This window comes from Toxorhynchites rutilus, chromosome 3 (assembly GCF_029784135.1).
Source record: "Toxorhynchites rutilus septentrionalis strain SRP chromosome 3, ASM2978413v1, whole genome shotgun sequence".
Classification (NCBI taxonomy): domain Eukaryota; kingdom Metazoa; phylum Arthropoda; class Insecta; order Diptera; family Culicidae; genus Toxorhynchites; species Toxorhynchites rutilus.
This window is the reverse complement of record NC_073746.1, coordinates 141166432-141743147: the sequence shown is the minus strand read 5'-3', so window position 1 is coordinate 141743147 and position 576716 is coordinate 141166432. Positions and strand designations below refer to the sequence as shown.

General features: G+C 37.6%; 6 protein-coding genes and 5 long non-coding RNA genes across 17 annotated transcripts in view; 4 read left to right on the top strand and 7 right to left on the bottom strand.

Annotated features, from left to right (window-relative positions):
* Nucleotides 1–3412, bottom strand: part of LOC129776472 (voltage-dependent anion-selective channel-like) — a 3739-nt gene extending 327 nt beyond the window's left edge. The window contains exons 1-5 of the mRNA XM_055782135.1: nt 3253–3412; nt 960–1279; nt 645–872; nt 78–286; nt 1–5 (exon numbers count right to left, since the gene is read on the bottom strand). The exon at nt 1–5 is cut by the window's left edge and continues 327 nt beyond it. Of these exons, the coding sequence (XP_055638110.1) occupies nt 1–5; nt 78–286; nt 645–872; nt 960–1279 (762 nt within the window). The 5' untranslated portion in view covers nt 3253–3412. The remainder of the gene's footprint in view (nt 6–77; nt 287–644; nt 873–959; nt 1280–3252) is intronic.
* Nucleotides 3413–16321: 12909 nt separating this feature from the next.
* On the bottom strand, nt 16322–28744 carry LOC129776640 (uncharacterized). 3 transcript variants are annotated; one of them, XR_008743134.1, is made up of 5 exons: nt 28608–28744; nt 28462–28545; nt 28340–28401; nt 28241–28272; nt 26849–26999 (listed from the first exon to the last, which is right to left on the bottom strand). It is a non-coding gene; the product is annotated as an uncharacterized LOC129776640 (long non-coding RNA). The 3 variants fall into 3 exon arrangements; XR_008743135.1 differs by lacking the exons at nt 26849–26999; nt 28241–28272 and adding an exon at nt 16322–17308; XR_008743133.1 differs by lacking the exon at nt 28241–28272.
* Nucleotides 18573–19405, bottom strand: LOC129776641 (uncharacterized). Its single transcript, XR_008743136.1, has 2 exons — nt 19081–19405; nt 18573–19017 (listed from the first exon to the last, which is right to left on the bottom strand). It is a non-coding gene; the product is annotated as an uncharacterized LOC129776641 (long non-coding RNA).
* Nucleotides 25492–36412, top strand: LOC129776638 (SET domain-containing protein SmydA-8-like). Its single transcript, XM_055782386.1, has 3 exons — nt 25492–26292; nt 35399–35625; nt 35691–36412. Exons 1-3 carry the CDS (start codon nt 25613–25615, stop codon nt 36275–36277), a joined length of 1494 nt encoding a protein of 497 aa, XP_055638361.1. The 5' UTR covers nt 25492–25612; the 3' UTR covers nt 36278–36412.
* Nucleotides 36413–52332: 15920 nt separating this feature from the next.
* Nucleotides 52333–57058, bottom strand: LOC129779061 (DNA-directed RNA polymerase, mitochondrial). Its single transcript, XM_055786317.1, has 6 exons — nt 56761–57058; nt 56431–56562; nt 55200–56374; nt 52911–55142; nt 52764–52855; nt 52333–52702 (listed from the first exon to the last, which is right to left on the bottom strand). Exons 1-6 carry the CDS (start codon nt 56930–56932, stop codon nt 52573–52575), a joined length of 3933 nt encoding a protein of 1310 aa, XP_055642292.1. The 5' UTR covers nt 56933–57058; the 3' UTR covers nt 52333–52572.
* A 43047-nt stretch (nt 57059–100105) lies between these two features.
* LOC129777524 (adventurous-gliding motility protein Z) lies at nt 100106–128329 on the top strand. 3 transcript variants are annotated; one of them, XM_055783832.1, is made up of 7 exons: nt 100106–100367; nt 100462–100564; nt 104757–104869; nt 119964–120183; nt 120251–120481; nt 126945–127805; nt 127873–128329. In XM_055783832.1, the coding sequence occupies exons 3-7, from the start codon at nt 104784–104786 to the stop codon at nt 128107–128109; spliced, it is 1635 nt and encodes a 544-aa protein (XP_055639807.1). In that variant the 5' UTR covers nt 100106–100367; nt 100462–100564; nt 104757–104783; the 3' UTR covers nt 128110–128329. The 3 variants fall into 3 exon arrangements, with proteins under 3 accessions (XP_055639807.1, XP_055639808.1, XP_055639806.1); XM_055783833.1 differs by having other exon boundaries at nt 100106–100371; XM_055783831.1 differs by having other exon boundaries at nt 100106–100564.
* A 23256-nt stretch (nt 128330–151585) lies between these two features.
* On the bottom strand, nt 151586–546793 carry LOC129778189 (uncharacterized). Of its 2 annotated transcripts, XM_055784936.1 has the most exons (3): nt 546435–546793; nt 543553–546277; nt 151586–153710 (listed from the first exon to the last, which is right to left on the bottom strand). In XM_055784936.1, exons 2-3 carry the CDS (start codon nt 544426–544428, stop codon nt 151803–151805), a joined length of 2784 nt encoding a protein of 927 aa, XP_055640911.1. In that variant the 5' UTR covers nt 544429–546277; nt 546435–546793; the 3' UTR covers nt 151586–151802. The 2 variants fall into 2 exon arrangements, with proteins under 2 accessions (XP_055640911.1, XP_055640910.1); XM_055784935.1 differs by having other exon boundaries at nt 543553–546793.
* Nucleotides 386096–396964, top strand: LOC129778191 (uncharacterized). 2 transcript variants are annotated; one of them, XR_008743390.1, is made up of 3 exons: nt 386096–386290; nt 396241–396470; nt 396758–396964. It is a non-coding gene; the product is annotated as an uncharacterized LOC129778191 (long non-coding RNA). The 2 variants fall into 2 exon arrangements; XR_008743389.1 differs by having other exon boundaries at nt 386096–386607.
* A 4977-nt stretch (nt 546794–551770) lies between the features above and the next one.
* Nucleotides 551771–552828, bottom strand: LOC129778142 (uncharacterized). Its single transcript, XR_008743381.1, has 3 exons — nt 552278–552828; nt 552056–552204; nt 551771–551992 (listed from the first exon to the last, which is right to left on the bottom strand). It is a non-coding gene; the product is annotated as an uncharacterized LOC129778142 (long non-coding RNA).
* A 5140-nt stretch (nt 552829–557968) lies between these two features.
* Nucleotides 557969–558686, bottom strand: LOC129778141 (uncharacterized). The gene is made up of 2 exons (XR_008743380.1): nt 558321–558686; nt 557969–558258 (listed from the first exon to the last, which is right to left on the bottom strand). It is a non-coding gene; the product is annotated as an uncharacterized LOC129778141 (long non-coding RNA).
* A 9330-nt stretch (nt 558687–568016) lies between these two features.
* Nucleotides 568017–571281, top strand: LOC129777186 (ATP-dependent DNA helicase PIF1). Its single transcript, XM_055783310.1, has 3 exons — nt 568017–568389; nt 569283–570016; nt 570075–571281. Exons 1-3 carry the CDS (start codon nt 568206–568208, stop codon nt 571122–571124), a joined length of 1968 nt encoding a protein of 655 aa, XP_055639285.1. The 5' UTR covers nt 568017–568205; the 3' UTR covers nt 571125–571281.
* The last annotated feature ends 5435 nt before the right edge of the window (nt 571282–576716 follow it).

The window sequence follows — 576716 nt, the reverse complement described above, 5'->3', positions numbered from 1 at the left end:
AATACCTGCAATAATAGATAGAATTATTAGTCGGCCAAATAGTGAGTCATATTATATTCGTGAAAAAAGTTGCCTACCGTCACGCAGCTTCTGTTGATAACCGAGACCAATTTGGCTCTGATTGTTGACCTTGGCGCGCACGCAAGCGTCCTTGTCCAAATCGTACTTAGCGCCAAGTCCAAATCTAGTAGCGTTTGAGCCGGAAGCCCACGACAGCTGGACGGCTGTTTCCAGCCGATCGTTGCATCGCTGGTAGATTAAACCGCCGAACTCACGACCGTCATTACTAAAACAAATGAACATTTTAGTGGTTAGTTGATATTTGTCTGTCGTATTATGAGGTATCGTTAAAACTTCTTATTTGTTGAAATTTTAGTTATGAGAATATAATACAGTACATTGACATCTGATCAGCACGACAAAATATGTTCTTCAATTCAAATAGGAATGACAAATTTGTTATATGATTGCATTTCTGGAACTTTCTCTGAACTTAATTTCTATGTAATTCATCATTCTCCGAGTAGAGGCGAATGAACTGCAAAGTTTAAAGCCTCTTAAAAACAAAGAAAGAAAGAAAGAATCATTCTCCATTAGCGCCATAATGAAGACAAGTGACATAAATCATATTTTATCATACTCACACATTGGTGTGCAGAATAAAATCGCCAGTGGAGTAACCCAGTGCAAAGTTATTAGCGGTAACCTTGGATTTCTGGGAGTCAAATGCAACCTGGTAACCGGCGAGCCAGCCCTGGTATCCGAACACACCCGAAGCGTTCACTAGTGGCCCAGCCAGATCAACGTTGACATCGGCGTCGACGCGAACTTTATCGTGCGAGTAGGCAGTCTTGAAACGTCCTGTCTTGCTTCTGTAGGACAAAGTAAGAACATTAGCACCGTATAGTTTTTTTCTGAATCTATAGCTGATGCCGTAGCCAAACTTGACACTATCGTACCCGGTTTGTGGAGCGAACGAACCGTCGAACGACAGCTTCAGTCCCTTGACCAGTTGATTCTCGAGGGATACCTCCGAGGTCAAGGTGTTGTCTGTGTTCCACTTCTCGGAAAAGTTAAGACCATACTCCTTGACCTTGTATTTGGTCTCGAGTGAACCAAACACTTTGCCGTTGTCCTGATTGGAGAAACCACTGCTGTTAAATTCGACGCCGGAATTGGTCTTGGTTTTCACGTCCAGCTTCCACAGTCCAAAGTGATAGCCCTTGTTGAAGACATCACGGGCTTGTTTGCCAAGATCTGAGTATGCTGGTGGGGCCATCTGAAAAGAAATAATTATCAGAAACAATCAATACATTGTGAATATAATCTTATTTGGATGTATGCATACAATAAGGATCATTGTACTTGATTTATTAGGATAATGAACCCGCAGTGATCATGGGATGCAATTTTGCTTCGTCACTATTCATCGCAGTGCAGAGGAAGCTAGTAAATAGCAAATAACCAAACCTTTCTATTTTTACATCCTGGCATTGTAAATCTGCTCCGCATTCGATTGGAGGCTACAATGTCACAAATGTTTCTAAGCATTATTCTAAAAATAATCGATCGCGCAGTAGGAAAATGTAGTAAATAAATGATAGCTGATACGCAAATCGAGTAAATACGCTCTAATCGGCATCACATACACATACGTTCGTGCGCATGTTGCTACGCCTAGGTTACGATGCGTCTTTTTGCTGAGACGTGCCCTTTTTTGATTGATAAGATTATGTTTGTTGTCCCACTATTTCAGTTGTTGATTGAATTTTGAAAGGAATATAGCAATATGAATGGCATGACAGCCTATTCTCTTTTCTACGCAACTCTTTCGTTTAAACAATGATTATTTGTAATTATTATAGTCAATGTTGTCATCTTTAGATTCGACAAATATACAAGACAATCTTCGTTGATAATAAAAGGTTTAAAGGTAAAAGGCTTTTAATTTCAAAATATCGACAAATGAATTAGTTTAACAAGTAATATGCAAATGAAATGGAACCATGACATGAAACGGATCGATTTTTCTCATTTTCTTTAACAACTTTGCCAATTATTTAACCGACTTTCAACATGTATGTTTTTCAGCCTGCATGATGTGCAGTTATAGAAATATCTATGTACTCTTTGCATGAAAAATCTGACTCTTGAAATTAATCAAATAATTGATTTCACTTGATGCTGGATATATGTATCACAATATGAATTTGGAAAATTTTGTACGAAGATCGATGTTGCATGTATATTTTTATATCGCAACATTGAAAATGATGAAAAATTTACAACTAAAAAACATGAATGTATCAATTATTTATCAATCAATCCTATCTCAAGCAAACAAAATCCTTCGTTGCCAATTGATGACGCAACTTTTCACGGACAGACCCACACAAATGCACGCAATTCACTCGTGGCTGACAAACACATTGCACGATGCTAACTAATAATCAAAGAGAACCGGCAAATTGTATCGTCGTGTGAACTACCATAACCTTTTCCATTTCGCAAAACGTCTTTTTCTTTCGTTGGATGCGGAACAGATATGAGATTATATAATTTTGTGCCGGTGAACTTCTTAAACTTGGCTGATCCCTCTGCATCAACGGGGGCGGAAATTATTTTGGAGAAATCACAAAAGTTTTCGGAAGATAATAAGAAACTGTAGAACTGATTTCAAACGAAAATATTTCCCATCAAGCAATAGCACCGGTGTCCAGTTTTATTCTAATTTATCAGGACTTGGACACGAGATAACAGTAGGCAAAATTTGATCGTCGCAGCCATGTTGGTTTTAGGTTCACTCAAAATTAAGACGAAACAAGTATTTTTACCTATTTGCAAATAAACGGTAAAAAATATACCGGAAACAAAATAAAAGCTCGTGGATAACAGTTTTTCTAGAAAGCTGCTCACGTGCACAACGAGGAGTGCAATAGCCTTCTTTGTCACCATTTTGATTCTGTTATTGATCGGTTATGTAACCTAGTTTCGGAGACGCACAGTATTCTAATTCTTGAAGGATAATTCAAACACAAACGAAAAATCTCCGAACTACACCAACTGCAATACTCGCCCATATCAGATTAGGTGAACCAGAACTGAATTTTCATTGAGAAAAATTATAACGGGACACTAGAAGGTGCGCAATTCTACCAGCCCGGAACGAAATTTTAAGAAAATTAGTCCTGTTTGAACTGCATCCCCAGAATACAAACGCTTGTTGATAGATGATGAATCATCGCTACTTACTTTATAAACTTTTTAAACTAGTTTAATTTCTGCTCAAAGAGGAACACAGTCTTCACTAAGATTGCAAAAATGCCACACCAGGAGACGAAAGCGCACACGAAACTTTGACGGAACCTGCGAGACTGCGAGAGAAAGCGTGATGTGAATTTTTCGTGGTGAATTATCAGGACTTTTATTCGTATGTGTGTGTGTGTGTGTGTGTGATCGAATGCAATTTGACAGCGAAAGCACACAAGCAGCGAGTGACGTGGGTGGTGAGTAAATACTGGTTGGAAACTGAAACGCAGGGACGCCAGTTTATTTTTTCAAATATGCCCGCACGACCCGAAACAATTAAATGTCCTGACTTTTGGATGACACATATTTTGGTATCACAAAACCAATGTCTAGAAAATCAAAAAAATCGCCAAAGGGCAAAACTCAACGTCGATCACTAAACAAAATATCAGGTTTCGTTAAGAAATAATAATGCAGACATATTTCCACATCTGGCATCTCTGCTGAGACATTTTGAATGTGAGATTGTGATGTAATGTGTTTCTAAAGGGCAGACAATTGATAATGTTAAGCTCCATTCACATTTTTATTTTTGTTCTACTTTATAGAGTATAGCGTGTCAATTTGCCTTAAATCTGGACGAGTCCTGACAACTGGATCCTTAGGCCGAGGTGACATTGGCTCGGAGTACGCCCGAAAATTTGATTGTACGATATCCGACAAAGAGAAATAAACAATTTTGTCAGATAGAAGCTGGGAATTCGAACAAAGCAAGAGGGAAGCAATGTAACCACAACAATACAATTCTATGTGTTTGTTTACTTCTCACGATTGTAGGCGTTTCGTGCAGCCACATGTTCGTAAGAAGCTGCAATCTGTGTCACCGTGGCCTTTTCCCTTTTTTTCTTTTTCTTCGACACCTGCGAACAACAGAAATGCCGATCCTCGCGAAAGGTCAGGAAATAAGGTTTTTGAAGATTATTTCTCCACATCCGTAACATAAGTTTTTCGTATCATATCCTATGAATAGTTCGGGACTGGGGCATGCGAATAGAATCAAATTGGATGTCAAAAAGAATCCAATAGAAATATCAAAAGAGATCCAATAATCAGGAGGGGAAAAAGTGTTACTTTTCTTATAATAATCCACTACCTAGAGAAAGTATTGTTATTACAGGTGAAAACATTCGAATTAAAAAAAAATGAATGAACTACATTTTTTCATCGGATAATGTAGCGTTTCAAATCACAAGGGCCCAACTGACATTTCGGCAGATACTGAAATTTCAGTATTATTGACTTCTAAGCATATGTAAACTTGATTATAATTCAATTTAACTTCTCACCAAATGTTAGGTGTTTTTCTTTCATTAAAACAACCAAAAATACGAATTACACAAATTACAACATTTATTTCCATTCTGGTTTGGCCAAGAAGGTAAATAAACAAAGCACGAGTCACGAAAACGTTTGCTCCTTTTATAGGAGAAACATTTTACAGCATGCAAAAAAATGACAGCATGGGGTAGAAAGATGCAAGAAATGTATTTTTCAAGCAAAATGCACTTGAAAAATAAATTTTCTTGACTCCGCATGACTCAGGTTTGGGAGAGTACGTACAAAGTGCAGAAGGCTCCAAATCGTGACGAACAGCAGGATAGTCGCGGGCCTGGAAGCTGTGCGTCCAGATGCTGACGAAGCTTCTTTGTCCCATCATAGATGATGAGACTCAGGTCAAGGTGAACTTCCGGCAGCTTCCGGGCAACTGTTCTACACCGCCCATCATAAGTTTGATGTTCCAGAGGAAGTAAGGAAGCGGAAATTTCCAAAGTTTGACAAGAAATACATGATTTGGCAAGCTTTCTGCTCATGTGGCAAACGAAGTGCGTCGTTTGTGACTACCGTGGCTGTAAAGGGCAGATCTACCTCAAGGAGTCTACGTAAGCGTCTACTTCCTCTGTTGAAGCTACGCCAGGACCCTACGATCTTCTGACCGTATCTAGCTTCGAGCCACCAATCATAGGACGTCCTGGAATGGCATGAAGCCAACAGGGTCACTTTCGTACCCAAGGACATGAACCTCCTCCACTCACCGGAAGTCTTATCGAAAAATATTGGGCTATTATGAAGCAGACACTACGGAAGCACCCCAAGGAGATCAAATCTTAAGAAGACATGAAGAAAAAGTGGGTTTCCGTACAGAAGAAGCTGCTGCCAGATGTTGTACAGAACTTTATGAGTGAACTACATTGCGAACAAACAACTCAAAAAATCGTGGTGAATATAACGTTTTTGTTCACGTTCACGTTCATATTAAAAGTTCGACAGTAAAAGTGAAGTAAATAAACATCGAGCTTCAATAAAGTAATTCAGATAAAATATACAGTTCTTCTCGAATCAACCCGAAGCAACGAAGTTTTTCAACCCGTGTAGAGATTCGATTGAACGAAATTGCATCCATATCAAAATTTTCATTGAAAATTTGAGAATTGCTAAACATATCCTTTTACAGTTCACGGTGCGAAGAAAGATTTTGACGTCTATATTCACCACTGTTTTCACGTTCACGTTCACCGAAGTCGGTGAACTATGGTGAGTTCATCAACATCTCGATTCCACGGTGGAAATTCGGAATCAAAAAACAGGAAGTGGGTTATATCTATGGTATAACCGCAAGGGTGACGTAGGACTCTCGTTGATATAGAGATCATTTGTATGAAGTTGAATCTGAATTCATTCTGAATGAATGAATATTTGGAGAACTTCGAAAACGAGAGCGTTACGTTGGAGGCACAAGGTTTTATGCATCCAATATTGGATACGGAAATATCCTACTGATGGGGAAGAATAATCTTCAGAAGCTATCCTGTTGATTGCGATTGATTGAAAAACCACAAAACCAAATGTATTTGGTCACAGTGTTACATGGATAGAAAGATTCAATTAAACTCTTTCACATGAATATATTTTGAAAATTCCCAGAGGAACTGGCAGATTATTTTCAGTAACGATTAGTTATTTCCACATTTTCCTCGATACTGGAAGCTCACCAGTGGTTAATTCCAACTCGATAACCACCTGTTAATAGCACTTGATTGAAACATATTTGGTCACAGTGTTACATGGATAGAAAACATTCAATTAAATTCTTTCACATGAATATATGTTGAAAATTCCCAGAGGAACTGGCAGATTATTTTCAGTAACGATTAGATATTTCCACATTTTCCTCGATACTGGAAGCCCACCAGTGGTTAATGCCAACTCGATAACCACCTGTTAATAGCACTCGATTGAAACATATTTGGTCACAGTGCTACATGGATAGAAAACATTCAATTAAATTCTTTCACATGAATATATTTTGAAAATTCCCAGAGGAACTGGCAGATTATTTTCAGTAACGATTAGATATTTCCACATTTTCCTCGATACTGGAAGCCCACCAGTGGTTAATGCCAACTCGATAACCACCTGTTAATAGCACTTGATTGAAACATATTTGGTCACAGTGTTACATGGATAGTAAACATTCAATTAAATTCTTTCACATGAATATATTTTGAAAATTCCCAGAGGAACTGGCAGATTATTTTCAGTAACGATTAGATATTTCCACATTTTCCTCGATACTGGAAGCCCACCAGTGGTTAATGCCAACTCGATAACCACCTGTTAATAGCACTTGATTGAAACATATTTGGTCACAGTGTTACATGGATAGAAAACATTCAATTAAACTCTTTCACATGAATATATTTTGAAAATTCCCAAAGGAACTGGCAGATTATTTTCCAGCAATGATTAGATCTTTCCGGAACTTTCTCGATGCTGAATGGCATCCTAACGAAAAGAGTTCTGCGCGTGTATGTGTCGATCCTTCGCCGTCCACCTCCTCCAGCACGTTAGGCAACGATGTTGTCTTGTCGATGTCCTCACGAAGAATGAATGTGTCTCACTACCAGAATATCGCTTAAGTATGCTTTTTGTGTGTGATTAAATCGAGAGAAGGTGTGGTTTACAATGGCAATTTGGAAGGCAAACTAGAGGGGAATGAACTCTCTGAGCTCGGAACTTTCGGCGACTGAGCAATAATCGATTGCGGGCGCATACAATATTGGATACGGAAATATCCTACTGATGGGGAAGAATAATCTTCTGAAACTATCCTGTTAATTGCGATTGATTGAAAAACCACAAAACCAAATGTATTTGGTCACAGTGTTACATGGATAGAAAACATTCAATTAAACTCTTTCACATGAATATATTTTGAAAATTCCCAAAGGAACTGGCAGATTATTTTCAGTAACGATTAGATATTTCCACATTTTCCTCGATACTGGAAGCCCACCAGTGGTTAATGCCAACTCGATAACCACCTGTTAATAGCACTTGATTGAAACATATTTGGTCACAGTGTAACATGGATAGAAAACATTCAATTAAACTCTTTCACTGAATATATTTTGAAAATTCCCAAAGGAACTGGCAGATTATTTTCAGTAACGATTAGATATTTCCACATTTTCCTCGATACTGGAAGCCCACCAGTGGTTAATGCCAACTCGATAACCACCTGTTAATAGCACTTGATTGAAACATATTTGGTCACAGTGTTACATGGATAGAAAACATTCAATTAAACTCTTTCACATGAATATATTTTGAAAATTCCCAAAGGAACTGGCAGATTATTTTAAGTTACGATTAGATATTTCCACATTTTCCTCGATACTGGAAGCCCACCAGTGGTTAATGCCAACTCGATAACCACCTGTTAATAGCACTTGATTGAAACATATTTGGTCACAGTGTTACATGGATAGAAAACATTCAATTAAACTCTTTCACATGAATATATTTTGAAAATTCCCAAAGGAACTGGCAGATTATTTTCCAGCAATGATTAGATCTTTCCGGAACTTTCTCGATGCTGAATGGCATCCTAACGGAAAGAGTTCTGCGCGTGTATGTGTCGATCCTTCGCCGTCCACCTCCTCCAGCACGTTAGGCAACGATGTTGTCTTGTCGATGTCCTCACGAAAAATGAATGTGTCTCACCACCAGTATATCGCCTCAGTATGCTTTTTGTGTGTGATTGAACCGAGAGAAGGTGTGGTTTACGATGGCAATTTGGAAGGCAAACTAGAGGGGAATGAACTCTCTGAGCTGGGAACTTTCGGCGACTGAGCAATAATCGATTGCGGGCGCATACAATATTGGATACGGAAATATCCTACTAATGGGGAAGAATAATCTTCTGAAGCTATCCTGTTAATTGCGATTGATTGAAAAGCCACAAAACCAAATGTATTTGGTCACAGTGTTACATGGATACAAAACATTCAATTAAACTCTTTCACATGAATATATTTTGAAAATTCCCAAAGGAACTGGCAGATTATTTTCAGTAACGATTAGATATTTCCACATTTTCCTCGATACTGGAAGCCCACCATTGGTTAATGCCAACTCGATAACCACCTGTTAATAGCACTTGATTGAAACATATTTGGTCACAGTGTAACATGGATAGAAAACATTCAATCAAACTCTTTCACATGGATATATTTTGAAAATTCCCAAAGGAACTGGCAGATTATTTTCAGTAACGATTAGATATTTCCACATTTTCCTCGATACTGGAAGCCCACCAGTGGTTAATGCCAACTCGATAACCACCTGTTAATAGCACTTGATTGAAACATATTTGGTCACAGTGTTACATGGATAGAAAACATTCAATTAAACTCTTTCACATGAATATATTTTGAAAATTCCCAAAGGAACTGGCAGATTATTTTAAGTAACGATTAGATATTTCCACATTTTCCTCGATACTGGAAGCCCACCAGTGGTTAATGCCAACTCGATAACAACCTGTTAATTGCACTTGATTGAAACATATTTGGTCACAGTGTAACATGGATAGAAAACATTCAATTAAACTCTTTCACATGAATATATTTTGAAAATTCCCAGAGGAACTGGCAGATTATTCTCCGTAACGATTAGATATTTCCACATTTTCCTCGATACTGGAAGCCCACCAGTGGTTAATGCCAACTCGATAACCACCTGTTAATAGCCGCGCGTGTATGTGTGTGTAGCAATGTCTTCCCAGGGAACCGTTTGTGGCATCACTCTCCTCCTGATAGATTCCCTTCTGGCCTATGGTGCACAAACAGGCTCTTGGTGACACCGTTCATTCGCGCTTTCATGATAAATAAAGAGCTTCACCGCAACAGCGACAACATGCTCCAATCGCTGTTCAATTAGAACTGAGTGGATTTCCGAGCGCCGCTCGCTTATATACCGATTGGTGATTTCAATAGCCTGTTTTGAAAGCAATTTTAAGACTATTGAAACAAGTTTTTGGATCAAAAAGTAACAAGTATATAACGCGTAGACATTTTATCTTTCGAATGAAGTGTTTATCATACCCTTTCGTTCAGTTGTTTAGGAGCTATTAACGCTCTAAATCTCGGTCTCCGGCGTAACGCTTTCGTTTTCGAAACTTTGATTTTACACCCCGGTATAGAAATGAAAGACGTAGTCCTACGTCAAAAGTGTTTGTCCGCGTTCACGTTCAAGGGAACTTTAAACCTACCTTAAGGCGCGAGCATAGAAAAGAAAGCCATCTCGAATAAAAAACAGGAAGTGGGTTATATCTATGGTATAACCGCAAGGGTGACGTAGGACTATCGTTGATTTAGAGATCATTTGTTTGAAGTTGAATCTAAATCCATTCTGAATGAATGAATAAATGAATATTTGGGAGACTTCGAGAACGAGAGCGTTACGTTGGAGGCACAAGGTTTTATGCATCCAATATAGGATACGAAAAACCTTGTTCTGAAGAATAATCTTCAGAAGCTAACCTGCTAACTGTACTTGATTGACAAATCACAAACCCAAATGTATTATATGGATATTTTATGGATAGAAAACATTAAAATAAACTCTTTCACATGAATGTAATTTTAAATTCCCAGAGGAACTGGCAGATTATTTTCAGTAACGATTAGATATTTCCACATTTTCCTCGATACTGGAAGCCCACCAGTGGTTAATACTAACTCGATAATCACCTGTTAATAGTACTTGATTGAAAAATATTTGGTCACAGTGTTACATGAATAGAAAACATTCAAATAAACTCTTTCACATGAATGTATTTTTAAATTCCCAGAGGAACTGGCTGATTATTTCCCAGCAATGATTAGATCTTTCCGGAACTTTCTCGATGCTGAATGACATCCAAACGGAAAGAATTCTGCGCGTGTATGTGTCGATCCTTCGCCGTCCACCTCCTCCAGCACGTTAGGCAACGATGTTGTCTTGTCGATGTCCTCACGAAAAATGAATGTGTCTCACCACCAGAATATCGCTTAAGTATGCTTTTTGTGTGTGATTGAATCGAGAGAAGGTGTGGTTTACGATGGCAATTTGGAAGGCAAACTAGAGGGGAATGAACTCTCTGAGCTCGGAACTTTCGGCGACTGAGCAATAATCGATTGCGGGCGCATACAATATTGGATACGGAAATATCCTACTGATGGAGAAGAATAATCTTCTGAGGCTATCCTGTTAATTGCGATTGATTGAAAAACCACAAAAAACCAAATGTATTTGGTCACAGTGTTACATGGATAGAAAACATTCAATTAAACTCTTTCACATGAATATATTTTGAAAATTCCCAAAGGAACTGGCAGATTATTTTCAGTAACGATTAGATATTTCCACATTTTCCTCGATACTGGAAGCCCGCCAGTGGTTAATGCCAACTCGATAACCACCTGTTAATAGCACTTGATTTAAACGTATTTGGTCACAGTGTTACATGGATAGAAAACATTCAATTAAACTCTTTCACATGAATATATTTTGAAAATTCCCAAAGGAACTGGCAGATTATTTTCCAGCAATGATTAGATCTTTCCGGAACTTTCTCGATGCTGAATGGCATCCTAACGGAAAGAGTTCTGCGCGTGTATGTGTCGATCCTTCGCCGTCCACCTCCTCCAGCACGTTAGGCAACGATGTTGTCTTGTCGATGTCCTCACGAAAAATGAATGTGTCTCACCACCAGAATATCGCTTAAGTATGCTTTTTGTGTGTGATTGAATCGAGAGAAGGTGTGGTTTACGATGGCAATTTGGAAGGCAAACTAGAGGGGAATGAACTCTCTGAGCTCGGAACTTTCGGCGACTGAGCAATAATCGATTGCGGGCGCATACAATATTGGATACGGAAATATCCTACTGATAGGGAATAATAATCTTCTGAAGCTATCCTGTTAATTGCGATTGATTGAAAAACCACAAAACCAAATGTATTTGGTCACAGTGTTACATGGATAGAAAACATTCAATTAAACTCTTTCACATGAATATATTTTGAAAATTCCCAAAGGAACTGGCAGATTATTTTCAGTAACGATTAGATATTTCCACATTTTCCTCGATACTGGAAGCCCGCCAGTGGTTAATGCCAACTCGATAACCACCTGTTAATAGCACTTGATTTAAATATATTTGGTCACAGTGTTACATGGATAGAAAACATTCAATTAAACTCTTTCACATGAATATATTTTGAAAATTCCCAAAGGAACTGGCAGATTATTTTCCAGCAATGATTAGATCTTTCCGGAACTTTCTCGATGCTGAATGGCATCCTAACGGAAAGAGTTCTGCGCGTGTATGTGTCGATCCTTCGCCGTCCACCTCCTCCAGCACGTTAGGCAACGATGTTGTCTTGTCGATGTCCTCACGAAAAATGAATGTGTCTCACCACCAGAATATCGCTTAAGTATGCTTTTTGTGTGTGATTGAATCGAGAGAAGGTGTGGTTTACGATGGCAATTTGGAAGGCAAACTAGAGGGGAATGAACTCTCTGAGCTCGGAACTTTCGGCGACTGAGCAATAATCGATTGCGGGCGCATACAATATTGGATACGGAAATATCCTACTGATAGGGAAGAATAATCTTCTGAAGCTATCCTGTTAATTGCGATTGATTGAAAAACCACAAAACCAAATGTATTTGGTCACAGTGTTACATGGATAGAAAACATTCAATTAAACTCTTTCACATGAATATATTTTGAAAATTCCCAAAGGAACTGGCAGATTATTTTCAGTAACGATTAGATATTTCCACATTTTCCTCGATACTGGAAGCCCACCAGTGGTTAATACCAACTCGATAACCACCTGTTAATAGCCGCGCGTGTATGTGTGTGTAGCGATGTCTTCCCAGGGAACCGTTTGTGGCATCACTCTCCTCCTGATAGATTCCCTTCTGGCCTAGGGTGCACAAACAGGCTCTTGGTGACACCGTTCATCCGCGCTTTCATGATAAATAAAGAGCTTCACCGCAACAGCGACAACATGCTCCAATCGCTGTTCAATTAGAACTGAGTGGATTTCCGAGCGCCGCTCGCTTATATACCGATTGGTGGTTTCAATAGCCTGTTTTGAAAGCAATTTTAAGACTATTGAAACAAGTTTTTGGATCAAAAAGTAACAAGTATATAACGCGTACACATTTTATCTTTCGAATGAAGTGTTTATCATACCATTTCGTTCAGTTGTTTAGGAGCTATTAACGCTCAAAATCTCGGTCTCCGGCGTAACGCTTTCGTTTTCGAAACTTTGATTTTACACCCCGGTATAGAAATGAAAGACGTAGTCCTACGTCAAAAAGTGTTCGTTCCGCCTGAAAATCAATTATTATCTTTTACGCTCCCCTGAAACTGTTAACCCTCCTGTACTCGCGTGCAAAATCATAACATGTATAATCGGGCACGGTGTCACAGACCGAAAATTGAACTTCTCTGAAATGTTGCCATTGTGTATTTTTCAGGCTTTATTGGCAATTATTTGAATAAGAAGGTATGATTGAATGAAAAAACTCCAGAAAATACGTTTTCTTCGTCTTTATTATGTTTTAATAGTCATCTAATTCAGCCTCCTCAAAATAGAGTAACTTTTGATACTCCAACACAATAACGAAATTCGAGTTTTTCGCTGTTATTAATTAAAAGTAAGCAACTGAATCTAGTTCATGAAAGTATAAAGAGCTATAAAATAACATAAAAACGTATTAATCGATTTTTGTTTTATTGGAGTAAGAACAAGAACCTAGCATAACTGCATGCTCGAAACAAACATATTTTTTTTACATTTCATGCAGTTCTTGCGTGTTTTTGTGGTCTTTTATCGAAGAGAAGAATGTATAACGACCTTCTAGTTAATTACCAGATGATAAAGGTTCTGGAATATAAAGTTTGCATATTTCTAATTTTCTGTGTCTTTGTTTTCTTAGTAAACTAAGAATTAATGCCTTTTTTCAGATGGGACATAAAAAGATGATATAAAAGGATTTCTAGGAACTTCCTTTTCTTTTTCTTGTTTTCTGGTCGATATTGTCCATTATAAAAAAAAAATTCCCCGAAACTGTAGCTGTTAAAAATTAACATACCCATTAGTTTATAGTTTACTGTTTACAATTCTTCCACAAGTGAAATTCTCTCACAAGTGTGTAATGTATGACCATTATATTTAGCGAATAACTATACGAACATCAATAACTATACGAAAGTCAAAAAATATTATGTTTTTGAACGTGTGAATCTAACGACGAATATATCGACGAATTTTTAATATATGAATCCGTTCAATCCAGTTACAAAAGAGACTTAAATCAAATAAGAATAGTCTGGTAATGATCTTATGCATTATATTCAATAAATATTGCTCGCCACTAACATTAGTATACATTTCATTCAACAATATTCTAGAATATGGAAAATGGCACTTGTCCCAAAAAGTTACCCCTATACTCGCGTCGGTGTGTCAGACCGAAAGTGTTAAAAAAGTGACACACGTCCCCTTTGTACCAACACATGCGATACGCTAAACGGTGACGAACGACGAATAACGAAGCTAGAGAGAAACGCAAAGTCGTAGTGTTGATATTTTCTGAGAAATGAACGAATTATTGATTTCTCGGTCTGACAGACCAATGCGCGAGTATAGGAGTGTTAAACGAAGCTCAATTCGCCTTGACGGCATGATTTTCAGGATAAAACTGCAGCGGTCGATTAATCGATCGAATAATCGACGTAAATTATTCGTTCGCTTCGATTAGTGGTTGCGCAGTATTCATTCGATTTATAATCGAAGTCGAACGATTATTGGGGATCACTAAGTATGGCTCTCAGTGCAGACGCACTATTATCCTCTATCACGAGCGTACGATCGCATACGTTAAAGAAACCTAGTTGGCAGATTCAGTCATCGCCTTTTTAATATTAGGTTGTTGCAAAAGTTCTTACCATCAAGAGCCAATGGCTAGGCTGACCAAACGTACCGTTTTTAATGGGACAGTACCATTTATTCGACCTACTTTTATTGTCTCGTCTTTTTATCAATCTGTACCGTATTTTGAGTATGAAGTATGGATTAAAAAAATATTTTTTCCAATGTCATTATTTTCAACACGTTTATTGGAATGATTGGAATTTTGATTTAAAATTATGCTTTGTGTTTTCGTATTCATGAAGAACAATTGAAAAGTTTTTGTGATTTCATCGGTGAATATTATATAAAATTGCCTGAGCATAATAACACACGATTCTTTTCTATTTGACTCTTTGTGTTTTTGACGGATTGCGTTTCACTTTTATTTCACAAGATAAATGTATTGATATATTACGCGATCTATTTGGAAACCCGTGGCTCAAACTATGGTAATTTTTTAACAAGAAACCGGTTAGTTACCTTTCGAACTTTGCGAATTTTAATTGATTTATTAGAGCTCTAAACATGTAGAGGATGAAGTATTTTTTAAATACTATAGTTGATTCAAGTGAATACAGGAGACTAAATTTCTTGAAATTGAGGAAATTTTTTCGATACTGCGTCGGAGTACACTGAAAAATTATATATGAGTTATTTTAAGAAAAACACGGTAGAATAAATGGATTTTATTAAAGGCCATTCCGGAAAGGTCTGATATTCAAAGTAGCATTAGTAAAAAAATCCTGTTTATATGAATGAAAACATTTCTTTGAATTCGTGAAAAATGAATGAAGGAATTGAAATTAATATGATAAATAGGTGGAGCGAAAATTTCGTGCCAATAATGAGTCAGCAGGCGCAATATTTCCAGAAATGGAAAACTAATTTCAAAAGTGTAAGGAATTCTTGAAGCTGACTAATTATATTTTGTGTCTGTCTGGTAATACCCCAGCAGTCGAAATTTTTTTTTCTATGATGAACAATATGTGGATAACGAAAAAGTAACGATTCAATATTGAAACCATTAAAGCTATGACAATTGTCAAACATAATATGGATCTGGAATGTGACAAATTTTATGATGAAACTTCCAAAAATCAAAACCTTCTTTGCAAGATATTATAATCAATATCTATAAAAATTAATCGTCAAATGTGTTGGTGCAAAACTTGAGAACAGAGATTCAACGTAAATGTTGCGATGAGAAAAATAGGAACTTTTTCGGGAAATTTCGAAAAAATTGGAAAAATTTAAAGTAATTGAATTCCCAGTTGAATCAATGTTCTGTAGTGATGTTATTGAAGGTGTTGTTAATCCAATAGCAAATCGTGTTGACGGAATTGAACTTCGTGTTCCATCGGTGTGAAAATGGCAATAGCATTCAGGTGGAATAACGCACTTTCTATAGCTGAAAATGAATCTCCAAATTACTTCAAGTCTTGAGAACGATTTGTTAGATTTGAGTTGATTCATTTTATTGTGTTCGTCTTTGCCCGTAGATGCTAAGGCGAGACTATTGGAAAATTTAGAAGAAAAATGGAAAAACTCTGAAAAATAATTCACATGTGATCTACAGTGATGTTTTCAGTCCAATTGAAATTCGCGTTGGTGGAATTTGTATTCGTGCCTCGTTGCTATGCATCGAAAATAGTAATGCATCCTCAAGTGGAATAACACTTTGCTTTTCATTTATTATTATAGAGACTCTAATCTACAAAGTTCATTCGCCTTAAGCCTTGAAAAGGCCGCTTAGTTAGAATTGTGAATGTTCAAATGTATTAATAGAAAAACACTAAGTTTGGGCGGGACGAAGTACGCCGGGTCCATTAGTTTTTTTGGCTTATGTGTCCCGTTTTCAATCATGAACTATTTGGTCAGCCTACCAATCACCAAGTGCCTGGCACAATATAGCACCTTAATGCTTTCCACATAGAATGGGCTCACACGGAACAACTGCGCCCATCCTGCATTCGCAGATGGGTAAAAACTGTTGGAACGCGCTGATACTACCTCTATTAACAATGGAAAAAGCTTGCTAATAATAGATAACAAAGATTCCAGTGAAAAAGTTGAACCACATGGAAAAAATCAGCCGTATGGCACCCACCATGTTCTTGGTGCCAACATCTCACACGTCAGAAGTATTTGTTTTCTTCAAAACGTTCAAAACAGCGATCCGCGTTGACGGCAGTGAGCTTCATTTACTAGTTTAGGGGAGCGTCAAAGAACAGCTGATTTTCAGTCGGAGTGAACGTTTTCAAAATTAAAATTATGAATGAAAATTAGCTTTTCCATATCAAATTAGTGTTCTGTTTAAATTAAAAACATTTTTGTTTGCAGGTGGGGAAAAAGTCTCATACGAAAATTGTTTATGAAGACAATTTTATATTATAGAGAAAAAAATCAGCAACAATGTTGGAATTGTATGACCATATGGAGGAATGAAAGTCAGAAATACGTGTTTCTAATAATTAAATAACATAATGTGAAAATTTTCATTCAAATTTTAAAATTTGAAAACCGGCTCCGTGTCTCCTAATCTGGTAGAGATTATACTAACGATATTGGGACCCAAATTATGGCTCTAAATTGAAGTCGCCACCAGACGTCGACGTCATCGCGAATTACCAATTTACCACCATCTGACATATCGTGATGTCGATGATGAACTTTTACAGCAGAGGGATAGTGTGATAGGCGGTGACGGTAGGTAGAGTGAGATAGCGATAATCGCGTCATGCACCTGGAAAAAATATAAGTTTTCGACCGGTCAGTATACTCAATAGAGATGGGCAAAACAGTTCATTTTGATGAACGGTTCAGTCACAAACCGTTCATCTAAGTGAATCAGTTTTTTTGAACAGTTCTTTCGCTCTTTCGTTCAGCGGTATTCAGAACAACATAAAATATTAGCTGGAACCCAACATCTATAGACAGCTATTCATTGATATCGTTGGATTGGATAGTGTACGTATGGGATTTATATATTTGAAATTTAGTGGGGAAAGATAGGGTGCTTCTTCTTTAAAAATCGCAAACTGTATGTGAACATATGTTTATCGGACGACAAAAGTATAAGTAATAATTTAATGCGAACAAAATATGTGCAATTTTTCATATTTCATTCAGAGGAAAAATTCAGCAACTATTTCTACTAACAATCAATTAATAAACAATCACGATAACACGTAGGGCGATTACACATTATCCTCGTGCTACACAAAACCGTACATCTCTCACAAATACATACATGCATTTATTTATAAGTGGATTTGACAGGTAAACATTGCTTCAAATATTCCGGTTACTTGCAGCTGACTGCAGACGGAAAATCTTAAACCCATAGCTGCTGCGGCAACCACGAGCGTTCTCATATGTTTGTTCCTTGGAAAGTACATAAGGCCGATTGTTGGAGTGTAGCACACATGAGCATGATCAAAGTGAGACCAGGCCTCACGGACATTACGCACATCCTGCATCATAACGGCGTTCTTAACGTACCTATCGTGAATACTTCCGCCCCACTTCAGAATACGTTTACAAAAACTAACTCTAGTCCAGTTGCGGTTTACTCATTCATACGCATAATTATTTTGTTTCCAAGCATACACGAATAGCATGATTTATTTCACACGCTCTGTTGCCATGCTATTCGTGTATGCTTGGAAACAAAATAATTATGCGTATGAATGAGTAAACCGCAACTGGACTAGAGTTAGTTTTTGTAAACGTATTCTGAAGTGGGGCGGAAGTATTCACGATAGGTACGTTAAGAACGCCGTTATGATGCAGGATGTGCGTAATGTCCGTGAGGCCTGGTCTCACTTTGATCATGCTCATGTGTGCTACACTCCAACAATCGGCCTTATGTACTTTCCAAGGAACAAACATATGAGAACGCTCGTGGTTGCCGCACACGCTAGAGGCACTATTTATTTATATGTATAATGTGTTCACTTCCTGTGATTATTTTGGAATTTACTTACAAGAGAATGTATGCACATCTATTCATTTTAGAGTGTTTTTTATTTCATTATTACAGAAAAAAATTTTACGATTAAAATAACATAATTCGTTCAAACACTATTCCATTGCTGCTTCCGCTGATCCTCGTCCAAGAACGCGCTCAACATATGCCGCAATTCCTCGAGCACGTAATCCTGGGGCAATGGCAGCTTCTCGAGCCCAATTCGCATCACAGCTATAAATACGCGGATCCGGAGCAAAGAATGACCGAATCAGATAAGCTGGAATTTCGTTCTGACAGAACCGATGCTTTGCCGTCGGGCATGGGAACATTTTGACCACAGAGCACATATAGGACAGTTTGGGCTTGAGTGCCTCGGTCTCGTCGTCGATCGTGTCCCGGGTCAGGTCAAACTGGAATACCCAAAGAGATTTGTTTGACCTCCCCGATCTCGTTCAGTAATAATTTCAAATAAGGAATGTTGCCTGTGAACAAAAAATAGAGGTTAATTAAATAACTCGATCTGCTTGTCGAAAAACACCACTAACCGTTAATAACACAGTCCGTGGCAATATGCTCAATGATGACATCGTGCACCTGTGACCATTGCTTCTCTTTGAGCAGAAATTTGCATCACAGAATTAGTTCCACAGCACTGGTAGTTGTTGAAGAAGTGAAATAAAAATTTCAGCATCCACATCACTTGCAAATTATCAACTGGTTTCAAAATCAACAAACAAACGTCAATAGTGCACACATACTATTACATGAGACGAAAAATTGCCTGAATTGCACTAATATTAACAGCATGACAAAAAACTGTCAATTCATGTTGATGGCATATTTAGAGCTTCGTGCGCCGCTTTTGGGAAATGATAGTTATAATGGATTTTCAGGTGTAATAAACTCACATACAAAATAAAAATTATGAATGAAAATTATTATTTTCTGATGAAATATGTTCGTTATGTAATAAAGTAACACGTTCTTTTGCAAGTAAGGAAAAACCCCTGAACAAGAATTGTGTTTAACAATGATTTTATATTATAATGATGAGTTTTAGTGAAAATATCAAGAAAATTATACAAAAATGGTTAAGTAAAAGTCAGTACTTCGTGTTTGAAGTAATAAAATAACATGAAGTAAAAATTTTCATTAAAAAATTGAGTAACTTAAAACTGTTTTGAGGTCTAATAATCTTATAGAGGATGATTTGCCTCCCCAAACTGATGTCTCCACCAGACGTCGATACTATACTACTGTGATCGCGAATAATGCTTGTCCGGTCACCGGACATTGTAGTCGCAGTAGACGGCTGCATCACGGCGCCGTGAAGAGGTTGGTACGGTCGAAATTTGCCATTTGGGTTTCAAACCGGTCCGGCAGAAACCGGATAATGTGTAATCGGCCGAACACGCAATAGGCCAAACAATGGATTGAAAGCAACGAAAAAACTTTCTTCTCAACTTGCCCTCACTATGAGATTTTATGTTTACCTAATTCTTGAATCGCCCCAGCTTCCCCTAATTTTTTTTCTGATAATCAGGAAGTATATGAATGTTTCGCGGAATTGAAGAAAATACATGAAATTGAAAATATACAGCTTCGCCTTTAAAACTACGAAAATCTAATTTAATTTTTAACCCAAAATTGAGTATACATCAACAAAATAAACCTTGCGTTACATGCATTTTGCTCGTAAATAACAATATCGTTTTATTTTTCTTACAAGCATTCTCGAGCTATTTATCCACTCCGTTCAGCGCAAATCAGTTCAGCTGCACTCTTTCGTTCGCAAACAATTTGCCCGCAAACACTTCGTTCTCGAACAGTTCGTTCTCAAGTAGGTCACTCCCAATCAGTTCTTTCCCATACAGTTCACTCGCAAACAGTTCGTTCACAAACAGTTCACTCTCAAACAGTTCACTCACAAACCGTTGTTTCGGAATCAGTTCCTTCACAAACCGTTCGCTCGCAATCAGTTCGTGGGGAGAACTACCGTTCTTGAAAAAGAACGACCGTTCGTTCACTCTTTTCGGCGAACTAGTTCTTTCGTACCGTTCGTGAACGGTTTGCCCATCTCTAATACTCAAGCATCTTCACTCTTGATAAATACGATATACGCATGGTGAGCGAAAAATTTTAAAATTCTTGAAAATGCAGAGCAAATTTTATTTATTTCTGGATACAAATGTGTCCAAGTGAACACTTATCTATAACCCCTCCCCCTTCCCATGGATTTCTACTTACTTCATAATTGACCATGTGGTATGTGAACGACCCAAGAAAGTGTTTAGTTTATATGAAAAATCGTGGCCTGAGCGAGAATCAAACCCAAAACTTCTATAGTGATTTGTCTAATGATAACTACTTGACCACGGAAGGCGCACCAGCTTTTCAATTTCGTGTTTCTTGTATGGAATATTTTTTCTTCAATATTCGACTCAATATTCAATATTTTTTCTCCTCTGTACATGTACATGGAGCCGCATATTGATTACAGAATTTCTTGTGATGCAAAAAAGCTTTTCAATAATTCCAAAAACCGCATTGGCTTGTTCGAGTTGCTGGTACTCGAGTCTTTATTCGTATTTCTGGTAATAATTTGAGTTATAGCATAAGGCCCATCAGTCGACGTAGAGACGTGAGAAAATTTCGACGTTGAGATTCGGTGGTTTGGCGTACTTGTTAATTTACTGGTTAACTTTTCGTTGATGTATGTACAGGACATTTTATCTCAAGAGCAGCTTTTTGGTTTTGTTCAAATTGTGTGGAATTTCTCTCTTCAAGTACCCATCGCTCGCAAACACTTGTTATGAGTTTTTTTTTAAATCGTGTTTAATGGTCCACCAATTGTATTTCAATGTCACGTCATTGTGCCATCAATGCATCTTTAAAATTTTTGGTGGAATACCTCTAAAATTGTTAAATCACCAGCTCTGATTGGATTGAACAAATATTTACAAGAGTATCAAGATGGCGTTTATCTACTTTTATGTAGTTCTCTATTAAATAAAGTAATATGGTGCAAATCTGCAAAATAGTTGAGGCAAAATTGAAGGTTATGACAGCACCACAAAAATTTTCCTTGAGAATAAACTACTCCGGACTTAACGAAAATTAGAAATCCAGACAACGATTGCCGTTGAATCCGAATCCAAAGGAAATTCTTGTGACCATATAAGATGTATCATATCCTTCGGATTTGTTTCGAACATTTGCATAATGTGTTATATTACTTTATTTTATGGGAAATTTGGCATAGAGGGCATATTCATATGGTCGGTGTTAAGTCAGACCGGACCATGTGACATTTTTATGATTTCGAGAAAAAAGAACATAAAGTTTAATGCTCTGCAATTTTCAAAGCATTTAATTTTTTCATTCAATACTTTTCTCAGAAATGTTAGCTACTCTGGCAATACTTTGACGTATGATAGTTGAAAAAAAACATCATGTATCATGCAAAAAAGGCAGTTATTTGGCTGCCTATACGTACATGGTCCACTCTGACTGAACCAAATGAAGCATTTTTAAAGAGTTGGCTCACTATGACTGAACAATTTTGAAATATTTCTCAATCAATTAACAGTTGTGAGTCAAAGTGTGCCATTCTGCTATGAAAATTCGAGCGAGAAGGATTGTGAGTTTGAAGCTGCATAAACATTTGTTTGCGTTCAGCATAATAGTCTCTGCCATCTACTGCTGGCATGAATAGGATTGCACGGCAAACATGTTAAGCATAAACTTCCCATTTTCAATCATCTTAGACAGTATTCGTCAACAGAATCATTTTGCGATCATTCACACTGAAGACTAGCATTTTCACTGATCTGTTCAATCGGAGTGGACCAAGTTTATTTTTTAATATACTCAGAATGTGCACATTTTAGACTAACGGGTTCAAGCACATTTCAACAAGGTATCTATTAGCTTCAAGAAAATGTTATGTTGGTTTGAATTCGGCGCTTGGATATTGTTTAAATTGAATATACAAATGACTACAACATGGTCCACTCTGTCTGCACATGATATAGAGCCATTTCGCCATGGTAAATGGTACATGGTTCGCTCTGACTGCATACTATGAAGTATTTTCGTTAACCAATCATAACAATTTCGATCTGTTATCTGATAACTGAATCTGAAGCACCGATCCTGGGTTCCTCCACGTTATCTGTCTTCCATTCGATTCAAAGATATTGGGTCTCGGCTCATCCGTATAAAAGACCTTGTTCCAGAACTCCTTAGGTCTGTTTATATATGCTTTAGCAAACTGTAATCGTGGTATGTAGCTTACATAATGCCTAACCAAATGTAATTAATAACTCGAAATTTTCATTTTTGTGACTTGGTCCCCTCTGACTTAACACCGATCATATGGTGTTAAGAAATAATAAAAAATATGCAGTCAATCGCTAAATTGAGTATACAACTCATGCTGGTTTGTTATTGTTGAGTTTTTCGGGGTTAAAAGATAAATAATAAAATGCGACTTATGTTTACCGTAACATCGATCCATTTTGATCTCATGTAGTGATAAGAAAAAATTGAAATGGTTACATTTCTACTTCATGTTTAAAATACAAACAAAAAATCTTCAATTAAGACGTTGCAAAATTGAGTGTACAGTTCAAGTTATTCTTGAAACGAAAATTGAAATCAGTTCAGAGATGTTAATAGATAACAAAAATCAATCCCATAGTATTTGATATGACCCCCCTTTGGCGTCCAGTACTTCCTGCAAGCACCGAGACGAGATTTTTGGTCACCGTAGACGGAAGTACCTCCCAGATCTCCGTAATTGTCGTTGTGAGTTACGCTTCGTTCCCTGGATTTTGATGGATGGATGGTTCTTGATTTCCCACCATATATACTCAATAGTGTTCAAGTTCGGTGATTTCGGAGGTGTTTTGAGTTGATTGTGAAATTATAGAACAGGCATTCCAGCACCACGAAGTCTGTTTGCTTCGGGTCATTATTCTGTTGAAAGTAGTAAGAAGTAAGTAGGAAAGTGGGAGGGAGACCGAATTTCTGAACGGGAGACTGCATGTTACGTTTCAGGAAGATCAATTAAGCCATCTTGTACATCGCCGAATCGATTAACACCATGGTTCCAGTTCCAGAAGCCGCCAATGTACCATGCATCATCTGACTATCGCCGCCGTGTTTTACTGTGATAACCAAATGCTGAATCTGAAGCACCGATCCTGGTTTCCTCCACGTTATCTGTCTTCCATTCGATTCAAAGATATTGGGTCTCGGCTCATCCGTATAAAAGACCTTGTTCCAGAACTCCTTAGGTCTGTTTATATATGCTGCAACAAACTGTAATCGTTTTTTTTCATATTCATCTTTGAGTTGTAATACTTTTCACGGCCAACACGACCTCTCAGGTTGTTCCTGTATGCTGCTCTCCGGACAGTGTCTGCGCAAACAGTACTCCTAATGATGCCGGCTACTTCGGTAGTCAATTTAGGAATGTTTGTTGTAAGGTTCTTTCGCAATGTTCGAACAATTACAGAAGATAGGATCCGTTTGCGTTTTCTACCGGGAGATTTTCCTTTGTATTTCCGATTGTTTATGATTTATTTTACTGTAGAGTGGGTTCTTCCGACAGCAGCTGCTATTCTTCACCGACAATTCATACTTATTATCATTGTACGTGTAACAATATCTATTTCTTTCCTTTAACATGCCATAAAAAAATTTAGACATCAATAAAAAACAAAAACCAACACTGCCTAATCAATGGTTAAGTGTTGACACCAATCACTGATGAAAAAAAGTGCGCTAATTCGCAAAGAAACTTACTTACAAGACTAATTTGTTCGGAGAAATTTGAGGTGTACACTCCATTTTGCGATGCCTAGAAAAGAGATTGTTTTCAATTTTCAGGAATAAACAATTAGCCGTAATTTTTTCTCAGAATTTTATTGCACATACAGCTAGTTAAATGTGTGAGTAATAAATATGCATCATAAGAATCAATGTATTAAAAATATTTTGTACCAAATAAATGGAAAGTATCGTCAAGTAGTATTTGTACACTCAATTTTGCGATAGACTGTATTTCGAATCACCACGCATGAAACCAAATAATTCTACTGCACTAGAATAACTTTTCGATCTATCGTCCCAAAAACGATACTGACTTTGGGTGTGAATTGTACTTAATACTTTCCAATGTGATTACTGTAAGCTTATTCTAGCATTCGTTACAGTTTTCTCGGTGAAGCGAATTCGGCTTGATAATGTTTTTTTCGTTTTGTAATCACTTCAATTCACATCTTTAGAGAATTTAAATCACATCTCAAGAGAATTTAAATCACATCTTAAGAGAATTATTCTGTTTTCTAAACAGTTATCTCTTCAACTGATAAATTCTAGATGGGTAGTATTTGTTTACCGTCCTGCGTTCATAACAGCTGTGCTGTTGCACGATTATATTATCCTGTGATTGACAATGTGTGACAATAATCACGAGATCTGGGAGGATGTAGAAAAACGTGGAATTTTTTGAAGCGCTAAGACAATACAAAAAATCCTAGGGATATCGAACCCCCAAATGAAACTGTTACCACACTATATACATTTTAAAACAAACAACCTTTTTATTATTATAGAGCAGTTTTGGTGATCAGCTGACGTCTATCGATAATATTTGCTCATAGTTTCCCGTTTGAACATGTCAATCACAATTCGAGAGAAACATCTCGATGAAAATATATATGATAGCTCAATATGAGAAGTACTGAATCACTTCAAAGTAAACATATTACATGTAAAAATCTGAATTTTACAACGAATCTTCGATTGACCAGATTTCAAGACTTTCCCGTCGGGACGGTAATCATGTATCCATGCTAAAAATAAGATTCGTTCCGATTTTAAAAATAGTCGCGGATGGGCGAAATGATTATGTTCGCGAAGAATTGTTCGCAATGCCTTTCTAGAACTTAAAGAGTGAACCACGGGCGCGTTTATATAAATTCGGAGCGAAACATTTTCTGATAATCAGTTTTTTCAAACCCAAAGCCACAATTTAGAAACTCACGCTTAAAACAAATTCTTACAATTATGGATAAAACATTCAAAGTGAAGGAAAACCCCGAGCTAGGTCGATATGGAGTGGCAGCGAAAGATTTGAAGGCTGGAGAGATGCTTTTCGAAGAAAAACCATTCGCGATCGGTCCAAAAGTGGAAAACCCACCGGTGTGTTTGGAGTGCTGCTGCCCAGTGGATGGAGGAGTCACCGGACCTAAGTGTTCGCACTGTGGGTGGCCTTTGTGTGAAGAATGTGTTTCCAAGCAGGATGATATTGTGTACCACAAAAAGGAATGTGCCCTATTTGTGAAACACAAGGTCAAATTCCAAAATGTCGAAGATTCCACCGCCAGCTGTATTCAATTGGATTGCATAACACCTCTGCGTGTATTATTGGAGAAGGAGAGCCATCCGGATCGGTGGAATGATGAAATAAGTGTGATGGAGTATCATCATGACGTGCGAAAGGATTCCATGACTTGGAATGCAGACCAAAACAACGTTGTCGCTTATTTGCGTGGTCCCTGTGGGTTGGAGGATCGTTTCTCGGAAGAACTAATCCAACAGGTGATTGGTATTCTCGAGGTGAACGCGTTTGAAGCTCGTACCTGTAACGGATACGCTGTGCGTGGATTGTACCCTAAGCTAGCAATAATGGCACATTCTTGCGTGCCCAATGTAGTACATTCGATTCATCCCAGTCATGAATATAGGTAAGATTAAAGACGAATAATAGCTTTTGTTTGTTTGCAGTCGCTCTAACGACTAAACATACTTTGAAATTTACCATATTGGAAGCACACAGTTTGCATGTTTCTTCTTCGAATATTAATACCGAACCATCTATTGAAAAAAATCTACATCGTGCACTGTTGCTAAAAATAGCCACGTTGAATTCGGGAAATACCTTGTATTGTGGGAACGGATTAGATTCGTTTCGTCTGTTTATATTAATAGGAGATTGCATTCCGGAATACTGCTTTGAACTACAATCTCCTTATTCAGTTATTTCAACGCGCCTCCATTAGAGCTAGTAGCTTGTAGTTTCGATCATTCGCCATTTCAGTTATTAGCCCCTTTGTCTGATTTATAGACTTTTTGTTCAGCTCAAATAATTTCATAGTCATGAAACAGGGAGAGAGATGTTGCATTTCATGGTTGTATGATCGTAAAATTTAACTTTAAGGGGGTATTCTAGTGTAGAGACACGAATTTCGGACGTTTTTTCGAGCTCCGTAAAAATAAAACAAAGAATATTTTTACTATCCATTATATCATTATTTGTTCATTTATCATTTAACAATAAAAAAAATTGAACGAAGGAAACACATTCATGACTAGAACAGTTAAGAGCTGATGAAGTGAGAGTGTTAAAAAAAAGTTGTTCCATGGCGTACACTATTCCAGGTTTTCTGTTTATCTGAAACAAAAAAAATCGAACAGATTCTGAATCAGTAAAGATGCCGCATATCGCATGAACCTCGGACAAGTCAAAAACATCTTTTTTGAAAAAATGGCGGCCGTTTGAAAAACAAAATGCGGTTTGAAACGTTTTTTCTTACGTTTCCCGATTTTTTAAAAATAGTAAAATTTAAAAAATATTAGTTTTTTAGAGGTTTATGCCATAGAGAAATAACTGCAGATTGAATCCATATAAATTCGACATGAATCGGTTCAGTAGAACTTGAGATATCGTGTACGCCAGTTTGAAAAAAAAACTAGTTTCGAGAAAAACGCGTTCGAAGTTAATTGTTATGGCCGTACCAGGTTAGTAACTAAAATGGCTCAAACTCGGTAAATAATAGGATTTTCGATAAATCATTTCTAGGGTATATTCTTGAATAACTAAACCTAAACCTAAACTACAGAAATATGTAGGGAACAAATTGTTTTTTCAAATTTCTAGACTAGAATACTGCATTAAGGTGAAGATGGAAGCTAGCCACAATGGCGCTCATTTCTTTCATCTCCCTCCCTCACCCCTCGCCCGAAAATCATTAATTTTGCGAAACAGTGTGAAGAAAATAATCGTTTTCGCACACTTCCCATCAAGTAATATCAACCAAATTCTAAACGATAACTCACATGATGTTAAATTTTCATCTGCTGTCGCACTGTATAGTGAAAAACGTCGGCAAACTCGAGCAAGTGCTCTGAAAGTTAAATTTTGATTTTTCAATCTCCGGCAATGGTTTTGTTTGTATTGGTGAAAGTATCGTAATTTTTTCGGCACTGATGCCAGACATCGAAACAGCTATAAAAATCACTCAATAAAATGTTATTCTTGAGTCATAGCGTTTCATGTCATGAAAATCAATAGAATAAAGTTGTGTTGATATCAATACAATTATTATTTTTACGTTTTAAGGGTCTATAATGTAAGTTTTAGCAACTTTAACATTGGTTAAGCAAATTGTATTGCAGAGCTCGGAACACTGCCACGGCTGCCTATGCTTTCAAAAACAGTAAACGGAAAAGTATTACATTCAATCAAAATGCCTCGGCCAACGAAGAGAAGGGTTAAGGCTCTCCAACGTGAATATGTGAAAACAATACGATCAACGAAGGAAAATATTAAGAAATTATCAACATCGAGTTACTATGCGGAAGAACTTGTTAATACCAAAAGAGCCCCTGTTCGGATTGTAGGGAATACACTACCGTTTTGTAGCAGCAAATTTCAGCAGCTCAAACTGCAAATGTAATTAAGTTTCAATATAACATAACTTAATAACAATATCGTTCTAGTTTCCTACTTACAAAGATAGTTTCTCCTTTTTTCCTCCTACAACGATTCGATCAATTCGTACTCAAACACTAGCCTGCATATAATGTCAATTATTATTACCCAAAACAGTGATAAGTAAGTGACATCAACTTACCAGTAAACTTTTAGTAGTTTACTATTTCTCTAGTTTATTGTTACTAGTGAATTGATTTCCACTTTTTATTCGGCTCGGTGTAACCTAAATTCGGAAAGATTGCGTTCGATCAGGTTGCTGATATAATTATCACTGTATTTTGTTACCGTGCTATTATTCCTGAATTTATTGACAATATTTCTACTACTGCCGCCCTCATTACTGATAATTTCCAGAAAAATACACCAATTTATTCTCAATTTTATTTTCACTTCCAATTCACCTGCTATTCGATTTGTTTTTGTTTTGATTCTGTGTATCTCCCTTCTACTCTATTCCAAGGCGAGTAGAAGTATATCCTAAGGTTGGCCAACTTGCTAAAACCACTCTTCAGCCATCTTGGAAGTCTACTGTGTTTTGTTTGTAAACAAAACACAATACGCTTATGCCCAAGCTCGCTCGTGATCAGTCTGTCTCTTTCACACTTCAAGGAAAAAATTCCCCTTCTGCTTTCTTCCGTACTGTTTTCATATACCGCTCCCCTAACCAACTTAGTGACGAAACGGCCTCACCTAGTACCATAGACCCGTCTTGCTCTATTCTTCCTACCTATCAACGGTGTCAATTCCCGCTAGACCGGCTTTTGCCCCAAACAATGTGGCCAGATCAGTGGGTTTCTTTACAGCCCCAATTCGCATGTGTTATAAATTTGCTCATGTTACGCTCGCGTATAATCAGAATTTTACTTCATATGCAAATGCATCTTCTATATATATTAATATTTGCAATTGTTCATCGGAACATATCGTTCATACATTTTACTTTAGTATTGAATTGTTATTTTCTTTCAAATGTATTCAAAGACTCGTGTTAATGAAGCGTCACACAGTCTGATAAGTGAATTGATCTGTTTACGTTTGCTTTACTCTTCTCCCACAAACACTATTACCCCATTTTTACTCGTGGGTTTACCTATACTACTACAATGGCTAGCTTCCACCTTCACCTTTAATAGTTGATATACACACCCATCACGTTTCTACACTTGAGAATATTTACCCCTACAGTAGTCGTTCGCTAAATGGGCCTACTTTAAATCAACTGCTCGTGGCTGAAGCTGTCATTCACTAAGTTATTCATTTTGTTTCAAAGGGAGATAAATTTATTGAATCTATACAATGAACAGGTTAATATACAGCTTCTGCGAAAACAATAAATCCTAATACAAATAATCAATGATAGCGATGCCGCGTAATTAGGCGTGTAAAAATTCGTAACACGAGAGGAGTCGGGGAGTCGAGGTTGCGTTACTTGATCTGACTTAGTGGGGTGGGGGAAGGTGTGTTTAGCCGTGGTCGCTACATAACAAAACTCCATTTTTATTCCTAAATAGCTGACCCGGCGAACTTCGTCCCGCCCAAAATTGTTTTTTTTTATATAAATACTTTCAAATATTCACGTTTTTTTACTAAGCGAACGTTCGTGGGTCCAATCGAAGAACTCTTCAATTGATAACCAATACAGTTGCCCTTTCATTCTTATTACCGTTATTTCGCCTGAGAATCGATTTCCACTTTCAAACAAAGATCAATTTCATCAGCGCGAACATCAAACGGACTAACAACGCTTATCGTGATGTAATTGTAGAATATATGGGAGTTCAACAAACATAAAACATATGTAAGAGTTTTCCGAAAATTTTTCTATGGCAGGTACAAATACAACAAAATAAATACGGCTCGAATCGTACCATTCCTTCTTCGGGTTTTGCGCTTAGCAAGCAACACATTTGGCCTTTCATGTTTATTTATATAAAAAGAAGATATAGGAGTGCATTATTTCGCCTGGAAATCCATTTCCACCTTCGAACAAATATCAATTTCATTAGCGCGAACATCGAATTGACTAACAACGCTTATCATGATGTTATTTTCGAACATAGGGGAATTCAATTTTCCGATCATCCTTCAAAGTTTTCCGATTCTACTCTTGACTATATTGATCTACGGGCAGAGATTCCATTTTTAATTATATAGATATACTAGCTAGCTATATATATTTAATTATATAGATATACTAGCTGACCCGACAAACTTCATCCCGCCCAAAATCTGTTTTTTGTTATCAATACCTTCGAACATTCACGTTTTCTTACTAAGCGCAAGTTCATGAGTCCAATCGTAGAACTGTTCATTGATTGATCTTCTAATCGACCCCGTTGAATTTACCTTTTACTATAAAATTCCTGGTACTTCTACCAAAACTCATCATTATAATATCAGATTATTCTCAGACACAATTCTCGTTCAAGAGTTTTCAACATGTTTCTCCGTTACATGGAATAAATGTATGATACAGAAAATATGATAGAATAAAGACAGACCTCTCCCCTCTTCTTCCCTTAGAGAGAGGGGAGGAGTGTCTATTCTCCACAGCAACATTTCGTGCCCCCTAAAATCTTCACATGCCAAATTTGGCTCCATTTTCTTGATTAGTTTTCGAGTTATGCAGAAATTTGTTTTTCGTTTGTATGATAATCCACCCTGAGAGAGGGGAAAGGAGTATCGAAACACCATAGAAACACTTATTGCATCCTAAAACCTCCACATGCCAAATTTGGTTTGGTTTGCTTGATTAGTTCTCGAGTTGTGCAGAAATTTGTATTTCATCTGTGTGGCTTCATAAAAAGATCGATCTTTTTGAATCGATTTTTCAAACGGCAAAGAGATCGATCCACTAATTAAATCGGTAGCGCAGAATCGATCTTCGAAAAATCAAAAGCTTTTTTTCCATTTTATCTGCTTTTTCTGTACAATTTCATTCAATTTCACATTTTTTTCTCTTCGGACATCAAAACCAATTTGTTTTGTTTCTCAACATGATGGTCACAAAAAAAAATTAAAGTCAATCATTTTTTTTTCCATGACCTTCATTTTGTGCATGGGGGTGGAAGTGAATTTAGGAAGCTGAATAGCCTTTTTTTGTTGTGAACAAGTACGTGAATTTTTCTTTTAATGATTTCCCTACTTTTCGATAGTAAATCAGCTTTTTTTCTTAGATAGTTCCTATTGTCATCTGTTCCTACTTCATTTTGGGCAATACCAGATTTCTTGCACAGCGCCTGCTTCATAATTGTTTAGTGTTGTTCGATTCGACAGAGTTGTGGAAATTTTAGCGAAGGGCAGTCTCTCGGTGCAACATTGATGTTGTTTGTTCGCTACCAGTTTCGAGACTGTCTTTGCATAATGACATTTTAGACAGTAAAATAAAAACTATTAAACAAGGTTCGGGTTGAGCAACGGTGCCGATTGGACGTGCTCGTTCGCGCTCCGTGTTTTTCCTTTGAGTGTCGCTGTTGTTTCGATGAAATTTTTAGGCGTTTCAATAAAAGATGCACTAGTGTTATATAAAAGTGCGCTTTTTTCATCGCTACATTGAAATCCTGTTGAATTTGTTCAGATTTCCTGGATATTTGCGGAAAATGCCGTACAAAAGTGCAGTGCAGTGTGCGGCGGAGAGTATTAGTTTCTCGTTTGGTTTCGTGTTACAACATGTTTCTCATTTTTCTGCGTAATTGCCGTGTGTGTGTTTTTGTATATGCATTGAAATTTAGTCTTCGCAGTGTCAATATCAAATCGTGTTCTAAGTGAAGATATCACGATTATGAAAGAATGGGAAAGAGCTCAGAACGGTTCTCATGGTGAAAGTGACCCAAAAAAGTGTGCAAATCCGTCCATGCGGAAAGGTGATTCGTTGATCAGCGCACTTTCAAGAACGACACAAGTGCTGTACAAGTGAATTCTCACATATAGAATTTCTGTGGCAGTAGTGTAAAGTTTACTGCCAAGAAGTTTTTCATCCTTTTCTTTCTCACTTCAAGCGACAACAGTGTATGCGTGCCATGTCGGACGTCTGTTTGGCATGTTTGGTACTAGTGTGTGCGTATTTGCATCGTGATAAACTTGGCTGTGTAGTAACATCAAACAACGTCCAGTATCTGCCTATGTGTGTTGGTGACACCACTTGTAGTCTTGTCGGCTCGTCGCTATTTGCGTATTTGCAAATAAAACATCATCGCACAAAAGTTTTTATACAGGGACGTGTGATTCTAGCGGTTTTGTGCGCGTTTACGTTGCTCTGTTTGTGTGGTTGGGTCCTTATTACTGTGGAAAGCTCTTTTTGTGTACCTTCTTCTATATCCCTACCTTATAGAGCGCGATTAACAAAAAAATATATCGCCGATCCAATCTATTTTAGAAGAGTTTTCTTGGTTGCCTTTATAGATTAGCATTTAAAATATTTTGCCAATTCGATATATATGGAAGGAGCTTTCTCGGTTGCCTTCTAAGATTGCCCAAAGGTTACCTCCGTGTGATGCAATGAAGATGAATTACGTGCGACTAGGCACAAAGAACATTATCAGTCCAATATATCGCAGAGGAGACCTTTTCAGGCCACCCTATAACATCTTTATTCTCTACGAAACGCATTTGATTTTCGAGTTTTCGTTTCGCCGAGTAGTTGTTTCCGCGCTTACAAAACCGAGTCACTAACGTTATTGACCACCGTCGTTGTTGACCATTTAAAGCTCGAATCATCAGAAATTGCACAACGAGAATGATTTGCTAGTCCCAAGCGTCATTCTGAGTGTTTTTTGTGCAATTTGGTTGTTTCAGGTCAATCACGGAGAGCAACTACGAATTGTGCAGTCTACCCAAGCTCAAGCTCAAGCTCAAGCTCAAGTAAAATAAAAACTATTAAACAACTTTTGGCATTTTCTTTTTATTCATACTTCGAGCCCAAGCCCGTATGCTCGCACCTTCCTCTTTACCCCGTCCATAAGGTTCTGTACAACGTCAGGTTGTAGTTTTTTTTTAACAGAAATACATTTTCTCTTGAAGTCCGCCTCCGATTTGACAACTTTTGGGTTCTTCCGGAGGGCCTGCTTCATAATCGCCCAATATTTCTCTATTGGGCGAAGCTCCGGCGCGTTGGGCGGGTTCATTTCCTTTGGCACGAAGGTGACCCCGTTGGCTTCGTACCACTCCAACACGTCCTTTGAATAGTGGCACGAAGCGAGATCCGGCCAGAAGATGGTCGGGCCCTCGTGTTGCTTTAATAGTGGTAGTAAGCGCTTCTGTAGGCACTCCTTAAGGTAAACCTGCCCGTTTACCGTGCCGGTCATTACGAAGGGGGCGCTCCGCTTTCCGCAAGAGCAGATCGCTTGCCACACCATGTACTTTTTGGCAAACTTGGATAGTTTCTGCTTGCGAATCTCCTCCGGAACGCTGAATTTGTCCTCTGCGGAGAAGAACAATAGGCCCGGCAGCTGACGAAAGTCCGCTTTGACGTAGGTTTCGTCGTCCATTACCAGGCAATGCGGCTTCGTCAGCATTTCGGTGTACAGCTTCCGGGCTCGCGTCTTCCCCACCATGTTTTGCCTTTCGTCACGGTTATGAGCCTTCTGAACCTTGTATGTACGCAGGCCCTCCTGCTGCTTGGTCCGCTGGACGAATGAACTTGACAAATTCAGCTTATTGGCGACATCCCGGACCGAACTTCTCGGATCACGTCTAAACTGCTTAACTACGCGCTTGTGATCTTTTTCACTGACGGAGCATCCATTTTTGCCGTTCTTCACCTTCCGGTCGATGGTTAGGTTCTCGAAGTATCGTTTTAGTACTCTGCTGACCGTGGATTGAACGATTCCCAGCATCTTACCCATGTCCCGATGTGACAACTCCGGATTCTCGAAATGAGTGCACAGGATTAATTCATGACGCTCTTTTTCGTTCGACAACATTTTTCCAAATTTACGAAAAATTGACAGTGAAGCATGGCCAACGTGATCTATACACTCCTATCTGATTATAAGCGAAAGCTGAAGATATAATTCCTAAAAATTAAATTTCTACAGCGTTTTTTCCGTGATGCAATTTGATATGACACACCCTTTATTGCAGCTATTTCTGCCTGAAAAACTGTTGGCCAGTTTCCCATAGCCACAGAGATTTTTGTTCTGGGACCATACACTCCAGCACCTGTTCTGATTCCCATTTTCGACCCATCAGTGTAGAACATGATTGAACCATTACGAACGTTGGGGCCGCCTTTATCTCATACTGAGCGAGAATATTCGATCACTCTGTCTGGTCCAATGGGTAAAAGATTCAAGATGCTCAAGTGACCAGTTTTGTCCCCGTCTAGTATTTTTTTTCCATCTTTTAAGCTTTAGAGCGCTTTTTTTTAGCCTCTAGCTGAACATATTGGTTCAAAGGAACCGGGTGAAGATAGCCTCCAATGCCTTTGAGGGTGTACTTCGCATTGCTCCATTGTATTTGTTTCTAGCAATTGAGATATGGGATCTGTCTAATTTCTTGGCCACTATGCTGAGGTGATACTGATATCGGTGCCGAACGTCTGTCTCCTTGTACTCAATATTTTCGACTAATTTTTTATAATTCATTTCTGGTCAAACTAGGTCGCAGATCTGTGTTCGACTGTTTGATTGGGGCTTGGGGTTCAAAAAATCCACAATCTAGTCGCTCTAACGCTACTTGAGGCTCTGCTAGTGGCTGGGCCCTTAAGGTCAAGGCTTAGTGTGCTGAGACACAGTAAGAGCAAAATAATGTGGAGTGTGCCCTGGCCCCTCACAGGTTCCGCTAGCATCAGAGTATATTTTAAACCCCCTCGACTATTCATCGCTCGGCACGATTACCCACATTATTTTACAGAGATTGGGGCAATTAACTCCAACGCTGCTCATTTCCGGACTTGGCACCGGCAATAGAGCTTCTCAATGATTTTTCATGTTATTATAGTGCATATCTCTCCTATATTTGCTAAATCAATTGTACCTGATTCAATCGGAAATCTGATTCAATGATTCGAAATAAATATAAGTTATTTCGGTAGTGTGAAATACCTTTCATCGAACCTATTCTCTCTTTCGTTTCAGATTGATAGCAAGAACGGCAATCGATGTTCCGGAAGGAGAAAAATTGTACACATCCTACACGTACACGTTGAGTGGAACTAGTACTAGGCAGCAAGCTCTAAAATATGGAAAATACTTCTCCTGTCGGTGTGCTCGCTGCTTGGACCCTACCGAGCTAGGTACTCATTTCAGTTCACTCAAATGCCAGAAATGTGATAACGGTCTTATCGAATCGCTCGATCCATTGAGTAAGTGATGAGAAGCTGGATATATTCTCAAAACTACTCTTAACAATCCGCTTTCCACATTTCAGACGACGAGGCAGATTGGAAATGTACCCATTGTGATTTCAATACTAAAGGCGCCTTAGTACAGAAAGCTGTTAATGTGATGCAAACTGAACTGGATGAGTTGGCCTACATGGAATATGGCCCAGAACGACTGGAAAACTTTGAGAGAGTCTTCAAGAAATATAAAAGTGTGCTGCATCCCCTCCACTTCATCAATACTTCTATACGACACAGTCTCATCGAATTGTATGGTAGAATTCCGGGTTATGAGATGCAGGAACTCCCGGATATTCTACTGGAGCGTAAAGTCGATCTTTGTAGGGATATTATGAAAGTATTGAACGTATTCGAGCCGGGTAAATCCCGTGCTCGTGCGATGATCCTTTACGAGATACATGCGCCGCTCGTACTACTAGCTCAGTCGGCGTATACACGAGGTAATCTAGCTGGTGTCCCTTTGAAGGAAGAACTGAAGAAGGCAGCTGCGTTGCTGGAAGAATGTGGAGGAATATTGGAATGGGAAGATCCATCTTCGCCGGAAGGCATTCTTGCGAATGTGGTCAAACAATCGCTTGTGCAACTCAAAAATAGCATGCAAGCGTTGGGCTGATAATTCAATAAGCTTGTTGAGAGATTACAAAATACATTTATATCATGAGCGCAATGTGATGATTACTTATTTGTTACAACTATTTATGTACCAGTACAACTAGTTACATTACTTAATATTTTATTATAATAAAAGCATCCAAAACAGTAGTATTATTTAGTTTTTATGCTAACTATTCTGACGGTAGCGTCTTTCATGCTGGTCCTTTCCTCTCCAACACAAAGCTCGTCGCAGAATAAAATGACTGTACACTGTGCATCATCTCGCTGCTCGAAGAAACAGCAGTGAAGCGCCATTTTTGAATCAGTTCGTTGATTTCGACTTTCATCCACACTTTCTATTCACTCTTATCCATGCTTCAGAAACTTATTACGTAAATTAAACAAGCAATGTTCCGCCCCATCAGGGAGGTTTTAAGCAAGTTCATTCTATTTCGCCCCTGAAGCAGGATTGTTACATGAAAGAAGAGCAAGAGGGAATTTTACCATCGAATACTCGAAAATCAAAATCGCACATATCTTGTGGTATATCTCGAACAATTTTTTGCACGGGTGCGGAATCGAAACAAACTTTTGCAAAATAGAAAATACATCGATGTGAATGTTTCTCGCTTTGCTTCATATTTCTCATGTTTCGAGCCACTTTTCATAATTTTTCATTCATGTTTCGCGTGACAAACCACCCACGAAAATTCGACAATATACACGTTCTTTCCCTTTGGTCAAAATTTTGAATTGATTTTTAAAAATTGTCAATGGGTCAAAATATCCGAAAAGCTTTAAATGTATCCGAGTTATCTACATGAATCTTGGAACACTGGCTATCGTACCATGAACTGGGAGGTGTTCAACGATTAGTGGAACCTGGAATGGGTTTGTTTTGAGCGCAAACGAGATCAAACGAGAAAGGAAGTCAACTCCTCCAAGGGAGGTTCACCATCACCGGAATCAATGTCATCAGTCAATGTGTCTTGTGAGGTCATATGCCATATTTATTGATGTTGTGGCGAGCAGTGGAAAATCTTCGAACACCGGGTTCTGAGTAGCACAAACGAATTTATCGTTTAGCACAGCTTTAAACTGGAAATTATGTTCATATTAATTCTAGTTACAATTCAAATATTTTCTACTCACACTTTTCGGTGTTTTTACTGGTATAAGCGTGAGGTCCAAGAAAAGCGCGGAAAATCGTTATATAAAGGCGTATAAACGACCGGTAAACTTGCGGGGAATTGAACGAGAATAAAAACGCACGTGCTTCTTCAAACAATTCAAAACTTAGTCTATTTCATATATAATGCAGACGGGTTTATATAGGAGGCAAAACAAAAGACAATAGGCAGAAGGTCCAATATTGCAGCAAAGTTACGTAAGGGAGAGATACAAGAAGATAAAACAATTTGCCAATCATCCTTTTGTTGGTGGACACAGTCCATTTCTTCTACTGCTGCTGCGAGTAGGGTAGCGTCGCTCATTCTGGTGCGAACAACTGGCAAATAGGTATTCGTGATTTTTCGTTTAAATTCCTCTTATTTCCTTTTCCTAATTCACGGAAATAAATTAACATTTTGTTTGTTAAATGTTTATGCAACAAACTTCAATTGTAGTAATCCACGCTAACACTGCTTATTTAATAGAAATAATATAACAAAGGATCACTAGCCAAAAACAATGCAGCCACTATATCCAAATGTTCTTTTTATATGTTTCTAAATCTTTGTATCTGTATTCGTGAACGTTTCCGCCAGTTCGCCGTGTATTTTCAAATTTGTTCAAATGTTCAAATTCGTTTGTTTGCCGACGCTCCGCGCACGTGAAATTCATGCCGTTGTAGGTATAAATTTCCGCCGGCGAGCGGCGACGTCTAACAAAACGCGTGATGCACTTCACACTAGAAGGGGTAGAGAGGCTGTAGGTAACTTCAACGTGGACAGCACGAGTAGTCGTAAAAAACAGCACGTAAAACGGCAAATCCATCGTTTTACAGCGCTCCTTCCCACTTTTACCATCAGCGGACCGAACAAGTCAATACCGGTATAAGTAAACGGCCGTGTTAATGATGCCAATCTAGCCGCAGGGAGTGGTCCCATTCGTGGAATTTTCGGTGTCGCCTTTACTAATTTGCACCACTGACATATGACGACAACCCACTTCACAAGCGTTCTTAGTCGAGTTACTGTATAATGCTGTCGAATTTCATTGACCACCGTTTCGGAATTAGCGTGCCGAAAAGCACGGTGGAAGTCGTCCACGATCAACTCTGTAACCTGATGTTTTCTCGGGAGGATCACTGGATACCTTGTGTCGAAGCGAGTATGTGGTGCAGCTCCAATTCTTCCGTCAATCTGTAGCACTCCGTATTCATCCAAGGTCGGTGACTTTTGGTACAGACTGCTTGATTTCGCCAGCTCCGTTTGGCCCCTTGACAGTGCAATCATTTCATCGGGATATGCCTGCCACTGCACCATCCGCATCAATGTATTCTTCGCCTTTTTCAGTTCATCCTGTGTCAGTTACATTTTCGGCCTCTCTTCTCGACATCGGTATCTGCAATTATCCACAAAACGGGGAACGTATGACGTGACCACTTGGAGAAACGAGATAATTCTACAATCATCTCCGGAATTATCGATTCATGGATCACGTAACACGGCCGAAGTTTCTCTTCTGTATGGATTGGAGTTTTTGCTTGCTTTGGCCAGTTCTCCTCATGCTGCCGAAGGAATTCTGGTCCTTTGAACCAAATATCGGTAGCCTCAGAACACGGATTCTTCCCCCATTTTGTGGCTGCGTCCGCAGGGTTCAATTTGCCAGGAACCCATCGCCATTGTGCAACATCCGTTGTTCATAGCAGCTCTCCAACATGACAAGCTACATACTGCTTGTATCGTCGATGATCGGACCTTAGCCAGGCCAGCACCGTTGCGGAATCACTCCAGAGAGTACACTGTTTCGCTTCAACGGTGTGACTCTCCAGGACTGACGTTATCAAACGGCTCCCCAGCACTGCTGCTTGCAGCTCGAGGTGTGGAATCGAAAGCGGTTTCAGCGGCGCAACCTTCGTTTTGGATGCAACTAAAGGTGGAAACAGAATGCCGCGTTGTGCGTCGCTTCTCATCAGCTGTCATTGCTTGCGTTTTGTACTAAAGCGTTTGCCTGACGCAGTCTGTTGATTCGTAATCACAATGTAGCGTTCGCATCGCCACTTTTTACGTAAACAAAAACAAAGTAAAACACTCAACAAATTCAATTAACTAGTGAATCTTTTATTTAATTTCAATAATTCTATGTATGCAGATCACAGCTAGTTTAAAAATTGGAACTGAAAAAGACTGAACCGACATCGGAGAGCAGCCGTCATCGTACTACCTGAAATAATATGCGAGACACTGACTACCGTAGATTGTGAATTTGCCTTTGGAACTAGAAACGCGAATAGGATTTTTGGTATGCTGATGCGACAAAGAGACCGCGATTATGTCCTGACTTTGATGCATCTGGTGGAGAAAATCGCAACGGCGCTTCACAACTTCATAAGTGAAGAGGGTTGTGAAAGTTCTATGAATTTGAGAGTATGGTGTGCTCAAGTTATACTTTTTATGGATTTGTCAGCAGTAGAAATATAAATAAGAACAATCCCAATAAGGCTTCGTATCAGCTACGTGACACACTCACCGGTTATGTAATAGATAATTAAATTAGATAACTATGAATAAAAAATTAAAAAATCGACAACATGGCGTTTTTTTTTCATTCCTCAACAATTGTGATCATTTTAGGACTCACTGAGGTCAACAGTCTCATGCAGATGAATAACGGTATGGTTATTTCATCAAGGTTTTTTTTGCGAATGAATCATGTCTCGGAGGTTTTGCTGCATGCATTGTTTTCACCATCAGCTTAATGTCGCGAAGATCAATATTTTTGTGCTGAGAACTGATCGTTCAGGGTCGTAGTTGCTGGCAGTCCTACAATATAAAAAATATATATTTAAGACATTGAATATCATTATAGCTATTTCTTTTATTCACCTTCATTTGCTGACAAGTGTTTACAAAATCTTTAATGCTTCAAAATACTGCCTTGATGATGCTGCAATCGGTGTCAATCCTATACTTGGAGCACATTTATTCCGCGAATATCTATCACGTAACGGCTCTTCCACTTTCGTTTCAACACTTCCACCACAAAATAAAAGCATAAAAACAAATCAAATAAGATGCCCTAATATTTAAAAAATGTTCAACTGTAATCTACCTCCTTGTTTCAGTGCATTTGGTATATCAGTCCAAATAGAGATAGAAATCGTGTGGCTGGTTTCACACAGTCAATGTTCCTTCGACCTGAAGCACTCGTTTGTTTTCACAAATTCAACTAGATTTGTTTCACACTCCATTTTCAACGAATTTCAGATCGTGGGAAAATCTTTTTCTTGTTGTGTCCATGGCATCAGCTGAATGTTTTTAAAAACAACACATTGACATATTCGACGCAAGCAGTTTAGAACAAACGTCAGCCTTTAGCACAACGATGCTAATGGCGCGACGCATCATTGTGGGCGACTATACGGAAACACACATATTTAAAATAAACTGTCAAAGCACAACTGTTCCAACGTGACGCATAACGCGGCATTCTGGTCCCACCTTAACGTGCACTCAGCTTCTCCTCCAGGTTTCACCACTCTAAAGTAGGCCATGGCGGAGAACGCAGCTTCACTTGCATCAACGAAAACGTGTAGTTGAAGATGTTTGTAGGTATCAACGGATGCATCGGTAAAGTAGCATCGTGGAATCCGTAAGTCATTGATCTTCGGTCACTGATCTTCTGTCCACCTATTCCACCGGTCGAAAATGTCCTCCGGTATTTTCTCGTCCCACTGCAAGCCAGCTCGCCATATGTCTTGGAGAAGAATCTTGCCATGGACCAGGAATACACTTAGAAGACCTAGCGGATCGAAGATGCCCATCGGGCCCTTCAAGAGTTGACTTTTGGTAGGGCGTTCTGCACTGTCAATCACAAGCTGAATCTCGGGCCTGATCACGAACGTCACTTCACGGTGAAAACGAAGTAATGAAATGCCAAGTTTACACTTCGCATGAACTTTTTCATACTTCCTCACTCACGCAGTGTTCGTAATAAGGTTGTACTCACTACATTTTGTTTACACCGTGTCGTGTAAACCATAATAAGGCCCGAGAATAAGAGTTGAAATCATAAGTAGTGCTCATAAACAGCAAAACTATGTTTATGCATTGATACAACAAATACATTTTTTCCATTCTCTCTACAATGTAGTCTTTACTTCATGTAAATAAATATGCAGCCTGATATCATGCATTTTTTATTTGCAATCAAACTCCTTAGTAAATGATCAAGGATCAAATATGGATTTCCAAGCAATATGTAAGAATAGCATTTATACAAAATTTTTCTTCAAAAAAAATGTAGAATTAGAAATAATATTCATTTAAATATTTAGCTTTTATTTAGTAAAACGAAAAAAATGTGATGCATTACTCGTCACTATCGCCCTGAGTCGATTTCGCATCATCGTCTCCATCCTTAGGATCAGTTATCCGTCCCATTTTGAAGTAAATTTTTTGTTTTTTACTGCAGCAGCTGCATCTGATACTGCAAATATTTATTCTCCTCCAACTGCAAACGCTTTTCGTGCAAAGGTACGATTTTTATCACATTTTATCACTCACGTAGTGTACGTAATAAAGTTGTACTCACTTCATTTCGTTTTCACCGTGAAGTGGCGTTCGTGATCAGGCCCCTCATCCTTCAGTTTCATAGAAAACTGTAGCTCATCGAACGCAGTCAGCCATAGCTTTCCTAGAACTCGATCACTTCTTTCCGTAGGGTTCAAGCAAAAGTTCTTGCTATCTTGCGGATCTTCCTCATTCATTTCACTCAACACTCTCAAGCTGTTCGACAGCCAGTTTCGGATCTTAATCCTTGCTGGTGAATGTAGTCAATTTCTTGGGATACACGCGCCACTATTTCTTCGCTTTCAAAACTGTCGAGAAAGTCATCAACATAGTGATTCTTCACGATCCCTTTGACGGCTCGTAGAAAACGTTCGATAAACTTCTCAGTGTAGCAGACGGAAAATTTTGCTCGGGATATCACGACCACCCTATACTACTAATTCTGTCAGTTAAGTTCGTGTATCTTCGTCAGCCATCGCTGTCGCTCGACAACCAGTGAGCTGATCTTTATTATATTACATACGGTCATAGCATACAGAACAATAAACGTTTTGCTGTAGTTTTTTTTTTCCATTCGGTCTGTTTTATTCTGATTTCCGTGATCCGCCTAAAGTTCAGAAGTGGGATCCGACCGAGAAATAATCAGAATTTATCCGTGGAAGACCGATGTGTAATGAAATCGATCCGAATTAATCGATTTTCGCTAAAACGAGGTTCAGAGAAAAATCAATCGGCCTTATTCTGCGTGGCGTGTGAGGTGAGATGACAATTGTCACTTATGTCACGCGATTCCACCAGGCGTATGCCGTGAGAAATCTCACTTGAATGAACTCTCACTTTATTCCCGCTCTCAAATATACGTGACGATTGTCACATGAACTGGGATTTCTAGGTGACAATCGTCGACATGTCTTGAGGTGTCGACAGTGCATGAAAACAAATGAAAAAAGGAAGAGGAATAATAAGTGTTTTTTTGGGTCGTATAGAATCGATAGTAATGGTATTATATGTATCAATAAATTCAATTTATCTTCAATTTTCACAGTACGAAAGACAAATTGCAAGTAGTTTTTTTTGTGAAAGCGGTAGTGAGTCTGTTATTCCTCAATTGGACGAATAAGCACACCGAAATTATTTTCATTTCATGAAATCTATTTATTTTCTCTAAAATATATCTATCATATGGGTCTTGTGTTTCATCTATCTATCCGCGAGTCATCGTCACCGAACTGCATATCCATTTCAGAAGCCGTGGTATATGCCCGAGCCGGAGCCAGAGCAACAATTTAACACTGAGAGTGCAGAGAGCAGCAGCAACTACGACCAAAACAAACAAAAATGCTAAACTTTACAGGATGCAATCAACTGTTTCACCAAATCTAAATCAAATACCTGCAAATTCGGCAGAATGTCCTGATACACTAACAACAGGTCAGGTTAAATCAGATCTATAGATACGGTACTGACTGCAGCAAAACAAATATCTGACCTCTCTGAGCGAAACAAATAAAATTCTGGGATGCCAGATGTTTTTTCTCAAATATATGCGATAAAAATCTGAAATATTTGTAAATATGTGCTAATGTCTGACATACTGACCAGCTTCGTTTATCATATGGAATCAATAATGTTTTGTCACTATTTTAAATAGCCTGCAGCAGGAATAAAAGGTTATGATAAAAGTTAAATGTCTACAAATTCGTGAACACATGTGCTAATGTGGCATCTCTGATCAGATTTGGCAACCAGCAGAATGAACGCCTTGTCACTTGCTGTTCATCCTCTCACATACATCAAATGAACCTCTCACGGCATCCGAAACGACTGTAGGAATAGAGTGAGGAGAGTTGCGTGATGGTGATGTGACAATTGTCATCTCACCTCACACGCCGCGTAGAATCAGGCCGACTTTATTCCCGCTCTCAAATATACGTGACGATTGTCACATGAACTGGGATTTCTAGGTGACAATCGTCGACATGTCTTGAGGTGTCGACAGTGCATGAAAACAAATGAAAAAAGGAAGAGGAATAATAAGTGTTTTTTTGGGTCGTATAGAATCGATAGTAATGGTATTATATGTATCAATAAATTCAATTTATCTTCAATTTTCACAGTACGAAAGACAAATTGCAAGTAGTTTTTTTTGTGAAAGCGGTAGTGAGTCTGTTATTCCTCAATTGGACGAATAAGCACACCGAAATTATTTTCATTTCATGAAATCTATTTATTTTCTCTAAAATATATCTATCATATGGGTCTTGTGTTTCATCTATCTATCCGCGAGTCATCGTCACCGAACTGCATATCCATTTCAGAAGCCGTGGTATATGCCCGAGCCGGAGCCAGAGCAACAATTTAACACTGAGAGTGCAGAGAGCAGCAGCAACTACGACCAAAACACACAAAAATGCTAAACTTTACAGGATGCAATCAACTGTTTCACCAAATCTAAATCAAATACCTGCAAATTCGGCAGAATGTCCTGATACACTAACAACAGGCCAGGTTAAATCAGATCTATAGATACGGTACTGACTGCAGCAAAACAAATATCTGACCTCTCTGAGCGAAACAAATAAAATTCTGGGATGCCAGATGTTTTTTCTCAAATATATGCGATAAAAATCTGAAATATTTGTAAATATGTGCTAATGTCTGACATACTGACCAGCTTCGTTTATCATATGGAATCAATAATGTTTTGTCACTATTTTAAATAGCCTGCAGCAGGAATAAAAGGTTATGATAAAAGTTAAATGTCTACAAATTCGTGAACACATGTGCGAATGTGGCATCTCTGATCAGATTTGGCAACCAGCAGAATGAACGCCTTGTCACTTGCTGTTCATCCTCTCACATACATCAAATGAACCTCTCACGGCATCCAAAACGACTGTAGGAATAGAGTGAGGAGAGTTGCGTGATGGTGATGTGACAATTGTCATCTCACCTCACACGCCGCGTAGAATCAGGCCGAATGCTTCGAGCAGAAATTTTCAGACGCCATTTTGAGACTCCGGCACCATGTCGTCATCGAATGAAAGCACCATCGACGTGGAGAAGCAAAAAGGTTCAGAAAAAGGACGCCAATTGTCTGCATCGAAAATTATCTTCACTGATTATGTTCCGCGAAAACAGGAGGAGTTGTCACCTGGAGTGCAAAGAGAATTTACGAACATGAAGGTGTACGACCTGAAGGAGGAAGAAACCGACGAGGAAAGTGAAGCAAGCGTCAGCGTTTATTCTGGTAGATCCGCTGAAACCGAATTTAGCAGCAACAACACCCGTCATCCGCTATTGCGTCATCCACCTCGTGAAACTTTTCTACATCCGGTCGAGGTCGAACGCCTGATTCCGTCATTCAACGGTAAGGAGGGAAGTTGCACTCGATGGTTAAGAAAGATCGAAGGTTACGCCACCGTTTATGATTGGTCACCGCGAGCATGTTTGCATTACGCGCACACCAGATTGACAGGTACAGCCCAGAAGTGGTTTGATGCACAGGAAGAAGCCACGTTGAATTGGGAATGTTTCAAGACGTCAATTTGTAAAGCTTTTCCCAGTAGAATGATTGAAGCGGATGTACATTTCAAATTAGCGAATCGACTTCGTGGCAGGGATGAAGATGAGGAGAGTTATGTATATGAGATGCAGAGGATTGCGAACGAGGGTCGTTTGTCAGAAGAAGCTATAATCGCCTACATTATTAGGAACGTGAACGACAAGCTACAGGAGTACCTGATGTCGAAGGACCTCAATCAAGTCAGAGAACTCATTCACTGTCTTCAAAGATATCTTCGAATGAGAGCTGTTGTAAATACAAAACCATACGTTAAGAAGGATGCCGTGAGACATCCAGTGTCTCGGGACAACGATCGTAAGGAGCCTACTGTCGTCGAAGATGATGATAAGCAACCGCCAGTGAGACGTTGTTTCAATTGTAACGAGAGAGGTCATCTGTCAGCGAAATGTCCATTGCCGCAGAAAAAACCTCGATGTACCAAATGCGGAAAGGTTGGTCATCCAGAAGAAGAATGTTTACATATCGTTGGGAGGGCACAGAAACCAGTGGTCGAGTCAAGCCAGATCCGGTATATGCAGAGCGAAAATCAAAGAGAAGGTGCGAGTACCGAAACGAAGCCGTACTATTTGGAAGTTGACGAAGGAAGCCGAACACCAGCGACGATCGTGTTCAAGAAATCTTGTCAGGCTTTTAACTCTCTCGTCGATCTAGGATCCCCGGTAAGTTTGATCAAAGTTTCCAAATTACCGTCTGATTTTGACTTTTCGTCGAATGTACCGCCAAATAATATTATTGGTATTAATGGCACGCGTTTAGTGATGCGTGGATCATTCCAAGGTTTGATTATTTTTGGAAGTCGAGTTTTCGTTGTTAGTTTAATTGTTGTTCCGGACGACACGGTCTCTAACGAAGTTCATGTCCTCTTGGGCCGAGACTTCATTAACGGCAATGGCATGGCGGGTATTGTTTTCAAAAGAAGGGCCGTATTTTCAGGTTTTGATCCACAGCTCATGATGGAAGCTTTTGGTGATTTTGATGACCAACTTTGTATAATAGAAAGTAAAGACAATGTTGACTTAGACGTAGGCGACACAGACAATACCATTCGTTTGAAAACCACAGTGGAAAATATGTTTAGAGACTGTTATGTATACCGACCAAAGCCTGTGGAACCCTCAGTAAAGATGGAAGTGGAAATTAAGCTCAAAGATCATAAACCTTTTACAGTAGTTCCCGCTAGATTGAGCATATTTGAAAAACAGGAATTGAATAAGATTATTGATGATATGTTGGACAAGGGAATTATCAGGAAGAGCCAATCTAACGATTACTGCCGCGTTGTATTAGTCAAGAAGAGAAACAACACGTTCCGAATGTGTGTAAACTTCAAGCCACTCAATAAGTTAGTTGAGCGCGATCATTTTCCAATGCCCATAATCGAAGATCTTGTGATCAAGCTTCGCGATAAACGTTACTATAGTAGCCTTGATCTGAAAAACGGATTCTATCACGTTGATATTGCCGAAAATTCGAAAAAATATACTTCATTTATCGTTGACGATGGTCAATACGAATTCAATAAATTACCTTTTGGATATGCGAATTCACCCGCCGCGTTTGTTCGGTACATCAACAAGGTTCTAGGAGAGTTGATTAAATCGGGCAAAATAACTGTATTCATCGACGATATTCTTATTAGTACGGAGACTGTTGAAGAACATATGGAGATTTTGGCAGAAGTTCTATGTACCTTGAGTGATAATCACATCAAGCTTCAGTTGCAGAAATACTCTTTTCTTAAGACCACGATTGACTACCTCGGTTACAACATAACGAACAACTCGATACGCCCAAGCGACCGTCATATAGATTCCGTTCAATCTATTCCGATTCCGGTAAACGTTCACGCGCTTCATCGCTTCGTTGGGCTGGTTAGCTACTTCCGGAAATTTATAAGAAACTTCAATAAGTTAGCTCACCCGTTGTACGAATTGTTGAGAAAGGATGTTCCGTTTCTGTTTGAGGGGAAACACGTTGCCGCGTTCAATGATCTGAAAGCTTGTTTAATCCAGAAGCCAGTACTTGCCATCTTTTCGCCGTATCTCGAAACAGAGGCTCACACAGATGCTTCTAGTGCCGGATTTGGAGGTATTTTGTTGCAACGTCAAGAGGATGATAAGAGGTTTCATCCGGTTTTGTTTTACAGTCGTAAAACGACCACCGCGGAATCCAAACTTCATAGTTTCGAGTTAGAGACTCTAGCCGTTGTGTACACTCTTCTTCAACGCTTTCGTATGTATTTGTTTGGGATGAAGTTCGCGATTGTCACAGATTGTGAGGCTATGAAAAAGACCTTAGAGAAGAAGGACATTAACGCGAAGATTTGCCGATGGAGTCTTTTTCTTGAACAGTTCGATTATAGCATCATTCATAGACCAGGAGATCGTATGCGTCATGTTGATGCGCTTAGTCGTGTCAACATACTGCTGCTAGAACCGGGAGTAGACTCGACCGATGTGTACACTAACTCGATTTACGTTGCGCAACTTCAGGACGCGGATATCCAGAAGATAAAAACCGCAGTTCTTGCAGGAAGTCAAAAAGATTATGAAGTCAGGGATAATATAGTCTACAAAAAGGATAAGAAGAATAAACTTTTGTTATGCGTACCGAAGAACATGGAACCGTCTGTGATCTTCCGATAGCACAATGATATGGGTCATTTTGGTGCAGACAAAGTCTGTGCTGAGATACGACGTATATTTTGGTTCCCTGAGATGAAGAAAAAAGTCCTCGATCATGGAAAGTCATGCATCACGTGTGTCACTTTCAATCCTCGCGATAAACAGTATGATGGTTATTTGCAAAATATTGATAAAGGAACTGTGCCTTTTGATACCGTTCATGTTGATCACTTGGGCCCGCTAGAGTCGACAAAGAATAAGAATGTTCATATTTTTGCTTTGATTGACGGATTCAGTAAGTTTATCAAACTATACGCGACGCGGTCAACGAAGACATGCGAAGTCTTGAAATCGTTGCGATCGTACATCTCGTATTATTCAAAACCGAGAAGAATTATCTCCGATCGCGGAACTGCCTTTACTCCGAAGGAGTTCAAATCGTTTTGTACAGCTCGCGGAATAGAACATGTACTGATTGCGACTGGTTGTCCAAAAGCGAATGGACAAATAGAGCGTTACAACAGAACATTAGTGCCTTTGCTATCAAAATTAGTAGAAGAAAGGAACATGTCGTGGGACAATGTTCTTTTCGAAGCCGAATACCTTTTAAATAATAGTTACAATCCTTCTATCGATAACTGCCCCGCAGTATTATTGTTCGGTGTGAAACAGAGAATTCACGTTGAACCAGAGTTAGAGCGTTTCTTAGATAATCTTAATCAAGATGCCAATCGTGATATAATAAGATGAAATACGACACTAAATGTAAACGAAATACAATTTACAAACGAGGTGATCTAGTTGTTATTAGAACAGTTAAAGTTGCTGGTGAGAATAGTAAGCTTAAAGCTAAATACAGAGGACCGTATCAGATCAAAAAGGTTCTAGATAACAACCGCTACATCGTCACTGACATGGAAGGGTACCAGGTGACGAGCACTCACTTTGACGGAACTTTTGATCCACTAAATATTCGACTTTACAAGAAAGTTGCCACTCGGAGTACCGAAGATTATTCAACTAGCTGCTCGTCTGACGATTCCAGTTCCAAAGGGTCTTCAGATGAACCTGATTTTTACGGGTTTCCCGAAGATGACTAATCCTGTAGTGTTATTGCCGTTACGTTTCTAGAGTTAAAATCGACGAATATGTTTTATATTTCATACTTCAACCATGATTAAACCACACGATTGTTCCGAGCATTACATTGATCCCGTTTTATTTAAGTCATCGGACAGTATTTGGATTCTTACATCAAACTATCGAGGGCGATAGCAGCGCAGGATGGCCGAACTGTAGCAGACGGAAAATTTTGCTCGGGATATCACGACCACCCTATACTACTAATTCTGTCAGTTAAGTTCGTGTATCTTCGTCAGCCATCGCTGTCGCTCGACAACCAGTGAGCTGATCTTTATTATATTACATACGGTCATAGCATGCAGAACAATAAACGTTTTACTGTAGTTTTTTTTCCATTCGGTCTGTTTTATTCTGATTTCCGTGATCCGCCTAAATCAGCATTCTTGTATTTTACAAACTGCGCCGATGCTGGTGAACTGGCAGAACCAAAAGTAGCAACATCCATCAGGAAGGTTTCCAGAGGCTCTGTGGGGTCGTTTCTCCATAAAAAACGTTGTGAATGACGATCCTGTTCCCGTATCGATATCTGGTGGAACATTTCTTTGATATCTGCTGAAACTCCCACCTTGTACTGCCGGAAGCGTGACAGCATTGCCGGCAAGGACGTAAGCTGGTTCGGGCCTTTAAGCAGCATTCTTAAAGCATCCGAAAGACACGCTCTCGAAGAATCCGTCCGAATCCTTTCGAGAGAGTCTTTTTGTAAAATATTCGAATAGAATCGTTTGAACAAAGATTAGATACGGCCACGAACAAAAATAAGGCTTTCCACGTGGTCCCTGCAGAGCTGCAATCCATCACCGTCAATGTCACAAAAAAGCTGACCATAGTCACTCAATTCCTCTCACGGCACGTGAGATCCAAAAATTCAGTAGTGATACTCACTCTTTTGTTTCTGAAACCTAACCAAATGACGGTTGGTTCTAATGCCTCTCACTGCCGATCGCTCTGTTTACAACTTTACGTTACGAGAGCGGTGGTTGTGGCGTATGATGGTAGTAGAAATGTGAGTGATCAGAAATTTCCAATCATTTTTGACAATCGCGACGGTTGTTTAAATTAGTTCGTTGAAGTAGAAGTTGTTGCTGTTGTTAGAGATGTCTAAATTTTTCATTTATTTGATTATCGATTAATCGTGGGGCCAATATTCGATTCATTCGAACAATTGTCTTTCAGTATTCGATTAATCGAACGAGTATTTATTTCTTGTAGTTAGAATGAACAGACATTTATAATAAAAAATATTATGGTGTCATAATTTCAAAAATCACATTAAATATAATTTTTAAATAATCACGGTGCAGCATAATGGTTTTCGAATGAAATGGTATTTAAGTATATTGATAAAATTATCATTTCATGATTATATGCGGATCATGAAAACTATCCGGTTGAAAACCGACAAGGCGTGTTCTTTCTATTTAGAGTTAATCATTACCAGAACTATTGAAGTTTAGTTAATAAACGTGAGATGAACACACAAATTAAAAATTCAACTCGATGTGGTAATTACTGCTGATGGTCCTGATTTCCACCTTCCGGTTCGCGGGCGTTGTGAAGTTCATTATATCATTGCGTAGCCGTTTCGCGCCCGATTGGTAGTTTCCGCAGCAGACACATGATGCGAGTTTTCTTACTGGCCTGAAAGGACCGTAGAACATGTGGGAAGTCTCCCTGGGAGCAAAGATTAATCAGATGCGTAACTTGCGTTTTGTGGCAGTCCAGTTTGGACAGCTGGCGCGGTCGGTAGCGGTCAACCCAGAGAGACATAGTACACAAAACTATTTGATGTATAATGTAACAAAAATACTTGGTGACTTGTCATTTTCGTGTTGGCCTTTGTCAGAGTAAATGTCATCATCTCCAGAGATGCCAGATGATTTTTTGTGAAAACCTTCGACAAAAAACTGAAATGTTGATGTGTATAAATGGCAGATATTTTTGTAACCGCGAGAATAGCAAAGTAATGTATGAAAAAAGGGGTTGTTAGCGCAGGGAATCAAGTCATAAAGAGTAGAAATACCATATCCCTGCAGTCTGCAACTGAAAATATAAGTCTGCAACAGAATAGACAGGACACTAAATATCAGTAAAATTGCGAACATGTCTGCTGATTTAGTATCCTTGCAATGATGAGAAACGAATTTGGTAAAAAAATCGAAGTCGAACGGGTTACAAAATGCATCATTTTGCTAATTTCAAACCCGATCGGGAGCCGGAATAGAGGGGATACGCAAGGCGTGTTATTCCACAAACTAAGTACTAATACAAATGACACGTGTATTACTACGTATAGTCGGCGAAGTGCCGCTAAAAACGTTAAGGCCGTCTGAAAAGTTGAAAAGAAAATACATGCCTGAAAACACAATATTCTTCAAATTGTATTTAAAATGAAACTGTATATTCAAATCTGGCATCCCTAGTCACGAAGAACGAACACAAAGAGGCGAATGTTGTGAATATCGCCAAACACCAAACCATCAGCTAGACTTTTGAGTGTCGCACTATTCTGACATTTCAGCGACAGGACACTCACCAAGGAGCTCGGATTTCTACTGTCAAGTAGAAGCTCACCATGTGTTAGTGTTGTGATAATACTCTTCTCACACTATTGGACTGGCCTTGGGATGGTCACCAAAGATAATCGTAGCACAAAATTTGTTGATTATCTTTGTGTGAGTACCATCACTTGATTCTCACGACAAATCGCAGCTCTGGGTCCCTGTGGAGAGCGTTGATCACTGGGACTGATAGTTACAAAGAAAGAAAATTTTGTTTTCGGATGTATTACAAAATGTGACAACTGTGACCTCTTTAAGTAAAAGTGGAAGCTGGGGCCGACACTGAAATTGTGCGAGCGCTCCTTATTATGTGTCCGGCTCGCACTTTTGGTGCTGGCTGGACGGAAAGCACAGCAATAACGGTGCTGGGCTCATCGTGTTAAGGACGTTCTTTCGACCAATAATTTTAATAACTTATAACTTATAACTTATTGTGAGAAGCATCTATCTTTGATTTCCATTCTCCACTGTTTTGATAGGTTACCTTCATTCTCACCGGTTCGATTCTTAACATAAAAGAATAAAACATTTGGGCAACGAGATAAACGTCCAGCGACCCAGCATCACATTATTTGGTTCAAAAACGAACATATGAATCACATTTGACTAGACTACCGAGGAAGTAGTGCCGCTCGAAAGCTAGGTCAAAAATTGACCGTCCTTTCGACCTAGCTGAAGAAGTACACCGAGTTCAAAACTTGCTGCAGATCAAAATCTCCCTTCTCCGGGTACTGTTGCAGTATACGATTCAGTTTGCGTTTGGTTAAATCTATCACTGAGCCATCGTTGGATATTTGACTGTGGAGGAGGAAAAACAACTTATGTTTAATATGTTGTACAGAGCCAAAACAGCACTTACTTTTCTTCGTAACTGTATTTCTTTACCAGAAATTTGGAGAGATCTTCGAGAATTTGTTCTGAATGCAATGCGACGAATTGTTCACGGCATATCTTAAAAAACGCATGTAATTATAGCAATGAAAAATGGTTAAAGCATTAAAAATACCTTGTTCATGGCAGCCACAGTGCAGGCATGGGTCCAGTAGCAATCATGTACCGAAATGAATGTCAAACCTGCTCGTTCACAGTAGAGCGAAGTAAGCATCATATGGCTGGAATCTAGCGAATGTACAAAATTGGGCGGGAATGCATTCTTCTGCTTCATAATGTTTGGTTTCTCGTATGAATCCATTGAAAAATGTTCGGGAAACTGTTTCGAAGAGACTGGCCGGTCGGAGGAGTTGTAGGGTTGGACCACTGGCAGTCCTAGGGGCGTGACCCATTCGACGTTTTGGGCACACACGGCGGAAATTAACCGTGCGCAATCGGTGAACCAATCTTGGATTTCCTTTGCCGAAGTGAACATTTCGCTGAGTGCGTTGAATGTTTTCGCTGTGAGATAACTGGAAGCCGGCCAAACCCATTCCTTTGGAAAATCGTCGATGTATTCCAGCTGACGTGCAATCTGCTTCCGGGCGCCGTACCGAGTTACGCCATACACAGTTGTCATTACAGTTTGCTTGATTACTTTCCTTTTTATGAACCCTTCAAGAACGCTGGCTACTTTTACATTGTTGGCCGCATCTTTTGCACGGTTTTCTTCCACCAATGCTGCCACCGCACTGTAAACGTCCTGAGGTAAGCTTGCCGGAGCGAGATTGACGCTGATGGCACCGGGTGTGTCCCGTCCGAGTGCAGCATAATGCTGAAGGCCATTACATGAACCATCCTGGTGGATGGGAAAGCTGCTGAGGAAACTCTCCGGATCCGAACATCTTTGGACTTTGGCGATTTCCATGCAACAAGACAGGGTTTGCCAAGGTTCATCGGACTTAGTCCACCACATTCGACCCGTCAGGGGTCGATCTGCAGAATCTAGAATGTCATCCATAATTTCGTCGGCGTAATGCAATCGATTTTCGACCGAATCTCGCTTCTTGGAACCAGTCAGATTGATACAGTGTAGTTTGAGCCAATCAAAACCATTTGGTCCAAGCGGTCTTTTCTGATGGAACACCATAAGACATCGTGCCAGATCATGCCCCAGATGATTCAAATGCGGTGGGATAGGATAAACACGACCGCGAAAATCAATATTCTGTGGGAGCCAGAAAACTCTGTCTCTGAAATGATTCGCCAGCGAAAGTCTGTACAAGGCGTCACACCACAAGCTATACATGTCGCCTTGCTTTTTCCGATGGGACATTTTTTCACGTATTAAGTTGAACCTATCTAAACCTGTCATATCCTTGCGGGGAATGCTTTCTACGATCGGAGCTAACGAACTTGGTGGTTCCGGCACATCCAGCTTTTCGTTTCCTCCGTTGTTAAACACTTCCAATACTACATCCAACACATCTCCGTTGATTTTCCACGCGATACTGGCGAGCTGATTGAGAGCGTCGAGCGTTGGATACATATCTTGGGGATTGGCTTCGTTTATTCGTTCATTTTGTTGGTGGGCTTGTTGAGGCAGCCGAATTAAATCTGACCTAACTATAAGATATCCACCGTTATGGGCGCTACTCCAAGGCTGAGGGGGACACATCATTGGAACGAGATTGATATCGAATTTCAATGTATCGGGTTGTGATTTTCGATACAACTTAACGAGAACTGGGTGCGGTTTGACTTGTTCTTTCGCAATTTTTGCGTCGTATCGAAACAACGAGTAGAAGGCAGGGCACAGTTTCACCTGACGGTTTCCTTGGGATGCTGCGTTCACATTGATCTTGAGATCATTTTTTAAAATATTGTATAGGAATCTCCCCACTCCACTTATAGCTGCTTTTGGCCAAGGTACACTTCGAATATCCATGCTTGGGCCTTCGTGCCGATGTTCGTGAACCAACCGTTGCCATAGTTGCCTTGGATTGTCACTGGTTTTACCTTCTGCAAGTATATTGCAATACAAACTGTAAATCTCCCAAGTTTTATCCAACACTCCATTCGCTCGCTTTTGTTCAACATGATAACAAGATTCCACTTTCCGGCCAAGCTCTCGATGTAGATGGGACACAATCATGCTGAACGTGTCAGATCCCTCCAATAGCATTTGAGCCTCGTCCAACAAAATTTCTGTGTACTGCGCCACTGTGAGTGCCCGAAGATAAGGGAACAGATTTATTGATCTGTTGGATCGGGACTCGGTAACCGCCTTTAAAGTATTAACGTCACGATGGAAAGCTGCTGCTATCTGCCTGGTCCACACTTTGCGAATCTCTTCCAGCTCTTTCCGCTAAAGTTAAAAAAAATTACAAATTATTTTTTTCTTGCTATTTGAAAATGAACTTACGTAAAATTTAACGCTTTCAGTTTGTTTCGGAAATTTTTTAACGCTCTTAACCACCAAATGTCTATTCAGTTCAAGCTCGATTTGTTCTTTGCCGAACTGTTCCAATTGTTCCCGGGAGACTCCTGCTTTGGAATTCATAATTTCACAACCTACAAAAGATTCACTACTTGTGTTCCTCCCACGTTCATTATCGATTGGTCTGACGTGTTCATTCAACGGATTCAGTAGATGATTGCAGTAATGCAACACAGGTGCAGTATATTTTGGCTCGAAACCCGGTTGCAACACACGGAACAAACCAACCACAATTTCCCGTTGATCGTGGACGAATTTGCTATGATCAAGCACATCATTCATCGAGATTCCTTTGCTTTCAGCTGTGCGCAGGTTAGCGAGAGCATCGTTTTTAAGTTCTTCCGTAAGCTCTAGCCGCCCAAAACATTCAAAAATTGCCGCAAATGTCTGCGTGTTCGGTTCAATTTTATCCTCCTTCAAAACCTTAAGAATATCTTTGATTTTGATAATATTTCCCTTCTCGGCATAACCATGGAGAAGAACATTGTAAATGTGTATATCGACACTGACTTTTTTGTCATGCCGATATCTGTAGTTTAGCACTGTTGCATAGGCACGATTGAGCATTCCTCCGTTCACGCAGATATCAATATACGCATACAGAGTAACGTTAAAACTTTTTTCTCGAGCCTGTAACTCCAAATCGGATGTCTTGTAATACTTGGAACTGAATTTCTTCTCTTTGTCTTCCACGGATTTGACTTTTCTGCCCTTTTTCTTGTTGATGGCGTTATCAACCGTTGATTTGTCAGTAATTTCGTCTTCGAAAGCCTCACAAGGTTCAAGAAACTGAACTTCCGTAACCGACGACTCGGTGAGCTCATGTCGCTTATCATGGGTGCTTTTGAATATTCTGTAGCTCTCTAAAATTTCTGTAAGGGTTTCCTTCGAGAGATCCTTTTCCTGCATGTCCTTTCCAATAGATATGACAGGCGTTTCTTCGAATGTACGGCTGAGTTTATTTTTCTCATTTTCGTTCCCTGCAGGGCTTAACGGAGTCTTTGATTTGCGTGAAATTTGATTATTTATAAAATCAGAAAGTTTTTTCGCCTTCAACTGCTCAACGGATGTCTGGGTTTGTTTCGTTGATGTTTCTGTGACTGCAAATGGAACAAAAAGTTTTAATGCTACTAAGAAATGTGCTTTCACTACTCACCTTTTAGAAGCTCTGTTAGTTTCTTCGAGCTGGATTTTCTAGATTTCTTTTTTTTCATTGATTGTAATATTTCCGGCGTAGCTGTAGTTGAGTGGACACGTTTTATAACACTCAAATTGTTTGTGACCAGTTCTGGAAGTACAGTTTAAATGAGATTTTTTGTTTACATTATGGTTTGTTTATGTTGCGTAATAATAGCAACATAACCTTTCCCTATTAAGCCAGACGATATCAAAATAATACGCAATTATATCAGAATGACTATAGTGAGTGTGATGTCGAAGCTTTGGAACTTGTATTAAATGTTATATCCATATTATTTCAACATACCTTCTCCGGCCAGTGAATTTTGTGTAACGAGCATTGCGTTCTTATGGTTACATAAATGTGAAAATTTCTGGAAGCAAACCATTCTCGGATTGATTTTTGCTGCACTGCTTTTGTTGGTAAGTAATTTGTTTCTATTGCTTGATAAACTCCTCAAGCTAAGTAGTCGATACATTATCGCGGCACTTTTACGGCAAAATAAATTTCATAGGAAAACTATAACAGGCGGTATGGAAACAGTAGCGTGAGCTCGAGCACATTTTGTTATGAAAATCGCGATCACGAAAGAGACCGGGATTGAATGACGGATGGCAACTCTGTGCAAGTATGTGTGTATTCTGCATCGAGGGGCGAGCCATGATGGGTAGAAATTGCTTCGAAAACACCGATGTGCAATTTGTCTAGAATTGAGTGAATGTTGCGTGGAAAATTTATTTTGCATATCGTAAAATGCAATTTTGGATATTCATAAAAAGATACTAGGAGGATACCTACTAATAAAAATGACAATATTAGATGTACAAGTGTGGATTTATGTTTATTTTTTTTATAGAAAGGGCATTCTTCAAAACTCAAAACTAACTCCTATTTTATTCAGAGTATGCTCCATGTGGAGCCACAAGCTCGTCCCATATTTTAGACAACACACCGATTCATGGGAGATAGAACCGCTCAGTTCACAATAGTACAACGGTTTTCGTAAGAGATCCGTATGCCGAAAACTTGACGACAAGACGATTGCAAAATTCCTCAGATGATATGTCTTTTTTTCGGGCAATAAATTCAAGTATCGATTTCTTGCCGCAATAGTAGCATTTACACGAAAGCGATTCACAGACCAATTGCAACAAAGCTTTTTGGCAGAAACATTAACTTTCAAATACCTCGGGATCTGGTTTGATTCAAAATGTAGTTTAGAAGTCAATATATTTCAGTTTCTGCTAAAATATCAAGTACTTTCGGTGTGTGAAGCTGTATTGAACCTTGGAACAGGATTTTTGAAGATTTCTTGCCACTGGAAAATATAAAGCAGCTAAGTTTTTGTTTTGTTTTATTCTATTTATCTGTTTCTTTATTTATTTAATAATTTTTTTTTAAATACATATATAAATATTTTAACTTCTGTACGTGTTCGACGTTTTATGCTCTTTCTACTCTCAGTTTTGTTTCACAAATTTTTCTAAATGGAGGGGAACGAAACCTCCGATGTTGATATGACCATCGTAGATACTCCTCATGATTGTTTTTCTGAAGTTCGTCCTTCAAAGAAAAAGAAGAACCAATTACTGTCAAATTCGACACCCAACCCAACAAAAAATTCGACACAACCAACAAATGATCCTGTTTCACTCACCTCGGTTCAAAATCCAATTAATTCTCTTCAGCATTCAATCATTGAGAATGTTCCTTCCAAGAATCTTTCTCGAATTCGACAATACCAGAACGTTTCGGGATCATCGAAAAAACGTTGGGTGGTATTCTTCCGTCCCAAAGGGAAACCTTTAAGGGTGACCCAAATTTGCAAAGACTTGAAGTCTAAGTACTCAAGTGTCTTGGAAATTACAAAAGTGAATAAAGACAAACTTCGTGTTGTGCTCTCGGATTGCAAAGACGCTAATGCGATTGTTAATAATTCTTTGTTCACTGATGAATATCGAGTGTATATTCCGGCACACATTGTTGAAATCGATGGTGTGGTTTCGGAAAAATCTCTCCAACTAAAAGATTTCGAAAACGCAGAGGGTATTTTTCATGATGTAAAACTTCCTCATGTGAAAATTTTGGAAGTAAGATCCCTGAATTCATTTTTAATGGATGGTAACGAAAAGATATATTTCCCATCTGGTTCTTTCAGAATCTCCTTTGAGGGCACAGCTCTTCCAAATTATGTGCTCATTGATAAGCTTCGTCTTCCAGTTCGATTATTATCCCAAAATTATGACATGCATTAATTGCAAACAGTTAGGTCACACTAAAACCTTCTGTTGCAATAAAATTAAATGTTCTAAATGTGGAGTCGACCATGATGAAAGCACTTGCAATAAGGATGCTGATAAATGCATTCTTTGTGGAGGTGTTCCTCACACAGTTATGAATGTCCAAAATACAAATCCCGTTCTATTAAACTTAAACAATCACTTAAGGATCGTTCTAAGCGAACCTTTGCTGATATTCTTAAGGCAGCTTCACCTCAGGTATCCGAGATTTCAGAAAATCGTTTCTCTGTTTTATCAGAGGATGATGAATCGGATACTACTTTCGATCCAATAATCGCGAGAAGAGCTAGAAAGAGAAAAAATACTTCCTCCTCCAAGCCTGCTAAAAAAAGAGGGCTATCCTCTAATCAACCAGAAGCTTCTTCTCATTTTTCTGCTCCTTCCAACAATAACCCTCCTGGTTGGGGATCCTCTAACTATGACGTTCATTTCCCTGAATTGTCAAGTCATTCCAGATTCGCTTCTCAATCGGCTCCTGAACCCCAATCATTTACAGGAGGTATTTCTTTTTCTTCGATTGTTGGATGGATCTTTGATATTATCGGAATTTCAGATTCAATGAAATGTCTCATTTCTGCTTGGCTCCCTACTATCAGTCAGTTAGCTAAGCAAATGGTTTCAAAGTGGCCCCTCCTCTCCTTCATTAATTTCGATGCCTAATTTATTGAATGAGTCAGAGAAATCTACTATTTTACAGTGGAATTGTAGAAGTCTTCTACCAAAACTTGACTCTTTCAAGCAAATGCTCCATTTTATGAATTGTGATGTGTTTGCTTTATCTGAAACATGGCTTCGTTCGGACAATGTGTTAAACATCCATGATTTCAATATTATTCGTTTAGACCGTGATGATTCCTATGGAGGAGTTCTCATAGGTATTAAAAAATGCTATCCATTTTACAGGATTCCCTTGCCTTTAGTCACAGGAATTGAAATTCTTGCGTGTCAGGCACGTATCAAGAGTAGAGATTTGTGCATTGCTTCTATTTATATTCCACCAAGTACAATGCTTAATTATCGAAACCTTGTGAATATAATTGAGCTTCTACCGCAACCTCATCTTATTTTAGGAGATTTCAACTCACACGGAATTGGCTGGGGTGAGTCTTTTGACGAACGCAGAGCTAATTCTATTTATGATCTATGCGATGAATTCAACATGACAATTTTGAATACAGGTGATATAACAAGAAGCTCCTGGGTCGGACAAGATTAAATTCAACTTGTTGAAGAATCTTCCCGACTTGGCAAAACAGCGTTTGCTGAACTTGTTCAACAAGTTTCTGGAGCTGAATATTGTCCCGCATGACTGGAGACAAGTGAGAGTGATAGCCATACGAAAACCCAACAAGCCGGCTTGCGATCACAACTCGTATAGGCCGATTGCAATGTTATCCTGCATTCGTAAATTGTTAGAGTTCATTCGCTATCCAACTCTTGACGAGTAAAGTTCAGTGTCGTTATTGTGCGTTGCCACTTTTACTATTGTGCGATTGGTATAGTGTACGAGTGAAGGTCATTGCTGTCCGCTTTCGAATTGACCTTTTGTGAAGTGGAACAAAGGAAGCAGCGCTCTTGCAGCTTGCAGCCCTTGGCGGCTGTTGAACATCGGCATAACGGGATCGCCATCGTGTGGCTGTCGTTAACGGGAATTATCATCACGTGACCGTGTGAGCTATTCTTGCGCTATTGTGTTGATCCATAGCGCGTAGCCTCAGTCTCTCCCTGGTTAGGGCAGTAGAGCGCAGTATCGGAACAACTTTTATATTAAGGTACACCTATTTAATATTAATATTATTATTCAACTCATTTGTTCATTGTTTAATATTATTATCATAATTTATTTTTGTTTTGTTATTTTTTTTTCGAGATTATTGTTAAAATCAATAATATATTAGAAATAAGACAGAAATTTTTGTAAAATGGAGGATAGTGGAGGATCTCCAGAGATGGAGATCTCCGATAATGAATCCCATTTAAGATCTGGGAAAAAACATAAACGAGTCCCTCAAAAAGAAGATAATTCTTCTGGGGACGAATCTGCTCATCCTTCCAAGCCCCCCTCTAAGAAAATAGCAAGCCTCCCTTCTGAACCGACTGTTACTTCCACTCCCCCTCTCCCATCATCGATTTCGCTTCCCCCTTCTGATGTTTCCGATCCAACCCAATCCTCGTCCTCGTCCTCGTCCTCGTCTTCTCCCTCTGTTGTTTCCGCTCCACGTGTCAGAGTTTATCCAGAAGATGCACCTGGAACTGGCCCGTGGGTTGTTTTCCTCCGGCCAAAACCAAAAGGAAAAAGCCTTAACGTGATTCAGATCATGAAAGATCTGGCCAGATACACTTCTGTATCTGAAATTCGCAGGGTTAGACCGAACAAATTGCGGGTTGTCGTGAATGAACGGAAACACGCAAACGAGATTGTTGCTGACCAACACTTCACTCTCGAATATAGAACATTTATACCCTCCCATAACGTAGAAATTGAGGGGGTGATAACTGAAACGGGTCTGACGAGCGAACAAATACAAAAAGAAGGAAAAGGCAAGTTCAAGAAGCTTCCCTCAATGGAAGTAAAGATCTTGGACTGTCGCCAACTCGGGAAACTCTCCCATGATGGGGACCAAACGAAATTTACGCCGTCCGACTCGTTTCGAGTCACCTTTGCTGGTGCCGCCCTCCCTGACTACGTTATGGTGGACAAATTGAGATTACCTGTGCGACTCTTCGTGCCAAAGCCCATGACTTGCAACAAATGCAAGTCAGTTGGTCACACTTCAGATTATTGTGCCAACAAGGAGCGCTGTGCCACTTGCGGAGAGCAACATGAGGGGAAATCCTGCAGTGCGACTGAGCATAAGTGTCCATATTGCGGAGGATCCCCACACGCGCTCTCAGCTTGTGAAACTTACAAGAGTCGCTGGGAGAAACAGAAGCGCTCTTTAAACGAACGCTCGAAGCGCACTTTTGCGGAAATTTTAAAGGGCGCTTCTCCACTGGCCCAACAATAACAACAACCAATCTCAACACACAATACCTTTTCCACGTTGCCAATTGATGAAATGGAAGCGGACACAGCTAGCGGGGGCACACCGTTTATTTTCAAAGGGAATCCCCGGCGCAAAAATGTGACCACTCCCAAAGTTCAAGAACAAGTCCATTCGGTGATACCCCCAGTTAGCTTGCCTAAAAAATCGAGTGCAGCGGACAAGCAAAATCAGGTTCCTCCTGGCTTCCGTGGGAATAGTTCACCTTCGAACGACCCAGCACTCGAGGGGACATCAAAAACCCCAACTGTCCCTGTTTTTCCGTCCAGCTCAACTTCCCAATCGGGATTTATAAAGTTGTCTGACCTTTTGGATCAAATCTTCAAGTGTTTTAATGTTTCCGACTCCATCAGAACCCTTGTCTTCTCAATGCTTCCAGTAATCAAGACAATTTTACAGCAATTGATGCAAACATGGCCCCTCCTTGCAATGATTATCTCTCTTGATGTCTAATTTAGATAGAGAGGTCGGAGATATCACTGTTTTACAGTGGAATTGTCGTAGTCTTATCCCTAAATTGGATACATTCAAATTTTTAACTCATAACTTCAATTGTGATGTTTTTGCTCTGTCCGAAACTTGGCTTTCTTCGCGAGATGATATCTCTTTCCACGATTTTAATATTATACGCTTGGACTGCGATGACAGATACGGAGGGGTACTATTGGGGATCAATAAGTGCCACTCATTTTTTCGAATTGACCTTCCACCTATTGGAGGGATCGAAGCTGTTGCTTGTCATGCAAACATCAGAGGCAAAGACCTCTGTATTGTCAGCTTGTATTGGCCTCCGAGAGCTGCGGTTAGCCGCAAACAACTTGATGACATGTGCTCACTCCTTCCTGAGCCACGATTGATCTTGGGAGACTTCAACTCTCACGGAACTGCCTGGGGGGAACAGTACGACGACAATCGTTCATTGTTGATATATGACCTTTGTAACAACTTCAATATGACCGTTTTGAACACTGGGGAAACAACACGTGTGCCTAAACCTCCTGCTAACCCAAGTGCTCTTGACCTCTCGCTTTGCTCGAATTCACTATCGTTAGATTGCAAGTGGAATGTAATCCAGGACCCCAACGGTAGTGATCACTTGCCAATCAAAATTTCCATCACCATTGGGTCGAATTCTTCTGAATCTATAAACATGGCATATGACCTCACAAGACACATTGACTGGAAAAAATATGCGGACGCGATTGCTCTAGCCATCAATTCCAGAGATGGTTTACCTCCATTGGAGGAGTATAACTTCCTTTCTCGTTTGATCTATGACAGCGCGGTTCGCGCTCAAACGAAACCCATCCCAGGCTCCACTATTCGTCGAAGGCCTCCCAATCTATGGTGGGATAGCATATGTTCCAAGCTTTATGTAGAAAAATCGAATGCATTTAAAGCTTTTCGGAAACGTGGAACCCCTGAAAATTTTCAGACGTATTTGGACCTTGAAAATCAATTTAAAAACTTGATCAAAGGGAAAAAACGTGCTTATTGGCGAAATTTCGTGGGAGGTTTGTCACGAGAAACGTCAATGAAAAAATTATGGAAAGTGGCTCGAAACATGAGAAATCGCTCTTCAACGAATGAAAGCGAAGAATATTCACATCGATGGATTTTTAATTTTGCACGGAAGGTTTGTCCTGATTCCGCTCCTGTGCAAAAAATTGTTCGAGATATACCACAAGGTAGGTGCGATCTTGATTCCGAGTTTTCGATGGTAGAATTCTCTCTTGCTCTGCTTTTATGTAACAATTCTGCTCCGGGATCGGATAGAATTAAGTTCAACTTGCTGAAAAACCTCCCTGATGTGGCGAAACATCGCTTGTTTAATTTATTCAATCGGTTTCTGGAGCATAATATTGTTCCAGATGATTGGAGACAAGTACGAGTTATAGCTGTTCAAAAACCCGGAAAACCCGCGTCCGACTTCAATTCGTACCGCCCAATAGCAATGCTGTCTTGTATACGGAAATTGTTGGAGAAAATGATCTTGTTTCGCCTTGATCGATGGGTTGAAACGAATGGCCTACTCTCAGATACACAATATGGGTTCCGCAGGGGCAAGGGGACGAATGATTGTCTTGCGTTGCTTTCTTCAGAAATTCAAAAGGCTTACGCCGAAAAAAAACAAATGGCTTCAGTATTCTTGGACATAAAGGGGGCCTTTGATTCTGTTTCAATAGAGGTTTTGTCAGACAAATTACACTCTCGGGGTCTGCCGCCTCTATTGAATAATATGTTATATAACTTGCTTTGTGAGAAACATTTGAACTTTTCTCACGGAGATTCGGCAGTAAGTCGGGTCTCTTACATGGGCCTCCCCCAGGGCTCATGTTTAAGCCCCCTTTTGTACAACTTCTATGTAAGCGACATCGACAATTGCCTTACACAAAATTGCAGCCTAAGACAACTTGCAGATGATGGAGTGGTGTCTGTCGTAGGATCAAACGAATCCGACCTGCAAGGACCCTTACAAGATACTTTGAACAATTTTTCAACCTGGGCCATTGGGCTAGGGATCGAATTCTCCACGGAGAAAACAGAGATGATGGTTTTTTCTAGGAAGCATAGACCAGCAAAACCAAAGCTTCAACTTTTGGGTAAACCGATCACTCATGCTATGTCATTCAAGTATCTTGGGGTCTGGTTCGACTCCAAATGTACTTGGGGGGCCCATATTAGGTATCTGAGTAAAAAATGTCAACAAAGAATAAACTTTCTCCGTACAATTACCGGCACCTGGTGGGGAGCCCATCCCGAAGATCTTATTATGTTGTATCGAACAACTATTCTCTCAGTGATGGAGTATGGCAGTTTCTGTTTTCAATCAGCTGCCAAAACACACCTCATTAAACTCGAGCGAATTCAGTATCTTTGTCTCCGTATTGCGTTGGGATGTATGCCCTCAACGCATACCATGAGTCTCGAGGTTTTGGCAGGCGTACTCCCACTAAAAGATCGCTTCAATTTATTATCTCTTCGGTTCCTCATCCGGTGTAAGGTTATGAATCCATTGGTGATCGGAAATTTTGAGCTGATCGAGCTAAATTTTCATTCTAGATTCATGAGTTCATATCATGAATTCACCTCTATGCAGGTTGTTCCTTCTTCGTATATTCCCAACCGTGTTTGTTTTCCTGACTACATCAATTCCTCTGTACATTTCGATCTGTTCATGAAGGAGAAAATCCATGAAAATCCAGATTATCTTAGATTGGGGTTCGTTCCTACAATCTTCAATGCAAAGTATGGGCGTATCAATTGTGATAATATATACTTTAGTGATGGGGACGAACGATTGTCTGGCGCTGCTATCTTCTGAAATCCAAATCGCATTTGCTCGCAAAGAACAAATGGCTTCCGTTTTCCTCGATATCAAAGGGGCATTTGATTCAGTTTCCATGGAAATTCTCTCAGAGAAACTTCATAATCGTGGACTTTCACCAATTCTGAATAATTTCCTGTACAATTTACTGTCAGAAAAGCACATGTTTTTCAATCATGGCAGCTTGAAATCTTCTCGATACAGTTTTATGGGCCTACCACAAGGCTCCTGCCTAAGCCCCCTCTTGTATAGTTTTTACGTCAATGATATGGATGATTGTCCAACTAGAGACAATCCGCTCAATGAAGGTTGGTAAACGCTCATCTTATTTCCTAACTAGAATAAGACAACTATTGAGTGTTTTGGTCGAAAAATTATTCAAGATTACCTTAGCATGGGTTCCCTCTCATTGTTCGATTCCGAGGAATGAGAAAGCGGACTCGCTAGCTAAGGTGGGCGCTTTAGAAGGCATACTTTTTGAAAGGCAAATTGCTTATAATGAATTTTTCCACATTCCTCGTCAGTACACGCTCGTAAGTTGGCAGCGCATGTGGAGTGGAGATGAGTTCGGTCGTTGGTTACACACGATTATCCCTAAGGTCTCGACGAGTGCATGGTTCAAGGGATTGAATGTAGGTCGTGATTTCATTCGCGTGATATCTCGGCTTATGTGCAATCACTACAACCTAAACGCGCATCTCTATCGCATTGGGCTCGCAGCAAACAATCTTTGTGATTGTGGCGATGGCTACCACGACATCGAGCATGTTGTCTGGTCGTGTATCCGGTTTCATACTGCTCGCTCTCAGCTCTCTAGAGCACTGAGAGCAAAAGGCAGACAATCGGAGATCCCCGTCCGGGATATCTTAGGTAGCCGTGATCCTGATCTTCTGCTTCATCTATACCTGTTCCTCAAGAACGCCGATGTCAACGTTTAATGATGTTTCCTTCGTTGTGTCCCCGTTTCATATCCCTCCTATCCGATCGATAAACTTTTACTTAGTCGCGGCAATACATACACACACTCTTTACAGATGCACGGGCCGAAGGTTGTGCAGTCCACTGATTATTCAACAAGAGCCAAAGGTTGTACCGCTCATGACAACTCTACACGAGCTGATGATTGCGCCGCCATTCTATCCTGGATTCCTCGAGTCGAGAAAGACGCACCACGCTAGATATGGGGTACAGACTAGGGGGGCGTTGCTGATTAATGGTCAGCTGCATCCCAATAGGAAGTATCCCGTGTCGGGCACACGTACAGAGCATTGGAGACAGCAACATCCGAATTACGAAAACACTTGTAATACTAACCTCGAGCCAACCGTGAGTAATCGGTTACATATTACTAACATAGAAAATAAGAAAAATTGTCAAAGTATTGAACTCCCGGCCCCGTGAGGCTAACGCCATATGAGCCTTGATAAAAATATATATTTTGAAAAAAAAAAAAAACAAGAATTGCTCCGAAAGTGCAATCAGATCGGTCGAACCTATATTTGATCCGATACAGGTGTTTTTTTTACATCCGTTTCTAGTGTGTATTTTTTCATCTGGTGCGCTGCGAGCGAAGTAAAGCTCATAAAAAGTGGTGCGCTATCGAGACAATCCGGCAGCAAGACACATCATCACACACGCTACACAGCGGCGGCAAGTAGAAGTTTATTTTCCTCTTTCTTCTTCCATCATTCTGAATAGCTTCTGTGCACGATTTACACCATTGTTTAAACTTTGTGTTTACCAAATCGGCAAGCGTTGGCATTAGGGGTGTCCATTTTGATACATCACCGTTGAACTATTATTGGAACTTTTTTCATTCTCAAATTACACATAATAACAAAAATTGAAATAAATAAAATTTTCAACAATAACTAATATAGTAATATAATTTCTTTTACTAATTTATATTTTCCAAATTATTATATTCTGTTCATATCGAACAGTTGTCTACTTCTTCGTTTTTATTAATATGGCAGAGGGCGGGGAGGATCCCCCATCCACGCCAAAGAATATATCAGATAATGAACCTCCTCCTGAAGAGCAGGAGGATGAAACAGAAGATGAGGAGGAAAATTCTGTTTACGAGATAGAAAGCTCTGAAGATGAGGAAAAAGACGAGAAGCAGGATTTTCGTCTTAAAGAATACCCTGATGGCGCCAAAGGCCCATTTATCGTATACTTTAGAAGAAAATCCAAACCTCTTAACGTCATTCGCATCTCAAAAGAGTTGACACAGAAATTTTCCGAAGTTACCGAGATTACTCGGATGGGGCCAGACAAATTACGAGTTGTCGTCTCCAGCAGAACCCAAGCGAATGAAATAACGCGCTGTGATCTCTTTGCGATCGAGTATCGCGTATACGTACCCTGTTGCAACGTTGAAATAGACGGTGTAATAAACGAAAAGGGTTTGACTCGAAAAGAGATACTCGATGGTGTCGGTCGCTTCAAGAACTCTTCACTTAAAAGTGTGAAATTCTTGCATGCGATCGACTGAAATCTGTGTCACTTAAAAATGACAAACGAGTCCTCAATCGGACAAACTCTTTTCGTGTGACATTTGAGGGTTCCGCCCTTCCTAACTACGTTGCAATAGGTGCACTTCGTTTACCTGTTCGGTTGTTTGTACCCCGGGTAATGAAATGCAACAAATGTATGCAACTCGGTCACACGGCCGCCTATTGTTGCAACAAAAAACGTTGCGCAGATTGTGGAGAGAGCCATGATGAGAATCCTTGCCCGAAAGAGCGCAAGTGTCTTCATTGCGGCGGGACTCCCCATGATCTTACTCAATGCCCTGTGTACATACAACGAGGGGAAAAAATCAAGCGTTCCTTAAAAGAACGTTCCAAGCGGATTTATACAGAAATGCTTTAGAGTCCCGTTCCAACGACTCAGGACAATCCCTACTCCATTCTGCAGAACGACGAGCCTGTTGCTGACGCTCCCAATGCAGGAAGTTCCGGTACATCGCAGGGTGCCATCAGGAAAAGAAAAATTACTTCTTTTCCTTCACTCCCCAGAAAGAAAACCGAAACTTCCCAAGTTGGAATGAAAACTCGAATCGAACGTGCTGAGAATAGACCGAAGCAAGTACCTCCTGGTTTAAGCGGTTCTTCTACGCACCAGGGGTCCTCAGCACTTCCCGGAGCAGCACCCAACACGTCTGCTCCTTTTTCGCGGTCGAGGCAACAGCCACAATCTGGCTTGCTTGCGCTTTCTGACCTGGTGGACAACATTTTAAATGCTTTAAATATAAACGACCCTCTTAAAAGCATAGTTTTATGTTTGCTTCCGATTGTGAGAACATTTTTGAAAGAAAAATGTGGTTTTTTGGCAGCGTTCATTTCCCTCGATGCCTGATTCAGTGCAAGAGGTCAAGGATTTGACCACTGTAATACAGTGGAATTGCAGAAGCATTATTCCTAAGCTAGATCAGTTTAAATTTTTAGTTCACAGCTCTAACTGTGATGTATTTTCTCTCTGTGAAACATGGCTTTCTTCAGCCGATGAGCTGAATTTCCACGATTTCAACATTATTCGCCTCGATCGAAATGACTCGTTTGGTGGCGTACTATTGGGGATTAAAAAATGTCACTCCTTCTATAGAGTCACTCTCCCATCGATGACAGGCATTGAAGTTGTTGCTTGCCAGACACAAATCAATGGCAAAGACCTCTGCATTGCTTCGATATATATCCCTCCCAGAACTACGGTAGGCCGCCATCAGTTCTTTGATACTATCGAGGCAATGCCGGAGCCGCGGGTAATCTTAGGTGATTTTAACTCCCATGGAACAGCATGGGGATCACTCTACGATGACAACCGTGCCACTTTGATTTATGATCTGTGCGACAACTTCAAATTGACAGTTTTGAATACTGGGGAAGCAACCAGAATAGCCAACCCTCCTGCACGGGCAAGCATGCTAGACATATCTCTATGCTCTTCTTCGTTATCCCTGGATTGCATGTGGAAGGTAATCCAAGATCCCCACGGTAGTGATCACCTACCAATAATTTTATCGATCGCTAATGAATCAAGCTTTCGTGAGTCAGTCAATATTTCGTATGACCTCACGAAGAATATTGACTGGAGAACATTTGCGGAAATAATATCTGAAGCAATTGTTTCAATGCATGAACTTCCTCCACTCGAAGAGTATAACTTTATATCGAGTTTGATTTACGAAAGCGCACTTCAAGCTCAAAAGAAACGTGTACCGGCTACCACTTTCCGACGTCGTCCTCCATCACTTTGGTGGGACAAGGAGTGTTCAAAGGTCTACCTTGAAAAATCATCCGCTTTCAAAAAATTCAGGAAAACTGGATTAGTGGAATGGTTTCTAAAGTACCAAGCTCTAGAAGCCAAACTAAAAGGTTTGATTAAAGCAAAAAAGCGTGGATATTGGCGGAAGTTCGTCAATGGTTTGTCAAGGGAGACCGCTATGAGAACTCTTTGGAATACGGCTAGGAAAATGCGTGGCTGGAACCATACAAACGAAAGTGAGGAATACTCTGACCGTTGGATTTTTAACTTTGCAAGGAAGGTTTGCCCCGACATCGTTCCTGCACAAAACGTCGTACGCGACATTCCACTTCAAAGCGATTATGAGAATTTTTCGATGGTGGAATTCTCAATTGCCCTTCTCTCATGTAACAATTCAGCTCCGGGGTCGGACAAGATTAAATTCAACTTGTTGAAGAATCTTCCCGACTTGGCAAAACAGCGTTTGCTGAACTTGTTCAACAAGTTTCTGGAGCTGAATATTGTCCCGCATGACTGGAGACAAGTGAGAGTGATAGCCATACGAAAACCCAACAAGCCGGCTTGCGATCACAACTCGTATAGGCCGATTGCAATGTTATCCTGCATTCGTAAATTGTTAGAGAAAATGATTCTACTTCGTTTGGACAAGTGGGTTGAAGCGAACAATTTGCTGTCAAATACGCAGTTTGGCTTCCGCCGAGGTAAAGGGACGAACGATTGTCTGGCGCTGCTATCTTCTGAAATCCAAATCGCATTTGCTCGCAAAGATTCCTTCCGTTTTTCTCGATATCAAAGGGGCATTTGATTCAGTTTCCATGGAAATTCTTTCAGAGAAGCTTCATAATCGTGGACTTTCACCAATTCTCAACAATTTCCTGTACAATTTACTGTCAGAAAAGCACATGATCTTCTCTCATGGCAGCTCGAAATCTTCTCGTTACAGTTTTATGGGCCTACCACAAGGCTCCTGCCTAAGCCCCCTCTTGTACAGTTTTTACGTCAATGATATGGATGATTGTCTAACTAGAGACTGCACGCTGAGACAACTTGCAGACGATGGAGTTATTTCCATCACGGGTACTAATCCCGTCGTTCTGCAAAAGTCGTTGCAAGATACCCTGAACAATCTGTTCACGTGGGCCCTCAAGCTGGGTATCGAATTCTCTACGGAGAAAACTGAAATGGTCGTTTTTTCTAGGAAGCACGAACCCGCCCAATTCCAGCTTCACCTATCCGGCAAAACGATCCAACACTCTATGTTTTTCAAATACCTGGGTGTATATTTTGATTCTAAGTGTACCTGGGGGAGACACATTGCGTATTTGAAACAGAAATGCCAGCAAAGAATCAATTTTCTCCAAACAATTACCGGAACATGGTGGGGTGCCCATCCAGGAGACCTCATTCAGTTGTACAAAACAACGATATTATCAGTGTTAGAATATGGCAGTTTTTGCTTCCGATCAGCTGCCAGGATTCATATTCTCAAGCTGGAGAGAATACAATATCGTTGCTTGCGTATAGCCATGGGGTGTTTGCATTCGACACATACGATGAGTCTCGAAGTTTTGGCAGGAGTACCCCCGCTTACTCTTCGGTTCACAGAATTATCCTACAGATTTCTCATCCGTTGCAAGATCATGAATCCATTGGTGATTGATAACTTCGAAAATCTACTCCAACTGACTCCTCAGTCAAGTTTTATGTCTATATACCATGAGTACCTTACCCACGACGTGCACCCTTCACCAGGCATCTCCAACCAAGTTTGCTTCCCATACAATTCTCTGTCATTTTTGATCTGTCCATGCGACAAAAAATCCATGGAATCCCAGATCACCTACGCTCCGATTCTATTCCGCCGATATTTTCGGCAGAATATGGGAAAGTTGGATCTGATAAAATGTTCTTTACTGACGGTTCATTCATAAACGAGTCCACTGGCTTCGGCATCTTCAATGAAAATTCCAGTGCCTCTTTCAAACTCAAAGATCCTTGTTCCGTGTATGTCGCTGAACTGGGTGCGATATATTACGCATTAGGGATCATTAAAACATTGCCCATCGACCACTATTTTATTTTTTCAGACAGTCTCAGCTCAATAGAGGCAATCCGCTCAATGAAGGTTGATAAACGCTCATCTTATTTCCTAACTAGAATAAGACAACTATTGAGTGTTTTGGTCGAAAAATTATTCAAGATTACCTTAGTATGGGTTCCCTCTCATTGCTCGATTCCGGGGAATGAGAAAGCGGACTCGCTAGCTAAGGTGGGCGCTTTAGAAGGCACACTTTTTGAAAGGCAAATTGCTTATAATGAATTTTTCCACATTCCTCGTCAGTATACGCTCGTAAGTTGGCAGCGCATGTGGAGTGGTGATGAGTTCGGTCGTTGGTTACACACGATTATCCCTAAGGTCTCGACGAGTGCATGGTTCAAGGGATTGAATGTAGGTCGTGATTTCATTTGCGTGATATCTCGGCTTATGTGCAATCACGACAACCTAAACGCGCATCTCTATCGCATTGGGCTCGCAGCAAACAATCTTTGTGATTGTGGCGATGGCTACCACGACATCGAGCATGTTGTCTGGTCGTGTATCCGGTTCCATGCTGCTCGCTCTCAGCTCTCTAGAGCACTGAGAGCAAAAGGCAGACAATCGGATATCCCCGTCCGGGATATCTTAGGTAGCCGGGATCCTGATCTTCTGCTTCATCTATACCTGTTCCTCAGAAACGCCGATGTCAACGTTTAATGATGTTTCCTTCGTTGTGTCCCCGTTTCATATCCCTCCTATCCGATCGATAAACTTTTACTTAGTCGCGGCAATACATACACACACTCTTTACAGATGCACGGGCCGAAGGTTGTGCAGTCCACTGATTATTCAACAAGAGCCAAAGGTTGTACCGCTCATGACAACTCTACACGAGCTGATGATTGCGCCGCCATTCTATCCTGGATTCCTCGAGTCGAGAAAGACGCACCACGCTAGATATGGGGTACAGACTAGGGGGGCGTTGCTGATTAATGGTCAGCTGCATCCCAATAGGAAGTATCCCGTGTCGGGCACACGTACAGAGCATCGAAGACTGTGACATACCAATTATGAGAACACTTGTAATACTAACCTCGAGTCAACCGCGAGTAATCGGTTACATATTACTAACATAGTCTAAGCAAACATTGTCAAAATATTGAACTCCCGGCCCCGTTAGGCTGACGCCATATGAGCCTTAATAAAATATATATTTTGGAAAAAATTGCTCCATCACCAGGCCGCGCAAGTCGCTTAGATCTATCCCTTTGTTCTTCCTCTTTATCATTAGATTGTTATTGGAAGGTTATCCAAGATCCACATGGAAGTGATCATTTGCCAATCAGCGTTTCTATTTCGAATTATTCTGAAACGTCAGGAACTATGAATGTTCAGCATGATTTATCTAGAAACATTGATTGGAAGAGATATTCTTCAATTATTTCAGAATCAGTGGCATTAGTTCATGAGTTACCCCCGTTAGAAGAGTATAATTTTCTAGCTGGATTAATTCATGATAGTGCTATTGATGCTCAGACGAAACGTTTTCCTGGGAATTCGTTTCGCAGTCGTCCTCCTAATCTGTGGTGGGATCAAGATTGCACAGATCTTTATAAAGAAAAATCGAATGCGTTCAAGGATTGGCGTAAATCGGGTTCCTGCGAACGTTACGACAATTACATTTATCTGGAGCGTAAATTCAAAAGCTTCATAAAAGCAAAAAAAGAGGTTATTGGCGTAATTTTGTGAATGGGCTTTCCCGAGAGTCTTCTTTGAGCACTCTTTGGAGAGTTGCCAGACAAATGAGAAATTCTTCTCATTCAAATGAACAGATTGAATATTCTGAAAGGTGGATCTATGACTTTGCCAAGAAGATATGCCCAGATTCAGCCCCCGCTCCACCTCCCTTCCTGGAGACATCTGATGATATTGCTCCTCCATTCAGTATGGCTGAATTTTCGCTTGCACTTCTGTCATGTAACAATTCGGCTCCGGGGTCAGATAGGATCAAATTCAACTTATTGAAAAACCTTCCTGATAATGCGAAGAAACGTTTGTTAAAATTGTTCAATGTTTTTCTTGAGCAGAACGTTGTTCCACATGAGTGGCGACAGATTAAAGTTACAGCTATTCTGAAACCTGGTAAACCTGCGTCTGATTATAATTCTTATAGACCAATAGCAATGCTTTCTTGCATTCACAAATTATTAGAGAAAATGATTCTAAGTCGCTTAGACAGCTGGATAGAATCCAACAACCTTCTCTCACCTTCGCAGTTCGGGTTTCGTAGAGGCAAAGGAACTAATGATTGTCTTGCTCTGCTTTCATCAGAGGTTGACATCGCCTTGAGTAAAAAGCAACAAATGGCATCAGTGTTCCTAGACATCAAGGGCGCCTTTGATTCAGTTTCCATTGAGGTTCTTTTTGAAAAACTTCATCTAAATGGGTTTTCTCCAAAATTAAATAGTTTTCTGTTTAACCTTATGCGTGAAAAACATATGAGTTTTTCCCATGGTTCTTCGTCAGTTTTACGAATTAGCTACATGGGTCTCCCTCAAGGCTCATGTCTTAGTCCAATCCTTTACAACTTTTATGTGAATGACATTGATGTTTGTTTATCAGGTAATTGTACTTTGAGACAATACGCAGATGATTGCGTAGTGTCGGTAATGGGCAAAGATAGTATTGATCTGTATAATCCCTTGCAGATTTCTCTTGATAATTTGGTTGATTGGGCTTGTAAATTGGATTTTGAGTTTTCTACTGAAAAGTCAGAGATGGTTGTGTTTTCAAGAAAACACCATCCTGCTCAACTGCAACTTAAACTTTTGGGTAGAACAATAGGGTAGGCTCTCTTTGTCATCCAAGTATTTAGGAGTTGTGTTTGACTCCAGAGGCACATGGGGTAAACACATAGGCTACTTGAAACAAAAATGTCAGAAACGAATAAATTTTCTTCGATCCATAACAGGGACTTGGTGGGGGGGCCCATCCTGACGACTTAATTAGGTTGTATAAAACAACCGTTCTATCTGTTATGGAGTATGGAAGTTTTTGCTTCAGATCCGCTGCCCGTACTCATATTCTGCAACTGGAGAGAATTCAATATCGCTGTTTGCGTATTGCTCTAGGATGTATGCAGTCAACGCATACAATGAGCCTAGAAATTTTAGCTGGCATCCTTCTTCTTTCTGTTTCGAGTTATCATTCCGTTTTTTGATACGTTGTGAAACATTCAATCCGATAGTGATAGCAAACTTTGAAAAAATGCTAACCTTAGGTACTCAATCTAAGCGAATGTTACTATATCATGAATTTCTGACCCTGGAAAGCCCATCGGCTTCATCTGGTTTCCAATCCATTCCTTCAATTTTGTTTATTCCTTCTATTAATTTTGACTTGACAATGAAAGTTTATGTTAGTGGTATTTCAGGTGATCTCCGCAAAATAGTTATGCCTGCAATATTCTTGTCAAGATATAAACATATTGACTCAACCAAAACTTTTTTTACTGATGGATCCAGTCTTCATGGTTCCACAGGCTTTGGGGTATTTAATATTAACTTCTCCACATTCCGTAAGCTTAGTTTACCTTGTTCGGTGTTTGTTGCGGAATTGGCTGCGATATACACTGCTTTACAACATATTCAGTCCTTGTCACCCGAACATTTTTACATCTTTTCTGATAGTCTCAGCTCTTTAGAGGCACTTCGTTCGGTAAGGTCTAGATATTCTTCGTATTTCTTGTCTGGAATCCAACAGATTTTAAGTGTTTTGATGAGTAGATCATTTAATATCACTTTTGTATGGATTCCCCCTCATTGTTCGATACCAGGAAATGAAAAAGCAGATTTTCTAGCTAAAAAGAGTCTTATTTCATAGGCCCATTACTTTTGATGAATATCTCAATATTCCTCGTGAACGTGCACTTGAATCTTGGCAGACAAGTTGGAATGGAAGTGATAAAGGTCGGTGGCTGTATTCTATCATTCCTAAAGTTTCCCTCAAATCATGGTTCAAAGGATATAATTATTCTCGTGATTTCATACGGGTAGTGTACAGACTAATGTCTAATCATTATTCCTCGAATGCACATCTTTTCCGAATTAATATTAGTGATAGTAACTTATGTGTTTGCGGTATAGGTTATCACGATATTGATCACATTGTGTGGTATTGCTCTGATTTTCAAAAGAACAGGTTATCTTTAATAGAAAATTTCCGCGAAAAGGGAATGACACCCTATGTTTCGATCCGCGACGTTCTGGCTACACGCAATCTCGATGCAATTTCGTTGATATATTATTTCCTCAAGTCCATATACTTTCAAGTATGAGTATGTGTGTATTTTTTCTGTTATTTTTAATTATCGTTTACATCTCCAACTTTTTTGTTTTTTGTTATTATTAATTCTATTATTTACCAATAATCTATGGTTTTAATGTTTTAATTTTTCTCCAACTATTTCTCTCAGAACTTAAACACATTCAGAATCACGCATTCGCACGCAATCTTCAAGGAGGTGGGTATCTCTATCAAAAAATCCTCAAGAAGAAGCCTCAAATATTATTTTATTATGTATTGTTATATAATTATTTATATTGTATCATTTCTTGAAAAAACTATAGGGTTTTTATGCCTTTTTGAGAAAGAACATTTGCATAGTTCTACTCACAAGGGCTTTTCCCTATTCAAAAACACGGCTCATTGATGCTTAACGTTGCTGAGCCAATTGAAAATAAATGATTTAAAAAAAAACAATTCTTACTAGGCGTTATTTAAATACTTGAACCACGTTATCCTGAACCTAACTCAACCTATTTTCTATAAATTTTCCGATATTCCCACTGTGACTTTCCGTTATAATATAAAATTATCAGTTTCAACCTAGTTTCGCACTAGGTTCAACCCGAAAGCTGTTGGGTTCGCAGTCGGGTTCACCAATACAACTATACTGAACTGTAAATTTTCGAGTATTGTTTTGGAAAATCTAAAAATAAAGACTATAAAAATGGAAAACCTGTTGCTTTTGCTTTTGTAGTATTGGAATCGTCATTCAATTCGGATTCTAATTTTGAAGAGTATAATCGCTTAGACAGCATTAAGCCTCGTGTGCTTTAATTGGGAGGCGAAAACGATTATGGATTTTCAGGTGGAATAAACATGCTTTTAAAATAAAAATTATGAATGAAAATCTACATTTACGTATCGAATATGTATTTTATGTAAACGGAAACTGTCTGATGATGATTTTATATTACAACGGTAATTTTTTGTGGAATAAACAAGAAATGCATCGACAAATGGTTAAATGAGTGTCAGGACTACATGTGTTAGGTAGTCCAACAACATGAAGTAGAAATTTTCATTCAAACTTTTATAATTTTACACTGCGCTTGGTCCTTCTCATCTGATAGAGAATAGTTTGCCTCCCAAGCACTAATATCGCCACCAGACTTCGACACTGTACATTTGTCATCGCAAATATAAACAAATCAGACTATATAACGCACACTAACAAACCGCCTCATTCGTGAACCCAAAAACTTTTTTTTTTATTACAGAGTCAGTTTTAACTAACCCAGTTTCAAAAACGAATTCACTATTAGAGAACCACGCTATAGAGACGACCCTTCTGGCCTTCGGGCGGTGAATATCATACTAAAGGGTGTGTCACATCAAATTGCATCACGGAAAAAACGCTGTAGAAATTTGAAAATGTTCTAAAAAATAAAATAAAATAATAAAATAATAAAAAATAATAAATCGGTCCTGATTTAGCAGGACATGCCCTAACTTCTAGAGCCATTTGGGGTGTCCTGATTTATTTTTCATATTCTAGAATTTGTCCTGATTTTCATAAGAAACTCAATTTAATTGACGAATATTTTATTTGTATATTTTGATCTTGAGTAATCACTTTTTTATTGGTGATGAAAATTGTGCAAGCATGTAAAGAGGGACAATTGCATTTTTCGCAAAACCTTCCTTTGTTTTCATTTCTCCGAACATGGTGTTGTTTTTGTGTTTTTTCTCGATTGATTTTTTTAAGAGAATGTAAAGATTATGAGATTAAATGCTGCATATGTTATACATACGTGTCAATGGCTGCGTTTCATGGATTGTACTCCGACACTATTGCGCATGTTGTTTTAAGACTCAGAAACCACAAAAAACATGTGCTCGTACAACGACAGAAGTCATCATCATCTAGGACGCACTGGAGTTGGCATTATAGGAGCCCTCGATAATCCCACTTTTGTCGAGCGATTCCTGCTAGCAACCCGCAGCCGTCCTGGTCCTACGTGTGGGTGTGGCGACGGGGTCTTCCAACTCGATACCGCCGGCAAGTATGATTCCATTTTGCCCCCGACGACTCTTGATCCGCCCTTCGATTTCAGCCACCCTCTGCCAACGTTGTTTGATCGACCTTCGCTAGTCAGTCGGACTCTGGGAAGCGCTAAAGTTGATATCATGAGAACCCTCGATCGAAGTATTAACCGAACACTGGGACGCACTGAAATTGGCGTTATGGGAGGCCTCGATCCCCCCACTGTAGTCGAGTCATTTATGACAGCGACCCGCAGCCGTCCCGGTCCTACGTGTGGGTTTGGTAACGGGGTCTCCCAAATCGACACCGTCGGCAAGTATGATTCCGTTTGCCCTCAATGGCACCTGATCCACCAATCGATTTCAGACTATCTTCATCTGATCGATCGTAGCTTACTACCTAGACTGAGTGACGCACTGCTACCCAAGTACGACAAAACAACTCACAACTTTACGATCTCCTCGTTTACTACTAGAACGTGGATGGGCTAAATACGTGCGCCAACGATTACCTATTGATAACATCGGACAATACTACGAAGTTTTTCGATGTGATCGTTCCCCGTACAATAGTTTTAAAGCATCTGGAGGTGACGTTTTGTTGGCAGTTCGGCAGGATCTGAAGGCGCGGATTATCGAGGATGTCACTTGGCGCACAGTCTGGGCGGAAATCGAACTCGTTGGCCATAAGCTCTTCTTCTGTGTGGTGTACTTTTCACGTGATCGTATCAATGACTCTTCTTTGATTGGAGACCACATCAAATCCGTAGAAACTATCTGTATTTTTGCCGCTACAGTCGACGAAATAATAATTAATCTTCAATCTCCCGTGTCTTAGCTGGCGTTCTTCGACCCAAGGGTGGGATAGATCAACAGCGAACCTAATGAAAATAATCGCATTCTGGACTTGTACTTTGTATCAACGAACGTGATCTGCAGAGCAATTTTAGAAGAAATCCGAAGTCGTTTTGGCGATACGTCAACAAATAACGCAAGGAAGATGGATTGCCTTCAACTATGTCGTACGAGGGCACGGCTAGTTCGAATACGGAAGAGATATGTCGATTATTCTCGAGAAAGTTGTCCACTGTGTTTTCATATTGTTCGCTATCTACAGCGCAAGTTGCTTCTGCTGCCAGGAATGTTCCTTCATTGAGTTTTGAGCTTTTAGCGGCTTCGATATAGAGGTGTCTCATATTCTTACCGCCGCCGCTAAACTAAAATCCTCTGTTAGTCCAGGCTCAGATGGTATTCCATCTTTGCTTTTGAAAAGCTGCATACACAGTTTAGCGACTGTTGTATCTCTTCCGGCTTTTTTGGCTTCTGAAATTTTTCTTGAGCTTTGAAAAAACAGTCGAAGTGTATCCGGTGCACAAGAGAGGTGATAAACGGAATGTCGATAATTATCGTGGTATCTCAACGCTTTGTGCTGTTTCTAAACTCTTCGAATTAGTTATGATGGAACCAGTCTACTACCATTGGAAGCATTACATAAGTGATGACCAACATGGATTTATGCCAAAGCCCTCAACTTCGTCGAACCTGTTATTTTTTTCAAATTACTTAGTTGATAGTTTGTCACGGAATAACCAAACCGATGCCATCGGTACGGATTTGACTGTTGCATTCGACAAGACTAATCACGGCATTGCAATCGCATAGCTGGATTTTCAGGTGGAATAAACATGCTTTTAAAATAAAAATTATGAATGAAAATCTACATTTACGTATCGAATATGTATTTTATGTAAACGGAAACTGTCTGATGATGATTTTATATTACAACGGTAATTTTTTGTGGAATAAACAAGAAATGCATCGACAAATGGTTAAATGAGTGTCAGGACTACATGTGTTAGGTAGTCCAACAACATGAAGTAGAAATTTTCATTCAAACTTTTATAATTTTACACTGCGCTTGGTCCTTCTCATCTGATAGAGAATAGTTTGCCTCCCAAGCACTAATATCGCCACCAGACTTCGACACTGTACATTTGTCATCGCAAATATAAACAAATCAGACTATATAACGCACACTAACAAACCGCCTCATTCGTGAACCCAAAAACTTTTTTTTTTATTACAGAGTCAGTTTGGAACTAACCCAGTTTCAAAAACGAATTCACTATTAGAGAACCACGCTATAGAGACGACCCTTCTGGCCTTCGGGCGGTGAATATCATACTAAAGGGTGTGTCACATCAAATTGCATCACGGAAAAAACGCTGTAGAAATTTAATTTTTAAGAATTATATCTTCAGCTTTCGCTTATAATCAGATAAGAGTGTATAGATCACGTTGGCCATGCTTCACTGTCATTTTTTCGTAAATTTGGAAAAATGTCGTCGTACGAAAAAGAGCGTCGTGAATTAATCCTGTGCACTCATTTCGAGAATCCGGAGTTGTTACATCGGGACATCGGTAAGATGCTGGGAATCGTTCAATCCACGGTCAGCAGAGTACTGAAACGATACTTCGAGAACCTAACCATCGACCGGAAGGTGAAGAACGGCAAAAATGGATGCTCCGTCAGTGAAAAAGATCACAAGCGCGTAGTTAAGCAGTTTAGACGTGATCCGAGAAGTTCGGTCCGGGATGTCGCCAATAAGCTGAATTTGTCAAGTTCAATCGTCCAGCGGACCAAGCAGCGGGAGGGCCTGCGTACATACCAGGTTCAGAAAGCTCCTAACCGTGACGAAAGGCAAAACATGGTGGGGAAGACGCGAGCCCGGAAGCTGTACACCGAAATGCTGACGAAGCCGCATTGCCTGGTAATGGACGACGAAACCTACGTCAAAGCGGACTTTCGTCAGCTGCCGGGCCTGTTGTTCTTCTCCGCAGAGGACAAATTCAGCGTTCCGGAGGAGATTCGCAAGCAGCAACTATCCAGGTTTGCCAAAAAGTACATGGTGTGGCAAGCGATCTGCTCTTGCGGAAAGCGGAGCGCCCCCTTCGTGATGACCGGCACGGTAAACGGGCAGGTTTACCTTAAGGAGTGCCTACAGAAGCGCTTATTACCACTGTTGAAGCAGGACGAGGGCCCGACCATCTTCTGGCCGGATCTCGTTTCGTGCCACTATTCAAAGGACGTGTTGGAGTGGTACGAAGCCAACGGGGTTACCTTCGTGCCAAAGGAAATGAACCCGCCCAACGCGCCGGAGCTTCGCCCAATAGAGAAATATTGGGCGTTTATGAAGCAGGCCCTCCGGAAGAACCCAAAAGTTGTCAAATCGAAGGCGGACTTCAAGAGAAAATGGATTTCTGTTCAAAAAAAACTACAACCTGACGTTGTACAGAACCTTATGGACGGGGTAAAGAGGAAGGTGCGAGCATACGGGCTTGGGCTCGAAGTATGAATAAAAAGAAAATGCCAAAAGTTGTTTAATAGTTTTTATTTTACTGTCTAAAATTTTCAAAAGGATCGATCTACTGGGCGAATTTCTACAGCGTTTTTTCCGTGATGCAATTTGATGTGACACACCCTTTAACATTCCTTTCCTTCCCCTGGTGACTGTAAAGACGTGGCCGGCGTCGTTATTGGCTATATAAAGCTCGATTATCCGAAAAATGCGCAATGAGAATGATTTGCTACTCCCAAGCGTCATTCGGTGTGTTCTTTGTACAATTTCGCTGGTTCAGGTCAATCACGGAGAGTAACTACGAAGTGTAAAGTCTACCCGAGCTCAATCTCAAATTAAAGGTGTCATTACGCTGACAATTTGGTTGTATTCCTGATCCCTCCATTCTAGTGTTTTGGCGCCATTTTTTATCTTCAGTGCTTAAAAAAAACTGTACCGAAAATGATGAAAATGTTCTAAAAAAAAAAATTAAATTATAAAATAATAAAAAATAATAAATCGGTCCTGATTTAGCAGGACATGCCCTAACTTCTAGAGCCATTTGGGGTGTCCTGATTTATTTTTCATATTCTAGAATTTGTCCTGATTTTCATAAGAAACTCAATTTAATTGACGAATATTTTATTTGTATATTTTGATCTTGAGTAATCACTTTTTTATTGGTGATGAAAATTGTGCAAGCATGTAAAGAGGGACAATTGCATTTTTCGCAAAACCTTCCTTTGTTTTCATTTCTCCGAACATGGTGTTGTTTTTGTGTTTTTTCTCGATTGATTTTTTTAAGAGAATGTAAAGATTATGAGATTAAATGCTGCATATGTTATACATACGTGTCAATGGCTGCGTTTCATGGATTGTACTCCGACACTATTGCGCATGTTGTTTTAAGACTCAGAAACCACAAAAAACATGTGCTCGTACAACGACAGAAGTCATCATCATCTAGGACGCACTGGAGTTGGCATTATAGGAGCCCTCGATAATCCCACTTTTGTCGAGCGATTCCTGCTAGCAACCCGCAGCCGTCCTGGTCCTACGTGTGGGTGTGGCGACGGGGTCTTCCAACTCGATACCGCCGGCAAGTATGATTCCATTTTGCCCCCGACGACTCTTGATCCGCCCTTCGATTTCAGCCACCCTCTGCCAACGTTGTTTGATCGACCTTCGCTAGTCAGTCGGACTCTGGGAAGCGCTAAAGTTGATATCATGAGAACCCTCGATCGAAGTATTAACCGAACACTGGGACGCACTGAAATTGGCGTTATGGGAGGCCTCGATCCCCCCACTGTAGTCGAGTCATTTATGACAGCGACCCGCAGCCGTCCCGGTCCTACGTGTGGGTTTGGTAACGGGGTCTCCCAAATCGACACCGTCGGCAAGTATGATTCCGTTTGCCCTCAATGGCACCTGATCCACCAATCGATTTCAGACTATCTTCATCTGATCGATCGTAGCTTACTACCTAGACTGAGTGACGCACTGCTACCCAAGTACGACAAAACAACTCACAACTTTACGATCTCCTCGTTTACTACTAGAACGTGGATGGGCTAAATACGTGCGCCAACGATTACCTATTGATAACATCGGACAATACTACGAAGTTTTTCGATGTGATCGTTCCCCGTACAATAGTTTTAAAGCATCTGGAGGTGACGTTTTGTTGGCAGTTCGGCAGGATCTGAAGGCGCGGATTATCGAGGATGTCACTTGGCGCACAGTCTGGGCGGAAATCGAACTCGTTGGCCATAAGCTCTTCTTCTGTGTGGTGTACTTTTCACGTGATCGTATCAATGACTCTTCTTTGATTGGAGACCACATCAAATCCGTAGAAACTATCTGTATTTTTGCCGCTACAGTCGACGAAATAATAATTAATCTTCAATCTCCCGTGTCTTAGCTGGCGTTCTTCGACCCAAGGGTGGGATAGATCAACAGCGAACCTAATGAAAATAATCGCATTCTGGACTTGTACTTTGTATCAACGAACGTGATCTGCAGAGCAATTTTAGAAGAAATCCGAAGTCGTTTTGGCGATACGTCAACAAATAACGCAAGGAAGATGGATTGCCTTCAACTATGTCGTACGAGGGCACGGCTAGTTCGAATACGGAAGAGATATGTCGATTATTCTCGAGAAAGTTGTCCACTGTGTTTTCATATTGTTCGCTATCTACAGCGCAAGTTGCTTCTGCTGCCAGGAATGTTCCTTCATTGAGTTTTGAGCTTTTAGCGGCTTCGATATAGAGGTGTCTCATATTCTTACCGCCGCCGCTAAACTAAAATCCTCTGTTAGTCCAGGCTCAGATGGTATTCCATCTTTGCTTTTGAAAAGCTGCATACACAGTTTAGCGACTGTTGTATCTCTTCCGGCTTTTTTGGCTTCTGAAATTTTTCTTGAGCTTTGAAAAAACAGTCGAAGTGTATCCGGTGCACAAGAGAGGTGATAAACGGAATGTCGATAATTATCGTGGTATCTCAACGCTTTGTGCTGTTTCTAAACTCTTCGAATTAGTTATGATGGAACCAGTCTACTACCATTGGAAGCATTACATAAGTGATGACCAACATGGATTTATGCCAAAGCCCTCAACTTCGTCGAACCTGTTATTTTTTTCAAATTACTTAGTTGATAGTTTGTCACGGAATAACCAAACCGATGCCATCGGTACGGATTTGACTGTTGCATTCGACAAGACTAATCACGGCATTGCAATCGCATAGCTGGCAAAGCTCGGATTCACAGGAACGATGTTAAATTGGTTTAAATAATAGAACGCGTTACTTCGCGTTACCGTCGGTGATATCAGTTCCAACGTTTTTTCTGCAACGTCCGGTATTCCTCAAGGAAGCCACCGCGGACCTCTGATCTTCCTAATCTATTTTAACGACATTTTCATAGCATCAGAATGACCTCGTGTTTCATTTGCGGGTTCTATTGCCGTAGCAGTTCTGTGGCCGACTGCCGGTTTCTTCAACAACAACTGGATACTATAGCCGAATGGTGCGCCACGAAATGTATAATCGTAAATCCATTGAAATGCTAGACGATAACCTTTTCTAGAAAGAAAGAATCGATAACGTTCGAGTACGTACTCTCTGGTGTTCCCATTTCAAGAGTTTTGGTGGACAAAGATTTTGGAGTGATCTTGGACTCGAGATTGTCGTTCAAAGAACATGTGCCGTACGTTGTAAATAAAGCATCTAGAAATTTGGGACTTATTATGTGGGTTTCAAAAACCTTCACAGACGTACATTGTATCAAGTCTCTATATTGCGCTCTAGTTCGGCCGATTCTGGAATGCTGCAGCATCGTTTGGAACCTGCACTATCAAACTGGCATCACGAGAATCGAGTCCGTTCAGCGGAGATTCATTCGGTACACACTTCGTCGTCTGCTTACGTGGCGCAATTCACACCAGCTCCATAACTAGGGAAAGCCGTTGCTTGCTGATTCATCTGGATTCTCTGTAGAACAAAAGTGCGCTTGCGAAATCTATGTTTGTGGCGGATACACTCACTGGTCGCGTCGAAATAATTTTAAATAATCTTACCTCTTTAAATAAACCTGAAATTTTAAATAATCTTAATCTGAACGAACCACTTCTACGGTTGCGAAGAATCGCTTCTCTGCGTACCATTCTTTAGCGGACGAATTATGGCATGTAGGGGAAAAGGGGGGAATTTGGACCACCTAAGCAAATCGCCTAATATTTCCAAACCAATACGGTCTAAATAAAAAATGTTACATTGTATATTGAGCTACACTTGTTTTCTCTCAATAAATAATGTTTAATCACTATATAAAGCTTCAATCTACCGAATATATCATAAAACAAAAGAGAGGATTTTTGGACATTAAAATTTGATGCGGGATCATTTGGACCGCCTGTGTGGTGATTTGGTCCAGTGTGTGTTTCATCGAAAAAAACATACTTATGTTTATGTAAAGTATTTTGGGATAATGTTACAATCAGTAACAATGTTTTCGGATCGATACCAGGTGTCTTGGCCAGATTCCAGACCAGAAAAGTTGGATTGACACCATCTCGAATTCTGATTCATTCAATTCATTTTCAAATACTATTGATGCTTGGTCAAAGAAAATCCGTTCTCGATGGCCTGCGTTGCTCTTTCAAGCTACTCCTTCTTCTAACGTTGTCTGCCCATCCTCTTTTTGTAATTCTGCGGCATCTGGAATCAACTAGACCAAATAAAAGTCTCAAACCTGTAGGACCAATTCACCCCACAGAAGCGTGTCCATGTCACCCCACACAACACGTTAAAATTAAAATGCATACAGTTTCGCTACATCAAATTGTTCCTCTTCTGTAGGCGAACAGAACCTTACTGCACAATACACGAAAAGTTTGTTTAATTAGCGGGAAAACCCTTAAAACCACTACCGGAAAACTCACATTTTTTGACGATCAATGTGCTTGCTGTGTTTATGCTACCGTTTCCCTCTACTTGGTAAGTTATACCAAAGTTTTCTTTCCTTTAGGTACATACGGTTCAACAATATAAGGAAATGACATTATAAAAAATCCAAGTTGAGCCGTAATTTTTTAGATAAAGGGGTGGTTCAAATCATCACATATGACCAAATCACCCCGTGTTACCCTACACAGCACTAGCCAGTCTTCAGCGTGCATTGAATGCAGTTTCGACGGTGTTCGACTTTAACGTTTTTCGTTTTACATTGAAACAACGGTTCCTAGATTTAATTAGAAGTAGCTATTCGGATCATTAGGACCACTAGTCCATTAGTCTGTTGATGCCAAATAAATAAATAAATCCTTGGAGTCGTTTCACCGCATCGATCATCCGAGAAATATGTCAAACAAATACATTTGAGTATGTTGGTTTCTTGAAGTACAAATCACAGACAACATGCTTTTTTTTATTTATATCTAAAAAGAATGACAATGATTTGGTCATAATCGTGGCTGTTACAGGTGTCCTGATTTTCAATCTCGACCAGATGGTTTCCCTAGTCCAGAACCAATTTCAAAAAGGGATGCTAAATGGACCCTCTTTTGTTGCTTCGAAAATATTTAACACGTTCACTCAGGCGCCAGCCATCAATGGCTCGCACAACCCTGGCTCATAGGGCGGCGTTCGTTTCCAGGGGAGTGCATTTGATTTGTGCGTCTTTGACTCTCGTCTGTCATCTCATATAGGTTTAGAATCACAATTTTTGAAGGTGTAGAAAAAAGGGACTTCCGATTTGGCCTCTGCTTTCCCCCTATTTACTCATAAACCACACCGACCAGTATAAAACATAGTCTAAGTTATGCTATACATTTCAATGCAGAAGTCGTCAAAAAACAAAAAAGGAAATTGTGATGAACGGCCGTTGCATGGTAAATACTCTCAAACTAGTTTTCATGACAAAGCATAACAAAAAAAAAATAATTTGTTAAAAAATATATAACAATTTTGCTCTACATCATCTACATCAAAAAGAAGAGTGATAAGCCAGTTGTCTCGCCTCGGGACTTTTTTATTCGATTAATTTTGACAATCAATTTGAATCTATTCACATTACTCAGATGCAGCCTTCTGACAGGAAGCCATGTTTTTGATGCCAACATCTCGAGTACCAAAGCAGCTGAGATGTAGGCGGTTTGAATACCCGGAAAAGTTACAGATAAAAACTTAGATAGAAATCTTCGAACCAACCGTTAAATTTAAACGAGAACCTTGCGGAAAATGTTGCTAAGCGTCGCGGAAAGGAGGGATCTGGTTCGAAAGAAAGAAAAAGTTCGGTCGTCCGACTTAAGGCAGTATTTTAGTTTAGAAATTTGAAAAAAAATATTTTTCCTTCATATTTCTGTAGTTTAGGCATTCGAGAATATACCCTAGAAAGAACTTGTCGGAAATACTATTATTTACCGAGTTAAAGCCATTTGAGTGATGCGGTATCTAACCTGGTACGGCCGTAACAATGGACTACACGATATCTCAAGTTCTACTATTAATTTCGAATTTATATGGATATATTCTGTGTAATAAATTAATTTTTAAATTTTGACTTTTTTTAAAAAAATCTGTAAACATAAGAAAAAACGTTTTGAACCGCATTTTGTTTTTCAAACGGCTGTCATTTTGTTAAAAAAGATGTTTCTGATTTGTCCGAGGTTCATGCGATAGCAACATCTTTGGGGCTGTCCACATACCACGTGGACAACTTTAGGGGGGGTAGGGGTTACGAAAATGTCCACGCTTGTCCACGGTGAGGGGGGAGGGGGTTTTGATAATGTCCACGTGGACACGTTAAGTATTTTTTAAAGTAAAACATTCATAGTCAAAATTAAATGAGATCTGAACTACCTGAGAATGCTGCTCGGTTAAACATCCATATTTTTTCATATGACTGAACCTCTTTCCTGAAATTCTGAAGGTAACGCACATGAACTAGGATCCATCAATTTATTCCAATCGGTAATAGAGGGCCATTAAATCTGTCAGGATAAATACACCCAAAAACACAAAGAATGTTGGATTTTTTGTAGTATTATAAATCACGAATTAAGTGCTGGTTCAATTCAGCCTTTCTTCTTGATGACAAAACTTTTTTGATTTTTTTTTCGAGAACTCTCAAGGATTTCTGAACATTGAAACGAACCACAAATTCTTCCATTAGTGTACCGGTCGTATCTCTGCAGATCTATTTCTTGCGATGATGTTGTTCTTCATTGATGTCTGGTAATTTTTGTAATACGCTTCTTTTCAGTTGTCTGGAAAGTTCATGCTGCTACTGCTGGCAATCAAATCGAGACAATTATCAAGATTAATCCTTGATGCACATGAATTAGTAGATTCGCTACAGATGTCGAAAATCACCGTTCATAAGAAACGAAGCATCACGAAAAACGCTACAATGCATGGACTACATATTAACCCACATTATGGAACCCGATCGGATTTGACATATCGCAATCCTAACGAAATAAACTTTTGCATTCTGCATTTCAAAGTTGCAACATTTACACAACCCGATAGGATTTGACTCGATCAGATTAAGGGGGATAGAGACACGAATTCCGGACGTTTCTTCGAGCTCCGAAAAAGTAAAACAAAGAATATTTTTACCATCCATCCATCCATTTGTTTATCTATCTTTCAACAATAAAACAAAAATTGAACGGAAAAAAAATTGAACGGTTCAAAAAAAAGTTCTGCCATGGAGTACACGATTCCAGCCCTTATGGTTATCTCAGGTCAGGCCAAAAAAGTGTTTTTTGACAAAATGGCGGAAATTTGAAGAAAAAAAATGCTGTTTAAAACATTTTTTTCACGTTTCTTGATTTTTTTAAAATAGTAAAGTTACGAAATTATGATTTTTTATAGGTTCATGCGATAGATAGATGTATAAAGACTGTATTCATATAAACAAAGATCGGATAGGTAGAACTTGAGGTATCGTGTAAGCCAGTTTGAAAAAAACATGTTTCGAGAAAAACGCGTTTGAAGTTAATTGTTATGGCCGTACTAGATAAGATATCACATAACTAAAATGGCTATATCTTGGTAAATAATGAGATTTTCGAAAATCTCTTCTATGGTATATTCTTAAATGTATGAATTAAAGAAATATGAAGAAAAAAAAATTATTTTTCTCAAATTTCTAGACTAGAATACCCTCTTAAAGAACGCAACATTGTGCTAATTTCAAATCCGACCGGATTCCGGAATAAGGGGTTATTTTACCGAAAAACACTTGAGGGGACTTACCTCAATCTGCGATTCGTTTCATAAACGCAACGAAAATACATATTTGTAGCGAATTGAAAAGGGCAAATCATTCACTAGAATGTTGAGTAAAAAAAAAACATAGCAAGTGAATGGAGCCCCGAAGCAGGTTTTCGCTTGAAGAAAGTTATGGCTGGGTCTGGTAGGACTGAAGAAAATCTGTATCATAAGCTTCTACCAAGCAACTAGTTTCGATGAATTTCAACAAGTACTGCTAACAGCTGAACATATTAAAATCAACGATCCAGAACGCTTCTTGAGCACTTCTAAAACTCCACCCGATATTGCATCTTCAGATTATTAACTGTTAAAATTCTTATAAGAACTTCAACTTACTGCATAGCATAAGTTCTGAGAGGATGGAATTCTCAAGTTGCATGAAGGATGCTGAAATATTCAGAAAAAAACGGTGCATCTATGATCGAAAGGATGTATGTCTACAAAAATATGCTTTTGGTTTTTTCCTTAGAAATCGGCACAAATTTTTCAGGACAATATTTAGCATGGTTTATTAATTAAGAGTTGTAGGTCAACGGAATCATCGATCACGATGATACTTCAGATGTTTTGTTTTTACTAGGTGCATTATAGCCATCAGGCACTACCGAACCTGTAAAAGCGAAAGTCATTGATGTTTAGACGAGAAAATTCTGTTTTCAAACAAAGTGCTCGATTTCATTGTCTGACTTTTTGAAAACTCAAACAGCCAGTCAGCTTTAATAAAAATACTCGAGAGTAAGTTCACAATCGATATTTTGATATGTAAATGGAGATAAAGTAAATGGAATTCGGAAGAAAATAATGAGGACAATGTTAAAAAAAAACGAAAATTTCAAGACAAATCGTTACCATTGGTAAGGCTATAATTTTTATCAATAAAAATATGGAATAGAAAATAGAAACAAACTTGAAATTTAATTTATGCGAAAAAAATATAATTTCTTGATTTTTTCCTCAAAACCGGAGGAATGGACACGTGGACAACAGGGGGAGGGGTATAATGAATGTCCACGCTTGTCCGCGGAGGGGGAGGGGGGTGTCTAAAATCCTGCTTTTTCTGTCCACGTGGTATGTGGACAGCTTCTTTACTGATTCAGAACCCTTTTCGATTTTTTTGTTTCAGATAACCAGAAGGTCTGGAATCGTGTACGTCATGGCACAAATTTTTTTTACACTCTCACTTCATCAGCTCTTAACTATTCTAGTTATGAATATTTTTCCTCCGTTCAATTGCTTTATTGTTAACAGAAAGATGAAAAAATAATTATATTTATTTATTTATTTGTCAATTCATCAACGGGCTTTAAGGGCCCCAATGATGTACTTAAAAGTGTATAAAAATCTAAATCTAAGTTTAAATCTGAACATGAATCAATTACAATTAACTTACAATTACAATTAATTACATCAAATTACAGTCATCACATATTGAAAATACACATTAAAATAATAATCACGTGGCAGTTTGTTCTGTGAAGAAAGAGCTAAATCTCCGACGAAGAAGCGTTCGGGATAGATGGTAATCGAACAGCCTGGCTACCCTGTTGAAAAGTCTTTGCAGACCACTTAATCCACCGAATATGCCGTAGTTTGTATGTTGTGCGGGCAATCGTAACATCGAGTTATTTCGGAGAGCGCGAGGTCGGACGTTGAAATTTATTTTTTCCAGGAGAACGGAACAATCGAAGCGTCCTTGTAAGGTATCGGCTATCATCAAAGCTCTGGCTGTGTCTCTACGAAGCGACAAAGGTTCCAACCTGATAAGCTGACAACGACTCTGGTAACTCGGTAATCGGAGGGCGTCAGTCCACGGCAACCTGCGCAGAGCGTATCTTATAAACCTTCGTTGAACTGATTCGATCCTTTCGACACCGTTGTTGTAATGTGGAGTCCAAACAGCTGCACCATACTCTAAGATGGAGCGAGTGAGGGAGCAGTAGAGAGACTTAAGACAGTAGATGTCGGTAAAATTTTTAGCAATCCTGAAGATGAACCCCAGAGTTCTGGATGCTTTATTGACTATGAATGTGATGTGCGGTTTGAAAGAAAGTTGCATGTCTAAAATGACACCTAGGTCCTTGACTTCGCTGACACGCTCAATTTCCGTGCCGAACAGGACATAGTTGTGTAATATGGTCTGTCTCGTGCGCGAAAACGAGATGACGGAACATTTAGCGGGGTTTACCTCCATTCGATTAAGAATACACCAATCGGCAAAAGCATCCATCTGTCGTTGAAGGAAGCGACAATCTTCAGTCGAGCTGACCTGAAGGTAAATTTTTAAGTCATCAGCATATGATAGCCGTGGACCTTCAATTGCCAGATTTACGTCTTTAAAATATATCAGAAATATCAGGGGGCCCAGATGGCTGCCTTGTGGTATACCAGACGTAGCAGCGATAAAGGGGGATTGGCAATCATCTGTAACGACGGCTAGGCGACGGCCAGTGAGATATGATTGGAACCATTGCAGAAGGTTGCCGTTAATCCCAATCCTGTCAAGTTTGGCGACAGCTATACGGTGATTCAATTTATCGAAGGCTGCAGTCAGATCAGTGTAAATAGCATCCGTTTGGCTATGCTTCAACATGCTGTCGGGGATGTAAAAGGTGAGGCACAGTAAATTTGTGGTGGTGGAGCGGCCCGTCGTGAATCCGTGTTGGTCAGTAATTATGTACGGTTTGCTGAAAGCGTCTAGCGGTTCCAAAATAACGAGCTCAAACAGTTTTGCCAAAGCGCAAAGCGAAGTGATGCCGCGATAATTGTTAACATCTCGTCTATTTCCTTTTTTATGGATTGGGAACATATGCGATAGTTTCTAACAGGTCGGAAATACACCAGTGACTACAGAAAGTTGGAATATGTGGAGCAGCGGGATCAATAGGTCATTCATGTGCGTTTTGAGGAAAGCTGAAGGAATACCGTCGGGTCCCGGGTTGAACGACGTTTTGAGTTTTGAGAATGACCGTGAAATCATATCCGTATCGATGTCGAAACTACTCCGAGTTTGGCTAGAACGGGGGAGTTAGCCGGCAGCATGCCTGATATGATCGTCGGTCAATATTTTATCGGTGAAAACACTGGCGAATTTTTCTGAGAATAGGTTGCAGATATCCTGTTAAGTAGAGGCCGCATTTCCATTGAACGTCATGGACGATGGCAGGCCAGCTTCATGGCGCTGTTCGTTGACGAAATTCCAAAATTGTTTGAGACGGGATTTAGATTTCCTCTGTATTCTACACTGATAATTCAGGAAAGATTGTTTCGCAATGCGTTTGTATTCGTAATTGATTCTCGCATATTGCCATTGAAGAGTTTGTGTGCGGTATGTGGTGAACTTTCTCAATGCGGCCCTTTTTATGGATTTCATTCGTCGAAGTTCGCATGTTTGCCATGGTTTTCGGGACGTATGCAGGCACTTTTTCTTTGGCACATATCTATCGATGGCATATGCCAGGACGTTGGAGAATGTTATAGCTGCAGACTCAGCGTTAGCGGTATCTAATATATCTCCCCAATTGAAGCTAGAAAACAACTGGCTGATGCTACGATGGTCAGCATTACGAAAGTCGTTAGAAACGACTACAGGTGAAATATTGATGTCCTGTAACAGTTTTGTGCCAATGGCAACAAGCAAGGGTGGATGATGCGGGGTAAGTTTCACGAGAGGAGCCGGAGCCTCCCATAAGAACGGGGCAGTGTCCTGCGCACCCACAAAGCAGAGATCCAGGCTACGGCCATTCTCATTAGTGACGTGATTAATTTGCGAAAGAGTGGCTAAGCTATAAGTATCTAGCATAAAAGACGCGTTGGAGTGGAGTGCCGAGTGGCCCAGATTTCTTCCACGAGATTCCCGGGATATTATAATCCCCCATCAGGATGACTTCGTCTGTTGCTTTAGCGACTTCCAGGACGGAGAAAACTGACTGGCAATGGATCTCAATAAGTTCGCGTACGCGTATTCGGTCAGGAGGAATGTACAATGCACCTAGATATAAAGTTTGATCGTCAAGTGTGATCGCCGTCCAAACCTGCTCTAGGCAAGACCATTTTTGGTTTTCTACAGCTCTCGTCTCGAGTCTGGAGTTCACGGCTACTAAAACGCTTCCGCCTCTAGCCTTACGGCTATTATCAGCTTTCCTATCACAACGAAAAACCTCGTAATCGCAGCCGAACACTTGGTTGGAGAGTATACGTGTGTCTAACCAAGTCTCCGTGAGAACTACTATGTCGTAGCATTGGACTGATACAGCTACCCGGAAATCGTCGACCTTGTTGTTGATGCCGCCAACGTTTTGATAATATACACTGATTTCCTGATGAAGGTTGGACGAAAGAACGTTGAAATGCGAAGTTGTGGTAACTGCAACAACGGTGGCATCGAGGTTGGGCTCGGTATCAACCACACCGTTGATGTAAGCAGTACTATTAATGGGACAAATATCAGGAAGCGAAGGAACGGTACTGCAATCGTACTTGCCTGAGGCAGCAAGTTGGAAGACTCCCTCACCAGCTCCGAACACAGGAACGGAATGTCTTGGATGGTAAGAAAAGTTATCAGAGAGACGATGGCGGTGCTCGACTGTGCCGGGCGGGTTGGGAGCTTCCATCATGCTGTTCTGTGTGCATTCCGTTGAGAGTAACCGCGGTTGGCCGGATGGGCGATGGCTGTATGGCATTGTCATTCTTATTGAAGAAATGCGACTGAAAACGTAACGAGAATCAGGAGCGAATTTAGATCCAGATGAGCTGTACTTGCTTGTGCTAATTGGCTGGAAGACCCCTTTTCCAAGTCCAAACACAGGTCCGGGACGACTGTTGACCTGCGGTGGGAAGGGCACGACTGGGATGGGAGGCCTTCCGAATGACTCAAACTATTGCGTCCCGGGCTGCAGTGGACTTCCTTTCAATAACACAAAATAACTCTGGACATGTGCGGTATATTGAGCTACTAGAAATAGAATTCACACGATTACCATACACAACACATTGTGGTGATCTAGTTCCAACTCATTTCTACGATTTTTTTATATAATGGAGAGTAAAAAAGTTTTTTGTTTTATTTTGTACGGAGCTCGAAAAAACGTCCGAATTTCGTGTCTCTACACTAGAATACCCCCTTAAAGCATGTTCAATCCTGTTTGCGGGAGTGCAGAGGATTGCGCTTTAGGGTGTGGCGTCGGGGGATCGCAACGCATGCATCGGTTCTCTCTTCATAAGAATTGCCCAACAGAAGAGGTGTTGTGTTCCTGATGACCACACACGTCTATAGTGACTCACCAGAAACTCCGAGAGCTTGATTGGGATGATTGAATGCATCCACCATATAGTCCGGACCTTATACCAACCACCACTTACCACCTTATTTCTCACATTGCAAAACTCATGAGGGGTAAGATTGGGATCAAGAGAAGATTGTAAAATCGAATGCTAGAATTTTTCGCCAATGAGGACCTACTTTTTTATGAGAGAGGCATTATGAAGCTACCTTTAGATTTTTACAACAAAACTGTGCATATTTGACCCAAATCGGACAATCCGAAGCACATTGAATAAAGTTTTGAATTTCACGCAAAAATAAGAGATTTCTTTTTACCAAACCTGATATATTTCATACAGCTATACTGAGCTATTTTGTATAAGGCACGCAAGGTTTAGCTTTGGCTGAAATATATCTGAGGCTATACTAATTTTATTCCACACGTTTACACGTTTTGAGTCATTGAAAAGCAAAAAGCAAAAGTAATAATCTGAATTTATAATACATTTCTGGATCGAATGAAATTGTTAAATCGTTAAATTCAACGATTTCGATTATATAAAATTATTAATGAAATTAAAACTATAAATGATATTGTCTTTTGTTAAAGGTTTAATAAATATCCAATACCTAAAAGCGTAAAAAGCGTGTGATTTTTATGAAGTGAGCGATCCATTCATAAACACAATGATTTTAAATATTTACCTTCCCTTCAATAACACAAAATAACTCTGGACATGTGCGGTATATTCAGATACTAGAAATAGAATTCACACGATTATCATACACAACACATTGTGGTGATCCAGTTCCAACTCATTTCTACGATTTTTTTGTAACTGAACAGAGGAAACAAAGGACTCGAAAGCAAATAATCCCACAAGAAGTAGGAAGATTCGATAGACATCCGCTGAACCGCTGAAGCGGAGAGAAGGTGGTAAAGCCACTGACGATCTTGCGATCCAATATGAGTTAGTGATCGATCATCATCATCATCGTGATCATTATCGACGCCTACTCTTACACTAGCCACGCTTTTCCTCGTGAACAATGAATACTCTGGATGTGCTCATCTGGTTTACACTTTTCCCAAAACCGTCGGCTTAGTTGGCACAACTAGGGATAAAATAAACATACCGCGACCGCCGTATGCGGGTGCTTCGCACTCAATCCTTGCGTCTCCTGCAAGTTCTCTTGGGACCATGATTAGGCTAGTAAAACGATAAAATTGTGAGCTTGAAATTGATTTTTTTTATTTTTTCGATTAGTATATCTAGTCGGTGCCAACCATCTGAATAGGTTCATCATTTCAGATATACTCTAGTTTTCGAAACATTCTCAATATTTAGTATTTTTATGTCCGTATCGCGACAATCAAGAATATTTTGGGGTGGCCACACACGAGAAACCAATTAGATAATTTCCTATGAAACATACAGTGCTTTTCAATATGTATTATCAGATTTTCAGGCTTGTCATTTCATTCATATGCTTTGCTTCGAGAGCTCACGGTCTATGTTTTGGAAGACGTAAAAATCAGTTTCCCGTTTTTCATTGGGAAATTATGTTTTTGGATCCTTCTACTTAATCTTTGTTAACGGGGACTTTAAATTTCTCGATTCATTCGTCTAATTAGATGATACAACTCTCTGGCAGAACGACCATGATAGCAAACGAAATACATTAGAAAGTAATAAATGATCGCGAGCTCCAGATTTTTTTTTTTCAATATATTGTAGTCCCAAATTGATTAGTTTTACTTAATTTTTGTATGCCAAAATAAAATCTTCCCAAATTGAGAGGAAACGACAGTAGAAATTGGCGAAACAGGATAGATGTTACAATATGCGCAGAAAATATGATGTTTTCACATCACCGCGATAGACTAAAATAATAGAAAACTCAGGCTGAAGTTAAGGTGGCCGTACACTGTCTGTCCGGAGGAGGTTTGAACCATAGCATTCATACACTGTTTGGCCGAAGTCAAATATTTGACTCTTTCTGAGAGATAAAATTGTTCCAAGTTTACTAATCGAATATATTCAACACAGAACACAACAAGCAAATGTTCAGTTATTTCATGCTTAATTTTTTTCCATCTATTCGTCAAATCTGTCGGCACATGGTTGCGCTATGTTAAATATTTCAGTCGAATTTTTTTTTCATGTTCTATGTATGACATTGTTTGCCACTGTTCATAAGCAAACAAAATAGCGTTTGTAACAAATATAAACATTATCTGTCAAACAGTGTTCGCATTGATTATATTGAATCATACGAGCATAATAACCTGTATACAGAGTATACGTTTGAAACATTAGTACACCGGCATCTCGCACGTGTAAGCAAGATACATTTCCAAAAGTGCTGGAAAGTAATGAGGTAAGAAGTGTCTTGCGTTATTTTGATCTAATATTTTCAATCTTGGTGATAACGATTTAGATATTTGTAATGTTTGGAAAGTCTGAAAATTAAGTTCCAAGGAAGCCTTGATTCATATTGCGTATTCGTTTTTGTGATAACTTTCAAGAGCTTTTCATAGAAATCGGATTACTTAAAAATTGCCTGTGGGGCAAAGGTTCGCAGTGCATGTGGAGTAAAAGTTCGCACCAGCGTTTTGTCGTTAAAATTGTCTATCTATTATCTAGTGTATTCAACCAAATTTTTTTCATCAAGTGTACAGTTTTACACAGGACGAAAATAATCTGAAAAAAATGCACTCCAGAAAATCTCAAAATAGCTGGGAGGGAGTATTTAAGCGTTGAATTGTGGCGAACCTTGGTATTTCTGAAGCAACTCTGAGGAAGAGGCTCATATTAGTAAGTGATTTTATGGTTTTACGTATTTTACGATTTTTTGTTTTAAGTTTTACGAATGAGGAGTCTGAGAAATTGCCCAACCATTGCAGGGTATTGGACAAAGTGTCAATGATTTGCGGCTATCGATTTTGAGGTAGCCAACATCATTTAGCACGGATTCGACCGAGCTACAAAATTGGCAGGAAAAGGTTAATCATCTAGCTTCATGAGGAAAATCATAGGATTCAACAAACATTTCAAAATTGTCAAACAAAAGCGTCTGAATCCTTTGCTTTCGAATGTCTTCAGCAACAGTTTTGCTTGTTTCCAATTCTGGGCACATGAATGGTGAGCAATTTCTTGAATGGCTTGCGGCGGAACCCTCAGAATCGAAGTCCAAGACGGTGAAAAACAGAAGTAAATGATTGATTAGTATTAATTCACAATTATTTTCTTGTAAATTTCTATATGCCAGGCCCTCTTGCATCCCAAAAATTTCCATGTGGTATGTGGATGACCTTTTATTATATTCCTAGGTGTCGAGAATCAATCGGTCCTACACACGCTTTTGATTATGCTTTCACCGGCTACCTATGGTAAATCATTGATTTTTGCTACCAATTATCTTGAAAGTTCAATTCAATGAGTGCGAACTATGGGGCAAAAGTTCGCATTTATTATTTTGTTTTGAAATAGGTATTGGTTCGGCTTCCAACAATAGTTTAAAAAATTTTGTATGACGTTTCGAAGGTAATATACGGTAAATGATTTTGGTTTGTCCAGTCTAAAATATGATCATTGTTTGCCCACTTTTTTGAATGCTCTAATTCAGCGCTCCTGTGTCAAATAAGGTATTCGAATGTTTCAAAACATATAAATAAAATTGTCTTTTACATGATTTACAGTAGTTTTATAGTATATTTTTACGGAATCACATGTTTTAAAGGATTATAAAATACACCTTCTATTTGTGTCAATGCACCCCTCATTCGAGCTAATTTTCAATCGATCACCAGATGATTATTTGGAACGTATTTCTGGATTAAAACACTTACAAATATTGTAAACATCATGCTTGCACACCATTTGTATCAGATTTACATAGCTAAACCATCAAATTAACGCATTTTGATGAACTTAATTCTGATCATGAGTTGTCCAATTCAATAATGTTTTTTTTTGTCCACATGATTTCTATGGCAACCGCTTGGCGCGCTGTAGTTTGTTTGTTGTATCCTTCGCGCATAGCAGAAATAAAGTTTCGCTGTGTTCAGCGTGTTGAGGTGAACACTTTTAAAATGCCCAAGAAAAGGCAATATTTTTTTTTATATTTTTAAAGGCAATTCTAAATTATAAATGGACCAACATAATGACAGTAAACTAAAGCAATGATAAATGCAACATCTACTTGAGAATTCGAATGTTTTCATTCAAAAATAGTGATTTCTAAAACCGGACAAACCATGGTCAGAGGTGGTCAAACCATGATCATAATTTCTCTCTAAGGAAATTCGTTAAAAAACATAAAAATTTGGACAATTTCAAAGCCTTATGGTAGTATTATCAACTAGAGACTTGCGGTTTTCCAACAAACCCTAACTCGTATCGATTATATGTGATTTTCATGAAGAAAAATCGATTTGCATTTACTAGTTGCGTAAAAACACCCCAAATCGGACAAACCAAAATCATTTACCCTTGGGGAATGGAAAAGATCATTTACCCTTGGGGAATTGGGGAATAAGTTTATAGCAACTATATTTTACAACATTTATATTTATGGGGAATAAGTATATTTTTCGTCAAAGAAATTTCCTCCGACTTGCACTGTGATCACGCGTATTCTAGAGTTTGCCACTCAGAATGCATTCAAGGCGTGTTATTTGGCATAGAAATCTCAACTAAGTACTAATAAAAATGACGCAAGTAATACTACGTTGAGACGGCGAAGTTCCTCTAGGAACGTTAGTGCCATTGAAGAAGAAGAAGAAGTATATTTTACAACGATTTGTTTGCTGTTTGGCAAAAAGTAAGTATTCATTCGATAGAACTCTTTCTGCTCTACAGAACTTTGTTAATTGTGGTTATGGTTATTCAATTTTAAATAGTTTTGAGGCTTAGAAATGGAATACCCAGGAGGTAAAAATCAACATTTTCGACACCTGCTTTTCTTTGCTTTTCATCGAGGTCATAAAGCTGCCGCAGCAGCCCGGGACGTTTGCGACGTGTATGGAGAAGATCTACAGCACGGAATGGTTTGCAAAGTTCAAAAATGGTGACTTTGACGTACGTCTCAAATCACTTTTGAAGGAGAACGGTCGTCAAACCAGTCGTGAATTGGCGGAAAAATTAACTGCGGTGAATTCATCAATTATGAATTTATTGACATAATTAGGTTTTTTTTTGTTTAAAAAGTGCTACAAACTTATTCCACAACCCAATAGTTACTACAGTGGAATCCCGATTATCCACGAGCGGATGATCCGTGGTGCGGATTATGCGCGACAACGAGTTCCATAGTAAATCCATAGGCCTTCCCGGAATTCGTCTGTGAGGGATAGGTTCATAGAATTTTGTTTTTGGCTTTCGAACTATCTGACCACTGGTTTACTGGTCTAGATGGATAGTTTAATGATTTCTGTATTGATAAAATATAGTTTTCATGCTGAAATATCTTTTTCTCGTGTATAGGATTCATTTTTAGTCCTTTATTGCGTTATCCGCGATTTTCGTTATTCGCGGTGAGCTAGCCAGACTGTTCCGCGGATAATCAGGGGTCTACTGTATTTGAAGGGCTCAAAAAAACATTGCTGCAAACACATTCCCAGCTGTATTTGACTAAGTGGAAGATAGGTCACAACCGCATCTGTCGGATTCTATAGCAAACTCAATTTGGAACGTTTTTTTAGTTGAGTTATTAACTAATTTGCGCGATAGTACACTGTCGGATTCTCGTGTGATTATGCTCGAAGCAAAAATCACATTATTATTAACTCCAAACAATCTCGGTGATTCAGAACCACCGCATTTTATCAACAAATCAGTTCATTTCACCCGCCCTATCGACGATCATTGTAGCGTCTAAAGTGTAAAGTGTATACAAACGCCACCCGATCAGCGTCTAGCATCCAGCATCTTTTTCCTCATCAGCGCAGTGAGTGATCGATCCTTGTTTCAGTACATTTGCAGTGCTCGATCGGTTAGCATCTTCTGTTCTGTCGATCCTGAGAGAGGCTCGTACCAATCGTTACAGAAGATTAGTGTGTTTGTATTAACTTTCCGAAAAATCGTGATAAGATCGCTGAGTCAAGTGTCTTCTCGAGTGTGTAATTTGAGCAGTTTTTCTTCATTTTCGACTGCTCTAACGTGATTCCGTTCTTTGCACCAAGTGTTCACATATCCAGCATGTGTTTTTAGCTGTGAAAGACAGTGAGTGAGTGGTGGATCGCACGAAGAGTATAATTCTATGAGCTCCGGTTTTCTGTACTTAAAAACTTTGTATGTTTATTCTGTCGAATCCCAGAGATACCCGATAGCGGATACAGTCTGCGTTGGTCCAGCAGAGGGACCGCACGTGTTCTTGTTGTTCGCTTCAGTGAAGTGTATTGGCAAAAAACTGAATAAAAGTGAGTATTATAATACTACATTCGCCGACAGGATTCGCAAACGGTTGAAATGAAATACAGTCCCTTAACAGAATGTGATGTGTTTTATAAGCATCGGGAAGAATTTCAAAATAATGACCAATTTAATCGAGATTGCCGAACTTAAACTACCGTGTGCGGTAAATTTTTGTATATTATCAATATTCGCGAGGTACGCGTTGAGATGATGTGCTAAAAAGGTCATGAGCGTGCACTGTGTATGATTGTTGATAGGTTTTCTTGTTTATTTAATTGAACGGCGGAGATCGATCAAACCCTTTCTTGGATTGTATTCTAAGAAAAATTATTGCTTTTTAATTAGGAGATTAATTATTGCTTTGTTTTGAGATGGTATGCGTGGTTTATATTTGTCAGTAATATTTTTCCCACTCAAAGAAATTCCCCGCAAAAATTGAACTCGATGGTACGAATCGAAGATGAAAAAACAGTGAAAACCCCTACACTCGATCGATCGTGTTTCGGCCTTTACCATTGCACAATGGTCCAGGAGATGCATTTAGGTGGAAATTAGCATTTAGAGCTTGACAGTTATTATCTAGACAAAAACTGTCTTAGACAAAGTTGTTACATATGATAGAGCGCTCATTTTTATGTAATCAAAAATATGGTGACAAAAAATGTCGATGAAATAAAAAATATAGCTTTCTTATCTTTAGAGATAGAGGTAAACATAGTTCGACAATGTTGTAGTCCCAGTTATTTGAGATATCTTTGTAGAACAAAGTTTATCTCTATCGCTTAAAATAATCGTTGTAGCACCTTTTTTCTAAGTTACGTTAAGGTCACCATGATAAAAACTATTTTTTCGCTCTAACTTTTATATTTCAAATTCTACATGCAAACTGCCCTCGAAATACTTTTAGAGCTTACTAATACAAACATTTTTCGATGCAGCACTTGTCAATATCTCAACTTCACTAAAAGTTATTCATATTTTTTACCAAAAAATACGCTCTCTTCAATTGTTTTTCATTCTTTCTGGGGCAAACGCAAACAAAGTTTATTGACGGCATTTTAAAGAGCATATTTTACTCTACACGATATGTGATTTTCAAAACTATGTTATTTTTCCTGTTTGAATAAATTAAAATTGAAATCATGAGTTTTTGGGTAAATAACCATCGATAACTTGTGCTCCCGTGGCCGAGTGGTTAGCGTCATAACTAACATGCCGGGTGTTCGGGTTCGATTCCCGTTCTGGTCGGGGGAATTTTTCGTCAAAGAAATTTCCTCCGACTTGCACTGTGATCACGCGTATTCTAGAGCTTGCCACTCAGAATGCATTCAAGGCGTGTTATTTGGCATAGAAATCTCAACTAAGTACTAATAAAAATGACGCAAGTAATACTACGTTGAGACGGCGAAGTTCCTCTAGGAACGTTAGTGCCATTGAAGAAGAAGAAGATAACTTTGAGTAGGATTAAGATATAGACAAGTTCTGCATCGCGAAATGTTGGTATCGATAAGCTCTAAAAGTCGTACGAAGACTGTTTTGATGTAGAATTTGAAATATAAATGTTAAAGCATATAAAACACGTTTTTTCATGGTCACCCTAATGCAACTTAGAAAAAAACGCTAAATCGATTATTTTAAAAGATAGAAAAAAGTTTTGTTCTACAAAGTTGTTTAAAATTACTGGGGCTACAACATTATTGAACTATGTTTATCTGTATCTATAAAGATAGAAAAGTTGGATTTTTCATTTCATCGACAATTTTGGTCACCCTATTTTCGATAACATAAAAATGAGCGCTCTATCATATGTAACAACTTTGTCTAGGATAGTTTTTGTCTAAACAATAAATATCTCCCACAAAGTTGTTTTTAGCGCTTTCTATCTGAGTTGCATTACAGTATCTATGAAAAAACGGGTTTTTTTACTCTAACTTTTATATTTAAAACTCTACATCAAAATGATGTTCGTACGACTTAGAGCTTATTAATACCAACAATTTGCGATGCAGAACATGTCAATATCTTAATGTTGCTCAAAGTTATTGATGGGTTTTCATCCAAAAACTCATGATTTCAATTTTAATTTACTCAAACACAAAAAATAACATAGTTTTGAAAATCACATATTATATAGAGTCAAATCTGTTCTTTCAAATTCCGTCAACAAACATTTTTTATGTTTGCCCCAGAAAGAATGACAAATAAATGTAAAGAGCGTGTTTTTTTGGGAAGAAATATCAATAACGTACTTTGAGTAAAGTTGAGATATTGACAAGTTCTGCATTGAAAAATGCTTGTATTAATAAGCTCTAAAAGTCTTTCGAAGACAGTTTGCATGTAAAATTTGAAATATTAAAGTTAGAGCAAAAAAACAGTTTTTTTCATGGTGACCCTAACGTAACTCTGAAAAGAGGGCTATATCGGTTATTTCAAGAGATAGAGAAAAAATTTGTTCTACAAAGATGTCTCAAATAATTGGAGCTACAACATTGTCGAACTATGTTTACCTCTATCTATAAAGATAAGAAAGTTAGATTTTTTATTTCATCGACAATTTTGGTGACCCTATTTTTGATAACATAAAAACGAGTGCTCTCTCATGAGTAACAACTTTGTCTAAGACAGTTTTTGTCTAGAAAATAACTGTCAAGCTCTAAATGCTAATTTCCACTTAAATGCATCTCCTGAACCATTGATCAATTGACTTTCATTGTACATATATCCAATATTCATGAACCCATGTTTCATCACCTGGAATCGTTTGTGTCTCGTTTGAGAAACTCCATCATTGGACAACTACTGCACAATCTCTAATGTACCACTCGTAAAATCATGTTTTATTCACTAACCAAATGCAATCGCCCTGAAGATGGTCCTATACTTCTTTGCTCAGTTGTTGAGCAAAATTTTATAAAAACCACTGATTTTTTCTCTCAAATGATCGAATTTCAATGACATTTTGTTCGAAGGAAAATTCACCACGTTGGGTACGAAATTCTGCCGGAACGTTTGAATTAGTGACCAATTTCGTTCGTTTCGTCGAGGTAAACATGATGAGGATGCAGATAAAAATTGTCCAGGAGGTGTGATTGACGAAGGAAACATCGATAATATTCGTGATTTGAGAAGCATCGTAAAACTATTTATTAAGATTCATGGGAATCATATTGAAAACAATCATTCATCGCTTTTTTATCTAAGAAACTGAGTCAAAGTAAGTTTCACCAATTTGATCGTATTGCACTGATTCAGAAAGCGCAAATCCACGACGAATTAACTGGCCGTTGTCCTGACCTGTTCCGATTTTTTAACATAAGCAGGCAACTACCCAAAATTGCAATTTTTATTATTAAATTTCCAATTTTAATTGCGACTGATTTTGGTAACCTCCATATAGGAATGGAGATTACCAAAATTATTCTGTGTATAAGGATTACCGTTATACTGGATTTATTAGTTCTATTACAAATGATACAGATTATTCACAAATAAATAACAATGAGCATTTGTGGAGGCGATCTGGCGTAGTGGTAACATCCATACCTCTCACGCTAAAGGTCACGAGTCCAATTCTCACTCCCGACATCCTTCCAAAAATGGAAGTAAAAGTGACGAACCAGCCAAAAAGTGTTGAAATTCGCTAAAATACAGAAAGGAAGGAGGGACAATGAGCATGTTACAGTTTTTTTTTCTCCATCCCAATGTCGTATCGGGACGTCATTTGCGAAATGCGTGATTTTCTGATACCGAAAATGTACCCTGCTCAATATACATATTTTAATTGTAAGGGGAAAAACAACAATTTCGATGCCATCATATTATCATTAGATTCACGAAATTTAGATATCCTAACACTTTGTATATCACCACTAGAGCAAGGTAGATGTTGATGGCGGGGGATTAGTTCAAACTCTTTTTAAAATGTTTGTTTTTCAATAAATTTACTAGATCATTAAAGAACATTGAACAGTCTTCGAAACAGCAACACGAAAAAACAGCAATCGTAGATACATTTGCTTGTTAAACAACATTGGACTCTATTTGAGACCATGAAACACAAAACTTATTTAAGATGACCCTCGATATCTTTAATTTTATGTTGAAAATTCTAACATGATAAATATCTCCGTTTGTAATTAGTTCGTTCGGCCTCGTCACAAACTAACAAATTTCATGTTTTTTTTTTTCTATTTCTAGATATTACCTAGAAGAGGCTTCATTATCATGGCTTCAAAATCCTTTATATTGGTTATATCCGTCTTGTGCCTCGTATCATCTGCAGTATTCGCCCAACAGAGGGTGGACGTAACGTAAGTAGTACAATTGAATTTTGATCCGAGTTTTACATTCGTATGAAAAATCAATCAAATCATGGTTGATAATCTCAATTTGTACATCTTTTGTTGTTATAATCTTATTACTGGGTTTTGCCAAATGATCGGATATGATCCCCATTCTGGAATCCGATTGAATCAGATTTACTCGACCGAAACGCAATTTTGCGTTCTGAAATCCCTTCGACTTCTTGCCAACTTCTTATGCCAACTTTGCCACGTTGGGTCACATTCAGCTTAGTGTTCCATTTCTGTGAAACGCAAATGGTAATGATTATTTTGACATAATGGGAATGAACTTTTCGCATCAAAGATGTGTTCTATGTAGTAGAATAATACGTTTTCGGATTTTTTTATATTCCAATTTCTACCAAACCGATCATTTTGACCAGAGAAATTTCAAAGGAAATAAACTATATTTAGAAAAAATCATAATATTATTAGAGAATATTAAATAAAATCTCAAAATAAAACCTTGTGAACGAATTATACAATCGGTCATTTGGAGCGGTTTGGTAGTTCTAGTGAAATTTGATATTTTTTCATGTTTTTTGAAAGCAACCATATGGTAATGTTTTTGCGCCAAATGATAGCTTCATTTATTGGCCACCACATCGTTTTCAGTCAATTTTGTATAACTTTATTGTGCAATATATTTGGTTTAAAACAATAATGTGCGGAAAATATGCGGAAATATTATTCCAAAAAAAACTAATAAAATCTGTTAATGAAAGATATAATACCTTGATAAAACATATACATTGTAATGTAGGAAAGAACTATTAGATTGGACTTTTTTACCAAAAAAAAAAAACAATGGGCAGCGCATTCTGGATTTTTGCTCTTTTCCATTTATTTTTGCATTTCCAATGTATACATTCACCTCAGCACATGGTTGCCAACTATAATTTTCAAAAATCAGGAAGGAAGTAAACAGGATCGTCATATTGAGTTGTACGGGAAGTTCGTGACGATTTTTGGGAAAACATAAGCATCATTTTCAGAGACGGATAAATGCATAATTTTGTTCCACAATCATTTGCTGAATTTCACGTAACTTAAAAATACCGTTCCTCCCAGAATATGTTTGCTTTTACATCAAAAACTATTCACGGTTTTTTATGCTATTCATAGAGTCGAACATGAACCTTAACCCAAAAATAATCTGAAGGTGCAATAGTCGGTTAGATCCGCTGGAGGGATATCACTTCCTGGTCAGACTCCAAAATAATTTGTAAAGTGGTATCGACTGGTTGTTTGGTAGAAGCTTCTAATACAGAACTTCTTCCCAATCCCACCAGAGACAGGGTGAAGATCAACTTTGGGGTTAATCAATTAGTTCGCTAATCCCATGTTTTCAGCCACTCAACACTGTTGTAAATGATACATTTTCATCACCCGTCATGATTTGCTACAAAACGGCATTTTTTTAACGTTTTTGGAGCGAGTGGAAAACCGAAATGCTATCTTTAAAAGGTTCTTTTGGAAAAATTGTGTGGGACCCACACATCGTAATGATATACGTAAAAAAGTTTCGCCAGATCCACATGAACGGTGGTTTTAGGTATCTGTTGATAATCTGTTTATTCATTTGTCGTGTCCCGGGGATTATTCTTGATCAACGTTTTGATTCGGTCATCATCTGAGGTGGCACGAACATTCCAAACAACTTAATATAGATTCTTCATCATTATTACTTCTAAATGATGTATTTTAGATGTTATTAGCTGCGAAATTTAGCGGAACCTGTATCTTTTCTATTTACCTCTTCATACACTCTGTTCAACTTCTATAAGACCACCTCGAATATTTGTCGTTGTAGCACAAACAGTTAGAATTTCAACAAGATATTTCCATACATTGTTGAATGCTTAGAATAAAGTATATTTGACGTCAAATTCGTTCCAAAAGAGTCGTTTGTTTAATTATTGGGGTTAAATATGATAATTTCAGCTGTCCAGTTTCTATAAGACGATTTCCAAATCCATAAGCATTATAATTGAAAATTTCGAGATAATCAGCAGATTTACATGTCAATAATTGGTAACCTTGTCATTTCGGTTAATAATCTGGTAAATTCATATTGGCATACTATGCAGAACGGATTTCTCGATATTTTCCCATGCCTCCGAAATTGCGGCCTTGAATTCATCAACCGGGGTGTACTACAGGGTGGGCCATTTAAAGTGGAAGCATCTGGCAACCCCATAACTTTTGACAGAGATGTCAGATTAACAAATGTCATACCGCGTTGGAAGCGTCATTTCAGTACAATTTTAACCATGGAACAATACACACCTAAACAACGCGCTGAAATTGTTCAGCTGTACATTCAAAATAACTTCTCAACAACTTAACCCATCTGAACTTACCACGTCGACTTGATTTTACGAAATGGACCATCGAAATGACCAAAAATGAACGTGGCTTTTGGCAAAAAATCATAATGTCTGATGAGGCGCATTTCAACTTGAATGGAGGAGTGAATAAACAAAATTGTCGGTTTTATGCTACTGAAAACCCTCAATTCATCGAAACGCAACCTCTTTACGACTAAAAAGTTACTGTGTGGTGTGGCATTTATGCCGATAAAGTCATCGGCCCGTACTTCTTTGAAAACGAAAATGGAGCAACGGTAACCGTGAATGGGGAGCGTTATCGGACAATGATAACCGATTTTTTATTGCCATTTGTTCGTGAAAATGAATTGTACAATTACTGGTTCCAATAGGACGGCGCTACATGCCATACAGCGGTTGCCACGACAAAATTATTGCGCGAAATGTTCCCCGGAAGATTAATATCGAAAAACGGCGATTATGACTGGCCACCGAGATCACCTGATTTGACGCCTCGTGACTTTTTTTATGGGGATATTTAAAATCCAAGGTGTTCTGGCCACACTGGTGTTGTTCCTGCCGCATCGCTGTAGACTTTGGCCGATGGGGAAAAGAACGGAGCGAGAAACGTCAAAGACAGATAGAGGAAACAAAAAACAAACATTCGCTATTTGGAAGAAAAGCTGAGAGTTGCACAAAAGAGCCATTGGGAAATTGTGAAAAGGAAATTGTGTAAAGTTTTAAGAGAGAAAGTTGGAGAAAGTTAGTAGGAAATTTAAGAAAGCTTGAAAGATCGTGTAATTGTGGAAGAAAGGTGTTTGCAAGTTTACTGGGCTGAAATTCAAATTTGAATTAGCAGTAGAACGGCAGGTAGATAATGAATTCAAATTGTGAATATAACGGGGTTTGAATAGATCATTTTCATTGTCTAATCTAGATCACTAATACGAATCCACGACATTGAACTGAAATTCACCAAACAGTAGGGAAACGTTTTTGTTCAGAAGGCGAAGGAAACTAAAATTGTAAGATCAATAATAAATTATGTGATATCGAATTAATGGGAAAATATATTTGCAGTTTGATCTGTTGCATCAAAACAGATTGCCAAAAAGAACGCTTCTTAACACTCGTCCGAACAAAATCAAAAATTTTATTTTCGAACAAAATGAATTCTCCCTCTGCGAAGGATGAAAAATGCCTATTTTGTGGCAAAACGGAGAATGAGTCTGTGGACATCCATTGGGTCCAGTGTCATGAGTGCAAGCGCTGGGCTCACTTCTCCTGCGCTGGTGTTGATCAGAATGTCAACAAAATCGAGTGGTATTGCCCACAGTGCGCGCGGCATGACGTTCAAAAATTGAAGGTTCCGGAGCCCGTTACGAAGAAGAAGCCTGCGAAGAAGTCCGGCTCGAAAAGCGATGCAGGGTTTGATCAAGGAGCTGGTTCCGTCATGGATTTGACTGAGCAGCAGTCTGGAGAGGAACAGCTGTTGAAGGAGACCTTTGCGAAGCAGATGGAGGCGCTTGGAAGCTTTGTTCGAGCAGCAGATGAAGCGGGAACGGGAAATGCGCGAGCTTGAGCTGCAGTTCCAGCGTGAAGTCGAGAGACAGCAGCTAGAGTTCGAGCAGAAAATGCTAGATGATCAACTCGTGGCGGAACGCGATTTTTCGAAGAAACGGGATGCTATTCGTAGACAAATGGAGAATAGTATCCATCGAGTCAGCGTGCTGAAAGAGCAAGAAGGCGCAGTTGGTGGCAAAATCGATGATGCTCCAGAGGACAAACTGAAACAAAAGGTTAAGCAGTGGCTGCAGCAGCAAGAACAAGGCGATTCAGGGTCCACAACCAAGGATCCCCGAGGTGCTTTCCCGAAAGGAGGACCACAGCGCGACGATAGAGATGATAGGCTTCCGATCCTGCCAAAGAAACAAGAAGTTCACGGTAATATCGAGGATACTGAGAACGAAGAGGGAGATAGCGATAGCGAAGATAATGAGAAACCGATTAAAAATGCTAGGGAAGAAGAAGATTGGCTTGGGCGCAGGGTTAACCGGATTTCAAGGGATCAGTTGGCAGCCCGGAAAGCGGTGTCACACAGTCTTCCAAAGTTTAGGGGGGAACCTGAAGTCTGGCCACTGTTTATTAGTAGTTTTGAGTACACGACAGAGGCCTGTGGGTTTTCGAATTTGGAAAATCTGAAACGGTTACAGGACTGCTTGATTGGTGACGCGCTGGAGGCGGTGAGAAGTCGGCTCGTGATCGAGAAGTCGGGATTCTGTTCCGGACATGATTCGAGATCTTCGGAACCTGTTTGGTAAACCGGAGAAGCTGCTCAAGACCCTCTTGGTGAAGGTGAGGAATGCACCAGCTCCGAGAGTGGATCGGCTGGAAAGTTTTATCCATTTTGGGATTACGGTCAAGCAGTTGTGCGACCATCTCGAGACTGCTCGTCTCCACGAACACCTTAATAACCCGATGCTTGTGCAGGAGTTGGTCGATAAACTGCCCCCAAGCTACAAATTGGATTGGGTCCGGTTTAAACGCAACAAGGTGGAGAGTCCACTGCGAATGTTCACGAACTTTACGAACGATATCGTCTCCGACGTGTCTGAAGTTACGGAGTTTGTTACGTTGTCAGTGCACGAACACCTGCAGTCCGGGAAAGGAAATCCCAAGACGAAAGAATTCGTACATGTGCATGAATTAGAGCAGAACCGAAATGAAGCATTTCGAAGCGCAGTCAGCAAGGCTTGCTGGATTTGTAAATGGTCGGACCATCTCATCAAGTTCTGCGAGGAGTTCAGACGAATGAATATTGCGCAGTGATTGAGGGAAGTCGAGAGGCAGAAACTGTGTGGACTCTGCCTGAACAGACACGGTAATGGGCGATGCTTTTCGAAGATCCGATGCACGATTCAAAACTGCCAGGGGAACCATCATCCTCTGCTACACCGTGTTGAGGAATCTATACAGTTGCAGAAAGCGGAGTGCAACGCGCTTAAGGACACGGAGTGTTCAGTAATTTTCCGCCAGATACAGGTAACGCTATATGTTGGGAATCGGCAGTTCGACACTGTGGCGTTTTTGGATGAAGGGTCATCTGCTACGTTGGTGGATGCTGCGGTAGCCAAGCTGCTGAGGGCGCAGGGCGCTGTGGAGCCTCTGATTGTAACTTGGACTGGCAATATTAATCGCTTTGAGAATGGCTCAAGAAAGGTTGAACTGATGATATCAGGGTTCACGAGAAAGGTTTCCACTGTTCAACACTAGAACGGTGTCGGAACTACAGTTGCCAAAGCAGAATGTACGAATTGCGAAAGTGGCAAAACAGTATCAGCATCTGGCTGGCGTACCGGTAAATAACTATTCATCAGCCACGCCTACGATTCTGATTGGGTTAGACAACCTGTACTTGTTCGCACCCTTAGATTCACGGGTTGGAAAGCCTAGCGAACCGATAGCAGTTCGGTCAAAACTCGGATGGACGATTTATGGTTTGGAGAAGCGGAAACCCAGTATTCACACGTATTTGAATCTGCATTCCGTCACAACAGTGAGCAACCAAGAACTACACGACGCTATTCGAGAGCAGTATGCGATGGAAGAAGCAGCGGTTACATTGTACGCCATGCCAGAGCCAGCTGACGAGAAACGCGCTCGAGAAATCCTAGAAGCTATCACAAAACGGGTAGGCGATCGTTTCGAAACGGGGCTGATATGGCGAAGAGATGAGCGGAAGTTTCCCGACAGCTACCCAATGGCTGTTCGGAGGATGAAGTCCCTCGATCGGAAATTAGAAAGAGATTCAGAACTAAAGCGAAACGTGTGCCAGCAGATCGAGGATTATCAAGTTAAGGGTTATGCTCACAAAATAACAGCGGCAGAAATGAAAGATACTTCTTGTTCGGCGGTGTGGTATCTGCCGATGAACGCGGTGGTCAATCCGAGGAAACCCGGCAAAGTGCGTCTGGTTTGGGACGCGGCTGCGTCTGTCGGAGGTGTGTCACTGAACTCCGAATTACTGAAGGGGCCGGACTTGTTAGTGCCCCTACCGAAAGTGTAATGTTGTTTTCGAGAAGGCCCGGTTGCTTTCGGGGGAGACATCCAAGAAATGTTCCACCAAATGAAAATTCGAGCTATGGATAAACAAGCGCTTCGATTTCTGTTTGGAACCGACGATTCAGGGGCACCACAAGTGTACGTTATGGATGTAGCAACCTTTGGCGCCACGTGCTCCCCCTGTTCGGCGCAGTTTGTGAAGAACCTAAATGCAGAACAATTTGCTGAGCAGTTCCCGGAGGCAGCGGCAGCAATTACAAAAAAGCACTATGTGGATGACTATTACGACAGCGCAGACACCATCGAGGAGGCGATCCAAAGAGCCGAAGAAGTGAAATACATCCATTCACGGGCAGGTTTCCACATACGAAACTGGGTGACAAAATCTGAAAAGTTCTTAGAGGCCCTCGGCGAGCGTAGCGCAAACGAAGCAGTACATTTTTCCAGAGACAAAGGCGCGGAGTACGAACGTGTGCTGGGCATCATTTGGGAGCCGATGGAAGACATTTTCTGTTTTGCCACCGTATCTAAGTCAGAGTTTCTGAAAGTTATTTGTGGAGAAGAACATCCGACGAAGCGGACTGTCCTCAGTTTCGTGATGGCGCAATTCGATCCTATAGGATTTCTCACTCCGATCACCGTGTGCGGGAAGATGCTGGTTCAAGATCTTTGGCGGACAGGTTGTGACTGGGATGATAAAATCGACGAGGTATCTTTCATGAAGTGGCAATGTTGGATACAGATGATGCGAGATATTGGATCGTTCAGACTGCCTCGGAGTTATACACTGGTAAACCAAGGACCCTGGCTGCGCTGAAAGTCAATATCCGACAAGAAATTGCTGCCATATCGGCCGAAACATTGGGCAAAGTTATGGAAAATGCCGAAAAAAGGGCACATTTTGCGGTCAAGGCCAGAGGCGGTCATTTACGAGATATCATAATCAAAAAGTAGTTAGAACAAATCTCCTTGGACCAAAATAAATGAATTTCAAAAAAAAATTTTTTAAATACCACTTTTTTACTTTGCTATTGCAGAAACAAATCCTTCCACTTTAAATTGCCCACCCTGTACTTTCCCTCAGCGTAAATTCTGCGTACTAGGATTCCCCAAAGGTTTTCAACAGGATTTTGGCCTGGAAAGCGAACCGGTCATTTCAACAAATCAAGTTTTTAGTCCTTAATCCATTGCTTATTTTCCTTGCTAGTATGAATAGCGGCATTGTCTTGCTGTAATGTGTTTTTTTTGCGACGATACGCAAAAACGCAAAAACGGTAGGAGAGATGTGAAAGCTATCTTGAGTTTTTCGGTTGCACGGAATCCCGCCCAAACCATGCACGAGCCTCCACCAAAGTTTCTGGTTGAAAAATACTGTTCCTCCCCTCGTAAATCACACCACTACCTGTTGAAACTATCAGGACCACCCAAATTGAGTTTTTTCGTCACTGAAGATAACCTAGCAATGTTAAAAGTAACAAAATAATTGAAGAACTATTCATTATGGTATTTAGCAAAATGTATTCTTTCGAAAACGTTCTTTGTCATGACATACCTTGTCCCACTGTTGATTCATGTGAGCTTTGGCAAAACTCAGACCGTCTTCGATGTGAGATGGTGTAAGATTAGGAGCCTTAAACCATTTTAGCTCTCTTTATGTAAGGACTTTTTATCAAAATTTGACGAATTGTCTCCCATGAATCATTAAAATTCAAAGATTGCTTTATTTTCAAAAGAGATTTTGGAGTATTCGAAGCTGTTCTAACTATTTCCCGCTTATCCCGGTCAGAGAGCTTCGAAGATTCGTCGAATAAATGAGAACTACTTGATGGGATCGTCCAATCCGACGAGCAATTTTTCTAATTCCCTCATTTTCTTGGTGAAATGTATCGATTTGTGCTTTATCTCTATCCGTGAGCACTTTTTTTTTGACATTTTCCAGATTTATCAATCAAATTAACTTAAAACAGCGGAAAATGTAACAGGTTTAAGAGAAATTTGACACTTGAAAAATACAAAAACATTTGTTTACGCTCAACGCTTGCACACACACATATGAAAATCATGCAGTGTATGATAGTTACCAATACAACTACACTAGAAAATAAATTGAAGCGCTGTTTGCTTACAATGACACAAAGCAGCAAAATATAAGATCATATCCTGGTTTTATAGAAGTTGGACAGAGTGTAATTGCAAGTGGCTGACATTCCTTTCAATATTTCCGTTTCTGGTCTATTCTTCTAAACCCCGTTTTATTAAGATTGAATAGAGAGAAAAGTTGTTCAACTTATGTTGAGGAATGTGGAAAAATTGATAAGCATGGTATAAACTCTCCCAGAAGTGGGAAAGCCAGTGTGTCATCGGATCTTTTGATCGTTAATATTTTTCCCCAAAACCTGCAGCACTACAGTCAAAAACAGAAAAATCTGTATTCAGAATTTCTGTGCATTTTGCATGCATGGTTTGGACTGCATATTTACTCACCAAACGAGGAATGCATATCAGCAGAGGAAGATGATGATGATGGTCCCGCCTACTTCCGCTACAGAGGTTTGAGCAAGACGAGTTATCTAAAAGATAATTTATTTATTTTTTCTCAACATTGAAATCAGTATAGCAAACACAAAAAACGCACTGATTTTATTCACAGATATAAGTTCAAAAAAATTGCAATGTCAAAAGACATGCCAATACTCAGTCATGTCCGCCACAGAGCCGATACGGTCCCGACGAGGCCCTTGCAGCCAAGTGGTCCACCAGAGCACAAGTCCAACCGCCAGCCTTGTTTTGGATTGACTATGAATATCCTCATTCAGAGAAATCGAGAAAATTTCCTTTACGAAAAATTCCTAGACCGGCACTTAAAAATCTTTCAATTTAATATCCTTTACATCTGTGCCACGCGCGCGACGCTCAAACTTTTGTAGACTATTTTTATTTTTTTTTCAACTAATACAACTATAAAAACAACAAAATAAAAATAGTCCATCATCACCAGATCATGACAGACACAATAGAGATCAATACAAATTAAAAAAAAGATAATTTAAAAAAATTAAATAGTTTACATAATATAATCCGTTAAAAAACTTCGTCAGGTTAATTGAAAATATTAAAACAAACTACAAAAAATTGTCCACATTAATTATCCGTTCCTATAAAACTTCGTCAATAAAAATCTTCGTCATAAAATTAAAAAAAATCGTTCGACTGTTAATTAAAGACAGCCTTCACGTGTGAAATACAGTGCCTCTTAAATTCTGTAAGTGTTGTTGCGCATTTAATATGTCTTGGCATCGAGTTGAAAACATTTATTCCTTTGAAGTACAACGAATTTTGTGAAGCACATGACAAGAAATTAGGTGTTCTTAATTCATTCGCGTTTCTAGTGTAATATCTATGGAAATCACTACCTCTTTCAACTCGATCACACAAATATCGAGGCAGCAAACCGTTAATTACTTTAAAAATGAACACCATAGTAAAATAGACAATTCTTTGCTTCACGGAGAACCATTTTAGAGCGTCCAGCATCAAAGATGAGGTAGTGAATCTATTACATTTTAGAATCAACCGCATTATTTTATTCTGCAAACGCTGTAATCTCGATATTTGTGTATCATTGGCAAAAAATAATATGGAAGAACAAAAGTCTAAATGAGGAGAGATGATTGATTTGTATAGCTGTATTTTGCTGCAAATAGTTAAATCGTTTTTCAATCGGCATAAGATCCCATACTGGTCTCATCATCAATTACAATTGAGACGTTTTCATTAGAACGATTGCGTGAGATTACCATAAATTTAGTTTATTTATATTCAACTTCAATTGCTTATACTTCAACCATCTACTTAAAGAACGCAAATCTCCATTCAAATGTAAAACGACCTGATTCAAATCATTAGCTGCAATGAATAACACAGTATCATCTGCAAAAAGGTTAATACCACGAAATCGTAAAACTCGTCGTACATCATCACTCGCATGTCGTTGATGTACATAATAAATAAAAGGATATTTATTATTATTTCAGGATATTAGGATATTATTATTATTTCAGGACATCTTCGATGTGATCACCTTTTTTTTTTTGATAACGCGTTTTAAACGGCGAACAAAATTCTTCATGCACAACTCTAACATTACGACTACGATGCTGTTGAAAATACAAGTTATTTCTTCTTCAAATTCCTCCAAACTTTGTAGCTTATTAACATAGCAACGGTCTTTCACGTACCCCCAGAGGAAGTAATCGACTACGAGAAATGTTGAAATTCTTACCATAAGAGGACAAAGTTTCATTAACACGTTCGTCGCCCAACGCGACGTTTTTGAGTTTCTTGCAAGGCCCAATTTGCGAATAAATTATTAAATTCAGATCAAACCTAGTTTTTAGATAACTTTTACATGATCTAGCAATATTTTTCTTAATTTGAAGACGAATTGACAATAATAACACATGTCAAAATCACATTATATGGGTGTCGCAAAAAACTGCAGTACAAACCATCCGTACTATAAATTAATAAAAAGTGTAGTATAAATATTATAATAATATGATTATGATTTTATTATTTTTCTACACATCCTGTAGTTACATTTAGGTGCCTATTCTATCAAATTCCTTCTCAGAATACTATTCAATTTGAACGAGCAAAGTGTCACCCATATCTGGGTGACGGGGCGACGAAAGGGTTGCTCGAGTAATACGATTTCACTAAAAGTACGCGCTCTTGTAAATTGTACATCTTGACACTAAAACCATCCGATCAGATTGAACGAGTAGCCGAATATTACCGTCCCGAAGTGAGGAATGCAGTGTTACCATCGGCGGTGCGAAAACAAATTTTTATAAGGAGCTATTCGATTTTTTTGAGTGAGCGTTTAATCTGAAAGACCCTGTACTATATTGATTCATGGGTAATTTTACACTACGAAACGAAGCACTGGAACGTACCTTTGATCCTACGTTGTGCAATTTATAAATGGTTCCAATTGAATTCCTTCCTTTCCTACTGAATACCGTTCTTTCCAAACCCTTCACGAATCCAATTATCCTTTTCCTCCATAGACTAATGTGGCAATACACAATTCTCCAGAATCCCTCAAAAGGTGATTGATGATCATACTTGAAGAAAAAAATCCTTCTACGCATATATTCGATTTTCAACAATGACAGAGTTATAGAATTTTTTTTTGTTTCGGACTCTGTTGCCTTAAACTGGCTACACTACACTAAAGAGTACGCTGCGTCTGTTGCTTTCATTTGAAAGATGAGAAAATTTAGTAGGGGAAATGGGGGGGAACTTGGACCCCCTAAGCAAATCGCCTAATATTTCCAAACCAATACGGTCTAAATAAAAAATGTCACATTGAACACTGAGCGACACATGTTTTCTCTAAATCAATAATGTTTAATCATTATAAAAAGCTTCAAACCACCAAATATACCATAAAATAAAAGAGATGATTTTTGGACATTAAAATTTGATGCGGGGTGTTTTAGACCGTCTGTGGGGTGATTTGGTCCAGTGTGTGTTTCATCAAAAAAAACATACTTATGTTTATGTAAAGTATTTTGGGATAATGTTACAACCGAGAACAGTGTTCTGGGATCGATACCGGGTGTCTTGGCCAGATTCCAGACCAGAAAAATTGGATTAAGACCATCTCGAATTTTGTATGGATCTTTCCATTGTTGTACGAGCATTTTCAAACACTTCCGATGCTTGGTCAAAGAGAAACCGTTCTTGGTGGCCTGCGTTGCTCTTTCAAGCCCCTCCTTCTTCTAGCGTCGTCTGCACATCCTCTTTTTGTAATTCAGCTGCATTTGGAATCAATTAGACCAAAAAAAAGCCTCAAACCTGTAGGACCAATTCGCCCCACAGAAACGTGTTCATGCCACCCCACACAGCATGCAAAAATTGAAATGCAATTAATTTCATTTATTGTTAACAAACTTACAGTTTCGCTGCATCGAATTGTTCCTCTTCTGTAGGCGAACAGAACATTACTGCACAATACACGAAAAGTTTGTTCAATCCGCGGGAAAAACCTTAAACCACAATCGGAAAACTCACATTCTTTGGCAATCAATGTGCTTGCTGTGTTCATGCTACCGTTTCCTTGCACCTGTCGAATTTCACCACAGTTTTTTTTACTTTAGGTAGATACCCTAGGCTTTATGTCCGACTCTGTTTTTAAGTTGTAATCTTCAAAAGCGATTCTAACAGTTGAGTTGAGCTGTTCGCAAATGCTCAGATATTTTTCGAGATTAGCGTCGGATTTGTATTTCTTATAAATTGTATGTGTCTTCTGTTTTTTATTTTTTAGATATAAAAGGATCATAGATATTTTCGATTGAACCTATGCAATAATCGATGCTACAAATGATCCAGGACGCAGTGCTTTCAACAGAGTTGAACTGAACGTCGGATGGCCCCTCTTCCCCGGAGTTAGCAGGTTCAATACTTCCTCATAATCCTGACGGATCTCACTTGAATGAAAAACTCAAAACAAGGGACCCGGAACTGTAAACGAAACATTTTGAATATGCAGGGGAATCGTTAGCTGATGTGTGCAACAACCTAACGATCCCGTCAAAGCAGAATATAGGGTTGGGGAAAAAGAAATGTCGTATTTCTGATCGAAATTTGACGCTTTATTTAACATACTTTAAATTATCCAATTTAAGTCAAATATGCGCAGTTTTGTTCGCAACCTTGTTGCCATTTAGAAGGCAACTTCATTATCCCCTCCTTATAAAACCCCCCTTCTTATTTGCAAAAAAACTCAGACAGCCAGTTTACGCAAGTCTCTTTTGAGGCCAACTTAGCATCACCAAGAGCGTTTTGCATGGACCGGAAGAGATGATAATCACTTGGAGCCAGGTCCGGACTATACGGTGGGTGCGATAGGACATCACATCCGAGCTCCCGTAGCCTCATGGCGGGTCATCAAAAATGTGTGAGGCCGAGCGTTGTCCTGGTGGAAAACAACACCATTTTTCGTCGTCTTTAAATAGCCGTATAGTATGACCCGATGCGATAAGTACAACACAAGATATGTTTAAGTGTTGCCATATATTGACAATATAAGACATTTCTTTTTCCCCAACCCAATATATTGAGCCCGTAAATTCCCGAAATCGATGAAGAGGAATTAGTAGGATGTTCAACCGAGTGGTTTGCTCGTCACGTAAAGACATTTCAATACTTTTTGCAAGTAGTGAAATGTTACGACAGGAAATGTTGCATTGAACCTAAAAGTTGTTACTTTTGCATAAATCAACATTTAATTCCGACTTGGGCAGATGTTTGATTTTTACGTTGATATTTTCATTACATAATAAAAGCTAAAATATGACTTTTTTCAAACGACTTTGACTTTTTGTACAGATTATTTTAGCGTTACGTAACTTAAGGAGGAGGGAGATTTGCCTTGCGTTACTTATTGTTACATAGGAGGGCGAGGTGGCCCAAAATCCCCATTTTAAGCGTTACGTAATTTGTCTACCACGCCTTATGTTCATGCCAAGAAAACCAAAGCATTGTATGCACATATGAAACGGGAACCTTATTTGTTCGATGGTGCAAACGGTACAGAATTTTTGTTGAGATAGATAGTAGAGAAATAACATCCAACAACCTTTTTGGACGAACAGCAAATTGTCACTTGTTTATTGTACTTTTTCACAAAATTACAATGTTGCGAATAATATTATGTGATGTTGTTGTGTGCTAAGACCTCTGTAAACAGAATATTTTTGGCGCACCCTGTAGAAAAAATAAATGAATGAACTTTTCGGAACGCGCACCGTTTTCTCAAAAACATTTTGTATATTCGTGTTAGGTTACCCTTTGATGAAACATTCTGCTCAATTCAGCAAAAGATCTTTACAACTGATCACGCACCATATTCAAACAAAAATAGCCACCGAATTCTTGAGACTTAAATGATTTCGTTGCATTCCAGCGGATAGCGATTCCCGGAAACATTCATATCAATTATTCCATTGCCAAGCTGTTGCACTTGAATGTGAAACGAGCCGAAAACAGAACATCTTAATAACATACGAAAATCTCCCCACCATAATTAAGCCCACTGTTTGCACTCGAATCGTCGGTGCCAGTGCCCTGCTTATCCATCAGTATTATGCTGAACTTAGCACGGATTTGATCCGTATCAACCAACGGATCGTGATGGCAATGAACTCATTAAACATTCGGGCACTACCAGTGGATGCTTAGTAGCGCTCGATCCGATCCGGCCGGCTATGCTGAGGATCTAATTGGTCACAATTAATGCCGCTGTGTTGTTGGCTTTTCCAAACAAATAATTATAACACATTTCTCCATGCTCGATGGTACAAGATGGATGCAAGATGTGTGCGTGTGCGCTGACGCAAATGTGACAATTTATATCCACCCATCCGTCTACTAGGTTCAGTGCTTGAACGTTGCGGCGTCGAAGATGATGATTTATGATGCCTCGGAATTTCTTATTAGAGGTTTCGGTGCGTTTTCTGTGCTCTCGGTTTGGCTCAAATTGCAGTCAAGTGTTAACAGACTGCGCCGCGATGCAACACGGCTCATTGAAATTTTACGCTGAGGCGGATATACGAGTGTTTGGATAGCATATAGTAGCGTGACGATTTAAACATTTTCAGGAACCAGGAAATTCGCGATGCCATCCTTTCGTTGGTGCATTCCTATAGTCAGCTGGACAATAAGCTAGAACGGCACGAGCAGAGGGAACGATCCCTTGGCGAGCAGGTTAAGAAGGGTTTAATCACGCTGCAGAAGAACCAGCGGGTATTCGACACGCTGAAGGGAACGATCACGCGGCTAGACGAACGCGTCAGCAGCATCGAAACGGCGCTCCTCAGCGTAAGTACATTTCAGTGGAGATAATCGTCGTGTTCAGTGCATTAACGAGTGCACATTTTCGTTGCAGCAAGATGAGAAGAACACGATGCAGCAAATGAAGCTGGGTGAAACTCTTGAGGGGGTTCTGCGTTGGTTGACTGACAATGCGCACGCGCTTGAGGCTAGAGTCCAGCCGGAACCTCCCCGGTCCGAGGAGGAGGGCGAGGGACTGGGAGCGAAGATCGAGGAGCTTACCGAAAGTATTAGAGAGCTGAGGCGGGAGATGGCTGAACTGAAATCGGACAGAGACTCTATTGAGGTTGGTATTTTAATGGAACGATTGTTGGAGCGATGTGCTTTTAGCTTTTATAGGAATCTTGCACTAGCACTACTGATCAAGTGAACTTTATCGAGGGCAGTTAAAATTTGAAGTTATAAATAAATCTGAACAAACATGTTCTGATTCATTTTTATTATTTTACCATCGCGAAATTTTTTCAAACCATGGTGCTAACATTGGTAAATTGGTAATTGGTTCAATTGTCGATCGACAAACGCATTTGTATCAACAACATTAAAAATTATCATGGTTTAATCATTACACCTGCAATTGATGAATGACTGTGTTTGGCTTGGCACATCTAACAGTAAATATACTACAAATATTACCCTTTGGAAAATCAACTCGAAGAATGGCAAATTGTTTGTTTTTTTAACGTAGGACTACGTCTTTGATTTCTATATAGGGGAGTCACTCTACGAAAAACTTTGAATGGGTTATACCTACAATATAACCGCAAGGTTGACGTAGGACTGCCGTTGGCTTAGTAATCATTTGTGTTTCTTCGATTAGCAATACTCGCATCTCGGGTGTTCCTTATTGGTTACGATATCGCCGCTGCGCAAAGCTATTTTTTGTGTGTATTGATGAAATTATTTATTAAACTAGTAAATGAATGAAACAATTTACGAATTCAATTGCAAACAAATCCCAATTCAGGTCAATTCATACATTATGGTAGTAGTTATCGCAGCAAATAGTTATCAACATTTTGCCTAATCATCAAACGGTATGCATATAAGTTCAGTGAGATGACGACATGAAGAGATATCTTCCAATACAGTATAATCGAGTCGAAGCGTTGTATTTATACCTGCTTTAGTAGACCGTGTTAGCAAAACGAATTCAGGAGTGTAAAAATGCATGGGGGTATAAAAGTATTGCCGACTTGAATGTATCTGCAATGCCGATTTTCCCAACTTCTTGGTTTCGGAATCTGTATTGGGAAACACATTCCGGTTTGCGAAAATGCAAGCGAGTATCCGTAGTTTGCATCTAATTTGCTGTGCCAATTTCTCCTGGCTCCATGGCTTTGAAGTCTGTGTTAAGGAAACATTCCGATTTACAGAAACGCAAGCGAATACAGAAGTACCCGCAGCTTGCATCTTTTTTGCAATGCCGATTTCCCCAGGCTTCATGGTTTTGAAGTCTGTGTTAGGGAAACACTCCGATTTCCAGAAACGCAGGCGAGTACAAAATTATTCGCAACCAGAATCTATTTTGCAATGCCAATTTCATGATTTTGAAGTCTGTTAGGGAAACATTCTAATTTACAGAAACACAAACGAGTACAAATGTACCCGCTGCTTGCATCTATTTTGCAATGCCGATTTCCCTAGGCTTCATGGTTTTGAAGTCTGTGTTAGGGAAACATCCATCCATTTTATCTTTCGAATGAAGTGTTTATCATACCAATTCGTTCAGTTGTTTAGGAGCTATTAACACTCAAAATCTCGTTCTCCGGCGTAACGCTTTCGTTTTCGAAACTTTGAACTTACACCCCAGTATAGAAATGAAAGACGTAGTCCTACGTCAAAATGTAACGAAGAATTAGGAATTTCAAACGCATATCAGGCGTCGTGCACAAGTTACGTAACGCTTGGAGAAAACTAAAAAAATAACGATATTGTCAGTCACAAGCAAAATGCATCTAAAGCGAGGCTAATTTTGTTAATGTATGCTCAATTTTGAAATTTAAAATTAGGATTGGTTTCATCATTGTAATTACTTCAGACTCTTGGCAAAGCTGTAAATTTTCAAATGTAATAAATACATATACATTTCCAATTCACGTGTAATATTTATATATTCTCTGTTTATTGGAAAGGAAAATCGGTGGAAGCTGAGTCGAATTCATGAATTGGATAAACCGATTTTTTTTATTTGTTTCTTTCGATCCATTGTTTGGCCTACTGCGTGTACGTATTATCGTGACAACCATTACCGGATTGTTTGTGAAAATTGAAAAATGTCGTTTCGGGAACCTAGGTTGAGCTCAAACAGAAAATATGGAAAATTGCGCAAATCAAACCACTAAATACAGCACTGTCGGGTGAGAAACTTTTTTTTTCATAGAATATTCGATTTTTAAAGAACAAGCACATTTTTTTCACAAGTAATTAAAATAACATTAAAATTCATCCAAATTAGGAAAGGTCCTATCTAATCTAACGATATCAATGCCAAGCCATAAACAACTGTGAGGCTGCCTATGTGTTTTTGGGCTCCAAAGAACTGATTCACTTAAGCAAACGGTTAGCGACTGAGCCGTTCATCAAGTTGAACTGTTTTGCCGATCCCTACTTCATGGCGAATTTAAAGTGACAGGAGAGAGAACGAGTTGAAATAAAAATTATACAGAAGTTCATATGAAGAAATTATACAATTTAGATTCCATATTCCAGATTCCTTGTCGTCAGGTATTATGTATTACGACGCGTAATTGCGCGAAATAATTTCGTCGTCGCGTGCAAGAATACCAAATTTGATATTCATTTCTTATAACCCTTCATAAGGTTGTAGAAAATAGGCAAGCTATCGACTCAAACTTCTGAGAACATAATACTTACATGAGGAAGAACACATTTGAACATTTGATAGAAAAAAAAAACTATTGAAACAGTTGAAAAAATAAGTCGCAATATAGTTGCGTCTGCCCGTTAACCCCAAAAACACTGTTTGACGCTTAATTGCCATTTCATTTAATTGCGTCATTGGTTATGCAAATATAAAACAATATTTCTAGTGCAGCAAAAAAATAGAAAAATACACAAAAAAAATTTAAAATTTGAATTTCTCATCAAATATACCATTTATTTTCTTGAAAATACTGTATGATCTCGAACAGTAAATCCTGAATAGAACACTTACAGTGAAAACATATCAACTTGTTGCATTTTCAACGAATGGGTTTTTTTCATAAAAATGACTCCTATAATAATATCGTACATATTTAGCAGTACTCCCATACCGCGCTATACGGCCGCTCTTTATACGGCATTTCGCTATAACGGCCCTCTTCAGTTAAGGCATGTTTTCGATTTACGGTCTAAAATGATTCGCTATAACGGCGAAAAAAAATTTTTCGATGTCGATGAAAATTGTGTTTTCGAAATTTTGTTTGATGCCAAATGTCTTATAATTGCATGAAACGTCGAGATCTACTGTAATCTCGAATCTTGGTTTAGGGTGCTAATGAGCTTAAGCAAAATATTGAAAAAAAAATCCAAGTGCGGAAAAAAATTGTTGGTGGCAATATAGCTGTCAAGGGCTTATAAAGAGTTAAAGAAACATACATTCAACCTAGTCGTCAATTTATATTATTTATGTTACGTGTCAAAGAAATTCCACTTCACAATACATTCAAGACGTGTTAACCGGCATAGAATCTCAACTAGGTACTACTAATAAAAATGACGCAAGTAACACCTACGTTGAGAAGGCAAAAGTTCCACTGGGAACGTTAGCGCCATCCAAGAAAAAGATGTTACGTGTTACGTCGCGTGTATTAACTCTTTGCGGTTGGAATTATTATCCCGTGAAAGAGATCCTCTTTTCATTCCACGCTAATATTTTTTTGTTAATACCGAGTACCGTTATCTATTATCTATAGAAACTGCGTAATAATTCGTTAAAAAGTTCACTAGACATTAAAATTCGTTCAGAAAAAATGTAAACTATTAACGGGTGTTAAATAAAAAATGAGAATTTTTTCTATCACATATAAGAAAAAAATTTTTTTTTTCATCGATTTCAGTATTTTTTATTAATAACATGATGTATTTTCTTCAAAAAAAATGTCAGTGAATGTTTGAGTAAGGGCCGTGGTCTGCTGTTCGACGCAACTTTGTCGCGATGCTCTCACAAGAACGTTGTACGGCACTTACGTCAATTTTCCGGATACAATTCCGGATTCTTGTAGTCAGTTGCTTCGTGTCCTTGGCCCTCCAATTGTTTTTATACACTAGTGCACTGAGTGAGCCAAAGAAATCCTCTATTGGGCGGCACTGGGGCAAGTTTGTTGGGTTACGATCTTTCGGCATGAACGGTATCGTTTTCTCCTCAAGATACGCCAGGAACGGCAGCAGGATTTTATCGAGGCACTCTTATCGATAGATTTGTTGTTTGATTGCCAGACCGCTCGGCTTAAACCAAGGCTTTGAAATGCCCCGGTCGGAAATGGCGATGTACAACATAACCTTTTTTTCAAACTTGTGCTTGAACCTGTATTTCACTTCGGGCGGTGTGGATGACTTGTCGCTGGAGTAGTAATTATCATTTCCTGGAAAATGCGTTTTGGACAGCGGAAAATAGCTTTCGTCGTCCAGAACGAAAGACGTCCCGCGGTATTTTTTGGTCATCCACCGACACTGTGATTTAACCGTCTCAATCTGCTCCTCCGTGTACTCGTATACGGCGACCTCGTCTTCTTCCTGCAGACGATTCCTTCCATTTTGAGGGTCCGATGGATCAATACGTGGGAGCAGCCATATTTCCGCCCGGCGTCACGCAGGCTGGTTGCGTCCTTGTTGTCAAACAGCTTCTTTAACGATGTCTTCCTCTGCTTCGTCATTATCGTCACCGGACGACCACTTCCAACCTTCCGCTCTACGTTCAGGGAACCCAGGATACGATAGACCGTACTGACAGGTACATTTCCATCCTTAAAATGTGCCACTGTGAACTTTTTTCCTTGCTGGAAATGCGTTTCGTAGAACCGTACAATGCGTTCGCGGAGCACGTGCTGTTTCGACACCATCTTTGCTTTGACTAAATTCAAACTAGCAAAACCAAACACGCCTACTGTTTCTAGGCCCAAAGCCCAAAGAGCAATTTTCTTGGAGAAAGAAAATTTTACGCTCTTTATTTGAGTTACTGAAAGGTATTGAAAAAATTCTCATTTTTTATTTAACACCCGTTATATATGGTTGGATAAAGTATATAATATGATTTCTTGCTTTGGTGGCTGAGAGCAGATATACGACCGCAAAGGGTTAAACAGACCCTAAACAATTTTGTCAGCGCTTATTAAAACCCTCATTGTTAATTATTAGGTGGGTCGGTTACCTTATAACATTACTGATGGATATCCTTCGTCGTCCTGTTCAAAATAAGAATTTCCAGGCGCGGTAAGCATCGAAATATACTGTAAGCAGAGATGTTCCCTGATGATCTTTTCAGGTTTCTAGTCGAAATCCTCCGTCGTCGGATTTTCCAAAAATTAGAAAATATGCAACGCGTAAGGCTAGCAATATGATGTGGGTCTATTCCTTTCATGGTAATAGCAGCGCTATAGAGGCGACCCCTCTGGTTACCAATATCATTGTTGTAGAAGTCTGATAGTTAAACCAGGTTTTAGAAACTCATAGTGGATCACACCCTTTTGATTCCACCAAATACAGAGCATCACGTGGTACCGTCGCTATTCGGCTTCGGCGTTTATCTTCCTGGTTTGCCGGATTTGCGTTTTGGATTGTCGTATTAATTCAATTTTTCGTCCCCGGTAACGGTTGGATGCAAAAAAGACTTCCCTTTGTGCCGTTCAAGCAACATTTCGTCGCCGTTCGACGTTCTCACTTTCAATACGTGTGGAACATAATTTCATTGCCGTGGGATGTATCCAGCGGCCTTGAGCCGTTTAGAAATAGCTGCTGTCTGATTCTGTAAGCTCTGTTTGCGTTTGACACGAATCTTGACCGAGTATTGTCTCTAATTCTTCGTCTCAAAGATTTTGTGATTGACTCGGACGCTTTTATCATTAGTACCATGTGATTTTCGTTATTGAAAATATTTTAACGACATTAGGGTCAATCAAACATCTTCAACCGAACCATTGAACGTCTTTCCTTAAAATGAGCTAGAATTTGAATCGATATAAAAAATTGATTAAAGCTGGAGGAAAGTATCTTGAGGGAAAAAATTGAAAGCACATTTCCACTACTAATCCCGAAACTCTGTGTATGTTTGGGGTATCAAAATATGTCATTGAGGTTTTAAAACTGTACTTATTGAGTATGAATATTCTTTAGTGTGAATTATATACTGGTCTAGTCTAGAAATTTGGAAATAACTGAAATTTATTTTTTTCACATTTCTAAAGCGTAGATTGGAAGGATACTTTCAAATTTTCATTACCTAGCCAGAGCCATTGCAGTGCCACGGTATCTAAGCTGAGAATGCTGATTTTTTTTTATTCTTACAAAAGAATACTATTTTGTCTGAGGACATTTTTCTTGCTTGTGCAAGATTCATATCATAGCGGAATCGTTACTAAAAGAGAACAAATGATTAAAAATTGACTAACAAGTGTTATTCATTTGTACGTCCTATAAATGTGTCTGAATTACGTATATAAACAACATTGCGATGTTTATAAAAATAATAAATGTTCCCGTATATATTCTAAGAAATCTACCTTTCCGGCACTCTCGTACATTTTCAGCAAACCAACCGTAATCTGCTGGAGCAAACGGAGAAACTGCTTAGCGCCAAGGTCGACTCGTCGGGAGAGATTATCGGCAAAATAGAGGAGCGGTTATCTTCTTACTACAACAACCCGGTCGTTATCTCCCACTCGAACGTTGACTTCGAGGAGAAGGTCATCGCGAAGCTGGACAAGATTGATGCCGTCGCGAAGGAAAGTAAATCGGTGGCGGACAGCTTGGCGGCCCAACCGCCTGCCCTAGATAAGGAGTTTATTCATGGGCTGGTCAACGAAACGCTGGAAGCGATAGAGGATATGCGTCTGGAGGTGTTGACTGCGTCCGATAAGAGCTTCTCGAAGACGGCGACCCGCATCAAGGAGAACAACGAAGTGCTGCAGGGCTCGGTGAATGAGATTCTGAAGACCCTGTCGGAGGAAATCATCGATACGGAAGCTTTCTTCTCGGCCACCAAGAAAGACATTGGTTCGCTGAAGGATGAGATTGCGGCACTGAGCAGATTGGAGAAATTCCTGCTGCAGACGGGTGAAAATGTGCTGGATGCCAAGCGGGGTATTGACTACGGTATTCATCAAATTCTTCGCGAGGTGACCGAGGTTGTGAAGGCCAATTCGAAGGAACTGAATGCAACGGTCACTAAGCGATTTGATGACATTGGGGCTACTATCTTGGATAATCATAATGGCGCGTTGACCAACCTCAGTTCGAAGATCGAAACGGAGATTAGCCAAGTTTGGCGACAGATTGGTATTATGTATCAGGAGATTTCATCCAGCAAGCAAGCATTGGATCGTCTGCAGCAACAGACGGAAACATATGTTAACGGAACAATTACAACAATGGACAGCATGGAGGGCAAGGTATACTTGTTGGGTTATTCAATACATTTACTATTATACTTACATTGGAATTCCTTTCTAACTACAGGTTTCACTGATCACCGGTCGAATGTCTGAGGTGGATTCAAACCTGAACTATCTACTGGGCCGGTTGTCATTGGTAACGCAAGAGTTCAATCTGATCAAGCGAGGTTTAGGCCAGGCGCTGGATGAAATCAAGAGTAGCTTCATGGAGGTACAGAACCGTCTGAAGGGACCGGGACCACATAAAATATCATCCGCCGAAGTCGAGGACGATCTGAGTCTAGCTCCGCCGGCTAAATGAAGTGCCATCGAAAATTATACCGCTTCTGCTAGTATATAAGAGAATATCCAATGAGCCTAACAGGGGGAAATCTAGTGTATTCTTTTCTCTGCAGTTTGTGTGCTTAAGCAATTTAGCGCAAAACATATTCAGAGTGTCTGCAGTTTAACAGAGTTTATTTTATTATAGATTACGAATGTAAGCATAAAGATGATTAATAAAGTACTTGGATTAAATTTAATCAGTTTGTTGATCATATTATTAGCGGAGTTGTCCGGTAAATACAATATTTATTTAGCACTGGAAGTGTTGTCCATTGATTGCACTTACGGATTTCACTCCGTCTCGTGCGGAGCGAATGGTTGTCATTAGAAGCGATGTCCTGTGAATATGGGCATCTAATAGAAGCGCATCTAATAGTTTGGGCAGCTAATAGAAGCGTTTTCAAAGCTAGGAATCTCTTGCAACTTTTGCAGAGTATTGCCGTGTAAAAATAACTATGGCATGTCTTTTGGAATATGCAGGGTGTTTCAGCTTCTGTTGTTTACGTTTGAGCAGCCCATAGTTGCACGTTAAAAATAGCGTTCGACGTTTTTTGGTCTTGGCGTTTTCATATACAGTGTCGGACAAAACATTAAGACCACTCTAATGCAAAAAAAAAATTAAATTAATTTTAAATGTCAATTCAAATATAGTAAGGGGCCGTCCACATACCACGTGGACAGAAAAATCACGATTTTAGACTCCCCCCTCCCCCTCCGTGGACACGCGTGGACATTTTCATACCGCCACCCCCCTTTGTCCACGTGGACATTTTTCCTTTTTTAATAATTAAGGAAATAATTGAATTGCACCTGAATTCCATTTAAGTTTATTTTATTTCAAATTTTACTAGCTGTACCCTGCTGTGCCAGCTTTGCTGTGGCTCATTGTTATTGTACGGTAGAGAAATGAGTAGCATGACAAAGCACATGTTTCATATAATTTTGAAATACTTTTGAGTAAACAAGATTTTTTTTGTTTTTCCATTATCAGCGAAGATATACAGGCTATCTAGTTTGCCAACACGGAAACTCGTAATGTAAAGGTAACCAGGTGAGGAACAATCCGCATCTGAATATAAACTACACAACTTCAAAGGTTGATCTTGAGCTTTACTGATTGTGATTGCAAACGCCAATCGAATAAAAATAAGTGGGTTTAAAATTATTTTCAAAAACAATTTTAGTTCAGGATTTTTTCAACACTTGCAATGAAATGTGTTGATATCACATATCTATATATATATAAATGGATTCCTGTCTGTCTGTCTGATTCTCTATGGTGGTTAGACTCTCCACCCCCTCTCTAAGGGGGGGCTGCCATACAAATGAAACACAAATTTCTGAATTACTCGAGAATTAATCAAGCAAATGAAACCAAATTTGGCATGTGGAGGTTTTAGGATGCAATAAATATTTCTATGGTGGTTAAACTGTCCACCCCCCTCTCTAAGGGGGGGCTGCCATACAAATGAAACACAAATTTCTACATAACTCTTAAACTAATCAAGCAAATGGAGCCACATTTGGCATTTTAGAAGATTTTACGGGACACGAATCGTTTCTATGGTGAATACACTCCTTCCCCTCTCTAAGGGGTGCTGCCATACAAACGAAACACAAACTTCTGCATAACTCGAGAGCTAATCAAGCACAACTTGGGATGTGAGGGTTTTTGGGTATGAGAAATGTTTCTATAATGGTATGACACCCCTCCCTCCTCTGGAATGGAGGTAGGGGGTTCCCATAAAAATATTAAACACATTTTTTTTGTCTGAAAATAATCTGATATTATAATGATGAGTTTTGTTAGAAATACTAGGAATTTTAGTTTTTTTAGTAAGTTTTCGAGAAAAATAATAGAATAAAATGGTTTTACACGTAATTCTGCATGCAAAACTATACAAACATTTTTATTCTAAAAAAAATCTATAGAAAATTATATTTGATGAAAAAAATATATTCGTAATATCATGAAAAATCAAACAATATGGAGTTCTCGCGTAATTTTTGAAAAGGTCCTATGTAACAAACGTAAACAAATCGAGTTAATGGATACACGCTATTAGTTTTCAATCATTGAATGCATTACAAAAACAATCGTTCACGTATCTATCTTCTTCATCTTTTTATCGCCGATAAAAAAATATCCAATGTATAGATTAGGATTTCAAGCACCGAAGTTACTTCGGACGCCACTTTCCTTTGTCCAGACTAACAAAGCAGTCAAAACAACACGAAGTCGTACATCGGTCGTTTTGAGTTTTTGTTTCTTTCGGGTGTTGTTATCCATTTCAGTGCAATTCAACGAGTGATAACAATGATAATCTGTCTTTAGAACAAAATGCTGATATTTGGATTGTCGTTTAGTAGTTAGTTTCAAATTTTTGTCATGCAACGTAATAAGACCAATGTGCAAACGCGAGCAGTCAAAACGACCAATGTAACAATTTTCGCTCCGAGGCTTCAACTTTAATCTCAAATCACGGAACAACAGTTACGATTGGTTTTTCAGAGTTATTCTTGACTGCTAGTGGTGAAAGTAGCGATAAAGATCGATAGCTTTTAAGACAATTCGCGGAATAATGTTCGGGTCTTCTCGAGTTGACGAAAATGTTACATTGGAGTGTAATGTTACGAATCGTTTGTTCTGAGAGTCGCGTAAGATTTTGTACTTCTGATACGATTGCGATAAAATGCTCCTTTAATTTACTCCAAACTTTGAAAAATCGGCTAGAAAAAACGGTTGAACGAATCAATATGAAACATTTACAGATGTTTAGGGAATATACTAGGCTAAAAATTTGCCTGAAAACATTAGAACTTAATGCGATATTTGCAGAACTACAGTCGATTTTGTAAAGCACTATGAAAATCTTGTTTTGACCCTTTTTTAAATCAATACAAAAAATTTAAATAATTTTTTTCGTCGAAGTAACAAAATATCCTTGTGCAGAACTTATTGGAGTTTTCAAAACTGCCTTTAGATAATAATGTTTCATTCAAACTGAAATATCTCAATGTGAGAAGGTCCTACAGGAACGTTCTTGGAACCAAAAAAAAGCTGATTGATTAGGTTATATGGATTTGCTATTGAGTTGATTTTTCATTTCTTCCCGATATTATTGCCTACTACACCTACTCACATCAAGATAAAAATATGTACGTAAAATATTCTAATACCTGAAAGTTGTAGCTTCAAAATCATGTGCCTCCCATCGATATACGTTGATTTTTCACGAAGATACAGCATGTCAAAAATCACTTAAAATTTCCGACTTCGCACTCTGTTCCTCTAATTTTTTTGTCGATTGTATTTGAAAACATATTTATTCTTCGTGTCCACGTGGACATAGTCTATACCCCCTTTCCCCTCTCCGTGGACAAGCGTGGACATTTTAATACCCTCTACCCCCCCTAAAGTTGTCCACGTGGTATGTGGACAGCCCCTAAATGCGAATCCTGGCGGCGAGCACTTAAGCTAGTATGACAACCGTGAAGACCGCAAGTTTAACGCAATCAAATGGCCCTATTGGGCGTCTTCGTAGCCACATTGGTTGCGTGTTCGCTTAGTAAGCGACCGATCGTGAGTTCAAAACTCAGGACCCTCATTGACCATCTTTGTGTTGTTACAGAATAACTACGTCCACGCAACAATCAACAGCGATGGAGATCAATCCACGATCGAAGTAAGATCGATTCATCCATACATCTGCTCTGCTCTGCAAGGCACATCGGGCTGCTGTTCTATAAATAACTCAACAATGATCAATCAACTGTGATAGAGGCGAATGAACTGCAAAGTTTAAAGCCTCTTAAAAACAAAGAAAGAAAGAAATCAACTGTCTCCGCTGTCCGGTGGTCTAGCTTGAACAATGGAAGGAATGCCCCTACGCCGAAAAATGGGAACTGTGTAATGTGCTATTTATAGATATGATAAACATATGACATGTACACGATTGAAATTCGGCTTAGTTTACAGCTAGAATGCTTTTATATTTTTTTTTGAAAGCTGAGAAAGCTTTTTACATAACATATCTCGAAATCAGAGAGGTTTTTTACGTTATGATTTTTCAAGGTTTACCGTAATTATTTCGTAATTTCATTGTATTTATTATTTGTAGCTTACATGTTTCACCGTGGATCGATTTCCATCGCTGATGATGGTTGCGTGGACGTAGTTATTCTATAACAATACAAAGATGGTCAATTGAGGGCCATGAGTTTAAACTCATGATCGATCGCTCGGTAAGCGAACGCGTAACCAAGTGGCTACGAAGACCCCCCGTTTATTCATTGTAGATTGTGTTAATTTTATCAAAAGGAAGTTGCCTGACCTTAAGAAAATTAACTTTTTCTCAGATGGATCAGGTAGGCAGTACAAAAATAAGATGACAGCCTTTAATTTGTGCCAAATGAAAAAAGTTTGAGAAAAGAGTTTGGTATAGATGCGGAGTAGAACTTTTTCGCCATATGGTATGGGAAAAGGTCCATGTGACGCTTTAGGAGGAGTTTTGAAGCGGAATGCTGCTAAAGTAAGTTTATGGGGTCACATGGGGTCACATCACATTACAACTGCAAAATAACTTCATGGGTAGTTTCCAAAACAGATTCGAAAATGCATTATGGTTTTTTTTTCAGAGACAAGTTATAAAGCAATGGAAAGAAAACTTAAAACCCGTTATAATCATGTAAAGCAAATTTCCGGAACTCAGTTATATCATAGTTTTAGACCGGAAAATGAAAAGTATATTATCGTGAAACGATTCTCCTTCTCGGAAGAAGAACATTCTGTGAAACTATAGAAGTAGCTTTAAGCATGATTTATACCTAGAATAAAAAATATGAAAAATGTAACAGATGAATTTTAATTCATACCCACTAGTCGTCCCTACATTTCCTGTCTTTACCTGATACATGTTTTTCATTGTCCTTAATCTCTACCGATAACTATATCTATTCCTATTTTCTACCCATTAAGCTACCTGTGCAAAAAACATTTTAACTTTGAAAAATCATAACTCAAAAACTAAAAAAAAGCCTCTCTGATTTTTGGATATGAAAAATTTTTGAATATATTCGAGACCATGAAAACTATAAAAATCGAATACAATCAATAATAACGAAAACATAATTCAAATTTTCTGCTACTCTAGTATTTTTCCAAAAAAGACCAGCTAATTGCCCAGCAAACATTAAATCGTATAATTTTGCACGTGCTAAGTCTTACAAGTGGAATAAATCATAATCGCATATAATATCAATCGAAGTATGTATCGTGTATATTTGAAATCGCATAAAATGTAAAAACTCGATTTTATATATCATTATCAAATTAAGTCGCAATTCGGTATAATAAACATCAGTTTTATGATGTACATTGTCATAGAATATATTTAATCCGCATCATATACGTATATTACGCTGATGCAGTTTGTGTGTCGTATAAGCGTATAGTTTAAATCGATGACTGCAGTAAACCGTGTTGCATGCTGAAGAAAATCATGAAACAGTAAATCATATTAGCTCCTAATAAAGAACATATTACATCATATTGAAATGTCAATGAAATGCTTTAACATTGACAAGTTTCATTTCATAACAGCAATGTCTGAACACATACGAAAGAATAAAATAATTAAATTTAAAAAAAGTGGCTCTTATATGGCTCGGAAACCAGGAATGACTGATCCTACTGCATAGAATGTATTAGGTTATATACTATCGAATCATATGTATGAGTTTTAACCGCTGTTGAATTAAATTTCAGATAGCCGCGCGAGATAACTGGTGGATGATAATTCAGACGACAAGAGTTCGAACCCACATCGGATCAGTTTTCACCAAACATCAATCTGTGCCATTTTAAACTCCCAACACAAGTAAATGTAATAATTATTATTTCTACAAATATAAATACTTATATATAAAAATAGCGATTCGTGAGGCTATAATAAACATTTCACGAAAATATTTTGCTCCATTTGTTTTTTTTTCTATGTCTGCAATAAATCGTATATGAGTATGGCAAAAGTCATATTAGGTGCGTTGACAATTCATGAATATATTCATATTAGATCGCAATTCAATTTCAACATAATCGCTATTATAGTCGATCAAAATTGCATATTCATCCAAAAAAATTCGGTAAGCATTTGCCATGTATGTATATGGCCTCCACTTTTGCATGCATATGCCAGTTAGGCGCATTATATGCCAACCAAAATTTAGGGTATATGATGTTATATATACGCATGTTATGCGATTTAATGTTGACTGGGTGGCTTTAATTTAATATGCCGAACATTTCAATAGGTCCGGTGGTTCAAAAAAAATCATTTTTGGTAAAAATGCGAAAAAATTGAATTTTCGGACCACCCTAAAATGGAAATGGTCACCTTAACGAAAAAAAAATCGGTAAAAATACGGACATTCATGTATTTGTCCAAACGAAATGGCGAAAATCGATTGTCTCTCGTTACCCTTTCTACGATCCACCGGGACAATCCAACGGCAATTGAAATATCTTTTTGCGACACTTAGGCGTGGGACCAATCACGAATACGCTGCAACTTCGTCAAAGTGTAACTGTCAAACTATGGATAACGGCGTCTTTTACTCGCAGCCTATTTCATTTTTTGACTCTACTTTTTTTTTGGACTCCACAGTCAATATAAAAAGATTTTTGACTCCACGGTCAATATAAAAAGATTTTATGGGCCCTATTCCAGAAAACGAGACGAGCCATTCGTCTCGTCTCGTCTTGGCTTCAGTCACTGTCGAGACGAGCAAAATATCCCATTCCAGTGCACGAGTTTCATTGAAATGTTATATTTGGTAGACTGGAAAGACTTCAATCAGTTTTTTCTCGGTATAATCAGTGATGTCAGCTGAAAAGACATGTTTTTGTTTTGAGAAAAACAACAAACAGTTCTACAATTAATCAATCGATACTGTTTTCTCAGTGCCAAAATATTAAAAAACATAACAATAACAAAAAGGAATAAGTTTCATATATCTTTTGGTTTCATTGATATTTTTCCTCTAGCATATGGTTTTATTACTCAGACGTTTTGTTATTATGGATTTATAGGAGGTAATGTTTGTTCACCTAATCAACGATTTATCAAGAAAAGTTTTAAATCTATGTATATAAATATATATATATATATATATATATATATATATATATATATATATATATATATATATATATATATATATATATATATATATATATATATATTGGGCCGGTGGTTTCACTCGATTATCCCTAAGGTTAGCCTCAAACCGTGGTTCAAAAGTCTGGACTTGAGTCGGGACTTTATTCGCACCTTCTCCCGACTCATGTCCAATCACTGTTCGTTAGATGCACTACTCTTCCGTTTCAATCTTGCCAGCAGCAATCTCTGCGTTTGTGGCCAAGGTTATCACGACATCGAGCACATTGTTTGGTCGTGCGAGGTGTATCGACCAGATACGCCAGATCGAATTTAAAAAACTCCCTTCGGGCCCGAGGAAGACAGCCCAATGTGCCGGTGAGAGATGTGTTGGCTCGGTTAGATCTGATTACATGTCCCATATATATGTTTTCCTTAAAGCTATAGATCTTCGTGTGTGATTGCCCCTACATCCTTATACCCGCCTTTCCTTCCTTTGCGGGTAATTCGGCCCCTTGCTACAAATAGTAGAATAAGTTGAAATGTAAATACACTATAGATATACGAATAGATTTATAAATTGAGTGTTCATCAACATTGTTACAATTTCCTTATATCCCATCCTTCTCCTAAAAATATGTCACCCTCCTAAACTCGAGTACACCGCGAGTAATCGGTTTTCCACCTTACTAACCATAGATGTAAGAAAATTGTTTATATATATAGTTTTAAAATTATATTTAAGAATTCGGCTCCTTTAAACTTAAGTAACTGAGCCTGTAAAAATAAACGAATTAAAAAAAAAATAATGACACCGTTTAACTTATAACTATATAACTATATAACGTGCGCATATATATATATATATATATATATATATATATATATATATATATATATATATATATATATATATATATATATATATATATATATATATATATATATATATATATATATATATATATATATATATATATATATATATATATATATATATATATATATATATATATATATATATATATATATATATATATATATATATATATATATATATATATATATATAAATCTGTAAAATCTTGCAATTACTGAATTGAATTTGATGGTTGCAGTTGAAAATATACATTGCTTATGCAATGCTAGTTTAGCCGTGTAACATTTTTTGAAGATAAAGGCGGAGCAGAAGAATACCGATGCTTTCAATCAACAAGGTGAACCAACACATCAAACATACTAGACGATTCGACTGATTCATCGACGAGCGCGGCCAAAGGGTCGTCGAGCCAGACAAGCTACTCGTCTGTTTTTAGTCGAGCTCGGCTTCTGGAATATGAAAACAAACGAGACGAGCGCTCGTCTGCTCGTCTCGTTTTCTGGAATAGGGTCCTATATGAATTTCGTTCGTCTGATTCAAAGTAGAACCATGTTTAATGATGGGACTATGGTAATTATATCTATAACCGTACTAAATATCATAAAAATTAAGAAAAATTCAACAAGTCTTCCACTGCTGATATGCTTTCCTCATTTGTTGAGTAAAGATTCATTCATTGCAATTCCAACTTTCGTGTATGCAAAGAAAACCACATCATTGTATGCACAGATGAAACGAGAACCTTACTTATTTATTAATCCAGTTTTGGTATATTTTTGACGTAGGACTACGTCTTACATTAAGGGTGCCAAATCAGAAAACAGGTCACGTTTTTATGAAATAAAGTTAACGTTAATAACTATTTTTGCTGCGAACGGATTTTAACGATTTGCATACCAATCAAATTGGAAATTTTCTAAGATTTGTTTTATATGCTATACATTACAATCTCATAGTCTGTATGTGGTTTAAATTAATGAAAATTGGAAGCGTTCCCATTTCCCCATACATTTATTCTGTCCATTTGCGTGCTTTTCCGAACAGAGCTGTCAATAAGGGGCAACTAGAATAGAAACAACAAGGGGGATAGCTTAGTAAGTAAGCTGTATGCTCTGAGGAAAATTCTCAGAATCTTTCTGTGCCCGAAACAGCAAAGGTCGCTATTCTGCTCGTGCAAATTATTATAGGTCGCATCTAGCCATCAGTGTTTGGCTCTGTATGTGTTGCTTGTTTTCGTTGCGCGAAACTTAGAACTTGTTCATTTCCTGTACATGTGAATAGAACACCTTCGATACATTCAGTTGCTTCCGTGTTTGTTCTCGTGCGCATCGGCTCTGTTGTGATGCAGCAAGCTCCTTGTTTTGTTGAAGGTTTTGACCGACAGTCGAGAAATGATTTTTCATGAACGGTCATTCTCGCGATGTTTCATTATTATCGCTGCAATTGTGTGGATCTGTTAGATGCGTATTTGATGCTTGTTGAATGGCGATGCACGGAAGATACCTCTCGTTAAATACTCAGTGCAATGCGTGCATTGATATAAAGAAACAAATTGCCAATTAGTGTATTGTTCTCGCAATGGAAGAATCGTTGCTTCTCGAAATTATTCTATAAAACCACGCGATCCACTAAAGCTTTTCAGGGTCCTCGGAACTTTCTACTAAAAAGTTATTTATGAAATTTCGACGAATTCGCAAATAATATCCGAAATGATAAACCAAGAAATTAAAAAAAAAAGATTGCTTAGTCCTACGTCCTAAGCGGTCGTGTCTCGGATACAACCCCTCGAATTTTTTTCCCCTGTTGGGTACATTTTCCACTACGAGCAGTTATTTGATCTATTGTGGCGGAGTTTTGGTAGATGGTGTATCAACCTTCAAATGACCGCACCGTCGATCCTCTCCACCACACTTTCTGCAGCGCTACGATGTCGATATTGCAGACTCCCTATCTCCGATCTCTATTTCGAGTTCTAGACTGTATTATACCGTTTATACCGTTTTCCTGTCACGCCAACCAAAAGGATGGTCTGTTTATAGTCCTGACCTGATCGTATTAAGACAAAATCTCGGCCGTTAACTTGAAGTACATACGCTATGCTTGAAGTATGGTATCAAATTGTTTGCTTCACAATCGACCATCAATCATAACGCCGTTTCCTGACCTCCTTTCGAACGGGAACATTTCGGATCAGAACAATGCACTGCCTTGTTTTTTTTTTCAATTGTTATAATTCATTTATTTTCTGGTTTTTAAATTATTTTTATAATAATATTTCGGCATTTTCCCATTTCTCTTGGTTTACTCCTACCATGTTTCTACCATTATCGAATTGTATTCATTTGCTGTTATTATTTCCGTTACACTCCTTCCATACTCCTCTTCTCTCATATTTTCGTTTTGTTTTTATTTTTGTCTATAGCAGTTAATAGGGTAGTCATTAAATTTCAGTATTCTGCATTGATCTATGTAATTATTATTTTTTTGCTGCTAAGGCTCAACAGAGCGTTTGTTTTTTGTGTTTTTTCTTCTTCTTCTTCTCCTGTTTAACGTTCTCCTTTTTCTTACTTGCTTATGTTTGTTCTAATGAAATATACGAGCATCTAGAATGAATCATATGGTTGCTTTCGTTTTGTTGTTGTTGTTGTTGTTGTATTTGAAGTGAAGTTGAAACTTTTGTTTTATTTTACATGTTTTTGTTGTTGTATTTTTTCCCGCTATAATTACTAGATAACATTTAAATGGCAAATTTATACAAATCAATTTTATAAAATAAATAATTGGGACCAAGTTATTTCTTTTTTTTTGCATTTTTCTTCTCTCTATCCTTTCTCAAAGCTTTTTGTTTACGAACCAAGTGTTACACTCGATCCTAACCGTATGCTAAATTAGCTGACTTTTTGTTGCTGCGTAGGTGAGACACCTAAAAACGAGATTCTTAAGGGCAACGCATTATAAGTAAACCTAACGCTAGGAATATGAAACTCGTGTGGGTAAACTAAAATTAGACACTACAGTAGTTTCTTTTTTGAAAAGCACAGCCAAAATAAAAGTTCTTAAAATTAACACACTTTTTATCTCTTTTCTTTCGCTCTCTCAAGTTTTTACGTACTATTCCTTAGCTTCTAAATCATGTTTTCCCGTATTTTGCTCCTCTCAGCAGCAACATAAAAACGGGTTCCGTTTTTTTTAAATCTCCACTCGTTCGATTTTCTTTTGCTATTTTAAGATTACTATCCTTAAATTGTGGCGTTAGATTTACCTTTTATCCTCAACTCGTCTACTTTTTTGTTTGTTTCATATGCACTGACTGTGTGTTGTTTAAAATTTGTAGAAATATACTGGTATTCTCGAGAAATGGTAGATTTTGTCTGACTATTGATTTGTTTCTCATTTTTCATCGAGTGCCTATTTTTTGTTAGATAAACAGTTATCAAATTGTTTTTTGTTTGTTCTGTATTCCTTTCTTTTGTTTTGAATTTTAGCTGTTGAACAGGAAGTGTTCGTGTGTGTGTGTGTGTGTTTCTTTTCTCCACACTGAAACAATAAGAGAAAGAACTATATTATCTGCTATTAAATTCGATCTTATAAACATTTTTTTCTGCAAATGGATTTGCTTTTTTTGCCGTTTGGCTAGACTGTTGCTGCCAAATTCAGTTCTGTACAGTTTTTGTTCTAAAACGTCGTGAAACGGCAATCGGTTAATAAGTGTAATTTTTTGTTTGTTTATTTGTTTTTCCTCTTCTCCATCAAGTGACCCGAAAAATACAACTTTTGGTTTGCGTCGATTCAAATTATTGCAAGTGCAGCGCATTTAATCATTTGACGTTTGGCAAATCGAAATGAGAGATGATGAACACTAAGAATGTGTTTTTTTCGTTCGTTTTTGGAAACCCTCCACTTGTCGCGATTTTTTGTTGTTGGCTCTCTAAGTGTAATAATTACTAACGGGAGATTGTCGTTAGCGGTCAACGTGCGCAATTTTTTCTAAAAATATTATACTTTCTCGTGTTACGTCTATAACGATATACACTTGCGTGACCGTTTTGTAGTATATGTGAGAGTGTTTTATTATCGTGTGTGTGTGTGTGTGTGTATTCTCATCGACAAAAATATACGTTGTACGAATACGTGAATAAAGCGTATTTACTAATTTGTACTTCTTTTTCTCATCAGGAGTCTTCAGGAGTAATCGACTACAACTGGGATCGCTTTCCACGGTCCTCTCCCTACTCCGGCAGAGGGCAGAGGCGCTTCGGATTGGTGTTTTAAGGATCCCACACCTACCAAGTGACGTGTCTCCAGGTGTGAGGAGAGCGCACGGCGGCCCCTTTTCAAAAATATGAAAATATGTATGATTTGCTTAATGTTAAAATTGCTTTCTTCTCGTTACGATGGTAGTTCCTTTTTTTTGTTTTGTTTTGTTTGATTTTGGTTTCTTCTCACCCGTCGAAAGTTTCTACTATCCAAGTGATGTGCTGTCGTTGGCTTTCGTGAACATGCAATTCAATCTCGATGATGTAACTGGTTTTACGTGTTCCGAGAGCCGTGCCTTTGGCTTGACGGCTACTCAGTCGAATTGAAATAATTTTGAAAACTGCTATGTATATTCTATTCTAGTTTTGCTTACGACCAACGGAACACGAAGCCTTATGCCGTCAACGTGACTGGGTGCGATTGATCACGTATACAATTTGACTCCAAATCAACTCCTCACTACAATGGATGTCTTCTATCTTTTGGGCAAGAATTGAGTTTATAATAATTTTAGAAAATGTAAAAAAAAGGACGAAACATAGTTACTGCAGACAGTAGGATTTAATTGTATAGGGTACGTTACAATTATCTCTTCCCCTCTTTCCGATGAACACCTGAACATTAAAAGTAGAAAATCTTGAACAATAGATTCCAAGCCTGTTGTTCAAACTTTTTTAATTTTTTTTCAAGCATGTTTACCAAAAGACTCGAAGCTATAAAAAAATTCTACAAAGTTGAAAGAAGTTTAGTGGATCGCTCAAATATTATTTTGTGCGATAGGCTAAGGATCTCAATAGGAATAAAGTGTGTTGATTAACAACTTGAATCACCTTCAGGACAAATGTGCTCGGAAAATCAATACTGATCAACAATATAACGGAACGATAAAGTAGATAGAACTGAAACGATAAATGAGGATTATCCCGCAGGGGCGCCTTTATCATTACGTAGAAATAAAAATGAACGATACGTAACATTTATGATAATCACAATTCCAAGACCTTCCAGAAAAACCCTAGATTTTGGATTACTGTCGAGAAGAGGCTTACAATCACTGATCCTATTGCATTTCACATTGTACCTTATTCACGCTGGCTCTATACATTGCTGATCTCATATCACGCTCAATAACGAAAATGTCTCTTCTCCTTCGTGTGTACTCATTTCGCTTCGCGTGCATTCGTTTCATTCTTCACACTGAAGCGATTTTTGCACCAAACAAGCGTTCCACAGAAAACGCACACGGTAACACACAGATGCATCGATAACATAGCGAGAATGACCGTTTCTCGAACTCTCGGTCAAACCTGTTAACAATTGTTGCATCGGAACAAATACAAATGGCAACAAAAGTAACGAGCGCTATTGATACGTGCAGGATATGAACATATTGACCTTGAATAGACAATTGCATGGTGAGGTTCATTTGCAGTTGATTGAGTAGATCCTTGCTGGAGATAGTTTAGCCAGTGGAACGCGAAACTAAATCACACCAATCATTCCAGCAGAGAAATAATTTCCCTTGTGAGCCGGCGATGGAAGACCAGCTTGATTTTTCCGTACATAATTTGACGACAAACATAATTATTACGCCTGCTTTGCCATGGCTCGGATCGATGTGTTGAAGGCAATGCCAGATCCACAGCGAGTGAAATATTCGCTCGCGTCCACAGCTTCATTAATTGAAAACATTTCCAGACTATGAGATTGTAATGTATAGCATATAAAACAAATCTTAGAGCATTTCCGATTCAGTTGGTATGTAAATCGTTAAAATCTGTTCGCAAGAAAAATAGTTACTAGCGTTAATTTTATTTCATAAAAACGTGGCCTGTTTTGTGATTCGGTACCGTTAATTAAACACGTAGTCCTACGTCAAAATACTGGCTGAAGTGAAAAAAACTTTTTCATTTATTAATTTCGAAAGTCCTGCACTTGATGTTCAGGAGTATTTGACGAACGAAACCATGAAAAATTCGCTTTAAAGTTATTTCACAATGTTACTGAACATTCACACAACCCTCGGTTATCGTGCCGTAAACCACGTTGTCGGCATTGAGCTTCCTTCACTAGTTTAGGGAAGCGTCTAAAAATAATTGATGTTTAAGCGGAATGAACACATTTTTACAATTAAAATTACGAACAAAAATTAGTTTTTCCCTACCAAATTAGTATTCTATTGAATTGAAAAACACTTTCAAAAACAATTTAGAAATACGTGTTTCAATTAACTAAATAACAAGATGTGAAGATTTTCATTCGAATTCTAGTATTTTAAAAAAGGCTTCGTGTCTTCTAATCTGATAGAGATTACACTAACAAGTTAGGGACCCAAATTATTGCCCCTTATTGGTAGACGCCACCAGACGTCGACACTATTCCATTGTCATCGCGAATATGTCAGAATAGAAGTATTCGGTTTACTGAAGGTTGGATCTGTGATCATCATGCTTCGAAGCTCCAAACAAAACGTACTGAATTCAATCGAAACTCAGAATTGCTTCATAGGAAATAGAAATTTGAGTAGCGTCATCTACTATCAGTTGCAAGAAAAACACATTTATTTGAATAATAGAATGAAGACATACAGTATTCAAATTCTTGGCCATCGCTAGCCACTACTTTTTCCCATCTTTCTGGCAATTTACGGATTCCATCGCGAAAAAAGCTATTCCCAAAGAACGTCCAGATTATGGGACCAGACACGAGTCGATGATATTCCATCATGACAACGCGCGTTCTCATGTTGCTATTCGAGTTTAAAACTATTTGGAAAACACCGAATGGGAGATTTTGGTTTACCCGCCTTGAAGCCTCATAGCCCAGGCCCTTTCCGACTATCATTTATTTCGATTGATTCAGAACGCTTTGAGTGGAATATGCTGCATTTCAGAACATGGTTAAAAAAATTGTGCTTCAGCTACACTTTTCTTCCAAAGGGAATAGAAGATCAAAAGTTCACGCAAATGGCGCATATTTGCAACGAAAATCGACAATTTCAACCCAGTAAAATTTGAACTTGTTGTACAAAACTCAAAGTCTTGTAAACAAGTTTTGGTTGACACATGTCGACACATCATGATTCAGCAAAAATCAGCTTTCATCTTGCGGAAACGGAACGAATTATGTTGCACACCCAATAAGATGATTACGTCCACAATCATCAGTGATGGAGATCCAGCACAGCTCTGCTGCTGTTAACGAGAAACATTGGACAATCTGTGCTGGTCATAAGAACATGATGCAATCGTCGTATCGACTATCTCTGGGTAAGATTCAATTGGACAGTGTAAAAAGATGTGTTCTTTTGGGCTGAGAGTTTACCATATGTATTGATGAGATAACATGTAGGCATTTCAATCCAGCTCGATTACAGCTGGAAACACCAATGAGCCTAAATCGAATAAAGGAAGGAAGGTATTGTATTATAGAGACTTTAAACTTTTGCAGTTCATTCGTCTCTAGCCTTGAGAAAGGCCCTTTGAAAACTCTACTCTATTCTACTCCAGCGCTACCACCTCCGCCCTCTTGCCTTGAGAAAGGCACTCGATCCCTCGCCGTCCAGCCCGTCCAGCAACGATGTTGTCCAGTCGGTGTCCACACAAAGAATGATCGAATAAACAAAATGTTTCCTTCTTAGATGGCCCTTATGTTCCTGGGAAACTCCGCCGTCTCAACTAAAATCACTTGCGTCATTTTAAAACAGTGCCTGGTTGAGATTCCTCTGCCAATTAATTTGTATTTTGAGTGAAAAATTCAAGAACGCACGTGTACTAGTGCAAGTCGAAAATAACTTTAATAACTATTTTCGCTACGAACGAATTTTGCTAAGCAATCGAATAGGAAATTCTCTAAGATTTATTTGATATTCTTCAGATTACTATTCTCTAATCCAATGAACGGTGTAAATGACCGCATTCCGATTTTCTCATACATTTGTTCTGGCCGTACCATGTACCATGTACATTTTGTCTATTGGCCCAAAAAAATTATCTGTGCAAAGTTTCAGCACAATCGGACATGATTTAGGGGTGCCTCAAAGCCCGAAAGGTCGATTTTCGGTCAAATTTTTTTTTAGAAATAACACCAGATCTCGACGTTTCATGCATTTTTAAGTCATTTGGCATAAAAAAAAATTTCGATTTTCCAAATTTCCTTTCTCCTTGGAAGATTTTCGAAGATGAAGAAATCAAAACTTTGAGCGGTTTGAGGCACCCCTAAATCATGTCTGATTGAGCTGAAACTTTGCACAGATCATTTTTGCGCAAAGTTTCATGGTCACGTGGTCGGTTTTTGAAATTTGACATGACCATTTTCGCTGCCACCCTAAGGTGAATATTTGACTCGCTCATCTACTGCCCAGTCAATCTTTCATCATCGCTGTGTAAGCTATTGCAACGAATAGTTTAACGATTCGGTTGAACCGTCACGTTGAAGCTGCCAACATCTCAACCTCTACCAAGAGTACCGTTGCTGCGAAGGAATCTTTTGAAATGATTATGCCGGATATTGAAAAGGTATACGACAGCGTTTGGCAGGACATGGTTAATTAATTCTTCGAAGCTCCGGCACGCTTAGCAAGCTCTTGAAATATACCAAAAGAAGTTAGAAATTAAAGAGAAACCTTCACAAAAACCCAAACAAACAAAACACTAACAGCAACTATATTTGGCAAGTAACGACGTTACATGTTCCGACGAAACAGAATAAGGTTTGATTCAATTAGAATCCAGAATCACTGTTCGTTTAATAGCAGCGGTCGTAGTAGGCGTATCTGAAATCATCTGACAGCAAATTGTTTGGAAGATCTGTATCTTTCGACGGATAAAATTTCACGTTTATTCGTTTCGTTTTGAAAAAGTTGTGCAGGATGGAAACTGAGAAAAGAAAGTTGATTTTGGACACCGACATTCAAAATCCGGCGTGGTCAAGTAGTAAAATCGCGAAATCGCTGAAAGAGATTAAATAACCGTGCTGATGGATGAAGAAACGTACGTGACGATGGATTTTGGACAGCTCCCAGGCCTGATATTATATAGGGCCACTGCCAGAGGAGAAGTCCCCAGAAAATTTAAGTTCGTTTTCGCTGATAAAGTTCTTGATGTGACAAGGGATTTGCAGCTGTGGCTAGAAAGCCAAGGTTCTCGTCAAGAACAAGACAATGGACTCGAATGGAAGAGTGCCTGCTGAAACGTCTCCGTTTATTAAAGCTCACAAAGGTCAGGTGAAGTTTTGACAAGCTGCCAGTACAGTCGAGAGGTGCTTCAGTGGTACCGTGACAATGGGGTTGATTATTCCGCCCGATCAAAAAATATTAGCCAATTTTCAAGTGATAATTGAGGAAGGGTGCCAAAGTAGGAAAATTCATCAGACCTGTAACGGAATAATCCTCCCTATTTAGTTGTAGATCTTCAGACCACCCCCTGCTGCAGACATTATCTACCTAAACAAATAGGCTTCATAAATCTTCGTTTTTCTACCCCTTATATTTTCAACAAATTAGAAAGGTTCTTTTTAACCATTTTCCTTCAATATATGATGGATTGAAGTTGTTTCTACAATCCCAGTAAACCTTATACGACATAATAGTAGCAGTAATGAACTGTATATTTCACAGTGTACAATTCACGTTTTGTAAAAATGCACTTACTATGTAATGTAATACTTTTCTTGGAACAAACTGCATTAACATGCACTTTTTGAGGAAAAAGAAAAAAACCGTATAGTAGACTTCCACCGGATACGGAACCGAATTGCGCTCATCAAACTTGGATAGTACATGTCCTGTCGTCTCGGGTGAACTTTTAGCTAATATGAAAGCATAACTTTCAATGTCGACGCATCATCCTAATGTTTCGCTGCCTCGCGGGGCTTCGGGTGACAATTTTATATCTAGAAAATTTACACTAAGCTTCCCACAACAGCTGGCAAAAGAAACCGATTCAAATCTCTACTATGTGTTGCCGTTCTGCATCATTTAAAATGTGCTGCTCTTCATTTGTTTTACCACTGTGAAGTACTAAGTTTTTTTTTCTCTAAATTAACTATAACCGTGTCAAAAGTAGCGTGGTCAACTCTAACTTTGTTTCGTCCTCAATAATCGTCGCTTATATAACGAAGGCAAAGAGAAAGGTCATTTTGATTTTGAGTTGGTTTCTCTGCCCTGGGAGGGGGGTGCTAGACAGTATACTTGGAAACAAAAACAAAGGAACGAAACAATACATTGAATAACGAACAAAATATCGGGAAAAATCGCAAAAAACGCGTGCACACGTAAACGTCGTCACGGGGGATATTCGGGAGGGATTGCAACAATTTGAATCGAAGCTATGCCAAATTCCTTTAAAGCTTCTTGTTGATTATTTCGATATAAATGTGTATTTATAATTTTTTTATAGGATGTTAATAGCATTCATTGTCCGCAAAAGGAGAGAAGTATGACTTTTTTTTGTTGTAGTTGCTGTATGAAGGAGAAACCGAAAATAGTACGGTGAATTTCGTTTCGTTTTTAAAATATTTCTACCAAAAAAAGATCACAAAAATAGCAGTGTGGGTTTTGTTTTTGTTTCTTCAACAGAAAGGCGATTTTGCATTTTTTTTTTTTTTTGACTAACTAAATGATAAAAGTAAATCCGAAGAACAACAAAAGTCGACTTTAGGAGCGCATGGGAGTATAAATAAATAAATAAAAATTTTAATATCATATTTGTGGCCTGATCGAAACGGTGTAGGATCGGTTGTTCTTTTCTGAAAAGAAGCACCCGAATGGCTTGGGTTTTGGTTTTTTTCCTCTACGTGTTTGAGTAGTCGTTTTGAAACACGTTTATCGCTTCCACAGCGGTAAACTTAGTCGACAAAAGTTGCGTTTGTTTTTTTTTGTATAAGTATATTTTTTTTATGATTTAAATAAGGAGTACGTAGTTTGATTTTTAAAACCAAACATTTTGGGTGAACACTTTTTTGAAAAGCGATTACGATGCGTTTAGTTTTTGCTCTTTGTTTTTTTTCATGCTTAACGTGTAAATTCTGGTTTTAAAAGTAGTCAGAGGCATTTAGAACGCCGCTTTGTTTGTGGCAAATGATTGAAGAAACTGGAAAAAATATACACTTCCATCAGTGGCAACTACCAATGGAAACCAAACGATGATGTTAGGGTTATAATTTACACAATAAAAGTAGTTCCTAGTTTGGCTACGAGACTATACAAACAAAATTACAAAAGACAACTGACCGAGACCAAGTTTAAAAAAGTTGCTTGGAAAAAACACAAAACTTCTGGTCAGCAAGCTGTTTGTAGCTCTTAAATAATGTATATGTACAAGAGTTGGGAGGGTGTAGCGCTACTTATTAGAACCTGGGGTTTGAAATGAATTTCAATATTTTACAAGTCACTACGCAAGACTTTGAAAACCACTTAGTGGTTAAGAGTAATGATTTAGTACATTTTTTTTTGTTTACTTTGTGTTTTTTTTTCTTACTTTCCCCCGTTTCGATCCAGTGCGTACTTCACCGCGATTTATGTTTTCGACAAAAACGAACGATTCCGACGTTTGCATTATTTATATGAAGAGCTGTTCCACCGCAAATGACGTTTTTTTCATAAATTTTATTTTTTTTATTTGGCTCAAATTTTGCAGACGCATTCTTTATGATCAGAAAGGACAATTTGTACCATCGGTTTCTCATTGTGACTCTAGCCTCACTTTTGAGAAGAATCCAAGCAAAGTTTGCTTGACAATTTTCAAAAAAAAAACGGTCGATTCAATTGATTTGGTGTCTTCCGCAATGGTTTAGATTATTATTGGGACTATGTGGCGAAAGTATGTGCTGTTAAAAAAATGTTTTTATTATATTTCAGAAATAACACTAAAAACTCAATTCTCTCAAAAAAGGTGTTTTTGATTTTTTTTTTCATTTCTGTATCGGGATGTGAGTTAAATGTTTCGAAAACGAGAACTTGAGTTGGTTAATACCTTCTAACCAACTGAACGAAATGTTATGATAACCACTTCGTTTGAGAGATCAAATTTCTACGCCTTATATGCTTGTTAATTATTTATTCAAAAACTTGTTTCAATAGATTGAAAATTGCCTTGGAAACAGGTTATTGAAATCACACAAATCTGTATATAAGCTGACGCCCGCTCGGAAATCCATTGAGTTGTAATTGCGATGCGACATGTGGATGATCTTGCTCACACGCCTAAGCATTTTGCTCTTCCCTCCCAATCACATTTCTTTTCTGCCACCGGAATGAACAGAATACAAAGCACCTAGGGGAATCGTCATAACAGATATATGCAAGCTGTGAGTACTTTTTTACTCGCTTGCATTTTTGATAAACGTAATATGTGTTCCCGAACACTGGCGCATAATCAAGGCGCTTCGTTTCCATTCAGGACCACCAACAAATTTAAATGAGCTGAACTTTACGTGTATCTCTGTATAAAAAATCCATATTTATACTCATCCACTCACACACTAACAAGAAAAACTTTCAGCGCCCTTACAAAATATTCATTCATTGAGAATTAAGAGACGAATAATTTTCGCGTGAAAGTCCCTTAAAAACAAGCATAGCTAATGAAGTTTATTGCACAGTGCACCATGATAGAAAAAGAAAAAATATAAAATCATAATAAAAAAATTGATTTTTGAAAATTTTTGAAATGCTTCTTATAATTGTTTTTAGACCCGATTTTATGAAAGTACGCATAATTTGCAGTCAAAAAAGTGTACAGCAAAATTTGCCAAATTTTACCGTTTCTGAGATACAGTGATTTCAATCCTCCTATACTCGCGCATACGGTCTGTCAGACCGATAATTAATGAGGTGGCTGAATTAAATGACTGTCAAAACTGGATGAAGTTGAAAAAAATATTTTCAGGTGTTTTTTCATTCAATTATATGTTTTTCTTCAAATAGCAATAGCAATATTGCAGAGACACGCATAGTCTGTGAGTATACGAATTACGATTTTGCAAGCGAGTATAGGAGGGTTAAAATAAAATTTAATAAAAATTCCCAATTTTTTATCGTTTTTGTATGTTGCAATAAGAAGAAAGAACTCAAAAACATGCCTAGACGCATGTTTTCGTCCGCCATGGCGAATGTTCCGGTTAACCCCTTGCCGTATGATTTAATTTCCAATAGAACTGCCCAAACACGAGCACATCGATTCGTTCCGCTACTCTGCTGAGCATGTGCATCTTACATGGCCGAAGCAGTCCCACGAACATCATACGCCTGATGCTATGTATCTATTTCACATCGATACATAACGAATGAGGTTCGATGTTGTACGTTCTGGCACAGTCTAATCGCTCCGAGTATGGTTCGTCGTTGTACGGGAAAGGGTTAACAGCCGGAAGGCCACTCGCAAGGGCGTATATTGTTTTTGTAAGTAAGCTAATATGATTACGTTCCATAGGAATTTCATCGTACTCAATTATCTGTCTTAGTTTTTTTATCACCATCCGAAAAAAGTCATTTTTTTCTAATGCAAACGTTATATGAAATAAAATTGTGTACGCGGGTAAAGATATTTAGGTCAGGGGGAAGTGGAAGTGTGGATTGAATTCAGTTGAATGAAGAGGCAGATTTGTGTTCATTAGTCACGTCAATTAGAATAATCATTGACTAGAATAGTTCATCAGTCATTCTCGCTCTCGACGCTCGTCAATTCATTTTCTAGTCAAGTCAAATCGTGTTGACGGCGAATGCCGAAGCAGTGCTAGTCGAAGCGAAGCGACTGAGAGGAGAGTCGATATTTATTTTTCATCACAATATAAAATTAGAAAGAACTTTTTTAGTATTTGTCAATTTAAGAATAACTACGATATAGATGTAGAATGGCATTTTGTTTTGCAGCGTCGCATGGTAAAGGACCCTGCGATGCCTTATGAGGAACAATAAAACGCATGACTACAAGGGCAAGTCTAGCTGAAGAACGTGAACATCCCATCAAAAATGCAAATGAACTATTCGCTTGGGCTCAGAAGCGAATGGAGGAGCAACTCACCCAAATACTCTTTTCGGTGCAACTACAACAGAGTATGAAAATACCAACCAACAGCTCAATGAACAATATTCGAAAGTGATTACTATTCAAGGAACACAAAAAAAATCATTTATTCAAGTTTTCAAAGATAAAATCAAATTTAGGCAATTTTTAAACTGTAATGATAGATGAAACAACAACAAGAAATCTGTAATTAAATGCGACTCTCTGTCATTGTATAAAAATTTGAACGAAAATATTTTCAGAAAAATAATTTTCTTATCTGAATAAATTCGAAAAACATCCAAAAACGACCGTTAGCTGGCCAATAAATTTTATTGTAAAATCACTGTATCTTGGGAAGGGTAGGGCAGTAATTAGAAAAAAATAATCTTACACCTTTTTTGTTGCAAATCATTCGTACCTACATAAAATCGGATCAAAAGCATTTATATGAATCATTTCAACAATTCTCAAATATCCAACTTTTTTTGTCCATTATTTTTCCATTTTGACGCACTGTGCAATGAACTTCATTAGTTGTCCGCTGCAACATAACAAACAAACTAAAACCATATATTTTTTGTGAAAATTGAGTTTTAAGCGTTATTTCGAAATAAAATAATAATAAAACATTTTTTTTACGTTTCCATATAACCTAAAACATTGCTGAAGACACCAAATCAGTTTAAACCCTCTTAAAGCCAAAAAGAAGAAGCAGAAGACACCGAATCAACTAAACTAATCGTTTCTGAGTTATATTTCTTCGAAAATTTTCATGCAATTTTGTTTAGACTCACCTCAAAAGTAAGGTTAGAGTCAAAATGGCTAACCGATGGTGCGAATTGTCCTGCTTGATCAGAAAGGATGCGTCTGCAAAATTTTAGCCAAATAAAAAAATACAAAAAATCGACCTTCGAAATCAAGTGGAACAGCTCTGAACTATTCACTAATCTTATCTTCTTTGTTTTTAAGAGGCTTTAAACTTTGCAGTTCATTCGCCTCTATACTATTCACTAAGAGTATGAAGTTTTTACTTATGCGGTTTTCTGTGATTCGCTAATTAGTTATTCTCCTATCGAACCACCGTTTGATTTGCTGTTATCGAAACGAGTAGCGTTTTTTTTGTGGTTCGTCTGTTTCAGAATTAAATTCTCAGTTTATATCTAGTGGTTTATTACCTCACCTAAAAATGTAGCAAAACATATTTTTTGGCGGGGATAAATATCGACAAATGAGTTTGAAAAGTTCACATCACGATGTGTGACGACTAACTTATCGGTTCAAGTACGGATAAGATTTTGTGGACGATCGATCGCCGTCTGCTCTGCTGGAAAATGAAGCAGTTCCTCTTAGCAAAGGTAGATGATCAACTATCAGTTATTAGCACATTTGATGGCATCCTTGGCATTGGAGCTGGCCTTAGAGCTGGAGCTGTTTTCCAGTGCCGCCATTGCGACGGATTGCGGAGAACTCGTGGATACGTTAGACGCCGTGGAAGCAGCCGATGTCGGCCTGGATGGTGGTCGTGGCGAGGGCGAAGCTATCACCCCACTTGTGCTGCTGCTGCCACTGTTCAGTACTGAAGGGTTGGATGTTGGATGCTGTAACTGCTGCTGCTGCTGCTGCGGTTTGTCCTCATCTTCGCCAGATCCAATCGGATCCGGTTTCAAACTGGTGGCGGTAATTGAAAGACTGGCTGGAATAGATAACGCTAACGTGCAGGGAGGGGGTGGTGGTGGAGGGGGAGACTGCAAAATAAGCACAGAATCATCTGGGCTGCGTCGGAGTGACTTCTTCAGTGGTTTCATAATGACGTCCGATTTCTCCGGGAAACTGTTCCGTCGTTCTATTCGCTCAACCACTACCTGCTGATTGTTGCTACTGTTGGAAGCTAGCGAGACCGGTGAGGGTGGAGTGGACGAAGGAGCAGAGCCATTGACGGTGGTGACGCTGGCCGCTGCCAATTCATGCTGGTGTTGCTGTTGCATTTGCAGTACACTCGCTTCCGTTGTGGCTATTTTGAGTGATCGATTTAGCTGCTGCTGTAGCTGGGCCACCTGCTGCTGCAGTTCGTCTCTATCGCGCTGCAGTTCCACTATCAAATCGTCTTTCTGCTTGTGGTCCTGCAATAGCCTCAGGTGTTCGTTCCGGATTTGTGCCGTCTCCTGTATCAGAAGTTTGAATATATTTAGTATTTGGTCTCGGGTTTCGTGTGCGACATCCTTCATAACGTCACCGATGATGTCGAGTGGTGCCATCGAGTTGTTGCTGCTGTCCGGTTCACCGGCCAGGCTGTCATCGTCCGTATCGGTGGACAGTTCGAATTCGGGATTTCCCACGATAGGTGCTCCGGGCATCGCCGCTGGGTCTCCACCATTCTTCAGTATGACAGCTGACGACGGTAGATGAGATCGATGGTTGTGCAGGTCCTCGTTTAGCAGGGGCGTTCGACGTGGCGATGGTGGACTAATTTGCTCGTTGACCAGCAGCTTTGGTTTCTCTGAGATGATGCAGCCATTCATGGTGTTCATAATGACAGCGGGAGGTACTGGTGATGTGGATGAGGTTATTTCGTTTGATCCAGAGTGCACATCAGTGACCGGACTGTATGGCAATGGAACGGACTTGATTAGACCACCGACCAAGAATTGAGCGCCCACTGGAGGGAGTAAAGGTGATTGCGGTGCGGAAGGTACTTGTGGACCGGGAGACAGCTCGGGTGGCGGTGGCGTCGGTGGTTGCTCCTGTTTGATCTTCACATCGCACTTTATCACCGATCGGATCATGTCAGCCGGTGGTGTGGGTGGGCTTTCTTGCTTAATTTGTACATCGCACTTGATCACCGATCGTTCCTTGTCCGAGGACAATCTTTCGCGCTCACGTTCTCGTTCACGTTCCTTGCAGAGCACTGTTTTCCGCGGGACGAGGGCAACATTTGGCTGGAAACTTCGCTCGAACTTATCACTCTCCGACAGTCGCACCACACTTTCCGGATTCTGAAGCACGGGAGGCTCTTGGCTGAGCGCTAATATTCCTCCGGGAGAACCGACCCCTCCCACCGATCCGTTTATGATCCCGTTTCCGTTGAACGCCATGTGCTGCAGGAGAAGTTGCTGTTGTGCATATTTTTGTGCTTTTTGCGTCCACGGACGAAATGCTGAGCTGGGCTGCCGGCTATACTGGTACAGGGTGGCTTCGTTGATTAGCTTTGGCTTCTTCATTGGAATGTCGCCGAGCGGCTCCGTTTTGATCGTCACCAGGCCCGTACTTTCGTCGATGACCTAGAAGAGAAACAAAAAAGAAATCGATTAGAACGTTGTTATAAACAGTGTATGGGGTAGAAGTAACAAATATAGTAGTAGTACCAATTACGGTGATTTTTGGCGTAGGATTACGTCTTTCGGGAACATATTGGGGTACAAATTGAAAATCGAAAATCGAGCGCACCGTGAAGATTGTCCAATTTGAAATGCTTATTGCTCAGCCATTTTATGATGGATTCATGAGATTTTTGCGTCATTCAATTTCGGCACTCCATAACAATTTTTTACATTGACTAAAATAATATATGTCATGGAACTAACTATCGAACAATTGAAAAATCTCAACCCCTATCCTAACGGAAATACTCACTTCTGATAGGTCGAAATTGACGACACATGCGGCGGTTCCCTAACAGAGACATCAAAACCAAGCTGCCTGGGGGAAATCGGCATCGCAGATACATGAAAGTAGGGGGAGCTTTTATTCTCACCGACATGTATTCCCTAACGGAGATTTCAAATCCAAGGTGTCTGGGGGAAATCAGCATATAAATACCCTCGTGGTCGATAGTTATACTAACGACGCGCACAAATGGATAGTGCTCATTGTAACTAGCGTGGGCATTGCTGATTGCATACGTGCTGGCGGATAAGTTGGGAGCGATGAACGAGTGTTTTTTTTTTGTTATTTTCGTTCCAATAAGAATTTTTCGATGGGTAGGTTGAAGAATGATGTTTCAATGAGCTGAATAGAACTTATGCTAGATGGAATATAAATAAAATTAAAATTTGGAACTTTTATGTTGGTTGCTTCTTAAAATTTCATATCAATGACCGATCATGAATTTTGAAACTTTTAGCAGAACTGTAAGCGTAAAATTGTATATGGTAGCTATTGTGTTAAAATGACTTGAAATCATGTATTTTGAAACTTTTAGCAGAACTATAAGCGTAAAATTGTATATGGTAGCTATTGTGTTAAAATGACTTGAAATATGAAACGATTTTTTTTTGTCCCAAGGAAAGTTCATGCGACGAGCAAAATTGGAAAAATAAAGGAGTATTCGAAAAAGTGATTCCACATATGCTCTATATATCGTATTGGGTGCTGTTAGCTCTATTGAAATTCGCCTTGAGGCATGTAGCATCGTGTTCCGTTGGGTTTAAAGCGAGAAGGAAATGGGTTGAATAAACACTCAGAAAAAAAATTATAAATGAAATTACCTTTTCCATTTCAAATATATTTTCTCTATACTAAAGTAACACTTTTTTTCTGGTGAGAAAACTTGTGTTCGATGATGATTGATGAGCCATGTCGTCCAGGAATACAGAGGGCGGCTTTGGTACGTGATACGCACTATCTAATGACTAATCACCATCTTTCTATCATTATCACTCGGTTATGGACACTGGTGGAGTGAACAAACAGTACCTAACAACCAGACAAAACGGACCCAAATCATTATCGAAGAGTTTTACAATTTATCCAAAATCAGCATGCACCAGATAGCCTAACGGAATCCTACGTCAACTATGCGGTCGTGTCTTGGATACAACCCTCCTGTGACTTTTTTTTATCCCATCTGTTTATTTTTGTTATTTCGCTCATCTAGGAATTCAGCTGTAACAGAACCGAATTTATCGTGTACATTTTTCTCATGTTGTATATAACACATTAGCCATTTAGGCGCAAGAGTATTCCTATCCCATTGATACACATTTTTATCTATTACACATTAGCCGTTTAGGCGTTAGAGTCTTCCTATTCTATCGATACACAACACATGTCGCATTTTTCGGCGTAAGAATATTCCTATTACGGTGATATAAGTGAGTTTTTTTTGTTAGTTTAGGGAACATGTCTTATTTTAACCTCTCACGAACATATAACCAAATGGTCGGTGTTAAGTCAGAGGGGACCAAGTAGCAAAATTTAAAATTTTGAGTTATTGATTACATTTGGTTAAGCATTATGTAAGCTACACACCACATTTATCAGATTTGATAAATCACGCATACAGCAGGAATAACGGATCGAAATTGTTATGATCAACCAAAATCCCTCATAGTATGCAGTCAGAGCGGACCATGTACGATTACCATGGCGAAATGGCTCTATATCATGTGCAGACAGAGTAGACCTTGTGACAATCATTTGTATATTGTATTTAAACAATATCCACGCGTCGAATTCAAACCAACAAAACATTTTCTTGAAGCTAATAGGCACCTTGTCGAAATGTGCCTATAACTCGTTAGTGTAAAATGTGCACAATCTGAGTATATTAAAAAATAAATTTGATCCACTCTGACTGAATAGATCAGTGAAAAATGCTGGTCTTCAGTATGAATGATCGCAAAATGTACTATTTCAGAGTGCGATTTACAATGACGATGCCAACGATGACAATGAATTCAAATTCTACGATTCTATTGACGAATACTAAGATGATTGAAACTGGGAAGTTTATGCTTTAAGGGGAGAGCCTGGTCTGGAAAATAGGAAAAAGGGGTTTTTTTTTTTTGCATTTTTGGGAAGCTTATGCCCTCAGAAATGTTGTCCTAAACGGATTTGTCAATATTTGACTTCGTTGGAAAGTTACAGCCAAAAGTATGAAATCACCTCAAGGGGTATAGTATTGCTGTATGAATTTTAAAACGCGTTTTTCTCGAAACCACGTTATTTCAACTCGATCGATTTAGCTGAAATTCTTTATCAACATGTAAAAATGAATTATCCCCTTAACAAGTTCGTCGAGCAATCATGTTCATGCCAGCAGTAGATGGCGGAGACTATTATGCTGAATGCAAACAAACGTTTATGCAGCTTTGAGTGCTTTGAGGCACCCCTAAATCATGTCCGATTGAGCTGAAATTTTGCACGGTTCATTTTTTTGGGGCCAATAAACAAATGTACGTGGTTGGTTCTTCAAATTCGATAATTATTATTTTCCATACCTTCATTGCCTCCCAAAAGGTCGATTTTTGGCCAAATTTTTTTTTCGAGATGACATCAGATCTCGATGTTTTAAGCATTTTTAAGTCGTTTGGCATTAAAAAAAATTCGATTTTCCAAATTTCCCCCCTTGGAAGTTTTTCGAGGATGAAAAAATCAAAACTTTGAGCATTTTGAGAGACCCCTAAGTTATGTCCGATTGAGTTGAAACTTTGCGCATATCATTTTTTGGGCCAATAAACAATATGTACATGGTCGGTTTTTGAAATTCGATTATGATTTTTTTTCCATACAACCATTGCACCCTAATGTATATGTTAGAGGCAACTTTCTGCACCGAAAGCGAACATGATGGTTTTGCTTGCGTGCTGGTGTATCATGAAGTGCGAACCGATGCAGAGTTGCCTCGTTCTCATTTGTGTCGTGATTGGTAGCACGTAACAACAAAAGAATGCCGCTGGGGGTAATGATTTCTGTATGATCATATTTGAACGAACGAAAGCGATTTTTTCAGTGAATGGATCAATTGGCAAACACTGCATAATATGATGTTTAAACCTCAGTAAACTCTTCTTTGTCGATTTCGGGACTTGATTACATGCTAAACATATTTCTTTTGTTGGAAAATATTGTTTAAAAATAGTGTGTCTCATTGGAGCTCCCGCAGACTGCAGACTTTTGTTGGCCGATAGTTTTGTCGGTCGACTTAATCAGTACGGAGCGACATACATATGCGCACACTACACCGATTCGGTATCGGTCGTTGAAAAAGTTTGATGGGCTTCCTGATTGCATTCAAACTGTTCTATCGGCCAACTATCGGCCGTCTCAGTACAGGCTAGCACGACGATTGTTTATCGGCCGATAATTCAATTCGCTCTCCTTTTTGGCACCCGTGCTGTGCGAATCACTGAGAATGAGTTGCACCCAACGCTCTCGAAATCTCTTTTCGATTTCCCCTCTCCGTTCTATGAGAGCAATAATAACATCTCTGGACCATGTTGTCACTGTGCGCCATTTTACCCATACCTCGCTTTACGGCCTACATCCGTTCCACGAAACGTGGCCGCAAAGCGAAAAGCCGTATAAGGAACCAATTATTCTAATACAAAGTCATACAAATTCAATTGGATCGGTTCCAAATGTGTAACATGGCTTATCTTTAAAAATGGGAAAACGTTGATTTTTAGGGTTACAATAAAAAGGGAAATGGGCACCTTAATGAAAAAAAAAAAAAATTTTGCGACAAGAAACAAAACTACAAACTACAGGCAAACCAGGCAATCGCATAAAACAAATCGTGCAAAACTTCACCAATAGCTTTAAAAAATCGTTCGGTGCACAATTTGTGTGCGGTAGATAGGGACCGCATAAAAAAAGTTTCCTCCAAGAAAATTTTTCGTTTGCGCGTGACTGTGATATGTTTTTAGTTGCATGTCGAAACTTGTTGCTGTTAGAAGTCATGTCATGCGCAACTTAGAGCATTTGATGGAAGAATGGGAATGATTTGAGAAGTGGATAACTTAGACGCAAATATGCTTTGTTTGCACTGAAATGCATATAAAACATCGAAAAAAAATTAATGGATGATAACTTCGTCAAATATGCTGATTTACATATACCGCACAAAAAAACCCCAAATGAAAAGAAAACCGCACAAAAAAAAGTCACAGGAGGGTTGTGTCCGAGATACGACCGCATAGTTGACGTAGGATTCCGTTAGGCTATCTGTTTATTTTAGATATGTTTGAAGAATTACATCGTTAAACTCTTTGATAATGATTTGGTGGCCCTGGAAAAGGCAATTTTGTTTGGTTGTTGGGTATTATTTGTTCACTCCACCAGTGTTTATCGAGTGATGATGACAGAAGGATGGTAAACAGTCGTTAGATGGTGCGTATCAGATAAAAGATACTGCCCTCTGTGATCCTAGACGAGATGCCTCCTGTGTTATGTATGGATGAAATAAAGAAAAAAAAACTCACTAATGTAATATGAGATAATTACCAATACCGAACACAATTATCAATTTTTCTCATAAGTAAAAACATGTTACTTTAATATAGAGAAAACATATTCGAAATGGAAAGGGTAATTTTGTTTTATATTTTTTACTTTCTGAATGTTTATTCAACCCAATGCGAATTTTAATTGGACTAACAACACCTAATACTATATGTAGAGCATATAGGAAATAACTTTTTCGAATAATTCTTCACTTTTCCAATTTTTTCTCGCCGCATGAATTTTCCTTGGGTGAAAATGAACACAAAAAACAGACAGCTTAAACCGAACGACCCGTTCTCGAGCGGGAACTCACCTTGGTTTCATTTATGAAAATTGAAATAAATCGTTTCATATATCAAGTCATTTTTCACACAACTGCTACCATATACAATTTTACAATTACACTTGTGCTAAATTTTTCATAATACGCAATACAATACAATATATTAAATTTCCAAATTTAAATTATATTTGCTAGAATTAATCGTATCACTCAACATACTTGCAGGGGGTCTCCGAAGCCACATTGGTTGCGCGTTCGCTTAGTAAGCGATCGATCGTGAGTTCATAACTCAGGGCCCTCATTGACCATCTTTGTGTTGTTACAGAATAGCTACGTCCACGCAACAATCATCAGCGATGGAGATCGATCCTCGGTCGAAATAAGATCGATTCATCCATACAACTGCTCTGCTCTGCCAGACACATCGGGCTACTGTTCTATAAATAACTCAACAATGATCAATCAACTGTCTCCGCTGTCCGGTGGTCCAACTGGATAATGGAAGAACAGAAAGAATAACTCTTACGCCTAAATGGCTACTGTGTGAATGTACCATATGTCATGGTATAGAAGGAATACTGGCGAATGGCAACTGTGTAATGTGCTAATTATAGATATGATAACCATGTGACATGTACACGATTAAAATTCGGCTCTGTTACAGCTAAAATGCTAATGAGCCTAAAAATAAATAAATGGGATAAAAAAAAATACTTGCAATATAAAAATGCCCCCGACTATATTTGCAATGTCGATTTCCCTCGGCCACCTTGGTTTTGATGTCTCTGTTAGAGAACACATTTCGGTGGGAACAAAAGCTCCTTAGGAAAGGGGTTGAGATGTTTCAATTGTTCGATAGTTAGTTTCATGACATATATTATTTTATTCAATATAAAAAATTGTTATGGAGTGCCGAAATCGATTGACGCAAAACTTTCATCAGTCCATCATGAAATGACAGAGCAATAAACGTTTCAAATTGGATAATGTTCACGATGTGCTCGATTTTCGGTTTTCAATTTGTACCCCAATATGTTCCCGAAAGACGTAATCCTACGTCAAAAACGCACAAAACAGGTTTTTCTGTACCACTTTTCTTGAAAATGTGGAATGCATGATAGTTTTTGTAGTTTTTGCAACAAAAACTTTTTCAGGATTTTCTATTTTTTTGGGTGTAGTTATACAAAAATCAATAACAGCTAGAGATGGATTTATGGTGACTTTTGGATGCTAAAGTTTTCAGTTTGTTTTTGTAGTCAAAAACAATATGTTTCAATTCAGAGAGCAACGACAGCTCTCAAACAATAGCCATCTGCCAAAAATCTCTTGATCGGTCGGTCAGGTATCGAATAGTTGTTGTAGATTTAGGTATCTATTAAGAGTCACTGCAAGTCACTGTAGATATGATAATAATAAATGGAGTGTATAGATACCTAGAGGATGAATAAAATGCAGAGCCAGTTGTTAGAAAATTACCAGTCGTGACCGGCAGCAAATGTAAATTGGCGGAAAGAAATAGCATTAATTCGTTTCTGCGTAATCATCAGAATTCAAAAAAGAAAAGTGTGACATTTACCAACATGAGTCAAGCCGTGATTTCCAGGATTTGCAAGGATTGCAAATGCAGTGCTGGTATTAACCTTCTCCCGTATAATTCAATACGTCACACATCAAGTGATTTCACTACTCTGCTGAGCGTTCTAGCGCCCTATGTTATGCAAGTACACTACGAGTGAGACTCGATGTTGTGCGGGAAAGGGTTAGCAATCCCAAGTGTAACCGAAATAAACTATGTCGGTTTACATCAACAGTAATAGAGAAAATACGTTTACCGGGATATACCCATCCGTTGGATGATACAATGCGAATTTGTGAAAATTGTTTGGCAGTGATTTAGAACAATGGGTGTGTTCCAAAGAAAAAACGACGTATAGATGGGGATAAAACTAACCAAAATATTGAAGATTCACAAGCTCCATCAAATGGTCTGACATATACTTAAAAAGACGCGCAATGGCAGAAGCTTTCCAACGAATGTCTGGAAATTTGATTCACTGGAATAATAATTAAGTTACGCCATTTGTTGTAAAACCGAAGAAACTTACCGGTACACCCAATAAAAAAGGACACGGATCAAGGAATATTAATTGATTCAAATATGTGGAAGTACAACATCAGATCGAGTTCAGCAGTCAGCATCATTAAAAACGTACCAGGAAAGACAAGTTTTTATTCGTTAATTTTGTTCTAAATTCATTTATTTTTACAGGCTCCGTAGCATGATTATTTCACTATATTTGTATCAGTGTATATAAACATTTTTCCTCAATTATAAGGTTAATAAGGTTGGAAACCGGTTACTCGCGGTTAACTCGAGCTTAGAAGGGTGAACTTTTTTTTCTAGAAAAGGATGGGATATAAGGAGATTTTAACAATGTTGATGATCACACATGGGTATGTCGTTTGCAAACATGGATGGAAGTCCTAAGCTTCCACTCAAATTGATTGGAAAGTTCAACATCGGATTTTTATTTAAAAAAAAATTTAATATTCTTAACGAACTGCCTGTTTACGACAAAGCATCGAAAAATCCGCGGATGATGCGAGATATGTTCAAGAGCTGGTTTTTCGAGCCTGATTAGGCCATTCTTAAATCCTTCACCTACAACAGTCTCGCTCATGATGCACTTTGTATATCATAAGGTGTTAGGATGCTCAGCAAAGAAGTGAAATGATTCGATGCGTGACCGAATTAAATCATAGGCTAATGGGTTAATGCCATTCTCGGTAAACCCTCGGCACATTACAGTGCAGAGAAACTGCGAACGAGTGAGAGCCATATTTCATAAGATTTTGCCTCCCAACACATCCGATCCAATCAATGGACTAGAATTTGATACAGACTCTGAAGGCCCAGAAAAACTAAAACGAAGCGAAAATTCTCATGAATATATGAATCGGATCAACATTCAATACACGATGAGCTGGATTGTACAAGCGTACACTCAAAAGCACATGTTTTGGCATCTCGATTTATTACATTAAGTGAGCCCTAAAAATAACAGAAAATGCGCTATTCCACCATACTGGTATATCATTTGTATAATATATATGTTACTGCAATATAAGAGCGCTCATATTGCGAAACAAGAGACACATTGCAAATAAGCACGCATTGAAGCTTTTCGCATACTTTGTTGCATACGCGGCCCAGACAGAGAAAGATGAATCTATATCTCCATGTTCTCCTCCAATCCACATATCTCACATAGTTTGAGATCCTAAAAGACAACAAATTGGATGAGGAAGTGTTCAACCCATCAGCTGAGTGGATACTCTTGCTTTTCTAATCAAGATGCTGATGAAATCCTTCGAATTTCGGCATCAGTTGATCTAGAAGATGAATGAAGAAATAGCATTAATTCGTTTCTGCGTAATCATCAGAATTCAAAAAAGAAAAGTGTGACATTTACCAACATGAGTCAAGCCGTGATTTCCAGGATTTGCAAGGATTGCAAATGCAGTGCTGGTATTAACCTTCTCCCGTATAATTCAATACGTCACACATCAAGTGATTTCACTACTCTGCTGAGCGTTCTAGCGCCCTATGCAAGTACACTACGAGTGAGACTCGATGTTGTGCGGGAAAGGGTTAGCAATCCCAAGTGTAACCGAAATAAACTATGTCGGTTTACATCAACAGTAATAGAGAAAATACGTTTACCGGGATATACCCATCCGTTGGATGATACAATGCGAATTTGTGAAAATTGTTTGGCAGTGATTTAGAACAATGGGTGTGTTCCAAAGAAAAAACGACGTATAGATGGGGATAAAACTAACCAAAATATTGAAGATTCACAAGCTCCATCAAATGGTCTGACATATACTTAAAAAGACGCGCAATGGCAGAAGCTTTCCAACGAATGTCTGGAAATTTGATTCACTGGAATAATAATTAAGTTACGCCATTTGTTGTAAAACCGAAGAAACTTACCGGTACACCCAATAAAAAAGGACACGGATCAAGGAATATTAATTGATTCAAATATGTGGAAGTACAACATCAGATCGAGTTCAGCAGTCAGCATCATTAAAAACGTACCAGGAAAGACAAGTTTTTATTCGTTAATTTTGTTCTAAATTCATTTATTTTTACAGGCTCCGTAGCATGATTATTTCACTATATTTGTATCAGTGTATATAAACATTTTTCCTCAATTATAAGGTTAATAAGGTTGGAAACCGGTTACTCGCGGTTAACTCGAGCTTAGAAGGGTGAACTTTTTTTTTCTAGAAAAGGATGGGATATAAGGAGATTTTAACAATGTTGATGATCACACATGGGTATGTCGTTTGCAAACATGGATGGAAGTCCTAAGCTTCCACTCAAATTGATTGGAAAGTTCAACATCGGATTTTTATTAAAAAAAAATTAATATTCTTAACGAGCTGCCTGTTTACGACAAAGCATCGAAAAATCCGCGGATGATGCGAGATATGTTCAAGGGCTGGTTTTTCGAGCCTGATTAGGCCATTCTTAAATCCTTCACCTACAACAGTCTCGCTCATGATGCACTTTGTATATCATAAGGTGTTAGGATGCTCAGCAAAGAAGTGAAATGATTCGATGCGTGACCGAATTAAATCATAGGCTAATGGGTTAATGCCATTCTCGGTAAACCCTCGGCACATTACAGTGCAGAGAAACTGCGAACGAGTGAGAGCCATATTTCATAAGATTTTGCCTCCCAACACATCCGATCCAATCAATGGACTAGAATTTGATACAGACTCTGAAGGCCCAGAAAAACTGAAACGAAGCGAAAATTCTCATGAATATATGAATCGGATCAACATTCAATACACGATGAGCTGGATTGTACAAGCGTACACTCAAAAGCACATGTTTTGGCATCTCGATTTATTACATTAAGTGAGCCCTAAAAATAACAGAAAATGCGCTATTCCACCATACTGGTATATCATTTGTATAATATATATGTTACTGCAATATAAGAGCGCTCATATTGCGAAACAAGAGACACATTGCAAATAAGCACGCATTGAAGCTTTTCGCATACTTTGTTGCATACGCGGCCCAGACAGAGAAAGATGAATCTATATCTCCATGTTCTCCTCCAATCCACATATCTCACATAGTTTGAGATCCTAAAAGACAACAAATTGGATGAGGAAGTGTTCAACCCATCAGCTGAGTGGATACTCTTGCTTTTCTAATCAAGATGCTGATGAAATCCTTCGAATTTCGGCATCAGTTGATCTAGAAGATGAATGAAATGAAAGATGAAATCTCAACGTATCCAATACGAATCTGCTTTGAATGCTGCCGATATTCTGGTTAGGCACGTTGAAGAGTAAGTTTTGTCTCTAAACGAGTAGTGTGCTTTGCAAAAGATCATCCTGGAGTACATCGCATGTTGAAAAACATGCCGCAAATTCTCAGAGAAAAATGTGTTACTTTTATTAAACTTGATGAATGAAATTGATTTTAGTGTCAATGTTTTTTTTAAATTTATTTTTTAGTTATTTATCTATTTACCCTCAATCAATTGTATGAAGAAAAAAAAAACACGAGAAAGGTTGGTTTCATCTTCTAATAAGTAATCTAAGCTATTTTTCCGAGTTTTTTTTTATGCTTTGATATAACGTACAATTATGAGATTAAAATGTACGTTATATCGAATTTTCCCTGTTTCTGTGACTCGGGTAAAAAGCGCACGTGTTTAGTGCCGATTCGCCACTCATGATTCCTACGAGAACGATAACAATTTATTCGACACGATACCCCTTTCTCCCAATCTTCTCCACAACAGCTTGTCGCTTAAAGTGATAAATTAACGATATTCTTCTTTCGAGTTTGACTTCGTGGTGAACCCCAATTAGAAAGATTTAGTAGATATCGGTGTGTCTCTTCCGATGCAGAAGAATGCTGGCTTCGTGCGACTAGTGATGCTCTTCCTGCAGGCGAGACATTGCGCTGGCGTTGTTGTTGTTGCTGTTGTCGCAGAGATTACATGTGTTTATGCGATCTCGGCTGCGATGTCTTCCCCCAAACAAGCGATTCGAGCCGCTGATAGACGACGGACGGTCGTGTTTAGAGAGAATAGTCGCCGCTAGAGGTGTGCAATCCAGCTCATCATGATGAACAGCTCAGATCAGCTCAGCTCATCTAGAAGAGCTGTTCTTTATGAACAGCTCTTCAGCTCAGTTGTCAGAGTCTACATCTGGTGGCGACTTTCAATTTGGTCTATACATTTCCGACATTTTTACTGAGACTTTTCATTATAATATAAAATTGTCTTCAAGAAGAATTTTTTGAGATTTTTTCACCGCCTACAAACAAAGTGTTTTAGACTAATTTAATACACAGATTTTAATTTTCATTCATAATTTGAATTTTAAAAACGTGCTCATTCTGCCTGAAAGTCAATTATTATTTTTGGCGCCCCCTAAAACAAAGCCCAATTCCGTCAACCCGAATATAACAGTTGAAAAGACAAGGAACAAATGAAACTGAACTGATATCATAACACGGAGAGCGAGAGACGGTCAGTTCATTTGAATATTACAGCTCACACACTCTCTTCAATTCTACAGCTCTTTTCTCTCCTTCATCATCATCAAAGTGAGCTGAAGAGCTGTTTGATTTTTTTTGCGAGCTGTTCCGCGTCAACTCACTTCAAAGAGTCGATTCTTCGGAACAGCTCATGAGCGGATGGCACATCTCTAGTCGCCACTCCGTAAGGCACGCTTTGTCGCACTTATAACGCTGCTCCCGGGGTACGAGCAATAAATATGTAATTTATTTCGCAAAAAGACCATCAAATAATGCGCGCACACGGTGGCTAGAATGTACCTCGTTAAAATTCTGCTTCACTGCACTCTGGGTTGACCCCCAAGTGGCGACGGAGACAAAAGAATCAGCGAGGCCTATGTGTTTCGGATGTACCGTGCAGCTTCAGCTTTAGTCGAGACGCGCGCCGTCCCGACGGGAGCGTTTTTGTGTTTTGCAACATTGTATTCTGGTTATGTAATGTTCCGGCAGCCTACGGTATCAGGAGGAAGGAGCGGAGGAGCACTGCAGGCTCTAAACAGATTTTACCGACCTTCATATCCTATACAATACAACAAGAAATTTTCTAGCATGCAACTCGCACGTTAGCTACCACGATTTGGTTTTAACGTAGGACTACCTCTTTCATTAAAGGTGCCAAATTAGAAAGCAGGTCACGTTTTTATGAATTAAAGTTAATGTTAATAACTATTTTTGCTGTGAACGGATTTAGACGATTTGTTTTTTACTCGAATCAACGAATGACATTTGCCTTGTTTTGCGTCATCACATGTCTTCATTTCCTCTCGAGCTGTGGACGCGATCAAATACTCTCAACAAAAAATTAGGGAAACAGGATGCGAAGTCAAAATTCTTAGGTGATTTTTGAAATGCTTCGTGAAAAATCAACGCATAAAGATGAGATATGCATCATATTGAAGATTTATGTTTAGGAGCACATTTGTATCTGGGTGTATGTAGATGTAATGGACAAAAATAACTGGGAGATATTAGGCTGTCAAAAAAGTCCTGCGGTATTTCTGCGAGGTGTCGTTGTAAGCGCGTAGTTCTAGTTGTATTCATTGTATCGAGTCATACTATAGCTTGTTGGAAAGGTATTTTTGCGCGCTATAATATAGTCCTTGACAGTGTTTTGTTTGGTTAAGTCGTTCGTGAGTTATAGTGTCGCAAACATGGAGCAAAATAAAGAGAAAATCCGACATATTTTACGGTACTACTATGACAAAGGCAAAAATGCATCTCAAGCTGCCAATAAAATTTGTGCAGTTTATGGACCCGATACAGTTTCCATTTCCACCGCACAACGATGGGTTCAACGTTTTCGTTCTGGTGTAGAGGTCGTCGAAGATGCGCCACGCTCCGGAAGGCCTGTCGTCGAAAATTGCGACAAAATCGCTGAATTAGCCGAGAAAGACCGGCATATTAGCAGCCATAGCATCGGCCAAGAGCTGGGGATAAGTCATCAAACCGTTATAACCTATTTGAAGAAGCTTGGATTCACAAAGAAGCTCGATGTATGGGTGCCACACACGTTGACGCAAAAAACATCTTTGACCGTATCGACGCATGTGAATCGCTGCTGAATCGCAACAAAATCGACCCGTTTCTGAAGCGGATGGTGACTGGCGATGAAAAGTGGGTCACTTACGACAACGTGAAGCGCAAACGGTCGTTTTCGAAGCCCGCTGAAGCGGCTCAGACTGTGGCCAAGCCCTCATTAACGGCCAGGAAGGGTCTGCTGTGTGTTTGGTGGGATTGTCAAGGAATAATCTATTATGAGCTGCTTCCCTATGGCCAAACGCTCAATTCGGACCTGTACTGCCAACAACTGGACCGCTTGAAGGTAGCACTCATGAAGAAGAGGCCATCTTTGATAAACAGAGGCCGCATTGTCTTCCATCAGGACAACGCCAGGCCACACACTTCTTTGGTGACGCGCCAGAAGCTCCGGAAGCTCGGATGGGAGGTTCTTTTGCATCCGCCGTATAGTCCGGACCTTGCACCAAGTGATTACCACCTGTTTTTGTCTATGGCGAACGAGCTAGGTAGTCAGAAGTTAGCCACAAAAGAGGCCTGTGAAAATTAGCTATCCGAGTTTTTTGCCAATAAGGAAACGAGCTTCTATAACAGGGGTATTATGAAGTTGGCATCTCGTTGGGAACAAGTCATCGAACAAAACGGCGCATATTTGACTTAAAACAGATGATTGTAACTAATTTTATGAACAAATGGAAATTCAAAAAAAATACCGCAGGACTTTTTTGACAGCCTAATATAAAAAATCGATGTCTTTCTATTTTTCCAAATTCTGTGTAGACTAACATATTTTTCACTAACCAACAAATCCAACAACTTTCATTTGATTGCTAGAACGTTCCCGTAGGATGTTTCAATACAGAAATATTTCAGTCCGAAACTGCTTTTCGCAAGGCTGAGAATTGAGGTTAAGTAAATTGGCCTTTCTTAAGACTAGAAGCAAACGAACTGCCAACTCATTCACTCTCTCTTTCTCTCTTGTCTCAAATCTTTCTTCAATTCTTGGTTCCCCTGTAGACAGCTTAACACCATGGGTGGTTAAGGGTGAGAGTTAATTTCGAGTTTATTATTTATTGATGTTAATAATTTATGAAAGGAAGAAGGCTTGTGTGAATTTGAGAGTGTTTTCGGCCTTATTGGTGACTGTTTTATATCAATTATTCAACTTTCGCGAATTCGTACATTGCTTCCATATTAAAAGTGTCGCTAAAGTGTAGCACGTTTTAAACCGGATTTGAACAAAAGTATTTTACTGCGGTGGAAGCTGTGTTTTTCAGTTAAAAACAGAAGTTGAAATTCGATTCGGATTCCCTATTCCCGTTCTACGAAAGGTGCGACATTGTTCGGCTTTAGTGTTGGTGTTGAGTTCGGGGGGAATGACCGAGCTACTGAGCGTTATATTTTTTTCTTGGGGTTATCGCAGGAGAATACCCACATTTTTTAATTTTCGGTCGTAATAAAATGCGATTTTTTTCTCTCTTGTTTTCGGTTTGTTGTTCATTTGTGACAAAAAAAAATTTCAACGCTTCTCGGTTTCAGCTCGAGAAGTTCCCTAGTTTCCATGCTTTGGAATCACTCCCATAACTCTTCATCGAAACGGAACTGCTGGTTGAGTTACTTCCAGCGACTCTACAAGCTCCTTTTTAATTAACCTTGATTCTTCTCGAGATGTACCTCCTCTACTCTAATTATAATATTCATATACTACTGCTATTCAAATGCAAATGCAGCATTCTTTCTACGGACAATGTGGAGAGAAGAAATATTGCAATTTATGATCCGTCCATTCTGATGATATTGGGTACAATCAATTCATTCGTGATTTAAAATCATGGTCTTGCACCAGCTAGCGTGCAGACGGTAGCCCATCCTACCACTGATACCACACACAACGATTTTGCTCGATACAAAGGAAAATAAGCGATTTGGCTCCACACAGAAACAAACCCGTCAGAGCAACAACCTCAACAACAGCAACACCATCGTCTGCAGCAGCAAACGACTTTTTTGCCTATCTACTAGCGTTGGCAGAAAGATGCTTTTTCTTGTGTTAAAGCGTCAAAAGCACATTTTTAAGTGTATTGAAATGTTTGTATGTGTGGAGCACACCTCTCATTCTCTCAGACTGAATGTCAGCCCCCAAAAAAATTCAAATCGATGCCAAGCAGGAATCGAACCAAAGTCGGCTGGGTTTTACAGCAGGGTTGTCACATATACAGAATATTCTGTATTTTACAGATGTTTCGCCTAATATCAGATACAGAATCTGTACATACAAAATTACAGATTTTCATCAAAGATATAGAGTTTAATTTTTTTAAACTAAATTTTAAATACTAAATAAATTACAGTGCATTCTCTCTGTCTACCTTCTTACTAATATTTTTTTTTCCGTTGAGTCATGAAGATACCTTTTTTGTTAGAATTGTTGAACCATATGAAATGTCTAAGGTCGTTTGTGTGACACTTTTTAATAATTCAACAAAACAAAACAAAATTCAGAAATCGGTTGGCTCCCACAATGATGAACTCTATATTGAGAGCGAAGAGCTGTGTGCCGGCTCAGGGAGGAGCGTCAAGGATGAAATTGACGGAAAATTTGAAGGCAAAATTCGACATAACCATCTACAATTTATTATGAGAAAACCTTTCTATGATTGATTTTGTTGTATTGATACGATTTAAAAAACCATAATTAGGAGAAATAAATTCAAAATGATAATAAACCATTCTTTTCATATTTTACGTTAGTTTTTTGATACATATTTATTATACAGGTTTTTTTTCCTAAAAATACAGATACATATACAGATTTTTACAGAAAATTTTATAGAATTAAATGTGGCAACCATGGTTGTAAGGTTGTTTCACACAACTCTTTTTCGCTGAGAATAAAACGGACAGTGTAAACAACATTTTTTTTCTTTGGTGCGTGCTTATTTGCAAAGTGTCTCTTATTTTGATTTCTTATATTGCTCTTATATTGATATTGCACATATATTATACAAAAACTCGCCTCTTGCTTGAGCAAATGCTGTAGCAGTATGGGTGAATAACACGTTTAATGAAACTTTGAGGCTCATTTAATGTGATGTATGAGGATGTCAAAGAATCTACTCAATATTTATTTTGGCTGTAGCTGACTCACGAATGATTTCAAAGGGTTCGTTGAATGTGTAGCCGAAAAAATTTCAGTTTTTTTACACTAAAGTGCAAAATCATGTTCATATGTTCCAAGTTGCAAAAATGACGTCGTTTATTAATATAATCTTTCTTTTATGTGTGAGCTATCGAAAAATCCAAGAATTACATTCATGAATTACATCTACGCGAAGTTGCATAACGAGATAAAGTCTTCTCAAGCTCCAAATCTAACTTGCATGGAAGATAGTACGAATAACAATGAAACACTTCCAACGTTTTTACCAACTACCACCATAGACCGGAAACTTCATCTTGTCGAAATCCTTCGCCGCCGAATGGATTGGTTTACATTTTTCCTCGTTTGCGTTGGATTTCTCGTAACTATGGAAAAGAAAAAAAAATCACCCGATCCTGGCATACACTCTTTCGGTTTGGCCATGGTTTATTTCCGCAAAACCGCTCCGTTCCGCATGTTTTCCCCCTGTGGTGATTAATATACCGCGCGTCAGAAAAGTTTTGCTCGGCGAGAATCGGACAAAAACAAACGGGAAGTAACGCAAACGAATAGGGAAGAAAAAAAGGAGCAGAGAATATGAAAAAACGGACCACCGGAAGACAATGGCTGAAAGAACAGAACGGAAACGATGCGCGCGGGAATAATAAATCACTGGGAATATGCTGGTGAAACTATTGATCTCGCTGCATTCGAGTTAAAGGATTATTCTGGTGTTCTTCCGAGATAAAAAAGGCTAGCTCAAGTGAGGTCAACAGAACGTATGTCTATAATGAAGATTTTCTCGTCTAGAAGTATCTCATGGATTAACTGTTTTGTTACAGGTGTGTATTTGAGTCAAACAATTCCTGCTGTAAGTAGCTACTATCCGTACCCATATTCGAATTGATCCGGTTCGTACAATTTTAACCGCGGAATCTCCCAGCGAAACATGTTTACAACCATTACGAGCTGGGTTTTTATGGCCCCGCCTCGATCCGTATCTTCGATGATCTCGCTGCGATCGCATATGCCAATTCCGTGCTACGGATCAGCACCACATCGCGCATCCTGCTAGTTATATTAGCGCAAATCGTGTTCCGCAGCGGCACCCAGACGCTCTGCAATCTTACCACCTTCCCGGCTATTAGCCACGGCCGTGCGGCCGATAGAGTAAAACATGGTTAATAAATGATTTAGTGTACTTGATGTGCTTCCTCTGCTCTGGCGTGCGCGGATCATCCTGCCTGCCTGCCTCCCTGCTTGGTCCCTGTTACCTCTCATCACTTCGCGAGATCGCGGATGATCGGGGCTGTAAAAAATCTATTTGCTGTTTCCGTTATGCAGACAGCAGCAGCAATTGAGGTTCACACTGCAGGGATGCTGCTGCTGCTGCGTCGGAAGTTGATGGTGTGGCTCCCTCCGCGCAGAAATGAGAGCACAAGACGTCGACCTGTTGTTGCTGGCGGGAGATGCGGTTAATGGCGAATGACTTTACACTATCCGTACACAATAATAAAATCTTTGATTAATCAGTTTCGCTCTGGCACCAGAAGAACTGTGCTCTGACAGAGCTGACACAAACGGTGGAAAAATAGTAGGAGTTTACTTGAAATTGCTCGAGTTTCGCAAATCTCTTCTGTGATTGAATCGAGTTTTGCCGGATTTACAATCATTCACATTGAGCGCGATTTTTTTCTTCAATAACGATTTTTATTCGCCAACCAATCAGAGCAAAGCGCGAAATCACCCATGACAGTGCGAAAAAAGATAGAACTCTACAAGCTTTTGCTGCGAAAATCGCGTTGCTTTGACAGAAGACGCTACATACATATGCATACAATATATGCTAGATAGGAGGAATGATATATCGAAATAAATGTTCAGCTTTATACATATGAACCGCTTCAATAAGTGAGAGCTAAGTCGATCACCTATTGCAAGGATATCGTTGCATAATCATAATTATTTTTACACATTTTTGTTAATATCCTATTGAACTAGCTAGTTTTTCAATTATTAATTAAATTATCTGGAATACTTGCATTCACAAATCTAACGATATAATTTTGTTCCACCAATCTAGTACGACCTTGTCCAAACAAATAATGGCAGTATGATTAAAGGGATGCAGGTTTGACAGACAGATTATCGCGCACCATTGTAAAGAGCTACTCTGAAAAATATAGCGCGTGAGTATATCGCATGCGATTAAAAGCCTGCATTGTAAAGGAAGCATTTCTCAAATTTTGACGATAGATTTTTGTACTTTTGATTTCATACATCTATGGATATGTTTGGTTTTTACGGAAAAACGGATTCGTATCAGAATAAAAAAGCCCAATACATGGTGAAATACACTTCTACACTTCCAATTGGGCACGGAGACCCTCGTAATCAGTTATGATCTTGTTAGGCTTTTGTAGTCCGTGCTAAGAAAATACATTGCGATTTAAAGAATGTGTATGCCACATTGCACATGGATAGCTTGTATTGTTAGTGATGATTCCGTAGCGGTGCCTGATTTTATAGTTTGTGTTAACGCAATGCCTCGCGGTCTGCACAAATGGATTATAAGTAGCTCTCATTTTAACGATAGTTTAACAAATTGACTATTGAAAAAATCATAACTTTCTGTATTGCAATAGATTGTTAGGGAGTGTCCAAATCGATTTATGCAAATGTCTCGTAAATTCATAAAGTAACAAAAATTGCTGAAACGCGACCGTTTTTCAGTTTCTCAATGAGTACCTCCAATATGTTCTCGAAAGGCGTATTTCGATAAAACAAATATGGTCATGTTTGTTCCTTTTTGGTGGAATACGCGCAAAACAATCTCAGATTAGAAAAAAATTAACGTAGGATTACGTTGAACGAGGAAATCTACAAAGAACAATGCAAAGCATGCATGAAATAAGAAAGTTTTGAACGCTTTTGAATGTTATTTTTATAAATTTTAATTTTTATAAATTATATATTTTTCGAAACAACTGAAAAATGATAATTTGAAAATATTCAAATTGACTTTTTACTGCTTCACTGACGTGCCAACTGTTCACGCAGCTCAGTGAAGGCATATTGTACAATTAACCCTCTACAGCCTTACCCCGCCTTTAGAAGGGCTTCACGGATCAGACTCCTGCTGAAGTGTACTCCACTAAAAATAACATCGGATTCATCTGTTTTGCAGAAATTGAATCTATTTTTGTGATTTTATATGTTTATTTTCCAGCACGGTATGGGGACTTGACGAAGTAGCTCCTGAAGACGACTTCGGGAGCGATGGTGAATACTACAATGACCAGGAAATTGAAGAACAAAAAAAACGATAGATAAAAAGCAGTCAAATGTGTCAGGCCTACTTTTTGGGACCCGGAAAGTTCACCAGATCCGCAGACAAAACTGATCCGAAGTCTACTGAATTTAAAAACATAAAAAAATCAGATTTTTTTGGAATCCTCATTAGAATATTCATTTACCGAACTTTCGGACTGTGGCTACGAAATCCTATCAAGCCCAGATGTTTTGCAAAACTCCCGGTCGTCCACGTATGATCACCACAAAGAAACCATCCACTTCAAAGCGAGCGTATGTTCCACCCTCTGATGTCAGGCTTATAGAATGAATCATTTTCCAGATACTCCGGAAACAGGACTTGCAAAAACCCGATATGCACATCAGAAACGCAAGTCATATTCTTTAAATGTGACAATTTACACCTGCAGCCAAACCAGAATTGTTTTTATGCTATCCATCATAAGGAATAACTACTACGAGCAGTTCAAAAGAAAAATGATTTTTTTCGACCAGATGCCCAAGGCGAATTACTGGTTTTGTGGTATAGATAAAAAATCAGTGACTTTATAAAATTGCCGTTATGTTTTTCGATTTTCTCATCAACAATACGATCTACTATAGTTTTTTCACGCGTATAAAAAAATGGGTTTTAGAGGGTTAAATATGCGTTTGTTGCTTCGTTCCGTCGATGTTAGACCGATTGTCAAGTGAGAGATATAAATTATTTCTCCTTCGATTTTGTTCGACGTTGTGAGCCATTAATGTGTTGAGAAATAATATAGGGAAAGTGGGAATAAGCCAGAAATGTTAATAAGAACTTTTATTGTATCTTTGGAAATATGTTTTTAAATGTTCTTCTACTTTTTACTTACGATGCGGGTAATATGGACAGTTTTGTAATATACGAAACATAGAATCTTATCGATCGTGAGAGAAATAATATTTTTCAACCAAGGTCTGAACTCATGACGAATGTCTATTAAACGATGAAAAAAGGTATTAATCCACCTAGAAGTGATATTGTGCTTTTCAGCAGTTTAAACGGTCAAACTCTCAACTATTTTGCTTTTGGTTCCAGTCAGCTTCTAGACAAACCACCTCTGGCGATTTGATTTCCGCTTATAGACGCAAGGCATTCCTTCGGAATAGAAAAAAAACTTTTAAAAATCCATCTCACTCTCACTGACAACTGTCCGTTTCACCCCACCAATGCAATTATATTTACAATTTAAATTTCCCACTCACAAATTAATTTACTTTTCCGTACATGCCTAATATCACTACATATTACCCCCAATGTCCGTCTTACCCGCACCTCCCCTACTGGAGTTTTATCAAGAAGAATGATAAAAAAGTTCCGATGAGAAGCTTGAACGTATGCAAAAGTATATGAACAACTAGTAAACCCGGCTGAATTCATCCCGAGATTCTCAAATTCGTTTATTAAATCCAAGTTTAGAGTTATTTTAGAAGGAACTGCCTTCAATGTCGGATTAAATCCACTTTCTTCAACCACAATCGCACCGCATGAGATCATTTGAAATTATCCATAATTGGGCATTCGTCAAGAAATGGCTTGATTCTAAAAAGTGGCAGTGAAACAAATAAAGCAACGATAATAATTTGGGATTGATTTTCTATAATCTCACCGGGGTCACCACAATTTTTACCTCAATCCATTTTAGAGAAATAATAAATGTTTCACAAATTACAGGAAAATCTAATTTCGAAAAATATTCCAAATATAACAACAAATCAATGTGTAATGACGAAAAAGAAAGGGCACTCGTTAACCATGTTCCAGGCCGTGGCAACTATATTGCCACTCTCAAAAAATATTGAAATAAAAATATTGTAAGATTATGCGCATCAATCAATTTTGATGAAAAAGTCAAATTTTAATTTTATATATATAAAAATGGAGTGATGTCTGTCTGTCTGTCTGATTCTTATAGACTCGGAAACTACTGAACCGATCGACATGAAAATTGGTATGTAGGGGTTTTTGGGGCCGGGGAAGGTTTTCGTGATATTTTGAGACCCCTCCACCTCTCTAAGGGGGGGCTGCCATACAAATGAAACACAAATTTCTGCATTACTCGGAAATTAACCAAGCAAACGAAACCAAAGTTGGCAAGTGAAAGTTTTAGGGTGCAATAAATGTTTCTATGATGGTTAGACAGTCCTTCCCCCACTCAAAGGGGGGGCTGCCATACAAATGAAACACAAATTTCTGCATTACTCGAGAATTAATCAAGCAAATGAAACCAAATTTGGCATGTGGAGGTTTTAGGATGCAATAAATGTTTCTATGGTGTTAAGATACTCCTTCCCCCTCTCTTAGAGGGGGCTGCCGTACAAATGAAACACAAATTTTTGCATTACCCGAGAATTAATCAAGCAAATTAAACCAAATTAGGCATATGGAAACTTTAGGGTGCAATGAATGTTTCTATGGTGGTTAGATACCCCTCCCCCCTCTCTTAGGGGTGGCTGCCATACAAATAAAACACAAATTTCTGCATTACTCGAGAATTAATCAAGTAAATGGGCGGGACGAAGTTTGCCGGGTTAGCTAGTTTTATATAAAACTAGCGGACCCGGCAAATTTCGTTCCGTCCAAAATTTGTGTTTTGTTATCAATACCTACAAACATTCGCGTTTTCTTACAATGAGCAAGTTCATGGGTCCAATCGCAGAACTGTTCATTGATTGATCTTCTAATCGATCCCGTTGAATTTACCTTTTACTATAAAATTCCTAGTATTTCTAACAAAACTCATCGTTATAATATCAGATTATTTCCGAATTTTCCCTTTTTCCTTCAGAGTTTTTCGAAAATTTTCAATTGGTATGTTTGGTTGGAATATTTTTGGTTGAAATATTTGTAATATTTTTATGGGACCACCTCTCCATTCCAGAGGAGGGAGGGGTGTCATACCATTATAGAAACATTTCTCATGCCCAAAAACCCTCACACCTAAAATTGTGCTTGATTAGTTTTCGAGTTATGAGGGGGGTGGAAAGTCTAACCACCATAAAACATTTATTGCACACTAAAACCCACTAAAGCTCAATTTGGTTTCATTTGCATGACTAATTCTCGAGTAATACAGAAATTTGTGTTTCATTTGTATGGCAGCCCCCCCTTAGAGAGGGGGGGTGGAGAGTCTAACCATCTTAGAAACATTTATAGCACACTAAAACCTCCACATGTCAAATTTGGTTTCATTTGCTAGATTAATTCTCGAGAAATGCAGGAATTTGTGTTTCATTTGTATGGCAGCCCCCCTTAGAGAGAGGGGTGGAGAGTCTAACTACCATAGAAATATTTATTGAACCCTGAAACCTCAATATGCCTAATTTGGTTTCATTTGCTTGATTAATTCTCTAGTTTTCTGCATTACTAGAGAAATTTGTGTTTAATTTGTATGGCAGTACCCTCACCCGCCCTTTGCTTTGCTTAACCAAAGACTTCTTCTTCTTCTGGCAGTACTCAAATTTCTTTAGCGCTGCTAAAAATGTACGATATTGATTTATGTTTTTATGTTTTTATGTATTTTATGTATTTCATGTAATAGAATAACACGTTTTTTTGTTGGTAATACAATATTCGCCCGCGATTTTTATTTTTGTTTGTTATTTTTACACGTTTTTACAAGGTGACTTCATAGAAAAAAAAATCATTATTTCAGAGATACCATGATATTATGATATTTTCAAGGATCGTAGTGACAATGTGTGTGTCATGGATAAATAGGTTGCAAACAAACTATATTTCAGTGACGAAAATATTGCTCCCGAGGACTAAAGTTAGGACTACTGTTTGGCCCTTTTGGTCACTTCACTAATAGAAATCAATAATTTTATTTTATTTTATAGTATTTTCTATATTATTAAACTTCATCACTACAGATGAAAATTGTAACCTGACAAATTTATTTTATCACTATTTTCTTCCTGCTTGTAAATGTGTAAATGTGTAGAATATATTACATAGAATGCTTGTTCGATATATGAAAGGGGATTTTCATACATTCCATTATTATTTTCGCTTCGCAATGACGGAACACGGAACTCAATGTCATCAAGGTGAACTGCATACTTATCTCTGAAGAACATATGGGCCAATGTAATTTGACATTCACTACATGTGTGAATTCTTTTTGTATCGTGCACTTTTTTTTCTATTGTCCTTCAATATTCTCCAAATCATGCAGTCATTCTTATTTGAGCAGAGACGAACACCAGAAAATAAAGACAGCCCAAATCCAACCATCCGTTCTCTTGTAATTATTTCGAATTCTTTTCATATCATTATGCGCAAATTTTAAGACATGTACGCAACGAACGATTCGGAAGTCTTTATCGTTGAGTTGAACTTACACCCTCAATAAGCGAAAACCTCCTCTCACCCAATTCTTGATTTTGGTTCTACAACCGACACACCGTCCGCCTGATCCGAGCAGTGGCGAATGAAAGTGGCAAGATGATTATCGTAGCACCAAATGGAAGGCGGCCTAAATAGGGCACACTGTTTGTTTTCGCTGCTAATGCATTAATGGCGATGCACATCATTCAGTCGCGAATCGTCTTCGATGATTGCAGGAGGAAATTGCACTATTTTTTCCTACAACCTGTCTCTATCGCTGGTGGTGTGACCTCCTCTCTCGGCGTTTCCTAGAAGCAGAGTAGCAGAGCCGTAGTACGGCTCCCAATTACAAACAGATGATTAGCGCTTTTTGTCCCCGCAAATAACTGTGGATTTCTCATTATCTCCAGCAGTCGATCTCGTTCATTTGGTTCGCCTTCGATATTTTCTCCTAGTTTTCCCTCAGCAGACAGACAGACAGCAAGATTAATCGTTCTAGTCATTACCAGCAGCTTTGATCCCAGCATAATTAATTATTCCACAGCCAACAAACAAGCTTCGTTTACTATTCAATCCTATCAATTTCGTTAATCCCATTTAGATGTACGGATAACGCATTCAACGCGTGCTGACGCTTGGGTGAAAAATGTGCATATCTGACAGGGCAAGCCTTTCACCTGTTGCATCGATTCAACTATATTCGCGCTAAGCTCTCATTATCATAACAACTATAACTGAACATTCCCCTCTCGTTGGATTACCCCCTCCCCACTCCCTTCTAATTCGGTCGGGCAGTCTGACAGCACCAATTCAGTAGGCAGCGTCGTGTTAATTGTCATGATAATGCAAATATTTCCTGTAAATTACCAGTTTGGAAGCACTTCATTCACCTGAGGAGAGCCTAAGGTAGGCAGCAAAACCTCGTGCGTCGTTTTCTGGTCCACCATCAACTTTTCAGTCACCCGGACATGACATTGGAAAGTGAATCGCTCCCAAGGCTCTGAAACGCATAATCTTCAGTGATATCCATCGCTGGTTTCATTTCCGGCATTACCCCGTCAACGCAGTCAAAGGATGCAACGGATCCTCGGACTCATCTTCGACTTAGTGTGGTGTGTTAACACTAAACCTACCATCATTTTATATATAGGGTAGGGCGGGGCTAGTTGGTCATATGGGTAAGTTGGTCAGTGACGATATATTGGAATCTGAGCGTCCAAAAAATTAGCGATCTATGGATGCAAAATAGCGAATTGCTGATACAAAAAAATAAGCAAATCGAAAAAAACTTTAACTAACTTAAAAAATACGGACATTGCTCCGATTTCGTCAAAAATCATTCACAGTTTGCACATTATAAAATGTGTTCTAAAACTGGTTAATAACCATGAAAAAAATCGGTTCCAACGTAAAACAAAGCTTTATTGTACGTATTAGCTTTGAGTGTTAAAGGAAATCGCTTTCAAAATTATTTTTGTTGAATTTTCATGGATATTCTTTTTCATATATAGAGGGTCTAGTTGGTCACACAAATTGCTCGTTTGAGAACAACGCATATAAAATTTTCAGGTATACCGTGTTTCATTACGCAAGATATAAACAAATAAAGAAGGCATATGTTTTACTGCTAAACCCAGTGTATTTGAAACGAGACAACCACCACACAAAACACTTGCAATATAATTGTCATATTTATATTTTTTGCAGTAAAATTTTCATTAAATATAATAAACGGTAACATTGAATATCAGAACTCATAATAATGCATTGAGTAATGTAGCATACCTGGAGGCTATTTCTATAAACTTTGGGGCGAACGATACAATGTCGTCAAAACAAACGCAAGCAAGAATCCAAGCGGTTGTGCGTCGCAGGGATGCCATGTGTTTTTTTTCAAAAGTCTTGACATGGTACGAGAAAATGTCTTCACCATAATATCGGAGGAAAGTTCTTCACACAAAAACGGAACTGTGATAACTATTTGTTTATTTTAGCTTTAAAATTTTGGTTGTAACTCAAACCATATCCATGAAACTAATTGCAGAAAAGGCATGTAACCGGAAGAGCTTCGATTTGTGAAGTGGTCGTTTGAAAGATCTAGGTTAATCTATTGTATAGTAGGGCTAAAATAATAGAAATTCAATGTCAAAATCATTCGAATTTTCGAGCGCAAATGATGTCTTATAGAGAGGGTATGTATTCGGACCGCTTCGTTCGCTGAGACTAAAGCCCTACTTTTTTGACGATATTTTCGGCTAATAGTTAGAATTTCATGGAAATAATATCTTTTAAAAATCCCCGCACGCTATCATACTGAAATGTCTTCACATATTTCATAATGTCTTCAAAATGTCTTCACAAAATCAAATGACATGTCTTCAAACCTGGCGTCTCTAGTTCGCCACAAAGTGGAAGAGAGACGAAAAGAAAAAAAAAGAAAGATTGTCTGACTAATTTTCAACGATGATAATTTGAAATTTTCATTAATTTGTTTTATTACTTTCTACATGATATCAGTTAACTGTTTTTGTTTGGATTTAATTAATTTATTTATAATAGAGGAAACTTCTAATGGAAAAACGCTTATTATTTGCTCAACATGTCTATTATTGACCAATTTACCCCGTATGTGGGATTAGTTGGTCAATTTATTCTGAAATATTAAGACGTTAAATAAAAGAAAAATGTCAAAAAATTGATTCTCTAGTTATTTTTCATTGAAAGGGTAAAAGGTAAGCTTCATTATGGTACATAACATTCTAACGCAAAACTTCGTACTACAAAGTTATAACCAACTTTATTCAAAAATGACAAACTAGCCCCGCCCTACCCTACTGATTCCTAACGCTGGCGGTAGGAATGACCACTTTTCGAATAAACGTTATGTTTTCTTAAATTGATTATGAATAATACATAATTTTGCATACACAGTGAAAAACAATATAAATATGATGTAATAATCAAAAAATATTTATTTTTTGGGCTTAGAAAATTCATTCAACATTTTCCACAAACATATTTTGTTTCAAACTCAGCGAGAGAACTGTTTCGTTCGGTTTGCTTTTATAAATTGTTAAAAAACAATTTTCTAGTTTGTAAAGCTGGGTTGCAAAACGTGTCATCCTTTTTTTTTATTTTGCAGGTTTGGGTAATTCCTTCTTGTTTTCCCGAATAGCCCCTACTAAAGTACACCCAGGTTTTTTTTACGCGAAAAATGAATGCTGAGGGAGAGATGTGATATTGCACTGGTCTTAATTGGAAAATCCGCGTAAAAAAAACCGCGTTAGTTGGAAAATCCGCGTAAAAAAAACGCGTTAATTGGAAAATCCGCCTTAAAATAACCTCGTAAAAAAAACCGCGCAAAAAAAACCGCGTAAAAAACCTGGGTGTAGTTCTTTTTGACAGAAATTTCGTTTCTGAAGATTCACTCATCTAAAAATTATCGTTATCGTTGGTTATATCCCTTCCGCCCCTGTAAATGGTTCAGTGAATTTGAAAATAACAAATTCACTGAGTGGTGTTGATGATGGTCTCTGCTCATTTTTACCAAAATACGAAAATCGATTTACAAAATAATTATTCCTAACGTCTGATGCCAACCAAAACATGAATTCAAACTTTTCGGTATCGGATATTGTCTCTCCTATCAAATCGAATTATTCGCTTGATTTCCGATGAACGATTTTTGTTCATTGTTCGTGAAAAGAATTCAGGACCCATTCCATGAATTATTCATGAATATGAAATATTGAAATTGTTTGATGCGCACCACGTGCTTCTAAAATTGAGATAAAAGCATCCGATTCTGCAGAAGGTCAACTCCATTCGGATCCAAACACTGGACGTGCTTTAGCTTCTGTGCACATTTTTACAAGTTTCATAATTCGTTGGTCAAGTATCAACGAAAATGCTCTCCTTATTTCCCCCATCATTATATTGCGTTTCGCAAACCCTGTTGGTCCTGGCGTTTCTCTAAAAATAGTATGAAACGGGGATCTTCCAGGTCCAGAGCCACGTGAAATGCTCAGCCAAGCTGTTCCGTCAGTTGACGTTTTCATATCCTGATTGTTCTGTTTACGGTGATCATCGGAGCTAGAGAACAATTTCATTCTTTTTTGTCTCCTACGTGTGTTCACGATGTTCTCATTCTCATTATCGGTGTCGATTAGACCAGAAATTTGATCCAATACATCATATACACCCATACCTCACTATACGGCCGCTCTTTATACGGCATTTCGCTATAACTGCCCTCTTTGATTAAGGGAGTATTCTAGTCTAGAAATTTGAAAAAAAATAATTTTCTCCATCATATTTTCTGTAGTTAAGGCATTCAAGAATATACCTTAGAAAGGACTTATCGAAAATCCCATTATTTACCGAGTTATAGCCATTTTAGTGATGCGGTATCTAACCTGTTACGGCAATAACAATGAACTTCAAACGCGAAGTTTTTTTTTTCAAACTGGCGTACACGATATCTCAAGTTCTACTGAACCGATTCATGTCGAAATTATATGACTACAATCTGCAGGCATCTCTCTATCGCATGAACCTCTAAAAATAATATTTTTTAAATTTTACTATTTTAAGAAAAAATGGAACACGTAATAAAAAACGTTTTAAGCCGCATTTTCTTTTTCAAACGGCCGCCATTTTGCCAAAAAACATGTATTAGACTTGTCCGAGGAAATCCGCTTTGCAAATATACATGCAAGTCGGGGGTATTTTTGTTCCCACCGAGCTGTATTTCCCTAACACGTACTTCAAAATCAATGTGCCTGGGGGAATCCGCTTTGTCAAAACATTCATGTAGGGGTATTTTTTTCCACTGAGCTGTGTTTCCCTAACACGGACTTCAAAATTAATGTGCCTGGGGGAATCCGTTTTGTAAATACATGCAAGTCGGGGCTACGTAAACATGAGATGTGCAATATTTTCCGATGGAAATATAAAATACAATGATCGTTTGACAATTCATCCGTTCACATATTTAGGTAGTCCTAGGCATCGTATCAAACGTAAAAGGATGTTCATCAAATTTATTTGTAACGAAGAACATAATCTATTACAAAAATTTCGATGCATTCTAAAATAATGTTCGAATTGGTAAACAAGTGGATTGCATAAAATAATTGCGTAGTTCTACGTCGAAAATGTGCGGTCGTGTCCTAGACACAACCCCTTACTTTTTTTTTGTTTCAGATAACCAGAAGGGCTGGAATCGTGTAAGCCACTTTTTTGAACCCTCTCACTTCATCAGCTCTTAACTATTCTAGTTATAACTATTTTTTCTCCGTTAGATTATTGTCAAAAGATAGATGAACAAATAATTATATGATGGATAGTAAAAATATTCTTTGTTATATTTTTACGGAGCTCGAAAAAACGTCCGAAATTCGTGTTTCTACACTAGAATACCCCCTTAAGGCTCGTTTTCGATTTACGGCCTAAAATGTCTCGTTATAACGGCAAAAAAACTTTTGAGGATTGGTTCAAAAATCCCTTGTGTACAGTAGTGAGAATATATTTGCGAGACAAAAAACATACACATACACATATTCTATGTAACATGAAGTTGTTTCGTTTTTGTTTATAGATTATTGTTGGTTTTCATGTATGTATGTTGTATGTTATGCATGTATTTTTGATTAAAATGGAATAAATTTAAATTAATTTAATTTGTAATTCAAATTAAATAAAAATAAAAAGAAAAAAAGCATTTTGAATGATAAACCATGTTACATATTTAACAAATTTGGAACCCATCTGATTGATTTTGGATAAATTTGTAATAGAATAATTGATTCCTTATACGGCTTTTCGCTTTGCGGCCAAATTTCGTGGAACGTATCTAGAACGTAAAGTGAGATATGGGTTTATACTATCCTTACTCTCAGAATGTTCTTTTTTTTATATTTCAGACCATAGTTCGGTGAGATCGTTTATATCTTCCAACAACATCCTTTTTACACGCTAGGAATAAAATAATGAATTTGTTTTTTGATAATCCATCAATGATAAATTACAAACAAATATTTCTTACTATTTTTATCCATTTATTACGCAGGTATAACTTGAGTGGTAAAATGGCCGCACATGGTAGGTAAAGGTACATATGGTTATCAGGAAAAACGAGAGAAGAAGAGAAATATAGTTTGAGAAATAAAGTAGCTTTATAATATAGAAAAAGTCGTGCAGTAACTTCACATAAAATGAAAACCAGGAATTTAACAATTGATTAAAATTTCAAAAACGGTCATTTGACCGCTGTAGAACGTGATTCCGATTACTTTTGGGATACAAATTTTCTCAGAGGTCATATATTAAATTTTCAAAAGAATATGACCTCTGAGATTGTTATTACCTCACATATTCAACAATATTTATATAGACATGTACAACATCGATTTTCAAAATAAATTTCTGAAACGTGAACGAACATCAGATATATTTATGATTAAGACGGAGGTCACAGTAAATCGTCGTCAACACGCAAAGCGATCGTTATGATACCATATATTGACAGAACACTGATCGTTACCAACAAAGCTCTATGTCCAAACATCGAAACAACATGGTTCGTAAAAAAATTCGACAAGATTGAGAGTTTGGAATTGGTGTTCGATGCATCATACCTCTCGCAGAGAATGTGTAAAGTATCACTATAAACACTGCTATCATTCCATTTTATGGTATTTAAATCTGTTTTTAACGATCTGTTAACAGCTGAAGACATCACTGAGACACACGGGGACTGCATCACCGCCACCACTAATCGCACTCCGTGGCATTATCCACCCATTTCTCGCACGCAGTTTCATTCGACGACGACGACGGTCATCTTCGACAGATCGTCAACAAAGTTGCAGCACCCGAGATGGCGGCGGGAAAAAAGTGACTTATCGCGTCCTACACCGTAATTGTCGCTTTGAGTGTCATCATTAATTGCCTGCTATCGTCGTCGTGTCTCCTCACGGCGGACAAGCGGCTGCCTGCAACATAGTATATGGCCTCCAGGCGCGCTGTTGTCCAGAGCTCCCTCTCACCGCGGCAAGTTCGGTTTGATGCGCGCAACGACTTGAAGGCGAATTTGCATGGTTTTCTTACACCTTCAGCCGCACATACACAATCGTCGTTCGAGTTCGAATACGATTCAATTAACGACAGTGTAAATTGTGTTCGATTTCAATCGACATAAGTACAGACCGTGTTTCGGTTGAAACTATTTCTAATTGCAGTGGCACCTGCATCGGTGAGGGCAATTTGCTGCATTTTATCGAATCCGTAGCGTTTGAATTCTCTGATGGGTTGAATCAAAATCAAGTGTGACTCAACAGCGTTCATGCTTCTGACACATTATGGATTAACATTCAGTCCTGTCAGTTATATACAGGCGACACGATATCGCAACATGAGAACTTTCCACCGATTGCAATCAAACAAAATTTTCCGTGTGTCCGACGATGACAACATATCTTGCGAAGCTACAATCGATGCCGCTAATTTATCGGCCATTGCCGAGTAACATCGAATTGAGTGCACTTGGCGAAGCATCGCTGCTCCCAGGAAACAGGTTCCCGACTGGGTATTCCCTTCTTAGCCCACTATCATTTGTGGTCTTTTGTCTGTCTGCCAGATGCAATTTCACAAATTGAGTTATCACAACGAGTTCCGCTCTCTGCTGTTGACAATGGGACACGTAAGGTATTTCGCCGTTCCGCCACAATCGACATCGTCTCCATCTGGAGGAGGCGCGACATTTAAGAAGTCACAACTTCATCAAACGCATATTCTTTGCTTCCGATGGGCAAGAGATATGCGCGTACCCATTATCGTTCAGAATGGGGCTCCAGTTGCTCCAGTTGCTCCAGTTGATTACTGCAAGGAAGGGGAACTGCACAATTTATCATGGCCGGCAGCGAAATGTCTTGTGTCTTGCCGTGTGCGCATTTTTTTTCAGTCCGCCGATGGGTAGCGTTCTGTCCGTCTTCACAGACTAGGAAGGAGGGGATAAAAAGAGTTACTAAAGAAACTGGTTCTCTCAGTGATACCTTTGCATTACATGTGCAAAATTAAAATGTAACTGCTTTCCAGAAACCGATGATTCTGCACATCTGAATCAAAGAAGGAGGACTTGGAGGAGAGCTTAGTTTCATTATTTTTACTTATTGGTCGAATAGGTAGATGAAATGGAACTACACAAATCATAATTTTTATTCATTCTCCTTTGATTTTGCATGAATTGGCGTGCCATGATGTTACATACATCATTAACACTTTCGAATGTCTTTTGGGATCAGCTACCTTCCCATTTTTGCCATCTCCGATTTTCTGCGGACCATCAGACGTTCTCCAAACTGTTTTAGGACATACCACACCATGGATTTGGGATTAGGACCTTACAATTTCACTTCAATTGACGCATCGTCACTCAATAATGAGCATATTGCTTTTCAATTTCTTGCATCTCTTCCGGCTCAATGAAGGGAATATCACTTCACCTTCGTACAATCCGATTCATTTCTGTCATTCTTTACACTGAAGCGATATTATCAAATCGTCAAACGAAAATGAGAGGAGGAAATAACGATTTGAAAGAATGTGCAGTATGCCAGCAGGCGTAATCATTTGTCAGCGCTAGTTGTAAGACTGATATGCCCCCACATGCCTCTTTTAATTCCACATTTTTTAAAAACCAGTCCGGGAAAATCCAGTTTGAAGATGTGAATCTTTGAAATGACATGAAACTTTCAACTGAAAGCAGTCGACGTCCTTTCACATGTGAAACTGAAAGTGATGTATAGCCCATTCAAATGGTAATGAATAGGGCAGTTTCAAACTTCAAGTGAAAGCGTCTGCGTTCGAATAAAAGGAAACGATAGCAGAACGAAAACGAAATTCAAGAACCAATGTTTCAGTATGCGTAGTGAATACACACAATCGAAATTGAAATTGGCAGAAGAGTAAGGAATAAGTAAAAAAGTCATTTTAATTTCTTAGTTTCGAAATTTTCAAGCCCTGTTTGAGATAATTCTACAGCTACAAAATCTTTTTTAATGCGAGCGTTCAAGATTGATTTGTGACGTGATTGCTACGGTTACGCTATGATTAAGACGAATGAACTTATTCTGACAATGAATGGCTACTGTGATTCTATACACTGTTAAGGTAATTTTTGTAAAATTTCACTCATAAAATTCAACTTTCGAACTAGGAATGTCCGTTGTTCTACAACTGGTAAAACCATTCACAGGAAGTTGCCACGGATATGAAGGGTGTTCCACGTCAAAGTGCATCACGGGAAAAATACTGTACTAAATTTACCCATCGGGTTTTTTTCTCTTGGGTAGAAGTAGTTCAAAGTGTATTGTTTACACTGTATTTTTATCGCTATCTGTTTTACGAAAATTGGAAAAAATACGTCACCCGAAGGGCAACGTCGCGAATTAATTTTGCGCAAGCACCTGGAAAATCCTCAACTCTCTTATCGGAAAACAACTCAGAATCGTGCAGTCAACGGTGAGTCGTGTGATTAAACGTTACTCTGAGTCTTCCAAAAAAACTTAAAAAACTCATCGCGATGAGAAAATTCCATGTTTTTGTTTGAACATAAACATGCTTTTCGCTACCTTTTTCGCAAAAATAACGTGAACTCAGAGGCTATGAATTCATGCATATTTTGCATGTCTGATCAAATGATCCATAGCTATTTCCATTGAAAAGAATACATTCTCTGAATAGAAAGAATCTTTCTATGAGATTTTTTTTCTCCGTGCATGTTGCCAATTGAAGTCTGAGGAACCGAGTGCACAACGGGCGACGTCATACAAATGGCCAAATAAAAATACCCAATACCCAAAAATGTTTTGGATGTTTGATGGAAAATGATGGATGTTTTCAGGAAAGTTCGCACCTATTCTTGGTATTTTGATATGGGAAACTTAACATCTCCGTCACGCTCTAATCAATTTTAGTACTTGTTCAAATAGGTAATATTAGCGGATGTTACATAAAATTCAATTTATAAATTGATGCGTGGACTAAATAATGATATCAATTGTGAAGAACTCTGATATCAATTGACGCTTATTTGGTTCAGAACAAATGATGAGGTTTTTTTTATTTGCCCAAAATTTTGTCATGATAGATTCTTTCTTTCCCTTTTCCATGTCAACACACCATTCGCTTCTTTTACTCTACACATTGCCGTTGCTTGAGTGAAAGTACAAGAGAAACTGTACATGATGTTTGAACATCATGTGAAACAAACATGTCACATTTTCAAACATAAGATACGAAAAAATCTTGTTTATGTACAAACACAAAAATGGCGAGAACAGCGTGAACATTGTTTGTCTCGTACGCAGTGTTTTATGTGAAACACGGAAGACTGACTCTGCGCATCAAACGGAGGGAGAAATGTGATTAGTGACCAGAATCAAAAGTGTGTCGTGACAGCGTTTAAGCGGAATTCCAATGCTTCGGTTAGGGATGTGGCCCAAAAAGTCTAAACTGTCCAAGTCTTTCGTTCAGAGAGTCAAACTTTGCATGTTTGAAATATTCGAAAAAAATTAGACTACTTTTTGGAAAAAGACAATTTTTTTTTCTTAATTTTTTACAAAAAATTATAATTTAAAAACTGTGATACCTACAAAATTCTTGTCAAAGGACGAAATGTAGGAAATTGTTCAAATTTTCACAAAAAAATACCAAAAAGTTTTTGGAAAAAAAAATTTGCTGACAAAAAAGTTATTTAAAAAATTAAAATTCATTTTTCTCAAAAACGTATTTTTTTTTTAAATTCCCAAAAATATATATATGAATAGCCCTTACAATTTCCAACAAGTTGTCCATACATCGGAAGATTGGCACTTTTACAGGGAAAAAGTTTTTCGAACAACAACTTTTTCATGTTTTCTTTGAAAAAAATACAACTTATCCAAATTTTTGTTTAAAGTCAAGATAGCGATATAGTGTATTTGACAAAGTTTTAGACCTTGTTAAAATATAAGCGTTTGTAGAAGACATCAACTTTCTATCTTTTATAGTTTTTGAAATATAAGTCATTTTTGTATGAAGACTCCTGAAAAAATAATGTTTTGCTCGTAACATTTTTGTGTGTAAATACTCACGTTTAACACATTTTTGACATGTTTCTAAATAGAGAAAATTTAGCAGAGCATGTAAATTGCGATAATTTATACATAAAAATGTTACGAATTAAACATTAATCGTGTTTTTTCGAAGAAAAAAAATGAAAAAGTTGTTGTTTGAAAAACTTTCTTCATGTAAATGTGCCCATCGTCCCAGTGTTTGGATTTTGATCAAAATCAAATGATACACAATGTGTCATGCAAGTAAACTCTCACGAACATTTAACCAAATATGAGAGGATCATTCAGATACTTGTATGAATGTCAGTAATCACTTGTGTAATATTTAGTGATTAAACTAAGAGAGGAACGAAGACTGTTGATTGCATATCCGATCTGTATCAAACATCGCATACCATTTTCGAAGCCTGCATACAAGTTTGACAAGTGCAAAGCAATAAATGATACAAGAAAAATTACGTCATCATTACGTCACCATTTGCGAAGAGCAGCGAATGGGAAAAGAGATAAAACGCGAGAGTTTTTGCTTCTCACTGGAGCGGTGTTGCTAGTAAAACTATGCGGTCTATATGAATATACACATTTCAAGGGATAGCGGCGTTAAAAATGGAAAATATAATCTGACTACCCTTCCCTTAGCCTCTATCGAGCTAAATAATCATATAGTTTGCACTCTCTGAGATTTAAACATCAGGATCTGCTACATTAGCTGAATATGAATCTTTCGCTTTGCGTTGTCCGTACGATCCTGCTGTGTCATGATGCATGGAGAGGTCGGTATGCATATGTTAGAGGCAAAGAAGAACATAAGCTTTCTGCACCGAAAGCGTATATGATAGCTTTGCTTGCATGCTGGTGTGCAATGAAGTGCGAGCCGATGCAGAGTTGTCTCGTTCTCTTTTGTGTCGTGATTTGCAGCACATAACAACAATAGAATACCGCTGGGGGAAATGTTTCCTGAAAGATCATATTTAAACGAACGAAAGCGATTTTTTCAATGAGTGGATCATTTGGAAAACACTGCATCGTCCGATGTATGGAAAACTTGTTGGAAATTTGAAGCGTTATTTATATCTATTTTGTATTCGTTTTTTATTGTTTTCATAATTTCATTGATAACATTTTGAATATTTTGAAAATTTAAATTCGTTTTTTCTTGAAAACGTATGCTTTTAAAATTCTGAAAAAATAGATATAAACAGCCCTTAAAATTTCCAACAAGTTTTTCATACATCGACGGTGGGCACATTTACATGGAAAAAGTTTTTCGAACAACAACTTTTTCTTTTTTTTCTTTGAAAAAATACTACAGGGTAACTTCGATATAACGTACATTTCACTTTCAAAATTGTACGTTGTATCGAATTGTACGTTATATAGATGCATAATAAAGGACTCATAAACGTAGCCTAAAATACATTATTTTGTTGCTATTTTAGTAAAGTTAATGAATAAATTCAATTAGAAGACGAAGCCAGACTTTCTCATGATGTTTCCCTTCATACTGTTGATTAAAGCTTGATTCATTTAGAATCCGGAATCACAAAACCAGCTGTATTTCGGGATTGATAAAAGGTACAAACCATGTTTTAGCATCACAACACAGATAGTTCATTGTTCTTTCAGAAAAAAAATATTCAAAAAAAATTCCTTTGCACTTTAGAAATATTTATTTTTATATTTCTCGATTTAGCGATACAAAGTATTTAAAGTACATCAGTTGAGATATGGAATACCTTTCAACAACTTAATAATTCTAATAGCACTGAGTTGGACCTTTGGATAAGCTATTTATCATTTGAAGGAAAATTTACAAAAAACCTTCGATTATTGCGAAAGGGTTAGGGGACAGTATGAGGAAAAATAAAATTTGTTATCCTAATATCACAGTTTTACTGCGCCAGCCGCTGCAACAGTGGATTTGCTGAGGTAGTGCATCCAGTCCAAAATTTAGGAAGTATTCGCTGAAACCATTTGTCGAGTTCTTCCATATCTGCAATCCTGTGGACGTCCTCGGTTGGATGGAATGGGTTCAAATTCAACATCATTTTTAGGAGCCGGTTTTGCTTCACTTGTAGCTTCTTCCTGTGCGAAGCAGCACAGTCATGCCAGGCAGGAAATCCATACGTCATTGAAGGTTTGAACACCGTTTTGTACAGCAGTAACTTCGAGCGTTTGTCGAGACGCGAGCGCCTTTTTATGAGCGGGTAAAGGGTTCTTGTGAGCTTGTCGCATTTGCTCAGGGTGTCCTTTATATGGATAGCAAAATTCAACTTCCGATCCAAGGTAAGACCTAGATACTTCACGTTATCCGACCATGGAACTTGTTGTCCACATGCGGTGATCTGACTGAGAGGCAGGTTCCGTGGGCTTCGTTTCCGCGTGAAGAATATTGCTTGAGATTTATTAGCGTTGATTTTGATTTTCCATCGCTTTTGATAGTCTTCAATAGCTTTTTGAGCCGTTTGCAGTTTGGTGACAACTACCACTGGGTCTGAGTCCGACGCAATGAACCCGGTGTCGTCGGCGAACAGAAAATACTGAACATCATCAAGCATCACAAGGTCGGCTGTGAAGATGTTGTACAGTGTGGGGCTAAGAACAGCCCCTTGTGGAACTCCGAAGGGCACGGTTTTTGATTCTGATGATTGGCCGTTAACCACAACATGGAATGAGCGGTTCATCAGAAAGGAACGGATGATTTTTAGAATAAACAAGGGAAAGTTTCCTTGAAGCATCTTATGCAAGATTGCTTCCTGCCAAACGGAGTCGTATGCCTTCTCAACATCTAAGAGGACCATTCCCGAAGATCTGCCATGTGCGCGGTTGCTTCGAGCCTCCCTTACTAGTCTAACCAGTTGATGATTTGTCGAGTGCCCTCTCTTGAAGCCAAACTGCTCATCAGGGATAATTCGTGCATTTTCCAGGTGTAGTTCAATACGAGTTAGGATTATCCGCTCGAGTAGTTTGCTGAGCGTAGGCAATAAGCTTATCGGCCTGTAGTTCGATGGATTCGTTGGATCCTTGTTTGGCTTTGGGATAGCAATGACCACCGCATGTCTCCAACAGGAAGGGAAGTATCCTAATCGAATACACGCGGAAAAGATTTTGGCAAGGAACACGTGAGCCTTTCGAGGTAGTTTCTTCAACATACAGTTACGGATGAGGTCCTGTCCAGGCGACTTCCTGGATTTTAGTTTTTTGATAGTCCCGACAACTTCCTTCGGGCGAATAAGCCAAGAATGTGCGTCGGTAAGGTTGGCCTGCTCTATGCGGCTAATCGAGTCGTTTACCACTGCAACAGTGTCAGCATCATCTGTCATTTGATTGCTGTGCGCCTGAGCAAAACTCGTTGCCAGTAATTTCGCTTTCTCGGATGAGGATGCTACTATCGTTTCACCTTGACGTAAAGGTGGGCTACATTTAGAAGATTTACGCATCGCCTTGGAAATTTTCCAAAGCATATCGCGATCACCTTCCATTGTTTGCAGTGTTTCCTCAAACTTGTTGAAACGGGCTTCATCGCATTCTGCCCGGATTCTACTGTTTAAAGCTGACATTATGTCCTGGTAGATAGGGTCTCTTCTTCTGTACCACTGCCGTCGGCGCTTGTTACGTAGTGCAATCAACCGTCGAGTATGGTCGGGAATCGTCGCTGTCTGATAGATGCGTTGCTGCGTTTCCGGAACTGACACAGCTTCTGCCTCCAATATAGCAGTCGTCAGGAGTTCAATTGCACCGTCAATATCGGTGCCGTTTTCCAGCGTGGCGAGGTTCGGGTTCAGCAGGTCTATATTTAGGTTTACCTCCTGCTGAAAACGGGACCAGTCAGCACGTGCATAGCAGCGAAATTTTGGTACTGACTCTTCGGTTTGAGCTGTTAAGCTAATGTTGAACGCTACTGGGAGATGATCCGATGATAGCTCGTTTAGCGTGACTGGTTTCGTCATATCTAGCAGGTTATTTGACAGAACCAAGTCCAACGTCGAAGGGCGCCCACGACCGTAGGGACAGAATGTAAATGAATCTGGAAAATGAATGAAAAAGTTTCGATTGGCTGCTTCCTGAAACAGTACCGTTCCAGCTTTGTTGGCTCTAGAGCAGTTCCAGTAACGATGGCGTGCATTCAGGTCGCCCACCACGAAGAAAGGTGCAGTCCTTCTGGTGATGGTGGAAATATCTCGACGAAATTGAGTCCAAGTCGAGCATCGTCTCTCACCGGGAAAGTAAGCGGCCAACAAGTGTAGCTCTCCATCCGCAGTGTGGATCGAAATGCCTACAGTTTCAATTACCTTCGATGAAATATTGAGCTCAGTGAATTTTATCCCTTTGCGAACGGCAATCAGCACTCCCCCTCCTCGTTCTGCATCATTCGGAGTACGGTCAAAACGAACACAAGAAAACTTGGGGTGAATAAATGAATGCTTATTCTGCAACCAAGTTTCTGTTACAATTCCTACATCCACACTGTGTCGTTCTAAAAAATCAAAAAATTCTAACTTTTTGTTGAACACGGATCTTCCGTTCCAGTTTATCACATGTAAGCTGTCTACATTAGGCATTGTAGACATACTTGATCATTAGCTCCGAAATGGCTAAATATTGCTGCTGCTTGTTCTGGCAGTTCGATAACCGAGCAAACAGTTCTCGGGCTAGAGCTAGAAATTCTGTCATACTGAAAAGTTCTGTATTGCTACTCACTTGCCTGTTCAGAACGGAGGCATACGATCCTGACGAAGGGTGATCTGAGTTTCTGGATGGAACGTTACTGTTTTGTGTGAAAGTAGTAGGAGGATGATGTGGAAAAGCAGTTGTTGCTGGTGTTCGCTGCGATTTAGCCTTCAGGGTTTCCAGTCTCATAAGATAATTCTTACGGGATGGGCAACCACGGTAGTTTGCAGTGTGCTGCCCGTTACAATTGGCACATCGTAACGAACCGCGTGTTCTTTCCTGCTGCTCTATTTGTAGATCTGCTTTCTTGGGGAGTGAGCATGACGTCGATAGGTGCTTCTCGCCGCATTTCACACACATTGGTGCAAGATTGCAGTTCCGCATGCCGTGGCCAAACTGTTGACACCGGTGACACTGTACTGCATCCGAAGCTCGTCGTTCGTAGTAACGCCATTTCACGATAATATTGAAGATCGCCTTCACCTTCCTCAAATCCGCCAACTTGACCGAGCCTTTGGGGAAGTGTAGCAAGTAGAGCGCACTCTCTTCTAGATCTGCAGTCTTTCGGGAGAAAAGTTTCGTCTCGGTAGGCTTGACACCGTGTGCTGCCATTTCCAGCTCCAGTTCGTTGATCTCGTACACTGATAATCCCGAGAGAATGACTTTGACTGGTTGCTCGGCAGCGGGTGTGTATGTATGAAACTCGATGTTGTTCGACTTGAGTGCGCCCAAAGCACTGCGGAAGCCATCCTCTTCCAGGCAAAACAACTGAACGCCCGTTTTGGTCGCTTTCATGTAGTATTTGTCCTGGCCAATATCAATTTTAGCCATGAATTCGCGCACCTGCTTTGTGGTTTTCTTGACGATGGCGATCGGAGGAACACGTACCTTTTTTGCTTTGGGCAGCGTGGTTGTCTTCGGGACCCGAAAGGATACTGAAAGGTCGTTGGGAGTGTCATTGTCGTCACCGTTATGGCTCAGCATCTCGAAGTCGTTCCTAACGGGAATATTCGCTTTTACGGAAGGTTCGTCGTTGGTGGAAGCTATATCCACGAGAACTAAATTCGGTGAAGACATCGATTTCATATTGGCCAGATCAGACAATTTCTCGCGGGAGCGAGTACGATAGGGGCTCTTCGCACGGGAGGCACCGTCTTCGGGGTTATGTGCGACTTCGAGTCGGTGCTTCATATTTTTACGGATGGCTAAGTGCGGTGTTTTGGTGGCCGCATTTTGACCGGCCGGGTCCCCGGGGGTCTTAACTCGTCCCAGGGTGATGACTCACGAATTGAACCGTCGAATATATAAAAGAAATCGATAAGTTTGTAGCGCGGAAAAAAAACTCGGTTTGTTTACTTGACAGCAAGGTTGCCAGGAAATGCACTTTAGAAATGTGTACGTTATATCGAGGTAAAATGTACGTTATATCGAGTGACGTTATATCGAGGGTACGTTATAACGAGGGTACGTTATATCGAAGTTTACCTGTATCATGTTTAATTCGTAACATTTTTATGTATATGCTTTGCTAATTTTTCTCTATTTAGAAACATGTCAAGAACATGTCAAACGTGAGTTTACACACAAAAATGTTACGAGCAAAACATTACTCTTTTTCAGAAGTCTTCATACAAAAATGACTTATATTCCAAAAACTATAAAAGATAGAAAGTTGATGTCTTCGATAAAAGTTTATATTTTAACAAGGTCTAAAACTTTGTCAAATACACTATATCGCTATCTTGACTTTAAACAAAAATTTGGATAAGTTGTATTTTTTTCAAAGAAAACATGAAAAAGTTGTTGTTCGAAAAACTTTTTCCCTGTAAAAGTGCCCATCTTTTGATGTATGGACGACTTGTTGGAAATTATAAGGGCTATCCATAGATATATTCTTGGGAATTAAAAAAAAAAAAGTTTTTGAAAAAATAAAAAATTTTATTTTTGAAATAATTTTTTTGGCAGCAAAATTTTTTTCCAAAATATTTTTGGTATTTTTTGTGAAAATTTGAACAATTTCCTACATTTCATCCTTTGGCAAGATTTTTGTTGGTATCATAGTTTTTAAATTATAAATTTTTGTAAAAAAATTTTTTGGCTTTTTCCAAAAAGTAGTCTAATTATTTTTCGAATATTGGAAGTATGCAAAGTTGCTTAAATGACCCATGTCTTTACACCCACAACGTTTCACTGCTATCTGAGATGGTGCTGCCAACGACCAGTCGAGTTGGCATGAAATTCGTCATCTACATAAATAAAAATAGATCACCGAATATATTGATAAGAGCAAAACTCGAGAAAGAAATTGTCCGATTTAGGGCTGTCTTTATTCTATCATATTTTCTGTATCAAACATCTATTCCATCTAACGGAGAAACATGTTATTTGCAAGAGATTGAAATATCTTGAACGAGAATTATGTCCGAAAATATTCTGATATTATAATGATGAGAAGTACTAGGAATTTTATAGTAAAAGATATTGTTAAAGGGTAGATTAGAAGATCCATTAATGAACAGTTCTGCGATTGGACCCATGAACGTGCGCTTAGTGAAAAAAAACGTGGAAGTGACAACGAAAAATAAATTTTGGGCGAGACGAAGTTTGCCGGGTCAGCTAGTGCTTTATAAAATCTTCAAGTTTACGTAAAAAAGAAGGGTTTCTATTCCTCAATCTATTATTTACGATAACCCTAGACTTACACAAAAGCTGATTTCATTACAGAATTGGGATTTGCTTTCAGCAATAGTAATAATTCAACTTACTTGAGGTTTTCGAAAGCTATGGGTGATAAATGTTCGTTATTCCGTCCATTTCGCATAGCATACGAGGATCTATACGCGTACAAAACAATTTATTAGCAATATTATACATTACTTTCCTTTCACTCGACATGGGTAAACACAAGCTAATAGTTCAAAACAATTTTCCCGTAATGTTCCCAGCGGCAATCCAGTCCCAATCCCAGCTGGACGATGAATCTACGCGCCGAGGACACGCCGCGGCGAGAGTGCACCAGCCGTCGTAGTAAAACCGACGGTAAAATCTAGGCAAAACTTTTCATCGAACTATAAATAATGAGAGAATTTATGTGTCATCCAGCGTAAACGCGCTTCGCCACGATGTCGCGCCTATTTGAACAGTAGCGAGACACAAGACGCGTCAACGGATCGAGGCCAGCAGCTCCTCGTCACGGTGGCTCGCTCGTGTGATTCTTCTGGCAGCGTGCGGAACGGCAAACGGACGCACGCACATGACAGCACCACAAACCATCGCGGAGACACGGAAGAAAAGTGACAGAATTCTTAGCGGGAGACGAAATATGGCTGTCTAAAATTAATTTACTCTTCTCAACAAAACGCAGACACAACCCAGTACGACTCCTGCGTCTTCAAGCGCGCTGCTGTCCTGATCGGTCCATGTCGGAATGGTTAGTCAGAAGAGGAAGATCAACAATTATCAACACTGAAATTGTTATTACAGTTGCACTTTGGGGATCGGTGCCACCTTCCGAGTTTAGCGCGAAATGCGCGCCACGGCTGCCGCCTTTGCAGACTGCTCAATGCAGACCGGAGGCGTCGTTTAAGCCGCAGTCAACCCGCGCGTTGCGTTTGTTGCGCAGCAAACAATCATAATTTACGAGACGCCTCTCGAAAGGAACCAACAGTAATTGATGGAGACAATTATCCTGCTCAATGGCGAATAAATTGTGGAATAATCTGTCGCCCGCGTGATCTTCCAATCCGATCGAATCGGACCCAGAGGAAGTTCGTTGTGTTCAGTGCTTCAGTAACGGAACGTGATTCGGACAATCGGAAATTTATTGGAAGGTGTGCTTCTTGATTGCGGCATTATTCACTGTAGTGTATAGTGTTTTATTCTAGAAACATTTGGAGCAAGGTTAAGGTCTGCGAACTTGAAGCGTTCAAATCCTCACAAAGGGGAAATGGAAACCAGGTGTCAAGTTGTGCAGCTCATTGTCCAAGTGTCATTTGTGACAAAAACGATGAAATCGTTGGTGATTTATGGCAGCATTGGCAACGAAGCACACACAACATGCACAGACATGTTACAACAAGACACAGAAAGTGTTTTCGCTTCTGAGCGAAAAAAGCCGTGGGGTTTGAGAGGATTATAGCGAATGCTTCGTGTGACTAGCAACGAACCAAATTGTAACAGTTGGCCGTAGGTGACGCAAACATTGCTGCCATTCAAAATGCAGAAAGTAAAGATTTCTTTTTAGCGTTGAAGCAAAAAAAAACCCATTTCCGATGCTAATTTCAAAGAGAATTCTCCTGTTGCTTGAGACTGGTAATCCCCGCAGGTTAATTTCAATGCTCTGTACACTTCTGGTTCAAAGCGCAATTTTCAAGCATTCTGTCAAAGTGGACGTTTCCTGACCATAACAACAAGCCCCGTTCAATCGGACTGCTGACTGACTGCTGCGCTTAACGCACCCCACGGGCGTTACCTTTTTGGCGTCTTTTACAACAATGTTACCGAAAGCTTGTTTTCGAGAATAAGCTGGGCTTATCGTCGTCGAATCGCTCTCGGTCTCGATGTAAAATGTGTATTCGGCTCATGATTCTCGTGTATATAATTTGTATCAATCTTTACATTGAAAATATCAGCCGGGTTGCAACAAGCGGATTGTTTTGGCGTTGAACCGATTAGCGTGATTCAGTTTCCAACGCGAGGCTGATGGCAGAAAACGCGAATAAAATGAATAGGATAATTAATTTACCCGTAGTAGACACACGTTTCAGGAGCACGTTACATGGGTCTAGCAGTCAGTATAGTTTTGTTGATACATTCCAACTTGATAAAGAAAATACACGCAATATGTAGTACAACCATAACATTCCAATTCATTAAAAACTTACACTAAGTCCGACAAAAATAGATTGGGAAAAGGCTTTTATTACAAATAACATCTATATACAGGGTCTTTTTTTTTTCTGTATTATAGTGACTTTCAACGCTTCTGGCTGGTTCGTCACTTTTCCTTCCATTTTGGAAGAGTGTCGGGAGTGAGAATTGAACTCGTGATCTTGAGCGTGAGAAGTATGGATGTTACCTCCACGCCAGATCGGCTCCACGGTATATACAGGGTCTTCCAGGTTAAGCGTTCACGCAAAAAAAAATCGAATAGCTCCTTATAATTTTTTATCCGCTCCGTCGATGGTAACACTGCATTCCCCAGTTCGGGACGATAATATTCGGCTACTCGTTCAGTCTGATCGGATGGTTTCTAGTGTCAAGATGTACAATTTACAAGAACGTGTATTTTTAGTGAAATCGTATTACTCGAGCAACCGAAGCCTTAATGAAACTTTGTCCTTTTATGGTAAGAATTTCAACATTCCTCGTCGTCGATTACTTCCTCTGGGGGAACGTAAAAGGAACGTTACTATGTTAAAAGCCACAAAATTTGGAGGAACATAAAGAAGAAATAACTCGGATTTTCAACAGCATCGAAGTGGTTATGTTAGAGTTATGCATGAAGAATTTTGTTCACCGTTTCAAACGCGTTATCGAAGAAGGGGTGGTCTTATCAAAAATGCCCTAAAATAAGCTTTGTTTTCGTTTCTTGAATATAAAAATCGGCTCACTTTTGTGGAAGTTATTAAAATTTGTTGCGTGAGCGTTTAATATGAAAGACCCTGTTTTATGGATTTCTGTCTGTCTTTCTGATTCTTATGTACTCGAAAGTTATACGATACGATACGAATAAAACACAAATTTCTGCATAACTCGAGAACTAATCAAGCAAATGGAATCAAATTTGGCATGAGAAGGTTTTAGAGGGTACGAAATGTTTCTAGGGTGGTTCCACACACCTACACCCTTTCTGTAGGAGGGAGGGGGGTTTGCATAACTCGAGAACTAACCAAGCGAACAAATTTCAACAAATCAAAAACAACTAAAACCAAATTTGGCATATGGAGGTTTCGGGGAGCAATAAATGTTTCTCTAGTGGTTTGACAAACCTACCGTCTATCTAAGGGAACAAGGGCTGCCATCAAAATGAAACATAAACTTCTGCATAACTCGAGAAGGAATCAAGAAAATGGAGCCAAATTTGGCATGTGAATATGAGAAATGTTTCTATGATGGTATGACACCCTTTCCTCCTCTGAAACGGAGAGGGGGTCCCGTAAAAATAAAACACATATTTCAACCAAACATATTCCAACCAAACGTGACAATTGAATTTTTTAATGTGATAAAACGCCGTAAACGTACTCCTATATACACTTCTATCTATATAAATAAAAATGAATCACCGAATGTGTTGACAAGAGCAAAACTCGAGAAAGGAATTGTCCGATTTAGGGCTGTATTTATTCTATCATATTTTCTGTATCAAACATTTATTCCATGTAACGGAGAAACATGTTATTTGCAAGTGGTAGACAAATCTTGAACGAGGATTGTGTCTGAAAATAATCTGATATTATAATGACGAGTTTTGGTAGAAGTACTAGGAATTTTATAGTAAGAGGTATCTTTAAAGGGTAGATTAGAAAATCAATCAACAGTTCTGCGATTGGACCTATGAACGTGCGCTTAGTAAAAAAACGTGAATGTGATAACGAAAAATAAATTTTGGGCGGGACGAAGTTTGCCGAGTCAGCTAGTTAAATATATAATAGAGTAACAGGTTTTGTTAACATACCAAGAAATTTATATAAAACGGTTAAGTAAGGTGCAGTACCACGTATTTTGAGTAATCTAATACCATGGAGTAAGAACTTTCATTCAAATTTTAATTTAAAACTGCCTTTGAGCCTGCTAATCTGATAGAGATTGATATGCCTCCCTAAATGGATCCCCACCAGAGGTCAACACTATACATTCATAATCAAGGATTTTTCACGTGAGGACAGGAGTGAATCAATCATTTATAGTATCTTCTAAAAAATCATGCAGATGGGGTTGATTTTAAGGCGCGACGCAGAATGCAAAGAAATATGTTACAATATTTAGCCACGTAATATAAGCGAGTGTAAATAATATGAACTGAAACAAGCTGAAACACTTTTTTCAATCTTCAAATTCAATATCCAAAATCAATATGTAAAAAATAGCCCAACATAATCCTACGTCAACTATCTCGGTCTCGGACACAACCCTCCTTTTTTATGATTTCTTTGAATTTGCAGGAAGTAGATAGAAGAAAATTTGTACTACATAGAAGGAGCTATGGCGGGTTCCAAAAATGTTGATTTTTTCCAAGTAACGAAAAAGTGAACCTTTTGTTGTCGGCAACGATTAATTTGCTCTGTTTAGGAGTTTAGGAATTTTCTTATACTTAAAATTCTTGATTATTTGATAATTGTTGACACTGTTTATACCAAGATCGATATACTTTTTCTTGAGAAAGCATATTCTTCTATTTAAACCAATTTTTTTTTATTATTTTTTATTTATTAAAAAGATCCTTTTCGGATGAACCATACATCCAAACTAGCGTCGTCAAAAAAGATGTTTTTTATTGTGTTAAAGTGTCAAATGAACAAATAAAAGCTGATTGTATGTATGGAGCAGACTTCTCATTCTCTCGGCCTGAATGTCAGCTTGGAATTGTACCCAAAATAAAAAAAATCCCAAACGATGCCAAGCAGAGATTGAACCAAGGCCGACTGGGTTGCAAAGCTGTTTCACACAACCACGCTACCCACACAGCCACTGGTGCCGTCATACTATTGCACTTGAATGTTACACCACATTATAAAATGTAATTTTATCTTATTAGTATACACAGAAAGTGTTTTCTGAGAGTGAAAGAGAGATATTATACTCAAACTCGCCTCTCGCTTCAGTGAATGCTGTACCAGTGAGGGTAGATGACACTTCTAATGATTCGTTAAGCTCATTTAAAGTAATGTATGAGGATGTCAAAGAATGTGTTTGATATGTATTGTTGGTGTAGCTTGCTCGGTATTGTACTACACTTTATTCTATTTGAACTAAAACAATGTTGACTATTTTTGCAAAATCGATGTACTTTTTTGCTAAAAAATCACGTTTTTCTTTTTAAACCACCAGAAAATTGATGAGATACTTTTTTATATTATTTTTACGAATCTAAAAAAAGCACACTTTTTTTCAAAACTCCAAAAAGGAAAAAATGAACCTAATGGAATGTTTAGTACAAAATTTCCTTCTATTTGACCAACATCTTTTCTATTTTTGTACTAAAGCCATATTACATATATAACTATTGAAATGTTTAGTACAAAATTTCCTTCTATTTGACCAAATTTGACCAAAGCCATGTGTCATCATTATCTTTCTAATTGAAATTGAAAAGCAGTCAAAATTTCCTGCTTGGGCAATCTAGTGTTAATGAAGATTACTCCACGAGTGACGTTAGGATTGGATGAATTGTGATTTTCCATTCGGACTTATATAATGATCTCGCCCAATTCTAAAAGTCGGTGACTCGGAAGCGTATTGATAAATGAATAGATTTCATAGCGAGTGACATTTTTCATTTACATCGATTCTCAGAAGAAGACTCTTGAAATAATCTGAATTCCAAAATGAAATAAATTCGTATAATACGACAACAATGCGGTTGAGTTTTGGACACCCTCCTTCAATTTTTTTTTTCATTGAAAAGTCTTTTAACCTGTGGCAAACCAGATTCGTGACGCGTTGGACCAATCCTTCAGGGAAGTTTTACCTAATTGGGTGAGGCTCGACTCCCTCTCATCAACTTATTTGCAATGATCTATTAAATTTGCTGAGAAGTATTTTGGTTCTCACAAAGATATGAACGAACAGCTCCATGAATAGTTCACGAACTAAAGTTTTGCTCTTCCCCACGTTCCAGATGCAGATTCCAAATCCAATACAAATTGGGTTCCACATTCGGACTCTCCAATTCAAATTTTCAAATTAATATTCCAGTATTAGATTCCAAATCAGATGTCACGTTCAAATTCAAGTTTCAAGATTCAACATTCTAGATTCAAGATTCCTGATTTCAGATTCCAGATTCCAAATCCCTTTCCAGTTTCCAGATTCCAGATTCAGTTTGAGATTCCAGATTTAGATTCAAAATTCAGTTCCCAAATTCAGATCCTTATTCAGATTCGAGATTCCAGATACAGATACCAGGTTCGAGATTTCACATTCCAGATTCCAGATCTCAGATTCTAGATTTTGATTCAGATTCCAAATTCAGATTCCCGATTCATGTTCCGAATTCGAATTTCAAATTCAGATTAGATTCAGAATCCAGAATCAATCCAGAATCAATTTCACATTCCAGATTAAGATCCCGATTCAGATTCCAGACGTCGTTTCCAGGTTTAGATTCTAAACTTAGATTCTAGATGCAGTTTCCAGATTCAGATGCCAGATTTAGATGCCAGATTCAGATGCCAGATTCAGATGCCAGATTCCAATTTTAGATTCAGATTCCAGACCCAGATTTCAGAATCAGAATTTGCATAGCAAATCCAATTCGGATTCAAAAACAAAATTGAAGATCCAGATTTCGATTCAGGTTCCAAATTTATATTTCAGTCCCATATTCAGATTGTGTTCTGAATTTAAATTGTTTAAATTCAAATACGACATAGAGATTACAGATTCCAGATTCCAGATTCAGATAATTTCTGCTTCTGGTTTTGGGTAGCATATTTAAATTAAGATTTGGAATTCAAGTTCCAGAATCAGTTCCCATATAAACATTCTGATGCCAAATTCAGATTCAGATTCTGATTTGAAATAACAAATCCATATAATAGTTTAGAAACGTGGATTTAGATTTTGGTGTTTTTTTATTTTTTTCTAGATTGGGGATTCAGATCCTTAAATTCAGACTCGAGATTCAAACTTCAGATTATAATTTTAGGTGACAAATACAAGTTCATTATGCAATTTCAAATTTAGTTCTCATATTCATATCAAATTCAAATTTCGATTCCAGATTCAGATGTAGATTTTGATTTAGAAGGATAAATCCAGCTTCTAGATTTGAAATATAGATTTATATTTCGGTAGATTTGATTTAGATATTTTCGAGAATTTAGATCCAGGTCTAAAATTGTAGATTCAGATTCCAATTTCAGATTCAAATCCCAAAATCTGATTTTGGGTAGCAAATCCAAACTCAGATTAATGATTAATGGTGAATGAATGATGATTAATGAATTCTAGATTCAGGTTACAAATTCAGATTCATAATTCGGTACCAAATATTCAGATTGATTCAGATTTCGTTCCCAAATTCATATTCAGATTCCAGACTCCGATTAGAAATACCAGGCCCATGAATCAGATTTGAAGTTTTGATAACGATAACAATCCCAGATACTGATTACAGGAGGATTACAGTATTTTGAATCAAATTTCAGTTTTGTTTTTTTTTTATTTTCAAGTCCTACACTCAGATCCCAGATTCAAATTCTATATTCAGATTTTCGATCCGAAATCTAGTTTTAGATTCCAGATTTTGATCTTAAAAAGCAATTCCGAATACAGATTCAGAGTATGGATTCCGATAGAATTCAATTTTAAGATTTAAATTTGGACTCTTGATTTTAATTTAAGAAATTAGAATCTGAATTTAATATTCAACAATTCCAAAAAATCCCGTTTTCTGATATGTTTTTAGAACGTGAGAAAATCACTCCGATTTGAGATTTTTTATTTTGTGCAAATTCCTGAATGAGGATGGTCTGACAAATTGGTTTTTTTGTCGCTTCACTTCAAATATTTATTTAACTTCTTTTTATCGATCTTCTTATCTATTTGTTTCAACTTCTTGAATGGCACTAGCATTCCCACTAGAACTTTCGCCGTCTCAACATTAGTATTACTTGTGTCATTTTTATTACTAGCACTTAGTTGAGTTTTCTTATGCCAAATAACGCTTTGAATGTATTATGAGTGGTGAGCTCTAGAATACGCGTGAGTCGCAGTGCAAATCGGAAAAAAACTCCTTTGATCTAAAACCTCCCGGCCAGAACGGGAATCGAACCCGAACCCCCGGCACGATAATGTGTGACCCCAACCACTCGGCCACGGAAGCACCATTTTGTTTATATAAATTTTAAAAATTTGTAATTTTCGAAATGCCTCACTGGTGTTCGAATCTTTGCTACAAATATATATTTTTTGATGACATACTCAGTAAAAATATTGAACTGCAACACAATTTTTTACATTAGAGGGAAGTTGTTTGTTTTTCAAAAAAACTTTTTTAACTGTTTATAAGGCATCGACACCGGTTAAATTCTAGCATTTTATATTATTTTTGGAAATTTGAGATCGTTCTACATAATTTATTAAAAAAATATGTCTTACCGTCATTGAGATAATTTTTTATGGAGAAAAAAAGAACTAATATAGGAAAATACTTCAATAACTAAAAAGACATATTTTCCTAATTTTTTTGTCATGTTATGTTACGTTTTTTATTATGGGAATTCTGTATGCAAAATATATTTTTTATAAAGAGTCTGATTTGTATTCAAGATTTAGGTCCGGAAACTTCAGACTAGGGGTTGGGATTTTGATTCCTGTTTCCCGATTTTATAACACTCGATTCAGTTCGCACTCAGTCCTCATTGTCCGTTTTAAGATTCTAGCCACGAATATATTTCATTGATCATACGAAATTGTTTTCTGAATTTTGATGGGTCAGATTGGGTCAGATTGAATGAATATTGGAATACTACAATACTTTACAACGTCTTTCATAACTATTTCTTCTTGAATGGCGTTAACGTTCCCTGTGGAACTTTTGCCGTCTCAACGTATGCATTAACTAACGTCATTTATTAACAGTTGAGATTTCTTAAGCCAAATAACACGCCTTAAATACATTCCGAGGGGCAAGCTCTAGAATACGCGTGACCACAGTGCAAGTCGAAGAAAATTTCTCTGACGAAAAATCTCCCGGCCAGAACGGGAATCGAACCCGAACACCCGGCATGATAATGTGAGACGCTAACCACACGGTCATGGGTGCACTTTCATAACTACTTATATTCTTTTATATTTATCTCTTTTTACTCTAATGCAGATCTGACCTCAAGACGCACTGTAGAATAAGGAAATAATGTGTTTCAAAATTAAAAAAAATCCAGTGTAAGGCAACTCTACGCCAAATCGATAAAAAAATAGCAAATTTTGACCCGACTCTGTCCGATTTTTTTAAAACTTGGTACTTATGATGGAAGCTACACGAAACCACAATTTTCATTATCATATGACCAATTGAAATTACGACTGATTTTTTTAAAGGGAATATTCAAAATAATTGATTTTTCTTTAAAAAAATCTTAACTCAAAATCCAGATGTCTGATTCAAATATAATGTTTGACAAAGTTGAAGGAAAATGAACGAGTTATTGAAAAAAAATTACATTTCAAATACACTGTTAAAAAATCTTGCTCAAAAAATTTAATTTAATATAAAACTTTTCCATCTCGAAACACCTTCCACCCTCCTTCATAAATTTAAAAAAAAAATCATACCCCATCTTGGTGAGTCTGACTCGCTACCACTATACGTCAAACTTTGTTAAATTGGAAGTTTTTTCTAAAAAAAATATACAAAAAAAATCTCAGGGTGGGTTTTTCAGATATAAAAGTCTTTATTATCGAATTTAATTTTTGAGTAAGATCTTTTAACCCCTTCCCGTGTTATTAAATACGTCACGCATCAAGTGATTTCACTACTCTGCTGAGCGTTCTAGCGCCCTATATTGTGCATGTACACAACGAGTGAGGCTCGATGTTGTACTGGAAAGGGTTAACAGTGTATTTAAAATGTAATTTTTTCCTAAATAGTTCATTGCCAACAACTTTGTGAAACATCATATTTTAATCAGCCATCTGGATTTCGAGTTAGGATTTTTTGAAAGAAAGATCAATGATTTTGAATATACTCTTTTAAAACATCAGCCGTTATTTAAATTGGTCATATGACAATTAAAATTGGAAGTGCAAAGTTTCAAAAATTGGAGAGGGTCGGGTTAGCGGCCCATTGATTTGGCGTGGAATTCAGATAGCTTTCCATCAACAGGAATGCACAGTCAGAAGTGCAACGAAGTACTTCAGAATTATTTTTTCTGTTTTTACATCGAAAACATCGTGATAATAACTTGGCATCAACACACACAATCAGGAAGTCGTGGCATGGTTTAATGAATATGGGCTTCAGATTTTTGTTTACCAAATCAAAGCCCTGTTAAAAACTTATGAGGAGTGAACGTACGAATAGTAGATGCAGCTTATAAGCAGTATGAGTAGTTTGAAGAGCTTAAGTAGCTTGGTCGAAACCACCCCGAATGGGTTATTTGAACTGATTGAGAACTAAAGATGACCTACGAATTAGAAACTTATTGTAATTCATGTGAAATTGACGTTCATTTTTTAAAGGAGTTAGAGCTTTTCCGTCTGGTGATGAAACACTGAACGAAAAACATGAACATTACTAACTGTTTACTAACAACTACCCACAATTTGCTCAATATCACACACTATCTGACAAGAATTCGATGCATTAGGAGACATAATACAGAAGTCAGTTTCAACAGGACAATTTTTTTTTGAATTTTTATTACATAAATCGAAAAAAACTTATCAGAAGTTTCTTCTTCTGATGTATAAGGATGTAAACAGGATCCCTATATATTATTTCATTCTATTGATATGAGTATCATAGATCATTCCAGAAATGGAACTGAAGCGATGGTACGCAGATTATTCTGATAAAATATCCGATTGCAAATTTTAAATTCAACGAGCAGCAGAACCTCTCACGTAAATCTCTCCCGCTGGCGATGTATAATCTGTGCCGACCTTCGTCACAGTTCTTTCCCTCTTGCTTCGCGCAAATATGTTGTTGTTTTTTTTCGCGAATCTATTTCAATCGTCGTCGTCGTCCCTGAGCATATTTTAGCAAGATTAACAAACAAAGCCAACGCAACAAAAGTGAACTCCGTTGATTGACGGCTGCTAATTTATGCGCATTCAAAGCCAAGATTCCAATAAATGCCCGTCGCGGAGCACAACAACGGAGGGACGCTGTGGTGAAGGGCTGCCTTCCAACCAACCAACCACCACTAAAACTATCTGCATAGTTCCATCGCCATGTGAGATGTGCGGCTCAACCAGCCGAAATCTATTTGCATGAACCGGTATTTCGTTGGGCGCTTTTACTGGCCCGCGGTTAACCGGTTCGCCAGGGATATGAATGGCGATCGTAACCCCCTTTATTCGCGATGGTGACCTAGTGTATAGAGAGATAGCTGCATAAATTCTCTTGCTTCCTGTTACGCACGGAACGAACGGAACATTGTCTGAATATGTACAGCATTGACAGCTCTCGCGCGATTGAACCGCGTGGAATCAAACCCTTCCCTTTTTTCACGGCTCAATTCTTGTGGATTAGCATAAACCAATCAATTTTAGCTCCTCGAGGAATATCGCGGTGACTGGACTGCTGCTGCTGCTGGACTATAATGTAGTGTAATTTTCCACACGCACGTCAATGGTGGAGTATACACGCGTGCCGGGTTGTACTTGACAGACACAAGAATGCCATTCGTTGGACTGCTGCTATTGCAAGATCTTAGCGCGACGGACGCGAAGCTGCTTATTTAGAGATATTGACGTTTTTGTGTACTAGCATTCAACCAGCCTATTCTCGTGTTTCGAAAGGGGAAAACATGGCACGGGTGCAAAATTATACCCCAGTAAGGATAATAATGGGTACTAGATATTAAATTGTATTAGATTTTAACGAACAACTGAAGTAGGTGATGGAAACCTGGAGTGACTTCATATCATCTACCTCCATATGAAGCACGCTGTATGCTAATCAATATTAAAAGCCTAAAAGAACGTCGGAACTCTACCATGATTCTATTTATTATTGATATCATATCACAACGAGTGGACTCAGAAGAAATATTAGGAAACCTGAATTTTTAAGCACCAATTAGGAACCTGAGAAACCCTAACATTTTTTACATAGATTATCGAAGAACGAATTATGCCAAATATAGTCCTATTAATCGTATAATGAGCCTCTGTAACGAACACAACAATTGATGTAACCATGTCAAGATCAATGCTCAAAGACTATCCGAATAGCATAAGATATCGTTAAATTTCACTGTAATATTTGGGCAGCATATTTAGTCTACGCTGGTTTGACGAAATAAATAAATAAAAAAAAATTGATTCTGTAACTTGTTAAAATCGTCTTTTAAATTAAACGAATAAATTATCCAGCCAGCTCTCTTTAGATTTTTAGTTTTAAGTAAGTAGTTTTAAGTAGTATTAAGTAAAAGAGTTCGGCTCCTTTAAACCTATGTAACTGAGCCTGTAAAAATAAATGACTTAAATAAAAAAAAAGTAGTATTATCAAGAATGTATCGGTCTACAATTTAGATTGACGACAATAAAAATTGTGTAGCTCAAATTGTGAAACCTGGAGCCTAACAGCATCGAAAGAGACGCATATGACTTTCATACTTTTCAATTCTATTCAATTTAAATCAATTCAGAGCAATCACTATGTGGTATTTTATATTCTATGAAAAAAAAAAGAGAGAATTGAACATTTTGAAATCCTGCAGAACAAAATTCTATGTTAAATAAAAGTTCATATTGGAGAAAAATCTCATGAATTTTGCACGAAATTGACGCACAAAGTAAAACAAGACATTGTGAACAAATTTTGATCAAAAAACACGACAATTATCATCGAACAACCACTGTATTTACCAGATATGGCTCCGGCTGTTTACTTTATTTTTCCAAAACTCATATCAACATTTCAAGGTACACGTTTTCAGTTAAAAGATGTTAAAAGAGTTCGTGTCGTGTTCGTTCAGACAGAATATATTTATGCCATTTTGGCGAAGGGCAACGTCTGTCTGTAAGGGACCAAACCAGATAACATGTTACGTTTTTTTAAATAGTTGCATTGGTAACTATTTTTACTGAAAACGGAATTTGATGATTTACATACCAATAGAATCGGAAACTCTCGGAGACTAGTTTTATGTGCTAGACATTACAATTCCGTATTTCATGAATGGTTTGAATTGACTACAATTGAAAGCATTCCTATTTTCATTTGTGCGGTAAATTTCAGTGCTTCCCATCCGTGCTGTCGATAACAAGTCAATAACGAAGTAATGTAGCGGCGAGATACAGTGTTCGCCACCCTACTGAAGAGGCAGGAAATATTGCAACCTAATATCCGCCTGTTCGCAAATTATTGAAACGGCGAGTGCGTAAAAGATGCGATTTCTTTTCCAGTATGGCTCTAGCCAACGAGTAGTTAACAGCGTTTCATAAGGCTAATAAAATAATCGAAGGGGAATAATGTAATAATTGGAATAATGGAATGATCAAAGTTTCATGATCCGTTATTAAATTAATTTGCATCATCATACCATTCAAAATTTTCTATATGTGTTGGTCGATAATGCAGAATTATCTTTGAACTGAACAGACGAAGCATGCTTCTTGACTGAACAAATATCTATAATAACCTCACCGTTTATTTATTCATTGAATTTATCGGTCATTTTCATTATCATATAATCATATAATCATTATTTAACTCAGTATATGACCTCATCGTGAACTTCGCGGTTGTGTAAAATATACATGTGATTCCGAAAGTTTTATACCATGAATAGCTAGAAAACAGATAGTAAGGTTTTCAATATTTTTATATTTTTGAGAATTTGAAAGATATATTCTCTTGGTAGCCGGCTACACTGATACACATTTCTTCTGTGATTGATCGAATTGACGATTGAACGAAAAATGTCCAATGGCTGTCTTCGAATATAAAAAAGAGTTGTCCCTTTTTTAGCATTCCTTCAAAATAATACATTTCCTGTCATTCCATCGCCTCTCTCAACCATCGCATTTCTGGAACTTATTTTTCTGTAACACGTTTCGACGTAGGACTACGTCTTTCAATTCTATATTCAAAGATTTTGGGCGGTTATACCTCCCAACCAACTGAACGAAATGGTATGATAACCACTTCATTCGGAAGATAAAATGTCTACGCCTTATGCTTGTTCCACACACACAAATCTGTATATAAGCTGGCGCCCGCGCACTCAATTATAATTGTACACCGGCTGGAGCATGTTATCACTGCTGTGGCGAAACTAACTACGTTCATCAAGAGAGCATGGATGAACGGTGCCACCAAGAGCCTGTTCGTGCAAAAAAAACGGCATTGATGCATCGGGTTCGTTAAAAATTCCCCCTAAGGCCAAATGGAAATCCACCGTGGCACCAATAAAGCTTTCCGCTTCAGGAGATAAAGGCTGGGCATTGAAGACAGCCGCCACACACACGCATACGCCCAACTCTTTTCGTTTCGTGGTCATCGAGTCAGCATCGATTACCGGCGGACGTTGAGCGTCGAGGGAAAGGATAGCCGCCCATAAGAAAACGAGAAAGATGTCATCGCTGCTACCGGGGAGAAGGAATAGCTGTTTCAAAAACTCGAAGTTATCACTGTGACGAAGGAGCAACAAGAAAAAAGCTCCTGCTATTACCGGTACAACTGTAGCAGAGAAAAAACCAACTAAACCATCGGAAATCGTTACACTGAAGCCGAAAACATCGATGCCACAGAAAGCAGCAAAGCGGCTCTGAGCACAGAGCACAGCACAAGGGAATTTGTTTATAGAAAATCAAGTCCAGTTCTTCTTTGAACTTTGAATTACTTGAAGCAAAAGAGTTTGTTTTGTCTTCCATTTATAATATATTATTGCGATCAAATACATTTTGTTTTGTATTTTTTCAATCAAGTATGATCAATGTAAGATCACGTTTGTAGGGGTTCAATGAATCTTGAGATAGACAATTCCAGCTCGATCCTCGCCGACGAACGATTTTTACTCAACATTTTCTAAAAAAGAAGTGGGTGATGTGAGGAAGATAAAGTGAGCGCAAAATTTGTGTAGACTGATTAGGAACTACAAATAGTTTGTCTATTGGAAATGGTATACAAATTATATCACTTACAAAGGGGGGAAAGAGTGAAAATTAGGTACAAGAAAACTATTATGCAAGCATAAGAAAGCCGAGAAGTAATTTTGCAACACTTTTGCGTGATTGCTTCATTGGCTGAATGTTTGGCTTCGCTACATACAAGTTTTTCGAAGACGTTATGCACAAAGCGAACGACAATCTTACTTTGCGGCTACTTGCATCACCCTCATATTAATCATGACTCTTATTTATAGATTTTAGTTATTTCAATAATTTGTTGTTGTTGTTGTTGTCTTGAATTATAGAGACTTAAAAACTTCTTCAGTTCATTCGACTCTATCAATAGATTGCTTTCAAGGCATATAACTCGTAGACATTCTATCTTTCGAGTGAAGTGATAATCATGTCACTTCGTTCAGTCGACAAAAAGGTATTGAGGCTCTAAAAGTTGTCCCCCCAACGTAATGTTCTCGTTTTCGAATTCCCCCAAATATTCATTCATTCATTCATCTGAGAGTTTGATTCAGATGCAACTTCAAGCAAATGATCACCAAACCAACAATAGTTCTGCGTCAACCTTGCGGTTATACCACAGATATTCTGGATCTCGTTTTTCTGATACAATTTTTAAAATAACTTATTTTTCCGGAGCTCCTTCTCCTGCAGCTCTTTTTTGTAGAACTTCTTTTTCCGGAACTCTCTTTTCTGGAACTCCTTTCTCTGGAATACCTTTTTCCTGAAACTGTTTTTAGGAACGCATTTTTTGGATCTCGTTTTTCTGGAACTCATTTTTCTGGTACTTTTTTTTCTGGAACACTTGTTCTTGAATGAATTCTTGAATTTTTCTTGCTGGAATTCGTTTTTCTGGAACCAAGTCAATTGGAACTCATTTTACTGGAATTCATTTCTATCAATTTCTGGGAACTCCTTTCATTGTGTGTTTTTATGTTTTTCTGTAGCCCACTTTTCTGGTACTCATTTTTTCTAGTAATTATTTGCTGGAACTCATTTTTGCCAAACTCATTCTACTGAAACTCTCTTTTCTCGAACTCATTTTTCTGGTACTCATTTTTCTTGAATCGAAATGTACTGATTTTTCTGGAACATTTCTGGTACTCATTTTTCCGAGACAGATTTTTCTGGGACTTATTTCATCGGAATTCGATGTTTTCGACCCTATTTGGCTCATTTTACGCTCGGTTTTGTTTTTTTTTTTGATTTTTAATTTTTTGAATTTATCGTTTCTTTGATATTCGTTTTCTCATTTTCTCGATTTTTTTATTTTTTGTTTTTTTTTATCTGAAACTCTTTTTGCTGGGACACATTTTTTTCAGTATGCTGGTACTCATTTCTTGTACTCATCTTTCCGGAACCATTTTTTTCTGGAGTTCATGTTGATGGAAATTTTTTTTTTCTGAAACTCTTTTTCTTGAATATTTTTTTCTCATTATGCTCATTTCTGGTATTTATCTTTCCGGAACAAATTTTTCTGGAACCCATTTTGTCGGAACACATTTTTTTTCGATCTTGTTCTGTTCATTTTTGTTTTTTTTTTAATTTTTCAATCCCAGCAGCAGCAAACTTCGAAATTATCCGATCGATTTTTCGGTTTTTTGGATTATCAGTTTATGTTGGTTTGACGGCTTATCGGTTTATCGGTTATCGGTGTATTGGTTTATTGGTTTATCGGTTTATCGGTTTATCGCTTCATTAATTGATCGATTTATCAGTTTATCAGTTTATCAAATTTATCATATCAATTTATTAGTTTATCAGTTTATTAGTTTATCCGTTTATCGGTTTATCAGTTTATCAGTTTATCAGTTTATCAGTTTATTAGTTTATAAGTTTATCAGTTTATCAGTTATCAGTCCATCAGTTTATCAGTTTATCAGTTTATCAGTCTATCAGTCTATCAGTCTATCAGTTTATCAGTTTATCAGTTTATCAGTTTATCAGTTTATCAGTTTATCAGTTTATCAGTTTATCAGTTTATCAGTTTATCAGTTTATCAGTTTATCAGTTTATAAGTTTATCAGTTTATCAGTTTATCAGTTTATCAGTTTATCAGTTTATCAGTTTATCAGTTTATCAGTTTATCAGTTTATCAGTTTATCAGTTTATCAGTTTATCAGTTTATCAGTTTATCAGTTTATCAGTTTATCAGTTTATCAGTCTATCAGTTTATCAGTTTATCAGTTTATGAGTTTATCAGTTTATAGATTTATCGATTTATTGATTTATCGATTTATCGATTGATCTATCGATTTATCGATTAATCAATTTATCGATGTATCGATTTATCAATTTATCGATTTATCGATTTATCATTTATCAGTTCATCAGTTTATCAGTTTATCAAATTTATCAATTTATCAGTTTATCAGTTTATTAGTTTATCAGTTTATCAGTTTATCAGTTTATCAGTTTATCAGTTTATCAGTTTATCAGTTTATCAGTCTATCAGTTTATCAGTTTATCAGTTTATGAGTTTATCAGTTTATAGATTTATCGATTTATTGATTTATCGATTTATCGATTGATCTATCGATTTATCGATTAATCAATTTATCGATGTATCGATTTATCAATTTATCGATTTATCGATTTATCATTTATCAGTTCATCAGTTTATCAGTTTATCAAATTTATCAATTCATCAGTTTATCAGTTTATTAGTTTATCAGTTTATCAGTTTACCAGTTTACCAGTTTATCAGTTTATCAGTTTATATCAGTTTATCAGTTTATCAGCTTATCAATTCATCAGTTTATCAGTTCATCAGTTTATCAGTTTATCAGTTTATCAGTTTATCAGTTTATCAGTTTATCAATTTATCAGTTTATCAGTTTATCAGTTTATCAGTTTATCAGTTTATTAGTTTATCAGTTTATCAGTTTATCAGTTTATCGATTTATTGATAAATCGATAAATTTATCGATTCATCGTTTATTGTTTCACATTCATCGTTTCTTGTTTATTGTTTATCGTTTATCATTCATTTTTTATATTCACTTAATCAAAAACGATCTTATTTCCGAATGTTGTGTGTCTTCCAGAACATAATCCCCTCGTATCATTCATGAAGTAAATCTCACAAAACCCGTAAGACTTTAGAAAAATTATTTATTTTTCAATAAACTACGAGTAACGAATTATTGCTTGCGTCTAAGTTCTAAGACCGTGAGTGAAAAATTTCGATTGCATTGAGCTGTTGTCGCATTTTTCTGCAAGCAGAGATATTCCGGGAGCCAATCCTCTTTCGCGTTTATTTCGAATACTAATGAGAATGGTATGGTTCGCTTCGCTGTGGCCAAGAACCAAAAAAAAAACAGAACATCGTATTCCGATAAATATCGTGCAAATTTTATTACTTTCCACGACCAATGCCATTTCCGAATGCACCGAGTCGCTGGATTCAAACCCGTGCCACTCCCTTCCGCCGAATATTGGCCACACGAGACAGAGAAGGGAAGGAAGGACTCTTTCGATTCAATTAAACGGGCGCGTACCGTCTATAAACGCGGATGAAACAGAGAACGAAGAATAGCCATAAAATTGCAGTTACGGGAAAATTTATGAAAAATATATTCAGATTGTTTTGTCTTTGTTTGATCGTGTGGCTTGTGTGCTTGGTGTGCTGCTGTTCATGGGGACTATTGTGGCGTGGTTATCCGGATCGAAGATTACATGGCGCAAAGCGCATTGTAGCACTTTTATCACGCCGTGAAGGGGGTGGAATCCTCGTGGATCAATGCCAGGGGAGTATCTGGTCGGGGCTTAAGGTTGACGATAAATATTCAATTGGAAAGAGCAGTTAATCCAGACCGACAGACAATGTTGCAGTGGTTGAAGACTTGAAAAAAATGCATTGATGCACTTCTTCAGGTGAATGAAATACTCACCCACCCTATATCCCTTCAGTGTTTTGGAATACTGCGACGTTTCGTGAGTAATTTACCTGTAAAGAAAAAATAAAGAAATACTATTAAAAATTTGAATATTTTGAAAAATTTAATATTTTCATTCAGTACAAAAGCTTATTTATTAACAAGCGAGACAAATGTTTTTAGCATTCCTCCATTCTTCAAACACAATTCAATAAACAATTTCAACTTGAAAGCGACCCACACTCAGCCCAAGCGGGACCCATTTCCATGATTCGTCCTAGCATCCGCGTAAAACCGTTTCACAACTTCCCAGATGAGACGTTGATGAACGGTTATCGTCAGTCGTATTTTCTATTGCGACCGCTCCATGCTGACTGCTGCCAAAGGAACCATCCGCCGTGTGTCCGTCCGTATGTGTCGATGGTGGTGTCTAATTACCGGAGAGCTCCAAGTTGGACGAAATCGGAACGATGGATGGGAACGGAGCGCACTCAACCCGAAAGCTCAAACATAATGAGGGTTGCGGAAATAATTGCAATCTTTATTCCATTTTCTCCGGGTTTGAATTTATGACCCCCGTTCGCCGAGGATATTTCCAGTAATGACCAGCGTCGACAGAACAGAAAAGATAGTGCAGCAGTTGATTCATTCCATTCGTTGGCTGTCTATCGTCGGGTTGCGAAGAGAGGTGTCGTAAACTAGCGAAACTCATCAAATAGTAAAAGCTTAAAATTTATCAATTTAATTATTTCTTCTTCGAGATCCCACGTCTGCATTTGCGCTTCATTATAGGGCACATTAGCGGCAGATGGACTTCTTGCCAGCATTATTTAATGCAATCAGCGGGGACCTATACTTTGAGCGTTATTGTCAATCTAGGATGCAATTCATAGATTGGTCATTTTGACACAAGCTGGAAAAACTAATTCATTCGTATTCAATAATTTCAGAAACACTTTAATTATCTGACTCCTAGGGTGCATTGATTTTTAATCTATTACCAGCAAATAAATTGAGTATATTGGGTACCACATACTAATTGATGTGTTCCTTTAATGTTAACTTTTTAGAAACAGATTTTAAAATAGATTGATTTTTTTGTAAAATAACTTTCTACTACACCGGTTCCAAGTGTAATGTGACCACCGTTTTCGCTGCATTGTCTGGCAGCATATCGCTGAAGAGGAACACATATGCGCCCGTAAGGTGAATTTTAATTGAACATTCCAGTCTGGACGGTGAACGGTGGCTACACTCGATTCGTTGCACACTCTCCGAATTGCCAAGTTACAAGCAAATTTCGTCGACATCAGCCCGGCAGTCGGCTTCTTGGTCGTCATCCCAGGTCGTGAATCTTGGCTGCAGATGTATAACAATAATAAAATAAATTGCCCGATCAAGCATTCACCTGCACAACGGCACCGGTTTCGGTCGCTCTCTATCGCGCGGGGTCTGATCATGAGTGATGCTTCCATGCTGTACCTTTCTCTCGTCTTTGATGTTCAAACTTCCCAACGCACCAACACCAGCTGTTGAACCGTTTCCTCACAAGATCCATGTCAGTTAGTTGGTTAGGGATCAACGCTTTCGAATGGTTGTGCAATGTGCGCGCACACACACACACACATGCACATCCACACTGGTCGGGCGCTCTCGAGAGTTCAATGTTCCCCTCACTCATCAGCATTGGGTCCTTCGGGGAGGAATGCTGCAATCTGCTTGTAGGTTATGTAATACGTGCAGAAAAGCAATGGCTGGCGGTGAGCGGTTCTCAAATTTATTGTGCCTGTCAGTTGGAAAATGAGCAGATTTAAGGCCTCCAAGATTTCGTAACCGCGATGTGCTTTGCGGGTTTGCGCGCTGGAGACTACTAGGGAACGACGCACCAGTGACAACTTCTGACCGAAAGTTGGCACTGATTTCAGTTATTGGCTCTTGTTATGAAATCATGTTATTTTTTTAAAAGTATTATCAAAAATAATCGTCATATGCAACCCAAAACATACAATGTTAATCCATCTCTGATAGAAAACCCAGAGAACGAAAACTTTTTACTTACTCACATACGGTGGAAGCGTTGGGCGCATTAAATGTGTGGTCAGTAACCTCCACACAGCCATTACATCGCCAAGTACACATAAATTAGATCGGGATTGCTCCGTTTTGTTCCTTCCCAATGAGGAGACAAGGACCACTCTCTTTCAATTGGTTCGCAGCGGAATGAAATCGTTAAGTAGACAATTTTATCGCTGCGAAATTGCACAAACCAACTAACCAAATTGTCATCTCATCTGCTTCCACTTTTAGCAGAACTTCGATCCTTCGTGGAACGAAAAACGTCAATTCAAGTTTTGTTTTGGCGCCAACGCACGGCTCGAATGACAGCAATCAGACGCCCACCATCGACGATCCACAAGAGTTCTTCTATCGGGTAAAGCTTTGTATTGTTGTATGTTCGGGCATCAGTTTCATTTCTTGAATGAGAGAGAGAATGCTACAAAAGGCTATGGAGGAGTGGTTCTCGGTATATCCAAATGAAAAAAGCATAATTTATGTTAAGCTACTAGCACAGAACAATTCAACGCCAAAAGGCTAAACGATCAGACTCAACAATTTTCCGTGCACGCTATTTTGATCAAGGCGCGTAGAAGTATATCCTAAGGTGGGCCAACTTGCTAAAACCACTCTTCAGCCATCTTGGAAATCTACTGTGTTTTGTTTGTAAACAAAACACAATATGCTAGTGCCGAAGCTCGCTCCTGATCAGTCTGTCTCTTTCACGCTTCAAGGAAATAATTCCCCTTCTGCTTTCTTCCGTACTGTTTTCATATACCGCTCCCCTAACCAACTTAGTGACGAAACGGCCTTACCTAGTACCATAGACCCGTCTTGATTTTGATATAGAGCCATTCCACGCGAAATCAGCCGGCCGCTGACTCGCCCCCTCTCCAATTTTTTTGAACATTTTACATAAGCTAACAGCTAGCCGAAATCACTATTTTCATTTTCAAATGACCAATTTTCACCACGACTGATTTTTTAATTTTTTTTTATACATTTACTTTTTTTTTATACACCGTTCGTACTCAAGAAATTGAATATATTAATATTGAAAATGTTTATAACTCAAAACATACCCCCTTCGATATGTTTAAAAAAAATATTTTTTTTTAATTCAACAAATCATATTAATGAATACTTTTCTCGAATTGACAAAGAAAATAGTGTCCTAAGTGTTGATGGCATATTCTATCTTGACATTCGACACATTTTATAGTTTCGCTCTAATTCTTCATCAACGGAATGCCATCAGTGTTTGCCGATTGTTTCTGGAATATAAGACATTTTTGTATGGAGACTCCTGAAAAAATAAATTTTTACATTAAACATTTTTGTGTGTAAATTCTCGCGTTTGGCATGTTCTTGACATGCTTATAAAAAGAAAAAAGGTAGAAGAGCATGTAAAATCGCGATAATTTATACATGAAAAAGTAACGAGTTGAACATAAATAGTAATTTTTGAAAGAAAACATGAAAAAGTTGTTGTCAGAAAACTTTCTCCCTGCAAAGGTGCCCGATGTATGGGTGACCTGTTGGAAATAGTAAGGGATATTTATAGCTATTTTTCCAGAATTTTAAAAACACATGTTTTCTAGAAAAATGAATTTTAGTTTTCAAAATATTTTTTTTCAATTAATTTTTTTATCAAAAATATTTAAAAAAAATTAAAACAACTCTAAGCATCGAAAAATTTGTCACACAAAATCTAAATCTAAAGAAAACATGAAAAAAATGTTGTTAGAAAAACGTTTTGATAAAAAACGAGTTTGAATTAAAAAAACAAAATTTCTTTCAGTGAGATTTTTAAAATAATGTTGGTATTTTTTTATGAAAATTTCAAAATTTTGTAGGTATTATAGTTTTTCAGTTATGAATTGTTGTAAAAAATCAAGGTTTTTTTTCAAAAAGTAGTCTAATTCTTTTTTTGAATATTTCAAATATACAAACTTGCTGAATTTCAATTTTGCAAACATGAAATTTTCAAAAAACAATTAGAGTACTTTTTGTAAAGGGCCAATATTTTTCTCTTGATTTTTTACAAAAATTTATAACTCAAAAACTATAATACCTACAAAATTTTGTTCAAAGAATGAAATGTAGGAAATTTTTTATATTTTCATAAAAAAATCCCAAAAATTTTACTGAAAAATTTTTTTTATAAATATGGTTACGTTATGGGTGTAAACACATGGGTCTAAAAAAATTTCCTACATTTCATTCTTTGAACAAAATTTTGTAGGTATTATAGTTTTTGAGTTATAAATTTTTGTAAAAAATCAAGAGAAAAATATTGGCCCTTTACAAAAAGTACTCTAATTGTTTTTTGAAAATTTCATGTTTGCAAAATTGCTAAGACGAATTGGCTTGAAATTTGTGATTTTTTTTTAGAGTTTTTTCATGGAATTTCTCAGCCTCTTAAGAGTAAAACTATTCATGCATTACAAACAAAACCATTTTTATACAACACTAGCTGGCCCGGCAAACAACGTCCCGCCTAAAATTTGTTTTTTGTCATCAATACCTTCAAACATTCATGTTTTCTTACTAAACGCAAGTTCATGAGTCCAATCGCAGAACTGTTCATTGATTGATCGACCCCGTTGAATTTACCTTTTACTAAAAACTTCTTAGCACTTCTACCAAAACTCATCATTATAATATCAGATTATTTTCAGACACAATTCTCGTTCAATATTTTTCAACCACTTGCAAATAGCATGTTTCTCCGTTACATGGAATAAATGTTTGATACAGAAAATATGATAGAATAAAGACAGACCCCTCCCCAGACCACCATAGAAACATTCATTGCAACCTTAAACTTCAACATGCCAAATTTTATTTCATTTGCTTGATTAATTCTCGAGTAATGCAGAAATTTGTGTTTCATTTGTATGGCAGCCCCCCCTTAGAGAGGGGGGTGGAGTATCTAACCACCATAGAATCATTCATTGCATCCTGAAACTTCCAGATGCCTTATTTGGTTGTACTTGCTTGATTAATTCTCGAGTAATGTAGAAATTTGTGTTTCATTTGTATGGCAGACCCCCCTAAGAGAAGAGAAAGCAATATCTAACCACTGTGGAAACATTTATTGTACCCTAAAACTTTCACATGCCAAATTTGGTTCCGTTTGCTTGATTAATTCTCGAGTAATGCAGAAATTTGTGTTTCATTTGTATGGCAGCTCACCATTAGAGAGGGGGAGGGGTCTCAAACTATTACGAAAACCTTCTCCGGCCCCAAAAACCCCTACGTACAAATTTTCATGTCGATCAGTTCAGTAGTTTCCGAGTCCATAAGAATCAGACAGACAGCAATCTATTTATATATATATATATATATATATATATATATATATATATATATATATATATATATATATATATATATATATATATAGTTTTTAGTTTCTACCTCTCCAGACATGAACGATTTCCCACACAATAAATCAACTTCTGAACAATAAACAAACTCCAGAACAATCAATGCTGTACCTGACGAAATGTTATTCCACTTCTGCTCTTTCGAGAACAACAGTTTATCGGTGGTTTGGTGAATTTAACACGTTCGACGCCCAACGCGACGGTTCTGAGTTTCTTGCAGAGCCCAACTTGCGATTAAATAATTAAATGAAGATCAAACTTAGTTTATAGATAACTTTTACATGATCTAGCAATGTTTGTTTTCAATTGAAGACAAATTGATGACAATAACACATGCCAAAGTCATAGTATAGGGGTTTTGCAAAAAACTGCAGTACAAACCATCCGTACTATAAATTGATAAAAAGTATAGTATAAACAGTATAATATTATGGTTATGATTTTATTATTTTTCTTCATATCCTATAGTTACATTTAGGTGCCTATTCCATCAAATGCCTTCTCAAAATCCTACTCAATTCTAGCGAGGAAAGTGTCACCCATAGTGTTAAAATGGACCGTACAAGCACCGCAGATGCATCTCGCTCCAAAAGAGGCTACGAATCCAGAAATCGTAAAACAAGTGCATCGACTTGTTTTGAACGATCGCAAAGTGGAGTTACGCGAGTTAACTGAGGCCGTACGCATTTCAAGTTCTAATGTAAATACTCCAAATTGGCTTTTTTTTTTTGCTAGAGACGAATGAACGACTTTCTTGAACGGAAAATTTAAAGCCTATATAATTCAATTCATCATCATCATAAATCCCAGTTTCTAGGAGCAAAAAAACAAACATCGCTATCTTGTTGTACGATGGTGCAATTTTTTTTGCTTCAGAATATATTCTCAGTATATGCACAAAGCAAGCATAGTGCAGAGCTTGCACTGACGCACATAACCAACGTAGTGGAGAATTATAAATTGCATTCGCTAAATGTTTATTCTTCAGTTATCGATCAGGGGTGTTTCTCGACGCAGAATCGTTTCAGAGGGAGAGTTGTGTATGAAAGATGTTTATCCGCATTACAATACTGTTCTTCTTTTACTTTTGCTCTCAAATCCGAAGTGAAGACTCGATCAGAAGTCTCCTCGTCGGTTTGAATACTATTAGGTGGAAAGTGTTTCTATATGATTCATTCACACAGCATATTTGATTTTATGCGTTGTACTTCTTCTTCTTCAGTGGCACTAACGTTCCTAGAGGAACTTCGCCGTCTCAACGTAGTATTACTTGCGTCATTTTTATTAGTACTTAGTTGAGATTTCTATGCCAAATAACACACCTGAATGCATTCTGAGTGGCAAGCTCTAGAATACGCGTGATCACAGTGCAAGTCGGAGGAAATTTCTTTGACGAAAAATTCCCCCGACCAGAACGGGAATCGAACCCGAACACCCTTCATGTTAGTTATGACGCTAACCACTCGGCCACGGGAGCACAATGCGTTGTACTACATGAGCTGAAAAGTTCCGGGATTTTTAATGAAAATGGGTTTTTTGGACAAAGCTGTATTTATTTCTCAACATAGTTTCCTTCGAGGTTAATACACTTGGTATAGCGAGTTTCCAACATTTCGATTCCCTTTCTGTAGTACGAAGCTTCTGAGTCTTCAAAATATACATCAGTGCCACTCTGCAGACTGCATATTGGACTCAGGGGAGTGGTAATGGATCCATGTTTTATCTATTGTCACAAAACGTCGAAAGAAGTCCACTCGCTTCAACAACGCCAAACCGGCTGTTGAATCATCAACGCGCCGCTGTTTTTGGTCAACATTCAGCCAACGCGGTACCCATCGTGCGTGGTTACTTTTTCATGTTCAAAATGTCGTGCAAAATGTATCCCACTCGTTCTTTCGAAATACCCACGGCCTCAGCTATCTCGCGTAACTTCACTTTACGACCGTTCAAAACGATTCGATGCACTTGTTTTACGATTTCTGGATTCGTAGCCTCTTTTGACCTTCCAGAGCGATGTGCATCTGCGGTGCTTTCAGATTCACTGAACCACCGATGAACTGTTGTTCTCGAAGGAGCAGAAGTGGAATAACATTTCGTCAACCACTGTATTGATTGTCCAAGAGTTTTCCCATCAAAAACAATGTTTGATCATAATACGATATTCCACTTTTTCCATTTTCTATACGAATGCTCAGGTAGTGACACTTAAACAACTGTAGTTTGTGAACAAATAAACGAAAAGCCATGAAATTTCACAGATGAACCTCTCGAAATGAATCCTGTAACGCCATCTATTACAAAATCCCGGGACTTTTCAGCCCATATAGTAGATGGTGGTGGTGGTGGTGGTAGAAACATCGCTATGGCCCCAGTGTGTGTTTATAAGAAAAGATGGATTACGTACATTGGAAATAAGGACACAAAATTAGACTTATACCACGCTAGTGTATTGCTCTCGCGAGAACAAGAATGAATCATTTAACAACCATCTTTAGGCGCTTCCATAAAACCTTGCAAAATATCGACCCTTTCTAGGGCGACCAAAACCTTCACCAAAGAGTTCCAAAATAATATCTGAGATAAAACAAGAAGCGAATTGATTTTTATAATTATTTTTTTTTGCTGATAGAGATTTTGTGTGAATTTAGGAGCGTTTTGGGCTTATTGGTGACTTTTTTCCGATCAATTCAATTTTCACAAATTGGTACATTTTTTCCGTATTTAAAATGGCGTTATAGTGCAGTGCATTTCAAGCCGAATGTGAAGAGGATAATTAATACATAGCGGACCGCTCTCGAGATTTCTCGTGTTTCGCGTTTCGTCTGTTACGGATGGATCACGAAATAACCAGTGTCTTCTACACCTGAAGGTTAAAATTTTGGTTTGCCAAGAATCTAACAATGCCTACCGATGGCTCGCCTTCGTCTCATCCACATCGTAGGAAACAATCCCATTCGTGGAATCCGAACAAATGAAGCGTTCAAGTTTGCCAAAAAAAAACCTGCGGTCGTTAACGTGGTTATTGCTGCGGTGCGAACTGTATTCTTTGGTTGAAAAATGAAGATGCACAATTTGTTCCGCATCGGTTGCCATCGCCTCCGTAACTACGAGACCGATTCGGTTCGAATTTTCTGTTACCGTTCTGCGAAAGAATCTGCATTGTATGATTTTTGGATTTTATGTATGGGAATGATGTGAAAAAAGAGCAAATAATTGTTGATTTCAAACATAGAATTAGGTCGAAATGTATTTATTCTGAATATTCCCTCATATGGGATCTGTGTATAACAGATAAACATATTTTGAGTTTATTCGTGAGTTATGTTTGAATAGTGAATATGAAACAATAGCCTCGCGATTAGCATTGTTGTTATTTCAGCATTAAATAGAAAAAATCAACACAAGGTTAAAGAATGAGTGTACATTAAAAACGAAATTTGGCTGTGCCGAATATTCCCATGTTTTAACACGTTTTTCCACTGATCACGTTCATCACGTGGAAAATATCCAAAACAGTAACAAACTCATGCAATAGTTTATTCCTTGTTGTATGCACTGCGAGCCTCGAGTACCTCGTTTCGAAATCCTAAACAATGGAAGTCGTCACTCCCTCACGTTCAATTCTTCAGCCCAACCCCATTCCATACTGGCCGTTTCCCACGCACAGACGGTTATCATATTTTAACCCTTCATTAGCGCAAAAGTATTGTGAAATTACCACCTTCACTCCTTCAACGGTTGCGTGTGTAACGTGGTACCAACGAAATCCCTACCTGGCAGCAGCAGCAGCAAAAGGTCCGCACCACAATACGACCCTTTTACGCGCAACCCCCGCGCACTGACCCGCCTATAGAGATATGACAGACCCAACCGCTCTCACCTGCAGTGACCTGGAACACAATTAAATTAATAGAATCGTGCAATTTTCCTCACTTCTCCCTCTTCCGTGACCGATTGGCTTCCCTTCGGACCAGGTCCTGCAGCAAATCGTCGCTTCTCTCTGCGGTCGATCCCACCAAGCGCAATATTTTTCCAATCCGGTCATAAATAATAGTGTTGAGAATGGGCAGTACGGTTTTTAGCTGAGGTTTACGGCTTAATTTATCGGCGGTTGCACAATTCTTTAACGGGTTCCGATGGCATGGGGGATCATTGGCAACTAAACGAAGTACTACCGCGATCGAAATTACATTCCTCCTGCCCAATGATCTGACCTTTACCTTTACGTCTGTAATGAATTAAATGCATGAAGAATGTGTGCAACAGTGACAATTCCTTCCGCTCGAGCGATTCTTGAACGGTTCGCCAATTTGATCCCTTCCCTTTTTTTTTCGTACCTTCAAAAGGTGTGTCAACGAGAGTTAACTTAATAACGGAACCCTTCTGCACGCGCTGGGTGATTTAATCGAAGCCACACGCTATGATTCGATTGGCTTACGCCCGCTGGCTGGAGAGATATCTTAATGGACGGAACCGATTTTTATCATGACAGGAGAAAATCGCTGTGCGGCCGGTCGGTCGGGTGGGTCAGTGAGAGGTGAGAAAAATAGCTGTCATAAATTTAACACTCATTGCACCTTCACCAAGTCGTCGATGGTGTGCTACACGCTAAACAAGACCGGTAGTTTTGGAAAGAATTATGATAAATATTTGTAATCGCTGGTGGCTGAGAAACAACGGGGCTTTATCGAGAAAGCGCCAAAGCAGCGAAAGAGGGAGATAGGAAAGTCGGGAGCGTGATCGATGATTGTACATATGTGCGTGTTTTGGAGCTGTGATAAATGCGGGTGCGGTGAGAAAAAGGGAGGAGGACGCGAACTAATGAATGCAAAACAGAAAATTGATTTTATGACTGTTAATGAGTGGGTTGCGCACGAGATTATTTCACATGTAAATAGCTTCCGACGGGTGGATGCAGCGCGGTTTAAGAGGCGTTTTCGCCACACTCTCTTGAGTTTCTTCTTGAACCCGAAGTCAAGCACAGCGGTTTTCCTCGACGCGAAGTTTGATAGCATGATCGCTCTCGAGTGGCAATTTGTTTCCCTATCAATATACGCTACGGTTCCAATGAAAATGGTCATCTCGAATTTCAAAAAGTTTCCCCATTAAAAATGTTCACCATCTCGAAAAACACTCTATGCAAAATATCAGCTCAATCGGACTTAAGGGAGAGTGGCGCAAAGCATTCGAAGTTTTAATTTTTTGAAAAACGAGGCGAGAGGCGAGTAAAGGATATCGGGGTTTAAAAAAAAATGGATGCCAAATGCCTTAATATTGCATGAAACTCTCACCTCAAATAGTTTTTTTTTGTCAAAAATTGACACTCTGAGATTTAGTTTTTTTTTTTGAATACGAAGCATTCAGTAGTGTCGCAGACGTCAAAATTTGAGTTTTTTGAAAACCGAAAAATCACCCGAATTCGGAGTTTTTTTTTTTGGTGCCTTAAGTCTTATAATTGCTCGAAACGTCGATATTTACTATTGACTCGGAAAAAAAATTGGTAAATTTTTTTTTTTGCGCTCGGTCGTTTTTTATCTGAAGAGTTAAAACGGTTCGATTTTAGGGTGTTTTTTCAAGGCGGTGAACATTTTGTATGGGATAACTTTTTGAAATTTTGGGGTCGATTTTTTCCCATACATTCATTGGCACTCTACTATGCGCATTGTACCAAATATTCATCGCGAACGATATCGCAGTGGTTTTTAACGTGGGACTACGTCTAACCGGAGTATATGAGGGGTAAAATGAAAACCTAAACATAGAACATGCAGGAAAAAATTAAAGATTCCGAATGATTATAACTTCAACATTTCTTACTGGATCGGAAAGATGTTTGCATCAATTGATACGGAATATTCCTTCTATCGCAATTAAAAAAATGTTATTTATCATTAGATAAACAATTGAATAACTGTAAAATATTAAGCGCTATTTAAACGCCCCAACTACTTCGTTTTTGATTGGCCCGATTTACGGTTTCCCCTACACAGCTATCAAAACCAAGCAGCCTTGGGGAAATCGGCATTGCAAATACATGCAAATCGGGGTCTTTTTTGTTCTGACTGAAATGTGTTTGCCTAACACAGACATCAAAACCAAGATGTCATCATACCAAACGTGAAAGGACTGTCATTAAATTTACTTGTAACGAAGAACATAATCTATAGCATGAATTGACCTTACATGGCATTATACAATCTTTTTACTCACAAAGCAAATATATTGAATTCAATTGAATTCAGAAATTGTTTCATTCAATCAAAATTTTAATTAATACAAACAAATGATTGCTAAGCTAAGGTAGTCCCACGTAAACTTTGGGGTTGTATCATAGTTATAACCTACCCATTTTATTTCGTGCTCGACACCCTCAATCACAAGCGATTATATTCTACTTCTGGTGCATCATTATTCCACATTTCTTAACCATTTCAAGCTACCTTTGGAAACGCATACAAACAAGAACCAGGTGTGCGTATGACACGAAAATACAGAAGCACTCTACACCATACGGCATGAAAATCGACACCGGACGAATTTACATTGTTGTTTGCAATATCTGCTATTCTTCCTTTGCATCGAGTAAAACCTCTGTAAGTGATAGTGCATTGGGAATGAATTGGACCTGCTCGCTAGCTGGATTGAGAATGTGATCTGAAATCGCAAATGGCTTATTTACAAAGGTGACCAAGTGAGTTACCTGTTCAATCATCAACGGCGTGTGTGTGTTTTCTATCGTTTCCATCGGCTTCGTTCAGCAAAAATCTTTTAATCTCATATGTCATTTTTACGCAAAGCGACGCATTAATAGTAGTGATCGCTTCATACAGAGCTGACTGCGTTTACCCTGTCGCGCTTGAAGATGCAGAAAAGTGTTTCAACGACAGCGGGTTCAGATGGAAGATTTGAACCCGGTAGTTATTACTTGTTGTTTCGCAGTTTTGTGTTGTGTTACGTGCAGATTGTGTGGTGTAGTCATTACATTCTTCACGATGGAGATGAAACAAAAAAGAAAATAAGGATTTTTTTTCTGATATTGTCTATCTGTTATTTCAACAGCTTGAACAGGCGAACGAGATGCCACTGCTTATTTATGCCGAATAAATTGAAAACGGTTGGAACCATAATCGCAATATTTTCTCCCTTCACATTGTCCGTAGAAAAAATGTATTAGTTGCAACTTAGTGACGGTAAAGGTAGGTTACCACACAAATGTGTGAGAAAAAGGGGTGCTTCCAATTTTCATATTTTTAAACCATTTGCGAATTAGGGAATCGTAATGTATAGCATATCAAAAAAATCTAAAAGAATATACGTTTCGGTTGGTATGCACACTATCAAAGATAGTCCGTAGCGAAAATAGCTCTTAACCTTGATTTTTTTTCATAAAACATAATCTTTTTCTGATTTGTAAGGGTTACTAAAAGACATTGCCTGGGTCAAAAAGCGGCATTTAAACTACCGTAGCTTATAAAACACTGAGATATAGATTATCGTGAGATTTCGACACCATTTTTCCATCAAAAGTTTGAAACTTCCTAAAAATCAAAGACGTTCCTCAATAGTGATGACATTTATATCTTATCTCCGCAACATCCCGTTGTCACAATGCTCTTGAAATGTCACTCGGCTATAGTGGCAGCTAGTCCATCTGGCCAGAATTTCACAGGGTCTCTGTGTCTTCAATATATGATGGAATGTGAATTCCCTGACATCTTTACTGGTGGATCCACGAGTAGGGGAAGTAGGGGGTAAGATGGACATGTTAAGAAGAACTTCAATTGTATTACTGGAAACTCATGTTTCCCAAAACATGAATGCATATTCTCACAATTCAATATACTTTTTTTTCGAAATAATCGACCAAATGTTTTACAAAAATGTTCTTTTCAATGTTTTTTACTGAAATTAAAACAGACCGAAAAGTACAACATTTTTTTCGGTGTGGGTAATATGGACATATATTGGGGGGAACTTGGACAGGTTTTGTAATATACGAAGCGTGGAAGTTTATCGCTCGTGGAAGGAATAATTTTATTCAGCCAAGGTCTGAACTCATCACGAATGTCCGTTAAATGATGAAAAAATCGAATTAATCCACCTAGAAGAAATATTGTGCTTTTCAACAGTATAAACGTATTATATACGTTTATACTATACATTATATATATAGTAAGTATTGGTTCCAGTCAGCTTCCAGGTAGTCAACCTTTGGCGATTTGATAGAAGAGGTTCTCATTAACTGAAAATTGAAATTCATGATGTAACTATACAAATCACCTGTCCATATTACCCCGCTCCCCTGTTCGTTTTACCCACATCTCCCCAACATAATCTCATTCGGATATGGATTTTCTTTTTTTCGTTTTTTCTTATTGTCATATATTCATATTTTATTTTTTTTTATTTTTTCATATTTTCATAGATTCATATTTTCCATTTTCATGTTGTCATATTTTCATTCATGTTCGCCAACCTGAATGATCATTATGATCCGACAACTTTTCATTTCCGCAGCATTCCGTTTCCGATTCGTTGTAACGATATCTCTGAACTGTCCTTCTTCTATATCGGCAGCTATCCCACTCAGGATTTTAATTCCATTTTGCATTTTTGTTTGCATTGCATATATTTTGTCTTTTCTGTTTTTTTTTGCCTTTTTTTGTTTTTTTTTGTCTTTTTTGTCTTTTTTGTCTTTTTTGTCTTTTTTTGTCTTTTTTGTCTTTTTTGTCTTTTTTGTCTTTTTTGTCTTTTTTGTCTTTTTTGTCTTTTTTCTTTTTTGTCTTTTTTGTCTTTTTTGTCTTTTTTGTCTTTTTCGTCTTTTTTGTCTTTTTTGTCTTTTTTGTTTTCTTTTTGTCTTTTTTGTCTTTTTTGTTTTTTTTGTCTTTTTTGTTTTTTTTTGTCTTTTTTGTCTTTTTTGTCTTTTTTGTCTTTTTTGTCTTTTTTGTCTTTTTTGTCTTTTTTGTCTTTTTTGTTTTTTCTGTCTTTTTTGTGTTTTTTGTGTTTTTTGTGTTTTTTGTCTTTTTTGTCTTTTTTGTCTTTTTTGTCTTTTTTGTCTTTTTTGTCTTTTTTGTCTTTTTTGTCTTTTTTGTCTTTTTTGTCTTTTTTGTCTTTTTTGTCTTTTTTGTCTTTTTTGTCTTTTTTGTCTTTTTGTCTTTTTTGTCTTTTTTGTCTTTTTTGTCTTTTTTGTCTTTTTTGTCTTTTTGTCTTTTTTGTCTTTTTTGTCTTTTTTGTCTTTTTTGTCTTTTTTGTCTTTTTTGTCTTTTTTGTCTTTTTTGTCTTTTTTGTCTTTTTTGTCTTTTTTGTCTTTTTTGTCTTTTTTGTCTTTTTTGTCTTTTTTGTCTTTTTTGTCTTTTTTGTCTTTTTTGTCTTTTTTGTCTTTTTTGTCTTTTTTGTCTTTTTTGTCTTTTTTGTCTTTTTTGTCTTTTTTGTCTTTTTTGTCTTTTTTGTCTTTTTTGTCTTTTTTGTCTTTTTTGTCTTTTTTGTCTTTTTTGTCTTTTTTGTCTTTTTTGTCTTTTTTGTCTTTTTTGTCTTTTTTGTCTTTTTTGTCTTTTTTGTCTTTTTTGTCTTTTTTGTCTTTTTTGTCTTGTTCAACCAATCGAGTGCTTGTTTCCGGCGAAAAAAAATCTAGGAGCAGGAATCAAACTCCAAGACATCCAATCACGGTGCCAAGCGATCGGCCATGGAAGCTCCGTAAAAAGATCCCGATCCTACTGCTGGTATTTCACATTACGCTGTCAGCGCGTGTGTTACACCAAAACCAAACACACGCCCTCTCCCAGGTCGAACACGGCCGTCTTACCGACTTACTATTATGAGCCGTAGCAGTTTATCGTGGCCGATCAGCGCGACTTCAAGTCGCGCGAAGATAAGATCTCGATCTCATAAACTACACCACGCGGTAATTCCTAGGTAGCGCGCTTTCCTTTCACGATTCAAATTTGTGTAGCTACATTACATTGTACGTGAGGCACGCGCCCCTGCTGTTGATTTACCGGTTACGGTTGACCGAAGCCCGAGCCATGGGATTGAGTTGACTGAAAAATGTATCGAATCTTAAATTATATCGCATAGATTTTGACTATTAGCTGATAGTGTGTTGGGTAAAAGCTCGGGGTGCAGCAACCCAGTAGTGATCAACGTGATCGTTCTTCGGGGAGGCAAAAACCAACAACAGTAGCGACGTGATTCGGACCACGATAGCTTGGAACTGATTTCTTGCCAAACGGTCCGATTTGTTCGTGGAATCAGATTGTGTAACGCCCATCAAGCCGCAGATAGATTCCTGAATTTCATTAGCGCTTGCAATCGTCGGCAGGCAGTATCTTTCCCATTTGAATTGCTATCTTTGCATGCAATCGGAACGATAATTATCTCAGCGATCGACTTTGTTCACCTGAACAGTATAACGTAATTAAGATGATTGAGAGATCTTTGCGTCGTGAAGCAAAGTTTTGCGGGGTGGGGCCACACGACCCTATTCTGGGAGGTCTATGGAAGCCCTTGCTCTCCTGAAGTGCGCTGCTGAAAGGCGCTTTCTAGATTTTGCAGTAAATTAAGCCTTGTACCGTTGGCAAGGTGGGATGATGCGACCCGGGGTTATTGGCATGATAAGTTACACCGTTTCCCCCGGTATTCGTCGCCATCGCCACAGGACGAACGGAGGAAAAATGCTCAAGTGGAAGCACTGCGGATGGGGTTCTCTAAAGCCCCGCTGATGATGATTAAGAGCGAGGTGTGTGCATTTCCCCCTTTCAGCGAGATGATGTCGTCAGGGTCAATGGCCAGATCAAGAATAAGGGGGAAGAATATTTCAGCGCGCGCGTCCCGGACCTGGCAAGCGTCGGAGTCAGGTCAAGATGATGGATGATTGTTTACTTTACCTCCCTGCAATTACGATTTGCAGTAAATTATCTCGGTGGGAGAAAGAGCCGAACCGAGAGTAGTGTATGGCAGCAAAAAGCAACGGTTTGTCAACAAAACCGTTCAGACTTGCATTGTGATGAAATATTTACGACCGTGTTGAGAAGAGCGCGTCGGGGTTGAACCAAAACTATGGCGGCAGCAGCAACAGCCGATATTGGTGGTACCTTGCATAGCGCGATGAGTCACAAGCCATGCCGTCGTCATTGGGTTACGTACCTGTGAATAATAGAGAAAAGAAGTGATTACTTTTACGATAATGGGGGTGCTTAAATTTAGTGACGGCAAATTTAAGAAATGCTCATGTGTGTCTCCATTGACGGACATAATAAAAGCGCATCAGAGGAATAGTATTTTATTATCATTATTTATCGACTTATGCTTCAACGCCATTCTAAGATCAATAAATCTGATTTATCATCTCTTTGTGTAATGATTCGTATCCTCTTTCCGTCATCTCTGTAGCACACTGTGAATTTCACAGTAGTGCTCCTAGCAATCGTTTCCGGAAAGTATTGACATTGGATATCATGGAATTTGAGTTGTGGGTATTTTTATTGCATTCATCATCCAGTATCCAAAAAAGTTATGACAGATGGTAGTGGAGAAAAGAAAGAAAAAGTCGCATTCCCACGTTTGAGATTGAGTTTGGAAAAATGACTTGTTGTAAACAATACTGAAAGACAAACATTGCCGAAATATTGAACTCCCGGCCCTGTCAGGCTGATGCCTTATGAGCCTTAATAAAAATATATATTTTGAAAAAAAAAAATACTGAAATAACTCGCTTAAAAACTTCAATTTTACCAAAGTTTGACAACTAGTGGTGCCGTGTGGAACACCCGAAAATGAAGATATGAATTGTGAAAAACATACGAAATTCCCATACTTTGTAACGACTTAGGAAAAATATTGTTAAAAAGCTAATATACATGCAATTCTGCATTAAATACTACCACTAACCGATCTCGAGATAAAATCAATTTTATATAGGAAAAGGATGTCTTAAAAATTGATTTCCAAAATTATTGATTAATTATTATATTTCCAATGATCTGGTACATTTTGACATTCGATGATACACATAGAAAGGAATATTTTCCGAATGTAATTCTGCAACCGTTTCAAAATCAAACCAAATCTTCCGCTCCAACAGTTTTCGAGCAGAAACATTGACTTGCACCAGAACGCATCGAATCGTCACTGCTTTACATCCAGCTCATTAATTTCCCCGTGTCTTGAATATCAAATGGTGGTATCCGTACCGAGTACCCAAGTTGAAGCTACTGTTTCAAAAGCCATCCCGCCGCTGCCGCTTGTCCAAATCGGTAATTTATGTTTTATGGAGCAGTTAATGACCACCCACCCCCGCGTTCCCTGCCTGCGGTGTGTGTTCGCTTCGAAACTATCGCGCATTCGCGGGCGGGCGATAAACAGATAAACATCAAAACGCGCAGAGGTGTGGCATCGCGACTTTGATAGTGTATTTGCAGGGGAGTAATTACCATCAGTCTTCGGGGTCTCCGCAGCGCTGCATTATCCCGAGTTGTGCAGCTCAAGCGAGCTCATTTGAATTGTAAATTTGTGTCGATTAAAAGTGTGGTTTTAATGATGCAAAAAGCGGATTGGTTTCGGATGACAGGAGGATGATTGGGTTACTTAAGTGATCGATTGAGTATGAGGTCTCAATTTATTCCGAAATTGCTGCTATTATTGCAATTGCAGGATATGACTCGAGCCCACATGGCCACCCAACAATATTATTGAAGATGTTCTATTAATGTAACTTAAATGGAAGTAATAAGCTTAATTGTGAGGTAAATTTCAAAACACTAAGACTTGAATAAGTTTAGACCAGAAAGCAAGAGAATAGGTCTGTCTAGGGTTAGTTTTAACGAAATAAGGTGCCAAAATAAATGTTTTACATTGCACTTTCAGTACAAAAAAAAAACAATACCAATTCGGTTTTAATTGAATTGCGGATTTTTTCAGATTTAAACTTTCAAAAGTAGATAAAGAGATCTGCATGGTGATGTACGAATTCGAGTTTGAGTCACAGTATGTACCTAAATTTCAGTGAGAAGGTTTACTGAGACGAGCAGTCTTGGTAAGGAGTAATTTTCAATGAGCAAGGCGATTTTGTCATGTCGAAAAATTGCAGATGTTGAAAAATAATATTATTTGTACCGCGCAATGCTCCAAAAATTAAAAAAAATCACACAAGCAAAAAAAAACGTTCTAATACCTTTGAGTGAAAATTAGAGCATCACTGGCTCTCAAAATTTAAAATGAATGGTTTTCAAAACTTTGGAATACCAATAAATATATTAAAACAGCGCAATGTTCCGAAAACTTAAAAACTTAAATAAAAATCACATAAAAAAAACCCGTGCGAACACATCTAAACAAATATTAGGGCAGCATAGGGCGTCAGACTAGAAAAAAAATATTTTTAAAACATTGAAATACCAAAAATTATGTAAAAATACAAAAAAAAGATGATAGGCCTCGAAATTTAGAAAAAAATTATAAATTTCAGATACACCGCGCTATGAATATTCCGAAAAAATACACGAATCAAGATTTTAATTTGAACAGAATTAATAAAAATCATGATATTTTTAAAGATTTTAATTGAATTCTCTCCGTAATTGTTTATAACGATATTGCAGCGAAATTGAGAAGAATAGAAGTTAGATGTCAAAGAACAAATTGTAGAGCGGATTAAGAGCTTTAATTTGGTTGATCTTGTAGATTGTATTGATTACTATGTAGAAACTATCAAATCTGTGATGAGTTTTTGGGTTAAAATTAATAACACCTAACTAACTTTTAGGTTTTTAATTCCAAATGTTGTTTAAATCCACTAATTTAGATGTTTCACAATTGTATCCTGCTATAAATTCCCTCATCTTTCAAATGGAATCAGCAACAGAATCATCCTACGTAGCGTACTTTTTGAAGCAGTGTCAGTTTAAGGCTAACATGCTAACAATAAAAAAAAGTTGAATAACTCATTGTTGAAATTCGACTATACGCGTAGAAGGTTTTTTTTCATCAAATATGATCGTCTATGCCTTCCTGAGAGATTCTGGATATTTTATATGGATTATATCTTTAAGGGGATGAATCAAAAATTAAATTCTTCTTTCATATTAAAAAAAAATTTGTTTAAATATAAATATTTGTGAAAAAAAAGTGTGACTATATATAATCGAGTCTGCCCTGTACTGCTAAAGTTCAGTACTATCTCAGAATTCTTGTTTTTTTAAATTTTGAAAGGCGATTCAATACAAGTTGTTTTTGAATAACGCCATGTTTTAAAAAACATAGCAAAAAAACAAAAATTGGCGCTAATGGATTTCAAAATAAAAAAAAACTTTTTTTTAAATATTAGGTTGGGGAAAAAGTGATCCATTATTTTCTCGGTAGCTGGCTTTAGTGATCAATATCTCGCGTATTATAGATCGAAGAAATTCAAGTAAATGCTAGTTGTAAAGGTGGCAATTTACACTGAAAGTTTTTTTCTTCGATTTTTTGGACCAGTCTAACCTGGCAAGGAACAGTCTAATAACGAAATAAAAAAAAATCGACGGATTGTATCCGAGACACGACCGCTTAGGACGTAGGACTACGCATTCTTTTCTTGAAATATGTTGGTTTATCATTTCGGATATTATTCGCGAATACATCGAAATTTCATAAATAACTCTTTAGTAAAAAGTTCCGGGGGCCCTGAAAAGGTTTTATTTACATCAATGCACGCATTTCACTGAGTATTTAACGAGAGCATCTTCCGTGCATCGCCATTCAACAAGCTTCAAACAAGCGTCTAACAGATGCACACAGTTGCAGCGATAAAAATGAAACATCGCAAGATTGACCGTTTATGAAAAATCGTTTCTCGACTCTCGGTCAAAACCGTCAACAAAGCTAGGAGCTTGTTGCATCAGAACAGAGCCGATGCACACGAGAACAAACACGAATGGTAACTAAAAGTATCGAAGGTGTGCTATTCACATGTACAGGAAATGAACAAGTTCTAAGTTTCGCGCAACGAAAACAAGCAACACACACACAAAGCCAAACACTGATAGCTAGAAGCGACCTGCTTGGCCATGGCTCGGATGGTTGTGTTAATTGCAATGCCAGATGCACCTTAAGTGAAATATTCGCTAGCGTTCACAGCTCGAGGGGAAACATAAAACACAAAACGAGCAGAATAACCGACCTTTGTTGATTCGAGCACAGAAAGATTCTGAGAATTTTCCTCAGAGGTGAAGCAATACGCTAGCGACAGCTGGTGGAGTTTATTTCGCGAATATTCTCTTTTCGCTATTCCCCTTTGTTGTTTCTATTATAGCGGCTGCATAAGTTGCCCGTTATTGACAGAACAAATGTATGGGGAAAAGGGAATGCTTCCAATTTTCACCAATTTAAACCATATACAGACTATGGGATTGTAATGTAAAGCATATCAAACAAATCTTAGAAAATTTACGATTCGATTGGTATGCAAATCGTTTAAATCCGTTCGCAGGAAAAATAGTTATTAACGTTAACTTTATTTCATAAAAACGTGACATGTTTTCTGATTTGGCATCCTTAATGTAAGACTTAATGTAAAAGGAATGATTTTACCAAATATTGCAAAATTCTGAGAGAATTGTATATACATTAAAAATGGGTACGAACACATTTAAATAAAAATAAACACAAGACTGGACATCACAAATTGAAAACAAACGAGATTTCAAAATAAAATAAAGGAGGATTGGAAGGATTTAAAAAAGCTGCAATATTTTGAAATGCAAAAAAAAAAATCAATGGAATTTTGTTTTTCATTATCTGTCGCGGTACAGCATCTTAAGTTGCACTTCAAGTATTTTTTGTTATACTTCTATCTCAAAGTCATTGGGAATGGCGTGAAAAAAATACGTATTTGACCATAGCCTTCAACTTCAAGGGAGACCATATAGAGATTCAAAATGTTCATAATTTGATTTGGGGGCACTTTGTTCATGCTTACAAAGCCAGGCTTTCTGACCAACAAAATATAAGGAAAATATAAGTGGATGAATATTTGCCTGTGTCGTAAACTGAAAATTTGCTTGAGTTACTTGAGTTATGAGATTATCCATGATACATTCTTTGTTTCATACTGTGAATCAAATATGACATATTCAACTCGTAGGGATTCAAATAAAAACTTGTTGACGCAGGAGTTGATACCGCAAACGTTCTGTTACAGAGCGGACTCGATTATATACAGTATCTGATTTCTTTTCACTGTATATAATCGAATCCTGTATATAATCGAGTCAAAAAAAAGTTTTTTTGTTGTTTTTTTTTAGCATGTAATTTTCGTTTTTTTACATATAAAAGAGGAATTTGATTTTTGATTCATCCCCTTAAAGTCAAAAAACACCTTTCTCACGTGATGAAAAAAATCCTTTTATGCATATGTTCGAATTTCAACAATGACAAAAATTATTTTTCCATTTTTCTCAATTTTTTTTTCAATTCATTACTTTTTAACTACTGGGCCGACTCAGATGATCGATATATCAATTTGAAGCCAATGAGTTGATCTTCTTTGCAAAAAATACTACACTTGCGTAAAAATTAGATTCTAGTCGCATATATGTAGTCTAGTCGAGTAGGAATATTGAACGAAACTGAAAACATGTTAACTTTGAAAAACCATAACTCAAAAACTAAAAAAGACACCTCTCTGATATTCGGATATATTATGTGAAAAAAACCTCAGCTTTCAAGAAATGATATAAAAAAAATATGGTACCCTTGGTCCCGAAACCATGCACACTATGAAAAACAATTACCATCAATAATTACCAAAACAAAAAACTGTTTTTCCGTTAGTAATGTTATTCTAAACAAGAATAGCTGGCTTTAATTGGCTTTAATTTGATATGTCGATCATCTGAATTGGTCCAGTAGTACAAAAGTAATGAATTTCTATGGTGGAGAAAGGGATTAAAATTGAATTTTCGGGCCATAGGTTAATTTTGAAAAATCATCACTCAAGAACAAAAAATAACTCCTCTTATTGGATACGTTATGTAAACAAAAAGAAAAAATATGAAAAATATAGCGCCTTTGGTCCCGAGATCATGTAAACTAAAAAAAAAAACAAATACAATCGGTATCACCGAAACAACTTTCAATTTTTTTACGAAGTACATTCCATTTATTTTTGCAGAACTGAGGACTAGTTCATTGGCTACAATTTGATATATTGGTCGTCAATATCGGTCCTTTAGTTATGGATTTTTGAAAAAAAAAATTTTTGGGAAAAAGTGGAAAAATGTAAATGGGCACCCTAACGCAAAAATAAAAAATACAGGTCTAATACTTTGCGATAAAGAATAAAATTACCACTTTTCACAGAAATCTGAGAACCGTTATATCGGTTTGGCATGGAACAGCTGCATATGAAAAAAAGAATCCATTTTGTTTCAAGTTGGGGTTTCGAGTGCACTTGCGAAAGCTGTGCTCCGTTTGCAATCCCCTGACAAAGATCTCGATTTCGAAATCATCTGATACAATTTACGAACGTACAAATCAATTCGTTTCAATTTAGAGAGATTATGTTACATAAATGAAATGAATTTAGTAAAATTTATTAACTATTTGGAAGATGTAAATTATCAAACACAGTGGCCAGAAGTGCACCCAAACCAGTGTTGGTTACGAGTATTGCATATAAATGGTTTGAAAGCTATTTAAACAACAGAACTCAACGGACTTTTTTTAATGATTTAATTTCCAATCCTCCAGGGAATAATATTGGAGAACCTCAGGGAAGTGTATTAGGGCCCCTTTTATTTATTATGTATATCAATGACATTCGGCTCTGTGACAGCTGAATTGCTAAATGAGCCTAATAAACGGATGGGATAAAAAAAAAATGACATGCGAAGAGTTTTACGATTTTGTGATATCAATCTTTTTGCAGATGATACAGTGTTATTCATAGCAGCTAATGATTTAGATCTGGTCGTTTTACATTTGAATGGAGATTTACATTCTTTAAGTAGATGGTTGAAATATAAGCAATTGAAATTGAACATAAGTAAAACTAAATATATGGTAATCTTGCGAAATCGTTTAAATGAAAACGTCTCCATCGTTATTGATAATGATACTATTGATCGAGTTCGGGACATTAAATATCTTGGCGTGATTATGACAAACTCAAGTTCAACACTCACATTGACAATGTCATCAAGAAAATAATTAACGGATTTCTGCCTCGATATTTGTGTGATCGAGTTGAAAGAGGAAGTGGCTTCCCTAGTCATAACACTAGAAACGCGAATGAATTAAAAACACCCAATTTCTTGTCATGTGCTTCACAAAATTCGTTGTACTTCAAAGGAATAAATGTGTTCAACCCGATACCAAGACAGATTAAATGCGCAACAACACTCACAAAATTTAAGAGGCACTGTATTTCACATGTGAAAGCTGTGTTTTATTAACAGCCGAACGAGTTTTTGTTTATTTTTATGACGAAGATCTTTACTGACGAAGTTTTATACGAACGGATAATTTTATGTTGACATTTTTTTTACAGTTTGTTTTCAATATTTTCAATGAACCTGACGAAGTTTTTTTGAACGGATTATATTATGTAGATTATTAAATTTTTTTAAATTATCTTTTTTTATAATTTGTATTGATCTCTATTATGTCTGTCATGATCCTGGTGATGATGGACTATTTTTATTTTTATTTTGTCGTTTTTATAGTTGCATTAGTTTACAAAAAATAAAAGAAGTCTACAAAAGTTTGAGCGTCGCGCGCGAGACACAGATGTATAGGATAATAAATTGTAAAGTTTTTTAAGTCTAGGAATTTTTGTAAAGGAAATTTTCTCGATTTCTCTGAATGAGGGTATTCATATTCAATCCAAATCAAGGCTGGCGGTTGGACTTGTGCTCTGGTGGACCACTTCGCTGCAAGGGCCTCGTCGGGACCGTATCGGCTTTGTGGCGGACATGACTGAGTATTTGCTTGTCTTTTGACATTGAAATTTTTTGAATGTCTGTAAATAAAATCAGTTGGTTTTTTATGTTTGCTAAACTGATTTCAATGTTGAGAAATAAATAAATTAATTATCTTTTAGATAACTCGTCTTGCACAAACCTCTGTAGGGGCAGGAGGCGGGACCATCATCATCATCATCTTGTTGGCAGAAATCATTTCATCTTCGGCAGAAAAAAGATACTTTTTCGTGTGCTGAAGGGTAAAATGTACAAATAGAAGCATCCTTTTCTCAGACTGAACGTCAGCTTGGGATTGTACCCAAAAAAAAAGACGGGTGGGTAATGTCGGGGACATAACCGGAGTGACGTAGGACTATACAAAGGGGACAGCTTTTGTTAAATATATATTTTAAATATATTGTTTTATTTTCTTCTCCTACGTGGATACCTACCTATCTACCTGAAAAATGGATTAGTTTACTGTTTACTCTTTATGAATATGTTGATGGTTCTGAAAAGAACCTTTGGTGTTGTGTTTTTGTTATCACTCGATATTCCCATCTTGTTCGGTTAAACCTTCCTGTTTAGCTATTGCGTTTGCCACTCGCCACAGCTTTCACAGTTAGAAAATTTCTTCCCATCCAGCTTGTGACATGTTGTTCAGTAAATTACATTTAATGCGACGTGCCGGAGAAACACCTTGCCACTCACTGAAACTAATTGTTGCCTTGATGAGCGCCGAACCGAAGCTGCTCTGTTCTTGATGCGGGTTTTCTGATTGTCGTGAGCAGCTTTGCAAGCCAACTCGAGCACTCCGACGGCCGAAGCTCTATAATCGCTGTTAGGTATACTGGTGCTCCGGGACCAATCCGTTCGGCCTAGTTACCCTTGCGGAGCAATCAGTGAATGCGATCAACAGGGAACTGGAGACCTGCACGGTTCGAGTGAGACTTTGCCTTTCCCTTAACTTGTCCTCCTTTGTTACGTCCACGGTGCCGATGCCGTACAACCACACGGGTTTACGGTTTGAAAGAAAATAAGATATTTTTTTGGGGTCCGCGTGTTTTATACTCAAGCGGTACACACTCACAGGATAGAGACAAATCGGCAGACTCAGCCAGAGGGGCGAGTCCAACGAGACGAACGAATGAGCGTTAAAAGGGAGCGATGGCAAAACAAATACATTCATTACGATTTGTTCGCTCGTTGGATTCACATGCAGGCTAAAAAGGGTCCTTTTCAGGATCACAAAATTATTTTCAATCTAAAGAGTTTATTGTTTTGTTATCACTCGATATCCCCATCTTGTTCGGCTAAACCTTTCTGTTTAGCGATTGCAATTGCCATTCGCCACAGCTTTCACAGTTGGAAAATTTCTTCCCATCCAGCTTGTGACAAATTTTACAGTAAATTACATTCAATGGCATGTCGCATTACCACCACTCAGTATCGGATTGGAGGTAATTTTAACCTGTAATTGAACATTTGCGATGACAGTGGTACAGTGTCAACTTTCAATGTGGGGTCATAATTTGGACCCCGAACTCTATGTTTATAAAAATGTCCAACTAAATATGTCGCATAACAGGTCCGTCCAATTAGCTAAATGTCGAGATAAGTGTAAATTACTGTACTTTCAATCTAGAAGCAATTTAAGAATTGGTGAAAATCAATAAGCTCAGAACAACTACCAAATTCACATACTCATCATATCCTGGCAAACAAATTATGAAAAAATAAATTTGTGTTTTATTATTATTTTGGATATTGTTTTAGAAAGCATTGAACCGTATTTCCTAAACTCTTTTTTGGGAGGTTTAATGGCCCTGAAAAGCGCCTTGTTTTATGGAATGGTTCCAATTTAGAAAACTTAGTACTCGTGGTTTTGAAAAAAACCATTTCGAACGCCCTCGATGCCGCCTTGTTCTGGATTTGCCATCAAAGCAGTTTGTATAAAGAACAAACTTTTTTCTTCTGCTACCTGAAGCCGTTTTGCAATTGCGTTTGCCACTCGCCACTCGCTGCAACTGCCTGTTGTCTTGATGTCCACCGAACCGAATGTGTTCTGTTCCGAATGCGGGTTTTCTTATCGTCGCGAGCACCTTTGCCAGCTAACTCGATCACTTCGGCGGCCGAAACTATATAACGCCGGTTAGGTGGACTGGTGCACTGGTACTAACGTGCTCGGCCTAGCTACTCTTGCGGGGAACTCCAGATCAACACGGTTCGAGCGGGATTTTGCCTTTCCCTTCATTTTCCTCCTTTACCATGTCCAGACATGGCTGCTTGGGTTGGTTTGTTGATGTGTTCTGATGCGAAACGATGTGGTGTACGGCTTGAATGAGAATGATCGTTACGGCAGCGGAGCGGTGATTTTTAAGCTGACTGGCTGGTAGAGAATTACGTATGTGTGAGACTGCGACCAATGTTTCGTTCATTTTTTTCTTTTTCCTTTCCAATCGAGCTTTATTCTATTTCGCTGCTGCTCTGGTTGCCCGTTTTGGTCGGTACGATTTGAGGAGCACAAAATGGACCAATCAAAAATGGGCACATAGTGCATTTTGACAATGCTTGATATTTCACAATTATTCAATTATTTATCTCAAGAAAAATGAAATGTTATTCATTATGATAGATGCGTAGATATATTTCCTATCAATTGATGCCAAAACCATTGCGATCTATTGAGAAATGCTCGAGTTATAAGCGTTCCAAATCTTGCATTTTTTCCTACTTGTTCAGTGCCTAGATTTCCATTTCACCCCCTATATCTTCCGGTTAGACGTAGTCCTACGTCAAAAGTTCAATCGATGTCAACGGGGATCGAACCTAGCCGGCTAGAATGCAAGACTGTTTTACACGACTACGCTATCCAAATAGTCGTTGGTGCTGTTGCATATATGCGTGATAATATTATACCACATTGTAAAATGAAGGTTGGAATGTGTTTTGTAAGATTAAAAAGGAGAGCACTGACGTGAATCTCTATTTTTCTCGGACTGGACCTGTATGTAGAAAAATATTCGAAAAGTTTTAATGCATGCTTATTTGCAATTATTGTTTCTTGTTTCTCTCGCACCTTATTTTTCCCCATTTTTTTTTTAAAATAAGTCCATTCTTTGTACAGTTTTGCTCATAAAAGATGAATATTGTTTATTTTCATCGAATTGATTCTAAAAAAAGTATAAATTCACTTTTCGTTTTTAAATAATTCAAATATGTGAAATCAGGGTGGACATTCGTTTAGCCGCATCCTAAAATTTCAATAAAAGAAAATTTGTGCGGCAAATTTCGATTCCAATCGGTACCTAATATTTAGTATGTCCACCTCCATTTCGGATCACTTCGAAAACTCCATTTGGCATCGAGTTAGACAGCTTTTAAAGTGTTGCCATATTGATTATAGTCCAACATTCCTGAATTACTGTCTTGAGGCTGGAAATGTTGTCAAATTGTCATCCGTTTGCATAGACCATCTCGGCCAAGATTCTCCATAGGTTCTCTATGGGATTGCAATCGACTGCCAGCAGGTCATTCAAGAAGCGGAATGTCCTTCTCGGCAAACCATGCCTTCGATTGCTTGGAAACGTGGATCTATGCATAATCCTGCTGAAAAAACGACATCCTCGGTAGCGTTATTCTCAATATGGCCAATCAAAACGTCCTCCAGTAATTGAAGATATTTTTCGGAGTTCATTCGGGTGAAAATGAAACAAATGAGAAGCTTGCTGTGATAGGAAACGGCTCCCCACACTGTCAAACTTCCGCCCCCAAAGTTTCGCTTCGATCTCACGACATGCCGTTGACTTAAATTTTACCAATAGCAACTGTAACAGTCCGGACCAGGGCCCAAAATCTTCGAAGGTGAAAAATGAAGACCGACTCTACTCCCAGTAGCTTCGCTTCGACTAGAACTGCTTCGCCGCCAACAAAAAATGACTTGACTAGAAAAAGAATTGACTAGCGCTGACTAGCGAGAATTACTGGAGAACTAGTCCAGTCAGTGGTTATTTTAACTGACTCGACTAATGAATACAAATCTGCCTCTTCATTCAACTGACTTTAATTCACATTTCCATTTCCCCCTAATTTTGTACCCGCGTACACACGTCCATATATAGAGGAACAAAAACTTGATTCCTGATGCAAAAAAGTAGTTAGCCCATTAATGAACTTTTTTTTTCTACCCATCGTGAACTCAAACCAACGAACTTAGACATTTATCAAGTATGCTTCAAAGGTCCTCGCATTAGTATTAGTTTTAGGCGTGCAAAATAGCGCACACACACTGCACGCTATTTTATATGTGTGAGTAGTTTTCGTGTACGCTACAAAAAAATCTAGCTCACCTGTAGCGTTTGTCAAACCACGGTGAACTCAAACATCGATGCCTGCAAACGTGCATGGGAGAGGGAGAGGAAAGAATTCGTTCTGAGGGAAGTCACTTCAAAATGCAATGAGGACAATTTGACTGGGAAGAATGGAATGATAGAGTCGAATCGCTAGAAGAGGATAGCGACTAAACGCCCGACTGACTGTTCAGTCGTTTTGGCGGAGAAACTGCGTGAAGAGCCAAAAGTCATTTACCGACTGACTATAGATATAGTCAGTCGGTTAGTCAGCCGACTATCCTCAGTTGACCATGACTACGACGAGCCCTGGTCCGGACCATCCAAATAGAACTTTTTTTGCTGGAAAATACAACATTTCTCCATTCTAGTTTCCATTCCATGTATTGCCGGGCGAAAATGAGATGGTTCTGCTTTTGGGTGGCGGTCAGTTTCGGCTTCCTCTGAGGTTTCTACCACATGATGTTTGGTGACTCATTCAAGATGCGCGCAATATGCCTCTTCGCCTTACTGGAACAACCGATTCTGCCTTAATGTATGAGCAGGACATCGTTTCCTGGTTGCTTCGTGTCTTATTCGACCTTAAAGACGCAAAGTAACTTTGGTGTTCCCATTTGTTGGTCGTTATATCCCATATTTCTGGCACTATTTAATGAAATTCCGTACCACCTTTTTAGATCGACCAATTTTTGTTACAATCGAGCGATTAGAAAATTTTTGTTCACTGAATATCTTTATTATTTTCCGCCCCTCTTCCGTCAATAGAATACCTTTCGACATTCCTTAAAATTCTACGTAAATCACTAATCTGACCAACTTCTTACGTTGCACATCTAATATTTATCTTGTAAATTGAACATTCCCAAGTATTGTTTAAAAAACACAGATAAAGGCCTGGTGATTATGCGAAATCTCGATTTTTATGCCCTGCGGCTAAACGTATGTCTCGGAAAAAAACGACGTTTGAATGTTTATATCCACCGATGCCGCCTTATGTGTGTGTGATTGTGACGCACGTCCTTTCAATAAAATTGACTTAAATATACTATCACTACAGCAAATAAGTATCCCGATAAAAAGAACATTCCTAGTTGTTTTGTAAGTGTTTCAAGTTTTTTTTTCAAGTGCGACTAAACGAATGTCTATCACTGTATTGCTATAGCATATATATTATACCAGTATGGGGGAGTAGCACACTTTCTGATATTTTTAGGCTCATTTAATGTAAAAAAATCCGAAACATGTGATAAAAATCAATTTTGGGTGTATGAAAAGAAATACACATTTTGTCAATTAAGTTTCGGGGATGGTAGTGGAAATTAACCTTCCATTAAGCGATTTCAATATATGTAATATTTTCAATCAAAAATTGCGGCACTATTGCACAGGACAGTACCACACCCCAAAAAATATATATCTGCACTTTATCGTCCTCGTACGTACGTTCCGCATAATTGCTAAGCGTTCGCAATAATTGCATTCATAAGTCAACCGTCCCAAGAGCGGCAAAACGTACGCTTGCTTACCGGTCTGTCTCCCGCGTGCGCAGATCTTGCGCGTGGTCGTAAGTCGCTAGGTTTTTGGCGGATCGCTAGCCGCCGCATGCAATTCTGCGGCGGGCGCTGCTGCATCTAGACGTCACGGTGCAGCAGTTTAGTGTGCACATTAGCGATCAGGAACACATGTCTGCGGCATTATTAGCTCGGCGTAAATCCAATCTATCGCAGGTCGAGATCTATACTGTCACCTTGGTGATGGCCGCGCGGCGGAAGCGGCGGTATCGTGCAGCACCCAACGTTGTTTAAAGGGTGTGTTACATCAAATTGCATCACGGAAAAAACGCTGTAGAAATTGAATTTTTAGGAATTATATCTTCAGCTTTCGCTTATTATCAGATAAGAGTGTATAGATCACGTTGGCCATGCTTCACTGTCAATTTTTCGTAAATTTGGAAAAATGTCGTCGAACGAAAAAGAGCGTCGTGAATTAATCCTGCGCACTCATTTCGAGAATTCGGAGTTGTCACATCGGGACATCGGTAAGATGCTGGGAATCGTCCAATCCACGGTCAGCAGAGTACTAAAACGATACTTCGAGAACCTAATCATCGACCGGAAGGTGAAGAACGGCAAAAATGGATGCTCCGTCAGTGAAAAAGATCACAAGCGCGTAGTTAAGCAGTTTAGACGTGATCCGAGAAGTTCGGTCCGGGATGTCGCCAATAAGCTGAATTTGTCAAGTTCATTCGTCCAGCGGACCAAGCAGCGGGAGGCGTACATACAAGGTTCAGAAGGCTCCTAACCGCGACGAAAGGCAAAACATGGTGGGGAAGACGCGAGCCCGGAAGCTGTACACCGAAATGCTGACGAAGCCGCATTGCCTGGTATGGACGACGAAACCTACGTCAAAGCGGACTTTCGTCAGCTGCCGGGCCTGTTGTTCTTCTCCGCAGAGGACGAATTCAGCGTTCCGGAGGAGATTCGCAAGCAGAAACTATCGAAGTTTGCCAAAAAGTACATGGTGTGGCAAGCGATCTGCTCTTGCGGAAAGCGGAGCGCCCCCTTCGTGATGACCGGCACGGTAAACGGGCAGGTTTACCTTAAGGTGTGCCTACAGAAGCGCTTACTACCACTATTGAAGCAGCACGAGGGCCCGACCATCTTCTGGCCGGATCTCGCTTCGTGCCACTATTCAAAGGACGTGTTGGAGTAGTACGAAGCCAACGGGGTCACCTTCGTGCCAAAGGAAATGAACCCGCCCAACGCGCCGGAGCTTCGCCCAACAGAGAATATATAGAATATAATATTGGGCGATTATTAAGCAGGCCCTCCGGAAGAACCCAAAAGTTGTCAAATCGGAGGCGGACTTCAAGAGAAAATGGATTTCTGTTAAAAAAAACTACAACCTGACGTTGTACAGAACCTTATGGACGGGGTAAAGAGGAAGGTGCGAGCATACGGGCTTGGGCTCGAAGTGTGAATAAAAAGAAAATTCCAAAAGTTTTTTAATAGTTTTTATTTTACTGTCTAAAATTTTCAAAAGGATCGGTCTACTGGGCGAATTTCTACAGCGTTTTTTCCGTGATGCAATTTGATGTGACACACCCTTTAGTCGAGTCAAAAGATGCAAAAACCACGTTGCTTCGTGTGGAGAATACACGATCTGCTGAACTGTCGGTAGAGCCCTGTGGAGTTGCGAAAAAAAACGCACGCCACAGAACCGAGGAACTGAACCTTAAAATCTGTCAAATCGCGAGCTGCGATGACCTTCTTCGATACCGGGGGAGATTGGTATGTCACAATCTGGCGACGGCGTCTTTATTTCGAGAGCGCTTGCAGTGCTGCATATTGGGGAAGTCATTTACCTGAATTGTTCGCATAATTGTAAAGCCGCAACCGCGACATCACCCTATATCTGCTGTTGAGCATATAGTGAGTTCAAATTTACGTTCGTGGGACTACAACATATCGGCAAATGTAAAGCAAAACGTCGAAAGCCTAAAACGTTTTTCGTTGATATCTATCCTTTTCACCCTTACTAGCTGTTTCGAAATAGCAAAGGCGGAAAACCGAACCCCGCGAAACCGTGTCAAATACGGAGCTATTTACGCGAAAAATAATTAATCAAACAAATAACAGTTCCATTAGAGGAGCCCGGTGGAAGCGACCCCGGTCCGGACAGTGCCAAACCTTGGAGCGAGTCCCACGAACGAATCGGCTCGGTGAAATATGAGACCAGGTCGGTCGCGCTAGTACTCTGTTCCGTCCTGTCGTCGAGTTGGTCTTGCCGCGTCTTGCATATTCCACGAGATTACGATCAAGGCTGGCTTTTCGGAGTGAGGCGCATATGACCACCTACCCTCGCCGAGAAGGAGGTAAGGTAGGAGGCCTGCCAAAGGGAACAGGTAATTGGAAGTGAATTATAAGGTTAGTGCAATAGAGCAACAAATTAAATATTATCCCAAGATTATTTATGCACTTTCAATAGCAATTTATCATCCACGCTAAAAGTGTGCGGAGAGGAAAATCGATGCACGAAACCGTGGTCCGTGGTCCAGCGGTGCTGCCTTGTGGTGTTGTTCTGTAGTGTGCCAACTCTTGCGCGTTTTTTCCTTGTTTTCTTCAATCGATCCGATGCTGACCGGGGTACTACCGAGTGATGTCGGTAGAACCACCGCTGTTTGCAGCCCCCACGGGACACAACAAACACGGACCACGGTCTGGCTCAGCAGACTGCCGGGTACGCCGTCTGGTCATGTACCCATACTGCTTGTGTTAAATATTTCAATGCATATTATGGCCACTATTATTCATCATTCCCTCTCGGGGTCGGTTTCCGAAAGGGGGCAAAGTGCCGTCCTCCAAGAGTGTAGTAGAGGTACTAAATGAGTTTCGTACAATGGAAAAGAGAATGCGTCTGGTTTAAATATACTGTTTCACAATATTTAAGGCAAGTGCTCAATAACGATTAATATACCCCGAACTCGATTGTATTTAGTTTGATTAATCTTTCGTATAGTGTTTTGATTGACATGTCGTTATCCTTTTGCTCAATGTAGATTCCATGGATCAATTTTAGATTAACGGCAAAACAGTTAACTATTCAAATCAAGCGCATGGATATTTTACTCTAACTATCATTCTCGTCCACATTTCCTTTATAAGACATTCCAGCATAATATTTACATAATTTTTCTATTTTGAAGATAAATATAAAACGCCAACGACGTTGACCTTAGGGTGGCAATGGATATATGGGAAAAAATTCATCATCGAATTTCAAAAACCGACCATGTACATTTGGTTTATTGGCTCAAAAAATGATCTGTGTAAGGTTTCAGTTCAATCGGAAATGATTTAGGGGTGCCTCAAAGCACTCAAAGCTTTGATTTTTTGGCTAAGTCCCAAAAGGTTGATTTTCGCCAAATTGTTTTTTCGAGATAACACCAGATCTCGACGTTTTATGCATTTTTAAGTGATTTGGCATCGAAAAAAAAATTTTGATTTTCCAAAACTGGGAGATTTTCGAGGATCAAAAAATCAAAAGTTTGAGAGCTTTGAGGCACCCCCTAAATAATGTCCGATTGAGCTGAAATTTTACATAGGTCATTTTTTTGGGTCAATAAACAAAATGTATATGGTCGGCTCTTTAAATTCGATAATTTTTTTTCCATACCTTCATTGCTTCTCAGGCTCGAAAAGTCGATTTTCGGTAAAAAAATTTTATTTAGCATTTCAAATCCATTTGGCATCGAAAAAAAATCGATTTTCCACATTTCCTTTACTACCCCCTTGGAAGATTTTGAGGATCAAAAAATCAAAACTTTGGGCACTTTGAGGCACCCCCAAATTATTACAAAAACAGATATATTAATTTAACAGATAATATTTTTCTTTTTTGTCAAATTACTGATAGAGTATGCCAGAAGATAGCATCTCAAAATCTGAATGACATAAACATATACTGGCAAAATAAAATATCAATGAAGCATAAATATATGTAAAACATGTACCTTTTGCTATGATTTCAGGATGTCGGCACTTGATTGATGAATTTAACAAATGTTCCTTTTCTCTTAAAATGGAGACAAATCTGTCGAATGACTCGGCTCGCCCCATAGAATAGGATCCTATATTTGGCTCAAAGTCTGCTAGAGGTGTCTAGCTACGTATGTCATATTTTTTGGTCAATTATTATTTAGCTATTATTTTTTACGGTTTTAAATAGGTTAGTGAAAAATGACCCGTCTTCTGTGGCTATGCAAGAATCGACTTACTCCTAACGTCTTCGGAAGGATGGAAGCGATTTCCAGCCAGACCATGTGTCATCGATCGGAATAAAGGATGATCGGAAAGTGCAATGGTTGGTGAATTTGTGGAGTACGAGATTAATTTTAAGCGTTTTCGCTGGCTTCGCATCATGTGGCCGAGCGTTGTCATGTTGCGAAATCATTTTACGTGTCTCAACTCGCCACTCTACTCAGCTCAAAAATTACGTTGAAAGCATAATTATATTCTGGGAGCACGTCAAATCTGCCAGCAAATTTCGACTCGACTCCGTCCGATTTTTTTTTAAACTTGGCACTTATGATGGACGCTGCCCCAAGTCATAAATTTCATTGTCATATGACCTCGTATGCCTATTAAAATTAACAACCATGGGCAAATCATGTGAAAAGCTATAATTGGCAGGGGAAATGAAGTATGAAACTGATCCTCAAAATCACGGCAACAAATATCTTAAAGTGTTTTTGGTAAGCAAGTCCATGATAAAAATTCGTACTACGAACTTTTATTTACAAACTCACGTAAATTTTATCGATCCAACATACAAAAAAAATCTTCTTCCATCCTTCTTTCATTTTTTAAATTTCAAAACAAATTTTTCAAATTTTTTTGGAAAAATATGTAATCATACTTTTGGCGAGCAAATTCATTATAGAGTTATATGCGGGAATTCTACAGAAGAACATTCCGCTTTCAGGATACAATATCCGGAGTAAGATTGATCTGATTGATCTGGGTTTTTGGTTAATTTTTTCATTATTGATTCCCAAATCTAAATATACATAACTACAAAAATACCATGCTCCCCCAATAGTTTAGTATATGCTATGGACCAATGGAGACGCAAGGTTTTTTTTTATCAGATTGACGATGGTGGACAAAACAAACAAAATAAAACACGGGTTTGACATTTGTCGCTATATAATATATGAGGGGCTTAGAATGCAAGAGGTGTAAGTGACTTGATCGATTTCTCTTCATCAACTTTTTCTTTATTTAATAACTCAATTGCAAAAACGTTCCAATTTAAGTTTGCTATAGAATATGATAGGTGAGGTTCTGACCTATCTTCCACATTGTCAAATACAGCTGGGAATGTATTTGAGGCTAAGCTATGACCAAAAGAGAGAGTCGATGTAGAGAAATCGATCAAATCACTTACACTCCTTTCATTCTAAGCCCCTCATACAGTGTCTTAGAATATCATCAAATATTCACGAGTAACGAATAAGATTTTATTTCAGTGTAAATGACTTTTTTTCAGTTTGAAACGCACTGCCCTCACTATATCCATGACAATAACAAAAGTGTTCATCTTGTTCATACCCCTGATGCATGAACATGTTATCCGTAATGAATGAATACGGCATTGAGTGGGGTTCAAAACTTCTTTATTATTTACATTTCGAATGTCAAAGAGTAACAAATTGATTTTCATTACAATTGAAACGATTTTCGTTTTGGCTGTGAGTTTGAGTGAAATTCCAAATATAATTTTAAAATGAGTGAGGTTGAGCCATTTAGGGGGCAAAAACGTCAGAGTTCGATGAAACGAACTCTGCAGGAAAAAGCGCTCGATTTTATTTGGCGAGAAGGTAACAGCGCCACATGCAGAATGGATACAACGAGTGGTTATTTTTTCACATAGAAATGATACGAATTAAACATTAATAGTATTTTTTTCGAAGTAAAACACGAAAAAGTTGTTTTTTCCAAAATATATATTTTTATTAAGGCTCATATGGCGTTAGCCTTGTTGTTTGTTTGAGGAACCTTTTCCCTGTAAAAGTGCCCGTCTTCCGATATATGGGTGACATGTTGGAAATTGTATTCATATCTACTTCTTCAGAATTTAAAAAAAAACATGTTTTCGAGAAAAATGAACTTTATTGTTGTTTGATATTCCTTTTTTTTTTATATTCCTTAATGAAAACATAAATAATTTCCTGCATTGCTTTCTTTGACTAAAATTTAATAGGTCTGATTGAAGAAATGTAGTAAATTATCTAGGTATTCATTAAAAAATATCAAACAAATATAAAACAAAAATCATTGAAAAACAATATTTTGAAAATTAAAATTCATTATTTATGAAAACATTCTGAAAAAATAGATATAAATAGCGCTTACAATTTTCAACAAGCCACCCATACATCGGAAGGTTTACTTTTACAGGGACAAAGTTTTTCTGATAACAACTTTTTCATGTGTTTTTGTTTTGAGAATTTTAGAAATATATTTTTTTGAGAAAAATGAGTTTTGATTTTTAAATTTTGGTATCTATTTTATGAAAAATTAAATAATTTTCTACATTTCATCCCTTGACAGAGTCTTGTAGATATCATAGTTTTTGAGTTATAATTAGTCGTAAAAAATTAATAAAATTATTTTGGCCTTTTTAAAAAAAGAAGTCTAAATTTTTTTATGATTTCAATTATGGAAAGTAGTTTAAGTGTATTCATCAATAACGAAGTATATTCAACAGGATTGGATATGCTTAAGAAATCTAGATCCAGATACAGTCAAATAAAATACCATACATTTTTCTACAATACATCAATTTTTTCAGGTACTCCGCTGAGTAACAAGAACTAGTTTTACTCGACACTAGCCAGGCAAAGCTTCTTCCTTATTTTAGTTGCCTAGGGTTATTTTTATACATGATGTACTGGTGATACAATTATTTCGTATGTTGGCCGACAATAGTTGATACAAGCGAACATCTTGATCCGTTCCATCTCATAACGAATGCTTTCGTGGCGAGAACAATCGATCGTTCTTTCTGATTTTCATGGAGTTCCGGGTGCTCACAATAGCGCTGGAAATCGTGATGCATAACTTAGTCAGAAACCGAATGTTCTGTAAAACTACTACGCGAAGGCTGCAGCTTTTCTGGCTTTCCGCAAAAATGTTCTCTTCGCATTATTTTATGTTGCCTAAAAATAACTTGTAATTGTTCAGATTACAGTTGATTGAAAAACAGGGCTGTTACCTACGAAATATGTCTATGATGAAGCAGCAAGTGAATTTTCAGTACAGGGTTTTCAAGAAGCAGACCAAGTTTGGATGTTTCGATTCCACGTCGCGATTGTTAATGAATTAAAAACTTGAACTAATTGAAAACAAACTGCACATAGCTGTCTCAACTTAAAAGTAAACAACAGCTGATATTCATTTCGATAAAATGAAATTCAATCCTGACGTTTTCAATAATCTAGATGAATATATCACTGGATGGAAAAAGAAAATTCAAAACATTTCGAAAAACGAAAATTCATCTGCTCATATTCACTGCTTGCTTAGATCTGTCATTCTAATTTCCGTTCGGAATACATAGATATTCAATGCAATCTAGTCCGAAAATCAAAGCATTTGAACTTAACGAAGATGATTATTTTCAACACTGCCCTCATATATAAAATATAAATAACAATGTTTTAACATAATTGCAGCAATTTTTTTATGAAATATCCTTCATCTGATTTTATGAATCTATAGCTGTACCCTGCGCGAGCGTTGTAACGCGTCCAGATTTTTTTTATTTTTTCAAAAAGAATTCTCTCTCTCTCTCTTTCCTTCTCTCTTCTTCTGAATATGAATAGATCACGTTATTTTTATTAGTAGTACTTAGTTCAGATTTCAATGCTGAATAACACACCTTGAATGTATTCCGGAGTGGCAAGCTCTAGCATACGCGTGACCTCAGTGCAAGTCGGAAAAAATTTTTTTGACGAAATATCCCCCACCCAGACCGGGAAACTACCCCGAATCCACGACATGATAAAATGTGACCCTAACCATTCGGCCCTGGGAGTACAAGCCTAGTTGATTTTGAGTCCCTCAGTCGATACCGTTCACCAGTGATGGTTTCAGTCAGTAGGTGCTTCGAATTGCGTGTATTGATTTTTTTTTGAGCGACTTCCCATGTACTTTATCATCCGAATCGAATTTTTTCCTTCTGAATGGTTTAAGGGGGTATTCCAGTCTAGAAATTTGAAAAAATTAACTTATCTCTATATTCTTGAAGTTTTGCCATTCAACAATGTGTCCTTTGAAGGATAATTCTAAATTCTAATTGTTGCTCTCTAGTGCATGGTCCATTTTTTAGTTTTTTTTAATGAAATCGTCCCAAAAAGCGTACTTGGACTTTACACCATGGTGAGATATTTACTAATTAAGTATCCATTGGATTTTTCTGTTTCAGATAAATCTGGCGCGCCAAGACACTGTTTTGATTTTGAATAATCTTTTTTGCTTAATTTATTTGTGTAAATAATAAAATAGTGGATGGTAGAAATATTCTCGGCAAACGTCCGAATTCTCGCTAATGCGCGGTCTGACCTAACTAAAGAATCGTCTCCTATGTTTCAAAGAAACCGGGCAATCGGGCTTGCGAGATGCAGCCGCTTCCGACGGCATCCGAGCGAGAGAATATAAGAACTTCGCCGCATTCGCAATTGACTGTATTTTTGTGGATTTGAAAAATTCATAGAAAATTTTATATTTCGCGTGAACAATTAAACCGATTAATTCATTTTTCTTTTTATAAATGGAAACTCGAAGAAAACTTTATTTGATTTTCTTCAGGAACTTCACATTCACTGGTACAAAACAACTGAAACCAAGGCGAAATTTGACTAGAATTGTGCGAAAGTTGTGATTGAAACTAGGAAAATAGTTATATTTTATGATATACTAGCTAAAATTTATCAAATTCTTTTTTTGCTAATTTCTACCCGTGGCGAGCTCTTTTCGTTTATTCTCTCGCTTGGGTACAAGAGCGCACGCTTAACGGAGATTTAAAATGCTTCGACTCATTCGTCTCCAGCCGCAGTCGGCTTGTATCATCTCGGTGCCTGATATTAATATCCTTGTTTCCTTTGTTCTTCGACTATCGAAAAAACAATCATTTTCTATATTGCAAAAAAAAAAATGAGAGTGTCCAAATCGATCTGAGCGAATTCATCGTAAATTAATCAAGAACTTGCTAAGCTAGAGGTTAATATAAAAAAATGGTTATTTTTTCATTACGCGATCTATTTTCAGTTTTTAAACGAGTTTATTTAGCTTGTCCTGTTTGTATGTCTGAAGCGCTGTCCCACAATTATATAAATTCTTCTTCTTCCTGTTGACCGATTGATCTGAAATTTGGAACACACCTTTATCTCTGCAGTCATTATAAAACTGCGTATTCCATGATCTTGAAAATCCAAGATGGCGGCCGCTACAAAATAGCAGACTACATATTTTCTCAAAACCATATCAACATGGGTATCAAACAAAAAGCCTTGCTCTGGAGGAACACAGTTATTTATGAAAAATCTAAATCCAAGATGGCCGCAATAGCTATACGTATTCCATATTATCAAAAGTCCAATTTGACCGCCGCTACAAAAAGGCTAATATCATATTTAAAAAAAAAACACAAAAGTTGATTGAGATACCGTAGATGAGGGTGAAAATGAGTCAAAAAAGGTAGTTTTCAAACTTTTTGTTGAATAACTATCGTTAATAAGAGTAAAACACAATTCTGATTACGAAGAAATGTTCTGCAATGATGAACACTAAGGTGCCAATGAATGTATGGGAAAAAATCGACCCTAAAATTTCAAAAAGTTACCCTATACTAAATGTTCACTAACTCGAAAAAACACCATATGCCAAACATCAGCTCAACCGGACTTAAAAGAGAGTGGCGCAAAGCGGTCAAAGTTTGAGATTTTTGAAAATCAAAAAATCGCCCAAGGGGGAGTAAAGGATATCGGGGTTTTGAAAAAAAAAATTGATGCTAAATTTCTTAAAATTGCATGAAACGTCGAGATCTAGTTTCATATCGAATTTTTTTTTGTCGAAAATCGACCCTTTGGTTTTTTTTTCGGAATACGAGACGAAATGAATGGTTTTAAGTGCCAATAAAAATAGTTATCTCGATTTTTCATTCGGAAATTGCTGCGAAATGTTGATTTGTACGATAATATACGCTATGCAAAATATTAGCTCATTCGAACCCTCATTTATTATTGTTGCAGACGTTAAAATTTAAGTTTTTTCAAAACCGAAAAATCACCGGAAATCGGGGTTTTCAAAAAAAAAATTTGATCCCAAATGTCTTAAAATTGCATTTTTTCGAAAACCCCGATTTCCTTTAGTCCCTTTTTGGGTGATTTTTCGATTTTCAAAAAACTCAAACTTTGACCGCTATGCGCCACTATGCGTCCGATTGAGCTAATATTCGGCATCGGGTGTTTTGTCGAGGTGGTGAACATATTCTATGGAGTAACTTTTTGAAGTTAGAAATGACCATTTTCATTGGCACCCTAATGAACATTCGTAAGTGTTCAATGAATTGTTGAATAGTAGTAATTTTTCACTGAACTACGATTAAATGAAGGTTGACCCAATTTCACCCCATAGAGGGGGTGAAAATGGGTCAAAGTAGTTAATATTACTTTCTATTAAGAATTGTGTTTCAAATGAAATCAATTTCAAGATAATTTAACAGCATGTCTTGAATGTTACGAAAATAGTGTCAATCCACCTAGAAGTGCGATGGAAATGTTTATATACAGCCATTCCATGTCAAACCAAATTTTCGTGAAAAGTGGTAGTTTTGTTCTTTATCGCAAAACATTAGACCCATAGTTTTTATCATTAGGGTGATCATTTCCATTTTAGGGTGGTCTGAATTTTTTTTTCATTTTTTCCAAAAATCCCTTTTTTTAAAACTCATAACTTTCGAACTACTGCACCGATTCAGATGATCGACATATCCAAATAAAACCAACTAGCTAGTCTCTTTTAAAAAATATTATGATCGCAGAAATTTTGAATTTCGGTCTTGCAATTATTGATTGTATTTTTTTTTAGTTTACATTGTCTCGGGACCAAGGGCGCTTTTCTCATATTTTTTCTTGAAAGCTTAATTTTTTTAGATAACATATCCAATATTCAGAGATGCCTTATTTTGTGTTATTGAGTTATGATTTTTTTAAATTAAATGAGGGTCCGAAAAATTATTTCTCTTTTTTTTCCAAAAATGTTTTTTTTTAAATTCATAACTTTCAAACTACCGAGCCGATTCAGATGATCGATATACCAATTTGAAGCCACCTGAAATACCACATGTGCATAAAAATTGGATTCTCGCATAGGAATATTGAACGAAAACTGAAAACATGTTAACTTTGCAAAATCACTCGAAAACGAAAAAAAAACCAGCCTTCAAGAAAAAATATAAAAAATATGGTGACCTTAGTTCCGAAACAATATAAGCTATGAAAAACAATTGCAATCAATAATTACGAAAACAAACCCTGTTTTTTTTTTAAATATAATGTTTTTCAAACAAATATAATGTTTTTCAAACAAACTAGTCCATTAGCTTTAATTTGATATATCGATCATCTAAATTGGTCCTGTAGTTCAAAAGTTATGAATTATTGAAAAATGTCATTTTTGGAGAAAAAGGGAGAAAAGTTTAATTATCGACCCACCATAAAATGGAAATGGGTCTAACATATTACGATGAGGAATAAAACTGCAAATTTTGATGAAAATCTGACAATCACTATATCGGTTTGGCATGGAATTCAATTTTGTGCTTGACCCGTTCTCAACCCCATTCAGTGTAAGTTAGAGATTATTTCGAAAATATTGAAATTCAAATGGAAAAAAATTGTTGATGTTCAAAATTCGTGATGACTCATCTGGTAAGACCTTAAAGAATAATTCTATCCAATATTTACAATTTTAGTAGTTCTGTATAATGCTGGGCATGAGATTTATTTCTGAGGTGTTATTTGATGGCTAATTACACATCAAACTTTGATGAATTATTAAATAATAATTATTTTTACGACAGTTAAGTATTATGTATTGGAAGTTGTGGAAATATGTTTCCTATTAAACGGCTCACAGTTTTCAAAAATATTCACAATATTTGTAAAATATTACTAATAATAACTTTCTTCATTTTAGACACAATTTCACCCCCATCGACGGTATGAGTATTCATTACAAGACTTGGAGAACCCACTAAATTATGAAGAAAATAAATCCAAAAAGATCTAGAAAACAAAACGGTTGACTATGTAATTTTTGTAACCCCCTTCATATTAATATCAATTGAAATTATGTGACTAATAGAATACATTATGAAAACACAAAAAAAAAATTTTAAGAGAAACTGTATCATTAATGTACTAATAATGTACTAAAAGCTAAAAAATAATTAGGCAAGTAGCAGTTATCCCACCCCTTCCTCCATTAATCTAGGGCAGGGTTTCTGAAAGTGGTCGATTTCGGTTTCCCAGGGGTCGACACAAATGAAAATTGATTTTGGGGATCGACGGGGCCTGAAAATCAACCCCCATAAAATAACAAACGTTCTTATGTTAAATATTTAAGATGCTGCATATGTTGTTTTACGTGAACCACCCTGTTATAAGACTAATATTATAGTATAAAGTATTATTTCTGTTCATTGTAAAAACTCAACTCATCGTCTTGATCGTGCGAAAGATAAGCAGAAAAAAGTACAAAAAGTACAAGATGATAAATTCTGCAAGTGAAAAAACATGAACAGGTTCGCGCAAGATAATGTGTTTGAGCGTATAAGTCATTCAGGCACGTTTTAAATTTCTCCCTTATCCCAAACATAGAACAATTTCATGCCAAATCGACCCAAGAACAACAAATTTTGACCCGACCATCTGCTTTTTTTTAAACTGGGTGCTTATGATGGGAACTACCTAAAATCACAATTTTCATTGTCAAAGAGAATCGATCTTTCAGGCCGTGAAACGGTCAAGCAGGAGTACAACCAAGGTTGTGATAAGTTCTGGTTACATCGCAATATAGAAACAGACTAACCTGCGTTGTGGGACACTGTTGAAAAATATCTCGTTTTTTCATCATCATACTTTGTCGAAAAAGGCTTCAGTGTGGTTACAAACAACCCGAAACCGAAGAAACCATTTGAAAATTAACGAACGCGAAAATTTAAGGCTTTAAATAACCAATATTAAACCGTATTTTGATATTTTGGTAGTTACGGATAGATTGATTTGCTATTTGAATGTTTTTTTTATAATTTGTGAGTAATTTGTATTAGTAATTATTAATTTTACTTGATATTTACTAAATTTTATGTCTATTTATTTTGTTGAATACGATGAGAAAAAACAATTTTTTTTCTGGATTATAGTGACTTTCAACACTTTTGGTTGATTTGATTATACTTCCATTTTTGGAAGAATGTGAAAATTGAACTCGTGACCTTCTACGTGAGAGGTACAGATGTCACGACTACGCCAGATCGCCTCTTTAATTTTTTTTTCATCCCGTCTGTTTATTTTATCAGGCTCATTTAGCAATTCATCTGTAACAGAGCTGAATTTATTAATTTTTTATCTTAAGACTATTTATGTTGTGTATTAAACAGTAGCCTTTTTTAAGCGTAAGAGTATTTCTATCTTTATCGATACACATGTCGCCTCTTCGGTGTAAGAATATTTCTATTGTTCGAATGTTAACAAATGGAATGTTCACATCGGGACTGTTGATATGAGGCTTCCATTGTTGTGTTATAAATAGCACCAATTATCAATGCGGGAGACCGTATGTGAGCAGTAAGGGACTGTGATAACCGATATATGATGATTGTTGCGTGGACGTAGTAACTAGAATAACACACAAAGATGGTCTGTTGAGGGCCCTGAGTTATAAGATAATGATCATTCGCTTAGTAGCGGATACGCAACCAACTAGGTTCCGAAGACCCCCCATGAAAGAATAATGTCAAGATTACTCATCAAACTAACTGCAATGTTTTTAAATTGGCAATTATACAGTATGAAAAAAACTAGATACAGGATTCCCTAAGCAATTGGCTATAGGGGTCTGATGTATGACTTCATTCTGGAAAAGGAGTCTTTTGCTCAAAAAAATTTGAGAACCCCTGATCTAGGGCATTGATGAGACTAAAATAAAATCGTGCATCGTGCAAAAAAAAAGTAACGTGCACTACTAGCCGTTACTTGCCTGATTATTTTTTTAGGTTTTTGGTACATTATCTGTATTGGTATTATGTTTAATCACAATGTAACCGTTTCACTTAAAAAAAATACCCTCAATATGTTCACAAGATACGAAAAAAATAAATGTACAGTTGAAAAAAGTTCATGCTCACCGCTGAAATAAGCGAAAACTGATATTATTCTGGCATTTACGGTGTGGCACACTAGAAAGTGAAATTATTCAAGCTCGTTTTATCGATTCCCCATCCGGCAGCTATTACCCCCTAAATTACTGCGTATGACCAGCATAGGCCAATCCGTTAGGAGAACGGAACCGAACGCTCGTGATGTGTACAGGAATTGTGCAACACAGACGGGGCCACACGGTTATGACTACCACATCGCACATTATTCATGACACGAATGCGGGTCACTCGATCCTGCAATAATAGTGCAGCAGGGCGACAACACCGAGGAGTGGTCGTACAGCATTGTCGTTGAATTGTCTGCCGCTGCTGCAATCGATTAAAACAATCTGCTGTTGCGCCGCTGCCGCAACAGTTCTGAATCATCCGAATAGGATCTCAATGATTGCCGCCAAAGAGCATATGCTGTTAATGCGTCTGCAAAGGTCGCCCGAAAGATGTATTAGGAGATTTGTACTTTAATTGTGAGAGAAATCGTTCTGTGTTAGGGTTCATTGATCGATATGTTTTAATTTTAATTATATGTTTTAATTAGGAACAAATTGTCAGGTTACACTGTAAGCAAACTAATCTGGTTCTATCGGGTTGTGTCTGACAGCGCATTAGTGAAACATCGGAAATGCACTTAGTGTCGGAATAATTAAACCTGATGCATCACATCAGTACCAGAGTACCGCACAGTCATTAGTAATTCAGTAGAACATAACCATATCGGTACGGTTGTTCGGTCAAGGTACCACCAGGTGAAACCAAATGTTTTGATTTGAGAATGTTTAATCACACGTCAAACTGATTTATTAGCCATTAATAGTTTTTCAATGTTGTTATACCAATCCCGCGCCCCGCCGCCCACGATGCACACGCTGTTGCGTGCTCGGATTCCCAGCGGATGATGATTTTTCGAACGATTGCGCACCCGCTATTGGCGCCGCCGATGGGCGGGTAGTAAAGGGCTTCATGCGCCATTGCTTCAATATGCGTGGCGCTACAACACTGATTAATCCATTAAACAGTGATTAGAGTTTCGTTTGTGATGGAGGTCGGTTCCGCTGCGTCAAGCAGCGGCCATTAATTCACTTTTCGACATTTTAGCGCTACTTTGTTCATGTCTTCCGGAAACGGTACATCAAAATGTTGTTACAGGTATGCAGCGAGCTATAACAACAACAACAAAAACTCTCTTGTACTTCCACTTGGGGCATCCATCCAGCTACCACCAATTTCTACGCGCTAGCATCTGATTGAAAAGCAACTGGTAAACGGTTGTTTTCTGTGGCGTTCTTGTGGTCATATACATTGTTTCGAATGGGTTTGTTGAAGGATTATAGAAGGGGCTGACCGAAAGTGCCGTCAAGGAAACTTCACGTGATGTACGGCAGTTTATGACTTTGGCTGATTTATAGTGCCAGCACTGATAGAAGGTTCTACCAGTGTTACACTATTGCACCACTTAAGCGATCGTGTTAAGAAATGCGTTAATTGCAAATTTAAGTGCCCAGAGAAATCAATGCTAAACAATGATGAGCTAAAAGATTTCGCGATTTCGAAGCGAATCGTTTTTGTAGGTTCATGGTCATAGCAATAATAAACTAACATCAAAATGGTACCTTCCCACTGTTAGACTTTATCGTAAAATCAATGGAACAAGGACATACAGCTTAAGTAAAACACAGAAATCAGGTTCAATAAATTGCTTTTTCTATTATATCTAACACAATTGTGCTGACGCCTTCTAAATAATCAGTCTTGTTTGTTTGTTTATTCATTACTATCAACAGGCCTGAACATGAGTGCCCTAATGATACCTAATAAATTAATAAAATAGATTAGGTATTTTATTAATCTACTTAAAACTATGCCCAACTGGAAAAAGCGGTCAAGAATGCCTTTCTTAAACTGGCGCGAGATAAGTGAAAGTCATAAGATAAGTAACAGCGGTTAAATACACGAGACATACTCGATACGGGTTCGTTGTAACCGTAGTTTGTGCGAGAGTGAGGAAGGCAGAGAAATGTATGTGAACGCAGGATACGAGGGCGCCATTGCCATGCAATATAAGGCTATAGATCAGGGTTGCCATAATAAAATCTGTATTTTTGGTTCGAATTTTCTTTATCTTAGTTTTTTCTCAAAAAATTTGTATTGAAATCTGTACTGAGCTTATAAAAGTCCAATTTTGAAGCACAATTTTAGTTTAAGTATCATTGATTGGCATAGTAATCATCGATTAGATGAAGTTGATTGTACCCACGTAAAGTCAGCAAGCATATATACTGTAGTAAAAATCCAATACACCTCAATGATGTAATCGAAGTCTATTTAGTTACCAGGACATGCTTGTTCACATTGCGCAACGTAAATACCTTCATTATTATATATTTCAGGTATATACAAAAATGTAATAGTTGTACTGAATTAAAAGATAGCATAATAAGGCAACAATTCAAAAACTGGACAATTCTAAACGCTTGAAAAAGTCTGGTCCTTGAAAAAGTCTCGTCATAGGAGTTGGCAGCACCATCTCAGACAGCAGTGAAAAGTTGTGGGTGTAAAGACATGGGTCTTTCAAGCAACTTTGCATACTTGAAATCATAAAAAAAGAATTAGACTACTTTCTGAAAAGGATCACGAAAAAGTTCTTAATTGACTCGAAAACTATGATATCTACAAAGTTCTGGTCGGAGGATGAAATGTGGAAAAAGGTTTAAGCAATACCACAATTTTTTAAAAGAAATTTAGCAGAAAAACAAAATATTTCAAAAATTTAAACTCATTTTTCTCAAAAACATATTTTTGACATAGGATTACGTCTTTCGGGAACATATTGGGGTACAAATTGAAAATCGAAAATCGAGCACATTTTGAAAATTGTCCAATTTCAAACGCTTATTGCTCAGTCATTTCATGATGGATTGATCAAATTTTTTCGTCAATCAATTTCGGCATTCCATAACAATTTTTTCTATTGAATAAAATAATACATGTCATGAAATTAAGTATCGAACAATGCGGCGGTTCCCTAACAGAGACATCAAAACCAAGCTGCCTGGGGGAATTCGGCATTGTAAATACATGAAAGTAGGGGGAACTTTTACTCCCACCAAATGTGTTCCTTAACAGGGACATCAAAACTAAGCTGCCTGGGGGAAATCGACATTGCAATTACATTAAAGTAGGGGGAGCTTTTGCTCCCACCGGAATGTGTTCCATAACAGAGATATCAAAAGCAAGCTGCCTGGGGGAAATCGACATTACAATCACATGAAAGTGGGGGGAGCTTTAGCTCCCACCGAAATGTGTTCCCTAACAGAGACATTAAAACCAAGCTGCCTGGGGGAAATCGGCATTGCAAATATATGCAAGTCGGGAGTATTTTTATATTGCAAGTAAGGTGAGTAATACGATTAATTCTAGCAAATAAAATTTAAATTTGCAACTTTATTGTTGATTGCTTCGTGAAATTTCATAAAAAATGACCGATCGTGTATGGTGAAAAATTTAGCACAAGTGTAAGTGTAAAATTATATATGTTAGCAGTTGTATAAAAAATAAATTGATAAATGAAACGATTTATTTCAATTTTCATAAATAAAAACCAAGGTGTGTTCCCGCTCGAGAACGGGTCGTTCAGTTTTTAGCTGTCTGTTTTGTTGTGTTCATTTTCATCCAAAGAAATTTTATACGGTGCTGTTAGTACAATTAAAATTCGCATTGGGTTGAATAAACACTCAAAAAGCAAAAAATTATAAATGAAAATTACTTTTTCCATTTCAAATATGTTCTCTCTATATTAAAGTATTATGTTTTTACCGATGTAAAAAAAATGATAATTGTTACATATTATATTACTTATATTACATCGGTGAGTTCTTTTTCCTCTATTTCATCCATTCATAACACAGGGGGCATCTCGTCTAGGATCAAAGATGGTGGTTTTCATCATATCTCATTCCACTGTGGCATCTTCTATCTGATATGCACCATCCAATGACTGTTTACCATCCTCCTGTCATCATTGCTGTCATCATCACTCAATGAACACTAGTGAAGTGAATGAACAATACCCAACAACCAAACAAAACGGTCTTTTCTGAGCCACCAAATCATTATCAAAGAATTTAATGATGTTATTCTTCAAACATATCCAAAATCAACAGATAGCCTAACGGAATCCTACGTCAACTATGCGGTCGTGTCTCGGACACAACCCTCCTGTGACTTTTTTTAAATTCTAAAGAAAACTTTGTGAATAGTCTTTACAATTTCCAACAATCATTCATACATCAAAAGATGGGCACATCTACAGGGAAAAGGTTTTTCTAACAACAACTTTTTCATTATTCTTTGAAAAAAAAAATTAACTAATCCTAATTTAAATTCAAGATTGCGATATAGTGTATTCGATGTATTCGAAGTTTTAGATCTTATAAAAAATATGGACTTTTGTCGAAAACGTCAACTTTCAATCTTTTTTAGTTTCTGGAATATTATATAAGGCAGTTTTGTATGAAGACTACTGAAGAAAAAAACAATGCAATGTTTTACTCGTAGAATTTGTTGTTTAAATTCTCGTGTTTGACATGTTTTTGACGTGTTTCTAAATAGAAAAAAGTTTTCGGAACATGTAAATCGCGATGATTTATACATGAAAATGTTACGAGTTAAACATTAGAAATGAATTTTTAAAGAAAACATGAAAAGTTGTTATTTTTGTTGTTCGTTGTTTTTTTTTCATGTAAAGGTGCCCATCTTCCGATGTTTGGACGACTTGTTGGATAAAATTTCCTATTTATATTCTATTATTTTCAGAATTTTAAAAACGAATTTTTCGAGAAAAATGCATTTTAGATTTCCGAAATACCTTTTCCATAAATTTTTGTTTCCAAAAAATTTGTTTGATATCTTTAAAAAAAACCTAAATAATTTCCTACATTTCAATCCTTAAACCAACATTTTGTAGATTTTATAGTTTTTAAATTAAGGTTTTTCGAAAAAAAAAGTCGAACAGAAACTCAAAATTACAAGAAAAATTCTCACACTAAATCCATCAGACCTACAAAACTTTAGCCAAAGAATGAGATGAAGAAAATTATTTATGTTTGCATTAAAAAGATATCAAACAAATTTTTGAAAAAAAAAATATTTGAAAATTAAAATTCATTTTTCTCGAAAACGTGTTTTGGAAATTCTGAAAAAAATCATATACGGTAAATGATCTTGGTTTGTCCGATGAAGGGTGTTTTCACGCAACTAGTAAGTACAAATCGATTTTTCTTCATGAAAATCACATATAATCAATACGAGTTTTGGGTTTGTTGAAAAGCCTCTAGTCTCTAGTTGCTAATACTACCATAAGGCGTTGAAATTTTTTATGTCTTTTCAACGAAATTTCCTCAAAGAGAGATTATGATCATGGTTTGACCACCTCTGATCATGGTTTGTCCAAAAAAATGATCATAGTTTGTCCGGTTTCAGAAATCATCATTTTTGAATGAAAAAAATCGAATTTTTAAGTAGATGCTGCATTTCTCATTGCTTGAGTTTACTGTCATCATATTGATCCATTCAAAATGTAGGTTTTCTTCAGAAGATTGCCTTTTCTTGGGCATTTTTAAAGTGCTCAACACACTCAACACAGAGAACTTTATTTTTCTGCTATACGCAAAGGACACAATAAACAAATTTCAGCGCGCCAAGCGGTTACCATAGAAATCATGTGGACAAAACAGCATTTGTGAATTGGACAACTAATGATCAGAATTGAGGGCATCTGAATGCATAATTTACATGGTTTAGGTAGGTAAATGGGATACAAATGGTGCGCAAGCATAATGTTTACAACAGTTGTAAGTATTATAATCCAGAAAATGTCGGAATACGTGCCAAATATTCATCTGGTGATCGATTAAAAGTAAGCTCGAATGAGGGGCGCATTGACACCAATAGAAGCTGGATTTTTTAATCCTTTAAAACATTTGAATCCGTAAAAACATACCATAAAACTACTGTAAATCATGAAAATTTATGATCATATTTTCAACTGGACAAACCAAAATCATTTACCTTGAATAGCCCTCATAATTTCCAACAAGTCGTCCATACATCGGAAGATGCGCACTTTTACAGGGATGAAATTCTGAGTGAATATCGGTGTTGCAGTTTATTTTGTTCAATCAACAATCAGTAGCAAAACATAGTTCAGAAAACACTATAATAGATTTGGTCATCAACTCGTTCCAATGATTCAAACTAAGTTTCATTTTCTGGTTTCGGTCGTACCTGGATCTGTCTAGGTTATATCAAACGATGGATTCCAGTTAGAGCCATTTTTGTGGGCGAATTCAGCGTTTTCAATGTTTGGGCTTTTATATTTCCTAAATTGAGTTAATCCCTTCTTTTCGCTTTGAGCCGATGTCTACATCATAATGTGTTTTCTTAATATGACTAGACCGATTTTCTAGTCCGTGTTGGGCAAACTTGATTATGCTTGTTGTCTTGCAGTCTGCACAAATATATGGGAAGTTAGAAGCTCCATTTCCAACGCTATTTCAACATATTAACTGTAGAAAATTTTATAATTGTATTGCAACAGATTGTTAGAAAGTCTCCAAATCGATAGGTGTAAAAACTTCATAAATCTATTATGAAATGTATGAACATGAATCACTCAAAATTGTACCATTTTCGTAATGCAACCGATATCTTGTTTTTATATGTACTGAAAACATAACACTGCATCGAAACGTCTCAATGGTTCTTTTGGTATTTTCAATCCTTAAAAAGTAAGATTCAATTTACATTATCTCTATGTGCTTTATTAAGAAAAAGTCACAGAAGGGTTGTGTTCGAGACACGACCGCATAGTTGACGTTGGATTCTTTAAGTTTATCTGTTGCATACTGATTTTGGAAATGTTTGAAAAGTTACATAGCTAAACTCTTGATAATGATTTGGTGGACCTGAAAAGGGACGTTTTGTTTGGTTGTTGGGTTTTGTTTGATCACTCCACCAGTCTTATAACCAAGTAATGATGATTAGTCGTTGAATGGTGCGTATCAGGATAAAAGATGTCTCACCAAACTCACCAATGTAATATAAGATTATGTATTACAACATTACATTGCATTTACATTTATTAAAAACACAATTATTAATTCTTCTCACCACAAAAAATGTTACTTTATTGTATAGAACAAATATTTGAAATGGAACAGGTAATTTTCTTCCACAATGTGTTTATGTGTGTGTTTATTGATATCAAATTATTGATAATTAATTTTGTTTTTTCTTTTCACCTTTACATGAAAAAAAAACAACAAGCAACAAAAATAACAACTTTTCATGTTTTCTTTGAAAAATCATTATTAATGTTTAACTCGTAACATTTTCATGTATAAATCATCGCGATTTACATGTTCCGAAAACTTTTTTCTGTTGAAAAAGAAAAAAACACAATTGTTGTGTTTTTTTCTTTTTCGCTGTAATGAATTGTTATGGAGTGCCCAAATTGATTGATGCGAAACTCTCGTGAATCTGTCTGTAAATGACCGAGCAATAATTGAGAGTACAAGAGGAAGATTTTATCCCATGTAAAAAATGTTATGGAGTGTCGAAATCGATTGACGCCAAAATCTCATCAATCCATCATGACTGAGTAATAAGCGTTTAAAATCGAATATTTTTCACGATGCGATCGATTTTCGTTTTTCAATTTGCCCCCCTAATATGCTCCAGAAAGACGTAATCCCACGTCAAAAAACAAACAGTGTTATTCATTCATTGTAACGCTAACCGATAACGAAGACGTGTGCATCCGCATGCAGGACATCCCGCTACATATTCAAAGGCTATACGAACGAAATGTGCACCAGTGGCCGAGTGGTTAGCGTCTCACATTATCATGCCGGGTGTTCGGGTTCGATTCCCGTTCTGGCCGGGGGATTTTTCGTCAAAGAAATTTCCTTCGACTTGTACTGTGGGAGCTTGTCCTCGGAATACATTCAAGGCGTGTTATTTGGCTTAAGAAATCTCAACTAAGTATTAATAAATGACGCTAGTTAATGCATAAGTTGAGACGGCAAAAGTTCCACAGGGAACGTTAACGCCATTCAAGAAGAAGAAAAAGAACGAAATATGTGAAACGGGGAAAATATTATTACCATCAAACCATAACTATTATTGGGACGTTATTTTGAAAAATCTGAAAATTCTGCATGAAATCCGAAAAAATCTGTAACCTGTGTCGTCTACATATTCTTGGCCTAAAAAAATCTAAAAAATCTGTAGAAATACAGATTATTCTGTGGATATGGTAACCCTGTCACAGATTGGGTTGTGAGTTCGCAAAGTGAGCTTCAATTCAATTCCAATTGTTATCGAAAATATCGGGTTTTCGGATTAGGCGTATTTCTGCCTGAACTGCTTTATCAACAAACAAGATTGCAATTACTGACGTGAGTCACATCCATCTTTAACTCTTATTATTGCTCTTCTAATACCTCAACCATACTCGATCGCAGAGCACAGATTTCCGCGTTATTATTTTCTACATACGCAAGACCCAATTCTCGCTGGCCCAAGATACCAATCACGCGAACTACTAACCGGTCCACCACTTGATCGATCGATTGGTTGGGAACACTATTTTAATTATCCAGTAATAAATTCTCGTGTCACTTTTTTATGACAGCGATCGGTTAATTTTACCTCCTTGTACGTATTAATTTATTTCCCCCGGTTCGATCTCACCGTATAAGTGCGCCGCTTCGCCGCGATAGACGGTGGCGGCCACACACCTCCACCAGGAGGTTCTTGTTATGCAACCGGGCGTGTGTGTGTGTTTGCCAATTGGGCAGGACACGAGCAAAAGATTGATTTTTTCTCTAACAACCTCGTCATCGTGAAATGGACGGGACGAATCCATGACCCATGGTGTGGCGCCCTGCTGTGCTGTGCGGAGTGTTAGTTTTGCGTTCTGCGAAACGAGGCCTGCGGGATGAAACCCGCGCGGTCCCTGATCAACATCGTTGACGAAGGCCCTAGCAGGCAAGCATCTGCGCGACATTAAATGCAGTCATTGCCTGCCTGCTGCCCCTTGGTATCGATTTTCTATCTTTCCTCTCCTAGGCTGGGGTGAAACATGGCTGAGCTGGGCTATAAAATCATATGTGTAGGGGCGCGAGTGCCAAAGTATCAGGCCAAGGAAGTTGGCCTGAGCGGCGAAAGATTGGATCGAGAGGAATAAATATGTAAATCAGGTTTATTTATGGAAGCCTGGCAATTATGAGCCAATACGGAAACTCCAAGATCGCCAGCCAACCGTTCGTTTGGAAGAAGGGTGCAGTGCCAGAGTAATGCTACCACCATCGGGTTCAAGATTGGCAAAACGTGACTTGCTGGGAAATAATTTGTCCGCTAACGGGTCTCCCCTTTGGGGTGCGCGGTGATTGCGGCACAAAACTCTGATACCGGTGCAACGAACCGAACACTAATCGATTGTCAATGAGCCTCGCGAGAGGAAGGTGAAGAAATGCTCCCTGAAGAATAGGGCAGCAGCTTCCATCCAGTAGTCGCCTGGCGCGTCGAGGATTCGCGCGCTGGGGAAATCATGAAATCGATGTTCGAGTCCAGCTACCAAACAGTGGCCGCCACCCCCTCGTCACGGGGTGGTGGTGGCGGTATGCACAATGCAGTTCGAGACCTAACGTGATGCAATCGATATCGGGGGATCTGACGAAACTCGGTCAATGGTGTGATTGGCGGTCTGTGGTGAATAATAAATAATGCTTTGACAGCGGGAAGGCGTTGGGAAAAGTAATGAGTTGTACCGTATGGTGTGAATACACGTCGAAAGGTGGACACAAGCGTGCGAAGCAAAGGTATGCGAAGCAATTAGAGCGATATGCAATCGGAATTGGTGTATGTTATTGGGGCGATTGTTCAGGTTGTGTTTAGCATGATAGAACTCCTGGCTATTGAAATTCTACTGGTGTACCAAAATACCAATGCTATTTCTTGTAAATTAAAACGTGAATTTGTATAAACTGAGTTGATATAAAGATATAAAGCTAGAGGCGAATTAACTGCAACGTGTAGAGTCTCTCTAATACAAGCAAGAAGCAGATGGTTTGAAGTCATTCAAAAAATAGTTCCAAATATAGGAAGTAGTGCAATTGGTTAACTGGAACGAAAACTATGGACTAGAAATACAGATAAGAAAGCGATTTTGTGATATCAATTTCTAGACTGTCCCGTTAAAAGCCAGTCTCCATCCGCTGCTCCATCCGTAATATCCCTTAGATGAATGCATGCCTTCTTTTCAACAGTTCATAACTGTCCTGGACACGTCCTTGCAACTGCTAAAGGGAAGGAATGTTAGTTCGACATTTACGTTTCCTCCCGAGATTTGTTTAAGGGGGTACCCATGTCGAGGTCGAAAAATACTCAATTTTCGTTTTTTTTTTCGGTGGTCAGGAATGAAGTGAAGTATTCGGATATTTTGGTTATTGTTTACGGTATATTTGTAGATGTCTTCTCCATTTGTTTTTAATGCACGGAAAATGATTATTACGTTGTTGATAACCGGATGCGTAGATGCTGTTTGAAAATCGGAACCATGTTGTTGGTAGCGGTTCCGAAGCAACGGGATATCAGAACGAATTCCAATGAATATTTTGAAACTTTTAATTTTCCATGAAAAATGGTTGTTTGGAAGCTACTGGCTATGGAAGCTAACGGTTATGTGACACTTTAAATAATTCATGTTTACGTGCTGATAAAAATTTTCAGCCAAATCGGTCGAGTAGAACCTGGGATATCGATACCATCAGCTGAAAAACATGGTTTTGATAAACTTTTTGAATTCGTTTAAAGGTTCATACAGCAATAATATATCACGTCGAGTGACCTCATATTTTTGGCTGTAAGTTTCCAACTATCAAATATCGAAAAATCCTTGTAGGACAATATTTCAAAAATGCAAAAAAAAACGATTTCTCCGAACTACCAGACCGGGGTACCCCCTTAATCGTATATTCTAAAACTATTATAGATGGCACCACCAGAACTAAAATTAGTGATTAAATGAAATAATTTTCGAAAGTGGTTGTAATGAATAAGCTTGGAAGACCGTACTTCCTCATGTATGTCATAGCGTCTTTTATCTATTCACCCTGACTAATCATCAAACGGTATGTTTAAAAGTTCAGCGAACTGGCCTTCTTATTACTTTCTTCACTCTAAGAACAGAAACATCGTAAAGATATTTGAAAAAATATATATAATTACACTTACTTTCCTAACTTGCCGATGTAAATTCAGCCATTCCATGTCATGTCATGCCATGCAAATTCGATTTTTGTAATTGTTCTCAGATTTTCATGAAAATTGTATGTTTTGTTCCATATCGCAAAATATTAAACCTGCATTTTTTCATTAGCGTGCCCATTTCCATTTAAGAGTGGTCCGAAAAATAAATTTTTCGCCTTTTTCCTAAATATGATTTTTTTATTCATGCTTTTTGAACTACTGGACTGATTCCGATGATTGACCTATCAAATTGAATCCAATTAGCTAGCCTTCTTTGAAAAATATCGCACTTGCACATTTTATTGAGTGTATGTTTTTTTAATGTTTACATGGTTTGATGATTAAATTAATTAGATTGAATTTAGGTAATACATTATACTGCCAATGGATGATAAGAAAAAAAGTGACTTTCGAATTTTCAAACGAGACTTTCTTAAACATGTTGATTCCCACGAAAAACTATCCTATGCAAAATTTCAGCTCAATCTAACTTCATTGACTAGTGTCGTATAGCAGTCAAAGTTTGAGTTTTTTGAAAACCGAAAAATCAGCCAAGGGGTTTTCGAGATTTTCAAAAATATATATATATTTTGATGCCAAATGTCCTCAAATTGCATAAAACGTCGAGATCACTGTCACCTCGAATTTTTTTTTTTGTCAAAAATTGAATCTCTGGTTCTTAGCCGTTTATTTCGGAATACGAGCCATAACGAATGGATAATGGATTAGGGTGCCAATGAAAACAGTCATCTTGATTTTTCATACGAGACTTCCTGCAAATCGCTGGTTTGCATGACAAAATACCCTATGCAAAATATTAGTCCGAACGAACTTCATTTACTTATGTCGCAGACGTTAAAATTTGAGTAGTGAAAATCGAAATTGGATGTCAAATGTTTTAAGATTTCATGAAACGTCGAGATGTGTTGTCCAAAATTGACTCTTCAGACGAAAAAACGACCGAGTTCCAAAAATTTAATTTTTGAGTTAATTTGTTTAATGCAATTTCAGGACATTTGGTACGAAAACTTTTTTTTTTAAATCCCGATTTCATGTAATGGAAAAATCATGTGTTGGATAATTTTTCGGATTTCAAAAAAAACTACAAACTACAGCCGTCAAGTGCGACACTAGTATATGAAGTCCGAATGAGCAGATATTATGCATAGGGTAGTTTTTCATGGGCATCAAGATTTCTAAGGAAGTTCAATTGAAAATTCGAGATGACCATTTTCATTGGCACACTATAATACATCTCTCCCAGACAAAACAACCAATTTTTACGAAAATTTGATAGCCACTGCATCAGTTTGGGATGGAATGGCTGCAATGTTAAATCCAAAAATCCAAAAAATCCGAAATTATTTTTGTCTATTCCTAATATGCCTTTTTTCAAGAAAAGATTGAATATTTCAACATTAAGATGAAAGATGATTCTATTGCGAATGGCTATTTCAAGTGCGAATTGTTTGAATTGTATTGCAGCAACATTGCAGCGGTCAGAGAGCTCTAATTTGGTTGATAGAAACAATCAAGTTTATCGTGCATTTTTGGGAGAAATCTATTAAAAACGTAGAAGAAAACACTTCACTTCTATAAAATTACTTTGTTCCATTGTTTTTATTTTTTACAACAGTATCAAGTAAACGATCTTTCGAATGAAAGCAACTTAATAGTTTTAAGTAGCTTACTTTTTATTAGAGTCATATTAAGGCAAACCGAGCCAGAAACAAGAAAAGTGCAATGACACTGTCATTGTTGAAACTCGACCATGTGTGTAAAAGGATTTTTTCATCAAATATGATCATCTATCAGCGAACCTGACACCCTGTATAAATATTCTCTGTATGTAGCAAAGGTGTTTTCTCACTTTAATGGGGTGAATCAAACATTAAAAAATTTTAAAAAACAAATAAAAATCATATGAAACAATAATAATGGTCAGCTGCATCCCAATAGGAAGTATCCCGTGTCGGGCACACGTACAGAGCATTGGAGACAGCAATATCCCAATTACGAGAACACTTGTAATACTAACCTCGAGCCAACCTCGAGCCAACCCCGAGTAATCGGTTACATATTACTAACATAGATAATAAGAAAAATTGTCAAAATATCGAACTCCCGGCCCCGTCAGGCTAACACCATATGCCATGAAAAAAAATATTTTGAAAAAAAAAACAATAAAAAATACATATTTTTTCGATTCGATTCGACAGTAAAAAAATTGGAGACTGTATATAATCGGGTTCGTCCTGTATGCACTTTTTACATTTGACATAAAACATTTATAAATATGTTAGTGTCATTCTGCACTTGGATGTTCAGCGTATTGAAAATGTCGAGTTTCGTTCCGAATGAAGAGCATTTGCGGCATTCGTTACTTCATTTTTTTTTTCATTTGAATAAATCAGCGGTCGAAGCATATCGTTTGCTTGTTTAACGTTATTTCGAGATCCCTAAGCCAAATCGTTCCAACCGAAAGAAGGTGCTCTGTGTGTGGTGGGGCCAGGAAGGATCGTACACCATCCATGAGCTACTAAAACCGGGTGAAACGGTGAATATACATCGCAACAACCGACGCAAGAAGAGGTACAAAAAGATGAAAGAAAAAAAACATTCAGTGTATATTGTTGTAAAAAATCAAATTTACTACTTTCTCATATGAATATAATTCAGTAACAGTCCATAAATTAAATCATTTTTTTTTTAATTTAATAGATTAAATCCTAATGTAAATTATAATTTTAGAAGTTCATTCGTAAAAAGACATAGAAGAACTGTGGGTTAAAAGGATTGATGTCATTTTAAGCAGTTGACTAATAAAGTTTATATCTATGTTGATGAACATTTCTTCTATACGATATTCTATGATACCACCTTGATCGAAAAGTAACCGGAATTTATTCAGGAAATGAAGAACAAAAGATTATACATTGATATTTCTCCCTTCAAAATACAGGCAAACCTGGTTTTGTGCGGGGGATAGGAACTGCACAAACAAAAATCGCATACAAAGATCGCACTAACTTTACCAGTAGCTTTAAAAATAGTGTTCGCTACGTAATACGAAAAAAAACTTTTTTTATGCGACGGATAGGAACCGCATAAAAAAAAGTTTCCTTAAGAAAACAACCCAAATCCAAATGATTCCATTCGTGATCAACATTCGATTTCCTTTTTTCACTTCAATAAGCGGCCTACTTACTTGCGCAGATCATAAAATCAACTCTTTGCTCTTTTAAATAAGCTCCTACTGACACCTTACAACAAACAAAACAGAACATAAGAATGGAAATTAGCTGACACAGTCCCTATGTAGAGCGATGGAATACATATCTATAGAAAGAAAAAAAGTAAATGCCTGATGACTTCATTTTTTTTTTCAAATACCGCACAAAAATGTTGCACAAAATAAAAACAGATGACTGAGAGCGCCACACGGTGGTGATTTCGGGAGCTTTTTGATCAAGGTAGTATTCATACGACTTGTGAGAAGTGGAAAATGTGAACAAAAACTGATGAATATGCGTGTTATTGTATTTTTTGCGGTATATGTATGAAGCATTTTGAGAGTTTCATTAACGAAATTTGCTACTAGCTAGTGGTTTAATTTCGGTAGCTAAGTTGACATCGTAGCGATAATATCGGCATTCGATGCACTAAACATATGTGGGCGGAAAATTGTGAATGCTTCTAATAATTGTACTTGTGGGACAGCTGCTAGTGTGGGTAAGACAGAAAAAAGGAAGAAGGTACAATTATTCCTCTGGCGAAAGAAAGAAAAGAAAATTATTCCTCTTGCGAGTGATAAACTTCTACGGTTCGTGTATTACATTACCTGTCTGTCTTACCCTTACACCCAAAATTAATTTTTGGCACATGTTTTCGCATCCCGATTTATCACATTGAATGAACCCAAAAATAACATAAAATACGCTACTCCCCAATACTTGTATATAATCAGATTTTTCTCGATGCTGTATAACAACCAAACGACGCTGAAACACTCTCTTGGTCGCTTTCTTTTCTCCTCCTGGTGGATCGGCTCTTATACGCTCCCTCACAGTTCGAAACAAACTGAATGCGTTTCAGGTCAGGTCAGGTATTAAATCAGTCGATCCCTCGCCGTCCAGCAATGATGTTTTCCAGTCAGTGTCCTCACGACAAATGAATGCATTTCACCATCAGAGCATCGCTTAAGTATGCGATGCGAAACATTTTCTGTTGCGTGCGCATCCAATATTGGATATGAAAATATCCTGATGGGGAAGAATAATCTTCAGAAGCTTTCCTGCTAATTGCACTTGATTGAAAAATCACAAAACTAAATGTATTTGGTCGCAGTGTCGTATGGATAGAAAACATTAAAATAAACTCTTAAAATCTTCTGCGCTCCCTCACAGTTCGAAACATACTGAATGCGTTTCAGATCAGGTCAGGTAATGAATCAGTTGATCCCTCGTCGTCCAGCTCATCCAGCAACGATGTTGTCCAGTCGGTGTCCTCACGAAAAATAAATGCGTTTCACCACCAGAATATCGCCTCAGTATGCTTTTTGTCCGTGATTGAATCGAGAGAAAGTGTGGTTTATGATGAACGAAGTTAGCTTCACTACAACAGCGACAACATGCTCCAATCGCTGTTCAATTATAACTGAGTGAATTTCTTATATACCGATTGGTGATTTCAATAGCCTGTTTTGAAAGCAATTTTATGGCTGTTGAAACAAAGTTTTGGATCAAAAAGTAACAAGTATATAACGCGTATACATTTTATCTTTCGAATGAAGTGTTTATCATACCATTTCGTTCAGTTGCTTAGGAGCTATTAACGCTCAAAATCTCGGTCTCCGGCGTAACGCTTTCGTTTTCGAAACTTTGATTTTACACCCCGATATAGAAATGAAAGACGTAGTCCCACGTCAAAAGGAAAAAAAAGAGGTGTCTGCTCCCATACATACAAACATTTTTAAGCTTTTAAAACAGGTCACTAGGGGCTGTCCACATACCACGTGGACACAAAAAGCACGATATTAGACTCCCCCCTCCCTCTCCGTGGACAAGCGTGGACTTTAACAAAACCCCTTCTCCCTGATGTCCACGTGGACATTCTTAAATATTTTTTTTATTAAAAATTACCAAGTAGACACCTCGATTACACCCTTATTCCTATTCAAATTTATCAAATGTTAGATTTGGTTTCTCAGAAGGGACTGTTTCAAATGACTATTCCACTCACGCGAACAAGAAATTAGAGGTTCAAGAATTTGGAGGCGAATGAACTGAAAAGTTTAAAGCCTCTTTAAAACAAAGAATGTCAATAGGAGTTCAAGGAAGTATTCATGAATCATTTACTTGAATTTTTGCATCGAAACCACCGTGTTATTCCAACAGAATAAAGCATCATTTCATTAAAGTCGGAAGTCCTGTACATGGTCTACAGGACTGAGGCTTCGATTCTGGACTACCCTGTTTTCAAATTTCCACTAAGGATGGCCTACGAATTATAAACTTGTTATAATTCGTGGGAAATATGTTGTTGATTTTGTAAAGAAGTGACACGTAGAGTATTATTTTTTTTTAAATTGCTCAAATTTCAATTCCTCGCGAAAGTGTACATTTTTGGAAAAAGTAACGCAAGTGAAAAATTAAATCTTTGTGTTCCTATGTCTGTTCTCAGCCACCAAACCTTTTTTACCGTGCAGAACTGTAGTCAAAAACCAGGACCTTATTTTGAGGGACTGTGTCGAAAGATGGCACACGAACGAGAGTTTTAGAATATATTTTTTAAAATATAAAAACAGCATTTTAAAACACATTATTCGGTAGATACATATCTAAAGTTCACAACGAATTGAAAAAATCTTGTTTATCTTTCATTATCATACAAATTATGCATTACTGCTCTTTCAAGTAAAACTAATTCCGACCAGTATGGCACCCATGTCTAAATTGAATACGACCGCAAAGGGTTAACATGCAACTGTGTATCTATATAAACATAATCATTATTTTGACAATTTTGTACAATTTTGGTACATAGTCATGATTTGCCACTAGAGTATGCATTTTGCATGATTTATTTTGAAATGAAGAAAATCCTCTGACACCAAAACTTGAGCAAAACGGTTCAAGGAGAATGATGACGGTCCACGACCAGGAGCTTTAGCAGTGGTTCTCGTGAGTAAATTGACTAGTTGTGCACCTACACGGTGAACCAGCGAAACCCAAAATTTGATAAATTTTTGCTCAACATTGCAAAAGATAGGGGCTAATTAAAGCATAGTTCATCTTAAATCTGGACGCACTATATATTATACCACAGCAATCCTAGTGGTCGGATCTAGAATGTTTTGACAGCACTTTGTTTTGGAATGTTTCCTCTATCAGTGCTGAAAATTTCATTACGATTCGTTTTGTTTCAAAAAAGTTACACGTGATGGAAGTCGCGAAACGAAAATTAATTTTGGAAACCCACGTCAACCCACGTTTGATCTGACAAAATATTTGCAGCTGCGGAAGAAAAACCCCGGTTTTTGTGACAAACAAAACCATGGACTCCAAAATGTACAAGGAGGAGTGCCTGAGAAAACGTATTCTTCCGTACATTAGATCTCACAAAGGACCAGTAAAGTTTTGGCCAGATTTGGCAAGCTGCCACTACAGCAAAGAGGTACTACAGTGGTATCCTGACAACGGGGTGGATTTTGTCGAAAAGGACATCAACCCACCCAACTGCCCTCAATTCCGCCTCATCGAAAAATATTGGGCAATTGTCAAGCAGAAGATGAAGAAGAATGGTAGGACGACTCGGGATGCAACAGAGATGAAGAGATGGTGGAACAAAATGGCCGCTGAGGTCAGCGAACAGGGTGTCCAAACTATGATGAGTAGTATTCGCCGAAAAGTTCGAGATTTCATCAAAACCACATCGGAATAATTTTTTTGTTATTTTTGTTTTGTTGTTAGTGCAATAAAAGACCTACATTTTGAGTACATAACATTTTTATTTCGTTCACATAGCTCCGAGATAGACCCGTTTTAATGCGTCCAGATTTAAGATAAACTATGCTTTAGTGCTCGAATATTGTTTTTTTATCTAATAATTTTAGTGGATTGACTGAACTAACTCGTGTTTCCTCATATTTCAAACATTTCTGAGTCTAATTCTTATTTTGAGCTATTTTTTATAATCGTGCGTAGTAGATTGTATATAAATTCAATATTACATTGCATACGTTTAGATGCGTAATGGAGTACGATAGAATGTTTTTTAAACATAATATTAGAGTCTTGTTTTGAGAAACAAATTATCTTTTTAATTAAATTTCTTCTGGTGATACGGTAATGAAATTTAAATCGCAAATCAGTCGCAAAAAGGTTTTTCAATGAATTGCTCCTGATGTTGAATCTCAAGACGCGATTTGTTCTCAATAGCCATAATCATAAGCTTTTTCAGTCGCTCCTCTCCCATCGTTGATCATAAGTAGGTTTTCAGTCTACGAAGAACTAAAAAACTTTGTTTGACCGATGCTGTGGTTGGAGGAAGCGTTAGTATTAGCTTTGCGAATAAAACAATTTCCGGAAAAATATCGTCAAGATTGCTACCGATCAGTGTTTTTATGATCTCAGGTATTTTCTTCTCGGCCAAAGCCAAAAGGCTTCGTATAGAACACTCGCAGTTCATTTCCTAATTTCACTTTGTCAAAATTAAAGTTCTCGTTGTTGTAGTGTATGGTACAGAATGTTGGTAAATGAGAAATCTGAAGCGATTGAAGAAAATTGTATCAAAATCCAGCATGTATCCTTGCAGCCCTGGTGCGAGTGAAATCGTATCACCATCCCACTTATATGTTTCAACTATGTTGAACATCGTAGAGCTGTAGGCCCACTTGACTGCACAAGTTCGGGATCTTCTGCTGCATAAATTTCTTCAACTCGTAATCGTACTTCGGGCTTTGGATAAAGAATGGTGCCAACGAAGAGAGGAAAGAAAAACATTTCCTTGTTTCTGAAGTATTCGTGCTAGAGTGCAGAAAAACAATATTGAGAACATGAGTCTTACAATGAATATGATTAGCGTTTGGAAAAGACTTCTTTGCGATCGCCTGGATTTCTCCTTTATCTCCTGACATCACTCGAGCTCCATCATATGTTTGCGCAACCAGCTTAGCAGGTGATACGCCAAATTGATGCAGTAAACTAAACTCATTCTGAATTTATTCTGATGTTCCAGAAAATACTACCGTGGTATTTATGAAGACGGAAACCGACATATCTTTCGTAGCCAAAAAGTTACACATGTCCTTATAGTTTCCTCTATTTACAGACGTTATGCTTTCATCGTGACCTCGGTAGCTCAGCCCATGTGAACTGAGAAGACAAACTAATTCAATGAGAATGTTCATGCCTTCTCTGTTTTTCTTCACAATCGAATTATGCTTGTTTCTTACGATTTCATTAGCATGATCTAACGCATCTTCAATGCAAGTTTTCTCAAATGTGCGGCATGTCATGCTGTTGTTTGTGTGCTCTTTGGTAGCTGAATGAGTATTTATAGCGAAAGATGGATAATTCAAATCTGCATATCCTACTCTGTATAGTTCATTAAGACTTATGTCAGATGAATGTATCTTTTAATAAAAACAAAAAAAATAAAAATAAAAGTATCTCTACACTGTTTCTGCTGGGCTCTGTAATAGCAAACAAGGCCAACAAAATAGCTTACTCTTATCCCTGAACCACAAAACTACTTCGCGTCGTGAGCTGTATCATCAAAGTTCCGTGTAACTATTTTACCGTTTCTAGCACAAGTCGTTTTTAACTTGTCCAGTTTTGGCCGCGGAAAATCCATTTTCGCAAAAAGTTATTTCTTTTCCACAGTTCTTTTCGCAAATGGCCTTTCCAAAAACTCATCGACAATATACTGCCCAACAGTGTGATTTGTGATGATCTATCGCGAATCTCAATTGGCACACCGAAAAACCCTGGATGAAATTTTGTCACCTGGAGTGCGCCAATCCGACTGCGAATCTAAAGCGTGGATCTCCTCACGTGCAAAGCAAAATATGCACGATACATACGCTGATACATTGGCAATTTACTAGAGCGTGTGAGCGCCGCTCTATCTGTTCACCGAAGAAGTGCACAGAGACTGATGTCGATGACGTAATAAATCATCTGCGTCAAGCATGCTTTCAGAGAGCCGCTATATAAAAGCATCTTACGCAAAGCGCGCCTATTGTGGATCTGGATCTGGTTGTCTAAACTCGGGTTGCGAGAGAATCGAGAGAGACTATCGATGAGGAGATCTGAATCAACCCACCACCATTCTCTTCTCTTGTGCACAGAGTCCACTGCACGAAGGGTGAAGATACCAATAAAAAGATACCAATAACTTTTAATTACAACTGACATTTTTTGTAGCCGATGATAAGACAGTTTTATCATTTAAATTAGAAGCACACCATCCTACGAGAATATTCTGAGATGGTGGAGTGTTGGAATTGACCTATCTGGTCATGGGAACCATTTGAAATTTCAAGAAATTCACGAAAATGGACAAGTCCTAAGGCTAATATTTTTCGGAGGCGATAGAATGTCAATTTTATCATTTGAATTAGAAGCATACTATCCTCCGAGAATATTCTGAGATGGTGGAATGTTGGAATTGACCCATCTGGTCATGGGAACCATTTTAAATTTCAAGAAATTTACGATAATGGACAAGTCCTAAGGCTAATATTTTTCGGAGGCGATAGAATGTCAATTTTATCATTTGAATTAGAAGCATACCATCCTCCGAGAATATTCTGAGATGGTGGAATGTTGGAATTGACCCATCTGGTCATGGGAACCATTTTAAATTTCAAGAAATTTACGATAATGGACAAGTCCTAAGGCTAATATTTTTCGGAGGCGATAGAATGTCAATTTTATCATTTGAATTAGAAGCATACCATCCTCCGAGAATATTCTGAGATGGTGGAATGTTGGAATTGACCCATCTGGTCATGGGAACCATTTGAAATTTCAAGAAATTAACGATAATGGACAAGTCCTAAAGCTAATATTTTTTGGAGGCGATAGAATGTCGATTTTATCATTTGAATTAGAAGCATACCATCCTCCGAGAATATTCTGAGATGATGGAGTGTTGGAATTGACCCATCTGGTCATGGGAACCATTTTAAATTTCAAGAAATTTACGATAATGGACAAGTCCTAAGGCTAATATTTTTTGGAGGCGATAGAATGTCGATTTTATCATTTGAATTAGAAGCATACCATCCTACGAGAATATTCTGAGATGGTGGAGTGTTGGAATTGACCCATCTGGTCATGGGAACCATTTTAAATTTCAAGAAATTTACGATAATGGACAAGTCCTAAGGCTAATATTTTTCGGAGGCGATAGAATGTCAATTTTATCATTTGAATTAGAAGCATACTATCCTCCGAGAATATTTTGAGATGGTGGAGTGTTGGAATTGACCCATCTGGTCATGGGAACCATTTGAAATTTCAAGAAATTTACGATAATGGACAAGTCCTAAGGCTAATATTTTTTGGAGGCGATAGAATGTCGATTTTATATTTGAATTAGAAGCATACCATCCTACGAGAATATTCTGAGATGGTGGAGTGTTGGAATTGACCCATCTGGTCATGGGAACCATTTGAAATTTCAAGAAATTTACGATAATGGACAAGTCCTAAGGCTAATATTTTTTGGAGGCGATAGAATGTCGATTTTATCATTTGAATTAGAAGCATACCATCCTACGAGAATATTCTGAGATGGTGGAGTGTTGGAATTGACCCATCTGGTCATGGGAACCATTTTAAATTTCAAGAAATTTACGACAATGGACAAGTCCTAAGGCTAATATTTTTTGGAGGCGATAGAATGTCGATTTTATCATTTGAATTAGAAGCATACCATCCTACGAGAATATTCTGAGATGGTGGAGTGTTGGAATTGACCCATCTGGTCATGGGAACCATTTGAAATTTCAAGAAATTTACGATAATGGACAAGTCCTAAAGCTAATATTTTTTGGAGGCGATAGAATGTCGATTTTATCATTTGAATTAGAAGCATACCATCCTCCGAGAATATTCTGAGATGATGGAGTGTTGGAATTGACCCATCTGGTCATGGGAACCATTTTAAATTTCAAGAAATTTACGATAATGGACAAGTCCTAAGGCTAATATTTTTTGGAGGCGATAGAATGTCGATTTTATCATTTGAATTAGAAGCATACCATCCTACGAGAATATTCTGAGATGGTGGAGTGTTGGAATTGACCCATCTGATCATGGGAACCATTTTAAATTTCAAGAAATTTACGATAATGGACAAGTCCTAAGGCTAATATTTTTTGGAGGCGATAGAATGTCGATTTTATCATTTGAATTAGAAGCATACCATCCTCCGAGAATATTCTGAGATGATGGAGTGTTGGAATTGACCCATCTGGTCATGGGAACCATTTTAAATTTCAAGAAATTTACGATAATGGACAAGTCCTAAGGCTAATATTTTTTGGAGGCGATAGAATGTCGATTTTATCATTTGAATTAGAAGCATACCATCCTACGAGAATATTCTGAGATGGTGGAGTGTTGGAATTGACCCATCTGGTCATGGGAACCATTTGAAATTTCAAGAAATTTACGATAATGGACAAGTCCTAAAGCTAATATTTTTTGGAGGCGATAGAATGTCGATTTTATCATTTGAATTAGAAGCATACCATCCTCCGAGAATATTCTGAGATGGTGGAATGTTGGAATTGACCCATCTGGTCATGGGAACCATTTTAAATTTCAAGAAATTTACGATAATGGACAAGTCCTAAGGCTAATATTTTTCGGAGGCGATAGAATGTCAATTTTATCATTTGAATTAGAAGCATACCATCCTCCGAGAATATTCTGAGATGGTGGAATGTTGGAATTGACCCATCTGGTCATGGGAACCATTTGAAATTTCAAGAAATTTACGATAATGGACAAGTCCTAAGGCTAATATTTTTTGGAGGCGATAGAATGTCGATTTTATCATTTGAATTAGAAGCATACCATCCTACGAGAATATTCTGAGATGGTGGAGTGTTGGAATTGACCCATCTGGTCATGGGAACCATTTTAAATTTCAAGAAATTTACGACAATGGACAAGTCCTAAGGCTAATATTTTTTGGAGGCGATAGAATGTCGATTTTATCATTTGAATTAGAAGCATACCATCCTACGAGAATATTCTGAGATGGTGGAGTGTTGGAATTGACCCATCTGGTCATGGGAACCATTTGAAATTTCAAGAAATTTACGATAATGGACAAGTCCTAAAGCTAATATTTTTTGGAGGCGATAGAATGTCGATTTTATCATTTGAATTAGAAGCATACCATCCTCCGAGAATATTCTGAGATGATGGAGTGTTGGAATTGACCCATCTGGTCATGGGAACCATTTTAAATTTCAAGAAATTTACGATAATGGACAAGTCCTAAGGCTAATATTTTTTGGAGGCGATAGAATGTCGATTTTATCATTTGAATTAGAAGCATACCATCCTACGAGAATATTCTGAGATGGTGGAGTGTTGGAATTGACCCATCTGATCATGGGAACCATTTTAAATTTCAAGAAATTTACGATAATGGACAAGTCCTAAGGCTAATATTTTTCGGAGGCGATAGAATGTCAATTTTATCATTTGAATTAGAAGCATACTATCCTCCGAGAATATTCTGAGATGGTGGAGTGTTGGAATTGACCCATCTGATCATGGGAACCATTTTAAATTTCAAGAAATTTACGATAATGGACAAGTCCTAAGGCTAATATTTTTTGGAGGCGATAGAATGTCGATTTTATCATTTGAATTAGAAGCATACCATCCTACGAGAATATTCTGAGATGGTGGAATGTTGGAATTGACCCATCTGGTCATGGGAACCATTTAAAATTTCAAGAAATTTACGATAATGGACAAGTCCTAAGGCTAATATTTTTTGGAGGCGATAGAATGTCAATTTTATCATTTGAATTAGAAGCATACTATCCTCCGAAAATATTTTGAGATGGTGGAGTGTTGGAATTGACCTATCTGATCATAGGAACCATTTAAAATTTAAAAAAAAATCCACGCGAATGGTTGAGGTTTATGGCAACTATTTTTTGTAGCCGATGGAATGACAATTTTTTCATTTTTGACTTAGACGACAGGATTCTATCTCGTTTCTGAAAGGACTCAAACTGGACAAATAAAAATACTTCAAGTTAAAAGGTAATATAAAAATTTATTGATGAGACTTAAAAATTATATCATTTTAATTTTCGAACATATTTCACATTGTTTTGTAGATGGAATTTTTAGCACCATATTTGGGGCGCATCTACTGCAACACCTCCGTCCACATGATTGACATGACAAAATTAGTGATTTCAAGCTGCTGCAGTATAAACAAATTTTTATTACTGCTGTATTTAGGAGTTTTATTTTGATTTGTTTCCTCTCAGAATCCATGTTTCCTAGCCCGGTCAACGGTTTCTTCAAAAGAAAGTTTTGTGCATATTTAGCTACATATACACCACAGTTGTAGTCGTCGTTTTGCTTGTCGTGCGCAATATTTTTCGAGCCGCTTTGCCAATTGGTTGAATCAAATGGTTGATTTTTAAGTCTCCGAATAGAGCTTACTGCCTTCAAAAATTCTTCTTGTACGTCCTTCAAATATGGGGATGCTGTTTCGAGAGGATCTAAATAAAAAGTTTCTCTATTCATAAAATCAGCAATGAAGAGAACCCAATGGTTCCCTCTTCCAACTTGCTTGGTGGGTGCTTGCCCAGCTCTAACATTCAAAGGAACCACCCATACTCCCGATGTATTGGTTAGAACTGGTAAAACATAATCTCGTTTCCTATCCAATACTTCTTTTAGTTGAGTTGTATCAAACAAGTTTCTCGACATGTAAGTTGATACCAATTTTACGCTTTCGACCTCACATTCTTTTATGGCCACTGCAATTATCGCATCTAAGGTTTCTCCATCCATATATGTATGTGCATCGAGCGTTTGAAGCATTTCTGAGCTTACAATCATACTACTTACTCCTATGCTCTCATATTCTGAAGGAAACTCACCGAAATACCATTTGGTGGTAACTGGAAATTCAAATCCTTTGTCAATGAATTGATGAATAGAGGACAGATTACAGGTAGTTTCTAAATCTTCTTCTAATGATCTTTTTCTGTTGTTATCACTGTTTTCCTTTGAATCTGGGTGCTTCTGTGTTGATTGTTCAAGTTGTGTGTTTAAGCTGTTAGTTTCCTGCTTCTTTTTCTTCTTGAACAAGTGGGTTGAAGCATCTTTTTGAAAGTATGGACTATGCCATTCGTCCTCTATGTCTTCTACGTTTCCGACAAATCTGTCATATTCTGCGATTCTATCATCTTGACGTTTTTTAGCATTACTTATTCCTTTATCAGTAGCGTATATATCTTCAATGTCAAAGTCGGAAAAGTGGAACAGAGATTCAATATACGATTGTAGTTTTCGAAGAAAATGTGTTATTCTTTCGTAGAGCTGACCTTTCATAACATTGTGTTTCAATGTTCGGAAGAAGCTTTCAACCCTTGCGTTTGAAATAGTATCCGGATTCGAGTCAATTTGAGATACTATTATATTTGACCACAAACAAACCACAGGCATGTATTTTTTCAAGGCAACATCTTCCAAGAATCCTTTGAAATACAGTGGGTTCTGTGATCCTTGGCTGAGATCATCTATTTGTTTTAATGTTGTTTCAAATGTTTCTTTTAACAACGCATAAAAAGGCGATCCCAAGAAGATTTTGTCCTCATCTTTTTTTAGAATTTCTGGTTCACCGATGCCAGTATAATCAAATTTACCAGCGCTTTCTGAATCGAAGCTTGTTCTATCATTAATTTTTGCATCTAGTTCTTTTAGTGATGTCTCAAGCATTCGGTTCTCATTTGCAGATCCAAAAATGCATGTCATAATGATAAACAGATCGATTAAGTCCACTAAGTTTGTAGCACGTACAGCCAATCGCATACAGTCCATGAACTTATGTTTTATGTTGATTGGAGCAGATTTCAAGTCCTTAGAAACTACATTCATGAAATGACTGTAGCATAAATGAATGATAGTGAAATTGAGATTGAGTTCTCTTATGCAAACTTTATAACAATCTCGGATATACTCTGGTAGTGTATGGTGTTGATTATTAAGAGCCCGTATCAATCCACCAATCAGTGACCAGCTCCAATCAACACTAACAATTCTCGCTATTTTATTCAATTTATTCATAGAGCTGCCTGACTCGTACGAAGCACGAAATATATTCAACCAATTGTGGAAGTCTACTGTTTTTTGGCTTTCAGTCACAAAGGTTGTTACGGGTACACTAAAATTTGACCGGTAATTGTATGCGACCAAAACATATATTTGAACACGCTTCTCAGCTTTTGAATATCGTACAACCGATCCAGTACCATCCATGTAGAAAATAGGACTGTAAGTCTTGTTTTTTCTCAGCTCTTTGAACATTTTTGTATTAAAACAAATTACACCAAAGGGCTTTCTAAACACATTTTTGATATAAGATCCGTTATCCTCAGACATTTTTATCAAATCTTGAAAATCATCAATATCCCTGTTAAGCTTCGATTTAGCTTCACTGCTAATTTTTTTCAATACATTTTTGCTGACAATGTCTACCTTCTCGAATGGTTCCCTTTTTTTCTTTTCGTTGATCAACTTAGTTCGTAATTCAAGTGGTTTTTGGAGCTGCAGTTTTTTCATATTTATGTTTCTTTTTACTCCTTTGCAATATGCCGCTTTCAGGTTTTCCCCGTGTATCAGGGTCATAGCGACATTAACATAGACATCGACTTTATATATGTTATCACCATCCGTAACAGAAACAATTTTGAAACGATAAGATCTGCAGGTCTTGTGAGCGCAGACACCATAAAATAGCCAGCCAGATTTGTTGCAATTATGAGAATTTATATTGATTATACAATAGATATTGAATTCTTCATATTTGATTTTTAACAAATCTTCTAAGGCCACTATAAAAGGCCTTCTATGCTTTTGTTGCTTATATTTAGCATCGCCAACCTTGGTTTTGCTTTGCATTATATTATGTTGATCATAATGTTTACACATTTCAATGTTCTTCTTGTTGATGTAAAAAGAACACTCGTAAATTGAAGCACCACTATAAAGTCTTTTTGTGGCAGTTGCCCCACATTCCGCAACCTTGACATTGTATTTGATCCTGTTACTGTTGCCTTTTTCTTTTATCTCTTTTCGTAGGTTTTCAAAGTCCGTTGTATTGAACACAAGTTCAGTTACATCTACATCACTGCTATAAGTAGTATCTTGTGATTTGGTCGATCCTTCAAGATCATTGGTATCAAATGAAACAATCGAGTCTTGCATGTCGTTCGTTGATCTCTCTTGCATTTGACTTACTGATGTTTCAAAAATGCGACATTCAATTTCTGGAGCATTAAGTTCCATTCCTTTCTTACATACTTTTGCAGGAAACTCGACGGATAATGATTTTATTTCGACACGCGATAAATCTGTTCCTTTCAATAAAAATCCGAATGGAGGTTGCTGAAGAATAATACATATTAATACATGAATAATTAATTGGAAATGTCATCTTACTTCGTTATCTTTTCCCGTATTATCAACGCCGTCAAAAGTAGTACTTTGAGAGTCGGCCAATTCCTCGAAATCGTTTGTGTCAAATGATACAAATGATAATGTTCTTGTTTCGACACGTGAAGGAGATGAGTTTGTTTCGGACATATGATCTGTTTTATTTAATAAAAGCTGCTAAATAACAACTATTAATACATGAATTAATAAATAGAAATGTCATCTTACTTCATGAACTCCAACGCAGTCTTGTGGCAAGCAGGCACTTTCATTCTCAAAAGAACATTCTTTGAAATTATCGATCTATAAAAATTTGAAGTTACTGTATGGCGTGACTATTTCAAAGCAATTTGATATTTTACACTTACGTTATGACTTTCAGCGGCAATTGAATGTTCAATATTCTGCGGAAATGATTTCACATTGAAAATTTCAAAATAGTTTTATTAATTTCAGGAAGCTTATAACAATTATAAGGGTTCTCACCTTTCGTTCTGCACGATACTTCTTATATGTTGGATTACAAGCGAAGTTATTCCTAACTTTTTTTAAGTTAGGTGCGCATTTTTCGTTTAATCCCATTTCTACAAGAATTTCTTTCAGATTCTTAGAATTCAATTCGAATAGCTCATCCAACTCTTCTCTAGCGATCAAATCATTCGCTGCATCCCAACAATTCTGCAAAGTAATCTCAGGAGCAAACCGTTTTACGGATTTTCGATGTTTCATTAGAAGGCTTTTGATTACCTTCATACTAGGATAGTTCGTTTTATCTAATCCCATACGCTCCAAAATTACTTGCATGTTCTTAAAATTTAACTTGAAATCATATTCTAGGCACTTGGTTGAAATTAAACTGTTAACCGCTTCTAAACACATCTCTAAATTAATTTTATAAGAGGATGCCATCTTCACAGTACACATTTCTCAATCCTTATAGTACTCCGGTTGGAAAGGGTCTGACTAAATTTACTGTAGGAAAAAACGACACTAGTTTTCAAAGTCCAAATTTTCACTATAACTTTCTCTAATGGTTTCTAAATACACGTGGTGAATAAAAACTTATAAAGATGGATCATATGCTGCTCTGCTACTTTTATACTCCCTGAAATTGGTGGGGTGTTTGTCCTGTCGGCTTCGCTCGGTTAGCTCGGGTGATATTAGTTTGTTGTGTTGATACTGCTTTCATCTCACTTTCGCACGTCTCTGGGTGATGCAATGGAATGACAGGTCATGTCGCAACACGTATGCGCTCGCTCCGCGTGGCGCAAACAGTAGATATTATCGTCTATTACTGCTATTAATCACCTAATATTATTCTATACACTAACTTAACGAACCAAAAAAATAAACACCCTTATTCTTGTTTTCGAACGAACACAAAACGTTCGAAAGAATGCCTCATTCGTATCCTTGGTTTCGTACGAAAGAAATCTATCCGTTCGAACATTCGAACATCGTTCGTTCGAACGAATTGCCCTATCCTCGTTTTCGTACGAAAGTGTTTTTTCATCGGTCAGTCAAACGACACTTTTGAGTAGCGAATCAGATGAAGCGTAGAAGAAAATTTAATCGATGTTTACGTTTTTGTGGTTTATTCAGACGCATAAAATACTCAAATTGATTTTCTCTAATGTTTATTTTAATTAGGGTGGGAAATTTCTATAGAAGCAGATAAAAAATATATAGACATGATTTCTTGATCTGTCGATATTTTCAATTTCGCTGCCGGAGAAAATCGTTTGGTCGTCGAGGATTAAATGAATTGCTGCTCGTTTGTGTTGAACAGGTGAACAATAATGGCTTGAGAGTTTTTAACCTGTCCTCAATTACCATCGCCAAGGTTCGAGCCATACAAATTAATAGTTTAGTTAAACGTTTTGTTTCTGAAAAAAATAATACGTGAAAATTGATGATAATTACTTAGTAGAATATCGACATGCTGAAATTTAAACTGCTTAGCCGGATGATTTTCAATTTTTATCCGTTGAATCCATTCCACGTACCGTGTTTCATCCCTTTTGATTATGAAATGATATTCCTGGTCGACATCTCTTCTTATAATAGGAAACAACGGAAATTATGTGACTGTTGGATTTCGCGTTATGATCATAGGCTTTAGTATCACTAACGCAAATTTCTCCATATTTTCATACCAATTCGTTCAACTTTTCAGACCCATTTATCATTGGGTTCTGGTGGAAACATTCAGAAGCTCTTTTAATAATACATTTAAAGAACATGTAGCAATAGTTTCTATTCATGTTTTTAAAAAGTGAACTCAGGGGTATGAATGCCACACAGAAAAAAGCGCAATTTTTATTATGAATTAATTTTGTCGTAATAAAATTTTTACTGAAGTCATAGATTAATACAAACTGAACCTACCTCAATTTCCATGCATTCGTCGGATTCCAGCTGTATTCCACTTTCAATATCATCACAACTCATCGCAATCGTTTCATTGCCGAACGAAAATTCGCCACGGCGCAACTCCGCCACCGAATATTTTCATTACGATTCGGCGCTAGAGTACGTGCTCCCGTGGCCGAGTGGTTAGCGTCCCACACTATCATGCCGGGGGTTCGGGTTCGATTCCCGTTCTGGTCGGGGGATTTTTCGTGAAAGAAAATTCTTCCGGCTTGCACTGTGGTCACGCGTATTCTAGAGCTTGCCCCTCCAGAGTACATTCAAGGCGTGTTATTCGGCATAGAAATCTCAACCAAGCACTACTAATAAAAATGACGCAAGTAATGCTGCGTTGAGAAGGCAAAAGTTTCACTGGAACGGTAGTGCCATCCAAGAAGAAGAAGAAGCTAGAGTACACAACTTCACTTTGGTGACTTAAGATAATAGCGCTGACTTAGTATTTTTTTTATTTTGCGCTTTTTTATGTCGAAATATTTTTCAGTGTTGATCTTAACGCCTACAGAAAATGTATAGCAGACCAGGAGACAGACACTTCTGTCGTCAAAAATTTCGGCGGTCGACGCCATATTTGAAAATGTCGACGCCGGTTTTTTTCAACAAGAAAAATGGGGCCAACGGCGACCGCCGCTAGCTTATTTTTCTAGTTGACTCGATCGGCTACGGATGTTTTTAGTTCATTCAAGTCTGTTCAGAAGATCGGGACTATCCTGTACCGCCTAGTATGGAAACGACCCCGTGTTAACACTAGATTTACCAGCTATTTATATATACCTATTTCTACCAGCACCAGTCAAAATGACTGGTGTATAAGAAAAAATGAATATTGTGGTTCCAGTCTGTACTATTACTTATCAAATGGCGAAAATAAGTTGAACAATATTAATTGTGATAGATAAATGGACTAATAGACATTGTCAAATAACAAAACACTTAATTGTTTACAGTTTGTTGCTCACAATAGATTTTGCAGTGTATACACTTTCTACATAGACTTTTTTTGCATTTATTGCAAATATTTGTAGTCTTATTGTTATTAAAATATTCTATTTGACACCATTTGCGTACAGAAACAGTGCCATTTGTAGTTGGTATATCAGCTTCGTGTGGTATTTGCCTTGAAGTCTGATATTCTGAAGCAAGTTCTTTTGCTAATTGAAACAGAAAGTCTTCTCGTGAGATATTTTCTCCTGTTATGTTTTGTTCAATATCCAGCTATTTCTTCCGGCTGAAACTAAATTATTGAAAAACAGTTGAAGTGGTCACCTTCTGGAACCTGATTTCCATTCGATCAGTGACATCGACGCCAAAATATGTCTGGTTGCCAATAGAAGCGCGTATCGTTCCAAGCAACGAAGTATTTTGAGATCTTAATTTTAACGCCAAAGGAATACTTGTAAAAAATATCAGTTTTACGCTCCTTCATGGTATACGGTTCAAGAAATTTCATTACGACAAATTTGCATAGGGGGATTGATGCATTTCGAGTCTCGCTTTTTCCTAAATAAGGAAAGCCATTTATCACATATTTCGTCTCTACATCAGACGCCAATTAGAATTTTATGCTAAATTTATGGGGTTTGTTTGGAAAATACTGAGTAAATCTGCATCTGGCCTCCGATGGAAAAAGTTGCTTATCCCCGGTAATATAAGTTCATCCCCTGTTTGAAGCTATTTCCTTCGTACGCCCCACGCGCGCACAATATTGCAAGAGATGCCTTCAATTTTTCTTGTGTAATTGTCCACTTTTTTCCAAAACTCGAGAGGCTTCTAACTCTGTACAAATTCGTATATGTTCCAAAATATGGTTATCAATCAGTAATTGGAACGCACTACTTAGATTCCCGTTCATAATATTTCTTTCAGCATGTGCTGTTGGACCGTGTACATCTTTGAAATTACTATGAACTAGTAATCTACCAGCAACACCTCCTTCTTCAATTCTCGTTCAAATAGTTCCGTCTAAAGCAATTTCAGTTTGCTGATTTGGTACGCTTGATTGGAATTTTTACGCAACCACTGTCGCTTGGCTCATCTATATTGTCATCATCAGGAATTTCCTCATCACTACTCTCGATAATAGCACTGTTATCATCACTTCCTTGAGAATCAATTTTTCTATCTAACAAATCATCGCCGCTGTCGTATAATTCACTTTCCACATCTGAACATTCCAGAGGTATGCTGGTTGCATTTTCTAAATATGCAGAACATTTTCAGGGGCTGACAATTGCTGTCAAAATATGTTGAAATTAAAACGCTCTCATACATTTCTTCATAGAAACATGCACCAGTCAGTTTGACTGGTACTGGTTTAAATGTCAATAACAAAAAAATATATTTGTTAGTAATAAATATTAAGTAACATTAAGTTTATAAAATGTTTTTTCTACTTATAGCTACAAAAGTCATAACATCATTTCGGAAAGCAAATGTAATATGTCGTAGGAATTTTAAATTGAAATTGCACGACCAGTCAAAATGACTGGTCTGGTAAATCTAGTGTTAAATAAGTTGCAAGTGGTTGCTCACGGAAGTTACGAAGGCTAAATTCGCGTTCAGTGGATTCAGTAGTAGATGTATATGTATGACAGAAGTGGAGAAAAAGGAATGAAAATGAACAATCGATCATTACCAGAAGTGATGACAACGCGGTTAGATCCAGGAAAAAATCAATACAGTTTTTTTTTATATAATTACGCCTAATTGATCTACTGATTGTAGGACGTATTCTATTCATTTAAAGTGAATACTCACGGGAAAAAGTATGGCGAAATAAGATTTAAATTAATAACAATTTGCAGAACAAGATATTTTTCTCTAGGCTCAATCTGAGAGGAGAACTTGAATTCCATTACTCAGTGGGTTAGGTATTACCTCTGACTACCAAGGAGTCGCAAAGAAAACCCTATTGTAAGATTTATATCACTTGAAAGCATACGTTTACTTATAATAAAAATACTTCAGCTTCAAGTCGTCTGAACGAGACTGATCTGAGGAGGTTTCTTATTCAGAAAATCGGAACAAAGTCGAATGATTAATATCACTCGATAATAGTCGATTTCAACTTTTTTTTCGTAAATTTAAGCCGGGAGTCTCGAGTCATGGTTAAGAAGTGTTCTCGATGCATCGATTTCGCGAACTGAAAATTAATATCGACTAGCATTTCCGAAAATACTAGACTATCCCATGTTGTAGGTTGCTCAACCGATCAAAAATTCGTTTCCTCATATATTTTCTCAAATATTCTTAATTTTTTAAGCACTTTTTTGTGAGAATATGATGAGATTTTACAATAAAACATGAAACAATATTTTGGAATGGGTTAATCACGTTTTGGAATCGGCGCCTATCCGGCTCGACTAAGAAAATCTAGAACTGGACTATAATATTGATCGGCTAAATTTTAGAGAAACTTAGTTTATTCGACCCAAAAAATTATTTTCTTTTTGAATATTTTTTCATTGACCGATGTAATATTTGGTCCAGAGATGTAAGCTGATTTACATTTAAGCCGCGATTCATTAGCCATCGAAGCAAATTAATTGGTCGACTTAAGCTGACTTTCTTGTTATGAACGATCAATTTTTGAAGCCGCCATTCAAATTCAAAAACGATTATTTTAGCAGTAGATGCCGGTTTGATGACTAATGGAAAGACTCGTGTGTCTAATTAAAATGAAAAAAATGTCATTCCATCGCCTCCAAAAAATATCAGCCTTAGGACTTGTCCATTTTTGTGAATTTCTTGAAATTTCAAATGGTTCCCATGACCAGATGAGTCAATTCCAACACTCCACCATCTCAAAATATTCTCATAGGATGGTATGCTTCTAATTCAAATGATAAAATTGACATTCTATCGCCTCCGAAAAATATTAGCCTTAGGACTTGTCCATTATCGTAAATTTCTTGAAATTTAAAATGGTTCCCATGACCAGATGGGTCAATTCCAACATTCCACCATCTCAGAATATTCTCGGAGGATAGTATGCTTCTAATTCAAATGATAAAATTGACATTCTATCGCCTCCGAAAAATATTAGCCTTAGGACTTGTCCATTATCGTAAATTTCTTGAAATTTAAAATGGTTCCCATGACCAGATGGGTCAATTCCATCACTCCACCATCTCAGAATATTCTCGTAGGATGGTATGCTTCTAATTCAAATGATAAAATCGAAATTCTATCGCCTCCAAAAAATATTAGCCTTAGGACTTGTTCATTGTCGTAAATTTCTTGAAATTTAAAATGGTTCCCATGACCAGATGGGTCAATTCCAACACTCCACCATCTCAGAATATTCTCGTAGGATGGTATGCTTCTAATTCAAATGATAAAATCGACATTCTATCGCCTCCAAAAAATATTAGCCTTAGGACTTGTCCATTTTCGTGAATTTCTTGAAATTTCAAATTATTCCCATGACCAGATGGGTCAATTCCAACACTCCACCATCTCAGAATATTCTCGTAGGATGGTATGCTTCTAATTCAAATGATAAAATCGACATTCTATCGCCTCCAAAAAATATTAGCCTTAGGACTTGTCCATTATCGTAAATTTCTTGAAATTTAAAATGGTTCCCATGACCAGATGGGTCAATTCCAACACTCCACCATCTCAAAATATTCTCGGAGGATAGTATGCTTCTAATTCAAATGATAAAATTGACATTCTATCGCCTCCGAAAAATATTAGCCTTAGGACTTGTCCATTATCGTAAATTTCTTGAAATTTAAAATGGTTCCCATGACCAGATGGGTCAATTCCAACACTCCACCATCTCAAAATATTCTCGGAGGATAGTATGCTTCTAATTCAAATGATAAAATTGACATTCTATCGCCTCCGAAAAATATTAGCCTTAGGACTTGTCCATTATCGTAAATTTCTTGAAATTTAAAATGGTTCCCATGACCAGATGGGTCAATTCCAACACTCCACCATCTCAGAATATTCTCGTAGGATGGTATGCTTCTAATTCAAATGATAAAATTGACATTCTATCGCCTCCGAAAAATATTAGCCTTAGGACTTGTCCATTATCGTAAATTTCTTGAAATTTCAAATGGTTCCCATGACCAGATGGGTCAATTCCAACATTCCACCATCTCAGAATATTCTCGGAGGATAGTATGCTTCTAATTCAAATGATAAAATTGACATTCTATCGCCTCCGAAAAATATTAGCCTTAGGACTTGTCCATTTTCGTGAATTTCTTGAAATTTCAAATTATTCCCATGACCAGATGGGTCAATTCCAACACTCCACCATCTCAGAATATTCTCGGAGGATGGTGTGCTTCCAATTCAAATGATAAAATTGACATTCTATCGCCTCCGAAAAATATTAGCCTTAGGACTTGTCCATTATCGTAAATTTCTTGAAATTTAAAATGGTTCCCATGACCAGATGGGTCAATTCCAACATTCCACCATCTCAGAATATTCTCGGAGGATAGTATGCTTCTAATTCAAATGATAAAATTGACATTCTATCGCCTCCGAAAAATATTAGCCTTAGGACTTGTCCATTATCGTAAATTTCTTGAAATTTAAAATGGTTCCCATGACCAGATGGGTCAATTCCATCACTCCACCATCTCAGAATATTCTCGTAGGATGGTATGCTTCTAATTCAAATGATAAAATCGAAATTCTATCGCCTCCAAAAAATATTAGCCTTAGGACTTGTTCATTGTCGTAAATTTCTTGAAATTTAAAATGGTTCCCATGACCAGATGGGTCAATTCCAACACTCCACCATCTCAGAATATTCTCGTAGGATGGTATGCTTCTAATTCAAATGATAAAATCGACATTCTATCGCCTCCAAAAAATATTAGCCTTAGGACTTGTCCATTTTCGTGAATTTCTTGAAATTTCAAATTATTCCCATGACCAGATGGGTCAATTCCAACACTCCACCATCTCAGAATATTCTCGTAGGATGGTATGCTTCTAATTCAAATGATAAAATCGACGTTCTATCGCCTCCAAAAAATATTAGCCTTAGGACTTGTCCATTATCGTAAATTTCTTGAAATTTAAAATGGTTCCCATGACCAGATGGGTCAATTCCAACACTCCACCATCTCAAAATATTCTCGGAGGATAGTATGCTTCTAATTCAAATGATAAAATTGACATTCTATCGCCTCCGAAAAATATTAGCCTTAGGACTTGTCCATTATCGTAAATTTCTTGAAATTTAAAATGGTTCCCATGACCAGATGGGTCAATTCCAACACTCCACCATCTCAAAATATTCTCGGAGGATAGTATGCTTCTAATTCAAATGATAAAATTGACATTCTATCGCCTCCGAAAAATATTAGCCTTAGGACTTGTCCATTATCGTAAATTTCTTGAAATTTAAAATGGTTCCCATGACCAGATGGGTCAATTCCAACACTCCACCATCTCAGAATATTCTCGGAGGATAGTATGCTTCTAATTCAAATGATAAAATTGACATTCTATCGCCTCCGAAAAATATTAGCCTTAGGACTTGTCCATTATCGTAAATTTCTTGAAATTTCAAATGGTTCCCATGACCAGATGGGTCAATTCCAACATTCCACCATCTCAGAATATTCTCGGAGGATAGTATGCTTCTAATTCAAATGATAAAATTGACATTCTATCGCCTCCGAAAAATATTAGCCTTAGGACTTGTCCATTTTCGTGAATTTCTTGAAATTTCAAATTATTCCCATGACCAGATGGGTCAATTCCAACACTCCACCATCTCAGAATATTCTCGGAGGATGGTGTGCTTCCAATTCAAATGATAAAATTGACATTCTATCGCCTCCGAAAAATATTAGCCTTAGGACTTGTCCATTATCGTAAATTTCTTGAAATTTCAAATGGTTCCCATGACCAGATGGGTCAATTCCAACATTCCACCATCTCAGAATATTCTCGGAGGATGGTATGCTTCTAATTCAAATGATAAAATTGACATTCTATCGCCTCCGAAAAATATTAGCCTTAGGACTTGTCCATTATCGTAAATTTCTTGAAATTTAAAATGGTTCCCATGACCAGATGGGTCAATTCCAACATTCCACCATCTCAGAATATTCTCGGAGGATGGTATGCTTCTAATTCAAATGATAAAATTGACATTCTATCGCCTCCGAAAAATATTAGCCTTAGGACTTGTCCATTATCGTAAATTTCTTGAAATTTAAAATGGTTCCCATGACCAGATGGGTCAATTCCAACATTCCACCATCTCAGAATATTCTCGGAGGATAGTATGCTTCTAATTCAAATGATAAAATTGACATTCTATCGCCTCCGAAAAATATTAGCCTTAGGACTTGTCCATTTTCGTGAATTTCTTGAAATTTCAAATGGTTCCCATGACCAGATAGGTCAATTCCAACACTCCACCATTTCAGAATATTCTCGTAGGATGGTGTGCTTCTAATTTAAATGATAAAACTGTCTTATCATCGGCTACAAAAAATGTCAGTTGTAATTAAAAGTTATTGGTATCTTTTTATTGGTATCTTCACCCACATATATACGTAATTTTTGTGCACTAATCGATGTGCACTGACTGGGGAGAGCATAGAATAAATGGTACAAAATAGAAACCAATATACGTAATTCTGCACAGTGCGTGGACTGGGAGAGCCGTATGTTTTTCATACTTTCCAGACGTTTTTTTTTTGAGCTCTAGTCTGTGCATAGCAGAGTAGGAGCGTTTCATATTTTTGACGTAGAACTACGTCTTTCAGGAAGGGTGCCAAATCAGAAAACAGGTCACGTTTTTATGAAATAAAGTTAACGTTAATAACAATTTTCACTGTGAACGAATCCTCATGATTTGCATACCAATCGAATCGGAAATTTTCTAAGATTCGTTTGATATGCTTCGCTAATCTCCTACTGGTTTAAATTCATGAAAACTGGAAGAACTTCCTTTTTTTCCATACATTTGTTCTGCGAATTCGTGTGCTAACTCTGCCCGTATTTCGAATGCTTATAACTCGAACATTCCTTAATAGATCGGGAAGATGTTTGCATCAATTAACAGGAAAAATTTCTCCGCGTCTATCACAATTAATAAAATGTTATTTTTCATGAGATAAACAATTGAATAACTGTACAATGTTGAGCGTTATGTAAACGCCCTAACTGCCAAGTTTTGATTGGCCCGATTTACGGTTTCCCCAACACAGACTTCAAAATCGATGTACCTGGGGGAATCCGCTTTGCAAATATACATGTAAGTAGGGGGTATTTTTTGGTTCCCATCGAGCTGTGTTTCTCTAACACGGACTACAAAATCAATGTGCCTGAGGGAATCCGCTTTGTCAAAACATGCAAGTCGGGGTATTTTTTCCCACTGAGCTGTGTTTCCCTAACACGTAATTCAAAATTATTGTGCCTGGAGGAATCCGATTTGCGAATACATGGAAGTCGGGGGTATTTCTGGTGTTGATTATTTTTGTACTCGCTGGTCGTTGTGCAGACCGGAATATGTTTCCTTAAAACGAACATTTAAACTGATAAGCCTGGGAAAATCGTCATTTTAGATACTAGAGGTGAATGAACTTTCGCGGTTCGAGAACTACGTAAACATGAGATGTGCAATAATTTCGGAGGGAAATGTAAAATACAATGATCGTTTGACAAATCTTCCGTTAACATATTTTGGTAGTCCTAGGCATATCAAACGTAAAAGGACGTTCATCAAATTTATTTGTAACGAAGAACATAATATATTCCAAAAATTTCGATGCATTCTAAAATAATATTCGAAGTGGTAAACAAATGAATTGCATAATATAATTGCGTAGTTCTACGTCCAAAATATGCGGTCGTGTCCTAGATACAACCCATTTCAATTTTTTTCTATTTAAATATTAGGTTGTGCAGTGCACGAGGTGCACATATGGACGAGACGCCACTGAGCTTTAGTCATACTGACCTTTGGAAGAAGATTGTTTGGACCGATTAGAGTAAGTTTGAGGTTAAAAAAACACAAAGAAATGACAGCCTGAAGTCTGAGCTATCCAGCCTACTCAAGCAACAGTTAAACACGGTGGAGAATCGTTTCTTGTGAGGGGTTGTTTTTCTTGGAATGGGGTGGACAATCTCGTCAAGATTGATGTGAAGAAGACTGCTGAGTCCTACGTCAATGTCTTGGAGTAAAACTTAAGGCCGTCACTCAGGAAAATAAATATGAAAGCTATATCTCCCAACAGGACAATGTTCCCATTTGAAAATGAATACAAACAATGGCTTGTTTATATCCTTTCCATTGTAAGAAATACGTTCCTTTCCAAATTAAATCATGAAAAAGTATTTTGCGTAATGCTGTTTACTTTTCTTCTTTCCAACACTGAACATAGGATATTTAGGAACTTATCGAGAAGCTCTTGATCAACCTGGTAAATCTTCACAAACTACTTTATGATTGGTTCTCTGACACCAAATTGCTAGATTATTTACTTCCATAGCAATTTGATTTTAAGCGTCTTCAAAAACCACGAATTCTACCATTGTGTTCACACTAACAAGTGTTTGAAAAAAAATCAGACAGCTCAAACTTTTTATTGTCAAATACGCAGAACAAGCATGATAGGAAAGTTCGAAAATTCTTGAAAATGAAAAACAGATTTCGTTGATTTTTAAATATAGATGTGATTGTTTTTTTTTATTCAAATATTTCTTTCACGTATCCACGTGGACAACTGTTTTGTGTAAAAACAAAACTGTAACGAACTGCATTTAAGTTTTGCAAAATGCAAAATGATGGTTCAATGATGGGCTGAGAATCGCTCGTATGTTACACGTGCATACAAAATATCCAATTCAATTGGAGAAAACAAATCCATCGCAAAGCTTTTTCAAGTATTGATCATTCGAAAACAACTTAAATAGAAAGTTCCACCCCAGTTGGCCGAGGGCAGCATAAATATATCACCGACGGCGAAGAGTTGGCGGAGCTAACAAAGCAGCGACTGAGTAAAGTTCTGCGGTTTCCAGACCCCGTCGACTTCCCCATAACTGCGAGACAGCGCAGTTCATAAATCATTAACGGTGGTGGTCACACGCTGCCGAAACAATGGCTCTCACCGAAAGCATACACACAAGTTTTCCCTCTATTGCACGCGGACAACGATCAAGTTACTGTTTTTCTTCGTGGAAAGTTTTAAAAGATTAGTTGGCGAGGGAAAAATGAACGACTGCATCGGGGGTACGGATGCAGGAGAGGACTTGAAAGTTCTTGGAAGTTTTTCTGTCTCCGGAGCTTTGATTAATGATGATGGTTTCGAAAATTGTCGTTCTTTTCATAATACTATTCATTTTGAATATGCGAAGAGAAGGAACAGTTTAACTATAAATCTAGTATCGTTGTGCAGTTGTGCACGTTTAATTATTTAAAATCTAGCAGAACTCCCGGCGTGTAAGTACAGGTTTGATGCACCCGTCGAACCGTATTAATATTTCAATATTCCGTTCTCAAAGCAGCACAGCCGCGATTACCGTAATTAGAATTGTAATTTGTTCTAATAAATGTTGCGTCTATTGATTGCTAAATTGCACACCCCGCCGTTGTAATCTGCGAATAGATTTAACGAGCCGAGTCTGCGCTGTTCGCGCGCCTACATGTGTAGACGTTCTCCGCGAGACAATCAATTGAGCTGTAATTATTCTTCCCTGGCAAGTAAAACCGGTTTCTCGTGAGGGCAAACTTTGCAAAACTTTATCCGAGTGAGCGGCAGCTCCTCATCATACCTGATGTTCTGAGATGCTAATGATTGTGTCTGCCGCATATGATCATTCCGAAATTAATTAGGATGAGCACAATAGGTGCACACCACCACAATGGGCGAGCCAATCTCTCGGGGTGGACGGATATTTATTAGCGCACGACGACAGGACGACACTGCTTTGCGGGATGCCTGCCCAACAAAGGCCTCCAAAGGAATCAATCTTGCTATTCGCTGGCAAATTATCGCTTATTATATGCTACAGAGTGATTTGATCGGCGGTGGCAACGATACCGGTGCTCATGAGACATACGGACGCTCGCCTTTTACCGGGGAATACTGACCGTAAATCTTGAAACAACTAGCTGCACAGGCAGGGATATGGCGAAAAACAGCAGCAGCTCAATTGACACAGCTCTACTACCGTCGTAATAATGAGTGATGCAAGAATAATGCAATGCACACTGCACGGCCTGTGTGTGAGATGTGTAGGATCACCTGGCAAAGACTGCTGCTGCCGCGAACTCGATTGTCGATTGTTGCTTATTCACGTGGAGGAGGAGGAAGAGGAGTGGGTGGAAAGCCAGGAGTCAACCTGAAGCGAGATTTTTACGATTGCATTACTTAGCGGCAGCGGCAGCAGCTGTGGTTACGCAACCTTGTCGATAGTCAATTTTCCATGTGAGTAATGTGTGAATCTCAGACACGAATTCGCCTGGATACCGGTGGATACCGGAGAGATGTGTAGGTGCTTGTTTCGATTAATGTGGTTAGATTATACGTGCCGACTTCTAATGCAAACGACCCACTGCGCAGCGGAATTACGACATGCATTAATGCATTAGTACTGTTTGTTGGAATCAAGGTTGTTTGGGTTGTGCGCGGAGGATCACTAACGATGCGTTCAAGGTGAAGTCGATCTCCACAATACACTAAACTCATTGATCTAGAGCAGCGGTACTCAACACTGTACTCATGACACGACAATGTAGAATAGAACTACGAAACTATTGTCGACGAGAACAAATATTAAAGAAATTTCATTATAAAACTCTTGGATACAAATATTTGATAACATTACACAATGATCCAGGAGATCTATTTAAGTGGAAATTAGCATTTAGAGATTAGCTCTTTCATGGTGACCCTAACGTAACTCAGAAAAAAGGCGCTATATCGGTTATTTCAAGAATAGAATAAAACTTTGTTCTACAAAGATATCTCAAATAACTACAACTACAACATTGTCGAACAATGAACACTTCTATCTATAAAGATAGGAAAGTTAGGTTTTTTATTTCATCGACAATTTTGGTCACCCTATTTTTGATAATATAAAAATGAGCGCTCTATCATATGTAACAACTTTGTCGAAGGCAGTTTTTGTCTAGAGAATAACTTACGAGCTCTAAATGCTAATTTCCACTTAAATACACTTCCTGGACCATTGTGCATTGGCAACGGTCTATAAATGAATGATTTCACTGAATGGGATAATCTCTGCCTTGAGCACTGAAACTGAAACACTGATCTTCTTAAAAATATAAGTAGTTTTTCAGTATTTCTTAGCAACATTACATCTCCAACGCAGGAGGAAACATCTCAGAAGACGCGGAATAGGCAATAGCATCGAAACAAATTTTCATCTTCAGTTTACCACCAAAGAACACAACTCTCAACCCTGAAAAATACCTTACGTGTGTTTCAATCCGGAAACAATTATTGAAATCACGAAAAATGGATGATCAATTGAAAAAAAAATCACAAATATATCATTCACGATTTATCAGTCATCCAGCTAGCGACCTAGCGACCGGCAGCACCGGCTTCCAAATGGTATTTCTCGAGACCGAGTTGTTTGAAGCCTCAAACCTCTATAATTCAAAACAACATCAATACACCAATAAATCCAAACACACTCCTGAATTCACAGAATCTCCCTTCAGCCAAAAATAAATATAAAATAGATTTTTAGAATGCATTTGAATTTCAAAAATAAATTTTTAGTCGAAAGTCAGGACCACTAACTGAAAAGGACCGATGGGTTTACGTTGTTTTGTAAAAGCAGCTGAAGATGGTTGTTTCATGATTCATTTTTCAATACACGCGCTCAGAATAATACAGATAACGCACCCAGTAACCGACGTTATCGAGTAAAACCGACAACGTACAGGGTAACTTCGATATAACGTACGTTTTACTTTCAAAATTGTATGTTGTATCGAATTGTACGTTATATCGAAACATCATGAAGAACTCAGAAACATAACTTATATTACTTTATTTTGTTGCTGTTTGAGTAAGGGTAACGAATAAATTCAACTCGAAGACGAAGCCAATCTTTCTCATAATATATACCTTCGTACTATTGATTAAAATTTGATTAATTTAGAATCCGGAATCACAAAACAGTTGTACTTCGAGATTGGTTAAAAGTACAAATGAAGCTTTAGTATCAAAATACATATAATTTATTGTTCTTTCAGAAAAACTATATTCAAAAAATATTTCTTGTGTACTTGAACTTGTGTACGTTTTATCGAGGGTACGTTATAACGAGGGTACGTTATTTCGAGGTTTCCCTGTACGTCCTATTTTATAATTCTCTTCCGATTTGAGTCTGCTCTACACTATGCTTGCTTCTTGCATATTCTGAAAATGCATTCTGTGGCGAAAAATATTATTCAACACAATAGCAAAATAGAAACTAAGGTTGGTCAGGGCGAGTACAATACTTAGAGAACTTTCACTGACAGTCAACGACATGCATCGACAAATCCTGACTAAGATGTACTGTCGAGCAGGTACTTATACAGCCATTCCATGCCAAACCGATAGAGTGGTTCTCATATTTCCGTAAAAACTGATAGTTTTGTTCCTTTTCGCAAAATATTAGACACGTTTTTTTATATATTTTCGTTAGGGTGACCATTTCGATTTTAGGGTTGTCCGAAAAATCATTTTTTTCCATCTGTTTCCAAAAAATTACTTTTTTCGAAAATTCATAACTTTTGAACTACTGGATCGATTCAGATCTTCAATATATCAAACTAAAGCTAATCAGCTGGTATTTTTCAGAAAATTACTAGGCTTACAAAAATGTTAATTTAGTTTTAGTAATTATTGTTTGTTTTTGTTTTTTGTTGTACCATGTAGGTTTAGAACCAGGGGGCGCTATATTTTTTTTTCCTGAAAGTTGAGGTTTTTTTACATAACATATTCAAAATTCAGAGATGGGATTTTTGTCTTTTTTAAATTATGATTTTTTAAAGTTAACCGATGATTAAAAAAAAAAATTTTTTTCTCCTAGACACTTTGTCTTCTGACACTGACACTGATCACTTTGTCGAACTGACAAAGAGGTATTTTTATCGAAATTTTGCTGAAATTATGCACCCCAAACGTAATGCCCTCGCTTTAGAAAATTTAAACTTGCACCCCAGTACAGACTCAAATATGATGTGATGCAAAAATACAGAGGCACTCTTCACCAGACGGCATCCAAATCGAAGTGGTTCTCCACCTAGCATACTGTGCGATATCTATCTTTCATTATTCTTTAGAATCGAGCAAAACCACTGTATGTTTCACATCAGCATCAGTTCAGATGTTCTGAACTATAGAGTTCGTTCGCCTCTGCCTTGAACAATACCAATTTGGAAAACTAAACTAAGCGGAGCTAAGATTGCAATATTTTCTCTATCCACATTGTCCGTAAAACGAATGCTCCATTTGTATTTCGAGCGACCAATTTTGCTCGTCTGGTTAGCATCGATATTTAAATATTGTAACTCGCTGATACAAATTCGGACACGCGAATACGGTAGGAAAATGTGTACTCTTTCAATGTTCCTTAATTTAAATCATGGATTAGGGACGTAAAATGTGTAGACGGATTTCACGCCAACTCGACTTGACATTGGCAGCAACATGCCAGATTGTAGTGAAACGTTGTGGGTGTGAAAACATTGGTCATTTAAGCAACTTTGCATACTTGAAATATCCAAATATGAATTAGACTACTTTTTGAGAAGGGCCAAAATTGTTCACTTAATTTTTTACAATAATTTATAACTCAAAAACTATAATACCTACAACATTCTGGTCATAGAATGAAATGTAGGAAATTGTTTGAGTTTTCATAAAAAAATACCATTTTTTTACGTAGAACTACGTCTTTCAGGAAGGGTGCGAAATCAGAAAACAGGTCACGTTTTTATGAAATAAAGTTAACGTTAATAACTATTTTTACTGTGAACGAATTCTCATGACTTGCATACCAATCGAATCGGAAATTCTCTAAGATTTGTTTGATATGCTATACATTACAACTCGCAAATCTCTAAACGGTTTAAATTCATAAAAACTGGATGAATTTCCTCTATTCCCATACATTTGCTCTGCCGATTTGTGTGCTAACACTACCCGTATTTCGAATGCTTATAATTCGAACATTTCTTAACAGATCGGAAAGATGTTTGCATCAAGTGATACGAAATATTTCTGCGCGACAATTAATAAAATATTATTTTCATGAGATGAACAATTGAATAACTGTAAAATGCGAAGCGTTATCTAAACGCCCTAACTGCCAAGTTTTGATTGGCCCGATTTACGGTTTCCCCAACACAGACTTCAAAATCGATGTACCTGTGGAAATCTGCTTTGCAAATATACATGCAAGTCGGGGGTATTTTTGTTCCCACCGAGCTGTGTCCGTGTCCCTAACACGGACTTCTAAATCAACATGTCTGGGGGAATCCGCTTCATCAAAACATGCAAGTCGGGGGTATTTTTTCCCACGGAGCTGTGTTCAAAATTAATGTGCCTGGAGGAATCCGCTTTGCAAATATATGCGGTTGGAGAACTACGTAAACATGAGATGTGCAATAATTTTAGAGGGAAATGTAAACTACAGTGATCGTTTGACAATTTTTCCGCTCAAATATTTTGGTAGTCCTAGACATCATATCAAACATAAAAGGACGTTCATCAAATTTATTTGTAACGAAGAACATAATCTATTACAAAAGTTTCGATGCATTCTAAAATAATATTCGAATTGGTAAACAAGTGGATTCCATAATATAATTTCGTAGTTCTGCGTCGAAAATATGCGGTCGTGTCCTAGATACAACCCCTTACAATTTTTTTTTCAAATAACACTGAAACAAATGTTTTAAAAATTGAAATTCATTTTTCTCAAAAATGTATTTTTCAAAAATTCTCAAAAAATTATATTAATAGCCCTTACAATTTACAGCAAGTCACCCATACATCGAAAGATGGACATTTTTACAGGGAAACGGTTTTTCTGATATCTTTTTCATGTTTTCTGATAACTTTTTCATAACAATGAACTTCAAACGCGTTTTCCTCTAAACTAGTTTTTTCAAACTGGTGTACACGATATCTCAAGTTCTACTGAACCGATTCATGTCGAATATATATGAATATAATCTGCAGGCATCTCTTTATCGCATGAACCTCTAAAAAATGTATTGTTTAAGTTTCACCAGTTTAAAAAAACGGTAAACGTAAGAAAAAACGTTTTAAACCGCATTTGGTTTTTCAAACGGCCGCCATTTTGTCAAAAAAAGATGGCTTTGACTTGTCCGGCATCTTTATTGACTCAGAATCTGTTCGATTTTTGTGTTTAAGATAACCAGAAGGGCTGTAATCGTGTACGCCATGGCACAACTTTTTTTTTATTCCCCTAACTTCATCAACTCTCAACTATTCTCGTTATGAATATTGTTTCTCCGTTCAGTTTATGTTTTATTGATATAGATAGATGAACAATCATGCTATAATGATGTAATGGATACTAAAAATATTCTTTGTTTTATTTTTACGGAACTCTTTCCTTGTAGAAGTGCCCATCTTCTAAAATTTGGAAGGTTCAGACAATTTCCTACATTTTATCCTTTGACCAGAATTTTGTAGGTATCATAGTATTTGAGTTATAAATAGTTGTTTGATCATTTCGAACTTTATATGCTATGAATAGTCTACTTAATAGAATGACGAGAGCATACAATAAGTACAGTAATGTAATTGATGTGACAATGACGAAGAAATTATTAAAAAAGTCATTGACAGAAAGATCATTGTATTCGTGAATTGCAGTTTTGTCATATATGTTTGCTGCGTTGCTTTTCAAAATTAATACAAAATACATGATACCTCTAATAATTGATTTTCATAAATATAGCTATGAATTATTCATTAAGTACATTGTAATTGTAATATAATGTGTGTAATTGTTGTCTACTATAGTTTGACGAAATAAAGAAATAAAGAAATAAAAAATTAAGAAAAAAAATTGTCGCTTTTCAAAAAGTAGTCTAATTATTTTTTTAATATTTCGAGTACGCAAGGTTGCTTAAATGATCAATGATCAATGTGAAAAATTTATCACCCACAACTTTTCGCTGATATCTGAGATGGTGTTGCCAACTCCTAAGACGAGAAGGCAAGAAATTCGCCTATAACATACCGAAAAATGTTAGAGATTTTCCGAATGCAAACCACCAAAATCCGTTCAGAGCTAAAATAATTGGAATTATTCAATTGTGGTGATACTAAAACTATTTACTAGAAAACTTGACCTGTTTTCTGATTTGGTATCATTACTGAAAACGTAGTCTTATGTCAAAACATAGGTAATTAATATTTATAGTTTTATTCACAAACGTGAACAAGCGAGCCAACCAGAAGAGCCCGCTGGTTTTTTATGGCTGATCTAGAGGTAAAATCTATCTAAAGATCATCTATTGATAAGTTTCTACTTAAGAGTTACGTGTTGTCATGGATGAGAACTGTTGAACATCGCTTTAATTCGTTCGAATCCTCCGTTAGTTTTTGTAGAACGTCCAGAACACTTCGAGAACGAATCAGAACCCTACCTCCTAATGAAAATCACTCATTATTTGCATGGAAGTTTTCCCAAGCTTTGTTCAAAATTGACACCCCCATGCAACCTCGATACAGTTTATAATTATCCAAATGGCGATAATTACCATCCCTGTGGAAACTCATCATCTGTCGCTGGTAAGCGCTACCGTCATTCACGTGCAGCATGTATTTCTGTTTCCCATTTTCCGATACCATGAAATACACGGCGATTTTATTCGAACGCCGTTAGAATTCCTTCGTCTGATCGACAATTGCATCCAGAAATTCCACCAGTTCACATCCACAACCGAGGTTGCGCAAAAAAATCTGAAAGGAAACATCGTTGTAATAACCTTCATGTTTCAATTGCCTCCAACAATTATGATTCACTTGAATGGTTGAGCGTTACATTGCATGACATATCCTGCTGAATAATCAGTAGTGGATATTGCCACCATTAACACAGTTCCCATCGGTTCTGTGATTCAGCAAAATTATCATTCGCATGAATGCATGGGCGATTAAACCCGCCGGAATCATTGAAGGTTACTTCCCGCCGGACGTGCAGGATGTGCGCACCGCACTGCATTGCAATTTAAATTTGACCTACAATACTTAGGAATAAACATGAGCCGGGGCCCGTGGGAATGGTGCGCGGTTGGTGGTGGCACAGAGAAAACAAAACCTGCAATCGATGTCCCTCCTCTGTTGTTTGTATGAACTGTCTAGTTTGCGTACAAAATATAAACACACACACACACATATCTGTCCGATAGAATGTGGCACATTACTGGACCATGAATGCAAACCGTGCAAATATATATACCAATAGACAAATAACAATGTTGACAAAATGATTAAAAACATTGCCGCAAGCTGAAAGAACACTATGAGCGGACTCCTGGTAGTTTCCTGAAGTAAACTGTGTTCTTCGGTTCCGACAGAGAGGGAATGCGGGAACGTGGCGGTATTTGATGGATGCACATATGCGAAACTCGACTGGGTTTTGCATTTATCAACCAGACATCTAACAACGCATTAGTTAGTGCGGTTGGTAACAGCGGATTGTTTTTTTTTTCTCGAAATGTACACGATATTCTTGTGGAGGAATATTTCAACATCCTACCAACAGACAAAGGTGGTACGATAGAAGTCTTTGTCTTGTAATACGTGGGATTATTTTATATGGTATCGCGGTAATTCTAAGAAGCAAATAATGAGTTTGAAAAATTGAAATAGATACATTTCGTAAAATGACTCTTTTTCAATACATAAAATTATTTTCCATCATGAAGTACAAAGGTGAAAGCAGCAAACGATGTTTTCGCCAAACTTTGATTCTCTTCGAAATCCAGTTTTCTTCATAAGTGACCTAACCTGAAACAAGGGGTTGTGAAAAAATATCACACATTTCGAACATGCGGATAACTCATGCAAATTTTCGTAAATTTGTCAAATGTGCCAAACTTAAGTTTAAACTATCTCGAAATGCAAGTATAGGAAAGGAAATTTATCACCACAATTGAAAGATTCCAGGGGGTCTTCGTAGCCACTTGGTTACGCGTTCGCTTACTAAGCGATCGATCGTGAGTTCAAACTCAGGGCCCTCAATTGACCATCTTTGTGTTGTTATAGAATAACTACGTCCAAGCAACCATCATCAGCGATGGAAATCGATCCATGGTCGAAATAAGATCGATTCATCCATACAACTGCTCTGCTCTGCAAGACACATCGGGCTGCTGTTCTATAAATAACTCAACAATGATCAATATCAACTGTCTCCGCTGTACGGTCTGATGAACAATGGAAGAACAGATAGAATACCCTTACGTCTAAATGGCTACTACTTCTACTGTGTAATTTATAGTTTATAGAAACATAAACATATGTACATGTACACGATAAAAACCCGGCTCTGTTACAGATAAAATGCTAATGAGCCTGATAAATAAATAAATGGGATAAAAAAAAAGATTCCAAATAAGTTCTAGTGCCATATCACGTCATCGGAATATGTTTAATCTTGAAATAGTTGTGAATAGAATAATGCACTTAATTTTAACCTTAAAAAAATGTTGACCTTACAGCAGCTTTGTGTTTTTGGACTTTTAGAATTTTTCACATAACTTATCCACACATATTATGGCGGGTTTACATTAGGGAGATCTATAGCTATAGATGGATTTATTCACGTGAAAATAGGTGTAAACGGGTGAGAATAAATATGATACACTTATTCGAGGTATATATAACTTGAATAAATTCAGCATATGTAAACGCTTGTGAATTTCTCACTGGTGAGAAATCACTAAAGATGGATGCAGTTCTACTTCAGGTGAATAAATTCACCGAAAATATGAATATATTCATTATAGAAGTTCACGCTAGTGTAAACGGTTGATGCGATTTCTATAAATCTCATCATATTTCTTCACATGAATATATCACAAGTCTAAACCCACCCTTAGGGTGCCCATTTCCATTTTAGGGTGGTCGCTGAATTCATTTTTTTTCTATTTTTTTCCCAAAACTGACTTTTTTTCAAAAAATCATAACTTATGAACCACTAAACCAATTTAGATGATCGACTTTATTAGCTAATTAAAGCCAATGAGCTAGCCTTTTATAAAAAAAAAAAATATTGAACTTGCAAAAACAATGGATTTTATTTTCGTAATGTTTGATGGTAATCGTTTTTATTTGTTTTCATGGCTTTGGACTAGAGGGCGCTATATGAAAAATGAAAATCAGCCCTCTTAACATGGTTTCATACTCCAGGGCAACCCTCTGGCCGACTTACTTCTCATCACAATTACGAACATATGTGAGGGGCTTAGAATGAAAGGGGTGTAATTGATTTGATCGATTTCTCTACATCGACTCTCTCTTTTGGTCATAACTTTTTGATTTGAAAAAAAAGCAGCTTGCATTTCAATAAATAGCAACCAGGTTCCAGAAGAATTGTGAACCAATATTATATTTTGTATTTGAATATTGCGGGACTGTCAACAAACTACGTAGCGTTACGTCAGATTGTTGAGGAAAAGCGTCCATTTCTAGTCCTTTTGTCTGAAACACACATTGTTGAAATAAATAGAATCATTTGATCAGTATAGTATTCCGGGATATAATGTTGCTGCGTGTTTATCACATTCTAGGCACACTGGCGGTGTTGCTATTTATGTCAGAGAATCAGTTCAATTCAATCTTCGCCTCAACGAAGTTGTTGATGGTAACTGGTTCTTGGGCATTACAGTTGAACATGGCATGAAGATGAGTAATTTTGGTGTTTTGTATCATAGTCCCAGCTTAGTCACTTGGACTTGCGTTTTGTTGAAATTTTAGAAGACTGGCTTGAAATGTTCCTTGACTCTAGCAAATTGAATATATTAGCTGGTGATTTCAATATTAATTGGCGTGATGACTTCAATTCGAACCATTTGAAGCGTGTATCCGATTTCTTCAATTTGAAACAAACAGTACATGAATTTACGCGCATTTCCAGGGACAGTAAAACTTTAATTGATCATGTTTATTCCAATTTTGATACTATTTACACAATCACGGATACCAATTTGAAAATAACCGATCATGAGACTTTAATTATCAATATTGTAGATAATCTCGTAGTAAACGAAGATGTTGTGAAATTAAAGTGCTGGAGGAAATATTCGAAGCATGCTGTTTCGAATCTCGTAGTGAGAAGCCTGGATTTTCCATTCGAGGTCGGTAATTTAGATGAATCATCAGCTGTTCTAACTAATACCTTGAAAGAGTGTACAAATCGGCTTGTTACGCAAAAATTTGTTCCTATGAAAAACTCGAACAGCTGGTACAATTTGGATCTTTTACGCCTTAAACGTGAGAGAGACAGATGGTACAAGAAATTTTGTAGAACAAATGATGGAAATCATTGGAATATGTACACAAACGCGCGCAATATATATTCATAATCGATTAAGAAAACTCGTTGTGAATATATTCAGAGGAAGATTGATCTGCATCAAAGCAACAGCAAGGAGTTATGAAAAATTTTGAAATCTTTATTAAAACCAGCAAACCGCGGTCCATAACTTTTAATGGCACACTTGAACAGTCTGAACAGGCTATAGCATCTAAGTTTAACGATTATTTTGTCAATAGTGTTTCATTGATCAATCAGTCCATTGAATTGGTTGATGAACCTGATGAAATAAAACAGCCGGTTAACAGTAGTTGTAGATTTGAAAGTTTTCACCCAATTACATTAAATGAACTTAGAGCTATTTGCTTTTCTTTAAGAAAAACGGCTGGAGTGGATAATGTCAATGCTAGAGTTATTCAAGATTGCTTTCATGTCATCGATCACATCTTGCTGGACCTTATTAATAAATCTTTGCAAACTGGGCATGTGCCTAAGGTGTGGAAGGAATCTTTAATAGTTCCAATTCAAAAGGTTGCTGGAACGATTAAAGCCGAAGAGTTTCGTCCCATCAATATGTTGCACACGCTAGAGAAAATATTAGAAGTAGTCGTTAAAGGCCAGCTGCTGGAATATTTAAATTGCAATGCTTTGCTAATACCAGAACAATCGGGATATCGGGAAGGTCATTCCTGTGAAACCGCATTGAACTTGGTATTAGCAAAATGGAAAGAGAAACTAGAGTGCAAAGAGAATATTATTGCTGTTTTTTTGGATCTAAAACGCGCTTTCGAAACAATTTCTAGGCCCTTGTTGTTGAACACGATTAAGCGCTTTGGATTTACGAGTACTGCATATAAATGGTTCGAAAGCTGAAATGACAGAACAATGACAGAAATGACAGAACTCAACGGACTATTTTTAATGATACAATTTCGAATCCCCTAGGGAATGATCTTGGAGTAGCTTAGGGAAGTGTATTAGGGCCCCTTTTATTTATTATGTATATCAATGACATGCGAAGAGTTTTACGATTTTGTGATATCAATCTTTTTGCAGATGATACTGTGTTACTCATTGCAGCTAATGATTTAGATCATGCCGTTTTACACTTGAATGGAGATTTACATTCTTTAAGTAGATGGTTGAAGTATAAGCAATTGAAATTGAACATAAGTAAAACTAAATATATGGTAATCTCGCGAAATCGTTTAAATGAAAACGTCTCCATCGTTATTGATAATGAGACTATTGATCGAGTTCGGGACATTAAATATCTTGGCGTGATTACTGATGACAAACTCAAGTTCAACACTCCCATTGACAATGTCATCAAGAAAATTGCCAAGAAGTATGGAATCTTATGTCGATTGAAAAACGATTTAACTATTTGCAGCAAAATACAGCTATACAAATCAATCATCTCTCCTCATTTAGACTTTTGCTCTTCCATTTTATTTTTAGCCAATGACACACAAATATCGAGATTACAGCGCTTGCAAAACAAAATATTGCGGTTGATACTAAAATGTAACAGATTCACTTCCTCATCTTTAATGTTGGACGCTCTGCAATGGTTATCCGTGAAGCAAAGAATTGTTTATTTAACTATGGTGTTCATTTTTAAAGTAATTAACGGTTTACTGCCTCGATATTTGTGTGATCGAGTTGAAAGAGGAAGTGACTTCCATAGTTATAACACTAGAAACACGAATGAAATAAGAACACCTAATTTCTTGTTATGTGCTTCACAAAATTCGTTGTACTTCAAAGGAATAAATGTTTTCAACTCGATGCCAGGACATATCAAATGCGCAACAACACTTACAGAATTTAAGAGCCACTGTATTTCACATGTAAAAGCTGTGTTTTCTTAACAGCTGAACGAGTTTTTGTTTATTTTTATGACGAAGATCTTTACTGACGAAGTTTTATACGAACGGATAATTTAATGTGGACAATTTTTTTGCAGTTTGTTTTCAATGTTTTCAATGAATCTGACGAAGTTTTTTTTTTGAACGGATTATATTATGTAGGTTATTTAATTTTTTAAATTATCTTTTTTTTTAAATTTGTATTGATCTCTATTATGTCTGTCATGATCTTGGTGATGATGGACTATTTTTATTTTTATTTTGTCGTTCTTATAGTTGTATTAGTTTAAAAAAAAGTAGTCTACAAAAGTTTGAGCGTCGCGCGTGAGACACAGATATAAGGGATATTAAATTGAAAGTTTTTTTTAAGTGCCGGTCCAGGAAATTTTCGATTTCTCTGAATGAGGGTATTCATAGTCAATCCAAAACAAGGCTGGCGGTTGGACTTGTGCTCTGGTGGACCACTTGGCTGCAAGGGCCTCGTCGGGACCGTATCGGCTCTGTGGCGGACATGACTGAGTATTGGCTTTTTTGGACATTGCAACTTTTTGAACTTATATCTGTAAATAAAATCAGTTCGTTTTTCATGTTTGCTAAACTGATTTCAATATTGAGAAAAATAAATAAATTATCTTTTAGATAACTCGTCTTGCTCAAACCTCTGTAGGGGAAGGAGGCGGGACCATCATCATCATCATCATAACTTAGCTGCAAATACATTCCCAGCTGTATTTGACAATGTATAAGATAGGTTAGAACCTCATCTATCGGATTGTATAGCAAACTTAAATTGAAACGTTTTTGCAGTTGAGTTATTCACTAAATAAAAATTTGATGAAGAGAAATCGATCAAGTCACTTACACCCCTTGCATTCTGAGCCCTCATGTTTTTTGGCAACTCTCAATCTCTCAAATCCAAAATAGTCCAATCTATTATAGCCACAATAGAACCTTCTGTCAACTTCTATCTCCCGGAAAGCCATCCTTATTTGATCTACAACTAGCTCCGCTGACTATACTTATTTGCAAAGTGTCTCTTATTTTGCTCACTAATAATTGAGCGGTCAGAAAAAAGGTAAGATAAGTGACTTGATCGATTTCTCTTCATCGCCTTTTTCTTTAGTTGATAACTCATCTGCAAAAAAATGTTCCAATTTGAGTTTGTTATAGAATCCGATAGATGAGGTTCTGGCATTCCACATTATCAAATACAGCTGGGAATGTGTTTGCAGCTAGGTTATGACCAAAGGAAAGAGTCGATGTAGAGAAATCGATAATACAGATGTTGCACTTCATCTCCTATATTTCGCTGAATCATTGGTTCGGAGCAGTTCGTAACGCGATTCGTATGGTGAGAAGAATACCTTCGTTGGCGTGGAGGCGATCTGGCGTAGTGGTAACATCCATGCCTCTCACGCTAAAGGTCACGAGTTCAATTCTCACTCCCGACATTCTTCCAAAAATGGAAGTAAAAGTGACGAACCAGCCAAATGAGTTGAAAGTCACTATAATACAGTTAAAAAAAAAAAAAAACCTTCGTTGGCAAGAAAAAAAAATCCAGAAGCAAACACGACTCTATGGAGGAAATTGGAATCGACCGCACCTGACAAACCAACGACCCGACACAGTTATACGATGAACTGCTGTGTAGAAGACCGGTTTGCGTATGATTCGTAAAAAAAGATAATCTAAAGTCTTGTCCAGTTAGAATCCGTACGGAAGAAATCATTTATATCTCGGAGATAGAATGACATACAAAAAAGAGTGATCAACCAAAAGAAAGATATATTCTTGCACTTTTACAAAAAAATGTCCTTAAAATTATTTTTCTTCATTTCTGATGAAACTTCTCACTTTTCTGGTGATTCCTCCCATCAAACGTTGCACAGCGGCAGTGTCGACCTCTGTGGCCAGTTTTTTCCAGAATCTGGTCATCCCTGCAGCGTCCCGAGCCATTTTTCCGGTCTTCTTTAGCTTCCGCTTCATAATCGCCCAATATTTTTCAATTGGGCGGAATTGGGGGCAGTTTGGTGGGTTGAACTCCTTCTCGATAAAATCCACCCCGTTGTCGCGGTACCACTGGAGAACCTCCCGGCTATAGTGGCAACTCGCTAAGTCAGGCCAAAACTTAACGGGACCATTGTGTGCCTTTATGAAAGGCAACACACGCTCCTTCAGGCACTCTTCCTTGTACAATTTCGAATCCATGGTCTTTGTAGTGATGAAAACCGGCGTCTTCGCACCACAGGTGCATATACCCTGCCAGATCATCATCTTCTTGGCAAATTTGTCCATGAACATGAACTTGAATTTGGCGGGGACATCGCCTCGTGCCGTGGAAAGATAAAATTTTTGTCCCGGAAGTTGGCCGAAGTCCATTTTTACATAAGTTTCGTCATCCTGGAGCAGGCATCCATGGTACTTCGTTAGTACCTGATAATACAACTTACGAGCGCGAGTTTTCGTCACTAGACTCTGCTTCATCGTCCTATTTGGTTGCTTGATTGCTTTGTAGGAATGAAGTCCAGCTCGGTGAATGATTCGTCGAACGGTACTACGAGCGGCACCGTATTTCTGAGCGATATCATGTTCGGACAGTCCAGGGTTTGCTCTGACGGTTCTCAACACCTTCCAATTCAGCTGACGATCGTAGGTTCCGCTTCGACGCTTCTTTTGAACCGCCCGGTCCACGCTGTTCCGCTCGCGGAATCGTCTGAGCACATCACATACGGTAGTTTTAGCGATATCCAACTGTTTCGCGATCTTCGCACCCGACCACGTTGGATTGTCAACGTGGGTGTGCAAGATTAATTTTCTTCTTCTGTCTTCCATGTGGAATAACTCCGGGCTTACGGCACGAAAAAATTTGAAACTTTTACCACCAGAAGAGGAAACATTTGTAAACAAACCGCTGTAAAAACTTTCTTGCAGCGGCCACTGACTGTGCCGCTGTAAAATGTGCAACGCGTACGGATTCTAACTGGACAAGACTTTAGTACAGTACAGTACTTGGTCAGATTTGACCTCAGTATATTGCGTGAAGAGCACGCAAGCCTGGAAAAAAACAATGAAGTCATTTTTGTACCAAAGATGATGAATCCTTAAAACTGTCCCCTGGCAAGACCGATCGAAACTTTTCAGGACTCGATAAAGACATATTTGCAGAAATATGTCAATGCAGTGAATTCCATTGCAATTTTTGAGAAAGATGGGGGAAAGCATTCAAAGCCATTGCAAAACATTCCGGGCTGAAGCGAATGCGCTGTCTTAGAGGAAAAATCCGCACGTTGAAGTACGATTAAATGTATTTCAGAGTCCTCCCGTTGAACTGTAAGAGAAAACTGTAGAGAATATTTTTGTTATCAATACCTTCAAACATTCACGTTTTCTTACTAAGCGCAAATTCATGAGTACAATCGCAGAACTGTTCATTGATTGATCTTCTAATCGACACAGTTGAATTTATCTTTTACTAAAAAATTCCTAGTACTTCTACCAAAACTCTTCATTGTAATATCAGATTATTTTCAGACACATACCCCTTCCTCTTCTCTCCTTTAGAGAGGGTGGAGGAGTGTCTATTAACCATAGAAACGTTTCGTGCCCCCTAAAATCTTAACATGCCAAATTTGGCTCCATTTGCTTGATTAGTTTTCGAGTTATGCAGCAATTTGTTTTTCATTTGTATGACAGCCCACCCTAAGAGAGAGAGAGAAGTATGTAACCACCATAGAATCATTTATTGCACCCTAAAACCTTGACATGCCAAATTTGGTCTTGTTTGCTAGATTAATTCTCGAATATTGCAGAAATTTGTGTTTCATTTGTATGGCAACACCCCCCCCCCCCTCCCCCTTTGTATGGAAGCCTCCCTTAGAGAGGGAGTGGAGTGTCTAACTTGTTTTCTTGGCTTTGGAATAGGGGGCGTTATATTTTTTTATATTTTTTCTTGAAAGCTGAAAAAAAAGCTGAAATTTTCTACATATCCAATAATCAGAGATGTGTTTTTTTTTCGTTTTTAACTTATGGATTTTTAAAGTTAACCGATGGTTAAAAACTAAAAATTTTCCCTCTTACCACAAAAGATTTTTTTGGAAAAATCATAACTTTTGAACAACTAGACCGATTCAAATGATCGAGACATCAAATCATTTTTGGTAGAGGAGGAAAGAAATGATTTTTCGGACCATTATTTGACTTTGAAAAATCATAACTTAAAAACGAAAAAAATCACATCACGGATTTTTGGATATGTTATGTAAAAAAACGCCGGCTTTCAAGAAAAATATAGAAAGGATTGCGCCCTCTGGTTCAAAGCCATGAAAACAACAAAAATCAAATACATCAAACACAATCAATTATAACGGAAACAAAATCCAAATGTTTTGCAAGGGTATTATTTCTCGAAAAATTGCTAATTGTCTTCAATTTGATATGCCGATCGTCTGAATCGGTCTAGTAGTTCGAAAGTTATAATTTTTTGAAAAAAGTCATTTTTGGGAAAAGGCGAAAAAATGAATTCTCGCGTAACTTTTGAAAAGGTCCTATGTAACAAATGTAAACAAATCGAGTTAATGGATGCACGCTATTAGTCTTTAATCATTGAATGTATTACAAAAACAATCGTTCACGTATCTATCTTCTTCATCTTTTTGTCGCCGATACAAAAAATATCCAATGTACAGATTCGGATTTTAAGCACCCGGCTGTTACTTCGGACGCCACTTTCCTCCGACGGTCGAAATGTCCGAAGTAACAAAGCATTCAAAACAACTCACAGTTGTACTTCGGTCGTTTTGGAATTTGTTTCTTACAGGTGTTGTTATCGATTTCAGTGCAATTCAACGAGTGAAAACAATAATAATCAGTCTTTAGAACGAAATGCTGATATTTGGATTGTTGTTTATTAGTTTCAAATTCTTATAGTGCAACGTAATATGTCCAATGTGCAAACGCGGGCAGTCAAAACGTCCAATGTAACATTTTTCGCTCCGAGGCTTCAACCTTAATCTCAAATAACGGAACAACAGTTACGATTGGTCTTAAGGAGTTATTCTTGACAGCTAGTGGTGAAAACAGTGATAAAGATCGATAGCATTTAAAACAATTCGCGAAATAATGTTCGGGTCTTCAACTTCGTTTTTCTCGAGTTGGCGAAAATGTTACATTGGACCTTTTCAAAAGTTACGCGAGAATTATTCGGACTAACCGAAAATGGGAATGGGCATCCTAACAAAAAAAAAAACATACGGGTCTAATATGTTGCGATAAAGAACAAATCTACCACTTTTGACGAAAATCTGAGAACCACTTAATCGGTTTGACATGGAATGACTGTATATGTATATGAAATCTGTATATGGACATGAAAAATTTGAACAGAGAGACTTTCGAATACAGCGAGCTAACATTTTTTGCTCTATAACTAAAAGGTTCTCATATAATTTTTATATCTCTCGTAATTTTTATTTAGCTCTTAAGGTTTAATTTCTTTCTCTTTCTCTTACTCCTACTCTTACACTCACTCTTTCCCTCTCTCCGTACCTTTCTTTCTCATAACATACAAAAAATCAGAGAGGAAACATATCCCTTCCTGATTTTTTTTGTATGTCTTCAAAAACCATACAAATAGCCAGGCATAATCTGGGAGTAGTTTACGATTCTTTAATTTATTAAAACAGCTTCAATTTGTTGTAAAAAGAACGAAAATCGGTTCGGTCTCGATATTTCGAAACGGGGGCTGTATTTGGGAAAATCGTTAAAAACTGACTTTTCAGACCATCCTACTTCAGACCCTCCAAGGACTAAATAAAAAAATAAGGATTTTTTTTCGAAAACGATAAAATGTGGTGAAAAGTCGGAGCAAATATACATATACGACCATTCCATGCCAAACCGATAAAATGGTTCTCAGAATTTCGTGAAAAGTGGTAATTTTGTTTCTGATCGCAAAATATTGGACTCGTATTTTTTTGTTTTTTTGTCGATCATTAAAATCGGTCCAGTAGATCAAAAGTTATGAATTTTTGAAAAAAGTCATTTTTGGAAATAGGAGAAAAAAGGGATCTTTCGGAGCAACCTAAAATCGATATGGTAAAAAATAAGGGTCCTATATTTTGTGGTAAGGAACAAAACTATCAATTTTGACGAAAATCGGAGAACCTCTATATCGGTTTGGCATGGAATGGCTACATATACATTTTGTCAAATATATACCGGGAATTTGTAACTTCATATCTTTTCGCTGATCATTTTTCAATGTTTTCTTCAAGTTGGTACTACTATCAGTGGTATTGATGTCAATTTTAAACGCGGTCTGCAATTTAGTTTGTTCACAACATCATTGAGAACAAGTTATCTTTTTTTTGCTCAGTGATTTGGATAATTATGGATAATTCTATTGGTGAAAGATATTGTGTGAAATTTTGTGTTGCAAACAAAATTTTTAATGCTGTTGAGAATGTTGCAGACTTTGGTGACTCTATTATGTCGGAAACACGGGTGTATAAATGACAAAAGGCATTCAAAGACGGCCGAGAAAAGAACGATTTGCAACGTCAAGGACGACCATCCACATCTTCAACTGATAAAAACATCGACCAGATAAAAGGAATGGTGCTCGAAAATCGTCAGTTGAGTTTGAGAGAGTTACCCCGTGAATTAAATATTCCTCACGAGACCGTTCCTCATATTTTGGTTGATCTTTTTGGCATGAGAAAAAACGCAGCACGACTAGTACCAAACGGGTTCAATTTCCTTAAAAAAATCAAGAGCGATCAAATTCTGGTCCCACGTTCACGTGTGGTACGGTGTCGGTCCGTTATCCTAGATCAAACTGATTATGACACGAAACGAGTACACGGAGGACGTCATGTTGCCTTATGACAATGAGGATATGCTCTCGAAAAGGAAATGTCAACAAGACAACGAACCGAAACACAAGTCAAAAAAAAGTCAGATCATGGCTTCAAACGAACAAAGTCGCTGTCTCCGAATGGACAACACAGTCCCATGATTTGAATCCTATCTAAAACCTCTGGAATATTGTCCAGAGACAGCTGGTCAATCAAAAATTCCGGAATAAAACCGAAGTGGGGAACGCAGTAAAGGAAGCGTGGGATTCGACAACCCGAGCCGAGAAGATTCGAAGCGGTACTCAAAATTAAATGGTACAAAACGGAATATAAACAGCATCAAATCATGATTAGAAGGAATGAGTATTTCCTCATTGTATCTATCATTTTCCATTTGGATATAGCGAATATTAGATTGGGGAAAGTTATCCATTATTTTCTTGATCAATATCTCGCGTAATATCGATCATAAAATTTCACGTTTAGACTCGTTGTAATGGTGAAATTTCACAATTAAAAAAAATTTTTTGCTGTTTTTTGTTTGTTCCATTCAGTTGTGAGTTACAGGGTATTAACAATGCACAATGGTCCAGAAGGTGCATTTAAGTGGAAATTAGTATTTAGAGCTCGACAGTTATTCTCTGGATAAAAAAAACTGTCTTCGACAAAGTTATTACATATGATAGAGCGCTGATTTTCATGTTATCAAAAATAGGGTGACCAAAACTGTCGATGAAATAAAAAATATAATTTTCTAATCTTTATAGATATAGGTAAACATAGTTCGACAATGTTGTAGTCCTAGTTATTTGAGACATCTTTGTAGAACAAAGTTTTTTTTCTATCTCTTGAAATAACCGAAGTAGCGCCTTTTTTCTAAGTTGCGTTAGGGCCACCATGAAAAAAACAGTTTTTTTGCTCTAACTTTTGTATTTCAAATTCTACCTACAAACTGTCTTCGAAAGACTTTTAAAGCTTACTAATACAAACATTTTGCGATGCAGAACTTGTCAATATCTCAACTTCACTCAAAGTTATTGATGTTTCTTCCCAAAAAATACGCTCTCTGCAATTGTTTGTCATTATTTCTGGGGCAAACATAAACAAAGTTTATTGATGGCAATTCAAAGAGCATAGTTCACTCTACATGATGCGTGATTTTCAAAACTATGTTATTTTTCGTGTTTGAGTAAAATAAAATTGAAATCAAAGTTTTTGGGTAAAAAACTATTCATAACTTTGAGTAGGATCAAGATATTGAGAAGTTCGGCATCGCAAAATGTTTGTATTAGTATGTTCTAAAAGTCTTTCGAAAACAGTTTTGATGTAGAATTTGAAATATCAAAGTTAGAGAAACAAATCCCGCTTTATCATGGTCACCCTAATGCAAATTAGTAAAAAAGCGCTAAATCGAATATACTAAAAGATAGAAAAAAGCTTTGTTCTACAAAGTTGTTTAAAATAATTGGGGCTACAATATTGTCAAATAATGTTTAGCTCTATTTATAAAGATAAGAAAGTTAGATTGTTTATTTCATCAACAATTTTGGTCACCCTATTTTTGATAACATAAAAATGAACGTTCTACAATATGTGACAAATTTGTCGAAGACAGTTTTTGTCTAAAGGATAAATATCTTCCACAAAGTTGTTTTTTTAACTAAGTTGCATTAGGGTAGCCATGAGAAAAACGGTTTTCACTCTAACTTTTATATTTAAAACTCTACATCAAAATTGTCTTCGTAAGACTTTTAGAGCTTATCGATACCATCATTTTGCGATGCAGAATTTGTCATTATCTTAATACTGCTGGAAGTTATTGATGGGGTTTCACCAAAAAACTCATGATTCCAAATTTAATTTATTCAAATACAAAAAAATTACATATCTTTGAAAATCACATACCGTTCTGAATCATTAATTTATTTTCAAAAAAAACATTATTTTATTAGTACACTAAATTCAGATCTCTACTGTCAACAAATGGACCGTTTGAAGCTAGCGATTGACCAGGCACGTTCAGAATTGGCCAACAGAAGAAGGCGTTGTGTTCCATCAGAACAACGCAAGGCTACACAATTCCGAGAGCTTCATTGGGATGGTTTAATGCATCCACCATATAGTCCGGACCAGATACCGAGCGATCACCACCTTTTTCTAGCATTGCAGAATGATAGATAGAGATAGAGAGTGAGAAGAAATTGGGATCAAGAGAAGATTGTAAAAATCTATTGCTACAGTTTTCGCCGACAAGGACCAAGACTTATATGATAGAGACATTTAGAATGGCAACAAATTTTACAACAAAACGGTACATATTCCCAAAACGACCCAAATCGGACAATCCGAAGCATATTAAAAATGAATTTCACCCAAAAATAATGGATAACTTTTTCCCCAACCTAATATTTTCATTGTTAGTCGTTAAATTTCATCAACATGATTTTTGCAGTACAGTTGGCTCCTTGCTATAAACAGTAGAACAAGTTGAAATGTAAATATACAATAGATATACGAATAGATTTATAAATTGAGTGTGATCATAGACATTGCAACAATTCCCTTATATTCCATACTTTTCCTGGAAAAATATGTTACCCTTCTAAACTCGAGTAAACCGCGAGTAATCGGTTTTCCACCTTACTAAACATAAAGTTAGTAAAATTGTTTATATATAGTTTTAAAAAATATATTTGAGAATTCGGCTCCTTTAAACTTATGTAACTGAGCCTGTAAAAATAAACGCATAAAAAATATGATTTTTGCAGTTTCACTTGACGAATGAGTAATAAAATGTGATAGTGAGATATTAAAAGAATGTCTCGAAAGTTTGAAAACATTTTTTTCAAAAATTATATTATTCTGCATGTTACTATTATTTTTTTCGTCACTGTAACCATGATAATTCGTATGGATATTCGTATTGCGTGATGTTTGTCCAGTTAAAATTCAAAAAATATTGTACATTCATAAAAAAAATCTAATACAGACGTTTTCGAGTATGACGAGCATGATTGTGCTATCAGTTTTGTATCACTTATAAGTAGGATATTTAGGTGGTTTATACATAGGAATTTACAGAATCGTACAATCGATGCAAACTAGTAATAAACCAAAATTTGGAAAATACGTATTTTTCAGAAATATTTTTTCGATATTATCCACTGAAAAATAAAAAAAAGGAAATAACAAAAAGAAAATATAAGGCCTCGCGCCCCCCCATCGCCGACACAGTAAACAATATTGAAAGCGAAATACAGTACAACACTTTCACGTCGAAATCAGCTACACGGTACGACGTTGAGCAATGTTTATTAAAAACAGTACCCAAGACGGAAAGTGGGAAACAGACGAGCTTTGATACCTGGTGTGCAATACGACAGCTAAAAGCTCGCGATGTAGTTTATTCACGGGCAGATAAAGGGAATGCAGTTGTGATCATGGATAAACATGATTATGACTTACGGGTTCTTGACATGATTCGCTACGGTCCGTATGAAGAGCATTGCTTCAAAAATGGGAAACCTAAAGATCCGCTTAATGCAATGACTGAAGAAGCTAATTCTGTTCGCCAAAAAGTCACACACTTGATGGGTGGGGATAAACTTGAACGAAAATTGAATGTACCCAATCCAAAAGTGGCATCGTTGTACTGCCTCCCAAAAATACATAAAAATCCAGTGGCGATGCGGCCGATTTCGTCTAACATCTGCACTCCAACTGAAAAAATGGCTGCTTGGTTGGTTGAAGAATTGAAAAAATATCCCATAACTCACGGTAAAAATGTCAACAATTCGTTTGAGTTGGTAGACCATTTGAAAGGCTTCGAGGTTAGGCGAGGGGAAATTCTGGTGTCGTTCGATGTTACAGCTCTTTTTCCGAACGTGCCAGTAACAGAGGCGGTAAATAGTTTGCGCAGACATCTGGAACGGAAACGCGTACCACCCAATCAGATCGACGCATATCTTTTGGTAACGAAAACCTGTATGAATTAGAACTTCTTTTCGTTCAGGGGAAAGTTCTACAAGCAAACGTTCGGTCTCAGTATGGGTAGCAAGCGTCGTTTACCGTCGAAAAAAAAAGACGGTACACTTCCTTTTCTGGACCTGTACATCACCCGGAAGGAAGATAATCGGCTAAAGTTTGGGATATACCGTAAACCAACGTCTACGGATAGATATATAACTTCCGACTCTAATCACTTCGGCGCACAAAAACAAGCAGCCTTCCACTCCATGGTGTATCGTCTCCTCAACATACCAATGGAGAGAGATGATTACATAGCGGAGAAAAATAGAATCTACCATGCTGCAGAGCTGAATGGGTACAAGAGATGTTTTGTGGAGAAAATCCTTCGGAAACACGAGAAAAAGAAATGGAGTAAAAACAACACCACATTAGAGCCTGAGAAGGAACAACACAAAAGGATCAGCCTACCGTACTATCCCAAAATAACCAACACAGTCCAGTCTACACTCCGGAAACACGGATTTCATGTGGTGTACAAAAGTGAGAGCACCCTGAAAGACCTTTTGTACAACCAGAAAGATAGAATTCCACCGGAGGAAAAATCAGGGATCTATCAGATTCCCTGCAAAGACTGTACTAGTGTATACATCGGTCAAACTCGTCGGAAATTCAAAATCCGCCTACGTGAACATAAGAATGCGGTGGATAATGAACGAGCCAGCGAATCAAGTGTGGCAGCACATGCTTTAACTCAAGCCCACTGCGTAGACTGGGAGAAGGCAAAAATTATTAGAAATGTACGAAAAGCCTCACAGTTGAATGCATGGGAATCAATGTACATCTCAACCAGCGATTCCCCACTTATGAATGAAGAACATGCACCAATATCATCTCAACTCTTCCATCTGACGAAGCTGATAACTCAACAAAATATATCTTCGACAAGTACTGATAACCGTATGAATATGTGTTAGTGCTCCATCGTCCAGTAGATGGGCAACATCGAGTCCGAAACCGGTCGACGAAAAGGTAATTTTAACCATTTTAATGTTTGTAAGGATTATAAGTGTTGTGTCCTAGTTCCGTGTCGCGTCTCGCGAGTGAAAAGTGAAAATATAAGGTTTCTTTTTTAAATTTTAATTTTGAAATATCTACAACGTTTTTTAGATTTCGTTTCTGCATACGAACGGTAGTGAGTGATTAATTAATTTAAAGGGTGTGTCACATCAAATTGCATCACGGAAAAAACGCTGTAGAAATTTAATTTTTAGGAATTATATCTTCAGCTTTCGCTTATAATCAGATAAGAGTGTATAGATCACGTTGGCCATGCTTCACTGTCAATTTTTCGTAAATTTGGAAAAATGTCGTCGAACGAAAAAGAGCGTCGTGAATTAATCCTGCGCACTCATTTCGAGAATCCGGAGTTGTCACATCGGGACATCGGTAAGATGCTGGGAATCGTCCAATCCACGGTCAGCAGAGTACTAAAACGATACTTCGAGAACCTAACCATCGACCGGAAGGTGAAGAACGGCAAAAATGGATGCTCCGACAGTGAAAAAATCACAAGCGCGTAGTTAGTCAGTTTAGACGTGATCCGAGAAGTTCGGTCCGGGATGTCGCCAATAAGCTGAATTTGTCAAGTTCATTCGTCCAGCGGACCAAGCAGCGGGAGGGCCTGCGTACATACAAGGTTCAGAAGGCTCCTAACCGCGACGAAAGGCAAAACATGGTGGGGAAGACGCGAGCCCGGAAGCTGTACACCGAAATGCTGACGAAGCCGCATTGCCTGGTAATGGACGACGAAACCTACGTCAAAGCGGACTTTTGTCAGCTGCCGGGCTTGTAGTTCTTCTCCGCAGAGGACAAATTCAGCGTTCCGGAGGAGATTCGCAAGCAGAAACTATCCAAGTTTGCCAAAAAGTACATGGTGTGGCAAGCGATCTGCTCTTGCGGAAAGCAGAGCGCCCCCTTCGTGATGACCGGCACGGTAAACGGGCAGGTTTACCTTAAGGAGTGCCTACAGAAGCGCTTACTACCACTATTGAAGCAGCACGAGGGCCCGACCATCTTCTGACCGGATCTCGCTTCGTGCCACTATTCAAAGGACGTGTTGGGGTGGTACGAAGCCAACGGGGTCACCTTCGTGCCAAAGGAAATGAACCCGCCCAACGCGCCGGAGCTTCGCCCAATAGAGAAATATTGGGCGATTATGAAGCAGGCCCTCCGGAAAAACCCAAAAGTTGTCAAATCGGAGGCGGACTTCAAGAGAAAATGGATTTCTGTTCAAAAAAAACTACAACCTGACGTTGTACAGAACCTTATGGACGGGGTAAAGAGGAAGGTGCGAGCATACGGGCTTGGGCTCGAAGTATGAATAAAAAGAAAATGCCAAAAGTTGTTTAATAGTTTTTATTTTACTGTCTAAAATTTTCAAAAGGATCGGTCTACTGGGCGAATTTCTACAGCGTTTTTTCCGTGATGCAATTTGATGTGACACACCCTTTAAATAACCGAATATATCACAAGGAATCAAATCCAGAATAAGGACACAATTGTGCAAATTCGTTCGATTCGTACTTCAAAAATTTAAAAAAATTAAAACACGCGAATTGATCGCGAATTTCTCGTAAAAATCATAAAAATCACTGCTTATCCTTGTCTACGAAGACAGTTGCACCGAGTCACCGTAAGTCGTACATTACGGTCCCGTGCGAAACATTAGTGTGACCTAGCTTTTGTCGGATCCCAAGGATTTAGCTCTTGGGAAGGAAATTTCACGTCGACACGTCATACACGTCTTTGTTTTTCATTCCTCTACATGTTCCTATTTCTGAAAATGCATCAAACACTTCGCATAGAAACGAGTCCATATATAAAGCGCGCACCGGATTCAACTAGGCCGCCGCCCAACTGTGAGGAATTCCTTTTTATTCCTCCCGTGGCAGCATGAGACGAAGGAAGAGACCCACCGCCGTTAGTTCATAATCTTGCAGTGTTGTTTCCGTTTTCCAGAAGCCTCTTGAAGTGGGCATGAATAGAACCTTGGAAGGGGTGCCTACGAGGACTCTTCTCGTGCAACAAAGAATCTCTTCTGTTTCCTTGGTTCGTGTATTTGGGAAGACCGCCTAGCGACCGCCTTGCACTTGTTCCAAGGAGTGGTAGATGGTTGGAAATAGAGCGGAAACGCGTCGCACCGATTTCACTGTCATCAAACTCCCCCCCCCCCCCAATTTCCCGTTGGTAGAATGCGGTCCACATATACTTACATACGTTTGGAGGCGAACGTAATGCGGAAGGAGCATGACGTCATGTTTTCAAATCCCGGGAAAAGATTCTAGATTGAAATACGTTTGTCTGCCTGCACTAATTACCCACACACAACTGTCGTTCCGTACCTGAAAAGAGTAAAAAAAATCAATTAGTTTTCTGAGATAAAACGAACAATATTACAGCTGCAATTATGTCTTCGATATAATCGAATTTCAAACTAAACAACATTTCTGTAGGTACATTAATAGAAATGGCTGTCACGAAAAAAAAGTCACAGGAGGGTTGTGTCCAAGACACGACCGCATAGTTGACGTAGGATTCCGTTAGGCTATCTGCTGCATGCTGATTTTGGATATGTTTGAAGAATTACATTGTTAAACTCTTCGATAATGATTTGGGTCTGTTTTGTCTGGTCATAATCATTATCGAACACAAGTTTTCTCACCAAAAAACAAGAGTTACTTTAGTATGGAGAAAATATATTTGAATTGGAAAAGGTAATTTAATTTATAATTTTTTATTTTCTGACTGTTTATTCAACCCATTTCCTTTTCGCTTTAACCCTAACGGAACACGATGCTACATGCCTCAATGCGAATTTCAATTGGGCTAACAGCACCCAATACGATATGTAGAGCATATGTAAAATCACTTTTTCGAATACTCCTTTCATTTTTCCAATTTTGCTCATCGCATGAACTTTCCTTGGGGGAAAAAAATCGTTTGATATTTCAAGTCATGTTAACACAATATCTACCATGTACAATTTTACACTTACAGTTGTGCTAAAAGTTTCACAATACATGATCGGTCATTGATATGAAATTTCACGAAGCACCCAACATAAAAGTTCCAAATTTAAATTTTATTTATATTCTATCAATCATAAATTCTATTCAGTTCATTGAAATATCATTCTTCAATCAACCCATCGAAAGATTCTTATTGGAACGAAAATAATAAAAAAAACACTCGTTCATCACTCCCAACTTATTCGCCAGCACGTATGCAATCAGCAATGTCCACGCTAGTTACAATTAGCACTATCCATTTGTGCGCGTCGTTAGTTAAACTATCGACCACGAGGGTATTTACATGCTGATTTCCCCCAGACACCTTGGATTAGAAATCTCTGTTAGGGAATACATTTCGATGGGAACAAAAGCTCCCCCTACTTTCATGTGTTTGCATTGCCGATTTCCCTCAGGCAGCTTGGTTTTGATGCCTCTGTTAGGGACCCGCCGCATATGTCGTCAAATTCGACCAATCAGAAGTGGCTATTTCCGTTAGGATAGGGGTTGAAATTTTTCAATTGTTCGATAGTAAGTTTCATGACATATATTATTTTATTCAATGTAAAAAAATGTTATGTAGTGCCGAAATCGATTGACGCAAAAATCTCATCAATCCATCATGAAATGACTGAGCAATAAGCATTTGAAATTGGACAATTGCGCTCGGTGCGCTCGATTTTCGATTTTCAATTTGTACCCCAATATGTTCCCGAAAGACGTAATCCTATGTCAAAAGCCATCTGCACGGGATGGAAGAGTACACCACCATCAGCAGCAGGAAAGAAGTCGGATAAAAAAGGGAACAAACAACAAATTGGGTCATCATGATATTTTCTGATGAGCACTAGAGAGAGAGTGCAGTGAGTGCAGGATTGCTAATGAAGCGTGTTTTATATACATCTCACACCCGGACTACTGGAAGAACACCGACGGAGTGTTCCCTATCTAGATGGTTCGGAACGTGGGGTTGGAGCGGTTAATGCACATAGGATAAAGCTATAATTATACTCAGAGTCGTCATACCGTCCCAAGGGGCATTATTATCTGTGGTTTGCTTGCTGTGGTGGATGGGATGACCATTCCAGCGCATAGAATGCCATCCATATAGTTGTTGCACTGGGTGCTAATTTTTCGCAGAAATGAACGTTCGTAGATTCAATATATTAGTCTTTCTGGGTACCACACAGACCATATCTTTCCAAGAAATCATCAAAGCGATCATTATGATGCACTTCACAACCATCTGTTTAAGCTCACGCGATCGGTACCCAGGTTAGAGGTGATAATTATGCATTCAAACATCGAAAACAAGAAATAGCCGCCATGTGCGCCTTTTTCACAAACGACTGTGTGGGTGGTTCGTTGTATGGTGTCCCACCTGTGTACTCAAGAGGCACGCAGATCGTGTGTCATCGTAAACACCGGCGAATTTCGACAGTCTGATCGCGGTTCGCGGTTTGTTATGATCAGGGTTGCCAACTATTATTTTCAAAAATCAGGGAAAATGAAAATAAAAATCAGGATAAATCAGGATAGGTCATTTTGGTATGTCCGGAAAGTCTGTGCCGATTTTTAGGAGAACAAAGACAACGTTTTTTTGACAGACATACATTTATTCATACAATCATACATACAATCTTTCGCCATGTTTCATATAGTTTTAAAATTCTATCTTACCAGATCATGTTCACTTTCTCGTCAAAAACTGTTCGAGGTATGTTTTATGCTGTCCAAAGAATCGAAATTCTTGCCCTGAGAGTGAGAGTGTAATAACCGGTTGGTTTGAGAGCTGATGATATAGCATTTCCTCCCGTGACTCAAAAATAATTTATTGTGTAATTTATCGAGACATGCAGTTTGGCGTTGGCCTGATGAAAAAGCGACGTCTATCACGTAGACGATTTGTTTCAAAACGACATTTTCGTTACATTTATATATCGAGCCGCAGATTGAAGTACAATCCATTGAAGGCGTTTCATTCAAATTTTGTGGAACCCACATATGGTCTCGAAATACGTAAACAAGCTTCAGCAGATGCTCATCAACGGTGGATTTAGATATCTGTATTGAATTTGTTAATTCATTTGGCGTATACTGAGGATTACTCTTGATTAACATCTCGGTTTATTCATCATCAACGGCGGCCGAATTTGCTGCGAAAACATAAGGGAACCTTTATCTTCTTTTTTTCAGTTCTACATAATTCTTAGTGGCTAATATTCTTTCCATTATTTCCGACCCAGTCTATTAATAATCTTTGTTTTATACCTCAGCAAACTTTCACTTGTCCTTTTTATGCATTTCCTTGACATAAGAAAGAAAAAAATATCGCGCAAAAATATCCTCAATTTTCATTCATTCAATTGGCGTAGACGATTTCATTTTCTGTCATTCTGTCATGAAGCGAAAAACATAATGGATTTACAGATGGATTAAACGCACTACGTTTTTTAAGCATTCAAATAAATATTATTACGTAATAACGAAATAAAGAGCAATCACTATACGAGGGAGAACCATGGTTTTTAATGTAGGCTATTCTGACAGCTCTCATTTCCAACCAGTAATTTTTTGACAGAAATCCCGGTATACATCATACGGATCCTTTTCATTGTGATAAAATAAAAAACTAAAAAATCAGGAAAAATCAGGATCATTTCAGAAAAATCAGGCAAAATCGAGTGTTTGTCAGGATGTCAGGATACGAGCCAAAAAATCTGGGGAATCCTGAAAAATCAGGAAGGTTGGCATCTCTGGTTATGATAGTGTACAGGCGGCAACAGTAGAGGAAAAACGAGCCGTAAAATAACGCGATGGAGTGGGTGATCAAGTGCAATGCCAAACGAGAGACCGTGCCTCGTGGGAGGGTTTCGTTTCAACAACGCGTGTCAATGTGAGATCATTAATTAGAAATTATGTTGCAGTGGAATGAGAGGAAAATACTAATGAAAAAACGAGTTTACGTGACGTAACTCTAGCCATACTTTTATTACTCCTGTCATCATCATCAATTAGTGGAAAGTGGATTAATGTGGAAGGTCATTTCTATTCAACCACTAAAGTGATGAATACTGAATAATATATGTTGAAGAAATGTTGATTACACTTGAAAGGTCAATTACAACTCATAATGATTTAGAGCTAAATTCATTTTTGATGTTTTCTTCAACTTCAATCCTCTGTAATGTTATCATGGTGCATTTCATATTGCGATGCATAGGACAGGCTGATCCTAAACCGGAAGCATAGATGTATATTGATAATCCACAGTGTATTTGACTTGATTTTATTGACGAACTACATTACGTTTACTTTACATCTATTAACTAATAAACTATTACTACAGAACATTTGAAGATTTAAAATATGACTTGGTCCAACTGCATTGCTGGACGATTGGCGGTACAATGGTTTCAAAAATATCTCCTCTTACAATAAAACTATAGATTTTAGGATACCCCTTTCTTGCGAACATTTAAATTGAACTCCGAAAAATCTAGTACAGGTCGGACTCGATTATCCGGAGTATTGTTTTTTTTTCAGTCCGGATAATCGAGTCATAAAAAACGAATTTTCTCTCGGTAAACGTAATATAATTATGATTTGCACTTATTTATTAAACGGTTTTATCTAGGTTGACCCGTTTGTATGTTTGTGACTTTCTAACTTTGTAATTTTGTTACTTTGTCTGTAGCGCTATTTCACATTAACAGAAATTTAACACCCTTCCTGTTGACCATTTGACCTGGAATTTGAAACACATCTTTATCTCTGGTACCATTATAAAACTGCGTATTCCATGATATTGAAAATTAATAATGGCGGCCACTACAAAATGGCGGATTATGTACATATTTTCTCAAAATCTCATCAATATGGGTTTTTCCAAAACCCCATCAATAGGGGTATAAAATGAAAGGGCTTGACAAGTAGAACACAATTATTTATGGAAAAATGTAAATCAAAGATGGCGACCGCTACAAAATGATGGATTACATATTCTCTCAGAACCCCATCAATATGTATATCAAATGAAAGGGATTAACTAGTAGAACACATGAAAAATGTAAATGTGAGCACATGAAAAAAAAATCCATGAAATGTAAATGTGAACACATGAAAAATGTAAATCCAAGATGGCGGCCGCTACAAAATGGAGAATTACACATTTTCTCAGAACCCCATCAATATGTATATCAAATGAAAGGGATTGACTAGTAGAGCAGTTATTTATGAAAAATGCTAATCCAAAATGGCCGCCACCACAAAATTGTGCCATATATATTTTTTTTTGCTAAACTTCATCAATATGGGTATCAAAAGAAAGTTCTCGACTAGTAGAACATGAAATGAAAATCCAATTCCAAGATGACCGCAGTCCCCAAACAACTAATAAAAGTTTTTAAATGGTTTCATTGTAGTGGCTGCCATCTTGGATTTGCATTTTTATAAATAACTGCATTCTTCTAGTCAAGCCCTTCCATTTGATACCCATATTAGCTATTAAATATGGAATTATTATACAAATTATTCAAAATTTCCGAAAATCTTGAAAACTTGAAAAAAAACTTGAAACACTTACAAAACTACTAGGAATGTTCTTTTTATATTAAATATAGCTTATATATTATTAAATATTTGCTATTAAATATGGAATTATTATACAAATTATTCAAAATTTCCGAAAATCAAAAATAAAATACTCCGGATAATCGAGTCCAACCTGTACCACAAAAAATCTGCTTGCATTAGTAAGCGTGCACGAAAGAAATACCCAATACAGTGACAGACATTCGTTTAGCCGCACTTGAAAAAAAACTTGAAACACTTACAAAACAACTAGGAATGTTCTTTTTATCGGGATACTTATTTGCTGTAGTGATAGTATATTTAAGTCACTTTTATTGAAAGGACGTGCGTCACAATCACACGAGTTTGCCGAGAAGGACATTCCTCTTCTTGAATGACCAGCTGACAGTCGATTGCAATCCCATAGAGAACCTATGGAGAATCTTGGCCGAGAAGGTCTATGCAAACGGATGACAATTTGACAACATTTCCAGTCTGAAGGCAGTAATTCAGGAATGTTGGGCTATAATCAATATGCCAACACTTTAAAAGCTGTCTGACTCGATGCCAAATCGAGTTTTCAAGGTGATCCGAAATGGAGGTGGACATACTAAATATTAGCTACCGATTGGACTCGAAATTTACCGCATAAATTTTCTTTTATTGAAATTTTAGGATGCGGCTTAAACGAACCCTGATTCCACATATTTGAATTACTTAGAAAACAAAAAGTGAATTTATACTTTTTTTTAGAATGAATTCGATGAAAATAAACAATAATCGTTTTTTATGAGCAAAACTGTACAAAGACTTATTTCTAAAAATATTGAGGAAAAATAGGCTAAACGAATGTCTACCACTGTAGAAATCCTCACAGAGTGGATACCGTTCACAGCTCTTGAATCCCTTAAAATTCGAATTTCGATGAAACTTTTATTTCAAATTAAAGTTTGGTTTATGCCATTATGTGTGAAATACAACATCATTCAAATGTCCACCTAGGGCTTCCTCGCACACCTTGATCCGGAACAGGTAATTTTCGATGACTTTTCGGCACATATGGGGCGGTATCTCGGTCATAACTTCACGAATGTTGTTTTTCAAATGTTCAAGAGTTTGCGGAGAGTTGGCATAGGCACGGTCTTTCGCATAACCCCACAAAAAAAGTCTAGCGGGTTCAAATCGCATGATCCACAATTGGCATCACCAAAACGCGAAATTATGCGTCCCTCAAATTTCGTTCGCAATATGGCCATGTTCGGTCGTGTTGTGTGGCTCGTGGCGCCGTCCTGCTGAAGCCACATGTCATCCGTATCCATATCTTCAATTTGTGGCAAAAAAAAATCGGTTAACATGCGGCCATAGCGCTCACCATTCACAGTTACCGTCTCGCCGTCCTCATTTTCAAATAAATACGACCCGATGACTCTACCAGACCATAATGCGCACCAAACAGTGACTTTTGGCGGATGCAATGGCCTCTCAACAATCACGTGTGGATTTTCTGAGCCCCATATACGGAAATTTTGGGTGTTCACATAGCCAACGAGCTCGAAATGTGCCTCATCGTTGAAGAAAATTTGATGCGAAAATTCAGCATTTTGCTGCTGTTGTTGGTTCACCCAATCGACGTATGCCCGACCAATTCCATGGTCACCACGCTCTAATTTTTGTACCAGTTGGACTTTATATGGATGTAGGTACAAGTCCAAATGCAAAATTCGCCACAATGATGTGTTTGACAAGCCCAATTGCTGAGCACGCCGTGGAATCGAAACATTCGGGTCATCCTCCACACTGGCAGCAACAGCAGCAATATTTTCGGCCGAACGCACATTACGATGATGCACAGATCTCACAATATCCGCTACGGATCCAGTTTGTTCGAATTTACGCACTACATTAGCGATTGTGTGCTCTGTAGGCCGTCCATGGCGACCAAAATCCGCCCGTAATGCTCGAAAATCATTTGCCGGTTTTTCATCATTTTTATAGTGGAATTTAACAAAATTAACACGTTGTGCGATGCTAAAACGATCCATATTGTAAAATGGCAGACATTCAACTAACGATATGACGCTTTGGTTGACAGCTATGCCAAACGGTTGTCAGCGCAGGGCTGTATACTTTCGGAAGCCCGAAATGGAAAACCCTGTACTTAAGCTCATTTGCATTAATTTATTTTGAATTGGTCACACGTGCTAGTGATATTTGCAAACAGCAGCACCGACCCCCCATTTCGAAAGTATTTGCATCTCTGTTGCCACCACATATCTAGATAACGGCAACTGTTGCAGCAACGCACATTATAGAAAGTTCGATCCAGCCAAGAAAACGACTACTTCTGTGTGATCATTTTGTTTGCAGTTATGTCTATATAAGTGTGCATGTATGCACAAACAAAAGTTTGCAAAAATTAGTGGTGAAATCTTTCTCTCTCTCTCCGCAATGTGGTTTAGCGCGATTATCATTACATCGCCGATAGATATCTCGTTTCACGAGTGTTTGTGTGGCCATAAGCGTGGATTACCCATTTCCCGGTGGCAGCGGTCTACAGCACGCGTATCGATGTTTGTGCGAATCTGAGAGAGAAAGAAAATGTGGCAGAGATTGGGTGCAAGTTGCGAATTTTGGGAAGTCATTCAACTTTTGTCACGTTCCGCGTTTTTTTCTTCTTTGCGCTTGGCGGCGGCTGAGTTACGCGCCGTTGTCGTCGTCAAGCCGGAATACGTGGGATTGGGGTGGGCAAGCCAACATCGGCAGCGAAATGCATGGTTCGCTCGAACCTGGTTGGGAAGAAGAAGGTTGGAAAGCACACATTGCTTAATGAATTTTGGCATTCGAATTGGCGCGGGAAACTGCGATCCTTGTGTGATATTTATGGTGCGATGGTTTTGTGTGTAATGTAAATCAGTCTGGGTCATTATTCCGGCTCAGAACTTGAATGGATACTCAGAGAGACGTAAACAAACGCTACCATTTCGCAGCGGTTTTGATCTTTACAGTAGTTGAATCTCTGCTGCCGCTGCTATGGACAGCGATTGGTATATTTTGACTTTGAAATCGAAGTTTAGGCATATATTTTTAGATTTTAGTTTTTTTTGTAGATTTATGGCTTTCAAAATATTCGTAATTTGAAGATTTTCATTTTTTTTTCAATTTGATTCAGTTTGTTTTCCGAATTTTAACATTTTAATTTTTTTTTCCAGATTTTAAAGATTTTCAATTATTTTGTATTCAGAATCCAGATTTACGATTATTTAGGTTTTGTTGTTTTTTTTATTTATTTTATGTTTTTTCTGATTTATTTCTGATTATTAATTTTTCAGATTTTATCTAACTCAGATTATTAGTTATTTTTAGTTTTTTTTTTTCAAACTGGATTATTATTTTTTTCAGATTCCAGTTTTCTTTTCAAATTTTTCAATTTTTTGACGTGGGACGTCTATCCTTTCAATAAAAGGATCTATTTGAAAGTTTTGGGTGGAAAAAGTTAGAGATTTTGAACGTTAATATCTCTTCAATTAATAGATGGATTTTGATTCCGAATACACGTATGTATATGTATGTATAGTCATGTTTTTCGGGTTGCAGTTTTTTAGAATTTTTTTATATTTCGAATTTCTAAGATTTTCTAGATATTTAGTTGTTTCTGATTCCCAGGTTTTGCTGTTTTTCTCTTTCTACCAGATTTTTATTTTTTTTTAAATGTTCAATACTCTACGTTTTTAGGACTACCAGTTTACCAGTGTTTATTTAATTTAAATTTTTTCTTTTTTGAGAATTTAACTTTTTTTTATCTTAGATTGTCAGTCTTTCGGGCTTTTACTTCGATTTAAAAATTTAAAAAAATTTAAAAATTAAAATTAAATTTCCAATATTTTAGATTTTAGATTTCCTGTTTTTCAGTTTTATTAGATTTTAAATTAATTTTTTTTTTAATGTTCAGTTTTCAAAATTTTGTAGATTTCATGTTTTTGTACAAAATTTCATGTCTTTGAATTGTATTTTTTAGTATTTTTTTCAGATTTTGGGTAATTCGGTTTTTAAAGATTGGATTTTCCAGGATTTTCGCCAGTTTTTTTGTAATTCTCACTGTTTTTCGCTTTTAATTCTTTCAGTTTCTGAATTTTGGTTTTTGGATTTAAAGTTTTTTTTCCGATTTTTATTTTTTCGGGTTTCAGATTTCTAGCCGTTTTGATTTTTGTCATTTTTTTTAAAATTATAGACTTTTGCTGGTTTTTTTATTTAGTTTTGTCAGATTTTAGATTTTCATATTTTCAGTTTCTTCGGAATTAAACTTCTTTCTCTGATTTTTATTTTTAATGAGATTTCCGATTTTCAGTCCTTTTGTTTTTCCAGAATTTTTTTTTGCATATTTGCATATTTGCTGTTCATTCCGGATATAAATTTTCCAGTTCTCAGTTTTCAGATTTCAGGTATTCAGTTTATATTGATTTTTTTCTGTTTCTGAAGTATTTTTCTATTTTAATATTTATTTACTAAAGAAATCATATTTTTTATTCTGAAATTTGTGTTCATTTGAAGAAATTTCTTGGGTTAGATTTCTTCCTTCAAATTTTTATTGATTTTCATATTTTCGTTTATTTTAAGATTTTTTGAAATTTTTGAGATTCTGCGATTTTGTTCCCATCTAGAGATTATTTTTAATAATATATTTTTATGGTTTAGATACCTTTTTGCATAGTTTTGTTGATTCTGAGTTTTTTCATTGATTTGTCGATCTTAAGTCTTGAAATCAGACAGACACTAATCTGATTTTAAAACTTTTTGTTTATTTTGAGATTCTCTGATTCTAAAATTTTAGGTAATTTACATTTTTTGTATTAAAATCATTATTTTTTTACTCAGAATTTCTTGAAATTTAGAGATTTGAGTTTGTTTTATGTTTTTTTTTTCATTTAGAGGTCTTCATTGATTTTTTCTAGCTTTTTTTTTGTTTAAGTCGAAAAATTCTTGCTTATTTTTAATATTCTTTTGCTTATTTATAATATAGTTTTGCTTATTTTTAATTTTGAGTTTTTTTTATATTAGGAGATTTGTTCATGATATTGCGATTTTTAAATTTTGATTTTTTTTTCTATTTTGAGACGATTTTTCGATTAAATTTTTTGTATTTACAATTTTTTTTTATTTTGAGAAACCTTTATTTTTTAATATATTTTTGTTTTGTTTTTAGACTTCCGTTTATTTTGAGATATTATTATTTCACCTTTTTTTCTATTAATATTGAGATTTTCTTTTTGATATTCAGATTTATTTTTGTTTTGATATGTTTTTTTGTTTCTTAAATCTTTTTCAATTCCAGATACTTTTCTAATGTTGTGATTTATTTCTATTTTTATTTTTATTTTGGAATCTATTCAATTTGGCGATTGAAAAGCAATTTCTTCGGTTTTGAGAATTTTTTCTTCGATTCAGAGTTTTTTTTGATTTAATTTGTGTCACTTTTATTTGGATTTTTTATTTAATGAATGTTTTTTTTATTTTGAAAATTATTTTTGGTTTCGAGTTTTTTTTTTATTTTGAGTTTTTTATTTGATATTCAGATTTTATTATATTGGAAATTTCTTCTTCTTGAATGACGTTCACGTTCCCCGTGGAACTTTTGCCGTCTCAACGTATGCATTAACTAGCGTCATTTAGTAATACTTAGTTGAGATTTATTTAGCCAAATAACACGCCTAGAATGTATTCCAAGGGGCAAGCTCTAGAATACGCGTGACCACAGTGCAAGTCGAAGGAAATTTGTTTGGCGAAAAATCCCCCGGCCTAAACGGGAATCGAGCCCAAACACCCGGCATGATAATGTGAGACGCTAACCACTCGGCCACGGGTGCTCCCATTTTGGAAATTTATTGTTCTCGAATTCTCAGATTCACAGATTGTTGATTCGAGATTTTTTAGATTCATATTGAATTCGAATATATTAGATTTAAAGATTTCTGTTTATTTTGTGATTGATTTGATTTTGAGGTTATTTTTTATTTTAAGATTTTTGTTTACTGAATTTTTAAAATTTGTTAGGATTTTTTTTTTTCAATTTAGAATTTTATAATTAATTTATTATTAATATTAATTATTTATTGATTTACAATATTTTTATTCTAAGATTTTTTGGTTTAAAAATTCTTTTTTTTATTCGGAAATCTTCATTGAATTGTAAAATACAATTTACATTTGTAAAATGTAAATGTAGAAAAAATAGATTTATTTAATAGTTTTTTTTTATTTAGATATTTTTTTTTCGGGAACCCCGGTTTGGACTAGCTTTTTTGGGAGACTTCTGCCCTCAGAAATGTTGTCCTGAAAGGATTTATCGATATTTGGTTTCGTTGGAAAGTTACAGCCAGAGGTATGGGGTCACCTCAGGGACAGTAGCATTGCTGTACGAATCTTCAAACTGGTTTTTCTCGAAACCACGTTTTTTCAGCTGGTGGTAATTTTGGTTTTTTTATATTTTGTGATCATGTTCTCAGGTTTTTTTAGCTTCCTTGTTTCGAAGGAAATGTTGAGATTACAGGAAAAAATATCAGATTATTAGATTCTTAGATTTTCAGAATCTCAGTTTTTCAGATTCTCAGATTTTAGATCTCTTCCAACATCTCCAGCCAGGAATAATTAACACGTCTACACATCATCTGAAGAGCAACATTTCAGTCAATCATGAATATTAATAACTACTCCATCTCCTTAAAATATTTTCACACTTCGGTTGTTCCACATGCACGTTATTGAACGCTGTGACCTTGGGGACTCGCCCTTCCACTCTTTGGCCCTATGAACCCTCAAAAGATTCGTTCACAACGCCATGACTTCCAATGAGACGTCTACTCTGAATGGGTTGTCCCAAGGGAAGCGTTATCGAAGGGGAAATGCCACGCTAGCATGCCCGCACTTTAACACCCACACACATCTATACATAAAAGTTGCTTTATAATTAACCAGGGTAGGGGTGCTGGGAAAATGGAACGCGACTGTGAATACTCGCTGTGGGAAATCCGAGCAAATAGACAAACAGTCGGGTCGCGTGCTGGCCCTGAGTTACGGAGGTATTTGCTGCTGCAGCCGTTCCAATATTCATGGGCACAAATGTGTTTGCGCCACTTGTACTCAAACGGGACAACCGTGTGGTCGGAATTCCAATTACGGATTGTGTTTTACTAGTGCTGTTGGTGGTTGTATTTACACTTATTATTATTTGGTTTTACGGATATCGAAGTTTCATCGGGATTTGAATATCGCCAGTAGAGATGGGTCGGGGGGTAGTAATAAAATATATTTATTTCAATTGATTGAAGGCATCCGATCGGGAACACGTTGAGAATTATTGGGGGATTGCATGCATACCGAAATTCCATAAACTCATAAATCTTCATAATTTTTACATGAAACATTCTCTAATATTTGAATGTCTTTCATCACACAAGCTGTATCCAAAAACTTAACAAATTATTCCATCTGTTCCCAACACTCTAGAAATTTCCATGTAGCTATAGCTATAGTTTTCATTAAACGGAGAAGTTATTGCAGCAGTACAACTCTAATATAATAGTTTTAGAAACATATATTTGTTTTTCAAGGTTGATCGTTTGTATACTCAAGTGAAAATATAAATTCACCCAAAAAGCACGCTATCCCGAATTGGTGCAATTTTGATTCCAATGGTGATCGGTTAGACCGCTAACCGTGAGAGATACCTAATATTTCAGCAACAGAAAAAACACATTTTCAATTTGCAAATCACAAGCACTCTTAGAATACAAATCTAACTTCTAATTACCAACTGTCCAGCAACTGCCAGCTAAAGCCCAGTTCGGGGTTATATCCTATCTCACGATTTTAGATCCCATATCTGTTAACTTATGGCTAGAGCTAGACACACAAATATGTCTGTAGCTTGTGAGGAAAGTACTCTAGACCCAATGGGACTAGAGTTTCATACCGGAGGAAAAGCCACTGGAGTTGAGCGCAAGACAGGTGCACAAGAGCGAGTGGTGTGTCATAAATTTACCTTTTGTCCCAGGTGTTTTCACACTGGGCTGTTGCACCGACACTGCTAGGCGGTAAAGCAGTCTGCAACGAATCCAATTAAAAAGTTAAACAAATCTATTTCAACCCTTCCAGCAGCGGCTAAAACATCTACTCAGCGCAGCCAAAGACTAACGCATGAGAGACGACGCCTTCCTGGCCGAACCAAGGTGAAACCGGCCAGCACTGATAGTGCCGCCGGGGGTTATATTGCAAAATTTTCCAGATTCCAACCTAGCGAAGTGAACTTTCGGAATGTGCTGTCGGGGTATTTGTCCCGGTAGCCAGCCAGTCACTCTTCGGGGCCCACATTTGATGAATGTGTTCTCTGTATCGTGTCATTCTGGAAGTTATTTTAATTGCTTCTCGCCTAGAGAGAACATGGTTCGATTGGGATTAATAGGTAGTGCAGGTTCAGAGCCGACATTTTTCAAGGCTTTTAGAGCATCAGTATTTGCACAATCGTCTAGACAGCCTTATGCCGCGTTCGCAAGAATTGGCTGCTTACGATTCATTTTGTTTACAATTTCTCTCGCTCATATGGATTTGTTTACTAGAAAACGAAATAAAAGGAGTTTAGAATGAACAAACGACCTGAAATTACAATGCCGGGCATCACCTCGTGCAATCTACACAAAACTCAATCTATGGTGTACCGACTATTTTAACCCTTTGCGGTCGTATTAAATTTGGGCATGGGTATCGTACTGGTCGGAATTATTTTTCCTTGAAAAAGCAGTGATACATGCAAGTTTATGAAAAATAAACATTTTTTTTTGTGAACTATATATATATATATATATATATATATATATATATATGTACTAACTTGACAATGTGTTTAACCCCTTCCCGTATTATTTAATACGTCCCACATCGAGTAATTCCACTACTCTGCTGAGCGTTCTAGCGCCTTGTGTTATGCAAATACACAACGAGTGAGACTCGATATTGTACGGGAAAGGATTAAATGAGATGTTTTTAAATAAAAATTATATTCGTAATTCGTTTCCATGTGAAATCTTTCGAAGCAGTCTCCGAAAGTAAATAATATAAAGTATAATCAATACATAATTTGATTTCTGCGTACCCGAAATGATCAGAACTTTTCACTTCAGATGAACTGAGATTTTATCGCTGTTATTATTCAATAACATGAGACATTTAGACAGTAGTTTTGATACTCATGAACAATCCTTTCCATCACACCAAAATGTTACAATGGCTAAATTCTGCTATTATGATTTTTAACCCACATTCCTGTGCATTCACTGATACTTGGTTGAGTAAAATATAAGATTAGCATGGTTTATTGCTGTGGTGGCTGACAGCAGACAAACGACCAGAACGGTAAAAAAGGTATGGTGGCTGAGAGCAGACAAACGACCACGAAAAGTTAAACCTTTTTTCAACTTTTGTCCCTTTTCCATACAAAGGTGGCTACAGTTTACATTTGCATATGGAAAATTTTAACTGAGACTATTTCTTTGTAAAAACGTATCGGAAGCTGAAATGTGATGTTCGGCACAGTTGTTGGAAATACACAGGAAAAATAGGATATAAAACACTTCGAAAAACTATTAAAACATATCTCAATAAAAAATCAATACATTTTTCATTTTTCAACTGATTCTAAACGGTTTTATTCAGCTTGGCCTGTAATCTGTTTGTATGTTTGTATGTTTGTATGTTTGTATGTTTGTATGTTTGTATGTTTGTATGTTTTTTATGTTTGTATGTTTGTATGTTTGTATGTTTGTATGTTTGTATGTTTGTATGTTTGTATGTTTGTATGTTTGTATGTTTGTATGTTTGTATGTTTGTATGTTTGTATGTTTGTATGTTTGTATGTTTGTATGTTTGTATGTTTGTATGTTTGTATGTTTGTATGTTTGTATGTTTGTATGTTTGTATGTTTGTATGTTTGTATGTTTGTATGTTTGTATGTTTGTATGTTTGTATGTTTGTATGTTTGTATGTTTGTATGTTTGTATGTTTGTATGTTTGTATGTTTGTATGTTTGTATGTTTGTTTTTTTTTTTTGTAGAAGGTGGAAATCTTGCATAGACACCCAGTCGCCATGTTGACCGGATAGTGTGAGATTCCTACTCACCAAAAACCACCTCCTTCTTCATGCCGTTTCTCTCCCGGAACCACCGTTTGGTATTACTTCGGGAGGAGGCTGTGCTTATGCACTCATTGCTCTGTGTTTCCTACGCTCATTCTTTGGTCTGCTCTCCATTTTCGTTGGAGTTCCGTCATTATTGTGACTATGACACAATTCACTGCGTTCCACGAGTTCTCGCTTTTACACATTTCGTGTACGATGTTATCGGCATTCAAATTGAGTCCGCATGCAGCGATCAACTCTCTTCTCTGCTGGACAAATCGAGGACATTCGAAGACCACGTGTTCCGCTGTTTCTTCTACTTGACCACACTCAGGACAGGATGGTGAGTTCGCGTGTCCGAACCTGTTCAAGTACCGCCTAAAACATCCATGACCAGACAGAAATTGGGTCAAGTGGAAATTTACTTCTCCATGCTTGCGCCCAATCCACTTCGTGATATTCGGAATTAGTCGGTGGGTCCATCGACCGTTAGGTGTGTTGTTCCACACCTGTTGCCACTTCCGTATTGACTCTAGTCGTGATCTTTTTCGCAGTTCTCTGTTATTTTGCACGTCTGTTGTTTTTTCCTCGTAGCGTACGCTGTCTTCAACCAGGATAATGTCGATGGGAATCATTCCCGCTATCACGCATACCGCTTCTGCAGATATCGTTCGATATGCACTCGATACTCTCATCGCCATTACTCTGAGCGTTCTGTTTAGCAGCGTCCGATTTTGTCTTACTTCGAGCGCTGCCACCCAGAAAGTATCCATCATAGAGGCATTTCTGCAGCGTTGCCCTAAATATATCCGGGTACGCTTGAACCGCAGCTTTGACAGCCACGTTGGGGATTCCGTCTGGGCCTGGCGCTTTTTTGTTTGTATGTTTGTATGTTTGTATGTTTGTATGTTTGTATGTTTGTATGTTTGTATGTTTGTATGTTTGTATGTTTGTATGTTTGTATGTTTGTATGTTTGTATGTTTGTATGTTTGTATGTTTGTATGTTTGTATGTTTGTATGTTTGTATGTTTGTATGTTTGTATGTTTGTATGTTTGTATGTTTGTATGTTTGTATGTTTGTATGTTTGTATGTTTGTATGTTTGTATGTTTGCATGTTTGTATGTTTGTATGTTTGTATGTTTGTAACATATTTGTCTGTAGCGCTGACATTAATAGAGATTTGACCCCCTTCCTGTTGACCGATTGATCTGAAATTTGGAACACATCTTTATCTTTGTAGTCATTATAAAACTGCATATTTCATTATCTTGATAGATATGTGTATCAAACGAACGAACTTGACTTGGAGAACATACTAAGTATTTTCTGCAATCCACTCAATATCGGTATCAAATGAAAGGGCTAGACTAGTAGAACACGGTTTTTTATGACAAATGCAAATCCAAGATGGCTGCCACTACAAAAATGGCGGACTACATATTTTCTCAAAACCCTATTATTATGGGTATCAAACGAAAGTGCTTGACTAGTAGAACACGGTTATTTATGAAAAATGCAAATCCATCAAAATCCTACCAAATGACGGACTACATATTATGCCAAAACCCCGTTAATATGGGTATCAAATGAAAGGGCTTGACTAGTGCAATAGCGTTATTTATGAAAAATACAAATCCAAGATGGCTGCCACTATCAAATGGCGGGCTACATATTTTCTCAAAATCCGATTAACATGGGTATCAACCGAAAGGACTTGAATAGTAGATCACAGTAGATCATGAAAAATCCAAATCCAAGATGGCCGCAATCACAAAATAGCAAGATACTTTATTTAACAGTTTTATTTAGGTTGATCTGTTTGTATGTATGTTTGTATGTCTGTACGGTTGTCCCACATTAATAGAAATTTGACCAGTAGGAACTGACCGAATTTATAAAACACCTTTACCTCTGCTGTCAGTTTAAAACTGCTTATCAGAAAAATTCAATTTGGCCGCAGCTAAAAAATAACTGATTCCATATCATCTCAAAAAAAAAAGGTTGATTGAGATATGTGTATCAAACGAACGAACGTGACATGGAGAAAGCACTATGTATTTTCTGCAATCAACTCATTATCGATATCAAATGAAATTATTTGACAGATAGAATACCGTACAATAGTTTTATTGTAGAGAAATATTCTAATGAAACAGATAATGTACGGTTAAAAGGTTTAATTGTTGATTATTAAATGGTTTAATTGTGATTAAACATAATAATGTACTAAAAGCTAGAAAATAATTAGGCAAGTAGCAGTTAGCAGTTATCACACATCTCCTTCATTAGTCTAGGACATTGATAAGACTAAAATAAAATCGTGGGACTCGTTGGATTTCCATTATCCACAATTAGCGACTTCATCATATGTCCCACGATTTTATTTTAGTCTTATCAATACCCTAGACTAATGAAGGAGATGTGTGATAACTGCTAACTGCTACTTGCCTAATTATTTTCTAGCTTTTAGTCCATTATTATGTTTAATCACAATTAAATCGTTTAACTTGAATAGTTTTTTTTACTTATTCATTTCGATTATTCTTGATTTTTTCCCAGAATATCAGAGGTTTATACAGAATATTTTTTGGATCATTATGCAGTATTCGAAAAAGATAAAATAAGTTTAAATAGATTGATTTGGAAGAGCACGTAGATTTTGTACCACAATAATGAATCATTTTATATGTGTCGTTATGAACAAATTTTCAGTTAAAGACTTAAATAATATCCCTATAGAACCACCGTACACCATTTCGAGGCCTCGTTTCCTGACAATAAAATACAGAAATACACCCAGGTTTTTTGAGCGGTTTTTTGACGAGGGTTTTTTACGCGGATTTTCCAATTAACGCGGTATTTTACGCGGTTTTCTCATAATAATCATAGTTTTATTTTTCTCAAAGCGAAGAAAAATAAAGAATGAATGAATTAAAACATTCATCGTTGTAATAGCAGACAAACATCGATGACCTAAATGAAGTCAAGGCCTAGAAAATCCGTCTGTCATTCACGTCGCGGCAGCACACGTTTCGATAACCGACAGATAATTTCTGCGATATCACATTCCCAGAGCGGCCACACTTCCAAGAAACACACACAATCATTGATATTCATGGCATGTTGATGGCTGCCTTCCGTTCGGGCGCTGTTCGTATTACCTCCGCCATATAGGGGTGGGTCATGAATTGGCACACATTTGAATGTTCCCGTGTATGCTCTTGTTTTTTTTTCGTATCATTGCAGGGGTTGAAAATTCCCATGGTAGCGGCGATTCATTCCCATTCGACAGACGATTTCAATGTTGGCCTTAAAATAGAAGTTTGCTGGGAACCACACCGAAGTAATTACGAAATGCATCTGAAAAAATAAAGCGAGATCGTTATGTACCAAACACTTTTCATTATGGAACAAGTGCTAAAAGTTATTTCTTTTTTCGCCGAAGTCAGAGACTGAGCGCTTTTCAATTTCAACGCGTTGTCGATAAGGGGTTAGTGCAAGCAAGGGCTGGTTTGGTTGGTTGGATGTATATTTTGGTATACATCCAAAAGAGAAAAACTGAGAAAGAGAACACATCCCTGGATCGGAGTGTAAGGGAGAGGGAAAGTGTTGGACCATCACAGACAGCCAACACAGCAGCAACATATCGAGCGCCTACAAGGCGAGTCGTCATCGTCCTCGACGACGACTATTGATTTTAAGCGCAAACACATAATCGCGCCAGTCCGTCTCGACGACATCTTTTTCGGTGCCCCGACGCCGCCGCCGTCGCCATCGTGCGGCGGATTTTAGTTGTCTGCCAGTGTCGGAATTCCATCTCCCTCATTCATCTCTTGGAGCAGTCGCTATCTCATTCTCGGACCCATTCTTGAGTAAGTGTTGCGCTCTCGCTTGAGCTCGCTACTATGTACATACATAATGGATACAAATAAATTCAGCCTCCCGGTGCGCTGCTGCTGCTCTCTGGAAAGCCACCCACCACCCCTTTTCGGCGAAATTGTGCGGGTTCACTTCCTTTTATTTTTCTCGGGTACATATGTGTCCTCGCCCTGCAAACCCATAATGATCTCTGGATGTGACGCCACCGCTGTCACCGAGATTGAGAGATGCCCTATACTCGAGGTAGGTTTGATCATTTTTTAGTATGGTAATTTATTTTTATTTTCATTTTTTCATATTCCTCGTCTGCAGTGAATATATTTTTTTTTTGTAGCATACATTCGCTGAAACTCTGAACTACTCTTTTTTATTGCCTCTCGGCATTGTCTCTCTTCTCCCAGTTCTTTCTCACTCGCTCTCACACATTTGTGAACTCTCCCTTTCTCGGTCGCAACAACTCATAACCAGACTCGAATTTAGCATGCGGGGGAATGTTACCGCCCTTGCCACAGCACCACACCGCCGGCTACGGTTCCACACCTTGTGCAGACGAGGTCTGGAACACTCTTCCAGTGGCACCACCAACATCGTCATCGTCTCCTGGCATTGTAACACTATGTACACAGCGCTATTCGTGTCCCTGTATTGGTGCAGCTCGTTCTCCATCGTTGCCGTTGTGATCGTCATCTTCATCGTTCCAGCCAGACACCCCCGACTCCCATCATCACGGTACCACCTTCACCCTTACTCCCAACCAGAACCTACCACCCCGTCCACCCGTCGTCGTCGCCCGCAGATTTTCATGTGAAATTTTCTTCTTCCTTCACTCTTCCCATGCCATGTCTATGCTCTGGCTAGACAAGGAGCCGCGCTTTCAACGACGACGAGGGCAGTCCGGGTCGGAAAACTAGGACAACTGGGGTAATCGGTTTTTATCCACCCCTGGTGAGGAGGAACACCCGACGATGGTGTTGGTATTTAGTTTATTTATTCTGCCCGCTCGACTGTGCACACCCCTTTCCACATTGCATCCACCACCCGTACCCATACCCTTACCCCTATACCACATCCATGCTGTCGATAAGGGCGTTTGTTTTGCCGCATTCTTGCGAGATTACCACCAGCCTGCCTATTTGGACAGTAGCAGTAAGGGGGGGGGGGGGGGGGGGGGGGAATAGGGGAGTGGGTGAAATGCTGTTGCGTAGAAGCAGGTGAGTTTTGAGAATTTTCAGAACGCACTCTCCGTCTGCAGTAAGAACAACATGCGTGGCAATGGACAGCAGCGCAAATGTGTTTTGAGTTTCTAAAAACTTATTCTAATTGGGCAGGAAAATAATGATTGATTAGGAAAATGTATGCAAACAGCCAATTACAATGTTGCTTTCCAAAAATCTAAAGATTACTTCCCATATTCTGGTTCCTATGGTTGATGCTTAGTCTCTCGAATATCAACTAAAAGATATATCATTTTCCATTATATTAAGGGGGTAGTACACTATGAACATCATAAAAAGTATGTTATTTTCGCGATTTTTTTCAACGAGTAAATAAATTACTATGATCAATCACTTAACAAACAAACAAAAATTTATGTCAATTGGACTGTCCCCTGAATAGCCGCAACCGGTTTGTTGAACTGTTGCAGCCAGGGTTGCCAACTATAATTTTAAAAAATCAGGAAGAAAGAAAATTAAAATCAGGATTAATCAGGATAGCTCATATTGGGTTGTCCGAAAAGTTAATGTCGATTTTTGGGAAAACAAAAACATCATTTATAAGCATTATAATTTAATTTCATTAATTTATAAGCATTATAATTTAATTTCATATCCATAGTTCTGTTTCACAATCTTTCGTCATCTTTCACACATCTCAAATATCCTGTCCTCCCAGAACATGTAGTAGTAGCTTGGTAGTAGCTCATCATACAGAATCCATTCCAAATCCCACCAGAAACAGAGTATATCTTTCTTCGGGCGAAAACTGGATATGTAAAAGAATTAATAAGCATGGTATAAATCCTCGCATAAGCGGAAATGCTAGTGTTTCGCCTGACCTTTTTGATCGTTTATATTTTTTTCCGAAAAACCTACAGCATCACAACAGTCAACTGCAGAGAAATCAATATTCAACTTTACACTGAATCCATCGTCCTGCTTTTGAATGAATCTTACTCGAAAAATGAGGAAATCATATTAACAGTGGAAGACTTGTTGAATTTTTCCTGGTTTTTATGATATTTAGTAAGGCTATAGATATATTTACCATCATTAAAGTTGACTCTACTTTGAATCAGACGAACAAATTAAATATAAAATCTTTTTATATTGACTGTGGATTCAAAAATTTTCTCTTTAGTAATTTTACACTCTGAAACGTATTCCTTCATTATCTCGATAAAGCAATGTTTTTCCTCAAACTTTATCTCGTTGCAATTTCATAAATTTGTCAGACAATCCGGTTTCATGAAATTTTCTAGCACTGTTTCGAAAAGCCACGAAACAATTGAGGGAAGAAATAAAAAAAAAGTTAAGTACAGCTTTGTGTCTAGACCAAACTTAACTTAATGTAAGATATATACAAGTGCGAATCGGAGAATTATCATGACAGAGAACTTTGGCATTGAAACCAGTATATTTATTACGAATAAAGTAAAGAGTACAAAAATCAGGAAAAATCAGGATGAATTGAGTGTTCGTCAGGATATCAGGGAGCGTGCTAAAAAGTCTAGGAAATCCTGAAAAATCAGGAAGGTTGGCATCTCTGATTGCAGCTAAAATCTTGTAAACTGGTGGAAGTTCTACAAGAAGTAAAATGCGACATCGAAATTGTTAAGCGATTTGAAACGCTACAATTTTTCTTTAAATTATTCATGCGTTAATTTATAGCATACTAGCTGACCCGGCAAACTTTGTCCCGCCTAAAATTTATTTTTAGTTATCAATACCTTCAAACATTCACTTTTTCTTACTAAGGACAAGTTCATGAGTACAATCGCAGAACTGTTCATTGATTGATCTTCTAATCGACCCCGTTGAATTTATCATTTACTAAAAAAAATCCTAGTACTTCTACCACAACTCATCATTATAATATCAGATTATTTTCAGACACATACCCCTCCCTCTTCTCCCTTATAGAGAGGGGGGAGGAGTGTCTATTAACCATAGGAACGTTTCGTGCACCTTAAAATTTTAACATGCCAAATTTGGCTTCATTTGCTTGATTAGTTTTCGAGTTGCAGAAATTTGTTTTCCATTTGTATGACAGCCCACCCTAAGAGAGGGAGAAATATATAACCACCATAGAATCATTTATTGCACCCTAAAACCTCCACATGCCAAATTTGGTCTCGTTTGCTTGATTAATTATCGAATAATGCAGAAATTTGTGTTTCATTTGTATGGCAGCCCCCTCTAAGAGAAGGGGGAGGAGTATGTAACCACCGTGAAAACATTTATTGCACCCTAAAACCTTCACGTGCCAAATATGGTTTCGTTTGCTTGATTAATTCTCGAGTAATGCAGAAATTTGTGTTTCATTTGTATGGCAGCCCCCCCTTAGAGAAGGGGGTGGAGTGTCTAACCACCATAGAAACATTGATTGCACCTTAAAACCTCCACGTGCCAAATTTCGTATTTTTCAATGTCACCGATGGTTCGAAAAAACAATTTTTTCATCTTTTTTTCCATTACAAAAATTCAAAACTTCTGAACTACTGGACCGATTCAGATGATCGACTTATCAAACTGAAGCTTATAAGGTAGTTTTCTTTGAAAAAATATTACATTTGGGCAAAGTTTTGATTTTCGTTTTTGTAATTATTGATTGAGTATGTTTTTCATAATTTTCTCGGTTAAAAATAGAGGGTGCTATATTTTTCAATATTTTTTTCTGGAAAGCTGAGGATTTTTTACATAACATATCAGTATCAGAGATGCTTTTTTTCGTTTTTGAGATATGATAACATGTTTTAAGTCTTCGTTCAATATTCTTATTTAACTAGACTAGACCTATGCTACTAGAATACAGTCTTCGCACAAGTGTGATATATTTTCAAAGAAGGTTAGCTTATTGGCTTCAATTTAATATGTCGATCATCTAAATCGGTTCAGTAGTACAAATGTTATGAATTTTTGCAAAAAGTAATTTTTGGATAAAAGGGGGAAAATGATTTTTTGGACCACCGGTAACCTTTGAAAAATCATATCTCAAAAACGAAAAAATAGCATCTCTGATATCGAGATATGTTATGAAAAAAATCCTCAGCTTTCAAGGAAAAGTATAAAAATACATAGTGCCCTCTAGTCCAAAGCCATGAATACAACAAATAAACAACTACAATCAGTAATTACGAAAATAAAACCCATTGTTTTTGCAAGTTCAATATTTCTTAACAAAAGGCTCATTGGCTTCAATTTGATATGTCGATCATCTAAATCGGTTCAGTGAATCAAATGTTATATTTTTTTGTAAAAAGGCATTTTTGGGAAAAAGTTGAAAGAAATGATTTTTCGGACCACCCTAAAATGGAAATGAAAACGAAAGAATTAAAAGTGCGGGTCTAATATTTTGCAATAAAGAACAAAACTACTACTTTTCATAGAAATCTGAGAACCACTATATCGGTTTGGCATGGAATGGCTGTTTATATATATATCATTTCAAATATACAAGTTGTAGTGTCGAAAAATGGAATATTTTCCAAACTAGATGTATGTGTGCATACCGCATAAGATCGAAATAACGAAATATTCGAAATATAACGACGACTAAAAAAATATTGTTTGGTTTGTACTTCCGAAGTTTCTTAAGACTCGAAAATATATCTCTGGCCAAGACAATAACAAAGAAAATAAACAAAATCAACTAGTTTTCAAATCAATATCTAGAATAACTGTTCCTTTAAAACAGAAATAGTTTAGATTGAATGAAAAATTATCCTTTGGTTTTTAACAATGAATATATCATGAAAAAATCATCACAAAGTAAATCGATTGACGGTTTTAGGATTTAAATTAGATTAATATTTTTCAATTATACTAGCTGACCCGGCAAACTTCGTCCCGCCCAAAATTTATTTTTCGTTATCACATCCACGTTTTCATTGAACATTAAATGGACTAACAACGCTTGTCACTATGTAATTGTAGAACATATGCGAATTGATTTTTTTTTCTCATTTTCCGTCAGTTTTCCGAAAATTTTCAATTGTTATTTTTGGTTGGAATATGTTTGGTTGAAATATGTGTATTATTTTTATGGAACCTACTCTCCATTCCAGAAAAGGGAGGAGTGTCATACCATCATAGAAACATTTCTCGTACCCTAAAACCTTCATATGCCATATTTGGCTCCATTTGCTTGATTATTTTTCGAGTTATGCAGAAATTTGTGTTTCGTTCGTATGGCAGCCCCCCACCTTAGAGGGGGGGGAGTGTCTAACCATCATAGAAACATTTATTGTATTTATTGCTAAATTTGGTTTCGCTTGCTTCATTGATTCCCGAGTAATTAGAAATTTATGTTTCACTTGTATGTCAGCCCCGCCTTCAAGAGGGGGGAGGGGTCTGGAAATATTAAAAACCTTCCCTTGCCCCAAAAACCCCTACGAGCCCATGATAATCAGACAGACAGAAATCCATTTTACATATATAGATTTCGGTTTTCTGAATTTCTCTCGTCTGACCAAAACTTCAAATTTTATAAAGCCAATCCTATAAACGAAGATACTTATAATATCCTACCCTATGAACATCGCTATGACCGTGTGTATATCTCTACATATCTTAAAAAAAATTAGTGATACTATAATTATGAAGCAAAGTGTATTGTATTGAGATATGAACGTTTTTAATATTCAATTCAATCTTTGAGCATGTTTTTGAAGACTGTACTCAATATGATATTTTTCCTATGAATTTCGTTGATTTTCCAACAACTTTGTCGAAAGTTATATATTAATCGGACTGCTGGAGTTACGATGTAAAAGCGATAAGATATTTTTCAGCAATGTTCCACCATACACAAACTGTGTTGCAACGTTATGTGGCAACAAGAACTTCTGATAGCCTTGGTTGAACTTCAGCTCAAGCTCCTCATCTGTGCTGATGATAATCAACGCTTCTTGCATTATCACATTGACTTTTTCCGTGGCTGTGATATTGATATAAATTTAGTATTCATTGAGCAATTTCTGAACTCAGGAGCGTAAAATCTTGCTAAGCAAGGGTCTCTTGATAACTAGCGAACTTCAATGTGCAGGAATAACCGTGTAAAAGCTTCGTCGCTTCCCTCACGTAACTGAGCAAATAACGGAGAGTTCAGCGGATTGCTTTGAATCTTGTTCGCTTTTTTACTAGCCGAATTTTTCATCTTGTACGAATTTCACGTCCATCAACTTGTTGAGTTTTTAAAAAGTACAACAATTACACATTCTACTAAAACATTAGTCTTTCTTATAACAAGTTGGTACACGTAACACAACTTATACAGTATCTTGAAAGTTTCAAATGAGAATTTGTGTTAATTAATAGGGGTCGACGCCAAGGGGTCGAATGCTCAATTCTGCTGCTGATTAATTCTGAATAAATCAACACCAAAATATAATGCGTCTCCATTCATTCGGGAAATTATGGGAACGCATGGTGTTTGACGGTATGGGGCAATCAGCAGAACTTCCGCAATTTCCAAATAATAAACTATCGTTTTATCAGTATAGGAACTTATGTTGGATTTCGAATGGAAAACCCGAAGAATTTCTCCGAGCGAAAGTTTCACTGTCAAACTGTGTTGCAACGGTACGCAAAACCATCCTGTAGAACGGCACGGAACCAACACTAGGATAGGGAAAATCAATGCGCCATGCTCGCACATACACAGCTGCAGCATAAGAGAAGCACCAATGCTGAGCAACATTCAACCGGCAGAAAGAGAAAAAAAACTGCTGGCAACGGGTGGCGGCGGCAAATGAATGGGAAAAGCTCGCCCGTCAGTCAGCCAGCCGAGGCCACCGGTACGGTACGGGAGGAACTCGGGTCGCGTAGACAGGCCGTCATAAATATAGCATTAAGGAAACGCACAGGATATGGAAATGAAACGACGCTCGTCCCGCCCGGGAAGACGTAAACCAGAACGTGGGGTGAATGAGAGTAATGCGTATAATCATACATAAACAGAGCACGCGGAAAATCGACGCAGACTCGACGTTTTTGTTCATCCATTTGGTGCGTAGTAAGGAGGGATATTTGGATAGGCCCATTCGAAGAAGAGTGCTTGCGTGGCGAAATGCGGAGAGCATGTGTTACTTTGGGTTTACGAAACACCCATATTTTGCTCGGGTGTGGTGAAATTTATCGTGTATCTACGTCCGTGCCGAGTTGTGGCTTAGATCGGAAAAAAAGAGAAGAACCACCACATTAACCACTTCCGCTCGAATGAACTTGATAGCTGGAATGAACCTTTCCCTTCGTGGAAACATACAACAAGGGCAAAGTTCAACACGGAGCCTATGTCTGTCGCTATGTCTTAAAGTTGTGGTTCACTGAATTAATTGATTCTCCTCGTGGAAGTGGTTCATACTAATTGGGATTCTTCCCAAACGCTCAACAGAACGTTTTCCTGTGAAAAACATCGATAAAGTTGTCGAGCTCGCAGCATCCCACAGAAAAGAATGCTACCACTGATATTGTTCCCCAAACCCGTACATCATCTACATCTTCTATAACACCATTATTTACAAAATCTCAAATCTCACCCGGATACGAACATAACAAGCTAAGATTTCAACACAATTTGATGGATGGGCCATTCTGTGAGGTGTCATTTACATTTTGCCTAATTTATTATGACAGCAAGGCGAACATCAGAGAGGAACCAGAAGTGGCAGAAGTTTAGGTGGGCTGAATGAGAGCTGTCGTGCCCAATTTTTCCCAGGATTTATCCATCTCTCGTCATACGTCTCACCTGAGATGGTTCCACAGTGTGTGGACTTTTTCCTTCTTGAAAACAGATCAACGTTGGTGTACCTGAAAGGAAAGCGAGAGAAAAAAAACATGAATAAAACATTAAGGTCTGCTGAGGTGAGATATGGGGGCGTAGTGTTTTCAACAAAACGTAGAAAATCAAACTTGATTATTTGAAATTGGATTAAGATGATATATTGGAAGATACATTGTACAGAGCATTTGTGAGGGTATATTTTTCTATGCAGATGAACCTGAAACGTACGCAAATGTTTGAGTTTCGCCATAGCCTAGTTCCTGGAAGGCAATTGAAACGTCGGGTAAATATCTACTACTGAGTTTTTTCCTTTTTGCAAAGCGAATGACTTCCTTAAGCTTTTGTGTAAAGGAAGTTCCTTCCGAGAGACCATTAAAATGTGACCATTGCTATTAGTACTTTTCAGTTTACTCGAGTGGGGCTCTCGTTACATCGAGTTCAATAGCCATTTAAGGACAGAGGATTTTTTAATGGAAAGAAAATCCATCTAACTTCCACGCGTATAATTGAACTTGCTATTCGAGCTACAAACGAAAAATTTTAATTGAAAAGAATCTAAATTAAATACTGACATTAAATGCTGCCATACAAATGAAACACAAATTTCTGCATTACTCGAGAATTAATCAAGCAAATGAAACCAAATTAGGCATATTGAGGTTTTGGGATGCAATAAATGTTTCTATAGTGGTTAGACACACCTCGCGATCTCTAAGGGTGGGCTGTCATACAAATGAAACACAAATTTCTGCATAACTCGAAAACTAATCAAGCAAATGGAGCTAAATTTGGCATTTGAAAGTTTTACGGGGCACGAAACGTTTCTATGGTGAATACACTCATCCCCCCTCTCTGAGGGGGACAGCCATACAAACTAAACACAAACTTCTGCATAACTCGAGAACTAATCAAGCACAATTTGGAATGTGAGGGCTTTAGGGTATGAGAAATGTTTCTATGATGGTATGACACCCCTCCCTCCTCTGGGATGGAGAGCGGGTCCCATAAAAATATTACACATTTTTCCACCAAACATGACAATTGAAAATTTTCGAAAGACTCTAAAGGAAAAAGGGAAAATTCGGAAAATTAAATTCCCATATGTTCTACAATTACATAGTGACAAGTGCTGTTGGTTCATTTGATGTTTCGCTAGCGAAATTGATCTTTGTTCTAAACTGGAAATGGATTTTAATGTGATGAAACGTACTCCTATATCTTCTTCTATCTATACAAAAAAAAAGGATCGCCGGATGTGTTGATAGGAGCAGACCTCGAGGAAGGAATTGTCCGATTTAGAGCTGTCTTTATTCTATCATATTTCTGTATAAAACATTTATTCCATGTAACGGAGAAACATGTTATTTGCAAGTGGTTGAAAAATCTTGAACGAGAATTGTGTCTGAAAATAATCTGATATTATAATGATGAGTTTTGTTAGAAATACTAAGAATTTTATAGTAAAAGGTAAATTCAACGGGGTCGATTAGCATATCAATCAATGAACAGTTCTGCGATTGAACCCTTGCGCTTAGTAAGAAAACGTGAATGTTTGAAGGTATTGGTAGTAAAAAACAAATTCTGGGCGGGACGAAGTTTGCCGGGTCAGCTAGTAGTCAAAAATCAATCAAAATATATAATCAACAACTAATTAAAGGAGCAAAGTATGACATAGAAATTAACTTCAGACAAAATACATCATTTGAAAGCAACGAGTTACGTTTCGTATATTTTAGTCTAATTAATATAAGCGAAGTACATAAAAATCACCGAAAACATGTTTTATATTTATATTTTATATTTTAGGTAAATATATTAAAAATTTATTTACCTAAAAAGTATATTCCTAAATCAATAACAAATAGAAAAGCAAGTTTTTGATAGTTTTTTTGAAAATGTTATGTCAACAAGTGAAGCAAATTAATAAATGTATCCTTAAAACCTAAGAAATGATTCATAGTATCATAGCATCTTATGATGACACATAGATGGCGCCATTATCGACGAATCCATTAGTTTTACGGGAAATACAGTAGAGCCGCGGTTATCTACGGAATAGGTCATCGCGAATAATGTAAAAAATGAGATGCAAACACGAAAAAAAAAATCAGCGTGAGAAGTATGAATGAAAACAATGACAGTGCAATGATCAGATAATCAGAACACTATGACAAAACAAAACAAAAGAACAAAAGCCTGCCACTCACCGAAACATTCTGAGCAGGCCTACATAATTCTTCTTGGATGGCACTTTGCCGTCTCAACATAGGTATTACTAGCGCAATTTTTATTAACAGTATTTAGTTGATTATTCTTATATAATACTAGCTGACCTCGCGAACTTCGTCTCGTCCAAAATAATTTTTTGTCATAAATACTTTCAAACATTCACGTTTTCTTACTAAGCGAACGTCCATGGGTCACTTGCAAATAACATGTTTCTCCCTTACATGGAATATATGTTTGATACAGAGAATTTGATAAAACGATGACATCTGTAATCAGACAATTCCTTTCTCGAGTTTTACCCTTACCCCTTTGCTTGCTTAGTTCTCGAGTTATGCAATCACCGCCGTGTGACGTTCACAGTCATCCGTTCATAGTTTTGTATTTATTTATATTTTCATTAGGTTGTCATATCTATGGATGGCAATTAACTTTTGATTGGGAATCACCTACAAACAGACTCTTGAGACACCTTGAGAATACACTTTCTGTCTTGAAGGTAATTTTGTCATATTTCCGAAACTCAAATTACCGCTTCGTGGGACCCGGTTCGACAGCATTGAAAATTTAAAAATAATTAGTATTTCGTTGACTGGATTGTTCGTTGGAAAAAGGGTATTGTTTCAGAAGGTTTCAGAAGACGAAACCAACGTAGCCGAACATCATATATCAACATACAAAAACAGGAAGAACACTATGAAATATGCGTTTGTTGCTTGTTTCACTGCTCCTATATGATTCGGTTCCACTAAATGCATAACGTATCTAGCGAGAGTAAAAAAGATGTACTCGTTATTTGCGATTTCCATTCCACTGCTTAGAAGGAATTTAAAAGTTCTCAAAACTGTTATTCAAAGAATTCGTGAGAGCTGCGACAGAACCACGCAAATCATCAACCCTTCAAAACCGTCAAGAATTATTGCTAAAGAGTTAGTTTTAAAATTTCGAGTCCCAGAGTGACGATTTTTGACAAAAGCTTTTTTTCGAGATGACAGTAAATCTGGAGCAATTTTAAGACATTTAGCACCAACGTTTTTTTTTTTTCGAAAACCCCGATTTCCTTTATTTCTCTATTGGGTCATTTTTCGATTTTCAAAAACTCAAACTTTGACCCCTTTGCGCCAGGTTCTCTTATGTCTGATTAAGCTGATATTTTGCATAGGACGTTTTTTCGAGGTGACGAACAATTTTATGGGGTAACTTTTTGAAATTTTAAGGTCGATTTTTTTTCCATACATTCATTGGCACCCTAACGTACATATAGGCTGTTCATTTGGGAGATGCCGCGAATGAATAATTTTTACGGACAAATAGTGAGCTAAATCTGGTTCGCTGACATTGGTATTTTTTTGAAAAAATATTATTTACTTGAAAAATATGTTTGAAAATACGTTGCAGCAAAACCTACTCAAAAATAGTTTGTAGTATGCAACAATTGTTGATCTCAACATTGCTATTATAAACGTAATCAATGGAGTAGCATGGGTGGTTTGATGCGATATATAACACTTATAGTCTAAAAAATGTGTTTCAGGAACGGAAAACATATAGAGAATTCCTCAAAAAGTAGGCATTTGAGGCACCATATAATATTTTTTTCAAATTCTACATCGTCCGAACGGTTTAAAAGTCACATGTTTTCAAAAATAAACTTTTGGCTAAATAGAATATTTTCCATACCATTCTCATTCTGATTAAGCACGATAAAGGGCCTTTATGTCAACTTTATGGGCCATGTCAACTTTATGAAAAGGATCGTGATTCGAGAGAAATCAGAGCAAATATATTTTTAGGTATATGTAGATAGTTTAAAAACGGAATAAAGTTTTAATAAGGATAATGAAGACAACTGTAAAAGTGTTCCGACAACCAAGGCTCGGCAAAGTCATATTCAACTGAGAATAGTCAGAGGACCATGAAGCCATCGGCCTTCGCTTTCAAATGGAAATAAGCTTTTGCTTCTTCCAACAATTTTTCTGTCAACATGAATCAACAGTCATTCTGTTCTCACGAAGCTACGTGTTCATTTCATTCTTGACCGTCAAATGGATTTCACGGCAAATTGAAGTGCTTCCCCCCAGACTGAATTCGTTTCTCTCTCTCTCTCTCTCTCTCTCTCTCTCTCTCTCTCATGTATCATGTATGTATGTATCAACGTAAATAGAATGCTAGGTATATTACATCGCCTGTGTGATACACATACTCTCCAATACAAAGAAGCTAAGCTAAATTGGCGCATTGGCACCAATAGAAGGAGGATTTTATAATCCTTTAAAAGATGTGATTCCGTAATAATATACTATAAAACTACTGTAAATCATGAAAAAGACTAATTTATTTTATTTTACACCTAAAGCTAAATTGACGGATTCAAAAACACTGTGCAACTGTCATGTTGAAATTATATTTTGCTTTTTTTTTGCCTACCACTAAACATTACAAAAAGTGTGAAAGAATACCTAGTATTCTATTTACGTTGTGCATGTATCGATGTTTGAGTTCACGGTGGATAAACAATGGAGCCGTCCCTTAATGGTGTAACTACTTTTTTGCATCAGAAATCAATTTTTCGTTTCACTTTTTATGGTTTAACGTCCATAAAGATTGTGTACGCGAACAATGAGATACATATCAGAGTGGAGTAGTAGTGGTGCATTGAAGTCAGGTCGGATGAAGAGGCAGATTTGTGTTAATTCGTCACGTTAACTAGAATAATCATTCGTTAGAGTCATCCTCGCTCTAAACGCTCGTCAATTCATTTCTAGTCCATTCAAGTTATGTTGACGGTGAATGCCGAAGTAGTCCTAGTCGAAGCGAAGCGACTAGGAGGAGAGTGGATTTTTATTTTTCATCTTCGAAAAAGTTGGACCCTGCCGGTAACGATAGTTCAACGAGTGAAGTTTTTTTTTCGATTTCCATGGTTCATGAGATACGAAAGTTTACGAAACAACTTCGCCTTATTTTTATCAGACATCTGGATTCAGAGTTAAGATTTTTTTGAAAAAATGTCAATTATTTTGAATATTTACTTTTTGTATTAAAGAGGCTTTAAACTTTGCAGTTCATTCGCCTGTAGGCTATTTTGAATACATCCTCATAAATAATTGTTATTGGCCGTCTGATAATCTGAGAATGGGAATTTGTAATTTTGGGTAGCTGCCTATAAATACAAGGTGGTTAGTGCAAACGAACAGTGTCGTGTCAAAATCACCTGTTTTTCAGCTGATTTTGCGTGGAAGTTTCAAGCTAATAGAAAATTTCTAAATTCTCCGAAACCTGGATGAAATACTACCAACTTTCTCCAAATGACAATCGAGCGAATTTTCACCTATGCGGAATATTGACAGTCTTGATTGCTTAATACTCGCCTGAAACACATTCACCTAAATTCCATTTATCAGGATGCAATATTTAACCGAATGTTTACCCAATATATTTACTACCCAATACTTTCGATCAGGATGATATTTTTATAATTGAATCTGATAAGCGTTACTAAAATGATCTCGTTTGTTTTGTACGTTCACTTCTACCTGAAAATACGTATATTTTGAAAAGTGCGATATCATGAATAGTTCCACAATTGTAATAGCTTGAAAAAATACTTCGGAGATAGCTGCAACATTTAGAAAGTGAAAAACAGCAAGTAATATTTTCTATTAAATATTAATTTTTTTGTTTTTTTTTCCTTTATATGCACTTGGGTAAATGTTACATTCAAATAAACGTTATATTCGGGCAAACGCCGTTGAGACATTCGTTAAATTAGAGTAAATTCAAGAGGTGATCAGCGTAGACTGATGCATTCTTACTTTCAAAAATATATCCATCAAAAACTAAAGAACATACTTTCATAGTTGTTTGAGAAGTCATGTATAATAGATTTTGCTTTTGAAACAATTAAACATAATGTTCTTTGAAGTTTTACTTAAAATTTGATTTATTATTTTTTCTAGAAAATTCATCTATATAATAAAATCATTTGCTGTAGAAAATCGAATATCGGTCAAGCGATTCCAGAGATGCTAAATATCGAAAAGAACACATTCGGCAAGCAGTCTGTTTTCCAGGTTACTCTAACCTATTTCCCACACTCTGCAAAATGGTATGAGACTTTAAGGAATCAAATCAAAATCAAAATACTAATCTGAGCTTCAAAAACTCACTTTTCAATTTCATCATCGAATTAAAGGGTCATCGTATCAATTTGCGAGTCGACCAGACAATGACAATCGCGGACAAACAAGCAAAAATCAAACCCAACATCCGATGCTATCGATCAGCAGTTCTTGATGAACCACAACGCACAGTGTTTCGAGTAACATCAAGATAAAACCGGTTCCCAAAACATCTAATCCCTTTTTCGAGAATTGTCGAATATTTGTCGCCCATAATGAGGTGCGCATTCAAAGTTTCACCACAAACACGCGCACCTCAGGCGGACGGCCGATTCATGGAAAATGTAAAGTTAAAGTGCTCCGTAGCATTTGTTCTTCTCCCTTCTGGATATTGAAGTCAGAGCAGGCTTCTTTTGCGTTTCAGCGAAAATTGATGATATCTGTATTTAGTACTTGAACGTGTTCCATGAATAACGTAACTCAACTCACCAATAGAGTCTTTTTTAATTCACCCCTATATACATTGTATTAACAACAGGCAGCAGCGCGGATGAGGGTTGGTGGTTCTTTGTTGTTTAGGAAGACTTTCTTCGGCTAGGGAGGGATCAGGAGTATTGTCATTTGTCGGCAGCACAACAAATGGCCCTCATTGTCCTAATGTCAGCGGCATTTGGTCTTATATATTTATTTGCTTACCGGTAGGTATTGTATTCTGGTCTGGTTTCACCAGAGGCAGAATGGGTAGCAGCCCCGAAAGATGTTTGCGTTTTTATTCTTCCGCGGGAGCTTGTGCTTCAAATGGTTTACATTTATCATTTATAAATTTAGAATTTATGTTAAAGATATCGTGCACTGGAAACTTCGTCATCGAGGTGTTCTAAGTATAGGAAAAAAATACAAACACATCAATGATAATATACAGATTGTTTCAATCAGAAGTAACTTTTTCATAGAGCAATTCCGACGTATGACGAAACATGGAAATTTTTAATTCGAATGAAGGTTTGTATTCCGTTGGGGTTGGAGAAGCTGTGGAGATTTCCACAGCATTTTGGAATTTATTGACTCAAATGTAACTTTTGAAAAGAGCGTATCGATTTTAGTAACAGAAATCTTTGTCAATTTATATCTCAAAAACTATGTCCTTCCGAAATAGTGTCCTAGAAAGAGTTATAGAGTATTGATGTTAAAACGTGAAAAAAATATACGCTGAGAAAAAAAATCAGTACTCTTTTTTCATTTGCAAAAAAAAACTTTAATTTGCAATATCTAAAATATATAATTTTTGTTTTTTTTTTTGTTTTTTCATATAAAATAAAAGAAAATTGCAAAGATAAGTACAAGATGGTTTCTTTAGTTTTTTCATATAAAATAAAAAGAAAATTTAAAAAATGAGTACAAGATGGTAAAACTATTTTTAACGAATTTTTATGAATTTTCGAAACTCTTTTTTTGTATGTTAACAATAATTTTTACCCACAAATTATGGATCTTGATGTGATTTAGAACAAAAAAGCTCTTTATCAATTTCCTTCTACATGATTTTTTGATTACAATATTTCTATAATTTTGAATATAGGCAAAATAAAAATTTATAGAAAGCTTATTTCTATTCAGAGAATGTTTTCTTTGCGCGAAACCAAGGATTATTTGATCAGACTTGCAAAATGTGCATGAACTCATAGCCTCTTAGTTTATGCAATTTTTGTAATGCGAACTAAATTCAAGTTTGTTTCTGCGAAGAAGTATACTACGAAGAAATGTTTTAGGATGAATAATTTTTTTTCCGTGCGTGAAAAGAAACGAAACGAAAGCAATGAATACTGCGATATCGGATGATATGTTTGTACATGATGTTCTTGAATTATAAACATCGTGTTTGTTTACACATGTTTATGTTTGTGTATCATTGTTCGTGTTTGGGATAGACATTCAACACTAGCGAAAATCATGTTCGAGTTCAAACAAAAACATAGAATTTTCACATCGCGTGACATGTGTTAGTGTTTTTCGGAAGACTGACATAGGGCGCTAGAATGCCCAGCAAAAGTGAAATCACTTGATGTGTGACGTATCAAATAATACGGACATACGAAAATTCATAAAAATTCGATGTTCCACAAAGTTTGTCAAAAATGGTTTTACCATCTTGTACTAATTTTTAAAATTTTCTACATAACTTCTATTTTATATGAAAAAACGAACAAAACTGAAAAATATATATTTTAGATGTTGCAAATTCAAGTTTTTTCTGTAAATGAAAAAAGAGTACTAATTTTTTTTCTCAGTGTATATTTTTTTCACGTTTTAACATCAATACTCTATAACTCTCTCTAAGACACTTTCTTAATACGACTTATAGTTTTTGAGATATAAATTATCAAAGATTTCTCTTACTAAAATCGATACGCCTTCTTCAAAAGTTACATTTTAGTCAAAAAATTCCCAAATGCTGTGGAAATCTTATATTTCCTCCAACCCAAACGGAATACAAGTTCGAATCAAAAATACAAGTTTTGAAAATCTGCATTTTTAGAACGATTTCATTACTCCAAAGCCTCCGAAAAAATTGAAAACAACAATGACGGAGCTTAAGTTGGAAATGTTTCCCTTCCCTTTCTGTGTACTGCGTATGCAATCCGCACGGTAGCAGAGCAGTCACATAGTTGGGTGCTCGTTTTTGACGGCTCTGTTTGAGAAGAACAGATATTGAGATTTTCTATTAGATTGGTTCTTGGCATTTTTCAACTGGGAGATAACAAAAATCGTTGGTTTCATATGAAAAACAATTCCTACATCCCTCGTTGAAACACCCAGTATATCTCATCAATCCCGGGGAAAATATACCTGCCGGGAACAAATATCTCTTCGATGGTATGTGCATAGCACCTAATGCAGTGGTTTTACGACAAAACTCATTACCACGTCAATCTTCTTCCCCAGTGGCATGTGATGTGTGTCTCTCCTCTAAACATCAACCTGCAGCAAGGAAGAAATAACGCCAGAGCAGCCGCCAGTGGTTCAATCTGCATAACGGTTGACCTGACGCCTGCAATCAATATTTTAATTAGATCCTGTCGCGTCCCGGAGGCACTTTTATAATGAAAGAAAAACCTCTCCGTAGGCTGACTACCGACGGAAATGAAAGATGGGTCGAGCGAGCGCCGGTTGACATATTGCCAGCTAGACGACGACAACGATTTCAAATTGCGGCGACGCAGATAGTGGAAGGTGTTCCGGGGATGGAACACCAGATACAACAACTAATCCGGCCCGAAGGCGTCTGTCCCAAGTGGTAATCAATCCGACAGAGTAATCGCAAAATTCACAGCATCCAGTTTCCGAATGCGTGTGTGTGTGTTGTGTCAGCTGATAAGCGGATACAGAAGCACCCAACATTGACGTCTTCCGGTGTATACTCGTGGCAAACGAACGATAATTAGAATCGAATTAGAAGTATATCGATATTCATCCCTCCCTCCCTCCAATTGATTGACGGAAGATGATTCGTATCGATATCGATACATATTTGCGTATCCATGCGCGTGTGATGCCGCGCGTTATAATTATAGGCCATTAGAGTCGCGGTAATTGATGCTGTCAGTGATCGAACCGAGCGCATTGGCAGGGAAAGTTTCACCAGCTCAGTTGCAAATGGGAGGAAAGAGATTGTTTTCCCACGAGGATTGCTTGTAACAGATTACCAACAATCGAATTGTACGAAAGTTGGATATTACATTGAAGCAATTCAATTATTCTGACCGTGCAAAAACTTTCTCCCGTTACTACAGCAGAATATATAAAACACAAAAAAAAACATAAAATTGTATCGTGTGATACCGAACAACAGCGCAAGCGAAAGAAAAAGGAAAAAGTCAGGATAAATGATGCCGAACAGAAAAAAAAATCTGTTTACAGCTCCCATCGTATATGCTGTCTCTCTCTCAAAACGGGAAAAGTCTTTCGACGTCGCCGAAAAGGGAAAAGGACATTGTGTATCCTGTTATTATCGCCGTAGCCGTTGTCGCCAACATAATGCCAATTGGGGAAAAGCTTTTGGCGTGGCTTCCGCCGCATTATTACACAGAGTAGTAGTGGAAGCTCGGGAAACGTATTTCGACAGTTTCTAGCAGTGTGGAAGAGACAGGTTGACATGGTGAAACAACAAACCGCGCTGTTGTTGAATCGTCGCCATCGCTTTGGGACGTTCGGATTGTTTGCTTCCGTGTTTCATGACTTTAGGTTGTCGTGTAGACATTCTACTGCCGTTTCACGGAGTCAGTTTCTTGCCTGCGACATTTAAAGCTCTGATTCGGACGCCTCGCTCAAAATTCTGAATGATTTCCGGTTCGAACTGATCTCGGCCAGAGTTTGACTTGTTCTTTTCTGTAACAATTTCGGATGTGATTCTCTTGGGAGTGTACCCTGAATTGCATCGTAAAACCATATCCGAGTGGCAGCTATGCTCCAATTCATTATGGCGACACGCACTAGACACAGGATTGCATAAAAACAGGAAATTGGTCAGCGAAGTAAACTGAGTCTTTCTCAAAATAACACATTCTAGTGACACCACCTCTTAATGGTTGATTTTATGGGCAGATAGGCGTCATTACCTTTTTTTTAAATATCTGCCTTAAAAATAAAAGATAAAGGTGGTCAATTTTACATCTTATACACTGCGTTTCACAACTATAGAACCACTCATTTTTTTTCTAAGTTTTCAGAGATATGTATGAATTGAAGTATATAGTGTAGGACATAAAAACTATCTTCATTTATATTACTGGTCATTTGAACTTTATTGTTGTGTTCAGGCGAGAAACGTTCAAAAAACAAAAATTCCAGTATTTCATAATTATAGAACCAGTTGGAAAAACTTTCACTCCTTTACAAAATTAACGTCAATTTCACATGAATTACAATAAGTTTTTTAATTCGTAGGTCATCTTTAGCTCTTCATCAGTTCAAATAACCCATACGGGGTGGTTTCGATCCAGCTGCGCCATGTTGTAGTGTATATTTCGTTCTACGCAGATGATACTGCTCGTTTAAGCTCTTCAAATCACTCATACTGCTTGTAAGCTGCATCTACTATTCGTACGATCACTCCTCTGGTAAATCTCTGGTAAACCTCTGGTTTTGATCTGGTAAACAAGCTGACCAGTTCAGAATCTGTAGCCCCTATTCTCAATAAACCATGCCTAGACTTTCCGGATTTTATGAATTGATGCCAAATTACCCAATTATCACATTGTTTGTTATGTAAAAACAGCAGTAAATGATTCTGACAACTTCTTTGCACTTCTGACTGTTCATTTGTGTTGATAGCCATACCATGCCTTTTTGAGAAAAATGTCCCTAAACCATAAAAATCTCATCTCGGAAGCTGCGGCTCCAAAAACTAATGTGGAAGCTAATCCCATGGGTTTCGCTATATCAGGGGTAAAAGCCAATACAACTTGAATAGAATTTCTTCATACTGGAAGGACTCTTACTTATTACTTATTAGAACTTATTAGGAGTGATCGTACGAATAGTAGATGCAGATTACAAGCAGTATGAGTGATTTGAAGAGTGTAAACGAGCAGTATCATCTGCGTAGAACGAAATACACACTACAACATTGCGCAGCTTGATCAAAACCACCCCGAATGGGTTATTTGAACCTGATGGAGAACTAAAAATGACCTACGAATTAGAAACCTATTGTAATTCATGTAAAATTGACGTTAATTTTGTAAAGGAGTTTTTCCATCTGGTTCTATAGTTATGAAACACTGGAATTTTTGTTTTTGGAATGTTTCGCGCCTGAACACAGCAATAAAGTTTAAATGGCCAGTCTTTTAAATGAAGATAGTTGTTATGTCCTACACTATATACTTCAATTCATCCGACTTCTTACATATCTCTGGAAACTCAGAAAAAATGAGTGGTTCTATAGTTGTGAAACGCAGTGTATGTTATATGTGTCTTCTTTGATTTTCATCTAGGCTCAAAAAGGATGCGATAGTAAGGCACATTATTTGTAGAAATAATTTGAAAATTTATCAAATGGCTTGGTTAGACCAAATGGAAGGTCGCGATTAGGTCAAAAACAGATAGATTTTTCTTGCAGAAGCTGCAGAATGATGATGGAGTGCCTCTCGTGAAAGTTCGAGTAATGCAAATTTTCTGGAAGCAAGTGAATCGATTTTGTAGGAGAATCGCGGGATGAATTCCTAAAGTAACATCAGAACGATGTCAGTAACATTAACCAAAAAGTTCCATCTGAAAAATTGTTTCTTTTGAAGAAATGAATGTGATTCTAAGCTATCAAAGATTCCGGGGTAAGGAAGCCCAAAACAGACTATTAGATAAAGTTCGACAATTCAACCAATCCATAGCTCTAAACAAATGATCAAGCTTTGTGCATAATAAATCATTTTTCTGTTCATTTTTCATTGTTGACCCTCGAAAATCTCCCAAGGGGAGTACGTGAAATCTGGATTTGCAAAGATATATGTTGATGCCAAATGTCATCAAACTGCATGAAACGTCGAGATCGTGGAGATTTTTGACCAAGAATCGACCTTCTGGGACTTAGCAAAAAAAATCAAAACTTTGAGTGCTTTGAGGCATCCCTAAATCATGTTCGAATGAGCTGAAATTTTACACAGGTCATTATTCTGGGCCAATAAACAAAATGTACATGGTCGGTTCTCTAAATTCGATGATATTTTTTTCCATACATTCATTGCCACTCAGGCTAAGTCCCAGAAGTTCTCGAAGTTTTATGCATTTTCAATCATTTGGCATCGAATTTTTTTTTAATTTATCTCATTTCATGTAGATCCTCCCCTTGTCCATTCATAGATTTTCGAGGGTCAAAAAATTAAAACTTTGAGCGCTTTGAGGCATCCCTAAATCATGTCCGATTGAGCTGAAATTTTGCACAAGTCATGTTTTGTGGAGCCAATAAACAAAATGTACATGGTGGGTTTTTGAAATTCGACGATTAAATTTTTTAATATACATCCATTGCCACCCTAGTATTCGCATACTAATGCGAATCAAATACAAATTCTACGCTTGTTCAACGGACAATGTGGGGATAGCAAATGTTGCAATTTATGCTCCGCCAGTTCTCAAAGATAATCTTTTGATGATCTCAAATCACAGTCTTGTACCAGCTAGCGAGTAGACAACAGTCTTTCCTGATACTGATATCACATATAATGGTTCTGTTCGATACAAAGGAAGAATGGAATAAAAGAAACAGAGCGAAACATTTCATCGCAAAAAGAGAAGCGAAACATTGCATCGTCCTGTCAGCAAGAAGAACCTGAAAAGAAACAGAAAAATCAAATCCAACAGCAACAGCAACAGAAGCTCATTCACTATTCATCAGTCATCGGGATAGTGGGACCTTTCAAATGATATTTCTCGAAACTGAATGTTTAGTTTAGGTTTTCCATTTTTTCAAGGCTAGGAACGAATGAGCTGGGAGAGTTTGAAGTCTCTATAACTCAAAACATCATAATCGTCTGCTTGATTCATTTCATCACCGTTTACCAAGCAGAGGGCATTAATTTATCAGTTCTTTCAAGAACTATTTTTACCAAAAGAACTTCCGCTCTCAGAGTTTTCAGAGGCAGAAAAGAAGGTGGAAGCGTGATGTCCAAAAAGTGCGGAAAACGGTACACAGAGGTAGATAAACTACCGGTAAACTGTCGAGGAATCGAAAGTTTACCGGCAATCAGTCATACAGATGGGTTTATATATAAGGGCAAAACAAAAGACAATAGGCCGAAAGCTCAGAATTGCAGCAAAGTTACGTAAGGGAGAGATAGCGAAAAATTTACAATTTGCCAATCATCCTATTGTTGGTGGACACGGTCCATTTCTTCTACTGCTGCTGCGCGTAGGATAGCATCGCTCATTCTGGTGCGAACAGAAGGGGTAGATGTTAGTGCGAAGTATTTGGGATCGGTATTTACTGTGGTAAGTTATGTAATTATGTAATTCTTGCGAACTTGGCGAACTTTCTGATTTTTAATATTTAATATTATTAATTTTATATAATTTTATATTAATAATTAATTTTATATTAGCATCAACTTTAATGATGGGACTATGGTAAATATATCTATAACTGTATCATAAAAATTAGGAAAAATTCACCAAGTCTTCCACTGCTGATATGCTTTTTTCATTTGTTGAGGAAAGATACATCCCAAAGCATGGATGATGAATTCAGTGAAAATTTGAATATTGATTTCGCTGCAATTGACTATAGTGATGCAGCAGGGTTTTTCGGAAAAAAAATAAACGATCAAAAGTTCAGGCGAAACACAAGTATTTCCGCTTATGCTAGGATTTATACCATGCTTATTAATTCTTTTACATATTCGGTCTTCACCCGAAGAAAGATATACTCTGTTTTTGGTGGGATTTGGAATGGATTCTGTATAATGAGCTACTACCAAGCAATCTGTTTTTCACATGTATGGTTCGCAGCAGTTTTCGACGAGGAAGCAAACATGTTCTGGAAGGATAGAATATTTAAACTGTGTGAAAGTATGCGAAAGATTGTGAAACAGAACTATGAATATAAAATTAAATGATAATGCTTTGATTAAAAATTATGTTTTTGTTTTCCCAAAAATCGACATTAACTTTTCGGACAACCAATATGCCAATATATCAACCAATATAACCGACCATGTACATTTTGTTTATTGGCCAAAAAAAATGATCTGTACAAAGTTTCAGCTCGTTCGGACAAGATTTAGGGGTGCCTCAAAGCGCTCAAAGTTTTGATTTTTGATCCTTGAAAATCTTCCAAGGGGTAGAGTAAAGGAAATTTGGAAAATCGAAAATTTTTTTTCGATGCCAAATGACTTAAAAAGGCATAAAACGTCGAGATCTGGTGTTATCACAAAAAAATTGGCCGAAAATCGAATTTCTGGGTCTTAGCCTGAGTGGCCAAAAAATCGTAACTTTGAGTGCTTTGAGGCACCCCCCTTAATCATGTCCGATTGTGCTGAAATTTCGCACAGGTCATTTTTTTGAACCAATAAACGAAATGTACATGATCGGTTCTTTTAATTCGATAATTATTTATTTCCATACCTTCATTGCCTCTCAAGGCTAAGTCCCAAAAGGTCCAAAAAAATGTTTTCGAGATGACGTTTCATGCATTTTTAAGTCATTTGGATCGAAAAAAAAATTCGATTTTCCAAATTTCCTTTACTCTCTCCTTGGAAGATTTTCGAGGATCAAAAAATCAAAACTTTGAGCGCTTTGAGGCACCCCTAAATCATGTCCGATCGAGCTGAAACTTTGCACAGATCATTTTTTCGGGCCAATAAACATAATGTGCATGGTCGGTTTTAGAAATTCGATGATGAAATTTTTCCCACACATCCATTGTTACCCTAGGGATCATATTTGATGATTATTATTTTTTAATTCAGCTGGTGGTATCGATATCTCAGGTTCCGACCAAAAGGAGTCCTACGTCTCTTCGGTTATGTCCCCGATATTACCCACCCTTCTTTTTTAAATACAATTTTCAGAAATGAGTATAAATTCATTTTTCATTCTAATTATAACTTTGTATAAACTATCCAACTCAATTTCAATTTTAACTTGTCGTCCTTTGTATTGTGGTAGATAATATGCAGCAATTCCAAATGAAATCGTCCTAAAAAAGCAAATTTTAAAAACTTGTATTTTTGATTCCAATGAAAGAGTGCAATCCGTTTGGGTTGGAGGAAATATGAGTTTTTCACAGCAATTGGGAATTTTTTGTAACTCAAGCGTAACTTTTGAAAAGAGCGTATCGATTTTAGTAAGAGAAATCTTTGATAATTTATATCTCAAAAACTATGAGTCGTACCGAAATAGTGTCTTAGAAAGAGTTATAGAGTATTGATGGTTGAATTTTGAAAAAATGTACACTGAGAAAAAAATAGTACTCTTTTTTTTATTTACAAAATAAAAATTCAATTTGCAATATCCAAAATACATATTTTTTATTTTTTTTTATTTTTTCATACAAAATAGAAGTCATGCAGAAAATTGAAAAAATGGGCCCAAGATGGTAAAACTATTTTTGACGAAATTTGTGGAACATCGAATTTTTAGACAGACCAATGTGGTCCAATCTTATCCCCTATCCAAATTTTCCTCCTCCCCCATCGAATTGCTCTTTTCGCACTGCCAATACTTCAATATATGCTTCCCCCATTATTCCATTATGTCATTGCGCTACCTCACCATGATTTCCAAGGAACCGGAAGAATGGTTTTTATGAGTGTATGAACCACAGATTGTATCGAAATCGACGGTGGGAAACTTGATAGTAGGACGATTACACGATTACGATCACAGGATTCTCACTGTATATCCAAACGTGCAACTGAGAATCATGAATTGAAAATTACTCTTCGAAAGTATGACATCGGTTATAGATGTTGCAGAATATGTTTTAAATGAAAATATGGTTATATCGCATTCAGAGAACAAATATTATTCAGTAGCAAATATTTACCATATGGAACATCGGATAGGTCAATCGAAAAGTTGTATGTTATCGTGTGCTTTATCGATACTTTAAAGACACTACATAGTACTCATCTAATTTGAACAACATGTTTTGGTCGCAAATGGATAATGTTTGAGAAACCCATTACCTATCCACTCACTGTTGACTTCGAAATCCAATACTGCGACACATACTCAACGCTCTTACATAGTTTCCCAGAATGTACCATCTTGTCACAAAGATATCACTCAATCGCCGTGAATTGCACCAATAGCGTCACGTTCCAGTGGCCATCATCAGGCATCGATAAGTAGCAACATCAAGCGTCCATTCATCCGCCAATCATCAATCCATACACTTTCGTGCACTCTCTACTGTCCACAACCTCCACATAACAATGGAAGAAAAACTGGAAAAGCTCCATCCTTGAACCTATGCTGTTGCCATCATATTACGTTGACGAAAAGCGAAACGCCATATACTCGTATGACAGCTGAATGGGATTGTGTGTCCGAAGGGGGAACAACTCAAACCGATCCAAAGTACAGGATTTATCCGAGCAAAAAAAACATAGTCAACATAGCGCGAGAAGAAAGGGATCCGTCCTTGATGTCACCCGAGAAGAAGAATGTCATATCTTTCACTCCGACCGCTTTCTCGTCGATGCCCACCGGATGACAACCGACGCTCAAAGGTAGATGAATCCTGTATTCCATAGTTTCTCGACTGCTGGGGAAATAATATGCCTTTGTGCTAAGTTTCGGTTTCATTTCACCCCCTTTGTGGAGAAAAATGTACAAAGCGAATAACAAAGCTGAGTACTCAGACTTGTACTCTCTCACTAGACCGGTGGCAGCTGTAGGATTTTAATGCAACAAAGCTTCGAGTGTAAAGTCCGAAGGCACTTAACTCCGGACTCCGGTGGAATATTTGAAATGTACTCATATAGATTACGTGTCGAGTGCGTACATAAGCGCAGAGGGATATACTGAACTTGCCGCCATCGGTGTTCGTCCAAGTTGCTGAACACCGCCGCGTGGCAAGGATAGATTCCATTCAGCCACTGGTCGAGCAACCCTAACCAAATGGGGCAACTTTTACACTCAATTGAGTTGAGCGTTACGGAACGAACTATCAAAGGACAAACGAACTGCTGGAAGTTAACTTCACATCAGCACAAAGCTGCTGATTACCTTCCCCTCGCGGTGTTGCTGCAACAATGTATCGCACACAAAGGATATTCCACTAACTATTCCTAATCAGAAAAATCAAGAATGGGAAAAATTTCAACCAGGGAGAAAGTGCAATGGTAACATTCCTCACGCTTCACATGCTCGTGTGTTTGTGTGTGTTTTTCTTTGTCACAGCTGAAGCATATATTCCCCTCAGCTAGACGACTGACATACCACGACTGTCGCCTGCCACTTGTTTGCCACTATGCTGGCAAGACAAAGAAATGACGATTTCCCTTCCGATGGATGTTTATTACGATTTTACCACGGGTTCTCGGTGGGATGAGTCGCGGGATATTGAATTACCGATTTCCCAACAATGATCGGATTTTTTGCGTTGGTCCGAGAACATGACTAGGATCTGCAGATCTGCTCGGGGGAGTGGGAATGAGAAAAACACGCACATGGGGAATACCTCTGCCATCTGCGAAATTAAAAAAAAAATAAGTTGATTCTTGCACTAAGAATATGTATCTTCGAAGAATATGTACCTATTTTTATTTTTTATCTACTTTTTTAAATATCGGTTAAATCAGCAGTTTACATGGTTCGATCTGAAGTCGCAATTTTTCGTTAATGCCTTACAGTATTCCAAGAACATTGGTATCTAATTTTTAAATTTATTCAAATTAAACGAACAATCAATTCAGAACAGAAAAAAAATCAGAACACACGAAAAACAAATCTGGACAAACAAAATATCTGTACACAGCAAAAAACCGAACAAACACAAAAAGATACTCCTCACGAAACCTTTCGAGTAGATGTAAAAAAAAGTCCACACAAAAAAAAAAGACGAAACTCTGAGCAACTCAAAAAATCCCACACAAAAAAGTTTCGGAAACGCAAAAAATACCGGATGAACCAAAAAAAACGAAACAGGTAAAAAGTGGACATAAGAAAAATAAAATCGTCCGAAAAACAAACGGAAAAAATCAAGGTAAACGAGAAAAACAAAATGGTCAAATATATAAAAAACGGAAAATAGTGATACGAAAAAAAACCGGATATACGAAAACAAAGTCACGCTAAAAAAAACTCGGACACTCTGAAAATGATGTACAAGCGAACAAAAAAAATCGGAACCAATGAAAACATCCGGACAAATGGAAATCCGGACAGAAAAAAAACAATTGGAATAAAAATCGGGGAAACGAAAATAAAATTCGGAGACAAAATCACAAACACATGAGTATAGGAACAAATCCGGACATAGGAAAAAGAAGCCAAATGAAAAAAATCTGGCAAACGAAAAAACGAAGACAAAAGAAACTAGACGCAAGAAAAAACGAACAGACCAAAAAAGATAAGCGAATGAAAAAACGAAAAAAATCAGATAATCGAAAAAACCCGAACAAATGAAAAAATCCAAACTAACGAAAAAAAGACAAGCAAAAATAACTGAGACAAAAATCCACACTCAATGAAAAAATCCAAAAATTAAAAATTGCGAAAGTAAAGAAATACGGACAAACGGAAAAATCCGGTCAAAAACCGGTCAAGTAAAAACAATTTGGAGACAAAAAAAATTGAACATGCAAAAATACTCCGGACGAACGAAAAAAATAATCAGGGCAAATAAAAAAATCCAGCCGAACGAATAAAAACAACAAAAAATCCGATGGAATGAGATAATATGGACACAAAAAATGCGATCGAACAAAAATCCGTGAAGTGAAAAACATTCCGACAAAAGAAAAATTTCTGACAGATAAATAATATGTTTTTGTTCGGTTTACAAAAAAACAGTTCAGATGAACAAAAAACAGTAAACAAAACAAACAAACGAACAAACAAAAATTTAATCGGAGACAAGAAAACCGAAACAAAAAAACTCCGGACAAACGGGAAAAAATTGAAAAAATCAAAGTTCGGTTAGAAATCGGTTAGATAAAAAAATGCGAAAAATTGGGAAACAGAAACTTTTTAGTTTTATGAAACAGAAGAAAAATGCGAAAAATTGGGAAAAACAATCCGGGCAAACGAAACAAATCCGCACGCAAAAAAAACCGAACAAGGAAAAAAATCCGAAAAAACGAAGAAAAACCGGACAAGCGAAATTAAAATCCAGAGACAAAAAAAAATCGGACGCAAAAAAAATCCGAACAAACAATAAAAAAAAATGAATCAGGTCTATCAAATCCAGACGCAGGAAAAAATCGAACAAACGAAAAAAAACAAAAAGAAAACTGAACGCAGTTAAAAACGTACAAATCCTTGTTTGTCCGAAAAAATCGAACAAACAAAAACATTTGAAAAAAAAACAAAAAATCGGACTAACAAAAAATTACGAACAAATGATAAAATCCGGACGAACGAAAACTCCTGACAAATGAATGCAATTAGGATAAACGAACCAACCCATACAAATACAATATGAACAAATGAAAACAAAATTCGGAAACAAAAAAACTCCGGACAAAAGTAAAAAAAGGGACATATGAAAAAAATATTGAAAAACAAACAAAAAACAGAACAAGTGAAAAAAAAAATAAAAAAAAAAAAACTTCAACGAAATAAAAAGAAAAAAACGAACAAACGAACAAAATAAATGAAAAAAAACCTGAACAAGCGAAAAAATATTTGGACAAACGAAAAAACCGATCAAATAAAAAACAGGTAAAATAAAAATCGGACTAACGAAAAAAATCGGATAAAAAAAGGAAAAACAACAAACGAAAAAAAATCGGGTAAACGAAAAATAATCGACGAGAGAATAGAATATCCGGACCAACCAAACTAAAAAACGGACAAACGAAGAGAAACAATCTAGCAAATGAAAATAAAATCCGTAAACAACAAAAACAAACACACAAGAAAAATATGAACAAACAAAAGAATCGGTCACAAAAAAAATCCAGACAGATGAAAAAAATTGCCATGTTATGTTAAACAAAATTATTCAAAATTTTACTAAATTAGATTTTGCGGAATCACGGAAGGCATTTGTTGTCCATATAAGGTGTTTTTTTACATCACGGTAGCCAAAGCAGTTTTCCGCTTTCCTATGTCCAGAATACGACGAAGAAGGTTGTTTTGAGAAGTTTCAAGACGCAAGTTGTAATCGTAACACGTGCCAAAATCTGAAGGCAAAGAAACACTCAAGGAATCTCTTCGGGAATTCGTTAACCGAATACGATTGCGCGGTTATGAATGATGAAACGAAGAACGTAAGAGTATTTTCGGACAAATTCCTTGACAAGGATAGTATACCTCGTACGATCGGCCCCGTGCCCCGGCAGACTGCCGAATAGAAAGAGGTGAAATTCCCGAAAAATTTCATCGTTTGTCAAGCAATCTGTGTAACTGCGAACTCAACAGTAACGGTTCCATAAATTCTGAAAATTTTAATTATGTTTTTCACAATTAGCAGTTGAAACACACAGAGGTATGTTTTGTTGAGAGATCGACTAGAATTGATACTTTTAGCCGAGCAATAAGGGTAAAGCCGACAAAAATACGAGCGGATGCATGACAGGGACAACGTTCAGCTACATGTTGCAAAACCATTGTGAACAAATGAAACGTTTTAATGGCAATCTGCAATTTATATAGAGAGAAAACAAAAACAATTTTCGAGTAGATCTATGTAGAATTTCTCAAGTATATATTTCTGACAACTATTGTTCAAACCCAATCCAAAACTTGAACAATACTTGAAACTTACGATCTGCAGTTAAAGAAGTCTTGAGAATCGAGAGTTGAGTAAATACATTTGAGGTCCTCAACAGCCAAAGAATGATCACGCTTCATTTTTACATACCTGTAATATAGAAAGGAAAAAGAATATTAGACATTTCTAAAAATAAATAAATTTACTGAACTAATATATATGATTGAAAAATTGTATGCACAGAATCAATCAAATTGTACAAAGTAGATGTAAGTAGAAAACAAACTGCCTCTGTTTAAAGCAGCAGTAATTGCTGCCGGTTGAAGTTAAGACTAATACAATTTCCCTCTCTCGACTCACTCTTATCACATCATTTTCCAAGAAACTCTACCTGTTTGTAATCACAAGCTAGTCCTCCGACGCTGCGTGAAATAATTGTTCCCGACGAAAATGAGTCAAGCGCAATCCATATCGTGTTTTGTTCCCTTTCTCGTCTAGGGGTTCAATGAAAACATAGCGTCGCGAGGATTGACATTGATAAAACACGGGGAATTGCAATATAATATTATCTGATAACGTGTGTATCCAAAGTTTCACATACAGAAGTGCAGAAGTTAAAAACCACCAGTTCGAACGTTCTTGATAGATGACCTTACCGGTTGCATCTGCATTCCCAAGATAAGCTGCTATCTTGATTGACATACGATATCAGTGGAGATGACTCTGTTGCGTTCGAAAACAAAGCTACAGCCTGTAAGAATTTTCATATAAAAGATTCTGATACACCACAAGCATTCAGTCAACAGTTGAATTCCAAACGTTTCAACAGTAACTTTCCGAGTAGTAAAAACCTAAAATGACGCTAAAGGTGACGTTTGTTCTATTGGCACTGAGTGTCGCAGTTCTCTGCCATCGCCAATCCTCGCTCGATGTGATTGAGACCATGAAATCCCTTCACCCGATGTACAAACAACTTCAGGATAACGTCGTACATCGGTTGAGTGAAGCGAAGCTGAACAGCTCGAACCTACTGTACAATTTGCACAGCAATATTGTCGAAATCAAGGAAAAGTTTGTGATTGCCGCAATCGACGAGGAACATCAACTGTTGACCACCATCGAAACCCAGCCGGAGGGCGTCAATCCTACCTGTCTAGGTTTCATTCGCTCCAGTGCTGACATGAATGTGAACCTAGCCGGTGTTTCGTACACCAACTGTATCAGAGAAGTTGATGCATCTTTGAACGACACATTGACCAAATTCAACGGGGCTCTGAATGCGGAGGAGACGATGGGCGCTTTGCCGGGATTGTTCGATGTGTTCGAGAATGAGAACATCTTTCATGATCCAGCAAGTCTCATCGAGAAGCTGAACGCTAGGATGGCGGATTTCACCAATGGAACGTGGACGGTCGTAAAGGGATTACCTGGTCAGGTTTACGAACTCGAAGTCGATCTGAGGGGACTGAAACAGCGATACGAACGATGCCTTGATGGAGGCGTCCAGATGCTGTATCAGGCGCTGGATCTGGCACGCACCCAAATCGGACAAATTTGTCTTGGGCAGCTGGCGGCGCCGTCAACAACTGTAGAGCCGACAACGAATTCAACGGAGTCTGGAATTATCACAACTCTTCAAGGAATCACCACGGTTGTCTGAATGGGGCATTTTCACATAGTGATTAAATAATTATTTAAAATATTAACGTAGTCGGGAAACTGGTAACATTAATCGCAAATTCTAATTATTCTCAGATAAAAACATATTTCTTCTATCTATGATATATAATGTACACACTATAAAATAAAGTTGAGAAAAAGCTTTTACTGACTCATTCATTCATTCATTTAATGACTCATTCATCAACACAGGATCATCCATCCGTTTTCTCGATCCGATTTGGTTGGAACTTTTTACGCAAAATTATGTTTTTCATAATAATATCACCATTTTAGTTGAGTTTTTTTTCTACGGGTATATTAAAAGTAGGGACGAGCGTTTCTTTAGAACACAAAACATAACATAAAACGTTTTGTTTTTGAACTACCATATCTCAGAACATAATCGTAGATCTCTTAGACTTTTGAAATTTTTCAACTGAAAACTACTTATCTAATATGGTGTAGTGTTCCCAAAATGGGTAAGTTTATTTGTAAATAATATACACCAACCAAGACTATAACCAAGTTACAAATTGTCGGCTTTTTGCGGAAATTAAAAAGAAACATAACTTTTGAAACGCCGAGTTAGTTTTCAATCTATTACCAACAAATGGAAAATATTTAAGAAAAAGAAACATATTATACTGGAAATCCAATGTCTTCCTTCATAGTTTCGTGATTGTGAGGCCGAAGAGACCCTAATTTTTCTCAAGATCTATGGAAAGCTGAGACTTGTATATAAATTTCAATTCATATTGTCTTTCTGTTGTTGCAAATATACAAAATAAACCGGTCTAATATTTTGCGATAAAGAAAACAAACTGCCTCTGTCAAATATACCACTTTTGACGAAAATCTGAGAACCACTATATCGATTTGACATGGAATGACTGAATATATCTAATATAAGATTTCAAATTTTATAGCAGGCACTTATGCTAGAAGTTTGTTTTTATGCGTTGATGGTCGTATATTCAATCGTATCTAAGCATCGTGCATCATTCATCATACCCAAGCGACAAATGAATAAGGTGCACAAACTAAGAAAAATAGTGCGTTTGATGCGGCTAACCGTCAGTTGTTGTGCTGCAGCAAGCGGATCGGACGCGTCGTTTCGGAAAAACTTAGAAGATGCGCGAAGAAAAATTTAGCTTTTCTCCAATGCACTTGAATGTACTTTTTACTCGAACCAAAACAAAGTTTTCACGTAGGACTATGTCTAACAGGAAGATATGAGGGTAGAGTGAAAATATAAATAATAAATCTATCACAATTAATTTTTTTAGATAAACAATTGAATACTTGCAAAATATTATGCTCCTTAAATTGAAAAAAACCAAAAGGGGAAACTAAAATAGCAGCGGAAAACAATTTGAATACATCAATGTTACTGCGAAAACAAACGTAGTACTGTAGCCTTTTTCTTTTTTATATCCTTTTTTTCCTGTTGCTGCTGGTAGGAAATAGAAGTGCAATGGGAGTCTGAAGCTAAGCAAAACTTTGTATCGCAATCCCCACCCCTGTGTTATTCTGCAGCCAGTAAATTCAAATAAGTTTTACTAAAGGGTGTGTCACATCAAATTGCATCACGGAAAAAACGCTGTAGAAATTTAATTTTTTAGGAATTATAACTTCAGCTTTCGCTTATAATCAGATAAGAGTGTATAGATCACGTTGGCCATGCTTCACTGTCAATTTTTCGTAAATTTGGAAAAATGTCGTCGAACGAAAAAGAGCGTCGTGAATTAATTCTGTGCACTCATTTCGAGAATCCGGAGTTGTCACATCGGGACATCGGTAAGATGCTGGAAATCGTCCAATCCACGGTCAGCAGAGTACTAAAACGATACTTCGAGAACCTAACCATCGACCGGAAGGTGAAGAACGGCAAAAATGGATGCTCCGTCAGTGAAAAAGATCACAAGCGCGTAGTTAAGCAGTTTAGACGTGATCCGAGAAGTTCGGTCCGGGATGTCGCCAATAAGCTGAATTTGTCAAGTTCATTCGTCCAGCGGACCAAGCAGCGGGAGGGTTCATACAAGGTTCAGAAGGCTCCTAACCGCGACGAAAAGCAAAACATGGTGGGGAAGACGTGAGCCCGGAAGCTGTACACCGAAATGCTGACGAAGCCTCATTGCCTGGTAATGAACGACGAAACCTACGTCAAAGCGGACTTTCGTCAGCTGCCGGGCCTGTTGTTCTTCTCCGCAGAGGACAAATTCAGCGTTCCGGAGGAGATTCGCAAGCAGAAACTATCCAAGTTTGCCAAAAAGTACATGGTGTGGCAAGCGATCTGCTCTTGCGGAAAGCGGAGCGCCCCCTTCGTGATGACCGGCACGGTAAACGGGCAGGTTTACCTTTAGGAGTGCCTACAGAAGCGCTTACTACCACTGTTGAAGCAGCACGAGGGCCCGACCATCTTCTGGCCGGATCTCGCTTCGTGCCACTATTCAAAGGACGTGTTGGGGTGGTACGAAGCCAACGGGGTCACCTTCGTGCCAAAGGAAATGAACCCGCCCAACGCGCCGGAGCTTCGCCCAATAGAGAAATATTGGGCGATTATGAAGCAGGCCCTCCGGAAGAACCCAAAAGTTGTCAAATCGGAGGCGGACTTCAAGAGAAAATGGATTTCTGTTCAAAAAAAACTACAACCTGACGTTGTACAGAACCTTATGGACGGGGTAAAGAGGAAGGTGCGAGCATACGGGCTTGGGCTCGAAGTATGAATAAAAAGAAAATGCCAAAAGTTGTTTAATAGTTTTTATTTTACTGTCTAAAATTTTTAAAAGGATCGGTCTACTGGGCGAATTTCTACAGCGTTTTTTCCGTGATGCAATTTGATGTGACACACCCTTTACTCCATTCCGAACCGTTCATTCACTTTCTAACCTGGAAAACAACGACCGCCAAATGGTATTTATAAATTTTAAATTTTTAAACTTTTAAGGCCACCAAATATTGTACTAAACAGTTATTTCATAATGTTCGATCATTCTAAAGTAATATCCGAAATGATACAAACCAGATTGATTTTTATAATTCATTGCCGGGAGAGAGTTTGTGTGAATTTAGTACAGTTTTTGGGCTTATTGATGACTTTTCCAATCATTCATTCGATATTCGCGCATTGCTTCTGGGTTCAAAGTGACATCAAAGTGCAGCTCGTAGTAATATGGTAATTTAAAAGCTGGTAAAGCTGTGTACTTCGGTTGAAAACTGAAGGTGAAATTTGATTCGATACCACAACCGACACGGTTTGGACTTTCTTTTGCCGTTCTGCAAAAGTTTTGCCTAGAATAATTTTAGCATAATTTTAACTTTGAAAATTAAGTTTTTAGGATCGACATAATTTACTGCATGTTTTTCGGAACGCTTATAACTCGAACCATTTCTTGGCAGATCGCTAACTTTCTATCTCTCTAAGCTTTTGAAATATATGACATTTTGCAGAACATTTTTTACTCGCGAACATGTTCTGCAAACTATTTTCTATTTAGAATTTTGATCAAAGAATTGAACATTAGCTTTTCAGGTGCTAGTATGGAAGTTGACATTTTTGACAAAAGTTCATATTCAGCCATTCCATGCTAAACCGATATAGTGGTTTTCAGATTTCCATGAAAAGTGGTAGTTTTGTTCTTTATTGCAAAATATAAGACCCGTATTTTTTATTTTTTCGTTCGGGTGACCTTTCAATTCTAGGGTGGTCCGAAATATATGTTTCCTCAACTTTTTCCCAAGAATGACTTTTTTCAAAAATTCGTCACTTTTCAATCACTTTTTTTTTAATTAGATGATCGACATATCAAATTGAAGCCAATGAGCTATTTTTCGAACCACAGGTTAACTTTGAATAATTATATCTCAAAACCGAAAAAAAAAACATCTTTGATATCGAGATATGTTATGTAAAAATTCCTCAGTTTTCAAGAAGAAATATACAGAAATAAAGCCTCTAGTCCAAAGCCATGAAAAAAATAAAAAATGACTACATTCAATTATTACGAAAACAAAATCCATTTTCTTTGCAAGTTCAATATTTTTTAATAAAATGTTAAATGTCTCATTAGCTTTAATTCGATATTTCGATCAACTAAATCGGTTTAGTGATTCAAAAGTTATGAATTTTTGAAAAAAGTCATTTGTCATTTTTGAGAAAAAGTGGAAAAAATTGCCCCTTAAATGGAAATGAGCAGCCTAATGAAAAAATAAAAAAAAATACGGGTCTAATGCTTTGCGATAAAAAACAAAATTCGCACTTTTGACGAAAATCGGAGAACCACTATATCGGTTTGGCATGGAATGGCTGTATTATAGTATTATACTAATTTTTTCCCTTTAGGCGAACCAGCCCAGGAGGCTGAAAACCTTTCAAATAAAGAATAAAAAAAAATTCCCGATACACTATATCGCAATCTTGACTGTAAACAAGATTAGGATTAGTTCTATTTTTTTCAAAGAAAACATGAAAAAGTTGTTAGAAAAATTCTTTTCTTGTGGAATAGGCCATTTTCCAATGTATGGATGACTTATTGATTATTAAAATATTTTTATTCATGTTTTTTTTAAGATTACGAATAATATGTTTTAAAAAATGGATTTTAATTTTCATAATAATTTTAATCCAGTGTTTTTTTTTATTTTTTTTAATGATAATTTAAATTTGAATATTCTAAATTTCATACTTTGAACAAAATTTTGTAGGTCTAATTGTTTTTAAGTCAGAATTTTTTGTAAAAAAAAATTAGAAACTTAGTCCCTATTTGAAAAGTTGTCCAGTTTTTTTTTAGATTTCAAGTTGTTGCTTAACACGTTCGTCACGCGACGCAATTCGACTGAGTTTACTGCTAAGACCAACATGCGTATGAATTATTAAATGAAGGTCGAACTGTTTTTGTAGACGACTTTTCCAATATCTTATAATATTTCTTTTAATTTAACGGCTGTCAACATATGAAAGTTCCACTGATAACGTTAGTGCCATCCAAGAGTACATCAAACATCATATTCATCATATTTTTATGGTTTTGATTTTATGATAATTCTATATATGTTATACAGTCAGACCTGTTTTTGTGCCGTTTTTTGTGCGATTTTTTTTTTGTGCGATTTTTTTTTGTGCGGTTTTTTTGTGCGATTTTTTTTTGTGCGGTATATGAAAAGAAGCATATTTGACGAAGTTATCGTCCATTTAGTTTTTTCCGATGGTTTATATGCATTCCAGTGCGAAAAAGCATATTTGCGTCTCTATTATCCACTTCTGAAATCATTCCCCTCATCCCATCAAATGTTCTAAGTTTTTATAAGTTTCTGCATGACATGATATCTAACAGCATCACGTTTCGGCATGTAACTAAAAGCACAAAACAGCCACGCGCAACCGAAGAGGCAAACTGTCCCATCGCAAAGCAAGGAAAATTGAACGGTGTACGGTATGGATTTGAGTTATTTTTTCGGGGGAAACTTTTTTTATGCGGTGTACCGAACACGGTTTTTTAAAGCTACTGGTGAAGTAGTTTTGCGCGATTTTTTTATCCGATTTTTTTAATGCGGTCCCTATCCCCCGCACAAAAAAAGGTTTGCCTGTATTTATATTTTCCATTAAATTCCTCCTAAAAATCCTATTCAATTTTAATGAGAAACGTGTCACCCATAACTGTGTGAAGAACGATGAACTTGTTAAACGGCCAATGTTGTTACACCCACAAAGTTTGACTGCAATCTGAGATGGTGCTGCCAACTCCTGAGACGAGTGGGCATGAAATTCGTCATTTTCTTAGTTTTTTTTCTGTACTATAGTGACTTTCAACACTTTTGGCTGTTTCGTCCCTTTACTGCCATTTTTTTTGAAGAATGTTTCATTTTATACCCTAATGCCAATGAATGTATGGGAAAAAACGACCTTAAAATTTCAAAAAGTTACAAAATGTTCACCATCTTGAAAAAACACCTTATGCAACATCGGAGCTTAATCGAACTTAAGGGAGTGTGGCGCAAAGCGGTCAAAGTTTGAGTTTTTTTTTTTTTGAAAATCGAAAAATCACCCAAAATCACCCGAAAATTGTGTTTTCGAAAAAAAGTTTGATTCCTAATGTCTTCAAATTGCATGAAACGTCAAGATCTACTGTCACATCAAAATTTTCTTCCGAAATCGACACTCTGAGACTTCGTCTTTTTTCGGAATATAAGGCAAAACATTTGGTTAAGGGTGCCAAATGAAATTGGTTATCTCGATTTTTCATATTGAACTAAAATATCGGATTTCATGTACTAGTATCGCAGACTTTCAAATCATTCAAGGTGGAGTACAGGAAAACAGGATTTCGGAAAAAAATTTGTTGATTTCAAATGTCTTACAGTTGCTTGAAACGTAGGGATGTTTTGTCAAAAATCGACTTTTCAGAATAAATTCTGCCCTCGATGTGGCAATTCTTCTCTATGATCGTGTCATTTTTTACTCTTGGAATTTGGGAACAGAACATCACTTGAAGATGTGTCTTTCCAACTTAGTTCGTCATCAATAGGGAGCGTCGCGAGAATGATAAAAAGTAATAATCATGATTGATAAAGTAATGCTTACTTCTCCTTTAACTGTAATTCGAATCATCCCAACACGAATGAGTGCATTCCGGCGCATACGAATACTCATCAATTAAATTATAATACACTTTATACAACTAGAAAGCAAGTGGAATGGGATTAGCGGAGTGCGCTATCACTTTCTTATTATAGCAAACGGATTGCCGCGTGATTTATTGCGCTTTGCGTTTTTGCAACAGTCTGAACAGTGTACGCGAAACATGATGCTTATCAACCTTGTTTTTTTTGCTTTGCAAACACATTGAGGAACGTTTTGGATCGTGATGGTCCCCACAGTTTGTCGCGTCGATGCAACCAGCAACGTTGCCGCCTGCCTGCAAAGTGTAGTGATTAAGCCAATTCAGTCAAAGTTTTTCTACGCTACGCTTAACAGTACAAAGAAAGTCGAACTACCGTGTGCCTACACGAATTGAAATAAGTCTAGACCGGCTATAGTGGCCTACCGGGCATACCGGCAGCAACATTGTAGGTTCGCGCTTGTGGAAGCGAACGAACGTCAGCAAACCGTCAGCGTCAGGTGGCGGTGGAATTGCATTAATCGATTTCTCGGCAGCGCGGAGACGATAGGTCTGGCCCAAGTCGCTGGGCATCATCATCGTCATCATCGCTGGGTGGAAAACGTTTTGCAAAAAAGTGCGCACCGAGAGAGAATGTTGTCGAACGTGTCTATGTCGTGATTGATTGAATTTTAATTCGTTGGAGATGTTGAAGTAGCCATACCGCCATACCTAATTGGTTCTTGGCTCGCCATTATCAATCCCAGACGATCGCTTCAGTTTAGTGTTTTTTCTCTCTTTTTCAAGCTTCTTATTTCTTGCCCGGTCGGTTTGAAATTGATATGTTCATGTCTGCGCGCGGTAGTGAAAGGTCGCAGAATGCTTACCCCTGGATAGAATAACTGAAATGAAAACTACACACGCCGCGTCCGCGGATGCGCCAGGCGAGGAAAGGTAAAAAGGGGCCATATTTTACGACTTATGTTTCATCGTTGAGCCAGGGAACGCGGCATTGCGCATACTGCGCATTAAAATTAAAATTTCTCTGCCCTTTTCGGGACGCGAAAGAGTAAAATGATGATGTAATTTATGGTATCACCGCAGCAGATGCTCTCTGGTGCCCCGATTGTATGGACAAACTAAAGTGCTTTCATACCTCCTGGTGCGAAAGAATAGGACACGTGTTCGACGGTATAAAGGGGTCATAACGCGTTTTTGTTGATTACGACAGCCATAAAAAATCCATATTTAAACATCAATTGAGAGATGATGAAAACTATAAATCCATGATCATTCCAGGCACATTGTAAAGTAAAAGCGTAATCCCTTTCATGGCATTTCGGTATATTATGTAACGCCAAAGGGTAGGTAGCTCTCCAAGTCGAGTGTTGCTTTTCACCATCCTGAAATGTTTGCTCCAGGCCCTCATGAATCTGTGTATTTGTGTGAGCTTTCCTCCTCTAACGCCTGGCGGGAAATCCGCCAGCTCGAAGTGTAAGCAATTTCTACACATAAAGAAGGACGAATGTTTCCTCGGCAGCGGAAAAGGAAAACTTTTCTTCCTCCCGAAATACAAAACTTTCTCCCATCGCCCCAAAGCTGAAAAACCTAGAGACATAAGGATGGCGCGACGGCAAACAGGGCTTGCAGAAACACTTTAAGATCGTTTGCTGACGCCTCTTGGGAAACGATGGTTCCCGTTTCGCAGACGCAGTCCAAACTTCATAAAACTTTCAATGATAATGAATCCTCGTTTTACTGCCGCTCCACCGAGCGCCGAGATGACGACGGCGCGGCACCGTAGACGAGAAGTCGTCTGGTGAAGGAATAAGTCGTCGTCAGACTGCTGGTCATAAATAATGCCGAGTTGGGCGTTGTCGGCATCGTGAATTCGAGCGGAGGCCACGGAGACGAAAACGGAAGAAACTCTGCAGTTACATTTCTCCAGATTTTCTTCCTCGTTTTCTATTGCGCCTCCTTGCTCAGAGGGCGGTGTGATTGTGTGTACGTAGGAGGGATGCGTGTGGGTTCGAGTTCACACATTGCCGGCCTACGTCTGTGCGTGGGATGATCGATTTTCACTCACTTTCATTTTCCTCCAGAAGCTTATGTACACTTGTTTAGGTATTGGCGATGCGATAGGGATTTATGTATCCTTTTTTATTTTCCAACGGAAAATCGAAACGATATCTGATATTTGCTCGGAGTGCATTGATATTTCCCGTTGATGTTGTTTTTGAAACACTACACTGTTAAACTCCATATGAAGTAACACAAATTCAAAACCGGAGGATCAGAGCACAAAAAAGAATTCAAAAACTGTCAATGGGAATTAGTTTCGATTATGAGTACACTCAAAATTAGTCTTTAGCCCATGTTTTAGTATTCTGATTTATAACATTAAATAAGCTCAAAAATAACGAAAAACATGCTACTCTCCCATACTGGTACAACTTTTGTATAATATATATGCCAAAGCAATATAAGAGCAATATGAGCGAGCGAAGGCAAATTGCAAAAAGGCACGCATTAAAGCTTTCCGCATACTTCACCGCATACACGGTCCAGACCGGAAAGGATACAGGTTCACGTTTATGTTCTTCTTATTACTTTCAGAAAACATTTTCCAACTTAATTTTAAAATGTGGTGTAATATTATGACGCATTTATACAACCACACCAATGGCTATGTGGATAGCGTGGTCGTGTGAAACAGCCTTGGATTCCAGGCGGCCTCGGTTCGATTCCCGGTTGACATTTTCTGGACTATTTTTTTGGGTACAATCCCAAGCTGACGTTCAGTCTAAGAGAAGGAGATTTACAAGCTTTTGAAAAAAGCGCTTTTGATTTGTTCATATATGATAGTAGTATATATAGTATAGTAGTATATATATATATATATATATATATATATATATATATATATATATATATATATATATATATATATATATATATATATATATATATAGATATATATATATATATATATATATATATATATATATATATATATATATATATATATATATATAGATATATATATATATATATATAATATATATATATATATATATATATATATATATATAGATATATATATATATATATATATATATATATATATATATATATATATATAGATATATATATATAGATATATATATATATATATATATATATATATATATATATATATATATATATATATATATATATATATATATATATATATATATATATATATATATATATATATATACCTAGACCTAGAGACATAAGGATTTTCAGGTCGGACTCGATTATCCGGAGTATTGATTTTTTTCACTCCGGATATTCGAATCCTCCGGATAATCGAATCATACAAAAAGCGAATTTTCTTTCGGTAAAGGTAATATGATTATCAGTGGTGTCTCGTGAGTAAATTGACTAGTTGTGCACCTTCACGGTGACTTAAAACTTTTACTTAATATTGCAAAATGGGGGTCATTAGTGCTCGAATGTTGTTTTCTTTATGCATGAATTTTAATGGGTTGCCTTAATGGGAACTATCTCGTGTTTCATCGTATTTCATGTTTCTGAGTCTAATTCTAATTTTGGACATTTCTTAAATACAATATTACAGTCCTGTTTTCGGAAACAATTTTTTTATTGAACTTCTTCTAGCGATACAGTAATGAAATTATTCGTTCTTTGCAATGGGCAAATCGGTCAAAAAAATACTCAAAAGTTGGAGCTCAAGAAGCATTTTATTTCCAATAGCACTGTTTGACCGACGCCAAATATTTGACTCTCTTTGACAGATAAAATTTGACCAACGTACAGTTGTGTTCAAAATAATAGCAGCGTCTAATGCTATTTCTATATTATTATTACTATTCATGTATGGATGGTTGATGTTATCAACTAATCATATGAATATATAAACGTGTCATCACCCGTTCAAAACCCATATTGTTTATAGCAATACATTTTCGTTTAGTGTATATTTCATTTGACACTTCCGGCTGAGTCCGTTGCGCGTTGTTCAAAATAATAGCAGCGAAAAACGATTTCAAACAAAGTTTGTTTCCATTCGGAGTTTTATACAAGTTTTGCTTTTTTGTTAGTCGGTAAGTATATAAAAACTAAGTTATGTGCAAGAAAATATGTTTGTTTTGTTTATATTGCAGAAAATGGGTCGCGGAAAACATTGCTCTGAGGAGCAGCGCAATTTTGTCAAAACGTTGATAAATCAAGACAAAACTTACAGACAAGTACAGCAAACGCGTGTGGGGTTATGCGAAAGACCATGTCTATGCCAACTCTCCGCAAACTTTTGAACATTTGAAAGACAACATTCGTGAAGTTATGACCGAGATACCGCCCCATATGTGCCGAAAAGTCATCGAAAATTACCTGTTCCGGATCAAGGTGTGCGAGGAAGCCCTAGGTGGACATTTGAATGATGTTGTATTTCACACATAATGGCATAAACCAAACATTAATTTGAAATAAAAGTTTCATCGAAATGTGTTTTATTTCAATTTATTTTCGGAATTTAAAGTTGGAAACCCCTGTATTTCAGTAAAAAAAATTACATGTTTGATATTTGACGCTGCTGACAATTGAGGAGTGGCAAACAAAATAGTGTTTTTTTCAAACCAAACTTTATCTGTCAAAAAGTGTCAAAAATTTGACCTCCGGACAAACAGTGTATGACCACCTCATCGATATAGTTGCTAAAACTGTACCGGACTTCTCACTACTAACATCATTCAATGGTAAAAATCTTCCGACGAGAATACTTGTATAAAATTTTAAAAAAAGTTCAATTCATGACGAATGTCAAAGGGTCATGCGTTTTTGAATTTATATTTTATCATAACTACTCCCGTCGTTCGAGCAATATCGTAGTGTTGTAGCCATTCTGAGATTTTCAAGTCAAGGTAGTACTGTGTTCTACCAGTCGAGCACTTACATATGATACCCATATTGATGTGGCTTTGAACAAAAAATATGGCGCCATTTTGTGGTGGTGGTCATTTTGGATTTGCATTTTTCATAAATAACTGTGTTCTACTAGTCCATTTATTTCATTTGATATCAATATTGATGGGGTTCTGAGAAAATATGTAATCCGCCATTTTGTAGTGGTCGCCATCTTGGATTTGCATTTTTCATAAATAACTGTATTCTACTAGTCAAGCCCTTTCATTTGATACCCATATTGATGGGATTGTGAAAAAATACTTATGGCGCCATCTTGTGGTGACGGCCATTTTGGATTTGCATTTTTCATGAATAATTGTGTTCTACTAGTCAAGCCCTTTCATTTGATATCCATATTGGCTTCAGTATGGAATAATTATTCAAAATTTCCGAAAATCAAAAATAAAATACTCCGGATAATCGAGTCCGACCTGTATTCGATTTTCCATTTCTTTGTGGTGTAATGTAATTTATCTCATTTATGCAATTTCGACCATTTCGAATGTTCAGTTAATTTGAAATTTCGACCATTTCGAATGTTCAGTTAATTTTAAATTTCGACCATTTCGAATGTTCAGTTAATTTGAACATGTTTCAGATTGTCTTCGATTTTTGCCTAATCCAAAGAATAAAATGTTTCCTTATATCCCATCCTTTTTTTTTTGAAACAAAAAAATGTCACTCTTCAAAAACCCGAGACGACCGCGAGTAATGGCTCTTCCACCTTACTAACCCTAGAGTTAAGAAATGTTTATATATAGCTTGAAAAGTATATTTAAGGATTCGGCTCCTCAATACTTATATAACTGAGCTTGTAAAAATAAACGAATTGATAAAAAAAAAAGAATAAAATGGAGGACCAAAGAATCTGTATCAAACTTTGTATGGAAAAGAAAATTGGGTGCGCGGACGCATTCCGAATGTTGATTGTTGCATATAGCAAAGCAACACTTGTTTGTGGTTTTATTTAAACAAGGTATGAAATTATTTCTAATGTCCGTTGCATATTGGAAAAATGGATTTTGTCCTCATAGAAGTGATAACGTGGTGTTCAGCAGTTTAAACAGACACACCCTCAACTATGTTGCTTCTGGGTGCAGTCAGATGCTGAGCAGTCCACAATTGGCTTATAGACATGGGAAATTCTTTAGAAATAGTGTAAACAGATTTTTGGCATGTTACTCCCGCTGGTCAGCCTATCACCTTTCAATTGGCTGCAAACTCATGCAGGCCGAAAATAATGCTACTCTCTTTTCACGCTCCATAAAGAGAATATCACTTCACCTCTGTACAGTCTCGTTTGGTTTCACGATCATTTGTTTCATTATTCACGCTGGAGCGGAGTTATCAAAACGTAAAATGAAAGTGTCTGACATCGAATGAAAGTGTCTCATATTCGAATGACAAATTCGTTTCCGTATTCACTGAAACTAATGAAAATGACGATGTGAAAGGATATGCAGTATGCCAGCAGGCGTAATCCGCTGTGAGAATTGATCTCGTGACCTTTAGCGTGAGAGGTATGGATGTTACCACTACGCCAGATCGCCTCCGCACCGGCGTTGGTTTTAAAGGTGGCCGATGGTAGATTTTCATTCGATTTCATTTCTCCAAAGTGGATTTTCCCAGGCCGTCTTTCAAAAAAAAATGTGATCAAAAGAGACATATGAGGGTATGTTAGTCTTAGGGTGCTTATACATTGTTTTTTGATAGCCGGTCGGGAAAATCCAGTTTGGAGAAATGAAATCGAATGAAAATTTCTGACCTTTCACATGTGAACCTGAAACTGACATATAGCCCATTCAAATGATAAAGAATATGGCCAATTCGAGCAGTTCCAATTGTCAAAAGAGCGCTTCTGCCTTCAAATTCGAAGGAAACGACAGCAATTATGATCCTGTTATATGGATAGAAGTATCAATCGTTGAAAATTCCAATTAGATAAAATCTACATGGTCGTAATACTTTGCTGCATAAAATCAAGGAGCACAGGAATCAATGGTGATGCGTTCCACAGTATCGTACCTGCAACGAAAAAGGAGAAAGAAAAAACTCAGTTAGTATCTAGGTCAAGTCGGTACAATAGACAAATTTTGAATCTTTTCAATGGAAGCGGGATTCAACGCTGGCCGTATTGTCGCGACACAAGAAAAAAAAATTAGAACAGCGGTAATGGTGCGCTCACAGCTGAGATTTCGGTGGTCCGGGCAATTGGATCAATCTATGGAAATAGCGCACTCAAGCTCTAAATTGGTCAATGATGCGAACTGCCGTTCTACGCATAGTTGTCCCATGTTCAAAACCAGCAACTCAGTAAAACGTATTCAAAGTTTTCTAGCATATTTGTCTACTAGAAGCTTCAAGCATATCGGTTTAGCAATATACTAACTTTTTTATGAGCAGAAAACTATCGTTTAATGAAATGTGAAAAGATCAATCAATCTTGGTTACGGGCTTATAAATTCATGGTGGGACAAATAAGCCTAGAATATCAACATGGGACAATTGAACTTGATGTTGTTTTTTGAAATACCGGGAACAAACAATAAGTTTTTTTGTGTTTTCCGGAAGATTATGCCTAAAAACATCGTTTTATGAAGAAGGTGGTGATCTGCATTACTTTTCAGATTATAAATCTCATTGATATTAGGCATTCGCTAACAAGGTGTACATGTGTTCTGTTAAGCTTTTTTTATATATTTGTTTGAGAATTAGTTCGTTCTTCCAAAATGAGTACATTAGCCCTGCTGAAAGCGTGGCATAAAATACAAAAAATACATGCTGGGACAGTTATGAATAGAATATCAACATGTGACAATTGAGCTTGATGTTGTTTTTTCAAAAGCTGGGAACAAACTATAACTATTTTTGTGTTTTCCCGAATTCCCAAAGATTAGGCATGAAAACATTGTTTTATGAAGAAAGGTAAAAATTGTCAAAAAATAACATGGGACAACTATGCGTAGAACGGCAGCGAATGTCATTTAACACATAACATATAGCGCGAAATGCAGATCCAAAACGTCGTCTCACATCGTTTCACGCTATGTGAATTAGCATAGAGTTTAGCAAAGAGAAAGAGAAAGAGTAGGGCACATAGTTTGGTGCCATGACATACCAAGTATGTGAAATGGAACCTATCATCACTGGGAAGAAATTGGGTGGAAAAGGATTCCAGTGAAAGATCAACAGGGTTCAATAGAAACCGGTGATATAATTGAAAAGGTTTTCTACCTCTATCAAATTATAACATTGAACTTTATGCTAGGATTCGATGAAGATTGCTTGGGTTTGCGCAGATTCTTTGAATTGATAAATGATGAATGAATGCTGTATATTATGTTGTGTGATGTTTGATGGATGTTTTATTTATAATTGTGGTTTACAAATTTCAATGAAAATAACTTATCGAAAGCCCTCCATCGCGTGACAATTGCATTGCTGGATTCACACAAACTCACAAGAAATTGAAGTAGATTATTGTACAAAGCAAACGTGGCTGAAACAAACAACAAATATCAATAAAAAAACAAACAAAGAAACTACGTCAACGCGAAACGGGGAAAAATAAAACCATGAACAACCCGTCAAAACTTATTCTCTCTGGCCGAGATTTATGAATTCGTTTCCTTATCCTTGGTCGCGGCAGCATGCAGCACGGTCCCCACTTCTTGAGACTCTGTGCTTTATATGTTTTTAGTGTGTACTCTCATACATATGTATGTATCGTCGCCGTTTCCTCCACACGACGCCCCATTTTGGCGCGTTGGTTCCCAAGTTTTTTTTGCGAGTCGTTGCATAATTGGCCCATATTAATTGCGCCCGGGGAAGGGATGTATGTGTACTACTAATTGATATTGGTCTAGTACTATCGCCACGATGTCCCGCTTTTGCGGAGAATTGCGACTTTCGGTCCGGATTTCCTTCCCCCCCCCCTCCAGCACAAAGATAGATTGGATGATGTGGGCCAACAAGATCTTCCAGAATTATGAACGTCCGAAAAGAACAACAACATGTTAACGCTGGCGCCCGTCTAGTGGATGAATCGGAGCGAAGTAAACGTTAATGGTAGATAATTAATTTGGTTAATTATGACAATGAGTCACTCATGTGATCCGTACTTCGGGTGCAGTGGAGAAGCTCGAATCCAGAGAATTTACGGGAGTAATGATAGCATGGTTTGGGTAGGTTCATGGGTGAGAAGTATCGTAGTGTGGGGAGAGGGATTTTGGCGACAGATTCGCAAGTTGGTCGCGCCACACGGACGAATCCGAAAACAACAGCTAGACGACGACGACATTGGCGACGGCGACAGCTATGCTGCTACACACCACAACTAGGGATATCTCTGCTTTCCGTATGTACATGCATGCTTCAACGTGTGGCGGCGGTATCATATTGTGCAAAATTTATTTATGCTACGTCTTCACAATAAATGTGGAGCACGGCGGGGATGTGTGTATACAATGTGGAAGATGACGCGCTGATGACAACGGCGGCGACGGCCATCGCTGAGGAAGAAGCGCTCGTTTTTGCTCTCGTTTTCGTTTGCTACAGCGTGACCGTGGTGGCGACGGGTCGCCGCCATCATCGCTGGCAGCAAAGACTGAAGATGACGGATTCACGTTGCCTTCATCTGGGTGGAGCCTTTGTATGCATTGTGTACGGGTTATCCGAGATGTCCATATTGCATACGGAAAACATGCGTGCCATACCCTCTTTTACATTTCTTTCGTCGTTTTTTTAAGAATCGTTGCATGAAATCAAACTTTCCTATGATTCACAAAATATCTGCACGTTTCCTTCAATGTTTTCAATCAATGGAAATAATGACAAACTAAACGTATCATCTGTAGCCATCAGTCTAGCTCACATCAAACGGGCCACTTTGTAACCTTCCAATGCTCAACGCGCTCAACTATCTGGAATTAGTCATCTCGTTGAACTTAAAAGTATCTTGGGAATTCAGAACAATTTACGAAGCGTTTCGCAAAAGTGTCGTGATGGAAGCAATGAACCACATCAGTTTGACAGCAAACCTTCAAGCCGTCTGTACGCGCTTTATCGACACTGAAATTTCGGTTTGTGTGAAGAGATATAGAGCAGCAGTCAAGCTCAAGCAGTCACATGCGAGATGACGTAGGACGACGTCTTTCATTTCTATACTGGGTGTAAGTTGAAAGTTTAGAGAACAAGAACGTTACGCCGGCACAACAAGATTTTAAGATTCTATGCTTGCTACTTATTGATCCCAAAACTAGTTTCAATAGCTTGAAAATTGCTTTCAAAACAGGTTGATAGTTTTTTACTTGATTTAGCTGGATCTTTCGACATAGCTTGGGTCGTTTGCTGAGGGATCTCGGGGAAAACTTCAAACACACTCTCACGACGCGGACACAGAACAATGACGGACACAAAATGACGGACTATTTGGTGGAAAAGCACGTTACAGAGTCACTTTTATCAGATGGCGGAAAACAAGATTTACACTGGGAAAACCTAACACAAAAATAATGAAATCCGCAGTTTGGACGGCCACACAATAAATAAACTTATTATATAAATTCTGTACATGTACTGTTTCTTTTTATAATATTTTTTTTTGTTTCAATTTAGCTCGAGCTCGCCGGTTTCGTTGCGGCCGTTCGCTGCGTTGATGCACTTCCGGGATCTTCTGGGGCTGGAACTGATGGTTCGGGATGGCTTCGGCGGTACAGGACACTCCAAATACGATGACAAACAGTTTCACGTGGCACGGCCGTATATAATGTGGACCGGCGTCACTGGTTAGCCAGAGTGTCGAGTTGGCTAAATTGCTCGCACTCACTGTCTCGCGAACACACACGGTAAATACTGTGAAACCGAGAACCGGAAACAGTTCAATTTCTCTGTGAACTAGCCTTTCTACGTGGCTAGTTCACACACGGAGGACGTAAACCCTTTTTAATTTCGGGATAACTTTATGTTAAGTTTCACAGTATTAGCAACTGCATCCGTCCGTGAACAGATCTTCACGAAGACTCCCCGAACTCTTCCATTTTTGCTTCCTCCAAACCTTTCCTTTTCCTTTTTTTTAGCATAAAACAATTAAACCTCTTGACCCGATTCATATCTTCTGGTAATTTTCCATTAGGTAGCGTTTCCAATGCCTTTGACGAGCCGTCTCCCTTACGATGCGACGACAAGGAACACGATAACTACTCCGACAACACAAACACAACTTAATACTATTGGTTGCGGTTGGTGTCACGACTAATAAATAAACATTTGAGGTAGCATGCTATACCTGGACAATTAAACCTAGCACTTGCTTTCCGCATATAAATGAATAAATAAACAATGAACGATGATCTGAATAAACAAAACAAGCAATTGTAAATAAACTTTGAATGTATAAATAAATAAATATTATATTTATTATAATTTTGAGAAATTACATTGAGTCAAACACGAATTGTGGACATGGACTGTGGATTGCTCAAATGACAAGATAGACAAATATTTAACACTTTTTATTGTTGACAATATCGGTAAGGTCCAAACCAACGGTTGGCCTTTCCACCAAATTCCATATTGTAACACAACGTTTGGTTACAAGGTTATTAAAATCCCATAAATCTGTATATAAGCAGGTGCCCACATGGAAATCCACTCAGTTATAATTGTGAAGACGCTGGAGAAACACAACGATTACGCAAAAAAACGACATTGGTGTGTCGGGTTCGCAAAAGATTCCCCCTAAGTCCAAAAAGGAATCTATCGGGAACCGGTGTCCGTTGCGAAGAAAACAGCAGTCGCTACTACCGGTACAACTGAAGTTAAACCAAGAGCCAACTAAATTATCGAAAACTGTTGCATAGAAGCCGGAAACACCGAAGCCAAGGAAAGCAGCAAGCGGAACGGTTTGGAAAAAAGTTATATTCGTCACATATCACGCACAACACGAGGCATTTTGTTTTCTGTTAATCAAACTCAGTTCTTCTTAGAATCAAATATTACTTTGAAGCGAAAGAGTTTATAAAATAATGCGATCAAGTGCGACAAGCGTGCATCAAAACGTTGTGCCTCCAACGTCACGCTCACCCCCTACCTCCTCCCGAATATTTATGATGCAACTTCAAACCAACCAACAGAAGTCCTACGTCAACCTCGTGGTTATACCACAGATATAACCCATATCCAGTTTTTTTAGAAATCAAGACTTGATTGCTTTCTTTCCAAGATCACTAGGATTAACTTTTTCATTCGTAAATGCGATTCCATGCTTGAAACACACACACACAGCTGGAATGTTGATAGAGTCAATTGCAATACAAATGAGTTTGAAGTTTGAAGAGATGATTCGGTTTTTTGTCCGATGGATGAATTACAATAATAATTGCTAAATAAACTGTCCACACACTTTTAATATTATATGCGAGTTCCCTGGAGAGAAGCAAAGCAGCAACGAAACCAGAAACAAGCTCAGCAGCAGTAACAACATCGTAAACAGCAGGCCAGCTTGTATATTGTTCTCGCGAGAACAGAAATGCTGCTTCCATAAATCCACAGGCCCTCAAAACCTTTACTGAAGAAATATTTCAAAAGTGTTTTTTCAAAGACTATTTCTGGCTTATTGGTGACTTTTCACGACCGATCAATAATTTTGCGAATTCGTACTTTTTTTTGCTGAAAAAAACGCAGCACATTTCAAGCCGAATGCGATAAAAGTATTTTCCAGTGGTGACAACTGTGTTTTTCGGTCGAAAACAGTGATGACAATTTGTTCCGCTGCGGTTGTTATCCTCTCCGCCGCCACCACACAACCGATTCGGTTCGGATTGTCTTTTGCTCTCCTGCGAAAGGTGTTGCATGGCATAATTCGTGGATTATTCATTTGGAAATGATGTTTTTGGGAGCGTTGGAGATGTAATTTTGCTGTGAGATACTGAAAAACTATTTGGATATTCAATAAGTTCAGTGTTTCATTCTAGAAAGCGAGCAATCAACATATTAATGCTGAGGCTGAGAAGTAATTCGAAAATTTTGTTGCTTCACTGCTTTGAAAATGGCTTGTGCCGCTCAGTACAAGCTATTTATTTGCTCAAATTACATCTGCACTGTATAGGAATAAGAATAAGAATCATAATGAACTACAGGGATGCGCATAAGTCACGCAACCGTATCAAAAGAGTTAAAATAACAGATCATAACAATAACAATCACAGTTATTAATCAAAACAAACTAATGACGTCCCCGACGGATGTCCTACGTCTGTCTTACCCACTCCGTTTTCCGTTTTTTTTTATATTTCGATTGCGACTGATTCTTTATAAGAGTGTATCCAAAATTATACTTTTCCTTCAAAAAACTGTAACTTGAAATCCAGCTTGAGCGTGACTCCATTGAAATATGACGTTTGACAATGAACTTTCAAGAAAGAAAGAAGAAAGAAGAAAGAAGAAAGGAGAAAGAAGAAAGAAGAAAGAAGAAAGAAGAAAGAAGAAAGAAGAAAAGAAGAAAGAAGAAAGAAGAAAGAAAGAAAGAAGAAAGAAGAAAGAAGAAAGAAGAAAGAAGAAAGAAGAAAGAAGAAAGAAGAAAGAAGAAAGAAGAAAGAAGAAAGAAGAAAGAAGAAAGAAGAAAGAAGAAAGAGAAGAAGAAAGAAGAAAGAAGAAAGAAGAAGAAGAAAGAAGAAAAGAAGAAAGAAGAAAGAAGAAAGAAGAAAGAAGAAAGAAGAAAGAAGAAAGAAGAAAGAAGAAAGAGAAGAAGAAGAAGAAAGAAAGACAAGAAGAAAGAAGAAAGAAGAAAGAAAAGAAGAAAGAAGAAAGAAGAAAGAAGAAAGAAGAAAGAAGAAAGAAGAAGAAGAAGAAAGAAGAAGAAGAAGAAGAAGAAAGAAGAAGAAAGAAGAAAGAAGAAAGAAGAAAGAAGAAAGAAGAAAGAAGAAAGAAGAAAGAACAAAGAAGAAAGAACAAAGAAGAAAGAAGAAAGAAGAAAGAAGAAAGAAGAAAGAGAGGAAAGAAAAAAAAGAAAACAGAAGAATGAAAAAACAGAAAAAGAGAGAAGAAAAACGATGAGACCAGGAAAAAGGAGCGTTGGTAATTTTAAATGAGCAACGTTAATTCGAACTGGTGGCATCTTTCGGAGGGATGAATCTTTATATGGTTGTTCAAAAAATAGAATTGCGTACATAAGCCCGCCAGAGGTCGTCGCGCGGATGTCGCCTATAGACGACGCTCGTAGCGAAAGGGTTAACAAATGTTAGGGCGAAAAAAATAGTTTTTGAGAAAACATTTCTTACAAAAAAATCGAAATCCTTCAGGAGGTTATAGAGAATTATATTTGATGAAAAATCCATATCCCACGCATATTGCCGTGATTCAACAATGACAGAGTTGTTAAACGTTTTCGCTCCGTAGGATGATTCTGTTGCTCCCATTTCAAAGATGAGGAAATTTGGTACAGAATACAGTTGTGAAACATCTAAATTAGTTTATTGAAGCGACATTACAGAAGTGAAAACCCTAAAAGGAAAGTGGTTTCGAAGATATTATGAATGATTTTTCTCACAAAAACGCATGTTTGTTTCTATCAATTAAATGAAAGCTGTTTATCTGCTCTACAATTCGTTCTTCGACACCTAACTACTATGTGTTTTTTTTTAATTTCGCTGCTATATAATTTTGAACAATTATTTGTTATTGGAATCTTAAAAAATCGCGATTTTCTCCACAATATCTAATATCACCAATAAATTTTCACACTAACGTTGAAATATTCAGTTTTTTTCTTAACAGTCGTGTCTCCAGCCTCGTCAAACTATCAACGTTATCCATCCTGGTCCTGTTTACGGCGGCTTGGAAGAAGTCTTCCAGCCTGCACTGTATTAGAGAATATTCGAAATATATAAAAAAAACAAGAAGTGGGTTATACCTGTGATATTACCGCAAGGTAGACGTAGGACTACCGTTGGCTCGGTAATCATTTATTTGAAATTGCATCTGAATCAATTCTTAATTAATGAATGAATGAATTTTTTGAAAGGTTGCTGAAAGTTTTTCTTTTTAGTGTGTGGGAGGATGAGTATAAGTATGGAATTGTTATTAACATAAAATTCAACTCTTTCGAACTTGTTGGTGGTCCCGAAACGAACCAATGAAATTTGAGTGTAAAAATTTGTGAAAATTTGTAAAATCAACTGAAGATATTTGATATGTGATTCGTGAGAATAACACGAGATTTTTCATGATCACTCCTCGCGCAGAATAGAAACTGAGGGCGCCATTTCACGGTGAAAACGAAATAAAATCTGTATAACCTTGCATAAAATTTTGTGGGTTCGAATATTCCTTCGCTCGGGCGCATTCAGACGCAAACAATTTTTCACGACTGTTCCATGCGAAAGCAGAACAGAAACTGATGCGAGTGAAAGCACTCACAAACGCTTTGCCTGTGTCCGCTATGGTTTCCCAAAACACTAATGCAAGCGAACAAAAGAAATCACAGCTTGCATGTTTTCGCTATGACGGTTTCTCCAGGTGCCTAGATTTTGCGTCCGTGTTCGGGAACACATTGCGATCACCAATCATCATCAATGAGCTAGATTGTTATGACTTCAATAGCTTGCTTTCAAAGCAATTTTAAGCTATTGAAACGATTTTTTGGACCAATAAGTGACAATCATATAACTCGTTGACATTTTATCTTTCGGATGAAGTTATTATTATAGCACTCCATTCAGTCGGTAAAGAGGTATTAACGTTCAAAACCTTGCAGTCCAGCGTCACTCTCTCGCTTTCGAAACTTTGAACTTACACCCCGGTACAGAAATGAAAGACGTAGTCCTACGTCAAAAATCAAACAGTATATAATTAGGTCCGACAAAAAAGTAATCAAAGTAATCAAAATTTGTTTGTTTCCATGAAGCTGAGAAAGTAAAAATTAAATTGCAAATGTTGCCGAAAAGAACAGCCAATTTCACGTTAATATTATGCTATATGTGAATCGCACTTCACTGGGGCCCGTTTTGCTTCCTCATTTCACCTTCATTTGCATTTGTTACAGCTGCATTAAAATTAATTTTTAAAATAGATTTTTCGGTACCTTGTGAAACATTGTTTGTTTTCCTAATGTTTTTTAATTCAAATTATCTGTTGTGTATCTGGAAACGACAGCTTCAGTCGTTCCCGTGAGTGTAGCAAAACTGAAGACAATTTTGATCTCCAGAATCAAACTGCAACAAAAGTCAATCGGCGAGTAAAAAAAAGGCCATGGATGTTCAATTATATCGCACGGCTTTTTAATATGACTGCAACATGAACTACAATGAATTGTTTTTGTTTTGATTAGGTTCATGTTCATTGAACATTGCTCATATTACGTTGCGGTAAAGTTTCCTTTGGAGACACCAGGATTGTGTTGTGCAGATGGAAAAGTCAAATCACCGGTTTCTCTCAAACGATGGCATTCGTTGCGAATATTATTGTAGAAAGTGGTTTTGATAGAACATTGAAGGTGATTTCTTGTCAAATAGGTTACTTGGATTTACTCATCATCTTCTTCTTCCTCAATGGCACTAACGTTCCTAGAGGAACTTCGCCGTCTCAACGTAGTATTACTTGCGTCATTTCTACTAGTACTTAGTTGAGACTTCTATGCCGAATAAAACGCCTTGAATACATTCTGAGTGGCAAGCTCTAGAATACGCGTGACCACAGTGCAAGTCGGATGACATTCCTTTGACGAAAAATTCCCCCGACCAGAACGGGAATCGAACCCGAACCCCCGGCATGTTAGGAGTGACGCTAACCACTCGGCCATGAGAGCACAATTTACTCATCAATCTTATCAATACTCATCAATGACAAACAAATATATAGGTTCAAGGGTAAATTGTACAAGATCGGGTTGTCGGAAATTTTGGTTCAGTCATTCAATACGACACTAAAAGATACGCCAACCAAACTAGAATCAAGGCGAATGCACGTCCGACTGGAGTCCTGAACCTCAATTCAATGCCTTCGAAACTGTTTAAATTGGCGTCGTCAAAGTTCTTTCTAATGCGGGTCAATCACCATACATGGTTCCCTGCGAGTTCCACCTAGTTATTTGCAACGTTGAGACTCGCACTTACTAGGCAGCGCTTCAAAACTTGAATAAATGACTTGATGAACGGTTTGATTCAAAAAAGGAACTGTGTTTCTCACAGAGATTGGAGGAATGTATAGTTATCAATACAAAATATGTCCAATAAAGAAGGGTTTTTCATTTCAATGCAATGAACATGTTTTCTGAAAAAAATCTGGTTTCATAGTTGTACACCTGGTATAATACCATTCAGATTTAGACGCATTCCGATAAGACTCATTAAAAATGCTATTCATGCAGCGGCATGCGACAGAACAAAAGAACTATCGCACGCATCTCTGTCCCAAAATAACAAAGTTTGGAGCTTTTCCCCTGACAATCATCACGGCCGCCATCCAGCGACCATAGTGATGCTAATTCTCTCTCCGTCTTCTCGTGACGACCTTTGCCCGATACGACGACCGTGTATGCCTAGCAGACGACGTCTTGTGTCCCATAAACGCACGCGATAAATGACGTATCTTCGACAACGTGACAGCGTCTATCGCACACGTGGCCCAAATACAATAAGCGCAATAAGTTTTCGGAATTTTGATGAGCGCGACGCACCAGACAAAAACAAAATTTTGATCTTCAGAGAAAGAACGCGCTGGCTGGCATGTTTGTCGTGTTATATCATCATGTTCATGAGATTTTATGAATTCGCTTATAATTTCCAACAACTTTTCCAAATATATCGTTATGGTAAGGACATATGTTTAGGAGTTACGTTACGAAACATTCGAAGACATGTGGGTTAACACAAAACATAGCGAAACCAAAAAATCTTTTTTATCTTAATACAAACTTCAATCAATCGAAAAAATTGTTGTAAATTATAAGAAAATTCATAAAATTTCATGAACATGACGGTATAACACGACAAGCATATTAAACGAGATTATTTACTATAAAAAAGATTATAAATTAGAAATATTTTTTTAAATATCTCGAGAAGAAGAAGAATTGAGGAGATTGGACGAGATTGATAATAACCTTTTTTGTTTTAAATAACATCAGAATTCATAATTTGTGGCTAAGAATGATTGCTAACATACAAAAATTCGAAGTTTCGAAAATTCCTAAAAATTCTATGTTCCACAAATATCGTCAAAAATAGTTTTACCATCTTGGGCCCATTTTTTAAATTTTCTACATGACTTCTATTTTATATGAAAAAATTGAAAAAAATATAGAAAAATACATATTTTTTGATATCGCAAATTAAAGTCTTATTTTGTAAATAAATAAAGAGTACTAATTTTTCTTCTCCTTAGAGATGAACCAGCCTTTGGCTGAAAATCTCTTTAATAAAGAAAGAAAAAAAAAATTTTTTTCTTCTCAGTGTATATTTTTTTTAAATCAAACCAACAATACTCTATAACTCTTTCTAACAAACTATTTCGGTACGACTCATATTTTTTTAGATATAAATTATCAAAGATTTCTCTTACTCAAATCGATACGCCCTTTTCAAAAGTTACGCTTGAGTCAAAAAATGAACTTGATGATGTATTTGGAAAAGTTGTTGGAAATTATAAGCAAATTCATAAAATTTCATGAACATGACGGTATAACACGAATAACATATTGAAAGGGATTATTTACTACAAAAAAGACAATAAATTAGAAATATTTTTAAAAATATTTCGAGAATGGCTACATTTAGAAGGAGGTTGATAATAACCTTTTTTGTTTTAAATAACATCAGGATTCATAATTTGTGGCTTAAAATGATTGTTAACATACAAAAATTCGAAGTTTCGAAAATTCCTAAAAATTCGATGTCCACAAAGTTTGTCAAAAATAGTTTTACCATCTTGGGCCAATTTTTTAAATTTTCTGCATGACTTCTATTTTGTAGGAAAAAATTTAAAAAAAAATTAAAAAATATGTATTTTGGACATTGCAAATTGAATTTTTATTTTGTAAATAAAAAAAGAGTACTAATTTTTTTCTCAGTGTACATTTTTTTCATATTCAACCAACAATACTCTTTAACTCTTTCTTTCTACGACTCATAGTTTTTGAGATATAAATTATCAAAGATTTCTGTTACTCAAATCGATAAGTTACGCTTCAGTCAAAAAATTCCAAATTACTGTGGAAAACTCATATTTCCTCCAACCCAAACGGAATACACACTTTCATTCGAATCTAAAATACTCATGTTTTGTCATTTGTCGATTTCATTTGGAATTACTCTGTATCGGTATCGATACCTGTAAGTGGTGTTAAAATGAATTCTAATATGATCGATATATCAAATTAAAGTCAATTAGCTAGTCTTTCTTGGAAAAATGTTTTGCTCGCAAACAAATTGGATTTTGCTTTTGTAATTATTGATTGTATTTGTTTCTTATAGTTTACATGGTTTCGGGACCAAGGGCGCTATATCGGTATCGATTCCTGTAACTGATGTTAAAATGAATTCCAAAAACCAAAAAAATTGCAGGGTTTGCAATATTAAATTATTTATAACATTAAAGTTCAGTAGATTCACATTTGAAAATTAAGTGTTCGCAATTAGAATCCTGCGTAGAACCACAAAAACTGGAAAATTAACGATGCTTGTTTTTTACAGCATTTGTATTTTGTATTTTGTATTTTTTGTCTTTCAATATTGTCTGATATTTTCCGGTTCCTTGTCTAAATTTTTCGAATACGATCTTTTTTTTAGGTGTGCAAAACCATGGAAAGCAACACCGCGTCTACAAAATTCACTTATGATGGAGGTTTTTGGTTGTTAATAATATTTTAATAATCTAGCCTCCTAAATTGAACGATTTTTGATGAAGAATTATTTATTTTTGCTATAGATATCGAGAGTTATTTTTCTTTACAAAAATATATGAGGATTTTTTTTAATGAAATGAGAACGAAAATTATGTATATTGAAACAAAAATACTCGACATTGCTATTACAAATCCTTCCAATCAACCTTTTGCGAAAATAGTGTTCTCAGCATACACACGCACACAATATGTGTACCGCATTCATTCAAATGCCTGCACAACCTTTCCCGACAGCAGCATGATTTGTGTTTGCTTTGCGATGTGCCGCCGACGCCGCCACCGCCATCGCATTTGGCTGGCGGTAGAGTGCATCACAGATTAATATACGCAAAAGAGGGCGTCTAATCATGCAAACATTACTGACCATCAGCGGACTTGCGGCGATTCTAGCGCTTGCATCAACTTCACCGCCCGCGAAGCTTAGTTGGGGGCCGGCCACCGGCGGCATCACTGATGTTGACAACGGCGACATTTGTAATACCCAAATATAACCTAATGGCGGCAGCTGTTGGAGGGACCCCGCTGGAACACACGTAGTAGTGGGCATCCGAACGCCGAGGTAGCGGAGTTTGAACGATTATATCTCTCGATGCTCCAGCGGTTACCGAGATCGTTTCATGAATGTAAATTCACTCATTTCTAGGTTGGGAATGTTGTGACAGCTTCCCACATTTCGGTCGGACAGCAGAAGGGAAGAAGGTTCTGATGTGGCAGGTTAAGCTGACAAACAGAGCTAATAGTCGGTCAGCAGCAGCAGCGAGCGCAGTGTGGTTAGGACTAATGAGTGCGCACTTCATCACCGGTGTTCGCGTAATGTTCGTAATCTTCAGCACCGATGCGAGCTATTTGCCATATGAGAAATTCCTTTGTCTCTGAACCGAATATGACAGGCGGTGCGCTGCGGCTGATCCCGCGAATGGACGTTTCTATGTCGAGTGCTCTTCGTTTGATGGTTTGGCATGAGACATATGGTTTGAAAGCTACTGCTTTGAGTAAAACTAATCGAAATACTTGATTCTGGTCAACAGCAATTCGAATATTTTCGTTCGTGACCAACCATCGGCGTTAGGAAATAGGGTCGCCAAACCACCTTGAGTTCTAGACGATTCAACAACTTTTTTTTTTATTCCAGGAGCTTTTTAACCATTTTCCATTCTGCATAAGAAAAAAGGTATTCTATCTAAACGTCATCGAAATCACCTGCCAGTGACTTCTTTCTGTTAACCTATTGAACCAATCAGTGCGGGGACCGCGTTTTAGTAATATTGAAACAAATGAAGCGCCATACCGAAAATCGAGTTCCCGAACAGTTTCCAGAGAGCATCAAGCACAGACATGAGTGATTGCTTTGCAGTCCATGGATATTTTTTTAATGTCAACATTCATAGGGATTACCGGTAATATTTACGATCAATGATCAATAAGTATACCTCTGAGGTCACGTGCAATTGTACATGTATAACTCACGTCGATCTGTTAATCGTATCTCTCGATTAATAAATGTTTATAGCTTCCGATGCGATTCATTTTCATATATATTGGAGTTTCTGCCCACTACGATATCTCGCATGCGGTCCAATTAGATTCATTCTATTGACGTGGACCACAACTCAAGCGTATGTTATATTCTAACTGCGTCCTACGACACGCTGTTTGATTTGCACTTCAGTGCATGTATATCATCATAAACCATTATTAATGAGGTACCTCTAACAGCAATAGAAACTAGATTGAAACGAGTATTTGGTGGAAGTAAGACGAACGAGTATTGCAGGACGCGAGGTGTAAAAGCTTATACCTCGTGAGGTACAATTTTATTTTCTCTCTTATTGTTCGTTCGCCCAGCAACTGAAATGTAAACAAAGAGAAAAAAAGAATGCGAGTTGAGTACTCTTTCCATCACAAACATTTCATAGTCTGTCTTACCCACACTAACAGTTGTCGCCTTACCAGCACGATTATTCAAAACATTCAAAATTATTACTTACAACTGAATCTGCCTTTACTTTCACTGATCATGAAAGAATACACGGTGTTTTGACGTAGGACTTAAGTAAGAGTGCCAAATCAGAAAACAGATCACGGTTTTATGAACTAATGTTAACCTCAGGAACTACTTTTGCTCCGAACTGATTTTGATACTTTGCAAACCAGTTTACCATACATCTGTTCTATTCATTTGTGTACTGTCTTGCTCGTACCGTCAATCAGGAGCTATTGCGAATCAGTCGCACTTGAATCGGTTGATCGAAATGGATACACAGTGAGCAAACACTGGCACGCGTCTGAGCGGACACTGTGGAGAGTTGTAATATTGCAATTTAAGCCCCGCCCAATGGGAACTTGGCACTTCCAGAGCGTGAAGCGGACGATTTTCATTTTCTATTACACAGTTGTGCTCCTTCTAGCGAGCAGTCAACATCAGACGCAGTGCTACTTTGTTCATATCTTCAAATCCAAGGTGCAACTCGATGAAACAAAGCCTCGATTTTCATGCCATCTAGTGGAGCGCTCTTGTGTATTCTAGCATTCCTGCCCCTGAAGAGAAGCGAGAACTGAATCGCAAGCTTTAACCCTTAGTGATTCATTTGCCATCCAGAGATCATACAAATATTGGGTTGCCCAAAAAGTAATTGCCGATTTCACACATATATGACATTGATTGTGTTTGTGTATGTTTTGTGATTTGTTTTCCTCTGACGTTTGTGAGCTGTCACTTTTAGTTTACTTTAGGAGTAATTTACACATGTTTTTGTTGAAAATTGTTAGTTCGAAATTACCGAAGTCAACAATCCACGGTCATATAAAACGTCTTGGACTCGTTAAAAAAAACTTGATATTTGGGTACCCCATGAACTGAAAGAAATTCATTTAACAAAGCGTATCGATATTTGCGGTATGTATCTCAAACACAATGAATTCGATACTTTTTCGAAGCGAATAATGACTAGTGATGATAAAAGGATTGTTTACAATGATGTCAATCGAAAACGATCATGGTTCAAGCATGATGAACCACCACAAACAACCTCGAAATCTGATATTCACCAAAATGAAGATTTTGCTTTCAAATTGATGGGATTGGAAAGGAGTGGTATTTTTTGAGCTGTTTCCAAGGAATCAAACGATCAGTATGGAAGTCAGCTGTCGGCAACTGGACAAACTGAATGCAGCGATTATCGAAAAACGTCCAGAATTAGTCAATCGTAAGGATGTTATCTTACACCAGGACAGTGTTCCGGACACAACCCTGTACATTTTTTTAAAGAAATAAATATAAAAGGTGTTAATTGCTATGAAAATGGCTTTATGATAAATTCGAATGCTGCAATCAGTTCCGGTACAATAAAAATGAAGTCGGTGATTCATTAACTGGTGCCTTCTAGCCCGCATCAAAAGAAATCTGCGATGAACTTGCCTTGGAAAGGTGAAGATGCGCTGTTCCAAAGTAACCGTAATGTTCAATTTATCGAATACTTCTAAGAGAGCCCTACTACAGTATGTCTCCTCATTGACGAGCTCAATAAGAATTAGCTACGCCTCAATTTCTAGTAAAAATTACCCCCTATCTTTCTCACTTTCTTTCTCTCACCAACTTTTTCTCTCTCTCTCTCTCACTCTCTCGTTTTATCTCTCTTTCTATCTCTTTCATATTGTCCCTCTTTCTATCTTTCTCCCTTTCTCTCTATTTCTATCTCTCTCACTTTCTCTCTCTCATTTTCTATCTCTCTTCCTATGTCTCTCATTTTCACTCTGCCTTTCTATCTCTCACTTTCGCTCTCTCTCTTTCCATCTTTCACTTTTTCTCTCTTTCTATCTCCCTCACTTTCTCTCTCTTTCTATCTCTCTCATTTCCTCTCTCTTTCTATCTCTCCCGCTTTATCTCTATTTCTATCTCTCTCACTTTTTCTCTCTCTCCCTCTTTCACTTTCTTTCTCCTTCTCTTTATATCTCCCTCTTTCTCTTTCTATTCCTCTTTTTTCTTTTTATATCTCTCACTTTCTCTTTCTATTCCTTTTATTTCTCTTTCTATCTCTCTTTTTCATGTTTTATCTCTCTTGTTCTCTTTCTACCACTTTTTTCGTCTCTTTCAATTAATTTCTCATTTTATTGCTTTTTCTCTTTGTGTCTTTATCTCACTTGCTCATCCCTCTTTTTAGCTCTCATTTTCTTTTTTTTCTCTTGTTTTCTTCTGCTTTATCTCTTTTTTTCACTTACTCTTTCTCTATCTTTCTTTTAATCTCTTCTTCTTTACTCTCTCTTTCCGCTCTCTTTTTCTCTCTCTTGCTATATCTTTTTCTATCATTATCATTATTATCATCATTATCATTATTTATCTATCATATTTCTTTCTCTCTCTTTCTCCGTTTCTCTCTTTCTCTCTATTTTTCTTTCTTTCTTTCTCTCACTTTCTCTAACTCTCTCTTATTTTTTCTTTATCTCTCTTCCTCACTCTCTTTCCTCCTTTTTTCTCTTTCTCTCTGTATTCTTTCCTTTTTGTCTCAGTCTCTGTCGCTCTCTCTTTTTCAAAGAATCTAAATTTAGTCAGTAAGCTCTTTTAACCTTTTCCAAAATTCATGAGTTTGAAAATGGTTGTGTGTATGATATACAACTCCATCAGCTTGAGATTGGATTGACTGTACACTTCATAGTTACTTTCCGTGACTGGCCTGAACTAGCGAAATTAGACAAAGAACACACTGAATGGCGTTTGGGAATATCGATTCATTCTCATTGTCCTAGTTTTCGAGCTGTAAATAGTGAATAATTACACCAGCCACTTCCAGAGGAAGGAATGTTAATATAACACTTGCCGCCAAGAGGGGTCTCTTCTATAGCATGGTTCTCCTGCGATTGTCATGGAAAGGATAATTCCCAGTGAGGAGAGGTGTGAATTTGCATTCACTGCAGAAAGTGATGTGATTATGTGAGCGCGAAGTTCCAATACAAATCTACCGCGCTATATTATTCCTATATTTCATGACTTGTCGCGTCTCGAAACTTCCCCTTGTACTCTTATATCATACATCGCAGGTTCGATTTATTACATACGAGTTCTACTGGTTCTTTCTCAGAACACCCAAGAATATCCTCCGTCTCCGCATATTGAAATAAAAAAAATACGCTTTTGAACTCTATTTTCAAATTTTTCGTTCGCACTCAACATTCAAACCTCTCGAAACTCTTCTTCTATAAATTTTCTAATTCTCACTATCTTGCAAATTCAATTCATTCCGTTTTCTGCCAATTGTCCTTCGGCAAGATATTTCTCCAATAAACATTCAAACCGGGACTCACTTGGTAACCGGGGGTAACCACACAGTAAGTTCGCCAAAAAAAATTATATCCAATAGATTTTTACTCCTCTAAATTTATGTAACTGAGCCTGTAAAAATAAATGAATTTGAAAAAAAACACTTCTATTACAGATGTTTTTTTCAATTGATAGAAATGTAGAATTGTTATTAAAAAACATTATTGTTTTTTACTTGAGAATTTTTTTATCGTGCCTCTGTGTGACTCGGCTGTTTTTCGAGTTGCTGAATATATGATTTATTTTTATTTTCGATGTTGAAATATTTATTTTTATTTTCGAAAATATCCATCATTTATGAACTGGTGATAGAAAGTATGCATTTCAACCGGCTTTAAATTTTCTAATGCAAACGGAAGTTAGAAAGATATCTTTGTAACCCCTGAAATTGAAGCCCTTCATCCAAATGGATACTTTATTCTTTCTCTTTCCAGGTAAGCAAACGGAGACTAACCTCTCAAGGCAACTCTGAAAACGCAATTTTTTCCACTAACCGTAGCAGCAGCAACAACATTTAGGGTCTACATTCGCTGATCAAAGCGCATGCCCTGGATCGATTTATAACGCCTAACAACACCACCTACTTGTGCGATATGTTACACAGTTTGCATCAGAAACTGCGCTGAGATTAATTTTTCATGTCTTCAATTTCACGATCTGCTGCTGCTGCGCTGCAGACAGCATCGCGCCTCGCAAATAGTGATAATTGGTTAATTACGGAAAACCCTATCCCACATAATTTCTCTGTGATTGTTGAGAGGTTCAAACCAGTAGGAGGTGGTGTGTACCGAGCGCGGTTGGTGTGAATTTATGTAGCCAGAGCTATGCGCGGTTGGCTCGCAGCAGCACTTGTCTACTTATCCGGGCTTATCCGAGTGGCACGATTTTTGAATCCCAGTCATGCAGCTAAATAGCTGTGAAATCGAGTTTAAAAGCGATCGCGCCTTGGGGCTAGGCTAGCTAGAGTGTCCATTCTCTCCCCAACCTGATCTCTTCGCGAACGGAACATGATAGCTGCGAGTTATCGTTGCCAACATTTTTCATGATAATTGATATTATTTATAACCTTATCATCTGCTGGCCATGTTTTTCACTCCGATTGTTATCAATTAGTTGTGCTTAATAGGCTTATAAATATTTGGACGTGTGCAACACAATCCCCGGGGCTTGTGGAAATTTTTAGAGCAACAAAAACAATATCGCCTGGAATCTAAACGAATGCGCGCGCGCACTCTGGTAATGATGGTGGTGATTATTTTGCGAACTTTCGTTCGAATTTTTGTAGTAGACGTTGAACAGACACAAGAGCGTTGTGATGGGGCGCCGCTCAGAGAGAGGAGGGAGGGAACAGACAGCGAGTAGTGACAAAAATAACACCCAGCGAAAGTGAAAAACAACATTTATATAAATAGCAGCGCGCTGCGAAAACAGTTTACAAACGGGCGGATCTTGAAGCGTCCTCTCCCCGACCGCACGATGATAGTGTTTTTTTGGGGTTGGGTTGTGAGAAAGCTAAAAGCAACGCCGCTGAAATTGAGGCAGAAGCAGACAATCGTAAATTGAAGAATTTTTGATGAGTCTATCGATGGGAGCATGGAAGGTAAATATCCACGTTATTATATATTTTATGAAACTAACAATTCGAACAATTGAAAAATGTCAAGCATTATCTAAAAGAGAATCCCGCGTTCTGATTGTTCGATTGGTACACGCAATTTGTGCACTCCCAGTTGATTATTCAATTGAACTCTATAGAAATAAGGAAATGGGACAGTGCAATAGAAATATTGCGTTTGGTGCTTTGACTTCCACGCTAAATCCTAGCTAATTGATCCAATTTGCGCTCTCCCAGTTTTACCGTCTGAAAGTAGCAAGTACCATAGTGGCGATTAATTGTGCCCGTGCAGCAGGTATAAAAACCGTTTTCATCGATTTTGAGCTTGAGCTTGAGCTTGGGTAGACTGTACAATTCGTAGTTGCTCTCCGTGATTGACCTGAACCAACCAAATTGCACAAAGAACACACAGAATGACGCTTGGGACATGCAAATCATTCTCGTTGTGCAATTCTCGGCGATTCGAGCTTTAAATGGTCAATAACGACGCCGGCCACGCCCTTACAGTCACCAGGGGAAGGGAAGGAATGTTAGTAAGATATTCGCCGCCCAAACACCAGAAGGGTCGCCTCTATAGCGTGGTTCCCTAGCGAATATCATGGAGGGATAGTTGTTAGTAGGAAGAGGTAAAAATCAGGATTCACCGAGGTAAGTGATGTGATTATGTAAACGCGAACGATCTACCATTCAACGAAACGAAATTCTGATAATCTCGTATCTCAACATGCAGCAGAAATCTTTAGGTATCCTGAGAAGGAAAATCTATAACATTAATCAGATTTTTCATTTCTTGCACGCATTTGTTTTCGAAATCCAATCGCAACTGCAGCTTTTAACTATGGGAAACCTGAGAAGGTAACCGAGAAAACTCATCTAGAAACAATCGTTCTCCATTATAATACAAATTAACACACTAGAGATATTAAAGATATTAAAGCAGTGATTCACCTCTAATTGGACATACCGAGGCAACACTCAGTGTCGCATTAGAGGCGATTGTGACTTGTAATTAGACATATCAACAAACACAACACAATACGAAAAACAAGTTAAAACATGAAAATCATTGAAAATCAAACAAATAACCATTAGAAAAGTGTGCAAAATACATAATTTAGGTTGAAAACACTTCTAAAAATTGATATTGATATGTTGCAGAAAATTACACAAAGGATGTTTATAAAAATGAAGTTAGAGGTGAAAATGTCCAATTGTTCGTGTCGCATTACATGTCTGTTCAATTAGCTAGATGTCCAATTAGAGGCGAATCACTATACTATATTCATACTAATAAAAAAACCGTTTTCCTCGATTTTAGCGTATTAGTGCTACTCTAGACAGCGAGCAGGCGCATGTTAATGCTGAGAGTTAATTTGACAACGTTGTAGGTTGATACGATATTTTCATTTTCTGACGCGAACAATATCAAATCGGTTTTACGTGTTATTTTTTTTTCCATGTCAGCATCGATCCTAGAAATGTTTTGAACAATCATGTTCATTTTCAGAAAGTTTACTTTTTTTTCATAATGTTATATGATTAACTAGCATTCCAGCAAACTTCGTCCCGCCCAAACTTTTTTTTTGTTTTTTGTTATCAATACCTTCAAACATTCACGTTTTCTTACTAAGCGCACGTTCATGGGTCCAATCACAGAACTGTGCATTGACTGATCTTCTAATCTACCCTTTAAAATTACCTTTTACTATAAAATTATTAATACTTCTAGCAAAACTCGTCATTATAATATCAGATTGTTTTCAGACACATTTCTCGTTCAAGATTTTTCAACCAATTGCAAATAACATGTTTCTTGGTTCTTTTTTGATACAGAAAATATAATAGAATAAAGACAGCCCTAAATCAGACAATTCCTTTCACGAGTTTTGCTCACATTAAAATCCATTTTCATTTTCGAACAAAGATCGATTTCGTTAGCGCAAACATCAAATGGACTAACAACGCTTGTCACTATGTAATTCTGACCAGACATATTTATTGCCCTTTAAACACTCCATATACCAAATTTGGTTCCATTTGCTTTATTAGTTCTTGAGTTATGCAGAAATTTATGTTTCATTTGTATGGCAGCTACACACACCCACCACCACATCCCTCCCACTTAGAAAGGTGAGAGGAGTATCGAACCACCATAGAAACGTTTATCGATCGCTAAAACTTCTATATGCCAAATTTGGCTCGATTTGCTTGATTAGTTTTCGAGTTATTCAGCCCCCTCCCCTTCAGAGAGGGAGAAGGATTGTCAAATCACCATACAAACAATTATTTGCCCCCTAAAACCTCCACATGCCAAATTTGATTCCGTTTGCTTGATTAGTTCCGTCACCCGAGGGCAAACTGATCACCGGTCAAATGTATTACTGAAAACAAACATAAGTTTTCAGAGGTATTATGCAATTTATTTTCAAACTTTTTTTTATTTGACATATTCAATTATCATCTGAAGGTTCTTTTTGTCAATGGTTCTCAACGAATCATTTATCAAATTGCATGAAAGTTAATATTTCTCTGAATAGAAATTTCTTTTCCATTCTTAACTATGGTAAAGAAACATATTTTCAACGCACCAAGCAATATTTATAGACGCTGAACATATTAATTCACTTCTAACCGATACTTGATAAGTTGAATAAGTAATCAAATACTTGTAATTACTATTCAAAGCAGTAAAAAAAACTATTTTACAAGCAAGTACCACTAATGAACAGAACCGAATCACATCATGCGACATGTCGAACGTCTTGATTTGTCAAAACTAGCTTACTGGTGATAATTTCAATGGTTTTTTTTTTATCTGTATTATAGTGACTTTCAACTCATTTGGCTGGTTCGTCACTTTTACTTCCATTTTTGGAAGAATGTCGGGTGTGAGAATTGAACTCGTGACCTTTAGCGTGAGAGGCATGGATGTTTCCACTACGCCAGATCGCCTCCTTCAAGGGTTCTTGGCCACATTAGGATAACCCGAATGGTCTTCGGATGATCTGCAGATCAGTGTTAAAATTTAGTTATGGACAGGCATGACCAGAGCTTGGAAATATTGAGCTTGTTAAGCAACATTGAAAATATATTTTTATCAGTGTAACGCGTTTATTTTGCTTGTCGATGCTACTGTCATTCATTCGACGGCAAACAAATTTACAACTGTGTTCATTCATATTCATTCTGTGCTCTCTGAGATTTCCTCAAAGCTCGAGTTATGGGAATTCATTCACATTTATTCATTGCCATTGAATTGTCAGGAATGTTGTGACTGTTCATTTTCAGTATCCCGATATGTGTGTGATTTTCTCATTGAGTCAGTGCCTTGCTTATTCAGTTGTTTTTGAAGTTACTCCGAAAGGGCAACGCAAATCGGTGGCGCAAGCGGAAATGGCAACAAAAGAGCAAGATCTGCATGCACACTCACAGCTAAGGATTGCTTAGGCTTAGACGGTGAGGGGGCATTCTGCACAATCGATCCAAGCAGCGAATGCAAACTGTGTCAGCCAAAGCTGGATGTTGGCAATTTCATCCGCTAATCCTATAGCATAGTTTGATCCGTTTGCAAAAGGAAGCTCGAAATATTCCCATTGCGGTCGTGTCATGGACACCTCCATTTTATGTTCGTGTGTTCAGAATTTAAAAAGAATTAAATGTTTGAAATTTGAGTCAAAACGGTATTTTTTACATCGGAATTCTTCTTTTGAAGCATTTCTGACAAGTGGATTTGGAGCTGCATATTCACTATGTAAAATGAAAGCAATTTAACTGAGATGGAAACCTTGCATGCTTGAACAATTTAATTTATTGTCACTATTATGAGTATTCTGTACTTTCTTATCTTCCTCAACGAATTTCTCCGTTTCGTCAGTGTCCGAGAACGATGCTGATAGTGAATGAACTGGTATGTTAATGTTAATGAATGACAAAACTAGGGATATTTTGTTTTGCTCACATTCCGTGAACGCAGAACAGAACGAAAAACAGAATGAAAAAAAACTGGATGAATCAACTGTGAGTGGCTTGCTGTGATTGTGAGGTTTGGCGTTGGTTCATTTTCGGTATCCCGAATGTAATGGTATAATGATCGAATGTGGCCGGAAATTCTGCTGAAAAGATTGATGTGATACAGATATTTCCAAGCACTGGGCATGACCACACCTTTAGGTAGATTAAATCAGGTTTTTGTATCCCCAACCCCTTGAATTATCATTTAAATGACCGTAGGTGAAGGAATAGTGCTCCCTTGGCCGAGTGGTTAGCGTCATAACTAACATGCCGGGTGTTCGGGTTCGATTCCCGTTCTGGTCGGGGGAATTTTTCGTCAAAGAAATTTCCTCCGACTTGCATTGTGATCACGCGTATTCTAGAGCTTGCCACTCAGAATGCATTCAAGGCGTGTTATTTGGCATAGAAATCTCAACTAAGTACAAATAAAAATGACGCAAGTAATACTACGTTGAGACGGCGAAGTTCCTCTAGGAACGTTAGTGCCATTGAAGAAGAAGAAGAAGAAGAAGAAGAAGAAGAAGAAGAAGAAGAAGAAGAAGAAGGTTAAGGAATAATAGATTTTCCATACATTTTTGTGCATATAACACTAAAAAATTCTGAAAACCATAGATTGATCAATTTCAACCCGAGGGAACACTCAGTGTCGCATTAGAGGCGATTGTGACTTGTAATTAGACATATCAACAAACGCAACACAATACGAAAAAGAAGTTAAAACATGAAAATCATTGAAAATCAAACAAATAACCATTAGAAAAGTGTGCAAAATACATAATTTAGGTTGAAAACACTTCTAAAAATTGATATTGATATGTTGCAGAAAATTACACAAAGGATGTTTACAAAAATGAAGTTAGAGGTGAAAATGTCCAATTGTTCGTGTCGCATTACATGTCTGTTCAATTAGCTAGATGTCCAATTAGAGGCGAATCACTATACTACATTCATACTAATAAAAAAAACCGTTTTCCTCGATTTTAGCGTATTAGTGCTACTCTAGACAGCGAGCAGGCGCATGTTAATGCTGAGAGTTAATTTGACAACGTTGTAGGTTGATACGATATTTTCATTTTCTGACGCGAACAATATCAAATCGGTTTTACGTGTTATTTTTTTTTCCATGTCAGCATCGATCCTAGAAATGTTTTGAACAATCATGTTCATTTTCAGAAAGTTTACTTTTTTTTCATAATGTTATATGATTAACTAGCAAATCCAGCAAACTTCGTCCCGCCCAATTTTTGTTTTGTTTTTTGTTATCAATACCTTCAAACATTCACGTTTTCTTACTAAGCGCACGTTCATGGGTCCAATCACAGAACTGTGCATTGACTGATCTTCTAATCTACCCTTTAAAATTACCTATTACTATAAAATTATTAATACTTCTAGCAAAACTCGTCATTATAATATCAGATTGTTTTCAGACACATTTCTCGTTCAAGATTTTTCAACCAATTGCAAATAACATGTTTTTTCGTTTTTTTGATACAGAAAATATAATAGAATAAAGACAGCCCTAAATCAGACAATTCCTTTCACGAGTTTTGCTCACATTAAAATCCATTTTCATTTTCGAACAAAGAAGAAGAAGGTTAAGGAATAATAGATTTTCCATACATTTTTGTGCATATAACACTAAAAAATTCTGAAAACCATAGATTGATCAATTTCACCCCGAAGCTACATTTTGAAATTTTCCGCTCAAAATTTTCCAAATTAGCGCTTTTTTCCACAAAACTTTCCATGACATTTTGTGGCCTAAGCACCAGTACTGATTTTAAAAATAATTGAGTATAAATCTAACAAAACATTTCCGAAATATTCACATTTTTCTGGAAATAGTCATCATTTGGCCCTCGGTTTACGGTTTTTGAGTTATGCAGAAATTTGTATGGCAGCTTCAATTTCAGTACATATACGATTTTTAAATGATTATTTGATGACATACATCACTTTGTGCAAAATCACCGCACGCTATACAGGTTGCGTTAGATATAGTTAAAAAAGGGGAAAAATGCAGTACTAAAATCTTGCGAGGTAACGTTGGCCACCATTAGGGGTAAGACGGCCATATGATTCTAGCTGTATAGAGAATTATTGTTACGTAAAAAAATTGTACTACAGATCAAGGCCATTGTACTATAGATCAAGCGTGACAAGAGTGGACGGATATTTCCCAGAATTATCTATAGCCCAACCATTGTGGAATTTAAAAAAATTAAAATTATTATATGTGGCATAAAAAAAGAATCAAATTTATCATGCATGCGTCTTGAGTTATTGTCAATACAAGTGGTGTTTTATTCTCAATTAATTCGCCAATTACGTGAACGCACGTGATGATATATTTTGATGGTTTTTTATGGCAAATCACATCTTTTACAACAGTGGGCGTCATACCCCCAATATGAGTCGAGTAAAAATAACTCAATCATTCTATGAAATGCTTGAAAAACATACCGTTTTCTATATCAGAACACTTATCAGACCTATGTGTTCATTATTATAACATTGCACAATGGTCCAGGAGATGCATTTAAGTGGAAATTAGCATTTAGAGCTCGACGGTAATTCTCTAGACAAAAACTGTCTTCGACAAAGTTGTTACATATGATAGAGCGCTCATTTTCATGTTATCAAAAATAAGGTGACCAAAATTGTCGATGAAATAAAAAATATAACTTTCTTATCTTTATAGACAGAGGTAAACATAATTTGACAATGTTGTAGTCCCAGATAGAGCGCCTTTTTTTTGCGTTTGGGTCACCATGAGAAAACACAAACTGTTTTTTGCTCTAACTTTTATATTTAAAATTCTACATATAAACTGTCTTTGAAAGACTTTTGGAGCTTACTAATACAAACATTTTGCGATGCAGAACTTATCAATATGTCAACTTCATTCAAAGTTATTGATATTTTTTCACAAAAAACACGTTTTTTGCAATTGTTTGTTATTCTTTCTGGGGCAAACATAAACAAAGTTTATTAGCGGAATTTGAAAGCGCATAGTTCACTATACATGATGTGTAATTTTCAAAACTATGTTATTCTCCGTGTTCGAGTAAATTAAAATTGAAATCATGAGTTTTTGGGTAAAAAACCATCAATAACTTTGAGTAGGATTAAGATATTGACTAGTTCTGCATCGCAAAATGTTGGTCTTGATAAGCTTTAAAAGTCGTACGAAGACAGTTTTGACATAGAATTTAAAATATAAAAGTTAGAGCAAAAAAAACCGCTTTTTCATGGTCACCCTAATGCGCAACAAAAAAGCGCTAGCTCGATTATATTGAAAGATAGAAAAAAACTTTGTTCTACAAAGTTGTTCAAAATAATTGAGGCTACAACATTGTCGAACTATATTTATCTCTATTTATAAAGATAAGAAAGTTAGATTTTTGATTTCATCGATAATTTTGGTCATCCTATTTTTCATACCATAAAAATAAGCGCTCTATCATATGTAACAACTTTGTCGAAGACAGTTTTTGTCTAATGAATAAATATCTCCCACAAAGTTGTTTTTTAACTAAGTTGCATTAGGGTAACCATGGAAAAACCGGTTTTTACTCTGACTTTTATATTTAGAATTCTACATCAAAATTGTCTTCGTACCACTTTTAGAGCTTATCAATACCAACATTTTGCGATGCAGAATTTGTCAATATCTTAATCCTGCTCATAGTTATTGATGGGTTTCCACCTAAAAACTCATGATTTCAATTTTAATTTACTCAAATACAAAAAATAACATATCTTTGAAACTATATTTAAGAGTGAAAGAGTGAAATTTGTTCTTTTAAATTCCGTCAACAAACATTTTTTATGGTTGCCCCAAAAAGAATGGCAAACAATTGAAGAAAGCGTATTTTTTGGGAAGAAATATCAATAACTTTGAGTGAAATTGAGATATTGACGAGATCTGCATTGCAAAATGTTTTTATTAGTACGTTCTAAAAGTCTTTCGTAGACAGTTTGTATGTAGAATTTGAAATATTAAGGTTAGAGCAAAAAAACTTTTATTTTTCATGGTGACCCTAACGCAACCTAGAAAAAAGCGCTATATCGGTTATTTCAAGAGATAGAAAAAAAAACATTGTTCTACAAAGATGTCGCAAATAACTGCGACTACAACTTTTTTTTTGTCTATTCTAGTGACTTTCAACACATTTCGACTGGTTTGTGAGAATTGAACTCGTGATCTCTGCGTGAGAGGTATGGATGTTACCACTACGCCAGATCGCCTCCACGGGACTACAACTATGTTTGACTCTATTTATAAAGATAAGAAAGTTAGATTTTTTATTTCATCGAAAATTTTGGTCACCCTAGTTTCGACAACATGAAAACGAGCGCACAATCATATGTAAAAACTTTGTCGAAGACAATTTTTGTCTAGAGAATAACTATCGAGCTCTAAATGCTAATTTCCACTTAAGTACATCACCTGGACCATTGTGCAATGGTTTCACGGGACATGTAAAATAAAATACTTAATTTTTAGCAAACAAAATAATAAATCGGTGCTCGTCCGCATCTAGAAACTTCATTTTCTTACTTATCATGACGTTTCACCTGTACACACGCTAAAATGTGTATACATAATTGAGGGTTTTTTTTTCTGTGTTATAGTGATTTTCAACTCATTTGGCTGGTTCGTCACTTTTACTTCCATTTTTGGAAGAATGTCGGGAGTGAGAATTGAACTCGTGACCTTCAGCGTGAGAGGCATGGATGTTACCACTACGCCAGATCGCCTCCATCATAATTGAGGGTAATGCAATACACAAAAATGATTTATTATACAGGGTTTTCCAACTTTAAATTCCGAAAGTAAATTGAAATAAAACACACTTAGAATTCGAATTTCGATGAAACTTTTATTTCAAATTAAAGTTTGGTTTATGCCATAATGTGTGAAATACAACATCATTCAAATGTCCACCTAGGGCTTCCTCGCACACCTTGATCCGGAACAGGTAATTTTCGATGACCTTTCGGCACATATGGGCGGTACCTCGGTCATAACTTCACGAATGTTGTCTTTAAAATGTTCAAGAGTTTGCGGAGAGTTGGCATAGACACGGTCTTTCGCATAACCCCACAAAAAAAAAAATCTAGCGGGTTCAAATCGCATGGACTGGACGGCCAATTGGCATCACCAAAACGCGAAATTATGCGTCCCTCAAATTTCGTTCGCAATATGGCCATGTTCGGTCGTGTTGTGTGGCACGTGGCGCCGTCCTGCTGAAACCACATGTCATCCGTATCCATATCTTCAATTTGTGGCAAAAAAAAATCGGTTAACATCCTCATTTTCAAAGAAATACGGCCCGATGACTCCATCAGACCATAATGCGCACCAAACAGTGACTTTTGGCGGATGCAATGGCCTCTCAACAATCACGTGTGGATTTTCTGAGCCCCATATACGGAAATTTTGGGTGTACACATAGCCACCGAGCTCGAAATGTACCTCATCACTGAAGAAAATTTGATGCCCAATTACTGAGCACGCCGTGGAATTGAAACATTCGGGTCATCCTCCAGACTGGCAGCAACAGCAGCAATATTTTCGGCCGAACGCACACTACGATGATGCACAGGTCTCACAATATCCGCTACGGATCCAGTTTGTTCGAATTTACGCACTACATTAGCGATTGTGTGCTATGTAGGCCGTCCATGACGACCAAAATCCGTCCTAATGCTCGAAAAACATTTGCCGGTTTTTCATCATTTTTATAATATAATTTAACAAAATTAACACGTTTGCGATGCTAAAACGATCCATATTGTAAAATGGCAGACATTCAACTAACGATATGACGCTTTGGTTGACAGCTATGTCCAACGGTTGTCAGCGCAGGGCTGTATACTTTCGGAAGCCCGAAATGGAAAACCCTGTAGTTGTCCAATAGTTGATTGTTTCATTAATCTGGAGAGTGACCGTCTTCCCCTTTACACTTTAGTCGTCCGTAAATCGCTCGCTCAAATTGTAGTGCAGAAGAAGGAAAATATTGCCAAGTAATTGCCAGCTTATGTTTTGTTCACGCGAGGGAAAGAATGAATCATGAATCAACCATTTTTGGCTGACTCTCAAAAAAAATTACCCCAGTAGGTGACTTTTCAGGGGCGGCGCAGAAAAAGGATGAATATGTCACAATATTTGGCCACGTAGTACAGACGCCGATCTCGTAAACGTACATCGGAGCTGAACGAGTGTACATAATATGATTCGACATATTGATTGCCCAGCGGAATTCCCCTACAATAACCAATAATGCATTGCAAAAAGGTTTATTATAAATTTAAGTGTAAGCTGAAAAAAAAAGTTGATATCTTCAAATATTAAAATCGATCGTCCGATTTAAGATGCCTGTTTCATGTGTTATTAGACCACCTGACATTGACGCATTCAGCTTCGTGTTCGGTTGGTTGGAAGCGAAAATTGCAATGGCAAAATCAATATACAACAAATAACCTAACGTAATCCTACGTCAACTGTGCGGTCGTGTATTAGACACAACCCTCGTGTAATATTTTTTTTTTGGCCGGGATCCCGAGTTTTCGTCGGTTTCTGTTCAGTTGGAAGTCGCCATTCCGTCTGGTTGCTGACTGATTTGTATGCCAAACTCGTACACCCATGTCTCATCACCAGATAAAAGGTTTTTTTAAATGCACCATTAGATTTGTAATGAAAATAATTAACGAATAACGAACAAAGGCAATTACTGAGTTCTCTCCTAAATTCAGTAATATTTTGCCGCATTAGAATCGAACTTTTTGTTTGTAGTCTAGAGACCATTTATCCCAAAACGATAGATACTTTGGAAAGATACTTACAGCCCCCTGCAACGTATATGCAGAAGTATACGCACAACCTCTGGTAGCAAGTCATTGAGTGCACCATACCTGAAAGCACTTCGGGAGGGTAATTACAAAGAGAATTTCCAACGTCACTGCTTAAGAAGAAGCATAATACAAGTATAATTATGTCTATGAATCCCCCTCAAGCGACCAAGTTTGTTATATTGCAAAAGTCCCGATGCTACCAAGATATCTTCCATATTTAATTCCCTCCTACAAAATCAGGTCCTGAAACGCATGAATTATTGAGCAAACACTTAGCATCGGTCCACAGCTGGGGTCGAAAGTGCCATCGTTTTCGTAGAAGGAAATGAGAAAGCGTCACTTCAGCATAGATATGCTATACATTATGCATATCTTTGCATATCTCTTTTTTGTCGAGATGTATCCTCGTCCTTGGAGTGGGACTTTCTCTGCATTTTCTTGTTAGAGTTAATGAGCACACACACCCACATTTTGCTCATCCAGCTCGAATGAGAGAAACTATTAATTCTACTGTGATTCTTTGGAAATGCAAAGCTTGTTAGTGGGAAAATATTGACGTACAGTATCAATATTCACATATAGGGAAGCATCACTTTTAAATATGCCTACATAACCGGTGCAGTTTTTGCATCAGAGCATGAACAAATTCGAGTCAGAACCCTTTCTTTCGATATTCCTTTCAACTGCTCGCGATATGTGAACAACCTCTCTTGAACGTTTTCTTCTTGTGTGACGCTCCACTGTTTCTACACATCCACACAATTCACTGCGTTGCATTTATGCATTTTGCCCATGCTGATGGGGTGATAATAATCACTGCAGCAGCGCATTACACGGCACCGACCAAGACCCTCCAGCTGGTGCTGCTGCCCATACCTAAAACACAACTCAAAGAAGAGAAATAGCTTCCCATCATAAGTGCATATGTGTTTTTAACGAGAAGAACAACGTTTTCTAGCGAGCGAGATCATATAAGCGAAAAAAAAAATCTTAACTGAAGAACCCTCGCTTTTACCCATTTTGTTGAGATTTTTTTCTTCTTTCGCCAGATCTCCGTTCATTAATTCCGCTCCCCCAGTCGAACGATGAACACACATTCGCAGCTATGCTGCTCCCGGCAGCATCAATCTGGGACCATGAATGCATATTATAAATGTTCGCAGTGGTATAAATAATTGTTCGTAAAATGAGGTATGATTTGTGATATGTTTTTTTTGCTTCTACTTTCAATCGAGGGGATTGTTGCCGGAAAAAGACGAGAAGGGCTGTACCTCTTTTGGAGCTTAGAGCTCACGTTCACATACATACACACTTGCTGATAGTCCCTGTCGTGTATGCCTGCGAAGCTGGATGAATTATTAAACGAGAGCAGCAGTCGACTCTTCCTTTGGCATTTTTCTGGATTGGTTGAATCCGCTCCGGTGCTTCCGAGTGGGCCACGTTGTATCACGGCTGGTGAAAGGTGCAATTGTTTACAACACGCGAAGAGGAAAAAAACATGGTTCGTCAAACATTTCGCGTGGCCTCGTACCCTCTTCGGAGTGGGTTTTGAACGCATCGTAGTGCGTCATGGGGTTGGCTTTTGTTTCTCCTGTGATGAGGGCGCTTTTGAACAGATTCGAATTTTTCAGAACGGATCCGGGGATGGATATTATTGGCGAAATTGGGTGAGATTTCATGTGACGAGAAATGTAGCGTGAATTTTGAGTTACGAATAACTTGTCTCGGTTTTGCGCGCTATGATGTTTTACATTATTTATAGAAACATCTTGTTATAATTCGTTCAAAACCTTTTTCGAGATATCGATGAATAGGTTCTCAAAAATATGGGAATATGGGAAGTTATCCATAATTTGTGTATATTGCCGATTAATTTGAAATCTGAGAAACAAAAGTATGAGACACCATGAGAAGCCTATTTTAATAAGTATAAACATTTATACAGTTAACCCTTTCACGCTCATGGGGAAATATTTTTCCCTTCTACAAAAATCGTTATCGATTGTTCAATTATAATTGAATCGATATTTTTTTACTGAATGTCAAAACAAAAAGTATGTCCAAGGCAGCAAATGTGTTTCTGAACGAGTAAAAAGAGAACTGTCAAACATGGTTTCGTAGAATATCACTACTAACTATTTATTTGACTTTTCTGATAATTTTTATGTTTTTTGTGTTACAAAGCAATAAATAAAATGCCGATATAATAAACCTAACTTTTGGTTTTTTTTTACTTTTATGGTTCATAGGGGAAAATATTTCCCATGAAATTATAGTAAACATATACACCCTGCTATGTTTTTCTGGTGATATTCTTTCACTTTATACCCACAATAGCTAAAATATTGTGTTGTATTGGCATATTTAGTCTTGTACATCTTATGGTCCTGAAAGGGTGAAACCTGAATTTCAACTAAATTAGAGTAGAACTCAAATCTAAACTTAAACCTGAACCTTAATAATATCAGAATTCTGAACGGATAATTTAGAAGGCACCTCTAGGTTAACCACCTGGAAAAGAACGTTATGACCGGAGGATTTTTTTTTTTTGTTAAACCTTTATAATGTCGTGGCAACTAGATTGCCACCCACAAATTTTTTTTTTTCGTCGAACTTGAAATATTATTTCAATATTTTGCTCAATCAAAGACTTCTAAAGATATCTGGCAATACTCCAATTTTTTAGGGCTGCATAAAATGTACGATATTGATTTGGGAGTCATTTTTTATGTAGAAAAAACCGCGATTTCAGAGCACCGGCATAACATTCTGCTTAATTCGTTGAAAATTCTACAAATTGATATGTTTTTTACTGTGAGCGTTCTATTCAGGATCTACTGTGTAAGATCATGAAGTTTTTCAATGAAATAAATGGTGTATTTGATGATAAATTCAAATTTTTTTTTTATTTGTGAGTCTATAAAAAATTTTTTTTTTGCTGCACTAGAAATATTGTTTTAATTTTTGCATAACTAAATGTGCAAAACAGTGAGCTCACAAGGCAGCGGCAAACAGTGTTTTCAAAGTTAACGGGCAGTGGCAACTATATTGCCTCTATTTTTTTGAACTGTTTCAATAGTTAATTTTTCATTAAAAGTAAATATGTGTTCTTCCTCATTTAGGAGTTATGTTCTCTGAAGTTGAAGACGATTCCTTGGCTAGCTTCCACGGCCTTATAGAGTATTGAGGGAATTTCTTCCGGCTTACATGCCTGATCTCGAATTTGCCACGCAGAATACCTTAAGACGTGTTATTTTATATAAAAATGTCAACTAAAAATTATGCAAGTAAAATTACGTTGAGAAGGTGAATTTCCTCTAGAAACGTCAGTGCTATCGAAGGAGAATAAGATGAACGTAAAATCTCATAAACCCGTTGCAATTAGTCATTATTATCAGGTCGCTTATGACAATGTCACAGAACTAAAAATTTTCACCGAAGACAACGAGAGAAATTTTGTTTGGTCGTGTGAGGTGTATCTTGTTACCAGATCGAATTTAGAGAACTCCCTTCGGGCTAGAGGAAGGCAGCCCAATGTGCCGGTGAGAGATATGTTGGCTCGATTAGACCTTGATTACATGTCCCAAATATATGTTTTCCTTAAATCTATCGATGTTCGTGTGTGATTATCCTTATATCCTTATACCCTCCATTTCTTCCTTTGTGAGTAATTGGTCCGCTTGCTATAAACAGGAGAATGAAATGTAAATTCACAATAGATGTACGAATAGATTTAAGAATTGAGTGTGTGTGATTATCAACATTGTAATAATTTCCTTATACCCCATCCTTTTCCTGAGAAAAATATGTCACCCTTCTAATCTCGAGTCCACCGCGAGTAATCGGTTTCCCACATTACTAACCATAGATTTAAAAAAATTGTTCATATATATAGTTTTAAAAATATATTTAAGATTTCGGCTCCTTTAAACTTATGTAACTGAGCCTGTAAAAATAAACGAATTTATAAAAAAAAACCCAGAGAAATTGGATCAACTTTGGGGGCATTGAATTGACGTTCATCGGACTTCAAGTCGGACGTTTATCCGCTCTGACTGTGAATTTATGGCCGTTAGAAGGCATTTCTTTTAATGCCGTCTCAAATAATTGAACCAAAGCGTAGTGTTCGCGATGAAGTTCCAAAATTCAGCGATTAGATGAAAAAGGATACACTAGAAAGGGAGGCGATCTGGCGTAGTGGTAACATCCATACCTCTCACGCAGAGATCACGAGTTCAATTCTCACTCCCGACATTCTTCCAAAAATGGAAGTAATAGTGACGAACCAGCCGAAATGTTTTGAAAGTCACTATAATAGAGAAAAAAAAACACAATACACTAGAAAAAAAAATGCTTGGATTTTGCTAAAACCTTCCATGTTTATTTCTATCCGAAAAAAATTAGACCGATATATTCTTTTACTTCATCTTTAGGGTTTATCATTCCGAGCTATATTGGCCTGAAAAATCTATTGTTACCAATGTGCTCATTTTATTTTTTTTTATCCTTTTAACTAATTTTAATTTTCAGCTAATTTCGACCCGTTTGATCGATTTCTTAACTGCAAACACGTTTGTTTGACGTGGTGTTGATGTTCGAATCCATATCCCAATCCAAAGAGACCCCAAATTTTTATATTTTTTTCCATTTTTAGATTTATTTAATTCCGAAGTTGATTGTTGTTTCATTCAAAAAACATGCGTCTCCATTGATTCAATATGTTGGGACGACCATTATGGAGACGCATCTCGGATCGAATCCACTTTCTTCCACAATATTTTTATTTTAATTCTTTATTGTTTTCATGGTTTCTTGAAAGCTGAGGATTTTTTACATAACATGTCCGAAAATCAATGAGATGTTTTATTTTCGTTTTGAAGTTATGATTTTTCTAAGTCAACCGATGATCAAATTTTCCCCTTCTCGAGACCATGAAAACCATAAAAAACCAGTCAATCAATATTATAAAAATAAAATGTATTTTTTGCAAATGTAGTATCTTTGCAAAGAAGACCAGTGAATTACCTTTAATTTGATATGTCGAATCAGTGTAGTAGTTCAATAGTTATGATTTTCTTTAAATAAGAAAAAGTTGATATTTCAGACCACCCTACAATAAAAATGGTCACCTTAATAAAAAAAATAAAAAAATATGGATCTAATGTTTAGCGATAAAGAACAAAACTACCACTTTTCACGAAAATCTGATAACCTCTATATCGGTTTGGCATGGAATGGCTGTATAGATAAAGGTAAACATTGTTTGACAACTTTTATGATTCATATTTTACATTCAAACTATCCTAAGAGGACTTTTAGAGCTTCCTAAGACAAATATTTCGCGAAGCAGAATCTGTCAATATCTCAACTCTACTCAAAGTTATTGATATTTGTTCTCCAAAAATACGTCCCCTTTATTCGTTTTTGTTGTTCTAACTGAGGCAAACATAAAAATGTTTATTGACGACATTTGAAAGAACATATTTGACTTTACATAATGTGCGATTTTCGAAACGATGTTATTTTTTGTGTTTTGTTTGTAAACAAAATTTGAGTTTTTGGGTGAAAAACCATCAATAACAATGAGTGTCCTTTCAACATAACTTGGCCTAGTTCAGATAATGTTGCAGAAACTGCTGTTAATTTTGATTATTTTATTCGAATTTCTCATTACGAGAGAAAGAAATATTTTTGACTAGTGGGTGCAGACAGTTCTTAAAACTCTAGTTAATTCAGGTGGAATACAGGTGGCAGAATTTCTTAGAACTGTTTCAAAGTAGAATTAGTAAAATACAGGTGGCAGAACTGAAAGAGATGAAAACCTTCCTGTTGAAAGAGATTTTTTTTTGATAAGTGGACAATGATGAAAGGAATTAAAATGAATTAGATAAAAAGTTAGAACAAAGATCCGTGCATGTTGTAATTACTAAACTTTGATATCTTTATATACAAAAGAAGGACTTTCTCACGAACGTGTAAAATATCATCACGGGAGTACGGCTGATCAGATCTGCGTCATCCATATATTTCGTGAGTTTGTCTTCACCCAAATTAGAACATTAGACTACTTTAAAAAATATGTAAGATGATTAGAAAAAAAAAGACTATGAATTTCTTTATATATACTATTTTATATATATATATATATATATTTAAAATAAAAAGGGAAGATTCGGAAATAAGAGGTACGCATATGTATGTTTCGCAGTGAAAATCATCATTTGGATCAATTTTACAGATCTGAACGATTACATACAAACTTGAAATCTATTCGTTATTTTTTGCTAACCAAAAATATTCTCCAGAAATAGATTATATGGCTTCATTATTTGAAGATACTTCATTTATAGAGAACAAATCAGTTACATCAATGAATTTTCGATTGTTTGTTCTTTTTTCTTCAAAAAATATTGGGTTTGTAACTTAATTCGTTCCATTTCCACCATTTCCACCAAATATTAAATATAGATACATACAGAATTTACTAGTTAAAATCTTCTGTCCTGTTGAAAATACATACGCCAAGCTCAGCAGGGAGCAACATCTAGCCGCCAAAGTTCATTTTATAACATTTTATATTAGACCGAACGGCCCCATTTTCTCCGTCAAACGCGTCCTCCTCATCGTGAGATGCATTTTCGCAGAGAACTGTCCCAGCAAGCAAACGCAGTAAGGGCTGTCGAGATGGGACCCCGAGGGGAAATGGCACATGTCGGGTGCAACAATTTTTGGCAACTGTTTCTCTGTGCGAACATTTTAACGTCTCGACCGGTCATATCCGCCACAGTGCGCGACTGCCAGCAAATGAGCAGCAAACGAGACTCTCTGACCGGCCGACATTTTCATGTTTTTTTTTTCTGGTTCGAAATAGCAATGTTTTGGAAAGAAGCTGAGGACAGCTATGCGTCCCTTCGCTGTGCGCTTTGGCTGCGCAGTCATGCCGCTACCGCTTCTGATGATACGGCCCATCGTGAAAACAAATAATGCATTTTATTCGATGTGACAACGCTATTCGTTTGCCGTGGGTTTGGTCCATTTGCACTGCGGCTGCAACATTAAAGTGAATCTTGCCGACGGCTAACGAACGTCCCATGACAAATTGGGGATGTCGGTAGCCCCGGCTGCGAGTCTAGGTGGTTTTTCCAACAACACGAAAAAAGATTAAGCAGTGACCCCATTCATCATGAGGTTCAAAAAAATAGGAAACTCAACGACAATGTGCACCAATTAACGAGTAATCCAGGGTTTCGAACGCGCTTTGTGCCAATTCAACACTTTGATGACATGCCTTCTCGTATAGAGAAACCATTCACTACATTGTGCTGAGAAGAATATTTCGGAGGAATATTTCTGAAATATGCAACGATATTTTTGCTACCTCTCAAAACACAAGCGCGGTCAGCGTCAGCTCGCGGAATTCGCAAATAAATAATCGCAATAAGAGTAATAATAACGTACAGCTATCAGGAGGGAAAATGCAAATCCAATGTGAGAAAGAAGCACGCTGGCGAGCTCTCGTGTGCAGGTTTAAGACACTCATAACCGGCCCTCTTTTGTCGCTTCTGGGCAGTAACGGATCGCCGTGGAGCTCAACGCCGCAGCCAACCTGACCGCCTTGCCGAGAAAACGGAACGTGTAATTAACATAAATTTTATCCCGAATATACTCTACCATCCATGTGACATTGAATGTTACAAATTGTCGCTCGGGGGCGTCTTGAGAATAAGAGGTAAATAATACCTGCCAACCGATAATATTATTATATATTTTTTTAACGCGACGCCCGCAGCGTCGTCTGTGTGCCGGAGCAGTGAAGTTTTGTGCGCTTCTTGCCGTAATCAATGATCGCGTAGCCATAATATCAATGGTTATTGTTTATAAGCTCAAAACAACCAGCTGCCCACCCACACCCACTACAGTGCTACTACTCCCACTCACGCTCCCTACAGCTCAACTGCGCTGACCTTGGCAGCGAAATTAAACTGCAAATGCAGCAGTAGTCGGGGATCAAAAAAGTTGGATAGGCAGCGGAATGCAGCGCAAAACGGTGGAATCCAAGAGTCGAGACGATGCTCGGGAGAAACGCCCCCGGAAATCATTTATCGGGCGTGGGTGAAGGTGTTCGCTCAGCTGGTGGATACCAATTACGCAACAGCTAGAAACCGCTTGCGCGTCTACTCTCGATTAGTGCTTTGAATATATGTGTGCATGTGAATTCAACTATTCGCATAGTCGTGTCATTATAAATTTTACACTACCATTTAAAGGTATTTTTGTTCTGGTTCGAAATAGCAATTTAAAGGTTATATTGATCATTCTTATCTCGAATCGCATAGTGTAGCACCTGATGATTCTTCAACGCTGCTCTCATAACTACTTTTCCACATAGGGGAAGTGGGGGCATAGTGGTCACCCTAAGGAATATGCCCATTTGCAGTGTCCACATACCGATTCAACTCCCGTTTCTCGAAGAATATTATAGTTCCACTCACTGTTCTTCAAGATAACAAACGGTTTTCACTATAAAAATTCAAAATAGTACACTTTTCATCATTAGAAAAAAAGGTGAAAAATCGAACTTTTTTTTCGCTTGGAGGTAAAGTGGTCACCCGCCCAAATCAAGCTAAATGGGATAGATTTATGCGTTTTTTTCGTCCAAATTTGTTCAAATCATATTTGTTATAGTAGGTACATGCATGAAATAAGTTTGGCCTATTCACCTAGAGTCTCAATTTAAATTTTCTCTTGCATACAAAAGCGTAGTAAGAAACACATAACGTTCCGCATAATGAGGCTTGGCATGTTGTCTGGTCGTGTATCCGGTTCCATGCTGCTCGCTCTCAGCTCTCTAGAGCACTGAGAGCACAAGGCAGACAATCGGATATCCCCGTCCGGGATATCTTAGGTAGCCGGGATCCTGATCTTCTGCTTCATCTATACCTGTTCCTCAGAAACGCCGATGTCAACGTTTAATGATGTTTCCTTCTTTGTGTCCCCGTTTCATATCCCTCCTATCCGATCGATAAACTTTTACTTAGTCGCGGCAATACATACACACACTCTTTACAGATGCACGGGCCGAAGGTTGTGCAGTCCACTGATTATTCAACAAGAGCCAAAGGTTGTACCGCTCATGACAACTCTACACGAGCTGATGATTGCGCCGCCATTCTATCCTGGATTCCTTGAGTCGAGAAAGACGCACCACGCTAGATATGGGGTACAGACTAGGGGGGCGTTGCTGATTAATGGTCAGCTGCATCCCAATAGGAAGTATCCCGTGTCGGGCACACGTACAGAGCATCGAAGACTGCGACATACCAATTATGAGAACACTTGTAATACTAACCTCGAGTCAACCGCGAGTAATCGGTTACATATTACTAACATAGTCTAAGCAAACATTGTCAAAATATTGAACTCCCGGCCCCGTTAGGCTGACGCCATATGAGCCTTAATAAAATATATATTTTGGATAAAAAAAAAAAAAAAATGAGGCTTGGTTTAGTTGGAGTGGCATATTTATCCCGGGTCAAAGCCACAAAAGGATCTTCTTCAAGAGCAGAATGTGATGAGGTATATCAGCTTTAGTAAACAGAATATTGTAAGTTGTTATTCACCTATGACCACTTCGCCCCCAAACATGAAAATAATTTATATGCTAATTATTCGCTGAGATTAAACAACATATCTGTTTACCTCTCCTAGAATATGTAAACAGTCGACCAAACTGATGATTTGTCCAACATATCAGATTGAATAAACTAAATTTTACGAGAAATTCCTTAGATACCATGCACACAGAACTACGGCCGAATGGCAATCGAGAGAGTAATTTCTGTTTTTATTTGTATTTTGACATGCGACAGCTCTACTGAAGTACAGGGTGACTCAAAAGTCATTAAATTCTCCAAACATAAGGTGACTATCAATACGGCATCTATAGTCAATAGTTATACTATCAAACAAGCAGGCGACCACTTTGCCCCCCATGACCAATTTGCCTACCTTTAAAATTTTTGAAAAAGGACTATAAAGTTTTTCAACAACAACAAAACTACAAAGTAATGTGCTGCAGTTGATCAGTTTTACAATGCTGATGATTCAAATGTAAAGCAGTCGTTTTTCCATGAACTACCCATGATTGCATAGGAGACGTAATCGACAACACCATTAGTGTTGGGAAAACGCATTTTTGTTGTTTTTTGGCCTACAAGCATAACCATGCAAATTGATGAAATGATCTGTCCAGTTGAAGGATATTATCGGCAAAAAGAGGGCCTAGGTGATTTTGCGAATTATTTTTTTCCATTTGGAAAACGCTTGCGTCTATTTATGCGGACAATCAATCATTTCAATGAATATTTGTCCGCATAGCTAGACGTAATTACCTGGTAGCGTTAGTATTCACAATTTCGATAATAGTCAAAACGTTTCCGTCGGTAGTTTCAGTTGTTATCGGATAAAATCAAAAAGATTTGGAAGAAATTTAGTGAAATGTCTGGAAAAGGTGCTCTTGATTTGTTGCGAGTCTATGATAGTAATTTTTTCCTGGAGAATACTTTGGGATATGATCAGAACAGCAGGTTCGTGTTTTTTCAACTAGTTGAATTTGTAAAGGCAATCTGCAATGTTGGTAATTTTAGCAACATGATTTACCGATATCACGATCAATCGCCTAAAGATGGCGGAGTGACTTACTCCAACGGTTCGAGTAAATACTGAATATGTGGAATAATTCAATGTTGAATCTGAGGAGTTATAATGCTAAGAATCAATATTATTTTAATTTTACTACTGATCTGATTGTTTCATTATTTACTTGAAGATTCAAATGCAAGATGTAGATAATTAAAACATTAAAAAAACACAATTGCTCCTCTTCGTTCATCGTGTACAGAAAATAGTAATTATATGAGCAGCGTTTCAATGATTTCTTATATTCATCTATTAGGAAACCCAAATTATAAGACACTATCGTGACAGACATGTTTGGACCCTACAAAGAATGTGATTCAAATGTAGATTTTGCTTATAGCACATAATGCTGACAATTGTTGATTTTTGAACGATGTATGAAAGCTGTATGGAACTACGTCTGTTATGCGAACAAATAGTGATTTTTCAGAAACGTTTTTTCAAAATTGCTCAAATGTTTTCGAACAAAAAATGTTTGTTTGCATGTTGAGCAAACGTATTACATTGTGTAGAATGCGAAACAGCGAAACAGTCGATTTTGTTCATTTTGTCGTTTACGTCTGCTATACAAACATGGGCAGTGAATTCCCAGGTTCCTCTTTAACCTTTGGAGTAGACAGTCAACTATGGCTAACGTTGAAAAATCAGAAACATTCTATGATTTCAATGCTACCGTGATTTTTTTTTTTAATTTATAAAATTGTCAATAATTTTTTTTAAACAGCGTTGAAATATGAGCTAGTGATATATCATACTTTAGTCTAGACCACAAGGCGACTCCGTATACATTCTGTCAAATATAAACCGGGAATTTGTAGGTTTAAATCTTCTCGCTGAACACTTTTCAATTTTGTTAAGGTCTGTACTACTGTCAGTGGACTCAATGTCTATTTTGAACGCGATCCGTCATTTAGTCGTTTAGTTTGTTTACAGCGTCATTAAGAACAAATAAACTTTTTTTTGCTTGGTGATTTTTGATATGGATAATTCTATTGGTCAGAGATATGTGAAATTGGTCAGATATGTGTGAAATTTTGTGTTGCAAAAAAAGTGCTTGTTCCGAAACGTTGAAAATGTTGCAGAATACATTTGATGACTCAAATATGTCGTAGACACGGGTGTATGAATGGTATAAGGCATACAAAGACGGCAGAGAAGAGATGAACGATATCGACAAAATAAAAAGAAAGGTGCTCGAAAATCGTCATTTAAGTGAATTTAATTTTCTCACGAAATCTTTCCTTACAGCCCCTTTAACCTCGAGTAAACCACGAGTAATCGGTCGAATCCTACTACACCCAAACTAGCGTTGACAGAAAACATTTCGTTTTTGGCAGAAATAATTCTTTATCGTGTGCTGAAGGCTCAAATGCGCAAATAATGAGCTGTTTTGAAATCTTAAAAATGTTTATATGTATGGGAGCAGACATCTCTTTCTTTTTTCTTTCTAATCTCTTTTGGTATTGTACACAAAAAAAAGTCCAAACGATATCAACGGGGATCGTACCAAAGCCGGCTGAAATGCAAGGCTGTTTTACACGAACACGCTATTCACATAGCTACTGGTGCTTTTGGTTATATGCGTGGTAATGTTACACCTCGTTATAAAATGAAGTCGGAAAGTGTTTTCTAAGAGGAAAAAGAATATCATAAACGAAAACTATATATTTCTCTGCCTGAGCCATGTATTTGGCAAACTGTACGGAAAGCTTCAATACGGGCTTTCGTGAAATAACATATAAATTACACAAATGATGTACAAGTATTGGGGTGTAGTGTATTTATGTTATTTTAGGTTTATTTAGTTTAATAAATCGGGGATGCCAAAAAATGTGCAAGAAATTATTTTGGGTGTAGACATAGATTTAAGTTGAAATTTTGTATAAACAAATCTTGAATTAGCGACTCCGCAAAGCTTATGTTATTGAGCCTTACAAATAAATGAATTGGAAAAAAAATCTTTCGTCACATTTTGGTTGATGTTTTGGGCGTGAGAAAAGTCGCAGCACAACTAGTGCCAAAGAGCTCAATTTTATTCGAAAATTTCATCATAATGTAGTGGCTGAGAACAAGCATGTTAGTAACGTCAACTTTATTTTATAAAATCGTGACCTGTTTTCTAATTTGCTACCCTTACTGAAAGTCGTAGTTCTACATAAAAAATGGCACAGGGTCGCGTCAAAATCGTCTGTTCTGACGTGGAATCGCACTATATGTTGTGTCTACTTGGTAGTACCCCACCTGTTAAAAGGATTTTTCTGTCATGAACAATATGTGGACAACGGAAAAGTCACGACTCAATAATGAAACCAAGAAAGTAATGATAATTGTCAAACAGAACTTCGATCTTGAATGTGACAAATTTAACTATCAAAAATTATAATATCCTTTACTTCATCATCTAAATATTTCTCCTTGTAGAGAACAAAGTAGGCACATCTGGTTTGATTATATTTTTTTATACTCGATTTTATTCACTCGATAAAATTTTTCGAGAAATATAAAAAAAAAAGTTTGACTTACGTGTTCCGTTTTTATTCCTGAACTATTTGGTCGGCCTATCCAACGCATAATTACTGGCGACGAGACATGGGTGTACGAGTATGACAGGCAAACGAGTCAACTAACAGTTCGGCTGAAAAATGTATAAGGTTGACGTCTAGATGTCGCATCTTGACTATCACAAGGCACCGTCGTTCAATGGATATGTGTCAAAATTTGACAGCAATCGGTCTAATGGTTCGTGAGTTACAGCATTGAGAGTGAAGCAACTTTTGTTATTGTGAAGAAAAAAAATGGAAAAATCCGAATTTCGTGTATTGATTGTAAAATTACAAGAATTGGGCTTCGAATTGCTTCCGCATCCACCGTATTCTCCAGATCTGGCCCCCAGCGACTATTTTCTGTTCGCAGACCTGAAGAGAATGCTCGCTGGCAAGAAATTAAAGACCGATGATGAAGTGATTACCGAAACTGAGGTCTATTTTGGGAAAATCGAAAGAGTACTATAAAAATGGTATCGAAAAGTTGCAAGATCGCTATAATCGCTGTATTGCCCTTGAAGGAAATTATGTTGAAAAATAAAATTGAACTTTGCAAAAAAAATAATTTTACTGTGTTACCTTATAACCTTTTCTGCCGAACTGTTAATGACTAGGCCGCTGCAAACGAGTCACATCCGAAAATACCACGTCAAACTCGATCAAAAGGGAAGGTAATGCTGACTGTTTTTTCGATATTCGTGGTGTTGTCTGTTCGGAATTCCTTCCGGAGAGCCAAACAGTCAATAAGTAGTATTACCTTGGCATTATGAGGCGTTTGAAAGAGAAAATTCGTCGCAAACGGCCCGGGACCCATTTTCAACTGCATTGACGGCATAAAAACGATATCGTTGCGTGAACTGAAGGCAATCCCTGAATACAGTTATAAAAAGTGTTTTAATGAATGGATTGTTCGTTGGAAAAAATATATTACTTCAGAAGGGTCCATTTTGAGGGCGATAAATTGAGATGAAAAACAAAGAATTTTTTTTTTATTTAGATGAAAAATAAAGAATTATTTGAATTTTGACAGAATGTACAAGAAAACCGACTAGAATGGATAAAAGGGCATAGCAAAGTAGTTTCTAAGCGTGACAAAGCCAGACCACATACTACAAAATACCGGAAAATTCATTTACCTTGGATAGACTCAGGATTAGGATGTGATTATCCACCCGCTAAATTTTTCAGGCATTGACATTTTTGTTAATAATTGAACAGCCCCAAAACACCAGATCTTCTTCGGGCAAGGTGTGTCGGTGCGCCTCGAAAATCCCCGGAGTTCCATTCCAAAGTATTCCACAGTTGACACACAAATTCGATAACGTTATATCATCAGTTGCGAATATTGTTGGATGTGTTACCTGGAAGAACAAAGCAAAAAAACAAACATGATTAGCAAATAAATATCAATTGCGAACCAAATGGTAATCTTAATTTGCACAAGTTGCATGAAGTCAACGCTGCAGCACTCAATGAAGGGGAAGCAACGCACGAGTGCACTTCAAAGTCAGCGCGCAGAGACAATCTGTCGTGGTTTTGGATGGCACAATGTAAAAGTTCAGAAAGTGTGTATTCGAACAATGGGAGAAAATCTACATGCACACAGGTACGTACGTACGTAGCTACATGCGCATTCAATTGTTTGCCAAACGGCGTCCGGCTTCCCCTAACGGAAGGCGAAAAAGCACCACATGCTCACGATTGCATGTTTGGCGTAACCACCAACATCACACACTAAAAAAACATTTGTTCTGATTTTGGTCAAACCTCGTACGTTTATTCATTTCTGGAAAATGAATAACTGGCAACTTACTGAAATGGTCATTGGTATTTTTTTCTACACATCCATTTCATATTCTCCTGCCAGTGAGCAAATATTCAATCACGGTGTGATTTAGTTCGTAACATCAAATTCTCAGCGTAGGTTTTCATGCCGTCTGGTGGAAAGTGTTTGTGTATTTTTACATCACCCGCACACATTATTGTTATTTCAATGCGTTGCTAAATGTAGATTGAAATAGTTACCATTAGGCGAATTAAATGTTGTGTTTATAGATAATGTTGATGAATGGTGGTGTTGCAGAGAGTAGCCAACCTTCCAGTGTTTCCAGGATATCGCAGTTTTTTCAAAGTATGCCAACAAAACAACTAAAGGCAAAAAATCTGCAGCTTTTTCAAATTCTCCAGTTTTATCCAGCTTTTTTTATTTTTTCGACACTTGAAGCGTTTTACTCCCCTAAATAAAAATCTTTTGTGCCCAGACTCATTTACGCTAGAATGTGTTTGCCATAGTATGGCCCTGTGTGCAATCTGAGAGAATCGTGCAGTCGTGTAAGGGTATTTACTTCTATCTCTGCTATAATCCGTTACGAGACAGTAAGTTTGCTGAAATTCAAACTGTCTCAGAGTTGAAACCCTTGAAAATACTGCCATCGTCAGCCACGCAGTGAATTTCAATGGAAAGTGTTGTCGTACGTATATTGGAACGATACGAACCGCTCCGAATTTATTTTGGTTGTTCAAGTAGATAAGAACTAAGTGAGATCTATGACGGAAAACCGTAACGATTATTTATTTAATTTTCTTGTCTCATGCTCCATGCATGATGAATAACATTAACAGATTGATTCAAAGCGAAAGTCCGAAACTATTTACTTTGGATAACTTTTTTTGAGGCAGACTATAAAAAAAATATAACCAATCTGAACAACGTACAATTCTAACAGGAAAATTATGTCAGTTTGGATAATGTTTATGTAGGTGCCATGGCAGAAATGTTGATCAATAATTAACAAAGTAACAAAGTTTTCCGAATGTTTGCAATTGAAATAATATTCAGGATATCGATTATGTATTTAGGAAGATCCAAAAGCTGGATTTTGTCACTAAAAACGGATGACAATAATTTTACTTTTCCCAAATTAAGTAAAATTATTCCAACATTTCTGATTTCTCATCAACAACCGTTGAACGATTGTTTTCAAAATACAATTTGAACAAAACTAAACTATGAAATAGAACAGGTACAAAAACTATGCGGAGAATTTTAGCTTTCATGAATGATGTAGATATGACGAATTTCATGTCAACTCGTCTTAGGAGTTGGCAGCACCAGCTCAGATAGTAGTGAAACGTTGTGGATGTAAAGACATGGGTCATTTAAGCAACTTTGCATACTTGAAATATTCGAAAAACAGATTACTCTTTGGAAAAAACCAATTTTTTTTCTTGATTTTTTACAAAAATTTATATATATATATATATATATATATATGAATAGCCCTTACAATTTCCAACAAGTCGTCCATACATCGGAAGATGGACACTTTTACAGGGAAAAAGTTTTTCGAACAACAACTTTTTCATGTTTTCTTTGAAAAAAATACAACTTATCCTAATTTTGTTTAAAGTCAAGATAGCGATATAGTGTATTCGACAAAGTTTTAGATCTTATTAAAATATAAACTTTTGTCGAAGACATCAAGTTTCTATCTTTCATAGTTTTTGGAATATATGTCATTTTTGTATGAAGACTCCTGAAAAAAATAATGTTTTGCTCGTAACATTTTTGTGTGTAAATTCTCACGTTTGACATGTTCTTGACATGTTTCTAAATAGAGAAAAGTTAGCAATTATGTTACGAATTGAACATTAATAGCATTTTTTCAAAGAAAAACATGAAAAAGTAGTTGTTCGAAAAACTTTTTCCATGTAAATGTGCCCATCGTCCGATGTATGGAAAACTTGTTGGATATTTGAAGAGCTATTTATATTTATTTCATTCAGAATTTAGAAAGCATATGTTTTCGAGAAAAATGAATTTTAATTATCAAAATATTTTTTTTTCAATGAAATTTTTTCCAAAATTTTTTTGATAATTTTTTTGATAATTTTTAATGAAAACCATAATAATTTTCTACATTTCATTCTTTGACTAAAATTTTGTAGGTCTGATATTTTTTTTTGTAGATTTTTTTTTAAATTTTGAGTTTTTTCATTTTTTTTGAAAAATCTTAATTTGAAAACTCTAACATCTACAAAAAGATGGTCAAAGAATGAAATGTAAGAAATTACTCAGGTTTTCATCAAAATTAAATCGAAGAATTTTTTGGAAAAAAAATTTCATTGAAAGAAAAATATTTTGTAAATTAAAATTCATTTTTCTCGAAAACATATGCTTTTAAAATTCTGAAAAAAATAGATAAAAATAGCCCTTAGAATTTCCAACAAGTTTTCCATACATCGGACGATGGGCACATTTACATGGAAAAAGTATTTCGAACAACAACTTTTTAATTTTTTTCTTTGAAAAAATACTATTGATGTTTAATTCGTAACATTTTGTTGATTAATTATTTTTCAAATATTTCGAGTATGCAAAGATGCTCAAATGACCCATGTCTTCACACCCGTGAAACTGAAGACTAATGTTAACCATTTGCGGTGGTTTGTCTGCTTTCAGCCCCCAAAGCAACGAATCATACTTAATGCTTTATTCAACGATGTAATAGTTTACTTTTTTTAAACGAATTTCAATGTCTAGTGAACTTTTTCACGAATGTATACTTCTATGAATAATAGATAACGGTACTCGCTATAAACAGAATATTATTAGCGTGTAAAGATAAGACGCTAATTTTCAAGGGAAATTAATTTCGACCGCAAAGGGTTGAAATGTATTTCCACAAAAAGGACGAAAAAAATTTAAAATGCTACGGTAATTACGTATTAATGTCACCGAAGCGTAATTTCCATTATGAAATCATTTTTTAATTTTTTTTTTTTATATTCAAATTATTTTTATTTTTAAGTTATTTGATCGCATTTTTTCGAAATTTATTCTGGAGCCAATGTAATGGGATCGAAGTCCCAATGTAACGAGGATAAGGAACAAAGGCGGCCCCAAGTCACCGAGGTGATGCAATTCGAGTCGGTCCCGCCGTCGGAAACGGCAATCTCTGGCAGTCAAACCTGTTTTCACCAATTGCCAGGTTAGTTTGAAACACAGGAGACGATACATCACTTAGGTTTAACTGAACGTAAGCGAGCGTCGGGGCGAGCGTGTTGTATTACGTTGCAAGGTGTTTTTTTTTGAAATATAAATGATGTATTTCGGAGCAAAAATTAATAAAAACTAACCGGGCACAATCGTTGGAAAACAGGTTTGCTTGCGAGAAGCTCCCTCTCCAACCGCCGACTCGGATTGCGTTACGTTGGCGGCTTGAGGACGCCTCGATTCCATATGCTCGTTAGATGAGGATTTCTACCCCATTACCTCAGATTGGCCTCAGAATAAATTTCATTGCAAAAAAATAATTCATAATGAAAATTACGCTCTGGTGACATTGTATATCCCAATTTCTATTGCTAATATAAAAAAAAATTAAGGGATTGTATCTAGGACACGACCGCATATTTTCGACGTAGAACCACGCAATTACATTATGCAATCCACTTGTTTACCACTTCGAATATTATTTTAGAATGCATCGAAATTTTTGTAATAGATTATGTTCTTCGTTATAAATAAATTTGATGAACGTCCTTTTACGTTTGATATGATGCCTAGAACTACCAAAATATGTGATATGTAAATTGTCAAACGATAATTGTATTTTACATTTCCCTCTGAAATTATTGCACATCCCATGTTTACGTAGTCCTCGAATCGCAAAAGTTCATTCACCTCTAGTATCTGAAATGACGATTTCCCCAGGCTTCTCAATTTAAAAGTACGTTTTTGGAAAACATTCCGGTCTTCACAACGACAAGCGGGTACAAAAGCACTCTACACAAAAAATACCCCCGATTTGCATGCATTTGCAAAGCGGATTCCCCCAGGCACATTAATTCTGAAGTCCGTGTTAGGGAAACACAGCTCAGTGGGAACAAAAATATCCCCCACCTCTCGCATGTATATTTGCAGAGCCCATTTCCATAGGTACATCGATTAGGAAGTCTGTGTTGAGGAAACCGTAAATCGGGCCAATCAAAACTTGGCAGTTAGGGCATTTAAATAACGCTTGACATTTTACAGTTATTCAATTGTTCATCTAATGAAAAATAATATTCTATTAATTGTGATAGACGCGTAGAAATATTTCCTATCAATTGATGTAAACATCTTTCCGAACTGTTAAGAAATGTTCGAGTTATAAGCATTCGAAATACGGGTAGAGTTAACACACAAATCGGCAGAACAAATGTATGGGAAAAAGGAAGTTCTTACAGTTTTCATGAATTTAAAAATTGAGAAAAAAAACAATTAAAAAAATTATTAGAGGTTGTGTTCAAGACACCACCGCATTGTTGACGTAGAACTACGCTGTAATTTAATTCAATTCGCTTGTTTATAACTGCGGATATTATTTTATAATACTACGAAAATTTTGAAATAACCATTCTACCAATTTGGTCGCCCTGAAATGTTTTATTTTATTGTAGAATCATTTGACGATAATTGTTTGTTTGATTCATGCTTGTGCTCGCAGAACAATACATGCTCGAGATAAGCGCAGTTGTCATCCTTAGTGAAGAAAGTTTTGCTACTAGCAAGCGAAACCAAATCAAATACAAATTTGGTAAACTTAAATAAAAACATTGGTAAACTCTACTCTTTCCTCATATTACTTTTTCACCCCCATTGCCTTGAGAAAACCATCCGACTGTGAGGAGTCCAGCTCGCCCAGCAACGGTGTTGTGCAGTCGGTGTCCTCACGAAGAATGAAGTTTGTCTTCTTCTTTTTCTTTGTTTCAAAGAGGCTTCAAACTTTCCAGTTCATTCGCCTCTAAGGTTTGCCTCAGCAAGATCCACTGTTTATACTCTAGGCAAATATTCTTCTTCGTTCTTCTTCTTTTCCTTTGTTCACGGAGACTTTACATCTTACGATTTCCCCTTCGTTGCTCGTTATTGAAAGCTCTGTTCGGGAAAGTACACAAATGGATAGAATAAACGTATGAGGAAATGGGAATGCTTCCAATTTTCATCAATTCAAACCATATACAGATTATAGGATTGTAATTTATAGCATATAAAACAAATCTTAGGGAATTTCCGATTCGTTTGGTATGTAAATCGCCAGAATCCATTCACGGCAAAAATAGTTATTAACGTTAACTTTATTTCATAAAAACGTGACATGTTATCTGATTTGGCATCCTCAATGAAAGACGTAGTTCTACGTCAAAAAATTCTTCCAGTTTTTTCTCAGTTTTTTTTTTAATTTAACCACAGGAAAAAGAATGACGCTTGCGTGTTCATTATTCTACTACTTTCTAGTAAACAGTGTAAAATTTCGATGCAGTCCTTAAGTACTATATGAAAAAAAACGAATTGATTTCTATATTTTTTTTCCGGAAAAAGCTTTCGTAGATTTAGGAGTGTGTTCCGACTTGTTTTTCACCTTTTTCGATCGATCGTTAAATTTTCACGAATTCGTGTATTGTTTCAGGGTTGAAGTGGCGTCAAACTGCAGCGCATTTCAATCCAGATGAAAAGAAGATGTTTTCTAGCGATAAGTGCTATATAAATGAAAATCTTATCTACTAAAAAGTTTATTCTTAAATTGCAACAAACATTACTGTTTCCGCCGACAACAATTTCGTAATCCTATGTTAATAATGCTATCGTGTCTTGGCCACCTTCAATCTTCAATTTTTTTTTCGAACCGCTGGACCGATCTCCGATCTCTTGCCAACTAATGAATTTTAGAATGAAACGCATAGAAATTTTTCCATGTTTTTGCCTAGAAGTAGACGCGGTATGCAGTTCACAAATTTATAATTTAAATTAAAATTTCTTATTAAAAATGAGTAATGGGCGGACTCGATTATATATAGGGTCTGATCACGAACGTCACATCACGGTGAAAACGAAGTGAATTGTATACAACGTCATTACGGCTGCCACCGTGTGTGTAGAATCCAGAAGAGTTCATCCGTCGTCTTCTTCTTCTTCAATGGCACTAACGTTCCTAGAGGAACTTCGCCGTCTCAGCGTAGTATTACTTGCGTCATTTTTTATTAGTACTTAGTTGAGATTTCTATGCCAGATAACACGCCTTGAATGCATTCTGAATGGCAAGCTCTAGAATACGCGTGATCACAGTGCAAGTCGGAGGAAATTTCTTTGACGAAAAATTCCCCCGACCAGAACGGGAATCGAACCCGAACACCCGGCATGTTAGTTATGACGCTAACCACTCGGCCACGGGAGCACATCCGTCGTGACAACTTTAATTAACTCGGTGTTATTATGAATATCACGATACTGTCACGTCACGGATAAAAACAAGTATATTTGTCACTTGTGTTTAAGATGGTGAAAGCTAGTCACGCGGAATGGAGTGAGTTTAATTTCGGATTTATTTGGCTTTTTTTGCTAACATTTTGAATCCCCTCTTGCTTTTTAAGAAAGAAAAGATAAAAAAACAGCAATTTACCCGCTTGGTGGCATTTTTAGAACGAAATCCTGACGTATCCAGAGGACGTAAATTTGTTTATTAGAATTCGATAAATGCACTATGGGATGTAATTGGGGACTAAAAATATAGCTCCCGTAGACCGATTGAAACCTGGCGAAAGGTCTAATTTCGATTGTCGTAATTGAATAGAAATTTTTTGTTTCTATTTTATGGATTAGACTAACAGAGAGTTGCAACCCCAATTGGTGGACAAGACCCGAATCAGGACGATAGTTGCATCGAATAAGGCCATTGATCTTTTGTTTTTACGTAATAGATATTTCCAACAATATTGTTTTGAAGACATACATTGAATGAAAGAATATTTAAGTTTCAAATTAGGAAAAAAATATTCTATCATTGCAAAGCTTTTAAATTAATAACTTTTAAATTATTCTCTAGTTCTTTTTCCATCATTTTGATATCCGTCTAAAGAAATTTGCTTTTGGCAAATTCCTCATCAGATGTTTCATATGAAAATCATGCTTCTGACCGACGCTACTGACCAGTTTCTGTTTAAATTTTTATATCAAACCTCATGGCCCGAACATCAAATTACACGAGAATGGAAAGGATAAGAGGATTAAACTTCAGAATCCCATATGGGAGTAGCTTAGATCATACTGATCATGAGATGGATAGATTCGGGTTTATTATGAGATATAGAAGATATTATTATTCATCAACATTGTAGAAACGGTTCTTAAAAAATGACTTTAACGTTGACCTATACTAAATACTTCTCACTATTCAAACGAGTAAGACAGAGCTGAGTACAACAGTGTGCAAGATATCGATTATTAAACTCATGATAGTCATGTTTTATCTCTAGAGTAATTTATAGAAAGAGGAAATAAAATTACTTTCCCATATGTTCAGCAACTACATTATTCAAGAGCAACCTAGTATCCCTCCTCATCTTTGAACCAGCGTTTGATTCAGCAAACTAACGCACCAAGCAAATGATTCATGGAATGAGTCCGAATAGTTGGCATTGAAATCATCGAGGTATAATCGCAAACTTGTCATTCTAAAACATACGTTCAATTAAATGGAATATTATCATATACACTTATATATATACACTTATCATATACACTTATTACGTCCGAAATTATGCAATCGACATAACTTTCAAACGCCCGAAAACATGCAACTGCATGTCTCTTATAAACGGGAATGAACTCTTTCACTTCACGGAGTTTATTTTTACACGCTACTGTCCGTGACAATGATGATAGACACAAAAAGATTAAGTGAAGTGTAAGTGACATGAAAGCGATTGTGACAGTGATGTTCGTGATCAGGCCCATAGTCTCCAATCTATTTTCACTGTATATAATCGGATAAAAAAAATTAACTTTTGTTTAATGTACAGTAGGGTACCAATGAAAATGTTCATCTCGAATTTCAAAACGTTGCCCCATAAAAATGTTCACCGCCTCGAAAAAACACCCTATCAGCTCCTAGAGTCCTAGAATGTCGATTTTTGACAAAAAAATAATTCGTAGAGATGACACCGAATCTTGGCGTTTCATGCAATTTGAAGACATTCGGCATCAAATTTTTTTCCTTTCATCAAAGTTTAAGTTTTTTGAAAATCGAAAAATCGTCCAAGGGGGGAGGATTTTTCGATTTTCAAAAAACTTAAACTTTGACCGCTTTGCGCCACTCTCCCTTAAGTCCGATTGAGCTGATATTTGACATAGGGTGTTTTTTCGAAGTGGTGAACATTTTGTATATGCTAATTTTTTGAAATCTTAGGGTCAATTTTGCCCATACATTCATTGGTTAAGGTGGTTAAGGTTAAGGTGTACAGCCATTCCATGTCAAACCGAGATAGTGATTATTGATTGTTTTTGTTTCCTAATGTTCACATTGTTTTGGTCTCTAGTCCAAAGCGTATTTTTGTTACGTTTTTTTTCTTGAAGACCTAATATTTTTTTCATATCATATGCAAAATTAGAGATGGAATTTTTATCGGTTTTGAGTTATGATTTTTCTAAGTTAACCGATGGTCCGAAACATAAATTTTTGCCTTTTTTCCAAAACGACTTTTTTTTCAAAAATTCATAACTTTTAAACTACTGGACCGATTTAGATGATTGCCATTTAGCTCTATTACTTCAAATATTATACTTACAAAATAAAGCGCCCTTTATCTCTAAAAAATGCAAGCTATAAAAACAAAAATAATTAATAATTTCGAAAACAAAATCCAATTTTTTGCAAGTATATTTTTTCAAAAAATAGCTAAATGGTTTTAAATTGATGTGTCGATTATCTAAATAGGTTCAGTAATTCAAAAGTTATGAATGTTTGAAAAAAGTCATTTTTGAAAATAGGGGGTACTAAAAAAATGAATTTTGTAAATATTGGTACTTATGTCGACTATGCAATCATGGACCGAGTTTAGCGTTGAACGATTTAGCGAAAGCAATGTCAGCACACACATGCCCCCCTCCTTCTACTCCGCAGCTCGGCATCTGCGTGTCAGTTTATCATCCGAATAGTGGATTGTGAAGACAAAGAGAGGCGAACGAGCGGAATCAAGCGGCGAGAGGAAGGATTCTCGAAGATTGTTGACAATAGAAGGCCAAAGCGCGGGAAGTGTGGAGGGGGCGGCCTGGGGGGGAGGTAGACGTTCTAATTTACATAATATTATGCATGCAGCAGACGCGCTGGTAAATATTGGAACAACGGTAGCAGCGTCATTTGCTGCAAATGGTATTCCGAAGCGCGTCGTCATCCCGCCATGCTGTTGTGTGTGTGTGTGCATATGTGCGAATTGTGGAGCAGAGCGCGCGGAGATTGAATGCAGGATTTGAAAAGTATAATGCAGAGATATGCCTGCATATTTTAAACAGCACACGCGTTGCGAAACACACGGAAATATGTTGATGGAGAGAAGTGGAAAAAAATCTTGTGCGATAAATGGGAAAAAAAGAAGTAGGAAACAATTTAGACATGTTATTCAAAAGAACGAAAAGCTCGGGTTCGTGAAGCAATTCAAACTGAATGAAACTGTTCAATGGTACCACGGCTCGGACAAGACAACAGTCAAGCAGGACTTTGACTTTGTTGTGTGTTTTTTCTCTATGCAGATTTGTGCGCCACCGATCCTAAACTCAAATAAGGGAGGGAGATTGCTCATTTCTCAACCTCGTGGGGCCTTCATTAGCGCTCACTTACCATGCTGTCAGCACGGCAAGACGCGAGTGCACTGCACTCCAATTATTGATGTGAATGACGATTTCGCAGAATTCAATCAAATAATACCTATTTATACGGTTTTCATGTTTTCGCTCCGGCAAATGCTAGGGTTGAGACCTAACCCCATCTCCACAACTGCAACATTGCCAGAGATACAAAACCTTCCGCGTTCGTCCACGGCCAGTCTAAGAGACCCAACGAGGGACTGGAGCCGACGACGACGACGCCGCCGCCGCGCTATCTCGATCTCTAAATCCACCAACACACAATAATTATAATAATTGCAACTAATCATAAATATAATAACGAATATGTACACGTCGTCGTTTAAATAAATATAGGTTTCCATGCTGTCTTGTGCTGCTGCTGCGGTAATATGTATCTACCGAGAGTAAGACAAAATCTCTTCGCTCTAGGAAGGAGGGCGGCATTCGGCCGAAGGAGATCTGCCAGCGACAGCAACGCCAACCACACCACCGCTCAATCTGCGCTCTGTTAGCTAGCGCAAGGGGGCGACGAGATCATTAAACTGCCACCATCGATGCTTTGTGGACCGACGCTGTGGCTGGGTTTGACTGTCACTCTTGTGTTTAGTCATTAGAGCGTATTACTCGGAAGAGATCAACAGGTTAGCCTAGATCAAAACCCAGCGCGTGTCGTCGTGACGTGCGGCAGCGCCTGTGACGGATTCCGCGTTGGCGGCTATCGCGATCGTGCGATTTTGTACGATGGCATTCGTTCGATCGATAGCTGCCTTTCTGGGAGATGAATTCACGATTGTTCAAAGCCTCATGCAAATTTTCAACTACAGGTAAGGTTTATTTTATAAAAAGGGATTGGTATGAAAATAAAACGTATTGCTACTTTATTCAAAGTATGCTCCATCGGAATCAACAACCTTAACCCATCTTGAAGGATACAATACACCGATTTCACACCGGTAGAAGTACCGTTGTTTTGAAGCGATACATGCAAATTTTTTGATTTCTTCATAAGATCGTAACCGCTCTTCAGATAGGGCCAACGTCATGGATAGGACCTAATAGTAATCTAACGATGCAATTTCAAGAGAATATGGCGAGTAAGGTTCACTATTTATAGATAATTCTCGACAAACCCATGGACATATGGTCTGACGTTGTTATGCTGTAAAATTAGCTTGAAGCATCTACACTCACAACTATAGAACCACTCATTTTTTTTTTTAGTTTCCAGAGATATCTAAGAAGTCGGTTCAATTGAAGTATAAAGTGTTGGATATAATAACAATCTTCATTTATGAGACTGGTCATTTGAATTTTATTGTTGTGTCCAAACGCGAAAAATTGAAAAAACAAAAATTCTAGTGTTTCATAACGATAGAATCAAATGAAAATTTAGTGCTCCTTACAGAATTAATGTCAATATCGGCATGAATTACAAAAAGTTGATAATGCGTAGGTCCTCATCTGCTCTCAATTTGTTCAAACAACCTGTTCGGCATACTTTCAACCAAGCTTTGGTATGTTGAAATCTGTATCTCGATCCACGCAGATGAAACTGCTTGTTTAAGCTCTTCAACATATCAGTACTGCTTGTTGTCTGCATATATTCTTCGTATGATACGTTATCCTGTTGGAATACCAGCTCATTACGATGGTTTTGATGCAAAAACGGCAGCAAATGATTTTGAAGTACATCGACATATTCCTGACTGTTTATTCGTGTTGACGGAAAAGCAATCTCCAACCGTCCATCTTGACAGAATCCTCCCCAAACCATCAAAGTTCCTCCTCCAAAGTTTCGTGTCGTAAAATAACTTGGCTCGTTCCTTATATCTTTGCAGTATAAATCAAAACTATCTGGCTCATTCAAGTTGAATTTCTTCTCATCAGGGAAGATGACCTGAAAGAATAGACCGGCTTATTAAATTACTTAATTGAAAAGATAAGCGACTACATACTTTACTCCAATCTCTACTAATGTTGTAACGTACGAATTTGAGCCGGGCTTTCTTGTGGCGGGGCAAAAGGCGTGGTGTCTGCTTCAACTTTTGTCGTTGAATATAAGAACAGCCTTTCAATGTTCCGTAGATTGTTATTCGCGAAACGTCAAGCGATAGTTCTGCTATAATCTGGTTCAAACTGGTTCAGTGAGCTGCGTATGGTTTTAATTATTCTTCGTTGAACTCGTTCAGACAGCTTTTTTGGGTCCACCTTTTTTGTTCTTGCCATATCCATCAAGAATAATCAAAAACTTGATAATAACATGGTGAGATCGGTTCAAAGCTAAAGTTTTCCCTTTTTCCTGTTCCGACAAGTACGTTCCACACGGCATTCTAAAGCCTTCACGAACACTTTATACCACGCTCATTCACAAAAGAAAACTGAGCTACGAATGAAGTGAATGGCTATAACATACAATAGTTCTATGAGGTTCTACATATACCACGACACATCTATATGAATTAACATAGTTTGCCAATAGATGCAGAAGAAATCTGACAAGACCGCTGCATCACAACTATTCGCACGGGATTCTATTCAAAAAGGCCTGGTTTAGCTATCTACCATCAACACTAATGGACAGTCTAAAGTGCAATGAAGTACTTCAGAATCATTTAATTTCTCTTTTTGCAACTAAAACACCGTGATAATTGGGTAATCTCGCATCAATTCATAAAATCCGCAAAGTCATGGTATACTCTCATGAAAAGGGGCTTCAAATTGTGGACTGGTCAGCTTGTTTATTAGATCAAAACCTCATCAAGAACTTCTAAGGAGTGATCGTACGAATAGTAGATGCAGTTTATGAGCAGTATGAGTGATTTATATTTATTTGCAACGTCTCGAATGTTATAAAACGATTCCACAGACTGATCTTAACCTAATAGCCCTTAATCCTATTTTTAAATACATTTTTAGACATGTCAAATTCAAATACATCACAAACACTGTTGAACAAACGAAAACAAACATCCAACGGATTATTGAGACCATAAGAGGTTCTATGTCGTCTAATGAACAGTAAGTCACGCTCACGAAGTTGACGGGAAGGTGCATAAAACGAAACACTGGACAACAAAGATGGACAGTCGATGTTTCCCGAAATCAAATCAAAGACAAAAACCCGTTGTAGATTGGATCGTCTGGAGGCAAGCGTTTCGAGAGCGATAAGTCTACAACGGCTTTCATAATCGGGCATGTTCGTTGGGTCAGACCACGGTAATGAGCGAAGGGCGTAACGAATGAAGCTGCGTTGCACTCTCTCCATTCGGATTGTTTGGGTTGTGTGAAATGGAGCCCACACACATACCGCATACTCCAAGATACTACGAACTAATGAGCAGTATAGTGTCTTCATGGCGTAGATATCCTGGAAGTTGCTGGTACTACGTCGAACAAATCCTAGGACTGAGAACGCTTTGGTAGTTGTTAGGTTGATGTGTTCGTTGAATCGAAGCTTGTTGTCGATGGTCACACCGAGATCGCGGATGGAAAGAACACACTCCAGGGGTACGGACCCGATTGAGTACATGAATTCGATTCGTGATTGTCGGCGAGAAAATGCGATAGACTTACACTTTTTCACGTTTAGCTCCATACCGTTCTCAACGCACCATTTTTGCAATTCATCAATATCGGCCTGAAGTGCACAGCAATCGAGGTGAGATGCGACGGATCTGTAAATCTTCAGGTCGTCGGCGTAAAGCAGCTTTCGTGATTTCAATCGGAAGCACAGATCGTTCACGAACAGCACGAAAATTAGTGGCCCCAGCACGCTGCCCTGTGGCACACCGGATGTAATTTGGAACACACGAGAATGCGAACCGTTGATATTGACGAACGCCTTACGTTCAGTCAGATAGGAACGCAACCACTCTGTGATCCAGTGAGGGAAACCCAGGTGACGAAGTTTCGTAATGGCGAGGTCGTGAGGTACTTTGTCGAACGCTTTCGAGAAATCGAAATAAATGGCGTCTACTTGTTGCTTTTTCTCAATTTCAGACGATATAAAGCTGGTGAACGCCATGAGGTTTGTTGTGGTTGACCGCTTCTTTACGAATCCATGTTGAAATTCGGAGATAGTTGTTCGGGATGCTGAATAGAGAACGTTATGCACTAATTCCTCTAACACTTTCGCCAGGCAACACAAAATGGAGATACCACGGTAATTTTCCACGAGGTGATTCGAATCTGTTTTAAATATCGGGCAGATAGAAGCTGTCTTCCATAGCTTCGGGAAAACACTGTGACGAAGCGACTTATTGAAAATCGTTGACAGTGGCTTTTTCAGAGACTCCGCACATTCCTTCAGGAACAACGGTGGAAGATTGTCGCTCCCGGGTCCCTTGGAAGCGTCGAGTTTATTCAAAATAGTCCAAATTTCGAATTGCGTTATGTTGAAAAGTGGTAGATTCACATTCAACGTAGGGCAGTCTCTGATGCTGACAGGTGAAAAAGCTGGTGAGTTAGTGCTATACACACTTTCGAAAAAATCAGCGAACAAATTAGCTACACCGTTCGGAGAATCAGCAGTCTTGTCCCTTAACGTCATCTCAGCGGGGAATTGCTTACACCGTTTACGATTGCGAACGTGCATCCAAAAAGCAGAGGGATTTTGCTTCGCGGTCATCTCCAAGTGAGCAATGTAATCACGAAACGATGCAATCTGGCATTCGTTGTACAAGGTTTCAATTGAACGAAGATGATTGCGATTATCATCTGTCCTTACTCGGAAAAAGCGTTTCCGAGATTTTCGAACAACGTTGCGAAGTTGTTGCAGCTCGGATGTCCACCAAGGATGCTTGTGAGAATGCTGTCTGCACCGTCTACGCGGAACTAACTGATCCAAAATTTTATACACTTTGTCATAAAATGAACATACCATTTCGTCTGTGTCAAGGCCGTTGAAAATCATGTCCCAGTTAACAGCAATATCTTCTGCGTAGAACGAAATAAAGGGCGAACACGAAATTATTGCGACACATTCAATAGGGCATAACTTTTTTACCATTGGGTAAAAATCAACCAAATTTCGGACACTTTCTCATTGATGTGTATTGTCTACATGCTGTCAAACTCGAAGCCGTGTTTTTCGATTCAACGAAAATGGAGGTGAACCAACGCGAGTCGAGAGAACAAATTCTTTCCAAACACCTGGAATTTCCTGACCTGTCGCAACGGCAGTTGGGAAAAATGTTGAACATTCATCATTCAATCGTCTCCAGAGTGTTGAAGCGGTTCCAGGACCGGTTGACGTTGGACCACGGCAAAGGAGCTGGAAGAAAACCGGGACCGGAGAACAAAAAGACGGAGGGAAAGGTGAAGCGGATGATTAAAGCAAATCCCAACGTCCCAAGCCGTGATTTGGCTAAAAAGATCGGCATGTCGCAGAGCTACGTCCAGAATGCAAAGAAAAGAGCTGGACTGACTACATACATACAACGTACAGAGTTTCCCAAACCGCGATGAGCGGCAACAATCGACGGCTAAAACTCGGGCACGGAAGCTCTACGAGAAGATGCTGACAAAATATGGCTGCTGTGTGATGGACGACGAAACGTATATAAAAGCCGATTTTAAGCAAATTCCGAGGTTGAAGTTTTTCACCGGCAAGAGCAAGTTCGATGTGGACGACAAATTTAAGAAGAAGAAAATGTCGAAGTTCGCCTCCAAATATCTCGTTTGGCAGGCCATCTGCTCTTGCGGACTGAGGAGTGAGCCTTTCGTGACAAAGAGCACAGTAAATGGCGAGATCTACAATTCTCGAGTGCCTCGAGAAGCGCCTTTTGCCGTTCTTGCAGCAGCACGACGAAGCTCCGCTATTTTGGCCAGATTTGGCATCATGCCACTATTCTAAAAGTGTCCTGGAGTGGAATGAGGCCAATTCTGTCCATTTTGTTCCAGAGGACATGAACCCGCCAAACTGTCCGGAGCTGCGCCTGGTGGAGCAGTACTGGGCAATAATGAAGCGGAAACTTCGGAAGAGCAAGAAGCCAGTCAAAGACGGGAAGGACATGTTAAGAAAATGGAAAAAAAAACTGAGAAACTGGCAACTGTTACCGGAGGAGACTGTAAAGACTTTGATGGAGGGCATATCAAGCGAAAATGCGTTCAATTTTACACTCAAGGCTCCATCGATTAACTTTTCTTTTGATTTTTGAAGTAAATATATGTATAAAACTACCCTAAAATTTTGGTTTAATTCTAAACATTATAAGAAAATTGGCATGACATTTTCGGTGTCGCAATAATTTCGTGTTCGCCCCTTACACACTACAACATGGCGCAGCTTGGTCGTAACCACCCCGAATGGGTTATTTCAACTGATTGAGCATCTTTAGCATCTTCACGTATTAGAAGCTTATTGTAATTCATGTGAAACTTACGTTAATTTTGTAACTGAGTGAGAGTTCTTGCATCTGGTTCTATAGTTAAGAAAAACAACATTTTTTGTTTTTTTTTAATTTTTCGCGTCTGGACACAACAATAAAATTCAAATGACCAGTCTCATAAATGAAGATTGTTATTATAAAGGGTGTTTAACATCAAATTGCATCACGGAAAAAACGCTGTAGAAATTCGCCCAGTAGACCGATCCTTTTGAAAATTTTAGACAGTAAAATAAAAACTATTAAACAACTTTTGGCATTTTCTTCTAATTCATACTCCGAGCCCAAGCCCGTATGCTCGCACCTTCCTCTTTACCCCGTCCATAAGGTTCTGTACAACGTCAGGTTGTAGTTTTTTTTTGAAACAGAAATCCATTTTCTCTTGAAGTCCGCCTCCGATTTGACAACTTTTGGCAACTTAGTGGCACGAAGCGAGATCCGGCCAGAAGATGGTCGGGCCCTCGTGCTGCTTCAATAGTGGTAGTAAGCGCTTCTGTAGGCACTCCTTAAGGTAAACCTGCCCGTTTACCGTGCCGGTCATCACGAAGGGGGCGCTCCGCTTTCCGCAAGAGCAGATCGCTTGCCACACCATGTACTTTTTGGCAAACTTGGATAGTTTCTGCTTGCGAATCTCCTCCGGAACGCTGAATTTGTCCTCTGCGGAGAAGAACAACAGGCCCGGCAGCTGACGAAAGTCCGCTTTGACGTAGGTTTCGCCGTCCATTACCAGGCAATGCGGCTTCGTCAGCATTTCGGTGTACAGCTTCCGGGCTCGCGTCTTCCCCACCATGTTTTGTCTTTCGTCGCGGTTAGGAGCCTTCTGAACCTTGTATGTACGCAGGCCCTCCCGCTGCTTGGCCCGCTGGACGAATGAACTTGACAAATTCAGCTTATTGGCGACATCCCGGACCGAACTTCTCGGATCACGTCTAAACTGCTTAACTACGCGCTTGTGATCTTTTTCACTGACGGAGCATCCATTTTTGCCGTTCTTCACCTTCCGGTCGATGGTTAGGTTCTCGAAGTATCGTTTTAGTACTTTGCTGACCGTGGATTGGACGATTCCCAGCATCTTACCGATGTCCCGATGTGACAACTCCGGATTTTCGAAATGAGTGCACAGGATTAATTCACGACGCTCTTTTTCGTTCGACGACATTTTTCCAAATTTACGAAAAATTGACAGTGAAGCATGACCAACGTGATCTATACACTCTTATCTGATTATAAGCGAAAGCTGAAGATATAATTCCTAAAAATTAAGTTTCTACAGCGTTTTTTCCGTGATGCAATTTGATGTGACCCACCCTTTATCCAACACTATAGACTTCAATTCAACCGACTTCTTACATATCTCTGGAAACCCAGAAAAATGGAGTGGTTCTATAATTGTGAAACGCAGTGTATTCTCCCGTTCCGAAGTGTTTACCTTCAGAGCTCTGTTCGAACCTATCAATTGCAGTCAGTACCGATCAGCGGTGATTCATTGAACAAATCGCGAAACCTTGCCTGGCATTAACTAAGTTTGGCCAAGAACTTAAACTATCCTTTTGAGTGGGCTTTCTCGAACCACCAATTATTCCCGGTGCTTTTTTTTAAAGCATGTAAGCATTCAAGGGCCTCATCCAACGAATATATGATACTCGATCAAGATTGCCTTCACAGAAAAGAACATCATAGCATTTGTTGTTGTCACCACCCATCATTGCACCCCATCAGTGGGTAAGCGCAACCAGATCCCAGATCCCAGCCAGAGATAATCGCGTGTGTGTGTGTGTGTGTGTGTGTATGTGTGTGTGCATGTGTATCAGCAGCGCTGAATTACAACTCGCGCGAAAATATTTGCATGATTTGCGAAACGCGAAAGTATCTCTCGCGGCGGTGTCTCATTTTCTTTTGCCCCCTTTTTGGTTCGTTGTGGGTACGCCCCGATGGAAAGTCATTGGGGATCGGCGAGGGGGAGGAGAACCGCTCTGGACAATGTTTGATGATGGAGCACAAGTCTGTTTCGGGGAATGGTGAACGAGTCGTGAATTGAGATTGATGGAAATTAACGAGAGTATAAAAATTCAAATCAGCCCTCTCGACTGGGTCGCCATTCATCATGTGCGTCACTGGCAGCAGTTGTTGGGTGTCTCGCTTCCCCACCTCTTATTTTGTCCGTCGTATTGGTTGCGGACATTGGCGTCATTCTAGGATGGAAATGGGCCGATTTCAAACAGATCGATCGACAAGGACACTTCGAGCTCTTCCTGATCGTTGGATGATGGTTGCGAAACGAGTATAGATACACTTCGATATCAACTTTCAACTTTTCTCGAATTTCTAAAAGTTACTCCATACAATATGTTCAATCGGACCTAAGGGAGAGTGGTGCAAAGCGGTCGAAGTTGAAGTTTTTTTGAAAATCGAAAAATTACCCAATGAGGGAGCAAAGCGAATCGGAGTTTCAAAAAAAAATTTATGCCAAATGTCTTAAAATTACATGAAACGTCGAGATCTACTGTCAACTCGAAAAAAAAATGTCAAAAATCGACAATCTGGGACTTTTTTTTTCGAAATGCAAGGCACAACGTATGGTTTTGGGTGCCAATAAAAATAGTTATCTTCATTTTTCATTCGGAACTTGCTGCTAAATGTTGATTTCTCGCGTAACTTTTGAAAAGGAAATCGAGTTAATGGATGCACGCTATTAGTTTTCAATCATTGAATGTATTACAAAAACAATCGTTCACGTATCTATCTTCTTCATCTTTTTGTCGCCGATACAAAAAATATCCAATGTACAGATTCGAATTTTAAGCACCCGGCTGTTACTTCGGACGCCACTTTCCTCCGACGGCCGAAACGTCCGAAGTAACAAAGCAGTCAAAACAACTCGCAGTCGTACTTCGGTCGTTTTGGAATTTGTTTCTTACAGGTGTTGTTATCGATTTCAGTGCAATTCAACGAGTGATAACAATAATAATCAGTCTTTAGAACGAAATGCTGATATTTAGATTGTTGTTTATTAGTTAGTTTCATATTTTTATAGTGCAACGTAATATGTCCAATGTGCAAACGCGGGCAGTCAAAACGTCCAATGCAACATTTTTCGCTCCGAGGCTTCAACCTTAATCTCAAATCACGGAACAACAGTTACGATTGGTTATTCTTGACAGCTAGTGGTGAAAACAGTGATAAAGATTGATAGCTTTTAAGACAATTCGCGAAATAATGTTCGGGTCTTCAACTACGTTTTTCTCGAGTTAGCGAAAATGTTACATTGGACCTTTTCAAAAGTTACGCGAGATTTGCTCGATGATATACCCAATGCAAAATACAGGTCGGACTCAATTATCCGGAGACTCGATTACCCGGGATTCGATTATCCGGAATTTTAGACTTGATTATCCGGAGTGTTTTATTTTTGATTTTCGGAAATTTTGAATAATTTGTATAATAATTCTATATTGAATAGCTAATATGGGTATCAAAAGAAAGGGCTTGACTAGTAGAATACAGTTATTTATGAAAAATTCAAATCCAAAATGGCCACCACCACAAAATGGCGCCATATATATTTTTTTCACAACCCCATCAATATGGGTATCAAATGAAAGGGCTTGACTAGTAGAACACAGTTATTTATGAAAAATGCAAATCTAAGATTGCGGCAACTACAAAATGGCGGATTACCTATTTTCTCAGAACCCCATCAATATGGGTATCAAATGAAAAGGCTTGACTAGTAGAACACAGTTATTTATGAAAAATGCCCAAAAATGTATCTAAAGAAAGTTCTCGACTAGTAGAACATAGCAGATAATGAAAAATCTAATTTCAAGATGGCCGTAGTCCCCAAACAACTATTTACTTTTTGAATGGTTTCATTCAGCTTGACCTGTTTCTATGTATGTTTGAATGTTTGTTGGGTTGTCCCACATTAATAGAAAATTTACCCCGTTCCTGTTGAATGATTGATCTGAAATTTGGAACATACAATTCTACAGTCATTATAAAACTGCGTATTCCGTGATCTTGAAAAATTCAATTTGGCCGCCGCAAAAAAAAATGGCTGAATGGGCTTGATTTGGAGAATACACTACACTATGAACATAAATTCGAAAAGGTCGCCGCCATGAAGAAATGTAGCCTTTCAACGTTAAGGTGAAGTTTAAGTGGCTATTACATGTACGGTGAGGTAAAAATCGTGATTTTTGAAGATTTTGTTTGAATTTTCACCAGGAATTGTTTATATAGTTATTGCAGCCAAATTAAGAAAAATAGAAGTTATGCCAAAGAACAAATTGTGGAACGGTTAAAGAACTTTATTTTATTTGATAGAAACAATCTAGTTTAATATAAATTTTTAGGATAAAATTAATAATAACACAATAAAAATTATTAACTAATTTAGTTGTTTCACTACTATATTCTGTACTAAATTTTCTCATGTTTCAAATGAAAGCATCAGAATCGTCTTCCGTAGTGTGCTTTTTAAAGTAGAGCCAGTTTGAAGCAACAGAGTCCGAAACAAATAAAAAGGTTCTGTAACTCTGTCATTGTTGAAATTCGAACATATGCGTAGGAGGATTTTTTCATCAAATATGATCGTCTATCACCTCCTGAGAGAATCCGGATAAATCATTTTTTTTCATGTGAGAAAAGTGTTTTCTGACTTTAAGGGGATGAATCAAAAATCAAATTCCTCTTTTATTTTCAAAAAACGAAAAATACATGCAAAAAAACCAAATAAAGAAAAAAAATTGTTTTGCCTCGATTATCCGGAGTGAAAAAAAACAAAACTCCGGATAATCGGGTCCGACCTGTATTAAATATTAAAATATTATTAAATTTCACTGCAAACTTGTCCTGCTTTCGGAAACACTCGCTCACATGGTACTGAAGTCGCCGAAATACATAACAATTCGGCTGAAAAGTTCATAAGGTTGACGTCTAGATGGCGCCTCTTGCAAAAATCTACTTCACTATCTCAAAGCACCATCTTTCAATGGATACATGTCAAAATTTGACAGCAATGTTCTGTGGTTGTCATTTTTAGCATCCTTATCAACGACTGGTGTGCATAGATGTACTTTCTGCTTGAAGCGAGGATCTAGCAGTATTGATTAGGCTACTAATTCGTCTGACTCAAGAGTTGTAAATCACTTTACCAGCTCCGAAATCAATTCATTACAGAGCTTGATTGTAATCACTAGAACTGATCCATATAATGTTGATCATATTGAATTATTAGTCGGGACAGTATAGCAGTTTTCGATAACGAAACAGTTTTTTCCCTGTTTTATATCCCAAACATTTTAAAAATGTTTTCATAATCAACTGTATTTTATTAGTCAAGTCATTTCATTCGATACCCATATGCGGAAGTTGCATGAAAAAAGTAATTGGCCATTTTGGAGCTGAATTTATCATAAATAACTGTGTTCTACTAGTCAAGTCCTTTCATTAGATACCCATATTGATGAGGTTTTGAAACAAAATACATATTTCGCCATTTTGGGGTGGCGGCCATTTTGGATTTGAATTTCTGCTGAGGCAAATATTCAGCCTTTTTCCAAGCAGTTGACATTGTTTGTTTTCCGTCATCATAAAGACTTCGTTGATGCCTTTGACATTGAATCAATGCATTGAACTGACGCTATGGTAAAGCAGGTGTTAAGGTTGTGCCCCAAAAAATTATTTAGGAATACCAAGTTATTCAATAAGTTGTAATAAATTATAAATTTATTTGGGTTCGCGTGCCAGTTGCAGAACTCCCTTCAACTAGGATTGCATTTGAGCTAATCTTGATCATGATGAAGCAGTGCTACTCTTTTCGAGGTTGTTGAGATTAACAGGAAGAGTTTATTTCGTTCATTTAGTCACCAGGAAAGTAAATGTCGTTCAGGAATTTTGTATGTGATTTGGTTTCGCTTACCAGTAGGAAAACTTTCTCCACTAAGGATGATAACTGTGCTTATCTCGAGCATGTATTGTTCCGAGAGGACAAGAATGAATCATCAAACAATAATCGTCAAATGATTCTATAAGAAAAAAAATATTTCAGGGCGACCAGAATGATGATTTCTAAATGATTATTTCTAAAATTTCGTAGCTTTATAAAGTAATATTCGCAGTTATATACAAGCGACTTGAATTAAACTACAGCGTAGTTCTACGTCAACAATGCGGTCGTGTCTTGGACACAACCTCCTATAATTTTTTCATTTGATACCCATACTGATGATGTTTCAACGAAATTTGTTGTCTGCCATTTTGTAATGGTCGCCATCTTGGATTTCCATTTTACAAAATAACTGAGTCCTACTAGTCAAGTCCTTTCAGTAGATACCCATATTGATGGGGTTTTGAAACAAAATACATATTTCGCTATTTTAGGGTGGCGGCCATTTTGGATTCGCATTTTCAATAAATAACTGTGTTCTACTAGTCAAGCCCTTTCATTTAATACCCATGTTGATGGGGTTTTGACGGAATTTGTTGTCTGCCATTTTGTAACGGCCGCCAACTTGGATTTCCATTTTACATAAATAACTGTGTTCTACTAGTCAAGCCCTTTCATTGGATGCCCATATTCATGGGGTTTAGAGAAAATATGTAATCCGCCAAAGTTTACAAACATACAAACAGCTAAATAAAACCGCTTAAAAAGCAGCATGGAAAACATATATTTTTTCCGCACTGTCGCAGACCACAGTTCGTCAGAACGAGCGTACGATCCACGGTTCTTTACAAATAAGCCGGCTCTTAAAAGAAACACGGTTCTTTTATGAACCGCAGTTCTTTTTTGAGCCGTGGTTCTCAAATGAACGGCTCTTAAATGAACCGTGAATCAAAAAACGGCCACGGATCATACAAGAACCGTGGATCTTTTTTGAAACGTGGTTCATTTAAGAGCCGTTCATTGAGAGCCGCGGCTCATTTTTGATGAACCGTGGATCGTACGCTCTTCTTGACTGCAATGTTTAAAGTCTCTTTGAAATAAACATTAGAAATAATATTATCCTAACTTAGTTTTGATTCCATAAATTCTAAGTTTAATAAGCAGTATCAATTTCAAATTCAGACCGAGCCAATACGAATCTACGAATCCTGGATTGGCAGAGCATGTTCGAGTTCAGTTCACTAAAGTAATAACAAATGGCGATTTCAACATTGAAATGCAACACTCGCGAAATCGAAATAATAAAACATTATTAATTAGTACACTGAGCATAGCGGCACCGTGAAAGCCGCAGCCAAATGAGACCGCAGCCGTTATGACCGCAGAGCTCTATAAATCCTTGTCCGGCAACTAGCGGCACGTTTGCTAATCTCTAGCCATCACGAAAGCAGCACGACTCTGCTTTCGACGCGGAGAGCGCAATTGCATTCCAGATTAGAACTTCCATAGCATCCTCTCTCTCTCAATCAACCACCGCCGCCACTAGCGGACTTTTTACGCCACGGATATCAATGTCAGCCCGCCGTTCAATGTTTGGTCGTGCAAAATCACACACAGTGGTGAAGCATTACATTCATCATCTCATGGTCGTCGTCGTCGAGTTGACACATCACTCGCAAAAAGGCTCAGAAACAGATCTAGCGGAAGGCAGGTCTTTTGCAACATGCTTCGGAACCATCATAAATTTGACGTGTGTGGTTGCTGCAACTTGCAACGAGAATGTGTCTCTCAGCGCAATGCATTCACCGATTCACGTCTGCCAATGGAGCGTTGAAAGGGGAATCCTCCGAGAGGACAGACGCGGTTCGGTTTTATTGTTATTAGAATAAATATAATCACTACCGGCTCAAATATGGCGGCGCAAAGTGAAGACAAAAAGGGCAGAATGCCGCGGGCATTGATTGTTAATGAGAACCTTTTTTCATACGAGACGATGTAATATTGGAACCAATGACTAAATTTATTAGACTTGTCAATATAGACAAACCCAATACCAAACGTAGTCTAGAAGTGAAAGATATGGAATGACCGATTGCAAATTGTTCAGAATGAACATTTCTTGCTGTACAAAAATTGTCTATGCAAGGTGTTTCCGAAACACCGTTTCCAGAGTACCTTGTGAAGTATGATCTTCAAATTTACATATGTACAAAAAATGGGCTACCTTCACTGAAAACAACACCAAACATTACATGACATACTTTTCAACAGTTTGAACCAGAACAACAAAAAAGGGGAAACTGATATCCATTTCATCAGTTTGTTTACTAGACAGGTTAGTGTCCGGAAAAAATGAACAATGTTATTCGAGTGGACCTTGGGAAACATGTTTTAGTTCAAATATAGAAACATTCGTTGGAATACTATGTAGCTGACAGCAGACCTTCTTATAATATAAAAAAAAGTTCTTCGGTGCACGTAGATGTAGATTTAATTTTTCATACTCGGCTTTGGTTGGAATAAATTATCCTTCGATTATCTTTGCAATATAATATTGCTCGTAGAAAAGCTTTAAATGCATTCAATAGAATAAAGAACATGAAAGTGTGGTGTCCCCGCCACGACCGCACTGTTAATGTAGGACTACAAAATTGTTTTATTTAATTCGTCTGTTTATCTCTCCAGATATTATCATAAAACATTTATTCCATTTAACGGAGAAACATGTTATTTGCAAGTGGTTGGAAAATCTTGAACGCGAATTGTGTCTGAAAATAATCTGATATTATAATGATGAGTTTTGTTAGAAGTACTAGGAAGATCAATCAATGAACAGTTCTGCGATTGGACCCATGAAATTGCTCATAGTAAGAAAACGTGAATGTTTGAAGGTATTGATAACAAAAAACAAATTTTGGGCGGGACGAAGTTTGCCGGGTCAGCTAGTGGATAATAAATCTGTACTATATCACTTCCATGGAATGGGCCAAGGTGATAATGCCAAAATGGTTGATTATCATCTGCCCAGACGAGGCAGAAGTACACTGGAGTCGCTTTTTACGCGGGGGATACGTGCCGCGTAAACAAAAACCGCGTAAATTCTTAAATCCGCGTAAAAAACCGGGTAATTTTCAAAATCCGGGAAAAAATCTAAAAAACAGTGAATTATTAATTTAAAATGCAACCCATATTTTACCAATTCATTTACTGATGTTTTTTTGCATGCTACAATCAGTGATACAGTACAAAATTATTTCGTGAAAAGTCCCATCAATTAGCATATTGAGTTTTTACGTGGTTGATAAGTGCCACGTAAAAAAAACCGCGTAAATTTCGAAATCCGCGTAAATTCCGAAATCCACGTAAATTCCAAAAACCGCGTAAAAAAAGCCGCGTAAAATAAAACCGCGTATAAAAAAACCGCGTAAAAAGCGACTTCAGTGTACAACTAAGGTTGTCATATGTTATAGTTGTAACGAAACATTGACACACAGTATCCTGCGATATGAGACATTGCTGAAAAATATTTTCTTGTTTTTCCATCAGCATACTTTGTCGAAAAAGGCTTTATTGTGGTTACAAACAACCCAGAATCGAAGGAACCATTTGAAAATCAACGAACGCGAGATTTACGAGATTTAAGACTTTAACTAACCAATATTGAACCGTATTTTGATATTTTGGTTGTTGTGGATAGATTGGTTTGCGATTTGAATGTTTTTATAGTTTGTGAGTGAAATTTTATCTCTATTTTGTTGAATATGATGATCTTTTTTTTTCGTCATTATAGTGAACTATCTGACCCGGCAAACTTCGTTCCGCCCAAAATTTATTTTTCGTTATCCAATCGCAGAACTGTTCATTGATTGATCTACTAATATACCCTTTCAAATTACCTTTTACTATAAATTTCCTAGTACTTCTACCAAAACTCTTCATTATATAATCAGATTATTTTCAGACACGATTCTCGAAGATTTTTCAACCACTTGCAAATAACATGTTTCTCCGATACATGGAATAAATGTTTGATACAGAAAATATGAATCAAGACAGTCCTGAATCGGACAATTCATTTCTCGAGTTTTGCTATTATCAACACATTCGGTGATCCATTTGTTTATATACAGCCATTCCATGCTAAACCGATATAGTGGTTCTCAGATTTTCGTGAAAATTGGTATTTTTGTTCCTTATCGCAAAACATTAGACCCGCATTTTTTTTATTTATTTCATTAGGGTGAACCATTTCCATTTTAAGGCTGTCAATCTACGTAAGGCTAAAAATCAACTTTTTCTTCTTTTTTCCAAAACTGCCTTATTTCAAAAATTCATAACTTTTGAGCTACTACACCGATTCAGATGATCGACATATCAAATTAAAGCCAATCACCTCTTTTTTGAAAAAATACTATAACTGCAGAAAATTTGAATTCTGCTCTTGTTACTTTTGATTGTATTTGTTTTTTATTGTTTTCATAGTCTCGGGGCGCTATATTTTTTTAATATTTTTTTCTGGAAAGCTAAGGATTTCTCACACACCATGTGTCGAAACCAGAGAGGCGTTTTTTTTCGTTTTTGAGTTATGATTTTTCAAAGTTAACCGATGATCCGAAAAAACATTTTTCCCCCATTTTTTCCCCTACAAAAAATCATAACTTTTGATCTACTGAACCGATTCGACATATCAAATTGAAGCCAATGAGCCAGTCTTGTTTAAAAAAATATTACACTCTGAATTAAAAAAGGGTTTTTGTTTTCGTAATTATTGATTATATATGTTTTTTTATAGCCTACATCGTTTCGGGACCACGGGCGCCATAGTTTTTTATATTTTTTCCTGAAAGCTGAGGTTTTTTCACATAATATATCCAAATACCAGAGAGATGTTATTTTTCCTTTTTAAGTTAAGATTTTTGGAAGTTAACATGTTTTCGGTTTTCGTTCAATATTTCTATGCGACTAGACTGGATGTATGTAATCCAATTAATTGGCAAGTGTGTTATTTTTTAAAAAAAGGCTAGCTAGCAGGCTTTAATTTGATAAGTCGATCATCTGAATCAGTAGTTCAAAAGCAATAAATTTTTGAGAAAAGTCATTTTGGGAAAATAGGTGAAAAATGATTTTTTGTACCATCGGTTAACTTTGAAAAGTCATAACTCAAAAACGAAAAAAAAACGCTTCTCTGGTGTCAAGATATGTTATTTGAAAAATCCTCAGCTTTCCAGGAAAAATATAAAAAATATAGCGCCTTTGGTCCCGAAACCATGGAAACTATAAAAAACAAATACAATCAGTAATAACGAAAACATAAATCAAATTTTCTGCAACAGTGGTATTTTCTCAAAGAAGCTTTAATTTAATATGTCGAACATCTGAAATGGCCCAGTGGTTCAAAAGTTATGAATTTTTGAAAAAAGTCATTTTTGGCAAAAATACGAAAAAATGAATTTTTTGGACCACCCTAAAATGGAAATAAAAAATTACTGGTCTAATAATTTGCGATAAAGAACAAAACTACCACTTTTGACGAAAATCTGGTAACCACTATATCGGTTTGGCATGGAATGGCTGTATAGATAGAAGAAAATATAGGAGAGCGTTTTACCACATTAAAATCCATTCCCACTTTCAACAAAAAATCAATTTCGTTAGCGCAAACATCAAATAAACTAACAACGCTTGTCACTATGAAATTGTAGAACATATGGAAATTGAATTTGTGTTTCATTTGAATGGCAGCCCCCTTGCTTTTAGAGAGGGGGAAGGATTGTCAAACCACCATAGAAACATTTTTGCACCCTAAAACCTCCACATACCAAATTTGGTTCCATTTGCTTGATTAGTTTTCGAGTTATACAGAAATTTGGGTTTCATTTGTATGGCAACCCCCCGCTCTAGAGAGGGGGGAGGAACGTCAATTCACCATAGACACGTTTTGTGCCCCCTAAAACCTCCACATGCCAAATTTGGCTCGAGTTCCTTGAATGGTTCTCTAGTTATGCAAAAATATGTGTTTCATTTGTATAGCCTCCCCTTAGAGAGGGGGGAGGAGAGGAGTGTTGAACCACCATGGAGACGATCCCTAAAACCTCTATATGCCAAGTTTGATTCCATTTGTTTGACTTATTCTGGAGTTATTCAGTCCACCTCCACTCCCTTCTCTTTAGAGAGGCACGGAGTGTCAAACCACCATGGAAACATTTATTGCCCCATAAAACATATGCTAAATTTGATCTCTATTTGCTTCAATAGTTCTTGAATTATGCAGAGATTTATGCTTCATTTGTAGGGTAGCCACAAAGCTTATTCAGTAAGAAAAAAAACAAAGATATTATTTTCAAAGAAATTTGACTATGGGGGTCTAAGGTTTGACTAAATTCGGGAAAAAGGGTCTCTTGCCCAAAACAGTTTGAGAACACCTGATCTAGACGATGCAGAGCGAACAAAGGCAACCCAATTTCAATCGAGTGGTTCGTCCAACAAAGCTGAGCCTATAAAACTCAATATGCAATACCAAATGAACAGAGGCGCAATTTCCAACATCTTAGCACTAGTCGTCCTCGCTCCTTATTTTTCGATTAATAAATAAACACTGTGCAACTATAGAATAGCGTTCGGACCTAGCAAACACACAGCTTAGCCCTATTTACATACACTTATGCTGAAAGTCAGTACATGTCATGTTGTACCTTTTCCTCATTTGCCGAGCAATTTCATCGCCACCCCTCTATGCACACGCCTGTTTCCATTGAAAAGAAAATCTATCTTCATAAAAACAAAACACATCGTGTAGCAGGCGGCCCATGCACACGATGCTTCACCGATGTTTTGTCTACACACATGGAGCATGTTAATATAGGAGCATGTTGGATGCACCTCGCAAATCCATCCCCCTCTGCACTCCATCACTCTTTTTCACCATATAACATCCTCATCGCAGCACAATGCTCAAAGAAGCTTCAAGAGTGGTCTCGAAACAGAAGCCAACAATTGATGATGCTGTCAGTTCGTAGCATAAATGCACCACCAGAGTATACTGCAGACATCACTAAACCGCAACCGGTCGGCTTTCAAATGTGCGACGATGTGTTCTGAACTTGTACCAAATGTGTGGGTGTGGATGTGTGTAGTACACAACATATGTACATCATCATCAGTCGGTTGGTCGGCTACAGAATTCCTTCAATCCACCCCAAAGGTAACTGGGAAAAATCGATCCACCACTACCGGAAGTTGGTTGTGTGTCTCGAGAAGTGGAATGCACACTTTGTGTATTTCTTGTTCCACAACCGCAACATTCTGCCAATGAAGTTGCGAAAGACCAGAGGACGAGAGATATTCCTAAATCCTACAGACAGATTATTGCGTAATATCTCATGGGGAATAGCGCCTTCAAAGTTTTTTTTGAAAAGCAATCACATTCTTTGAAGAGATCCAAACATACGCCGCACTGTCGGCGTATATGCACTTGTTAATGCACCCGCCATGTAGACTATTTTCATTCATGTAGCAGCAGGAGTGCATCATTTCTCATACACGAAATAACATATTTTATTACCGAAAAATATCGTCTACGTCTCCAGAACCGACGAATGTATCTTTAAATAGCAACACACCGAATGTTTCATCAAGAAGAAGAAAACTCGCAGAACATCGTTTTTCGGGTGGAGCAACGGCAATTACAGAAATGATAGAGAGTTTGCTCTCAAAAGAAACCAGTAAGTGCCAAAAATAGATCGCGACGCGTAAACATCAATCGCGGCAACGCCAAAGCCGCGACATTGGCATTAAAATACTACGCACGCACAACCGGTTCCCGCATTGGTCCCACCAAAGACACCGAGCGTTTCATATTTTTTTTTACTTGATTTTCCCGCAGAAAATATCGCAAGTCCAAGATCGTTGAATGTCCCGCCGCGAATCTGCGATAAAGTTGTCAAGGTAAGAAGTTGTTTCTTCTCTATTTTTTTCTGGTGTAGGTTTCGCAAATGGCACGCAACGCGTTAGATTCGAAATGCAGGTGGCAACATGTCGGAGCGAATATGTGCCGCCACGTTCACGCGCGCGTCTGTCACTTGTCTAGAGCGGTTTCTTTTCGGCAGGTTTCGCGGTTTTAATCTGTGGCATATTTTTACTCTGTTAGATCCAGTGTACCCAATTCACGGCGAGGGATTTTAATCGATATTGATTGATTTGCTACCCATTACCTCGTCACGGTGGTTATTAATTGAGGGATAATGTTCCATAAATAGGTTCATAATCGAGTCACGAAATCCACATTGCGCATGCAACGGAGGCAGGCAGCCGATGCAAATATACTGACACGCCCTCCTTTTGGTGCTCAATAACCATTGCGGTTTCTTTTAGCGAAACAATACCGAGATCATTAGCATCACTGATAGCGCATTACTAAAGGGTCGGATCATTCACGACACAATCCATGATCCGCTAAAGGACTCTCTAGAAGTATGCGCCCCTGTTCTAATAAGCACATCATGTTAGCGCGTATTTATTCCGCTATCCGTTTGATTGCATGGTGAAGAACTTCAAACTTTGCCATAGCGACCATTCCGATTTTTACTCAAGAAGAATTGTTCAACCTTCGAACCCATTCAGTCAAGAAGGATCCCGAACTGAAAAATCGAAACTTAAAAAAAACATTTTTTTACATTTACATTACAAGCATTTTTCAATTATTGATTCTTTTACAAAGTTACAACGAGAAAGATGGGGTCATTCATTCCAACGCATAACAAAATAAGTTTATAAGTGAGGTCATAACGCGTTTTTCTCGAAGCCTTGTTTTCCACCTGGCGGCACATTTATTTGAGGATCTATGTCGATTTGGCTGATTTTTTTTCGTATGTAAAAATATATCGCGTAGCGTAGGTTGTTTTTCGATTTTAAATGAGCCCTAGCAGGCCCGGCGAACTTCATCCAGCCCAAAATTATTTCCTTGATATGAATTCTTTCGAACATTCACGTTTTCTTACTAAGCGAATGTTCGTGAGTTCAATCGTAGAATTCTCCGTTGAATGATTTTCCAATTGACCCTTTACAATTTCGTTTTACTATAAATTTTCTATTACTTCTACCAAAACACGTCATTACAATTTAAATTTATTTTCAGACACATTTTTCACTAAAGATTCTTGGTTGACTTGCAAATAACATGTTTTTCCGTAACATGGAATACATGTTTGATACGGAAAAGTAAATTTTCATTCATAATGATTATTTTCAAAGTGCGTTATTCCACCTGATAATTTCGCTTCACACAAACGGAACACGAAGCTTAATTCCGCAAACGTAAAATCCAGTTAGACTAACAACGATGTCATTGTAGAACATATGGAAGTAATTTCTTTTTTCGAACTTATTCTCAAAGTGTTAAAAAACTCTTTTTTTTCTCACCATATCATATCATTGATTTACGGGCAGAGTTGAATACAACAAAATAAAAATAGCTCAAATCGGACAATTTCTACCTCGGGTTTTGCGCTTACCAGCACATTTGGCCTTCCATTTTTATTTATATAGATAGGCTAGCTGTCCCGGCAATCTTCGTCCCACCCGAAATTTGTTTTGTGTTATCAATACCTTCAAACATTCACGTTTTCTTACTTTGAGCAAGTTCATGGGTCCAATCGCAGAACTGTTCATTGATTGAGCTTCTATTCGTCCCCGTTGAATTTATTTTTTACTATAAAATTCCTATTATTTCTAACAAAACTCATCATTATAATATCAGATTATTTTCAGACACAATTCTCGTTCAAGATTTTTCAACCACATGTAAATAACATGTTTCTCCGTTACATGGAATAAATGTTTTATACAGAAAATATGATAGAATGAAGACAGCCCTAAATCGGACAATTTCTTACCCGAGTTCTGCTCTTATCAACACATCTGGCGATCCTTTTCTTTTGGTATAGATAAAAGAAGATATAGGAGTGCGTTTCATCACATTAAAATCCATTTCGAGCTTCGAACAAAGATCAATTTCGCTAGCGCAAACATCAAATGGACTAACAGCACTTGTCACTATGTAATTGTAGAACATATGGGAATTTAATTTTCCGAATTTTCCCTTTCTCCTTCAAAGTTTTCCGAAAATTTTCAATTGTCATGTTTGGTTGGAATATTTTTAGTTGGAATATGTGTAATATTTTTATGGGACCCCCTCTCCATTCCAGAGGAAGGACCATACCATTATAGACACGTTTAGCATACCCAAAAACCCTCACATCTCAAATTGTGCTTGATTAGCTTTCGAAATGCAGAAATTTGTGTTTCATTTGTATGACAGCCCACCCTTAGAGAGCGGGAGGTGTATCTAACTACCGTAAAAATATCTATTGCACCCCAAAAGCTCGACATGCCAAATTTGATTACATTTGCTTGATTAATTCTCTAGTAATTCACAAATTTGTGTTTCATTTGGATGGCAGACCCCCCCCACCTTAGAGTCAAAAAGTTACCCCATACAAAATGTTCACTACGTCGAAATAGCATCCTATGCAAAATTTCAATAGATCTCGATGTTTCATGCAGTTCAAGGACATTTGGCATCACAACGCAAAACACAAAAATAGTTTTTCTAACAACTTTTTCTTATATTTTCTTGTAAAAAATTACAACTAATCCTAATCTTCTTTAAAGTTATTTACTGTATTCGGCAATTTTTTGCACAAAGCTCTATTTGCAAATATAATGTTGTTTAAATGCTTACCAAACACATGAAACATTTTCAGCTCGGCATCTCGGTATGAATTTTTTAAACATTTGGACCCTGTCGACCCAAGATCGAAAGTTGCGACTCCTAACTCAGGTACCAGGTTTTTATGGGACCCCCTCTCCATTCCAGAGGAAGGACCATACCATTATAGACACGTTTAGCATACCCAAAAACCCTCACATCTCAAATTGTGCTTGATTAGCTTTCGAAATGCAGAAATTTGTGTTTCATTTGTATGACAGCCCACCCTTAGAGAGCGGGAGGTGTATCTAACTACCGTAAAAATATCTATTGCACCCCAAAAGCTCGACATGCCAAATTTGATTACATTTGCTTGATTAATTCTCTAGTAATTCACAAATTTGTGTTTCATTTGGATGGCAGACCCCCCCCCACCTTAGAGAGGGGGGTGGAGAGTCTAACCACCATAGAAACATTTATTGCACCCTAAAACCTCAATATGCTTAATTTTGTTCCATTTGCTTGAATAATTCTCGAGTAATGCAGAAATTTGTGTTTCATTTGTATGGCAGCCCCTCCTTAGAGAGGGGGGTGGAGAGTCTAACCATCATAGAAACATCTATTGCACCCTAAAACCTTCAAATGCCCAATTTGGTTCCATTTGCTTGATTAATTCTCGAGTAATGCAGAAATTTGTGTTTCATTTGTATGGCAGCCCCTCCTTTGAGAGGGAGGTGGAGAGTCTAACTACCATAGAAATATTTATTGCACTCTAAAACCTCAATATGCCTAATTTGATTTCTCGAATGGCGCTTATCATGATGTAATCATAAAACATGTGGGATTTCTATATTTCGATTTTTCCGAAAATTTACCGATTTTTCTCGCCGTAACATTGATCTACGGGAAGAGACGAATACAACAAAATAAAGACTGTTTAAATCGGACCATTCCTTCCTCGGCTTTTGCGCTTACCAACGCATTTCGTGATCCATTTTTATTTATATGAATTTAAGAAAAAAAATTTGTTATAAAAGTTTAAAAAGCGAATATTTTACATCGCCACCGTTTTGGTATTTTTCTAATATTGAAAAACCGCTATACTACGCGTCAGAGAATAGTTTTTATACGTTTTCTTGCCAAATTACAGCTAAATCGGTTACATAGTGCCCGAGATAAAGATAAATGTTCCGTCAGCGAGGTACCGATTTAAAGAGGACAATTATGCGCAAGAAATCCGGATCCTTCATCAAAAATATTTTTAGTCCCAGAGCATCTACAAACATACAGGGGTTTTCAAATGGTGCTCTGAGGGAAATTTGTGCTCCCACTTAAAAACTCACCTGAAAAAAAAAACTTCAGTTAAATTTCACTGGGCGTATTGTGATTAATCCTGTTCACCCCGGGTTAGATATCGTGTAACTGCGACGCGCAACCGAAATAGAGTTGTTCCCAGTTGGGTAAATGCAAACAGGATTTGTTTTATTGATTAAAAAATGCAGACGCTTCGTCAAAGATTCTTGCCATAAAAAGTGCTCTGCCATAAAGAAAAAATCTGAAAACCCCTGCCCTATCCACACCGCAAGTCACCGGTGACTGACAGTATAAAGTATGATAATAAAGATAACTAATATAAGCATATAAGCTTATAAGCATTCCCCCTAATACGTTTGAAAATTTCCATACAGTCGCTATAAAACCGCGGCACTAAATTGGAAGATATAAGGCCCTATCTAAATGAAAATCCCGCGGTCTCCTCAAACTCCTCAAACTGGACCGCTCAAAACACCCACCAAAATCAGCATTTTTTTAATGCTTATAAGCCAGATATAAACATTATTAATGAAAATTAGCATGCACATTAAGGTGCCAATGAAAATGGTCATCTCGAATTTCTAAAAGTTACCACATAAACCACCTCGAAAAAACACCTTATGCAAAATATCTGCTCAATTGGACTTTAGGGAGAGTGGCGCAAAGCGGTCAAAGTTTGATTTTTTTAAGAATCGAAAAATCACGTGTCATGCAGTTTTAAGACGTTTGGCACAAAAATAAAATTTTGAAAACCCTCGTTTCCAATGATTTTTCGGTTTTTAAAAAACTCAAATTTGAACGTCTGCGACACTAATAAGTGAAGTCCGTTTGTGCTGAAATTTTGCATAGGTTGTATTTTCGAGGTGGTGAACATTTTGTATGGGGTAACTTTTTGAATTTTTAGGGTCGATTTATTCCCATACATTCATTGGCACCCTAATGCGCATATAGTGATACCATATAATGCTTATAAGCATTAGGAAAAAAACATTAATACCGCTGATGCTGATATGGCTTGAGCTTGAGCTAGGGTAGACGGTCACTTCGTTGTTGCTCTCCGTGATTGACCTGAACTAGCGAAATTGCACAAAGAACACACCGAATGACACTTAGGGGTAGCAAATCATTCTCATTGTGCAAGTTTCGGTGGATCGAGCTTTAAAAAGTCAATAACGACGCCGGCCACGTCCTTACAGTCACCAGGGGAAGGGAAGGAATGTTAGTATGATATTCGCCGCCCGAAGGCCAGAAGGGTCGCCACTATAGCTTGGTTCCCTAGCGTTCATCAAGAAAGAGATAGTTGTTAGTGGGGGGAGCTAAGAATCAGGAGAATTAGGAGTTTATCTATTTATTTTTTCCATAATAACCATGTCTCTTACAACCATCCTCCTTAGGGGCTTTGGACCCTCTGCTCTGGTTCTCAATAGTATCAGGTTCTTTTTCGGACATGCTACTATAGAGATCCGTCATTCACAGGCGGAGTTTTAATACCGCTGATGCTAATGTACTGCTTTTACTGGGCATTCGAAGTCAGATTGCAACCGGTGTTTGAAATGCGACAATTTTCAGTTCATTTATCTGTATCAGCAACAGAAATACGCGAAAAACATATGTTGCAGAGCGTTCTGCGTCGAGTCTCATCAGGTAATTTGCGAATTTTATTTTGCGGGTAATATTCCGATATTCCGATATTTTATGAATTTTGGGATACATGGGAATGGAAAATGGGAAAATGGGAATAAAATCGACTCAAAAGTTTCAAAAAGTTACCCCATACAAAATGTTCACTACGTCGAAATAGCATCCTATGCAAAATTTCAATAGATCTCGATGTTTCATGCAGTTCAAGGACATTTGGCATCACAACGCAAAACACAAAAATAGTTTTTCTAACAACTTTTTCTTATATTTTCTTGTAAAAAATTACAACTAATCCTAATCTTCTTTAAAGTTATTTACTGTATTCGGCAATTTTTTGCACAAAGCTCTATTTGCAAATATAATGTTGTTTAAATGCTTACCAAACACATGAAACATTTTCAGCTCGGCATCTCGGTATGAATTTTTTAAACATTTGGACCCTGTCGACCCAAGATCGAAAGTTGCGACTCCTAACTCAGGTACCATCGGTTCAAATGCAAGAAACATTTGGACAACCGCGGGTTGTTCTGGATGTCAACGTTTCCACAAAAGGCACGGTATATATTATCGAATTTGATGTCAATTATAATCGTAACTAATATTAGATCATTTCAATTAACCTTTCCCGCTCATTAACCGGATCTTAACGCCTCTAATGGTTTTTTTAATCCAAAACATTCTTCAGGTTCTGTCTGAGACTGGCGCAGTCGACAATATCCATCTAAAGTATAATAAAGTATTAATTGTGCCATTTTTATGAATACTTAGTTGAGATTTTTAAGCCAAATAACACGCCTTGAATGTATTCTAAGGAATACGCGTGACCCCAGCGCAAATCGCGAGAAATTTCTTCGACGAAAAATCCCCCGACCAGAATGAGAATCGAACCCGAACTCCCGACATGGATAATGTGTGACGCTAACCACTCGGCCACGGGAGCTCTTTGTAAGTTATATGTCTACTAAATAAACGAGAAAAATGATGATACTGGTCAACGGATGTGGTAAACAAGACAGTATTAGTTATGGTAGTCCTACATTTTCCCGCACTGTCAATAACGGTAAAACAATGTAGCGACAAGGCACACTTTATATTTACCAGTGCCAATCAATCGCGCGTAGATTCTACGTTCTACGAAGGTTTGAAGAGAGGGAATATTACATCATAAAAATACTCCCCGTTGGCAACTTGTTGAGTATGAGAGAAGCCATTCGTTATCTCTATTGCACATTAAGGAACAAATGGGAGAAAGTCCCTTAATCAATTAACTGTGATTGACGAGTATTCTTGTCATGCATATAAATCAGTGACCATTAGCTATTTAAATTACTATTTTTGAGAAAAACAACACATATTCTCAAATTGCAAGATGTTTAGAGTATTTTGAGGCTATGCCAGAATAAAACAAACAAATAGAAAATATACACAGTTTGAAATGATGTCATGCGTTCCCGTATGCACTGATTGAAAAAGTTTACCAGTTCACATAATGAATTTATTTATGTGCGATGTTATGTTTTATTAGATGTTCACATTGTTAAAAGGTTAAGACCAGTTAGGAGTCGCGTTACTGGTGTTCTATTTACAAAGGCCCATCGAGTATAAAACCCTGTTTCGCTGGATATCACTCCACAGCAAGAATTTGAATTCTTGGTTTTATATGTATAATATTTAATAGAATTCATTGCATTTTAGTTTAATAAGTATGTAATATATTCTTATGTTGACCAAAGAAGTAAGTATTAGTAATAAAACTTTCAATTTTATAGAATAAACACATCTGTTTCATCAAATATCTTACCAGCGCAACTTACGCTGTGATTGGCGAATATACTCGTCATGGCTCGGTTCAGGCGACACAAAACTTTGCGCTTTTTTTAATGGAGACGCCACAGTTAACTAGTTAAAGGAAAGATTCGTAAATCAAAGAGTTATCATATCATAACTTAGAATCATAACCAAGCAAATTTTATTTCGAGAATTTATTGTTTGAACAGATAAATTGTTGTTGTGCATCAAAACCATACAATTAATTCAAATAATGATTGAAATTCTTTCCTTGCCAGACACAACATTCCGTAGGATCTGGTGTATGTTAAATATGGCGCTAAGCACTACGAGGTTTATAATTTAACTTTAAAAAATCATAAAGCAGGATTTCCTGCGCTCCATGCGTAGGTTCAACATTTTGGAAGAAATAAACTAATGCGCCATTCACAAGAATTGTTAGAAAACTAAAATCCAAAAATTTATATGATCTTTCACCATCAATCATTTGATTGCTAGGTTCAATGATCTTAATAATTAAATTTTTGATTGGCATAGCACCATCCAAAAGCAGACACCCAACACGACACGAAGTGTCAAACGATCATCGAACAAAATGCCAACATTGACTGCAGCCCCAAAGTCAAGATCCACACCGCGTCGCATGCGCAATGCATGCAATAATGCATGGCTGCAAAATCTAAAGCCAAAGTTCACCGCCCACTTCGCTCACTGCATGCAACAGTGCATGGCTAATGATCGACATGCATCGAAGATCTAATCGCCGCAGCAGATCGATGTTAATTAGCGGCAAAGGGGTATCACCATAATGAGGCGGCGGCACTCCTATATTGAGCCAAGCGTGAATAGAAACATATAACATGCTCATATTACTACCCCAGCGGTGCGTGTAATCGGCAGAACGTCCTTTTTCATACTGGACCTTTAATTATACCGTGATCAAATAGACAACTATTTTGATCAGGGCAATTGCATTCGAAACATCATTGTAGCGAACGATGCCGCACATCTCTTCATTCGAGACGAGCCAAAGAATTTCACCAATTTCCCGTCGATGGCGTCCTTCAAATGTGGTGACTGTTATTTATTGTCTTCCCCTCAGTTCAATTGTCACAACAAATTACCGTTAGTCGAAGTGAGTACGAAAGTGAAATCTATTTTTTTCACGCCGCGTAGCGATGTTACACGGGCGGTTTCCGTTCATTTTTGGACTCCGAACTCAGCTCTTATTAACATTTCGATCACTCCAAGGTGCGTCGAAGCCAGGGGTGGTATTGCCTGTTTCCGGGAATGTCCTCAACATTGCGTACCAACTCTTGAATCAAATAAAATGTTGCAAACCCCTTTGGTGTGTTGTTCAAGAATTTCCCCGAAAATGTCACTAGCCGCATAACGAGTTGAGGATGTTTCGCCGCCGTCGCATCCTTCACTTTCCCCCCGGTAAAGATTTATGTTCACCCGACTCGGGTGATGTTAATTGTCTATATTAATTAATTGCAACTAACGTCTATAAATACGAACAAAGTTGGGTCCCCCTTTCTAGATACACATTTCTTATTTGCTGCCGCCTCAGTGGCAATCAAGTCACGCAAAGTCGCCGCTTTTTCTGCAACCGAACTGCAGCTCTCCGCTAGCTACTGCTGCTACTGCTGCTGCTGGCGGCGGGACGTGATACAGATAGTACATCTCTATTTGCCCTGCACTTACAACAACCGCGCGCTGAGACTACACTTCTCACTTACCGCGGCATTCCGTGAGTACCCGCGTACCCGTACCCTTCGGCTCGACTCCCACCTCCCAATCGGAGAAGAGTAGATTACCATCAATTTCAGTGGCAGCCGGGCACCTAGCGCACACACAGTAGCATCGAGACGCCATAGCCTTAGGAGATCGAAGCTAAATAAGTCATGCCGAGTAGTAGCGCGGCCAACCAGCCAACATCTTCCACCTTCTCCTTCAAGATCGGGACGAGCGGTATAGTTCGGGGAAGGGGGGAACGGATGAATCGGAGCGATGCTGAGGGCGGGAACTACTTGCTTGTCTGAAACAATTGATTTCACTTGAAGATCGCTCTCTCTCCCAACCAGGACCAGCAGAAGCAGCAGTACGAGAAGCAATATGCTTATCAATCCTGATGAATCTTTCATGGTGGAAGGGTCCCCTTTGACCGTTCGCTGATGAATAGAAAGATATCTGAGATATGCATGTCTCGGTAGGTGATACAATTTGAGTGTCGATATTTTGAGGAATTCTGAAATGTTGGTAGATTTTTGTTTGTTTGTGAATCAATAAAAACTGATGGAAATCTCAAAAAACAGTTTAGACGTCTTTTCGAAAAGGTTTTTTTCTAAGTTTTCTTTCCTAAATTTCTACTAAAAAAATCTCACTCAAAAATTGTTGAAATTTTTTTTAATATGGACTTTTGTCAAAGACGTTAATAACTTCCTCTCTGAATATTCTTGCATGGAAACTCCCGAAAAAGTGATGTTTTATTCTAAGCATTTTTGAGTGTAAACTCTCCCGATTGACATTTCAATTTTTTTTTGTATTAAGAAACATGTCATAAACATGTCAACCGTGAAGATTTACACACAAAAATACTAAGAGTAACACATTAGTAGTAATTTTCCAAACGAAACACGAGAAAGCTCTTGTAGAAAAACTCCTATAAAAGAGCCCTTTTTTTTTCTGTATTATAGTGACTTTCAACGCTTCTGGCTGGTTCGTCACTTTTACCTTCCATTTTGGAAGAATGTCGGGAGTGAGAATTGAACTCGTGATCTTGAGCGTGAGAAGTATGGATGTTACCTCCACGCCAGATCGGCTCCTAAAAGAGCCCTTCTTTAGATGTATGTAGGTTATTGCATGGGCTATTCATAACCTCCCACATTTCATTCTTCGATCAAAACTGTTTAGACATTTTTTGAAATTTTTCATTTTTCATAAAAAAAATATCAAAATAAAATTGAAAATCATCAATCAAAATCTGGAAAAAAAAAATTATGAATAACCCATACATAAATAGGCTAGTCATATGTTTTTTTTTCAGAATGAAAAAATTAAAAAAAAGAAATATGAAAAAAAAATCATTTTAAACTTACCAAAATTGGTTGATATATTTTTAATGAGAATTTAAACAGTTTAATACATATCAGCTTTGATCAAAATTTGGTATGTCCTATAGTTTATATGAAGGTTACATTTTTTTGTTAAAATTTCAGAAAAAACTAAGGTCTGACCTTTTCGAAAGATTTCAAGTATAGTTGCTTAAATAGCCAATATCTTCAAACCCAGAAAAGTATACTGCAACCGGAGATGATACTGCCAATGACTAGTTGAGTTGGCATGAAACTTGTCATATGCGTAATCGATTTATTCGAACTTTTTTATTTTTCAATGTTCACTAAATAAATAAACTGGAATGTACTGGAAATCGTCTTGTTGTTAAAGCAAAAAACAATCATCATCAATATTTCGTTCAATTTATCTAAACCCATATCTAAAGTATCCTGAAAACGGACGCTTTAAAGAAACTCGTTATTGTGAGCTTTATGATTCAAAATTACCATATCAGTGTTATATTATTTCATCAATCTAGTGGATACGAGGATAGGCTGATGAGCAATGCGCAAACGCTTATAGAATACAAACAAAAGCAAATATCAAGATTGAGTTAAATGAAAATAAAAGCACAAATCTTAACATTCAAAATCATAGTCACGGCCAAGGATGGAAAACAAGGGAGCATGATGTGATTTACGATTAATCGCAAACTGCACAGATCGTAATCTGTGCAAACTGCGACTAACTATTAATCCTCACCCATCATAACCAAATGATTTTCTCTTGGTAACTCTGAGTTGACCAAAGTATTACTAGACTGAAACTAGTCTGAATAATTGAGTTACTCTCCTTCCTCGTTTTGCTTTCAACTCCTAACAAGAATTTGCTCCATGGGAATGAGTGTCTCTATGACGTACGATTCTCGCTCCCTCATCCGGGCGTTCAATTTTCCTTTCCGAGCGCGTTTACTTCGATGAAACTGGGTAAAATAAAAAAAAAAATGCGCTACAGCAGATAGGACGACTTTAATGTTTCATGTTTCACGGAGGATTTCTCAGATGGTGTTTAAATTAATCAAGAGACTACAAACAATAATCCCTCTCAAATCACTAATTTTATGAGTTAATGTAAATGCGTTATTGGCCAAGGCTTTTACGACATCGAACACGTGGTCTTGCGAGATATATTTTTCCGCCTGCCCAAATACAGACCACTTTTTTCGGGGCCGAGTAAACTGGTGTCTAGAAAAGACCTTGATTACCTTGAATTAATAAAAAAACATAAATTAGCGCAAATATGTCAACATGTGTTTTTTTGTTTAAGCACGTAAATATTTGCTCATAATTTTTTTGGATTGTGGCACTCTACATAATTTGTATGCAGATAGACTATCCACAGTTTGTGGGGGAATGGAATACTCATACAACTCAAATGGATAATGATTATCTGCTATCACAAAGCCGAGAAATTTTTTGACGTTTTGTTTTACTATTGATTCATTCAAAAAATAAAGCTTTATTTTTAAATGTTTTCTTATCCTGAGACTGGCTCACCATATTGCACTGCTACTAAAACCGTAGGCTAACTTCAAGGATATTTTTTATTCATTTTCGGCGAATAATCAATAGAGTGCCGTGTTATGAAACATCAGAATAATATAGCAAAAACAATATAACGATCATAAGGTGTTGGACAGGTTATTCCAGACGACATTGGAATATATTCCATCTGATCATCTTTAGAAAGGTTAATGACCTTCAAAGGATACATTTATCTTGGGCACATTGAATTGATGTTCATGACTTCCAGTCGGACGTTTATTCGCTCTGATAATAATTGTGTGGTCCTCACAAAGCATATATTCCAATGCCGTCAGTTCACTGAAATTATTCGCATACCGTTTGATGATGTTGATAATCATTTGCTGCGATACCTATTGTTCCAACAGTATTCATTCGACAATATGAAGACTGAATACCTGAAATTAACCAGATTCTACCATGCAAATCTGCGGTCAAAGCAGTATGTACACTTGAGAGATGCAACAAGTTTGAAGGGACATAAAAAAACATTAGTCGTTCGACAAATCTATTGCCACATATGTCGGAAGTCCACGATACATGAATATCATACGTCCATACTATTTCATTACATTTATTCGCAACGAAGAACGTAACCACACAGAATTGAATTAATCAAATATGTGATCCGTTTTATCTACAAAATAAAAAAGGGTCTGAAATTCAATCGAATTCGAAAGGTGTTTCGTGAAGTCACTAATTGAATTACTGTTGGAAAAATTATTTGGAGAGAAATGTGAATGTTCAGAATTATTGGAATCTAAAAACGATTTTGGGCGGGATGAGATTCGCCCAAATCTGCTGGTAATAAAATTAATCAATTGCATCCATTACCCGTCTGCTGTTTATCGGGCGGGAGACGACAGCAAAATAAAATCGACACGAGACTGAGTCAGCCACTCACTGCGGACAGTGCAATAGAGAATTAAAAATCCCTCGATGAGTGTCGTAAGATTTCAGTTGATCGTCTCTTGTTACACTTTCCGATCAAGAACTCATCATCCGCTCTATGGAATGGGATTAATCGTTTGTGGCTTGCACTCACGATAAAACCTGAGTAGTAGAAGTAATGCTTCGAGAGTGCAAGCAGTTGGGATTCCGCTCTCATATTGCTTTTTTGAGATCTTGGTAGCTCACCGTTCCAAGTATTCTCTCTGTGTACATATGAAGAATAAAAGAGCCTCGCCTGCTGGGGGTGATTTAAAAACATCCGACTAGAGGGATATACTTATTCATTGATCGTTGAATGTGATTTTTTACCATCCCTGGTCACGGCTAGGCATTACATATTTCCCCTAACGTGCTACAAGTTTTTTCATACACCCAAAATTAATTTTCAGTCACATTGGCACATTGGCATCCTGATTTATTACATTGAAAGAGCTTAAGAATAACAGAAAATGTGCTACTATTCAATACTGGTATAACATTTGTATAATATATATACTAGGGTGCCAATGAAAATGGTCATCTCGAATTAAAAAAAAATCGAAATATCAGCTCAATCAGACTCAAGGGAGAGTGGCGCGAAGCGGTCAAAGTATGAGTTTTTGAAAACCGAAAAATCACCCAAGGGGGGAGTAAAGGAAATGGGGGGTTTCGAAAAAAAGTTTTTGATGCCAAATGTCTTAAAATGGCATGAAACGTCGAGATCTAGTGTCATCACCGAAAATCGAGGTATTCAAAAAAAATTGATGCCAAATGTGTTAAAATTGCATCACTCGTCGAGATTTACAGTTATCTAGAAAAAGGTTTTTTGTAAAAAAAAATGTTTTTTTAGCACTTAGTCGTTTTTCCGCCTGAAAAAATCGATTTTTGACAAAAACAATTTTTTGGGATAACTGTAAATCTCGTAGTGTCATGCAATTTTAAGACATTTGGCATCCAATTTTTTTTTAAAAACCCCGATTTACGGTGATTTTTCGGTTTTCAAAAAACTTAAATTTGAACGTTTGTGACCTTTTTGAAATTTTAGGGTCAATTTTTCCCATACATTCATTGGCACCCAAATATATACCAAAGCAATACAAGAGCAACAAGAACGCGCGAAACAAGAGACACATTGCAAATAAGCACGCATGAAAACTTTTCGCATACTTTGCCACATATACGGCACAGACCGAGAAGGATATAGGTTCAAGTTTATGTTCTTCTTTTTTACTCTTAGAAAACACATTCCAACTTCATTTTATAATTTAGTGTAATATTATGACGCACTTATGCAACAGTGCCAGTCGCTATGTGGATAGCGTAGTCGTGTAAAACAGCCTTGCATTCCAGCCGGCGTTGGTTCGATCTCCACTTGACATCGTTTGGAACTTTTCCGGGTTCAATCCTAAGCTGACGTTCAGCCTGAAACAAAGAGATGTTTGCTCCTATACGTATAAACATTTTAAAACTTCTGAAAAAATGTACCTTTATTTGTCCATTTGAAACTTTAGCACACAAAAAAGCTTTTTTTGCCGAAGATGATATGTTTTCTGCGAACGCCAGCCCTTTCCCGTACAAAATCAAGTCAAACTCGATGTGAAATGATTGTGCCAAAACGCCCAATATCGAGTCTAACTCGTGGTGTGTTTGCGTATCACAGAGCGTTAAGACGCTCGGCAGAGTAGTGAAATTGCTCGATGCATTACCCATCGAAGCGTTTGCATTTGGTCCGCTCTTTTGAAAACTAAATCGCACGCGAAGGAGCCGAAGGTGTACCGTCAACGAGAAATTTTCCGACCATTCTCGAACCCAGGACGCGATAACCGCCATTGCTTTATTGTCCGAGCTGTAACGATTACGCTTAAGGGCTCTCTTGAGTAAACATAAAAATCGCAAGGACGGGATAATATGAAGGGTGTGGAATTGGTTAAATCTTCAGGTTTTACAGGTACCCAACGCGCACAGATTTTACTGTATCGCAAATGTGCAATAATGGAGCGAACACGTTCCTTGGATATTCTAATTGGGTTTGCGATACACTGTTGAGTGATTCGCCGTTTATTTTAAATAAAATCTTCAACGAGTCTGCGACGACTACGGTCTGATGCAGTGATTGGACGTTTGCTGCGTATTTTGTCAACAATTAAGGCTATTCCATGCTAGCAATCACGAAACTTTGCGAGCTATACAGGAAAACCTGTTTTTGTGCGGTATATGAAAAGAAGCATATTTGACGAAGTTATCATCCGTTTGGTTTTTTCGACCAAACGATCATTCCCATCCTTCCATCAGATGCTCTAAGTTGAGCAAGACATGATTTCTAATAGCAACAAGATTCGACATGCAACCAAAAGCACAACACGGCCACGCACAACCGAAACGAAAGGCAAACTTTGCCATCGCAAAGTAAGGAATAAAAGGAAATCGAACGGTGAACGGCGTGGATTTGAGTTATTTTCTTGGGGGAAATTATGCGGTCCCCATCTACCGCACAAAAAAGTTTTTTCTTTCAAATTGTGTACCGATTTTTTTAAAGCGATTTTTTTGTGTGGTCCCTATCCCCTGCACAAAAAAAGGTTTGCCTGTATTTATATAAATAAAATTTTGTGCCTTCAAAAAGAATACATTTGAGTGAGAAGTCTCTTAAGCCAAATGAATATGCAAAGTTTCATTCAAAACGAAGTCACTCCAATTTCGTCGATTTTTCACTTGACATAGAAATGCTCATATTGGAATGGAGTTTATGAAGGTGTAAGTAATGACAATTACTTCATTCGAAAAATATAAAGTCTACAAGTGATGTTTGTTACTTATCGAGTCAAAAACTTGTTTCAATAGCTCGAAAACTTCTATAAAATAGTTGATTTTTAAAACTCTATAAATATGGGAACCTGCTTGAAAATCTATCTTAATCATGATTGGTCGGCGATTGATGAATGTCATTTGCTAGTAGCAAAAGTACGATAAATATTGTGCTCGCCAAGGCCAACCTTTTTCAACGCGGCAGAAAGGATGTGCAAAATTTTTCGCCTCGTAATACATTCTCAGAATATGTACGAAGTAGGTATGGAACAAAGCTTGCACTGATGGGTAGAAGTAAAGCAAAAGAAAAATAGGAAATACGACGCATCGATTTGCAAACCGTTAAGTGGAGAGTGTTTGTGTATGATAAAATCGCACATAAGCAATGTTGATTTTATACGTTGTCAAAAATAGATGATGATAGTGGTTCAACAAATGGTCGGTGATTAGTCAGACCGGACTAAGTAACAAAATAAGAAAAAAATGAGTTAATAGTAGCAAACAATCAAGAATTTCATAACCTACATTCTGCTTTTATCAAATCACACTTATGTTGCAATTAGCCAGGTTTATTGCATAAATTTATTTTGACAGATCAACAGAAACTGATAACAGCATGCAGTCAGAGTGGACCAAGTGCATACAACCATAGCGATTAGAGAGAAGCCACGTTTTTCTGACAACCAGAAAATAGAAGGAATTTCAAATGAAATGTTGGCTTTTTCCGCATCAGAAAATTCTTCCCTTTGTCCTTCAATGAACCCGGAATAGTATCTTATATTGAAACACAATGTAAATGGTGTTCAGACAATTCATACTTATTGAAAAGTTTATCGAATATGATTATATCATCTTCAGACTGAGTCATAATCATGTTAACCCGTTTGTCGTTGAAACATATTTTTTCGAAAACCAAATATTCGACCTCGCTAAAAAGTAACTAAGAGCTGTAGAAGTTTGGGAGAGTTATTGAAAGCTACTAAAACTACACAGCTTCAAACTTTTAGTTCGATTTACTCGAAATCATAATTATGTTACTCAGTCCGGTCTGACAGAACACCGACCAAATATGAAATCGCCTGTAGCTGCAGTGGGTGTCTAGAAGAAGGGATGCATACTGGAAATAAGTACACAAATCTCGTGTCATGTTCTTGTGAGAACAAGAATACATCATGTATCAACCATCTTCGGTTACTCCTACAAAACCACGCAATAGGTCCTTTTCAGGGCCACAAAAACTAAAGAGTAATTTTAAAAAATTCGATGCATTTTAAAATAATATCCTAAGTAATAAGCGAATTGATGTTTACAATTTGATTGCCGGAAGAAAGCTTGTGTATATACGGGAATATTTGAATTTATTGACGATGATGATGATAATATTTTGAATTCTAGAGATTTAACAAAAAAATCTCAATTCATTTGCCTCGTCTCTAGCCTTGAAAAGGCCAATTTGGAAAACTAAACTAATTTCAATGTTTCTTTGGAAAGCCTGGCTGTCGAATCTTGAGCACCGCCCTTCTTTTTTTCTAATTTTTTAATATCACATAACATAAACGGAAATAGCATTCTCATAAACATGCTTTGTTGTACTGTCCTTTAGTGTAAATGTTCTCCATTACCTGGCTTTGAATAACAGTTCTATACCAGCGGTAGGCTTTAATTGTATAATTTACCTGGAAAAAAAGAATGAAAATAGAATTAGAGATACATAGAAGGGATTATTAGTTAAATCAGTGTTGAAATATGGAACATCATGAATAGAAAACAATGATACACCCAGGTTTTTTATCGCAGTTTTTACGAGATAACCTTTTACGCGGAATTTCCAATTAACTGAGTACTAATGACGGAAATTAAAGGGTGTGTCACATCAAATTGTATCACGGAAAAAACGCTGTAGAAATTCGCCCAGTAGACCGATCCTTTTGAAAATTTTAGACAGTAAAATAAAAACTATTAAACAACTTTTGGCATTTTCTTTTTATTCATACTTCTGGCCCAAGCCCGTATGCTCGCACCTTCCTCTTTACCCCGTCCATAAGGTTCTGTACAACGTCAGGTTGCAGTTTTTTTTGAACAGAAATCCATTTTCTCTTGAAGTTCGCCTCCGATTTGACAACTTTTGGGTTCTTCCGGAGGGCCTGCTTCATAATCGCCCAATATTTCTCTATTGGGCGAAGCTCCGGCGCGTTGGGCGGGTTCATTTCCTTTGGCACGAAGGTGACCCCGTTGGCTTCGTACCACTCCAACACGTCCTTTGAATAGTGGCACGAAGCGAGATCCGGCCAGAAGATGGTCGGGCCCTCGTGCTGCTTCAATAGTGGTAGTAAGCGCTTCTGTAGGCACTCCTTAAGGTAAACCTGCCCGTTTACCGTGCCGGTCATTACGAAGGGGGCGCTCCGCTTTCCGCAAGAGCAGATCGTTTGCCACACCATGTACTTTTTGGCAAACTTGGATAGTTTCTGCTTGCGAATCTCCTCCGGAACGCTGAATTTGTCCTCTGAGGAGAAGAACAACAGGCCCGGCAGCTGACGAAAGTCCGCTTTGACGTAGATTTCGTCATCCATTACCAGGCAATGCGGCTTCGTCAGCATTTCGGTGTACAGCTTCCGGGCTCGCGTCTTCCCCACCATGTTTTGCCTTTCGTCGCGGTTAGGAGCCTTCTGAACCTTGTATGTACGCAGGCCCTCCCGCTGCTTGGTCCGCTGGACGAATGAAATTGACAAATTCAGCTTATTGGCGACATCCCGGACCGAACTTCTCGGATCACGTCTAAACTGCTTAGCTACGCGCTTGTGATCTTTTTCACTGACGGAGCATCCATTTTTGCCGTTCTTCACCTTCCGGTCGATGGTTAGGTTCTCGAAGTATCGTTTTAGTACTCTGCTGACCATCTTACCGATGTCCCGATGTGACAACTCCGGATTCTCGAAATGAGTGCGCAGGATTAATTCACGACGCTCTTTTTCGTTCGACGACATTTTTCCAAATTTACGAAAAAATGACAGTGAAGCATGGCCAACGTGATCTATACACTCTTATCTGGTTATAAGCGAAAGCTGAAGATATAATTCCTGAAAAATTAAATTTCTACAGCGTTTTTTCCGTGGTGCAATTTGATGTGACACACCCTTTAGTGCCGCACCCTATAACGATTCTTATGTGGATTTTAGATGACCTGTTTTTTTTACGCGGATTCCCAATTAACGCGGTACGCATTACCTAGGTTCAATTTTCTTTCGAACCGGCAATACTTCAGCTACTCTATGGGTAATGATAAAAATATCTCACACTTGGGATTTAGTTTTGCGAGATAAGCAATATCTAAAAGTAAAAACATTAAAATGAGTACAAGAAAGTCCTTTCAAAAGCAACAGTGCAGCAACATAGAAAACTCACAGAAGTCGCTTCTAACGCTCGTGTAACGAAAAACCGCGGAAGATGCGCGAACAACGAGATGCGGAATTCAGTATTCAAGACATCTTTATGCATTAAAAAAATACTTTTTTTATTTTATTACAATAAAAAGGATCCTGGATGGAAATGAGAACTGTCAGAATAGCCTTCTTAAAAAGCAATCCGGTTCTCCCTTATAAGTAATTGCTCTTTCTTTCGTTTATTATTAATTTTTGCGTATTAATATTAATTTGAATGCTTAAAACACGTAGCGCGTGACCACCTGAAAATCCATTATGATTTTCGCTTCACAATGACAGAAAATGAAACCGTCAACGCCAATTGCATGAATGAACATTGAGGATAATTTTGCGAGATCTTTTTTTCTCTCTCTATCTCCCTCCAGAATCTTATGTCAAGGTTATAGATACAAGTATCCCCCGCGTAAAAAGCGACTCCAGTGTACTAATAATGCAAAGTTGTGGAAATGCCTAAAAAAGGACAAATGGAAGTTTGCTCAAGTAAGGTTCAGGTCTCTACAAAATTCATTTAAGGGCAAGAACTTCGATTTTATGGACGGCATAAAATTAAGGCATAATTTTAAGGCTGTATGAAACATGGTTGCGGAACAAAACTGTGCACATAAAATTGAATAAATGTATGTCTACCTATAAAAATGATTCCTTTGTTCTCCTAAAAATCGGCACGAACTTTCCGGACATCCCAAAATGAGCTATCCTGATTTATCCTGATTTTTTTTTTCATTTTCCCTGATTTTTGAAAATTATATTTGGCAGCCCTGTTCCAGATATAATTAGTTTTATTAGATATAACAAATTACTGCCATACCAATGACACACGAATTTCGACATTACTCGATAATTAATCAAGCAATTGAAACGAAATTTGGCATGTGGAGGTTTTAGAGTGCAATAAATGTTTCTATGGTGGTTAGACACTCCGCCTCTCTCTAAGGGGGGGCTGCCATATAAATGAAACACAAATTTCTGCGTATCTCGAGAATTAATCAAGCAAACGGAACCAAATTTGGCATGTGAAAGTTTAAGGATAAAATAAATGTTTTTGCGGTGGTTAGATACTCCTCCCCCCTTTCTTAGGGGGGGCTGCCATACAAATGGAACACACATTTTTGTATTACTCGAGAGCTAATCAAGTAAATGAAATGAAATTTTGCATGTGGAAGTTTTAGTGTGCAAAAAATGATTCTATGGTGGTTAGATACTCCTCCTCCTTCTCTTGGGGGGGCTGCCATACAAATGAAACACAAATTTATGCATTACTCGACAATTAATCAAGCAAACGAAACCAAATTAGGTATATGGAGGTTTTAGGGCGCAATAAATGTTTTCACTGTGGTTAAACACTCCACCCTCCTCTCTTAGGGTGGGCTGTCATACAAATGAAAAACAAATGAAACATACATTTCCGCATAATTCAAGAACTAATCAAGCGAACGGAACTAAATTTGGCATGTGGAGGTTTTATGGGAAGGAAACATTTCTAGGGTGGTTCGACACTCCTCCCCCCTCTCTAAGGGGGGGCTCCCATACAAATGAAACACAAATTTCTGCATAACTCGAGAACTAATCAAGCAAACGAAACCAAATTTGGCACGTGCAGGTTTTAGGATGCAATACATGTTTCTATGGTGGTTCGACATTCCTTCCCCTCTCTTAGGGTGGGCTGTCATACAAATGAAAAACAAATATCTGCATAACTCGAAAACTAATCAAGCAAACGGAGTCAAATTTGGCATGTGAAGATTTTAGGGGGCACGAAACGTTTCTATGATGAATAGACACTCCTTCCCCCTCTCTAAGGGGTGAAGAGGGGAGGGGTCTGTCTTTATGCTATCATGTTTTCTGTATCACACATTTCTTCCATGTAACGGAGAAACATGTTATTTGTAAGTGGTTGAAAAATATTGAACGAGAATTGTGTCTGAGAATAATCTGATATTATAATGATGAGTTTTGGTAGAAGTCCTAGGAATTTTATAGTAAAAGGTAAATTCAACGGGGTCGATTAGAAGATCAATCAATGAACAGGTCTGCGATTGGACTCATGATCTTGCGCTTAGTAGGAATGCGTGAATGTTTGAAGGTATTGATAACAAAAAACAAATTTTGGGCGGGATGAAGTTTGGCGGGTCAGCTAGTGTTTAGAAAAAATCGGAGTCTCTCTATCGGTATCGGCCTAAGTCGGCTGTTATCTTTTAATTTGACGAGGATTTGTTCAGAAACTCGGAATTATACCTACGTGATACGATATGGTTTTTTATCAATGCACAATGGTCCAGGAGATGTATTCAAGTGGAAATTAGCATTTAGAGCTCGACAATTATTCTCTAGACAAAAACTTTCTTCGACAAAGTTGTTACATATGATAGAGTGCTCATTTTTATGTTGACAAAAATAGGTTGACTAAATTGTCGATGAAATAAAAAATCTGACTTTCTTATCTTTATAGATAGAGGTAAACATAGTTCGACTATATTGTAGCCCCAATTATTTTAACCTCTTTTCTATCTTTTAATATAATCGATTTAGCGCTTTTTTCCTAAATTCCAAATTCTACGTCAATGCTGTCTTCGTACGACTTTTAAAGCTTATAAAGGCCAACACTTTGCGGTGCAGAACTTTTCAATATTCGTACTCAAAATTATTGATGGGTTTTCACCCAAAAACTCATGATTTCAATTTTAATTCACTCAAACGCGAATAATAACATACTTTTCAAAATCAAACATTATGTAGAGTGAACTCTGTTCTTTCAAACGCCGCCAGTAAACTTTATTTATGTTTGCCCCAGAAAGAATGACAAACAATTGCAGAGAACGTATTTTTTGGGCTGAAATATCAATAACTTTGAGCGAAGTTGAGATATTGACAAGTTCTGCATCGCAAAATGTTTGTATCAGTATGTTCCAAAAGTCTTTCGAAGACAGTTTGTATGTAGAATTTGAAATATAAAAGTTAGAGCAAAAAAAAAACAGTTTTTCAATGGTGACCCCAACGCAACTTAGGAAAAAGGCTCTATATCGGTTATTTCAAGAGATAGAAAAAAGTTTTGTTCTACAAAGATGTTTTAAATAACTGGGACTACAACATTGTCGAGCTATGTTTACCTCTATCTATAGAGATAGGAAAGTTAGATTTTTTATTTCATCGAAAATGTTCGTCACCCTATTTTTGGCAACATGAAAATGAGCGCTCTATCATATGTAACAACTTTGTCGAAGACAGATTTTGTCTAGAGAATAATTGTCGAGCTCTAAATGCTAATTTCCACTTAAATGCATCTTCTGGACCATTGTGCAAAGTATACTAGAGTTTGTATAAGAATCATTACTTTGTGATCAGCTTGAGCTTGAGTTTAAGATTGGGTAGACTGTACACTAATGTTCAGTCAAATTTTTTGGTCTTAAAATTGCGTTCATAGTGTCGTTGATGATGATGGCCCACCTCATACCCCTACAAAGGTTTGAGCAAGACGATTTATCTTATAGATAATATTTATTTTCAAACATATCAAGGAGCCAGTATTATAAAAACAAAAACAAAGCGAACTGGCTCTGTTGCAGACATAAATATCTATCAATAGAACATTAAAAAAAATAGGCATAAACTGCGAAAAAACAAACAATGTTCCTATTCATATTGACATTGACATAGTCATAGTCTCAACTTCAGGCCCAAAGTTTTTTCCAAGGCATGTCAAGAAAATTTCCAACCCGGGAAGATCCTTGACCAAAAGTTTCAACTTAGAACATAAAAGAGATCTGCTACAATCAGAAATAATCGATACCACCAACTGATGAAAGATAGTTTACAACAATTCTGAATGAACTATCCCAATTCCAGTTTCCACTTCAGACCCTACATAAAATTTCATTGTGTGTCAGTTTTCTGCCAGTGTTCATTATTAACATTAGTCCAGGCCCACCAAACGCGCGCGAGGCTCAAACTTTCGTAGACAACGCTCGTTTTTCTTTTTTTTTTTTTTAATAATCTACAATACAATAAAAAAACATCATCATCATCAGTACGAACATGGCAGTTTGAGATACCTGTAATTTTTTTTTTTAAATTTTAATAATTAGTAAACATAAATAAATTAATTTACAAAAATTTTTCGAAACCCTGTTTACAAAACAGATTTAACGTGGGAAATACACATTCGCTTAAACTCTGCCATTGTTGCCGCTCGTTTTATTTCACTGGGCATCGAATTGAAAAAATGTATTCCTTTGTATAGCAACGAGTTCTGCGACCTACTGAATATAAAGTTAGGTATTCTTGCATCATCCGCGTTTCTAGTATTGTATCTATGAACATCACTTCCTCTTTCAATTCGATCACACAAATATCGAGGCAGCATACCGTTTAAAATTTTAAAGATGAACACCATTGTAAAATAGTAAATTCTTTGCTTCACAGATAGCCACTGTAGCGCGTCCAACATCAAATTAGAGGAAGTGTATCTACTACATCTTAAAATCAAACGCATAATTTTATTTTGTAAACGCTGCAATCTCGTTAATTGTGTATTGTTTGCAAGGAATAGGATCGACGAGCAAAAGTCTATGTGCGGTGAGATCAATGATTTATACAATTTAATTTTACTGTTCACCGTCAGTTCTTTTTTCAAACGACACAAAACGCCGTACTTCGCCAGTGGTTGTATGGTTAGCGTAACAGCCTCACAATCCGATCGGCCTGGGTTCAATCCCAGCTGGCGTCGTTGGGATTTTCTGAGGCGAAAAATCTCTGGTTACGTCTTCCTTCGGAGCGGAAGTAAAAGAAGTTGGCCCGGCTCATGAGTTGTTGAGTCTGATAGGTAGGAACAGGTGGAGTCGCCTCCCTGATGTCGGTGATTGGCACTAAAGTGGCGGAAATAGGCCGACGAAAAATAAGCGAAGATAAAAAAAAAAAATAAAAACGCCGTACTTCTTGGCAATCTTCTTGATGACATTATTAATGTGAGACTTGAATGTTAAATTGTCATCAATGATAACTCCTAGGTATTTGATTTCATTCACGCGTTCTAATGTCTCACCATCTATTTCAAAATTTACGTCAATACTGGAGTTTGCTGAAGAAATTTGCATGTATTTTGTTTTGAAAACATTCAATTTCAATTGTTTGAATTTAAGCCACTGAGCCAGAGAATGCAAATCTTCGTTTATGTGTTCCTCGGTTTCTTTTATATTCTTAGCTGCGATGAACAGGACAGTATCATCCGCGAAAATATGCCGATTTCCGATTTCGAAGCCGATTTGAAGCTGATTTCGAAACTTATTTTTGTACTTTTAGGATACGGAATCCGTTCTCTCTCGTAGAATCCAAGAAACGCTTCATATACAACGTTGATGCTTGTAAAATTGGAGAAGTTTCTGGGATTCAACTTTGCAGCAACCTTGAGGGACCAATCACCGAAATCAAATCTCTGCCTCACCAGTTTTACCAACTCTGCGTGTTCTTAATTTATCACTCCAGAAAATCTGTACCTATCTGAACTATTGTACAAAAAACTGTACCATACAGAATCTGTATCAAAAACAAATCACTAAAATCTGTACATTTCCAGATTAATCTGTATGTGTGGCAACGCTGGTGGTGTGATTAGGGGTTTATCAATTTTTTTTTCGCATAATAACCATGAATAACAGTTATTACAACCATCCTCCTTAGGGGCGTTGGACCCTCTGCTCTAGTTCTCAATAGTTTCTATACTATAGACATCCGTCATTCGCAGGCGGAACTATAAAACTCTTTAATTTTTGATCAATATAAAAATAAGAAATATCAAAATTAAACCAAAACTAACGCTGATTTTAACACCGGCACTATGTTTGAGGCGTTGGTGCGACCATGATTTACATCTACCGACAAGTCGAACGTCGCGTAGGAAGCATGCCTTCTGCTGACCGTGCCGTGCCATAGATTTCGCATCAAAACAACAAACGCGGATCGTCGTTGTCACGGAACATGTGCTGCATTCCACTGAGTCTCTAATGTGCAGCGCACCACAAGCAAAGATGGTAGAATGCGATCGGGATGGCGATTTGTGTGTAGAAACAAAGCAAAAACTAATGCCACATATTAAATAATTGAAATAGTTCAACTGAATGGAACACACACACTTTGTGGTACGACGATTCGCGATTTGATGCAAAGCGTTGCGGGCGCTCTAAATATGGAGTTACCGGGGGCTGCACGGAACCCTGATTTTTCCTGGCTAGTGTTTTTTTTTGTCTTTGACTTGTTTATACAAAGCGGTACAACGGTTCGGATGGTGGTTTTCGATATGGTAGAGAGAGAGAGAGAGAGAGAGTGAGAGAGAGAGAGTGAGAGAGAGAGAGAGAGAGAGAGAGAGAGAGAGTGAGAGAGAGAGCGCGAGGGGGTGGAATCGGCTTACAAATCGTACAATGGACATTGTGTTTACATTATGTTTAAAATGCATAAAACGTTTTACTGCAAAATTTGCAAGCGAAAAGGGCCGCATGCGAAGTGTTTGTTGCTGTGGTGTTCACTGCCTCTGCAGCATAAGCGTTCGGAGCAAATTATGGAAGGTAGTGAACTTGAAGTGGATACTCGTTTCAGTCGGAAAAGTGCTTTGAACTGTGTGGACTCTTTGTTTTTTTGAGTCACTTGTGGACGTTTGACTAATGAGTCACGTGTAATGCACAGTGCAGCAGAGCTGTTACGTTGTTAGGAAAAAAACACACATGAACGTCGCTCCACTAGTCAACATGTGTTTTTTTTTTGAGAATTGGTCGCGAAAATAAGGCTCTACAACAGCTTTCCTTGGAGAGGTCCAATCAATGTCAGAAACGATATGTGGAACCAGTGTAGCAGCGGCGAGTTGTTGCTATTTTCAGCTAGCGGTCATCAACTTTGTTTGTTTTTATGATTGGCATGGAATGCATGAACGTTCGCACGGAAAATTTAGCCATCTTGGAGGCCAATAGTCTAATTATATTTCTCGGGCAACTTTATTGTTGCTGTCCTCTTCAATCTAGGTATCGATCTTGGAAAGGTGAATTCTGCACATTTGCTAAATTGATTCACCACCTGCTAACCTTGCATACAGGTTTTTCAACTTTGAATGTTATGTGGACGATTTGTCCCTGAACAATTCAATAAAGAAGATGTGGAATGACGTTTACATCAGAGAAGAGAAGTGGAACTTAAGGGAAAAAAGTAGCATCGATTTGTGGTGAGAAAATGTAAACAGTGAAAAAATTGACGGAAGGTTTACACTAAAAATTGAACAGAATGTTGAGATGTCTCTAAAACGGTGGGAGACATCATATATAAGGTGAGAGGTTCGTACAGTAAGTTACATTTAATGCGTCATTTTACTAATTGGACAGACCTGTAATGCGACACGTTTAATTGGACATTTTCACCTCTAAGGCCTAGGTGACACTGGATCGGAGTGCGCACGAAAACTTGATTGTGCAAACAAACAAACAATTTTGTTCGATAGAAGCTGACGAATTCGAACGAAGCAAGTGGGAAGTAATATAACCACACCAACACAATTATATGTAGTTGTTTACTTCTCACGATTGTATGCGTTTCGTGCAGCCTTATTTTCGTAAGAAGCTGCAGGCGTGATACTGCCTGTGGCCTAATTGGACATTTTTGTAAACGTCGAGTTTGGGGCCCAAATTGTGGCCCCACATTGAAAGTCGCCTCCAATGCGACACTGGGTGATGCCTCGCCATGTCGCATTGAATGTAAATTACTGTATATAATGTTATTGATGTTAGCATCATATGGTAAACCCAATAAATTGAATTATTAAATAATTATACAAATTAATAATGCATGTACGCTTAAAATACAACATAAAAATATGATTTCTGAATAAATCTATTTTTCTTTTCAGTTTCGAACACACTCCGTAAAAAGCCATTTTATAACGCCCTCTAGTCCAGAGTCAATGAAACAACAAAAAAGGACTACAATCAATAATTAAAATTAGTTTTCGTGAGTTCAATATTCAATAATATATTTTGATAAAAGACTAGCTCATTGGCTTAAATTTGATATGTCGATCATCTAAATTAGTTCAGTGCTTCAAATGTTATGAATTTTTGAAAACAGCCATTTTTGGGAAAAACTGGACGAAAATTAATTTTTCGGGCCACCCTTAGATGTAAATGACACCCTAATGAAAAAAAATAATACGGGTCTAATGTTTTGCGATAAAGAACAAAATTACCACTTTTGACGAAAATCTGAGAACCACTATATCGGTTTGGCATGGAATGGCTGTAATAATATAATAATAACATAAATGTCAATAACTTCCTTGAATAGTGTATGTGATATAATTCACTTTACATATTTATATATTTTTCAATGAAAACATTTGTCAAGCGAACTGCAAAACTAAAACATTTTATATTGTGCTTTTATTTTTCAGTTTAACATTCGAAAACCATTCAAAAAGTTGGTATTGAAACAACAGAATAAAACTTACATACAATTATGAAGGATGATCGCTTTTTGATTGACGCGTGCTCTACTCAAACTAGTGAACCACCAATTGAAAAGCAATCCAACGAAAAAATGCCAATAAGCGAATGTGTACTGTATGTATATTTAATTTTTTTCAAATATTTTTTCGTATATCACCATCGTAAGTGTAATGTTTTTATATATAATTATATTTTATCATATAAAATTTTTGTATATTTACATATCCTACAATCTGAAAGAGGTTTTGTCGTTTTAAGTTAGGTTCTAAATTACTACTAGGCATGTTTGCGGATTCATAGGAAGATAGGATTTCATTTGATATATCGATCCTTAAAATAAGCTCAATGGTTTGAAAGTTAAGAATTGAAAAAAAACCAACCTCAAAAAAAAACTCATGATTTCTTCCAAAAATTCATAACTTTTCAACCATTGAGCCGATTTCAAAAATCGACATATCAAATGAATTCTTCTATGAATCAACTTCAATCTGTCATTCAATAGACTCAGAACTTTAATTATAAAGCTGAGAAAATTTTCCAGAATTCGTTCTTTCAAAACAAATTTTTATTTTGTCGCAATTTTTTTGCAATTTTAAATGGAACTGTCAAAATGATAGATCAAAGAACGAAAAGCAGGAAAAATGACAAATAATGGGGGGTGAATGATACAGCAAAAGTAATCATGGATTTTTGATAAACATATCAGAAAAATTATTGAAAAACACATTCCTTCTTCAATTTCTCTTTCAAATTTTGATAAAATTGCACTGAATAATTAATATAAGGACAATAATAATATTTGAATAAACTTATGTAATTATGAACATGTTTATATAAACCTTCCCATCTTATCATTTTTCATGAAAGACCTTACATCAAGACAGCTAGAAATCGATACACTCTCAAATCAAGTATGCCTGAAAAAAGTGTATTCTTCATGTAAACAAGGATTGAAAATGTGCACACTTTTTGATCAGTGAATTGTATGGAGTTCCACTGCTGTGTTTACATCTTAGAGGCTTGCTTTTATCTCAGTAGATTCAACATTTGTATTAATCGGTATCATGCAGAAATCTTATTACCTAATGAATAACGGCCGTATGTTCGGGTATTGTACAAATAACAAATATCGTTGAATTATATTGCCCAAAGCAACGAAAAATCCGCGAAAGCCACTCTGACAAAAGACCACAAAATTGCCTACCAAACAATACAAACCCCCCAATCGCACACCCAACAATTCACGCATCGATAAAACACCGAGCTCTAATTCCCCCGAAAACGAATTCCCACGATGATGACTACGCACATAATTCAATTTGTTTTGCCGAATTAACGCAGGAATGCGTACCGCAAACAACAACACGCGGCAAAGCAAAACGGAAACCGAAAGTTCAGCGCGATCGTTTTCATCAATCAATCATCGATAATAGAACCAAAATATAGCCAATCACCGCACGCAAAAGTAGTTCACTCAGGCACGCACCTCTCGCATACAAACATACATATTATTACTTTTTTTAGGGGTAAGCGGGGGAGAAACGCTTCGAAACGCAACGCAAAGCGAAAAACGTAAAACAAACAACAAACCGATTTTGTGATGTTGCCTTGATGGTCCAGTGTCCGACATAATATTACGCATTAGTGCGTGTGAAATAGCATTCTGTCTGGCTCATCGGCTGCTGCTGTGTATGCACGTGCTGCCGAGCCCGTGAAAAAGGAGAAGCAGGGAGTGATTGCAGCTGTGTAGTCGCGAAAAAAAACGCGTACACCTGAGCGTCACAGCGGCAGTGTCGGCAGTTCCGAGCTATGGCTACCTAGCAACAAAAGTGATTTGTTACGGGAGACTTCATCTATTAACTGGAGATTTCTTTGGCAAATGGATAGCATTAAAAAAAACGCAAATCTAAAGAGCTCACTCGAGCAGACATTGACGCCAAATAGTCGCGTGTTGTACAATTCCGTCCAACGTAAACGGGAGAATGGCGAGATACAACGGACGAGACGGGGAAATCTGGCTGGGTCAATCCAGCGCGACACAGACACACAAAAGCGAGTTGTAATAAATTAGAAGCAAAAAAAAAACAACATTATATACTCACTACCGAAACCTGCCATTCACAACAAGAAGATGAGCGGAAAGAAAACAACGAAACGATCGAAACATATATACACACAGTGAAGGTTTTTCATGGCACTACACACTGCGCCGCTGCCGATCGTTTTCTACCATCACCATCTCAAGCACCACTGTTGACGATGCTGTCGAAAAAACGGTCTTTGACCGCGCGCGCAGTTTTGTTTTTGTTCGATCCTTTCTTTGGGTTTTCCAATGATCTTCAGCGAGTGGTCCACAAGGGTAAAGCCAAAGCCGCCGCCACCGCCAACGGTTTTGGTCCCCTCCGCTCGCGGCATTGACCACATTTCCCCCTTATGATGATGGAGACCGCGCGCCGCGTCGATTACGCACGGAATTTCGCCACGGTTTGGTAGATATTGGCGGCAGTAATTTTGCAACCAAAAAGCAACGGTATTGAACTGGTAGCGAAGGTTCAGCGCGCACGTTGCGTCATCAAATCAGGTTTGATAAATAAAAACGGTAAAACTGATATCTAAACATGTAATCTAAAATTTGAAATCAGAAATCAGAAACAAAAAATCAGAAATATGAAATCAGAAATCAGAAATCGGAAATCGGAAATCAAAATCAGAAGTCAGAAATCAGAAATCAGAAATCACAAATCAGAAATCAGAGATCAGAGATCAGAGATCAGAGATCAGAGATCAGAAATCAGAAATCAGAAATCAGAAATCAGAAATCAGAAATCAGAAATCAGAAATCAGAAATCAAAAATCAGAAATCAGAAATCAGAAAGCAGAAAGCAGAAATCAGAAATCAGAAATCAGAAATCAGAAATCAGAAATCAGAAATCAGAAATCAGAAATCAGAAATCAGAAATCAGAAATCAGAAATCAGAAATCAGAATTCAGAATTCAGAAATCAGAGATCAGAAATCAGAATTCAGAAATCAGAGATCAGAAATCAGAAATCAGAAATCAGAAATCAGAAATCAGAAATCAGAAATCAGAAATCAGAAATCAGAAATCAGAAATCAGAAATCAGAAAACAGAAATCAGGAATATAAAATCTGAGATCTGAGATCTGAAATCCTGAATCTAAAATCTGAAATCGGAAATCTATATCAAAATCTGCATCTGAATCAGAATATCGGAACTGAAATCTGAATCTGTGATCCTGATCTGGAACCGGAATTGAATGCTGAATCTGTAATCCGAATTGACATTTGAATTTAAATCTGAATATGGAGTTTGAATTTGGTATCTGAATCCGAAATCGAAATCGGAATATAAAATAACCAAATTTGTAATCGAAATAAGAGTCTAAATCTAAATCTTAATCAGAATCTGAATCTGGAATCCCAATCTGGGATCGGTATTGAAATTTGAATCTGGTATCTGAATCTGTAATCCGAATCCGGAATCCGACATCTGATTTCGAATCTGAATTTGAATCTAGAATCTAGAACTCGAATCTAGTATCTGAATCTGTAATCTGAACCTGAAATCTGGAATCGGAGGCTGAATCTAAATAGAAACCCAAATCTGAATCTGAATCTAAATCTGGAATCCGAATCTAAATGATAAATGAGTAAATGAATGATTGAGTAAATTAATAAATGAGTGAGTAAGTAAATGAATAAATGAATAAATAAGCAAGTGAATAAAAGAGTAAATGAGTGAACGGGTAAACGAATAAATGAGAAATAAGTAAATTAATACGTGACTGAGTGAATGATAAAAAGAGTAAATGATTGAATAAGTAAGTGTGTAAGTGTGTAAGTAAGTAAGTGAGTAAGTGAGAAAGTGATAAAATGAATAAGTGAGTCTGATGAGCAAATGAGCAAGTGAGTAAGTATTAAAATGAATGAATGAGTAAATGAGTGTATTAGTAAACGGAAATGATTCAATGAGTAATTGAGTAAATGAGTGAATAAGTTAATGTTCAAATGAGTAATTTGATAAGTGAGTAAATGGTTAAACGAGTAAACGAATAAATGAGCAAATAAGTAAATGGGTAAACGAATAAATGAGTAAATCTTCTTCTTCAATGGCACTAACGTTCCTAGAGGAACTTCGCCGTCTCAACGTAGTATTACTTGCGTCATTTTTATTAGTACTTAGTTGAGATTTCTATGCCAAGTAACACGCCTTGAATGCATTCTGAGTGGCAAGCTCTAGAATACGCGTGATCACAGTGCAAGTCGGAGGAAATTTCTTTGACGAAAAATTCCCCCGACCAGAACGGGAATCGAACCCGAACACCCGGCATGTTAGTTATGACGCTAACCACTCGGCCAAGGGAGCACTAAATGAGTAAATGAGCAAATGATTAAATAAATAAACGAGTGAACAAATAAATAAGTAAATGTGTAAATGAAGAATTAAGTGATAAAATGCGTATGTGAGTAAATTCATACACGAGTAAACGAGTATGCGAATAAACGAGTAAATGAATAAGTGAATGAGTAAATGATAAAGTAAGTTTATAAGTGAGTAAGTGATAAAATGAATAAGTGAGAGTAATGAGTAAATAAGCAAGTGAGTAAATGAGTAAATTAGTAAACGAAAATGAGTCGATAAGTAATTGAGTGAAATGTAGAAAATTGTTCGAATTTTCATTGAAAAATATCAAACAAATTTTAAAAAATATTGCACAAAAAATGTTTTCAGAATTAAAATTCATTTTTAAAATCTGATAACCAACGTGTCATCCAGACATCAGAAAATTCTACATTTCTATAGGAAAATACTTCTTCTTACAACAGATTTTTCTTTCTTCATGTTTTCTTTGAAAAAATTACAACTAATCTTAATTTTGTTCAAATTAAAATAGCATAGATAGAAAATATGGGTTATTCATATTTTTTTTATTATTTTAAAAATGATAAATCTAAAAATATAGATAAATCTAAAAATATCTTTTAATAATGAAAATGTAAGATTTGACGAGTGAATTATATGAGGTGCACCCGTGGCCGAGTGGTTAGCGTCTCACATTATCATGCCGTGTGTTCGGGTTCGATTCCCGTTCTGGCCGGGGGATTTTTTCGTCAATGAAATTTCCTTCGACTTTCACTGTGGTCACGCGTATTCTAGAGCTTGCTCCACGGAATACATTCAAGGCGTGTGATTTGGCTTAAGAAATCTCAACTATATATTAATAAATGACGCTAGTTAATGCATACGTTGAGACGGCAAAAGTTCCACAGGGAACGTTAGCGCCATTCAAGGAGAAGAAGACAAGTGAATTATACATTTGGGTTTATGCGATATACGCATTTATATTTTATTCCGATAAAAATTACATTCGAATAAATGTTATAGAACTTTATTATTTGCTATGTGTGCGATCAATGAAATTTAATAATTATTTTTATGTTTTACGCCAGGTTTATATGAAAAAATTGAAAAATTGATAAGAAAGTTATAAAATTGCGAAACATATAAAATTGAAAAATTGGGTACTCATCGATTTTTTTTCATCCGAATAAATAAAAATGATTGGATTTCCGTATTGACCAATGAATGTATCAATGGATTAGGATTTTTATTTTTGGTTTGATGCGTTCTAGTCTGCGTCAGGTTTGTATGCCAAAAAAGTCAATCGAGAGCAGGTCAGTTTGTTTTAAAAACCCGAGAAGTTTGGAGCAGCAGCCAGTAAAATTTGGCGTGGAATTGGTATACAATTTACATTAGGCGTCGTGCACGAATTACGTAACGAGAGAAGAGGGGGGCTTAATATGAAGTCTGAAATGTGTTACCTAATCATTTGAGTGTGTGTCTATGATCATATCCGTCACGACAAAATTTTGTGTCATGACAACCATGTCTGCGTAAAATTTGATTATCATTTGATATCTAAATTATAACTATGAGTATAAGTTAACGTTAAGCGACACGCACAGGTGCACAGAGGAGAGTCCCACCGAAAGGTGCAAGTTAACAAAAAATACAATTGACTGTCTCGATTATAAGCCATGGAATGGACGTGAACCCATAAAACGGTACCAGCTGAATGTGATGTTACCCCCTGCTCGACTTTTTCTTCCAACATCTTCGAACTGTTCCCAGCCGGTCCGCTGCGCAAAATTGATATTTAATTTTTCGGCCACCGTACACAGCCAACCACTTCGCGCACTAAGTGAAACAGCGAAAACCATGATTGTTTTTTTTTCTGCTTTACACAACAGAGAAAACATTTTCCTCCAAGGTGCACACTCTTCCAGTTTCGCAAACTTTCCCATCGAACCTCGCGAACAGTGCAAAATAGACGCTTGCGAATTTTGTTTTTTTCTTCTTTTTTCTGCAGATCGTGTATAATGATTTTGAGGAATTTTCGGCGGAGCGTTTCTCCTCGTCTTTGGCCATTTTTTTTGTTTCCTTCGTTTCTTGGTTTGAAGAAACGCGAAGAAGAAGACGAAGAAGGAAGCAAAACGATGCCATCAGAGATAACACATCACACTGCAAAAGGTGCTCCAAACGAGAATTAAAGATCACACACAATGCGAGTTTAAGCGTGTCGTTGTGATGTTGCGCAAAAAAAAATTGAAGAAAATAACAGCAAAAAAAAATCGCGAATATATGTGTTCCTTCGGTAAATCCTCCACTTACTCGCTTCTTTTTCTGCGTGGTCTTGCCCCATCATCTACATCTATCGTTGTGCGGTTGTGATAGTTTCGACGCGCTTCTTGCGGCGGTATGCCAGCCGCGCGAATGACGTAGGTATATACTTTGCAAAAAAAAAACCCGATTTCATCGCCGGAAAAGTCACGCTTCAGTTAAAGCTGGGAGAAAAATAAAAATATGAAGAATAGACGCGCTCTGCGCAAAAAAAAAGTTCGAACAAAAAGCTGCCGTGATGATGATGATGACAACGATGGTTTGATGCATTTCAAGTGCACTATTACCTCATCAAGCCTTATGTAGTTGGATGACAGTTCAAGAAAAAGTAAATTTCTATAGATCGCGCTGGGATATCATAAAAACACGATTGGCGTACATCCTTGAAGGTCATATTTCAGAATGGTCAAAATCATTTGTTGTTCATATTACGTTTGTGCATATGTCGGGGAAGACCCGAATGAATCCATCAATCCAGCAACCGGTGTACTGTTTTAACGACAGTCTCATTGATATGAGCAGTACAAACGGTTCCATTAAAAACAATGAAGTTAATACTCTCAAATGTTTGTTTATTTGCTAGTATCAGGTTCTTTGGTTCCGAGTGGTCCCTCGTAGAAAATAATACCCTTTTGTCAGCGCCACTTCGAATATTCGAAACACTTCAGGAACACGTTCATCGGGATCCGTCTCTTTGTTATCAACGTTCGAAAAATTACGTAGGTTCGTTTTTATGCTGCTTCTGGTAAATCAAATTCTGTATTTTACAGATTTTTCGCCAAATAAACAGAATTACAGATCTTCAGCAAAAACACAGAATTTACGAATTATTTTAAATTCAATTTCAAATATTCAATTTATTACAGTGCATTTTTTCTATTTACCTACACACTAATATTTTTTTTTTTCTTCGATGAGTCATAAAGATACCTTGATTTGTAAAAATGTTGAAAAATATTGTCCTGATTCTTTCTAAATGAGAAGATTGCAGCTAGGAAATTGACCGTCAAATCGATTTTTCGGGTCTTCCGTATTGAACTCGTGAAACAGATTTCCAAGTAATTTGATTTCAGTAATTCAGTTATCAAAACTGCGGCCTTGATAAACCCTCAAACTTTCGTCAAGCTACCAAACCTCAATGACCCGATGCGCCAATTTCCTCAATTCGTTGAGACAGATAATGGACAATGCTTGTATAACGAATTCAGGCTACTCAAGCAACTCAGATATAACTTGATCCCAGCTGTTGGATGTCAAAAAGCGTGATGGGATGTTTTTGTATCCATTGCTAAGATCCTTTGTAAGACACATTTTGATAATTCCACTATGACCCGATGGGTGGATTCCAAGACTCCACCATCTCAGAATATTCTCGTAGGAAGGTGTGCTTCTAATTCAAATGGAAAAATTGTCATATGCTGCAAAAAAATATTGGTATCTTCACCGACATATGTAGATAGCGTAATCATATAAAACAGCCTTACATTCCAGCCGACTTTGGATCGATCACTTCTTGGCATCGTTTGGACTTTTGTTTTTGGGTACAATTCCAAGCTGGCGATCGATTTGAGTGAATTAGTCTGCTTCATACATACAAACATTTTAACAGTCTTGAAAAAGGTGATTTATTTGTGTATTTCACCCTTCAGCACGCGAAAAAGCATTTTTTTTTTCTGCCAAAGATGATTATTCTTCTGTCAACGCTAGTTTGGGTTTGGGTCTTTTCTTAAAAAAAAGGAATTCACTTATCCAATCGATTGCAAAGAACATAGATTTTAAAGATCAACCCGGTGATATCGATTATTTTAGAACATTTAATTGCTCAAAAATTAAATGTGATAAAAGTCCTCAACATCACGCAAAAATAAAGGAATTACTATTATTTCATATGTTTTGCAGCTTTGCTTGTTGCACCGATGAATCAGAGCTTCGAACACTCCTTACTCTGCTTTTTTTTTCAATAAATCGTAGATTGACTTGCATCAATCGCTTGGAAATATTTCTATTTTTCACGTATGGCGTTTTGGACATATCCAATTATATACCGTGAAGACGAGGACTTCCACCATGTGTGGATGGAAGAATTACACCAATTACTATAAGAGACTAGGACGAATACAACAATTTAAAGACAGTTCCAATAGGACGATCTGTTCTCGAGTTTTGCGCGGTCACCCTTTTCCATATAAATTTTCTATTCCTTCAACCTTTGAACCAGATTTGCACCAGGCGAGGGTATAAAGAGATGTGTGCGATTTGCGATTGCGATTTCTATTCTAGTCTCACTTCAGCCTTTTTTAAAGCTGATGGTTAATTTAAAATTTGAAACAGGCCTTTCTAAAGGCTACGGGGGAGTTGATTTTGAACTTCTTATTGGTCTTGTTCGATGCTAGAGGTTACAGAACTTTGAACTTCAAACCCTCTGAACAATAAGCAGTCAACAACCTTTCTTGTGGCTCAGAATTCAAAACAATTTTAAATTACCTTTTTGTGGCTAGAAGCGATGGACACTTGAAGCCTCTACAAAACACGAAAAAAGAATCAAGCACAACTTTAGTTTTGCTGCAATCGGCGAGCACCTGACAGTCTTCTGAGAAGGGTTATGTTTTTTAAATGTTTTTTTTTTCAAGGAGGAAAAGAAAGAGAGATAAAGAGAAGATTTAGTTTCCCTTAAATTGGTCTTTTTAAAGACTTTAGACCAGTGATTTTAAACCGGTGGGGAATTTGGTCATTAAATAGGGGGAATTGTGTAAGGGAGTATTGCAAATTTACTTCGTTTTGAAGATGGCAATGATTAGCAAAAATTGCCACGAAAACTTTATTGGATATGCTAAATTTTTCGATCCTCGGCAAACATTTCTAAATCTGAATTGTAATGTTCAATTGAACGACTTCGCAATGTTGATGCTATCGTCAGTGAATGGTGATGGAAGAAACGTCGAAACAGTACAGAAGACCACAAAAAGGAAATTATACAGCATTTGTCAAGACTTTTTACAACAAGTTAAACTTTAAACATATTGTTTGAAATCCCTTCCGATCGATTTCAGAACAAACTCATCGATTTTCAAATGAACGATTCGATCTTATCTTGATATGCGGAATAAGCGTTACGAGTGTTGTTGTCTTTTGCGTAGCATTCATGTGAATCTGGATTTCCTACAAAGCTGCTGATGGAAACAAAACACCGTAACAGAGTGAATATCGAAGATGCCATGAGGTGTTCTACAACGTCCCCAAGAATTACGATTTTGGCTGAAAACGTTCAAGCACAGGTGCCATACTGACTTGACAGTTTTTTTTTATCTTTTTTGTAATCAGATACAAGTATATAATCATTTTTTGTGAATAAAACTTGAAAACCGTTTGTATTATTTTACTATTTTACTGATATACAACAGAATATCTTCCGAAATACTGATAGGGAGATTAATGGGATCAATTTTCATAAAGGGGGGAATTGAATAAAAAAAAGGTTGAAAATCACTGCTATAGACGAATGAACGTTTAGGCTAACTGTAATGCAAACAAAGAAGGAGGACACAATTTTAACATGACAATACCATTTGGTGAACCATCATACTCAAACAAAAAAACTAAATAACTTACAAGAACAATAATATGTAAACAAAAATATAAGGGTGTTGTCCAGGATACGACCGCATTGTTGATGTTCCATTTCCATTTTAGGGTGGTCCGAAAACTATTTTTCCCCTTTTTTCCAAAAATATTTTTTTCAAAAGAACATAACTTTTGAACTACGGGACCGTTTCAGATGATCGACATATCAAATTAAAGCTAATAGTAATAGCTAATAGTAAAATTTTTAGTAATAGTAATTGCAGTTACAAAATAAATGGATTTTGTTTCTGATTCTATTTTTTTATAGCAAACTTCGTCCCGCTCAAAACTTGTTTTTTGTTATAAATCTTTAAACATTCACGTTTCCTTACTAAGCGCAAGTTCATGAGTTCAATCGCAGAACTGTTCATTGATTGATCTCCTCATCGACCCCGTTGTATTTACCTATTACTATAAAATTCCTAGTACTTCTACCAAAACTCATCATTATAATATCAGATTATTTTCAGACACAATTCTCGTTCAAAATTTTCCAACCACTTGCAAATAACATGTTTCTCCGTTACATGGAATAAATGTTTGATACAGAAAATATGATAGAATAAAGACAGACCCCTCCCCTCTCCACCCCTTAGAGAGGGGGAGGAGTGTCTATTCATATAAAATCGTTTCGTGCCCCCTAAAATATTCACATGCCAAATTTGGCTCCATTTGCTTGATTAGTTTTCGATTTATGCAGCAATTTGGGTTTCATTTGTATGGCAGCCCCCTTAAGAGAGGGGGAGAGTATCTTACCACCATAGAATCATTTATTGCATCCTGAAACCTCCAGATGCCTAATTTGGTTGCACTTGCTTGATTAATTCTCGAGTAATGTAGAAATTTTTGTTTCATTTGTATGACAGGCCCCCCTTAGAGAGGGGGGGGGGTGTAGTGTCTAACCACCATAAAAACATTTATTGCACCCTAAAACCTCCACATGCCAAATTTCGTTTCATTTGCTTGATTCATCCTCGAGTAATGCAGATATTTGTGTTTCATTTGTATGGCCGCCTCTTCTTAGAGAGAGGGGAGGAGTATCCAACCATCATAGAATCATTTATTGCATCCTAAAACCTCCACATGCCAAATTTTGTTTCATTTGCTCGATTAATTCTCGAGTAATGCTGAAATTTGTGTTTCATTTGTATGGCAGCCACCCCCCCTCAGAGAGGGGGAAGAGTATCTAACCACCATAGAATCATTTATTGCATCCTGAAACCTCCAGATGCCTAATTTGGTTGCACTTGCTTGATTAATTCTCGAGTAATGTAGAAATTTTTGTTTCATTTGTATGACAGGCCCCCCTTAGAGAGGGGGGGGGGGTGTAGTGTCTAACCACCATAAAAACATTTATTGCACCCTAAAACCTTCACATGCCAAATTTCGTTTCATTTGCTTGATTCATCCTCGAGTAATGCAGATATTTGTGTTTCATTTGTATGGCCGCCTCTTCTTAGAGAGAGGGGAGGAGTATCCAACCATCATAAAATCATTTATTGCATCCTAAAACCTCCACATGCCAAATTTTGTTTCATTTGCTCGATTAATTCTCGAGTAATGCTGAAATTTGTGTTTCATTTGTATGGCAGCCACCCCCCCTCAGAGAGGGGGAAGAGTATCTAACCACCATAGAATCATTTATTGCATCCTAAAACCTCCAGATGCCTAATTCGATTGTATTTGCTTGATTAATTCTCGAGAAATGTAGAAATTTGTGTTTCATTTGTATGGCAATGCCCCCTTAGAGAGGGGGGTGGAGTGTCTAACCACCATAGAAACATTCATTGCAACCTTAAACCTTCTTCTTCTTCTTCAATGGCACTAACGTTCCTAGAGGAACTTCGCCGTCTCAACGTAGTATTACTTGCGTCATTTTTATTAGTACTTAGTTGAGATTTCTATGCCAAATAACACGCCTTGAATGCATTCTGAGTGGCAAGCTCTAGAATACGCGTGATCACAGTGCAAGTCGGAGGAAATATCTTTGACGAAAAATTCCCTCGACCAGAACGGGAATCGAACCCGAACACCCGGCATGTTAGTTATGACGCTAACCACTCGGCCAAGGGAGCACTAACCTTAAACCTCCACATGCCAAATTTTATTTCATTTGCTTGGTTAATTCTCGAGTAATGCAGAAATTTGTGTTTCATTTGTATGGCAGACCCCCCCCCCCTAGAGAGGGGGGTGGAGTGTCTAACAACCATAGAATCATTTATTGCACCCTGAAACTTCCAGATGCCTAATTTGGTTGTACTTGCTTGATTAATTCTCGAGTAATGTAGAAATTTGTGTTAAATTTGTATGGCAGCCCCCGCTTAGAGAGGGGGATGGAGTGTCTAACCACCATAGAAACATTTATTTCATCCGAAAACCTCCAGATGCCTAATTTGGTTGCACTTGCTTGAATAATTTCCGAGTAATGTAGAAATTTGTGTTTCATTTGTATGGCAGCCCCCGCTTAGAGAGGGGGGTGAAGGGTCTAACCACCATAGAAACATTTATTGTACCCTAATACCTCAATATGCCAAATTTGGTTTCATTTGCTTGAATAATTCTCGAGTAATGTAGAAATTTGTGTAAAATTTGTATGGCAGCCCCCGCTTAGAGAGGGGGAGGGGTCTCAAACTATCGCGAAACCCTTCCCCGGCCCCAGAAACCCCTACATACCAATTTTAATGTTGATCGGTTCAGTAGTTTCCGAGTCCATAAGAATCAGACAGACAGACAGAAATCCATTTTTATATATAATATATATAGATAGACAATGGCTTTGGGATAGAGGGCGCTATATTTTTTTCGTTTTTTAATCGGGGTTTCAAAAAAATGTTGATGCCATATGTCTTGAAATTGCATGAAACGGAATTGCATTTATTAGATTTACATTTATCTAAAAAAAATGTTTTGCTGAAAGTCGAATTTTCAGACGGGAAACGACCGAATGCAATCAATCAAAGTAAATTTTTGACAAAAACAAATTTTCGAGATAACAGCAAACCTCGACGTTTCGTGTAATTATAAGACATTTGGCATAATTTTTTTTTTTAAATTCAACTTCCTCTTTTCCTCCCTATATTTTAATATTAAATTCTATTTTCGAGTATGTTTTAACGATATTTTTGAAATGACATTTTTCCTACAAAATTCATTAATTTTCCAACAACTTTGTCAAATACCATAATTCAATCATCCAACTGGATTTCATACGAATTTTAAAAAAAACTACATTATTGATATACCCATTTAAAAAATCGGTCGAAGATGTAATTGATGATATGATAATGGATAATGAATGAGTTTAAAAAAAACGTAGAAGTCGGGACCAGTTAATTTGGTGTACAATTGTTCCCCGATCAACTAAACAACAGAAGTCTCTAAATATTCCACTTCGTAAAAAATAATCTATTTCACGACAGAGGTATTGAAAAATGCGCTTTTCCAGAATGGTCTGTGTCTAGATAATTCAAAGTTAACCAAACAATTGTGGTTGCGATTGAGTAAATTTCGATTGCGCAAGTTACAATGTATCAATCATGATCTCATTTCACGCATAATGCCACTGCGCATAATGTACAACAAGGAAAGCATCACACGCACCTAACATCTCCGCTTCTAATATCATTTCCGCCCATCTCAAAATAACAATTGATCAACAATAGATAGGAGAAAGAGGTTTTCTAATAATTATTGTATCAATTGGAAACACCTTTAAGTGAAATCTAAAAGCTGGATCCCCCACCCGTCAGAGATAAAACGGATCCTCTCCGGTTTTCCGTTTTTACTCGGTGTGACTTTTTCGGCATTCCCGCACTGCATGTGCGCGGCATGAGAGACACATTTGTGTCCCACTGCTAAAAATAGAACTCTCGACAGTCACAGTCAGTCAGTCAGCCTGCCAACCGAAGCCCCATGCCGATGCAGAAACTTACTTCAATTTGGCAGAACTTGATTCGCTTTCGTTTGTGACCGACCGGCTGTCCATCCATTTTGGCGTAAAGTCACAAAAAAATGATATATGCAAACCGTACATCCGACGTGAACGCGGCGCACAGACAAACGCGACACGAGCAGCGTCGGTCTGCTCGATCCAGTTCACTCGGTCGCCAGCAGCCAATATCGTGTAGGAAGGTGCTCACAAACAACTGGTCGGTTCTGTGTTGACGTCACTCCGTTCGGTTGTTTCGCGAATGCTTGAAGTGACGTTTGTTTACTATTTTTCCGTCACTAACACCCCTCAAGGGGCCATAATTCCCAGACCTCCGGAATGAATTGGTTCGACACGAGCAACGGATGTATGTGTGCCGTGATGAGCTGCGCCGATGCGCGAACTTCTTCGTCCCCGTTCACTTGGCGGTTTTTGTTATTATTTATTTCCGAAACACGACTTGCAAAAATAACAGTTCTCCACGGGTTTTAGGCAGCGCATGTGTACACGCTTGTGAGTGTGCGTTCTTCTTTCCCCCGGCCAAAGTATCAGTGGTCGAATTAATTTCAGACAATATGTCTATTAATCTGCTTGTCAGAATGATTAAAGACACCCCGTGAGCCCCTGGCTGACGGCGTCTGGCAGCGAAAGCAGAACCAACCAACAAATAGCAGTGCGAAATGCACACACATTCAATTATTGCATCGTCGTCGTCGTCGCGTCCATCACAACACCAGAGTTCAAAGAGAGGGAAGGGCAAAACATGCGCGAGAGCATTGACCTCACGCACATGTCAAATTTTACTTCGTGTGTATTTGCGGTGTGCGCTCAGCTTGACTTCCAAATAGCGCTGACAGTTGGCACATTATGTGAATGGCGGCGGTCTCTCTTTCACTGCGTGTGGAATTTTACACCTTTACGCTGTCGCGCATTAGCGACCCGTCTCCGTTGAGTTTATTTTTTCGATCGATACGGCGGATGGCGTTTTGATGGCAAAAGATACGAATTCTATTTTGGGAACATATTAACGCTTACTCTTTCGCCAAACGATCATCTTTATGCTTTGGTAAGCCCATTAGAGACCCCTAACAATGTCGCGATTTCTCTGCGACAACGGAAACAACAACGTGCGTTCGGATTCGATGGGGTAATGCCAAAGGAGCTATTCGTGCATTAAGTATATAAAAAGACTTTCACACGCAAGATATTGCAAATCAACAAATAGGTTATTAGGGCAAATGTGATCACTTCAAATAAATGAGAATATCAAAAATAGCAAGGTGTGAAGAAACAAATGAGCCTCGAAAAGCGTGCAAATTTGGTGACTATGGCCCATGGTTCATGGGCAATACAAATTAAAAACATTCCAAACAAGCTGCCTTACCTTAACCTAACTGATTAATGTAATGTTTGTCTTTAAAGAGGTATAATACTTTGAGTTGGCAACATTTTTTTATGTGTTGTTCACTTATTTTGTGCTTAGTTTGGTTTGTTATTGTCATGATTGTCATGAATCGTCATGAATAGATTAACACCTTAACAGCGGCTGCAAATGGTGTAATCTTTTTTGCAATAACCTTGTTTAAGTTCAAGAAACTCATCGCAATCTTCGTCCATTTTATTTTACGATCAACATACTCTTGCATGAGTGCTCCCGTGGTCGAGTGGTTAGCGTACCACATTATAATGCTGGGAGTTCGGGTTCAATTCCCGTTCTGGCCGGGAGATTTTTCAAATTTCTTCCGACTTACTCGCGTATTCTAGAGCTTGCCACTCCAGAATACAGTCAAGGCCAAGCAAACCATTTGTCATGACAATTGTCATGCGAAAAAGCGAAAACAGAATAGAAACTGAGAGAGGTTGGCGTCGACATCATGCCTCATACCGTATGTTTCTATTCTGTTTTCGCATTTACGCATGACAATTGTCATGACAAATGGTTTGCTTGGTCAAGGCGTATTATTCGGCATAAAAATCTCAATTAAGTACTACTAATAAAATTGACGGAAGTTAATACCTATGTTGAGAAGGCAAAAGTTCCACTGGGAACGTCAGTGCCATCCAAGAAGGAGAAATACTCGTCCATTAGAAATAAGTCAATAAGCAAAACTGCCACATTTGTTGAGGAGAAAATCCTCGGGTCATTGGCGATACACCATTGCATTCTGAAAAGGTCACTGTTTGCGCTTTATGGGCCGATTTTTCTGTTTTTCTGCAAAAATGAAGCCAACCAGAACGCATCAGTGATTGGTGGCCGTTACAGCGGCATGGTAACCGAACGCTTAAAGAACTTGGAAACGTGCCTGGAATTACTGAAACGTTTGTTTCTAAACACGCCAATGTTCAATAACACTCTAAACTTTGGCAAATATTTTTACTTCGAACGCAATTAAATGATTTACATTTACATAAATCGTCCCGCCCAAAATTTGTTTTTTGTTATCAATACCTTCAAACATTCACGTTTTCATACTATGAGCAAGTTCATGGGTCCAATCGCAGAACTGTTCATTGATTGATCTTCTAATGGACCACGTTGAAATTACCATTTACTATAAAACTCCTAGTATTTCTACCAAAACTCATCATTATAAAATCAGATTATTTTCAGACACAATTCCATTTCAATATTTTTCAACCACTTGCAAATAACATGTCTCCGTTACATGGAATAATTGTTTGATACAGAAAACATGATAGAATAAAGACAGACCCCTTCCCTCTTCACCCCTTAGAGAGGGGGGAGGAGTGTCTATTCACCATAGAAACGTTTCGTGCCCCCTGAAATCTTGGTATGTCAAATTTGGCTCTATTTACTTGATTAGTTTTCGAGTTATGAACAATTTTTTTTTCATTTGTATGACAACCCACCCTAAGAGAGTGGGAGGAGTTTCGAACCACCATAGAAACATTTATTGCATCCTAAAACCACCACATGCCAAATTTGGTTTCGTTTGCTTCATGAGTTCTCGAGTTATGCAGAAATTTGTGTTTCATTTGTATGGCAGACCCCCCCCCCCCCCTCCCGCTAAGAGATGAGGGAGGAGTTTCCAACCACCATAGAATCATTTATTGCATCCTAAAACCTGCAAATGCCAAATTTCGTTTCATTTGCTTGATTTGTTCTCGAGTAATGTAGAAATGTGTGTTTTATTTGTATGGCAGCCCACGCAAATACTGAGCTGTTTTAATAGCTTAAAGAAGGTTTGTATGTATGGGAGCAGACGTCTCTTTCTTTTTTCTTTCTTCATTTCATTTGGGATTGTACAAAAAAAAAAGTCCATACGACGTCAACGGGAATCGAACCAAGGCAGGCTGGAATGCAAAGCTGTTTCATACGACCACGGTATCCATATAGCTATTAGTGCTGTTATATAAATGCGTGATAATATTACACCTCATCATAAAATGAAGTTGGAAAATGTGTTCTAAGAGGAAAAAAACATGAATAAGAAAAGATATTTTTCTCTGTCTGGGTCGTGCATTTGGCAAACTATGTTTCGCCTGTTTCGCTTGCTCATATTGGCTCATATTGGGTCTAGCATATCTTTAAACTGCTAATATACACGTATTGGAGAGTAGAGCATTTTCTGTCATTTTTCGGCTCATTTAATGTAATAAATCCAGATGCCATAACAGGTGCTAAAAATTATCTTTGAGTGTTCCGAACACGCGTCATTTTGACGCAACACACATATACAGCCATTCCATGCCAAACCGATATAGTGTTTCTCAGAATTTCATGAAAAGTGATAGTTTTGTTTCTTATCGCATAGTAATAGACCCGTTTTTTTTATTTTTTCGTTAAGGGTGACCATTTCGGTTTTAGGGTGGTCCGAAAAATCAGTTTTTTTCCAAAAATGTTTTTTTTAAATTCATAACTTTTGAACCGATTTAGGTGATCGACAAATCAAATTGAAGCCAATTACCTGTTTTTTTTTGTGAAAAAAACACTACACTTGCAAAAAATTGAATTATGTTCTCGTGGTCAATGATTGTATTTGATTTTATAGTTTACATGATCTCGGGACCAAGGGCGAAATATTTTTTTTATATTTTTTCTGAGGTTTTTTACATAACGTATCGGAAAATCAGAGATGAGTTATTGATTGATTTTTGATTGATTTTTCAAAGTTAACATGTTTGCAGTCTTCGTACAATATTCTTATGCGACTAGACTAGATCTATGCGACTAGATTCCATCCTTTTTTAAGTGTAGTATTTTTTCAAAGAAGACTAGCTCATTGACTTATGTTCAATATCTGAATCGATTTAGTAGTTCAATCGTTATGATTTTTTGAAAAAAGGGGAAAATGATCTTCCGGGCCATCGGTTAACTTTGAAAAATCGTAACTCAAAACCGAAAGAGAACACATCTTTGATTTTCGGGTATGTTATGTAAAAAAATATTAAGAAACCTTTCAAGAAAAAATATATAAAAATATATATCGCCCTTGGTTCCGAGATCATGTAAACTATAAAAAAAACAATTAATTTTAAAAACAATTTAAAAAATAACGAAAAATAAATTCTAATTTTTTGAAAGTTTAGTATTATTTTTTAGAGAAGACCAGCTAACTTGGCTTTAACTCGGTACATCGATCATCTGAATCGGTCCGGTAGTTCAAAAGTTATGAATTTTTGAAAAAAAAACATTCTTGGAAAAGTTGGAAAAAACTGATTTTCGAAATGGTCACCCTAACAAAAAAATAGAAATGTGTAAGGGGTCGTATCTAGGACACGACCGCTTATTTTCGACGTAGAACTACGGAAGTATATAATGCAATCCACTTGTTTACCACTTCGAATATTATTTTAGAATGCATCGAAATTTTTGTAATAGCACTCGTAATAGTATGTTCTTCGTTACAAATAAATTTGATGAACGTCCTTTTACGTTTGATATGATGCCTAGGATTACCAAAATATGTGAACGGAAGAATTGTCAAACGATCATTTTATTTTACTATTCCCTCTGAAATTATTGCACATCTCGTGTTTACGTAGTTCTCGCACCGCGAAAGTTCTGACCATTCCTGAAAGACGTAGTTCTACGCCAAAAATACTGATCCAATATTTTGCAATAAGGAACAAAACGACCACTTTTCACGAAATTCTGAGTATCACTATATCGGTTTGGCATGGAATGGTTGTATAGAAAGCAACATATAGAAAGCAATTTCATTATATATTATAAGAAAAAAATTAAAACATGTAAAATTAAGGTTCTCTTGATATAACTATATCGGATAACGGAGATAGCGGATTGAAGTGTCGGTACAGTCCTATATATTATTCATATATTGGGTTGGGGAGAAAGAAATGTCGTATTTCTGATCGAAATTTGACGCTTTATTTAACATACTTAGAATTATCCAATTTAAGTAAAATAGGAGCCGTTTTGTTCGCAAACTTGTTGCCATTTAGAAGGCAACTTCATTATCCCTCCCCCCCTCCTTATTTGTAAAAAACTCAGACAGCCAGTTTTCGCAAGCCTCTTTTGAGGCCAACTTAGTATCACCAAGAGCGTTTTGCATGGACCGGAAGGGATGATAATCACTTGGAACCAGGTCCGGGCTATACGGTGGGTGCAATAGGACATCCCATCCGAGCTCCCGTAGCTTCTGGCGGGTCATCAAAGATGTGTGAGGCCGAGCGTTGTCCTGGTGGAAAACCACACCATTCCTATTGATCATTTCTGGCCGCTTCTGGTCAATCGCCTGCTTCAAACGGTCAAGCTGCTCACAGTAGAGAATCGAGTTGAGGGTCTGGCCATAGTTGAGCAGCTCATACTGGATGATTCCCTTCAAATCCCACCAAACACACAGCAAAACCTTCCTGGCCGTCAATCCGGGCTTGGCGATGGTTTGGGCCGGCTCACCGCGCTTCGACCACGACTTTTTTCGCTTTAGGTTGTCGTACGTGATCCACATTTCATCACCAATAGTAAAAACGTAAAATATGGCGAATTTCTTGCTTGGTGGACTCCATCTTTGACGCGCTATAACTTGAGACTGGAAAGGACAATCACAACACTGTCGAAACGACACTTGTAGCACAGATTGTCGTCTTTAAATAGCCGTATAGTGTGACCCGATGCGATAAGTACAACACAAGATATGTTTAAGTGTTGCCATATATTGACAATATACGACATTTCTTTTCCCCCAACCCAATATTATTGGTGTTTGCATGTTTACACAAAATTATGTCTACACTAAGATTGCGTCAAATTGACGCATATCCGTAGAGATAGGTATACCACATAGAGAATTTCGATATTTCAACACTTTTGATGAAAATAGACTTCAATACATGTATTTACTTCGATCAATGGATAAACGTCATTATTACACGAAATAAAATAAAAATGCAACAATTTTTTGTAATTTTCCTTATTGAATTCGAAATGCGTCAAAATGACGCGTCCCAGTGTTAAATGATCCATTATATTGAAGCTAAATAAAATAATGAAAAAAATAAAACATCCAATTTGAATTCAAGTGTTGTTTTAAGGAATTTAGCGACGGACAGAAACTCGGAAGCGCAAGAGACTTATAAGAGGAGATCCCAGCCCAGAACGAGATGGAATCCTAATGAAAATTTGAATAAGTTAATGGAACCAACATGGAATCATGAAACAATCCATAATCGATTGTTTTCATATTCATTAGACAAACAGCCCCAATGTTCTCTTTATCGACCAGAATTAGCAGCGCAACAATGCAGAACACCCTTTGTTTTACACAACAGCATTAGAAGCAGTGGATCGATGTAAACGTTTGAAAATAACTAATTCCCTACTTATTTCTTCGACGTTTTTAGCCGTCGTCTGGTCTTCTGTCTATTTGTCTACTTCTGCGGGTGTGCACTCCACGGTTCGGCCGCGTGAAGGCGTGACGTTTTACCCGAAAACCTTAATCGTGTGCTACCCTTCCATCCGACGAAAGTTGATCTTCCTTTCATTTTATTCCAAATCAATTCGTTCGTTTGTAAGTTTTGATGATGACTCGTTTTTCATACGCGTATTATACAGAAACGGAAAATCATAATTTCCATTTTGATCGAATCAATCAAAATAAACACTCTCATTAGTTAGCTAGATTTTGTCGAGGACCCCACTTAGCAAACGCCTTATTTTTGTTCAATTTGTTGTTATTAATAAGGAAAAAAAAATGTAAATATAGCTTATCTGCAGGTTTAGTCTGAAACATTCCCCAAATTAAATATTCCATTCAGCACAGAAACGCGCGCTAGACACAATATTTCCTAATCAACCCATGAATGTTTTGACTGCTGTTACATCAGAAACGGCGTGATCATCGGGGTGACAGTCGCCGCGGATGGTGGGTCCCTTTGCATCATCACAAAAACGTCTGGTGGCAAACGCGCCGCGCGGCTGGGAAAAAACATATCTGCGTGACCTTCGCATCGTGCGCAAAGTGACGCAGTGGCGTCTGCGCCGCGACCCCACGTCCCCCTCCCATGCCCAGAGTCCAATAGGCATCGCGATGTATTGTGTATAGCGTGTGTCGCAAACACGCTGACTGATTGATGGCGCGGCTGGAAATCAGCAGTGTACACGGTATGACAAAGTGTCCACAGCGAGCGCGCGCATCCGTTATCACAATGGTCGCTGTGTGTAATATTTACCACAACGGTGTTCCGTTGTAAATACTACGATTTGTACGTCCGAATGCGCGCGATGACGCTCGACGGCGGCGGCCGTAACAGCTCCCTCAATTGTGTATCGCCCGCCCGACCCCACTTGCTTATTTTCCTACAAAGTCCACTTACAACTTTGCTTACAGTGGAGAGTACACACGAATGGCGGCTTCGTGATTTGCTGTTTGCCGCGCCGCTGATAAGCCTCGGTCTCTGTTGACTGTCTGAGTTTTGCACACTTAGCCTGAAGCGTTTTGTCTATATTGATGGTAAAAGCGATTACACTGATGTTTTCATGGGTTGTGAGGGGGCATGGGGGCAATGAATTCATGAAAAAAAACGAAGTGTGTGAAGTGTAAAATGTTTCGCTCACTTCCCTGCAGTCGAACGGGGCTTTTTGATGCAGATGATCTCGCGCGGTAAGTGAAATAAAATTCACGAGTGACCTTGAAGGTTCATTGTAAAGGTTTAAGATAGATAACGGGTTCAGGGATTTATGTAAATGTGTTGTGGAAATGATCTTCCTTGGGATGTAGAATCGTTGAAAATATAATCTGGGACTATGGATTATAAAGTGAGGAGTCAAAACAAAAAAGATCTATACACTTTCGTATGCGTTCAAACAACTTTTTGCAGCTCTGCTCTCCCATGAACATCTATAAGCTATAAGAGAAACTATCGAACTCTTAAAAACTTGCTTATCTCACATAGTTTATAGCATATAGACTTTCATTTTTAAGCTTTCAAAAGATTTTTTTGAAATTTGAACACACCGATACTATTGCAGAATAATCGTAGCTATCCACCGTACATATCATTCAATGCAGTGGCAACAGGGAAATTAAGAAAACGAAGACACCATTTAAATGTTGGCGTCACTCTTGTCAACCTCAGTCTCACATCAGTTAACGAGCGGATATGAGTCTTTCCTAATACTGAAATATGGTATGGTAGCAACGCAGCACCACCAGCAAAAGTATCAGCGTCATTGAGACATCGCATCGCAATGCGAAATAATAGTGCTGGTGAAAAAAAATATGATCACCGAAAACCATTTTCAGTTGCTTGCATGAAACCACGGTCAGGTTGAGGACCCTTCAAAGAACCGTGGATTTGGGATCTTTCACTAAAAAGTTATTTCAAAAAGTTCGATGCGTTCTAAAGTAATATGCGAAATAATAAAAAAAATTGTTTTTATAGTGCTTTTGCCGGACAAATTCTGTGTTGAACTTAGGAATGTTTTGAACTTATTGGTTTACTTTTTGCGATCAATCTTTAAATTTTCGCGAATTCATGCATTATTTTCGGATAAAAGAATGGCGTCAAACTTCAACGAATTCCAAGCTGGATGTAAAGAAGGTATTTTCCAGAGATGAGAGCTATATTCTTGGGTTCAAAACTAAAGGTGGAAAGTTGTTCCTGATCGATTGCAACTAGGTATTTACTTCTTGATTTTCGAAACGCTTATAATTTGTTTCACATCTCAGATGGCAGTGAAACGTTGTGAGTGTAGAGACATTGGTCATTTAAGCAATTTAGCATACTGGAAATTTCTGAAAAAAATAGAAACTACTTCTAAACTTCTAAAATTTTTACAGGAAAATTAATAAGACCTACAAAATTTTGGTCAAAATAGAAAATATAGGATGTGTTGTTAATTTTCAAAAAAAAAAATTGAAAAAAATACGCTGAATACAAATTTTTTTAGAATCTCAATTAATTTTTCCCAAAAAAGTGTTTTTTTTTCAGAAAAATATGAATACCATAACCAACAAGTCATCCATACATCGGTAAATGGGCATTTTTACAGGAGAAAATTGTTCTAACAACTTTTTCATCTTTTCTTTGCAAAAAATTACAGCATATCATAATTTTGTTTGAAGTCAAGATAGTGATTTAGTATATTGTGGAAAACTGTTTCAATATGCACTTTTTTCAAAGAAGTTAACATTCTATCTCCTATAGCTTTTCAAATATAGGACATTTTATATTATAAAGTTTGGAGAACATGTCAATCGCGAGAATTTACACACGCAAATGTTACGAGCTAAACATTAATAGTAATTTTTCAAAGAAAACATTAAAAAGTTGTTGTCAGAAAAACTATGTTCCTGTAGAAGTGCCTTAATTCCGAAGTATGGAAGACTTGTTGGCTATTGTATGGGCTATTCATATATTGTTTCAGAATTTACAAAAAATACTGTTTTCAGTAAAAATAAATTTGATAAAAAATATTTGTAGTGCAATATTTTTTTTAGTCCCATTTATTTATTTATTAGGCTCATTAGCATTTTAGCTGTAACAGAGCCGGGTTTTAATCGGATACATGTACATATGTTTATGTTTCTATAAATTGTAAATTACACAGTAGTAGTAGCCATTTAGGCGTTAGATTTTCTGTTCCATTACATTATGGTAAATTACACTGTAGTAGCCATTTAGGCGTAAGGGTATTCTTTCTGTTCTTCCATTGTTCAGCAGACCGGACAGCGGAAACAATTGATATTGATCATTGTTGGGTTATTTATAGAACAGCAGCCCGATGTTTCTTGCAGAACAGAGCAGTTGTATGGATGAATCGATTTTCATCGCTGATGATGGTTGCGTGGACGTAGGTATTCTATAACAACACAAAGATTGAGGGCCCTGAGTTCAAACTTGCAATTTTTTTCAATGTTTGATATTTTTTAGTGAAGCCTAAACAATTTTCTACATTCATTCTCATTCTCTGACTTAAGGCAGTATTATAGTCTAGAAATTTTTAAAAAATCATTTTTTTCCTCCATATTTCTGTAGTTTAGGCGTTCAAGAATATACCATAGAAAGAACTTATCGAAAATCCCATTATTTACCGAGTTAGTGCCTATCTAGTGATGTGGTATCTAACCTGGTACAGCCATAACATAATGAACTTCAAACGTGTTTTTCTCGAAACTACTTTTTTCAAACTGGCGTACACAATATCTCAAGTTTACTCAACTGCAGGAATCTCTTTATCGCGTGAACCTCAAAAAATTATATTTTTTAAATTCTACTATTTTAAAAAAAATCTAGATACGTAAGAAAAAACGTTTTGAACCGCAGTTTGTTTTTCAAACGGCTTCCATTTTGTCAAAAAAGATGTTTTTGACTTGTCCGAGGTTAATGCAATAGCGGCATCTTTACTGATTCAGAATCTGTTCGATTTTTTTTAGAATACTTCCTTAATTTTTTTACGTTTTCAATTTAATTTTTTTTGTTTTTTTTCTAACTTTTTTATAGAAAAATCTAACTCAAAATCTATGCTATCTAACTTTTGGTCAGGGAATGGAATGTAGGAAATTGTGTAAATTTTTACAAATATCAAATAAATTAGGAAAAAAATGCGCTGAACAAAATTTCCTTTGAACTATTTTTTTCGGTAAATAGTTTTTTTTATTCTGAAAAAAATGAACATCTAACAAATCACCCATACATCGTTAAAAAGGCACTTCTACAGAAACAGAGTTTTTCTAACAACTACTTTGTCATGTTTCCTTGGAAAAATTACTACTAATGCTTACCTCGTAACATTAATGTGTGTAAATTCTCGCGAATAATATGTTCTCCAAACTTTATAATATTAAAATTGGAGAATAATAAATATGCAAAAACATATGGTTAGAACCAGTCGGCGGTTGCAGCGAACTGTCCAAAATAGCCTTTTGCAAGGCCAAGTTTTCCGAATGGGCTTTTTTGAAGATAGAAGCGAATGAACTAAACAAGTCCAAAATCTCTATAATTCACGACACATCATCCATCATCATCAAAGCATCCCCTGCGATTAACTTTCAAATACAAAGCCGTAATAAAACAAACTAAGAAAAAGACAAAGCCGTCATAAAACAAACCAGAAGAAAGGAGAAGGAATTAAGAAATTGTGTAGAAATAAAATGAACCTCAAAACATGGCAAAAAAAATAAATGCAGGAAATAGTTTAATTGTTCGTTAAAAAAAAGTCAAAAACTTAATTTTTGACTCACGATGAAAAAAAATGTTTTAAAAATTGAGTTGGTGTTTTTTTACAATTTCCTACATTTTATTCTGTGGCCGAAATTTTGTAGGAGCTTCGAGTTTTTGAGTTTTTGGTCCAAGAATAAAATGTATAGAAATTTGTTTATACACTCGACAAAAAAATTTAAGGAACAGAGTGTGAAGTCGAAATGCTGTGAAAAATCAACACATACCGATGGGATTCACACCATCTTAAAGCTTCAGGTATTTCTCGTAAATATTTTTATCCTGGTGTGTGTAGGTGTGATGGGCAACAATTTCGGAAAGAAATAAAAACCTTTTTTTCTGGTTTTCCAAAGATTTTGTGAACTCAACCAGCTTCCATTTGGTTCCTTGAACAATCTTGTTGATTCTTTCCATACAGAGATATTTCTGTTTGAATGAAAAATTGATAAATAATTCAATAAGTAATTATCGCACCGCAAATCGAAAGACAGTTTTGAAAACTTCAATCAATTCAAAGTTGACGAAAAAAAAATTGAATTTTTCGCATCGATTTAAAAAGTGTCAAAAACAGGTGTTTTGTAGTGTTTTAGAAAATCATCTGTAATTTTGCGAATATTGCAGTAAGTTCAAATGTTTGCAGGCAAATTTTCAGCCTGGTGTTTCTCCAAAACATCTGTGAACGTTTCGTTTACTTTAGCCGATTTTTCGAAGTTTGGAGTAAATTAGAGTAAAATCGTTCTACTGAACCGATTTATGTCGAATTTATATGAATATAATCTGTATAAATCTCTCTTTCGCATGAACTAATAAAATATTCAATATTTTATATATATTTTGATTGCACTATTTTTAAAAAAATCGGGAAACGTATTTTTTTCTTCAAACGACCGTTATTTTGTCAGAAAACATGTTTTTGACTTATTCAAGGTTCATGCGATAGCGGCATCTTTTTTTTTCTGTATTATAGTGACTTTCAACGCTTCTGGCTGGTTCGTCACTTTTACCTTCCATTTTGGAAGAATGTCGGGAGTGAGAACTGAACTCGTGATCTTGAGCGTGAGAAGTATGGATGTTACCTCCACGCCAAATCGGCTCCTTATAGCGGCATCTTTACTGATTCAGAATTTATTCGATTTTTTGTTTCAGATAACCAGAAGGACTGGAATCGTGTACACCATAGGACAACTTTTTTTGAACCCCCTCACTTCATCAACTTGTAACTATTTTAATTGTGAATATCTGTTTCCGTTCAATTTGTGTTTTATTGTTAAAAGATAGATAAACAAATAATGATATAAAGGATGGTTAACATATTCTTTGCTTTATTTTTTCGGAACCCAAAAGAACGTCCGAAATCCGTACCTCTACGTTAGAACAATTCCTGGCGAGTCTTAAATTAGGATTTTCAAAAATCGAGATTTTTACTCCAGTGTCTTTATAACAGCTAATAAACCTTCATTTTAAAGTTTAAACATTACATTTTTTCTTGAAATAAATTATATTTGAAATATAATAAAAAATCCGACCTGTACCAATTATTTTGTTGGTACATGTTCGGTATTTTTTTTTCATGAGATTCATGAGATTCAATGGTTTTTGTTTTATTTCTCGCTATCTAAAATATTATTCATTTGCTAGTAATGGATAGGAAATTAGTCCAGCGGCGGTTCAAAAACAAGGAATTTATAAAAATGGGTGTGTTCTGCGAAATCGACAAAAAAGGTCATCGAGATTTAGGATGGTCCTCCCTACGGTCGAAAAAAAACAAAAGAATTTCGTTGAATTTTGACTAAAATTTGAAGGAAGTTTTAATGGTATTTGTTTCAATTTTGGATGCACTTTCAACACTCCGAATCATCGATAAAACAACATACATTCAGTGTAAAAAATCTTTTTTTTAAACTTTGTATTTATGGTGAAGCTACACAGCATAACAATTTTCGTTATCATATAGCCAATTTGGATTAAAACTAATTTTTATCATGAAGGTTTATCCAGAAACATTGATATTTATAAAAAAAATCGTAGCTCGAAAAACAATTGTCTTATTGACACAAAGATGTTGAAAACCCAAGAAGAATGTTAAATGTGAAATACACCGTTCAAAATTTTATCCAAAAATTGAATTCAATATGAAAACCCTCATATCTCAAAACACATAACATATATAAAATTTTGCACATCTCAAAAACAGTCATTCCTAGGATAAAACGATATATAGTTTTCCATGCAATATAGCCGGTAGACTCAATTGTTTTATGGTACTTTTTTAAAATGGTTATAATTTCGCAAAGTATTGAAATTACATAGATTTTTAAAAATCGTATCTCCATTCTGATGAATCGAGCCAGGCACATCTTTACATCAAACTATGTTAAATTATAGGAGTTTTCTATTTGAAATATCTTTTAAAAAAAGGAAGGGGGGGTGATTTGAGATGAAAAAATATTAATTATTAAATTATTTTTTTGAGTAAGGTATTTTAATGGTGTATTTAAAATGTTATTATTCCCAAATTATTCTTTTTAACTGAGCGAACGTTAACTGGTCCTTGGACCAGTTAAAAAGCAGAATTTCGTAAACAATCGACGCCATATTCAAATGGAAGATTTGCTGTGAGGAACGTAGTAATTTGAATCGTTATGAAAATTGATATTATTTTCGCATCAGAGAAATAATTTTCTCAAATTATATTTCATACCTGTTGTCGCACTTAATGCGAAACATCCATTGGTATCCAGTTGTTTATCGAATTTCATGATCAACGCGAATCAAAAAATTCATTGAAGTTCCCCTCGATTTTATTTGACATTTAACATGCCGGACCAGTTAAAACGCGAATGTCGATAACTGGGCTTCCCTTTTCGCCCAGTTAGTGGATGTTTAGTGTAGTACGTTAATTTCCCAATAAATTTGCTATACACGTAACTTTATTCAGATATCTGGATATCGGGTTAGGATTTTTTGAAACAAAGATCAATGATTTTGAATACGGCCTTAGTAAAAATCAGTCGTTATTCGAATTGGTCATCTGATAATGAAAATTGTGATTTCGGGTAGCTTCAAACTTCAAATGTACAAGGGTTGAAAAAAAAATAAGGAGGATCTATTTTTCGGCGTGGAATCGTTCTAGGGGAGTCACATTTTTGTAAAAATTCAACAACTACTTATTGCTACATACTAGCTTTTTGAATGCGTAGCTGTTGAAAACCAGCATAACTAAAGTAAAGGGTATCAAATATGCAGTTAGCAGTAAAGCCACCGTATATTTTGCCAAAAACGGTGTTAAGTAGCGGCGGTCAAATGCTGATACGAATCTATTTGGTTACTTGGAGAGAATTCGTCATCTGACAAACAGTACACTGGTATGAGCGATGGTTATCAGATCCTCCAGAATACAGCAGTTATTGTTGGTGTCTACCTTGGACAAGGGTCGAAGGGTTGTTGATGCAGACAAATAACAACATTCATCGATTAATCTTATTGAGTCGTCAACTGGTTTGTATCACTTCTCCCGTAGACAAACCAGTTAACTTAAAAATATGCAATTAAAATACTATATATTTTTCTCTCTCGATAACATGGTTAGTGGTAATGGTCGATCTTTAAATTTAGATTCATACCTCGATAGCCACACAACATCTCACATCCGGAACAGGTTTCGTTCGAATCTCGTGTGAGTCCCGTGAAAAAGTTCATACTCGTCTTCTTGGGATATATTCCATTAGGCAATTGACCTTCACCTGTGTACCTACATTTATATATGTATTCCATTCCACCGACGAATTCAGTCGCTTGTTTCCTAATTTATTTTATTTCTTCCCAAGTTCGAGACCGGTCTCTGCCAGCAACGTGGTTTCGCACACATCCCATCCGAACAATATAGAGACAAAAAAAGGAGAACAATAACAACAGACGAAAATAAAATAAAAAAGGTTGACACCAGAAACCGCCGCCGTAACGATAGTTAAACCTTAACAGCCAAATCTATCCGAGGGTCCGTGCTTTCGGAAAGTGTGCGTTGCTCACATACTGCTCACATACACACACACACCTTCAAGCAACCCTCGTTCACATGGTTCACACAACATATCCAGCGAAATCCGGGAGGAAAACGGAGAGGGACGAGATGTACGCGATAAAAGAAGAAAAAAAAGGCGAGCGCTATTATCGCATATTATAACGAGCAGCTTGTTTTTTTTTGCCCTCCATCCGCCGAACAACTAAAACTGTGTGGCGGCTGAATGGAGAGACTGACTATGCGTTGAAATATGGAAGGTCCACCACACGATTTTGTGATATGATGCGCGCTCGTATTGTCGTTGGAAAGATGGATAACTGAACGAACGCAAACGCGCTCATGCTGGATTCGTGCGATGGTTTTTGGTCTGCGCTCCTCCTAGCTCTGACATATGAGTTATGCATTTTTGTTCCTCACCCTGCAGTGTAGACCTCCAGGCAGCAGCAGCAGCAGCATCATCGGCCACTGCTACAGCATCAGCACCAGAAAGATATGAAGCTGTGCCCTGGCAGTAACGTTGACGCTGGCGGTTGTTATCAATCAAGTCGGGAATAAAGCGCGGGGTATGCTACGAGATGAATGCGGGATCATGGACTTGAACCAGTTGCAGACATTTGTTATTAGAAAATATTATTACCTTGTATAGAGAAACGTTCTATCCATCCGTCTCAGAGATGTCTTAAGAGATTTGCGCTGTCTGCAGAAAATGTCTACCCGAGTATGATGGCATTTCTAATAGCTGTTCAAATGTTCTGAGTTTGACAAACGTTCCACGTAGGGTAACACGGGGTGATTTGGTCATATGAGGTGATTTGGACCACCCCTTTATCTCAAAAATTACGGCTCAACTTGGATTTTTTATAATGTCATTTCCTTCTATTGTTGAACCGTAGGTACCTAAAGTAAAAAAAAAACTTTGGTAAAACTTCACAAGTAGAGGGAAACGGTAGCATAAACACAGCATTTACTTTGATCGTCAAAAAATGTGAGTTTTCCGATAGTGGTTTTAAGGTTCTCCCGCTAATTAAACAAACTTTTCGTGTATTGTGCAGTAAGGTTCTGTTCGCCTACAGAAGAGGAACAATTTGATGTAGCAAAACTGTAAGTTTGATAACAATAAATGCAATCAATTGCATTTTATTTTTTGCATGTTGTGTGGGGTGACATGGACACGTTTCTGTGGGGTGAATTGGTTCTACAGGTTAGAGACTTTTTTTGGTCTAATTGATTCCAGATGCCGCTGAATTACAAAAAGAGGATGGACAGACAACGTTGGAAGAAGGAGGAGCTTGAAAGAGCAACGCAGGCCATCGAGACGCCTGGTCTTTTTGAAAAAATACTATACCTGCAGAAAATTTGAATTCTGCGCTCGCTATTATGGATTGTATTTGTTTTTTATTGTTTTCAAAGTCTCGGGACCAAAGGCGCTATATTTTATTATATTTTTTCTGGAAAACTGTGAATTTTTCACATAACATATCTCGAAACCAGGGAGGCGTTTTTTTTTCGTTTTTGAGTTATGATTTTTCAAAGTTACCCGATGGTTCAAAAAATCATTTTTCCCTTTTTTCCAGAAAATGCCTTTTTTCAAAAAATTATTACTTTTGAACTTCTGGACCAATTCAGATGATCGACATATCAAATTTGAGCCTACTAGCTAGCCTTTTTATTTGAAAAAATAACACACTTGCCAATTAATAGGATTATAGTCACATACATCTAGTCTAGTCGCATAGAAATATTGAACGAAAACTGAAAACATGTTAACTTTATAAAACCATAACTTAAAAACGAAAAATGACGCCTCTCTGATATTCGGATATATTATGTGAAAAAAACCTCAGCTTTCAGGAAAAAATATAATAAAAAAAGACGCCAAGGGCCCGAAACGATGTAAGCTAGAAAAAACAAATATAATCAATAATTGCGAAAATAAAATCTATTTTTTGTTCACAGTGTAATATTTTTTTAAACAAGACTAGCTCATACAATTGATAATAACGAAAACATAATTCAAATTTCCTGCAACTGTAGTATTTTTCCAAAAAAAACAGATGAATGGCTTTAATTTGATGTATCGGAATTGGTTCAGTGGTTCGAAAGTTATGAATTTTTAGAAAAAAAGTCATTTTTGGCAAAAATGCGAAAAAAGGGATTTTTCGGGCCACCCTAAAATGGAAATGCTCGCCCTAATAAAAAAAATAAAAAATACGGGTCTAATAATTTGCGATAAAGAACAAAACTACCACTTTTGACGAAAATCTGAGAACCACTATATCGGTTTGGCATGGAATAAGAAACAACGATTGTTAGCTTGAAATATATTGAACAACGATTGAATTCTTAAATTTTGGACGCATGCCTTGAAGAAGTTTCAACAAATTTCAATAATGTAATAATTTTTGTTCAATTTCAAAATTTGTTTAATTTTCTACAGGCTGGGCCCTACCATGGTGCTTTAAAAAAAATCATATAAGTTTTATTATTTTTTAACCAAAACATTGGGACATTAAAAACCCATCCACGGTTTTAGTTAAAGGGCCTGGCTGGGTAAGGAAGTAAAAAATGCCCCAAAACTAATTCACCAGCTCTATGGAAATAGGGTACCAAATAATAAAATCTGTTTTTTGATGTGTGATTTTTCTACAGAAAATAGCAAGCATTGCGCGGTACGAGAATATCGAATAAAATTTTAATAAATATTTTGTATTTTCCTAAAATCTATTGTATTCGTATATTAGTAAAAAATAATAAATGTAACCTTAAAAAGTGCCCCAAACCTCATCAACCTCAGCGCCATGGAAAATATTGTATAGGATAACAAATTTAAAAATTAAGTTTTTTTTCGAATCCTTATATGGTCCACTATAAGAGCTATGGTGGAACAAGTTATTCTTTTCAAGCTTGGAAATTAGAATTTGAAATAAAACTGTACCGTGGTGTACTGCGACAAATCATATAAAAAATTCTATCTAAAATTAAATATTTTTTTTTGGTACAGGGCGGACTCGATTATATACAGTTTTTGATTTCTCTTCACTGTATATAATCGAATCCTGTATATAATCGAGTCGAAACAAAATTTTCTTATTCGTTTTTTCTGCATGTATTTTTTGTTTTTTGAATATAAAAGAGGAATTTGATTTTTAATTCATCCCCTTAAAGTCAGAAAACACCTTTCTCACATGAAAAAAATAAATTTATCCAGATTCTCTCAGGAAGTGATAGATGTTCATATTTGATGAAAAAATCGTTCTACGCATGATATGTTCGGATCTCAACAATGACAGAGTTATTGAACTTTTTTTTTGTTTCGGACTCTGTTGCCTCAAGGATATCAGGCAACCTCAGGATATAGTAGTGGAACTACTGATTTAGTGGAAACATTTTGGAAGTGAAAAACTTAAAAGTAAATAAATTTAATGTGTTATAATTAATTTTATCATAAAAATTTCTATGGAACTAGATTGTTTCTATGAATTAAATTGAAGCTTTCTAACCGTTTTACGATTTGTTCTTTTACACCCAACTTCTATCTTTCTTAATTTCAAGTTCAAGCAAAATCTTCAAATAGACGATTTTCACCCCACTGTACATGTAATAGCCACTTAAATTTCACCTTAACGTTGGAAGGTTACATTTCTTCGTGAAATAAGTCATCTTTGAAATATAAAAAAAACCAAACTGTATATAATCGAGACCAACATTGTATTTAATCGAATCACATATAAACGAGTCCGACCTGTATTTCGAAATTTTGGATTTTTTTTTAATGTTAAGATCCATTAAAACATAAATTTCATTTAAATGTATGTGTTTTGAAATGTGATTTTTCCAGAATTTTAGAGCATTTGCGGTACAATTTTTCAGGATTTTTTTTTAATGTTTCAAGAGCCAGCACTGCTTCGAAACATTGTGTCGTCTTTTTGCTGATAGTGTTCACAGGGTATGCCATTTTACACAAGTATTTATTGCTTTGAGTACAAGAAAGTGAGTACGAGTTTCAAAGTGTCCCCGATTTGTGATTCCATTATATTTTCGTTTCCAAACTATTGAAAATGGCGTGAAAAAAGAAAAAAAAACTACGTTTTTTAGCACAGCTTATAGTGAACCATACAGGGATTCAGGAAGAAATATCTAATGTGTTAATTTGGTACCTCATACAATGTTTTAGATGGTGCTGGTGAAAAGATTTGGGGGCTCTTTTTACGAATACACGAATACAATAAAATCATATATTTTAGGGAAAAAAACAGAAATAAAAAAAAACCTAATTTAGTTGAATATATTTGTTCGCGCAATGCTTGAAATTTTCTGAAAAAAAATCACACACAGGTTGGACTCGATTGTATGTGATTCTATTATATACAATTTTGGACTCGATTATATACAGTTTAGAAAAAAATATATTTTTATTATTTTAAATATGACTTATTTCAAGAAGAAATGTAACCTTTCGACGTTAAGGTGATATTTGAGTGGCTATTACATGTACAGTGAGATAAAAATCGTCATTTTTGCAAATTTTGCTTGAATTTTCAAACAAAAAAACGTTCTATAACTCTTTCATTGTTGAAATTCGAACATATGCATAGAAGGATTTTTTTCATCAAATATGATCGTCTATCACCTGGATTCTGGATAAATTTACTTTTTTCATGTGAGAAAGCTGTTCTCTGACTTTAAGGGGATGGCTCAAGAATCAAATTGCTCTTTCATATTCAAAAACATTTTATTTTGAATCGATTATATACAGTGAAAAGAAATTAGAAACTGTATATAATCGAGTCCGCCCTGTATATCAAAAAACACATACGAACACATCTATATATATATATATATATATATATATATATATATATATATATATATATATATATTAGAATTATTCATATATATATATATATATATATATATATATATATATATATATATATATATATATATACGGATTTCTGTCTGTCTGTCTGATTCTAATGGACTTGGAATCTACTGAACGGATCGACATGAAAATTGGTATGTGGGGGTTTTTGGGGCCGGGGAAGGTTTTCGTGATAGTTTGAGACCCCTCCTCCCGCTTTAAGGGGGGCTGCCATACAAATGAAACACAAATTTCTACATTACTCGAGAATTAATCAAGCAAATAAAACGAAATTAGGCATGATGAATTTTAGGGTGCAATAAATGAATCTATGGTGGTTAGATACCATATGGTGGTGTTATGGTGGTGCTGCCATACAAATGAAACACAAATTTCTGCATTACTCGACAATTAATCAAGCAAACGAAACCTAGTTGGACACGTGAAGGTTTTAGGGTGCAATCAATCTTTTTACGGTGGTTAGATACTCCTCCCCCCTCTCTTAGGGGGGCTGCCATACAAATGAAACAAAAATTTCTGCATTACTCGAGAATTATTCAAGCAAATGAAACCAAATTAGGCATATGTAGGTTTTAGGGTACAATAAATGTTTCTATGGTGATTAGACACTCCACCCACCTCTCTAAAGGGGGGCTGCCATACAAATGAAACACAGATTTCCGCATTACTCGAGAATCAATCAAGCAAATGAAACCAAATTTGGCATGTGAAGGTTTCAGGGTGCAATAAATGATTATATCGTGGTTAGATACTCCCCTCCGCTCTCTAATGGGAGAAGAGGAGAGGGGTCTGTCTTTATTCTATCATATTTCCTGTATCAAACATTTATTCCATGTAACGGAAAAACATGTTATTTGAAAGTGGTTGAAAAATCTTGAACGAGAATTGTGTCTGAAAATAATTTGATATTATAATGATGAGTATTGATAGGAGTACTAGGAATTTTATAGTAAAAGGTAAATTCAACGGGGTCGATTAGAAGACCAATCAATGAACAGTTCTGCGATTGGACCCATGAACTTGCACTTAGTAAGAAAACGTGAATGTGTGAAGGTATTGATAACAAAAATCAAATTTTGGGCGGGACAAAGTTTGCCGGGTCAGCTAGTTAAAATATAAATTAGACCAAAAATCTAAATTTGGAAGTATTTTTTGTGTATCGTGAAAACTTCTAAAATGCAGAAAAAAAATCTATATCTAGAAAAGGCGTAGGAACACAGTTAACCATTACTCGCGCACTGGTCTGTGAGACAGAGAAATAAATTCTCGCGTTGAAAATGTCCTAAGAAACAAATGTAAACAAATCGAGTTAATGGATGCACACTATTAGTTCTTAATCATTGAATGCGTGTTTTTTTTGGAAGAATACCAATAACTTTGGGTGAAGTTGAGATGTTGACAAGTTCTGCATCCCAAAATGTTTGTATTAGTAAGTTCTAAAAGTCTTCCGAAGAATTACTCTGTTTTGAGGAGACTGAATTAGATGACTATTAACCCTTTCACTACGGCAGTGTGCTCCGTCGAAGTGCTACCGCTGAACGGAGCACTGCGCCGAAAATTATGCATATCGCGCTGGTGCACTTCGATCACGTGCAGTATCACCCTAATGTCGTCTATAGGCGACGCTCGTAACGAAAGGGTTAAAACTGGATGAAGATGAAGAAAACATATTTGCTGGAGTTCTTCAATTTTTGACGATTTTTCTCGATACACCATAGTAAGATGCACTTTCATTATTTTTTTTCATGTTTTTATCTCGAAATTATTGTAAATGGCGTGAAATAAACGAAAAAGTACATTCTTCACCATAGATATATCTCCAGAATCACGTTCTAGTAGTCACCCACCAGTAATTGCTTCAAGTGTGGGTAAGGTAATCGTGATAATAATTTTGAGATAAGGATAATAATTTTGACCAATAGAATTAACCATATCAAAAATCGACGAGTGAAAATAAACTGGTTCTTAATGACGCTGTTAACAAACTAAATGACAAACCGAGCTGTAAATAGACATCAAGATCACTGACAGTATATATTTGACAGACAGATGTATTAAGAATTATTTGATTGTTTAATATGATATTCGGCGTTTCTCTGTAGATAACGACATCGAAATTCTTTGAAACAATCCCTTGAGCTTCGACTTTGTCACGATTACGTTCTCAATGTCGCAGAATTTAGAGCGAGTCTCTTGAGTTAGTTCTTTTTGAACAAACAAGTACTATTCTAAATACAAACAAATTTCCCTGAGTTAAATTTTCAAACGTACTTTCAATGCTTAAAATATGACGAAATGTTCAGGCAGAGTTCCATTATCGAAAGTAGAGACCTACTATGAACTTGCCCCAGCTGAGTGTGCGCTGTGATAAAAATTTATAAATAATTTACAATTGTCGGTGATAAGATTGTATGTCCCACACACAAGTTGACGACAATGGGAGCTGATATCGTGGGACCTTTTCGTTTCTCTTCTGATATGATTGTTACTCATCATGATCAACCTGTAATTTGCCGATTCATGTTCTCGAAATTGACCTTGCAACCTATCATCATGTCTGCAATGACGGTGCTTCCCGAGCACCTCCCCCCAGATCTGCATCTCAAAAGTACTTGCAATAACCGGCGTTACAACTGGATGTCATGACGTAACGCATATCATACGTCCGTTCAGGCGAGGCGAACCAAATGGACACATCGCCGTAGCATCGGTCATGCATATGATATTACAGTAGCGCGTCAAGAACACAACTACCACCATTATCCTCGGAGCACAAACACAAACTCACCGCTGAATAATGATAACGATGATGGTTCGAATGCCAGCGTCGCCACCGCCGCCACCATCGCCCTGGAGAGCCTCAATCAGAACGAATAAAAGTAAACAGCCGTAAGATCGCACCACGCGCGGGAACGGAAGAGAGAGGAAGGAATCGAGCCGAGATTACAAAACAGCGGCGTGCAAACCTCTCCTCCTGTGTCTTGATTTCCCGGTTCCGATGGTCTACCGAATTTTTGCGTCGCTCGCTTCTTTATTCCGGGTTCTGCGAGCAAAGTTCCGAGGCCCACATAACCAGTTGACGACCATCGTCAACCGGTCAGCTACATTATGTGCGGATGGCAAGTTGAAGGTAGGTCCCCCCTCGCTCGTCTCGTCCACAACAGGTCGCGACGGTTGTACGCCGCGCGAGCCCTTGTTTTGCGGATTTTCGAGTCCGAGGTATTTTTTTTTCGTTTTTCTGTGTTTTTTTTCTGTCCTGTATTGTAGAGCTCCAGCTGAACCTTCTTCGCTCAGCTTCTTCACGTGGTTTTCGCATGAGGCTGAGAACCAGCAGGAGGATGTGCATGTGAATGGCATCATGTAGATGAATTGTGGATATATTTATTCGTTTACATAGGCGAGCCGCGCATTGTTCGGTGCTGCTGCGGCGACTTGCGAGTGGCGTATGTGTTTTACTTTCATCTACCGACTAACGAGAAGGAACGGTTATGTAATCGGTAGAAGTGAGGGGCAGCACACGGGGAGGAGGAAATGTGCAACCTTTCGGCCTGGTGATTCTTCCTGACAATAGCAAGTAAATGCGGACGATTTCAAAAATATATTAATAAACCACTACCGACCGATACACGGTTATATTTCTGAGAGGAAAAGTCTTTGAGTGTTCAGAATCCGCTTCGAATTCTCTTTACACTGACACTATACTTCTGGCAAGCATTTTGTTTGATATGCTGAACCTTTTAAGCATCGCATTTGACTTCCAGGTTCCAATATCCATACAGTAACAATTGTCATTATTCATAAAACAGAGAACGCAGTGTCAAAGCCTAACAGCTATCTCAAATCATTTACAGGACTGAAAATTGTATAGTTCAACCCTCTGCATTGCAGTGATTTTCAGATAACTGAACAGTTTTTTTTTTGTCAAAATTGAATTAAATGTTCCAACGCATTAAAAACTATGCAGATGTACTGCGGCGATATTCCGTCGAAAGTACAAGTGTACCAGGAGATATGCACGCTTCAAACACGGTCATGATGCTACAAAATACGCCATATAGAATAACTTGTTTCAATGGACCAAATATACACGATTTTTGTACAAAAACCTATATAAAATAAAAAATACCATTTAAAAGGAATGAAACCAAACCGAAAAAAAACCAAATTTATCGGCGTCCCTGTATTGTAAATGATGTTCATCATGCGGAGAATATCGATGAGATCCTGAAATTGTTTATCGCAAAACGCAAACTGAGGATCTGTGAGACAGCTGAGAGCTCCAATATACAATGTATCATTCGATCAGTTCAGAACATGTAGTATATTGTCCATGGCTGATTATCTACGAATGAGTTGTAGGGAACTAATAACCAAATCTAGTTTTCGGAGAAAATTGAAAACGTTATTTGAATAAGCACTAGTTATATCATAAATTTTTTGCAACAAATTTAATTTTTATGCACCAACCTTTGAAAGAGGCGATTACAAAAAACTACATTATATTTAAAATATTTTAGGTTTTCACTATTTTTGTGTTTCTTGAGATATCTCTGCACATGCTTAACCAAACTTCAATGTCTATATACCATTGAATGGGTGATTAAATGCTTGTTTGAAGAGCCGTGTGTAAACCTACGTTTCATTTTGTAATTTAGGAGAATCAAGCATTTGAAAAACAGGTATTCTGAAGCGTTGTCACGTCACAAGAATAGAGCATTTTCTGAGTTCATCTGATGAACTTAAGTTCATACATTTTTATACTTGGATTTCTCTGAGCAAACTTTGAAGATCAACAACAACCCACAAAATTTGGTTGAGATCGGTCCACAAATAGAGGAGTATCAACTGTCTCCAGAAGTTATTATCACGTCTCGCAAAGTATACGATCCATTCCAGTGTTACGTTTTAACATTTTGACTCACTTCAAACACTTTTTTTGCGTTTTCATGATTAAAGCACACAAAATTAAACGATGTTATAGTAAAATTAAGAAAATTTCCAACAAGAATCATCAGTTGGAGATTATTGTATAGTTAAATTGGCTTGTTATCAGTTAAATACTTTTGGGACGTGGCAACACCTGACTTTTTGCTGTTTCGGACTGTTGAACATTAATGATTAATTTAATTAATTACAGTTCCGTTTCAAAACATACAAATGATCTTTCTACTATGTTTCATCAACAATATATGAACGTAGATCTAATAATATAACATATAGTCTCATTTCAACTTCCGGTTTGCTGATGGTAGTATTGAATGCTGAAAAAATATGGAAAACCCACACGATATGGATTTACCAGCGGAAGCCGAATATCGTATTTCGATGCCATTTTCGAATCAAGGATGGTGACTTCCGGTTCGTTAAAAACGGATATAAAAGACCGGGAATGGCATGAAATCCCACAATACGATCGTGAATGGTAATGTTGGCATGTATCTATCCATGGATGCGCAAAGAAGAATAAAAAACTATGGATGGGTTATACCTATGATATAACCGCAAGGTTGACGTAGGACTGCCGTTGGCTTAGTAATCAATTGTATTTCTTCAATTAGCAATAATCTCACCTCGGATGTTCCTCATTGAGTACGATATCGCCTCTACGCAGAGCTATCTTTTGTGGTTTGATTAAACTAGTGAATGAATGAAACTATTTACGAATTCAAAACAAATCCCAATATAAGTCAATTCATGCATTATGGTAGTAGTTATCGCAGCAAATAGTCTTCAACATTTTGCCTAATCATCAAACGGTATGTGTAGCTGGCGACATGAACAGATATCTTACAATGCAGTCTTGAATAATCGAGCCAAAGCGTTGCATTTGTACCCGCTTTTGAAAACCGTGATAACAAAACGAATTCCGGAGCACGGGGATATAAAATTATTGCCTACTTGAATGTATCTGCGATGCCGATTTTTCCAACTTCCTTGGTTTCGGGATCTGTGTTGGGAAAACACATTCCGGTTTGCAAAAATGCAAGCGAGTACAAAAGTACCCGTAGTTTGCATCTTTTTTGCAATACCAATTTCCCCAGGCTCCATGTTTTTGGAATCTGTGTTAGGGAAACATTCCCATTTGCAAAAACGCAAACGAGTACAAAAGTATCCGTAGTTTTCATCTAATTTGCTATGCCAATTTCCCCTGGCTCCATGGTATTGAAGTCTGTGTTAGGGAAACATCCATCCATTCCAGCGATCGTACCTCAATCGTTGCGCAATCATAACTGAGTGGATTTCCGAGCGGCACTCGCTTATATTCCGATTGGTGTGATTTCGATAGTCTGTTTTGAAAGCAATTTTAGGGCTATTGAAACAAGTTTTTGGATCGAAAAGTAACAAGCATATAACGCGTAGACATTTCATCTTTCGAATGAAGTGTTCATCATACCACTTCGTTCAGTTGTTTAGAAGCTATTAACGCTCAAAATCGCGTTCTCCGGCGTAACGCTTTCGAAACTTTGAACTTACACACCAGTATAGAAATGAAAGACGTAGTCCTACGTCAAAAAAGTGGAATTAAAAGAAGGATATGAGAACATATTAGCCTTACAACCAACGCCGACAACTGATAACGCCTGTTGGCATACTATGCAAAACCATTCGCATCGTCATTTTCATTAGTTTCAGTGAATTCAGTCCGAGCTCAAACGAAATTTTCGTTCGAGTATAAGCCACTTTCATTTTAGTTTGACGATTTAGTAACTTCGCTTCAGTATGAAGAATGAAGTATAAAGAACAAATGAAAGTGAAACGAAAGGAAACTGCTCGGAAGTGAAGTGATATTCTTTTTACAGAGAGTGAAGAGAGAGAGAGTAGCATTATTTTCAGCATGCATGAGTTGGAAGCAAAATGAAAGGCAATATGCTCATTAGTGAGTGACGACGTGTCAATTGAAGTGGAATTGTAAGGCTACAATTCCAGAGAGCAAAATGGACTTTAGATCTTGCATACTCCAGTTGGCCGTTCCAATTCGAGTTTTTGGTCAAGCATGACACCATAATATATTGAATTCGTTTTGAAAGCTTCAATTGTACACTTCCCAATCTGAGAGATGGAATCTTATACTTTCTTTTTCTGGTAAATGGAATTGCAAATTTTTAAAGAATTAACACTAAGTCGTTCCAAGTTGCACTATTCAAGGTTGTAGTTAAGAGCTGTTTGCTTTCTGTTGGAAAAAGTATACTCACATCTACCCCTAAATGATTGTCATCAGCGAATCCAATGACTTCATATCCTAAATTAGCTAGGTTGTCAAGAAGATCATCGACAACAAGAGATCACTTCAAAGGAGACAGAACTCTTCCTTGAGGGCAACCTCTTGTTGGTTTCGTAGTTAGTTTAGCTCCTCCTCATTTAGCTGTAGTTATTCAGTTGAATAGCATAACATGTATCCAGTTGTAGATGTACTTGTAAAAACCGCATTTTTCCATAGCTTTATTTATAGAATTGTGGAATGCATTGTCAAATGCTCCCTGAATATCAAAAAAGGCTTCAGGAGAGTTTCCATTAGCGTTAAAAACTTTTCAGTTGATTTATTTGCTTGGTAGGCAAATTGAAATTTGATTAATGACCCCTGTTCAAATATGATGATTTGATATGGAGATCGATGATCTTTTCCATCATAATCAATATGACAGATGTTAGACTAAATGTTCTATACGATTTGGGAGTCGTCTCGTCACCTTTTTCAGTGTTGGAAATAAATATAAGGTTGGGGAAAAAGTATTCCATTATTTTCTCGATAGCTGTCTATTGTGATCGATATCTCGCGTAATATCGATCCTACAATTTCAAGTTTAGGCACGTTGTAAAGATGACACTTCGCACTAAAACTAAATCTACTGCTGTTTATTGTTTGTTCCATTCAGTTGTGAGTTACCTCCAGAGATTCCACTTCTGTTACCCGGGTGTTAACAATGGAAGTCAACAAAGAAAAAATTCGGTACATTTTACACTTTTTCTTTAAAAAAGGCGAAAATGCATTTCAAACCGCTGACATTGTGAATGGTGTTTATGGTGTCAATACTGTAACCGAAAAATACGTGCAATTCAATTTTTGTTTTAATTTTTTGGTTTGTTTTAGTGCAATACACGAAATTCAGATCTCTGCTGCTTTTCTCTAAAAGTACTTTAGCTGTAGTTGCTGAAACATTGAGTTAGCTTAATCAGTGAAATTTAATAACGTCTGTCGATATTTTCCGATAAATGAATTGTTTACGATTTTTAATTGAGTTTTACAACGACTGATTTGTGTCGTAAAAGATTTAAAAAAAATGGATTTACTAATACAGTTCAAAATTATCTTAAAGGAGTCTCAAATACCAGTACAAAATGAGACATTTTCATTTTGATTCGGATCAATTTCATGAAACTGTTACCATTTCAACGAAATGGTTTTTCTTGCAATCTTTCGGCTCCCTTCTGTGCGTTTTCCAAAATGTTCCCCGTTTTACCTCCAGAGATTCCACTTCTGTTACCCGTAGCCGTTTCATTAACTTTTATTCATAAAGGGTGTGTCACATCAAATTGCATCACGGAAAAAACGCTGTAGAAATTCGCCCAGTAGACCGATCCTTTTGAAAATTTTAGACAGTAAAATAAAAACTATTAAACAACTTTTGGCATTTTCTTTTTATTCATACTTCGAGCCCAAGCCCGTATGCTCGCACCTTCCTCTTTACCCCGTCCATAAGGTTCTGTACAACGTCAGGTTGTAGTATTTTTTGAACAGAAATCCATTTTCTCTTGAAGTCCGCCTCCGATTTGACAACTTTTGGGTTCTTCCGGAGGACTTGCTTTATAATCGCCCAATATTTCTCTATTGGGCGAAGCTCCGGCGCGTTGGGCGGGTTCATTTTCTTTGGCACGAAGGTGACCCCGTTGGCTTCGTACCACTCCAACGCGTCCTTTGAATAGTGGCACGAAGCGAGATCCGGCCAGAAGATGGTCGGGCCCTCGTGCTGCTTCAATAGTGGTAGTAAGCGCTTCTGTAGGTACTCCTTAAGGTAAACCTGCCCGTTTACCGTGCCGGTCATCACGAAGGGGGCGCTCCGCTTTCCGCAAGAGCAGATCGTTTGCCACACCATGTACTTTTTGGCAAACTTGGATAGTTTCTGCTTGCGAATCTCCTCCGGAACGCTGAATTTGTCCTCTGCGGAGCAGAACAAAAGGCCCGGCAGCTGACGAAAGACCGCTTTGACGTAGGTTTCGTCGTCCATTACCAGGCAATGCGGCTTCGTCAGCATTTCGGTGTACAGCTTTCGGGCTCGCGTCTTCCCCACCATGTTTTGCCTTTCGTCGCGGTTAGGAGCCTTCTGAACCTTGTATGTACGCAGGCCCTCCCGCTGCTTGGTCCGCTGGACGAATGAACTTGACAAATTCAGCTTATTGGCGACATCCCGGACCGAACTTCTCGGATTACATCTAAACTGCTTAACTACGCGCTTGTGATCTTTTTCACTGACGGAGCATCCATTTTTGCCGTTCTTCACCTTCCGGTCGATGATTAGGTTCTCGAAGTATCGTTTTAGTACTCTGCTGACCGTGGATTGGACGATTCCCAGCATCTTACCGATGTCCCGATGTGACAACTCCGGATTCTCGAAATGAGTGCACAGGATTAATTCACGACGCTCTTTTTCGTTCGACGACATTTTTCCAAATTTACGAAAAATTGACAGTGAAGCATGGCCAACGTGATCTATACACTCTTATCTGATTATAAGCGAAAGCTGAATATATAATTCCTAAAAATTAAATTTCTACAGCGTTTTTTCCGTGATGCAATTTGATGTGACACACCCTTTATGACAATGAAGAAAGCTCAACATTTTTATTGATGCTATCCTTCCACAGTGAAGTATAGCATCATAAACTTGTCGCATAGCACAACCGTTTCCTCCCACATATTTTCATAAAAACATTCGCTAATGGAAAAGCCCTCTCAACGTTGAGGTTTCTGACGAGAGACAGAATACCATTTTGAGTAAAAACTTCCGTAAACCTGTTCTTTCCAAAAATGATCCAGTCGTTCATTTTTCGGATCATAGTGAGCAAACTTGTTCATGTGGCTAAAAAATTAACGAAACATTGGTCGCAGTCTCACACATGCGTAATTTTCGAGTCAGCCAGTCAGCTTAAAAATCCCCGCTCCGCTGCCGTAACGATCATTCTCATTCAAACCGTACACCACATCGGTTCGCATCACAACACATCAACAAACCAACCCAAGCAGCCATGTCTGGACATGGTAAAGGAGGAAAATTGAAGGGAAAGGCAAAATCCCGCTCGAACCGTGTTGATCTGGAGTTCCCCGCAAGGGTAGCTAGGACGAGCGCGTTAGTACCAGTGCACCAGTCCACCTAGCTGGCAAAGCTGCTCGCGACGATAAGAAAACCCGCATTCGGAACAGAACACATTCGGTTCGGTGGACATCAAGACAACAGGCAGTTGCAGCGAGTGGCGAGTGGCAAACGCAATCGCAAAACGGCATCAGGTAGCAGAAGAAAAAAGTTTGTTCTTTATACAAACTGCTTTGGTGGCAAATCCAGAACAAGGCGGCGTTCGAAATGGTTTTTTCAAAACCACGAGTACTAAGTTTTCTAAATTGGAACCATTCCATAAAACAAGGCGCTTTTCAGGGCCATTAAACCTTCCAAAAAAGAGTTTAGGAGATACAGTTCAATGCTTTCTAAAACATTATCCAAAATAATAATAAAACACAAATTGATTTTTTCATAATTTGTTTGAAAGGCAAAGTCTCACTCGAACCGTGCAGGTCTCCAGTTCCCTGTTGGTCGCATTCACTGATTACTCCGCAAGGGTAACTAGGCCGAACGGATTGGTGCCGGAGCACCAGTATTCCTAACAGCGATTATAGAGTTTCGGCCGTCGGAGTGCTCGAGTTGGCTTGCAAAGCTGCTCACGACAATCAGAAAACCCGCATCAAGAACAGAGCAACTTCGGTTCGGCGCTCATCAAGGCAACAATTAGTTTCAGTGAGTGGCAAAGTGTTTCTCCGGCACGTCGCATTAAATGTAATTTACTGAACCACTTGTCCCAAGCTGGATGGGAAGAAATTTTCCAACTGTGAAAGCTGTGGCGAGTGGCAAACGCAATAGCTAAGCATGAAGGTATAACCAAACAAGATGGGAAATCGAGTGATAACAAAAACACAACACCAAAGGTTCTTTTCAGAACCATCAACATATTCATAAAGAGTAAACAGTAAACTAATCCATTTTTCAGGTAGATAGGTAGGTATTCACGTATTCAAAATAAAACAATATATTTAAAATATATATTTAACAAAAGCTGTCCCCTTTGTATTGTCCTACGTCACTCCGGTTATGTCCCCGACATTACCCACCCGTCTTTTTTTAATTCTTTGAAAAACCGTGTAAAATATGCAATCCGGAGCTACCCAAATTCAAGAGTTTTTTTTTCCATTTTAGAAAACCAGTAGCAGCTCGCGTAATATGACCAATTCACGTTTATATTATTGACACAGAAAGAAGTTTGTTCAAATATATAATTCCTATGCCTTCATTAAAAGCTACAAGTTGAGCGACACATTTGCAATGTCGCGAGTATGGCGGCATTCGTTCGCTAAGGGTTAATATAAATTACTCACAAATACTGGAGTAGGCACTTCATTTTTGAAAAAATATAAAAATTGCACGTTATTGATAAATATTTTTTTTTAAATCAGTGTTATCTGTTGATGCTGGTGACTTTCTTTCTATTTTACTAATGTAATCTCTTAAATTGAATTAGTAAATGAGTCTATTCAAGTTCCAAGAAATTCAGAACCCAAATGCCAAATGCACTTGCCAAAGGTTTCATCTTATTAGAACTTATGTGCGTTCATCTATTTGTTGAGCTTTCGAAAAGTACAACAATAATACTTTCGACTAGAAATCAAGTTGAATCACGTAACACAACTTAACTGTATCTTGTAAGTTTCAAACAAGAACTTGTGTTAATTAATGGGGGTCAATTTTTAGACCTCGTCGATCCCCAAAATTAATTTCCGTTCATGTCGACCCCTGAGAAAACAATATCGACCACTTTGAGAACCCCTGGTGTAGAGTGGTTTGTACTACATAACTGTATCCAGGCACCACAGGAGCTCAGTTTTCACAGTATGATTTTCAAGCATGAGTTTATCGATAGTTTTCGAAGAAGAAAAGGAAAGAAATTAATTGAAGCTAAACGGCAGATACTGATGTCAAATGCCATTAAAACATCGCGAATGTAAAAGTCGTCTACTTTTGCGCTGTTTACCCTTCTGAGTTCTACAGGCAAAAATAAACAACAAATACTGAAATACCCACAGAGCGTCAAACTAATCAAATAAAACTTTTTTGGTATCAAAATTGTAATTGACAGAATTTCAGAATTTCACTTTCCCTTACATTGTTTGAATTCCCTGATATTCCCTGATTTTCAAGGATTTTCAAGGTAGTCGACATCCTGCAAACATTGATAGTTAAACAAACACTCACCTTTCTTTTGGCGATCCAATATTCTCGCTCCAACTCCAGCTCCATCTCCGTGTCCCGCTCCTGGTTCCAGATTTCCTCCAAAATTTTCGCGTACGCGTCCCGATTCGGTTCGTCCAGCGCCACGTGTATATACGCGCGCCAATTGCTCGAATTGAAGCCCCAGTGGCAGGTTCGATTCTCGTGCCGATCGTGCTGATGACAGACAAACTTCTGCGGCGAAAACATCCCCTGACACTCACAGCACTCGATGCAGGCGGGCTCCTTGAAGGAGTACAGCTCGGCCGTGAAAATACCTTCACACTTCCCGAAGCATCGGTGGTACACCCGAAAGGTGGTGGCTCCCTTCAGATTCCGGGTGCCGTCCGCCTGGTGCAGCATATAGCTGCAGAGCCTTTCCGCGTTCGTTCGGGTGATCAGCCCACACGTTTTGGCCGTGTCGGGGATAATGTTGGCTCGCTTGAACTCCTGCAGCTGCTGATCGGTACAATTGTACAGGTAGACCATCAGTTCCTGGATGCTTCGGTTGATCTGCTCCACCGAGAATTCCATCAAAATGTTGTTGAAGATCTGCGGCAAACAAAGCCGCATTTCGCCACCCAGCAGAAAGCAGCCGATCTTTTTGCCCTCCAGCATCGTAAGCTGCACCACGCCGCAATCCGGATCGGGTGTGGTCATTATGGGATGCGACGGTATCGGCAGGGGTCCTACAATGGGTTGCACAATCAACTCCTCATCGCCATGTTCGGGGCTCTCCGGCCGTTGTCCACCCTTGCTGGGATGGACCAGCGACAATCCGGGACCGTGCAAACTCTTCGGTGCATTATCCTGGTATGTTTTCAGCACTGTGATCAGCTGCGGCGGCACATATTCCGTCATTTTCGCAGATTTTCCCGCCGTCGGACGTCGTCCGTACGGATCGTTTCTTTCTTGAAATGTTTTCCCAGCGAAGAATACAGTGGCCAGGTCGAGTGGAGGGAAATAGCTAACCTCTCGCAATTATAAATAGATTTTTTAATATATTTTCCTTCTTTTTTTTTTGCATAGACACACTCTAGCCTATTTTGCTATTTTATAATATTGCTTTACGATTCAGACTCTTCCATAATTTTTTTTATGGAGCACACACTTGCACACTGTTACGGCAATATTCCAATTAGACGAAACTAGCCACAACGGGCGGACATTTTCGGGCCCGGCTAACCACGGTGCTCGATACTTTTCGAGGTTCACTTTTCACCGCCCATTTCCGGATGATTCCGAAAATTCTACACACACATACACACACACTGGCGATGAACCTTCTGGAAGCTATTACCGATCGTGGGGACACTTTTTGCACTCTCGCTTCTGTTTGCAATCGGGGAAATCACCTCTTCCTTTTTTTGCTGATCGGAATAGCCTCAACACGAGCTTGCACAATCCACACTGCCCAGCCAAAACTAACCGATCGATTGCGTTGCACCTGTTCACCGGCACATCTTCAGGTCATGTTCTTCCGTTTGGGCCCCCGTAACGGTGCAGTAGCACAATCCTAACGTAGACCAGATCCGAACGACGCGTTTCAACATTCCCACGTCGGATACCCCCCGAGGCAAACGTGACGTCGTATCAACACACAAACTCTTCTTTTTGTTTTCGTTGCGTTAATCAAAACCGCCGCCGCCGCCGCCAAGCTAGTCCGTGAGATGCATTCGTGAAAAATTTATCACCGACCAGACACGGAGCGAGCGAACCAACGGAAACCATGTGCCAAGAATCTTTTTCCCCTTTTCTACTACACGGTTTCTCGTTGTTGTTGTTGTTGTTGTACTTGCTTGGCCTGGCCTGGCCTGGCTTGCAAACTTTTAATTTTAATTGGCACTAAAATTACTTCAATTTTTGCTTTCTCCACTTTTTACACGCCGCGACCGCTCTCGCGTTCACTCGCGTGGCCGTCGTCGTCTCGATGATTCCTGCGTTTCCGCTGCTCGGCACAAGCTGCAGGAGTCGTCCGTTCACGTCCGGCCGTTCGTTTCGTTCGTACACAATTCGACGGGGCAGGCGAATAGCGAAAAAAAAAGTTGCGAATGATGGTGGTCCGAAATTCGACAACACAACACACGGCGCGATATAACAGAAAAAAACACACGAAAGAAGAGGAGCTGCACTTACGCAACGTTTTATTTATATTTGTCACTCTCCTCCTCCTGTGCTAGTAGGCGTATCCGTTCCTTGAGTCGTTGTCGTCGTTTGCTGGCCGATTATGAGCTCCCGGACTGACCCTGCGAGGAAGGAGGCCTTCTGCAAACTTCTTCAATTTTGGTGCGGAACATTTGCCAAATACTCTGCGCTGCTGCTGCCGCTCAGAGCCATTTTCGTAATTTGATAACTTAAAAAGCGTTTGGTTCTCGGCCGATTTGCTTCCAACAACGATGGTGACCTTGCATGCTGCAGTCACTTCGGGGGATCAATCAATCTCACATCTCACCCACAGTGTGTGGCACTTTGCAATCTTATTTACAATGGAATTTTCGCTGAATCTGAAAATCACTGCATTGAATCTATTTTCTGCTCATCCCGTCCGTCCGTACGCGATTCGTTTTATTTTTTTTTCTTTTATTTTTGCGTTGCTCTTTTCTCACACCACTTCACGACAAACAAGATTCATTTCTTGCCATCTTGCGCGCGCGACACAAAACAGAACCTTCACGTTTGTCTAACAAAACATGTCTGCCGAGTGATGAACCTTTCGAAAGAGAATTTTTCGCTATATTATGCTAAGCGATGTATTTACACACCACCACCACTGTTGCTGCAAAGATTCGCCAAACACACAACCAGACGCGCGGACGGGTCCACACCAATACCGGCACCAGTCGGACTCGACCCCGCCATATACGTACACGCAGACTGGCTAGACAAAACAATCCAACACCAGTGGCCAGTCACGTCACTGGTGGTGACAAACACACAGGCGCCTCGGTGCAGCGCGATTGTGTGCGTGTGTGTGCGCGAGAATTCGCCCGAGTGAGACGGCCGTACTTCGCAAATCAATATTTTTGCGCAATTTTATCGCCCCCAGAGGAGGATCACTTTCGGTCCGGACAATCCAATCACCACCCGCACACTCTTCACGTGTTTCTGTCACTAACAAAAACCATCAACACCCCACTGTCACACGATCGCTTCCGCTGGCACCTCTATTATCAGCTATTGAAGCCACTCAACTCACTCCTAGCCGATCGCCGACTCAACTCGTTACTGCCAAAATCGTCCTGCCAGAGCACTGAAAGCCACACTCTCTCTCTCTCTCTCTCTCTCTCTTTTGCCCGTCAGAATCAAACCGCTCTCACGAAACCGCGACAGACGCACACTATCCAAGCACTGACAGCACGCCGTTTCGTTCGCTCTCAGGCGCGCTCTCGCGCGTTCAGCGGAACCATTAATAAAAAAGCCGCGTTGCTGCTCCGGATTCTGCCCGTGTGCTGTTGTATGATTTGCGAGGGGATGGGGGTGGGGGGGTGTACTGAGCTATTACATGGTGGTGTGGTGTCACCACCAATACTGTGTTGTGTTGGTGCTCTGTCGAGGACCACCACCAAGCAAACTGCTGCACGCAGCGCGGCTGGGCTGTGGTAAATTAAAAATTCGTCTGGACGCGGATGCAGACGAATGGGGGCACTCGCGGCGGACCCGTCAAAGAAAATGTGTGTACCGAGAACGAAAATGTTTCGTTCAGAATGACACGCTGCTGCTTGCGCAGGGCGATGATTTTCATACATGATTGTTCACGTAGTTAAAGCAATCGGAATCCATTCCAATTGCAAAGTATTCATATTTTTGTCAAAACCATGTTTTCGAGAGTATCAGACGGGGTAGACGACTTTTCGTTCATATCGTTTTATTGACTTCACGCTGTCTGCCTGTAGAGGCATCTGTTGATTAAATAATGAAACTATGCTCTGTTGGTGGTGAGATTCACTGTTCGATCCCGGAAAATAGTGCCATCTATGATAATTGAACGATTTCGTTCCAATTTGTTCGAAATTCGAATTGAATCTAATACCAGGGACAGACATACAGCTGTACTTGCGTTGTAAGAGTACAGCGTTGTACAGGTACCATCGTACCATGACAGACATACTTTGGTTGTACATTGTACCGTATGTCAAACTGACAATCAGGAATTTAAATCTATTGCATTCGGGTTATCGACGGAATGGTATCGACATCTGGATACGACATTAGTTTGTGTGAGGCCAACTCTTCTCTATCAGATTAGTCGACCCTAAGGCAGTTTTCAATTTGTATGAAATTTTTTTCTTGGCTTTGCCTACTAGAAGTACGTTGTTCTGACCCTAATTTAAACTATTTTCTATAAATTTCCAAATATTCTCACCAAAACTTACCATTATAATATAAAATTATCTTTAGACATAATTTTTGTATGATATTTTTTCACTACTTGCATGCAAAAGTGATTTTCATTTACGTGGAGTACTAATTTGATTTGGGAAAAATAATTATAATTCATAGTTTTTATTTTGAAAGTGTGTTCATTTCTTCTGCAAACCCATATTGTCATGCCTTCTCCCCCGTTTCGTAATACGAAGCTCAATGCCGTTAACGTTCTTGCTTGTTTATTTTTTGTATCTTTATTTCTTCAGGATGCTGAACGTAATCAGAACGAAAATTATTCAAAATAACAGAAAAATTCAAATGCTGTTGAAGCAGAGCAGAAAATATAGGATGTTAGCTTTGATATCTAGGAAGCTCTACAGGAAATACGTTTCGTTACTCTCTAGTCCGGTTAAATCCCGAAAACGTAGGGTGTGGTCAACTGTAAGATGCATTTGAATATCAACTTTAATTTCTCTAACTATGTCGGTCTTTCAGGTAGAAAATTCTAGATTTTGGGAAGATGAAGTACCAAAGTTTAGTGATAAAAAGTTCAAAAACACGTTTCGGGTTGACAGATGTACGTTGAATTTGTTGGTCAAAAAATTACATCGCATGCAAAGAGAAGATACTCTTTGGCGGTCTGCTATTCGGTTGGAGAAACGCATCGCTATTGCCCTGTATGCTCTCGGATCGTCAGCGGAATATAGAACTATTGGAAGTCTATTCGGTGTAGGAAGAACAACTACGGGTGAACTGGTCATTGAAATCTGCAATGCGGTTGTAGATGTTGTGCAACACGAAGTGTTTAACGCATACCCACCAACCTCGGAGAAGATATCAGAAATAGTCGGTGGCTTCGAGAAACTGGGTTTTCCACAATGCTACGGTGCCATTGATGGATGCCATATAGAAGTCAAAGTACCAAAAAATGAGGCAACCGACTACTATAACTTCAAAGGATGGCATTCGGTTATTCTGTTTGCTGCGGTGGATCATCGTTACCGGTTCACATATATCAACGTAGGAGTTCCTGGCCGTTCAAATGATTCAACTATTTTTGAGAATTCCAAACTCAAAAAAGTACACTGCACGAACGAGACATTTAAAGCACATTCGAAACTAATCGAAGGGGTTGTAGTACCGATGCTGTTGATCGGCGATTCGGCTTTCAGACTGTCATACCAGGTGATGAAGCCGTTTCCATTTTCTGTAGATCAGCCGGAGCATGAAAAGTTATTTAATTATCATCTATCAGCATGCCGACGGGTTGTAGAGAATGCTTTCGGCCATCTGAAGGCCCGTTTCAGAAGAATCGGGAAAGGTTTGGAGGTCGACCTAAATAATGTCAATACAATTATCAAAACTTGCTGCATTCTACATAACCCATGTAACAACCACAATGACCATATCAACAAAAAATGGATGATCCAGCTTCAAACCTTAAATTCGAAGCAACAACCACAAAGAGGATTGATAGTAAGAAACGAAAACGCATCAGCATCCAGGATTAGAAACGCACTGATGGTACATTTCGGTAAATATCACAGGGAAACTGTCCCATTATCTCCCTCTATATTCACTGTAAAAACAGTGGGTGGTACCCACCACCGCAAACTTTTTATCAATTTCTGTATTCATTTGATTTTTTGAACATGTTTTATTTGGTTCAAATTTCCAAGTACACAATTCAAATTTTATCGACCAGCTTGCTTATCAACGCGTTATTTTCTTTCATGAGCTCGATTATTTGAAGATCTGTAGTTTTGGAATGCTCCATAAAAGTAACCATATTTTCGTTTTCTTTTATAGCCAATTCCAACAATTTTTCCTGCACATTTTGTTTTCTCTTTTTAGGAGCGGAATGCCTGCGGCTTGATGATGGCAGTGTTGGTGATGGCGATGATACTGATGATGTCGGCGCAGAAGGTGACATAAACATAGATTGAGCGAATGTGTCGTTCTCCGTGTTGTACGCTTCATCTAAATACTCAGCATCGCAGTAGTCATCATCTGGAACAAAATAAAAGATATTGTTAGTTGCTTCGTTAATGCCTGATATACATCAAAAAACTGTTTTCAAGTTGAGTGAAAAACTATAAAATTTGGCTGGAATACTTACCAGAAGATGCCGGATGAACTATCTATTCTATCTTGAATCAGAACCCAACTCAAATTACTCATAAATCCAAAGCTGCTTCAATGAAAATGAATTTGAATGCTAAGACTGAGTGGTTATTTACATACATTCACGTTCTGCGCATGATTCTGCAAGGTCTCAGTTTGATTCTTTTCAGAATAATTATACCAAACAGGTCATTTGGACCACCGCTAAAGTCACCCATTGCATGAGATTTGATACTATATTTGTACGACTCAAATTGAAAGGGAAGTTCTTATCTCACATTTAATAAATTAAAAATGGTAAGGAAAGCTTTCTAGATGATGTTTAACACAAGAGAAAGTCGATCCATGCAGTCTCCTTCTTTCGAAAATTTACTGTCAAAATTACTTTTAACTTACCGGAACCAATCAACTCATGCATCAAATCGCGAGTGCTGTTTTGTTTATAAGTATGGAGAAAGCTGTGTAGGATATCAAAATAATCCCAAGAAGAAGGTGATCCTCCCGAGGGTCCCATGGCGTTTCTTTCGGATCGGAAAAAGTACACTATCTCAAAAAATTGCCCGTAGAGTGCTGACTCAAACGTGTTTTGGCTCGAATTAACATGCTTTCAAAATAAAAGCATATTTGGTCCGTATGCTTTGTGAATATGTCTTTTTAGTAGCTCAGTTGTCAAAATAATCAAAAATGCCACAAAAAATATCTTATCTCTGGCATTAATTTAATGAATTTTTTCAGTGGATCAGGAATTTATGAAAATCAGGGGCACTTGTGATTATTTTGACAAAGGGCACATTTCCCCACGTAGGGACCAAATATGCCATTATTTTGACTTGATTTTATATTCTTTTCAAAAAGTATCTACCTGTACTTCCGAGAGAGATTATTGATCCGGTTTTTCAATTCGACCGCCGTAAGTATAACGCCGTGGCCTTTCAGCTCCTCACACATTTGCTTGTAGATGTGGGAGTTCTTGGAAGTGCTCCGAAGGGACAGAATATTGTCCTTCCACACTTCAATGACGACCAGCATCCCCGATTTGTCGAGCATCGTAGCCTTCCTTTTCTTTGCTAGCTCCATTACCATTGTTCAACTACTCTTGGCCACAGGTATATATAGTTTATAGTTTTTTTTCCTCACGAACTGAATAGGAATTGGAATTGGTGTTGGATTTAAGAGACTTTAAACTCTGGGAGTTCATTCGTCTCTAACTGAATATTTAACACTGCGGTGTTTTGATTCGGTGTTGACAAAACTTGTTCATGGTGCCACCACTACCCGTCTATGGCGCTGCGAGCAGTTGAAATTGACAAGCTGTAACCATGTACAACGGTGAAATAGGTCGGTACAGATACAGCGATTGTACCGAGTTGCTTGCATGGTTCTAGCGCTGTACATGGTGACAGACATACAATTTTCGAAGTACAGCGGTAGTACAGCTGTATGTCTGTCATAAGTATAAAAACAACATTCGCGCTGGTGCCCACTCTACATTGTTGTGCCAAATCGGTCCCGGAAAATAGTGTCGATATCGTGCCATTTTGCAATGATTCTATAGGCCTGACCTTCGCATTCGACCACCAATTAGAAGCCAACACTGTGTCAATCTGGCACCACGTCGACCGAATACAAAACTACTCGAACCTTATTATGGCCCTATTTGTTTTCAAAAAAGTTTAATGTTTCCAAGAAATAAAAAAATTGAAATTGGGTTGTTTACAAACATCTACCTTTATACAATATCATTCATACAAAAATTTATACACTGCAATCATCGACAATTGGGATTTCTGTGTGTTTACGTGGAATCGTTGTTAAGTGGTCACGAATCCAGCTCACCATCTAAAATATAGTAATCGATTTCTTCCCCGGATTGCAGAACAATTGCAGCCTATCGATGTCAAATAGGATACATCCTGAACTTGAATTGGACCACCTGCTATAAAAAGTTTATCAAGATATTGAATATCATAAACATGATTTAATCAATAGTAGCACCTACCTGTAACTTGTTGTATTTTATTCTTCGTAAGATAGGGATGGCATTGATGATGGCGAATTTCTTTAAGTGAAGGAGCATATCGTCATATTCTCGGACGGAAATGTGCAGTTCTTGCTAGGCGCCAATGTTCCGCTGGTATCTGAGGTGCCCTGAGGAATGAAAATCCATTAGTCGGAAGAACTTATCTATTAAAAATATCACAATTGTAAAAATAGTTTTTACCTTTTTAATAATTTCATGATGTACTTTATACCATCTAAATACAATAGGTCGTATGAATAAAAACAAAATTCACCTTTACTTTACTTCATCCGAGCAGTCGAGCAGTGAGATTAAGTTTTTAGTACGTTTGGTATGAATAAAAGAAACAACAAAGTATTTACTATTCGAAAATGGATGTTTAGCTGATTTCGTTTGAAAAACACAGCATTCATCAAGTATTTACTTTGTAATTATCAAGTATGCTCATGAGCATACTGTTTAAATGAAAAACACTTTTGTTTGCAGGTGGCGAAAAAATCTTGTACGAAAATGGTTTTTGAAGACAACTTTATATTATAATGAAAAGTTTCAGTAATAATGTTGGAAATGTATAAACAAAGGGTTAAATAAAAGTCGGAAAAAATGTTTTAAGTGATTAAATAACATGATGTGAACATTTTCATTCAAATTTTAACATTTGAAAACTGGCTTCGTGTCTTCTAATATGATAGGTATTACACTAACGAGATAGGGACCCAAACTATGGTCCCTAATTGAAAGTCGCCACCAGACGTCGACACTATTCTTTTGACGTAGGACTACGTCTTTCATTTCTATACCGGGGTGTATAACCAAAGTTTCGAGAACGAAAGCGTTACGCTGGAGACCGAAATTTTGAGCGTTAATAGCTCTTAAACAACTGAACGAAATGGTATGATAAACACTTCATTTGAAAGATAAAATGTCTACGCGTCATATACTTGTTACTTTTTCATCCAAAAACTTGTTTCAATAGTCTTAAAATTGCTTTCAAAACAGGTTATTGAAATCAAAAATCGGTATATAAGCGAGCGGCGCTCGTAAACCCACTCAGTTATGATTGAACAGTGATTGGAGCATGTTGTCGCTGTTGTTGTGAAGCTAATTTCGTTTATCATGAATGCGCTGATGAACGGTGTCACCAAGAGCCTGTTTGTGCACCTAAGGCCAAAAGGGAATCCATCAGGAGAAGAGTGATGCCACGGTTCCGCATGAAACATCGGAGCAGCCGCCACACACACACACATACACGCGCGGAATTCTCGTTGCTATCATCGTTGCTGAAAAATAATCTGCCAGTTCCCCTGGGAATTGAAAAATACATTCATGCGAAATAGTTTATTTTAATGTTTTCTATCCATATAACACTGCAACCAAATACATTTGGTTTTGTTATTTTTCAATCAATCGCAATTAACAGGAAAGCTTCTGAATTTTTTTTCCCCATCAGTGGAAATTTTCGTATCCAATATTGGATGCATAACATGAAAAACGGAAAATGTTTCACATCGCGAAAATCAAGTCATTTTCGAGCGATTATTTGCTTTCTACTCATATAATGCTTCGACCAAATACATTTCGTTTTGGATTTTTTCAATCAAGTGCGATCAACGAACCACGTCTTTCGGCAATTTATTAGAGGTGCAATGAATCTTTAGGAATTCCCGCTCTACGCCCACTGGCAAACAATGTTTACTCAACAATTTCTCAAACGAGAAATGGGTGTTGTGAGAAAGGATTAGCGAACCCGAAAACGACAAACGGGAGAAAGATACGTTTGGAGGTTGAAGGAAATTGGCAGAAAACATCTTCATTCTATCATTCAAATAATGTGATTCATACCACATCGTTTTGCCAGAAAGAGATTATTAATGTTCAAAGGAGGAATCGAGTCCTCCGAGGAAATTACCCAGCGCAAATTAGAGTCGACTATCGATTGCGGCATTCGTACACAAATAATTTTATAATGCAGTTTCACCAAAGTGATTTCTTCGGATATATTCACTACATCATGTCATGTATTTCATATTCTTCATAAGGAAATCCATATCCATGGCACCTATCGGTAACGAATTATTATCGAAACCACGATTTTCGCTAAATGCTCCTTTCAGTTCGGCCTGTAAAAAACTTTTCTGTACTCTAATCCATCAAATTTGGAGCCCTGAAAAGGACCGTTGATTATATGCTAAGCTAATATAGCACGCTCTCCTCGGATACGATGGGCCAGCTGGATGTCCTTGGGCATGATGTGACGCGTTTTGTATGGATAGCACACAAATTGGTATCTTCGAATAAGCCTCCTGCAGCGTCATAACCGCGGAACTTTGAAAGCGCAAGTCGGTTTTGAAGTCCTGAGCAATTCCACGAACCAAATGCTGCAAAGGTAGCTTGCGGATCAGCAATTCGGTCGATATCTGATAGCGACGATTTTCATGCGAAGTTCACGGTCGATAGCGATGTGGCTTCTCCACCTATCCTGCTACTGGTGCGCTTATCCGAGCTGACTTCGTGTACCTTACCACCGAATGACTAACGAGCTGTCTGCGAAAGACTAACGAGTTCGAGTCCTCACGGTGCGAGAGTAGAGTAAGAAATGAATGAAAGCAAAGGAAGCGTCATTTTATAAACCATAAAAGTATAGAATCTAAATCCCACCCTTATTATATTCGTGAGTATACAGTAAGCTTATACAATAAAGAGGGTGGGGTTTACATTCGATTCTTTTATGTTTTATAAAATGACACTTCCCTTGCTTTCGTTCATTTCTTACTCTACTCTCGCACCGTGAGGACTCGTTTCATCGGGACTAAGCAGACAGCTCGTTAGTCTTTCGGTGGTAAGGCACCACGAAAGCAGCTCGGATAAGCGCATCAGCCGCAGGAAGCGTGAAGAAGCCACATCGCTATCGACCGGGAACTTCGCATGAAATTCGTCGCTATCAGAAGTCGACCGAATTGCTGATCCGCAAGCTACCTTTGCAGCATTTGGTTCGTGGAATTGCTCAGGACTTATAAGCCTCCTGCAGCGTCATAACCGCGGAACTTTGGAAGCGCAAGTCGGTTTTGTAGAAGATACCAATTTGTGTGCTATCCATGCAAAACGCGTCACATCATGCCCAAGGACATCCAGCTGGCCCATCGTATCCGAGGAGAGCGTGCTATATTAGCTTAGCATATAATCAACAGCCCTTTTCAGGGCTCCAAATTTGATGGATTAGAGTGCAGAAAAGTTTTTTACAAGCCGAACTGAAAGGAGCATTTAGCGAAAATCGTGGTGTCGATGATAATTCGATACCGATAGGTGCCATGGATATGGATTTTATAATGAAAAATATGAAATATATGACATGATGTAGTGAATATATCCCCATATCGAAGAAATCACTTTGATGAAACTGTTTACCGTTTGTCGTTTTTAATTGTTGGGAAAGGGCATTATTTCTGCTGACTGAATTCCAAGAAAAAATCCATTCCTTCTTTAAGCGTGATTCATTCTGCTTCGGATCAACGGAACAGTATGATAATCATTTCATACAAAAGATAAAATGTCCAAGAGTTATATGATTTCTATTTATTGAGTCGAAAATTTGTTTCAATAGCTTAATGATAGCTTCGAAAACAGGTTATTGAAATCATTCGTATCCGTATGTAGCGCGCCCACTTGGAAACCCATTAATCTTATTGGAATGTGAGATGGGGAAGCTCATACTTACGTCTATGCATTATGCTGTACACTACAGACTTTTTTTCTCCGTACTGATTAAGAAGCCGACCGAACTATCGGTCGACAAGTCAGTCTGCAGTCGGCGGGGGCTCTTAATTTCGTTTTTGCAGGCCGAACCGAAAAAATTTCAGTCGAGTTAACTCTTTTTTACAGTAATGCTTTTGAATCCGGACACTTTGCATTACATTCAATATCATACCACAGCCATAACATTTTTTTCATGTTGAATTTATGCGATTAATAGTGGCTAATATAGTTACTGATAGTTTCTTGATAGTTACTTATCAATCGCATTAATTCAACATGCAGAAAATGTTGTGGCTGCGGTATGGTATTAAATGTAACGCAAAGTGTCCGGATTCAAATACATTACTGTATACTTACTTCGATGTTATTCGTTTCTCTCTCAGTGTAAGCAACGAATATAATAAGGGTGGGGTTTAGATTCTATACTTTTATGGTTTATAAAATGACGCTTCCTTTGCTTTCGTTCATTTCTTACTCTACTCTCGCACCGTGACGACTCGTTTGTTTGGGACCAAGCAGATAGATAGTTAGTCTTTCAGTGGTAAGACACACGAAAGCAGCTCGGATAAGCGCACCAGCCGCAGGATAGGTGAAGAAGCCACATCGCTATCGACCGGGAACTTTGCGTGAAATTCATCGCTATCGGAAGTCGACCGAATTGCTGATCCGCAAGCTACCTTTGCAGCTTTTGGATCGTGGAATTGCTCAGGACTTCAAAACCGACTTGCGCTTCCAAAGTTCCGCGGTTATGACGCTGCAGGAGGCTTATTCGAAGATACAAATTTGTGTGCTATCCACGCAAAACGCGTCACATCATGCCCAAGGACATTCAGCTGGCCCATCGAATCCAAGGAGAGGGTACTATATTAGCTTAGCATATAATCATAGGCCCTTTTCAGGGCTCCAAATTTGATGGATTAGAGTTTAGAAAAGTTTTTTGCAGGCCAAACTGAAACGAGAATTTTCGTTTGGATGCCATACAGCATCGAGAAAATTCCGGAAAGATCTAATCGTTGCTGAAAAATAATCTGCCAGTTCCCTGGGAATTGAAGAATACATCCATGCGAAAGAGTTTATTTTAATGTTTTCTAATTATATGGCGAACACAGCGACCAAATACATTTGATTTCGTAATTTTTCAATCAAGTGTAATTAGCTGGAAAGCTTCTGAAGATTATTCTTTCCCATCAGTAGGATATTTTCGTATCCAATATTGGATGCATAACATGAAAAACGGAAAATGTTTCGTATCGCGAAAATTATATAATTTTCAATCGATTATTGCTCAGTCGCCGAAATTATCATACTCAGAGAGTTCATTCTCCTCTAGTTTGCCTTCCAAATTGCCATCGTAAACCACACCTTCTCTCGATTCAATCACGCACGAAAAGCATACTGAAATGATATTCAACATCGTTACTGAACGAGCTGAACGGCGAGGGATCGAGGGATTCATTACCTGGCCTGACCTGACCTGAAATGCAATCAGTTTGTTTTAACTGTGAGGGAGCGCAGAAAAGCCGGTGCTGATACTCTCGTGACCAAGAGAGTATCAGCATCGAAATACGGTTCCTCGGGAAGACATAGAAGCAGCCGCCACACACACACATACACGCGCGCAACTCTTTTCGTTTGCTGGTTATCGAGAGGAAACCTGGAAAAAATGATCGTTGCTGAAAAATAATCTGCCAGTTCCCCTTGGAATTGAAAATTACATTCAAGTGAGTTTATTTTAATGTTTTCTATCCATATAATACTGCGACCACATACATTTGGTTTTGTGATTTGTCAATCAAGTGCAGTTAGCAGGAAAGCTTCTGAAGATTATTCTTCAGAACAAGGTTTTTTGTATCCAATATTGGATGCATAAAACCTTGAGTCTCCAACGTAACACTCTCGTTTTTGAAGTCACCCAAATATTTATTTATTCATTCATTCAGGATGGATTTAGATTCAACTTCAAACAAATGATCTCTATATCAACGATAGTCCTACGTCACCCTTGCGGTTATACCATAGATATAACCCACTTCCTGTTTTTTCATCGTGAATTCACACTTTGTCCAAGAAAAAAACGTTTTGAAACGAAACCTAAACAATCAGTTGACAGATTTTGACAAAGTAAAAACTATGTTCGAATTCGAAAATGAAATTAGTAAAGTAAACTTTTATTCATACGGATTCAAGTAAATACTACGAATGTTTACTTTACTTGGAAACGGGCAGAATAAGTAAATATTTTTTTTATTCATACGACCTAATGTCTCGTTCATTTACAGCCATGAACAGCGAGATTAAATTTGTCGTTGTCTTTAATGTATGTAAAGACGTTAACATGCGCGGCTCTGGAATTCCTGTGAGTGTACATCATGTGCAGTTTCTTACAACTTGTGCGTATCCAATTGCTCTCTTAGCAATGTAATCGTGAACTAGCGACAGAAATTAAATATTGGAATCAAGATATACAATGCAATCAATGTGGTAGAGTTACCGTCAATCAATGTAATTCTCCAGCATAGCATTTTTCATTCTGTTCCATTCTCGTGTAGAACATCTTCCTGAAATTTCCGTTGTTGGCCAGTCTCAAACATTCATGTAGATCTTGTGGTAAACGGTGGGCGTCTGGTCGCAGCTACTGCATGTTTCTTCATTGACACAGATCGAGTTTTTATCTCGTTCGTTTTTTATATGCTTGCTTCTGAAACGCATATATTTTGGCAATATTTACTGCACCGAGAAGTATTCCAATTGAAAATAGAATACATAAAACGAGCTGATATTCGCGACTGTTTTTTACCACTTTTATGTTCTGTGCTTTGACAGATCAACGAGGAAAAGAAAAGCTATCGCTGCTGTGATGCCGTTTCGCTCAGTACAAATAATCACGTACAATTATAGTTAAAAGTGTGGAGTGTGCTGTCTGTGGGGGAGCAAGGCGTGGTAAAATTCCGGCACTTTTCGTCACTCGGCCGACACCGTGCTTAAAACCGCTCGATTTAATTTGAAACTGGGTGGAATTGAGTGCTGTCATCGTGAAACGAAAAGGATTATGAATTTATTCCACCTGAAAATCCATAATCCTTTTCGTTTCATAATGACAGCACTCAATTCCACCAATTCCACACTCTCTCAACACAAAAATTATGAATGAAATTTTCCATTCTTTATCGATTTTATATTCCTTGAGTCACATTTTTTCCACAAATTGAGAAAAAATATTGAACAACAAATAGGGCTGATAATAATTTTATATTATAATGATCAGTTTTAACGGATATAAGAAAATGTTTAGAAAAAAAAAAATTAGGGGATTGTATCTAAGACACGACCGCTTAGAACGTAGGACATTCGCATTCGTTTTATTTACTTCGCTTGTTCATCATTTCGAATATTATTCAAAGAAATTTCATAAATCACTCTTTATTAGATTAGTTCCGGTGAGCCTGAAAAAGATAAATCATTTACCCTTGGCTTTGTAAAAGCAGTTCTAGAAGCAGCGATTCTCTCTTGTCTTTGCGAGAACAAAACACGGAGTGGTCATATGCCATAATTTGTCTCTTCATGTCAATGCCCGCATTGCACACAGTTGATTGCACTCCCAGTGGCCTTTTTCACATCTGACACACACACACACACACTCGGCCATACCGATAAAATATTGGTTCCACCAGCAGCCACCGTTATTCCACATTCTTTAACCACCTCAATATCTTAAGACTTGTGGTAAAACGTGATAGTTTTCTGAATACTCATTGTCCCTCAATGTTTCAGTTCCCGTGTAGCTAGGTATAATAGTTTGAAAACTAGCTGACCAGTACGCTTTTTAAGCAAACAAAACAGAGGTAAATTTTGAATGGTGCTCATAGTGAACTCTGATTAATTATATCTCGTCGAATAGCCGTTCGACGGCTCTTTGTCTAGGATAGACAGTCATCGAGGCAAAACACACGGACGACCATACCGCCGAGCTAGTTGGCTCGCTACGACAATTAGCAGCAACAATTAGCCAAGCTGAACCAATAGCTACAGCAGCGACCGTTTGTCATATCCGGCGAACAGCGAGGCAAAAGCGAATTCGAAACTCGCAGAGAGACACAATCGTCTACTATAAGCTAAGTGTCGAGTGCCGTGAGTAAATTCTCTGTGTTTTATGTCCGTGTGCACATGTGACGTCCAAAAGCTACGAAAATTGAGTAAATGAGGGAGTACAGATAAAGGAACAAAAGAATGAAAACCTAGGTTAGAATAAATGTTATAGAATTGTAATAAATGCGTTTATGTTAATTATGGAGCTAGTATAGATCTCCCGAAGGACATTGTGGGTGGTGATGCTTCAGGAATTTTCGCGTTCGTGTTTCGTTTAGTTAATTTTCAAATTGTGTAGTGTTACGTTTCCCCTTCCGGGACGGTGGCGACATCGAGCGTATAGATTGGGAAGTGTTTGGAGAAAGCTTTTATAATGAAGCACTAAGCCCTAGCCTCCGTAGTTTAGGGTGGAGTTCGGAATTGTGGACGTTTAGGTTTGAAATTTGTAAGTCTGACGCGGGGAAACTTGAAGATTACTAGATTGAGTTCCGATATCTCTCAAAAGCAATAGGACCTTCTGATAGATGAGTCTCGCAAGCTGGGCAAATCGAGCACTGGCGAGTGGTCCTCTCATGAGGTGGCGCATAAGCCACTCGCTCAAAGGGAACCGAATTTGAATTCTTTCAAGACCACGTGATTCGGTCTGCGTTTTTAAGCTAGCGGTGTTCTCACACCGGACCGCTACACTCTACCGACCTGTTTCACCGTTGTATATGGCTACAGCTTGTCAATTCCAACTGTGCGCAGCGACATAGACAGGTAGATGTGGGTTACATGAACAAACCGGATCAAAACTCTTGGTAAACATTCTTTTCATTGACACTCTCTTGAGTTAATAACTCAGATTGGAAATTTGTTTGTTGTGTTTGATAGTTGATTTAGACGCAAAATAAAAACCTTTTTGTTGAAATATGTGGTGAAAATTGGTCAAATTTGTCAGTTTGACATGCGATACAATGTACAACCAAAGTATATATGTCATGCTACGATGGTACCTGTATAACGCTGTACATGTACAACGCTAGTACAGCTGTATGTCTTTCCAGGGTATTAGACACTAAGTTGTGCGGTCTCAATCCACTTCATTCTCAAGCAAATTCATGCATGTTTTCAAGCGATTTCTTGCAATAAATTCTCAGACCACCAGAGATGCCAGATTTACAAATATGTTTGTAAATTTACAGACATATCTGTAAAACATTCATCACATCAAAAATATTTGACTCACCATATGACATTTTTCCATAGTTTTAATACAGAATGGTTATTATATTTAGTATATATCAATACACATGACGTTAGACCAGCGATACTCAACCTGCGGCCCGGCAGTCCTTCTTGTTGGCCCATCTGGTGTGTATGATGTTTGGAACTCATACACATAAGTACTTTTGCCTTGACATCATTGCAGACGAAGAAGAGGATACGGTTATTCACAATTAATGAACAATTGCATTCTCTGCAGGTAAGGAAAAATCTGGAACGAAAATTGTCTCTGATAATTATTTTCTGTTCTAGACAAGATTGTTTTGCTGAAATGCAAGGAGATTTATTGAACAATAGTTAAGTTAGGGTCAGGACTATGTCTTCTAAGTATTTAAACAACATCGAATAAAAATTTTCATTCTATTTTGAACAACTTACATTTGCTTTCGGGTCTGCTTATGACGAAATATGGGTTACTGTTCGATATTGTTACGACAGACATGGTTCATGGCCGTGTGGTGATCTAAAACTTGTATAGCCTTGCATGGCGGATGGAAAATATACACTGCATTTTTTTATAAATAAAAACGACAAGACCGCAAGCCTTGGTGGATGTCCAATATATCAACGGAGAAATACTGTGTTTTATAAAAATTAACAACGCGTATGTTTGTGTATGTATGTGTATGTATGTATGTGTAGATCGTTGAAACATTTAAATACACTTACAGCACATAAGTTATTAAGTGGTCCGAAAAATCATTTTTTTCCACTTTTTCCCAAAAATGACAAATGAAAATTAATAACTTTTGAATCACTGAATCGATTTAGATGATCGACATATAAAATTGACCTAGCCTTTTATAAAAAAATAATTAACTTGCGAAAAACATAATTATATTTTAGTAATTATTGATTGTAGTCGTTTTTTATTTTTTTATGACTTTGGACTAGAGGGCGCTATATATTTTTATATTTTTTCTCGAAAGCTGAGAATTTTTTACACAACATATCTCGATGTCAGGGTTGCTATTTTTTCGTTTTTTAGATATGATTTTTAAAAAAAAAATCATTTTTCCTTATTTGTCCAAAAATAACTTTCTGCAAAAAATCATAACATTTGAACTACTGAACCGATTTAGATGATCGATATATTAAATTGAAGCCAATAAGCAAAATTCACACTTGCGGGAAGATTGGATTCTAGTAGCATAGGTCTAGTTTAGTCACATATGAATATTGATCGAAGACTTAAAACATGTTAAATTTACAAAATTCTAACTTAAAAACGATAATTATAGCATCTCTGATATCGAGATATGTTAAGTAAATACTCCTCAGCTTTCCATAAAAAATATAAAAAAATATAGCGCTCCTATCTTTAACCGAGAAAACTATGAAAAACTAACTCAACCCATAATTACAAAAACAAAATTCAATTTTTTCGCAAAAGTAATATTTTTTAAATAAAAATAACTCGTAAGCTTCAATTTGATATGTCGATGATATGAATCGGTCCAATAGATCGAAAGTTATGAGTTTTTGTAGTGGGAAAAATGGGGAAAAATTGTTTTTCGAACCATCGATTAGTTTTGCAAAATCATATTTCAAAAACGAAAAAATATTTTGCAAAAATTCTCAGCTTTCAATCCATATTAAAAATAGGATCCATATTATATGCAAGTTAAATATTTCTCAATTAAAGCTCATTGGCTTAAATTTGATATGTCTATCATCTAAATCGGTTGAGTGGTTCGAAAGTTATACATTTTTGAAAAAAGTCATTTTGGGAAAAAGTGGAAAAAATGATTTTTGGGATCACCCTAAAATGGAAATGGGCACCCTAATGACAAATTAAAAAAATACGAGTTTAATGTTTTGCGATAAAGAACAAAATTACCACTTTTGACGAAGAGCTGAGAACCACTATATTAGTTTGGCATGGAATGGCTGTATATATATATATATATACAGAATACAATCTTACGTGCATCGTGATGTACAAAGTATTAATGAATAAGTGAAAATTAACGTTAAAAGACATTTCTATAGATCTGCACACTTTTACAGACTTTTACATATTTTTAACAGACATTCACATGTTTTTACAGACTTTTTTTAAAAATCATCTGGCAGCTCTTCCTTCCACTTTTTATCGAATATTTCCAAATCGAAGGAGTAAACATTTACGTGACTCTGACTTTGTTTGTTTTTATTACGTTCGGAAAAACGTTATGACAAAGAGAGGGGACATTAAAAATGCGTTGCTCAGCGAAAGGCTGAGATGCTCTTTTAGAGATGCAATGGTTAATTAAACAATTGACGGAAAAATGTAGTTCGTTCATTTTATAATTTTACTTATTTTTGCCCTTGACAACAATACCTCTTTTATAGTGTTGATTATCATAAGAAAAATAACACTCCTGATCGTTGGATCTCTTTTGACATTTCAATTGGATCTTTTTTGACAGCCGTTTTGATTCAGTCCGCACTACCAAGATTAGACATAATTTGTAATCACAATCCAGTGTTCGCATCGTAGCTTTCACGCCATTAGAGACGTCGGTTAATCGTTCGATTAATTCAAATAATCGAATATCTGAAATTATAATCGATTAATTTTGTATCGAATAATTTGAAATCAAAATATGAATAAATCGAATAATTGTCACTGTAATCGCGATTAATGAAAGAACGAATCTTTTTCACGGTTAATGCATTTTCAGGCTAAGAATTAAGCTATTTAATTTTCTATATCCAACATTTTTATCCAACTATCTAATATCGACAACCCGATAGACCCCGCGACCAGAATGACATGGTGATACGTGATTATTTCAAGAAATAAATATTCGTTCGATTAATCGAATATTGAAAGACAATTATTCGAATGAATCGAATATTGAAAGAGGCCCCAACGATTATTCGATAATCGAATAAATGAAAAAATTAGACATCACTACACGCCATTACGCCAAAACGCCATTTAGCGAGTGTAATCAAAGTAAATAGAATACCAGGTATATTATTTTCCGTTTTTTTCATGTAGTGGTAGGTAATGAAAAAAATCGAAAAATAGTTTTAAGACCATTTGCAATGACAGTTGACAGTGATTTTATAATAAGCTCCTTTGCATTGGAGAGCAATATGGCAATGTAATATAAAGTAGAACCTCGATTATCCGCGAGCGGTTGATCCGCGGTGCGGATAATCCGCGAAAGTGAGTTCCCTAGTAAATCTATAAACCTTCCCGAAATTTGTCTGTGAGTGGCAGATTCTTGCTTTTCTGTTTCGGTCATGGCTTTCACATTATCTGATCACTGATGTACACGACCTTACAGATTGATAGTTCAATAATTTCTGTTTGATGAAACATAGTTTTCATGCTAAGATATATATATTTTTCGTGTTTGTACCTCTTTTTTAGTCTTGTATTGCATTATACGCGATTTTCGTTATACGCAATGGCCTAGCCCGACTATTTCGCGGATAATCGGATTTTACTGTACCTGGTATTCTATTTACGTTGGTGTATAATAACACTAACATATTTCTGAAGTTAAATAACTAACGAAAATGACATATTTGTCAAATCGAAGGAATGCATACAAACCTAAGTCTCACGGAGCCAATAAAGTTTATTTTTCAAGTTATCATGCTTGAAAAAAAAATTCAGGTCCGTTTCTCGAAATAACACATTCATCAAAGTTAGTTTTAAATAAATCCATTGTAACGTGCGCTCTGTGGCAAGTGGTACTATCTTGTTGCAACCACATATCTTTGATTCTAACCCCCTAACTTGATCACTAGCAGTGGGGTGCTATGATTGACTAGTTCACAACATATATCACAGCCGACAATTGGAGCAAGTGCAAGTTGCAACCTCCGACTCAGAATTTCGGTAGTAATTTTTAATTATTAAGGCTGTGCATTTAATTATTAACAATTATTAAGAGTCGCTCGTTTATGATCTTTTTGCTTTTTTTTTCGACATCCCATTCCCGATAAAATACAACTACAGTAAGTTATATCTAATTCGGCATACCGAGGCACCACTCAGTGTCGTATTAGAGGCGATTGTGACCTGTAATAGAAGATATTCTATGACAGTGGTACAGTGTCGATGTCTGGTGGTGACTTTCAATCTGGGGCCATAATTTGAGTCCCAAACTCGATGTTCACAAAAATGTTCAATTATAGGCGAAAATGTCCAATTTTTCGTGTCGCATTACAGGTCTGTCCAATAAACTTGATGTCGAATTAGATGTAACTTACTATATTTCATATTTGAAGTACAGTAAGTTACGTTTAATTCGACATGCCGAGGCACCACTCCGTGTTGCATTGGAGGCGATTTTAACCTGTAATTGGACATTCTCGGTGACAGTGGTACAGTGCCGACGTCTGGTGGCGACATTCAATCTGGGGCTTGGGCTCCGAAGTCGATATTTACAAAAATGTCCAATTAGAGGTAAAACTGACCAGCAAACATGAAATCGTATAATTTGGCACGTGCCAAGTCTTACAAGAAATCCGAATAAATCATAATCGCATATAATATCAATCAAAGTATGTATCGTGTATATTTGAAATCGCATAAAATGTAAAAACTCGATTTTATATACCAAATCAAATTAAAGGCCCATTTATACGTTGCTAGTAGCTGACTTCACAACGAGCAGCTACTGACCCGGTGAACTCGCTTGACAAATGGTTGACTCGCCTTGTCCGTTCACACAATGTGAGCTGCTGACAAGAAACTAGATACTAAGTACGGGTTTACCAGAGATGCCAGACGATTTTTCAAATGTCCATCAAATAGTCAGAAACAGCAATCAGGTCCGAATTTGACAGATGATTGATCCGAAATCAACTTATTTATTGGCTGTTTTCGGCTTAGGTTTTCAGTTGAATTTATCATTACACAATTTTAAATTTTATCGCGAGACACACGCTGGCCGTGTTTACAAATACTTTGTGCTGAATTTCTTTGAACTGAGGGTACTATCCGAAAAAAGCAGAAAGAAAAAAGGATTCGGGCCAGGAATTGGATGCAAAGAAAAGGAGTAACAAATACAATACTGGAGTAACTCCACGATGATGATCCCCGAGAGTACAGAGCAGTGTTGGAAATAACACCTGAAAAAGTGAAAAAACTGTTGGATTTAATTGCTCCACAAATACAACGCCAATATACACTCATGAGTGAAACTAGAAATGATGTGCCTTTCTTCTGGAATATGGAATATATATCAGATTATTGTCGCTATTTTTTAGAACCTCGAAAGCATCCATAGCTTAATTAATTCCGAAAGTATGTGGTGCTACAAATGGCAGTCTAAAAGATTTTTCAAAATTTGATTTACTTCGCGTTGACAGCAGCTTCGTGTACCAATTTGTGAAATGAAAATGATAGTAGATTCGCCGGAGGAATAAATACGTCTCAAAAACTAAAATAATGAATGAAAATATACTTTTTTTCAAATCGAATATGTATTCTGTTTCTTAGAACAATACTTTTTTTTGCAAGTTGTGAGTGAATTTTGAATGAAAATTGTGCCCGATGATGATTTTATATTTAGATTCCCAATAAAACTGTCTCAATAAGAAAACGTGCCCCGCCAGTGTGCCAAACAAAATAACAACGATTCCGTTTAGAAACTATTAGGGTTTTATTTGTTTTTCCAATATTTTTCAAGTCTATAAATATCTTCGCATATTTTCAAATATCTTAAAAATAGAGACATTTGTTTACATTTGGCATCCCTGATTCGAACGCTAAATTCTGTTTTTTGACGTTTTGAGGGATGCGAGTGCGAGTAAATTCAAAAAACTTTGAAGTAGCTCGCACGCCGAATCACACATGACACTAACTGGCATGATGTGTTCACACGGTGTGAGTAGCTGCACTGCAGTAACTGACTAGATCGACTCGTATGCTTACTCGCACCGTCTGAACCCGGCTTAAGTCGCAATTCGATATAATAAACATCAATTTTATGATGTACATTGTCGTAAAATATATTTAATCCGCATCATATGCGTATATTACGCTGATTCAGTTTGTGTGTCGTATAAGCGTATAATTTAAATCGATTCAGTACTGTAGTGAATCGTGTTGCATGCTGAAGAAAATCATGAAACAGTGAATCATATTAGATCCTAATAAACATATTAAATCATATTGAAATGTCAATGAAATGCTGATGCACTCGAAAGTTTTAACCGCTGTTGAATTAAATTTCAGATAGCCGCGCGAGATAGCTGGTGGATGATAATCCAGACGACCGGAGTTCGAACCCACATCGGAGCAGTTTTCACCAAACATCAATCTGTGCAATTTCAAACATTCATATTCCACTCCCAACACAATTCAATCAAACAATTATTATTTCTACAAACATAAATACTCATATATAAAAATGGCGATTCGTCAGGCTATAATAAACATTTCACGAAAATATTTTGCGCCATTTGTTTTTTTTCTATGTCTGTAATAAATCGTATATGAATATGGCAAAAGTCGCTATTATAGCCGGTCAAAGTTGCATATTCATCCAAACAAATTCGGTAAGCATTTGCCATGTATGCATATGGCCTCCACTTTTGCATGCATATGTCAGTTAAGCGCATTATATGCCAACCAAATTTTAGGGCATATGATGTTATATATACGCTTGTTATGCGATTTAATGTTTGCTGGGTGTCCAATTAAACGTGTCGCACCTAGCCCTGTCCAATTAGCTATATGTCGAATTAGACCTAACTTACTGTAATTGACGACAATTGAAAGGCAATTTCACAATAAACCAGAGATTGTTCGGCATCCCTAACTAAAGTTGGGTGTTATTTTTAGTCACGGGAAGTATATATTGGCGCGGGTTAGCAAAACGTCTATTTCATATTTTTATTTCACACGTCGCTTCAATGGATTGTGGTCGTTAATTCGTGTTTTCCGTAATTTTTTGCGGAAATATTCCTGTGAATAGTTTCTATTTTCCTAAATAGAACACTGCGACGCTCCTAAATTCCAACAGTTTGTGTTTCTGGTCAGTGAAGTTGTTTTTTTTTCAATTGGACGCAAATGGATCCAAACGATGCCAGCCTAACCTGCGTGACAACCGTTGAGTGGCTGAACGCCACGGGAACGACAATCAAAAAGGTTTCCTACAAGCAGGCGACGCTCCGATTGGTTCGGAATACATTACAGGAGTTGTTTCTGGAGATTGCGGGCGAGAAAGCACAACCAATCAAACTGAAGTTAAAAGGTACGTTGTTGAGTCAGTGCTCTGAAGTAGGTCACAAATTGTAAGTTTTTAAGTAAGTTTTATTTTCGGTCTCAAATGAATTGTATTAATTTTAATGATTTAAAATCCAATCAGAAATACTCTGCAAGCATAAAGCGGCCTACTTGGATTTTTTTTTCAAACTTATACAGGGTAACTTCGATATAACGTACATTTTACTTTCAAAATTGTACGTTATATCGAATCATAATAAAGAACACTGAAACATAGCTTATATTACTTTATTGTGTTGCTGTTTGAGTAAGGTTGATGAATAAATTCAATTAGAGACGAAGCCAACTTTTCTCATGATGTTTCACTTCGTTCTGTTGATTGAAGTTTCATTCATTTAGAATCCGTAATCTCAAAACAGTTGTATTTCGGGATTGGTTAAAGCTACAACACAAGCTTTAGTATCAAAATACAGATAATTTATTCTTTCAGAAAAAAAATATTCAGAAAAATTATTTTTTTGGACTTTGATAATGTGTACGTTATATCGAGGGTACGTTATATCGAAGTTTCTCTGTATTACGTTTGCTCTTTTATTGTAACCATACGATTTTTTTTATGTGAGAGGTTTTATAAAACCTTTGTTTCGTTTGTTGATTTTTATAAACCGAATATAATTCAATTAATTTTAGTATACTATCTTACTCTATTCAAATTTTTATAACAATGATATAAATCTTGCTGTTTAGCACTTTTCAATTTCTCTTATGTGAAATTGCGAAGACCAATGAAGTCCTCATAAAACACACATCCAGTTTGATAGGCAACAAATTCAATCAATATCTAATCAAAAACAAAATCCAATCATAAACATGAAAAATAGCAATTAAATAAATGAAAAACTTTTCCATCCAAATTCGAAGGAATCAATGTCCACTCTAAATTCATGGCCGAGGGAAAGGCTTCAATCCGTTTCAACGAGGAAAAATGCACTATGTTTCTGTCCAATGCGCCCCCGGGACTGCTGGTTCAGTTCTTGAAGGTGATTTTTGTGAAAGTTACCGGACAGTCATCGAATGCGGAATCGAAGCAGGAAATGCTAAAGAAAACACGTGCCCATTTGCTCTCGGGCAAGGCCAATCAATTCGATGACGTCAGTCCAATCACTAATGCCGAGTTGGCGCGCGCTAGAAAACTAGCAATTGGGTCCGGCTCCGTAACGACACCATCCCCACCGCAGAAGCGCAAGCGTTTGTCCGGGGAAGCGGATCGGCCACCACCGAAGAAGCTATATGCGCCCTCTGCCAGTTTGGAGCCGGAGGTGTTGAACGAAGAACAAAAGATGGTCCTGAATGCATGCAAGTCGGGCAGGAGCGTGTTCTTCACCGGATCCGCTGGGACCGGGAAAAGCTATTTGCTGCGGAAAATAATTTCGACACTTCCGCCGGACGGAACCGTTGCAACAGCCTCCACGGGAGTGGCAGCTTGTTTGATTGGTGGTACAACTTTACATTCGTTTGCCGGCATCGGAGGTGGAGAAGCTGAATTGCAGCGTTGCTACGAGATGGCCGCGCGGCCCAATTCCAGCCAAATTTGGCGAAAATGTAAGCGACTGATTATTGACGAAATTTCTATGGTGGATGGAGATTATTTTGAGGTATGATTGGTTACTTATAAGTATGTGAACATCATCGGAATCATATGATTCGTTTCAGAAAATTGAGGCTGTGGCCAGATACGTCCGAAAATCGGATAAACCATTCGGGGGAATCCAGCTGATCCTATGCGGTGACTTCTTTCAGTTACCTCCAGTTGTGAAGATCGATAGATTCGCTCGTGGGGTGAATTCACAGGACAACGATAAAGGTGTCCGCTTTTGCTTCCAAACCAAGGCCTGGAAGGAATGTGTACAAAGCATGTACGAACTAACCGTTGTTCATCGACAGAAGGATCCGGAGTTTATCGCTCTATTGAACAGTATTAGAATTGGTCGCGTGACGCCGGAAATTCGAGACCGGTTGACGTTGACCTCCAAGCAGAAAATTGAGACTGAAGGTATTCTGGCGACGCAGCTGTGTTCGCACACCAATGACGCCGATGTGATCAACCAATCGAAGCTTAACAATTTAACTGGAGAGGAAAACACTTTTTACGCAACGGATAGTGACATTCACGCGACGAAGGTTTTAGACAAGCAGGTTCAAGCCCCCGGGAAGCTTGTTCTAAAGACGGGTGCGCAGGTTATGTTGCTTAAGAATCTCAATATAGCGGAAGGATTAGTCAACGGTGCTCGTGGCGTTGTGATAAACTACGTTCAGGGTTATCCGTTGGTGAAGTTCAAGAAGCGCGAATTGCTGGTAAAACCAGAGACATGGGCCATAAAATCCGCCGGCGGTGTGATCTGGACCCGCTCCCAGCTACCGTTGAAACTTGCCTGGGCTTTCTCGATCCATAAATCCCAAGGACTCACGCTCGATTGCGTTGAAATGTCTCTGTCGAAGGTTTTCGAAGCGGGTCAAGCGTATGTGGCACTGAGTAGGGCACAAAGCTTGGATAGTGTTCGGATTTTAGATTTCGATGGAAAGCAAGTTTGGGCCAATCCCAAGGTGTTGGAGTTCTATCGGGACTTGCGACGTCAGATTCGTGATCGGGACGCGATGGCTCCTGTGGCAGTTCGGAAGACTGCGGGAGGAATGAAAAAATCACTCTCCGCTATGGGCCTAACGAAGTCTATGATGAGTAAACCGTTGGTAACGATCAACTAAGTGATACAATTTTATCTCACCCACCATCTTTCCATTAAACAATACATATATGCAATGACTTAGTAAAATTCATGCTTTCGCGGCAATATAGAATAAAATTAACTTAATACAATAACAAAATGTCATATAAAATAAATATATATATATTACAAGGAAATCCTTTGAATATTTGTCGAATCATTGTCCGTACATATCCCGAAAAATCTGACAATTATATTTTTGATCACCTCTACCAAGGGATTGCTAAGATGGCAACCCTTTAGTAGCCAGCATAAAAAATCATGAGCATAAAAATCATAACCTGAAATTAAAAATGAAGTGCTTCGCGCGATTCTTCAGCTGTGATTTTAATTGCAAATCGTCAAGAAAGCTTCCGGATGGGTATCCAAACATTGGTTGCTAAAGGAAACTATCCAACGTAATCAAATATTGACATATATGACTTCAAACATTAAACAATACGTGAGCCCCCTAAGCGCGAGCCCTGTTTTCTGCTGCCTACGCTTAAATTTCATTGGATGGGATGGAGGCGAATGAACTGCAAAGTTTAAAGCCTCTTAAAAACAAAGAAACGTGAATTGGATGGGATAGGGTTGCCAGAGCCCCCACCTCTACAGTCTACCCATGTTTGCATAGGTTACGTAATCACCAACACTAGTAGTGTTGGGAAAACCCATGTTAGTAGTCTTTTGGTCTAAATTAGTTATATTCAAGCGCGTTGGCCCATCTATTGTGATTGTGACCATCTTTGTGTTGTTACAGAATAGCTTCCACGCAACAATCATCAGCGATGGAGATCGATCCACGGTCGAAATAAGATCGATTCATCCATACAACTGCTCTGCTCTGCAAGACACATCGGGCTGCTGTTCTATAAATAACTCAACAATGATCAATCAACTGTGTCTCCGCTGTCCGGTGGTCCAACTGGATAATGGAAGAACAGACAGAATACTCTTACGCCTAAATGGCTACTGTGTGAATGTAACTGTGTAATGTGCTAATTATAGATATGATAACCATGTGACATGTACACGATTAAAATTCGGCTCTGTTACAGCTGAAATGCTAATGAGCCTTAAATAAATAAATGGGATAAAAAAAAATCTATTGTGATACTTTATTTTGAATTATTTTGTAAGTGTAACCTAAACCTAATAAATCCTTACCCAGTTTTTGACGTAGGACTACGTCTAACCGGAAGATATAGGGGGTGAAATGGAAATCTAGGCACTGAAGAAGTAGGAAAAAATGCAAGATTTGGAACGCTTATAACTCGAGCATTTCTCAATAGATCGCAAAGGTTTTTGCATCAATTGATAGGAAATATATCTACGCATCTATCATAACGAATAACATTTAATTTTTCTTGAGATAAATGATTGAATAATTGTGAAATATCAAGCATTGTGTGCCCAGCGAAATAGAATGAAGCACGATTGGAAAGGAAAAAGAAAAAGACGGGTGGGTAATGTCGGGGACATAACCGGAGTGACGTAGGACTATACAAAGGGGACAGCTTTTGCTAAATATATATTTTAAATATATTGTTTTATTTTCTTCTGCTACGTGAATACCTACCTATCTCCCTGAAAAATGGATTAGTTTACTGTTTACTCTTCATGAACATGTTGGGAGTTCTGAAAAGAACCTTTGGTGTTGTGTTTTTGCGTTTTTTTTTTACAAACTTTCTCAATTTTTTCTCGCTGTCTTATAGTTAATTCTTGATTTTTTTCCGAAGGCTTTGTACTTATTAAATGTTCAACGCCGGGCATCTTTCGGCGTATGCACATATCGTACAATCAAAATGATGGCTGTGATAGGGGATGCATAGGTGGTCATCAGCTCATTCACTATCATATATTTCACTATTGAGCACATTACCGTACCTTAAACTGTTTCCGTGTTACGGAGACGAATATATTGTAAGATTTGTAGCCTCCGCAAACAAAGTAAATAAAAATGAAAAAGAACTGAGGTTTTGGAGACGAACTCTACGATCTGTCGAGAAATAAACGAGCTATAAGCGTTCTGAAAAACCAACAGTAAATACATGGACGAATGACCTTCGGATTAAAGCCCTTTAAAATAAGAACAGAGCAGCAGGAAATACATAGAGGCGAATGAACTGCAAAGTTCAAAGCCTCTTAAAAACAAAGAAAGAAGAATAAGGAAATACATAGCTCATCATGTTGCTCCTTAGTTATTTTTCTATACAATGCAGATGTAACGTCATTCATTTTTCAACATCAGTTATCAACCAAAGCAGTTCTTGCTACCGAGAAAATTCGTTAATGCCATCCTGCATACAATGTGTTGTAATTTGAAGCCATTTTTAATTCGGAAACCATGCATGGGTTTGTGTAAACTGAATGATTAATTTAAAAGACCCCAACCACCAATAAGTTCAAGAACAAGATAAACAAAATAAATCAGTTTATATTATATGTCATATTATGTCTCTTTAGAATGCATTGGTATTGTGAAAAACTTTCAATAACTCTTCTTTGAAAGGTTTAATGGCCCTGAAAAGCGCCGTGTTTTACGGTGGCTGGTTTTGCCACCAAAGCAGTCTGTATAAACAAACTTTTTCCTTCTTCTAACTGCTTCCGTTTTGCGATTGCGTTTGCCACTAGCTGAAACTAGTTGTTGCCACCGAACCGAATGTGCTCTGTTCTGTTCGGTTTTGCGGGTTTTTTTTTTATTGTTGTGAGCAGCTTTGCAAGCCAACTCGAGCACTCCGGCGGCCGAAATTCTATAACCGCTATTAGGTATACTGGTGCTCCGGCACCAATCCGTTGATGCGATGTGATGTGAAACGATGCCACACAACCACACTGATTTACGGTTTGAAAGAGAATGATATATTTTTCAGCGGACCCGCGCCTTTTGTACTCTAGCGGTACACACTCACAGGATATAGACAAATCAGCAGACTAAGCCAAAGGGGCGAGTCCAACGAGACGAACGAAAGAGCATTAAAAGGCAGCGATGGCAAAAAAATACATTCATTACGATTTGTTCGCTCGTTGGATTCACATGCAGGCTAAAAAGGGTCCTTTTCAGGATCACAAAATTATCTTCAATCTAAAGAGTTTATTGTTTTGTTATCACTCGATATCCCCATCTTGTTCGGCTAAACCTTCCTGTTTAGCGATTGCGTTTGCCACTCGCCACAGCTTTCACAGTTGGAAAATTTCTTCCCATCCAGCTTGTGACATGTTGTACAGTAAATTACATTTAATGCGACGTGCCGAAACACCACTCAGTGTCGCATTGGAGGCGATTTTAACCTGTAATTGAACATTTGCGATGACAGTGGTACAGTGTCGACTTTCGATGTGGGGTCATAATTTGGACCTCGAACTTTATGTTTACAAAAATGTCCAACTAAATATGTCGCATTACAGGTCCGTCCAATTAGCTGAATGTCGAGCTAAATGTAAATTACTGTACTTTGAATCTAGAAGCAATTTAAAAATTGATGAATATTGAATAATCGGGAAAGTCCCCAACCATAAATAAGCTCAGAACAACTGCCAAATTCACATACTCATCATATACAAATTATGAAAAAAGCAATTTGTGTTTTATTATTATTTTAGAAAGCATTGAACTGTATTTCGTAAACTCTTTTTTGAAAGGTTTAATGGCCCTGATAAGCGCCGTGTTTTATGGAATTTTAGAAAACTTAGTATTCGTGGTTTTGAAAAAAACCATTTCGAACGCCCTCGATGCCGCCTTATTCTGGATTTGCCACCAAAGCAGATTGTATAAAAAACAAACTTTTTTCTTCTGCTACCAGCTGCCGTTTTGCGATTGCGTTTGCCACTCGCTGCAACTGCCTGTTGTTGTCTTGATGCCCACCGAACCGAATGTGTTCTGTTCTGAATGCGGGTTTTCTTATCGTCGCGAGCAGCTTTACCAGCCAACTCGATCACTTCGACGGCCGAAATTATATAACGCCGGCTAGGTGGACTGGTGCACTGGTACTAACGCGCTCGGCCTAGCTACCCTTGCGGGGAACTCCAGATCAACACGGTTCGAGCGGGATTTTGCCTTTCCCTTCACTTTTCCTCCTTTGCCATGTCCAGACATGGCTGCTTGGGTTGGTTTGTTGAAGTGTTTTGATGCGAACCGATGTGGTGTACGGTTTGAATGAGAATGATCGTTACGGCAGCGGAGCGGGGATTTTTAGGCTGACTGGCTGGCTCGAGAATTACGCATGTGTGAGACTGCGACCAATGTTTCGTTCATTTTTTTCTTTTTCCTTTCCAATGGTGCTTCATTCTATTCCGCTGCTGCTCTGGTTGCCCGTTTTGGTCGGTACGATTTGAGGAGCACAAAATGAACCAATCAAAAATGGGCACATAGTGCATTTGGACAATGCTTGATATTTCACAATTATTCAATTATTTATCTCAAGAAAAATGAAATGTTATTCATTATGATAGATGCGTAGATATATTTCAATTGATGCCAAAACCATTGCGATCTATTGAGAAATGCTCGAGTTATAAGCGTTCCAAATCTTGCATTTTTTCCTACTTGTTCAGTGCCTAGATTTCCATTTCACCCCTATATCTTCCGGTTAGACGTAGTCCTACGTCAAAAAATGTACGAAACATTGGTCGCAGTCTCACACATGCGTAATTCTGGAGCCAGCCAGTCAGCCTAAAAATCCCCGCTCCGCTGCCGTAACGATCATTCTCATCCAAACCGTACACCACATCGGTTCGCATCACAACACATCAACAAACCAACCCAAGCAGCCATGTCTGGACATGGCAAAGGAGGAAAAGTGAAGGGAAAGGCAAAATCCCGCTCGAACCGTGTTGATCTGGAGTTCCCCGCAAGGGTAGCTAGGCCGAGCGCGTTAGTACCAGTGCACCAGTCCACCTAGCCGGCGTTATATAGTTTCGGCCGCCGAAGTGATCGAGTTGGCTGGTAAAGCTGCTCGCGACGATAAGAAAACCCGCACTCAGAACAGAACACATTCAGTTCGGTGGACATTAAGACAACAACAGGCAGTTGCAGCGAGTTGCGAGTGGCAAACGCAATCGCAAAACGGCAGCAGGTAGCAGAAGAACAAAGTTTGTTCTTTATACAAACTGCTTTGGTGGCAAATCCAGAACAAGGCGGCATCGAGGGCGTTCAAAATGGTTTTTTTTTCAAAACCACGAGTACAAAGTTTTCTAAATTGGAACCATTCCATAAAACAAGGCGCTTTTCAGGGCCATTAAACCTTCCAAAAAAGAGTTTAGGAAATACAGATCAATGCTTTCTAAAACATTATCCAAAATAATAATAAAACACAAATTGATTTTTTCATAATTTGTTTGCCAGGATCTGATGAGTATGTGAATTTGGCAGTTGTTCTGAGCTTATTGATAGTTGGGGCCTTAACTAATTATTCAATTTTCACCAATTCTTAAATTGTTTCCAGATTTAAAGTACAGTAATTTACAATTAGTTCGACATTTAGCTAATTGGACGGACATGTAATGCGACTTATTTAGTTGGACATTTTTGTAAACATAGAGATCCAAATTATGACCCCACATTGAAAGTCGACACTGTACCACTGTCATC

Coding starts and splice junctions, on each gene's coding strand:
- LOC129776638 (XM_055782386.1), top strand. CDS start 25,613: ATGGATAAAACATTCAAAGTGAAGGAAAACCCCGAGCTAGGTCGATAT. Junction 26,293..35,398: donor CATCCCAGTCATGAATATAG/GTAAGATTAAAG, acceptor CTTTCGTTTCAG/ATTGATAGCAAGAACGGCAA. Junction 35,626..35,690: donor CGAATCGCTCGATCCATTGA/GTAAGTGATGAG, acceptor TCCACATTTCAG/ACGACGAGGCAGATTGGAAA.
- LOC129779061 (XM_055786317.1), bottom strand. CDS start 56,932: ATGTATCGACTACTTAGCTTGAGGAGTTTATCAAGCAATAGAAACAAA. Junction 56,563..56,760: donor AAATTCACTGGCCGGAGAAG/GTATGTTGAAAT, acceptor CTGTACTTCCAG/AACTGGTCACAAACAATTTG. Junction 55,143..55,199: donor CTGAAAGCGTTAAATTTTAC/GTAAGTTCATTT, acceptor TTTTAACTTTAG/CGGAAAGAGCTGGAAGAGAT.
- LOC129777524 (XM_055783832.1), top strand. CDS start 104,784: ATGGCTTCAAAATCCTTTATATTGGTTATATCCGTCTTGTGCCTCGTA. Junction 120,184..120,250: donor TCGAAACGGCGCTCCTCAGC/GTAAGTACATTT, acceptor TTTTCGTTGCAG/CAAGATGAGAAGAACACGAT. Junction 120,482..126,944: donor CGGACAGAGACTCTATTGAG/GTTGGTATTTTA, acceptor GTACATTTTCAG/CAAACCAACCGTAATCTGCT.
- LOC129778189 (XM_055784935.1), bottom strand. CDS start 544,428: ATGACGGAATATGTGCCGCCGCAGCTGATCACAGTGCTGAAAACATAC. Junction 153,711..543,552: donor ATTGGATCGCCAAAAGAAAG/GTGAGTGTTTGT, acceptor TTTCTCTTCTAG/GTCATCGACGAAAGTACGGG.
- LOC129777186 (XM_055783310.1), top strand. CDS start 568,206: ATGGATCCAAACGATGCCAGCCTAACCTGCGTGACAACCGTTGAGTGG. Junction 568,390..569,282: donor AATCAAACTGAAGTTAAAAG/GTACGTTGTTGA, acceptor CCAAATTCGAAG/GAATCAATGTCCACTCTAAA. Junction 570,017..570,074: donor TGGATGGAGATTATTTTGAG/GTATGATTGGTT, acceptor GATTCGTTTCAG/AAAATTGAGGCTGTGGCCAG.